Raw genomic sequence first — 537,720 nt, 5'->3', positions numbered from 1 at the left:
CTCCTGCCTCAGCCTCCCAAGTAGCTGGGACTACAGGCGCCTGTCACCAGGCCCAGCCAATTTTTGTATTTTTAGTAGAGATGGGGTTTCACCATGTTAGCCAGGATGATCTCAATCTCCCGACCTCGTGATTGGCCTGCCTTGGCCTCCCAAAGTGCTGGGATTACAGGCGTGAGCCACCACGCCCGGCTAATTTTTTAGCATTTTTGAAATAAACTTAAGAAAAAGAACAAGCTTTCAGAAGACATGAAGAAACTTACAGATGAACCAAAGGGTTATTTAATTGCCTTTTAATTCTTTACATTACTCAGCATTTAGATGTCAGTACATTAAGACATTTAGAACACAAATATTTCTAAATTTTTTTAGAGTACATAACATTTAGAACACAAGTTCAGCCAAATGCTTGTGAAAAATTTCTTCTGAACAAATCCCAGGAGACTTGACCCTCCCGGCTTGAGGATGCTGACTCTGTTTTGCCTGAAACCAGACAAGCTCTGCTTCAGGGTCTGTGAGTGGAAGGGGAATGGGTGGGGACCTCTTGCAACCTCTCCTGGGGCAGACACAATGGGTAATAGTGACCTCCTGGGGTAGATACTGAAACTACGCCAAGTGATAACAAAACTGGCAGAAATTAGTTGGACCCAAAATGGCCAACTGGAGTTTCTGTAGAAAGAGCTTGCTGATATCACAGCCTGAATTTCCACACATGTTTCTTATTAACTGCCCCGGAATTTAATTTGCACACAGCACCCACGAGGAGGCAGGAAGAGATAACTGCACATGTCTGAGGACTTGCCAGACCTCCTCTTTCCTTCCACCAATCTCTTGCTAGTCCCAGCAACTCCTGACCTTGTGATCCACTCCACTCAGCCTCAGTGCTGAGATTACAGGCATGAGCCACCTCACCCGGCCTGGAACTTTATTTTTTAATTGCGATACTACATATCATACAATTCACCTTTCATCTATGTTGTGGCATTTGTCAGTATTTCATTCCCTTTTATGGCTGAATAACGAGTCATTGCTTGAAAATACCACATGTTATTTATCTGTTCATCAACTGGTGAACATTTAGCTGGTTTCCACTTTGGGGGTGTTATAAATAGTACTGCTATGAATATTCCTGTACGCGTTTTTATGTGCACATAATCCCTCTAACCATTTTCTAACAAAATTATTTCCTTAAAGACAGCACAGCAAGACAGATTTGAGCGGGACTCCGGTCTCCTTGTTGGTCAACTTGCAGTGAAAAGCTTTTCTTTTCTCTAAAACCCAGTGTCTTAGTGTCGGCTTCTAGCGCACGGGTCAGTGACCTCTTTTGCTCAATAACAACATGACGGGCCATAATGACCTCCTGGGACAGACAGATGTGCATCAATGACTTCCCATCCAAACTTGTGAGCCTCCTTTCTGCAGGCTCAATGGGAAGGTCCTTCTTGCCCATTAATAATATTAATATTAAAGTAAGCTTTTATTCATAATAGCCCCAAACTGGAAACAACCCAAATGTCCATCTGCAGTAGAATGGACCCATTGTGGCATATTCATAGAATGCAGTGCAAACCAGCAGAGGAAAAGACCAGACTGCAGCTGCATACAACATGGATGCCTCTCGCAGACATGGTGTGAGACCGAAGCAGCCCATGGGAGAGCACAATTCTATTTCTGTGAAGTTTCTGCAGAACGAGAGCTTGCTGATGTCACAGCCCAAATTCCCACAGCATGTGGAAGGGAGCAAGAAAAGGTAAAGCCACTCTAAAGTGATAGAGCAGTTTATCTGTCTCTCAGTAACCAGTAGCTCTGTTTAGGGGCCAGAACAGGGTTGCTGGTTACTGAGAGGGGGCAAGAGAGAGGCTTTTAGAGTGCCAGAATGTTCTGTGTCTTCTTGATCTGGGGGAGTGAAGGCTTCATGGAGCCTACTTGTACAAACATGCATTGGGCTGGTCACTGAAAGTGTATACACTTCACTGTATGTATGTCATATCCTCAAAACACAAAGGAAAAAAAGTGAGTCAACACAACTTTTGGACAAAGATTTTATTGCGGGAATTTTGCAACCATTAACATGGTTTGGTTGCCGTAATAAAGCAAAATCTTCCTTTCTGAGAAAGGTGCACATCTACCATGTTCAAGGACAATAGTTCAAATTGCGTTTATTTATATTCATATTTATTTATTTGAGATAGAAGCTTGCTTTGGCCTCCCAATGTGCTGCAATTACAGGCATGATCCACTGTGCCTGAACATTTTTTTTTGAGACAGAGTCTTGCTCTGTTGCCCAGGCTGGAGTGCAGTGGCAAGATCTCGGCTCACTGCAAACCCCACCTCTGGGTTCAAGCAATTCGCCTGCCTCAGCCTCCTGAGTAGCTGGGACTACAGGTGCAGGCCACTGTGCTCAGCTACTTTTTGTATATTTAGTAGAGATGGGGTTTCACTATGTTGGCCAGGCTGGTCTCGAACTCCTGACCTTGTGATCCACTCCCCTCAGCCTCAGTGCTGAGATTACAGGCATGAGCCACCTCACCCGGCCTGGAACTTTATTTTTTAATTGAGATATTACATATCGTTCAATTCACCTTTCATCCATGTTGTGGCATTTGTCAGTATTTCATTCCCTTTTATGGCTGAATAACAAGTCATTGCTTGAAAATACCACATTTTATTTATCTGTTCATCAACTGGTGAACATTTAGCTGGTTTCCACTTTGGGGGTGTTATAAATAGTACTGCTGTGAATATTCCTGTACACGTTTTTGTGTGGACGTAAGTTTTCAGTTCTCTTGAGTATACACACAGGAGTAGAATTGCATGTGGTAACTCTACGTTTAATTTTTTGAGTAATTGCCAGGCTGTTTTATAAAGCAGCTGCACCGTAGAACTTTTATTTCCAAGAGGAAAACGAGTCACGAACAGCCCTTCCTTAGGACTTGCCCTACTGATTTCAGACTTGCCTTGCCAGCCTCTACCGTTGTGCACCAACCAACTCCCGGCAATAAATTTCTTCATATGTATCTCTTGCTGGTTCTGTTTCTCAGGTTAACAAGCCTATACTCCTGTGTAACTGAACCCTTTTAAAAAATCCAGAACCTGGAAAGTTCCTGCACGCTCCTTCCCTGTCAGTGCTCATTACAATCTGGCCCCAGAAGCAAGCACTATTCTGATTTTATTTACCATACATGAGTTTTACCTGCTGTAGAATTTCATGTAACCGAAAGGATATGATATGTGGTAGGAAACCTTGCGTAAGGTTGCTTTCATTCAGCGTAATATTTTTGAGACTGACTGTTTCATGTATCAGTAGTTTACTTTTTATTGATGAGTAGATTTTTATCATTAAAATCATACCATTTGTTTCTTCATTATTTTGTTCATGAACACCTGGGTATTTTAGTTTGCTCAGGCTGCCATAACAAAGTACTACAGGCTTCGTGGTTTAACAACCAAAATTAATTTCTTTTCTTTTCTTTTCTTTTTTTTTTTTGAGACAGTCTCTCGTTCTGTCACCCAGACTGGAGTGCAGTGGCGCGATCTCAGCTCACTGCACTCTGCCTTCTGGGTTCAAGCAATTCTCCTGCTTCAGCCTCCCAAGCAGCTGGGATTATAGACGTGGGCAATCTTTGTATTTTTAGTAGAGATGGGGTTTCCCCATGTTGACCAGGCTGGTCTTGAACTCTCGACCTTATGATCTGCCCACCTTGGCCTCCCAAAGCGCTGGGATTACAGGCGCGAGCCATCGCACCTGGCCTGAAATTAATTTCTCATAGTTCTGGAGGCTGTAAGTCCAAGATTAAGCTGCCAGTGGGGTTGGATTCCTCTGAGGACTCGCTCCTTGGTTGCAGTTGGCCACCTTCTTGCTGTGTCCTCACATGCTCTTTCTTAGGTGTGCACACACCCATGAGGTTCTCTCTCTGGGTGTTTGTAATTTCCTCTTCTTAAAAGGGCACCAATCAGATTGCACTAAGGCTCACTCTAACAACCTCATTTTAACTTAATTGCCTCTTTAAAGGCCCTATCTTCAAACACAGTCAGTACCATTCTAAAGTACCAGGGGTCAGGATTTCAATATATGAATTTGGGGGAATGCAGTTCAGTTGATAGCACCACACTGTTTCCAGTTTGGAGCTTCTAGGAACTAGCTGTTCTGAAATTCCCGTTCACGTTTTTATGGACCGATGTTTTTGGTTCTCTGAGTAAACACCCAGGAGTGTTTAGTCTTTTGAGAAGTGGTCAGACCTTCTACTAAAGTGGTAGTGCCATGTGTGCTCCCATTTGGCGTTGTCAGTCTTTTTAATTTTAGCTGTAGACAGGCTGGATATCCGGCAGCGATAGTAACCGAATTGGCCTTGGTGAGAGGGAGGCCATGTTGTTGAGTTCATGAATGGTCTCTACTTGTGTCATTTGTTGCAGGAGCATTGCACCAGCACTGGTGACCAAGGAGAGGCTCAGGTGTACATTCTCCGATGAGCATTAACTTGAGGCAAATGCTCCATTTGTGTCACCAGCATGGGTCCATCCTCAGACTTCTTTGCCTCCGGTCTTTCCATCATACTCTTTCCAATCCCAAGACATTTCTTATTAAGGCTCCGGGTATCCTTGTACTTCAGGCCAACTCACCCTCTCAGATGTAAAACATTTCCCATCATTTGGTGGATTGTTGCTCTGCCCACTTGACCTTAACACTCAGTGACTCTGATAAAACCCACCCTGCAATGGGCAGCTCTAGTCACACAGCCACTTGATATCTAATGGTCAGAAGCTCAGTCTCTATCAGGGTTCAAGCCAAGAGCTGTTTTTAGAGAGGCGTATCCATGCTTTCAAACTCTAGTAAGTCTGCAGAATAGCTCTCCTATGGGGCTTGCCAGAAACCACCCGCCACCCTGCAACAGTGTCCTCATTCATCACAGGTCCCTCCAGCACCATCCCATTTTCTGGGTCATGCAGCCGGAGTGGGAGGGCAACCTGTAGCCTGGACCTGTTGTGGAGCTTTCTCCTTCTCTGAGCCTACCTGAAATCGGCAGCTGTTCAAGTTACCCCCAGAATGGGTTGGATCTATACTCCTATGTGAAGTCTGTGCTACCTACAAAATCCACAGAGGTTCACTCTACGCTGTGTCTTTTTCTTGGTAGGAGCCTCAAAGGGCAACAACTTGTCCTTTATCTTAGAATTGATATCTTGGCATGCCACAGACTATAGACCTCTAAAAGCTTCAGTGTTAAAGCTCCTGAATCTTCATAGGGTGTATCTCCCAACTGGTACACATGCGTCTTCCTGAGTGTCTTGCTATGGCACCAGCTCTAATTGACGTGACATCGTCAATATGGAGGAACAGCTTGATGTGCTGTGGATGGTCTGGATGAGCAGTGTACCTGTAGATCACATGTGACAGAGAGCAGAGGGTTACACAGCCTGGGGAAGTCTAGTGGATTGTGCTATCCCTACCATGTAAGGGCAGACTGTTTTATTGATGGGGATAGAGAAGAATGACTTTTCCAGAAGAATTGCTTTATACCAAGTGCCAAAGTCCACTGAAGATAGCACCTCTACTACTGGGGCTACCACCTGATTAAGACAGTTACTGTCATTTGTTACGGTCCAGTTGATTTTGATAGGGGCCACACAGGTATGGTGAATGGGGATATGATGGGATCACTACTCCTGCATCCTTTAAGTCTTTCATGTGTTAATCTCTGTAACTGCTCCTGGAATGTGGTGGGTTTTTCTTCTGATTTACTGTCTTGGAAGAGTGTGCAAGGAGTCAGGATGGGAAGTTTCAGGGGCTTTTCTCTTGGCTGACTCTTCTGTAATGGTCCTTCTTACACAGGTGAGGGAATCAGTTTAAGGATTCTACCAATTGCTAGGTAAGTCTATCCAAATTACACATTCAGACTTAGGTAAAATGCCATTTATCACCTGGCCACTTCAAGTCCCCACTTTAATAGGGGCTTGTGATACTGTTTTGGATCCTCTGAAATCAGGATTACGCACCATATCTATCAGTTCCTGGTAGACCCCATGCCCAACCATTTTTTCCTTTTTATCCCCCCAGAACAGAAGAACTTGATATATCGAACCTCTTTTTTTTTTTCTTCTTTTTGAGATGGAGTTTTGTTCTTGTTGCCCAGGCTGGAGTGCAATGGCATGATCTCGGTTCACTGCAACCTCTGCCTCCCAGGTTCAAGTGATTCTCCTGACTCAGCCTCCTGAGTAGCTGGTACTACAGGCATGCGCCACCACACCTGGCTAATTTTTTTGTATTTTTAGTAGAGATGGGGTTTCACCATGTTGGCCAGGCTGGTCTTGAACTCCTGACCTCAGGTGATCCACCTGCCTTGGCCTCCCAAAGTGCTGGGATTACAGGAATGAGCCACCACGCCCAGCCCCTAACCATTTTTGAAAAGTCAGGGTTTTCCCTTTCTTTTTTCCAAGGCACGGTCAAACTGACAAATGGCTGAGGCTCTTTTGGGGAGTAGCTGGGCACTATGTACTGTATGTACTGTGTGGCCGGGTCTGTTGTGCTGTGGATATCACACCAGAGGGCAAGTCAGGGCTCCTGTGCTGCTCAGTTTCCAGACTCAGTTGCCTCACTTGTCAAAGGAGGATGTTTTCAGACGTACTCTTTGGGTCCCTCGGGATTGGCCTGGGTGCTTCTGGGTCCTGGGAGTGGGGGGTGGGTCGTCCTCCTCTTTCAGCCAGAACATCTCTGCCTTTATCTGTTTTCTCTATGGGGCTTCCACTTAAGACTTCATATGAGGAAAAATTTCTCAGCTAAAAAGCCGTCTGCAGAGCTGGGAAACTACACTATCTCACTCAGTTTTAAAAACGCGGGCAAATGTAACCCCTTCTGGGCCTGAGCTTCTGATCTCTAAGAGGGGGTAATCGTATTGACTTCCCAGGTGCTTGTACAGATGGAGAGCTTAGAGAAGTCTTCAGGTGTGTTGTAATTCTTAGGAAACCTGCAAGAGAGGGGCTGGGTGAACATCTGGAAAGGGCTGTGTAAGAAAATTGAACCACTGTCTTTTCAGGGAGACCCTAGGACAGGCCTGTCATGCTGTGTACCTGCTATTATGTGGAGCTGTTATAATTTACATGTGCTTCCACTTAACCGCAAAACCAGTAACAACTGCTGGTCAGTCCTTGCTACCAGCCTGTGAGCTCTTGGAGTGAAGGGACTGTGGTGTTCATCATTGTATTTTTTGGAATTCTGGCACAAAGCTGGGAATCCTGAACTGAATCGTGAAAACAGAAGTGTGATTGGAAGTTGCAGATATCCACTCCCACACCTGCAGAGAGAGGGTGCCAAAGAACCCACGGTACCAGGTCGCGCCTTTCCTTGCTCAGGAGCAGGACAGATGGCCACCCCTTTTGAGGAATGGCCAGGGTGAATTAGCCATGTGGCCTTCTCTTAGCTCTCCTTACAGAGCCAATTTCAATGGGCCTTTCAGACAGTTATAAAGAGGACTTTGAGGATACTATCAAGGTAGTTAGCACGTAAAAGTACTGTAGGAGATTCCACACACACACACTCACACACACTCACACATATACACACATACATACATATGTACACACGTACACATTTGCACACACATTCACACACTCATACACACTCACACAAATACACATACACACACATTCACATACACATACACACACACTCATTCGTACACATACATACACACATGCATTCACACACACATACACATACACACACCACACATAGACACACATACACATTCACACACTCACACACACACACACATTGACACACACTCACCCTCATACACATATACACACATACACATACACTCACACACACAGTCAGACACAATCACACATACACATACACACTCACACATACATACACACGCTTACACACATTCACTCTCACACACAGTCACACACACACAGAGAGAGAGAGAGAGAGAAGGGAGAGAGGAGAAGCCCATAGCATTTTTCCTGCCTATACCGCTTGCATTTCATTCTTCTAGAGGTCATCTTGTTATGGGCTGAACCGTTTCCCCCACAGAACTCATATGTTGAAGTCCTAACTCCCAGTACCTCAGAATGTGACTGTATTTGGAAACAGGGTCTTGAAAGAGACAATTAAAATGAGACCAAATGGGTGGGCCCTGACCCAGCATGATTGGTGTCCTTATAAGAAGAGATCAGGTCACAGACGCACACAGAGGGATGACCCTGTGAGGACACAGGGAGAAGATGGCGTCTACCAGCCACGGAGACAGGCATCAGAAGAAGCTGAACTGGTGGAAGCCTTGATCTTGGACCTGTGGCCTCCAGAGCTGTGAGAGGATAAGTTTCTGCTGTTTAAGCCCCCGTCTGAGGTCTTTATTACAGCAACCTGGGCTGCCCAATGCACCTCTCTGTTGCAGACTCATGTCTTCTCACATGCAGCTGCTCAACAGAGCTGCATTCAAGAATAATACTTTTGTAGAATACAAGGAACAACATGATGAGATGGGGAGGATCAGGGGTGTGGAAGAGAATGCTGGTTGTTCCTCCTACCCTATTCTCCTCTCTCCTACAAGCTGGGCATATGGTCCCCTGTTTCAGCTGGTGGTGACCATGACTGCTATCTCTTCCATGGCAGGCAGGCAGAAGTGCCCTGCACCACTGCCAGGCCTGACCCGAAAGCCTCCCCGGAGTTTCCCCTCATGCTCTATCTGGGATGATGACAATCGACACAGCACCAGAGACCACGTGTTCAAGATGACAGAGCCACCATCAGCTTGGTTCCTGAATGACCATGTGGAGCAACCTGGAATATCCACCCTGGAGAGCTAAGTGAGCAAGAAATAGAGTCTTATCTAGTTGCTTCACTGTATTTCAGATACTCTTGAAAAGGGCTTCAGCCTACCCCAAATACAAGAGACGTGAAAGAAAAGGATAAAGATGAAAAAGAATTGAATGGTGTCAAGTGAAATAAACAATTCAACACTGAGAACAAGCTAGATGGTCAATATTTTTCTGTGATACGAAGGATGTATGAGATGTGGATGCTGCCCAGGAATTGCTTAAGGGTTACTGGGAAGCTAGAATAACCATGTGAAGGAATTAGGGGAAGACACAAGATTAAAAGTGCTGAATTACTTGGAACAGTCTTGAGTTGCTGCAGCCTGGTGTCAAGGAAAGAACACTGGGCCAATGTCAGGGGATGTAGTTGCCGGAATCAATTCATAAGGGGAAAGAATAATGTTAAAAAAAGGCATCGCATAAAGTCATGTCACAAAGCAGGTAGCTGGCGGGAGCTGGAGGGAGGAGGTTGGGAAGAGAAAGATAAAAGTTATGGAGGGCAGGGAAGGTAGGAGAGAGTAGGTAAAAGTGAACCATGGAGGTCAGTTCTGCAGTAGTGATCACAAAGACTGGAAATTTCCTTGTAGCTAAAAGAGGATTAGGAAGAGGACGCTGTACATTTTCTCTCTAATTAGTAGGCAAGCTCCATCCTAGCCAGTTCTAACGTAACAATTATGGAGAGAAACAAAGCACCCATGAGCTTTATTCTCAGGTTGAGAAGGAAAAGGAAACAGATCAAACTTCAAACTGTGAGCCAGGAACGCCGTCTCTGGTCTTGTGTCTCCTGAGGAAGAAAAGCAACACTTTTAACAAAGGGCAGAGAAGCGGAAAAGGGGATGCAAGCTAAAGGAAAGCAGGCAAAGTTCCAAGCCAATCCGGGCGACATAACGAGAGCCTGTCCTTACAAAAAACAAAAACAATTAGCCAGGCATAGTGGTGTGCACCTGTAGTCCCAGCTACTCAGGAGGCTGAGATGGGAGGATGGCTTGAACCTGGGAAATCCAGGCTGCAGTGAGCTGTGATTGCACCTCTGCGCTCCTGCCTGGGCGATAGAGCGAGACCCTGTCAGAAATAAAAAAAAAAAAAAAAAAAAAAAAAAAAAGAGGAAAGGAAGGAAGGGAGGGAGAAAGAGAAAGCAAGCAGGAAAAAACACTTAGGAATAAAATTTGCCAGTTTTTGCAAACCATTCCACCCATTTTTGAGAGTTGTTAGCTCTTGGAGGGCAGAACCCCAGGCTTGTCTGTCTCTTGTCTTCCCACGTGAAATGAGACACACAAGGAGAACCCCCCACGGTGATGAGCAGAGGCTGCAGCGGTGCGTCTACAAGCCGCAGAGCACCATGCACGGCTGGTAACACCGGGAGCTGGAAGCGGTGACGAATGATTTTCCACCCCGAGTCTCAGAGAAGCATAGCCCTGCTGACACCTTGGTCTCAACTCCTGGCTTCTGCAACTGAGAGAGGATACATTTCTGTTGTTTTAAGACATGTTCTTTGACACACTCCTGGCGTATGACAGGTGCTAACAGACACTCGCTAGACACATTCTCTTTTTTTTTTTTTTTTTTTTTGAGACGGAGTCTCGCTCTGTCGCCCGGCCTGGAGTGCAGTGGCGGGATCTCAGCTCACTGCAAGGTCCACCTCCCGGGTTTACGCCATTCTCCTGCCTCAGCCTCCCAAGTAGCTGGGACTGCAGGCGCCAGCCACCTTGCCCGGCTAGCTTTTTGTATTTTTTAGTAGAGACGGGGTTTCACCTAGTTAGCCAGGATGGTCTCGAACTCCTGACCTCGTGATCCGCCCATCTCGGCCTCCCAAAGTGCTGGGATTACAGGCTTGAGCCACTGCGCCCGGCCGACACATTCTCAAATAATTATAATGCTTAGAACAAGACAACAGAATTGGTAAACAATGCCAAATATGACTATCTCTAGGGGAAAAAGGAAAAATCAAAGTGAGGAGGAGGGAAAAAAGGGAATTAAAAGTTACTAAAATGGCCTTACTCTTAGTTCTGACTCCCTCCAACCACTATGGGCGCATCTATGCAATCCAGTGCATTCTGTCTGATTCTGCTCTAGTGGGAAAGGCCTGCAGACCTTCTTCTGTTCCCAAAACACCCTTCTGACCTCCAAGTTCCTTCTGACCTCCAAGGTCCTCTGTAGTCGTCAGCCTTCCCAACCCATGTTCTTTTTTGTCTTAAAAACCGTTCGGAAGAATCCAGTTCTCACCCACTCTGGGTACTCAGCCATTCCAGTAATCCATTGCCATCCATCATGTGGGATCTGATCATCTCAGGGTACAAGCAATATTTTCCCCAATAACAGTGTAGTAAACTTTCTCTATGGAGGTGGGCTGTTATCTCAGGAAACTCATTAACTGGGCTGTAATTTGAGAGGCTTTCATTAGAAATTAAGGGCTTACCATCTCAACGTGTGGGCCCGGGGCTGGGGGTGTGGGTCTGGGGAGGAGGGGGATCTATCACAAGTGTCAGGCAGAGGACTTCCCTTGGCTAATATCCAGGGAAGATCATCTTATTTGATAGACCGCATGCTGATTGCTTCTATTCCAAACCAGAAAAAGCAAAATGTGAATCTTTTGAGGAAAGGGGAAGATGCTGTTTTCATCTTTAAGTACCTCCTATGTGACACCTGGTTGCACTAGTTAGTGGCACTGTGTACCAAGTCCTGTGCTAGGCTATGCCAGGGACACAGGAAGAGAGTCCACAGTCCTCTTCTAGAGCTGCCTACGTCTTCAAAAGGGCAAGAGACATTTTTTCAAGGCAAATTCTTTAGTTCAGTTCCCATGGATGGATGTGATCAAAAGAGGTCGGTTTCCCTGATAATTCATACAAAAATTGTGGGGTTTTTTTGGTAGATGTTAATCAGTCGCCTCTTGAATGAATGATCAGTTTTGTCTGCAATTAATTAAAAACTAGCAAACTCTGGTTATGGGATGGAAAGAACATCTGCTGAATGAAGATACTCTAAAGATGAAAGTTAGAAAAACCCTAGGACCCCAGGTAAGTTATTCAAAATATGAATAATTTAATGAGAAGTAGTCCATTTGGAAACTTTTGATGTTGATAGCTTTGTTCATGTGCCAAATAATCATCTTTTCAGACAACACTGTGAGAAATCAGACAAATGAAGGAAAGTGGATGAAAGTGATAAGTACATTCTTGAGGACTGTTCTCAAAATGAAATGTATTTAAAGCAAATAGGATCTCAGCTACTGGGAGCTGGTCTGGTGGGATGTGGTCAAACAGAATTCCAATGAACCCAAGAGGTCTTCTATATCTTTGACCATTGTGTTGCTTTTGTCTGCTTTAATGAAATCTCCATGGAAGCTGGGATGAACCTCCATCCTCCACGGACATTTTTCTAAAAGAGTCACGTTGTCATATTTTCTTGAATCTTCTCTAGCTTTCCCTTAAAGTAATACAACATCCAAGCTGGAAGAGTCGTTGGGGACCGTGATCAGTAATTGACTCCCCCTGGTCAGTAATTCAGATATTCCTAATTATCGAATTATCAAATCTCAAAAATTAACTACATTGCCAGCAAGAATATCTCAGAACAACACTGACTGTCTTCCCAGGTCCAACCAATCCCTTTGACAAACTGATTGCCTCTGGGAAAGTCATGCCTTGAGTTAAACAAACAAAACAATTTAAGAACAGGCCGAGCCTCGTAGCTCACACCTGTAATCCCAGCACTTTGGGAGGCCAAGGCGGGTGGATCATGAGGTCAGGAGTTCGAGATCAGCCTGGCCAACATGATGAAACCCCGTTTCTACTAAAAACACAAAAATTAACTGGGCATAGTGGTGCACACCTGTAATCCCAGTTGCTTGGGAGGCTGAGGCAGGAGAATCGTTTGAACCTGGGAGGTGGAGGTTGCAGTGAGCCGAGATTGTGTCATTGCACTCCAACCTGGGTGACAAGAACGAAACTCTGTCTCAAGAAAAAAAAAAAAACAATAAAATAATAGAAGCAGCTAGAACAGGGGCTATCGAATAGGATGATCCTCATTTTCCCCTCCTCCTTTCCTTCTTCCCCCTTTCTCCTTTTCTCTCTCCCCCTTCCTTTTTCTCTTTTCATAAACATTCCATCCAGAGTCCAGTCTAGACAGGCTGCCCCGGTATCACTACAGAATCTCCCTTCTCCGTCGTCCCCCTGCCTTGCTCCTGTGTTGTACTTCCTTTTGCACATGTGCGTGTGTGTGTGTGTGTTGTACTTTATTCCCTGTGTCTTGACTTCTACCTTTTAAGTTTACTCATTTGTTTCAGTGTAGCATCTACTCCAGAATTTTTCTAAGAAACGGAGATGGGAGGTATGGGCACAAGAGTGACATTATTTTACCACCTGGCAAACCCCAAATCCGAGAATGGCTCCAAAATGTCGAGTTGGTATGTTACTTTTTTTTTTTTTTTTTTTCTGAGACAGAGTCTGGCTCTGTCGCGCAGGCTGGAGTGCAGGGGCGTCGAGTGCAGTGGCGTGATCTCAGCTAACTGCAACCTCTGCCTCCCAGATTCAAGCGAGTCTCCCGCCTCAGCCTCCCAAGTAGCTAGGATTACAGGTGTGCACCACCACGCCTGGCTAATTTTTGTATTTTTAGTAGAGACAGGGTTTCACCATGTTGGCCAAGCTGGCCTCGAACTCCTGACCTCAGGAGATCTGCCCACCTCAGCCTCAGCCTCCCAAAGTGCTGGAATTACAGGTGTGAGACAATACGTTTGGCTGATGTGTTACTCTTTATGTAAGAACATCCATTCATTGTGAAGTTTCCTCCAAAACAACTCTTGATTTTGTTGTAGAAATCATACACTGTGATGCCCGAAGCACCTACATTTCCCCCAAGGTCTACTTTTGCCCTGGCTCTGGGGGGTTGCAGTGCGGAGATCTACCCGTTTTGCGCTGCCCATGACCAGGCTTCTGTCTGTTAGTTCCCCTAATAAATCACCCCAAACTGACAAACTGGATTTGTCTGCCCCCTCCTTTGGTTTCTTGGCTCCTTCTGCATTTGGGGGATGCTTTGCACTTACAGCCCTCCCTATGGAACAGGAGGTAAGATATTTTAGATACTACAAGTCCTAAAACATCACTGACTGCCTAGGTGTAAAAGTCTTTGACTGATTTGTATTCAGTATTTGAGGGCCTTGCTCCAATAACTGCAAGTTCTTCCCTCCACACTGCTTCAGACCCAGTCCTGTGTTCTGGGATCCTTGGCCCTTTAATTCTTGTCTCTTTAGGGGTGCAAGGAAAAGGTATCCACTAAGCTAATTCCAATAAAGGGGCATATCTGCATGGGACGGGGAGGTAGGAGGGTTCCTGAAGATAGCCAGGAAAATCAAGGCAGGAAAATAGGGTCTGGAGGCAGGGAGCCTAGGCTGTGTCACGCTGACTTCTGGGAACTAGACTGAAAGGAAAACCCTAACTTTCCATGCCTAAGTAACAAAAGGACCAGGGGCTACTCCCTTTGCAAACCCCCACCTTTTTTGTGCCCCACAGATGGGAAATTGAAGGTACTTCTGATTGGTTGCTTTTTGCAACCAATCAGATGTTTGAAGAAGAGAGCAACTTTGTAACTTCACTTCAGCCTCTGATTGGTTGCAGGCCACCTCTTCATTGACATGGGGTGAGCATGAATGTGGCCAATGGGAAAGCTCTAAGGGGTATTTAGACCTGAGTAGATTCTGTATCCAGAGCCCTTGAGCCACTGCTTGGACCCACTCCCCTCCTGTGGAGTGTACTTTCCTTTTCAATAAATCTCTGCTTTTGTTGATTCATTCTTTCCTTGCTTTGTTTGTACGTTTTGTCCAATTCTTTGTTCAAAATGCCAAGAACCTGGACACCCTCCACCAGTAACAAAATTATATTAAAAATCCAAGAGCAGAGCTGAGAAACACTGAAGTGGCCCAGGACTGGTGGCCACTCTCCCAGCATCTCTGACTGTCCTTTCTGGGCCCCTGGCTTTCACCTCCCGCAGCCCCCACTGGATGCTCCAGCGTGTGCCCATGCCCAGCCACCCCACACCCCGCCCCGCACCCTCCTGGGCCCTCTTGCTCTGGCTCTACCTCTTATCTTTCTTCCCTTCAAACTCACTAATCTAATTTTCAATTTGCCAAACAGATTCGCAATAAAAAAGTCTTTCTGAGCCAGACGAGACAACTCCACTGTTGCTGGCAGCCTCATCTACGGGCTGTCCTGAGTCCAGCTCCAGTACTTGGTCCAGGCTGCTCTGGCAGGGACCCAGCCATGAACGGATGCAAAGGAACATGGTTTTCATCTGCATTTCTCTGACTTCAGATGAAGCTAAGCTTTTCTTCTTGTTTGGTGGTCTCTGGGGTGTCTTCTTCTATGAATTGCGTATCTACATCTTATCCCTTTTTCCAATTTCTGTCTTTCTCTTCTTGATTTGCATGAGTTCCTTGAATGTTCTAGGCACTCGTCCCTTGTCAGCTTTGGATATTCCAAGTGTGTTCTACCATTCTGTCCTCTGTCTACAGGGATACCTCAGAGACATTGTGGTTCAGTCCAGACTACTGCAATAAGGCAAATATCACAATAAAGTGAGTCACACATTTTTTTGGTTTCCCAGTGCATATAAAAGTTTTGTTTCTGGCCGGGCGCGGTGGCTCAAGCCTGTAATCCCAGCACTTTGGGAGGCTGAGACGGGTGGATCACGAGGTCAGGAGATCGAGACCATCCTGGCTAACACGGTGAAACCTCGTCTCTACTAAAAATACAAAAACTAGCAGGGCAAGGTGGTGGGCGCCTGTAGTCCCAGCTACTGGGGAGGCTGAGGCAGGAGAATGGCGTAAATCCGGGAGGCGGAGCTTGCAGTGAGCTGAGATCCGGCCACTGCACTCCAGCCCGGGCGACAGAGCGAGACTCCGCCTCAAAAAAGAAAAAAAAAAAGTTTTGCTTCTATACTGCAGTCTATTTAGTGTGCAATAGCATTACGTGTAAAATGTACTGCATCAATTAAAAATACTTTATTGCTAAAAAATGCTAACAATTATCTGAGCCTTCATTGAGTTGTAATCTTCCTTCTGGTGGAGGGTTTTGCCTCGATGTTGGTGGCTGCTGACTGATCAGGGTGGTGGTTCCTGAAGGCTGGGGTGGCTGTGGCAATTTCTTAAACTAAGACAATTATGAAGTTTGCTGTATCCATTGACTCTTCTTTAAAATTTTTTTTTCTACCCCTGCCCTTCCCCTGAATCTTCCTTTCACGAAATATTTCTCTGTAGCATGTGATAACGTTTGACAGAATTTTACCCACAGTAGAACAACTTTGAAAATTGGAGTCAATCCTTTCAGACTTTGCTACTGCTTTATCAGCTAAGCTTATGTAATATTCTTATTACTTTGTTGTCATTTTAACAGTGTTCATAGCATCTTCATCAAGAGCAGTTTCCATGTCAAGAAACCACATTCTTTGCTCATCCAAAAGAAGCAACTCCTCATCCTTTCAAGTTTGATCACGAAATTGCAGTTCAGTCCTGTCTTCTAATTCTACTTCTCTTGTGTTTCCATCACGTCTGCAGTGACTTCCTCCACTAAAGTCTTCAACCCCTCAAGGTCATCCATGAAGACTGGAATCAACTTCTTCCAAACTCCTCTTAATGTTATTATTTTGACTTCCTCCCATGAATCACAAATGTTTCTAATGGCATTTAGAATGGTGAATCCTTTCCAGACGTTTTCAATTTACCTTGCTCAGATCCATCAAGGAATCACTATCTGTGGCAGTTATAGCCTTAGTAAATCTATTTCTTAAGTAATAAGACTTGAAAGTAGAAATTAGTCGTTGATCCATGGGCAGAGAATGGTGATCACGTTAGCAAGCAGGGACACAACATTTATCTCCTGGCACATCTCCCTCAGAGCTTATAGGTGACCAGGTGCATTGTCAATGAGCAGTAATATTTTGAAAGGAATCTTTTCTTCTGAGCAGTAGGTCTCAACAGTGGGCTTAAAATATTCAGTAAACCATGCTGTAAGCAGTTGTGTAGTCATTCAGGCTTTGTTGTTCCATTTCTAGAACACAGACAGAGCATACTCAGCATAATTCATAAGGACCCTAGGATTTTCAGAATGGCTAGTGAACGCTGGCTTCACGTCACCAGCTGTATCAGCCCCTAGCAAGAGAGTCAGCCTGTCCTTTGAAGCTTTGAAGTCAGACATTGATGTCTTCTCTCTAGCTATGAAAAGTCCTAGATGGCATCTTCTTCCAATAGAAGGCTGTTTAGTCTACATTGAAAATATGTTGTTTAGTGCTGCTGTCTTCATCAGTGATCTTAATTAACTAGATCTTCTGGAAAACTTGTTGCAGTTTCTCCATCAATGCTTGCTGCTTCACCTTACACTTTTTTATGGAGCTGGCTTCACTCCTTAAATCTCATGAACAATGGGGTTCAAAAGCTTCAAACTTCCTTCTGCAGCTTCCTCACCTCTCTCAGCCTTCAAAGAGTTGAAAAGAGTTAGGGACTGGATTAGGCTTTGGCTTAAAGGAATGCTGTGGCTGTTTTTATCTTCTGTCCAAACCACTCATTCTTCCTCTGTATCAGCAATAAGGTAGTCTCACTTTCTCATCATTTTTGTGTTCCCTGGAGTAGCACTTTTAATTTCCTTCAAGTACTTTTTTTTTTTTTATTTTTGAGGTGGAGTCTCCTCTGTTACCCAGGCTGGAGTGCAGTGGCATGATCTCAGGTCACTGCAGCCTCCACCTGCCAGGTTCAAGTGATTCTCCTGCCTCAGCCTCCTAAGTAGCTGGGATTAGAGGTGCACACCACCATGCCTGGCTAATTTTTTGTGTTTTTAGTAGAGATGGAGTTTCACCTTGTTGGCCAGGCTGGTCTTGAACTCCTGACCTCAAGTGATCCGCCCACCTCGGCCTCCCAAAGTGCTGGGACTACAGGCGTGAGCCACCATGCCTGGCCAAGAACATATTCTTTGCACTCACAATTTGGTAACTGTTTGGCACAAGTCGCCTAGCTTGGGGTCTATCTCAGCTCTCGACATGCCTTTCTCACTTAGCTTAATTACTTCTACCTTTTGATTTAAAGTCAGAGGCCTGCGACTCTCCTTTTCACTTGAACACTTAGAGGCCACCATTGCAGGGTTATTAATTGTCCTAATTTCAATCCCCAGGGAACAGGGATGCATGAGAAGAGGGAGACAAACAGAGGAATGGCCAGCTGGTGGACCAATCAGAACACACACATTTATCGATTAAGTTCACTGACTTATATGGGACCCCCAAAACAACTACAACAGTAACATCAAAGACCACTGATCATAGATCATCACAATGACATAATAATGAAAAAGTTTTAGATACTGCAAGAATTACCAAAATATGACACAGAGACATAAACTGAGCATGTGCTGTTGGAAAAATGACACCAGCAGACTTGCTCAACACAGGGCTGCCACAAACCTCCTGTTTATAAGAAATACAACATCTGTGAAGTGCAATAAAGCCAAGCATGCTGAAACGCAGCCTGAACTAACTTTGTCAGTGGGCCATTAGTTGACCAGAAATTTTTCATTCTGATGTACTAAAAATCATCTTCCTTTTTTTGGTTTTTTTTTTTTTGCTTATGGCTTGTGCTTTGAAATTCTGAGGTCTTTCACCACCCTTGGACTGCAAGGAAGTGTGTCATCATCATATTCTGTTAACTTACCACTTTACTGTTCATATTCAGTATTGACTTCATTTTGAGTAGTCCTATGTATGTGATGTTGGTTTTTATTCCCCTGCAGACACTGAAATTACTTCTAAATATCCACAAGTAACTCATCCTTTCTCCACTGATTCCTGGGCTGTTTTTATCGTGTAATGATTCCCATGCAAAATGGTCTCTTTCTGGGCTCCCTCTCCTGTCCCCCTGGTCTGCGTGTCTGTCCTTGGTTTTGTATTATATCTTAATTCCTAGTTGGGCAAGTTTGACTTAGCATTTCATGGATTTTTATTCTTCCATAAAACATTTAAGTCAGGGTCAGGCACAGTGGCTCATGCCTATAATCCCAGCACTTTGTGAGGCCGAGGCGGGCGGATCACTTGAGGTCAGGAGTTTGAGACAAGCCTAGCCAACAAGGCGAAACCCCATCTCTACTGAAAATGCAAAAATAAGCCGAGCGTGGTGGCACATGTCTGTAGTTCCACTTACTTCAGAGGCTGAGGCAGGAGAATCGCTTGAACCTGGGAGGCAGAGGTTGCAGTGAGCCGAGATCATACCACTGCCCTCCAGCCTGGGTAACAGAATGAGACTGTCTCAAAAACAAAAACAAACAAGTCAGGTTTTCAAAGTCCTTAATAGGTTGGTTGAAATTCTGATGGGAAATGTGAGTAGCATAAAAACTTTCTAAGTGGGGAAATGATAGGCGTGAAGGTAGGAAAAATGAGTGAGTCAGGGTCAAGGCACGTGACCCATTTTTGATGAAGCTAAAGGTATCGAGGTATCTTAACATGACCAACTTCTTTCTCTTTTCACAGTTTAACAAAGTTAAGATCAAGGCATCAGTTATACTTTGATTGTGTAAAAGCAAATAAGACAACCTATATCCTTTACTCATGCCAAGAAAACTACCCGCTTTGCCCACTCTGCTCTTGATGTGCTGTTTGAAAAGCAGTTTCCCTTTCATATCAACACACTTGCTTCCTCTCAACTTCCTGTAATACTTGCTAACTTTCACTTCTGGTTTGCTTTGACTCCTCTATTTTGGAAGTCATTTCGTTTTCAAGTAAAGTAAACATGAACAACTCTAAAATACAACTTATACCTCTGTGTCTTAGTCAAAACGAAACAAACACCCTAGCACTTTTCTTCTCTAATTCAACCAGATGTTCACTACTAGACGGCATACTAGGCCCATTGATTTTTGCATTACTTAGCTCCCTCTCTTAAGAATAAAAGGAGAGAGGCCGGGGCTAGTGGCTCACGCCTACAATCCCAGCATTTTGGGAGGCTGAGGCGGGTGGATCACTTGAGGTCAGGAGTTTGAGACCAGACTGGCCGACATGGTAAAACCGCATCCCTACTAAAAATACAAAAATTAGCTGGACATGGTGGCACATGTCTGTAATCCAGCTACTTGGGATGCTGAGGCACGAGAATTGCTTGAACCTGGGAAGCAGAAGTTGCAGTGAGCCGAGATCATGTCACTGAACTCCAGCCTGGTAGACAGAGCAAGACTCCATCTCAAAAACAAACGAACAAACAAACACACACACACAACAGGGAGAAATAAAAGCCAAGTGCCCAGGTCAAGTCAGGCTCTGGTCAAACCAGGGCAAGACAGACAGCTGTCCAGGGAGCTCAGGAGAAATCCCCAGCTCCTGCAGGGCTGAGCAGAGAGACCAGCTGGAGAATCCACTTCCTTTTCCCTCTTCTTGTCTTCCACCGGGCCCTTATTTCCATTTCTGCTTTGTTTCCAGGCAGGTGCACACTCCACCTTTTCTCGTTGATGCGATGGTCCCCACTCCTCTGTCATGCCAGATTTAGGTCAGCTGTTCTGAGCACACGGCAAAGCAGCTTTAGACTCCGGCACTGTCGAAAAACACTCACTGAGCCTTAGTAATTGCAAGGAGAACGAAAGAACGCTGTCAAATCCTCCACTGCTGTTTTCTCACACTGAAGTCTATTTTTCTTAGTTATCTAGATACCTTTAATTTCCGTTTCTCTCACTCCCTTCTTACCATCTGTTCATTTTATTATTTTTCCTTATTTATACATTAACATTAAATATACTCTTTTGAATGTATAATAATGACTTTCATAATTAAAAACTTTAAATGGCTTATTCCTTCTTTCTTGAAATTATTTCTATTTATTTATTTATTTTGAGATGGAGTCTTGCTCTGTTGCCCAGGCTGGAGTGCAGGGGCACGATTTTCACTCCCCACAACCTCTGCATCCCAGGTTCAAGCTATTCTTATGCCTCAGCGTCCCAAGTAGCTGGATTACAGGCATGTGCCACCGTGTCCAACTAATTTTTGTATTTTTAGTAGAGATGGGGTTTTGCCATGTTGGCCAGGCTGGTCTCGAACTCCTGACCTCAGGTGATCTGCCCGCCTCGGCTCCCAAAGTGCTGGGAATACAGGCATGAGCCACCGCACCCAGCCTCTTTCTTCTAATTTTCGTTCTCAGCTCTCAGCAACCTGGCTTAGAGGCTTCACTAGGAAGATGTGCCCTCCTCCATCCCAGCATTCTACAGGTGAGTCTTTCACCATCTTTATAGCCCGGTGGTCAAATAGCAGCTCTGGGGTCAGACAGGTGAGGCTGCATCCGTTTCACTTCTGCTCTGCAGTTCGTCATCTGTGTGGCCTTGGTTAGAGTCCAGGACCTCTCTGATTTCCTGTAAACCGGGCTTGCTAGTGCTGCCCCCATAACATTCTTGTCCTTTTAAAACAAGAAAATTCATGCAATTCATGTAACCTGCTGCTTGGCACATGGCGAAGGCTCAATTGATGGTGGCTACTGCTCCCTCCACCTGGCTGCCCACTAGGAGGACAGATGACAGGAAAGAGCTCTGCTGATGGTCGGAAGGTAACATAGTGCCATCCTCTACGAGCAGTAAAGCTGAAGAAGCCAAGCGTAATGAGCCTGCACTCCACTTTCAGGATATTCTAGAAAAGTTCCCATGCAGAGACAAGGAGGCAAGACCAAGCCTGTTCATTACAGCATTGTTTGTTACGAGGAAAAATGGAAATAACCTAAATGTCCCGGAATAAGAGAACTAGTAAATATATTGTGATCTTTATACAACCAATAGCATACAGAAGAGGAAAATGAATGAAACAAACACAAGGAAAAACTTCAAAAGTATAATATGGAGGGAAAAAAAACGATTGCAGAATAGTACATGCAGTGTGATAGTAACCTCTTATTAAGTTTCAAACGTATAAAACAGCAGTGTGGATGGTATCGGCACACATACACGTAGAGAAGTATAAACATATATATGGGAGTAATACAGATACATTCAGAACCATGAGTACTTTAGGGAGAGGATATATTTAGGGACCCTCGACTGTATCTATTTTACCTTTTTAAAGGATGTGAAGTAAATGTGGGACAAAATGTTAAGATCTGATAAAGCTGGTTTGTGGGTGCATGGGTATTTTTACATTATTCTCTATGTACATTTAAAAAGTCTGTAATATTCCATAATAAAAACAACTAAAGGTCTTACACGTTGAAACTCATAGTACTCACAGAAGTTAATTCCTTATAACCTATAATATTCTTCATCATAGCTATTAAAAATGATTGGTTTTGGCGGGGGGGGGGGGGGCCGTGGTTCACACCTGTAATCCCAGCACTTTGGGAGGCCAAGGCAGGTGGGATGACCTTAAGTCAGGAGTTTGAGACCAGCCTGACCCACATGGTAAAACCTTGTCTCTACTAAAAATACAAAAATTAGCAGGGCATGATGGCGGGCACCTGTAATCTCAGCTACTCAGGAGGCTGAGGAGGGAGAATCACTTGAAACTAGGAGGCAGAGATTGCAGTGAGCTGAGATCATACCACTGCACTCCAGCCTGGGCAACAGAGCAAGACTCTTTAAAAAAAAAAAAAAAAGATTGGTGTATTTTATTTCATAGATGGTCCACAAGAGGGAGATCTAGAACAATTATGTGTAATAAGAACAGCCTCCTACGGCTTGGCAGGAGTGCTATGGAAACCAGGTGTCATCCGACACGCCCACTGCCCTCTGGCACCAGAGGCAATGCTCCTACCCCATGTTCCCAAACCTACAGAACAACTCCTTACGGTAAAGAGGACGCATCGCAGGGCCCAGTGACAATCTGAACCATGTTGTTTTTTCTTGTTTTGTTTTGTTTGAGACAGAGTCTCGCTCTGTCGCCAGGCTAGAGTGCAGTGGCACAATCTGGGCTCAGTGCAACCTCCACCTCCCGGATTCAAGAGATTCTCCTGCCTCAGCCTCCTGAGTAGCTGGGATTACAGGCATGCGCCACCACGCCTGGATAATTTTTGTATTTTTAGTAGAGAAGGGGTTTCACCATGTTAGCCAGGATGGTCTCAATTTCTTGAACTTGTGATCCGCCCGCCTGAGCCTCCCAAAGTCCTGGGATTACAGGCGTGAGCCACCCCACCCTGCCTGAACAGTGTTTTAAAATACACAATGTAACAAATTGTTGGCAGAGTAAGTAACACCCAGGAGCTAGAGGAAGGGAGTTGAGAGTGCAGGCAAACAGGCGCGACCCCCGGGTGTCCCTGGCACCTATGGTGGGTGCTCCCCCCACTCCTTTGGGACGCTTCCTAAGGCACTGTTTTTCTTGTTATTCTGTACATTTGATTCTCTAGAATTCTCAGAAAAAGGCTGCCAGCAGCCAATTCACCAGTAAAGAACTCTTATTGCACAATCATATAATAAACATGACCTCAGAGCTGGCTTTTATCCGGGCTAATGCCCAAAGAGAGGGGACTGTGTTCTGGCCACCTTTGGAGACTGGGCTTCCTATTGAGGGTTGGGAGCCTTCACCTAAAGACCTGATCAACCAGAAACCAGAAGTGAGTCTTAGAAAACAGCAGGCACCACCACTGTAATGTCATCTTTGAAAGAACCAAGAAAATCTTGCCTTTCAAGGATGGAGCTCTCTCCAATGTAGCTCACAGGAAATTAAGCACTGCGTTTCAACGAAGACAGGGGTGTGTGTAAATTCTGGTTTCACCACCTACTAATTGCATGCCCTTGGGGAAGTGAATTAGCTTCATTAAGTTTATTTCCTTTCTTTGTAAAACTGGGAAAATATTACTTACATCATGTGCAAGTTGCTCTAAGAGTGAAATGGGCACTAGTAGAGTGGCACATTCCTGGATGCATTTTTAAGAAATGACGGTATTCCAGATCAAGAATTTGCTCCGCTTACGCCTATACTGCCAGCACTTCGGGAGGCCAAGGCGAGCGGATCACGAGGTCAGGAGATCGAGACCATCTTGGCTAACACGGTGAAACCCCGTCTCTACTAAAAAAAAAAAATACAAAAAATTTGCCGGGCATGGTGGCGGGCACCTGTAGTCCCAGCCACTCGGGAGACTGAGGCAGGAGAATGGCATGAACCCAGGAGGCGGAGCTTGCAGTGAACTGAGATCGCGCCACTGCACTCCAGCCTGGGTGACAGAGCAAGACTCCGTCTTAAAAAAAAAAAAAAAAGAATTTGCTCCATAAATGTTAGTTTGTTTTTCCTTTCCCCTGAACAAGGGAGAAAGGAATTCGTTTCATGATTACTGTCCTGTAGAAGAGATGGTGATTCATACTGGTGCCCCAGTCACTAAAATTATTTGGAGAAAGATATTTCTATGTATATATGTGTATACAAATATACAAACATATATTGTATACAAATAACACATATATAAATACATGTTAGGTGTGTGTATGTTTATTATACTATATTCCGGTTTGTAAAAGGGATTTGCATAAGTTTAAGAAAAAAACAACAAGGCAGTTAAAAATCATGCAGTCATTTAAATACTTTTATTCTCTGCTGGTGGGAGTGCCAATCAGCATAACATTTCTGAAATGCATTTTGTTATATCAAGAGTCTTAAAATGTTTATTTTGACCACTTCTAGAAATCTATTCTAAGTAAATATTAAAAGTCAAATGAAACTATGTTTTAAAATAGTTTATTACAAACATCATTTTAACAACAAAATTTGGAAACTGCCCATACGCTCAACAGTGAAGAGAAAAGGTAAATAAATAATTGGAAATGCTATAATATCCAGTGAAAAATCAGGACACAAATTGTGTATATAGTATGACTGCAACTATGTGTAGCTATAGAGACACACACAAAAAAGACTGGACATTATCACCTATAATTTCACCGTTTCTTTGTATGATTCAGTATTTTCAAATTTTAGAAGGTTACTTTCATAAAAGAAAATATAAACATAATATTAACACAACAACAAAAAATAGTTTCTGTGAGAGAGGTAAGAAAAGATCAATGCCTTCCCAGATGTTGACCCCCCCAGCCTGTTTCAGACGTCATCCTGTTTGAGCTAACTGCGGCATCTGATGCTGCGGACCATTCCTGCTTTCAGGAATCCTTTTCCTGTGATGTCTGCAGCCTTTGGCTGTGCGAGAAGAGTGCTGTGATTGATTGACAATGCCTGCCATGGGCATGGAGAGCAGGAATGGGGTCACGTGCACTACACACTTGCCATCTTTGCTCTACGTTTCCCCTGATAATTGCCTTCATTCCCAAGACATCACTTTTCATGTTCATGCCAATGATTCAAGCCTACATCCCGGCATCTTTCCTTCTCTCACCTCCTTACCCATCTATTCTGCTCCATCTAGTCTTGCTATTAGGCGTCTTGAACTTCACAGGTACAAACTGAACTTTCTTCCCTTTCTCTTCCTACTCAGAACCTTCCCCCTTTTCTCTCTTCCCCCATTATGCCAGCACTCACCTGGTTTTTAAAGGTCAAAACCTTTAAAGGTAAAACCTTGCATCATTCTTATCTTTTTCCATCTTTTCCTCCCAACCCACTGAGTCGTGGAGCCCTAGGTGCGACCTCAGAAATGGGCTCATATGGAGCCACCCTGGTCCAGCCTGCATCACTTCCGCATCCACCTATTCCAGCAGCTGCCAAACTGCCTTCTCCCTGTTTCTTTCCTCCTCCACTTTTGTTGCCAGGGTTATGGTCTCATCATCGAAGTAGAGACTCATTTGCCTACCTGAAGTCCTCTGTTGCCACCCTTGGCCTGCTGCTGGGTCACTTACTGTACTTCCCCCATGGCCCCTGTGCCACCTGCTCCCTTGTCCCGCATTGCAGTGGCTCACGTCCCCGGCTGGGTGCCTTTCTGCCTGCAGTGCCTCTTGTCCTCCTATCCCAGATTTAGTTCGGAGGCCTCTTCTTGGAAACGCCGCCCCAGTGTCCGCAGTTGGATGTCCTCTGTGTCCTGCCGGGTGTTCCCCGCAGTCCCCCGTTACCTGGGCTGCTGTCCGTGTTCCGTGTCTGGGCCCTAGTGGACCGTGGCTCCTCCAGGAGGCACCCGTGTCCCCACACCTTGGGAGACCACGGGGCTGACAGCGTGCTCCTAAAAAAATGTTGCTGAGGTTGGGCGCGTTGGCTCATGCCTATAATCCCAGCACTTTGGGAGGCCAAGGCAGGCGGATCATGAGGTCAGGAGTTCGAGATCAGCCTGGCCAAGATGGTGAAACCCCATCTATACTAAAAATACAAAAATTAGCCAGGTGTGGTGGCACACGCCTGTCATTCCAGCTACTTGGGAGGCTGAGGCAGGAGAATCACTTGAACCCAGGAGGCGGAGGTTGCAGTGAGCCAAGATCGTGCCACTGCCCTCCAGCCTGGGTGACAGAGCAAAACTCCATCTCAAAAAACAAAAAACAAACAAAAAAAAAAAATCAACAACAACAAATGTTGCTGAGTGAATGAATGAGAACAGAGGGGGTATTTTCACCAGAACCTGAGAAAACAGTGCCTTTGCATTTGAGCATTCCATGTGTGCAATATTCCTGGTAGTTCTGAAAGATGGGAAGCAGAAGGGATGACACAGTTCCCATTGTCTAGTCCCGTGTTAGATCTTCGGGAGGAAGAACTGTTTTCAGCCCTAGGGCCCAGGGGCGCTTCCTCATTTGAATTCCCTCGTCCAACACCCTCGCCCCAACCTCCAGGGCCAGCCCGAGGAAGGTCACTTGGGGAAGTGTGGGTGATGACGACAGGGATAAAAACACCAGTCCTGGTTGAGTGTGGTGGCTCAGGCCTGGAATCCCTGCACTTTGGGAGACTGAGGTAGGCAGATCACTTGAGGTCAGGAGTTTGAGATCAGCCTGGCCAACATGGAGAAACCCCGCCTCCACTAAAAATACAAAAATCAACCAGCTGTGGTGGTTTGCACCTGTGATCCCAACTACTCGGGAGGCTGAGGCAGGAGAATCGCTTGAACCCAGGAGGCGGAAGTTGCAGTGAGTTGAGATGGTACCACTGCACTCCAGCCTGGGTGACAGAGCGAGACTCCATCTTAAAAAACAAAAACTAAAACTAAACACTGTTCCTTGTGTTTTAGTCCCTGTCCAGAGGATCCCTGAGATCCCAGCGTCCAAACACCTCCCTCCACCTGATGGGGCCCCTGGGTAGCACAAATGCTCTCCCTGGCAGTCCTTGAAGCTTCCTGGGAGCTGCAAGGAGGTGTGGGGTGGCATGTGGCAGGTGGTGATATCGTCCCTCCCCTCTGCTATTTCCCTCCATGCCCCACACCTCCTGTAGATGACCACATTGCCCCGGCTCAAAAATGTACCTCTGGTGTAGATTTACTTATTTTTATGGCAATAGTACTTTAAATATGCAAATGCAAAGTACTTTAAGTATGTGAAAGGTTGAACTCCTTGTAGTTAACCAGGGAAACATACGTACAAACAAAACCTCAAATCCTGTAGAGCGGAATAATTTAATGTGGGGGATGATCCTCTTTGGCTGAAACACAATCTCTAAAGTTTGTTTTAATAGGGAAAAAATAATGCAGTCATAGGTCTGGTTTAATATTTAATCTGCTTTAGTATTTTTAGCTTTAGTAATAATATAGATAATGTCTTTTCATATCAGTATATTGTGCAAAATGTCATGATTAACGTAAGGGCTTTGTTAGTTGGTTTAGATTCATCACACCTTGTATTTAACCAGATTCTGCTACCAGGCAACCTGAAATGTCAATTTAAGTGAGATATCATTACACACTGTAAAACCATTGCTCACAAAAGTTAGCAATAGGGTGATGTTGTTGTCTACATTAAAAAAAATATCTAGTTTAATACTGCCAGGCTCAGGAATAGAAATTAAAATTGGTTATTAATCCTGGTAGAAAGAAAAAAAAAGTCTCAGTTCAGCATAGGCTGTGGAAGGAAAGCAATGAACGCTGGAAATGATGCATTTGTGCAATTCCAAGCATGGTCTGACCATAACTTGGGCTTTCTTACTGTCGTTTTCACTTTGTCTTCATATTAAGGCATCCAAACTGCGGGGAAACGTGCGTTTGCTCAGTGATGTTAATATCATTGGACTTTACTTGCTGCAAACCTTTATGTACATGTTACACCGCTCTTCTCTCATTAGCTCGTGAAAGGTAAAACAGACCGTCACTCCAACACAGGGCGTCAAAGTCTCAACATGTGTTAATCATTTAAGAAAGTGATTTTAACTATGAAAATAGCTGTGAATTGCAAACTATGACTGCAAAAGAAGAGTTTTATCTTTATGATTATCAAATAATTTAACATGACTATAGTATGGTTTGTCATGACTCCTGTGTGTCAGGGGACAGTTCCAGGGAGGTGACACGGGCTCAGAATAAAATCTTATCCAGTGTCACTGGATGGACAGCAGCGCCCCAGCACCTTCCTGGGTGAGCCTCTGTGCCTGCCACTACTTCTGGAGGAGCCCTGGCCAAGCCAGACTGAGGTCCCAGCTCCACCTTCTCCTTATGCAGACCTCAGGTGATGGAGCAGTTGACTTCACGAGTACAGGTAGAAGTGCTCTGTGAAGCAAAGGGGCAGGTGGAGCCTGTAGACCCTCTGTCTCATTCCTTCTTGCACGGGCAAGGCAAGTGGTGGGGAAGGAAGCTGGTCTCACCAGAGAGGGTCATCTTCCTAGGGACTCACAGCTGACAAGAAACTCCCTGTTATAGGTCATGGAGCTGTGGAAACCCCAGCACTGATTTAGAAAGCAACAGAGATGTCAAAAGAAGGACACTGTGAGAGCAGTGGGTTCAGGCCCTGATCTACCTTGTACCTCCCTGACTGCCAGTGTAATATCTTAGAGTGGAGAATGAATGGAGAGCAATTCCCCTCTGGCCATGGTGCCAAGGGGAGATACAGTGATGATTCTGAGATTACTCAAGACTTTCCTGTTCAAAGTGTGTGTTCAAGGGCCAGGCACGGTGGCTCACACCTGTAATCCCAGCATTTTGGGAGGCCAAGGCGGGCGGATCACATGAGGTCGAGGGTTCAAGGCCAGCCTGGCCAACACGGTGAAACCCCATCTCTACTAAAAATACAAAAATTAACCAGGCGTTGTGGCAGGCACCTGTAATCCCAGCTACTCAGCTACTTGGGAGGTCGAGGCCGGAGAATCGCTTGAACCAGGGAGGTGGAGGTTGCCATGAGTCAAGATCACGCCACTGCACTCCAGCCTGGGCGACAGAGTGAGCCTCCATCTCAAAAAAACCAAACCAAAACAAAACAAAATTAAACAACTCAAAAAACAAAGTAGGTGTTCAAGGAATTAGTCTCAAAGGAGCATTCAACCCAGCACAGTTTTGACAAAGTCAAATAAGAGTAGCTCCCATCTTGTCGTGTGCCAGGCACTACGCTGAGCACTATAAGTCTTGGTTTATCCTCCCATTTAACAGTGTTTGGGTGCCTATTGCTGTGTACAAACCATCCCAAATCTCAGTGGCTGAAAAGAGCTATTCAGTTCGCCCCAGGATTCTGAAGGTTGACTAGATTCAGTGGGACATTATTCTGTCCCATGTGGTGTCCACTGAGGCTGCGGCCACCTGGAGACTGTCCTGCACTGCTCACTTGGGTCTGGGGCCCTGGCAGGGACAGGTGGAAGGCCAGGCTGTGCTGGGATTTGGGGATGGCTGGGCCTCTCCCTCTTCTACACACCTCTCCATGTAGTGTTTTTACCTGGAGGTAGAGAAGCAGGGCAGACAGTCTTCTTCCTCAATGGTGCAGAGCTTCCCAAAGTACAAAAATAGAGGCCACCAGGTTTTCTTATGGCCTAGACTGGGAGCGGCACAGCATCATTCTGCCGCTTTCTATTGGCAAAGTGAGGCACAGGGCCAGCCCAGATGCAGAGTGGGAGGAGCCACACAGGGACGTGGAGCACAGCCGGGGTGGTGGTCACCCAAGGAGGCAGAGGCTCAGGAAGATGGAGTCACTTGAGTTCACATAGCTGCTGACTGGTCTATTGCCAAGATTCACGATTCAAATTCAGGTCAGCCAAACTTCAAACCCAGATTCTTCCCTGCTGCTAAACCGATCATAACCCAGGACACACAAAAAACAGGGGCAGAGGCTAAACCGCGTCACAAAAGCTAAGAGCCATCCTGAACCAAGGCTTGCAAGTCATGCTGAGCCAACATTTAAAATAGATTTTAGTTATGCTCAGAAAAACAGGAACAAGAAAGAAGAGGCTCCCTGCTTGGGACAGATGGTGAAATTTAACAGATGAAAAAACAGAGCTGCCGAACTCTTATTTGGCTTCTATTCTATCAAGGATCATTATCTTCAAACCATGAAGGGCAGAGCAAACATCAGTCCGAGGGAGGCCGTGTTATGCATAGACTCTGAGTCAGAAGTCCTGGGTTTTGCTCAGCTCTGCCTGGCCAGCTGCTTTAATGCAGGAAACCCACACTTGTCCTCCAAGATGGTGTCCGGCGCTCCCAGGAGAAAATAAAAACAAGCACACAGGCCATCTGAAGGTTAAACAAGATGATGTTGTGACAATGAATGAGATAGCTCAGACCTAGCACAGAGCTACACTCAACCAATGTTCATTTTTATTGAGGAGGTCATGTGACCATCTGATTTGAACAAATTTGATTTCAGAGGGTGAAGGAAGTAATATATACAGAAGACATTGATGGATGTATGATGTGCTTTAAAGAAATGCAGGAGGCCGGGTGTGGTGGCTCACGCCTGTAATCCCAGCACTTTGGGAGGCCAAGGCAGGTAGATCACTTGAAGTCAGGAGTTTGAGAATAGCCTGGCCAACATGGTGAAACCTGTCTCTACTGAAAATACAATAATTAGCTGAGCATGGTGGTGCACACCTTGTAGTCCCAGCTACTTGGGAGGCTGAGGCATGAGAACTGCTTGAACCCTGGAGGTAGGTGGAGGTTGTGTTGAGCCGAGATTGTGCCACTGCGCTTCCAGCCTGGGCAACAGAGCGAGACTCTGTCTCAAAAAAAAAAAATAAAAGAATGCTGGAAAACAGCAAAAGTGTCGGAAAACTAAAGACAAGCAACTGTGGTCCTGAGTTCCAAAAGAGGCAGGTGTTTCAACAAAATATAGACCAATACAATTGATTTTAATCCTGGACAAGGTTCTAGATGTAAATCATGATAGTAACCATACAACAAAAATCTCACAGTCATTAAAAATCATGTTGAAAAAACGTATTTCATGATAAGACTGTTCTCACTATAACAAGTTGTAAAATTGATGGCAGAACAATATGTATGCTATTATCTTAATTTGGATTAGAAAAACTTATAAATGTGCCTCTCACAAAACAACGGTCCAAAGGTCCAAGGCCATCCCTTTAATCCCTCTGCAGACCGGCTTTTCCTCTTTCTTTGTTCACAGGACGTCTGTCCACCGAGACTGGCTGGGCTTTCTCCAGTCTTGACCGGGCACCTAGGAGAGGGCAGCTGGCTGGCCTGGTTGACCTTTGATCTCTACTCCAGCCCAATCGGTTATAGGCAGTTGGTGCAAACGTGCGTGCTGGGCCCACCCCTGTGATTTGGGGGACAGTTATCAGAGAAGATGAGGGGTCATGAGTTGGCCACATACCCCCAAAGGTGACCATTATACAAAGCTGGCAACACACATGACAAAACAACAAAAATTACCCACAATCTCACAAACCAGGTGTCTATTCACCAGGGGTCCAGGAGGAAATAGTTGGCACTCATAATTTACGTAATTTGAGGAGAGATTAATAAAGGGATTGTTTACGAGTGTAGGGAGCCCCAGAGGATGGTGCAGTGTCCTGGAGCTGGTGACAGCAAGGCACCTCAGCTCCCCCAGCCTGAAGAGGTGAAGGGAGCAGCTCCCAGAGCCTGTAGGACCTGCCAGCAGTGGCCAGGGGACCCAGCAGCACTGAGGCCACCGCAGGGAGGGAACGGGGAGAACACATTCCCAACTTCCGTCTTCCTCGTCCCTTGGGTCAGTGGCCCAGGGGTGCGGTCCACCGGTCCAAGCCCACCAGAATCCAGAGGTCAAGGTGCCCGTTGAGGCAGCTCATGCATCTGCAGACAGAAGGTATTCAGTACATCTAACGACCTTCAGCAGAATTTTGGTTTATAAAAAACCTAAGGGGTCTCAGATTTAGATCCTGTTTCCCAGCCAGCCATTTTCACAGAGCATCATATTGGGAACACCTTTTTCATGTCTCCAGAAATTAAATGACTGATTAACATTCTTCCATGGGGTCGTGACAATGAGCTGTTCTCTTATTTAGCAGTTGGGTCATTTCCAAGTTTCACCCTGACATCTTCAGGTTTGGTAATGGTGTGCTGTAGAACACCACGTCCTTGCTTTCCCCACAGACTTGCCACTTGGCATTGTAATTGTCTGCTGTCTGTCTGCCTCCTTCTAGACTGTCTTGCCCTTGAGTTCCTTTGTCTCTGTAGCCCAGCTCCTAACAATGCCTGGCACAGAATAGGCACTTAAGAAATATTTGCGGAACACAAGAAAATGAATAACAAGACAGCAAGTGAAGGCTGGATCCTGGCCCAGGGGTGTGAATTTCTCTCATCTTTGATGTACACCCCAGGGTGCCAATGAAAGTGCCAGAATGGGCCACCCCAGCATGGTGTTGAGGCAACAGGCTGCAAGGGAAAGAGGTCGGGCTTCGCTCTTATACTTCCCAGGTTTTCAGAGCGCGTTCCTTAATATCTCTGCCTCTCGGTTCCCTCTTTGCATAACAGGGGCACCGGTTCTTACAGGTTTAGCCCCGTATTTCTAATCCTCACAGCTCTGTCGCTATTATTCTCTTCCCTTTTTCAGTAGCATTATTACCCAAGAATATGTTAGGCAATTGTGTCGAGATAGAAAAGGGAAAAATACCAGAAAAGAAGGTCAAGCTAAGTGCTCTATTAAGAAAAGTGCAAGATTACAATGGAGAGAAACCAAGGGGCAGAGGCACCAGCAGGAGACAGGGAGCTGGGACTGTGACCGAAGACTCCCAGAACCAAGACAAATGCACATGTCAGATTCACCTCGAATTCCTGCAGATTCTTTTTTTTTTTTTTCCCTGAGACAGAGTCTTGCTTTGTTGCCCAGGCTGGGTGCAGTGGCCTGATCTCTGCTCACTGCAGCCTCCGCCTCCGTGATTCAAGTGATTCTCCGGCCTCAGCCTTTGGAGTAGCTGGGACTACAGGCACCCGCCACCACACCCGGCTAAGTTTTGTATTTTTATTAGAAACAAGGTTTCACCATGTTGGCCAGGCTGATCTCAAATTCCTGACCTCATGATCTGTCCACCTCTACCTCCCAAATTGTTGGGATTACAGGGATTACATTACAGGTGTGAGCCACTGCGCCTGGCCGAATTCCTACAGATTTTTGATTGTTCAATATTGAACAAATCTGCTTCTTGGAGAAGTCTTGATGCACCTGAGAAAATCTTATCCAGTGACAGGTTTTTATATTTCAAGCTGAATAATCATAATAAAACAAGTGAAACTGCTGCCAGCTTAAGAGGAAGAGTTGGCGGGGCCTCACCAATTTTCACTGCTTCTGTGATAACAGTAAATTATTGGAACCTCTGTTTCTTTTATTTTTATTTATTTTTTATTTCTGGAGACAGGGTGTCACTCCAGTTGCCCAGACTAGAGTGCAGTCATGCACTCTCGGCTCACTGCAGCCTCGACCTCCTGGGCTCAGGTGATTCTCCCACCTCAGTCCCTATTTCTGTTAAACTTTTCTCTCTGTGTCTAGCTCCTTCATTCCCATTTCAAGTTGAATTTCAAACTCTCAGAGGGATGGTCTATTTCCAGTCGGCCCTTCCTGAAAGTAAGTTTAGGTGTTTCCTGGGCGCCTCCTCCCAGGCAGGTCCAGAATTCCAGGCTCTGGTCCTCCTGGCTCTGCGAGGCTGCCGGAAGCTCTGTGTGGCCTCTTTGCAGCTTCCCTCTTCTTGGTTTCTTGGCCTCTCACCATTGTGTGCAGGAAGGACTTAGCCAATGCCTGGGAGCCTGGATGGTGGACAGACAACAGGCCGGCTTCCCTTGCCTCAGGGATCTTGGCCCTCCAGTCCTGGCAATGAAAGTTGACTTTCTTTCCTTTGCCTTTTATTTCCTCCCATTTGGAGTTGGGGGTGGAAGTCAAGTAAACCACATGTTTTCTTCCAGGAGAACAGTTTCCCCCTGGAGTTCTGTGTGCTGCCTCAGCCTTACGATTCCTATTCTTCAGCTCCACCAGCCTTAGCCACCTGTTCACACCGCTGACACTAGATTTTGTTACAACCAAGCCCTGTACCACCTCTGAAACCTCAATTCCCAGCATCCGCTGCCATCGCCTTTTGTCCTCCCAACTCACTGGCTCTGCACTCCCACGTCAACCATCCCCCCAACCCAGGTGAGGCTCCCCTCCCCAGCCCGTGTCTTCCCACTCCCCAGCATTCCCGCTATCACCTCCTGCCTCGTCAAGCCCCAATTTCACTCGACTGCTGCTTCATGAATCCCCTAACCTCCCTTGCTCATTTCTCCCTCTGACACATAGCCTCAATGATGATTGAGCCCAGCCATTTCTCATGCTACATTAGTTGCTGGACATGGCTGGAGAAACTTCCAAATCAGTTTCGAATGGGCGCTTGACCCAGCTGCACTTCCCAGCTCTCAGTTGATGACCTCACCAAAGCTGACAGATAAAATATGTGCTATCAGGCTGGGCGCAGTGGCTCACACCTGTAGTCCCAACACTTTGGGAGGCTGAGGGGGGCAGATCACTTGAGGTCAGAAGTTTAAGACCAGCCTGGCCAACATGGTGAAACCCCATCTCTACAAAAAATACAAAAATTAGCTGGGTGTGGTGGCTTACGTCGGTAGTCCCAGCTGCTTGGAAGGCTGAGGCAGCAGAATTGCTTGAACCTGGGTGGCGGAGGCTTCAGTGAGCCGAGATTGCGCCACTGCACTCCAGCCTGGGTGACAAAGCCAGACTCCATCTCAAAAAAAAAAAAAAAAAAAAAAGGGCTCGCCATCTTCCGGACCTCAGTCCCACCAACATCCTGCCTGTGTCACCAGGGAGCTCCTTCTCTGTCCTCTACACACTGGGACCTCAACGTCCTGTACTTGGGTTTCATCTCTGTCTATACCCCATCCCTAGGTAACTGTTCAGGATTGAATAGTGTCCTTCCAACATTCCTGTCCACCAGAACCTGATTTGGAAATAGGGTCTTTGCACATGTAAGCAGGTTAAGATGAGGTCATTCTGGAGCTGGGTGGACCCTCATCCAGTGACTGGTGTCTTCATACAGGAGGGAGATTTGGACATACATAGAGGGGAAAAGGCCATCTGATGACAGAGGCAGAGATGGAGGGACGCAACTGCAGGCTGAGGACTTCCAATGATGCATAAGACGGACCAGAAGTTGGAAGAGGCCGGGAAAGATTCTCTTCTAGAGCTTTCAGAGTGGGCGTGCTCCTGCTGACACCCAGTCCTGGACTTCCAGCCTCCATAATTTTGAAAGCATAAGCAGCTGTTGTTTTACATCCCCCAGTTTTTGCACTCTGTTATGACAGTCACAAGAAACCAACACAGTACTCCTTTGACTTCTACCATCTCTGCACTGATGATACTGAAAATACATAACTCCACCGCTTTCCTTGTATCTGAGTTCCAGACAGGACTACAAACCATTTGCTCAGCATCACCCTTTGGATATCAAAAGGTGCCTCAAACTTACCATGACCCAAGGAGAACTCCTGAAGGCCCCTAAATCTGCCCTGCAAGCCTTCTCCCTGCTCAGTAAATAAAACCCATGTAATTTCTCAGGCAAAACTCATCATGTTCTCTCGTACTTTACTTCTATCATCTTTCTTTTCTTCTTTTCTTTTCTTTTTCTTTTCTTTGCTTTGCTTTCATTCTTTGAGATAGGGTCTAGCTCTGTCGCCCAGGCTGGAATATAGTTCCCCAATCACAGCTCACTGAAGCCTTCACCTCCCAGGCTCAAGGGATCCTTCCACCCTATCCTTTCAAGTAGCTGGAACTACAGATGCACGCTATCACAGCCAGCTAATTTAGTTGTTTTTTGTAGTGACGGGGTTTCACCATGTTGTCCAGGCTTGTCCTGAACTCCTGGACTTGAGTGGTTCACTTGCCTTGGCCTCCCAAAGTGCTGGGATTACAGGTGTGAGTCACTGTGCCCAGCCACGATATAAAGCTAGAACCTCAGTGCAGGTCCCTATCAGCCCTGGCCTGGACCATCATCTCTCACCTGCACAACTTCCTGTGTCCCAGCTTCTGCTTGGACTCCTCACATACAGGGCGTCCCGCATGCAGCTGCTGGGGCGGCTGTTCTGTGGAGGAAATTGGAGTGTGCCTCTCCTGACCCAGAGGTGAAAGGTACGTACTTGCCAAAGGACAGCGGCCCTGCGCTGCTACTTCCTGCTCTCCCCACTACCAGCCTGGCCTTCCTGCTGACTCTTGCCTAGGGTTAAGCTGGTTCTGAGGGCCCGTATGGGAGACCACACTCCTGTCCCATTGGGGGATGAGAGACAAAGTGCAGCTCTCCTATTTAAATAAACTCCTGAGGCCGGGTGCGGTGGCTCATGCCCGTAATCCCAGTACTTTGGGAGACTGAGGTGGACAGATCGCCTGAGGTCAGGAGTTCAAGACCAGCATGGTCAACATGGTGAAACCTCATCTCTACTAAAAATACAAAAATTAGCCAGCCATGGTGGTGCGTGCCTGTAATCTCAGCTACTTTGGAGGCAGAGGCAGGAGAATCGCTTGAACCCAGGAGGCGGAGCTTGCAGTGAGCCGAGATCATGCCACTGTAGTCCAGCCTGGGTGACAGAGCAAGGCTCTGTCTCAAAAAAAAAAAAAAAAAAAAAAAGCTCCTAAAGAAGTACTGCCAATGCGTCCTGGTGGCGAACATTCATCCAGCACCTCTTTGGACAGTAACAGCTATTCTCTTCACAATTTTATTTATTTTTTAATTTTAGAGACAGCATCTCACTCTGTCACCTGGGCTGGAGTGGCTCCAGCATAGCTCAATGCAGCCTCAACCTTTGGGGTCAAGTAATCCTCCTTCCTCAGCTTCCTGGGTAGCTGGGACCACAGGTGCACGTGACTATGCCTGGCTTTATCGTACTTTACAATTTACAGGTTATTTTCACATCTATTGTTTTCTTTTGAATCCAAAAACAGCATTTTATGGTATGAGTCTGTTATCTCCATTGGACAGATTAGAAAACTGAGGCTCAGAGAGCGGGAAGAGCCGAAGGCAGCTGTGGTTCACTAAACCCTTGCCATGCCGGCACATCAGACGTCCCATTTCATGTTTTCACAGGAAGCCCTGTGGGTGTTTGTTCTGCTTCCAATGCTTCCCCAGGCGGTTGCTGGCTCTGTTCTTGTCTCTCTGGTCTTTTCTGAGAGGCTCTTCCAGTCCCACAGCTAGAGTAGCCCCTCTGCTCCACGCTTCCACACATCACATCTGTAGCCCTATCCCTGTCTGACGGGCCCTGCATGTGTTTGCTTAAGTGAGTCTCACTCCTGCTTCTGGAATGCTTCTTGAAGACAGAGGCTCAGCTGTGTTCCCTGCAGCATGTGCACCCGCTAGTCCAGGGCCTGGGCTCTGTTAGATAGAAGGTCCTCAATTATTTATTTATTCACCAGTGAACAAGCCTCAGAGCCTGTTGTGAACAGAGGCTGTGGATCTGGGTTTACCCCTTGAATATGCAGTTCCATTTGAGGAAAAGGAAAAAAACTATTTCCTTACACTGCGCTTTCCCTGGAACTTGACTTCAAGAAGTAGTGCTTTGTCTAAGAGTCTCCCAAACAAATGCAATAAAACCCCAGCAGCTGTGCACAGCCAAGGGCGTTCCTGCCATGCCTGGGGCTAGCTGTGCCCAAGCAGTCCAACCACACCTTCTCCACCAGCATTGGGAATGGGTGTAGAACCCCAAAAGGAGAATACTTCCGTTGTGAACACACCGTCTCTTCTAGGCTGAGCAGGGTCATTATCTAGAATTTACAAGGTGCTGGCTGTTTACACAGTACTTTGCTCTATTTTACTAAGGTAGCAAGGTCTAGAGCAAACATTCACACGCAGATACAAAAGTTGAATCAGAAAACCCTGGATTTATTCCCAGGTTTGCTGCTGACAGGGGATTTTTCTAAAGGTCATCTGACTTCTTGATGCCTGTAGAGTGAAACTTGCCCTTGCTTTACTACACAGAGATGTTGCAAAACTAAACGAGATGTTGGTGAAATGTCTCAGACACGTGGAATAATAGGGTGGACTTTATTCCCCAGTGCATTGTCACCTAAGATATCTGTTTCACTAAATCCACTGTGAGAAGGGGAAGCTAAAGCAACCATAATGGGCCTTCAGCCCTGGAGGGGCCCTTGTCCCCTGGTAAGTCCAGAGCTTTCCTGGGTATTCCTCAAGCCTTGCGGCAGAAAAATAGGCCCTCAGGACTGTCAGGATCTTGCAACCCACCCTAGCCACGCTGCTGGGGATTTTTCAAATCTGGAGGGAAGCCCCTGTGTGTTCTCTGCTTCTGGCCAAGGCGCTAGTCCCCATCCCAATTGTCCTTAGGTTTCTAGAAAACACAAAAGCCACAGGGGCTTACTGGCTCTCCCATCCCTCCCCGAAGCAAAAAGTAAAAAGAGAGATTGGCCAGGTGTGGTGGCTCACGCCTGTAATCCCAGCACTTTGGGAGGCTGAGGCGGGTGGATCACAAGGTCAGGAGATTGAGACCAGCCTGGCCAACATGGTGAAACCCCATCTCTACTAAAAATACAAAAATTAGCTGGGCATGGTGGCACATGCCTGTAATCCCAGCTACTTGGGAGGCTGAGTCAGGGAGTCGGAGATTGCAGTGAGCTGAGATTGTACCCCTGCACTCTAGCCTGGTGACAAAGTGAGACTACATCTCAAAAAAAAAGAGATTTCCTGCGTAAGTGGGAGAAAGGAAAGTGGGAACAAGTGCTGTGGGTCCTCCCCAAAAGATACTAATATACTGCAGTCTGAATCCCCAGGACCTCAGAATGTGACCTCATTTGGAAGCAGGGCCATTGCAGGTGCAATTAGTTGAGATGAGGTCAACCTGGAGTAGGTGAGCCCCTGATGCATTGGGACCAGTGTCCTTATAAGAAGATGGCCTGGCTAGGCACAGTGACTCACGCCTGCAATCCCAGTGCTTTGAGAGGCCGAGGCAGGAAGATCTCTTGCTTCCAGGAGTTTGAGACCAGCCTGGACAACATCATCAGACTCATCTCTACCGAAAACAAAAAATTGGCTGGGCATGGTGGCGTACACCTGTAGTCCCAGCTACTAGGGAGGCTGAGGCAGGAGGATCCCTTAAGCCCTGGAGATTGAGGCTGCGGTGAGCCGTGATCAGACACACGGGGGATCCCCATGTGAAGATGGAGGATTGGAGCAATGCATCTAAGGCTAAGGAACACCAGGGGTTGCAGCAACCACCAGGAGCCAGGAAGAATTTCCTGCAGGCTTCAGAGGGAGCACGGCCCTCCAGAGAAACTAATGTAGACAGATATTGAAAAGTACAGATTATGCCTCAAAACATTTCCCCTCATCTCCACAAATCATGAAGAAAAAACCAAAAATTACTGAAGTTACTAGTTAGTTGGTTAGCAGAAAGACAGTAGATTTGGGCTTTGTTTTTTTAAGGCCAAATTTAGCAGTGGGGGGCTATATACCAATTTTAGTGACACTAATGTTAACAAGTTCCAATAACACCATTGGACCAGCTGATTCTGACTTTGAAGAAGAGGTAAAGCATGAGTACAGGCCATCAGGGAATAAATGAGGACGGCTTTTCGGGACTACAGCAGGGGTATGTTTGAGGGAGTAGCAGAAATGAGGCTCGACAGGCAGCATGAAGTGTTCAATGCCGAAGGTCTTTAAAATGATTGATAGGTTTTATTCATGGGAAACTGATTTAAGTTTTAAAGCTGGGAATTGCTATAGCAAATGCAGTTATTTAACAAAATGTAGGGGGGGGGAAAACAAGGGCTCTGAAATTAGAACCAGGTCCAAATGCTGATTTCCCCACTCACTAGCTGTGTGACTTAAATTAGTTCACCTCTCTGGGAATTAAGCTTTCTCAAGCCCTAAAAAGAGACACCGGGGGAATTCTGGGGAGATACACAGAGGTGGTAGCAGCAGAGTCTTTGGATTTACTCAAATCTCCAATTAAAAACATACAGAACAACTAAATAGGAAAAAGCAAACGCCCATGCACAGCATTTACAAAATAATTAGATGTCAAGTATCCCCATCAACCCCCAAATACATGCAGGTGGGACCAATCACTAAAGCCGTAAGACCTGAACAATGTTAGCACCTGCGTGGGAGAATGCAGGGGAGTAATGGGGCATCTAACCCAACAATAGGCAGCACCTGGCTGGGCTGGGCTGGTTGGTTTGAGGACTTAGGACGGTGACTGAAACTGGGAGGGGCTTTGTCTATTCCAATAGAGAATATGAGGGTTCTACTGCAAAACCTTCGAGGGCAGGATCAGTCCAACCTTCTAAACTCTTAAAACTGTCCCACAAGGGCCACTGCCTGGATAGGGCCCCACACTAAGGAGAAATGTCTTGGAGTAAAATCAAGATTGAGTGGAAGAGAGAGAACAGAAGTGAAGAAAAGAGAACGTCCAGATAAAAGCAGGGAAACCACGCCAGTAAACCCAGGCAAGCAAGCTGCTACTTGATAAACCACAGAAGGATCTCTGTTAAGTTAAAAAGAAAGAAGAAGCTATTCGAACCTAAGCCTTCTTATAAAAGTCAGGAAAACCAACTTCATATAAAAAGGAGCAGCAGAAAAATACCAAGATCAAATCCCATATAAAGGTACTATTTAGAAAAAGAACAAGAGTAGAATAACATCCTTACAAACCGTGAGGTGCACTGGAGTGACATGCTCACTGGGCCGATCAAAGCTGTAATGCTGCGTCTCCACTGCTGCAGAACAAATTGCCACAAATTTAAAACATACATTTATTATTGCACAGTTTCTGTGGGTCAGGAGCCCAGGCACAGTTTAGCTGAGTCCTCTGCTCAGGGTCTCACAAGGCTGAGGCTGCAATTTCACTGGGGCTCAGGGCGTTTTCCAAGCTCACTGGTTATTGGAAGGATTCAGTTTGTTGTGATTATAGAACTAAGACTTTTAGTTTCTGGAGGCTGCCCACTAGTCCCTGCCACATAGCACCTTCATGGCCCGGCAGTTTACTTCTTCAAAGCCAACAGGAGAGTGTCTCTGCTGCTTTGAATCTCTCTGACTTCTCTGTCTCTGACCTCTAGCCTCTCATTAAAAGGAGTCATATGATTAGGTCAGGCTCCCTCTGACCATCTTGATTAACTTAAAGCCAGCTGATTAAGAGTCTTAATTACATCTGCAAAGTCCCCTCATTTTTGCCATATAATGTAACCTAACTTTGACAGTAATACCCCTTCATATTTAATAGGTCCTGCCCATGCTCAAGGGAAAGGAATTATGCATGGCATGTACACAGGTGGGGGCTTATTAGAATGTATTGAAAAAAGCTAAAAGCATTAAGAAAATGACATAGATGCAAAAGAACAACATAAATTACAATTAGAAAGTGAGTTGACAGATATAAAAAAGAACTAGAAAGAACCATCTTAGAAATGAAGATTAAACTAGGAGAAACACAAGAAAAAATGCAACCAATAATAAGGAAAATAGAAGGGAAATTTAAAAATCCAAAAAGGACAAATAGTAAGAAGATTCAAGAGTGTGACAAATAGTGAAGATAGACAAAGAAGACCCAACTCATGAATAACAAGTGTCCCTAAAGAAGAAAACCAAACCAAGAGGTCAGAACAAATACTAAAAACTATAATTCACAAAACTAAAGAAAACTAAAGAAAGCATTTCTGAAAAAACAAAGATTGAAAACTGTATATTGAAAGAGAACACCTGAAAATATTGACCCACACAAATCAACACCAAAATATATTCTAGGAAAATTACAGGACTTTAAAGAAAAAGAAAAAATAAACTTTGAGTATCTAGATAAAAGAGAGAAACTGACTTCCAAAGAATACTAGGTTAGTGTAAGGCTTTTCAACAGCAATACTTTATGCTGCAAGAGTAACAAATTTGAGTTATTCAAAGAAAGAAGATGGGAACCTGATACAGTTTGGCTCTGTGTCCCCACCCAAATCTCATCTCGAGTTGTAATCCCCAAAATTCTCATGCGACGAGGGAGGAACCAGGTGGAAGGTGATTGGATCGTGGGGGCAGTTTCCCCCATGCTGTTCTCGTGATACTGAGTGAGTTCTCACGAGATCTGAGGGTTTTATAAGCCAGTTTTCCCTGCTCTTGCTTACTCTCTCTCACCTGCCACCATATAAGATGCGCCTCTTTCCCTTCCACCATGATTGTAAGTTTCCTGAGGCCTTTCAGCCATGTGGAACTGCGAGTTAATTAAACCTCTTTTCTTTATTAATTTATAGGAGTTTTCACACTGCTATAAAGACACACCCAAGACTGAGTAAATGGACTAATACAGAACCTAAGATTTTTTTAATTTTATTTTTATTTTTTATTTTTTTATTATACTTTAAGTTCTAGGGTACATGTGCATAACATGCAGGTTTGTTACATATGTATACTTGTGTCATGTTGGTGTGCTGCACCCATCAACTCGTCAGCACCCATCAATTCGTCATTTATATCAGGTATAACTCCCAATGCAATCCCCCCCCCCCCCATGATAGGCCCCAATGTTTGATGTTCCCCTTCCCGAGTCCAAGTGATGTCATTGTTCAGTTCCCACCTATGAGTGAGAACATGCGGTGTTTGGTTTTCTGTTCTTGTGATAGTTTGCTAAGAATGATGGTTTCCAGCTGCATCCAGGTCCCTACAAAGGATGTAAACTCATCCTTTTTTATGGCTGCATAATATTCCATGGTGTATATGTGCCACATTTTCTTAATCCAGTCTGTCACAGATGGACATTTGGGTTGATTCCAAGTCTTTGCTATTGTGAATAGTGCCACAATAAACATACGTGTGCATGTGTCTTTATAGCAGCATGATTTATAATCCTTTGGGTATATACCCAGTAGTGGGATGGCTGGATCATATGGTACATCTAGTTCTAGATCCTTGAGGAATTGCCATACTGTTTTCCATAATGGTTGAACTAGTTTACAATCCCACCAACAGTGTAAAAGTGTTCCTATTTCTCCACATCCTCTCCAGCACCTGTTGTTTCCTGACTTTTTAATGATTGCCATTCTAACTGGTATGAGATGGTATCTCATTGTGGTTTTGATTTGCATCTCTCTGATGGCCAGTGATGATGAGCATTTTTTCATGTGTCTGTTGGCTGTATGAATGCCTTCTTTTGAGAAATGTCTGTTCATATCCTTTGCCCACTTTTTGATGGGGTTGTTTGTTTTTTTCTTGTAAATTTGTTTGAGTTCTTTGTAGATTCTGGATATTAGCCCTTTGTCAGATGAGTAGATTGCAAAAATTTTCTCCCATTCTGTAGGTTGCCTGTTCACTCTGATGGTAGTTTCTTTTGCTGTGCAGAAGCTCTTTAGTTTAATGAGATCCCATTTGTCAATTTTTGCTTTTGCTGCCGTTGCTTTTGGTGTTTTAGACATGAAGTCCTTGCCCATGCCTATGTCCTGAATGATACTACCTAGGTTTTCTTCTAGGGTTTTTATGGTATTAGGTCTAACATTTAAGTCTCTAATCCATCTTGAATTAATTTTCGTATAAGGAGTAAGGAAAGGATCCAGTTTCAGCTTTCTACTTATGGCTAGCCAATTTTCCCAGCACCATTTATTAAATAGGGAATCCTTTCCCCATTTCTTGTTTCTCTCAGGTTTGTCAAAGATCAGATGGCTGTAGATGTGTGGTATTATTTCTGAGGACTCTGTTCTGTTCCATTGGTCTATATCTCTGTTTTGGTACCAGTACCATGCTGTTTTGGTTACTGTAGCCTTGTAGTATAGTTTGAAGTCAGGTAGCGTGATGCCTCCAGCTTTGTTCTTATGACTTAGGATTGTCTTGGCAATGTGGGCTCTTTTTTGGTTCCATATGAACTTTAAAGCCGTTTTTTCCAATTCTGTGAAGAAAATCATTGGTAGCTTGATGGGGATGGCATTGAATCTATAAATAACCTTGGGCAGTATGGCCATTTTCACGATATTGATTCTTCCTATCCATGAGCATGGTATGCTCTTCCATTTGTTAGTGTCCTCTTTTATTTCACTGAGCAGTGGTTTGTAGTTCTCCTTGAAGAGGTCCTTTACATCCCTTGTAAGCTGGATTCCTAGGTATTTTATTCTCTTTGAAGCAATTGTGAATGGAAGTTCATTCCTGATTTGGCTCTCTGTTTGTCTGTTACTGGTGTATAAGAATGCTTGTGATTTTTGCACATTAATTTTGTATCCTGAGACTTTGCTGAAGTTGCTTATCAGCTTAAGGAGATTTTGGACTGAGACAATGGGGTTTTCTAAGTATACAATCATGTCATCTGCAAACAGGGACAATTTGACTTCTTCTTTTCCTAACTGGATACCCTTGATTTCTTTCTCTTGCCTGATTGCCCTAGCCAGAACTTCCAACACTATGTTGAATAGGAGTGGTGAGAGAGGGCATCCCTGTCTTGTGCCAGTTTTCAAAGGGAATTTTTCCAGTTTTTGCCCATTCAGTATGATATTGGCTGTGGGTTTGTCATAAATAGCTCTTATTATTTTGAGGTACGTTCCATCAATACCGAATTTATTGAGCGTTTTTAGCATGAAGGGCTGTTGAATTTTGTCAAAAGCCTTTTCTGCATCTATTGAGATAATCATGTGGTTCTTGTCTTTGGTTCTGTTTATATGCTGGATTACGTTTATTGATTTGCGAATGTTGAACCAGCCTTGCATCCCAGGGATGAAGCCCACTTGATCATGGTGGATAAGCTTTTTGATGTGCTGCTGAATCCGGTTTGCCAGTATTTTATTGAGGATTTTTGCATCGATGTTCATCAGGGATATTGGTCTAAAATTTTCTTTATTTGTTGTGTCTCTGCCAGGCTTTGGTATCAGGATGATGTTGGCCTCATAAAATGAGTTAGGGAGGATTCCCTCTTTTTCAATTGATTGGAATAGTTTCAGAAGGAATGGTACCAGCTCCTCCTTGTACCTCTGGTAGAATTCAGCTGTGAATCCATCTGGTCCTGGACTTTTTTTGGTTGGTAGACTATTAATTATTGCCTCAATTTCAGAGCCTGCTATTGGTCTATTCAGGGATTCAACTTCTTCCTGGTTTAGTCTTGGAAGAGTGTAAGTGTCCAGGAAATTATCCATTTCTTCTAGATTTTCTAGTTGATTTGCGTAGAGGTGTTTATAGTATTCTCTGATGGTAGTTTGTATTTCTGTGGGGTCTGTGGTGATATCCCCTTTATCATTTTTTATTGTGTCTATTTGATTCTTCTCTCTTTTCTTCTTTATTAGTCTTGCTAGCGGTCTGTCAATTTTGTTGATTTTTTCAAAAAACCAACTCCTGGATTCATTGATTTTTTGGAGGGTTTTTTGTGTCTCTATCTCCTTCAGTTCTGCTCTGATCTTAGTTATTTCTTGCCTTCTGCTAGCTTTTGAATGTGTTTGCTCTTGCTTCTCCAGTTCTTTTAATTGTGATGTTAGAGTGTCAATTTTAGATCTTTCCAGCTTTCTCTTGTGGGCATTTAGTGCTATAAATTTCCCTCTACACACTGCTTTAAATGTGTCTCAGAGATTCTGGTATGTTGTATCTTTGTTCTCATTGGTTTCAAAGAACATCTTTATTTCTGCCTTCATTTCGTTATGTACCCAGTAGTCATTCAGGAGCAGGTTGTTCAGTTTCCATGTAGTTGAGCAGTTTTGATTGAGTTTCTTAGTCCTGAGTTCTAGTTTGATTGCACTGTGGTCTGAGAGACAGTTTGTTATAATTTCTGTTCTTTTACATTTGCTGAGGAGTGCTTTACTTCCAATTATGTGGTCAATTTTGGAGTAAGTGCGATGTGGTGCTGAGAAGAATGTATATTCTGTTGATTTGGGGTGGAGAGTTCTATAGATGTCTATTAGGTCCGCTTGGTGCAGAGATGAGTTCAATTCCTGGATCTCCTTGTTAACTTTCTGTCTCGTTGATCTGTCTAATGTTGACAGTGGAGTGTTGAAGTCTCCCATTATTATTGTACGGGAGTCTAAGTCTCTTTGTAAGTCTCTGAGGACTTGCTTTATGAATTTGGGTGCTCCTGTATTGGGTGCATATATATTTAGGATAGTTAGCTCTTCCTGCTGAATTGATCCCTTTACCATTATGTAATGGCCTTCTTTGTCTCTTTTGATCTTTGATGGTTTAAAGTCTATTGTATCAGAGACTAGGATTGCAACCCCTGCTTTTTTTTTGTTTTCCATTTGCTTGGTAGATCTTCCTCCATCCCTTTATTTTGAGCCTATGTATGTCTCTGCATGTGAGATGGGTCTCCTGAATACAGCAGACTGATGGGTCTTGACTCTTTATCCAGTTTGCCAGTCTGTGTCTTTTAATTGGAGCATTTAGTCCATTAACATTTAAGGTTAATATTGTTATGTGTGAACTTGATCCTGCCATTATGATATTAACTGGTTATTTTGCTCGTTAGTTGATGCAGTTTCTTCCTAGCCTCGATGGTCTTTACATTTTGGCATGTTTTGCAATGGCTGGTACCGGTTGTTCCTTTCCATGTTTAGGGCTTCCTTCAGGGTCTCTTGTAAGGCAGGCCTGGTGGTGACAAAATCTCTAAGCATTTGCTTATCTGTAAAGGATTTTATTTCTCCTTCACTTATGAAACTTAGTTTGGCTGGATATGAAATTCTGGGTTTAAAATTCTTTTATTTAAGAATGTTAAATATTGGCTCCCACTCTCTTCTGGCTTGTAGAGTTTCTGCCGAGAGGTCTGCTGTTAGTCTGATGGGCTTCCCTTTGTGGGTAACCCGACCTTTCTCTCTGGCTGCCCTTAAGATTTTTTCCTTCATTTCAACTTTGGTGAATCTGGCAATTATGTGTCTTGGAGTTGCTCTTCTGGAGGAGTATCTTTGTGGTGTTCTCTGTATTTCCTGAATTTGAATGTTGGCCTGCCCTACTAGGTTGGGGTAATTCTCCTGGATGATATCCTGAAGAGTGTTTTCCAACTTGGTTCCATTTTCCCCCTCACTTTCAGGCACCCCAATCAGACGTAGATTTGGTCTTTTTACATAATCCCATACTTCTTGCAGGCTTTGTTCATTTCTTTCTCTTCTTTTTTCTTTTGGTTTCTCTTCTCGCTTCATTTCATTCATTTGATCCTCAATTGCTGATACTCTTTCTTCCAGTTGATCGAGTCGGTTACTGAAGCTTGTGGATTTGTCACGTATTTCTCGTGTCATGGTTTTCATCTCTGTCATTTCATTTATGACCTGCTCTGCATTAATTATTCTAGCTATCAATTCTTCCACTCTTTTTTCAAGATTTTTAGTTTCTTTGCGCTGGGTATGTAATTCCTCCTTTAGCTCTGAGAAGTTTGATGGACTGAAGCCTTCTTCTCTCATTTTGTCAAAGTCATTCTCTGACCAGCTTTGATCTGTTGCTGGCGATGAGCTGCGCTCCTTTGCAGGGGGAGATGCGCTCTTATTTCTTGAATTTCCAGCTTTTCTGCCCTGCTTCTTCCCCATCTTTGTGGTTTTATCTGCCTCTGGTCTTTGATGATGGTGACGTACTGATGGGGTTTTGGTATAGGTGTTCTTCCTGTCTGATAGTTTTCCTTCTAATAGTCAGGACCCTCAGCTGTAGGTCAGTTGGAGATTGCTTGAGGTCCACTCCAGACCCTGTTTGCCTGGGTATCAGCGGCAGAGGTTGCAGAAGATAGCATATTGCTGAACAGCGAGTGTACCTGTCTGATTCTTACTTTGGAAGCTTCCTCTCAGGGGTGTACTCCACCCTGTGAGGTGTGGGGTGTCAGACTGCCCCTAGTGGGGGATGTCTCCCAGTTAGGCTACTCAGGGGTCAGGGACCCACTTGAGCAGGCAGTCTGTCCGTTCTCGGATCTCAACCTCCGTGTTGGGAGATCCACTGCTCTCTCTTCAAAGCTGTCAGACAGAGTCGTTTGTGTCTGCACAGGCCTCTGCTGCTTCCCCTTTTGTTGTTTAGCTGTGCCCTGTCCCCAGAGGTGGAGTCTACAGAGACAGGCAGGTTTCTTGAGCTGCTGTGAGCTCCACCCAGTTGGAGCTTCCCAGCGGCTTTGTTTACCTACTTAAGCCTCAGCAATGGCGGGCGCCCCTCCCCCAGCCTCGCTGCTGCCGTTTCAGCTAGATCGCAGACTACTGTGCCAGCAATGAGGGAGGCTCCGTGGCCGTGGGACCCTCCCGGCCAGGTGTGGGTACAATCTCCTAGTGTGCCGTTTGCTTAAAGCGCAGTATTGGGGTGGGAATTACCCGACCTTCCAGGTGTTGTGTGTCTCAGTTCCCCCAGCTAGGAAAAGGGATTCCCTTCCCCCTTGCGCTTCCCAGGTGAGGCAATGCCTCGCCCTGCTTCAGCTCTCGCTGGTCGGGCTGCAGCAGCTGACCAGCACCAATGTCCGGCACTCCCCAGTGAGATGACCCCAGTACCTCAGTTGAAAATGCAGAAATCACTGGTCTTCTGTGTCGCTCGCGCTGGGAGTTGGAGACTGGAGCTGTTCCTATTCGGCCATCTTGCTCCGCCCTGGGACCTAAGATTTTATATCAAGCAAAAAACCTTTTTAAGTATCATTATCAGCATGGAAGAACTCAGAAAATATTGTTCCTTTGACTTATTTTGAAGGAATCTACTAAAGAATAAGTTTCAGACAACTAAATTTCTGCAAATATCAACAGAAGGACTGGTGATGAGAAGTATGTAGTTACTTGTAAAACCAACATGAGTGAGGATTTAAAAGAAGAGATTGTAAAATGTGATACCTGTATAATCTGATAATTATGACAAAGAATGGAGATAACATATATAAACAACATTTTAAGTGTTTTAATAATGATAATGTGGTAGTATTAGTATTGTTCTGAGAATATAGTATGTGGCGTAAAGCAAATGTATAACTATGGGATATTTTAATTCTATTATCCCACATATCTTTGAGAAGTAGGATTCTCAGTGTGGGGGAAAGAAGATACAAGTGGAATATAGAAGTGGTTAAGTAAAAACCTTGTTTTTTCTCAATCTGAAAATAAAAATCTTCTATTAACTTGAGATATACTGATTGAGTAGATAGATATCACATCTATCTATCTATCTATCTATCTATCTATCTATCTATCTATCTATCTCTAGGTCCTATTGGGTCTGTCTCTCAAGAGAACCCTGATGGATACAGGCATACTGATTTTTATTAACCTAATTAATTCCACTTTATTCTATTAATTTAGAGGGGTGGGTAAAGGCATCTATAAAGCACAATCAGTGCTGGGCTTCACCCCGCCTTGGGATGACTTTCCAAATATTATGGGGATTAGTTGGCCCAGTATAAGGTTAAACTTGAATTTTTCTGCCTCGGAGTTTAGGTTTTGACATCGATTTGCTGATGTCAGTCTTCATGCCCATGTGACTCTTACTGGCTGAATTTGAGACAAGAAAATAAGAGAGTGGAGGTTTCCAGTAGCCCAATCCTTGCATACAATGTCTAGGTTGAGGAATAGGGCCCTAACTGCCTATGTGATTAACTTTTAAGAACTTGGAGAATACCTAGCTTTAAAAAGAACAACATCCTCACCTACTTATGTGGCTAGTGCCTAACTCCAGCTTAGAATTCTTCAAAGGTTTGATTCTTGTTAACAGTTTTACTCATCATTTTAGTAAGGAAATACAGTTTCCTTTCTGACCTCAGAATAGCCAACACACAGTCTTCCATCCTGGGCTAAACAGCCTGGTGCTCTTCCTTCAACCTGCAGTCTCTACAACACTGTGATTAGAAGGCAATTCAGGACAGCAGAGCAAAGGGCCAGGAACTGCTGTCTGTTGGTGAGTGTGACCACAAGGCAACTGAAAACTGGGAGGTAGAAGGCCAGAAGTGGGAAAATGATGCACTGTGGGTTTTTTATTTTATTTAATTAATTAACTAATTTATTTATTTAGAGACAGGGTGTCACTCTGTCACCCAGACTACAGTGCAGTGACACAATCTAAGCTCACTGCAACCTCTGCCTCCCGGGGCAAGCGATTCTCCCGCCTCAGCCTCCTGAGTAGCTGGGATTACTGGTGCGTGCCACTACTGTACAGCTAATTTTTGTATGTTTAAGAGATACAGGGTTTCACCATGTTGGCCAGGCTGGTCTTGAACTCCTGACCTCAAAGGATCCACCTGCCTTGGCCTCCCAAAGTGCTGGGATTACAGGCATGAGCCACTGTGCCTGGCCTCGTTTTTATTTTTTATCATAATTACACAAATATAGTCAAGTTGGTTGAAAAGTCAAATTGAAGAGATGAACATTGGACAGAGACTTCTTATTAAGACAAATAAACAAAAAGCTGTTTGCTCCTAACTGCTTCTAAGAGCAACTACTTTAACAACATTTTTCAAATGGGTTCTTTAGATATATACCTCCATATCACATATCTCTATGGGCTTTTCAAGGTTAAGTGGCTCTACGTTTTATTACTGATCCAATTTCCAATGCTTGATATTCAATGATTTTTGAAAGAGAAAAGAACCCAGTGCCATAGTTTTGAAAGTTCTAAATATTCAGCCAAGAAATCTCCTATTGGCAAGGTACTCAACAAATATCCAGATGATGGCAGTTCATTACTCAGAGTTGTCATGGCAGGTATATTTGTTCATTTTCTGTTGCTCTAACAGAATACCTGAGGTTAGGTAATTTAGTTTTAAGAAGAGATTTATTTGGCCCACGATTCTGGAGGCTGGGAAGTCCAAGCTGCATGCTGCTGCTGTCTGCTCAGCTTCTGGTGCTGCTCCACCTCATGGCAGAAAAAGCAGAAAGGCAAATGGATGTGTGCAAAAGCAATGAAACACGAGGACAAGCTTCACTTCATAAAAATCCCACGCCCAGAGTAACTCATCCAGTCCTGTGAGAGCAAGAATTCACTCCACAACGACACTAGACACAGCATTAATCTATTCATGACGATCATGCCCTCTTAAAGGTCCTACTAGCTGTCAATACTGGCAACTACATGAATTTTAGGCAGAGACAAACCACAGACAAACCACAGCAGCAGGTTTGAAAGGCAGAGCTGAAATACTAGAGTCAATGTCCAGGAAATGTGTATTGTATTTTATTTTATTTTTGAGACAGAGTCTTACTCTGTCACCCAGGCTGGAGTGCAATGGCATGATCTCTGCTCACTGCAACCTCCGTCTCCCAAGTTCAAGTGATTCTTGTGCCTCAGCCTCCTGAGTAACTGGGATTACAGGTGTGTACCACCACACCTGGCTAAATTTTTTGTATTTTTAAGTACAGAAAGCGTTTCACTACATTGGCCAGGCTGGTCTCAAACCCCCAGCCTCAGGTGATCTGCCTACCTTGGCCTCTCAAAGTGCTGGGATTACAGGCATGAGCCATTGCACCTGGCCAGAAAAGTGTATTTTAAATTCTTTCTTAAAATGTTGCCTTTTGCAGACTTAAAATACTCTCTGTTGGAGCATTTGTAGTGTTTGACATGAGAATACCCCTGTAAGATAGTTTTTGAACTACTACTGCTGAGCAAAAAGGACGGCATGGAGCACAGGGCAAAGGGCCCACCCCAAAGGTCTTTTATTCCTTTGACACCGATTCTTCACCTTGAAGGTTAAGACTTATGAAAAGTCAAACCCTTCTAGGAGGGAGTATGGTGGTTCCCACAGAGCTGATAATGACCTCCCAGGATACTTTCTGCAGATCCATTTTAATGGAAGAGAAGAGCCTGAATTCCTGCCAGGAAGTCTGTTTCATCTCGGGCCCCCAAGATTTCCTAGTCTCTTTCCCTCCCAGTCCCACTTTGGAAGGGATTGGGGACACAGTGTTAGCCTATGAAAGCTGTTTAATGACAGCAGCCAGTGTTACCTTCTCAACCACAGTATTATATATATATATACACACAGTACTATTATTTATTTATTTATTTGGAGACAGGGTATCACTCTGACACCCAGGCCGGAGTGCAGTGGCACAGTCTCAACTCACTGCAGCCTCCACCTCCCGGGTTCGAGCGATTCTCTTGACTCAGTCTCCCAAGTAGTTGGGATTACAGACATGTGCCACCATGCCCAGCTAATTTTTGTGTTTTTAGTAGAGACAGGGTTTTGCCGTGGTGGCCAGGCTGGTCTCAAACTCCTGACCTCAAGTGATTTGCCTGCCTCGACCTCCCAAGGTACAAGGATTACAGGTGTAAGCCAACGTGCCTGGCCTAAATTATACATATAATTTTAAATTGTAAGGACACTATTAGATAGTTCTATAAATTATACAGAACATCGTCATGATTTCAAATGTCACAGTGAGGCCCTGGCTGCACAGTTCTTTAGGGTTTTCTTGGCCCAATGCTTCCCACTCCCCACTTCATATCTTTTCGTGGCCCCACTTTGTAATTTGGTTGCCCTGCTAAAGAAAGTCTCCTCTCCATGGCGGGAACCCGGGAGGCGGAGCTTGCAGTGAGCCGAGATCGCGCCACTGCACTCCAGCCTGGGCGACACAGCGAGACTCCGTCTCAAAAAAAAAAAAAAAAAAAAAAAAAAAAAGAAAGTCTCCTCTCCTTACACACTCTTCCTCCAAGCCATAATGCCTTTTCTCTTATATTTAGCCTTCTGGAGAAACTTTAAAGGTACACATTCAAAACTTTAGAAGTCCTCTGGGAGTGATATGGTTCACTTCTGTTCACTTTGGACAGTACTTTGGGAAGAATGGAGACTTTACAACCTTAAGTCTCCTCGCCTGAGAATGTGACTGCCTCTCCATTTATTCCAGTTTTCTTCGAGTCTCAAGCTGAAGTTTTTGTTATTTTCCACATCTAGGAGCTGCATGTTGCTCACTTATGCCTTGATTTCGTGAATCACATATTTCTTCCCTTTAACTTTCTGGCTGGTTATTGTTATTACAGTTTTAAAAAGCAAAAGTTTTGTGTATTTATTTTCTAGCCAGTCACTGTATAGAATTACCTTACTGGTTCTAAGAGTTTTTCAGTAGATTTTAATTTGTTTACTGGGTAGGTGATTATATTACCAAATAGAAAATCTTGACTCCTTTTTAATACTTATGATTATTGATTTATCCAGAAATTAATGAGAATGCCTCTCTTGCTTCAATGACTCTGTTGGGTATTTTTTTTATCACATTATGGAAATAACATTTGATTACTATTTTACCATGGATTTGCTTAATTCAGGGAAGGAGGCTGGTTTGGTTTGGATGAAGGCTCTGTATGAAGCCAGGTTGCGCCAAGCATGCAGAACATGGAATGCTGTGCCTTAGGAAGCCAAATCTGATATTCGTGTGTGAGGGGCCTGAAGGCTGAGATCAGAGATGGAGAAACCAGGCAAGTGGAGCCTGGAAGGAGAAGTTAATAGACAGCTACACAATAAGAATTCTAAGGAAAAAAAGGCTGGGCTTGGTAGCTCACACCTGTAATCCCAGCACTTTGGGAGGCTGAAGCGGGTGGATCACCTGAGGTTAGGAGTTCAAGACCAGCCTGGCCATCATGGTGAAATCTCGTCTCTACTAAAAATACAAAAATTAGCTGGGCCTGGTGATGGACACCTGTAGTCCCAGCTACTTGGGAGGCTGAGGCAAGAGAATCGCTTGAACCTGGGAGGTGGAGGTTGCAGTGAGCCAAGATCTAGCCTGGGTGACAGAGCCAGACTCCATCTCAAAAAAAAAAAAAAAGAGAAGAAGGAAGAGACACCAGATGAGAGAAAGAAATAGAAGGAATATTTCCTAAACTGGAGGAAGACTTTATCTTCAACTAGAAAGGAACCATTATTTAAAAAAAAAAATAGTAAAGGATATCTCATCTAGACTTATCCTGGTGAAAGTTTTTAATGTTAAGGATAAAGGAAACAAAATACATGTATTAATGAAAAAAAATTTGTCTACAAAGGGAAAAAGTTAGATATACATTAGACTTTTCTACAACATGAAATGCCAAGTGGAGCAACAGCTACAGAATTTTAGGTCAACAGCTTGTGATTTCCGTAATCTACGTCCAACCAAGTTACTCAGTTGCAAGTGCAGCCAAAAGACACTCTCAGATGTACGAGGACTCATAAATATCTACTCTGGAAAAGTGCTCTGCCAAAAACTCCAGGTATCACTGTGTTTATAACTGAACATTTATACAATTTTAATGTATTTTATATAAGTAATTATGTGCAGGTAATAGAAGTTTTGACTGTACGTAAAGTATAAAATGAAAAGTAAATATCTTTCTCCCTATAATACATTGATAGTCTCCCTCTCTCAGAGTTAGCCCATTTTAACAACTTTTGTTTCTGTTCTTCCAGTGATTACTTAAAAAAATTTTTTTTTCTTTCTTTCATTTATTTTTCCTACTTGTATTTAAGTTCACGGGTACATGTGTAGGCTGCGCGGATTTGTTACATAGGTAAAAGTGTGCCATGGCGGTTTGCTGCACAAACCATCCTGTCACCTAGGTATTCAGCCCAACATTCATTAGCTATTCTTCTCGATGCTCTTCCTCCTGTGAGCCCCCGCCCTCCAACAGGCCCCAGTGTGTGTCATTCCCCCTCCACCATGTGTCCACGTGTTCTCATCATTCAGCTCCCACTTATAAGTGAGAACATGTGATATTTGGTTTTCTCTTCCTGTGTTAGGTTGCTCAGGATAATGGCTTCCAGCTCCATCCATGTCCCTGCAAAGGACATGATCTCATTCCTTTTTATGGCTGCATAGTACTCCATGGTATATATGTACCACATTTTCTTTATCCAGTCTATCACTGAAGGACATTCAGGTTGGTTCCATGCCTTTGCTATTGTGAATAGTGCTGCAATGAATATACACATGCATGTATCTTTATAATAGAATCACTTATATTCCTTTGAACATATACCCAGTAATGGGATTGCTGGGTTTGCTAGCATTCCTATACACCAACAACAGGCAAATAGAGAGCCAAATCGTGAATGAGCTCCCATCCACAATTACCACAAATAGAATAAAACACCTAGGAATACAGCTAACAAGGAAAGTGAAGGATCTGTTCAAAAGAAATTATAAGCCACTGCTGAAAGAAATCAGAGATGACACAAACAAATGGAAAAACATTCCATGCTCATGGATAAGAAGAATTTATATTGTGAAAATGGCCATACTGCCCAAAGCAATTTATAGATTCAGTGCTGTTCCCATTAAACCACAATTGTCATTCTTCACAGAATTAGAAAAAAACTATTTTAAAATTCATATAGAACCAAAAAAGAGCCCAAATAGCCAAGATAATTCTAAGCAAAAAGAACAAAGCTGGAGGCATCATACTACCCAACTTCAAACTATACTGCAAGGCTACAGTAAACAAAACAGCATGGTACTGGCACAAGAACAGACACATAGACCAATGGAACGGAACAGAGAACCCAGAAATAAGACCACACGCTTAAAACCAGCAAATCTTCAACAAACCAGTGGTTACATTCTAACTATAAGTGTGTGCTAACACTGTTTTTCTATTAATTAACTTTAGACAGTATTATTGCCAGAAATGAGGTTTCATCTATCTTCCCTCCTCTTTCTCATCCTCTGCCAAGTTTTTTAAATTATATTTTTGCTTTTGGCTCATCCATTAATTGCATCTATAATTTAAAAAATATAAAAGAAACCAAAACATCTGTTCTTCATCCATGAACTACATAGTTAAGTTGCAGGACTGAGCACTTCCCACTTTTCTCTACCTCTTCTCACCTTCCTGAATCTCTCAGCCTCACTAATCCTCTTACAGTTAAGATTTATAGCTTCTATATCCTGTTCTGTAACTTTAAAATATTTTTATACAGGTTAATTCTAAAATATTGAAAACTAATTTTACTTGTTCAGTTGCAGTTAATAGGAACCATAGTGGCTATTTTAAACCAAAAGAGATTTACTAGAAGGAACTAGATGCTTTCAAATGTTTTCAAAGGGCTGGCAGGAAAGCTCTAGATAGGACTTTAAGGAACGACTCCCACAGTGTCCAGCCAGGGCAGCTACCGTCTCTGCCCCAACAGGAAAGCGGGGAAGTGAGGCGTGCTCTGGGTTCCAGGAAGCCAGTTCAAGTGTGACACAAGAGTCAGGAAGCTGCCCCTCATGCTTCTATAGGCTCCTGAACCATGCTACAAGAGCAACGTCCACCTCAGAAAGAAAACAGAAGCCTGATGCCCTGTCTCTAGGCGTCATGGTGCTGTTAACCCTGCCACAGAAAAACAGCAGACAGCCCAGTCCTTTGGTGACCACACTTGTTAGCAAAAGGAGCAGACAAAAAGAGAGTAGACAAGCACACATCCGCCCCAATTCTGCCTTCCATGAAGCACATCTGGTGGCCAAACATAAATCACAAATGCAACTCCGCTGGGAGGCAGTCTGAAACTGTAGGTTTTGCTTTTTAGTCTCTGCAAAACAGGGAGGAGCAGTAAGAAGACAGTGGACCTCCACTGAGGGCCATTCCATCCATCCCATCCCCCATGCCAGGTATCTGCAATAAAGCCAGGGTGCACCACTGGACCCACCAGCGAGAGAACAGACACGCCTGCGGCTGCTATGCCCAGAGCTGACACCAGTGGATTCTCTCTTCTTATGCCTTTAATTGCTCCAAATCATGCTACATTTAAGTTTGCTTCTCATTAGATCACAAGTTTCTCGTAGATTTTTATCCTGGCGTTCCAATTGACCTTTTGCGTGTGTGTGTTTGACGAAATAATACTCTGCTCCCGATCACTAGGTCATTTGACTTCGTAATCATCTGTCATCTGTCTACCCAATGCATTCGTCTTGAAGTGCTCTGAATTTCTGCTGTAACTGGCATCATTGAAGCATTGTTTTTTTATTTTTTATTTATTTAATTTAATTTAATTTAATGTTGAGACAAGTCTCACTCTGTCGCCCAGGCTGGAGTGCAATGGCACGATCTCGGCTCACTGCAACCTCCACCTCCTGGGTTCAAGTGATTCTCCTGCCTCAGCCTCCCAAGTAGCTGGGATTACAGGTGTGTGCCACCATGCCAGGGTAGTTTTTGTGGTTTTAGTGGAGACGGGGTTTCACCATATTGGCCAGGCTGGTCTCGAACTCCTGACCTGCAGTGATCCGCCCACCTCGGCCTCCCAAAGTGCTGGGATTATAGGCGTGAGCCACCAAGGACTGGGCTTGTGTATCCCTGTGTCCACCAGCCGTGCCCTAGGTGGAGGAGTATAATTTCCTCAGCAGGGCAGCTCTCACAGGCTGAGCACATGACTCTGGAGAAGATCTCGGGCATACAGCCTTTGGCTACACACTCCAAGCAGCACAAGTGAGGAAAAGGGCAGTCTCCCCTCCGGAACTCCTATCGCAGTGCTCATTCTACCCCCTCTGTCTCTAAGCTCTCTTTTCTATTCGATCTCTTTTTATTTTTCTAGGCATTCTAAGTTCTTCAGCTGACAATCCCATATGTGTGTGTGGGAGGGGATGTGTGTGTGTGAATGTGTGTGTGGGGGTGAGTGTGTGAGTGTGTGGGGTGAGAGTGAGTGTGAGCCCCATGCCCGGCCAATATTTAAACATTTTAAGACTCTTGATATAATAAGATGAATTTCAGAAACATTATACTAATTGGCACTCCTATCAGCAGAAAATAAAAGTATTTAAATGGCTGCACAATTTTTTAACTGTCCTGTTATTTTTTCTTAAACTGATGCAAATCTGTTTTGGAAACCAGATAACATAATACAATATAAGTGTATGTATACAAACATACATAGACCTACACATCTATTTTTATATATACATATGCGTATACACATGTAGGGCTAAATATCTTTCTCCAAATAATCTTAATGATCTGGGCACCAATACAAATGCAAAAGGCCTTTATTGCCTCTTCTACAGAATAGTGATAAGGAAACTAACTACAAAGGACAGAAGAGTGAAGTCTGGATACCACTCTCATCACGTCATCAACGTGAACATCAGAAACGGGACACATCACAGTTGTGCCCCACCTGGTAAGATGCAATGAAGAAAACGCAGCATCAAACAGACTCTTCTATTGTCCCCCTAAACTACTGAGGTTTCCTAGAAAGTCAAATGTCTCAGCCTCGAATCTACTATCAAACAGTTCAGTAAGAAAAAAGTGTTATTTGCATAGTATTTGAAACGTTTCTATAAGCTTGACATTGTTTCAAAATAAAACGAAAAATACAGGGTCAGAGGCACAGTGGGGGAGGAAGGGAGGGCGTCATCACCCCTGAACGTCATCAAAGGCCCTGCTCTTGGTTCCAGGCTCTGCTGTCGTCTTCGACTGTTAATAATTTTCAAAGGGACACTGCATGCTCATTTTGCAGGGGCCCCACCGATTATGTAACCAGTGCCGGTGGCAGCTCCCCTGTCGCGAATCTCTGGCTTTCCTTTTCTTGGCACACATTTCTTTGTTGTATATGTGCAGGTGAGCATTTCTGAATCCTGACACTGGAACATCTTCCTTCCAGAGTCTGCTATGCTGGAGGACGGGCGACGGCTGCTGACTCAGATTCTTCTCCAAGCTCAGCAAGCCCTCGTGGTTGGCCTAGGGAATAAGCAGAGCTTAGATAGGCCCATGTGTGAAATGTTTGGCCAGGGGTTGATCTGCCACTGGCTCCACGGATCTATCTTTGTTCAAGATGCTCCGTTGATGAATATGCAGATTATGTAAATTCTTCTTGTTCTTCCGGCAGCTTAACCACTAGATTGGAACCACGGCCAAGTTCAGTTTTTTCCTCTGGATATCAATCAGTTCTTCTACCTCAATGCCTGACATTTCTTTAGTCTTCAAGTCCTTCCTCTTCCTCTCTGTTCAGCTGAAGGAAGAATAACCATGATGGTGATTAGGAGCTGGGGTTAAATCCAGCTCTGCCACCCATGAACTATGTGGCTCGAGCAAGTTACTTAACCTCTCTGTGCCTCACTGTTGTCATCTGTAAAATGGGATTAATAATAACAACAGCCATTCTCTAGCTTTAAATCTTTCCCTGACTCCCCACCATTCACCTGACAAAACCCTGATCTTTGATGAGGAGTGACAGGACTTCCCTCCTCACCCCCTGAAGCATCCAGAGCCCCTCCTGTCTCCTTCTGTGCTAGACACTTTCTCACACTTTGCCTCATTTAGTTATGGCCACGGATTTGCAGGGAGGTATTATCTTCTCTATTTTACAGGTGAGGAACTCAAGCTTAGGTGGCTGAGGAACTTGCCTCACACGTCACTGGCCGGTGGGAGAGCTGGAGTCTACCCAGGACCCCAATGTCTTTCCTCTTCAGCACGTGCCCTGACGTCCCCATGTGCTCCAACCCAAGCCAGGATTGCTGCGATTTCCAGAACATTCTGTGCTGTTTCGTTCCTCAGTTTGTCTATCTACTGCTCTCCTTCCCAGTGCATTCAGAAAGGGATGAGCACATACATTTGGCAAAAGCGAGGTGGGTGTGGGCGCGAGGGAACCGATGGCAGGCAGGAGGGTGGGAGCGCTGGAGTCATGGAAGCAGTGCTCTGGAGAGGGTTTTTGAGCAGGGTGGGAATGTGCCCCTGAGTCCTCCCTTTCCTGAAGGTGGAGTTCTGGCTTTCTACGTGGGATCCTGAGACCGAAGCTTGTGGTTTCAGCATTTCAGACTGAGGTTGAAAAGTGCACAGAGTGCGTCTGCCTCTGATGGAGTTAAAAGCAGCTTCGTCTGGAGTGCAGCAGTCGTCATGGCAATGCCTAATTCCCAGGGCTTGACTGGAATTGAGAGTCATTGCCCAATCATTGACGACTGGTCCGCACGCTTTTCCTTTCTTCCCCTGCAAGAGATTTCCTTGGAAGACAGGCATAGCCAAGAGAAGGCACTTCAGGCCGACGTGATTCCTATCGCTCAATGTGAATCACTTTCTTTTCTTGACTGGGGCCAAGGGAAGATATTTTGTTGCCAAAGGCAGCTTATGACAGGGACCTAATGATTTGCGGTATTCCCTGGACGTCCTCGGAGCTCCATTTCAAACCCCAGTGCACCAAGAGTCCTGTTTCAACTGCCAACTTCCTGACCCCACCTTGCGCTTGGCTTCTCCAGGGCTTGCCCCTTCCTCTCCCTGAGAGTGGAGCCCTGAGGAAGCAGTGCCTAAGATTTCACAAGTCTCACCCTAGTAGTTTTCCCAACCGTTATTATGATTTCACTGAACCTTACTCGTCCTGCAAGGCTCAGCTCAAGCCTCCTTGGTGAAGCACTCTCAATGGGGAACGCATGCCTTCCGGCTTCCTCCATGATGCCCCACAGCTCTTGGCCTGTGCCATATTCATTCATTCATTCATTCATTCACTCACTCACTCACTCAACATCGATTGACCGCCCACTAAGTGCCAGGCAACTGTACTGGGTTCTGGAGCCTGAACAAAACAGACAAATGTCTCTGTCCTCATGGGGCTTAAAACCTTGTGTGGAGCAGACAGTAGACATGGTATATAGGTAAGGTAGGTAGTGCGTTAGAAGGTGAAACATGCCAAGGAGAAAAATAAGCAAAGGCTAGGTAGGGAGTGTCAGGAAAGGGGGTTTCCATTATTTATGCATCTATTTTTTGAACACCACGAATCCGTGTGTCATCCGTGCACAGCGGCTGTGCTCATCTTCTCCGTATTGTTCCAATTGTAGTGTATGTGCGGCCACAGGGAGCACTGGGATTTCTATTTTAAAGAGGGGTCCAGGAAGGATTCACAGAGAGGAGACCTGTGAGTGGAGAACTGCAGGGAAGAAGGTGAGTCATCTGAGTGTCTAGAAAAAAGGACGTTCCAGGCAGAGAGGCCAGTCAGCGCAAAGTCCCCGAGGTAGGAGGGAGCCTGGCGTGTTGGAGTGACAGCTTCTGGAGTGGAGGGAAGGAGGGGCTGAGTTGGGGGAGACAAGCTCGGAGAGGAGAGGAGGGCAGATCCTTAAGACCATGTGGGGCATTGCGGGGACACTGGCTTTTATGTGAGCAAGAAGTCTTCAGAGGGTTTCTGACAGAAGATCACTCCGTTGCTTTGAGAATAGATCACAGCAGGGGCGGGGGTGGAAGTAGAAACCTGTTGCCACCTGACAAATGATCCAGTTTGGACCACGCTGGCACAGGTGGGGTGGTGACAAGTGGCCTCTGGCTGTGCTTTGATGGTAGGACCACCTGTTTGGTGATGGATTGGAAGTGGGCATGAAGAAGGAATGAAATGGGTATGAGGAAAGAACGTACCAGGGCAACTCCGCCATAGCCTGAGTCCCCGAAAGGCTGGCAAGGTCATGAGAGAGGGGAAGTGGAGGGTAGGACCAGCTGGAGGTGTGGTGGGAGTCCCGAGTTCCAGTCCGGGATGTTTATGAGACACCCAAGGGGAGGGGTCAAGGAGGTGTTTGGAGATACGGGTCTGGAGTTCATGGAGGGATCTAGTCCGTGGACCTCTTGGGAGTCATCACTGACGAGGTGATCTATGAAGCCACAAGATGGGATGAGTGCACCAAGCGAATGACAAGAGGTCCCAGGATGGACCCTGGAGCCACCATCACTGGTCGGTCAGGAGGAACAAGCAGGTGAGCCAGTGATGGAGAAGGAAAACCACAGCGTGGCGTCAGGAAGCGAGGACAGAAAGGGCTTCAGGGAAGAGGGAGAGACCACCCATTGGCACTGCTGGGAGGTGCTGGGAGGTGTGTAGGATGAGGGTCAAGGACCAGCCAGCAGATTTAGTGATAAGATGGTCAGAGCCTTCCAATGGAGCATTGATAAGAAAGTCCTATTGGAGGAGGGCTAGAGAAAAATCAGGAGGCTGGGCATGGTGGCTCATGCCGGTAATCCCAGAGAGGCCACAGCAGGCAGCTCACTTGAGTCCATTAGTTCGAGACTAGCCTGGCAGACTGGCCAACGTGGTGAAACCCTGTCTCTCCTAAAAATACAAAAAAATTAGCTGGGCATGGTGGTGGGCACCTATAATCCCACCTACTCTGGAGGCTGAGGCAGGAGAATCACTTGAACCCAGTTGGTGGAGGTTGCAGTGAGCAGAGATTGCACCACTGCACTACTACCTGGGTGACAGAGCGAGACTCCACTAAAAAAAAAATCAGGAAAAAACCCCCAAGAGACTGTAAGGCTAGAGAGCACTTTGTAAGAGTGTTGTTGTAAAGGGAACAGAGAAAGGGGGCAGTACCTGGAGGGGGATGGGGGCCAGGACGGAATTTTGGGGGGTGAGACAGGAAAGCATGTAGGGCATCACGGCTGCTGAGAAGGATCTAGGAGGGGTCCTCCTGCCTGGGGCTGCCCACCAGAACCACCTGGGAAGTCTGAAGTCTCCCAAAGCCTGGGTGGAACTCCAGGCTAAGGAAGTCAGCATCTTTGTAGACAGGGCCTCCATCCGTATTGTTAAAAGCTCCCCTGACACAACCTGCCATGGTTGTGACATGTAGCCAAGATGAAGAACCAGTGCCTTAGAGAAAAAAAGGATGGGTGGAGCAGGCAAGCACAGGAATAATTTCTTGACTAAGGGAGAGGGGGTGGCGTCCAGTGAAAAGAAAAGGGGGTCTTTCAAGGGAGCTTGGATGGTTTGCCTCTGTCAGTGGGAGAGAAGCAGAGCCTGTACATGTTGCTGCTTGACAGGGGACATGTGCCATGGGGCCTGGAGAACGGTCCCTTCTGGTTGTCCCTTTTGTCAGAGACATAGGACCAAAGGTTACCAGCTGGCAGTGAGGGAAGGGAGGAGTTGGAGGTTGTTAGGGAAACAGCAGCATCAGAGAGCCAGGATGACATCATTCTACAAATCAATCTGCATCTTAAAACTAGTAAGGCACATTCCTTGTCAGTCATGACCCGTGGTTGTAAAGCGTTTATGGTTAAGGAAGCAGCTTAAAAATGCCTGCAAGGACAGACTCCTGTCACAACAAAATGCCCAGATGCACAGATATAACATAACAATACATGCTTTTTTTTTTTTTTTTTTTTTTCCTGAGATGGAGTCTCGCTCTGTCGCCCAGGCTAGAGTGCAGTTGTATGATCTCAGCTCACTGCAAGCTCCGCCTCCTGGGTTCAAGCGATTCTCATGCCTCAGCCTCCTGAGTACCTGGGATTGCAGGTGCCTGCCATCACACCTGACTAATTTTTGTATTTTTAGTAGAGACGAGATTTCGCCATGTTGGCCAGGCTGGTCTCGAACTCTTGGCCTCAAGTGATCTGCCTGCCTCGCCCTCCCAAAGTGCTGGGCATAAGCCACCATGCCCAGACCAACAATATATGTTTTTGAGATAGTTATAGTCATGCTTTGATGGACTTATGCACTAAAATGCCAAGGATAACTTTATCTAAATCAACAAAGTAATAAACTTTTTCACGCTGTCCGCCCACCCGCACGTGGACATAACTTAGCTTTTTCATAGATAAGACCCCTGGGTAAGAAGAGTTTTAAACCAAGATGGCACATTCCTCCTTGTGCTTTCTGAGGACCCCTTACTCTGTATCTGAGCAGCTTTCAACAAATTCTCTCTTCTCACTGCACTCTGAATTCTCACCTTGAATTCTTTCCTGCCCAAGACCCAGGATCCCTCTCTTGCGATCTGGATCAGGATTCCTTTTTCAGGCAGCAAGGTGGCCATCTGGGGGAGCAGGTCCTGGGGAGTCTACTGTGTCCTCGGCAACGTAGGGGCCACTTAGGCTTGGGATTAGTCATCTAAAGTGGGATGACTCTGCCTGGCTCCCCTGCTGGGCGGCTTCTTTGGGGTCCACAGAGCAGTGAGGTCTTGGCGCTGCCATTTACTGCTGTGGGATCTCTAGCATGCCGTTTAATCTCCCTGAGTCTCCATTTCTTCATCTGTGAAGTAGCGACAACACCTACCACCGAAAATGCATTAAAGATCAGAGGTGGATTTTTTTTTGTTATTATTTTTTCAGAGACAGGGTCTCACTATGTTCTCCAGGCTGGTCTCAAACTCCTGGGCTCAAGAGATCTGCCTGCTTTGGCCTCTCAAAGTGCTGGGATTACAGCTATAAGGACCAATGAGTTAGGGCCGGAGTGTTCGTGTTTGATGGAAAGGAGCCGTGTTCTCCCCTCTCTGAGCGTTTGGGACCAGTATTTTCTATTTGTGTCCTCCAAAAAAAGTGCCACTTATGTGCTGGCCACATGGAGATTATAGTCGATAAATGCCTCTCGGCTGAATAATGAACTACATAATGAGCATCTGTCTTTGCGTGAGTGAGGAGACTATCAAAACCCAGACCAGGTCAAAAGCAAGTTGAACACATCAGCCTGCTTCACCAGCAGTGTTTTTCCTCTAGAATCCTCGGCCATTTTGAACTGTCTGATTCTGATCTTAACTGCACAGTTATGAATAAAATGCATGATTTGTATCTCTCCTACTTAGAAGAAAAATATGTGAGATCACCTACAGTGCAAGGCACAGATATAATAGAGTCATTCAAACAAGGGTGAGAAACACGATTAGACGACTGAGCTGGAGGCGGCGGGAGAGACGCCCTGTGCATGCACCTCAGACTTGCTGAGGTGGAGGGTGTGCATTGATCCGACTGAAGACAGCACGCTACGTTTGCAGTATCTTTCTCTAGATCAACCCTGATTATTTTTTCTGTGTTTTAGAATATGGCAGGTTTCAGGTACCGTCTAGGGCACAGCTTTGTCCGGGTGGGAGGCGGTGATACTGTTTGGATATTTGTCCCCTCCCAATCTCCTGTTGGAATGTGATCCCTAGGGCTGGAGGTGGAGTCTGGTGGGAGGTGTCTGGATGGTGGGGGCGGATCCCTCCTGGGTGGCTCAGTGCCCTTTGCGAGGGAGTGAGTGTGTGCTCACTCTTAGCTCCCATGAGAACTGACTGTGAAAAGGAGCCCGCACCACCTCCCAGCTCCCTCGCTCCCTTTCCAGCCCCACCTCCCCCCTCCCTCGCTCTCACTGTCGCCCTGTGAGCTCTGCACACACTAGCCTCCTTTCGCCTTTCTCCATGAGAGGAAGCAGCCTGAGGCCTCACCAGAAGCGGATGCTGGCTCCATGCTTTGGGTACAGCCTGCGGAACTGTGAGCCACATAAACCTCTTTTCTCTCTAAGTCACTCAGCCTCAGGTGTTCCTTTATAGCAACACAAACACACTAAGACACTCCTTCCAGGTGGCCCTGGGAACAGCCCCTGAGAGTCTGGGTGTTCTCACTCTGCCGCTGAAGCCCACTCATGGTGAAGTAAAGAGGGGTGTGGGCCTTTCCTACCTCTGGGCTAGTAATGAGCAGCTTCCTGGAAAAGGGGCACCCAAGCACCCCATTACCAACAGACGGGAGGGACACAGAAGCCTGCCTTCAGGACCCCCCCAGCAAACTCAGTGGTGGGTGTGCCTGAAGTTGGGGGCTGTCCCTTCCTAAGGAGTCCCAAAGACTCCTTTGCTGCATAAGAAGGCAAAGGAACTATCCAGGGAGAAGCTGCCTTGGGGCCCCCTGACTGGAGTTGTGACATCTGCTGTAGCTTCTGTGACCATAAGGATCACATGGGACCCAGATACCTGGGGCTGAGCCTCCTCGCTGGTCCTCCCTCACCTCCCTCTGCTCCGGCCGGACTTTCCTCCTGCCCTGTGGCTCTCTGAAATGCTCGTCCCAGCAGGCATGACAAAGCCAAGCTGATATCCTCATGAAGGAACTTGGTTCCTTCCTTCTGAGGGCTCCTGTGATTTGTGGGATATGACAGTGATCATAAGGATGCTGCCTCATGGGCCTCCTCCTTCAAGGCTTAAAATAAAGGACTAAAGCAGGGCGCGGTGGCTCACGCCTGTAATCCCAGCACTTTGGGAGGCTGAGGTGGGTGGATCACAAGGTCAGGAGTTTGAGACCGGCCTGACCAACATGGTGAGAAACCCCATTTCTACTGAAAATATAAAAATTAGCCGGGTGTGGTGATGCACACCTGTAATCCCAGCTACTCGGGAGGCTGAGGCAGGAGAATCGCTTGAACTCAGGAGGCAGAGGTTGCAGTGAGCCAAGATTGTGCCACTGCACTCTATCCTGGGTGACAGAGCAAGACTCCGTCTCAAAAAAAATTAAAAAATAAAAAAATAAAGGACTGTGTGCCCTGGGTGCTGACTGTGTGGTTGAGGAAGCCAAGGCAGGCACACAGTCGTGCTGGGGCTGGTGGGTGACTGGAGCCCAGAACCCACCTGGCTTTGGGGAGAGGCTTCATGCAGGGTGTCTGTCTAGCAGAAGCCGCTTATGTTGTGAGTAGTGGCTCAGCGCGGCTCTCTGTGGCCCTCTGACTTTGAATGAGTCATTCTTCATCTCTGGACTCAGTATCTTCCTCAATGAAAAGTGAGGGGTGGGGGTGGGGGTGGGGATGACAGCAGAGAGTCCCCAAGGCTCCTCTGGGATCCTGTAGCAAGGAGAGTGATGCTGCACCCTCAGTTTCTAAGTCACAGGTCAGAAGGAGCCCTCCAGAGCCCTCCCAGAGGCCGGGCACATAGACACCTGGCGCCGGGAGAGCACAGCTGGGCCCAGGCAGGCTCATCACATCCCACAGCTCCCTCTAAAGCCATTCTGCCAGCTTACACGGTGTGTCATGAGAGCCTGGTGATGCACTGGCCATGATTGGAGATGAGCTACTGTCTGCCTTAATTGAGCTTACGGGGACTAAATGTGGCTGCTGAAATGCTGAATGCAAATTACCTCTGATTCACATTTGGAATGGGTCCTCATGTCCCCTTTCTGTGCATAACTGTCATGTGGCAAGATCTGGAATTTTTTTTCTGGAGTTTGACGCTTTAGGGGGTTTAACTCTGGGATTCTGCCCAAATCCCACCATTCATACCTTTTGCTTTAGTCTGTGTGAGACCATGACTGGTCAAATAAGGTAGTCAGTCCTAAAAGACCAAATGTCCCCTGGGACCGGGAGTGAGTGTTGCACAGGTGTGGTCTGACCAGTGTCAGAGCATGGACAGAGGCTGCTCTCAGATAGCTGGGTTTCTGTAGGACCTGCCCCGCTGAGGCCTGGGAGCTTCTCCGGCAGGCCCTCAAAACATGTTGAGGCCTGTTGTGTGTGCTGAGGTCTGAGGTCTGAGACTAGTTGGCTCCAAAAATAAACAATCGAGTCAGTCTTGAAAAGTTATAACAGAAACAAACCTCTCGGCAAAGAATAGGAGGAGTCGTTGCCTAAAAGCCTCTTATAGAGCCAGGTGAGAGAGGAAAATAAATGGGGCGAGGCAGTGTATAATTAAGCGTAACCTGAAGGGTGTGGCACAGCCCATGACAGTGGTGGGCACACAGCAAGGCAAAGGAGCGGGGAGGGCAGAGGAGCGGGGAGGGCAGAGGAGCGGGGAGGACGGAGGAGCAGGGACGACGGAGGAGCAGAGAGGGCGGAGGAGCAGGGAGGACGAAGGAGCAGGAGGATGGAGGAGTGGGGAGGACAGAAGAGCAGGAGGGAGAATGAGTGGGGAGGATGGAGGAGCAGGGAGGGCAGAGGAGTGGGGAGGAGAGAGGAGCGGGGAGGAGAGAGGAGTTGGGATGATGGAGGAGCAGGGAGGGCAGAGGAGCCAGGAGGGTAGAGGAACGGGGAGGACGGAGGAGCAGAGAGGGCAGGGGATCGGGGAGGGCTTGAGCCCTTGTGGGGGCTTCCAGGTGGGGCCTGGAAGGAGACAGATGCCGGGGTGATGCGGGAGAGAAGAGAGGGTGTTCCAGGCAGGAGGGGGCCCGGACAAAGGCACAGAGGGCAGCTAAGAAAGGCCTGGGTAACGAAGCACTGCAAACCAGGTGGCTTAAAACAACAGAACTTTTTCTCATAGTTCTGGAGGCCGAAGTCTGCAGTCAATGTGTGGGCTGGGCCGCGCTCCCTCCGAAGGCTCCATGGGAGGGTTCTTTCCACCTCCTCCAGCTCCTGGTGCTGCGGGCAGCCCCTGGCGTCCCTTGGCTTACAGAGCATCACTTCAATCTCCACCTCTGTCATCGCACAAGCTTCTCCCCGTGAATTTCTGTCTGTGTCTGTTTTTCCTTCTTCTAAGGACTATTGGATTCGAGTTCACCCTCATTAAGTGTGACCTCCTCTTACATGATCACATCTCCAAGACCTTATTCTAAATAAGGTCGCATTCACAGGTCCTGGGGGTAGGGCTTCAACATGCTTTTTTAGGGAACACAATTTAACCTATACATCAATAGAGGCTAGAGAGGCCAGCCTGCCTGACCTTCGGGGGAAGTACTGCTGAGGAGCATCGGGGAATGAGGTTGGAGGAGGAAGTGAGGCACGCAGAATTCTGGGTGGTTGTCTCCAAGATGCCACCACAGCCATGGCGGTGGCCACCAGGGTCTCCTCCCTGAGAACCTGCCGCAGCATTGGTGGGGTAGAGGTGGGGGGTGATGCAGCGTGGGGGTCACAGCCAGCCCAGGGGAGAATCACAATGCAGGCACCCGGGGGTCTGGCATCCTTGACTGACAGCCCAGAACCTCCCTTGGGTCCTTCACACTCTCCCCAGCTGTCCCCAGGTGAGGACAGGGCAGGGTGGCAGTCCAGAGTCGGCCCACTCCTCCCTTTCCCTGCATCCTCTAACTGAAGAGTGTGCTTGGTGACCCCACTGGTCTGGCCGAGACTTGCTCAGAACTGAGCTGCAGGCCAGAGTCCCTTCCTACCCAATCCTTCCTTCCCACGCCTTTCCCAGGTGTCAGGCTCCCCGAGGTCTGAATGTACTCCTGCTCTTCCTCCCTTTACCCTTCACAGGCATTACTTCCATTAAATCTCTTGCACATCTAATCCCATCTCGGCATGGCCTCGTGACTGTACAAAGAGAGTGGAAAACAGGGAGGCAAGCTGTTTGTTTATATTAAGAGAGAGCTGAACTGAGCAATCTCTGTGATGCTAGGATTTCAGTCTGAAGCAGATCCAGTTTTTCATTGATAAGGGTCAGTTACAGGAAAATCCACAACCAGAGAGACGTGGACAGAGACTGGAATAAAGGGAGTTCACTTTGACCTGCTGCAGGAATTTCAACAGGATCATTTACGTGCCTCTTCTATACTGGTGATTTTGCTAAGCTTCTTTGCAAATATTCCACCACAAGTTTATTGAAATGGACATTTTTGCTATTTTTCATTTTACAAACTGGTGCTACATTTTTTTTCAAAAGAAGTTCTAGGCCAGGCGCAGTGGCTCACACCTGTAATCCCAGCACTTTGGGAAGCCGAGGCGGGCAGATCACGAGGTCAGGAGGTCGAGACCATCCCGGCTAACATGGTGAAACCCTGTCTCTACTAAAAATACAAAAAATTAGCCAGGCGTGGTGGTGGGCACCTGTAGTCCCAGCTACTCGGGAGGCTGAGGCAGGAGAATGGTGTGAATCCGGGAGGCAGAGCTTGCAGTGAGCTGAGATCGCGCCACTGCACTCCAGCCTGGGTGACAGAGGGAGACTCCATCTCAAACGAAAAAAAAAAAAAAAAAAAAAAAGAAGTTTTAAAATATTTAGAGCATTGGGAAAATCATTTGAGTACACATGGATCTTCCCAAAGGAAGATTATAATGCTGGTGTTTGTATTCTGTGACATTCTCCCCCTCACTCTCAATAAAAGTAAAATGGTAGAAGTGAACACAAGATAGGATACTTTGCAATTTCATGTAGTCCTAGGATCAACCATTCTGCTAATCTGTCTTGTTTGTTTGTTTTTAAGACGGAGTCTTGCTCTGTCACCCAGGCTGGAGTACAGCAATGCCGTCTCGGCTCACTGAATCTTCTGCCCCTCGGGTTCAAGCGATTCTCCTACCTCACCCTCCTGAGTAGCTGGAATCACAGGCACTCGCCACCACACCTGGCTAATTATTGTATTTTTAGTAGAAATGGGCTTTCCCCATGTTGACCAGGCTGGTCTCAAACTCCTGACCTCAAGTGATCTGCCCGTCTCATCCTCCCAAAGTGCTGGGATTACAGTCGTGAGCCACCGCACCTGGCCCATTTTGTGAACCTGGATTTTAAAGTGGAAAGAGATACCAGGGTCAAAAAAATGAGGAAGAGGTAAAAGTACACCAAAAGGAAAGTAGATTTTTTTTTTCCTTACTCCTCAGCCCATACCCTCAGCCCAGAGTTATCTGCTTACAGTGCTGTGGGAATTTAACCATAAATAAATTGAATCTGAATTATGCCTGTCAAAGTAAGTGACCAACATCAGCTGATGGTTCTGAGTCTTGGCTTCTGCAGTCACTATTTTTTTTCTTGCTCAAGTAACTTGAAAAATTACTAATGGACATTGCTAATCCCAGTCATCAGTAAGCTTTAGTCAGGCTCTCTTCAACTGCAAAGGGAAAAGTTCTTTTCCGATAGGGGAAGATTAAGGCACTCAGGTTCCACCAGTTATTCATCTAAATCCCCAGAGTAACAAGAAGATCCAATGCCTCTGCTTTACTGGAGCCTGGAAATGACCCTGGCATCCCACAAGCACCAGTTGGAGTCAGAAGGCCGCCCACCCAAAGACTCGGGGTTTCATGAACCACCAAGTTTGCCATCCCCACAGACACCCAGCATGGAGGCTTTGTGATCAAACCAAAGTCGTTCTCCGTTGTTCGACACTGCTCCCATCCTGATGCTGCCCGGGGGGTCGCCCGTCAGGAGTGCAGGGCTACCTGACCACAGTGAAGTCTGTGGGGGCTGTGGGGCAGAGGAGAGGCTATAGCAGCTCAATAACAAGTACTCATGTTAGTTACAACTCTGCTGACACAATGTGTCTTTCCTTATTTGCTTCTCTCCTCCCTGCCACACTTCTTTACCTCCTCCACTTGTTCTAGAAAGAATAACCTACAAATGGACAAAAATGACAACGTGATTCAGTTAACCAAAAGTGAGAAGTTTATTCGTTAGGACTCTTGCCCTGCAGGAGACAGGAATCTCATGCTATCTTAAGAAAATACGGGAATGTTCTCGACTCACAGGGAGAAGCAGAGGAGGGACTGGTCTTAAGAACAACAGGAACCCAGGCTTTGCTGTTCCTCCCATCTCTGAGTACTGTACCCTGGCTCCCAGTCTGGCCATCCCTGGAGCCGGGGTAGTGCCAGGCTGAAGTCTTACCGCCTCGAGATAAGAATGGAAAGGGCTCTGTCAGTGCTAGAGTCCCAAGGAAGGCTCTGATTGGCCACCAAGGACCAAGTCTCCCGACCCGGGGTGATTATGATAGGCTGAGCCAGGGACCAGGGAGGCAGAATACTGGCGTCCCCTACGAGACCTAAATATTGTGCTGGGAGAAGTAATTTCCCCCAAAAGGAAGATAAATCAATTAGTGTATGCCAGATGTGTGCATACGTTAAGCCAGGAGCACGCACTTGCTGTGGGTGGGCCACAGCTTGGATGATCTGTGTTCCAGTCAGCTCTAGGACTCATAAGATACAAACAGACCAAGAGTTCAGGAGAAAGACGACTATTCTTGGTTTACGACCGAACAGGAATTTCTCTCTAGAGATCTTAGTGTATGTCTTTTTTTTGTTTGTTTCAAACTATCAAATCCCCAAGATGGCTTAGCAACCATGGAGCCCTGGCCGCTGTCACAAAACAGAGTCCTCTCCAAGAGTTCCAGGTGGAAACAGCACTCTCCATAGTGGTCTTGTGCCCCTCTTCTCGGAGCCCTGACCCAAACAGCCCCTGTGTCCCCTCTCCCTGCAGAGTCCCCTGTGCAAAGCCCAGCTCTGCTAAGGATCGCTCTCCTCAAATCCCACGTGATCCCTCTTCTGACTGAATAAAAGTCCCTTCTTTCTGCCTGGCCCTGAAGTAGATCGCATCTGCAGGCCTTGAGCTCATTCTGTCACTCAGTTATCGAAAAGTCACTAGAGAAAGACTCGTATACAATCAGCAATTCCTATAACAACCAACACCCCCACCGTTACACCTCACATGGCATAGTCTCTCCTCAGCAAAGATCTGAAGATGTTTGCAAACATGTCAATAATAGTCCAAATAACAACAAATATCACCTGCATAAAATGGAAAGGGGAAGTAGGCTGGCATCCCCTCTCCACATTCCCCTCCTTGGGGGAAGGAGCTCGGCCCACGCAGTGTGGTAGGAGGCAGCCCTGCTCTGCTGCCCAGAGCCTCTGTGGGGCAGGGCGTTCTCCACGGCCTCCCTGACAGCCACACTCCTGTCAGGTGACAGCAGGGTGGCTCAACACGGCACCTGCAATTCTCTAGCAGGAAAGACAGACGCGAAGTGTGTGGCTGCTTTTTTTCTGGTTCCCAAAATACTTTCCAGAAGGATCAGAGGAACGGCCAGGGCAGTGGATCTCAAATGATATGCACACATGTGTGCGCACACACATGCTTACGCATGCACACACATGCTCACACACACACACACATGCATATACATGTACACCTGCGCACACATGAACACACATGCATACATGTACACACACGCTTGCACATACACATGTACACACAAGCACACACACATGCACACACATACCCTACCCCAAATCCCCCAACCACAGCCTGGGGAAGGAGCCCAGGCACCACCCGGGCCCTCTGAAGCAGGGCCTGAGGGCCACTCTGAGAAACTCTACTCCTAACTCCAAGGTGCCAGGCCCCCGGCTGCCCTGGACCCGTGGGAACAGCCTTCTAGGAAACACACTCTCCTCTGTGGTGAGGGTGGCCTCTGGGGGCCAGGTGTATTAGCTTCAGAAGGCAACAGGGCATGTGCCCAGGAAATTGTGGACTTTTTGCAATTTTCCAGAAGATTCTGGAAAGCAAACCACATTGACGGTGCTAAAGCTGTGTGTCTGGTATTTGCACTGACGTCAAGGAAGAGACAGGAACGAATGTGAATGGAGCCTCTGCCAGCCCTGCTGCCTGCAAACACCTAGGCAGCCTTCTCTACTTTGTGCTCAGTGGCTACGCGGCTTGTCTGCAGTCACACCAGCAGCAAGCAGCCAGGCGGGTCTGATTCCGGAGCCCAGGCTCCTTCCTGTGCGCCTCTTTAAAGTCTCAAGGCCAGTGTACACAGAAGCAGAGCCCTGGGTGGTGTCATTAGGGAAGCAACCAAGCAGCCTCGGCCCCTACTTCTTCTGCAGAGGCTAAAATTCCACCATTAGTCATTACTTTCCTGGGAGGAAAAGTATATTAGAGTTCTCCAGAAAAACAGAAGCAATAGTGTGTGTATATACATGTGTGTATTTACATGTATACACATATACTTATATATGAGTATATCGCAGCCATTCCTTAAACTTACACCCCTCCCCCCACCACACACACACACACACACACACACACACACACACACACACACACACAGAGACAGAGGAGAGATTGATAAGATTGATTCACTTTAAGGAATTAGCTTGTGATTATGGGGACTGCTAAACCTGAAATCAGTAGGATAGGCCAGCAGGCTGGAAATTCAGGTGTCAGGAAATGAGGTTGTGGCTTTGAGTCAGAAGGCTGTCTTGGAGGCAGAATTCCTTTTTCCCTGGGGCATCCGAGTCTTTTCTCCCATGGCCTCCAACTGATTGGATGTGACCCACCCTGCTATAGAGGATGGAGGGTGATCTGTTTTCAGTTCACTGATTTAGATGTTCATCTCATCTTAAAAAGACCTTCACGGAAACATGTAACCGGCGTTTGACCAAACAGCTGAGCGCCGCAGCCTGGCCACGTTGACATTTAACGTTAGCCATGACAGAGCCCATAAAATCGGCTGGAGGCTCCATGCTGAGCCACAACACCCTGGCTCCGACCTGCTGCTGATGGCTTCTAGCCTGGTGATCTCCAACAGGACCCCTGTGTAAGTCACTCAGCCTTTTCAAACCTTGTATTTGTGTGTGGTGGGGTAGGGAGGGGGCATATAATTCTTACCGTAAGAATGAAGTGAGCTGACATCCATGAACACACCGTGAAATGGGAAATCCTGCCCATCTGTGTTTCTCACTCTGTGGTGGGAGTGGGTTCAGCTGGTATTTTCCTGTCTGCATGTCCACTGGATCCTCATTCCCAGGCTCCTGTAGCGGAAGGGCCCTATTGATCTGCCATCAGTAGGATGGGCATTTGACGGCTCAATCAGTGCAGATGGATTTCTGGTGACTCATCGCATAGCATATGCGCTCAATAAATATTTATTGCCGGAGTGCAGGAAGAAGAGGCAGCCGCTCCTTGTACTTACCACACAAACTGGTTTACAACTCAGTTCTCCGAGTCCAGAGAGAAAGGGAGAGAGCGTCCTCAACAGACTCCTGGACGGTGTGAGGGCAAGGACCTTGACAATCACCCCGCCTGGCAGTCTCACTTCACAGACAAAGACAGTGGAGGCTCAGAGAGGCACGTGCCTGCCAAGTCTGGCACGGGATGGTCGCCCGTCCAGGACCAGGGCCCAGGCTTCCTGCCCAGCATCAATAAATAGGACAGATATTACTGTGAAAGTCAATCTCCTCCTCCACTGCCTCACATCTTTTCCAGAATAAATGCCGTATAGAAAAAAAAAGATTGAAATGTAACATGATTTTTATGTTAAAAAAAGAGAAACCATACAAATGCAGAAGTAAATATGGGAGAGATTTTAAAAATAATTTTGAAGCAGGAAGGGCTTCTCTAAATACAACAGAAAACCCCAAGTAGCCTTAACAAATACATTAATAAAATAAAACATATAAAAAGAAAAAAATCCTGCAAGGAAAAAAGGCATAATAAACAAACTCAGAAGACAAATAACTGGGGAGAAATATTTGCCATCCACTGATGAGGAGCTAATTTCTTTATATATAAAAAGTGCCTATAAGTAGATAAGAAAATGACCCACCACCCAATAGGAGAATGGGCAAAAATCACAAATAGACAAGGGATGGAAAGGGAACTCAAAAAAGACACGCGAAAGTGTAAAAAGATGTGCATTCTTACTTATCACAAGAAAAATGCACAGTAAAAGTGCGAAATACTGTTTTCACCTAAGAGATGGGCAAATATCAAAAAGTTAGAAATAGATTTGTGTCGATGAAGGTGTGGAGAGACAAGCATGTTCATACACTGTGGGTGAGACTGCAAACGGATGAACGTCCCAAGGAGAACAAATCACTTGTCTATGAAACTGAATCATGTCTTCACGCCTTGTTATAGCAAGTCGCTGTCTAAGCATTTGTCCTTCGGCACACTCCAAAATGTGTGACATGACATATGCACAGCATTCCAGCATTAGAAACAGCCTACATTTTCTTCAGTAGAGGACTGCACACATAAATGCAATAAATACATAAACAATGATAATAAATTATGTCATGCTGTACCATGGGATACTAGGCAGCCATTCTCAGGAATGAAGCAGCTCTCTATAAATGGATATACACAGTCTTCAAGACTTACTGCTGAGTTGGAGGAAAAAGATAGAGAACATCACCAACAGCAGGCAATGTCTGCATGGATCTCACCCTTCCATGCCCCTCCAGAGTCCATCTCACCTTTTCTCTCCCTTCAAACCTCCCATCCACTGGTGGTACTGCCTCTTATTCACGGGGAAAACAGAAATTCTCAGGAAAGAGCCTCACAAGCTGTGTCTCCCAGGCTGCATTCGACGGGGTCCCTTCCGGTCACCTGGGTGAGCTGTCCCACTTCCCACCTATTGGCGGCTGGCCACGCCACTGGTTCAGCTCATCTCTCGTCTGAGGTTTTCCCCTTTCTTTCCTGCACCATCAACATGACTCCCTCCCCTGAATGTTACAGGGTTGTTAGCACATGAACATGCTGTAATATCCCCCATCTTGTTTTTTTTTTTTTTTTGAGACAGGGTCTCACTCTGTCACCCAGGCTGGAGTGCAGTAGCTAGATCTTGGCTCACTGCAGCCTTGACCTCCTGAGCTCAAACGATGCGAACCTCAGCCTCCTGAGTAGCTGGGAGCACATGCATGTGCCACTACACCTGGCTAATTTTTGAATTTTTTTGTAGAGATGGGGTTTTGCCATATTGCCCAGGCTGGTCTTGAACTCCTGACCTGAGGTGATCCACCAGCCTTGGCCTCCCAAAGTGCTGGGATTGCAAGTGTGCACCATCGTGCCTGGCCATATCCTCATCTTAAAAAAAAAAAAAAAAAAGCCCTCTCTTGACTCACATTTTTCCCTGCTCACCACCTCATTTCTCTGCTCCCCCATACAGCAAAGTTCCTAGAAATAGTTCTCACTATTCACCACGTCCTTTCCTCTGGACGTCCCGAGCCAGTCCCAGCAGGCTACTGCTCTCACGCTCCTCTGCTCCTGCAAGCTAACCAGCAGCCTCCAGGCCTCCTCTTCTAACTCACTGCTTCTTCTCTCCCTTGCTCTCTGCCGGCCACTTTCTCCCGATTCGCTGATGACTCCCTGACTGCTCTTTCCTGGTCCCTTCATTGGCTCTTTCTTATCTCCCCAGCCTCCAGCTATTGGAGGCTGTGAGGTACAGTCCCGACCTCTTTGCTATCTACACTCTCATCCTAGACCTTCTCTTCCCATGTCACATCTTTAAATTCCATCCCTAGGTGGGCGACTTCCAAACGAGCATCTCCTGTCACCCTGACCCCTGTCTCTCTGGACTCTTCACTTGGGTATTCGATGTATGTCTGAAGTTTACTGTATCCAAAAGCAAACTATTTCCCCAGCCCCTCCCTGCCCCTCCTGTCCCAGTAAGAGGGATCATTCCAGGTGCTCCCATGCTGCCCTTTCCTCCTCTCAGACCCCACATCCAACCTATCAGCAAATTCTGGGCTGTCTTCAAAACATATTCAGAAACAGGAACGTCTTCTCGCCACCGCTCCTCTCCTACCCTGGCCTGAGCACTGTCACCTCCTGCCTGATGACACAATGGCCTTCTCACTGTGCTCCCTGTTCTTTCCCTGTCATTTGCACAGCCTTTTCTCTCCATAGCAGCCAGGCTGCTAAGATCCTTTAAAAACCTGAACCAGATCATGTCATTCTTCTAGTTGATGTTCTCCAACATGATCTCATCTCACTCAGATAAAAGCCAAGGCCCTTACCGTCCAATATGTTAAGTCCTACCACTCTTTCTCTCATCAACTTCAAACACCCCGATCTCACCCTTCTATTATGGAATCCTCTCCCCAGCGACCCACATGGCTCACCCCACCATGTGCTTCAGAGTTCTGCTCAAATATTCCGGGACTCTAGGGTCACAGTGAAGGCTGCCCGGCAGATGCTGAGCCCACTGAGGGAGGGTCAGGCTAGTGGGGTGACAGCCACAGAGGCAGGAAATGCTTCCCATGATGCTGCTCAATGCAAAATAACAGCAGGAGAACCCCCTGGCTTCTGTTGTCGTCCTACCCCTCCACCCCACTCTCCCACTCTCTTCTATTGGCCAAAGCTCGCCGGACACCAGTTGGTGAAAGATCCTGGGACTAGAGGCCCTGGCAGTCCATAGCCAGGCAGGTCAGGGAATGGATCTAAGAGCAGAGGCAATGGGCCACACAAAAATAGACCTCCCATGCAAATGAGCACAGCCCCATATTGGCCCATAAGTCAGTCTTTGGGGAAATGGTTACCACGACACAATTCTAGAGATGTGTCGGGAACATCTTGGTGAACAATTTGCACCAGCTTCTTAAACCTGCAAAGATAAACAATAGGGTTGAAACCAACGGTCCTATGGAGGCGGACTCTCCTTGAAGCTCCATGAGAAACAGCTGTTCTCCTTGCATCCTAACTACAAGAATCACAGACAAATTTGCCGGCCTCAGTGTTGACCACAGTGAGCACCGGGGGCCTTTGGCAAATGCTGTGCTTTGGCAATGAACCCCACCCACTCCTTCACTGCACACAGATTATCTTTTGGATACCCAAAGAAATGTCTGCATCCATCCCTGTAAGATATTGGCAACTCCTTCAGGTCATGGGTGCATAAGCTCTACGGTGTCAGGAAAATGTTCTCTCATGCAGGTCAAAGAACAACGAACTTTCTTTTGTAATTATGCTTTATTTTTTGACCTAGAGGGTAAAAAGCTAAAATGACTGGAGCTAGAAAAAAACAAGGCAAGACCTTTCGTACAATGGTGCTATCAGGAGCACGTGTTGCAATGATCTCAAAGAACCTTATGCAAGCCCGTGGTACGGAGTTCTACTTGGAAACTTTCTCACTGTCCCAAGACCTCAGGCAATTCTTAGGAGTTAGATTTAGGAACATTTTACAAATTACCTTTTGTCCCACATGGCACAGGGAGTGTTGTCATAAACCACTATGTCCTTGAGAACCACCTGCATGCCTAGAGTTTTTGAACTAACCATCGTTGAGGGCTTTGGCGTGCACCAAATGGGCATTTACTGATTATGGCATAAAGTGCTAGTGAACAGGGACAGAGATAAATTCTGGAAATGTCATGCGTGAGTCTAACTCAGGGTTTGTCAGGGGCTTCTGGGAGGAACACAGCTTCCGCAGAGTCAGGATGATGCTGTGCCTCTCTAGCAGGGCTTGGAGGTCAGTGGGTCTCCGCCTCTGTGCACCTGGTCCTCTGGAACATGAGCTGCCTCTCTGCTCTACAAATGCTACCAAGTCCGAAGGCATAGCATGCAAATCTATTTTTTCTGGAGTCTTGTTGAAAAGCCATGACTGGCATTCTAGAGAACAGGTCTGGGTATCAGCTGCATATCACTGGAATGGATGGTATCAGTGGTGCAGGCAAACCAGAGCTTCAGACAGACCTTCACATGTAAGTGAACAGTCAGATTTGCATTGCAATGTAGGACCTTTCAGGCCAATATCGTTACCAAAGTAATTTTATTTGCTTGGGAAATTATTACAATTAATTTACATTACTTAATCATGTGCCCATAGATGGGTGAGAGGTCAGAAACCAGTCAAGAGCCATATTCAGGTAATAGTAGTATTCAGATTTCCCAAGGTTAATCAGGATGTTTATCGCATGTTGAGAGCTAATAACTAAGTCAAGAACCAACACACACAGACCTTGAGTCAAATTCTGCAACCCAGGGAGACCAAACCTTCCACCCCAGTGGGAGGTAATGCTGGATCACTAGGATAAAAGTCACATGGGACACTCTGCAAAACAATTATAAAGGCAGCTGTTGGCAGAACCAAGGAGTTTATTCCCAACTAATGCTGTTTACATGACTACCACCCTTAGTCAGGAAGGGGGCATCATTGCTGGGGATTCCCTACTCTATTATTTGTCAAACAGACACTTCCTCATGGCACAGCGCTTGTGGATACACATGCCCTGCTTGGGGGAATCTGTCATTCTGTAGAACTGCTGAGTGTGTGCTTAGATACAGAGCTGGCCAAGACACGAAGCTATTCTCTAGAGATAGCACAGCAAATCTGTCGTTTGGGAGAACATTGCTGCAGGGTTCACCTTTACCTTCATCCAAAGTACTTCTTGGATTTCACGATGAGGACTGCCTTATGGTTGACTGGCATCATGGATGAAGAGCTACCTGGAGCACAGTCCAAGGAGGTGGCTGGCACAGGTGCCCGGGAAAATAAAAATGGACCCAGAAAGGGGCAGTCAGGAGATGTGTTGTCCCAAAGCAGTGTTCCCACTGGTCCTGGGCCCCTGCCTCCACTTCTCTGTGTGGATCGATACTGATGACTCCATTTGTACCAGGGAGCAAAAGCCATCACAAGGTTACACAATCATTGCCCAAGCTTAAAGGAAATAAAAACTGGAATGTGACTCTTTGCTCTGTTTTTCACGATTAGATAACACCCCCTTAGCTTGGTATTCAATAAGTTATCAAAGTATTTACAGAGTCCTGAGCCCAGACCCTGCTGTTTAGTTTTTCCAAGAGTTGTAAAATTGAGCCGCTGTCTTCCTGCATATACAGACCATTGATCTCTCCATTTGTGTCACAGGCAAATAGACCAAGGCAGCTAAGATGTTCTCAGTTCGTTGGTCCTTCTTAGTCAGTCCAAGGTTACCCCAAAGGCATTTCCTGAAGAGTCTTCAGCAAAGTTCTTAAAAGAGGAGGGGGCCACATTTTTTATGTTTTCCTAGAGGGCACAGCCAATTCATACTCATGGGCAGAAGTGAAATGAATGTCAGTGCAGATTCCAGTAACTAGGTTTCTGTTCCCTTCATCTGTAAAGTGGATGTGATCATTCTCTTCGGGGATTTTAGTGGAAATTAGGTGAGATAGTTGATATGAAGTACCTAACATGGTGCCGGCATGTCATTGGTGATCAAAAAGTTCCTTTCTTCTTTGCAATGTGGAATCCACTGTCACTCAGGTTGGGAACTCATCAGACACAGACATCCATCTCCCAATCACAGAGCTTCCTTCTAACTGCAACATTCTAAGCACCCAGGGTAAACGTGGACTTCAAACCCATGAGGACACCCCCAATTCCAAGACTTTCTAAGTTGTCAATACTATATAAAGATGACTCATGGTTTCCAAAGTCATTTTCATTTATATGGAATAACAGACAAAATTACTTTTTTTTTTGGAAAAAAGCATGGGTGGGTGTAAGGGAACAAGTAAGTTTGGAAAACCAGGTTAAGTGAAATTAAACAGCCAGTGTCCCCTTCATAAGCTCTAATCGAGGATTTCCTTTATGTTAACTCTCCTACTCTGGGTATTTCACATCTCAGCGGGTTGTAGGCCCTGGCCTCAGGTGCAGCATTTTAAATGATCACCTCTGAACGAAATGTTGCCTGGCTGGGGAAGAGTTGGCTCACCCTGGCAGGCCAGTGTGTTGAGCTAGAGCCCTGGGAGGTGACAGCATTCAGAAATGGGTACCCCAAGTATTTGCAGGTGATGTTGGTCTGGGATACTAGTATGGTGGGACAGCAATGACACAAACACCTGTGGTATAAAACGTGCCAATCATATCTTTCCCCCGCATTCAATGTGCTAACGTGTTTAAGAGCCCTTAGCACTGTCACCTAATAGAAGCTGCATGTTATTAACTCTTATGCTCACCAGCCTGGGCCAATGATGCCCCCAAAAGGAAGCCGCCTCGATGATATGCTTTGGCTGTGTCCCCACCCAAATCTCATCTTGAATCGTAGCTCCCATAATTCTCATGTGCTGTGGGAGAAATCATGGGGCGGGTCTTTCCCAGGCTGTTCTCATGAAGTGAATAGGTCTTGTGAGATCTCATGGTTTTATAAATGGAAGTCCTCCTGCACATGCTCTGTTTCCTGCTGTCATGTAAGACGTGACTTTGCTCCTTGCTTTTGTGAGGCCTCCCCAGCCATGTGGAACTATGAGTCGATTAAACCTTTTTCCTTTATAAATTACCCAGTCTCAGGTATGTCTTTATCAGCAGCATGGGAACAGACTAATATACTAAACATGCCCCTTTCTCCAACAAGCTATCCCAAACCACCTGTAGGAAGGGCCTTGGTTGGTTTTTTATTTGTTTCTGTTTGTTTTTAATTTCCAACTTACTGTGGAATGATACTTTGTAAAATTCAATAAAAAATAAATTACTAGAGCAATACATTTAACAAAGACATACCAAATACAATCAGGACAAAAATACATGCTTCCTTAAAGAGGCCACAGAAATATTCTGAAGACCACCTCTCTTACAGATAGGGAACTAAGGGGCCTGCCCCCATTGCATAGCTGATCAGAGGCAGCTCCTCTGGCTGAAGCAAGCTAAGGGCTTTGGCCCAAGCCCTACCCCGAACCCAGCCCCAGATCCAGCCCCAGTCCCAGCTCCAGGCCTGGCCAGGTTCTCCTCATCCTTCCCGGAAGACAAGGGAGAGGTGAATGAGGCACTGGCCTCAGGTGCAAATTTTAAGAGGGTGCCAAAAACTCACTCACCAAGATAAAGAATATTTAATGCAATATCTTTCTAAACATCAGAATTCTACATAAAGACAGAATCAGTAACAGTGCTGAGCCGAGCAATATTGGCACCTGAGGCAAAAGGCAGAATCAGTGACATTGTCAGAGCCTTACTTAAGTATTGGCCTTTTGTTCAGCACAGATTTTACTGCATTAATTTTGAGAAGGAGGTCATAGGCAGGGCATACAGGAACAGTGAATGTCAGGGGCCATTAGATGGACAACGTCGCATGGGCCCGCCACATAACACACATAACTGTGTGCACACCAACGGCAGGGGAAGGTGGGCGCTTTCAGAAAACACCTCAAATCAATTACTGTGTTTCTTCCACTCTGAGACTCCACCAGTCAGAAGATTTGTGATCAATTTGTTAATATATCTTTAGAAGGAAAAAAATGGCAGGTAAGCTTTTCCTGACATCATCTATAAGCAACCCCCATGATTCAGAAATATTCACATATGGAACCCTGAAGGGAATAATCCCAAATTGTTTTTTCTTCTGCTCTCACAACAGTCATCAACGCGGAAGGTTCACGTCACCAAATGTGTGTGCTGGGGGGTTCTCCCCACTACCAAGCAAGCAACCAGTTCTGCAGGAAACACCAGGGTGTCCTCCAACTCATTTCTGACACTGTCTACCTAGAGATAGCGGCAGATCCCACAGGTTGAGGGCTCAATCCCCAAGGCACGCCCCCCATCCCACTTCACATACCAGTTGCAAGTCCAGGCATTCGGAGCTTCTGACCCACAGGCTGGACTCTCAACTGGGGTTCCCATAACCCCCTCTCAGGTTCATTAATTTGCTGGAGTGGTACACAGAACTCAGGGAAATGTACATTTAAAGGTTTATTATAATGCATATTACCAAGAACCCAGATGACGGGATGTACAGGGAGAACAGGCAGGGAGCTTCCAACCCCTCCCCAGGCACGCTGTTTTCCAGCAGCCTCCACATGTCCAGGGATCCAGAAGCCCCCAAACCCAGACCTCTTGGGCTTCTTATGGAGACTTCATTGGACAGGCACGATTGACAACCATGCAGAAATGTGATCAAACAAAAAGGTATGATCTAATAGTGAGGGAGTAAGTGTGGAGACCCAATAAGGCCTGTCTATTCCGATCGTTATTGGCCTCTTTGTGCAAGATTTCTTCCTCTCGGGAATGGGGCAGGGCTCCTTTGGAACAGAGGGTCTCAAGTCCCACAGTCAGACAGATGAGGGAGCATTAGAGTCCCGCCTTGGGCTGGTGAGGTGGTGAAGAGGGGGCAGGGGAAGTTCAGAGGAGAGATTGTTTCCTGGGGCCTGCTTCTAAGGCCTAAAGCACCCCAACGTTATAACAATGACTGTGATGAGGACGACAGGAGTGCTGAGCCAGGAACCCTGGACAATACCCAGTATTTATACCTTGTAATATCACAAGCACCAAAAAAGAAAAAAAGAAAAAAAAAGGCTCTTAAAATACAGTAAAATGTTTTAATTTAGGAAGCACTAAAGTTTTTGTTCCAACAAAATTAACTCAGAGAACAAATTATTTTACATATTTACACAGATCAATCAACAAAAGTACACATTGTAACAATTGTGAAACACTGTCCGTAAAGAAAACATTGTGAATGAGAAGTGCCATCGCGGTTTTCTTCTTCTGGGTCACCCAGTGGAATGAGGGCCCTCACCAGGGGCTCTTCCCAGATGTCTCTTCACACCACCCGCTTTCTTCTGATGGCCCCATTTTCCTTTAAAACCAGTTCTCATCAAACCTGCATCAGGTTTATGCACCCTGGCAAATGATCATTTTGACAAGGATTAAAACTGTAAGCTAAAGAGACGACACAAATGACAATCGGGAATAATTTTGAGGGGGGACAGAAGCTAAATACTAGCCCCTCCCCTTTTCTACTTCTAACCAATATCTTGAGCATGCAGTGGGACAATACAGTCATGCTGGGTCTCTTGAAATCCTCTAGCAAGAAGCCAGCCAGGAGAAGACCCAGACGCCCACACCTGTGGGGCCAGGACAGCTGCTTGGTTGCTGAACCCAGGCAGGGTCCTCCCAGAGCATCTGCCCCTGTCAGGCTCTGTCTGGAGACTGGGGATCTTCCAGGCTGGCTTCATTCCGGACCAGAGAGCAGAGGAGAAGGAGAAAGAATATAAACCCACCCCTATGAGCCAGGGAACCACCCAAGCTGTAAGGATTTTGTGCAAGCTGCTGGAACTTGGGTTGGAAAAGCGACCCGGCAAGCAGCTGAAAGGAAGGGTGTGCACGCCTGCTTCCTAAGGGGTGATCCTTCGGGTGGGCTGATCATGCCTCCTCCCCTGAGGAGGGAGTCCTGCGAAAGCACGCACCTCAACACGAGTAAAGGCCCTATGGTGTCCCCAAAGCGACCCCTGTCGCGTTCACTCTGCGGGTAGCCTCCCTGCATGACTGATTACTCGGAGCGGCTGAGCTGACGTCAGCATTCTGGGAGCGCCAATGACCTTTGGGGTCATCACATCCTCAGAAACTAGAGCAGGAGGGGAAGCGACCCCCAAGCCAGCACTCCCCCTACTTTCCGCCCGGGAGCCGAGGTTGCGCCATCCTGGGGCGTATCTGGGGACGGGGACCCACCAGCCCCCTCCCCTAACCCCTGTAGGGCTCTCGGCAGCAGGCGGTACCGGATGCCCACCAGGGGCTCTAAAGGACCTGGGCAGCACGGGGAACCCTCGCCCGGATCTTCGAGCCCTCTCCTTCTCCTTCTCCCAATTCTTTCCGCAGTCTCAGAAGCCCCACGTTTCCCGCGGCGGGGGGACACGCACTTACCGCGGATCCACTATGCAAACCTTGATGAACCTGAAAAAAGCCGGGTGGGGTGGAGTGGGGGTGGGGGTGGGGATGGGGAGACCCTGCTCGCACCCAGCGCCGCGCACCGCTCTCTGGGCTGGTTCGAGTGCGCGCGCGGGGCGGGGCAGGACCTGGGGCTGCGGTGTTTAGCGAAGCACGTGCTGCTCCGCGCGCAGCCCCCCGAGGCCGTGGGCTTCCTGGCTGCCCGGTCTGCGGCGGGGCGGGGCGGGGACGGGGGCGGGGGCGTGTTTCAAGGGGTCGAGCACACACTGAGACGCCGGGAGGCGGGATGGGTCCGAAACCAGCTCGGAGCGAGTCTTGAGCGGCGGCGGCCGCAGGGGACCGGGCGCGGCGACTAGGGCGGCGTGGGGCGGAGGGGAGAGGGACGGTGGCGCTGCACGCCGCGCACTTCCTGTTCAACACGCGCCGCCTCCCACCGCCCGCGCTCCCCGAGCTTGCGTCGGTGCCAGGCCCGGCCCCTCACTGTCCCCTCGCGGTCCCCTGGGGTCGCCGCGCGGCGGGGGGCGAGCAGCGGGCGCCCTGCCCTTCTCGGCCCGCGGGTCTCCGGGCGCCCCCTCCGGCGCACAGGGCCGCGAGCGCCGCCGCCAGAACTTCTGCCAGCGGCCGCCCGTAGCCCAATTGCGCAGAGGGCTCGCCTTGCACCTCCTCTTCCCCCGCCGCCCTCCCTTTCGCCCAGAAAGGAGGACGGACCCAGCTGCAGGCTCCGAGCTGGTTTATTCTGCGGCCGAGGATTACATTTATGCACGAACGGTCTCACTGGCTCCAGATTCCCCACTTGGGCACAGGCATAGGAGGGTTGTTTTCCAAATTGCTGGTTTTAATTGCACCTGCCTTTCAGGTTACCTCTGGGAATCTGTGGGAGAAGCTGAGAGGGTGGAAAATGTTTCTTCCCTTTGCAAAAGGAAGAAAACTTTGTCACCCAGCGGGAGACCTCAGCCACGCGTAACCCGCGAGACACCGGAGCCGGGACGGGCTTTGACTGATTCTGCCTGCGAGGGTTCCGTAGGAAAGGACGCTTGAACTCGGCGCTCCGGCGGCGGCGGCACGAGTTCCCTGTTCACCCTCCCTCCCCGCGGAAGTCCCCACGAGGTGGCTTCAGGGTGTAACAGAGCGCGCGGCTCCAGTCCGACGGCAGCGGCCGGGGGAGGGAAGGAGGGGACCGAACCCCCGAGGAGTTACCCAGAATCAACTTCTGGTTAGAGTTATGGGAAGCGCGGTTATGGACACCAAGAAGAAAAAAGATGTTTCCAGCCCCGGTGGGAGCGGCGGCAAGAAAAATGCCAGCCAGAAGAGGCGTTCTCTGCGCGTGCACATTCCGGTGAGTCCCAGCACTCGGTCCCCTGCTCCCCAGCCCTCCTGTAGCTCCGGTCCCCGGCGCCGAAGCGGTTAACGCTGGACGCCCCGCTCGCGCCGTGCGTGCCCCTCCTGTCACTTCGGGCGGCTCGGGGAAAGGGCAGAGGGACAGGGCCCGAGCTGGGCTGGCGGAGCCGGGGCTCGATCTCTCTCTCTGCCCGCGTGCAGCCCGGGCTGGGGCTCCGCCTGGGGCGGGGACTAGGCGGCTGCAGACTAGAGGGGGCGCCGGGCGCGGCTGGTGGGCGGCTGGGCGTAGCCCGATATCCAGCCGGGTGCTGGTGCGGGGGGCGGTGCGTTGTGTTGTTTTGCTGAAAAGGGACGGTGTGGACTGCGCTCCGGGGAGGTGGAGCCCGCGCTCGGCTGCCGGAGAAGGAGGGAGGGGAGGGGAGAGGAGGGGAGGGACGGTGGGTGGGGAAAGCAGCGGGGCGGGAGGTGGGGGGAGCTGTGTAGCTGCGCCTTCCAATGCACCCCCTCCACCCCACCACAGTTTCCCTCGGGGTGTTTCTGGGCCTGGAGCGGGGGTGTCCTCTGCAGCCGTTCCCTTCCCCCGCCCCGGGAGTGTACTTTGGGTCTCTGTGGTATTTGGGGACTCGGAGCTCCCTAACCCATGCAGGCTGCATTGAACTTCAGCCCCGGCCACGACGGCCGCCCGGGAGGACATTGGCGACTCGGATCTATCTGAGGCTTCACTTTGTCCAGCCAGAGGGGCGGCGGGCCGGGTGGTGCTTCCTCCCTTCGGGACGGCGCCCAGGTAGCCCGCGGCCACTGTTCCTCTCCTCCGCGTAGGGGGGTCGGGTGGTGGGAGGTGTGGCGGCCCACTGGGTCACGCCCTCCGCCTCAGCCAACCAAGTAAATGTTTGTGTTTGTGTACACACACACACAGCAGAGTGCTCCATGGAGAAAGTTATTTTGCTCTCCCGGGCAGGGTGGGAGTGCACAGTGAGTGGGCTGTCTGAACCCCTCATTAAAGCTAATCCTTCCCGACAGCGTCAGGCGCAGCTGGCATGGCCGAGGCAGGCCACTCACTTCCCACTGTGAATTCCAGGGGGCACTGCCCCGTGTTTGCTGAGCCACCCTTCTTTTGGACGCCCCGCTAAGGTCCTCCTGTGTAAATTCCGGCCCACACGTGTCTAACGCTTGGATGAAGAAGGTGGAGTCCAGGGGCGGGGTTCCAGACACCCGATGCCAAGGAGCCCCACACGGGCCCTGGGCCAGCCCTCCCTGGCTGGGAAGTTCTGGGGCAGGAAACCTGGACCCCTGGCTGCTGTGTGGCCCCCACGGTGGTGACCCGATTATGCGGGAATAAGTGTTCTATTTGAAAATGAAAGATTCTTGTTTACATCTCTCATGTAAGACATTTAAAACCGTGTTTGAATTACACGTGAGATGTTGCTGCCACAGACCTCTTAAACAGCGATCACTGGAGCTAACCCTGTAACTACCGTTTCTCCCATTTGTGAAATGCAGGAAATAATACCCGTTTTTCCTGCTTTATAGGGATATTGAAATAAAATGACTCATGGGAAACTCTTCTTTGTTGTTTTTTGTTTTGTTTTTTTGTTTTGTTTTGAGTCAGGGTCTCACTCTGTTCCCCAGGTGGGAATGCAGTGGTGCAATCATGGCTCACTGCAGCCTCAGCCTCCCCAGGCTCAAGTGGGCCTCCCACCTCAGCCTCCTGAGTAACGGGGACTACAGGCACGTGCCACCACAGCCAGCTAATTTATTTATTTTTTTTGTAGAGATGAGGTTTTACCATGTTGCCCAAAGCTGGTCCACATGGGCTGGGCTCGAGGGATCCGCTCACCTTGGCCTCCCAAAGTGCTGGGATTACAGGCATGAGCCATCACACCCGTCCCGGAAAAACTCCTGACAAATGTATATATGTATGGGGAATACATATACATATACATATACATCAGACACCTAGTTTTTAAAAAAATGTATAGAGAGTAACAAGAACATGCCATTGTCCAGTGGTTGGGCCATTTTGTGTGCCAGCCACATAGTGAGGCTGGTTCCAAATGCAGGATGTGAGTGATGTGTGGGTGTGCCCGTGGGGTGGTGCCAGCGGTAATGTGAGACGAAATCCAGGACCAGAAAAAGGATTGTGAGTCCAGGCCGTGAATGTTGAAAAACCATGTTATAGTTGGGGTCCTTAGACCACCCTTCTTGCTGCCAGTGGTGACTTTGGCAGTTTTTCATAACGTTCTTGGCATGAGCCAGTCTGCCACGAAAGTAGTATTCATTCAGTTATTCCACAGTGGCTGAGGGTGACCATGTGCCCAGGCTCTGGTTAGGGTGAGATCTGGGGAAGATTGGCCCAAGTCCTCACAGGGCTTGCAGTTGCTGGGGGCACCAGGGAGGTCCCCTCATCTGCCAAATGGTCATTACCTATTGATCGTTGTGCCAGGCTAGGTGGCGGTTATAACCTCGCTGGGAAAATGAGGTTTTCAGACAAAGGCTAGCAAATGATCCAGGGGCATAGGATGGCCAGTGCAGACCACACCTGCTTCTAGAGGCAGGAGTGATGACAGTGCCTGATGTGTTCAGAGAGACTTTACACCCAGAGATGGCAGGCAGGAGTCATGTAGGAGAAGTGGGGGTGATACTCTCACTGAGGAACCAGTGGGAGCACCCCACAGAATCGGGCAGGAGGGGATGGCTGCTTCCGGGTGAAGAGCCACACCTCCTGGAGAAAGGATTTGAGAGCCAGGGTCATAGGAAATGGTTTGAGACCGGATCAGGCAACACCTGGACATAGGGTTGCCAGCTGTAGTAACTAAAAATACAAAATGCCGAGTTAAATCTAGATTTCAGATACAGGATGAATCATTTTTTAGCATAGGTATGTGCCATGCAATATTTGGGATATACTAAAAAATATCCATTGTTGATGTGAAATCCCAGATTAATGGGGGTGTCCTGTATTTGATCTGGCAATGCTGCCTTGAAGGCCAGGCCCAAGGAGTGAGGACCCCCTCCTTAAGGCATGAAGAAGCTTCGGTGGACGCTGTGGATAGCCTCCTTCTGGTGCCCGGGGCCCAGCCCACCTGCAGCCTCGGTGAACAGCGTCTTGCTCATGTCTCCCTCCTCACCTGAAGGAATCCTCTCAGACCCCGGCAGCTTGCTCAGCCTAGTGTGGGAGCCCCTGGAAGTGCTGGGATTATGCCCTGAGGGGCGACCCTCAACCCAGGAGAGGTCCAGTTGGTGGCCAATGGCCCAGCCACCCTGCTTCTCAGTGGGAAGTTCTGACCTGGGTTCTGCAGGGTGCCTCAGGGGGATCCCTAGCAGGGTGGGGACCCACAGTGTAACTCACTCAATAATGTACCTTACTGGCCCTTCTGGCCAGTTCCTGCCTCAGCTTCCCCATTCCCTTGCCCGCGCTTCCTGGGATAAACTCCTGAACCTAAGTTCCTGTCTGAGTGTCTTTTCTGGGGGGCTAAACTAAGAAGCCATTAAAGGTAAAGAAAACAACGCTCCAGTGCAGAGTGGAGTGATGGGAAAGGGGCTGGTGTCAAGGGAACCAACTCAAGTACTTTGGCAAAAGCCCAGGGTGAGGGTCCGAGAGCCTGAACTGCAGTCGCGATGAGAGAATGCAGAAGAGCAGACGTGGGACGTGAGAAGGCCAACCTAGTGGATGGCGAGGGCTGAGTTAGCAGGCACTGATGTGGAGGTATTTGGGATAACGGGCCGGTTCTTGGGGGAAATGATAGTCTGGTCATAGCCCGAGTGTATCTCAGCAGAGGGCAGCACATCCATGGGGAATCACGTTTGCTTCCTCACCCCAGCCTCAGAGGATTGTGGTGTCCAGGGACTGCCATGGCCAAGGACATCTTGGATTCTGAGGAGTAACTCTTGAAAGACACTGTGGCGCTGGCTGTCCTGTGACTGGGGTCATTTGATGGCCTCCAGGGACCCCTAGTGCCCAAGCAGCTTGTCTCTTCATTGAATTCGAGTGAGTCATTTTGGGGACCTCAGCCTCCAGCCCATATCATAAACAGAACCGTGGCCTAGCGTGTTGGAGGCAATTATTGCAAACCTCCTCTCTCGGGCTCTGATGATCTTGAATGTCCCCACTGCCCCCTTCCTGTCAACAGCCCATCTAGGCTTTGGGACACCAGGAAGGAAGAATCCATTTTAGGGGACAGCCTAGGGCCAGTGGGTAGTGGCTGATAGTGGAGACCTAGAACTACAAGTAATTTATCAATTGAATTCGGTTGATGGCTGTGTACTGGGGAAGGGAACATGGTCCTTGGACCATGAAGATGTTGCCTTGCTTGGTTTCAGTCTTAGGCATTTTGTGTCACCTTTATGGGCGCAGTTACAGGGTCTTGGAGGAGGAGGGAGGAGGATGCAAAGGAGAGGAAAGGGAAGGACTGAAGGCAGATTCTATCCTGAGGCCATGCTGACCTTTAAAAGTAGCAAAGGCCCGTAAAGGTCAGAGTCCTGGCCTGTTGGCATCCTGTCTCGGCTCCCTGCTCTGAGCCTCCATGCCTCTTGTAAGCCATGGCTGATCATGAAGGTGATGGAATGGTTTTAGGAATAACTCGCTGGGGGCATAGATGTGCGTAGTATTCTGCTGAGACTTTGGTAGCAAGCGTGTTCCTTCTTCTTTATGTCACTCTAAGAAAAAGCAGCTTCCCTTTTAATGCTAAAGTTCATAGATCCCGTAGACATGCTTTAATCAAGGCTGGCTGGCATGTTGTGCATCTCTGGAACTGTTTCAAGCCAATGACAGAGCAGGAGGCCCAGGGGGAGGGAAGACGTCAGACAGATGGACCCAAGGCAGAAGCCTTTGGGGACACTGAGGCAGGCTAGAGGAGTTCAGATGGTTGCTACTGAGTGGGGCATTTCTGTCAGAATGCACATGTCTCTGGGCCTCTGGGGAAAGGTGCTCCAGAAAGCCTGCATAGTCACTGGAGACAAACTAAAAATAGAGCCAGGGCAGCTGGGCAGTCACAACGTTTGCAGAGATGGGACTGGGCTTGGGCGGGTCTGTTGCCAGTCATGCCTCCCCCGCTGCATGGCCTCGAGGGAAGCCACGTGCAGTGAGGAGGCCACGCATCCTCCGTGCTGGTGATGGCCTAGGACCTTTGCATCCAGCTCCTGCCCTGTAGCCTCTATCCGGCTGGATGAGCCACTCAGGAACTCCAGGATGAGGGTGGGAAGGGAAGCTGTGTCCTGTCCCGGGGCTGGAGGATCCAACCGTGACTGCTTTGTGCACCTCACACCACTGAAATGCTCTGGATGGAAGCCTCAGCAAAGGGAAGGGGGATGCTGTGTGGCACAGTGGAGGCGTCAGCTTTGACCTTGGCCAGTTTGTACGATCCTGAGCAAGATCTGCTGGATTAGGGTTTAGGGCAATGTTTTGCAAAGTGTGGTTCCTGGACTAGCTTAAGTAGAAGCACTCAGTGTTTGTTTAGAATATAAAATCCTGCTTCTTAGCCCAGACTCGCTGAATCAGAATGTCTGAGGGTGGGATCCGTGAGTTTGCATTTTTCTTAAGTTCTCCAGTGATTCTTGTACCTACTGGGGCTTAAAAACAATTGGGTACTATTAATAGCTTCCCTGGTGTAATACTGTTCCATTTCTTCTGCCCCCATGAGTTATTCCTCTGTCTGTCTGCCTGTCTGTCTGTGTATCTATCTATCTATCTATCTATCTATCTATCTATCTATCTATCTATCTATCATCTGCACCTTTTCAGCTGTCATTGAGAAGAGATATCCTTGACTTCTGACTATTCAACAAAGGCAATTTAACATTTGGTTTACAAATAAAGATGAATGCCCAAACCAGCCTGTAGCCAGAGCCGCCCATGTGGGCCAGCCCGTTAGGCCACACTGCAGGCTTTCTTGACTCAGCCCTTCAGTGGCTTGATGCATCTTAGGTGCCCTGCCGTAAGCTCCAGTAGGGCCCAGAGTGTGCTATGGGGACCTTCAGTAGTCAGACTTCTCAGTGATGGGGAGCTCAGACTGGCCTGCGGCTCCAGGGTTTTTGACGAAGCTTGGTTGCCGCTCTGCAGCCCTCTCGGTGTGAGAGGGCTCATCAGCGAGGGGGCGTCCTCAGTGGGGCACAGCACATTGGCTCAATGCCGCTTGAGCACAGCCCAGTGCTGGTCCTAGAGGGAACGGGCAGCTAAACAGTGATGCGTGATCACTTCCTCGAAGACTGGCACACAGAGGGCACAGGGACGCCCATGGAGCAGCTCACATGGGGGAGTAGCGCAGAACCTGCACAAACCCATGGGCCTGCAGAGTCGCATGCTCAGTGACTTGCGGGAGTCATCCTGGAGCGGCCTCATCCCCTTATCCCTACTTCACAAATGCCCAGCTGAGAAAAAGCCTGTTCATCATGACATGGTAGATGACAGGGTTAATTACAGTGGAGGTGAAATGTGCATCTCTGCCCTCATCTGGCCCCTGCTGCCCTACTCACGCTAGGTCCTGGTACCTCTTTGTGGAGGGTTCCAAGATTCTTGTATAAACAAGGCTCTACATACTGCAGAGGAGCAGCCTACTGATGAATGCAAAGAGTTAAATCTTAGATCATGATTTCCCAGCTCGAGTACTGAATTAACATAAACAGAAGCAGCAGCCCAACCAAGTTGGTGAGTTCAATCAATATTGCATCTTTTCACACATCACCAACTTGTTAGGGTTCTCAATGCATTACCAGTGTCTTTTCCTGCCTCTTTGAACTACCCGCCCCTGCCCCGCCCGCCAATAAAACCTAGCAGAACAATATTGCTAGTTTGCACTCAGGGTTTGCAATTTTTACTGTGCTAAACACTAGACTGGCTGAAGAAATCATTTGGAAGCACTTTTTATTGGCCAACGCCTCTTCATCTACTCAGACTTCACTTACATAATTTGTAAATCCGTTTGTCTCTTCTAAAACCTTCAGGCAAATACATGTGCTCTTAAATATTCCTGTTTCTTGGCTGTTTATTTTCTTTTGCTTTCCCTGTTTTCCTATAAGAGCTGATTTTGGTGTGTTCAGCTCGTGGCCAGTGTCCTTCTGTTTCTAGGCACCTTTTTACATTTATGGGGGCCACTAAGGTTACCGAGTAGAGCTACAGACACTGACAGGAGCCGAGTGAGAATCTGGTTCGCCTGTTCTCCTCCCTCCGCTCTCTCTTCGGCCAAAATGGGGCCAGTGAGCGCGATCACTGATGGAGCACCAGCTGTCTCTCGTTCCTTTCAAGACGGTGAACCAGCCCATCCTGATAACCCCACAGTTCTGTCAACGTCATTTACAATGTGGGACAAACAAAGGCCGATGGACAGCTGAGCTGTGATGTTGAAACAGAGTCATGACTTTGCTTGGTTCATTAACTGTGACTCGCTCTGAGATGAGCAGAGGGGCCACCTGAGAGTGAAGCTGTGTCCTTCAGGCTTAACCACAGGGAGTTCTTAGAAGCCCGCACTGTTACTCATTGCACGGCTCGTGCGCCCAGACCAGAGGAAGGGGTTAGCTATTAACTGGCTGAGCTTCCCCAGTAGAAGAAGGTGCTTTGGTGGAACTGTATTTTAGCCCTGCCTTGGAATGGTTAATTGGAATCTCACTCATCTCTTTCTTCCACTACCTACTTTGAAAATAATTTAATCCCTGTCCTTTACTTCCTGTTGACAGGAAGCCCTCTCTGCCAACCCATGGCTGGTCACGGACCAATCGGATATCACCAGGCTTTGGGGCGTCTGCCAGGGCCTCTGTGTTTTGATATACTCTGACCTGGCAGTGAAGTTGCTGATGAATGTACGACAAAGACCAGTTTGCTCCGTAACCCCAGTCTCCCAGCGTCTTTTCCATGAGCCAGAGGCCTGGTCCTGGAGGGGGGTGCCCTGCAGCTCTGCTGGCCTTCTTCTGGGGAGCTCTTTGTAGGGGGTAGCCCTGCAGTGACCTCCACTGTGCTGGGAGGGGAAGAGGAAGGATGCAACAGGGTGAGGGGAGAATTTGAGAAAATAGGACACAAATTCTCAACTTGTGAATAAAGGAAGAGAGAGCCATTGCTAAGAGCCGTTTCCACAGGGTTAGTGCTGAGACCAGAAAGCAGTCAAGTCGTTTCTCTGTACTTTCCAGGGACTGGGCTGGGTGGCGAGGACACAAAGATGAACAGTGCGATGGAATTGGATTCTTCAAAAAAATGGTCGAAGTCCCACACCCCCTACACCCCGTACCTGTGAATGAGACCTTATTTGAAATGGGGTTTTTGCAGATGTGATAAACATATAAATTAGGATGAGGCCATTAGGACGGGCCCTCGTTCACTATGCCTGGAGTGCTTCTAAGAAGTAGGAAATTGCATCCAGAGGCACAGGCAAGAAGGCTTGTGAGGGCGGAGGCAGAAGATTGCAGAGCTGCTGCCACGAGCTGTGGAATACGGGCCGCTGAAGGGTGGAAGAGGCAAGGAAGGATCCTCCCAGAGGTTTCGGAGGGAGTGTGGCTCTCACAGCACCTTGATTTCAGACCTCTGGCCTGTAGAGCGATGAGAGAATCCGTTCCATTTTAAAGCCCCCAGTATGTGGTGCCACGCTATCACAGCCCCGGAACCTCATCCAACAGCGCCCTGCCCTCGAAGCACAGCTTGGCTGCAGCCTCCGCCTGATAGAGCTGTAGGGCAGGGCTTGTGCTGCGGGGCCCCACAGCATGTCCTGGAGATGGGGCCAAGGCCCCAGGATGGGGTCCCAGCGTCCCACTGCCCACAGCGCTTGCACGGCCTGGAGAGGGGGCCAAGGCCCCAGGATGGGGTCCCAGTGTCCCACTGCCCACAGCGCTTGCATGGCCTAGAGAGGGGACCAAGGCCCTAGGAAGGAGTCCCAGCGTCCCACTGCCCACAGTGCTTTGATGCTCCCTTCCAAGGTCTGGGTCTTTCCTTGCGTCCCCTCCTCCCACTGCTGGAAGTTCTAGTGTGGCGGGGCTGTGAGAAAACCAACGTGACATGTCAGAGGCTGCGGGTGTGGCAGCTCCGGGACCCGGGGCTGCTCCCTCTGTCCAGAGCACCTCCTCTCCCCTCCTGGGTGGCCACCAAGACTCAGCCTCCTGGGGCCAGGGGTGAAGAGGTGTGCACGAGGGGTGGGGGTGGGAGGACAGCTCTGTCACCTGCTGAACTTCCAGAAGATGGGCAGGCAGGCAGGCTCCATGCAGCCGTTTGTCTATTGAGCTAATGTGGAAACCATTTACCCAGCTCCACCCTGCTCACCACCTCAGCCATGCCAGCAGCCATGGGGTGGTGGGCTTGAAGAAACATCACCTGGGCCCCATCCTGGTCTGTAGCATATGCTGTAATAAGCGCCCTAGAAAGCCTTCTTCCTCCATGCAACCTGGATGTGCTTGATGGGGAGTTGCATTCACGGTGCTGATGACCGATTAATATTCTTGATTGTATCAGATACCATCTGGGGCGGCACGGTTGTCATCAGATTGAGCTAATATTGCTGAAGCACTTGTTATATGCCAGATGTGTGCTTTTATATAAGCCGTCTCTGTTTATCTCTAAAGTAATATGTGAAATATTAGTATTGCTATTAGTCTTATTATCCTTACTGTAGAAATGACAGTTTGAGGTTCACAACCATTCTAGCCCAACCTGCTGAGAAAAGTCTCTGTTATGTCTTGTTGGTTTTTTATATCTCTGCTTGGCTATGGCCCAGATGCCCAAGCAGCCAGTGCCTCCTTGGCTTAGGGGATGAGGCTGGACGGTCAGGCTGAGGCTGGACCGTGGGTCCAGAGAGGACGGTGTCTGCTGCCTCCCTGCAGTTTGCCCTGCGTGGGTCAGGTCTCCATACGCTTTACTCGGCCCCTTTCTAGATGAAGGTCATTGAAAGATATTCTTTACCCTTCTTATTTCAAAAATAAATAACCTGCCTTCTCCACTTTCATAGGTTCCATTCTCTGGTTCTTCTTTTTCAGTCTGTTGTTTTTGCTTCTTAAATAATGGCTATTAGAATGAACACTACACGCGGAATCAGGAAGTCCTGCCTGCTGCCTCTGTCACCTGTCTAGGGGCTTCTTCTCACTGAGTCATCCAGTATTGACCGCAGCCTGTTGTGTGCCAGGGTCAGGGGTCTCACTGTGACCCACATGGGCCCCTCTCTCCCCTCACAAAGCTTAACCTGGGGCACGCCGTCACCCTATCGGTTCACATCTGCCGCTACCAGAACACCAAAAACATAGGGACTGAAAGCCACAGAATTTCTTCTTTGTCACTGTTCTCTCTGTTGGCTGGGAAGTTCTCACGGTTGGGGCTGGCTTGGCCGATATCTGGGGTCAGCTGGCAGCTGGGGCCCAGGACAGACTTGCCCGCATGTCTGCCCATCGCCCAGTCAGCTCCATGCCAGCCGAGCCACGGGGATGACTGGGTCGTGTGTCCAGCAGGCTGTCCAGGCAGCAGCAAGAGGGCCAGCCTGAAGCTCAGGGGCTCCTCAGGCCCCTTGGCCATGGCAAGTCACATGGCTGAGACTCGAGGGATGGAGGGACAGATTCCGCCTGTGGATGGGAAGCAAGGTCACGTGGCAAGGTCATGCTTACAGGGGCCGGAAGGATTTGAGCGGAACCAGTCACTTAACCTGTCAAGATCTGTTTACATATATAATACATTCATATATTATATAATTAATATTATATAAAATTGTTATCTAATCATATGCTATTTAAAGTATATCCTATATGTGATATGTATAATATGTAATATACATATATACACTTTGAAAAAGAGGGCTGGAGCCTAAGTCTCCGTTTGGCTCAAGCACCACGGCTGTATGGAAACTGCTTTGTCCTGGGGACAAGTGGCCTTTAAGGGGCTGTGGGTGAGGGGCGTGCAGAGCAGTGATGGGGCCTGGGTCCTTCCAAAGCTGGGCTTTTGAGAGTGTCACCTGAGCCCTCCGGTTTGCACCACTGAAGATGAGTGAGTGTCTAAGGAGATATTTCACCCCTGGGGAGCTGCCAGCACCAGGAGAACAGAGAGGCCACTCGTCTCCTTACCACCCTGCTTTGCATGTTACGTGTATTTTGAGATTTCTGACATGACCTTGGGGCACGGGTAATAGAATATTTTCAAAGACAGAGGGAAATGCTGGGCAGTGATAACCTGGTCTAGGGAAAGAACTGGGCCAGGTGACCTCCCCCTTAGAGTTGCAGGGTGCCTGCCAGGTGTGGAAGTGGCGCAGAGGATGCATGGTAGCTCCTGGAAGAAGAGAAACAGGAAGCTGCACCCTGGACCGCTGTATAATGAGGAAATAGCCCCAGGAGGTTAAGCGACCTGCCAAGTTGCACGGCTGGTCAGTGGCAAAGCAAGGATTGAACCCAGGCTTTTGCACTGGAGGTGTGTTAGAAGGAGAGGAATCCCATCCTGGCTGACCAACAGCCGTGGCTATGGTCAGGGAAGGGCTTCTGGGAGCCAGCAGTGCCGTCTGCCGGCCTCGTGGCTTTCTGCCTGAGATGCCTGCTCTTCAGGCTGGAGGTCAGGAAGCCGGTTCACAGCAGTGCTTGTTTCGTGCTGTTTCAAGACAGGGGCTGTGGGCTCCAGACTCCATTCTCTATCACCTCCCTTCTCTCTCCTCTCTCTAGATGTGGCAGCATCAGTTCTCAGGAAAGGCTCAAAGCGATGTTCTGTAGGCTCCGCATGCAGGCATGGAGTTTACTACTATGACAAAATACAGCATAAAGGCAGGTGGACATATTTGGTTCTTGGTTCTTTTTTTTTCTTTTTTTTTTTGAGACAGGGTCTTGCTCTGTAGCCCAGGCTGGAGTGCAGTGGTTCGAACACTGCTGCCTGGAACTCCTGAGCTCAAGCGATCCTCTTACCTCAGCCTGCTGAATAGCCGGAACCACAGGTGCCACCATGCCCAGCTAATTTTTTGATTTTTCATAGAGAAGGGGCTTCATCATCTTGCCCAGGTTGCTCTTAAACTCCTGGGCTTAAGCAATTCTCCTGCTGTGGCCTTCCAAAGTGCTGAGATTGCAGATGTGAGCCACCGCGCTGGCCTCATATTTGGTTCTATTCCTTGTTAAATGATGGTCTACCCTCCAGTGGCCTTTGTTGCCTTCACCTGAAGGTTATGTTCAGCTGGTGAGTCTGTGCCTCTAGCTTTGGTCACTCAGTGGTGAAAGAGGGAAGCAAGCTGGACTGAGCAGAGGGGAAGGGCTGTGAAGCATTCACACCAGAGGCCTCAGCTGACCCCTTGGAGCATTCTGGAACTGGGATGGCCCTTCAGAGTTGTACCAGATTGAGGCAAAGGGCTCCCACACTGTCCCTGGGAAGGGGATGTAAACTTGGTTGAGGCGGATCCCATCTGGTGAGGGCAAGTCTCAGCCAGGCACTCAGCTGAGTACCAGCGGCTACCAGTGCTCCCTGTACCTGGGGATCTACCAGTGCCCCCTGTACCTGGGGATCTACCAGTGCCCCCTGTACCTGGGGATCTACCAATGCTCCCTGTACCTGGGGACCTACCAGCACCCCCTGCACCCGGGAATCTAACAGTGCCCCCTGTACCCGGGTTCTACCAGCTCCCCCTCTGCCCGGGGACCTACCAGTCTCCCTGCACCTGGGGACCTATCAGTGCCCCCTGCACCTGGGGACCTACCAGCGCCCCCTGCACGTGGGGTTCTACCAGTGCCCCCTGCACCCTGGGACCTACCAGTGCCCCTTGCACCCAGGAGTCTACCAGTGTCCCTGCACCCAGGGACCTACCAGCGCCCCCTGCACCCGGGGATCTATCAGTGCTCCCTGCATTCAGGGACCTACCAGTGCTCCCAGTACCCAGGGACCTACCAGTGCCCCCTGCACTTGGGGACCTACCAGTGCTTCCTGCACCTGGGGATCCAGGAGCCACACCACGGCATCCACAGCACTGCGTCACTTTCTCATAATAAAATCTCACGATTTTTCTTTTGAAGTGTCCAGCCCGTCTCCTTAATTAAACCATAAGCTCCTTTAAGGATGGCATGCATCTACACTTTGTCATGTCCCAGCCCTGAGGAAGCCACCTCTCACACAGCCGACCTGAATGTTGACAATGATGATGATGATGATGGTGAGGAAATGCGGAAGCTGAACTAACAGAGGGGGAAAGGAAGACAATATGGGCCATCTTTGAGAATGGAAATGCTTAGTTAACTCTACAACCCAATTTAGAAAAGTCTGAGTAGACCCGCTACTTACAAATCTTAGGGGAGCCACATATCTCAAAGAGAAAATTTTCAGACAAATCATGTCTTGTTGGTTTCAAAAAGAGGCATTGTTTTTTCCATCCAATCTACTGACCAGAATAAAAAGGGCAGATTTTAGGCACATTGTTGTGTTGTTTTTTTCTTTCACCTCCCACTTGGGAAAGTTACTTGGGCTTTGGCTCAGGCTGATTGACTAGTAACAGCATCCTGTGTCTGGCAGGAGGCATCTGCCATGGCGGATGGTCCTCTACCTGGAGACCGGCCGGGCGCCTAGACCTTCATGCAATGCAGAGCCCGGGGGCCAGATGCCAGTGCCTCGGGCCTCATGTCCTTCAGGGACCTCTGCATTTCCTGGTGCCATTGGAGGAGGGAGCATCTGTCCACCGAGGGGATGGGCATGGACCTAGGTGTCCCTCATACTAGATTCTCAAGAACAGAGTCCTGTGTGTGAGCAGGAAAATGGGATGGTTTTCATCTTGCCAACGGAAGAGTGGCTGCAGGAGAGGGAGCATGAGTTCGGGCGCTATAAGCCAAGGTCGCAAACCCAGTGCCACTGATTGCCCCCTGTGTCCTATTGGGCAGTTTACTGGCACAATCTAAGCCTCAGTTTCCTCACAGGTAAAATATAGAATACAATCCCCACCTCACAGGACGTGGGGGAGCATGACTGAGAGGCCACAGTAAAGAGCAGGATGTCTGTGTCTGGAAAGGTTGCCTCCCTCTCTCTTATAAGCAGCCCGTGGGAGGATCCTAAGAATGGAGCTGTGGCCACCATCACATCCCAGGTTTTCTGGGGATGGCCCCAGCTTAAGATAATTTTATTCTTTTCAATTGAGGTAATTTTTTTTTTTTTTTTTTTGAGACAGAGTCTTATTCTGTCACCCAGGCTAGAATGTAGTGGCACCATCTTGGCTCACTGCAACCTCGGCCTCCTGGGTTCAAGCAACTCTTATGTCTCAGCTTCCGCAGTAGCTGGGATTACAAGCGCGCACCACCATGACCGGCCAGTTTTTGTATTTTTGGTAGAGACGGGGTTTTGCCATGTTGCCCAGGCTGGTCTTGAACTCCTGGCCTCCAGTACCCGCCTCAACCTCCCAAAGTGCTGGGATTACAGGCGTGAGCCACCATGCCCATCCTGCAGGTGATTCTTTAATCGTAATTTGAACAAGATTTCTTTTTTAATCCCTCATAAGGCTTTGGCTGAATAATTTGCAAATTTGTTGAACAGGTCTCCTTATTCACACTGAGACAGGCCAAGGTCCTGACCCCAGAGTGAAGTCAGCTTGAGCCCCCAGGGCTGAAGGTACTGAACCCTTAACTGAGAGTGCTTAGAAATGGCCTTGGCCTTGGGTCCACGTGCCAGGAACTTGAAGGCAAAGTCTTGGGGTGGGGCTGCTGAGAGTTGAGGTGGTGGGCAGAAATCTAACCTGGTAAGCTCTACCTAGAAGCAGAATACTGGGACTTCAGGGTCCCTGGAGTCTTGTCTGCCTCCACCTCCCTCTACCACAAGCCTATCGTGACCCCACTAGGGTCATGGCACAGAAGACAGGTGGGCAGACAAGGGGAGACAGTGTTCCCTGGGCTAGAACAGTACTCTCTAGGAGAGGCAGGGCACAGCAGGTATCCTTGGGCATCAGTTCTTCAGGTTAATATATATGCTTTTTGTCCTCTTCTCCTTGGGGCATTTGCCATCTAATAGGGAACTCATGGGGATTTTACACCTTGACTCCAGAAAATAAATATTATGAGGCTTTTAGAGAACACTCAGGGCCCCAAGTCATCTCCTTCTAGTCTGTAGTGGGCCTCGGGTGGGGTGGGGTGGGCTGGGGGCTGTGCTCTCCCTCGTGTCTTGTGGATGGTTCATTCCCAGTGAGAGATGAAACCCACACCCCCTTCCACAGTTGAGGCCTTGGGCACCACAGGTGGCACCCATCAGTGCTTGTCTCTGATTGTCCACGAGTACAGGCATGGACGCCAGGGAGGAGAGAGGGTGGGGAAGGACGAGCAGTGTAGAGATGCAGGTGGCCGTGTGTGGTGTTGGAGGAGTGAGGTGTTTGCAAGAAGTTCTGGTTCTCTTTGCTGCAAAGCATGGTGCAAAGCATGCCCAGCCTGTGGTCTTGTCTCTCTGTGGGCCTGTCCTGGTGCCCCCTTTCTGCCCTGCCTCTGGCAGGAGGGGCTCCATGGAGGCTGGAGAAGGGGCACTGGCTGGGCATATTGCAGTGGCTGGGCACATCACAGCTGTCAGTTAATGTGCTTAATGGAAGGTGGATGAAAGCGTCCGACAGGCAGATGGAGCCCCGTTAGTGACTGGAAAGGCCCCTCCAGGTCCAGCATTCTAGGCTTCTGTGATATCTGCTAAAACTCCAGGTGCCTGGCCACCTCGGTCAGCTCAGCCGACAGTCCCACCTGCAGGTGGCAGAGAGGGAATCTTGGACTACATCAGCAGATGGGCTCTCCCGTCCTACAACCCTGCGTCCCTCCAGTGGCATGGACTCAGGTGAGTCCCATGGCCTTGGATTTCCAGCTGATACCGAGATGACTACTGTCTAAATGAGAGTGGGGGATGGCTATTTATCAGATCATTCAACTGCTTGGCCCTGGACAGAGATGGAGATACATCCTCGGTGCCTTAACCTGCAGCTCTCACCTGGGACAAAAGAGGATGGCTGGCAAGTGACTGATGAGAGCAGAAGGGGAGCTGAAGGTATCCAAGTCCACTCCGCTTCTGATGGCGCCAAGGGACAGCTCTGGCACTGTGAACTGTGGCTGGCAGCAGAGCCAGCTGGGCCTGGGCACACAGCTTCAGGCAGGTGCCGCCGGATCCCTCGCCTCCGCTCTCACAGCCCTCGCCACCGGGGCTTCCCTATTTGCTCATCTCATGGCCCTTTAAGCATGTGTCCTTAGCTGTGTCTCAGCAAACATGGAGAGATGTGCTGGGCACTGCCCTCCCTCAGAAGACCATGATTCCTGGCCAGCACCTTTGTCTTCTTTAGAGAATCATACCTTTCCACGGGGCTGGCAGTTGCGTCCCACCCTCTCCACCCACAGGCCTCATGGAGATGGTGGGAAGGTCTTGCCGCAGCTTTCCGCCTTCACCACCGTGTGCAGCAGGGGCTGGCTTGTGGGTCTCACCTCGCCCCGCCCCGTCTGACACCGTTCCCCACAGAGCGTTCTCTGGTGCCACAGCTGTGCAGCGCCCTCGAAGCACATTCACTGGGCATCACAGGATGGTGTGTACAGGTGTGGTGTCATCACAGGATGGTGTGTACAGGTGTGGTGTCGGCTCTTTGCTGGAGGCCCCGGAGACCTGTTTTTCCTGAGTCTGTTCTGTGACAGACTCGAGAGACACCTGGCCAGGGTCTGGCTCCTCCTCAGGAGACACTGGACTTTCTGAGCTTTCCTTGATCTGAGAAGTTTCTGAAAACTCCCCTTGAGTCACTGAGGCCAGGGATGGGGTTGGAGCTGCTGTCGATGCCAGCCTTGCAGAGGAGCAGGAAGAGGGGTCTCCGAGGGGCGAGGCAAAGCCTGGGCACCCATCAGCTCCATCAAGACTCCTGGGGGCAGAATTTATGTTCGGCTCGTCTTTATGGTCCCTCCAAGTGCTCCACACTGTGCATTCTGCATAGTGGGTGCTTGCTGAATACCTCCTAGCTACCAGCAAAGCACCTTTGGATTGGGGGCTTAAACCAAACCCATCTCAGCACTGGAAAACTTTCAAATCACAGGAAGCCGAGAAATGGCCGAAGTGAACGATGATGTCGACCCTTTTTCCAGCAGCGATGGCATCAGGCGTGGCCGTGGTCCAGGACCATTGAGGAGGCAGGACTTCCCTTTCTCTGTGAATCTCTCTCTTCCTGTAGAGCAGGGGTGGTGTGTGTGGGGGGGCAGGTGAATAGGGGAGGGGAATAATGGGGTGTGGGAGACAGGGGTATTTAAATATCCACTGAGGCTTACCCAGTCCAATCCCTGACACGTATTTTTATGCCATCTGGATACCGAAGGTGGCACAAGGTATACATAAACAAAAATAAAAATAATCTCCATACTGCGTAAAGCTCCAAGGAGCCAGCAGCTTCAGTCACCTTCCCACCAAGTGGCACAGATGGGGCTCTTGAATGAGCCAGCTGGGGACAGCGGTGGCTGAGGCTGGCAGGGTGCTGATGAGTACTGGGGAGCTCGGGATCAGCCCCTGGGGAGGGGAGGGGAGGGAAGCAGAGGGGTAGGCGCAGTGCAGGAGAGGCTGGGCTGCCCCGCAGTCTCAGCCAGGGCCTTAGCCCACCCTTCCGAGCTTTGCTGGATAGCAGCAGGGGCTGGGGACAATCATCAGTGGATGCAGCTCTCTGTGGAAGAGGCCGGGGCCTTGGGAAGGTGGCTCCTCCAGCCTGGGCTGTCCCCACAAGGGGCTGGAAGCCGAGGGGCCACAGCACCACCAGCAGTAGGGAAAGGAGCGCTTCATTCCCAAAGAGAGATGGGCGAGGCAAGTCCCAGCACCCTGTACCCCTTAGGGAGAAGCCAAAGGAGTAAAACCCACAACTCTTTGTCTGCTATGTCCCATTCCTTCCTAGGGACAGAAAATCAGTCGTTCAGGGTTGTATTGAAGGTGTTAGAAATTGTATGCCTGCCTTCCGATGCTCCAGCGAGGTGGCACCTGGTTCAGATGACTTTCCAGGTCAGACCTGAAGGGAAAAGGAGAGCAACAGTGGCCACAAAGAGAGCGAGCGTTCCCAAGCCAGCAGGTCCTCAGCACACGTGGGTCCCAGTTGACTTCATCCCCACACAGCCATGTGCTGGTGCTGCTGTTGTCCCCATTCTACAGATGGGAAAATCTGCACAGCAGAGGCTGTTGGCAGGAGGTGGCACGGCCGGGCATCAAGCCGGAGCCGTCTGGCGCCTGAGCCCACACAAAACCACTGTGCTGAACAGACAGATGGTGCCGGAAGGCAGCGTGCAACGCGAGAAAATGCGTGGAGAGGAGCGTGCTGTTGATTTCCAGCCATTTTTCTAGGCTGACTATAGATGCATTTATTTACATGAAGTCTTTTTTTTTTTTTTTCTTTTTGGTACTTCCAGTTGCTGATGGGTCCACCTTGGGCACAGCCACCTCTCACAAGCAGACTTGGGCATCGGCCTCATTCCTCATTTGTGCAGAGCTCTGTAGGGCTCAGTGGTCTGGGAGCTGGGAGCTGGCAGGAGCAGAAAGGTCCTGAATGTCACCCAGCAAAAAGCACTGACCTTTTCCGGCTCTCATCTCCCACACCGTCTTCCGCAGGATGCTGTGCGTTCTGTGTCCGCCTCTTACACTCCCTGCTGACTTTTTGTTGTGTTTTGTTTTCAGCAATGATGAGCTCTTGACTCACTGAAAATAGGTGGGTCTTAGGATTGTTTGTTTGTTTTTATGTTGCCTGCAAAATTACACCGGTTCGTGTATCTGGAGCCATAAAAGATACCACCTTTTACACAAAGCTGAAAGCAGGAGATTGGGCTGCCGTCCAGCAGTTTCTTTTGTCACTGTTTTCTGTTTCTTTCCTCTTCTGCTCCGTCTTCTCTCCGCCCTTCTCGTTGTCTTCTGCCTTCTGTCCTGTGGCTTCTCCTCCTTTATCTTGTCTCCTTAGAGCTGAGTTTCACCAGGCTTGAAACACCTGCCTTGTGATCCAGTTCTGTTCCCTGTGTCGGCCACGGTGGCTGATGAGGCGCAGGCCACCGTGCTCCGGTGGGGACGCCGTGACAGTATCCGTGGGTGATCTTGTTTTTTGGATGCGGGCATTCACTGAGTTCTATTCAGTGCGGGTGCCACACTCACGTCTTTCACATATTTTGCCATTTAACTCATCAGCAACTCTGCCTGTTCCTAGTATTCACCCGGTTTTTACAGTTGGAGAAACGGAGGCTCAGATAGAATGAGTCATTTGCCTAAGGGCCATGGCAAGGCCAATGTGTGAACCCGGTGTGGCTGTCTCCAAAATCCATGCCCTTCCCTGCTGGACATCTTTTCATCTCCCTCCACATCCTAATTTGAGGCAACAAAGAAGGCAAAACACCTTCCCTAGAGCTGCAAGCCTCCCCTGGGGCCGTCTCGGGGCCGCCCCCGGCGTGCTCATGGCACCTATGCTTGCGTCCTCATCAGGGCGGGACTTGGAACAATCGCCACGGGGAGCCAGGACTTTGGGGACCTGGTTTCCCTCCTGCTACACCTCTCACTGGGTGTGTGACCTTGGACAGGCTACCTGATGTCCCTGAACCTAAGTTGCTTTGTTAGTGAAACAGCAATAAGAACACCTGCCTGCAGGTGGTCATGAGAATTAAATGATGTCCTATAAAGAGCTTGTCATGGAGCAAACTTGAGTGTGCTGTAATTTTTAAGAAATCGTCTTTCTTCATTTGTTGGAGAAACCCAAGGGCAGAATGTGTGGCTGTGTCTGGGGAGTGTGTAGGACTTACGGGTTTTTGTGTCTTAACCTCGCTCCGGAGACCGCCTTACTTTGTCTTCCTGTGGCTACTGGTTTTCCCCCTTTTAAGGTATCTTATCTAACTGCACTGCAAGCATCCTTTTGGAAATGGAGACAGGGTGCACATAGCATCATGGAGCTCAGCTTTCACCTAAGCCGGGACACAGACTCATCTGTGAGGTCCATATGGTTGGGAGTAGGTGTGGCTCTGCGCCTCTACCCGTCCCTGTGGTTCCTGCCACCCAACCCCTCTGCCCGCCCCCACCCACCCACTTTTCCGCTGTGGCACAGCCCATGCCTGTCTGCCTGCAGCTTCTCTGCTTGGCAAAAACATCCCAGTGTCTGCAGTGGTGTGTGTGGAAGGTGGTGTGTGTGGAGTGTGGTGTGTGAGATGGTGTATGTGGAGGGTGGTGTGTGTGGAGGGTGTGTGTGGAGGGTGGTGTGTGTGGAGGGTGGTGGGTGTGTAAGGTGGTGTGTGTGGAGGGTGGTGTGTGGAGGGTGGTGTGTGGAGGGTGGTGTGTGTGTAAGGTGGTGTGTGTGTAAGGTGGTGTGTGTGGAGGGTGGTGTGTGTGTAAGGTGGTGTGTGTGGAGGGTGGTGTGTGTGTAAGGTGGTGTGTGTGGAGGGTGGTGTGTGTGGGGGGGGGTGTGTGTGGAGGTTGGTGTGTGTGTCGGTGTGTGTTGAGGTTGGTGTGTGTGTAAGGTGGTGTGTGTGGGGTGGTGTGTGTGTAAGGTGGTGTGTGTGGAGGGTGGTGTGTGTGTAAGGTGGTGTGTGGAGGGTGGTGTGTGTAAGGTGGTGTGTGTGGAGGTTGGTGTGTGTGTAAGGTGGTGTGTGTGGAGGGTGGTGTGTGTGTAAGGTGGTGTGTGTGGAGGGTGGTGTGTGGGTGTGTGTGTGGAGGGTGGTGTGTGTGTAAGGTGGTGTGTGTGGAGGGTGGTGTGTGGAGGGTGGTGTGTGTGGAGGTTGGTGTGTGTGGAGGGTGGTGTGTGTGGGGGGTGGTGTGTGGGAGGTTGGTGTGGTGTGTGTAACGTGGTTGCTGTTGTGGAGGGTGGTGTGTGGAGGTTGTTGTTGTGTGAGGGTGGTGTGTGTTGGGGGTGGTGTGTGGAGGGTGGTGTTTGTGGTTTGTGGAGGGTCGGTGTGTGGTAAGGTGGTGTGTGTCGTTAAAGTGGTGTGTGTGGAGGTTGCTATGTGTTTGTAAGATGGTGCTGTGTGTTAAGTGGTGTGTGTGGAGGTTGCCTGTGTGTAAGATGGTGATGTGTGTAAGGTGGTGTGTGTGAGGTTGCTATGTGTGTTAAGATGGTGCGTGTGAGGTTGCTATGTGTGTAAGGGTGGTGTGTGTGGAGGTTGGTGTTGTGTGTGGGGGGGGTGGTGTGGTGGAGGGTGGTGTGCTGTTGTGGGGTGGTGTGTGTGGAGGTTGGTGTGTGTGGAGGGTGGTGTGTGTGGGGTGGTGTGTTGTTGTGTGTAAGAATGGGTGTGTTGGGGGTTGGTTGTGTGTTGTTGTAAGGTGGTGTGTGTGGGGGGTGGTGTGTGTGGAGGTTGGTGTGTGTGTAAGGTGGTGTGTGTGGAGGGTGGTGTGTGGGGGGGTGGTGTGTGTGTAAAGTGGTGTGTGTGTAAGGTGGTGTGTGTGTAAGATGGTGTGTGTGTAAGGTGGTGTGTGTGGAGGTTGCTATGTGTGTAAGATGGTGTGTGTGTAAGGTGGTGTGTGTGGAGGGTGGTGTGTGTGGGGGGTGGTGTGTGTGGAGGTTGGTGTGTGTGTAAGGTGGTGTGTGTGGAGGGTGGTGTGTGTGTGTAAGATGGTGTGTGTTCTTCCCCCAGCTCCAGCCCTGCAGTATGGAGCCTGCAGCCATCCTGGAGCTGGGCTCTGAGGCCATCCCTCTACTCAGAGATGTCCTTTCTTTCACTGAGCCCTCCTTCCGTGACTCCTCCACTGCCTCCTTCTCTTGAGGCCATTGTGTTTGAACCACAGGAGGTGCGCCCTAAGGACTGGGCGCCCTGATTCTGTGGCCGTACTCATGCCCTGAGCTCAAAGACTGGGATCCAGGAAGGCTGAGCTCCAGTCCCAGCCCAATTGTACAAACGGAGGTGACGTCACTCAAGTCTGTCGCAGCGCTGTCCATAGCCATTAGCATTCCATGAGGCCCTCAAGTTTGGCGGCTGGATTCCCGTTGCCTGGCCCTTGCCAGGGATGTCACACAGCCCTATCCCCAGGTGCTCCAAATGCCTCCTTGTGCCTGTGATGTGTCGGGGAAAGCTGTGTCCTGGCCAGAGGCTCTCAGGGGCCAGCCCCAGGGACCCCCGACCAATGCCTCGGTCTGAGCTGGCACCTCACACGGCACAGGCTTGTGTAGGAGCCTGGGTTCCTGTGCATCTGTCCTGTCACTCAGTAAGCAGCACTGTTGAGGGTTTGCTTTGAGGCAGGCATTCTTCCAGACATGGGATGGAGCAGGCACAGGGGACAGGCAAGAGCTTGCCACCTGTTTTCAGTCTTGCCTCTCCCCTCACTGCCCCCTGCCCTCCAGCTGAGAGGGAGTGGAGGGAAGCCCCTCACCAGAGCAGGAGGGCCCGGCTCCCTCTCCTGTGAACTCCCCTGTGGAGGTTGAATCTGAGGTGTGTTTTAGCAGTGATGGGAGTGAGGATGTGCACATTGCATAGACGATGATGATACAGAATAAGGCGTTTTGGACGTGAGCTGTGGAGGGGGACCTATGGGGAGGGAGGCTTCCCATCCTTCCTTCCAGAAGCATCCACTTCTAAGACATTCAAGCTCACCAGCATGCAGAGTGGGGCCCCAGGAGCGCTCTCCCCTGGGTGTCAAGGGTTAGTGGTTAATGGTTTGACATGATAACGAAACCAAAAGCCTGTGATTTTGGCTGAACAGAGGCATATGGAAATTTCCATCTGTAGCCGACTCTGGAGAGACGAGCGTGGCCAACTTCACAAGAGCCACTCGCCCACACTGGCCATTGCGACTCCATGTCTCAGATCCCCGCACCAGCCTGAGCCGGCCAGGAGCAGCTGTTGCTGGCAGAGGTGCCCACAGCGAGGCGGAGATCAGGCAGTTTCCAGAAAAAGGGAAGCTGCTTGGCAAAAGCAGAAGTGATTTTTTTTTTTTTTTGCCAGAGGCCCTAAACTCGCTGGTCTCAAACCGGGAAAACTCGTTCTTAGCAAAATGCTCAAGTGTGCTCTGATGGCAGGAAAGCTCACTCCAGTTCCGGAAAGTTGTGGTTTTGGCCTCTCCCAGCAAGAGGCACCAATGTAATGTCAGAGCCACGCTGAACTCTGGCATGGGCGCCGTTTCTTTTTTCTTTGCTTTGTATGTGTTTGTTTTGTGATATTTCCCTAACAGGTCATTAAGAAAAGTTAGATGACACTAAGGGTGTGAGTGGCTCGATCCCAGATAAAGAGGGCCAGGCACACAGACGGCGGGATTGCTGGAGGAACTTGAGAGTCCCTCAGGTCTCACCACCCATTTGCGGGTTGGGGAGCAGGGGTGCCCCTGCGGGCTGTGCCTTGGAGCTCAAGTGACAGGCCTAAGGTCACATCGCGGCGGCTCATCGAGGACTTCCTATTCCGTATTGTCAGACTCGGCTTTCAGTGACACCGTCAGTGACTGTGGGTGAAGGGACTAGATCTTCAGCATCAAAGTAGACACTTAATTAAAACTCACTGAGCTGAACTGATTTGCACAACTGCAAGGCAGCGCTCAGAGCACCAGACTCTCACCTCTGACTCTTCCCTCTGGCAGAAGCCGGTGGAGCGGGTGGACCCTGGTGGGGCTCAGGGCCCATGTTCCTGGACACAGGATGATGGAGGTGGGGCGGGCGGAAGGAATGTAGAACTTGAGGATTTTGGAATTGGTCCACCAGGGTTCTAATCCAGGCTTGGGGCTCCTTGGCTGAGTATGAACTTGGGCTGCTTTGATGAGCATGGCCAATGCCATCTCTGAACCTGGGTTTGCCCACCTCCACGATGGCAGGGCTGCTCACCAGATCAGGTGTGCTTCAAGGCAGAGCATGGGACAAGTTGCCCTTCTGCCTCCTGTTCATTTCTTCCTTTCTAAGATGAGGAAATAGCCCATTAGCTGAGCAGGGTTACTTCGGAGCTTAAACAGGCAGATTTGATCCCTCTTTCCAGAAGAAACCTTCTAGACAGGCGCCTTTCCATTAAACACTCAAGCAGCGTTCTAGGTGAGGGGACTGTACCTCCCGGTTTCTCCTGGGCCCACCCGATTCACACCCACTGTCCCTATATAATCATTCGATGTGCCCACTATGGGCAGTTGGTGCTGCCGTTCCCCCACGCCCTCCTCCTGCCTCGTTCGGCAGACACTGAGCCACCTGTGTGCACGGCCCTCGGTTTAGGGGGTGTGGGTTCTCAGTCTCCCTAGTGTGTCTCGCCCCTGTCCCCACAGCCCAGCGAAACCTCTCTGTGGCTAGCTACAGCACGCTCCGGGAAATGGCAAAAGTGCTGCAGGCTGAGCAGGGAGCAGCTTCCCCAGGTGGGAACAAGCCCAGCGTGCACAAGTGGCGTGAATTGAATTGTGTCCCCCAAAATATATAGAGAGGTCCTAACTCCCAGCACCTGTAAATGTGACCTTGTGTGGATATAGCGTCTCTGGCAGATGTACTTAGTGAAGATGAGGTCATCCTAGAGCAGGGTGGGCCCTAATCCAGCACAACTGCATCCTCCCAAGAAGACGGAAGACACAGGCCCGTGGGGAGCAGGCCTTTGGCCTCCTGTCCATCTAGACACAGAGACTAACAGGGACATGGAGAAACGGAGGCACAGAGATTCTTGACTATGAACTTCCCCACCATCATCCTGGTATCGCTTGGATTCCTGCAGAAGGGAAGGGCCAAGTTCCAGAAAATAGAGCCTAGCTGGCTTGGCCAGACTGCCCCGCGTGGGAAGGAGCATGGGCCTGCCAGAAACTATCTCCAAAGCACGTGCATCGGAGGTCCCTTTCCCCAGGCAGCCTGCATCTCAGGGCCTGCGGCCTGCCAGGCAGAGGGCACTGCCTCTGTGTCTTCCTTTCCCCAACACAGTTAGAATTCTCGAGGTCTCCACCATGCCCCTGTATTCCAGGATCACAAAGAACTTCCTAAACAGGAACTGATTTTCATTCAGAACACCCTGCAGCAGCCGTTGGGAGAGGAACCGTGGAGCAGTACCCAGGCCCTGGGCCTGCCTGGGCCAGCCCGTATACGGCTCGGTGGCTGGCCTCCCCAACTCCCCTCACCTGTGGGCTGTGAAGATCAAACGAGATGATGTCTGCTGACAGAAGTCCAATTTAATTTTTAAAGTTATTTATTATCCCTATTATCATTTTCTTGTTCTTAAATAGATCAAAAGACATGCAGTAAGCCGGGCCCAGTGGCTCACACCTGTAATCCCAGCACTTTGGGAGGCTGAGGCAGGAGGATCACCTGAGGTCAGGAGTTTGAGACCAGCCTGGCCAACATGGTGAAACTCTGTCTCTACTAAGAATATAAAAATTCACCAAGGGTGGTGGCGGGAGCCTGTGATCCCAGCTACTCAGGAGGCTGAGGCAGGAGAATTGCTTGAACACGGGAGGTGGAGGTTGCAGTGAGCCAAGATTGCGCCACTGCACTCCAGCCTGGGCAACAAGAACAAAGCTCAGTCTCAAAAAGAAAAGAAAAAAAAAGACATGCAGTGTTTTCTTCATCTGTTTGTACTGCTATAACAAAATACCTGAGACTGGGTGATTTCTAAAGAATAGAAATTTATTTCCCACGGTTCTGGAGGCTGGAAAGTCCAAGACGAGGGTGGTGCCAGCAGGTTCAGTGTCGGGCGAGGGCCTGGTCTCTGCTTCCAAGCTGGCACCTTGCACACTGTGACTTCACATGGACCAAAGGAGGCCTCACTGGTTCCTTCCAGCTCTTTTCTAGGAGTAGTAACCCATTTCTGAGGGCCCCGTCCTCATGACGTAACCACCCCCAAGCACACGTCTTAATACTGTGGCATAAGGGATTACGTTTCAACATGAATTTTGTAGGAGGCACAAACATTCAAACCATAGCAGTATTTATCCAAGGTTTCATCTGGTCCCTTCCTGAAAGCTGAGTTCCTCAGCCTCATCTCTGCAATCTGACTTCACAGTGCAGGAGGAAGCGGGTGGCGTGGTTTAAAAGCTGCTGGGCTATGGGCAGTGGGGTGCTGGTAAAGGTTTCACAACTGGCTCTCTAGAAGAGCAGCTCTGATTCATAGTGTTTCCTGACTGCTGTGGTGTCAATGTTCCCGCCATGGACGATTTCCACATGGCCTCAGTTAATGGAGCTGGGGAAAGACACCCCCAGTCCGCTCTGGGGAGCCCGTGTGAGCTGCCAGCTTCACCTGCCTAAATAGATGCTTCCGGGCGCCAGCCTCAGAGGGTGGCCTCCTTTTCTCTAGACCTGAAACCCCAGAGGACACAAGCATTGTGTCTGGAAGAAAGAGCCGGTTAGAAGGACTCAGGTGCCCAGGCTGGGAGCAAGGGCGGGAGCAGCCCCAGCGGAGCTTGTCGGTGCTTTGCCGCGTGGGTTTACCAGGTTAGCTCATTGTCCTGTTGGAAGGAAAAGGGCTCTGAGCCTTCAGAAGATGAGCAGCACCCCAGGACGAGTGGTAGGGCTGGGAAGGCCAGGGGGTACAGCCTCAGTGGGGTGCTTCACAGGGTCTCAGGCATTGAGGGCCCATGAGAAGGACAAGTTCCTAGAGAGGCTTGGGGACAAAAGTTCAAGGCTGGTGTCCCATGAGGATGTGGCTTGAGAAAAGGAACAGAGCTGATCATGGGAGAAAAAGTCAGCTAACGGCCACCTGCGTAATTTACTCCCAGCAGGTCCCTGTCGCCCCAGCCTGCTAACCCTTGGCCAGAGGAAAATTACCGGCAGCTCAGGGCCTCTCTTTGGATGCTTGGCCAAGAGGAATATCCTTAACTGTACCATCTCGGCCACACGGTTAAGCTGGTATCTGCTGTGTGGACACTGCTGTGTACCCAGAATAACACTAGACTTCAGGGACGCCAGCCTAGGGCTGCAGTCTTCCCGCAAAGTCCGGGTGGTTTACACTGGGAGATTCCAGAACCATTTCCCTCCCAGGCATCCTCTGTCAAGCACCGGCTTTGCACAGGTACAAGGCTGAGAGCATTTACCTAGCAGTCCCTCACCCCGCCGCTGACCCCCATACACACTTGCATTAGTAACAGCCTTGGTGAGGACTCACCGTTTGTGTCACTAAAACACAAATCCCTTTGCAAAACTGGATCTCATTCCCATCTGTGGGTGTTAGTGAACTGTCCTCCTCTTCATATATGACCAAGCTTTGTAGAACAGTCATGCCAATGCCCTAGAATCCAACTACAGAAGACCTACTGTAGGACGTGGCATTTATGAAGCCCTATGGTGGTTATAAGAGAGGGATTCATTTTACAAAGGTAACTGGAAGAATACTGACTTATCTACACATCCAAACACTCACCCACATGCACACGCATACATACCTACACATACAGACACACATGCACAAAGGCCACCTCCCGCCAGCGTCCTAAGTTACGGTGTCCCTCAGAAACAGAGGGGGCGTTGTGGGATAGGGTAGTCCCAAATTGCAGTCATTCATACCTGCACAATTTTTATATCCAAGTGCAATTTTTAAGCTTATAGTTATTTATTATTTTTAAATTTTTTTGAGACAGAGTTTCTGTCACCCAGGCTGGAGTGCAGTGGGTGCAAACTTGGCTCACCGCAAACTCTGCCTACTGGTTTCAAGATTCTCCTGCCTCAGCCTCCTGAGTAGCTGGGATTACAGGCATGCGCCACTACATCCAGCTAATTTTTGTATTTTTAGTAGAGATGGGATTTCACTATGTTGGCCAGACTGGTCTTGAACTTCTGACCTCAAGTGATCTGCCCACCACCCAAAGTGCTGGGATTACAACCGTGAGCCATCGCGTCCAGTCTTACAGTTATTTTTAAAAGAAACTTTCTAAGACTAGTAGAAATGGAAAACCTCTAACATGGTTCACCATAAACTGTAAAAATAAACAGCTGCCCATCAGGGTAAATTGTGTCAGCTCACACACTGCAAGTGGGGGTGAGCACTGATCAGCTCAGGAGGTCCAGCTTCTGGAAAGTCATGTCACAGGGACTCATCTGTTGGGGAGGGCTCCCTCCAGAACCTGCTAGCCCCCACTCTGAGGACAGTACCCGTCTGTGCTCCGGGACCATCCACATGGTGTGTGTGAGAATCCAGCCCCCGGATGCAGGGAGAGGGACTCTGAGGGAGCGGCAGACTCTGGGGCTAATAACGAGAATTATTCCTGGTGGCTGTGATGAGCTAGGGTTTGCTGTTGGTATTCGGGAAGAGCTCTGATCTCCTAGGTGGGGCCTTTCCCGCCCACCCCCTCACCAGTGTTTTGGGAAATGTGTCTCCCACTATCTGCCGCCCTCAGTATTTAGGTGGCTTGGCAGCCACCTCCCCCTGTGAGGATGATGGCGTTGGGAAGGGGGGCAGGCATCTGAAAATGGCAGCCACCACCTTTCCCTTCCCAGCGCCTCCCCCACGAGTCAGTCCTGATGCTGCCAGGGCCCAGACTTCCAAGTGGGGCCACCACCGCTTCCTCCCTCCTCAACGATAGTTAGGCCGGCGGTTCTCAAACTTGAGCAAGCTCTGGGTTCACCTGGAGGGCTGGGCCCCACCGCTGAGTTTTCCATTCAGTAGGTCTGAGGCAGGTTCATGAATGTGCTTTTCTAGCAAGTTCCTAGGTTGACCAGGACCCTACTCGTCCGGGAACCACTCTCTGAGGACCACTGGGCCAGGAGTTGAAGAGAGCTGGAGCCTTCTTGCAGCTCAAGGTTCTGATCAGCTCATTAGCCCAAGATTCATTTTCTCCATTAACAACGTCTTCACCTGAGAAGGAAATGAGTCCCATCCTGGCTAAAGCAGGCCACAGACGAGGAGAAGAGGTTGTCAGGGTGAAGAGGGCCATTTTTGTCCCTGCCAGGAGAGGGATGCCAAGCAGTGATCCTGCCAGGAAAGGGAACTATGGGGTTGAGATATGGGGACAGCTGGGAACAGGGGCAGGTGGGGAGGGGACAGATGTCTCCCAGCACCCTTGTGTGGGATGGAGGCTGTCTGCCGCCATCCCTAGAGCTCCTCATACACTTTTTTCAACAGCACCAAGAAGAGGAGCTGTAACATCCCTGGGTCCCAGGGAGGCTTGCAGGGCTGGGGAGCACAGAGTTCATCTGCCAGACTCAGACCCAGGCAGTCTAGCCCAAGAGGGAATATATATATATGACAACAATTGCATGGAATGATACCGATTTATTCATCTAATAAATACTTACTGAGCCTTTACTTTGTGCTGGGCACTGTTTTAGACATGGGGCTTTAAGAGTGAACAGAACTGTCAAAAATCCCTCGCTTATGGAGGTTACATGCTGGTGACAAAATAGAGACAACAGAAAGTTAGTGTATTTCAAACTTTTGGACCATGACGCACGATAGAAAGAATAGTAACTCGTGCGTGCATAGTGCTCACTATATGCCAGGCACTGAGCTATGGTCTGTTCTCTATTTCATATCTGTTTCTATTTCATATGACCCACCTAAAATAATTTTGTGATTCACTCATGGGGAAGGGCCTCACATTCGAGAACCACTGCTCCGATGGACACCCTCACCCAGGTAGGAGGGTTTTTACCCCATTCCTCCCCACCTCTGCCTCGCCAAACCAGCTCCTTCTTCACATCATGGGTACTTTTGCACCTCTTTGAGGGAGCCGCTCTGACTTCCAGCCCACACGGCTTCGCAGAGTGGTAGAAGCTGAGAGCTAGAGACGAGGTGTTAGGGATGAAGTCACCCAGTATGATCTTCCCATTTTACAGAAGAGTACACTGAAGCCCAGAGGGAGCACCGGCCTGCCTGGGGGCCCTAGTAGTGAGTGAGCAGTCTCTGAGGGACACTGCCACAACTTCCGAGCCACACTCTTTCTCCGTCCCTGCAGCAAAAGAGGAGAGCTTCCCAAGGGCTTTCCCAACCCTTGGGAAAGGCCTGGGGGTAGGAGGAAACTGACTCGTGCCTTCTTCGCCACCTCCTTGGACCTGCTCCTTCTACCTCCTTCTGCCTCTCCAAACCCAGGCCAGGAGTCAGGAGGCCCAGGCTGAGGCCTTAAAATCTGAATTTTTAAAAAGCTTCTGTTCCTTGGAATTCTACAGAGTGGGGCAGCTGTGTGGCTTCCTGCCTCCTCCTCACCTTCCCTGGCTGGGTTCTGAGGACGATGGAGCCTTCTGCCATGACGTGTCCATGGATGGGAGATGTGAAGAGGAAGAATTTCCATCCGATCTTAACCAAAGAGAGTGTAGGTTTTGGTCTAGATGTTTGAATTGGGTCCAAGGTTTCCGGATTTGAGTCAGCTGATTCCAAATGAATCTACTTTGTTAATTTGGTAATAAGTGGTCTCAAGTTCCAGTTTAAACTTCCTTGGGAGGCCTCACCCCAGTGGGGATAGAGATAAGGCTGTGTGATACCAAATCCCAGAACAAATACTCAAATACTTAGCTCTGGGAATAGGAGTGCAAGCAGAAATCCATTTATTCTCTCTGAAAACACACCAACTAGATATTGCTTCAACATTACTCCATGAATTAGTGGGTTTTTTGGTGATGTAATTCATGAAACTTTTGGGAAAACAACAACGAAGCCACCAGATTTGAAATTCAGAACAACAGCTGTAGCCGTGTGATGGCGCAGCCTATCTTCAGCTTTTCAACACCACATTCCTTAGGAATGGTTGGCCCACCAGTTCCTTGCAGAAACCACAGAACTAGAATGAGGTGTCTCATGTATATCAGCTTCAGAAAATGACAACGTGAAACATAGCCCTGCTGCTGTGTTCCATCTGCTTTTATATGCAGCTTTGTTCCAGGTTCTAGACATGTGGACTCTTAAGTATTATCTGTGTACACTGCATGTCTGTGTGTAGTTCATATAAAAACTTGTAGGTACATTGAGGCTTGGAACACATGTATTCACGCCCAGAAACCTGTGCACGTAGATATATAGACACTGTGTGTTTGCATGACTAAAAGTGTGGCCTGCTTGTATGTGTGTCTTTCAAATGCCTGGTGTGTTGGCTTGTTGGCCTGCACGGGTGCACCCAGATTCTTGAATTCAGATGGAGCCTGTTCAGCAGTATCCAAAAGTAGGGACAGGGAAGAAATGGACCTTGAAGGGAATCCTACAGTTTACTTGTTTTCTGTCCTAAAGACACGTTTCCACCCGAATTGTGAAGATCAGAGTTGCTTAACAGGGAAATTTGCAGGCAAGGTGCTTATCAATGAGCTCCATGCATTTTTTACCAGCACATGTCAGATGACTTCTGTGCTTTTTTCCTTCCCTGCCTCCACCACTGTACTCCTCAGCCTCCTCTGCTTCTCGGCAGCATCCCCATGCTACCATCGCTACTTACTATCACTGCCTACCATCACTACCCATCACTACCCATCACTACCTACCATCGCTACCATCACTACCTACCATCACTACCATCACTACCATCACTACCTACCGTCACTACCATCACTACCTACCGTCACTACCATCACTACCTACCGTCACTACTCATCACTACCTACTGTCGCTACCATCACTACCTACCGTCGCTACCATCACTACCTACCGTCGCTACTCATCACTACCTACCGTCGCTACTATCACTACCTACCGTCACTACTATCACTACCATCCCTACCTACTGTCACTACCATCACTACCATCACCACTTACCATCACTACCATGACTACCTACCATCACTACCCATCACTACCTACCATCGCTACCTATCACTACTAACATCACTACCATCACTACCTACTGTTACTACCACCACTACTACCATCGCTACGGTGGCTCATGCCTGTAATCCCAGAAGTTTGGGAGGCTGAGATGGGAGGACTGCTTAAGCCCAGCAGTCTAAGACCAGCCATAGCAACATAGGGAGACCCTGTCTCTACAAAAAATAAAAAAATTAGCTTGGTGTGGTGGCAGGCACCTGTAGTCCCAGCTACTCAGGAGGCTGAGGTGGGAGAATCGCTTGAATCCAGGAGGCCAAGGGTGCAGTGAGCTGAGATCACACTACTGCACTCCAGGCTGGGTAACAGAGTGAGACCCTGTCTCAACCAATCAATCAATCAATCAATTAACCGGTCAATCAGTCAATCAGATGGGGTCTCACTCTGTCTCACAGGCTGGACTTGAACGCCTGGGCTCCAGAGATCCTCCTGCCACAGCCTTGCAAGTAGCTGGGACTGTAGGTGCCACTATGCCCGGCAGCACTTTATATTCTTGAACTAACTTAATGCCCACAGTTGATAAATGAGGAACCTGACGCTCGAGTGGGCAGCTCCTCGCTCAGGTGTACACCCCTCCGTCAGAAGCAGGCCAGCTTGGGGCTGGAGCCCTTGTGCACCCTGCTAGACCACTCTGGCGACTGAGGTCCGGGGGGTTCACAGTTCAGAGAACACTAAACTTCAGTCTTGGGAGGACCTCCCATTCCTACTCTTGCTCCTGAGGCAGTGAACTGACAGAAGCCACATCTGCACAGTGCGGGTCTGGGGGCCAGATGCATCTGTAGTCTCAGAACTGCAGGTTGGGGCCTCGGAACCGGTGCACAGAGGCAGGAGGCTGAGATGGGAGGATCACTTGAGGCCAGGAAGTTGAGGCTGCAGTGAGCTATGATTGCACCACCCAGCTATGAATGAGCCTGGATGACGGAGCGAGACCTCGTCCAAATGAATGAATGAGTAACTGGTGCATGGTGAGGGCCCTTTGCAGTTGGGCTGCTGGTCCCGCTGCTGCTTTCTCTACACAGGCGGCCTGGGAAAGCTGCAAGGTACCTGGCCGGCCAGTTGCATTCTGGGCATGGAGGACCTGTCCTCCCTCAGGGCCTGTGCTGTCCAGGCACCTTTTCAAATGCCTCCCTACTGCCACCAGCTCCGGGGAGATGAATCTGCCACTCCTAACAAGTAACTTAGATGATATCTTCTTTTGAAAGTCTACTTTTCTGATTACAAATGTAATGTAAAATGTAATGCCCTCAAGGACTGACGCACACACTCAGGGTACAAATACAGTCACTCCTCTTTCAGTGTCCACATTCATGACTCCAGCCCCCGCTGTCTTTGTTAGGGGGATATCTGGCCTCCCTCTTGAGCCATGCCCCCAATTGTCAAAGAACCCCTGGGGCACAGGTGTGACCTCCCAGGGAGCCACCCTGCTCAACTTCCTCTGCTGTGACTCCTGAGCCACACGGTGTCCCTGGGGAAGACGGGCCCCTGCTATGTTGGGCTGGCTGGCCCTGGATGGACCACTCCCCAAGCTCAGTGACATTGTAGGTGTGACCAGTTGGGGCTTAGCACCCTTGGGCTATGGACAGAGCTGGAGCCTGGAGCACCAGATCCCAAGTCAGGATCAGGTGTCCCTGGCGTTCCTTCCCTAGTGGTTACCAAGGCCCGAGGCAGCGTCTCCCTGACACCCTCATTCCCTGCTGAAGGAATTCTTGTGGGTGAAGCATTATGTAAATCATCAGACCAGATTTAAATACATGAGTAAGGTGTGGAGAAAGCGTTGGAACTGTAGACACTACTATTCTCATTCTAAACAGGCATTGAGTACAAGGTTGCTGATTGAAAAAATAATCGACTCATGAACAATCATCCTTCTCCAGGTGGGGAAAGTGAGGCCCAAAGAGGTCAGGGTTAGGGCTGGACGGCAGGGGCTGCGGATGGCTTCTGAGCTGCAAACCAGCATGAGAGTTCCGACCGCGGTGCCTGGCCACGCTGCCTGGCCCCAGCATCACTTGGCTTCCTCCTTCTACTTTCCTTCCTTCTGCAGGCCAGTCTGCAGTTGGCTGATGTCTGAGAATATCACGACTTTTCTGATTCTTAACAGAAAAGAACTGGTTTTCTAGGTAGCTTCTGGTGCAGCAAGCCCTGGTTGGGGTGGGGCTGGGGGCAGTTAAAGCCCAATGTGCTCCTGCCAAGCAGTTCAGGAAATGGCCCAGCTGAGATGTCAGGCAGCTGCCAGTCTGCAGAGCTGGCTTCAGAGGAAGCTGCCCCTTTTCTCTCTCTTTTTTTTTTTTTCTGAGATGGAGTCTCACTCTGTTGCCCAGCCTGGAGTGCAGTGGCTCAATCTCTGCTAACTACAACCTCTACTTTCCGGGTTCAAGCGATTCTTCTGTGTAAGCCTCTTGAGTAGCTGGGATTATAGGCATGAGCCAACGCACCCAGCTAATTTTTGTATTTTTAGTAGAGATGGGGTTTCACCATGTTGGCCAGGCTGGTTTCTAACTCCTGACCTCAAGTGATCTGCCTGTCTCAGCCGCCCAAAGTGTTGGGATTACCGGTGTGAGCCACTGTGCCTGGCCTTCTTTATTTGCTTTCTTTTTTTCTTTTTTTTTTGAAATAGGGTCTTGCTTTATCACCCCAGCTAGAGTGCAGTGGAGCAAACACAGCTCACTGCAGCCTCGACTTCCCCGGCTCCAGCGATCTTCCCACCTCAGCCTCCTGAGTAGCTGAGACCACAGGCATGCACCATCACACCTGGCTAATTTTTGTGTTTTTTGTAGAGACAGGTTTTACCATGTTGCCCAGGTTGATCTCCAACTCCTGGGCTCAAGCAATCTTCCTGCTTCAGCCTCCCAAAGTGCTGGGATTACAGAAGTGAGCCACTGCACTCGGCCTGCCCCTTGTCTTGGTGGTCTCGTATCCAGTAAGTCAGGTGAGATGTGTCCGGGATACCCATCTGCTGGAGACCAGGGTGCTGAGGGGACTGAGCAAGGCTGTGGGGCCGAGCCTGGCAGGGTCAAGTGTGTCCAAGTCCAGGGACACCAGGCCCTTCATGGAGTCATGCAACGCCACAGCCCGGCTGACCTCGGCTGAGTGTTGCAGCAGTGGGAGCTGGCCTCCTCTTCCTCTTCTGGCTCTGAGTCTACTGTGTTTCCTTCGTTGCTTCTAGAAATAAAGGCACCACTGTGGAGGGAGAGGGAACAGAGATTAAATGTGGGCCCACCCTCTCCTGTCCTTTCCAGCCCTGCCTCTGCTGGTGCCTGTTCCTAAGGCCCAGGCGTGGCCTCCTCCGGGGTCCTGTGCGTGTTTCCGAGGCCCAGGTGTGGCCTGCCCCAGTGTCCTGTCTGGCCAGCACTGCCCACAGGAGTGGCTGTCTGCTCAGATCCCGGCTTTACCCGAGGAGAAGCTGCTGTGGGTTTTGTTCCAGGGGGCGGGAACTCTGGATTAGCTGTGGGAAGTAATTCCTCCCTAAGACAGGCCCACTCGGTAGGGGAGCTTCTGAAGGTGCTGGTATGAAGGGACGTCAGCCAGAAACAGTGATTAATAGATCATTAGCATCTTAAGGGGAAATTATAACGGTGTTAGGGCTTAAGAGCCCCTGAGAAAAGCGCCTCATTTGTGGCATTCAGAACTCTCTAAGCCGCTCCCCTGCTCCCTGCAGTCCCCCTTGCGGCTGCCTGATTGCCCCTTTCCCAGCTCAGCTTCTAATCTTTAAAAAGGTATTTAAGGTTTATATTGACTATGACTATACCAATATCAACCATTTCTCTGCGTTTGTGTGAAGCACTCCCTGGGAGCGCCGAGGGTTGGATGGAGGGAGGGTTGCCTGGGTTCACCCCCAGCCGCTGTCCCTATAGACCAGCCCTGCCTCTTCCTTTCCCTCTCCTTCCACCTTTATATCTTCCTGCCCACTTTCCCCCTTTCCCTCCCTCATAATTGACCCCAATGTGGAACTGAGGGCCATTTCAAAATATTTCTGATATTATTTGAAGAAAATAAACTTTATCTGTTTAATGAAAAATACCAGATCTCACCAATTTGCCTTCTCCCGTAATGATCGGGGCGGGGCGGGGGGTGGTGAGCTGTGGAGCCCCGAAGGGCACTCTGCCCTGGCTGTGAGTGGCAGTGGCAGGAGGCCACACTTTCTGGGATCTGGTCCGTCTCCCCACTGCTCCCGCATGAAGATGTCTTCCAGAGATGTGAGGATGGCCGTGCACGGTGTGGTGTGGCTTTGTTTTCCCCGCAGCGCCCAGGGCAGGGCTGAGCTGGAGGTAACCGGGGTTCAAACTGAATTTAAACAAATAGCCTCAAATAAACACTGGCAGTCAGGCAGGGACCGTGCCTGGGGGGTCCCCACAAGCTGGCTGGGCTGGGCCCTTTTGTGTCTGGAGTGCCCACTCTGTTCTGTTTCTGCTGTTGTGGGCGATCCAAGAACTGAATATTCTGAGCGGCTTCTTAGTCCTAAGTGAATTTGTCACAGGACCTTACTACCTAAAGCCAGAGAACCTGCCAGGAGGAGAGGGCAGGGGACCCTAGGGGCTAGGTCCTACCTCATGGTTCTCCAGCCCAGGAGCTGTGGCCTGAGGACCCTGGAGGACCCACTTACACACCCTCCTGTTCCCCGCCAGGTCTGCACCCAGACAGGAGGCCAGAGGCACAGCTGGGACACCCTGGAGACTACTCCAGCCTCCACCCCGGTCAGAGGGGATTCACAGTGGGAAGGGGGCCAAGTTCTGATCCCCTGGAGGCAGAGGAGCCAGTGATGGGTCCGGCTTCTCTTTTCTTTTGTCATTATTATTGTTTTGTTTCTTGTTTTGGTGACTGAGTGAAGGGATTTGACCCTGGATCTCTCAGCTTGAGCAGGAGCATCACTGCAGAGGTCAGGAAGCTGCCCGGACCAGCTGGCCCAGGGGAGCCACACCTCATTCTCTCGCCCCTCTCGAGAATCCAGCCTGTGGCCCCAGATGTGTCAGCCTGCAGTCAGACCACGGTCCGTCTCGGGCTGGTGCTTGGGGTGGCAGAAAGGGGGTCCCGACCCAGCCCCTGCTCCTCCGAATCTCTCAGGCTCGTGGGGAAGAGAAGACAGACACAACATAAAAGAGAAATCATGCTATAGGGGAAGGTATGATCCAAAGACACAGCCGAAGACAAAACTCAGGATATGGGAAGTGGTCGTGGATGTTCATTTTAACCAGATCTCACTGGTTTAAAACCAAAAAATGTCGGGGTGAGTTAGACCCAGGATGTGCACTGGGTCCTGCAAGTCCCCTAAATTAGATGCATTCACAGGGAGCTCAGACGGACGCGCTGGTCCATGGAGCAATCAATGCCTGTGGATCGGCCTCATCAGTCCCCACCTTGGATGCCTCCCTGAGCTGCGCCCCACTCTTGAATATGGAAAGGCTGCCCTTTGTGGGATAGATGCACTCTCATCATGGTGAGCAGCCAGAAATCTGCCATCACAGGGGGCCCTTCCTCCTGGCATCACCAGGCCACCCACGAGAGCCCCCAGGGTGTCCAGCCCAGACCAATGGAAGCCCAGGGTGGGGCCGGGGCACTGGGCAGCTCTGTCCTGCAACAGGACCTGGGTCAGTCTCCTTGTGTGTCTGTCCATACAGCAACCTCTCCTTATCTGGCAAGTGATGAAATTTAAAACCACAATGAGAGTGGTTCCTAAGGGCAAGCTTACACCTTTAGAAAGGCTCCCAGGCTTAGGCCAGGGAGGATGCTGTTAGATGCCTCAGAAGGGTAAGCAGGCAGACAGAGAAGAGCAATTTTTGAAAACTTTCTAAGGGCGTCGAGTGTGGTGGTTAAGGCCTGTAATCCCAGCACTTTGGAAGGCCGAGGTGCGAGGATCACTTGAGCCAAGGAGTTCGAGACCAGCCTGGGCAACATAGGGAGACCTGTCTCTACAAAAAAAAAAAAAAAAAAACCTGGAGGATCGCTGGAACCCAGGAGGTCAAGGCTGCAGTGAGCCAAGATCATGCCATGGCACTCCAGCCTGGAAAACAGAGCAAGACCCTGACCCTGAAAACAAATGAACATAAAGCCTTTCTAAGGGCAGCCTGTTCGGAGTTGAATTGTATGTCTCCCAAAAGATGTGTCCAAATCCTAACCCTCTGTACCTGTGAATGTGACCTCATTTGGAAACAGGGTCGTTTCCAATGTGATGAGTTTTGATGAGGCCACACTGGAGCAGGCTGGCCCATTTCCACATGACTGGTGTCCACGTATGAGGGGGATTCTGCACACACGTGCCCAGGGAAACCTCCCGTGAGGATGAAGGTGGAGATTGGGGTGATGCTTCTACAAGCTAGGAAACCCCAAAGATGGCCGGCAGCCACCCGTAGCTGGGAGAGAGGCCTGGACAGATTCTGCCTCTCAGCCTCAAAGAGACCCAGTCCCGCCGACATCTTGATCTCGGACTTCCGGGCTCTGGAAGTGGGAGATGGTGCGTTTCTGTTGTTTGAAGCCCCCCAGGAGACTAACCCACAGCGATGGAGAGGGGCCGCACTGCGCCATAGCCCTCCCCACTCCCTCCATGCTGTTCCTGGGGTGGGGGCTTCAACCTCTCTGCACCTCATCAGATGCTTTCCAGGGTCCCTTCCGACCCCAGATGGTCCACATTCCAGCAAGTAGTAGGGGTAGTGCTGGGTGTTTCTCCTCCCACCATGTCGAGATGGGATGTTCAGCCCGGAAGACCCTCACCTGAGGGTGTGCTGTGCCTGCAAACAGGGACGCCCATGCCTTTCTTTTAAACAGAAACACACATCAAACACAGTGATGCACTGATTGATTGACAAAAACGTTGTGGCTAGAGGCTCCCAGGAAGCTAACCGTGCACTCCCCTGAAAACAGTGGCTCAGCATTTGCTAACTCAGTGTGTCTGATGACTTTGTGGAGCAGAACTGCCTGGACTAACGGGAATCACCTGTACCTAATTACAGGACTTAATTTACCAAAAACTGTGGCTCAGGTCATCTTGGGTGTACTATCTCATTCTCCTAGAAGTGGGAGTCAGTTTAAGACAAATCATGATCATGAAATTCTGTGACTTGAGCTGACACCTTGTTTGAATTTGACCTTAAGTTTTCAGGGTCAGCCCTGTTGGGGGCTGCTGGGCAGAAACATTGTTCTTTCCAAGGTGCATTTAACTGCTGTTGGGGAATGATCCACCTGCTGCCATTTTCTATTTTTTTTTTTCCTCCAGAAACTGGCAATAAGGTGAGTATTTGGCAAAGGTAACTTTTTAGGTAGATTTGCTGTTCTCTTATCCCTGCCTGGCCCCCGCCATGGGCAAGGCCTTCTCCTGGAGGAAGGAGAGATGGATGGTGAGGTGGAAATGCTGGCTGTGGTCTCAGGCTCCCAGCAGGGGCTGTGTGCTTGTGTTCCAGTGCGCTGGCACCCCACAGAACGCACCCCCCGCCATCTGGGGAAGGCACAGCAGGGAGGCTGTGAACCTTTTCCTCATTAAGGACTTATTTTTATGCCAGCTGGATTCTGGGCTTGCCTCGTGCCAACCTCCCCTTTGCCCCTTTCTGAATGTGTCAATCACGGGGAAGTGTTATTTCTCCAAACTATCCCCCACCCCCGCAACAACTGAAAAGCCCACAGAAGTTAGAAGGACCTTGGCTGGTGCTGGGGGTGGAGCGGGGTGGGGACCAGAGGGGTTTCTGGAGCGTCCATCAGCTTAGGAGCTGAGACAGACACTCCTGCCACCCTGCTGTGGCTCCCCTTTCCATAGCAGAGCACAGGTGAGGGCAGCAGCCACAGGGCTCCCTCTCACCCATACCATCCCTGCAGACTTCCCAGGGCCTTCCCTGCCGCTTCCACCCTCTCCTCTCCAGGCCCTCCTCCCCTCAGCAGCTGAAACAGCCTTTGAACATCATTCGCCACACCCTGTCCTGCCCCTGGGATGAGAACCCTTCTCGCTGCACACTCCCAAGCCCTGCCTCAGGGCCTTTGCACTGACTACCCTCTTGCCCGGGGTGCTCTGTCCCAGCTTCCAAGTGGTCAATTCCCCTTTTCAGGTCCACCCCCCAGATCTCCGTGAGGCCCTCCCTGACCATCTAATCAAAAGACTCACATGCTCTCTGTTGCACCGATCACACCTGATTCTCTTTAACAGTTCTTACCGGAATGAAATTAGCTTTTGATTTTGACATGCGCCTCTCCACTGGAATGCCAGCTTCGTGAGGGACACTTTTTCTGTTCCTGAATCTCCCAGGGCTGATGTGCCATAAATGAGTGAGTGCCAGCGACCTCAGACACCTGATCTGCCCACCTCCTCCAAGATGCCCCCCACTTTTCAGGAGACGGTGTGGGTGTCCTGGGAGAAATACCAGGCTAGTCTGGAGCGGGTCCTGCAACGTGGGGTCAGGGCATGGGGCCTCCCTGAAAACGGCCACCATCCTAACTGCTCGCCTGGGATAGGGGTCTCTGGGAGGCTGCCCATTTATTATCTAGAGACGAGGGAGGGAAGGTCTGAGGACTGGCCTCAGAGATGGGCTCTGAGGTTTTGTTCGCTCAGTCCCAGGTAGCACCTGGAGAGTACCTGAGAGCGGGCCCTTCAGAAGTGGACATGATTTCCGCGTACCCTTGCAGGCACGGGGGTCTCACGCTGTGGAAGGGACCCAGGGTGGGCTGTGCTGGGAGCCCCCCAGAGATGTGTCAGTGCCCTGCGGACCAGCCCCAAGGGAAGCGGGGAGCACCCCTAGGCTCCTTCCTCTGAGGGGGTCTTCAGCCATCCTGACCCTCCTCCCTTTCTCACAGACCTAACCTCTGACAGCCCCTGCTCCAAGCCTCCCACAGCGGGCAGGAGTCTATGGAGGGTCTGCTGGCTGCCTGGGAAGGTACTGTGAACACTGCCGAGAAGTCAGAGCTTCTGCTTCGCCCCCAAGAAGCAGGTCTCCTTGGTGGGGACTGGTGTCCACAAACGCAGTGGGGAAAGGAGTGTCAGATTTATTCCCTTCCTCCTCCCTTCCTTCCCTCCTCTTCCTCCCTCTAATCGGTCACTAACGTCCACCTTATTGGGTTGAGGGGAAATTCACTTCCAAGCATTCTGGGAGGGGCCTTCCTCCCCTTCCCCCAGGCCTCAGAAGGGTCTGGGTTCCAGCCATCTGGTGGCCCCTGTACTCTTCTAGTCCAGACTCCTGAGATTCCTCCATCTTGGAGGTTTCCAGCGGCAGCCAGGCCTGAGTTTGAGATTCTTTGCCGAGTGGAGGCCCCCGTGTGTGAGTTTGTTCTGGTGGATGCAGCAGCCAGCCCGCTCTGAGATTTGGCCTCTCTCTCCCATCTTGGTTCTGGGGAAGTGTCCTCTGCTCCCCGCTCCCTCACCTTCCTAGCAGCCTCTGATCCTGCCAGGATGCCCCAACCTCGGTGCAAGCAGGCCAGTGACACAGCACCTGTTGGGCACACAGAACTCCCTCCAGGGGGCAAGGCCAGGACCCGAGACCAGCTTGGAGGAGGGGCAGGGCATGCAGTGGGGCAAAATACAAATGAATATCAACACGTTTTCCTGCCATATCAGTGAAACAAGGGCACGTGTTTGCCTAAACCTGCTATAAGGATCGGCCCAGAACTCCACTGACCATAGTCATTAACTCTAAAGTGTGATGACCAGAAACCACTTTAATGGACCACGTCTTGGGAGAATTAAGTGAGGGAAACTCCTTCACCTAAAAGAAAGGATTTTTAGTGACACTGGATGACTCCAAGTCACTCCAGGTGAGAGAGCACAACACGTGTAGAATAAATAGTGGAAGAAAGGACCACGCTCCTCCCTCTCATCACAACCACCCCCGCCCCCCATTCCTAAGAAGCATAAAAGAGGGAGGTTTGGCCAGAGGGAGTTTTCCAGAACAGCCTCCGCTGCCCACCATCCCGCAGGAAGCCTCAGGCCAGGCCCTGGTTCCTCTTCCTCTCCACCCCGCGGCTCTTTGCTGCCCCTGATGAGTCCCATCGAGGGAGGGCTGGGAAGGCCCAGATTTCTGGAAGCTTCTCTGAGAGATCTTCTTAGATCACACTGTAGGGGCGTTTCAGGGCTCAGAGTTTCCGTCCCCCAGTCCTTCCAGCTCCGTGTGTTACCTCAAAGTTGAGTGAGGTGCTGACGGATGCCAAGTGCAGCCTGCATAGACTCAGGGCTCGGCTCACTTCTCTCCTTGGCCTCCCTCTTTTCGGCCTGCTCCCTGCACCTCAGGGCACCCTGGAGAGGAGAGAGGTGCACCCTGGGCCACTTGGCCTCTCCATGGCCCACATAGCACAGTGCAGGTGGCGGGACGTGGCTCTGGCCCGTGCAGGTGGCAGGAATGGTGGCTCCTGGTCAGCCTGTGGACAGATGGGGTCCTCTCAGCCTGGGCCGGGTACAGGGTTTCAAGCCTGAGAATGGCAAACGGCAAACTGCTGAACTTCTGTCAGTGACCTCAGGTGTCCCCTCGTGAGCATGGTAAAAAAAAAAAAAAAAAAAAAAAACCAGGTGGAACAGTCTTCAACATTTGAACAGAAGGCATTCCATTCGATTTCTCCGTCTAGAATGAAATCCTCAATAACCTTGGATTCTGTAACAGCGTGGTTCTCTCCAGGCCCCTCACCAGCTGACATCACTAATGACCAATGGAGGCAGGCTCATTGTCAGATGGCCTCGGGGGTGTCTGCGCCTGGGTCTCCCCAGGAACTCTGGGAGCTGCGCAGGCTGTGCACAGGGCCACCGTCCCCCTCCAGGACTCTCCTGCCTGGCTTCCTCCCGTCAACCCTGTCCTCTCATGCCCTCCCCACCTGCAGGGTTCCCAGGAAGGAATTACATGATATTCAGTCTTTTATGACTTATTTCACATAACGAAATGTTTTTACGGTTCATCCATGTTGTACCATGTATCAGTCCTTCCTTTTTATGGGCTGGATAATATTCTGTTGTATGAATATGCCACGTTTTGTTCATCAGTTAAAGGAAATCTGGGTTGTTTCCACCTGTTATGAATAATGCTGCTATAAACATTTGTGTACAAATTCTGTATGGAAATATGTTTTCGTTTCTCTTGAGAATATACTTAGGAGTGGAGTTGCTGGGTCGTATCATGGCTTTATGTTTAACTTTTGAGGCACTGCCAGGCAGTTTTCCAAATTGGCAGCACCACTTTACATTCCCACCAGCAATTCCCAGGATTATGAGGACTGCAATTTCTTTGTATCCTTGTCAACACTTGTAATTGTCTCTCTTATGTTCTAGCTGTCCTAGTGGGTGTGAACTGGTTTCTCATTGTGGTTTTGATTTTCATTTCCCTGATAACTAGTGTTGAGCTTATCATCACATACATGAGTCATTTGTGAATCTTTCTTGGAGAAATGACTTTCAGATCCTTTTCCTGTTTTTAAATTAGGTTGTGTTTTTACTATTGAGTTGAACAGTTCTTTATGTATTATGAATACAAGTCCCTATCAATTACATGATTTGAAAATATTTTCTCCCATTCTTTGGGTTGTCTTTCCATCTTCTTGATAGTATGCTTTGAAGCGTAAAAGTTTTTATTTTGGTGAGGTCCAGTTGCTTTTGTTTTTTGTTACCTGTGCTTTCGGTATCCCATTTAAGAATCCTTCTAACACATTGAGAACACGTCAAATAAACACAAGTATCAGCAATTATTTCTTATTATTCTGTTTTGGTTTTTAGAGACAAGGTCTCTGTTTGTTGCCCCATCTGCAGTACATTGATGTGAATATAGCTCACTGCAGCCTCAAACTCCTGAGCTTAAGTGATCCTTCCACCTCAGCCTCCTGGGTAGCCACTGTGCTCCACTGACTTTTAAAGTTTTTTTTTTTTGGTAAAGACAGGGTCTCTCTGTGTTGTCCAGGCTGGTCTCAAACTCCTGAGCTCAAGCAATCCTCCCGCCTTGGCCTCCCAAAGTGCTGAGAGTTACAGGTGTGAGCCACCATGCCAGGCCCAAGTATTGGCAGTTTTATATTGATATCGTGGTGAGTCAAAGGCCCTTAAAAGAAGGGAGGAAGAGATGAGGCAAAGTCATGGTCAGTTTGCAGGCTTCTAAGACTATGAAAATTCCTTCCTTTCTCTCCTAAGTTTGCCTTGCTAGCCTTTATAGCAGTGTCACCTCTGTGAGATGGCTTTTAGGGTCATTCTTTTTCTTCATGCATTAAACTATTCATTCTCTCTTTCAACAAATATTTGCTGAGCATGCACTGTTTGTCAGGAACTGTGCAGAGATGAATACAACATCGACCTGAATTCGAGGAGAGTCCTGCCCTCACCCCTTGGTGGGCTAGGATTTGATATCCATCACAGGACTCTCTCAAAACCCCCAGAATGCCACTCTGTCCAGGGCCCCATCTCCAGGCTCTGTGGGAAGGAGAGGTAGCTCTTCCTCACAAAAGCGTGGAGACCCCTGGACAAGGAGCTGCACTCATTCCAGGGCCAGCCTGGGGTCGGGGCTGCCCTGGGTAGCAGGTGTTTGCTGTGTGCTTGCTGAGTGAGTGGGTGACCCGGCACACCTGTATCCACTTGGGACTCCTCCTTTGTTCCAAGGGGAGCTCACACCCCAGCCTCATGTTGACCTGAGTAATCACCCTGGGAGTTTTCCTGGACTGGATGGGAAGGGAAAGGAAGCATTGTGATGGGGAACCCATGGCATCTGCTGTGAAGCTGGAACCCAGGGAAGCCCCCGCATCCATTGTTACAATCTCAGGAAGAACAGCATCAAGACGGAGGCCACATGGTCCTCCTGGGGCTGTCCTTGGAGGTACACAGGCTCTGGCATTGGAAGTCATGCCACGACAGGCTATAGTAAGGCAGTTTTTTGTTTGTTTGTTTGTTTTTACCTAAGGCCACCTCAAGAAATTCTTACTGGAATGTGTGTTTGGAAAAGCAGTGCCTCTACCCAGGACCTTTTCCTGGTAAAAAGCATATTTTCTCTTTATGTAAAATAAACATCCTGCAACCCACTGTGTTTGCCTTTCTCTAGGTCTACCTACCTGTTTTGGCTGCACGCTAGAATCACCTGAGGGGCATTTAACAAACCCCAGTTCCAGCTGGGCGCAGTGGCCCACGCCTGTAATCTCAGCATTTTGGGAGGCCGAGGTGGGCGGATCCCTTGACGTCAGGAGTTTGAGACCAGCCTGGCCAACACGGTGAAACCCCGTCTCTACTGAAAATACAAAAATTAGCTGGGTGTGGTGGCGGGCACCTGTAATCCTGGCTACTCGGGAGGCTGAGGCAGGAGAATCGTTTGAACCTGGGAGGCAGAGGTTGCAGTGAGCTGAGATCGCACCACTGCACTCCAGCCTGGGCAACAGAGCGAGACCCTGTCTCAAAAATAAATGAATGAATAAATAAATAAAAATAAATAAAAATCCCAGTTCCCACTGGACCCCAAATGGATTAAATGAGAAACTTGAGAAACTCCAAGACCAGGCATTGGAGTTTTTGTGGTTGTTGTTTTGAACTCCAGAGGTGATTTCCATGTGCATCCAAGGGTTGAGAACCAGTGGTCTGCAGGAAGTCTGAACCCAAATATATGACTTAGCTGTAGTGTTCCCTCCTACACGGCTGTGTTCTCTGGTTCCAGCCTTCCATGTTGAATTTTTTCCAAACCTGATTTCCATCGGCCTATGGAAAGGTGGCCTTTTCTTTTTCAATACAGCCTTTCCTGACCACAGCCTCTTCTGTGATGTGTGTGTGCAAAACAGAAACACATTCTGTTGGGTGGATAAAGAAGTGAATAGAGCAATTAGGAAGCAGGAGAGAAAATGGAATTGCAATGGTGTTTTATTTAACTCAAAAGTGGTATTTTGTGAAAAACAAGTTTGATCAGTGGCAGGAAAAAAATAGATAATGTTGGAAGAGGGTTACGAATATTTGAGGATATATCACCTCTAATATTTGTTTAATCTCCCTTTAGAACATTTATTTTCACTTATAGTCATTACTTTTCCTCGATAGCATACAAATCCCCAGCTCTTTTCTTATTAATGATTAGGGTACATTTTCACCTTATAAAGGAAAGAGAGAGGAAGGGAAGGTGAGAGGGAATTTCCTGCTTATGAAGAGCTGGAAATGGAAAGAGGAAATGGGTGAAATTAATGGAACTGAGCCAGGCGCAGTGGTTCACATCTGTAATCCCAGCACTTTGGAGGCCAAAGTGGGTGGATCACCTAAGGTCAGGAGCTCGAGACCAGCCTGGCCAACATGGTGAAACCCTGTCTCTACTAAAAATACAAAAAAATTAGCCGGGCGTGGTGGTCAGTGCCTGTAATCCCAGGTACTCGGGAGGCTGAGGTGGGAGAATCACTTGAACCTAGGAGGTGGAGCTTGCAGTGAGCCGAGATCACACCGCTGCACCCCAGCCTGGGTGACAGAGCAAGACTCAGTCAAAAAAAACGTGGAACTGGAAGTCAGGAGAGACAGAAAGAAGGAATGGATGGGTGGGGTGTTTAGGGCAGGGCGGTGGTAGGTGCACAGCTGTGCACACCAACTCGGAGAAAGATACTCTACCTGTTAGGGTGAGCTGCTCCAGTTCTCTGGGATGGAGGGGCTTCTTCGGATGTGGGACTTCCTATTTTAAACTCCCACGGTCCTGGGCAAACCGAGACTAGTTGGTCACCCTGACTCTGGCCAAGGACCTATTGGCTGCTTGCTTGCTGATTTTTGTTTGGAGGCAACTGGGGCCAGGAAAGGGAGTGAAGGAGCCTTAGGCTGGGATGGGAAGCTTGACCTGGCTCTGAGCCACACAGCTTTATGCTCTGGTGTCTGTAATGCTGGACATCCCTTCACTCGATGCATTTGTGCTCAGGAAAGAGCTTGCTGAACAAATGCCCAGCTCAGGGGGTGGGATATGAAAGGAGACGTGGGCCTGAGGAGCGTCCCAGAGACAAAAAGGGCAGGAAGTTCTCTGTTCTGACATGAAAGGGGAAAAAACAGACTTCAAATGTATTCTTCCCACTGTGCTGGGAGTTACCTGGAGGGTGGAGACTTTGTGCTTCATCTGGTACCCCTGTCACCTAGGGTGTCCGGTTCACGGGGAACGGCCAGTGCGTGTTAAATGTGGGCCAGAGGAAGCATGCGTTTGGTGTCTGGCTCTGTGTCAGGGTCGGGAGTATTTATTATACAAAAAGACTGCCATCCTCACATTATTTTAAGGTATCGTTGAGGGTACAAATCATATACTTGAAGTCTTTATAATCAGAGAATAATATAAAGTGAATTTGATGAAGAAAAACGAAGCATCGCGTCCTATTTGGATTTAGGACTTCACTCTCAAAGGCCCTTTAATTCGAATTTGTTTCAAATAGCAATGCCAGGGCAAAGAAACCAAGTAGATGACCTTCTGTGTTTTTTGAGACAGAGTCCGGCTCCGTCACCCAGGTTGGAGTGCAGCGGCACAATCTTGGCTCACTGCAACCTCCACCTCCTGGATTCAAGTCATTCTCCTGCCTCAGCCTCCTGAGTAGCTGAGATTACAAGTATATGCCACCACACCCGGCTAAATTTTTTGTATTTTTAGTAGAGATGGGGTTTCACCATGTTGGCCAGCCTGGTCTCGAACTCCTGACCTCAAGTGATCCGCCCCCCTCAGCCTCCCGAAGTGCTGGGATTACAGGCATGAGCCACCGTGCCCCGCCTAGATGACCTTCTTAAGCGCTGTAAGTTACACTGAGTTTATTTAGAATTAGGGAATAGACTCAGAAGAAAGAGAGAAAAGGGGGCGGGAGAAAGATAGTGCACAAGGGTCAGCTGAGTTCCGCTGGGGTAGTGAGTGGCCCCACATCCTCAGCAGCAAGCCAGGACAGAAGTGCATTTCTCGCTACTGCTGTACATGCGTTGCCAACAGCTGTGGCTCTGCTTTGTGTCCTGTTAATTTTGGGAACCCAGGCTGAAGGAGCGGTTCCTGTCTGGGTCCTTGCTGTGAGAGGGGCAGAAGAGAGGTGTCAGACACGGGACAGCTCCAAAAGCTTCCACTGGAAAGTGGCACACATCACTTCTGGGAAACGCAAGGCACACGGCCAAGTGTGATGGGGGTAGTGGGGGTAATAACCCTCCTAGAGGGAGGGGCTCCACACAGAGGCTACAAAGATCTCATTACAGTCTCATCACGATGTAAAGGATCAGTCGATACCATTCACCACGGCTTAGGAGTGCCAGCAACTATCTGCACTACCTTCCACAAACCTTGATGTTAATACAAGCAGCATAATCCAATCACTCATGTATCTTCTTAGAATGTGGATGTCAGGAACCAGGCAGAATGACAGGAAGTGGGGAAAAGCCAAGGGGAGCAAAACGCAGGCTGAATTGGGATCTTTGACCTGAACCAGTTACGAAGCTTCTAGCTAAGAAGCTTTCCAAGTCATAGAATATTATGAATATTCTGGACCAAGGGCAATTTACGGCATGCCCTTGAGTCCCCAAAGTCCAAGGGACTGCTTCCCAGTTTACTTGAAATCAAAAGCTGATTCCTTCTTAAAGGGAAAGCTCAGATTTCCGACTTCACAGTTCCCTTCTCAGAGGCTCCTTGGGTTCTGCCTCCATAAGTTATACCAAGAATAACTGGGGGCCTCCCACGTGCCATTTTCCCTCTGTGCCTGCCCCATCTTTACAGCGAGGTGGGTGGGTGCTATCAGTGGTTCTTACTTAGCAGAATATTTCAATCACCCAGTTCTCAGCCCCAGAAATTTTGATTCAGTACTTCTTAATTGGGATCTAGTTTTTGAAAACGCTCCAGAGATTCTAATGTTCTCTCTAGGTAGATGAATTATTTAGCCAGGTATGGGCTTTACCACCTTTTCAGCCTCCATCCACCAGGAATGACTCTGGGCGCCATGTCCCTGGGCACAGCCTTGGTAAAGGATCATCGGATCAGGCTACGGAAGTCTCCAGAAACAGATGGAGGGTGTCATCTCTTCCTACCTCCCTCCCTAGCCTCTGATGTGGAGTTTGACGTTTTAATCAGAGATGAGGCCCCCAGATGGCCCAGTAGGCCAGGGCTGGTTAGGCAGAGGGTGAGCGAGGTTCCATCTCCTTGGGGTCTACTTTCTTGTCCCTGGACTGACTTGGGAGAGGGGTCTGCACCCACCACGGTGTCTGGCCCATGTGACCACTCACAAATGGGGCCAAATTCAGTAGCCCCTATTTCCAAATAAGGTCACATTCTGAGCTTCTGGGGGTGAAGACTCCAATGTCTTTTTTGTGGGTGCGAGCACTTTGACCCGTACCAGCAGAGTATAATGCATTCTGAGATGTTTCTTTTAAAATCATTAAAACGTTTAAGAAGTTTCAGCTGAAGTTTTAGTGTTTATTCAAGTTTTGGGGAAAAAAAATGTTGATACAAAATCCCTGTAGCCAACAAAACTGGATACACATTTTTCCTGTTCTTCCTGAGTTTCACAGAGAGTGTCCCCAGGCGGCTGTGGGGAGAGGGGCCACGCCTGGCAGAGTCCGGCTGCGGCCTGGCCCCTGCTGCTGTGACAAGCCAGGGGTCAGGGAGCAGGTTCTGCAGCTGAGCTTGAGTTTTCCACTGTGGGGTGGGGTGGGATAGGGTGGGGTCCGAAAACCAGGTCGCTGGGAGGAATTCTAGGAGCCCTAGATTTTCAAGTGATAGAGCTGGGCTTGGCGGCCACTCAGCTTCCCCAAGCTGATTAGTTAGTTGCTGGAGGTTGTTTTCTTGTTTGTTTCAGTTTTGAATCAGGGCTAAACATTCTGTGTTGTGGACTCATTGGGCACCCATTCCCCAGTAGCCTTTTGTGGGGAAGGAGGGAGTGAGACGGGGGGGGGTGTGGAGGCGGGTCCCTGTCACCTGACCCAGGGTGCAGGTGGCGTCCACATGGGTCTACGCCCCTGACCCTGGCCCCACACAGCCAAGGCTATTGCACTGAGCGTGTCTGTCGGAGCTTGGGAAGATGCTGTCGAAGCAGCACCGTCTCACAGGCCAGCTGCCCCAGGTGCCCAAGCCTGGGCAGCGGGGCCGGCTCACCCTTCCTCTCAGCCTTCCCCTCGCCCCCTGGCCCTCAGCTTTTCACAGTCTCAGCTGTGCAGCCCAGCCCCAAGGGAGCCCCTGGACCTGGGCCACCCACTTGAGTCCCGAGACTGGCTCAGCGCCTCCTCAGGGCCGCGCCTGCCTTTTGCTCCTTTTCACTCCCACAGCGCCCTCACCCAGGCAGCGCTGGGTACGTGGTGCTCAGTCAGTTGATTAAAGGAGGCCTTGGGGACAGTAGAGTCACCCCCGGCCTTCACCTGGCCTGCTGCCCTCCTGACGCCACCTCATTCCTGGGCTTGAGGCTTCCTGGGGTGGTGGCAGTTGCGCTCTGGCCCCAGTCCTGGCCAGAACATCATCCCACCCAGGGGAGGCTACAGGTGTCTGTTTCTGGAACATTCTATTATTTACTTTCTGCCATTTCCTACCTTGCCTTAAGGTTCAGAGTCTCTGTATCTCTCCCCAGTGGCAGTTGTCATGGGTGAGTTCCTTAAATGGGCTTCTCTGACACCTGAGTCACACGGCACTGGAACGCACTGGGGTGCCTCCCAGATCCTTGGCTCCCAGCAGCTCCCAGGCCCTATTTGCCTCAGTAAAACTCAGCATACAGATGTGCACATGTGTGCGTGTGTGTATGTGTGTATGTGTGTGCGTGTACATACATACATATGGATTTAATCCTCAGTAACTCTGTGGGGTGGGCATAATTATTAACCCCACTTTACAGATGGGGAAACTGAGGCATAGAGAGGCTAAATGACTTAGCCAAGGTCCCAGCACTGGCAAAGCAAAGCTGGAATTTGAACCTGGAGAGAAAGAGCATCCACTTCAAAGGGCGAGTAGAGGCATTTTTCTTCTTCGTGGCATGCTCAGGACAAGGAATCCAATGTGTCTTAGAGAGGACTTCTTAGGGACATCGTTATAGAGGGCAACTTGTGGAAAAAAATTGGTTTTGTGCACCAGTGTGGTTTCTGTTGATTTCCATTCAATTGGGGAGCCTTGTGCATGCTAAATGACAGCTTGGCCTTCTACCACCTGGGCAGCCCGGGGCCTTCTGCTCAGCAGTGCCATTGAAGCTGTTTTAGGTCACAGGCGTTCAGCCCTGGAGCACCTGCCTGAGACTAGCCAGGCTTGTGCTACAGCCTGTCGGCCTTCTGCCAGTGCCAAGCCTGGGCCCAATCCTGGTTCCCAGCTTAAAAGAAAGATCGAGTTGCCATGAGCCTTCCAGAACCTTCTAGAGCTTTCCAGAGCCTTGGCAGTGTGTCTAGGGAACAAAAGAGGACGATGCTCTAGGGCCTTACAAAATGCAAGGACCCTTCAGTGCCTCTGATTTTTACTTGATCTTGCTTATCTTAGCCTCAGTCTTACTCCTTTCATAAAGTTCTTTTTTAAGACTTTTTTCCAAAGTAGCCCCTTCCTTCTGGAAACTTCTACGGTGGTGGCTGCTGTCCGTGCCACACACGATGCTGTGTGGACTCTCAGCCTGCTTGTTCCCTGTCTCCACAGCTTTCCTTCCGGCCAGGACTGAGGTCCGTGAGGTTGGCGGCTCTTCCACTTTTCTTGGGTCCTAGCAATGCAGCATGAAGCAGATACCTGGCTTGGGGGGTTCCTCAAAATATCCACTGACCTGGAGAGGGGGTGCCTAGAGACAGAGTGGGAGTGGCGATAGGTCACTGAGAGCTGTTAGGGCAGGGTGGGCCTCAGGGTTAGGAGAGAAGCCCAGCTTATTGTTGTTTAAAAAATGGAAGAGGAAAGAAAATGGGGCTTCCCAAGTGCCAAGTGCTTTCTGTTGAAGGTGGTGCTTGTCTCCAGACAGTGGCTCCTGCTTATCAGGTCTTAGGAACTCTTCCCTTGACTGGCTGTTGACCCTGTGGGAGATGCGAAGTTGGAGACCACAGAGTGGTGTTCCAAGTAGAGTGTCTCCTGCAGGAGCCACAGGGGCCAGGCCACAGAGCAGTGTTCTGAGTAGAGTGTGCCCTGCAGGAGCCACAGGGGCCGGGCCACGGAGCGGTGTTCTGAGTAGAGTGTGCCCTGCAGGAGCCACAGGGGCTGGGCCACGGAGTGGTGTTCTGAGTAGAGTGTGCCCTGCAGGAGCCACAGGGGCCGGGCCACAGAGTGGTGTTCTGAGTAGAGTGTGCCCTGCAGGAGCCACAGGGGCCAGGCCCCAAGCATCAAAATGATGGAAGTCAAAGGAGCCCACGGCAATGGGTGTGGGGGAGTCATCGTGATGGGGGTAGGAGCGAGGTCAGAGAAGTCCTTGGAAGGAGTGAAGCTCTGACAGCTGCTTAAGCCTGTCCCTGTTGAATTTATGCTAAGCCCATCAGCACTCCTTTTGGCATGCACCATTTTTTAGAAAAAGGTTCCAGCTGCCGGCATGAATGGCAGTCCTTCCTCCTCTCACTTCTGCTCCCTGCACACATCGGGCTTGTTCAGACTGGAGTTAGACAAGTCGCTGTGGGGTCACGGGACAAAGTCTCAGCTGGTTTCCCAGTGGATAGGCCTATCTCTTCCTTATCAGGTGCTGGCATAAAATCAGGAGCACCTGGTCTTAGCCTTGGCCCTCTAAGGACACAGCCGTGTGACCTTGGGCACATCACTTAAACTGATTGGTCACATATGACTTAGCATTTATAGACCTGCTGGCTTATTGGGTACAGGTGGGTCCCTGACTGGGCAGGTGACACGCTCCGAACCCAAGTCAGCCACCGCAGGAGCTGTGTGCACACTCAGTACACATGGCTCTTCTTTGGACAGAGGGCTCTGGGGCCCCATGCCACATTTGAGGCTCAGGGGACCCTGTGACCTGGGAGCGGTTTTCACCCATAAGGCTCCAGGCAGTAGCCCAAGTATCTCAAGATCTTCAGGTGGTCAGAACTTGGCCTTGAAAGACAGAGAAACTGTTATCCTTTGCGGGGGCTGCTTTGTTTTTGTTTCCACTCCATTAAAATCAGGACACAAGGTCTTAATGACTCCAAATGTCTTTGCAATCCTGCAGTTTTGGAACTACTAGTTTCGCCTGGATGGAGGTACTCAGGGAGGGGCAGGGTGGCAAACTATTCTCAGCTAATCTAATCTCAGCTCAGCCGCTCAGCAAACATCTGGTTACTTTGGTAAATATTGGCGGTCTCTAGCGACCGGAGGTGGGTGAGGCTGGTGTCCCCCTGACAGCCTTGGATCTGGTGGTCTGTGACAACTAAAGGAAATCCTAGAGCAGGGTTTGCCAAATCCCTACAGGCGATTTTAGGCGGCAGGCCCAACCTGTTCTTGTAGCTCAGAGGAAGTCTCAGTGCTGCCCTCTGGCAGATGCACCCTGAGCAGGACCCAGAGGTGTTAGGATGGGCAGGACTGGTTGAGCTCATCGCAGATGCAGCAGCTGGGTCTGTGGAGGTGGAGGATGCAAACCAACAGTGTCCAGGTCACCAGGGCTGCAGCTGGGTGGGCTGTGGGCCGGCCAGATTCTCTGTCTCTTCATCCAAGGGGGCTGCAGCCTGTGCCGTCCTCCTGACTCACTCTGCACACCACTCATTTTGCCAGGGAGCTAATTAACAAGCCCTCTGCTGTGGATTTCAACAAGGATGTTCACGGTGCAGAGCAGCCCTCTTTGGCACATTGGTTCCCAGTCGGGGTATTTCAGAAGCAACCACAGGACCTGGCATATTGTAGAGTTCATGAGTGCAGGGCACTGGCCTCAAGCTGTCGTAGGAATGAGGTTCCAAAGTAAAATGCCACACCATCTACATCCCACCAGGCCCAGTCAATCTCAAATGCTGGCCCCAGCCAGTGCCATTTCATGCCCCGAATCCCCAGCTGCTGGCTCCTAAGTGAAATAAAAGTGTGGTCAGGCCGGGCGCGGTGGCTCAAGCCTGTAATCCCAGCACTTTGGGAGGCCGAGACGGGCGGATCACAAGGTCAGGAGATCGAGACCATCCTGGCTAACACGGTGAAACCCCGTCTCTACTAAAAATACAAAAAACTAGCCGGGCGAGGTGGCGGCGCCTGTAGTCCCAGCTACTCGGGAGGCTGAGGCAGGAGAATGGCGTGAACCCGGGAGGCGGAGCTTGCAGTGAGCTGAGATCTGGCCACTGCACTCCAGCCTGGGTGACAGAGCGAGACTCCGTCTCAAAAAAAAAAAAAGTGTGGTCAATGAGGCTGGGCCTTGAGCCCAGGGGGTTCCCTCTTCTTTCAACTGCCCTGGCCTCTGGCTTTCCCCTGCACAGATCTTGCAGGACGATGAGGGCAGGGACAACATTGGCACGTAAAAGGGGGGTAGAATATGGGCTTTATTAGGTCAGCGTCTCTGCCCAGGGCAGTTGCCATCAGTCCTTTTACAGATACTCCCTCTGCAGGCTACCCTGCTGGCCTGGTGCCGAGATTGGCTGTGGACACAGGGTTCTGGGGTCCTGTTGCCACTAGGCCTGCAGCAGTATAGTCCTGCACAGCAGTGCCTCGTCGCAGGGACGTGAGCTTGGCATGCAGCATTTGACTTTTAGGTGAAGGGCTGAGGGCGGCATGGGATTTGGCAAGAATTTGTGCTAGATTTCTGGGATGCTGAGAAATCTAACCCAGGACTGTTATTCGGGGGCTCGGGGGCGGGGCTGGGAGACACGCCTTTTACACATGTGTGCTCACGTATGTCTAGTTTTCTAGGCCACTTACACAGCTCAGGCAGTACCATGCGTCATTTAAGATTTTCCTGTCACATTTACCATTTGTAATTCTTTGAAGTCACTGTTTTGACTTGTTATGTAATATCATAAGGCCTCAGTGTCTGGCTGTATCAGAACATACTTGACAGTATCCCATTTCTGCACACTCAGGTGGTACCTGATCCTTTCCGTGTTGCTGCAGACTTTGTTCATTTCGGACGTTATAGGCTGGACCTGTAAAGGGGAACTCTCAGCTTGCGGTGTGTGAGCGTCTTCCTCTTATTTTTAATTATGCGAGTAATAAACAAGCATGGGCCACAGAAAAACTAGATGATAAACATAAACAAAAATGAATAAAGGGACAGTGGCCCTGTAGGCCATGCTGTACAGAGCCAGGCTGGGGAGGGGAACATAACTGTGATCGAATCCTGGCTTTGCAACTTGTATGTTCTGTAACCTTTGTGACTTCACTTCTCTGGGCCTCAGTAGACGGTATTTTGTGCAGGTTGAGATAGGATGTGTAAAATACTCAGCACTCAAAATACACTCAAAAAATGAGTTCCAGGAGAGGGGCCTGGTAATAACCTACAGGTGCCAGGGAGGGGCTTTTAGGGGTAGGGCTGGGCTTTCTAGGGATGCCAAGCTGTAGGGTCAGGAGGGTGCCTACATGGGGGGCCCAGGGACCATGAGGCCTGACAACCTTGGGAAGCTTGGGGGCGTGGAAGGATGACCGTGGGCCAGGCTCCTGTGGGCCTGGCAGCCCATGCTGAAGAAGTGGGGTTTGTTCTGTAGATGGCATGGAGCCAGTGAAGGTTTTCTGGTTCTGTTTTGCTATTGCTTTGTCTGGTGAGGGTGCGAAGAGTAATGCCTGAAAAACAGAGTTTAGGAGGATGAATTAGAGCGGTGAGTGAGAGGGGATGTGCCTCAGGAAGGCATTTCCTTTCCACTTCTGATTCTGACACCAGCCCGATGCACCAAAATGGTCCTCAGGCTTTGCTAAGTATCTGTGATCTATTGGGCTCTGTTGTTCAAGACAGCTGACTCTGCCCTCCAGGGAGAGTAGGTGGAAAGCTCAGAGCCACCTGCATGCGGAGTGCAGTGGAGGTTCTGGAAGCAAGGAGAAATGCAGGTGAAGACAGTGACCGTGTTTGCGGAGGGCAGCTTGCAAGCGGGAGCAGAGTTGTTTATGTTCCTTAATCTCTAATGGATGATCCCAGTCCCTGAGACGTGGAATTGCTGCCGTGAGAACTGCAGCGTCATCACACCCCATAAGTCACTCTCAGACGCTTGTCTCCAAGTGCAGCAAACCTCTGAATCCTTTGGATGACGGTGCCCATTTCCCTGACATTTCCAGCTTTTCCAAGCAAAACCAATTAGGCTTTTTTCCTCAGGCTTGTATGTATGCTTTGGAATAAAGCACACAGAAAATAAAACAGGCTCAGCTCACCCAGCAAGGCTAGTTCCAGAACCAGCAGGAGAAAATACTGAGATTGGCCGGATCTCTGGTCAACCACTTGCATCAGTGCCCATGGGGCTGGCTGCAGGCTGCAGGCAGTTTGGCCCTTCCATCTTCGCCAAATGGCTCCAGCTTTCTGCTAAACCTCAGGTTTATGCTAGCACTGCCCTCTGGTTCCAGAATAATCCCGCACATCCCAAGATGATGCTTATTTCTGTCCTGATGCTTGTTCATCCATGATCCCAACAGCAGCCCTGGGAGGTGTGCGGAGCAAGCGTTTCCACTCAGCTTGGTTTTTCAGAGGAAGAACTCAGGTTCAGAGAAATGACTGAGCCAGGACTTGGACTGGGTTTGTTGACACAGAATATTAGTGCCCTGGTCTGAAAGAGACCTGAGGAACATCACATAACACATGGCTCATTCTACAGACAAAAAAAGAGTTTCCGCTTAAAATGGCCTGCTCAGGTAGGCAACGCCAGAGCTCAGGCTTTTGAGTTCCTGGAGCTATCTGGCCATGGCGCTCCAGGCCTGTGATCTGTCAGGTCTCCGGGTGGACAGCTGGATGGACCATGACTGCCTGGTACCCTCCTGGGCTGAAAGTGACCTTAAGAAAGCTTCAGACTTCCAACCCTTATAGAAGTCCCCCCAAGTCCCGGCTGACTCAGCTGCCTTTTTGTCCATGAGTCTTAGTAGACGGCCATGCAGCGTCCTTCTGTCCCCTCTCGGAAGCCTTCCTGCATATATCATCCACATTAATCTTTTTCCACCTTGTGCTGCCATCACCCTTACCTGAATAACACATTTGCCTTTGAGTCATAAGCTCGTGGAAGAAGCCTCCTTGTCTTGAATACCTGCAGGAACAGGTCACTCGATATCTTTGGAAGCAATTCCTCCACTGCTGAGAAGTTCAAGTCTTGAGCAAGTTTTATTTAATGAGGGACATGGTGGGATTCTGAAATGGGGATCCTCATTTTCTCCTAATAATTCAAGTTCATTTTCTGCCCCACCAGCTTGTACATCCTCAGAGCCTGTTTTCAGGTCACCTGGGATTTGTTGTAATCAGGTACAGGAAGATATGCAGACTCAGGAATGAGTGTCACAAAGGAAGGAACTGAGGATGCTCACAGATCCCTGGAAGCAGGAGGCTTGGCACACCACTGCTGTGTGGGGAAGCACCAGGGTTGGGCAGGAGGCAGAGGGAGCAAGAGGGAGATGTGGGCAAGAGCCTTTATTGTGGTTTCTGTGAAGAATTTTAGGGGACTGTGGGTACAGGGGCTGTCCCTAGCTGTCTGGTACCTGCCCTGGGGTGATTAGGGTAGTGGGTGGTGGCCCAGGGTGTGAGAGCCCCCAGGAGGAGGCGAGGAGGGGGTCTGTGTGGGTTGGCTTGCATAGCAAAAGCAAGCTCACAGGTGAGTTTCTTACTATCTCTAAGAATTGCCCAGCCGTGGGAGGGCAGTCCCTCCAGGATCAGCAAGGCGCCAGGTATCAAAGCATCAGAATACAGAAAACCAGAGACATGGCTGATACGGGCAGAGACCATGTTGTCTCCTGGATGTTTGTAGGCCATCTGGTTGGAGTTGGGGGAATGAATTGTAGATGGGGACCTCACTGGCAGAGCCTTTTGGAAAGCCTCACCCATCCTTCTGGCCAGAGGGGGAAAAAAACCCTCATTCTTTATACTCCGAGGACAGGAATCCCCAGGGAGTTCAGATTTCTGAAGCCTTTGCCTGAAGTTAGATGGGAACAGTGCAGGGGTTGTGCTGGCCAGAGGACCTGGAGCCCAGAGCTGTCCACTGCTGCATCATCGGCCTCTGCTCCTGCCTCCCTCCATCCTGCTGCCTGTCTTTTTAAAAGCTCTGGTCCAGCCCTCCCTCCTGCTGGCTTGCCGTGTGGTAAGGAGTTTCCTCCCCAGCAGCCCCTGACACAGGTGGGAATGACAGTCTGCTGCAGTCCCATCAATGAGGGAATCTGCCCAAGCTCTGCCTGCATTTTGAGCAGCAAACCAGCTCCAGCCACCAAGACCGTTGCCTGTGCTGTCTTAGGCCAGCCCATGCTGTCTGCCAGCCGCTTGTTGCGCTGCCTTGGGGACTGGGAACACACCCAGCCCCAGTCCCCATCTGTTGCAGACATGCAGTGGCAGCGGCTCGGAGCACAGCCGAACCCTAGAAACTGCCTGTGCTGAAGGGGCTGGGAAACCCCTTCTCTGATGGGCCTTTGGAGTGAAGCAGCAGGATTTGTCAGAGCTGGGAGTGCCGCCCGTCCCCGCCACTCGCATCCTGCCATCCAGCGGCTTACAAGCCTGCACTGCTTCTTAGCATCTGGAAGAGAGGACCTCCAGGACCCCTTGGGGCTGAGTAAGCAGACCTGTGGGAGCTGGCTTTCTAAATGCGTGGTGATTGTGCATCCTTGGGTGTGTGCTTTTCCCCTCACGATGCTTTGTCTCCTTGGTGTGCAAGACTGATGCTGAATTGTGGCTTTGTTCTCCACGAGCCTCTTATTAAATCAGATACCCCAAGGCTGAACAAAATGTTCCTTCTCTCCACGGCAGCTGTATGTTTTCTCCTTACATAACTTTTACTTGGTGATTTAAAGAGCATCACTAGTGAAGGTGGTACGTGTGTGGGCGTGTTCAGCTCCATTCCTCTCTGAGTCTGTCTCTCCTCCCCTGCCAGGCTGCCAGGCTGAGCAGAGCTGCTGCACACACTGGGTCCTGGGCACAGGTGTCTCCTCCCTGCCTTCCCACCCTGGCTTGAATTCCCCTTACTGGAGCTGAAATCTTAACTGAAGTTGTCATTCTTTGCCAGGCCTTGCCTTTCCTGAGCCATCACTTATTACATTTGGCCCAAACGGAAAAGACTGGGGATGATGTGGGGGCTTTGGGGATGGCCCACTGTTTTCTGGGGACTCTCTTGACCCCATACACATTGAAGGGTATCTTGGCCTCCTGCAGATCGTGGAGCCCAACAGCTTACTTGTTGCTTGCTGAAGTTGTGGGGAATCCAGTGAAAAAGCAGATGGGAGGGGAGTGGGGGAGAGAGGAAGGGAAGGAAGACAAGATGGTAGATGGCCTCCTCAATGACTGAACCGTGGGCTGTCTGCGCTGTCTGGTGGAGAGGAGGAGGGGGAGGCTGGGAACCAGAAACCCTAACTGTTGAGTGAATTTGCAGCAACAAGTAGAGCTGCAGGCTGGAAAGTGCTAGATTCGGAGCTCACCCAGTATCCCTCTTCTCGCCCTCCACTGACATTGATGCGTGGCACTTTGAGTAAGCCATGTCCTTTTATTTTCATTCCTTACAATCGCCTTCCATAAGCCAGAGGCTGGCTGTCTGCTTCAAGTCTGTGATTCAGGGTCCTTGAGTCCTGGTGATTGGGAGTGACCTAGGGGTCACTCGACCCTCCTCCTGGGGGAGGCTTGATTCTGTGCATCTGAATTTTCAACGCAGGTAGAGAGCAAAGGTGATAGTAAACAAATGAAGCCTGGGCTAGCAGGGAATCCAGCGTTGACGGCGTTAAGGATTGTAGGTGTTGGAAGATGGGGAGAGGCCTAGGGATACAACCAGGATGCAGGCAGGAGGCCCCAAAACATAAATTGAGAATTCGGGGACTGCTAGGTGTGAATAGGTGAGAGTAAGTGAGAGGGGGAAGCTCCCTGGGATGCAATCAGAGTAAGCCGGCACCCTGGGACTCCACACGCCCTGGGCAGGCTCTGACTCACCAGAGAGGCCTCGCAGTAGGCCTCTTAGGTCTGGGGGCTTCTCACCTTCCAACTGCTTCCCCAGCTTGCATGGAAACTTCCAAGGACTAGAGAAATCTCAGGTGGTTTTTTTTTCAGTCCAACAGTAGTAGACCTTGAGAGGCACACACTTATGAAGAGGAAACTGAGGGTTCAATGGTTAAATTCAGTGAATATAATTGAAAATCTAAAATATTTAATCTTCTTTGCCTAAAGTCACAAAGGGATTCAGCTGGAAAGAGAAGCCAGGTGTCCTGCGGTCCAGCCTGGTCTTTTGAAGTCGGGAGTGGGGTGGGTGGTGGAGGGGAACGGAGGCTGCTGGACTGAGGTTGGGTGGACCCAGTCCCTAAGCCTGGTCTTTGTGTTTGTTATCCCAGCTCTGGCTTCTCTTCAGGTCCTGTCCCAGGGTGAAATTAAACATCAGCACTCTAGCAAAACAAACTCTTGAGTCCTGTTTCCCAGGCACTGACCTTTCCAACAAGAGGAAGATGCTTGACCTCCTCACTTGATAGTGTTGGATAACCAGGGGTCACTGGAACTGCGGGTTCTAATTTTGTGTTACTCTTTCAGCTCAGCTGTTAACTAATAGAATCCATCTTGGATTTATCCAGCTCCCTCACGGCCCTCTTTCAAACTATTGATCTTTTTCTTCCTTTAAAAGTATTCAGGTCCTGGCCAGGCATGGTGGTTCACGCCTGTAATCCCAGCACTTTGGGAGGACGAGGTGGGTGGATCACAAGGTCAGGAGATCGAGACCATCCTGGCTAACACAGTGAAACCCTGTCTCTACTACAAAAAAATTATCTGGGCGTGGTGGTGGGCACCTGTAGTCCCAGCTACTCAGGAGGCTGAGGCAGGAGAATGGTGTGAACCCGGGAAGTGGAGCTTGTAGTGAGCCAAGATTGCGCCACTGCACTCTAGCCTGGGCAACCGAGTGAGACTCCGTCTCAAAAAAAAAAAAAGAAAAAAAAAGTATTCAGGTCCCTCCTCCCAAGAGATGCCCCACAGACCAGTCTCACCACACCCCCTTCTAACAAACCCCCTTACCTCCTCTCAGACTCAGCCCGGGCCTAACAAAGGTGAATGCCTGTACTTTTATGCATTACTTTGTATTAAGTTGTGTTCAGTTCTTGTCGGTAGATTCAATTGATGAATCCTAATGCAGTCAGGTAGGGGTCTTATTTTCTTAGAAGGATCTGTCTCCACGTTACCTCTTGCACTGCTGTTAGCTGTCTGTATTGCATATTCTGGTAAATATTGATTGATTGATTAGGCATCTGGCACCATGTGTGGCAATTTCATGTATGTTAATTATTATAATTTTCATGATGATCCTGGGAGATTTCCCTTTTATACAAGGAAATTGAGGCTCCATGAATTTGAATAATGTACTGAGATTGCATAACCAGTAAATGGCAAACTGGAGCTCAAACTCAGGCCCTCAGACAACTCCAAAGTTGTCCTTCCGACTGCACTTATGAGTCACATGGTAAATTGTCTGGTAGTGAAAACTTGCCTTGAGCTCTTGTTGGGGGCTGGTGACTTAGCAGGAAACCTAGGTTGGACCCACAAGCAAGTGGCTCGTTCAAGGTTCGATACCTTCCCTCCCTTCCTAGTGGGCAGGCTTGTCCTGAGGCCTTAGCAGCCCGGCACCAGTGGGACAGTGCACTGACCTGTCATCAGCCCTGCACACCTGTCAGCTCTGCACACCTGTCAGCTCTGCACACCTGTCAGCTCTGCCCACTTTGCAGCCAAGCCTTTCATCAGCCTGAACCAAACATCCTTCCCACGAGTGTGAGTTAAGACCCTGGAGTCCTAAAAGGGTTTAATGTGAGACTGCAAAGCTCTAGCCTCAATTACTAAAATCTGAGTCAAGAGAAAAATAGAATGGAATCAAAAGCACGTGATGCCCAAGAACTGGGGGTGTTCCTTCTTCACTCCAGAGGCCTTGGCCCCAAGAACTGGGGGGGTGTTCCTTCTTCACCCCAGAGGCCTTGTGGCCTGGGCCTGGCAGAGCATTCTGCTGTTCACCCCCTGGCTACCATGGGCAAATCATTTCCTTCTCCTGAGCCTGATTTTTCTTCTAAGAATGGAGACAGTACCTGCCTCACAGGACTAGGGGGCAGCTGCCAGCACATAATAGATGCTTAATAAATAGGAGGTCCCTCTCTTCAGGTGAGCCTTCAGCTGTGGCCTGTCCCGGCAGAACCCAGCAGAACACCTTCTAAAGCAGTGGGAGCAACTGAGTTTTTGGTGGAACTCTCCAGGTCTTAGCACTTTGATTATTCATCAGGCGACGGGGGCCAGAGGGCTCTGGGTTCCGCAGGGTCCCTGTAGTTCCCTTGCTGCTCCAATCCCATCTGTCCTAGCTGGTGGTTCTGCCCCACCTGTCACACATGGACAGGGTCTGCCCTCTCCACCGCCTGGGGTCCCATGGTGGTTCTGCTACTGCCACCTTCTGCAGGTCACTGGGCATGTCCGTATGGTCTTCCTGGATCATAAATCTCCTCCTCGGTACCCTGTGCACCTCTCCCCCTGTGCTTTGGCACAGGGGAGGTAGGGAGAGAGCAGAAGAAAAGCAAAGCCAGACTTAGGTGTTTGTTTTGATTTTATTTTGTGGGCAAGGTATGTGGTGGCATTTTATTGTTTAATGTCTGCTTTTAGGGAGTCTGCCATCTGCCTGGTGATAATGGCTGCAGCTCCTTAGTCACCAGCGAGCTAGAGCCTGGCTGTGCAGATTCCAGTAAATAAGATAACAGACGCTCGGTGGGGCTGCGGGGACAGAGCCAGCCCATGGGCTGCAGGTGCTGCCAGGAATTGCCCCACTACTGTGTTGTGGGGGTGGCAACTTTAGGGGGTTCCAGGCAGCCCAGGGTGGGCCCTCTGGGCAGAGTGGAGGGCTGTGGAGTTGGGGGCCCCTGTTCTTCCCCAACTTGGCTTTCCTTTCCTTTTTGGTCATGGGCTCTTAGAGTCTGGGGGCTCCTAGGACAGGGTTTTGCTGGTGCTTGGAGACAGAACCAGCTGCAGAATCAGGAGCTGAGGACAACGAGAAGCAGCACCAAGCCTCTGAAACCTTGTGGGCTTTTCTTTTCTCACAACCCAAACAGCTGATGTTTTCGACCTTAAATGAAGACGTTCTTGCTTTGCAAGCTGCGTTGGCCAAGTCACATTCAGAATCGTGTTTTAACTGGGGGTGGAATTGCAGCTGACAAATGTGAGCATTTGGGGGTGCTCTAAGGCTTTTCTAGAAGGTCTAGGGTCCACTTGCATGTTGTCAGAAGGGAGAACTGGGGTGGCTTGTGTTAGCGAAAAAGTGGGAAGGAAACAAAATATTATCTTCACTTGGTGTAAAGAGAGTGCACAGGACTCCAGGTAACCTGGAGCCAGTGAGCAGCATCTTCCGTGGACCGTGGTAGGTGTGGGGCTCTTTCTCGGGGCCCATTGCTGTGGCTCGTACCCTGCCTGTGGCTCTGGGGTGGCTGACCTGGAGGCTCTGGCACTCTCCCGAAACTGTAGCCATCAGATGGTTAGATCCTGCCCTCCCGTTCCATTCATCAAAGCAGGGGAATGTACAGAGACACTTTTAGAAATATTTTCACCAATAAGCGTCTGAAGGGTGATTACTACTTATCCAAACAAATAGGTAAGAACGATAACCTTTAACTGCTATTCCCCAAATTCCCCGAGGTTTTCTAGTACCTAAGGCCTTCCCGCCACAACTCTGGCAGGAAATAGGTAGCTCTTCAAAGGTGAGCTTTCTGGATAACGGAGCTTCCCCCTAATAAACGGTGCTTGATTTGGGCTCAGCCCGGTGAGCACTGCCACGTCAGAGTCGAGTGAGCTGGCGGGGAACCTGGAGTATCCTTGGAGTGGGTGTTTGCATCTGAAGAGCAAGCAAGAATGACATGCTTTTAACAGAAGAGCAATGTGAAGGCAACGTTCCTGTGCTGGGAAGACCGGTGGGAGGACCCTGCAGCGAGGGCCCGCCAGAGTCCCCTCGAAGCTCACCAGGTAGAGCGGCCACCACGACCCTGGAATGAGGCCCATTCTGACACCTGCTGTGGAATGCAAGAGTTTCTGGATGATCCCCGCTGCTGATTCTGCACCCATCTCGGGGTAGGGGTATGAGGGAAGGGGCTAGGCTGGCCTAGGGATTCACCTGTTTTGAAAGCAGAATTGTTCAGATTCGAGAAGCCCACTCGCCCCTCTTGGGATTTGCCCTTAATGTTAGGCCAAGACCCAAGCCAGGCATTTATGCAGGATGGCCAAGCCTGGCTGGGAGCCAGCTGCAGGCATCTGCCACCACCCCCTCCCTCTGAGTCACCCCACACTCATCTGCGCAAGGCGTAGAGCCCTGAGACATGCTCACTGGCATCTTCCAACACGAACTCCACGGGGAAGACTGGAAGGAAGGGTGGCCCTGGAGTGGAGTGGGGGGAGCACGGGAGAGAGTTGTGCTCCCAGCAGGCCTGGGTCTGGGCCTGGGCGTGAGGAGCTTTAAGTGCCCCACTGGGGCGTTAGTATAGCCAAGGCTTAGGATAGCCTTGGATGCTGGCCCAGGCCCCTTGGGGGTCTCACAGGCTGCAGGACTTGCAGCTGCTCCTCCCTGGCTGCCTGGAGGCCGAGCCTCAGGCCGCGCGGCCATCTGTCGTGGTTCGCCTCCGAGGAGAGTCTTGGGAGGGGCTTTCTGAGGCTTCTTTTTTTTTTTCCCCGTTCACCTTCTCAAAGCCTGACTTGATCTATGAAAACCATCTCCCTACTTTCTCCTGAGTGGGGAGAAAAGATGTCAATGGGTGGCCCAGGGCCCCTCGTGTTTCTCCAAATTCCCCACAACCTGCACTAGACTCCCTTGTTACAGCACACATTCCTGGGTCTTGCCCACCTGCTGAATGCACGTCACCAGGCACTCAGCCGTGCCTTGTGTGCACTTCAGACCGGCTTTGCAGGAGAGAGGCCTCCTATTTCCCTGCTGTTCCTTTATCTGAAGAGCAAGATCATTGGCCTTCTTGCCTACAGTCCAATTGGTCATTGAGTCTAGCAGTTTCCCACCAAATCAGTTTCACCTATGAAGAGAGATAAGTAAATCCTTGTGCAATTAAAAAAAAAAAAAGAAAAAAGAATCTAAAGAGCATGATGATCCCAATGATCCCAAATGCCGGGGCACTGCGGTTCAGCCAGCTACGCCTTGTCTGGAAAACTGTCAACAAACTAGAGTCCTGCCAGATACACTTGACAATGAAATCAACCTGAGCATCACCCAATCTCTGGCGCTGGACTCAGTTGCCACCACTTTGACAAAGTCTGGAGTGCAGTGAGTGAGGACACTAGGTGATGGGTGGGGAGCCCAGCCCACTGTGGCCAGGGTTCCTCACATTTAAATATCCGCTGTCTTCTTGCTGCAGGGCGGTCCCTGTACTTACTTGGGCAGAGGGAAGGGCATAGTTTGTAGGGAGAGGTTAGGAAATTATGGCTTCAGCCCCTTCCCTCCGCCAGGCCCTTCCCTCATGTCCCGGGTTCCCACTACAGGCTTCCACCAACTTTTCTTCGCTAAGTGATTTTTCTGTTTGGCCATCGTCTCCACCGCATCCAGATTTCTCTCTTCTCTCCCCTAGGCCTTTTGGGTCTTCTTCGGAGAGTAGCTAATCCAATAACCGGCCAAGTCAGAGAAGGGTTTGGATGCACAAGTTCTCTCTCTTGGCTTCCTTTGAAATGCTGCCCTGACCCAAGTGAGGGGCCCGGGAATAGGCAGTGGAAACGGTTGTGTAGGTTTGGGACATCACACCCTGCTGGTACTTACCTGTTGGAGAAACTGGGCTTTTGGTGGCGAACAAATCATTCTTCCTGCCTCCGTGGCAACTGTGCATCTAAGCTGGGTTCTGGAAGGCGCAGTGCTGGCCATTTCAGATCACAGGTTGGGAAGAAGGGGCACTGTGCCCGATCTGATAGGTGTAACACGCCATGGTGCTTTGGCACCAAGAGGCCAATTGAAACAGGAGAGTTTTAGAGAATAAAGTGTGACTATCACCCACAGCACAGCTGCTTCCTGAAAATTCCGCTCCCACTGCATGAAAAAGCACATGGAGTATTCCAGGATTCTTAATATAGGCATTTTCCCACGTTCTGTAGATTGCTTGTTTTTCTTTCCCTACCCCATGGGTCTGCTGGTAGTTGACTGGCCACTTTTTGGTCAGCTTTATTGAGGTATAATTTACATATAATGCCCCTCGATTGACAGTATACAATTAGGTGCATTGTCGTAAATGTGCACAGTCATGTGACCACCACCACGGTGTGATCTGGAACATTTCGGCTGCTCCGGAAGGTCCCTCTGACCCTTTACAGCCTTTGCCCTCCCCGACCTCCACCTTAAGACTTGAGGGTGGGTCCATGTCTTACATTTGTATATCCCATGCCCAGCACAATTCCGAACCCAGTGTGGGCACAAGTGATGTTTAAATGAGTACATTAGGAGCCTTGGCTTTTTGTTTTGTTTTTTCCAAGGCTGGAGTGCAATGGTGCGATCTCGGCTCACTTCAACCTCCATCTCCCAGGTTTAAGCGATTCTCATGCTTCAGCCTCCTGAGTAGCAGGGACTACAGCATGCACCACCATGCCCGGCTTACTTTTTGTAGTTTTAGTAGAGATGGGGTTTCACCATGTTGCCCAGGCTGGTCTCGAACTCCTGAGCTCAGGTGATCCACCTGCCTCAGCCTCAAAGTCCTCGGGTTACAGGTGTGAGCCACTGTACCCAGCCAGCTCTGGCATATTTTAAAAATCCTCCCAAGACTCCTTCTGTCTCCTTCCATTGATCCTAAGTTTTGAAAAATTGTCCACCCAAGCATTTGTTAATTAGTAATTTCTTCATTTAGTCACTCACTCCTGGTACCAGGCTTCCTGATCAGCATGAGATAATCAGCGTGACCGAAGTTGATAACATTCCAGCTGAAAGCAGAGACTTGCTGTTCTCCTTTGCCTCTGCAGTCACGGGTGAAATGTGCAATTTCCTTTCCACTCCTTGAGCACTGCGAGAGACCTTCCATTGTTACTTTCGGTTATCTCTCACCCTAGACCAGAAATCGCCAGGCTTCATCACTGGCCTCTGCCTTTTTCTTTTTTCTTTTAATAATAAATGAGGAAGTTAGCCCTTGAGCAATTTAGGAGCTCACCTGAGAGCACCCCAAAAGGCTTGAAGTTTACAGGGATTTTTCTCTGTCCCGAACTGTTTCTTGTTGTTGTAGTTGTTGAGATGGAGTCTCGCTCTGTCGCCCGGGCTGGAGTGCAATGCCGCGATCTTGGCTCACTGCAACCTCCACCTCCCAGGTTCAAGCGATTCTCCTGCCTCAGACTCCTGAGTAACTAGGACTACAGGCGGCCACCACTACGCCCAGCTAATTTTTGTATTTTTAGTAGAGACAGGGTTGGCCAGGCGGGTCTAGAACTCCTGACCTCAGGTGATCAGCCAGCCTCGGCCTCCCAAAGTGCTTGGACTACAGGCAAGAGCCACTGTGCCCGGCCTGTCCCAAACTGTCACCAAGGATTTGATGTGTCCCTTCATTCTGCCTTCATGAGCTTCCTTTCACTTGTACATTGGGGAAGGATCTTGGCAAACCTGAGGGTAAGGTGGAATCTGCCTCTTTCCTCTCATCAAATCTCTGAGAAGGAAGCCTCTGTGGTAACCCGGGGTTCAGTAATTATAGCATATTGCCCCTAAACTCAGCGAAGTATTTTAAAGTGATAACTCATGTTTTCCAGATGAGCCCCAGGTATCACAGCCATGTCTTTGTTAACTCATATGTGTTTCTATACTTCTATATGCCAACTCATTTTCCAGTAGGAACTCCTATGATTCCCAGTTTTTAGATTAAAAAACAGAGAAATGAAGTAACTTTCCAGGGTTACATAGTCACAAGATCACCTATTGCTACATAGCAAACCACCCCAAAACTTAAAAATATAATTTGAAATCATCTTTCATGGATTTAGGGGTCATCTGGCTCAGCTGAGTTCTCACTGGGGATTTCTCCTATTTGAAAAGTCAGGTGGCGGCTGAGCCTGGCTCATCCTAGAGGCTCCTTCACTCTCATATTGGGCCCCTGGGCTGGCTGTGCAGCTCTTCCTCCATCCGTGCGGCCTCTCCATGTGGCTGGCTTGAGCTTCCTGATAACATGGTGGTCTTGGTGCAGATTCCTAACGTGGCAGCTGGTTTTACCCATGGCAGACATTACAAGAGATCCAGGAGGAACTGCGAGGTTCCTTCTCACCTAACCCAGAAGTCAGGTGGTGTGGTTTCTGCTGCATTTCTGTTGAGCACAGCTGCCCAAACTCAAGGATGGAAGAACAGATTCACCCACTCAACAGGAGACAGCATATGTATGCAGGGAGGGACGACATTCCTAGTGGCTGTCCTGAGGACCACTCACGCCATGGAGCCCCTGTGCCCGCCATGCCTTGAGCCGCTTCCGCAACAGCTTTCAGACTTTGACAGAGAGCCACGCGAGGAACTTCACATCATGACCTATTGGATATTCACATCCCAGAAAACTCCTGGAGCTCTGGTTTTGTTCCATGAACAGCAGCCGCAGCGAAACCTGTGTGTCCTCAGTGGATTTTATGACCTATGTCCTACTTGCAGTTTGAGAAGCAGTTCACACGACGCTACCTCAAGTGCCAACTCTGTGCTGCGATGGAACATCACAGACTAAAGAAAACAAATGTCAATTTGGGTTACACAGATGCCACTTCTCACCAACCCAGCAAAAGCCCAGCCCAGTGTTCAATGTTCATTCCTTTCTCTAGGCTGGGCACGCAGATAGCCTGGGGAGAACTGACCTACTGTGATCTCTTGACTCTGCCCTTTAAGCCTTGAAAATAGGGCAGTGCAGAGTAAGAGAGGGCCAGGTGGGCCACGGGGAGTATCCCCCAGGTAGCTTCGGTTTCCCTCCACCTGTGGAGTTCCCCTTTCTTCTTCATGGACCTCTCCAAAGGCTGTCTCCCAGATTCATTTGAAAACAGGTCTTTGGGAAATGTTGGCACCCTTGGCCATCTGGAAGGTCAGAGTCCACTCACTTTGGGTACAAAGACCTGGGACATGGCAGCCTCGTGTTGCACAAGCAGGGGGAGGTATCCCTGGGCCTCATGAGTGCAAAGGGCAGAGGTTCATGATCCAGGGGGCTTCCGGGATCCACTGGTGAGAACCAAGAGTGAAGCCAGAAGCTCTGGCAGTGCCGGGGATGAACTACACAAAGGGGATGGTCCTCTGGCTCTAGGGATGTCCTCCAGGACCTGACCCAGAACCTTCTGCGCTTTCTCCATGAGAAAGAAAGTTTCCAAACCCTCTGACAGATGTAAGTGACACACGCGGAGGCCACACTCAGGGAGGGGTTTCCTCCTGCCTCTCAGCAGCCACCAGGCCCTGCAGAGAGGCCTGGGCTGCACGGGGACTGCATCCTGCACACAGGACACGAGTCAGGGACACCTCAGTGACCAGGCCCTGCTCACGGAGGGGTCCAAACTCTGTCCTAAGAGATGATTACTTTTAACCCCCTTCCTAGGACATGAGATGCAGGCTTTTTGCTTTTCCTTTTTTGGAAAAACAAAGCCGCAAACAACCCCCTGTTTTTTGTACCTGACTCCCCGCTGGCGCAGCAGCTGATCTGGAAGTCTCTCCTCCTCTGGTGACTCTGGCCTCACATCTCAGCAGTTTTCTTCCCTCTCCTCCTTATGTAACAAGCCCCTCTAAAACAGAATGAGTTTCTTGGCAACAAAACACCAAAAAATAAGAAAACCTAGCAAATTCCCTTGTTTAGGTTCATTAGCGCCATGGTTTGCAGCCTTGAATCCCCAACCAAGAAACTCAAGCTTTTCTGCACCATGTGGTCTCCCCCAAAGAACCAGCTGCCCAGTGAGCCCTGTGAGGGGTCCTCTAGCCCCGGACATTCTGAGGCCACCTGGTGCCTGCAGCTGGTCCCTGGCCTCCATCTGGAGCCCTCTGTACTTGGTCGTCACTGTCCCAGCCTGGGGGGCCAAGGGCCTGGGCCTGAGAGATGGGGACCTGGGTTCTCAGACCCTTCTCCCAGCTTCCTTGCTGCCCAGCCCCAGCAAGGTGTTTCATCTCCGAGTGTCTCTAATTTCATTTATCTTCTTGGTCTGAGCACTGAGCCTCAGACCGGATCCCACTGATCTTCTGACCCTGAGCCTGGAAGCATGGCATGCACCTTCCTCTGTGTTCTAGAAGGACCTGAAGCCATGGACACAGGAAGAATTGACCTCTCCAGCTCCCGTTTCCTGGTGAACCTATGATCTTCAGCGTCTCCGAGGAGCTGGGTGGGTGGTCCAGGCCTGGCGTGATGGGCAGTTGTTTGGCAGATGAAATTGAGGCCATCTCTGGCCATTTGCTGCTATTGCTTTTTAAAAATTTAGTGGATTTTACTTCTGAGCAGTTTTAGGTTTACAGAACAATGGAGCAGAAAGTACAGAGGGTGCCCATCTGCCCCTCCCTGACCCTGCAGCCCCCATGCCAATTTCTCCTGTTGTTTGTGTCTTGCATTACGGTGGCATGTCTGTTACCATTGAGATTCTATTGATACCTTCCTATTAATCGAAGTCCATAGTCAACCTTAGGGCTCACTCTTGGTGTTGTACATTCTGTGGGTTTTGACAAATGTGTGATGTTGTGTGTGTGATGTTGTGTGTCCACTATTACACTCACTTGCAGAGCAGTTTCATTGCCCTAGAAATCCCCTGTGCACCACCTGCCCATCCCTCCCTCCCTCACCCAAGCCCTGCCTGCCATCACTTCCTTCGGCATTTGTCCTGCTGCTGTCCTGGAACTGCTCATGCCCTGGAGCCTGAACACAGGCTGTATCCACCAGGTGGCAGTGACCAGCGCAGCCCTGGCGCTCACCTGGATGTGTTCGAAGGAGTGTCGTTGCAGTGCTAGGAGGAGGGATGGCCTGGAACAGAATCTGTGCTGGGAAGGCCTTGGAGGAGCTGGAGGGGTAGAGTCTAGACACCTCCTGTCTCAGAGGAGGAAACTGATGACCAGAGATGGGAGGTGACTTTCAAAAGACACAGCTGGTTAGGCAGAAATCTATATCCAGGCCTGCCTCGCTGAGAGGGGAGAGGTTCAATTTATCTTTTTAAACAAGAGTTAAACTTATAAAGAGACCAAAAAACAAAATTGTAAAAGAGCTAGCAGCATGGCTGTTTCGAGTGTCATCAGCCTGTCTGTGAGGGATTCTGGCTGGTATGAGGTTCTGGAGGGGCGGCATACCTGCCAGGCATCTTCACATCCCACCTGGCAGCTGCCTGCAGAGTGGCCCTGGTGATGTGGCCTGGAATGGAGAGTGGCAGACACCTTCTCCCGGCCTGGCTGGTCTCCACGCATCTGCTGCTGGCTAGATGCTGGCCGGCGGCACCTGGAGCCCCTCCGTGCAGTGTCCACGCCCGTCAGTCTGGAGAACATGACGGGTTCCATGGCTCCTGGGAAGTTCCTGGAGCAGCTGCTGCCTGCATGGCTGAGATCACAGGCTGAAGGGCTCTGGGGAAGTAACAGATTCACACACGGTGAATGACACCAGAAAGGGATTTGGAGCACGGGCTTTGTCCTGTCGCTGGAGACAAGATGCAAAAGTGCCCACAGAACCCAAGTCAGAGCATGGCTTTGTAGAATTATAACATTTGCTACATGCCAGTATAGCCAGGCCCATGTGAGGGATGGCAAGCCCATCGCAATCTTGCAAGAGTTGCTGTTACCGGCTTATGTAATGGAAACGTAAACTAGAAAGTCAGAAGCAGCTAGAAGAGCATGACGTAATCAAAAGAGACCTTGGTTAGAAGTTGCAAGACCAGGATTTGGTTCTGGCTGAGTCACGGCTCTACCATGTTGTTTTGAGCAACTTGCTTGAATCTCTGGACATCTGTTACCCCACCTGTAACACAAGGGCCTTGGATAATTTCTGAGACCACTTCCATCCTAACACCCCGTGACTGCCCAGTTCTCTGGGTTTAGGTGTTAGAGATGAGGGCATCCGCAGCAGGCCTGGGCCAGTTGGGAACAGGCACCGCTCAGCAGGCGGCTGGGGCGGGTGGTTGTCCCCAAAGGTATAATTGCTATTCTGGGTCTGGGGTGGCCTGGGGACAAGGCCAAACTGCCCTGCAGGTCAAAGGGCCAGGGCAGGAGATGCGGGGGGTGAGAGGTGAGGAGGGAGGGAATCACCACATCCTTGTGGTAATAAAGAGATGTGATGTTCTGTGTTCTTAACTCTATGCATATTTCTGGGCACAAAGTATGGAGAGGGGTCAGAGGGCTTCAGCCAGGAGAGGAGAACAGATGGTACCCATTGTTTCACACTTCTGGTGACACCTTGGGGACAGAAGGTCAGCTCCTCTCTGTTCCCTGAAATCTACCTGCACAATTTCAAAGCTCATCTAACACAGGATTTTTCGGACTTTTTCACCCACAACACAATAGGAAGTACATTTTATTCCGGCCCTGTACAGCGGCTCATGCCTGTAATCCCAGCACTCTGGGAGGCCAAGGCGGGTATATCCCTTGAGCCCAGGAGTTCAAGACCAGCCTGGACAACATGGGAAAACTCCATCTCTACTAAAAATAGGAAAAAGAGCCAGGCATGGTAGTGCACACCCATAATCCCAGCTACTTGGGTGGTTGAGGCATGAGAATCGCTTGAACCTGGGAGGCGGAGGTTGAAGTGAGCCAAGATTGCGCTACTACACTCCAGCCTGGGTGACAGAGTGAGACTCTATCTCAACAAAACAAACAAACAAACAAACAGGCCGGGTGTGGTGGCTCACGCCTCTAATCCCAACACTTTGGGAGGCCAAGGTAGGTGGATTATGAGGTCAGGAATTTGAGACCAGCCTGGCCAACATGGTGAAACCCCACCTCTACTAAAAAATACAAAAATTAGCCAGGCATAGTGGTGCACACCTGTAATCTCAGCTACTCAGGAGGCTGAGGCAGGAGAATCACTTGAACCCAGGAGACGGAGGTTGCAGTGAGCCGAGATCGCGCCACTGCACTCCAGCCTGGGCGACAGAGTAAGACTCTGTCTTGGGGAAAAAAACAAAAGGTACATTTTATTCTATGTGTGTGTGAATCATTGAGACACAGGCTTCATGCAACCACGAGATGCATTCTTATTGTAATTCAGTTGTTGGTGGTTGTGCAATCCACTAAATTGATTTCATAATCCACTAACAAGTTGGGACTGTCAGTGTGAAGAGCTGTGGCCAGATGCTTCGGGAGTGGCCGGCTCACCCCGGGATGGAAGTGAGGAGACACATGAAAGGTCCTCTATTCACCACGCTCAGCGTGGGAAGCCCTGGCTTGCTTTTTAAGTCCGTGGTATTTCCTCCTTCCTCTGAACTCCCTGTACCTTTTGATCTATAATGTGCCTGGCACAGAGCAGGTGGGTGAAACAAGACGCAGTGGAAGGAACCCTTGGGCACCCGTAGAAAGTGTTGGGGAAGAATCTTTTGCTATATGGCTCTGTAAATATGGACAGTTGAGATTCTGAAAGCACTGACGTGGAAGCCTTTGCAGGCCTCAGCTCTGGGCCGAATCCCAAAGCCACATCTTGGGTAGCTGTTTGGGAGCAGAAATGAGGTCCCTGAGCCCTCGTTCAGAGGTGTCCTCTCTCACACAAGGGCCTCCTACATAGAGGAGGGTGTGTCTCCGAGCCAGCCAGCAACTCCGTGACCTTACAAAAATGTCCCCGGGGTGCCCAATTTTATTGTAGTTCACGGTGTCCCTCCTGCAGTTTGTCTTCAAGCATTAACCAAAACTGCTGGATGTGTACCCAGCGGGGAGTACCAGGCGGCGGTGGGGGTGGGGGGTGGCAGGAAGCTGACTGTGGGGGAAGCCTCAGATCTGACCAGGGCCATTTGGGCCTATGCGGCAGAGGTCAGGCCGGGGCCATCTCACTTTCACCTCGTGGCTGGTTTTTTCCTCTCTGAAGTCTGGGCAGCCGACGACTGGAGGGTGTGGCTGCAGCTGGCGGCCGGGCAGGGTGTGGGGCCTCGGGGCCTCTCCCTTGAGTCTTTAGTGCCCACGGAGGGCTCTATGCTGGTATTAGCTGGTGGTTTGGCATTTTATTTGTGAGCCAATAAAACCTCCCCAGAACCCCAGAGCTGGCCTCTTCACACCCTGTCTTAATAGCATCATCATGTCAGAGCTGAAGACAGCCCTGGAAGTGAAGGGCTGTCTCTCAGTACAGGGGCTGGAAGTGGCGCATGAGGACATCATTCCCTTATCCCGAGGTCTTGGTGTTTACTGGCCCCTGGGCCATCCTCAGTCATTTACGCCCCAGCTTATGACCACTCTCCCAGTGTCAGCTCTGTAAGGGGGAAGGACAGAGGCTCATGGAATCCAGCCCTGGGAGGAGCCGGTGACTCAGGGGTGAATGAGACGCGGTCCTTGCCGAACTCCAACTGGGTGTGGAAGGAGACAGGTCCTCAGTGACAGGGTGACAAGATGCCGTGACAGACACTTGCGTGACTGTTACCCAGCTTGCAAAGGCAAGAGGATTGCCCCGCTCTGCTGCCAAGGCTCAGAGATGAGGCTAGAAGGCGATCGTGGTGCTTTTCTAAACCTGTGATTGCCCTTCACGTACCATGAATGTTCTCTGACAGTCAAAGGAGGGCATTTGGCTATTTCCTGTTGTTCTCCAAGCACTGCCAGGATGATGGCCCTTCACATCGGTCTTTTTCCTCTCGTCCAGCTGGGGCCATTGGGTGTCTCACTGGGGCCTGGGCAAAGTGAAGGCTCCATAATGTGGACAGAGATTCATAGTGTGGACAGAGAGCCCAGCTGATGACTGAGTGGACCCCATCCATCTATGCAGGGAAGGCTGAGAGCTTCCAAACAGTGGTCTGCTTTTACCCTGGACTCTCCCCATGTCTGTCCCCACCAGCTGGGGTGAGGAGGCCTGGGGCTCTGTGTTAGGCGGGGTCTCCAGAGAAAGAAAACCAAGAGGAGAGCTCCAAGCATAGAGATCTCCTATTTTTCTTTTTTTTTTTTTTTTTTTTTTTTTTTGAGACGGAGTCTGGCTCTGTCGCCCAGGCTGGAGTGCAGTGGCCGGATCTCAGCTCACTGCAAGCTCCGCCTCCCAGGTTTACGCCATTCTCCTGCCTCAGCCTCCCGAGGAGCTGGGACTACAGGCGCCCGCCACCACGCCCGGCTAGTTTTTTGTATTTTTTAGTAGAGACGGGGTTTCACTGTGTTAGCCAGGATGGTCTCGATCTCCTGACCTCGTGATCCGCCCGTCTCGGCCTCCCAAAGTGCTGGGATTACAGGCTTGAGCCACCGCGCCCGGCCAGATCTCCTATTTTTCTTAATATACATATACTATATGTATATAATTACATATATATAATTACATATATAAAGAAAAATATGTATATTAAGGAGATATAATCACATATTAACTATATATAATGTATATAACATGATTAATATATACATATTGTTTTATATATATATATATATATATGTATGTATATATGAGATTTGTTTGAAGGAATTGGCTCATGCGTTGATTGGAACTGAAAAGTCCCAAATCCAGTGGGCAGACAGACTAGAAGCTCAGGCGGTCGATGCTGCAGTCATGAAGCAGAATTTCCCATTCCGGAACCCTCTGTTTTCCCTCTTCAGGCCTGCTGCGGATTGGGGGAGGCCCACCCACATCATTCAGCATGATCTGCTTCACTTCAGGTCACTGATTGTAGATATTAACCACGTCTGCAAATACGCCCACGGCAGCCACCTGACTGGTGTTTGATTGAATCAGTGGGTGCAATGGCCTCGCCAGGCTGACACATCAAATTAGCCGTTACCAACCCCACGATGGGATGTGGTCAGTGGAGCCCAGCGCTCCCTGTCCCATAACATCCCCTCCCCTGTCCCCTGGCTGAGGCCTAGGGTGCCACCTGTGGAGACCACAGCTACTCCGGATGGAGGCGGCAACCTGCAGCCCAGGCCACACCCTTGGAAGGGAGCTGGGAGGCTGCCTGCTGCTGGTCCTCGAGAAGACGGCTGCATGGACCATGCAAACACGCCCCCACACCTGCATGTCCTGGGGCCTCCTGGGTACTTGCCTCCTTCCTCATGAACTGTGAGCTGACCCAGACTCCTGCAGCCTCCACCCAACCTGAGTCTCTAGGTAGTGCCCCTGTCCCCCACTCTCCCTCCTTCTGGGGGATCTCAGGCTGGAAGAAGACAAGCGTGTGTGGTTAGCAGAGGCTGGACTCAACCTGGCCTGGGAGCAGCTGCCTGTAAGAGCCTGCCCTGGGGCCCTGAACTAGGAAGGGGCTCTCAAGAATCCCACAGCACAAGCCCTGAGGTCAGGACGGTCAGGATGACCACCCCCAGCTGGTCAGAAGAGGCACTGCTGGCCCCTGCAGAGCATCCTCCACCACAACGTGAGGAGGCCAGTGGGGTCCCTCCAAGCTTCCGTGGAGGTCTGGTCAAGTAAAGGCTGCCCGGGGTGGGCAAGGAAAACCTCGGCTGCCCTTTGCACAAGGAGAGAGCCGGAGATTCCGGCAGCAGCCACGCTGTGATCCTCTTTAGAACTGCCGTGCATAAGTGATGAATCATCTTGGCTTTCACCTTGGGAAAGGGATAAAGACAGCTCTCTAGTTATAAGGGGGCAGCCAGTGTCTTTGTAGAAGCCTCTGAAACCTGATCTCAGGCCTTGGTTGAGCGTGAGCAACTGCCCTGGCTTCCGTGGGGAGCCACATGAGGGGCCTGGCTGCCCCGGTGATGATGCCTTTGTTGCTCCCCACGGCCTTCATCATCAGGCCCCAGTGTGCCCTCGGCCAGCGGCCCTTGCCATCCCCAGTGCCATGGGGGCTCACACTGCAGGAACGGCCTTTGATCACATCCTCTGGTCTGGTTTCCACCAGTCCATGATAAGAAGGATGATGGCTTATTTTACACACTGGAAAGTGGAGGCTCCTGGTTTTCAAGGGCGCACTCCATGTAAGACGTGAATGCAGAACTGCGGGGAGGATCGAGGACTCCTGGGCACTCCGGGCCAGGGATTCTGCAGCTATTTGGTTTTGAGCAAAAGGAGTTTCATGTCTGGTGCTGATATGGAGCTAGGGAAGCCCCAGGGGGCCTCGGGCCAGATGAGGAACTGGGAATACGGTGGAGCAGGGGACTTCCTCAAAGCCAGAGGAGGCTCAGGTTGCCAGACCCGGGGTCCTTGGCCTTGGGGGGCGGGGAGGGGGAGCCCCGAGGCAGCTGTGGGAACCAGGACCACCAGGTGAAGGAGCCGGGGAGGAAGGGTGGCCGCAGGAGTGAAAAACAGTTGGGTTTTTCTTTTGACATCGGGAAGTTGCTTAGGCTGCAGTGAGAAACTACTGTGTCCTCTGTGGAAAGTAAATGGCTCTGGAACTTCTCGGAGAGTGGAGCTTAGGCCTTCCCGAATTTGGCCACTGTCCCTCCCCTGCTGCCTGGTTCCAGTGATTCAATATTTGTTCCTTATTTTTCTGAGAGTGGTTATATAACATGAATGTTTTTCAAAGGCTCCAATTGACCTGGCTCTGGTCACCTCCTGCCGCCCATCAGTACCAAGAATTGCCCGTTTGGTGGTTTTGGGGATTGCGCAAGGCCAGCCTGTCCGGAGACACCTCCCCTGTGCCTCCCAGCAGAGGGGCCTGCTAAGGCCATCACCACTTGTGGTGAGCTCCAGGCCACAGTCACCACTCAGCCATGGTCAGAGCCTATGGGCCACTCCCCGGGCAGTGACTGAGGGCAGGCAAGGTGGGCAGGACAGGGTCCAGGTGGGAACTGCGGGCCTCGGGCCTATAGCTGGAGATGCCACACGCAGCTGTCCCGGGGTCACTAAGCATCTGATAGAACCCACCCAGCACTCGATCCCACAGCCCAGGCCCTTAGGATTGAGGGAGCTGAACAATCAGTTGAGAAACCTTAAGGGTTAGAACCTAAGAAGCGTATCAAGACACATGTGAAGATGGAAAGGCAGAAATGCCACGGGGTCCTGGCCATTCACCTAGATAGCGTTGTGAAGGCAGCGGAGGAAGCTCCTTCCTTCCCCCGCAGTGCAGGCCCCAAGACTCCACCCGAAGGCCCCTGTGGCTCTGAGAGCAGTGGAGAGTCTTTGGTCGTTTGAGAGTAGGAGGAAATTATTTTGATGATGAAGATAGGAGATAAGAATGTGCATCTTATTCTGAATCTAATGGGGTTCCTTTACAGTGTTCCTGATCTCACCTATTGTTGTCCAGTTCAGCAGGTAAAAACAGAGAACGTGTGAGCTAAAAGGCGTCTTCACAGGGTCTCTAGTTCAACCCTCTCATTTGACAGATGAAAAGCTGAAGTCCAGACATGCCCAAGATGCCCCAGATTGCAGATCACAGAGCTGGGGCTCCGGCTCAGCCCTCGGCTCCCTCCCCGCTGCAGGCTGTGTTCTCGCGGGCCTGAGGGACACAGGGGCTTGAGTATGCCAGGCAGGGGCCCTGGCCCCGGCGGACGCACGGCCCAGCAGCTCCAGATGGTGCTCTCTGTGCTGGGGTCGGCTCAGCAGGAGCGGAGAATGCAAACCATCCTCCATGTGTTGCTCCCTCGGTTGGAATCAAACAGGAATGTTGTATCATGATCCTGATATTTGAAACCTCAAGTTTACCCTGAGGTGGGGGCCATTGTGGGCCCCTGCCACTGGCAGCCTTTCTATTTGTCCTGTATTTGCACTCTTGTCTGTCTTCTTTCTGGGGTATCCCAGCTGCATCAACAAACGAGTTCTGTAAGACAAAACATCAGAAACGCTGGAAGGTCAGCACTGCATCTGATCAATACACACTTAGCACCTGCTGTCAGGGCTAAGATGTGAGTAAAACCATCCCCATCCTTCAAGAATACACAAATGAGGTGATTGCAAACGTTAGAAAGTCTATTATCCTATGGGGAAATATTGGGATAAGTAGGGGACCGGGGGCAGGAGGAGCTGTATATGACTCCAAAATGTGGATAGTGCAAGAACGTGAGTGATTGCATTTGGTGGTGGGATTTTTTAGACTTTCCTGTTCCTTGCAACACCAGCATGAGTTACTTTTAGTTAAGAAGAACTTGAAGAGAAAGTTAGTATGGTAAGCTGTCTGGGGAATGAGTCACAGGACTACACAAATCCTTATGTATCCCTCCTTCCTTCCCCTAAGGTCTCACTGTGCCAAGGATACTTGTTTTAGGAAGAAAAGCTCTCTTCTTATAGCCTCTGATGCCAAATTGTTTTTCTGTTACTGGAACTGAGCCACTCCAAGGAGGAGGTGGAGTTTCATAGAAAGAGTTCTGAGCTGGGAGTAGGTGGACCTGGTTCCAGGACATGCTTTCTACTGTCTGATTCTCTGGCACCGGGCAAATGACGTAACCGCCCTGACCCTCAGTATCTTCATCTGTAGTCGGGGATGATACCGCTTTTCTTTCCTACTTGTATGGGTTGCTGTAAGGACCACATGAGACAACAGTTGGGAGATTTCAGAAGGACATACTAATGTCAGATTAATGATGGCTCTGTTGTTAATACCTCACTTTTTTTGTGATAGACTTTTGGGTTTTGCCTGGATTTCTAAGGTGGTGAGATGGATAACTGAGTTGCTTTTTTTTTTTTTTTTTTTGAGGCGGAGTCTCGCTCTGTTGCCCGGACTGGAGTGCAGTGGCCGGATCTCAGCTCACTGCAAGCTCTGCCTCCCGGGTTTACACCATTCTCCTGCCTCAGTCTCCCGAGTAGCTGGGACTACAGGCGCCCGCCACCTCGCCCGGCTAGGTTTGTATTTTTAGTAGAGACGGGGTTTCACCGTGTTAGCCAGGATGGTCTCGATCTCCTGACCTCGTGATCCGCCCGTCTCGGCCTCCCAAAGTGCTGGGATTACAGGCTTGAGCCACTGCGCCCGGCCCTGAGTTGCTTTTAAGGTCTGCTTACATCTCAGGAATTCTCTCGGATTTGGGGCTTTTCTCTTTGGTCCTGATGCTTTCCTGACAGGTGACTTTATCAGTCCAAATCCTGAAAATTAACTTTTTTATCTCCAACACATGTGGTCAAAGTCTAACTGACATTTTGTGCAGCAGATGAAAATCAGAGTGCTAAAGCTGGCTCTTGGCAGAAATCAGGACTTCAGCATCTCTTGGTGCCTCAGTGTTGTCCCCTAAATACCCTCCCAGTCCTGTGAGGGCCTGAGTGGCCGGCGGACAAGGAAGAGGAAGTGAAGGACTGGAATAGGAGTAGAGACCGGTAGTGGGGAAGGCCCAAAGCTCTGGCAGGAGTTTTAAATTTAGAAATCACAGGAATGGGGCAAATCCAGGAGCTTGGGCCTTCTGGCATGTCACCTAAGAGGCCAGGTCCTAAGTATTCTACAAGCCAAGACTCTAGTTGCCATAGTCGCAGTTAGAGATTTTCCCACACCGGCCCCAAGGTACATGATGTTTGCTGGTGAGCTCTGGAGATGAGAGCCAAGATTAGAACACTGGGACTTGCTGGGAGGTGGGATTGGGGGTGGGGAGCCTTCCAGCAAAGCCTGCCATCTGTGCCAGGGGACTTCCCTGTCGGGCTGCATGACCGGGCAGGCACACACACCTGAGTCCAGCAGCCACGCAGCAGGCCACAATGTTGGACTTGACTTGATGCTTTCATACTCACTCTGGCCTGAGACACCTGCACGGGACCTGCCTCCGCCACTCCGGGCAGCTGCCTGGGGCCCGTGGGCAGCCTGAGCTAGCAGCAAGCCCTGCATCCTGCCCTCAGCTCTTTTACACCATTTTGACGTGAGTCCCTTTGAACTTCCTCAGCCTCAGTTGTTAGAGCAGGATGCTGCTTAGGGTTGCATGAGGAGCCAGCGAGGATTTGTGAAAAAGCTTCTGCATGTGGAAACTGCTGTTGCTGAACGAATGTTAGAGGGTAATGAGAATTTGAAACCAGGGAGGAATGTGCTCATTAAAATGGGCGATAAGAGACCCACCCTGGTCCCTCGTCACTTCCTAGTGAATTGCAACTGCGTGTGGCCTGATCACTGGCCCAGTGGCACAGACTCTGTGGCCCCCATACTTGCTGCAGGCACAAAAGGGTGCTTGGTCGGGGAGTTAATTCAAACATGTCTGGAACCTGCTGCCTGCTGGGTACAGTACGAGGCCAAGAATAGACAGGTGGGTAGATTTCCTCTTGCCAGCGATGGATTCAAAGTCTAGTTAGAGAAATAAACTGATAGATGAGGATAACACAGGGTTATGAGTCCGGTAATAAAGGTGTGTCTGAAGTACTGTGGGACACAGTCTAGAATAATAAGAGATAATTAATTCTGTCTGAGGGTGACTCTCAGCAAGAGAGTGTATTTGAATTGGGCTTTGCAGGACACATAGGAGTTTACTTTGTGAGCCAGGATTTGGGGGCACGGGGCAGGAGGAGCAAGAGAAAGGAAAGAGAGCTCAGAAGAAGGAAAGGGCTAGGGGTGTTTGGTGAACAGCACCAGGGTGGTTCCTGCATTGCTATGGGCTGGGCTCTATGCTGGGGGCTGGGGATGGGACCCTGGAGCTGTCCCTGAATGGCGAAGTGGGGGCAGTTCACAGGAGGGGCGGATGGTAGCCACGAACAGAAGTGTCTGAGGAGTTAAGACAGCATTCCAGGTGGGATGTCCATGGATGCATAGGTGTTTGGAAAATGACAAACCCTCTGCCTGGGCTGTTGCTGAAAGGAGGAGACAGGAACAGAGAACATCAGAAATAAGGCTGCAGAGGTCAGCTCATCTGTGGGGCTTGGGTTGCAGTCTGCAGGGCTGGCTGGGAGCTCCTGACTGTGTCTGAGACTCCCGAGACTCCTCCATGGGAGGCACACGGCTCTCCAGCTGGGCTGTGATAGAATTTCCAAATGCCCTCGCTGTACCGAGGCCAGTGCATCTACCCACGTTCCCCAAGTGATCTCAATGTGCAGCCAGGGCTGAGAACTTTGGAGATAAACACCACCAGAAAGGCTGAGTCTGGAATCTGCACACCTGAGATCTCACCAGCATGTCTCAGTCAGTCAGGCCTGGAAGCCATTGCCGAGGTGACCATAGAGTCTAAGGCTGGGGCCTTAGCAGGGGACTGATGTGATGGGGCTCACCCTTTCAGGGGTCGCTCTTTAAGCAGAGATTTGGAGCACAGATCCAAACGGGTAAGGCTGAACGATTTGGACAATAATTAGGTGGCCCAAGAGGGAACTGGGTGAGAATGGGTATAGGCCTGGACCCCCGGGACAAGGACATGGAGAGAAGGGAGTGGGTTAAAAAAAAAAAAAGGTTAAGTACACAGAACACTACAGAAGGAAATGAAAGATAGAAATGAAAGAACACAAACAGATGAAAACACATCCTATGTGCATGGATTGGGAGACGATATTGTTAAGAGGTCAAGACTACCCAAAGTGGTCTGCAGATTCAGCGCAATCCCTATCAGTTTTCCCAAAAATAGAATAATTAGTCTATCCTAAAATTCACGTGGAATCTTAAGGGACCCTAAATAGGCAAAATAATCTTGAAAAAAAGAAGAAAAAAGTTGGAGGTCTCACATTTCCCAATTTTAAACTTACTGTAAAGCCACAATAATCAAAACAGTGTGATACTACCAAAAAAACAGGCACGTAGACCAATGGAATGGAATGGAGAGCCCAGAAATAAACCCTCAAAGATATAGTCAAATGACTTTCCATAGTCACGCCAAGACTATTCAATGGGGAAAGGACCATCTTTTCAACAAGTAGTGCCGAGAAAACTGGATATCTACATGCAAAAGAATGAAATTGGACCCTTATGTTTATACCATATACAAAAATTTACATAGATCAAAGACCTAAATATAAGAGCTAAAACCATAAAATATAAAACTCTTAGAAGAAAACATAGGAGAAAATCTTCATGACACTGAATTTGGCAGTGATTTCTTGAATACAACACCAAAAGCACAGGCAACAAAAGGAAAATTAGATAAATCAAAGACTTCTGTACATCAAAGGACACAGTCAGCAGAGTAAAACAGCAACCCACAGAATGGGGGAAAATATTTGTAAGTCATGTGTCTAACAAGGGGTTAATAACCAGAATATATAAAGAATTCCTACAAGTCCACCATAATCAACCCAATTAAAAAATGGGCAAAGAAGTTGAATAGACATTTCTCCAAACAAGACAGACAAATGGCCTGAATAGACATTTCTCCAAAGATGATAGACAAATGGCCTGAATAGATGTTTCTCCAAAGATGATATACAAATGGCCAATAAGCAGATGAAAAGATGTTCAACATCACTAGTTATCCAAGAAATGCAAATCAAAACCATAATGAGATATGAACTCACACCCACTTAAGATGGCTATCAGAAAACAAAGACCAAAGATAACAAGTGTTGTGAGGGTGTGGAGAAATTGAAACCTGGTGTACTGTGGGTGGGAAAGTAAAATGAGGTAGCTGCTGCAGAAAACAGTTTAGTGGCTCCTCAAAAAATTGACAGTAGGATGACCTGATGTCCAGCAGTTTCACTTCTGGGGATACATGAAAAGAATTGAAAGCAAGGTCCTGAAGAGATAATCTTTTTACACCTGTTATATTGGTTTGCTAGGCTGCCATAGCAAAGCACTACAGATTAGGTGGGGTGGCTTAAACAACAGAAATGTGTTTTCTCATGATTCTGGAGGCTAGAAGTCTAAGATGAAAGTGTCAGCAGGCTTGGTTTTTCTGGGGCCCATCTCTTTGAGTTGGTGGCTGTCTTCTCCCTGTGTTTCCATGTGTGGTCTCTGTCTTGTAGGTGCCTGTGTCCTAATCTCTTCCTGGAAGGACACCAGTCATATTGGACTAGGACCCACCTTAATGACCTCATTTTAAATTAATTGCCTCTTTAAAGACCTTATCTCCAAATACAGTCACATTCTGAGGTCCTGGGGATCAGGACTTCGACATATGAAGTTTTTTGGTGGGAAGGGAGACACTAATTCATACCATAACACTCATACTCATAGCAGCGTTATTCACAATAGACAAAAGGTAGAAGCAACCCAAATGTCCATCAGCTGATGAATGCGTAAGCAGAATGTGGTCTACTCATACAATGGAACATTATTCAGCCTTCGAAAGGAAGGGAACTGTGGCACACACTACCACGTGGAGGAGCCTTGAAGACATTATGCTAAGTGGAATCAGACAGTCACAAAAGGACATATACTGTCTGATTCTACTTATTTGAGGTACCTACAGTGGTCAGATTCAAAGACATAGGAAGTATCTCTTTGCACTGGGGGGAGGGGGATGGCGAGTTAGTGTTCGATGGGGACAGCGTTTTGGTTTGGGAAGATGGAAAGGTTCTAGAGATGATGGTGGTGACGACTACGCAGCAATGTGAATGTTCTTCCTGCCACCAAACCGCACACTTAAAATGATTGAGATGGCAAATACTATGTTATGTGTATTTTACCGCAACTAAAAACTTTAAAATAAAAAAGAAAGGTTAGAGATGCAGCTCTGCTCAATTTGAGGATGACTGGGCAGGTTTCTGCCTGGTGTGGAGGCGTTCACAAGGCAAGATTCAAGAGGAAGAAGGGGCAGGGCTGTTTCCGACGCAATAAGTGTGTAGTGAGCTACTTTCCCCCAATCTGTTTTAGACTCTGTTTTGGCCACGATGTCATTAGACTCTGCTGATAGTTTTGCCTCAGCCGCCACCCCAGTGTCACCCTCCCCATCCCTGTCCCATCATCTTCCCAGGCAGACACATGGCTCTGGACCCATGTTCCATGCTGTGAGGTAAAATCATGTCCATCAGCAGAACAGTCTGAGACGGGGCTCTCCTCCCTCCACCCTTTCTGCCTCCCTGCCTGTCTCCTTTAGTCCCAGCCATTTCTTCTTTCTTCCTTCCCTGGGGTGATGGGAGGTTGTGGCTGCTCCTGGAAGTTTGACTGCACATTCTGGAAGCAAATGTGCATGGTGGTCAGGGGCTTTGGGGGCTGGGTGTGGCTAACACATCCACGTCCCTTATTCATGGTGGATTTGGAGGATAAGGACTCGGGAAGGTGGAGGTGACACCCACAGAGTTCCGTGCAGCCCCTGGGTCCGAGGGCCACTGTCACTGACCATGTGCTCTCTGTCCACCCCAGGACCTGAGCTCCTTCGCCATGCCACTCCTGGACGGAGACCTGGAGGGTTCCGGAAAGCATTCCTCTCGAAAGGTAAGGCCTCCTTTCCGGAAGTTGCTCACAGCTCACTTGAGGTGCCACGGAGGCAGGCAGAGCCTGAGACCACTTCCACCTGTGTGTTCACCCACACGCCCACCTGCATGCCCGCTTGCATGCCTGGCCATAGCTGAGCCCATCCTGAGACAGCTCACCTACCATGGCCAAGCCTGGCGTATCAGCCGGGCTGTCCAACTGGAGAGCCTCCTGGGCTTCACTCCTTTTACTGCTCCTCGCATGGCACTGACTGTGGCCCACTAGACCCCCCTAATGTGGGCAGAGGCAGTGGAGGAAGATGAGCAATGAGCTAAGCCCGGTGGAAGGTATCGGTCCCTGCAGACCATCTGTGGTCTTTGGGCTGAACTCGACTGGCAGGACTTTGCCCTGCTGTCCACCAGCACCCACCCCCAGCGCTGGGCTCTTTCCTTCCACCTCGTGTTGCACCCTCTCCACACGCTTTTTTCTCTCCTTCCACTTTTCCTTTTCTCTCTTTAGCTCCTCGCTGTCCCTCCCCTACTGGTGAATTTCCCTCCCATTAGGAAACCAGTGTCTCAAGGAGGTTGTTGACTGTGTAGGGTCAGGTGGCCAGGAAAGAGTGTGGGGTGGGGTGGGGGGCTCTGGAGAGGGAGGCACAGCATCAGGTGAGGGTCAAGGTGGCCATGGCAGGGCACAGAGGTCCAGGCTTCTTGCAGGTTTCTCCTGCAGCCAGGAAGTAAGGGTGGGCGGAGGCCTGGTAGGGGACATGCTTCCTGGCATTCTGCCACCCACAGACCCCTCCGGCAGGTGACAACAGACAGAGCTAGTGATCTGGGGGCTGCGTGCAGGATCTAGGCATGGGTTCTGGGTGCCGGCCAGCCTGGGATGAGGGCAGGAGTTCCCATGCTGGAAAAAGCAAATCTCTTTAATCATTTGAATTACACACAACTGAATCAAATTGGTGTCGGCCTGTAGCGCTGCATTGGTGCCAGTGCCCTCTCCGCCCTGTCCTCAACAAGCAACCTTATTAGCAGCTCTTGTGGCCCATCCAGCAAAGACTGACAGGGAATGGCCTTGAGCTTCTGGGCCAGCAGAGAGTGGAGTGGCAGGAAGGGGCCACCAAGCCCAAGCCCCGTGCAAGGCTGCAGGACCGGCCCCACAGGCGCTGGGTCATCTTCCTCCTGTTTGACTCTGCAAAACCCTGCTTTCCAGTGAAAACCTTGCAGAGAAGATCTGAGACTGCGGAAGAGACATACAGGCCACAGCCTGGACCTGGCCCCACCTTCCTCTCCAGCAGCTACGTGACAAATAGCCCCATAGGCAGAGCTCTGCTCCGCAGACGACTGACTGCCTGCTCTCCATTAGCTCTGTGGAGCCAGGCACACACTTGGGAGTCTCGTCAATACCCGGGGAATCATCCGATTGCATTCACCAACATATCATTTAGCTATAGCTTGCCCAAGAGCAAGGGCTGAGGCCCTGTCCCTGGTGGCTTCAGCCGGTGCCTGTTATCTGCACCACCACACAGCTCACCTCAGCAGGCCTGTCCCACCGCCTGGCTTTCCCACTGTCTGGGAGTGTGAGCTGGCCCCCGAGGCTCCTGGTGAGAGGGATCAGGCAGGGCCCAGCATCCACCATGCTTCGGCTATTTTCCAGGGACAGGACTAGCAGGGCTGCTTCCTAGGGCTCCCTCCTCGGCCCTGATCACTGGGCACCCAACTCCACTGGCCTAGATTCAGAATACAGAATGGAACCCCATTCAGGATAATCCTGGGATCCCCCTTGCCCATCATATATGGTTAAATTGGCCTTTCGTGACTGGTTCTCTAGGGGCTCATGGCTCAACTTCCCCCATGACCCCCACCCTCATGGTGGCCCAAGTGAATGGTCCTCTGTCTCTGTGCTTCACACGCCTTCTCCTCTGTCTCTGGGCACTGGATGCCTCCCCGGCCCTGTCATCACCTCTCTGAAGCCCAGCTAGCTGTCAGGGCCTTCTCTGCGTTGGGGCCTCTGTTGAGGGGCAGGTTTCAGCTCTGGGCCCTTTATCCATCTGCATGGTGCTTATGGTGCTTCGGCCTTGCGGGCACTCTGCAGGCTCTCCTGGGGCCCCGCTTCCCTGTGTGTCTCTGTTTCCCTGTAGGACTGGACGTTTGCATTGTCTCGGCCCTCTGCCTCAGCTCCCCAGCAAGCTCGCTCTGCGGTACACAGAGCACATCCATGCACCAAGTCCGGGCTCACCTTTCCAGCAGCTCCAAAATCCCGCCCCTCCCTGTGGTCCTCCCATGTGACCTCGGCTCCTCTTCTGGTTCGTACCCTCCAGGCTGCTGTCATGATTGTCACAGCCCTGGGAACGAAGCTTAGAGAACCAAGTCGTTGTCCACATTGCGGGAAACTGAGCTGTGACCAAACCCGGGCCTCCGCCCAGGACCAGCTTGTTGTATCACTTTGTGATAGGACCACCCTGGTCCCTGTGTGTGTTGTTCCTGCTGGCTTCTCTCAGCCCCCACCCCACCCTAGATCTGCACACACAGCACCCACCTCTTGAAGAATAACCTTTTTTTTTTTTTGAGACAAGGTTTTGCTCTGTACCCAGGCTGGCTGGAGTGCAGTGGTGTCACCTTGCTTACTGCAGCCTCCACCTCCACCTCCTGGGCTCAAGTGATCCTCCCACCTCAGCCGCCTGAGTAGCTGGGACTACAGGCCACCACACCTGGCAATTTTTGTATTTTTTGTAGAGACAGTGTTTTGCCATGTTGCCCAGGCTGGTCTCGAACTCCTGAGTTCAGGTGATACACCCACCTTGGCCTCCAAAAGTGCTGGGATTACAGGTGTAAGCCACCACCCCCCGCCTGAAGAATCTCTTGTTTGTAAATTTATTCTCAGGATTTGTTCTGATTCCCATAGTTAGGTGGAATAGTGGCTAAATGGAATATTCTATAAACAGAGAATCTAAATGCTTTTCATATTAAATGGTCACAAAAAAAATCAGCTGGGCGTGGTGGTGATACCTGTAATCCCAGCTACTCAGGAGGCTGAGGCAGGAGGATTGCTTGAGCCCCGGAGGTGGAGGTTGCAGTGAGCTGAGATTGAGCCACTGCACTGCAGCCTGAGCCACAGAGGCAGACCCTCTCTCAAAAACAAAAAAAAACAAAAAAGAACTACACAAAAAAATAAAAATTCAAACTTCTTTATAGCCAGGAGAATTTGAGTTACAAGGTCCTACAGAACCACACTCTTCTTCCTGCCAGGCCCACTCACGAAGGTGTCCGCGCCAGACCGAGCCCTGCACCTCCACGTGGCGGCGCCGGCTCTTTGGGCTGGAGAGGCCACGCAGGGAGGCTGTGCTGCGCAGGTCCACGCCACGGGCATCCTGTCCTCCCGGGGCTGCGGGCTCGGGGCTTGGGCCGCCCTCTAGTGGCGGAAGAACGTCCCCAGGCTGCGGTCCGGACAGCGCACCCCAAAGTGGGACAGAGAGACCTCGAAGTGGCACCGAGGCTGCCTGTGGGGTGTCCTGTGCTCCGTTTTCAGCGCGGCCGCCGGAACGCAGCATTTCCCACGTCTGCTCTGGTCCTGGCACCCTGTGAGCCCTGCGGACGAGTTACTCGCCCTTCTTACTTCTGAACTGGGTCATCTCTGAGGTCCTTTCCACTCCGTGTAGCTTGCAAGTTTCCCAAGTGGTAGGGCAAGAGCTGTTTACCACGCCCGTGTGCTTCCTGGCCTCACATGGCTTCATCTGATGTTTAAGCAGCCCTCGAGGTGAAGGCATGACCATCCTCATTTCATAGGTGAGGGAGCTGAGGCTCCGTGAGACCAAGTAACATGCCCAGGTTGGCTCAGCAGGTGGCAGAGCTGGGGCCAAATACAGGCACCCAGAGGGAGGGTACGAGCTCCTCCACGCACCCAGCAGGAACACGGCTGCGGACACGTGGGATGTTTCTCAAAGTCTACTATGAGCCCTGTGCCTTGGCTTAAAGTTACGGGGTCTGATAATTTTTTAAACCATGACTAGAATTTTAAATCGTCAGTGAAGTGAGTCTCAGAGGTGTTGGGCTTTGTTAACTTTCTTTCTTTCTTTCTTTCTTTTTTTTTTTTTTTGAAGTGGAGTCTCCCTCTGTTGCCCAGGCTGGAGTGCAATGGCGCCATCTTGACTCACTGCAAACTCTGCCTCTCGGGTTCAAGAGATTCTCCTGCCTCAGCCTCCCAAGTAGCTGGGATTACAGGTGCCCACCACCAAACCCAGCTAATTTTTTTTTTTGTATTTTTAGTAGAGATGGGTTTCACCATGTTGGCCCAACTGGTTTCAAACTCCTGACCTCAGGTGATCCACCGCCTCGGCCTCCCAGCATGCTGGGATTACAGGCGTGAGCCTGACCTCAGGTGATCCGCCGCCTCGGCCTCCCAGCATGCTGGGATTACAGGCGTGAGCCTGACCTCAGGTGATCCGCCGCCTCGGCCTCCCAGCATGCTGGGATTACAGGCGTGAGCCTGACCTCAGGTGATCCGCCGCCTCGGCCTCCCAGCATGCTGGGATTACAGGCGTGAGCCACCGCGCCTGGCCAGTCTTGTTAACTTTTCTCCTGACTTCTGTCGGCAGCCTCAGTCTTTCAAATGCTGAAGCAGCTTAGAGGTGAAAAATTCATCTCCTAGGACTGAGGTCCCAGGATGGAGTTCTAGGCCCACTCTGTTCTGGAACATAGGGATCTCATAGGCAGGTAAGAGAACTGCAGTCCTGTGTGGTCAGACCTTGGCTGGACGTGAGGTCTTGAGAGGTGAAAGCAGGCAGGCCTGTAATAAAGGAGGGAGATGCTCATTTTGAGCTCTGCTTCTCTTCCTCCCCTCGACCTCCTGGAAGCCCCTTCTAAGGAGTGGGACAGGATGGTTAGTGGACCTCCAGGATGTGGTGCTGCCAGCCTGTGAGGGGTTGTCCTTGGGGCAGGTGCTACCTGCAGACCGTTCAGTGGCCGCCTCTGTGGAAGAGCTTAGGGCTGTTTCTCGGGGAGAGTACTATGGGGGGCCTGCGTGGTGACAGGGGACAATGATGAGAAGTTCCATACAGGGCAGGAGGCAGTGTGTCCGGGGCGTGGAGTGACTGCATCCATTCATCTGTTTTTCTGCAGGTGGACAGCCCCTTTGGCCCGGGCAGCCCCTCCAAAGGATTCTTCTCCAGAGGCCCCCAGCCCCGGCCCTCCAGCCCCATGTCTGCACCTGTAAGGCCCAAGACCAGCCCCGGCTCTCCGAAAACCGTATTCCCGTTCTCCTACCAGGAGTCCCCGCCGCGCTCCCCTCGACGCATGAGCTTCAGCGGGATCTTCCGCTCCTCCTCCAAAGAGTCTTCCCCCAACTCCAACCCTGCTACCTCGCCCGGAGGCATCAGGTTTTTCTCCCGCTCCAGAAAAAGTAAGACCTTGATGCTATTGTTTCAGGTGGGTGCTGGGATGCTGGGGGCCTCTTCTGCAGCCAAACATCCATGGTGGCACCGAAGCTGCCAGGTGGCTGTGAGCGGCTTGGTGCTGAGTGCCTGTGTCTGTTTCTCCCCACCGATACCCCACTAAACAAGTCTGTCTCCAGAACATCAGTTTCCACCTGTCACTTTCTTCCTATGCCAGTCTATCAAAGCGTAATCCTTCCGGCACAGTCGTTGGGTTAACTGTAAATACCCGGATACTCACAGTACGGCTTGTGTGGACAATCGGATGACACACTTGCCTCCAGCCTTCTCTGGAGACTGCAGGCATGGAGCCAAGTTTAGGCCCTCACCCGGAGCCATGAGACCACACTGTTTTGGTCAGCCCAATATGGCTCCCGCTTTCCATGGTTTGGTACTTGGGGGTTTGACTACACCTGTTTCTGGCAAATCCTGACTTTTTCTGTTTGGGGCTCTGGGAATGGAAGCTAGGAGGGAGCTGGAGAAACGGAAGAAGGAAATGTGAGTGTTGAAGAAAGAGTTCCGTAGGCTCATGAGTGTTTGTGATCTGAGGATAAGGTATTTTCACTCGAGCACCGTCGATGATAATGTGAAATATACCACGAACTATAAAGTTCATGGCGTTTACTTTCTCCTTTCCTTTGTCTATTCTTTCCAGTTCTTTCTACTGACTTAGAACATTTGTACTGGGGAAAATAGTGATGTGGAAAACAAATTTGCCTTTGGGCAGCAAGAGGGGAGTTTCAGTGTTTCTGACTTCAAACTCTTCCATCAGACAGCATTGGCCATAGGATGAGAAGCCAGGTCTCTGTCAGCCTCGCTTCTTCATCCACCACCTTGGAGGTGGAGGGGTTCGTGCATCGTATTGTGTGTGAGTGGAGCAGATCTATCTCTTGGACAGATTTTGTACTTTGTCTTTCTACGTAAAACAAATGAAGGTGCTCCTGCATGTGGATTGTGTGTGTGTTCTGGGGGGCAGGTCCTGACCATTCTCTGCACACACCCCTCAACGCTGTGGGGTTGTCACAGTTTCCTTTAAGTTTGTGCACTTTAGCCCTAGGATGCCCCTTTCTTTCCCCATCTCTCTGTATAAACATCATCTAGAGATGAGGGCTCAAATGCTGTGCAGAGGAAGGAAATCAGGCCTGGCCTGATGGGAAAGCTGGGTGAGGGTTCCACGTCACACAGGTGGGATTTGTCGAAGAGGAAGAGGATGGGTCCACAGTTTGCCTTGTTGGGGAACTTGCGATGTTGTGTAGATCGAAAGTGCTGGAATTGGTGGATGAAAAGACAGAATTCCTACCTTCAAGGGCTCCTAGTCAGGGACAAGCAGGCTTTAGAAGAAAGGATGAGATTGTCTCCGTGGTGAGGCCTGTGCTGAGTTAGGACAGGGCAGGCTTGCTGAGCAGGGCAGACAGCAGCACAGGGAACCTGATGATTAAAAGGTGCCCAAAGGAGTGTCGGGGCTCTGAGCTGGCTCCCATGGGAAGGTCCTGAAGCTCTGGCAGGAACCAGCACCCTCTGCCTCCCTCTACATTGTTCTCCTGCACAGAGCCCTCCACAGGGGTGGGAGGAGAGGGCAAGAGGGAGGAGTGGGGAGAGAAGGAGGAGGGGCCCCTGCAGGCAGAGGGTCCCTTTTGGGAGCCCAGCAGTGGCACCAGAAGGTGCAGGAGAAGTTGTCTGGTCCCCGGGGCCTGGGCTGCAGCTCAGTACAGCATTCGGAGGGAGGTTTGGTGCTGCCCACTGTCCAGCCTGGGAAATGGCCTGTTCTTTTAGAAACTGAGTCCAGAAAGATCTCCTCTTGAAACCATATCAATTTCTTAAAGTATTCCTCCTTTTCACTATCTTTCATTGTTATTTATCCTCTTTCAAATGTTTTCTTCCAGTAACTGACAGAATTGCAGACAGATAATCAAAGCTAGAAGGGACTGTAAGGAAACCATTTATGGGGAAAGAAAGCATATGCATATAATAATTTGAACACAGCATATATGGGGTGTGTGTGTGTGTATGTTGGATTTGTATAGATGTATGTGTGTATGTATGTGCATATATGTATGTGGGTACACACATATACCTTTTTATTTTTTTAAAGGACGTGCATTGGACTGCTAGCAGCAGCTTCTAAGTGAAGAATTAAGAGTGGATGGGTGGAAGGAAAATGTTGCTTTAGATGACATTCCAATTTTTTAAGACTATCTTCACTTATCGGTAGTTAAAAATGAATACATCCTGAAAAAATTGTCAAGCTCCTAGACCTAAGCCTTGGGGCAGTGGCAAGATGTGGAACAGAAGTTGTGGGTGTTGGTAGCAGCGGGAGAAAGAGAGCCACCAGAAATGCCTGGGGACAGCCAAGGCCCCGTGCTCAGGCTTAAGGGCTGGCTGGGGAAAGCTGAGATGTAGCAGGGCTTGGAGAAGGCATGGGGAGAAACTGCAGATGGCTGAGTGTGGAGGTTCAGGCTGGGAGGTGATGTTGCTCCATTTTGCATTGCTATAAAGGAGGACCTGAGGCTGGGTCATTTATAAAGAGAAGAGGTTTATTTGGCTCATGGTTCTGCAGGCTGCACAGAGGCATGGTGCCAACATCTGCTTCTGGGGAGGGCATAGCCATCCGATGGGAGCCTCATGCCCACTGCACAGATAAAACCAATTCATCGAGACCGTGGTATTGTAGTAAAGTGTTTAATTAACATGAGGCCAGCCACATGGCAGATGGAGCCATCACTCAGGTCAGCCTCCCCAGAGGCTCAGAGCTTAGGGTTTCTATGGGCAATTTGATGGGCAGGGGGCTAGGGAATGGGTGCTGCTGATTGGTGGGGGACGAGATCATAGTGGTGTGGAAACAGTCCTCCAGCACTGAGTCAGCCTCTAGGTGAGGGCCACAGGGTCAGTTGAATCATGGGTCTGGGTGGGGTCCATTGGTTGCCAGAATTCAAGTCTAAAATCTTATCTCAGAAGACCAATTTTAAGTTTTAAATAGTGATGTTATCTACAGGAGCAACTGGGGAAGTCACAAGTCTTGTGACCTCTGGCCCCATGACCCTAGAGCAGTAAGAGATCATAGAAACTGCACCTGCATGTCCGCAGAGTTCAGGCCCCTCCCGTAATCCTAATCTGTGGTCTTTCATTCATCTCATGAAGCTGGTTTTTGGTCCCTGAGCAAGGAGGGAGTTGGTTTCAGGCAGGTACTATTATCATCCTTGCTTTCAAATTAAACTATAAACTAATTTCTCCCTGGGTTAGCTTGGCCTCCGCCCAGGTAATGAGCAAAGCCAGCCAGCCTATGAGGCTGGATGCAGGATGAAGTGAGCCAGGCTGGACCTTCTCCTGCTGTCATGGTCTCTGCAAAGGTGTTTGCAAGGGCTTCAGGCTGCTTCCACTCATGGAGGAAGGCAAAGGAAAGCCGGGGTGTACAGAGCTCACACACGAGAGAGGGAGCAAGAGAGAGGGGAGAGGTATTGGAGTCTTTAAAACACCCAGCTAAGACAGCAGGACTCACTGCTGCAGGGAGGCAACCCAGCCATTCATGAGGCATCTGCCCCCAAGACCCAAACACCACCCACCAGGCCCCACCTCCAACACCAGGATCCAGTTTCAACCTGAGATGAGGGGACAAACACTCAACCTCTATCAGAGGCAGATCCAAGACTCCCAGCACCTCTGGATCTGAGCGGATCCCAGCAGACCCTGTGCTCACAGGGAGGGAACGCAGGCATGGGCCTGGGGCGGACTCTGCCGATGTCCGCATGGGGTGCTGCAGCAGTGAAGAGCTAGAGCTTGGGGCCCAAGCTGAACCTGGCCATGGCCCCTTCCATCAGGGCCTGTGGTCTGCACAGGAGGATGCTCCCCAGACTCCCCTCCACCCTTTCCTTAAAGCCAGGGGCCGAGACAGGCAGGTGGAGTCGGAGAGTGAGCCCGCAAACCCATCTCCTGTACTGCAGGAGCTCCAGCTGCAGGCTGAGGAATGTGGGGGTTGTACCTTCAGGAGGCCTCACCCTGGCAGTGTCCAGCACCCAAGGGGTCCTGGGGATGAGGCTGAGGCTCAGAAGCAGAGACGGTGAGGCCCCTGATCCTCCTCAGCCATGCACATGAAGGCCTCACTGCTGGGTGGGGGCCCACAGTCCACTCATAGCTCCGCACCCCTGTGCCCCCAATCCACATGCTGGGGTATATGAGCCCCTCAGCTACCTCTCATTCCAGAAACCTAAAACTGCTGCTTCCTCACCAAGGGGGCCTGCACTGCCCAGGCTGGGCCTGCCATTTGCACCTTCCTCCAGGCCTGAGTGCAGTCTATGAGCTCGGTGAGCCTGCAAATTGCTTTTTCCTATGGCAGAAGTGCAGACAGCTACGAAGGGACCTGGGGCTGCCTGCTGGGGCCCGTATGCACCCAGGGCCTGGGCCCTCCCTTGGGACGCAGGGAGTCAGGCACTGCAGCTCTTTCTTGGTGGACGTGGTGGGACGTTGGGCACGGAAGATGAGCCTGACTCCTGGCTCCCTTTAGCTGCCTTTTTCTGTTGACTATTTCCAAGGCCCTTCAGTGTCCTTGGCTAGAAAATCCCAGGTTCACCATTCTGGCTTCTCAGGTACCATGGAGAAGGTAGAGCCTGTTACAGCCCAGTTTTGCCGTCGGGGTAGACAGCCAAGGGTCGGGCTTGGGAAGGCTATGGCATGGCTCTGAGCCGCTCACAAGGGCAAGGATTGATTAGGTTGGGGTGGGGGCATGCTTCTTCAGAGAAGCCCCCTGGGATAGGGAGTTCAGAACAGAGCAAGCCTGGTCCCCAGAGCATTGCTCACGTTGGTGCCCTTGAGACTCATCGAACCCATCTCCTTGGCTTTCCCTGAAAGAAGCCATCCCTCCCCCAGCCCTATGGCTGATAAGGCACGAAGCTCCAGGTCTCTGTGCTGTGGTGTTACTTGACTGGGAGGTCACCCTGAGCTCCTTCCAGATGGCCCTTCAGTTGTGCTTGGCATGAGGCTGGCCTGGAGGAGGCACAATCTGTCTGCTTTCCTCCGCACTTGAAAATCCATTCCTGGATCAAGGTTCCCAGACTATAGATTGCTCCCCCACTGCCCCAGAACTAACTTCATGAAATTGAGCCTGAGAGTAATGCCATCAGCCCATCTGGAGGGCCTCAGGAAGAAACAGCCCCATGAAAGCCACTGTGTCCACTGGGGGATGCCACGAAGACTTCGTTCATGACACAGGGCCCCTGGGAGGAACTTGCTGTCTGGTCTTGGTACCAAGAATAGCTGAACTTCTGATCAACGGGACTGCTTTTGTCTCTAGCAGACATGAATCATGTAATAGCACAGTTTCCTCTGTCTGCACTGGTTGCTAGAAGCCTTTGAACCAAATCTGGGCAAAAGGCATTAGGAATGCATTTCCAGCCTTTCTGAATCCAGTTTCGCTCCCTTTTCTTTTATATTCACAAGACTACTTTTTAATAAGCAGACAATGTATTGGAAGGATTTGGGGCCATTTATGGAATTCATAAAAGAGCTGAACCCTCAGGACTCAGAAAGGGAAGGAACCAGACTGGCCCTGAGGCCTCAGCAGCAAGAATTCTTGGATCTTTACAAGAGATCTAGAGAAGTCCTAGTCTGTGTGTCTCTCCATTTACTGTCCTAAGTGCCTTGTCGCAGGATATCTGATTAGCCCAGTTAGGATCCCTGAATCAATCAGGGTCAGGTGGGGGTTGGGGGATAGGATCACACAGGAGAAGCAGAATGACCAGGAACCGGGAGGCAGGGCAGGAAGTTCCAGGACAAGAGTGTTCCAGCTGGCAACCGAAAGGGGACTGTGGCACTCTGCCCTCCTTGGCCAGCATGTGTGCATGCAAGGATGCCCTCATCACACGTGGCCCAGTGAGCCTACATACAATTGTGTGAGCTGCTTCCCCGATGGAGGGTGATGCAGCGTCACATCCAGCCTTGACATTAAGGAGGATGTGGTTATGACCCCCTGTTTTCTGAGTCTTCAGTCTCAAAGTAATGCCCACTTCTCCTCAAGTTCTGTTTCCATCTCATCTTTCTGTCCTATAATGTATGGCCTACAGGACAAACGTAGAATCTCAAGTTTTGACAGACTCCTCAGGTGATACTGACATACACCAGAGCTTGATCAACACTGTTTTCCTTCTTTTTCTTTTTTTTGAGATGGGATCTCACTCTGTCACCCAGGCTGGAGTGCAATGGCGAGATCTCGGCTCACTGCAACCTCTGCCTCCTGGGTTCAAGCGATTTCTCATGCCTCAGCCTCCTGAGTAGCTGGGATTACAGGCTCCCACCACCACGCCTGGCTAATTTTTGTATTTTTAGTAGAGACAGGGCTTTGCCATGTTAGCCAGGCTGGTCTCAAACTCCTCACATCAAGTGATCTGTCCGCCTCAGCCTCCCAAAATGCTGGGATTACAGGCATGAGCCGCTGCGCCTGGCTGATAAACACTGTTTTCTATTATTAAGGGGAAAGAAAGCAGAAAGATGGAAATTATGATCACTATCATTTCAGAAGGAGAAATGAAAAAGGAAAAAGAGATAATTCAATCTTCAGATACTCTAAGACAGGAGGGGGAACACAGATGGAGACCACAGTTCTGGATTCCACAGCTGGTCTTGGGACCAATAAGTACCTAGGTTGGCTGGTGTTTCTTGCCCAGGGAAGAGAACCAGACCTTTCTTCTGGAAGGATCTTACCTCTCGGAGGCTGCCTGTATGGAGTTGCCTCTGGACAGAGGAAGAGTAGCCTGAGGATTCGTGGTGTGGCTGGCATTCTCATCATACTCCTTCTAGCACCGTGGAGTATCAAACCTACTTCCCTTTGATGATCAAACACCCCAACCAAAACAATGCCCCACTTTTCCGTCTCTCCCTCTAATGCAGCGGTCAGCAAATGACAGCCCCAGGACAAAATCTGGCCTGCCACCTCTTTTTGTAAACAAAGCTGTCATGGAGACACAGTCATGCCCATCTGTGTGTTCCTCTCCTGCCGCTTCCACACTCCAACAGCAGAACCGAGCAGGTGCAACAGAGACCCCATGGCCTGCAAAGCCTGAAATGTTTACCTGGCTGACCTTGTGCCACAAGAATTCTTAAGTGGCTGGGTGGCTGCAGGAGCTTCCAGAACAGTGAATCTTTAGCTTCAAAAGATTTTGCAAGTTGGTTTAGGGTGATCTTGCCTTTGAAGATGAGGGAAGGAAAGTGCATGTCTGTGTGTTCATGAACTGCAAATAATAAGATTAAAGTCTTTTAAAAAGCAAAAAGAATCTCACATAGTCAGCATGGCATGACCTCCAGAATGGTTTAATTTCACGTGTTGCTAAATTTTGCTCCTTATAAAAATCTGTGTGTGTTCTAAGTGCATTGTATATAATTCTTTCAATCTTCGTAGCAACTCTTGTATTTGTACAATGTTTACCAAACCAGAAACTGAGGCATGGAGGGCTTAAGTTGTTGAACAAAGACCACACAGCTACCAAGTGGTAAAGCCAAAATGTGAAGTCAGGTGGTTGAACTCCCAAGTCCACTTTTAGTCCAGGGGCTGAGACTCTGCTTTAATGGAATAGATCTTAGGGATCTATAAACCAATAATGGGATAACCAGCTAGCCATTTACGAAAAAAATCGATAAAAGTGGCTCCTTGGTCATTTCCCTAACCTTCCCTCCCTCCCTCCCTCCCTCCCTCCCTTCCTTCCTTTCTCTCCTCTCTCTCTCTCTCTCTGTCTCTCTGTCTTTCTCTTTGTCTCTTTCTCTCTCTCTTTCTCTTTCTTTCTTTCTCTCACTCTTTCTCTTTTTCTCTCTCTTTCTTTCTTTCTCTCTCTCTTTCTCTCTTTCTATCTCTCCCTCTCTTTCTTTCTCTCTCTTTCTGTCTTTCTTTCTTTCATTTAGAGACAGGGTCTCTGTCATCCAGGCCAGAGCACAGTGGCAGAATCACTGCAGAGCCTCAACTTCCCAGGCTCAAGCGATCCTCCCACCCTTAGCCCACAATAGGTGGGACTACAGATGCACACCACCATGCCTGGTTAATTTTTTAACTTTTTGTAGAAATTGGGTCTCAGTGTATTGCCCAGGCTAGTCTCGAGCTCCTGTACTCAAGAGGCCCTCCCACCTCAGCCTCCCAAAGTGCTGGAATTACAGGTGTGAGCCACCACACCTGGCTCTTGGTCACACCAAGATAATTTCCATGTGGAACTAAACTTTAAATGTTTTAAGTAATGTACCTCCAAAACGTTTGAATATCTAAATCTTGGGATGTCAGACCTTTCTAGAAGGTGCAAAAAATATGTTTACGTTTGTGATATAAATATCCACAGCCTTTCTTGCCTTCTTTCAAAGTTTGCAGGCTTGATTCTCAGAGCTTTGCTATATTGATGAGGTAGAGGAGAACTGGATGCATTCCTGTTAGAAAGAATGAAGAACTGTCTAAGAGAGAAATGCATAACTGGGGTCCAGGTGAGTGAAGGGAAGATTTTAGAAGGTGAGTTTTGGTTGGAGAAGATTTTGGAGAGTTTTAGAGTGTCATACCAGAGATTGAAGCCCAGTTCTTGTGCTGTGTAGGATGGTGGGAGAGGGATAGAAGAGATGACCCACTGAAAGGGGCATTATGTGTGTTGGGAATATAAGCCCACTGCTGGCTCCCAGGCAGCCTCTCCAGACAGCTCTTCAGATTTCCTGAAAAGGACTCACCTTAGTAGAAAGGCCTTCCTTTGACACCCTGGATAAAGTAGTAGCAATCTCCTTGCAGGCATCTACACTACTGATTCCCCATAGGATATACTGTCTATTTACTGGTTCACTTGCCTGTCTCTCCCCACCAGAGTGTAAACTGTCTAAGGACAGAGATTCTGTTTTATTCAAAGCTTTCTTAGGGTCTAGAATGGCGCCCGAAGGCACTGAGCAAGTTGTTTGAAATTCATTCACCAATAACTGAACTTGTTTCTCAATGCTTTCTAAAGTGTGGGCTGATGTTTCTGAATACAAGATGATGGCTCTACTGACCAGGGATTTCAGTGGGCCATGTGTAAGCCTGACCAGGTTCAGAAACCGTGAAGGGACAGAGGCAATATCATCGATGGCATCAAGATGCCCACTTCCATACAGCCTCCCACTCCAAATGGAAAACGAAACAAAACAGCAATATAAACGTGAAAAGCGCGCGCTAGACCAGAAGTAAATGACGAACTGACGCAGGACTAACATCCCTAGTGCACAAAGACATTCGCATACCAGTGAAACGAATGGCTCCATGTCCTGAGTCTTAGAATCAAAAGTTTTAACAGGCTCCTCAGGTGACACTGATATACACCCTGGGGCTTGAGACTTCTAGGAAAGATGGCATTGTATGTATTGCATGCGTACGAAATGATTCCTCCCACAGTTGTTCAGGTACAGCAAAAGAACATGGAGCTCTCTGGCTTTGGAACAGAGTGCAGGAGGGAGGGAGGAAGTGGAATAATCCCTAAGCACCCACCTCCCATTCCACCACCAGGTTCACTGCAATTTAATGGCGCTGAGTTTGGGATGTGGGGATTTTGAAAGCATCGGCAGACTTGGGAAAGACAAGAAATGTGGTGCTGGTAGAAGTGATATAATGTTTTCTTTTAAAATGCCAAAAATGTAAAGCGGAAATTGAAATTTTACCTAAAGGAAAAGCATAAAGAATAACATAGCTGGAATGAAGATAGGGTAAAAATCATGCATGTAATGAGGTTACTTTCTGTGTTCTTACAGTGGTAGAAATCAGGCAGATCTTAGAGCCTGAAGTAAGGAACAGAGGAGGGCTGGTTATTTTTGTAAACAACCTATACATTTTGGGCAGGTAATTCGATCATGCTTTGGCATAATTTCCACGTGCAGCATGGTCAATGTGTGACGTCATAAGCCCACAGTGCTGCTTGAATCTTAGGGAGCCTGTGGTTGATTTAGAAAATGGTCAACACAAGACTCAACCGTGGCTGGAACCCCTACTTCTCAGCCTCTGCAGCGCTTAGTGCTCAAGTTGGGGACGGGGCGTAGGGCATGGTGGTTTGTTCACTGGGTTCTCCAGGAGGAAGGCCAGTTTCTATCTCACCCCCCTACAGCTCCAGGTAGAATTCTTGAAACCCAAGAGACAGGGCTGCTCTGAGACTGGTTGATGTGTTTTCAATACGTGTGCTATTTGTAGGTCACTCCCCAAGAATCAAGCTCCCCAGAAAACCTGCGAGACCTCAGAGCCCTCACTCCTCCCAGCACACCTTGCTCAGTGACCAGCAAAGTGTCAGTTGAAGAATGGTGAGGTTCCTACATTTGGAAAGGATCACTTCTTAAAAAAGGGTGCAGCCAGCACGTCTCCATTCTGACAGGCTGGGAAGCCTCCAGCCAAATGCTGGAGACAGGCACTTCAAGAATGGAAGACAGAGACTGATGCTGAACAGGGTGGTCAAATATACATATTCAACAGGTTATAGGAGGAGCTATGAATATTCAGAAAGAGGAAGCATAGACATGCATAACTGGCTAATGTGTGTGCAGCATGTGTCCATGTTCACTCTGGGGTGGAGACTTAACCTTTAAATGGATTACAGTAGGCCCTATATGTCAGAGAGTGAAGCTGAGGATGTGAAGACCGTCTGTGTGCAGCCTCCATCAACTGGTCAGAGCCACCCCATGGTCAGGGGTCTCTTATCAGGAAGGAATGCTGGTTGGTTGTGTCGAACCTGCAAAAGGAAGGGGCAGCATTAGACAGCTGGCTAATCTTAGGAATGGAACAAATCTTTCAAAAGGGCTGGTTTCCATTTAACCCTTGGGGAAGGAAGGCTAATGGTGGTTAGCAAGGGAGGGGGTATAATGAGGCACATCTGACCTCTCATCCCATTATGGCCGAGAATTCAATTTTAAGGTTTCCCTGGGGTCCCCATGGCCAAGAGGGGGTTCTTTCAGTTGGTTGGCGGCTTAGGATTTTAGCTTTATTTCTCAAAAGGTACTGAACTTGGCCTCCGTGGTCCCTAGCAGTGGACACACGCACTCTGGGGCCAGCAGGTTAAGTGCCCACTCTATGGGGTGGGGGTGCACCCTCTGCTGTGTCAGCCCAGCACCCCAGCCCCGCAAGCAGTGCCACCTGCCCACCTTGTGTTTCTGCCACACCTCCCCAGATACAGCTGCAGCATCCTTGCCTTCATGGCCCACAGGTTAGTTTCAGGGGCTGCCATACAGGCACCACAGGCTACATGGCCTAAGCCACCCGGATTCCTATTCCCACAATTCTGGAGGCTGGAAGTTGGAATCCAGGGTGTCGGCAAGGCCATGCTCCCTCTGAAGGCTCTGGGAGGGCTCTGTTCCAGGCCTCCCTCCTAGCTTCTGGCAGTTGCCCACAAACCTTGGGGTTCCTTGGCTCGTAGATGCGTAACTTCAGCTTCTACCTTCATCATCCCGTGGCCTTCCCTGTGTGTCTATCTCTTTTCCTTTTCTTAAAGTGACAACAGTCAAAGGAGATTAAGAACCCACCATACTTCACTGCGACCTCAACTTAAGTGACTGCATCTGCGATGACTCTGTTTCCAAATAAGGTCACCTTCTGAGGTTCTGGAAAGGAAATGAATTGGTGGGGGGCACTATCTAACCCAGCGCAGTCCACAACCACGGCGTCAACTGCATCCAAAGTTCCTGGGCCATTTTCTTTGATGTTTACTTTCACTTGTCTTCTCTTCTTTGCTTGACCGAGGCTTGTTCTCAGCTTTTCTGCCTGGGTTAGTTTCTTCTTGTGACTCTTAAATGCAGCAAAACACTGTGGAAAGCTGCCTGCCCAGCACAGCTGACACAGCCCTTTGGTGAAACCGGATAGGGTTATTGCTCTCTGCACTGGGGGAATACCCTCCGTGGAGTTTGGAGCATCTCAGGGCGGCAGGAAGGCCACAGTGCATTAGAACTCCAAGGCTGTTGAGGTCTTTCAAGTGGGGATTGGATTGGGAGTGGGTAAGAATCATGACACAGCGGCCCAGGATGGGAGGAAGGAGCAAGGCTAGAGTTGCTGTTTCTTCTGGCATAGGCTGTCCTTGTCCAATTGACTCCTGGCACCACCTGCAGCCTTCTTGTTCTGTTTGGAAAAATCTTGAAAACTGGCCAGGTGCAGTGGCTCACGCCTATAATCTCAGCACTTTAGGAGGCTGAGGCAGGCAGATCACTTGAGCCCAGGAGTTGAAGACCAGCCTGGCCAACATGGCAAAACCCTGTCTCTACTAAAACATAAAAATTGGCCAGGTATGGTGGCGTGTGCCTGTAATCCCAGCTATGAAGGGAGGCTGAGGCGGGAGGATCACTTGAATTCAGGAGACAGAGGCTGCAGTGATACTGCAGTCCAGCCTGGGCAATAGAGTGAGACTCTATCAAAAAAAAAAAAAAAGAAGGAAGGGAGGGAGGAAGGAAAGGAAGGAGAAGGAAGGAAGGAAGGGAGGGAGGGAGGGAGGGAGGGAGGGAGGAAGGAGAGAAGAGAGATCTTGAAGACCAAGGGTTCTAAGCTTTATTGATGAAGACTTACTTCTGATTTATTTATTTAAGCTTTGCCATTGCTAATGGGGTTTTGGTGGGGTCATTGTAGGCCGTATTCCCCTTACCTCAAGAATACCCTAAAATATGGGCAAGAAGCTTGGCCTCTTGAATGATGGCGAGGGGCTGGATGACACAGCCTAGAAGTATGGGGTAGTTTAGCTCTCCACAGAGTAATATTTGACCAGTAGGAACTGTGGCTTTGAGGAAGCTGGGCAGAAACCTCCTTCTCCTTGATGATGGCTGTGGATCCCCCCCAGATATAGTTCCTTTCTTGAGCCCGCCTGGAGTAGTCCCATGGGACAAGTGAACACACTTTCTGAGCTCCCCTGCTCTTTATTCTGATTATGTTATTATTTGCAGCTTATCATGCATCAGCAACCAGCATGACAACTCATTTCATTGCTGCTTCTCCTGCCCTACCTCACCCTGATCTTAATCCTTGCCTCAGGCTCTGCTTCTAGAGGAAAATGGCTGAGAGATAAAGGAGGCTGTGGAGAAATGAGAATCTCTGGGCAGCAACACTTAATTGTGGCTCCATAATCAGAATAAGAAGGAACCGGAGCTTCAGCCAGTTCTTCCTTTGAGCAGATCTAAGAAACATTTGGTTTCAAAAAAGTCAGTGAGTAATGACTCACGTCACAAAGTGACTTGCCACAGGATTTAACAATTAGCTGGTACTCTTTGAGCCTCACTCATATGCACTGATATCTGAGTGAATGTGGATGACTACAAATCATGACAGGTGTATTCATTTGCTGGGGCCACTATAACAGCAGTACAAACCACGTGCATTAAACAACAGAAGTTGGCCGGGCAAGGTGGCTCACGCCTGTAATCCCAAAACTTTGGGAGGCCAAGGCAGGCAAATCACTTGAGGTCAGGAGTTTGAGGCCAGCCTGGCCAACATGGTGAAACCCCATCTCTACTAAAAATACAAAAACTAGCCGCATATGGTGGCAGGTGCCTGTAGTCCCAGCTACTCGGGAGGCTGAGGCAGGAGAATTGCTTGAACCCGGGAAGCAGAGATTGCAGCAAGCTGAGATCGGGCCACGCACTCCAGCCTGGGTGACAGAGTGAGACTCCATCTTTAAAAAAAAAAAAAAAAAACAAAATGGAAGTTTATTATCTCAAGAGGCTGGAAGTCTGGAATCGGGGTGTGGGGAGGGCTGACTCCTTCTGAGGCTGTGAGGGGGTCTGTTCCACGCCTCTGTTCTTTCTCCTGGTCTGTGCTGGTCATCATTGCCATTCCTTGGCTTGGAGGCACAGCACCCAGTCTCTGCCTTCATCTCCACAGAGGTTTTTCCATGCACATATCTCTGTGTTCAAATTTCTCCTTTTTCTAAGGAGACTATCCCTATTGGACTACGGGACCCTCTGACTCCAGTATAACCCTCATCTCAACTAACTACATCTTCAATGACCCTACTTCCACATAAGGTCACGTTTGGAGGTGCTATGAGTTAGGATTTCAACATGTGACTTTTGGAGGGACACAATTCAACCCATGACATAGGCCTATCAAGGAATGGATATGTCCTGCCTTCTCCACGATCGATGTGCTGAATGGAACAACACAGCCGGTAGGTATGGACAGAGTTGGAGAAAGATGAGTTTGTGGTAGGCCAGACTGGCTAGGAAAGGTGTTGTGATAAACAAAGACACTTTAGCTGGGCCTTGAAGGATAAATGAGAGGGAGCCTTCCACACAGTAGCAGACCCCACTGTCTTCAGGTGTCCTGAACTTGGAATCCTCTGACGTCTTTTTCTTGAAACACACTAGTGCCTGGGAATAGGTCATCGCCAGTTCTCCTTTCTAAAGTGGCCCAAGCCAGTGTTCCGCATCAGAGTGATAGCTGGTCTCAGCACTCTGCTTTTACTCTCTCCTGGGACTTATCCACGATCTGGGCTCCTCGCCTTTGGTTTCCTCCTTTTTAGTGAAATGAACATGTCTCTTGTTACCGAATACAGGTTGTTAAGTGAACTGTGTTTGAGCCTCACTTCCCACCAACCTCCCACCTACCACTGTTGACTCCAAAATGTCTCCTTTTGACAAGACTCTTCCTGTAAGTTTCTCCCCCACCTCACTTCTTCCCCCTCCCCATCATCATGTAAAGGAAATGGATTTTGATAAATGGGCTTTATTGCTGTAAGTGAAGTTAGAAGAACAGAGATTTCAGTTCTGCAGCTCAGCCAAGTCCTTGTGCAGCGCATATGTGAGAAGTTACAATGACACTTCTGTGTCCTTTGGGAGACTTTGGCATGGGTTGAGTGTGCTTTTTGGTCCATTGTGTTCCTGTTCACACAGTGTCACAGATAAAGGAGATGAATTGGTCTGAAATTGCTGTTTATTACAGTTCCTGGAGATGCTATAATACCCGAGTAGGATCTGCACACAATAGCTACTCAAAACCATTATCAAATGAATCGCCTGTCAATGTTAGGGAGGTCCCAGTCCAGACACATGATGCCATCATCAGCATCAAGTTAGTGGGTCAGGAGTGCCAGGGGTCACACAGGAATGAAAATCAAGTTATCAGGCCAGGGCTAATTGGGGAATTAGGCAAGATGAAGAATTTATTTTAGGTGCAATTAGGTAGGATTTTAAAATACACTGTAGGATTTCATTTAACCCTACAGTAACTGTTACGGGTTGTGCTATGTTCCCGGCAAAAATGGTTTGTGGAAGTCCTGACCCCCAGGACCTCAGAATGTGACCTGACTTGGAAATAGGGTGATGGCAGGTGTAATTATTTAAGATGAGGTCATTCATGTGAGCCCCCAGTCCAGAATGACTGGTGTCCATAAAAGAAGGCCCAAGGAAGACGGAGACCCAGGGAGCTGGTGGAGCTGAGACGGGGATGCCCTGGTGCCTGTGATCCCTGGAGCTGCAGGGCAGGAAGGGCTCCACCAGGTTTCAGATGGTGATATGGTTTGGCTTCTTGTTACCACCCAAATTTCCTGTTGAATTGTAATCCCCACATGTTGGAGGAGAGGCCTGGTGGGAGGTGACTGAATCATAGGGGCAGACTTCCCCCTTGCTATTCTTGTGATAGTGAATGAGTTGTCACGAGATCTCGTTGTTGAAAAGTGTGTAGCACTTCCCCTTCGCTCTCTCCTTCCTGACACCATGTAAGACGTGCCTGCTTCCTCTTCGCCTTCTGCCATGATTGTAAGTTTCCTGAGGCCTCCCCAGCCATGCTTCCTGTACAACCTGCAGAACTGTGAGTCAATTAAACGTCTTTTCTTCATAAATTACCCAGTTTCAGGTAGTTCCTTCTAGCAGTGTGAGAATGGACTAATACAGATGGACTGCGGGCCCACACACACCTTGACTTAGGCTCCCAGCCTCCAGAGCTATGAATGGATAAATCCCATTGCTTAAGCCCCCCTTGGCTGTAGATAGCAGTCAGAGAACAGACACAGCAAATGTCTGGGAAAGCTATGGCTGCATAGCAGACAGGATGCTCGGCCTCTCAGCCATGATCCTCTCTTGTTTTCAGGGAGGCAGAAGGCAGGTGTGTTACCTTGGTGTCCCCACTCCAGCCTCCCCGTGCTTCACAGATGGGGAAGGAGTCCCTGTCTCTCCCCAACCTTGAGGCCTCGCCTCCACCTGCTGGCCCTGCCCCCACATCCTGGGGCTAAGCCCTGACCATCCTGGCACCGCCTCCACCTCCTGGCTCTGCCCCAACCCACTTGCTCCTGGGAGCACGGTTGGGTGAGAGGGAGGGCAGTGTCAGTGGGTCATGAGGTCTGCAGACTCCTGGTGGGACTCATAAACTAAGGAGTTGACAGCACCTATGTAGCCATCGCAGTCCTGGGATGTCCCTAGGTACCTCCCTGTTCTCCCTGGGTCATCTGACAGGTGGAGAGCTCTTGGCACTGGGGTGGATGGTCAGAAAGTACTGGGTGGTGGTAGCAGGTCCCTAGGCCCTCAGCCCAGGTGTCAGCAAATCAGAGCTGGAGCTGAGTGCTCATTAGCTTAAAGGACAAAGCAAAATGAAAAAGCACCCAGGGAAGGGCGCCACTCTGGGTCTCTGGACAGCTTTTCTCCCTCCTAGAATGCTGGTCTTTCCATCACTCTCCTGGGCTGGGCTGCGCTCTGGCTTTGGCCCAGGGCAGTGGCCTGAAGTGTCCTCTGTGGCCATTAGAGCTGTGATTGCAGATTTGTCAAGCGGCTGCTGCACAGATGTTTCCATCACCACTTTTACTATGTCATTCCCTTGCTGGCAACGTTAGAAAACTCGAATTGCTTGCCAGATCAGAGCCAGCCTCACCCCCCAAATCAGACCCCGTCCACCTGCACAGACACTGCCTCCCTCCTCTGCCAGGCTCTCTGCCTGTCCCAGCCCTGTCTAACTTGGTTTTAACTTTATTTGTGCCCCTCTCCACCTGGAGTGTGCCTTTGTCCCTTTTAGATACCAACTCCTGTAGAGACGCACAAGGAGGAAAGCAATGAGGCTGCATGTTCTGTCCAGAGCTTGTGAGTTTCCAGCCTGCAAGCCCCAAGGGGAGCCTGGGCTGAGAGCACTGTCAGCTGCAGATGGGTGTTAGAGCTCATCAGGTGACACAGGCAGCAGCTATAGCCCTGGACGGCATCAGACAGACCGGGCATGGCAGCTGGAGACAGACAGCTGGGTATGGCTGGCACACGAGGGAGGGCAGAGGCCCAGAGTCCATGAAAGAGGCCAAGGAGGCATGTGGGTCACAGAGGCCCGGAAGAGTCCCTCAAGAGAGGGGATGATCAGCCCTGGAGGTTCGACCAGGCTGTGGTCTTGGCAGGTCATTGGTGATTTCCGAGAGAGCAGCTTCAGTAGCCAGGAAGGGAAAGAAAGTGCGTGGGGCAGTGGCTGAGGAGCCAGCAAACTTCTTTCAAGACCCTGGGGTCAGAAGTGCAGGTGGATGCATCTGTGCCAGGAGCTTGGTGCTTGTGCAAGAGCCAGGAGCTCCTCTGCCTCTCCCAGCCCATCCCTGCGGTCAGGGTGGGACCACATGATGGAGTCTCACCAAAGGGAGAGGACAGTTGTCACTTCCCACCCAAGACATCAAGAGCAACCTGTGCACTCGACTCTGTGCCTGGATGGCTGGAGGCGGAGACACAGGTGAGGAGGGAGCAGGACAGCAGGAGACCTGCCTCAGTGTGAGACCTGCCTTGGCTGCGTCTGACTGTGCATGGCCTTTTTAAGTCAAACAGCCGAGATTCTGGGGCTTAGTTCTTACTGTGGCACTTCCGAGCCCATCTGACAATGAAGGCGAGCTGGTAGCGAGGGGATGGATTCACGTTAATGGACGTTTTCAGTTGGTTCATTGTAAGATGGGAGAACCACATGCAAGCTGAGAGGGGAGGAGCCGGTAGAGGGAGCAGGGACAGAGCTGTCATGACTCGGGAGCCCTGCCCAGCTCTAGTGCTGGCTTTTGTCCCGCTCAGGCTGCTGGCTCATTTGCTTTAGGGGATGCCTCCCGTTTGTTTCCATGGTCCTGATGAGGCTGCTTGTCCTCCCAGACCTGCCCTTACCCCAGCCAGCCATCAGTCAGGGAGCCGCGCTTTGGGCATGCGTCTGAATGTGCCGTCTGCTCTGTAAAGGATGCTTCTTAGGGTTACAGATGGACCTCTCTTGTGTCCCTCACCCCTCAGTGTTTAGCAGTGAGCTTCAGTGGGGTTTGAGTCCAATTCTGAACACATGGCAATCCTGCAAGGCAGCTGCTCGTCCTGGCAGAAGGCAAGTGGCTTGTTCTACAGCACACAGCTCAGGGGTGCTGGTCGATGTGCATGGGCTAGTCTGCCCCAAACAGGATGCTTGGCATAGTTTGCCTCTTTTCCACCAAACCCGTGTATTTTGTTCCCATGAATAGCTGACCTGCCCATGCCAGCCTCCCTAGCCCCTGTCCTCACTGAACTGACACTGTCTCTCAGTGGTGGCTCCCTTAGAGGCTCCCAGTGGGCCACAGCTAGGCTTCTTGTGCCTGCCTGCCTGCCTGCTCCTTAAGCTTCCATATACATTGTATATGTAAGAATTGACATACATGTGTGAGCACGTGTGTCAATGCTGTGAGATAGCCAAGGCTCCTTCCTTCATTGGCCGCATTCTTGCAACATTTACCTGCCTACTGCAGAAAGTCATTTTCCACCCTGGAGAGGCGTGTGGGGGAAGCTGCTGCCCTGGGCTACCACACAGGGCCTTCCTCTCATCTTCTCCCCCCCTGTCCTGGGCCCTTTCTCCCCCTAAGTCCATCACATTTCTCCGTGTGCACAGTTTCTTCCTCACTGAGGTGCGCAGCAGACTGTGCTAACCCGTCTGACAGTGGCTGCCTCTTGTTTCTTTGTAGCAGAACCTGGTTTTACTCAGGGCCTGGCCCCAGGCCATGAGCTGTAGTTGGTCTAGTTCAGTCAAAAGTATCCCTTTCCCACATGCCAGTGAATGGGAGAAGTCGGCTAGGGTTTTAAGAAAAACGTGCCTCCCCTAACAACAACAAAAAAGACACACGAGGATAAATTTCCTTTTCTTCCTTTGACTGTGGTGTGGGGACATAGTTTCTAGGGCCACGAGGACAAAGGTCAAGGCACAAAGTGGCTGAGCAGAAAGTTGGGCAGGTGATTCTCCACACAGTTGGCAGCACTGATGTCACTGCCTGATGGGTCCTCCCGCCTGTTGCACAGGGAAACTCAATCCACTGAGACCACAGCATCACAGCAAAGAAAGAGTTAACTGACATGAGTTCGGCCATGCCATGCAGGAGACAGTTATCTATCAAATCAAGTCAGTCTACCTGAAGGCTTGGAGGTTAGCAGTTTTCATGGATAGTTTGGTGGGCAGGGACTAGGGAATGGGTGCTGCTGATTGGTTGGGGATGCCTTCAGAGGGGTGTGGAAAATGACACTGACTCCGCCTCTGGGTGGGGCCACAGGACCGGTTGGGTGGTGAGTCAGGAGTCCAGATGAGGTCGATTGGTTGCCAGAAATGCAGAAGTCTGGAAGGACATCTCAAAAGGCCAATCTTAGGTTCTCCAATAGTGATGTTATCTACAGGAGTAATTGGGGAAATTACAGATCTTGTGACCTCGGGACAATGGCTGCGTATCATTTAACTACACCTGCATCGTAGCAGAATTTAGGCCCCTCTCATAATCCTAACCTTGCGGCTTCTCAGTAGTTTTGCAATGGTGTTTTAGTTTGGGGAAGGGCTAGTATCATCCTTGCTTTAAGGTTAAACTATAAACTAAATTTCTCCCAAAATTAGCTTGGCCTGTGTGTGCCCAGGAATGACCAAGGACACTTGGAGGTCAGAAGCAATATGGAATCAGCTATGTCAGATTTCTCTTAACAGTGATAATTTTGCAAAGGCAGTTTCACTAAGCTGACCTGCTTTGCAACTGCCTACCTACTAACTGGTCATTATTGTAGGTGATAAGCATCCTTGTGGTTTAGCCTCCTTCCAGTTATTTTTTTCTGTACATGCCATTAAGCCATCCTAACTTTATCCTGACACATCTCCTTGCCCCAGGTGAGCTATGGACAAGGTGTGCTGTTTGGCTGAAGGCCATCATGGCCAAGCTGGTAGAGCTAGTCTGGAATCTTCCAGACAGAGGGCTGGAGGAGGGGTGGAGCACGGGAGCACAGATAGACTTTAACTGCCCCCATGTTGTCAAGGAAAGGAAAGCAGAGTAAGAGAGTGGGTAGTGGGGTGGGTGCTGCTTTGGATAGAATGGCGAGGGAAGTCTTCTGTGGTAAGGAGACCACAGTGGAGCCAGAGAGAGAGCCACTCAGAGGTCTGGGGCAGAGGAAATGCTAAGTGCATGTTAGCAAAAGCCTCATGCTGTAGGGCAGTCCCCAGCTTTTAAAAAACTCTCTCACCCAGGCACAGTAGCTTATGCCTGTAATCCCAGCACTTTGGGAGGCTGAGGTGGGCGGATCACCTGAGGTCATGGGTTTGAGGTCATGGCCAACATGGTGAAACCCCATCTTTACTAAAATTACAAAAATTAGCTGGGCATGGTGGTGTGCACCTGTAATCCCAGCTACTCGGGAGGCTGAGGCAGGAGAATCGCTTGAACTTGGGCAGCAGAGGTTGCAGTGAGCCGAGATCCTGCCATTGCACTTTAGCCTGGGAACAGAGCAAGACTCTGTTCCAAAACAAACAAACAAACAAAAAACACCCAACTCTCTCTCGAAGAAGTAAGCAAGCAAGCAAGCTGATGGAGACAGGCTTCTGGGAGACCCAGCTGCTCAGGTCTGAGCTCTGCCTGCTGTATATTCACTTCTAGGTTGTCTCCGGCACACCTCCCATCTCAGCTTCCTTTTTTAAAAAAAGGAAAGGCTAATTTTTGATAAATTCCCACATAATCTGCAATGAACGGAGAAGCTCTGTAGGAATGACCTGATGCTACCCCACCACAGTCAACATCTTGGAACAGCCGCTCAACCTGGAACCCCGTACTAGAAGGAAGAACGTCGATGTTCAGTCTCTCCCTCATTCAAGACAATGTTGCCTCAATATTGGACGCCTTTTCACCTTTATTTTCTGAATGTTTGTTTACATCTGATTTCACCTGTAGAAAAAGTCTGGGTGAGAGAGTGGGTCTGAGTTCCCTTGGCCCTGGGAACAGCTGGCTAGGCTGAGCACATCTCTGGTTTTTCTGGCTTTGTGACAGATTGACCACTAGGGGGTGACATAGCCTCACATGCTGAGTCTGGTGCTGGGAGTAGGTTGCTCCTGCCTGGGGGAAAGCAGCAGGGGTCGTTCCTGCCTGGGTTTTTTCCAGCGTGTGAACCTTCAAATGTGCCTCCCAGACAGAAGAAAGCTAGTGTTAGGAGCAGACGAGGATACCTGCCTGCCCAGGCCTTTCAAAGGGGAGTTGTCTGGCACGGAGGACATTCACCTGCACCATGTTACGTGAGAACCTGCTAAGTGCTGGGACCTGGGGATGCAGCAGTGAATGAGCCCATCGCTGCCCTCGTGGGGATTCCATTCTAGGGACAATCGGTACCATATGTGGAAAAGTGTCATATGTCCCAAGTGCCAAGAGGAAAAACAGTCAAAGGAGAGGGGCTGCAGGGGTGCTGCTCTATGTGGGCAAGTCAGCAACAGTCTGACATGGAGACGTTTGGCCAGTGGTGAGATACAGCCAGGGAGAGGACAGGTGGAGGCCATGGCGCGCCTGGTGGGGGACCCATAGTGCAAATGTCCGGAGGCGGGAGCGGCCTCTGAGCTTGTAGGGAGCTGGTCAGTGTGGCCAGAACCAAGTGGGGAGGGAACAGGTGCAGGAGTGAGGTCAGGGAGTGGGGCAGGGCCTTGCAGGAGAGGTCAGGATTCCAGGTTTTAATTGAGCGATACAGAAAGCCATCAGATGTCGATCGGATGCAATGCAGAGAGATGTCTGGCAGCTGTGCAGGAAAGAGATGGTAGAGATAGGACTGGGGTGAACAGCGAGGGGTGTCTGCAGTGGATCTGGAGATACATTAGTGTGGTCTCCCACCTCCCACCTCCTCAGCGACCTCCTTCAAGTCCTGCCCACTCCAGAAAGCCTTACTGGATTCTGTTTGCCTTGAGCAATCTGCCAGAGCCCTGAAATATAGCTGTTATTTTAAGTCTCTTTGCAGTCTGTGTTCTCCCGTGATAACTTCCTATTGCCTTCTTGTCTCTTTAAAAATCACGTATTGAGCTTTTCATGCACTTGCCTCTTATTTTCCCAAGCTCTTCCAGTTCATGCCTCCTCATCCCCCCAGGACTAGTCAGTGCCTTCGGGGTTTGGTACCTTCGGGGTACACTGATGGTCACCCAACGTGGAAAGAACGCCATGTCTCTGGGGACTTTGGATCTCCCTGCTCTGGTTTCCTGTCTGTGGGCTCCCAGCTCCTAGAGCTCAACATGATCTTATCCTTTACCCTCCTCCCTCAGATGGAAACGGTTCTGGCAAAGATATTTAAGATGGACATTACAGAACTTAAAGGTGACATATTTCAGGGGTAGTTGACACATTTATCTCATAACTCAGAAAGAATTCCTAGCATCAAAACCAGATGCCACAGATTCTCTTTTTGTAAGCGACTGTCTTCCCAGAACCCTAAAATCATGCAGTGGTGGCTTTTAGGGAGTGAGACAAGGTGGCCTTTGGCCAGCTGGCCCCCACAGAGCAAGAAATGGCATCTTGGACGGGCGCGGTGGCTCAAGCCTGTAATCCCAGCACTTTGGGAGGCCGAGATGGGTGGATCGCGAGGTCAGGAGATCGAGACCAACCTAGCTAACACGGCGAAACCCCGTCTCTACTAAAAAATACAAAAAACTAGCCGGGCGAGGTGGTGGGCGCCTGTAGTCCCAGCTACTCGGGAGGCTGAGGCAGGAGAATGGCGTAAACCCGGGAGGCGGAGCTTGCAGTGAGCTGAGATCCGGCCACTGCACTCCAGCCTGGGTGACAGAGTGAGACTCCGTCTCAAAAAAAAAAAAAAAAAAAAGAAATGGCATCTTGTCTGATGGGGGCAGCAGGGCACACCCAGTAACTGCTACTGATGGACTCAGCCCTGCTGGACACTGGGACATTTTCTCTGTCCTACTAGAAAAAAAAGAGTTGAAAATCACTGACCTAGACAGCCACCTACTTTGATTACACTGAAGGCTACTCTACGTGATGACCGTGGTGTCTGGTAGGGACAAGCGCAAAGCAAAAGGTGGAGAATATACTCCGACAGCCGGGGAGTTTGCCGCTGCCCAGGGAAGATTTGTAGCACTGAGATGGTAAAGCAGGGCCACAGGGCTTCATCGCAGCAGTGGTTTGGAAACGTTTTGACTGCAGCCCACAGTACCAAATCCATCTGATGTCATAATCCAGCACACACAACACATCAACGAAAACCCCATTTTTTTACTAAACAATATTGACGCCCGACTATGTATTTTAATTTCGATTCTATTGTTTCCGCTGCTTTATCTGACCCACACAGTTGATTTCATGATGGGTGGCGGGGGCAGTGGTTGCAGTTTGGGAAACACCACCCTAGATGGTCAGAGAACAGCAGAATGCGTCTGGAATGTCTTTGAGGCGAGTCTGGTTTGGGGGGTTCTTAAGGCACGGAGAATCCACTGGATGGAAGTAAATGCTAGGTTTCTGCCAGAGATGTGGAATGGTACATGGTCCCCCTGTCCATTTCCAAGACTAGCTCACAACTGTGACCGAGGTCATGTGTATTTTGAACATCCAAAAGAAATTTAATTTTCTCTGTTTGTGGTTGAATCCAAATCTCCCATTCCACATGGCTGACCCCCACCCTGGAGCGGGCGCTGTATCTCATTCTGCTACATCTGGGGATCTTTTTCAGAGGGTCTGTGCTGAGAGCTGTTTGAAATTCGAATGAGTCTTTCAGAGAAGTTTATTTAACTTGTAAAACTTCGAGTCCTTTCACACCATTTCAGCGTTGGATCACAGACAGCTCTTCCTTTATATCCCAGCAACTCGAGTTTATTTTTCAAATAAAAGTCTGTTTTCCCATAAAATGCCAAAGGTTTTGTGCTATGTGTGGAGGAATGAGCCCAAGCTTTTAAGACTTTAATCTAGAGCCTCTGAGTCTTGCATTTCTATGCCGCGGGCTCCCGAAGCTGAGGAGCACCCCACTCCAGCTTTCCCTGCAGAACAAACGCCAGGCAGTGGTTCAGCGGGCATCAATAGGGCCATTGTCCCTAAATACAGAGCAAGACCAAAAACCAAGGGGTCAGACTCGAGTAATTTTAGAACTCCAGAATTTAGACCTGAAGCTCACTGCTGATTACTCTGCACTAATCGCAGCACTGACCCCTTCCGAATCGTCTCCTGCAGATGGCCCTAGCTCAGCTGTCAGCCGGGGCCTACCTGGAATAGGGTTACTCTACATACTAAAAGCAGATGGAGTTTAATACAAGGACGTCACAGTTCTGATTATGTGGCTGCGCTGTGTGGTTATAAAGGTGAGGAAAGAGCTGAGACTCCAGACTAGAGTTTGGGAAGCGACCCAGCTATGAGTAAGGAAAATCTTTTCCCACCCCAGGTGGGAGAAGTGAAGAGGGCAGCGCTGGGAGCCCTGGCGGGGCTGGAACCAGGAGCTGCAGTTGGTCTGTCTGGCAGGAATGGGAGCCAAAGGGACTGTAGCTAAGGTCGGATGTTGCCCAAGGTGTCTCCCTGTCCCCTGCCCAGTGGGAGCCTGGACACGTGGCAGCAGGGGTCAGAGGTCAGCCCCTGCATCTAGGCAGAGTAGGGGTGAGGATTGAGTGTGAGAGCAGCACAGGGTACCCGCTCGCCTGGAGGCACCACTGAGTCATTGCATGTGCCTGAGCCATGTGCTGAGCTGGGTGCTGGAGACGCACCCACAAATCCATTTAGGGTCCCTCCCAGCATTGCAGGGACAGGAAACCTTTGGTGCCTCGGAGGCAGAGAGGTTCCTAGGGGAGCTCTGGCAGCTCCTACGTTAAAAGGAACCCACACTTCCTTCGTTGCAGTCACATGTGTGATGTGTGCTCCTGGGGCGTTGCTCACGTGCCCCACACGAGTCATTTTACTCCTCATTTTCAGAGAGGCCACTGGGGCCTGTGGGACTGTACTGAAGCTGCAGAGGTGAGACCTGCTTTGGGGACAGAGGGACCTGTGGCTGCTGGCATCATTGCTGGTCCAGGAGGAGAGGCCTGAGAAGAGGAAGAGACCAACGGGGGATGGGAGAGGAGGCGGGAGAGGGCAGTGGAAGTATTTGTGTTTGCACATAAGTAGAGACACTGAGGACTTTTCTCCACTTCCACCTGGGAGGACCCTGCAGCCTCCTGGAGGAACCTCATGGCATGCACAGGTGATTTATATCATTAATACCAAAGAACACGAGCGACTGCTAAACTGAGTAGCTTTAGGCACGGCTGTGAAGCTGGGGAGGCTCATGAGGGGCCGTGGCCCCCGTGGGAGCCCCATTGCTGCCTTGGAAATGACTCTGCCCAGCAGAGAGAGGGGTCTCTTCGAACAGGAGCTGACAAATGTTTCCTGTAAAAAGCCAGACGGTAAATGTCTTAGACTTCGAAGGCCACGTGGTCTCTCTTGCAACTACGAAGCCATAGACAAAGTATAAACTAATGGTGCAGCTGTGTCCCAATAAGTATTTATAAAAGCAGGTGGCCAGCAGGATTGGGCCATTGGGTAGTAATTTGCCAACTCCTGTTTTTAAAACATAAATCTGATCATGTCATCCGCTGTTCAACCCCTTGACGCCTCCCCAGCACATTTAAATTAAGTCTCCAAACCCCACCACACATGGCCTCTGAGGTAACCCTGGGCTGGCTCTGACTTCGTCTGGTGCACACCCACCCCCCGTCTTCCTCTGCTCAGGCTCCTTAGATGCTCAGCATGTCCCCCAGGCCCTCTGCCTGAAACACCCTGAGATGCTGAGCATATCTCCAGGCCCGCTGCTCAGAACACCCTGGAGCCAGAACACCCTTGAGGCTGTGCTGTGCCTCCCAGATTCCCGATTCCTTCAAGAATGAGGAACTCACTCCCAGCTGTGGGTGTGACAGACAGACGGCCCTCAGCTAAGAAGTCGCCAGCCTTCAGCCCCTCCCAGAGCCGGTCTGTGCCCAATAACCGGCCGATGTATGCACATAAAGGACCAGCCCCCAACCCCCACTCAGGACAGCTCTGAAGGGGCATCCGAACGCCAGAACTCTCTGTCAGGGCCTCACGGGGTCTCCATCACTCCTCTGTCGGGCCCAAGAGCACTCCCTGATGTACATCCAATGTGCTCATTTCCATCCCAGAGCCTGCCTCTCAGGGAGCCTGCAGCGACCCTTCCTGCAGATAGACACAGGTGGGGTCCCTTCCTTAGGTCTCTGTTCCATCGTCCCAATAACACAGTGGCCTTCGGAAGGAAGGGAGGCAGGGGAACTGAGGGGTCCCAAAGGTAGGGCCTGGAGAGGTGCTGGGGAGTGAGGTGCAGCAGAGTGGTGGCAGGTGGGCGAGAGAACAGGGACCGTATGAAGCCAGAGCCCAGCCTCCCTCGGGGCTGCGCCCTGTGAGTTGTACAAAGGGCCCTGGGTCTGTCCGAAAATGTTGCCATGATCCAGAATTACTGTGAGCTTTACCCTTTACCCGACAAAAAAGATTGACTCTGGCTTGCCCAAGGCCGCCCCTAAGCCCCAGTGCTGGCCCAGCTAATGCGGGCACCCTGGTCCCCCGTTCACTGGCCCCCGCTGGAACCTTCCGGACCAGGGCAGCTGATGAGGTCTGAATCCTGGGGCTGAGCAGACTCCAGAAAAACGTGACTCATCTCGCCTGCCCACAAAGAAAGGAGAAGTATGCGTGGCATCCAAGTTTCCTGAAAAGTTCAGCCAACACATTGCAGAGTTATGTAGCCTGGCACCCTGTGTGGTCCCTGGGGACAGCGCCCTCTGGCGCCAGCCTGGCACTGTCCCCCACCAGGGCTGGCCTGCACCTCCTGTGTCCAGGCCGTTATTATTGTTTGGGAGAAGCCAAGGAAAAATTCCCGGAAGAATCTCCTTGCCCTCGGCGAGTCAGAGAGTCCTGTAGTTCTCTCAGGGCCTGCTTCAGTGATGCTCCCACTTTGGGAGACAGTAAAAGGCAGCGCTAACACGTGCTCTCACTTAACACTGTAAGTGTGAGTGTTAGTAAGACCTGCAAGTAAGGCCCACTGTAGCTCTTTTTCTTTTTTCGAGACAGGGTCTTGCTCTGTCTCAGGCTAGAGTGCAGTGGTGCGATCACAGTTCACTGCAGCTCAAGTGATCCTCCCACCCCAGCCTCCTGAGTAGCTGTGACTACAGGTGTACGCCATCATGCCCAGCTAGTTTTTACATTTTTTGTAAAGACGGGGTTTTGCCGTGTTGCCCAGGCTGGTCTCGAACTCCTGGGCTTAAGCGATTCTCCTGCGTTGGCCTCGTAGGCACAAGCCACTGTGCTTAGCCTGTATTTCTTAATTCCTTTTTTAAAATAACGCTTTAGGGCTGGGCAAGGTGGCTCACGCTTGTAATTCCAGCACTTTGGGAGGCCAAGGTAGGTGGATCACTTGAGCCCAGGAGTTCGAGACCAGCCTGGGCAACATGGTGAGACTCTGTCTCTAACAACAACAACAACAAAAAATCATTAAATAATAAATAACATTTTATTTTGACAATTTCAAACATAAAGTCACAAAAATAATACAAAGAGTTCTCATATCCTCTTCACCCACATTGCCTGATGTTAGCATTTCAGCAGATCTGCCCATATCCCATTTCTCACCATCTCTCACTGTGTGTTTATATGAACTCTGAACCCCTGAGAGGAATTTGCAGACATCGTATCCCTTTACCCCTAAATATTTCAGTGGATATTTCATAAAAACAGGGTCATTCTCCTAACCACAGTGTAATTGTCAAAATCAGGAAATTAGCGCTAATATCATGCTATCAGCTAAGCTGCAGGCTTCATTCACATTTTGCACCTTGTCTCTGGGGCGTCATTTCTTGGAAGAGGGGACCCCCAGCCACACGCTTTGCTTCATTGTCCTTTCTCTTCAGTCCCTTCGTTGGGAACAGCTCCTCAGTCCTGTCTCATCTGTCGTGACCTGAGCATTTTTCAGGGGGACACAGGCCAGTTCTTGTGTCGCCTGCCCTTGGCTTTGCGTTTGCATGACATTTCCTCACCATCAGAGCCAGCCTGCACCCTCAGGAGGGCGTCCACCCGTCCATGTGCTACCCTGGGCTTCTGCATCTCAGCCGGGGCACCCGATACACCCGGGACACCTTCCTGGTGAAGTGGGTGCCAGTCACTTGGTGAAGGGGGTGTCTGCCGCTATAAAGTTCTCTACTTGAATAAAGTACTTCCCCCTTGTCACCAGTCAGGGTTTCAGGGGAAGCTACTTTGGGATTGTGTAAATATCTTCTTTCTCATCAGACTTTCACTTGCTAGTTTTAGGATCGATCCATATTTCTTGCCTGAATTGTTACTATAGTAATTACCAAAAGGTGATTTTCTAAATTTATCATGAATTCTACATTGACTAGTGGAGCTCCTGAGAACCTGCTTTCAGGGACAGAGAATGGCCATGTCCTCTGTTTGTGAAATGCTCTACAGCTTACAGGATATTTTTGCTATTCTATCTCATTTAATCACCTTGAAACCCTGTAAAATGGTCTCTCATGGGAGAAATGTGGAAGAATAAACTAGCTCAGAATTGCATGCCAATGGGTGAACCGATGTTGCTTTAAGGTTCTATGTTTGACCTAGGTGTTTTAAACCTTTCTACCTGTCACTTTGTTTTCAAATATATTTCACTATAAGAAGAAACAGATCTGAGGCAAACTTCAGCTCAGCCCGCCTCATAATCTAAGCTAGGGGTTTCCTCATGAGTGACATGCAGGAGCAGGTGGATTGCTCTATGACCAGCCCAAGTCCGGACACTGGAAATCCTGCCCCATCGCCTGGAAGTCAGAGACCACAGACCAAACTGGCTTTCTGCTGAGCCCAGGAGTTAACCGGGTCCTTCTCCAAGGCTTCAGTGCATTCCCAGCTTACTTCAGCATTTGTAAGAGAATTGAATAACTTAAAGAGAATGAAACAGAAAACCCGAGTGGCTGGCCTGCAGAGTTTCAGCCCATTGAGCCAAGGGCTCAGCTTCTGGGCCATGGAGCAGCTGGAATCAGGGCAGGTTCTTGCCGGTAGAGCCTTCAGAGCTCTTGGCCTGGTGTGCTCTTGGATGCTGAGCAACTGCAGGGATGCCAGGCACCGTGAGAAGGGACTGCAAAGGGCCCCACTGACCCCTCATGGGGGAATGCGATGCCCCTTCAAGATTTTAAGGAGATCCAGGGATTTCTTACTTTTTGGGTGCTGCATTTCAGCATGCTAAAAATAATTATTGCTATTGTTTTGTGCCTTTTTAGTACTTATCTGTGTTTTTAAAATCAAGATGCCCCTGTTGTCTCTGCCAATTCTCTGTGGCGTTAGATATCGCTGGTGTGAGTGGAGCTGTGTGAGCTGAGGTGGTTTGTCTCTGCCAAAAAAATCACCCTCTTGTCACTCAGAGACTCAGGCTCCAGTTCCTGTGGTCACCACGAGGCTGTGCGTGACCATGAGTGTGTCGGGCTGACGTGGAACAGAGGCATGGGGGCCTGAGTCAGGACGGAGGGCGCTCCGCAGAGGTGCCGGCTCATAAACACCTCCTGGGGCAGGGACGGGGAGGCCCCAGGGAGGTGATGCGGCAATCTCAAAGTCAAGTGCAGCAGTGACCTTTAGAACTTTCCATGAAATATGACACAGTATTTTGCAACCGGCAGGAGAGCTCTAGCAAATATGTGCTAACGCGTGTTGCTGCTCCCCGGCCTGGAGGGGACCCGTGCCCTCTTACATAATGAGATGTGGTTTGGAATGCAGCCATGCAGGGGACTGGGTGCTTTTCAGGTACTGCCTCATGATCCACAAAGGTTCAGGAGGAGCCGGAAGTATTTGAGTGGTGCGTCCTCACCTGCTTCTGCAGCCTTCCACCCAAAAAGTCACCCTCTTGTCACTCAGAGACTCAGGCTCCAGTTCCTGTGGTCACCAGGAGGCTGTGAGTGACCATGAGTGTGTCGGAGCAGGGGCAGCCCGGCTCCTGATGCCCCCCCAGATGAGGAACCAGCAGAGCCAGCATCGACCCCCACAATCCCACAGGCTGCCCACAGATACTGGGCAAATCATTGAGCACCTCTGAACTCCTGGGTTTTTAAAAAATTTTATTTCTTGAACCGAATAGTCATGGCTGGCCTCCCTACCATACAGCGTGGTTGAGAAGAATGTAGGAAACCGCTGTGGGCAAAGTCTCCAGCTCTGTACAGCTGCAGGGTGTGGGTGACTAGGGGTCCCGCTGCCCTGCTCTGCTGGCAGATCTCTCGGTCGGCTCCCAGGCCTCAGCAGCCCTGCCCTGGGAAGCGCCAGTCTCATGAATGAATGGAGGCGTGTGGAGGGAGGGTGGTTACATCGAGTCTCAGTGACTTTTCTCTCATCTGGGTCCCCAGTGACAACTTCAAGGAAACTATTTGCAGCTTCACATAACATGCAAAGTGGCTTTGATGAGAAGGAAAGCTTGAGGTCTTTTCAAAAATTTGGTTTTGATATAATTGGAAGTCCAGAGATAGGGTGAGCTTCAAGGGGCTTGACCCTGTGGGTATTCATGGGCTGCCTGGAGGAGGAGGCAGTTTGGCCTGATGAGGCCCTCGGCTCTCAGACACCCACTGCAGGGGTGGGGTGGGGAACAAGTGGAGGCTGGGCACCAACCATGGTGTCTGCAACAGAGACCCAGAGTCCCATTCACCAGGTGACAAGGCTGGGGTGGGGCTCCAACCTGCAGCCTGGACTAGCACCAGGTTAGTGGGACAACATGTGCCACATGTCCTAGCACTTCTCTCATGCCTTGGAACGTGGCCCCCGGGGCACCGGTGGAGAACCTCCAGCGATTAAAGGGTTTACTCACACGTTTTAGGTCACCAGAGTCTGGGGGTGGGGGTTACCTATCAGAGCCACAGGAGCGCCATCACGTCTCTCTCGTGGAAGGGTGGGCACCTTCGCACCATTTATCCTAATGCGCAGGAAGCAGGGGTGACCACGCTCCATCTGCGAGCCCGTCTGCAGTTCCCCTGACTTCTCCTTCCTCACCTCTCTCGCCCCCAGCTCCGCTGTATAGTGCACAGTCTGGCTGTGGAATGTTTTGCAGCATCCAGATGGGGGGTGCTGGCACACCTGGTAAAATCCAAGTATTAGAGTGAACGGGACCCAGTGCCATGGCCTCCTGCAGCCCAGCCCTGGCTGGCCAAGCCTGAAGCCCTGCCGAGGGCAGGGGTGCAGTCAGCACAAACTCCCCGGCTCCAGAACAGCCGCAAAAGTGTCCCCCAGGAACAGGACATGCTGCTCCCAGGGATGCCAAGCGTGGAGCAGCAGCTGGCTTGCTGTTCCCTGGCCCACCGTGCTGCTCCTGAGTCACCTGGAGGAACTCAGTAAGCGCTCCTTTCCTTTCTTCTGTGGGTGAGATCCCTGCCATGGGGGAGCTTTCAGTCTCACTGGGGAGGAAATTAAACCAAAAGCCAGAAAACAATGAAGCACACTAACAGTATGAAACGCCTCGTGGTGGTGTTCTTCCACACTGTTTTATTTTTCGAGTTGTCAAAGGTAGGTTTGTAGTCAGAAATCTAAAGAACAGCCACCAGAAGACACATGTATAGAACATGCGTTGAATGAGCTGAACTCTGATGTCACCCCTTCCCAGATCTTATAAACCTGGTGTCGGAATGGTGACCTGGAAGCCTTGGCCACACAGCACGGGGCACTGCTAAGAGATAAAGGCATCTGGCACCCCAGTTACCTGGTCCCGTGCCAGGCTTTGGGTTGCAGCACCAACCAGGGGTGTGAGTTTTAAACTGTGATCCAAAAAGGCCCTGGCCCTTTAAAAATACATTAGAAAATACAGTTCCTATTTGGGAGCCATTCCTTCCTTCCTTTTTCAGCCCCTCCCTTCAAAAAAGAATTCTGAGTGTGGAAAGCATTCTGTCAGAACGAACTCTGAGCGGAGTCACAGGTGTGGCAGCGAGTTTCCCCTGTATTCATGTGGGACCATCGGCTGGCAGAAACAGAAGAGGGGGTTTGGCGTCCCTGTCCGCCTGTGAGTGGTCAACTTTCCCCTACCCACATGTGCCAAAGAACGGGTCCTCAGCCCCTGCCCTGCAATGGGAAGGCGCCACCTCTCCCAGCCCACCAGTGTTCATCACTAATCATGGGATCCAAAGATTTGTCCCTCATGTAAGGAATTTCAGGCATGTGTGAGTCAAACAGAAAGACCCCAGCAGTGAGAAGTTTTTTGTGCCCCACCTCTATGCTCGGGCACCTAGAAGTGGCCTCGGGGAGGAAGCGGCTGGCTTTGTGCTTCCAGAGCATGTTGTACCCACGTGGCAGGTCACCTGACTCGTCCAGTCTGTGTTACGAGATGGCTTTAATGCAAATAAGGACTTTTTTTTTTTTTTTGAGATGAAATCTCGCTCTGTTGCACAGGCTGGAGTGCAGTGGCACAATCTCCGTTCACTGCAACCTCCGCCTCCCGGGTTCAAGTGATTCTCCTGCCTCAGCTTCTCGAGTAGCTGGGACTACAGGTGCACACCACTACACCCAGCTAATTTTTGCATTTTTGGTAAAGACAGGGTTTCACCATGTTGGCCACGATTGTCTTGATCTCTTGACCTCTTGATCCACCCGCCTCGGCCTCCCAAAGTGCTGGGATTACAGGCATGCGCCATAATCAGGATTTTTAAACATGCTGCTTCTTTTGCCTTTTAATTTCCCAGCCTGAAATCAAAACTCAAGATGTAGAGAGAAATTATTTTCCAAATCCCTTCAGTCCACAGTGGTCCTCTGGAGTCCTGTGGGATTCAGGCTAGGGTGTTGAATGGCTGCCGAATTTTCCTGTGCACATCGATGAGAAAGAAAGTATGGAATAGTGGAAGGATGTGAATTTGAGAATCAGGGGTCCACATGAGGGGGCAAGTCCATCTTCTGTCAACTTGCCAGCTGTGCCATCCTGGTCAAACTAGTTCTCTGACCCTCAGTTTTTCGTCTTTCAATGAAATGTTGTTAATTATACCTGCCCTGCTCATGTGTGGGAAGAATGAAATAAAATAATAGCTGTAAGGTGACCAGCACCCCAGCTGGCATATGGTAGGCATTCAGTAAATGGGAGTTATTATGTTACTAATAAAATATGCTTCTTAGAGGACAGGAATGTCTCTGAATTATTTGTAGTACCTCATCCCTTCAATCAACAACTGCCCTGTACACTTGCTAGAGGTTTAATAACTACCTGTTGAATGAATGACCATTTAAACTCAAGCACGGAACCATCAGGCCTGCCTAAGTTGCTGGTTATTTTCCACACAAATTTAAATACATTTACCTTCAGTCACTAAACTTTGAAATGTTCTTTTTTTTTTTGTTTTGTTTGTTTTTGTTTTTGTTTTTGTTTTTTTGAGACAGAGTTTTGGTCTTGTTGCCCAGGCTGGAGTGCAATGGCACGATCTCGGCTCACCACAACCTCTACCTCCCAGTTCAAGTGATTCTCCTGCCTCAGCCTCCTTAATAGCTGGGATTACAGGCATGTGCCACCATGCCCAGCTAATTTTGTTTTTTAGTAGAGACGGAGTTTCACCGTGTTGGTCAGGCTGGTCTTGAACTCCCAACCTCAGGTGATCTGCCTGCCTCGGCCTCCCAAAGTGCTGGGATTATAGGTGTGAGCCACTGCAACCGGCCTTGAAATGTTCTTGCTGTCCGTTGTATTATATAGTGTAAGAATAGTACACTGGCTTAAACAAAACCTCTTCATTTTCCTTTTAATCAAATCTGCCTCTTTCTTATTGGGATACTTGTTCAGGTCTTTTCATAAAGATGTTTTGCTTTGTTTTATTTTATTTTGTTTTGTTTTGTTTTATTTTTTGAGACAGGGTCGCACTCTGTCACCCAGGCTGATGTGCAGTGGCAGGATCATGGCTCTCTAGAGCCTCGACCTCCCGGGCTCAAGCAATCCTCCCGCCTCAGCCTCCCAAAGTGCTGGGATTACAGGTGTAAGCCACCGCACTGGGTGTTATTTTATTTTTAACTTGAGAAAACAATTTTTGTTAGAAGCTGATTTTTTAGAAAGAAAAGAAAAAGACATCTAAACATGAAATTCCTAAACTTACCTACTTCCAGAATTTAATCACAGTAAGTTTGGGCTACTATATTTAACAACAGAAATAATCCAACAGTATATTGAGGACCCAGCTGGCGGTAGATTTTGTGGCCTGTTTCTGAAGGCTGGGGTCCCCCACTCCAGGTGTTGATTTGGCCTGGCCTGGGTTCTCCCCTCTTCTTCACACCCGCCAACCCCGAAGGCCCATCTCAAGTTCCCCTTCTCCAGGCAGGGCCACACAGGCCTTCTCCTCTCCTTCCTTTGTGCTGGCGACACTTACAGCCACGGCTCACATACTTAACAGCTTTTGCATGCAGTTAGCATTGTTTATCTTTGTCTCCAGCTCATTCGCAAAGTCACTGAGAGCAAGACCTATTTTCTGTGTTCATTCATGCATCCGTGCTGCAAATATCTGATCCCCATATCTATCTATCAGTCCCAGCAGGAGAAAGGAGGCACACTGAACTTTTTGGATCATTGGAGGAGAATTGAGTAAAGACACTACTCTCAAAGGTGTGGGCAGGCTGCCAGGAACCCCCAGGGCTGGTGCAGTAACTCGGGTTCGTATCAGCAGGGCTGCTGCCAGTGCTGTGCCCGAACGATGAAGGAGAGGGTCCCTGACCCAAGACAGAAGGCTGGGGAAGGGTTTCTCTGAGAGGAGCTGAATTCTTCCCTTGGGAGATGACGCAGTGAGGCCAGAGTGACTCTGCAGGGATGTAGGGGGCTATGACGGCCTCAGCTCCTCCCTCCTTCTGGCGTCTGCTGTGCCCACTGTTGGCTGCAGCTAACCAGCAGCCTGGGAGGAGCCTGGCTGTGTAGCCCCTCCAGTTGTCTCCACCAGGGAGCAGGGGCAGCTGGAGGGACTGCAGGGGTTCAGGGTGACTGTCCAGTGCCTCCCAAAGTAGATGCCTTGCTGGAGGCTTGGGAGATCCTCACGATGAGTGAGGCCTGGGCCCCTACCTTTTTGGGGTTCCCAGTCTTCTCTGTGGTAAGGGCCACATTCACATATAGAGTTGAAGAGCTAAAGTCTTTCAAAGGAGGGAAAAGTCCCTTCTTTGGGGAGTGATGAGGGAGGTTTCACTTGGGGGAAGGCATGGTCTCTGAATTGGGCTGTAAGGGTTTTACAGGGTTTCAGCAGGCAGAGCTGAAAACCACGGGCTTAGGAGGCAGGGCAAATGGTGTAAACGAAAGCGGGTAGGTTAGAAAATTCCAGCCAGGTATGGTGGCTCACACCTGTAATCCCAGCACTTCGGGAGGCCGAGGCAGGTGGATCACTTAAGGCCACTCCCATGGGGCCACCATCCACAGGAGTTTGAGACCAGGCTGGGCAACATGGCAAAACCCCATCTCCACAAAAAATACAAAAATTACCTGGGTGTGGTGGCGTGCACCTGTAGTCCCAGCCACTTGTGAGGCTGAGGTGGGAGGATCACTTGAACCCAGGAGGCGGAGGCTGCAGATTGTGCCATTGCACTCCAGCCTGGGCAACAAGAGCAAAATTCTGTCTCAATATAATGAATGAATGAATGAATGAATGAATGAATGAATGAATGAAGGCTGGGTCATGCCTTGTAGGACTTCCTGACCTTACAACATTCAGCACAGCACCAAGTAGACAGTTGTCACTTGGTCCATTTGGTAGAAATTGCACGAGAAAAGTTGAGACCGTAGTTTCTTGATCTGCTAAGCAATGGTATGACTATGAGGTCACTCTAGACAGAGATGGGCCAGGTCCCCTAGGCGGGGAAGGACAGACTCACACATCTTGACAGAATGGGTCAGGTCCAATCATGTGAGCAGTTGCTCTACCAGTCAATGGCATCTGAAGTGCTAGAACCAGTTCCAGTCACACAGGAGCCATGCCAGGGCCGACCAGGCTTCTTGGGAGCTGGAGTGTGTCCCCTGTGGATGGAGGCCCCATGGCAGTGGCAGATCTGGGCATCTCTGGCTTCTGTGGATGGTGGCCCCATGGCAGTGGCAGATCTGGGACACGTCTGGTTTCTGTGAATGCTGGGCCTGTGGGAGTGGCAGATCTGGGGCGCCTCTGGCTTCTGTGGATGGTGACCCCATGGGAGTGGCAGATCTGGGACATCCCTGGCTTCTGTGGATGCTAACCCTGTGGGAATGGCAGATCTGGGACATGTTTGACTTCTGTGGATGCTGGCCCCATGGGAGTGGCAGATCTGGGACATCCCTGGCTTCTGTGGATGGTGGCCCCATGGGAGTGGCAGATCTGGGACACGTCTGGTTTCTGTGAATGCTGGGCCTGTGGGAATGGCAGATGTGGGTATCTCTGACTTCTGTGGATGGTGGCCCCATGGGAATGGCAGATCTGGGACATGTCTGACTTCTGTGGATGCTGGCCCTGTGGTCTTTGGTCTCTGTGGGTGGAGGCCTCGTGGGAGTGGCAGATCTGGGATGTCCCTGGCTTCTGTGGATGCTGGGCCCCATTGGGAGTGGCAGATCTGGGACATCCCTGGCTTCTGTGGATGCTAACCCTGTGGGAATGGCAGATCTGAGGCGTCTCTGGCTTCTGTGGATGGAAGCCCCATGGGAGTGGCAGATCTGGGGTGGGAGCTGAGATTCCAGGGGTTCATCTCACAGGGATAGAATCGAAGACTTCCCTTGGTCTCCCTCCTACCGTCCTAGCCTGGAGCCATCTTTATCTCATCAGGCATCTGCAGTGACTGGGCCAACAACTCCAGTGGCACTTAGCCCTGCAAATGAAAGAGGCGAGAGAAAAGGCATGAAAAGCAGCCAGACCCAAGTTGGGAGGCTGGACCCGTGGTTCCTGAGGAGGCCTGGGCTCCAGTGGCAAGTTGCTGGGGTGCTTCCACTCCACACCCCATCCCCTCGTTTTCGGATGAACCGTAGATAATAACAATTCCACTGAAGAAACTGATGGTGTTGCAGTTTTGGGAGGTTATCCCACCCTAATGGGCAGCCAGGAGAACCGGGGCTACTAATCTTTAGCTCAGGGGTTATTTAACTGGTCTGACAACGTCTCCTCCTCATGTGCATAGTCATTTGAGAAGAATCAATTACTGTGAGAGGTTCAGACTGTTGGAACTAGGCTAAATCTCTCTCTCTCTCTCTTTTTTTTTTTTTAATAGAGATGTGGGTTTCATTATGTTGCCCTGGCTGGTCTTGAACTCCTAGGCTCAAGCCATCCTCCCACCTCAGCCTCCCAAAGTACTGAGATTACAGGCGTGAGCCACTGTGCGTGGTCCTAGACTAAATCCTAAAACGACCTGGTCTTGTCTTAGTTCACTGAGGGGGAAACTGAGGTTCAGAAATGGGAAGTAACTTTCTGATACTTTAGATAACTTTAGTGAGGCTATCAGCCAAAAAGTTGAGGATTTTTTCTTCTGTCTTGTGCTTCCAAAGTTTGTTTTATTAGTTGCAAAACATATACAAATTATAAATGTTTTAGATTTTATTTGATCAGCGGTTTGGCTTAGGAGTCAAGGAGATTAAAACGCCAGTCCTGGTTCTACCATTGGCCACAGGATCTTGGGGAAGTCACCTCCCTGTCCTGAACCTGTTTCCCCATCTGTCATAGAAGGGAGTTGGACTAGATCTCTCTAAAATCTCTTCCAGCTCTGTCATGCTGCAATTCTCAGCAAGTCCAGAGCTCAAATTACGCATTTGCTGAAGGCCTTCCCTTAAATTCCAGTCGGGCAGCCGTATCCCCTCCTTGAAGACGGCGCTGCTACTTCCATTGAGTGGAACCGTGAGTCAAAGTAGATTCAGCAATTTCCAGCCCAGGGACTTGTGTAGCTTCTCCACCCAGCAGCAGCCGGAGCCTTCTGACCCCGTGGGGCCCTGGAACCCATGAATCAAAATAGTTGTGTGATGTCATGTCACAATGGGAATGTGCTCCGGCCAATTGGTGCCAAGAATTGTCTGCCCAGGGTGGTTTCCTTTTACAGTCTGTTTAAAGAGACATCATGCACGGCTGCACATGACTTGCAGGCTTGTGCCTCCTTTGCCTATCTGGTCTTCCCTCCTTTTTTTTAATTTTAAGGAGAAAAAAAAAAAAGCCCTGGAGAGTATCAGTGAGCAGCTGACCTTAACTACATCAACAAATCCCCCGCGAAGGTCTGTTTGCGCTTCCGGCAGCTTCTTGCTACTTAAGGACAGCCGAGCTGACGCTCCAGCTGCTGTGGCCGGAGGTGCAGCCCAGTCAGGACGGCTCCACTCCCTGGCGCCTCACAGACTCTGGGGCTGCGGTGAGGTCGCCCTGAAGACCCCCTGGTGAGGACGCTTGGACCCGGGTTGTCACCTGAGCACAGGCTGCCACTGTGAGCTTTTGGGGTGCCCCGTGCCTGTCGGGCTGATGCTCCTCTGGCTCGCTGCCACCTGGGGCTGACACCGGTTCTGTGGGCCCTGATATGTTCACCTGTCGCCACTGCTGTGGCCACAGCTACCCATGAGGCGCTTTGGGAGTCTCAGGAGCAACAAGAAACACAAGGACCAAAATCGAAGCACGGAGAGGCGCCAGTCGGAGCCCCATGGCCTTTTCGGTAGGACTCTGCCCATTCCCGAGCCCCTGGTGGTCTGTCCTTGGGAGGGAACCCCATGGCGTGTGTGCACACCCTCCTAAGCAGTAGCTGTTTCCAGCCACTCCCTTCCAACGGGGGTATAACGTCAGGCAGTGGTTAGAGGAATACGTGGGAAGTGTTTCCTTGCTGTTGGCAGTGCTGTTGTGGAGAGCCGCCTGACAATACTCTCCGAAGCTGTTTCCTTTCTTGCCCCACCTGGCCCCGGGAGGCTAGTGATGGATTGGATTGTCATTCATTTATGCAAAAACTGTGGCTCGGGGAAAAGTAAGAGTGGATTGGCACTGTTGTTTTCAGCGGTTAAAAACGAAACGTGCGTGTTTAGAGGAATCTATTGGAGGTCAGGAAGAAAGAGGTCTTCTTCCCAGGTTCTGTAGCGGGGTAATCTGACAGATCATGGGCTAATGTGGGAGGGGAAACACCTGCCTAATTTGCGCCCCATAGGGAGAAGCTTGCATTGTGGTCTCCCTGGTCTCTGGCAACTTCTGCAGCTCCTTCATGTGCAGGGGGTTGGGGTCTGGGCAAATGGAACAGGTGGTGAAGCATGTGTGGTTCAGTATTTCCAAGGACCTGCAGACTTGGAGTGGGTTTTGCCCTTGTCTGTCTGCAGCCACACAGGTCAATTCCAAAGCTTTCTTAGCTCCACACCTGGTTAAGACCTGCCCACTCAAAATTAGATGGCAGATTTCATTTATTAAGAATCAGGCCGGGCGCGTTGACTCATGCCTGTAATCCCAGCACTTTGGGAGACCAAGGCAGGCGGATCACCTGAGGTCAGGAGTTTGAGATCAGCCTGGCCAAGATGGTGAAAACCTGTCTCTACCAAAACTACAAAAAATTAACTGGGCATGGTGGCATGCACCTATAGTCCCAGCTACTTGGGAGACTGAGACAGGAGAATCGCTTGAACCCGGGAGGTAGAGGTTGCAATGAGCCCAGGTCACACCACTGCACTTCAGCCTGGGCAACAGAGCAAGACTCGGCCTAAAAAAAAAAAAAATCAGATTTTGTCTGGGCCTATAATCCCAGGACTTCGGGAGGCCAAGGAGGAAGAATCACTTGAACCCAGGAGTTTGAGACAAGCCTGGGCAACATAGTGAGACCTTGTCTCTACAAAAAAATTAAAAAATTAGCCAAGCATGGTGGCACATGCCTGTAGTCCCAGCTACTCAGGAGGCTGAGATGGGAGGCTGCCTTGAGCTCAGGAGGTCGAGGCTGCAGTGAGTTGCGATCAAGCCACTATACTCCAACCTGGGTGACAAAACTAGACCCTGTCTAAAAAAAAAAAACAAATCAGAGTCGGCCCATTTCTGGCATTACTGCTTGCATGGCATAGGTTATTTCTGAAGAGCCCACTGCAAGATGGAACAGCAGAACCCCCATGCCAGTGCTATCATTTATCGGCTCAGTTTCACCAGGGCTGGGGAGACACAACCCAGGGGATGAGTAAAGATGAGGCTCGGGGGTACATGAAGCCGTGTCCCCTGACTGGAATGTGATGTGTTAAGTGGAAAAATATTGTCACTGTGTGTAACAGGGAGGTGACTTTGGCAAAACTTCTGAACTGTAAATGAAAACTGGAAGAGCATAAAAAGAAAAAGATAAATTTAAAATCTGCCTGTATTTCTTGCTACATCCACTTCAGCCAGCACTCCTGGGAGCCTCTGCAGGCTCAGAGCGTGCTGAGTCCTTGGGGGGAGCAGGTGAAAGAGGCAGCAGTTCTTGAACCCAGAGGGTGTTCAATCTTGTGAAGAAGAAAGTCTCATAAAGAGAACTAGAGAGCAACGTCTAATCAAGTAGAGTCCCAGCTACTCGGGAGGCTAAGGCGGGGGGATCACATGTAGGTGAGTATAGGCCAGGCACGGTGGCTCAAACCTGTATTCCCAGCACTTTGGGAGGTTGAGGTGGGAGGATTGCTTGAGCCTAGGAGTTGCGAAACCAGCCTGGGCAACGTCATGAGACCCCTCTCTACAAAAAAAATAAAAAATTAGGCAGGCATGGTGGTGCACACCCATGGCCCCAGCTACTCAGAAAGCTGAAGTGGGAAGATCGCTTGAGCCTGGGATGTGAAGGCTACAGTGATTTCTAACCATATCACTGCACTCCAGCCTGGGAGTCAGAGCAAGACCCTCAAAAAAAAAAAAAAAAAAAAAGTGACTGTGCACAGAAATAGGACGCCCAGCCCTGAGCAGGAAGAGGAGGGATGGAATCCTAGACGGGAGGCTCATTGACATGGTCTAAAAAGATGACTCTTATTTAAGTAATAAAGTAATAAACACTTATATACTGTAGAATTAAACCAGAACCTGTTATGAACTGAAAACCTGGTTTTGCTAATGGGGATGGACAGGCCCATTATTAAGGGCCTATTATGTGCCAGACAGCGGCTTCCTCACTTGTGTTTAACGGTTGGCTGTCATCCTGTCTCCTACGCTTCTGAGATCAAAAATAATATTTGCATCTCAACCAAGTTTTGTAAGAGCCTGGATGCAGATGCCAGCTCTGACCACAGGGTCAAGAAAATCGGAGGTCCCTCCAGAGCCTTCCTCTGGAATTTGGGAAGCAGCTAGAGGCCACCGCCCCTGCTCAGGCTGAGGCTCCTCTTAGGCGGCAGGCACCCAGGGACCTGGGTGAATAGTATGTCTGACTTGGGTTAGTGTCCCAGTGAGAAGAGCCAAGAGCTAGGCTGGGTGGGAGGCGGGAGCCCTGTGCTGCACAGACAGTGTTGGGTGTGGATACACTGAGTGAGGAAAAACAGTCCAAGAGTGTTGACCAAACCCTCCCTCCCAAGCCTGTGCCTGTCTAAACTTTACCCATTTCTCAAGACCCAGCTGAATGATCACTGTCTAGAAAACCACCCTGAGGGCCGGGCGCGGTGGCTTACAACTGTAATCCCAGCACTTTGGGAGGCGGAGGCAGGTGGATCACCTGAGGTCAGGAGTTTGAAATCAACCTGGTCAACATGATGAAACCTTGTCTCTACTAAAAATACAAAAATTGGCCAGGCGTGTTGGCAGGTGCCTGTAATCCCAGCTACTCGGGAGACTGAGACAGGAGAATTGCTGAAACCAGGGAGGCAAAGGTTGCAGTGAGCCGAGATTGTGCCATTTGCACTCCAGCCCAGGTGATAACAGTGAGACTCTGTCTCAGAAAAAAAAAGAAAAGAAAAACCACCCTGGGTGCCTTTTCTGTGATCTCCTGGCTGCTCGTGGACAGGGGCGATGTCTCAGGAGCTCGGTCTGTAGCTCTAACCCGAGGCCTTGTAGTATCACAGCTTCTCCATAAAAATCCCTGGCTCTGTCATGGCTGGAAAATGTTCCAGCCCAGGGTCACTCCCTGTTCGCCAGGAAGGATTGCTTCAGGGTTTTGTGTGTGTTTTGGGTTTTTTTTGTTTTTTTTTTTTTTTTTTTTTTTTTGAGACGGAGTCTTGCTCTGTCACCCAGGCTGGAGTGCGGTGGCCGGATCTCAGCTCACTGCAAGCTCCGCCTCCCGGGTTCACGCCATTCTCCTGCCTCAGCCTCCTGAGTAGCTGGGACTACAGGCGCCCACCACCTCGCCTGGCTAGGTTTTTTTTTTTGTATTTTTAGTAGAGACGGGGTTTCACCGTGTTAGCCAGGATGGTCTCGATCTCCTGACCTCGTGATCCGCCCCTCTCGGCCTCCCAAAGTGCTGGGATTACAGGCTTGAGCCACCGTGCCCGGCCGGTTTTGTGTTTTAAATTCCCTCTCAGCAATGCCCTCTCCTTCATACAGTTATTCCTGGAGCTAAAATAATCTCAGGGCTGGGTTCGGTGACTCGTGCCTGTCATCCCAGCACTTTGGGAGGCGGAGGTGCATAGATCGCTTGAGCCCAGGAGTTTGGGACCAGCCTGGACAATGTGGCAAAACCCCATCTCTACAAAAAATACGACTAGCCAGGTGTACTGGTGCATGTCAGTAGCCCCAGCTAATTGGAAGGCTGAGTTGGGAGGATTGCTTAAGCCTGGGGAGGTCAAGGTTGCAGTGAGCAGTGATCATGCCACTGCACTCCAGCCTGGGTGACAGAACTAGACCCTGTCTCAAAAAAAAAAAAAAAAAAGCCAGGTGCTGTGGCTCTTGCCTGTGATCCCAACACTTTAGTAGGTTGAGGCAGGTCGAGGAGTGCTTAAGCCCAGGAGTTTGAGACCAACTTGGGCAACATGGCAAAACCCCTTCTCTACAAAAAAATAGTTAGTTGGGTGTGGTGGTGTGCACCTGCAGTCCCAGCTACTGGGGAGGGTAAGGTGGGAGGATCACTTGAGCCCACAAGGCAGAGGTTGAAGTGGGCCCAGATTGCACCACTGCACTCCAGCCTGGAAGACAGAGCGAGACACTGTCTCAACAAACAAACAAAAATCTTAGATGAGACCTCTTCTCCCTGAGAAAGCTTCTGTGAGGGTCATGAAATCCCTGTCTTTGACTTCTCGTCCTTCCTCTCCACGGGACACCCACCTAGGCAGTCAGCACAGGTCCCTCCCATCCATTGGGTGTCCTCTGTGGCTGTGTCTTATCCAGGAACTGCAGGCTCCTCTGCCTTAACTCAGCGTGGAGCTGCTCCCCCGGGGACAAGGTGCACCCTGTTTCATCCGGGGGCTTCCCTGCGGTTCCCCAGGTCAAGAGATATACATCCGCACACACATGTCATGTACCTGTGCACACACACACACACACAGCTCTCCCCACAACCATCAAATCAAGGCCCGCAGCCCCAGAGTCACCAGGTCCATTTGTAATTGCTGTAGATGGCATTTCCACTGGAAAGCCCATGACATTCGCTGGAAATGTTCACCCGCCAGCCTTGTGACAGCCCCCTGGAAGCTCTGACTCAGAAGCACTCAGCCCCTACCCTTCTCTGGCTGCAGAGCCAGGCAGGGAGGCTGTGTCTGGCACAGAAGGGACGCTCCCCACTCCAGCTTCCAGGCTCCAGGCGATAGACAAGTGACGAGCTTGGCTAAGCCTTTCTTTCGGCCTCTTTGGCAAAGAGAAATCCAGATTATGTCGACAAAGGGTGTGTGGCAACAATAATAAAAATGTAGAAGGAAGATTAGGAAAGGATTATATTAATCAGATCAAAGAGCAATAACTGTAGTAGCACTTTCACCCTCTGCAATTATAGGACAGTAATTAAATAAAAACCATTTAGCATCTTAAAGGCTCCTTTCTGCAGGCCAGCACTGGAGCCAGGAGTGCAAGGAGTGTGTCAGGAAGATGGTGTTTCATCCTTGGGTGCCCAGGGTCCCAGTAAGCCTGGAGACCACATCCTCTGAGGACGCTTGCACCTTATACCCACCTCCCCTTCCATGAGCCCATGCCACATGACTATGCAATGGCTTCCTGACCAGAACGCCAGCATCCTTCCTGGCCCAGAACATTCAGGTCACCCCAATACCATGTGCCATGGCTCTCCCACCCTTGGCTGAGTGTGGCCCTGCGGGGACTATCTCGTGCTCTTCACCTCAGCAGAGGACAGGCCTGAGAAGCCTGTGGTTTATCCTGCCCCCATCCAGCCCCCTTGCTCCTCCTCACCCCTCATGGTCCTCACACTGCCTCTGGTGCCCATCTGCTGACCTGGCTGCTGGTGTCTCGATTGGTTTTGCCCTGAAATATCCCAATATGTGTTTGTCTTTTTCCAATAGAAATTTTCTTTTTTACTTATTAAATTTATTTTTAAAAAGAGAGTTTCCCTGTGTTGCCCAGGGTGGTCTCGAACTGCAGGGCTCAAGCGATCCTCCACGTTGGCCTCCCAAAGTGCTAGGATGACAGGTGTGAGCCACCACACCTGGCCAGAAATTTTCAAAAGAATACAGAAGTAGGGAGAATAGTATAAAAGCATCCGTCTTCCAGGGTTAACAATGCGTCCTCAGGGTCTTTGTGCCAGCTGCTGTTTCCATACTAGGGGCAGCAGTGAGTGAGAGACACGTGCACCCTCGGAGGCACACGGGCTGGTGAGGGTGGGCAGATGAATGAGAGGATTTTAATTGTGGTCAGATGTACATAACACGAATGTACCATCTTCGCCATTTCACGTATGCATTCCCATTATTGTGTAGGCATTCCCACCTGCCAGTTCTTCCATCACCCACAGCTGAAACTGTCTCCTCTCAGCCCTAACTCCCGACTCCCCTGGCCCCAGCCCCTGGCAAGCGCCGTTCTACTTTCTACGAATGCGATAACTCCAGGGACCTCATAGAGATAGAGTCACATAGTGTTTGTCCTTTTGAGTCTGCCTTGTTTCGATGGGCAAACGTGTTTTCATTGTCAGGTCAGGTGGTGGTGATGCCGTTGGAGGCAGGGGGAGGGGTCAGTTCATTGGGTGATGGGGAGAGGGCTGTGTGCATGCCTCTGCTCAGACCCTTCTGAGAGCTGGAGAGGCCAGGCCCCAGGAGGGAGCCTGCGGTGTGTTCTAGGGACTCTGAGAGGCCTGCGGCGCTGGATGGCAGGAGGCAGAGCCACAGGAGCCTGTCTCTGGCAGATAGGAGATGAGGCTGAGGCCAGGCACAGCAGCCAGCGTATGCCCCTCTTGTGGATCATGGGAGGGCTCTGGATCACACCTCCTTGAGATGAAGGCCCTCTGGGGTCTTGAGCATGGATAGGCTGAGGACTGGGCCTGCCCAAGGCACAGTGGAGCGAGGACAGAGCTGGGGCTGAGCCTGTCCCTCCCCCAACCCCTTTAGCTCCAAGGCCCTGCCCTAGCCCCCACCCACCTCTCCTTTTGCCAGTCCCTACCCAAAACCGTCCAGCCCTGGCGCCCGCTTTTCTGCTGGATGTGTCCAAACAGAAGACTCCTGGCGTGTAGCGTCCTTGTTTGTGAGGATGGGTCTTTGGGGGATTTCGGACACTGTAGCCAGTGAGTAGAGAGGCATTTGGGATGATGAGGCAGTGTTCACACAATCTGAGGACGTTCCACTCCCAGCTGTGGATTCCGTGAGGCCCGCCTGCCACCCGCTGTCCGCCCCACTCTCATCCATGCCTGGAAAAGCTCATTACCCATCTGCCTGTTCTCCCTACGTCACCGTCACCAAGCGCTGCCTGGCGGAACCCTGGACAAGTGGCCCAGCTCTCCCGGAGGTGCTGCTCCCGGAGGACTCCCGGAGTCACTCAGCAGGTCAGGCAGCTGTTACCTCACAGGGTGGCAGGGGAGCAAAGCAGCTCTGGTGCGTGTCCTTGGATGTCACAGTCAAGTGCCCCTTTCCCTTTTCTGCCTCCATCCCAGTCACCCAGAGCTGCTGCTCTGTGTATCAGGAAGACTAAAGCCTCATAAACAGGTGAGCATCGCCTGTGGACAGGGCTGGGCGCTGGTGGGGCATCAGCGAGGTACATGCTCTCGCAGGAGTGCTCATCAGGGCTGTGAGAGGTGAGCTGTCCTGACAGTGGCGTGGCTCTGGGAGCAGCTGCCCTCTGGGAGAGCCCAGGTTCTGAGCAGAGAAGCTGGACACTGGACAAACGGTTCCAGGACTGCAGCGTCTGAAAGGATCCAAAGACGAAAGGGCAAGATTTCAGAGCTTGAAGGGGTAAATAATGAAACAGGGAGAAAGGAGATTCGAAAGGGGGTATATTTTTAAAATAGCGACTCTGGACGGTGACAGAGAAACCCCCATGGCTTGGTGACCTGGGGTTGGGGCCGCAGCCTGGTTGGGTGCTGGCCAGCCCCTGCTGCTCTGTCACCCCCATCCTATGAGACAGGACCTCGCTCAGGGCATGTGCATGGGCCCAGGGAGCCTCGGCACCTGAGGATGGTCACTCAGGCTTCCAACTTCCAGATGAGAATGAGCACTTGGTACATTCAGAGAGCAAGATGAATTCTGCCCTGCGGTAATAATTTGTCTTTTAGTGATTGAGAAGAAAAAAAATAGGCAAAGTCCTGGTGCTCTCAGCATAAATCAACGTGAATGTTCCCTGAGGGCGAGGCAGTCTCTGGTGCTTCTGTGTGTTCTCCACCCAGGCCCCGGGACTGCTGGCCTCCGGGTGTCTCATGACAGTGGTGCTGGTTGGGGTGCAAGCCCCCAGGAGGTGGCGTCTCCCCTTCTGGTCAGGCCCCTGGTCAAACACTCTGCTGGGCCTGGAGGGATTCAGGGAGGACGGCCCCCGGAGCTGAGCAGCGCAGTGGCCTCTGGAAAGCAGCCTGCTGGGGGAGTGTCCGGGCATCCGCCCCAGGGCCCCAAGGCTAAGAGGACTGCTGCAGGAGGAAGAAGGTGGGGCTCAAAGCAGACCCAGGAGGAAGTTTTGATGACTCACGTCACTAAGATGCTTGACTGGGCCCCACTTTTGGCTGGAAGAGATAACAAATCAGCTAATGCTAGTGAGTTCATCAATGAACAGCAAATGAGTGATTACACGACTGGGGCTCAGCTTCATGTATTTTCAGCCTTTCCGTAACTTTTGTGTCCATCATGCAAATAATGTCTGGTTCCTCCCTTCCAGACATTTCCTGCTTTGTGCAGGAGACAAGCCTGAAACAGCCAGAGAACAATACCCCCGATGGCTGAATTCTAAGCTGTGGGCTCCTGGTGGCCTGGTGTTGACTGTGTCTCAGTAGCCAGCACCCGGGAAAGGGAGGCTCTGGGAAGCCGTGTCAGCAGGGCGGGCTCCATCCAGGGTTTCCAAAAATCCTGTTAGATTTAAATGCATGTTTTCCTTGAAGCACTTATTTTGACAAGCAATTTTTTTTTTTTAATTGAGACGGAGTCTCACTCTGTCACCTAGGCTGGAGTGCAATGGCGCGATCTCGGTTCACTGCAACCTCCGCCTCCCAGATTCCAGTGATTCTCCTGCTTCAATCTCCCGAGTAGCTGGGATTACAGGCATGTGCCACCATGCCCAGCTAATTTTTGTATTTTTAGTAGAGACGGGGTTTCACCATGTTGGCCAGGCTGGTTTCAAATGCCTGACCTCAAGTGATCTGCCCACCTTGGCCTCCCAAAGTGCTGGGATTACAAGCGTGAGCCACCGCGCCGTGCCTGACAAGTAGTTTATTGAGTGAGTGAGTGAGTGAGTGAGTATGTTGTGTGTTTTAGAACATGTTCATGTCTGCTAGTTCAGAGCAAAGGAAAAGGTAGCTGCCTGGTATGGACAATGGGGAGATGTGTTCTAAAACAGAGGTTTTGTTATTCAGGTATGGTGAGGCCAGCAGATCAGGAGACAGCTGCCATGAAAAAGATAGCTTGTTACTCACAGTTCCCAAGGGCCATGCCATGGCAGGGGAGGGGCCTGGGGAATCAGCAGGGTCTGTCGAGAGGCAGAGGAGTGAGGCAAGAGTGCGGCCAGAGTCTTCGCTGCGGCGTCTGAAGGGACAACGAGGCAGAGTGTGCAGGCTTAGAACTGGCGAGTGTGGGTCATTTTGGTGGGCTCTGGGCGTGGGGACCGTCTCGAGTTATCTGGTCCTGGGCCCTGGCATGATTACGCAGGGAGCATTGCCTCCTGGCCGTAAGAGCTAGATAGGCGAGTGGCAGCACGGGCTCTGGGTTGGTTGGTTTGCACATCAAAGGTGGGCTCCCAGTGAGCCCCTTGCCATCTCTAAGAACTGACTGACCCTGGGAGCACCCATCGCTCTCCAGTCAGCAGGGCTCCAAGGTGCCAGAGCACCAAGAACGCAGAAAATAAGGAAACGGAGTTCATGCAAGATGGCGCTCCCCACGGTGCTCACTTGTTCTCTTCACCTTTTGTTTCTGAGTGTCTGGGGCCCCAGCTGGCTAGGGAGTCCACTTTCCTCTGAGCCAAGCCGAGTCTCCAGGCAGGGAGGGCCTAGGGAGCGGGGCTGGCGTCCCTAAGCCCAGATGCTCTGGACTCTTCTCTGGGCCTCACACCCCCAGCAGCTCAGCCTTCTCCTCTGGGGATGTGTTTCTCAGCCAAGATGAGACCAGTTCCCTTTCTTTAAAGACACCTACTGTGTGGCCTGGGGATGCCTTTGACGCCTGAGACCGAGCTAAAGGGCCATCTGCTCCTGGCAGGGCTGCCTCAGGTCCTCGCCCACCCAGCTCCAGGCTGCAGAAAACGCCAATGTGAGCGGCAGCAGCAGACTTGTGGGTGCCTCTGTCTCCCATTTGCCGCTAATGCCGCTTCCTAGAACCCGCAGTCCGCTCTGACAGTGGCTGGAGGATGGGTCAGGGATCCGGATGGGCCCGGGATCGGGACGGGGATGGAGGCGTTCTGAAAACTACCCTGCCACCGTGGGTACAAACATAACCCAGTGCTGCCTGGAGTCTGGGACGCACCTAATGGTGGCCTTCTCTTTGCATGAGAGTGACAGGAAGGCGAGGCCAGGCTGAACACAGGGCCCACTGAAGATGAGGCGTCACCCTGTGAACCTGGCAAGGTGCAGAAGAGATGTTGTGATGCCAAGGATCCTTCCAGCGGGCTCTCAGTTTACCACCCGACTCCAGCTTGGTTTCGAGCCCCTCAGCCCTCCCTGGAGTTTCAGTTCTGTGCTCTTCTCCCTGGTTCTCATCCTGGTTCCACACCATATTCCTAGCACCCAGATCCATATCCAGGGTAGGTGCCTGATAGAACAAGTCTTGCTTCCCCTCTGTCCATGAACAGGAAGAGAGGGTGCACCGTGGAGGCGGCAGGGGGACACACAAGCCCCAAGTCCAGTCGAGGTCTGGGCAAGAGCAGGCCCTGAGGAGCGAAGCGGCCATGGCAGGAGGGAGGGGACGGAGTAGCGGGAACACAGCCCTGGGGACATTCCTGTAGCAGGGGCAGCCTGGTAGGTGGGGACCACTCAAAGGAGTTGCCCAGACAGCACGGGTGTGTCCTCGGCAGGTGCCTATCCAGTCACACCCCTCCCCCAGGGTGTCCCTGCTCCCGACTCTCCTATGGAAATGAGTCTGGGCTTGTAAGTGTGGGCTCAGCCTGAAGGGCAGGGGCTGGTTAAGGGCAGCAGATGAAGGGCACAGTGGGTTTTCTCGGCGACATCGGGCCCGCAGCTACCCTTCCAGGGTTCCTGGGCCCAACATGGTCCCCACTGCACCTCCGCATTGCTTGGTGCTAAGTGCTGGGGCCGAGATTCCAGCGGCCCCCCAGGCATCTGCGGGAGGCTCAGGAGAGCCACTGCTCAGGTCACGTGGCTGAGAGGGGTCCCTTCCAGCTCCGCCACCAGCCTAAGAAGGTCATAAAGGAGGATGGGGCTGAGTGTGCTTTCCCCTGGCCTAAAGGCCCTTCCTGCTGCCCTCCTCCTCCAAGTCCACCACCCCTCCCGGTGTTTCCAGACTCTCCTGGGCACTCCAGTGCCTGCCACTATGCCAGCCATGTTTGCGGTTAAATGATAACTTGCATCAGGTCTGTCTAATGGGGGCCCCTCGTTAAACTCCTCAGGTGCGGAGACTGTCTCATTCTTCCCTCTGCCTGTGCCAGATTGCTATTTGTTATCCACATTCATGTTCCCTGTCTTCTTCAATAGCAAGACCCCAGGTTTCATGTGTGTTGTGTGGCAGTGCATGTGCCCCAGTGGCCATGGGACTTGAGTATTCAGTGAGCTTTTGAGACTTATGGGAAAGCTCTTAAAAGAGGAGGTGAGTCCCTCCTTGTCACTTTTTTCCCCTTGTCTTGGATGTAGATGTGATGGTTGGAGCTGCAGCAGCCACCTTGGACCTTAGAGTGACTGCCAAGAAGAGAAGGCACATGCCGAGGTTAGTGGAGAAAAAGATAGGTGCCTAGGTTACCACTGTGAAGTTTCCATCATGGTCCTGGACTGCCTACCTATCAGGTGTCTTTTATGTGAAAGAAAAAGAAATATCTTTCTTCCTTAAGCTGTTTTAATTTTGGATTCCTTTGTTAAATGCAGACAAACTTTATCCTAACTGATACAGCCTAGCACAGAACTTGATCCATACTAGGCGCTTAATAATTACTTGGTGACTGAACCACTGAGTGAGGTGGGGTGAAGTGGGGTTGGGGTGTTGAGCTTCTCCCCGTGTGTGGTCTCGGCTCCTTTAGACTGAGGATGATGAGGTGCGGGGTGAGGGATGCCAGGACTGGGATGAGGCTGGTCTCCGAGGTCACCCCCAGGGACCTTTGTCCCCTTCCATGTGACCTAGAGCTGTGTGTTCACTGTACTGCAAGCAGACTCACTTTCAGAAAACTCTGATATTCCAAATTTAGACTAAAATAAAATTAGACCAGTTGATGCCTTAGTGTATCTATTAGTCAGTTCTTACGTTGCTATAAAGAAATACCCGAGACTGGGTAATTTATAAAGGAAAGAGGTTTAATTGGCTCACAGTCCTGCATGACTGGGGAGACCTCAGGAAACAGAATCATGGAGCAAGGGGAAGAGGCACGTCTTACATGGTGGCTGGCGAGAGAGAAGAACCTATGTGTAGGAGGAACCGTCAAATACTTGTAAAACCATCAGATTTTGTGAGAACTCACTCATTATCACGAGAACAGCATGGGAGAAACCTCCCCCATGATCCAATCACCTCCCACCAGGTCCCGCTGTTGACACGTAGGGATTATGGGGATTACAATTCAAGATGAGATTTGGGTGGGGACACAGAGCCAGACCATTATCAGTATACAAAGAGATCATTTTCTTGAAATTGCCGTATCCCTCTCTGGGGACTTTTAAATGACTTAGTTTGAGAAGCGTTCACCCATGGAGACATGGGTATGCCGTTTCAGCTGCAGGTGCACGGTGAACTTCAGACTGGCTTTTTGGGTACCTGTGTCTAGCTGGGAAGTAGGCCATGAAGGACAGGCTCCTTATCAACCTGGTGCCTTTGTGACACGTATCTGACTGCATGCATACCATCGGATAAGCCAAACGCCTACAGAATACTTAGTCTGATAAATATATTTAGGATGCCTGTGTGTCAGGCTGGCTCTGCAAATGAAGACCTACAGAACATGGCTCATAGCAGCTTGTAGTTTAGCTGGGGGTTAAGGAACACCTGGCTAAAGAGAAGGCCCCAGCAATAGCTGTTGATGTGACGTGCTCTGGGGCTCAGTGAGATTGGGGATGACATCTCTGCTGGGCCCTGTGGGTAAGGCTGAATGGGTAGAGACCTGGGAGGGGAGCAGTCAAAGAAAAGTCCAGAAAGAGAAGACAAGGCCAGGCTCTAGAAACCCTTGATTGCCAGGCTGGGGAAGGGGTCTGAGCAGGGGTGGAGTGTCAGGAGATTGTGGTGTGGGAGAGCTACAGGCTTTGCCTTGTGTGGACCAAGGGCGGTCTCTCCTGTGAGCAATTGTCTTCCAGAGATTCTATGTCACTTTTCCTTCACTGTCCCTGAGAGAGGGACCCCTGGAGCAGCCCTCCCTGTACCTCCTGCCATTTGGTGATGGCAGCCCCATCCCTGTGGGCTGGCGTGACTCCAGCCCAGGCCACATGTGGGGAGCTGCGTTTTGTGCCTTGAGAGACAGACGTGAGGGGGAAGAGGCTATGCAGCAGCCAGGCGAGGACTGGGGGCTACATGGAGTCCATCATTTAGGGATGCAGAGGAAGGAAGGCCATTTGGGGAAGGGAGGCTGAGACCAGAATGTGGCCAGGGCCGTGAGTGCTGGCCTGGGGCGACGCCACCCTCAGCCGCTGATGATGATACTACATGGCGCGGCTTCTACTATGTTTTTACCTTTGATAACTCTGTTAAGGCAGGTCAAGTCGGTGGTGGAGGTGGTGCTCCCCTCTTACAGATGGGGAAACTGAGGCCCAGAGAGGCCAAGAGATGTGTCCGTGACACCTGGCAGCAGCAGATGGGCAGAAGAGGAGGAGCCCCTCAGCCCACCTCCCGGCAGTGGTGCCCGTGGGTGATGGTCACTCTTCCCTATGGGGCTTCCCGTGAGGTAGGCCCCTCTCCTGCAGCAGCAGCAGAACATCCGCCCTCTGCCACACTCCTCACCCACACTCCAGCTGCTGCCCCGGGCTGCCCTGCGCCTCCCAGGGGATACAGGGCCTGAAGGCCCCTCCGCCCTCCCTGCTTCTCGCTCCTGGGCCTGGCCAGCCCTGGTTTTGATCACAGAATAGCTAAGGCTGATGGAAAGGGAGTGGCTGCAGTCTGGGGTGACCTCTGATCAGCTGTGGCCAGTGACCCTGAGGAGGGATGTCCAGTTGGCAGCACAGAAAAAAGCAAACCCCTGTGTCTCCAGGTGGGCACCCATGGGCCAGGCATCCCCGAGGTGTGCCAGCCTGGAGGGTGATCAGCCTCAGCTTCCGAGCCTTCCGGAGTCCCCGCCCAGGGTCACCCCAGCTCTGGTCTCCTGCTACCCCAGCCTGCCTTCCTCTACCACGGGGCTCCTATGGCTGCTGGTGGCTCGCCTGGGGGTCCCCCCCATCCCAACGGCTGGGTGCTTCTGCCTCTGTACTCATTACAGCCTGGAGGGGCATAGGGCCCTGCCTCCTCCTGGAGGTCCCAGTCTCCCACAGGCAGGTCTGCCTCAAAGCCCACCAACACCAAATACCTTTAAGTGTTACTTTTTTTTTTTTTTTTTTGAGATGGAGTTTCACTCTTGCTGCCCAGGCTGGCGTACAATGACGTGATCTTGGCTCACCGTAACCTCCGCCTCCTGGGTTCAAGCGATTCTCCTACCTCAGCTTCCTGAGTATCTGGGATTACAGGTGTGTGCCACCATGCCCGGCTAATTTTGTATTTTTAGTATGGGATTTCACCATGTTGGTCAGACTGGTCTTGAACTCCTGACCTCAGGTGATCCGCCCACCTCGGCCTCCCAAAGTGCTGGGATTGTAGGCATGAGCCACTGCACCTGGCCAGTATCACCTTTTTGATACTTGACTAACAATGCCATCCTAACTTCTAAAAATGTTTGAGGCAAAATTTGCTGAAGTATTAAGCATATGGAGGAGAGCACAGATCATAGATGATGAATTTGCACAAACTGAACACACTCATGGAGCCAGCACCCCAGAAGCTCCCCACACTCTCTCCCAGCTACGTCCCCTCAAGACTGGCATTGTGTGGTTTTGAATTTACGTGATCTTTTTTGTCTGGCTTCTTTTACTTGCACTTTGTGAGATGCAGCCGTGCCTGTGTGCGGTGTTGAAGTTCAACTCCATTTCATTGCTGCAGAACCCTCCCCTGTCTGCACAGACCACAACTCCTGCATCCATCCAGTGGTTAATGGACTCCGTGGTTTCCAGTCGGGGCTGTGACAGAGTGCTGTGAAGCACACTCTTGTGGATTGGCGTGCCTTTCTGTTGGACTTGTACTAAGATTGCTGGTAGTAGGGTATGCACGCACGCAGCCATAGTAAATAATGTGGCATCAGCTCTGCGTGCGTGTGTGTGTGCACGCGCGTGTGTGTGTGCGTGTGTGTGCGTGCGTGTGTGCGTGTGCGCGTGCGTGTGCGTGCGTGTGTGTGCGTGTGTGCGCGTGTGCGTGTGTGTGCGTGTGCGCGCGCGTGTGTGTGTGTGTCCTGCCTCTCTGGTGATTCTATAAGCAGGTGCTGTGTCTTCACTTCCCCAGGCTTCCTAACCTGGCGCCCTGCATGCCAGCCCTCTTCTGCCACCATCCGGCTCTGCACACATGCAGGTGCTTTGCCTCACCTGGTAGTAGAGGCTCAGCATGCATTTCTGCTGAAGCCCTCGGTTCCTCTGATGGGCAGTGCCCAGCGCCCCATATCCTGAGCTGCTTCCCCACTAGCAGGACTTAGATGCTGCCTATGAAGGACACACCATGAAGACAGCAGGTGGGACCCCCATGGAGAGGGAGTTCTGTCTCTGAGGCTGCCTCCTTCCTCGGGCTCAGCCTTGGGATTTATTCATGGGATCTGTAGCAGGACCTGGTTTGTAACCACCAGCTGTCGCTATAGCAACTCCTTATACCAGCCTCTACACTAAAAATAGATCACCTTCATCCCTAGGATAGAAAAAATCAAAGAAAATCAAAGTGGGGGAGGGCCCAACCTGCTCAGCCGCCGGCATTTCGAGGTACAGTGACATAGCTCCTCCCGGCCTCTTTCTTCTCCCACCAGTGGCAGAAAGGGCACAGGCAGGGTGCAGACCAGCCTCGGGGGCCCGGGGCACTGAGGTCTTCCCCGCGCTTCAAGCCTTGTCTGTCTTCTCCTGTCTGGTATGAACTGTCTGTATACAATTGAATACAAATGATAAATAATTGTATTTTTGCCTAGGTTTTGTTTGGTTTCTTGATATTAGCTCTTCTGTGGAATGGTAAATGGCCACCACACCCAGCCTGGTTTTTTTTTTTTTTTTTTTCCCACTGTGGTAAATATGCATAACATAAAATTTACCAACGTACCCATCTTTAAGTATACAGCTCAGTAGCATTAAGTACCCTCCCATGGCTGTGCAGCCATCCATCCGTCCCCGGAACCCTTTTCATCCTGCAACACTTAAACTCTGGCCCATCAACCCTGCCTCCCCATGCTCCTCCCCAGCCCCTGGAGACCACCCTTCTACTTCCTGTCTCTATGCATTCGATGACTCCAGGGACCTCTCGTCAGCGGAATCAGACAGTATTTGTCTGTTTGTGACTGGCCTATTTCCCTCAAGCATCATGTCCACACGGATGTGCTTCGTGTGTGTGTGGCGGGTGGCAGGATCCCCTCCTTTTGAAGGCTAATATTCTGCGTGCACGTGGACCACATTTTGTTCATCCGTGGATGGATGCGTGGGTTGCTTCCCGCCTGCTCTTTGTATCATTGCGCTTGGCAGGGAGATCGCAGGCCCTTTGAGGCAGGGTGGACCTGGCTCCTGTTGGCCCTTGAAGGGGCAGGAGTAGTCAGGTCAGGCGCAGTGAAGGGGATCGATGCATCCACAGGCCAGGGTTGGGAGGCCTCCCCTGAGCTCACGGCCACGGTGGCAGCCCCCTTGGGCACTGAGGAGGAGCTGGGACACAGTGCGCAGCCCCGCCGCGCCTCGAGTCCCCACTGTCGGAGTTTCTGAAGGTAGAAGTCCAGGCTCAGGGGCTGCTTTCTGGTCCCGGTGCCACCCTCTGTTCCACTGTCACTCCCAAGGGCTCTGCAAGTCGGCACTTGGAGCCCGAGCAGGAGGGAGCGCGGTGCAGACAGCAGTACTTGTGGGGTGGGCAGGCAGTTGCTCTGGCTAGGGAGTGTGCAAGCTCTGGAACCCCAGCATAGCCTGCGCAGGGGCCGAGAGCACAGGGTCCTTTGGAAAGAGGGAAGCAAGGGTGCCCAAGAAGCCTGGGAGGGAGTGCCTGGGAGGGCAACATCGGGACCTGGAGACAGAAGTGAGCCAGCACCATCTCTACCCTCCAAGGACCCACGCAGGAGTTCCCATCCTAGGGCTCTGAGCAGCATGGCCTGCAGGAACCTTCCTGCGTTGGCAAGTCACCAGTCACCCCCTTCCTCAGGAGGGGAGAACAGGAGCAGGTGCAACCTCTGAGGGACAACAGGGCCGACAGACTCACTGTGGAGACGCCCATCCTTGGGTTTGCTGAGAGGATGACAAAGGGACTGGGAGCTGGAAGGGCCCTGCAGTCTGTCCGGCTGTGTCTGTGAAAGGGCCCTGTATGCAAAGTGACCCCCAAATGCAGAAAGAGCCCAGAAACCAAAGAACAAGATAAGACAAATTCATGTATGTTGTTACAGGGTGATTTTTTGGGGTGGAACTTGGCAGAAGTGTGGTCTTGGGCGACCACAAGACAGGTAGGTCCCCGCCATCACCCCCCAGACCCAGGGCTTCTATACATAGGGCAAGGGTATGGTGCTCCAGAGGGACGGTGTAGGAATATGCCTAAGGGCAGGATTTACCGTGGAGTTTATCAAGGTTGATTTGCCCTAAGGGCAGGATTTATTGGGAGTACCTGCTCTTATACAGGAACAATAGATCAGCTGGAACCGGGGTTGATCAGAAACCAAAGTGGAGGATTCACCCCCACGATGGAGCTGCTTCAGGCTCCACAGGTGGATTGGCTGAAACGTGGACCCGAAGGTGGCCCATGTTGAGTGGAGTTGAAACACCAGAACCGCCTGGGTCTGCTGTAGAGGGAGGCGTCATGGCTTAGGGAGACTGGAGAGGATTTGCCATTTGAGATCAACTCACCCACCACTCACACGCCTTTCACTAAGACTCTGCTGAGGGAGCCCAGTGCCCTGCAAGAGCTCCTTGTAGGTTGGAAATCACAGGGGGACCTACTGCCACTGACCAGGGGGATCCTAAATGAAGTGGAAGGATCTGGGTCCCAGCGTGGCAGGGGCCACGTGGAAACAATCACCAAAGGCAAGGCAGGTGTGGCCCATCGGTGAAAGCAGAGGCCAAGCAGCCATCAAGAGCGTCAGACTGGACGCCTCGGGGTGGGTCATGTGACCTAGGGCCTGGGCCAGTTCACCACCATGTTCTTAGAAGTGAAATCGATGGCCGGGCGCAGTGGCTCAAGCCTGTAGTCCCAGCACTGTGGGAGGCCGAGATGGGCGGATCACAAGGTCAGGAGATCAAGACCATCCTGGCTAACATGGTGAAACCCCGTCTCTACTAAAAAATACAAAAAAAGCCGGGCGAGGTGGCGGGCACCTGTAGTCCCAGCTACTCGGGAGGCCAAGGCAGGAGAATGGCGTAAACCCGGGAGGCAGAGCTTGCAGTGAGCCGAGATCTGACCACTGCACTCTAGCCTGGGTGACAGAGCGAGACTCCGTCTCAAAAGAAAAAAAAAAAAAAAAAGAAGTGAAATCGATGGGACGCCTACTACATTCTAACTTGATCTGTATAAGCAGAAGAGTAGGCCAAGTGAACAAAAGTCTAGCTCGAATGCGTCGTGGTCCTTCAATCAATTCTTAGGCTTGAGCCAGTTTCCAGATCCAGAACCCTTTGAGTGGAAGGGAGGCTGGGTACCCTTGAAGAAGGACTCTACTGCACTACCAAAAATGTATACTGTTAACCTCTCCCATTCTTCCCCAAAGGGACTTATGGCTTTTACCAGGGCAACTGGGCATTAGGGAAAGGGTATTGGAGATGACAGAACACCGATTCTAAACTGACATTTAGCCAAGGAGACGCACAACGTCACTGTGGTCCACCCATCAGAGCCAGGGCTGTGGACGCAGAAAGAGACAGTGACTAGCACAGAATTTCTGCAGTTCTTCCTCCGTGGAGGAGAGGAGTGGGCAGGCTGCGCAGGATGTCTTTCCCACCTGCAGACTTCCGTTTTCCACTTTTTGGGAGGCAGAGACCTAGGAAAAGAGGAGCCAAGGATGTGGTTGTGGGGCTGGCATGCTCAGAAGCGGGGAGCAGCTGGAGGATTAAAAGCCCCCTGGGGCAGGGAGGAATGTCCTTTAATCGGGACCTGCCGGGCCTGTGCCTGTCTAAATCAGTTTTGCTGTGTGTTAGTAGCATGTCCATAATAAGAAGTGCCCGTGACAGCCAGGACTGGGAATCAGTGTTGAGCTGTTGGCCGAAGATGGGGAGGCAGCGGTGCACACTCTCGGCTTCCCTTGCACACGAATCTCGCAGAGCATGGGGCTGCGTGTCCGCATGTCCCCACTGGAGTCTCATGGCATTTCTGGAGAATAGACAGGATCCTACCACCGCCACTGGCCTGCTGAAGTCTAGCATTCCTTTATCAAAGCCAAGCCCCTGGGGACGGAGCGGGGGTAAGTGATGATAGTCCTTTTGCTGGAAGTTTTGATGCCGAGAGTAGGAGAGGAAGGATGTCAATGGCAGGACATCCTTGGCTGAAAGATGGCTGCTTTCACCTATCCTAATGTTGGTAAACTGATTTCCTCTTTTCCTAAGGCGAGGTTGGCAGGCAGTGCCATGTCAAGCAGATAGCGAACTAACGCTCCCCTGACCATAGCTCGTCAGGAGGAAGGGTGCTAGGAAAACCAGACTGCAATGGACTGAACCCCTTTTATAAGATAGCAAAGTCTTGGTCACATCTGAGTCTACACCTGCATGGTAAAGAATGTCTCTGGGGGTAAATGAGAGAGCCAGCTAATGAGAAATACGGGTTACAGGCTCACTGTGCTGTGGGCACTAGGCCTCCTGTAGGAGCTATGCTAGGAAGTATTCAACAACATCCATCATATTCACATGCAGGAGACAATAGCCAGCTCACCCACAAGACAGAATGCCACAGCCACACTTGAGGAATTCTGCAAGGTGATTGTGTGGGAAGGAGTAGTCAGGGTGGGCTGCATGGAGGAGGTGGCCTTGAACTGGGCCTCGAGGGAGTAGCAGGGTTGGCATAGGCAGATAAGGGGAAAGAATCTAGGACAAGGAGTATGTGTAGTGTTTGTACAGAGTCGCCATGGGAACTAGGGGACATGGGTCAGAGAGGAATGGTAAGGCCAGATAACGTCTATGAAAGCAAACGTAATTGGCTGGTACATGCTTGATGGGACATTGGCCTGACACTGTGAATACCAGAGGCCAAAACGTCAGCCTGCTCCAGACAAACTAAATCTCTACTCAGATTTTAGAGGGACCTGCCCTGCTGCTCCCTGGCTAACAGAGTAGAATGTCCTTGACTGCCCCAGAGGGTCCTAGCGCATGTCCCCCACTGTCACAGGGGCAGGCCTGGACTGGAGGGGGACATTAGGTGACTGTGGAGCAGAGGGGCAGCACGCCTCCTGTGGGAGGTGGCTGGTCACCCTCGGTTCTGCATGAGAGGCCTTGGAAGGAGGACATGCTCTGGGGGAGCCAGGCCCTCAGGCACCCAAGCTGGGCCCCATAGCGCTGTGCTGGCCTTGGCCCCAGTCCTGGCCCTGTCTTCAGCCCTTTCCTGCTGGCCTTGGAGCTCCAGTTGTAAACAGAAGGCAGCTCCACAGTGACCAAGGAGATGGCAGAGGAAGCAGGAAGGGGCATTTTCGAGATGCAGAGAGGGGAGAAGGGCCCCCACTTCAGGATGCAGGATGGGTGGCTGCAGGGATGGGACCGCAGAAAAGCTTGAGTGCTGGGTGGCTGCTTCTGGCTACAGGGTTCTGGCTCCCGTGCCCAGGTAGGCGGCCAGGCTGCCCCATCCAGCCCTCTGACATCCTCTATCCTTGTGTCCTCCTCTGCCCTCTCTGTCCCCTCCATCCCCTCTGCCCCCTTCATCATCCTCCACCCTGCTCTGTCCTCTTTCATCCCCCTCTGTTCTTCATTCTCCTCCATTCCTTCCATCCCCTCTGCCTGCTCCATCTCCTTCTGTTCCTTTTGCACTTATTACCCCCCTCCACCCCCCTCCACCGCCCTCCATCCCCCTCCATCCCCCTCCACCCCCCTCCACCCCTTCCATCCCCCTCCATCCCCCTCCATCCCCCTCCATCCCCCTCCATCCCCTTCCATCTCCCTCCATCACCCATTCCCGCCCCCCACCACCACCCATTCCCGCCCCCCACCACCACTTTCTGTCCTCATCCATCCCCTCTGGCCCCCCATCCCCTTCCATTCTCCTCCATCCCCTTCTGTCCCCCTGTATCCCTTCCAAACACTCCAATGCCCTCTCTCCCCTCAATCCCTTGTCCCCCTCCATCCCCTTCCATCCGTCTGCCTGCTTTGTCCCCTCCATCCTCTCTGTCCTCCTTCATCCCCCTCTGTCCCCCTCTGCCATTTCTGCTCATCTGGATGGGCTCTAGAGCCCTGCATGCATTTTCTAGAGCTTGACAGTGCTTTGTTTTCAAAACAGAGGCTGTCAGTGCTTGACTTCAGGGTGTCAAGGTCTGTTCTGAGTTATCTATTTTAAGAAAATTGTTTTCCACAAATAGCAGTAAGAACGCAGTCTGTGTTACACCCACAGAGATTTAATTGCCTATAGACCGACCTCCTGAGCTAGCAGCCTCCACCCGTTCTGGAAAGGGCCATGGTCTCGCTGTATTAGGTAGACTCTCCTATCTAGGGTGCTTTTGGGGCTGGAAGTAACAGAAACTGGAACGCGAACTGGCTTGAACAACAATACTTGTCCCAGACCAGCAAGTCCGTGTTCTTTCTCTCTCTGTCCATCTGGGCTTCCACTACCTTTCCTCATGGTCACAAACGGCTATCTACAGCCGCTGGAGGAGTTTGTAGATTTATGATCAGGTGGGAGAGAAAGAAGAAAGGGCATTTCCCCCCACTATGGAATGAGGGTCCTTCCCTGATTCTGATTGGACCATCTTGGAAGGGCTCGCCCCTGGGCCAGTGCTAGCATAGCAACCAGGCCTCACCCTGACTTAAGCACATCCCCTGGGAGTGCTCACAGACCTGGAGGAGCCCAGGACTGGGCCAGAGCTGCCCCTGGGCTGGACCTGGGGAGAGCAAGCACAGCCGATCGGAAGAGTTCCATAGGAAGGCGCAGATCGAGTGTGGTGACCCCAGTGAAATAACAGGACTACTTCAGTAGGCACAGGGACCAGGGAAGGCATTACTTGGAGCCCTGACTTATAGGCTGCCTGGCAAACTCAGGGGGAGGGGCAGGCTCCAGTTTCTTGTTGGGATCAGATCAGGGCGCCAGGACCACACAGGCTCTGGGAAGCCAGGTGGGAGTGACAGCTCCCATCGCAAGACATTGGTGCTGTGGGCAGGACCCAGGTAGGAATGCCGGTCCCTTGAGAGGCAGGCACCAGGACCGGACTCAACACACACTAGACTCATTGGGGGAACTGCCCGGGAAGGGTGAGGATAGGAGGCAGAAGACAGGGAGCATCTTCTTTCTGACCCCTGCGGCCATGGTGGCAGGGAAGATTGGACAGTGAGAGTCTCAGGGTGGCCCAGCACCCGGTGCTTAGGCATTGGCTGGAGCAGCCCAGGGCGGGGGATGAGGGTGCTGGCAGGTTTGAGTGGGTTGGGAGGATGGTCTCTGTGTGAAGAGGGAAGCAGAAGTTGTAGCCCAGCTCCCCCAGCAGGAGGCCTGAGCAGTGGGTTTCTGTGACCACCTCCTTCATAAAGTCCCACTTGCCCGGGAACTTGTATGATAAGTTGGGCCAGGGCTGAGCGTACCGGGGCTGGGAAGCATGTTGCAGAGGCCAGGAGTGGGGCGGGACCTCTTTCCCCTCTGCCACAGGGCTTTCTGTCTGCACCTGCACTGCTTCCACCACTGAGCTGGTTGCAAGATAGATCTCATCTCCCAGAGCAACGCTCAGGGAACAGGGTGGCACGCATCTCCTTTGGTCCCCTCCATTTCCCTGAGTTTGGGGCCTTGTACTTATCAGGGGCTTAATGAATGTTTGTGGGTGGGTTGGAAAGTCTGAGCATGTAGAGAACAGGAATCATCCGAGTCTGAGAAACCGCTTGGCAAGATGCAGGCTGGCACCTCAGGAACACAGGGAAGCAGGCAGCCCTTTAGGTCTCAAAGGCCGATGCTGAAGAGAGACATGAAGCCAGCTCTTGAACAGTAGGGCCATGGGAGGTGGGCAGACTTGCCTTCTGATTTGATGGACAAGAACGAGAGAATCCCACTGAGCAGTCATCTTTGGACTCTGCGGAAGGGGTGCCTCCCGTCAGGTATTCTTAGCTATGGTCTGATCTGATGGACAAGAACGAGAGAATCCCACTGAACAGTCATCTTTGGACTCTGCGGAAGGGGTGCCTCCCGTCAGGTATTCTTAGCTATGGGCCCAGAGATTCATTCTTGCTAGTTGTGGATCCCAAAAATGTGTTAAAAGCACTGAGTAGCTCACAAAGTCCCCAGGATGCAAAAAACCTGTTTTGTTTTGTGTCCTGGGGACTTTGTGAGCTACTCAGTACTTTTACTGGGGACTTTGGTGGGTTTCCGAGAGGAGCCCACCGTGACTTCCGGAGCGGGGACACGGAGGCCCATGTGGCACTGGGCACAGCCACCATGACCTGCATGCAGCTGGAGGACTTGTGCCATGCTATGGACCAGATTGTGTCCCCCAAATTCATATGTTGAAGCCCTGATCCTCAATGTGGCTTATTTGGAGATACGGCTTTGAGGAGGTAATTAAGGGTAAATAAAGTCATAAGGGTGGGGCTATAATCTGATAGGACTGTGGCTTTATATCAAGAGGGAGAGATCTACCCCCCTCCACCCACCACCATGGGAAGGTGGCCATCTGTAAGTCAGGAAGAGAGTCCTTACCAGAAACCAACCATGCTGGTACCCTGACCTTGGGCTTTCCAGCCCCCAGAACCATGAGAAAATCAACTTCTGTTGTGTAAGCCATCCCATCTATGTGCTCTGTTCTGCCAGCCCAAGATGACTAAGCCTACTCTGGAAGCCAGGACCTCCTGCCTGGCATCTGCTTCCAAGTAGCAGAAGCTGAGTCTGGCCCAGGACGACCCTCACATCAGAGCTCCTTCCCCCCAACTCCCAAGGCCAGACATAGGGAAGGTGTAAAAAGACGCTGCGGGGGCAGAAAGGATGACAAGCACTCACCCACACAGAGATAGCGAATTTGAGGCAGGTCCCCAGCAAGGTCAAGGCCAGCTCCTTTCTCATGAAAGGAGACCCACCACTTCCCTGGTGGGTCACCAAGGCTCAGGATGGCTCATCAGCTTTATAGGCTCAAAATACCCACAATTTCCAACACACCAAGAACAGATTTATTACTTGGTTCACTGAAACTTAGATCCAAAGTTTTTTCATCCCAGTTGGCAGGCATAGTGGGCAAATATGTGGGTGGGCGTGGCTACCCACGCATGCCAAGGCCTCCCCATCCTGTTGGCAGGGCCACACGGGAGCCAGACCAGAGCTGCCGCGTGGTCACTGTATCAGCCGGTGAGTCTGGGGCCGGGGCAGCCCTTCTCTTAAAAGGCATCTGGAGCCTCCTATTTTCTGCCCTTGGGTCACCACCTTTCTGCCATTCTCTTCACCTGGCATTTCTCCAAACAGTTCCTGCATATGAAATTCAAGTCAAATGTTGTTATTGCCTCCCTGCAAATGACCCCAGTCACCTTGAGTGGAGTTCTAGGTGTTTCTAGATTCTTTAACCATGTAATTACAGTCTCTTGGGTAACTCTCATCAATGACTGGTTGCATCCTCTTTTTATGTGATTCTACAGCTTTATGAAGGCAGCCTCTTTCCTGCTTCTTTTTATTTTATTTTTTTGACATGGGTCTTGGTCTGTTGCCCAGGCTGGAGTGCAATGTCACGATCTCGGCTCACTGCAACCTCCACCTCCCAGGCTCAAGCAAATCTCCTGCCTCAGCCTCCCGAGTAGCTGGGATTACAGGCATGCATGACCACACTCAACTAATTTTTGTATTTTTAGTAGGGACAGGGTTTCACCATGTTGGCCCGGCTGGTCTCGAACTCCTGACCTCAAGTGATCCACCCGTCTTGGCCTCCCAAAGTCCTGGGATTACAGGCCTGAGCCACAGCACCTGGCCTGCCTCTTTCCTCCTTTTGTTGCCTCAGATTCTTGTGGGCAAGTCACCGCTGCTCCCCTTCCTGCCAACACTCATTTCCCTAAAATGCTCTGGAAGCTGAAGGTGTGGGGTATGTACCCGTCTCTGCTCCATGCGGGCTTGGGGGCTGGAGCCAGCTGCGTGGCTCGGGCCTACGTGCTTTCTGCAGGACTCTGTGTTTCAGACACTGTTTCCGTAGAGGAATTTAAAACACTGACTGCTAATTTCACTGGTCTCTGTTCTTTGCAGAATGAATTTATATGAAGTCCCATTCTTAGGTTGATTATGTTTAAGCCTCAGTTTCCACATCTACAGAATGGGGAAACAATGTCCTGTACCCTCCTTCCTAAGAGATTATTATGCACCTGTTAAGTGCAAGGCTGGGCGGGGTTCTGTGCGTGTTGAGTGTGGGAACAAGTGTGTAACTGGCTGGCTGCTCTTTGAGCCTGGAGCAGTGAGGCCAGGACTTGTGGATCCAAGCCCTGCCTGGACAAGGTGTGCTTGCTCTGTTGGGAGTCCACACACGGACCCCTGCCCAGCTCCTGCTTCTTTAACAGATGCCCAGGGTCACAAAGGGGGCTTGAATACAAAGTTTCCTATTTTCACCTGACGGAGGTCTCTCTCCATTCAGTTGGCAAACATTTGCCTGACGTGTCATAATCAACACTTTCACACTCAGCCTCCTCTAATCTCTGGGTTTTCTTAAAGGCCAAGGGCACCTCAGGTTCGGCACCACATCTGACCCATGGGGCTGACATCAGCCTGTGAGCTTCCTGATTTGTGTATAGTTGTGAATTTTTAAACTTCTTAAACTTGTATTAAGCAAATCTCCGGCGCATATCAAAGAGAAAAGAGCGAACTGAAGCCCTGCGTGTCCTCCGCTCAACCCCACAGCTACAAACTCAAGGGCAATCAAGCTCCATCCCTGCACACACCCACCTCCCCTGCCCCTTGGATTATTCTGAAGCAAATCCAAGACATATCATTTCATCTATAAATATATGAAAGTGCCTCTCGAAAATCCTTCCTGGAATCCTAAGACGCCGTGAGATAGGCCCGCCACCCTGTGAGCGAGGAGAGTGGAGGAGACCCACACCGAGGCTCCCGCCCCGCCCTCTCTCCCGCCTTTGCCTTTCGCCTTGAGCACCTGTTTTCTGTGGTCTCGGCTTTCCTATTCATTGCCTCCCTGGCATGATCTTTAATTCTTCAGCCTTCCCCCCTAGTTTTCTCTTCTTCCACTCAATCCTCCTCCCTTTCTAGATCACAACTCAAATTGGAAGTTTAAAAGACATTTACTTTTGGCCAGGTGCGGTGGCTCACGCTTGTAATCCCAGCACTTTGGGAGGCCAAGGCAGGTGGATTACCTGAGGTCAGGAGTTTGAGACCAGCCTGACCAACATGGTGAAACCCTGTCTCTACTAAAAATATAAAAAAATTAGCTGGGTGTGTTGGCATGTGCCTATAGTCCCAGCAACTTGGGAGACTGAGACAGGAGAATTGCTTCAACCTGGGAAGTAGAGGTTACAGTGAGCTGAGATTGTACCACTGTACTCCAACCTGGACAACAGACAGGAACTCTGTCTTTAAAAAAAAAAAAAAAAAAAAATGCTTCTAGGCCAGGTGTGGTGGCTTATGCCTGTAATCCCAGCACTTTGGGAGACTGAGGTGGGTGGCTTATCTGAGGTCAGGAGTTCAAGACCAGCCTGGCCAACACGGTGAAACCTCATCTCTACTAAAAATACAAAAATTAGTTGGGCATGGTGGCGTGCACCTGTAATCCCACCTACTTAGGAGGCTGAGGCAGGAGAATCACTTGAACCTAGAAGACGGAGGTTGCAGTGAGCCGGGATCACGCCAGTGCGCTCCAGCCTGGGCAACAAGAGCAAAACTCCATCTCAAAAAAAAAAAATTGTTTTTAATTGGGTAGAATTTAACATCACTTATTCTTATTTATTTTTTATTTATTTATTTTTTTTTTTGAGACAGAGTCTCGTTCTATTGCCCAGGCTGGAGTGCAGTGGCACGATCTTGGCTCACTGCAACCTCCACCTCCTGGGTTCAAGCAATTCTCCTGCCTCAACCTCCCAAGTAGCTGGTATTACAGGTGTATGCCACCACACCCGGCTGATTTTTGTATTTTTAATAGAGATGAGGTTTCGCCATGTTGTCCAGGCAGGTCTCAAACTCATGACCTCAGGTGATCCACTTGCCTCAGCCTCCCAAAGTGCTGGGATTACAGGCGTGAGCTACTGCGCCCAGCCCACTTATTCTTAATTTTAGACGTAGAGGCTTAACAATGTATTTCACTTTTCTTTTTTTTTTTTTTTTTTTCTTTTTTTTTTGAGACGGAGTCTTGCTCTGTCGCCCAGGCTGAAGTGCAGTGGTGCGATCTCGGCTCACTGCAAGCTCCGCTCCTGGGTTCACGTCATTCTCCTGCCTCAGCCTCCCGAGTAGCTGGGACTACAGGCGCCTGCCACTACGCCTGGCTAGTTTTATTGTATTTTTAGTAGAGACGGGGTTTCACCGTGGTAGCCAGGATGGTCTCAATCTCCTGACCTCGTGATTCGCCTGTCTCAGCCTCCCAAAGTGCTGGGATTACAGGCGTGAGCCACTGCGCCCGGCTATTTCACTTTCCTTTAAAATGAAAGGAAACTTGCTTTTTACTCATGTGGCCCCTAGAGTAGTTTTTTCCTCTGTTGGCCAGTGGCCCTAAACAGATACACAACAGGCCCTAAACAGATACACGAAGGGCATGGCCACTGAGAGAGGCAGCTGAGTGCAGATGGGAGGATGGCGGGGCACAGATGGGAGGATGGCGGCGCGTGGATGGGAGGATGGCGGGGTGCGGATGGGAGGACGGCAGCACGTGAATGGGAGGACGGCTGGGTGCAGATGGGAGGACGGCAGCGTGTGGGTGGTAAGACGGCTCTTCCGGAAGCCCTGCCACCTCCCCACCTTGGCACAAATTTTCCTCAAGGCTTAGGAGTCAAATGTAAGTTAGGCTGGTGAGTGGCTCGTAGGATGTTTAGTGAGTGCTGGCCCTGTGCTAGGTGCTCTTCTCATGAGATCTTGTTTATTCCGCATGACAACCACGTAAAGCCCATGTTCCACTGGAGACACCTGTTCAGCTACCCAGCTAGTAAGTGGCAGGGCTGGGACCCCAGCCCGAGTTATCTAACTCCTACCAGTGACCAGTGCCCCACACTTGACTGTGAGAATCTTTTGGGGAAATGTGCTGATTCTTGGACTTGAACCCCCAAATTGTGGTATATTTGATCTGGGGTGGGATCTAAGAAATTTGCATTTTTCATAAGACTTGTAAGTGATTTTGATGCATACGTCATGGTAGCTTCATTTAAACACAGGGTCAGGCGCGGTGGCTCATGCCTGTAATCCTGGCACTTTGGAAGGCCAAGGTAGGAAGTTCACTTTAGGCCAGAAGTTCAAGGCCAGGTTGGGCAACATAGACCCCTTCTCTACAAAACATTTAAAAGTTAACTAGGTGCAGTGGCATGCACCTGTAATCCCAGTTACTCAGGAAGCTGAGGCAGGAGGGTCATTGAGCCTGCTGAGGTTGTAGTGAGCTGTGATCACACCACTGCACTCCAGCCTGGGCAACAGAGTGAGACTTTGTCTCAAAAAAAAAAAAAAAAAAAAAAAAATTAAAGCAAAAACAAACACCATCCTCATGAGTTAACAGTAGTTGAAATGGCATGCTAGAGAAGTGGAGTTCATTATTCTGTCTACTTTTATGTATGTGTTTAAATTTTTCCATACTAAAAAAGTAAAAAAAAAAAATCTGCATTACATGTATGTGTGAGCTGTGGTACCATATCCTTTTTAAAAACTGCTGCTTCACAGCCTGGCTTGCAAGCCGGGATGTGTCCCACCACATCAGAATTAAACAAAAGGGTCTACTTTTGTTGGGGGGAAGATACCAGAGCAGAAGAAAACAAAGTCCACAATTCTTGCCGTTCCCAGAAGACAGTGTGAGGGGTATAGATCTGCAAACTGCGTGTCCATTTTCTAAGATGTCGGGCTCAGAATTCCTTCTTCCATGGCCCCCTGTCCTCCTGGGAGTTTTGCCCTGGAGTCTTCCTTCTCTGTTCACCATTTCCCATCTCTCTGCCTCGATTTGACAGTGCCATACAGGAGAAATGGGAACTGCTTCAGCTCCGAGGAAGGGCCATCCACCGGGCATTGGCAGGGAAGCAGAGAGAACGCCCCAACCCAGCTCATGCCCCTCTGCTCTTGGCACGTTCCAAGTACACAGGGCTGGCTCTCCATGACAATCCTGTCTTTGCTTTGCATGCTGGGAAAGTGCTGAAAATATCCTGCACCCAAATGAGTGATGGAAAACGGAATGTATTTGCATGGCCAGAGCATTTTCCCCTCTCAAGCATCACGCTGTGTGTAAATCTCCAGGAGGCCTCAGAACCCCTCCCAGGAAAGACAGAGATGGAGGCTGGAGAGGACTGTGGTGTGTTCCACACCCTCCCTCAGCACAGTGTGGCCCCAGGCGACTGAATGTGGCCATGGGGCACACTCGTTTTGGTTACTCTGCATGCACTCCCTTTTTTGGCAACAGGAGCCTGATTGTGCCTGGGTCCCTCCTAGAACTGAAGCCCAGAAGCTGGTGTCCGAGGTCAGACCAGCAGGCACCTCCCATCCCTGGGCTTGGCCCTGGCCAGGTGTCAGCTCATCAGGGCCAACAAGAGCAGATCTGTTTTGTTACATCAGTGGAGGAAGGGGACTTTCCCTTTCATAGTGGGCCAGAGCAAGGCCCCCCTCAGGGCTGTCCCTGTGGTTACCATTAGCCACCTCGTGGAGCCTGAGTGTAGAGTCACCGCCAGGGAGTGGAAGAGAGGGACCCACTCTCCCGCAGTGGCCACCCCATCTGATTCTCACTCCAGGCCACACAGGATGTTCAGGCTTTGGGTGCCAGGCCCCTTCCTGCTGAGCCAGCAACGTGCCCCTCCCGGGAGAGTGAGCCTGAGCCCATCCCATTGTTCACACTACCCAGAGCTCTCCGAGTGTCGGGCAGAGGCCGGGTGCCAGGAGGGCACGTGAGGATGGGGGCCACACTGAGCCACCTGGTCATGTTACACCACGTGATGCACACGCTGCAGAGGAAGGCCCGGAGTCCCTGGTGGCACCTGACATTTTGCCACCACTGCCTCCGGGCAGTCACACCCTGACATGGGATCTGTACAGCTCCTCCGTCACCTGCGACACAGCCCAGCTACCGAGGGCGCCTGGGAAACCCAGAGGAGGGTGGTTTCCCGGTGATGGTGCCAACCCACTCGGTGGCAGGCCACCAACACTGGACCTGTGTCCCCATGTCTAGAGTTAGCACCAGGCTGTGGCTAGGAGGAGTCCTGGGGTCCAAAGATTTCTAGACTGTAGAACTCGCATCTGAGTTGAGACAGGTTAGCGGCTCTTAGGAACCTGCATCCAAGTTTAATCTTCTCACAGTGACCCTAACAAGTAGTTTAAACACTTCTGTGATGGGCAGCCTGTTCTCTTCCTCATTTCTTCAACACATTGGATAAATATCTACAGGTTGCTTAACTTTCCTGTGCCTCAGTTTTACCTTCCATAAAATTGGGGATAATATTGCTGTTCTCCTTTGTGGACGGGGATTAAAGGAAGCAATAGATTTAAAGTGTTGAAATATATTAACCTATTTGAATATTAACTCTTTGACTGTTTTCTGAAGTGCATACACTAAAGTGCTTAGTAATCGCTGGTACTGTTATGCCTATTACTGTTACTACTAAGCCTAGCACTGTTAGTACTCTAAGCCTAGTACTCTTAGCACTCTAAGCCTAGTACTCTTAGCACTCTAAGCCTAGCACCCTCAGTACTCTAACCTAGCACTATTAGTACTCTCAGCTGAGCACCCTCAGTACTCTAAGCCTAGCCCTGTTAGTGCTCTAAGCCTAGCACTCAGTACTCTCAGCCTAGTACTCTTAGCACTTTAAGCCTAGCACTGTTGCTCCTCTAAGCCCAGCACTCTCAGTGCTCTAGCCTAGCACTGTTAGTACTCTCAGCCTAGCACTGTTGATACTCTAGGCCGAGCACTGTTGGTACTCTAAGCCTAGCACTCTCAGTACTCTAAGCCTAGCACTCTCAGTACTCTAACTCTAGCATGTTAGTACTCTATTCCTAGCACTCGCAGTACTCTAGGCCTAGTACTGCTGGTATGCCTAGCACTGTTAGTACTTTGTAAGCCCAGCACTCTTAGTACTCTGGACCCAGCACTGCTGGCACTCCGCTGGCACTCTCTGCCTACCACTATGAGTGCTCTGTGCCAAGCAATATTCTAGATTCTGCTGACACAGAGGTACAGAGGACAAAGTCCCTGGCTTCATGGAGCCTATTTGCTTGTAGGGGCAGGCAGAGTGTGTTAGACGTCATGACATCTCCATGTGTGTATCTGGGCGGGTAGTGACAAGTGAACAGAGAAAAACGAAGCTGAATGAGCATGTGGCGAATAGGGGTGTATGAATGGTGCCCTCTTAGATGGCATGCTTAGGGAGGCCTCACTTTGGTGGCTGGGCCCTGGGAGAGATGCAAGAGCAGGGAGAAGGCAGGGGTCCCGGGGAGGGGAGAACAGCACATGCACGGGCCCTGAAGGGGCGGCCCCTTGAGTCTTCCTGTAAGTGTGATGGGGTCACTGCAGAGCTTCAAGCAGAGGAGTGATGGGATCTTCTCTTCCCAAGAAGGTTTATGTGGCCTTGGTGTGGCAGCGGAGCAGAGGGGAGGGGAGTCTGTTGTGGTGGGGACACCGGTGGGTGACCACGTGGTGTGCTACCTCGGGGTGGGGGGGCGAGAGCGAAGCCTCGGGCAGCCAGCGGACAGGGGTGCCATGCACTGAGATGGAGACAGGCTGGGCAGGGCGCGGGCGGCAGAAAGTCCCGGACCTAGAGTTCTGGTTTCAATCCTGATGTAAGAGGTGCCTCCTGAGTCTCCACCTGCCTCTGCCATCTCTCCACTGGTGCATCCAAACCTCAGCTCAGGGGAGAGGCGGCACCCAAAGATGGGCCCTTCTGCTGAGGTAGCTGCTCCGACTGGGAACTGAGCTGAAGACTCCAGTGCAGTTTCTATTTGCTGGGCTCCAGTCGTCCTTCTAGACTCAGGAGTGCCCTGTGGGCTCTGCTGTAAATGCTTTTCCTCCTGAAAGCCCGCTGGAAAGCAAAGTGGCCATTGAGTCCCCCAGGCACGCAGTGTCACACGTCACTCAGTGTCACACAGTATCACGTGTCAGTGTCACTGTCACATCACTCAATGTCAGTCTCACATCGTCATTGTCACTCAGTGTCACACATCACAGCATCACACATCACTAAGTGTCAATGTTACACATATCACTTAACATCACTCAGTGTCACAGTGTAAGAAACATCCAATATCACAATGTCGTGCACTTCACTCGGTGTCACGCAATGTCACATGTCAGTGTCACTCAATGTTATGCACGTGTCACACAATGTCACACATGTCATTCAATGTCACATATATCACATGTCACTGACAGTCACATGTGTCAGTGTCACACATGTCATTTGGTATCACATGTCACTGTCACACATCAGTGTTACAGAATATCACACATATCAAAGTCGCTCAATGTCACACTGTCACACAGGTCACCCAGTGTCAATCTCATGTCACCAACACATAATGTAACAGAATGCCACATCACTCAATGTCATCACTCAACATCACCAAGTGTCACACAGTCACAAATTGCACTCAATATCACATACATCACTCAACGTCACTGTCATATAGTATCATATATCAGTGTCACACATTGCATATCATGTCACACATCACTCAATGTCACACATCATTGTCACAGTGTCAATGTCCTACAGTACCATACATCCCTCATCATCACAGTGTCACACATTGTCACACCTCGATGTCACACAAAGTGTCACAACACTGTCACACAGTGTCATTCAGTTCATACATCAGTGTCACAGTGTCACTCAATGTCATATAGTTCATACATTGTTCATTGTCACAATGTCACATACCTTCATAAAATGTCACACATATCAATATCACGTGTCACTCAGTGTCACACACGTCACTCAATGTCATGCAATGTGACAGTGTCACACAGTGTCACATTACCCATCACACAGTGTCATGGTTTCCGGCCCCTCTGCTTCTGGTATTCTCACAGGACTGGGTAGCTGGTCTGCTGGGCTCCGATGGGAGCAGTGGTGTGCCCTGGAGGCTTCCTTTCGGCTCTGTCCATGGGTGCCCCGAGCTGAACCTGTGCTTGGGTTTAGTGTCAGGTGGCAGCACCAGGCTGTTGGCTCACATGGAACTTAAAAGGCCCTGCATCACCAAGGGCACTCTGGGGAGGCAGCTGCCAGCCACTGCACTTACCCAGTGACTTTGCTGTGCTCAAGTTCCCTATGAATTGCTGGACATTTTACCTTTGTCATCCCCTCTAGTCACTGCCCACATGACATGGCTAACATGGGGTATAAGAGGAAAGCCGTCCGTGTGGACAGTGTATCCTCACTTGCCGGGCCCCTATAGGTGTACCATGAGGACCCTCCAGCTCCAAATTCCCTTTACCTGGCTGGCTCGGTGGCTGAAAATCCATCATTACAAATGCACTCCTTTGCTAAACAGAGAAGGCTGTAGAGTGAACACCATCTTTACGCTGCGTAGAGGATACTGGGGACATTTACTGTTTTTAATTTTTGTTGCTTCTACTCTCTTCCAAGGCTAGCAGGTGACAGGTTGGCATCGGTTGAGGGGCCACACCATGCCTCACTGGACGATCATTCTGAGGGTGAGGCCTGACACCAGGAGTTATTAGAGTCCCGAGTTCACTAATGCGGCCTCTTGGAGTCTAGTAAACCGAAAAAGAAAAGATAGTAAGATTCATCAGACTTTCCTTTCACAATACCTCACAGTAGCTGGCTGCATGGAGAGTTTGAGGTGAGAAGCAATTTGAGGTTTGGAGCCTGACAAGCCTGGGTTCAGGTCCAGGTCAGCCAAATGATGCTGGGCAAGTCCCTTCATCTCTTCCTACTTCCATTTCCCCAGCTTTCAACGGGGACAGCACCACCCCTGTGGATGGTGGAGGCCAGTTCACACCCAGTGGTCATGTCCGGGGGCCTTTGCAGGTGGACCGTCTGCACATTTTCTCTGCGCATCCTCCCCGGCCGAGAGTTGGGTTGGGCCGAGAGTTCTCTGGGTAAATGTCCACCACATTCGCTATTGGGCTTTCCTGCCTTGGGATTGGTGCTGGCTCGCACCTGGGCTTTCTTTGGCCCTGGTGGTCCTGGGGGGAGTTGAGCACATCACAGGCCCTGTGGCTATTCTGAGCCCCCTACTGACGCACGCCCAGCTCCCTGGCTGGCCGGTTTAATTTGGTTCTTGACCAGCCACTCAATTATTTTTGTGGCCTTTGTTTGCCACTGCAGGAGTGGCGAGGACCCAGTCCTCTCTCAGGGCTCCTTCCGGAGATGAGGTGGTGACATCAGATGGCTGCACTTGGCTTGGAAAACTGAGTCACCTTTGGGAGCACCCCACCAGAGAGGAGAGAGGGTAATGGGTGCGAGCCAGAGAGCCTCAGGCCTTCACATTCCCGTTCATCTCCCCCAGAGCCAACAGTGTCACCCTCCCGTGCTTTGGAGAGCTCTGGAAGCTGAAATGCAGGCTCGCAGGCAGCAAGAAACATTTCTAGGAATATCACTGAATGGTTATTATATAGTGGCTTCTCCGACCACCATTTAGTAGGAGGGAACTGCTGGGAATTTGCAGCCACACCTCAGCTACCCTGCTCCACGCTCCATTTTGGGGACTGCCCTATCAGGGACTTGCCTTATTGGGGTCCCCTGCTCATCTGTTGAATGAATGGGTCACTGCTCTTCATTCTCCTGCTGCCAGGCTGCCATCCAGCCTGGACAATGGCAGCTCAAGTTTGGGCAGCGTTGGAGGGCGGAGGACTGGGTTTCATGACATGGTCCAGTTGCTATCCAGGTACTTGGACTTGTCCTCTGACCAGGTGCTAAATGTCCTGGGGACTTGTGGTCCCCTGTGAGTATTTCCTTCTGAAACTGAGACAGTGCTAAGCTCAGTAAGCCCAGGGCACCCAGGATGCAGCCAAGGGGGAAGGCCTCCTCTGCATGACCGCCGGCAGGTCCCAACATTTGAGGCTGATGCAGTGCTGGGCCAGAGGCACCCTCTTCCCTCATGGTAGTTGCCTTTGGAGGGCGTATTTGAGTGCTCTACTCCGTCCTTCCCTGGTCAGGCCAGGTGGCTCCAACTGGACTGAGATGCGTGGGGAACCACTGGGGCCTCTGGCTCGGGTTGGAGAAGCAGAAGCCATTGCTGGAACATATTCTAGACACAGCCTGTGTTGAGCATTTGCTGAAGCTGCTGTTACTGCCACAGCTAACGCCTAGTCTGGGAGACAGCCAAAATGGGTTTGCATCTTTCCTTTGAATACGTTCCTTGGAAGAAAGTCAGAAGATTTCAGCTTGAAATTCTATAAAAACCATCATTTGCATTTCCAGTGCACACCTGCTCGAAGCTGCTGGTTGCTCGCACTCTGGCCTCCAGCAAGAAGCTTGGTGGTGGGAGATCTCGGTGTCTTCCTGGGACTTAATCTTTACAGCAAGGTGCTGTCCCAGGCAGGGAGACAGTCCTGACCCTTTCAGGCCCCTTGTTTCACGGTCTGGGAGATGAGTGGAGTTAGATGTCTTGGAGAATCTGACTTGTTAAAGGCAGGGCAAGGCAGGAGCCTGACCTCCAGGTCCCGGGCTATGAGTGGGTCTCTCTGCAGCCTTGATTGCAACAAGTCATTACCACCTATGAGGAAAGATTAATTTCTCCTTTGGTGCCACAGGGCAAAGAGGCAGGAGGAGACAGCAGTCAGGAGCTTGGATCCAGAGCCAGACTTCAAGGCTTGGCTGGAGCTCTGACTGACACTAGCCAGCTGTGTGGCCTTGGGCATGTCCCAGGGTCTTCTCTGTGCTGCAGATCTGCTGTGCTGAGTCACACTGAAGTTGTGTTAGTAGCTGGCACCTAACCTTTTACTCCAGGAAGCATTTTCAACATGCTTTGCAGGGTACAACGTGGTTTCACATACCTGTCATTTCATCTTAACCCTGACCAGCAGGACTTGAGAGACCCAGGCTCCCGGCTTTAAATTCTACCCTCAACAACAGTGAACTTGGGAGTTGCAGGTGCAGAGATAGGGAGTGGGGGGTTGTGAAATCATAAAACATAAAATGTGGCACATATACACCATGGAATACTATGCAGCCATAAAAAAGGATGAGTTTGCGTCCTTTGTAGGGACATGGATGCAGCTGGAAACCATCATTCTTAGCAAACTATCACAAGAATAGAAAACCAAACACCGCATGTTCTCACTCATAGGTGGGAACTGAACAATGAGATCACTTGGACTCGGGAAGGGGAACATCACACATCGGGGCCTATCATGGGGAGGGGGGAGGGGGGAGGGATTGCATTGGGAGTTATACATGATATAAATGATGAATTGATGGGTGCTGACGAGTTGATGGGTGCAGCACACCAACATGGCACAAATATACATATGTAACAAACCTGCACGTTATGCACATGTACCCTAGAACTTAAAGTATAATAAAAAAATGAAAAAAAAAAAAAGAAATCATAAAACATGTAGGAATGTCATATAAAACACAGCGGGTGAGATGAGGTCGGCTAAGAAGGGCCACTATAGAACTGACCCTGTCCGTGAGACTTCTACAAGGAAGTGCCTGCAGAGGGCAGTGTGAGGAGGAGTCAAGGCTCTTGCTCTAGGAGGGGACCCCAGAGCCTGGAGAGTTAAGCAGGGAGACTGAAATTAATTTGAATAGCAGACCACCCTCCCATCGAACTCCCTGTTCTAGGAGGATCTTAGTGAGCTGATCTTGGACACATAGAATTGTTTTCTTTATGGGCCCTTGGGAAAACTGTGCTTACCTCTTATGTCTCTTTCTCTCTGAAAAGACGTAGCCCCCCCGCCATCTGTCTCCCTAAGGAGTGTCTGTCACAGTCCACTGCCTCCTCGCCCAGCGGTGTGTGATAGACAGATGCTTGCGGCCAGATGCCGATTACGTGTTCGGCATACCGGGGTGATCCTGCTTGGGACCTAGTGCTCGCCAGCCAACTTTCCCGGCTGGATTAATTTCCAATCCGTGTACATCTGTGTGTGTGTGTTTTACAACCTGATTGAGAAAAGGGAAAAAACACCATAATCCCTTGTTTCCTTGGTGTTGCTCAAGAGGAAGTGGGCTTATCGGTAGGAATGGAAAGGGAGCCTGATGTTCTCAGCCAACTCTGAGACCAGAGGGATTTCCAGAGCAGCTTGATAACCTGAACATTTTATCCTGTACGTTTCAGACACCAGGCCTCTGTTCAGAGCAGCTGGAAGTATATAACTCAATTGCATTTACATTTTATCGGAAGGTTGAAAAATTCTCATTAACCTGCTAATCGTCAAAAATGTGTTCAGCATTTGGCTGGTAATTTCAGTGGTATCTCTGATAGAAGATAGCATCTGACACACCAAAGAAACCTCATTTCATTCATGGCTCTTTTATTCCCGTTGCTGAGGCTACCAGGGGCAGGACTTCTAAGTGCTAACATTTTGGGGATGTGCTCTGTCCACTAAATCATAGGCTTTGGGGTGGTTACACTTGGGTTCAAAACCTGGTGCACCGCTGAGCAGCCTTGCTCTTCCTGTGCCTCCCTTGGCAATACTCACTCTTTCTCTAAGCCGTGGCACCCCGGGAGGCAGAGAGTTGTCAATCCCTACCCGGTAGGCGCTGTGTGGATTACAGCAGATATGCAGGCCCAGCGCTTTGCAGATGTTCCACAAATGCTCAAACTTGGGCCCCTCCCTTCTCCTCATCTCTCTATAATGTCTTCTGTGCTGAATAAATGCATCAACTAAAAGCAAGCAGCAATTCTGGGGGAACATATGTATAGAATGTTCATACAGCATCATTTATAATAGCCCCAAAGTGGACGCTCCCCAGGTGCCCATCAGCAGTCGAAATGGTAAACACATGGTGGTAAATTTGCATAATGGAACATCCTGCAGCCATAAGGAGAAACGGTCTACAGTCACATGCAGCAGTGTGGCTGCATCTCACAACCAGCACTGAGCAAGAGAAGCCTGAAGCAAAAGAAAACAAAATGTGTGGCTCCGGGTCACAAAATACACAGCCAGGCAAAACGTGTGATGTTGGAATCATGACAATTAGTTAGAAAGAATGAATGAGACCTACTGTTTGATGGCACAGTAGGCTGACTGTAGTGAATAATAACTTAATTGTATATTTTAAGATAACTTAAAAAGTGTAATTGGATTGTTTATAACTCAAAGGATAAATGCTTGAGGGGATGGATCCCCCATTCCCCAAGACGAGCTTATTTCACATTGCATGCCTGTTTCACAACAGCTCATGTACCCCACAAATATATACACCTACTATGTACCCCCTTTTTTTTTGAGACAGAGTCTTGGTCTGTCACCCAGGCTGGAGTACAGTGGTGCGATCTCGGCTCACTGCAACCTCCGCCTCCTGGGTTCAAGCGATTCTCCTGCCTCAGCTGCCTGAGTAGCTGGGATTACAGGCACCTGCCACCATGCCTGGCTAATTTAATTTTTTTTTTTTTTTTTTTTTTTAGTAGAGATGGGGTTTCACCATATTGTCAGGCTGGTCTCAAACTCCTGACCTTGTGATCCGCTCACCTCGGCCTCCCAAAGTGCTGGGATTACAGGCATAAGCCACCACACCCAGCCAAAAAAAAATTTGTAAATAGAAAAAGAATTGTAATGATTATCTGAGGAGGCAGGTGGTACCCGGCAGGGAGATTGAAGTGGGCTGCCGTGGGGGTAGTGACCTTCCTTTCCTTCTCTGGGTGCTGGCTACATGGATACATGAACTTTGTGCAGATGTCAAGCTGTACTCTCTCAATGTATACACTTTTCTATATTAAGTTCCAGTAAAACATTTTTTAAAGCCCAAGCAGCCAGATGATGTGTGAGAAGTCCCTTGAGTTATTTTCATCAGTGAGACACCCGAAGGGCTTGATGGAGCCATGAAGTGCTCCAGCCACGGCAGAGAGCAGAATCGCTGCTATCTGGGCAGAAGACACGGCAGGGGAAACACCGGTTTATTTGCTCATTGGTAAAATAAACTGAAGGCACACTGAAAAGCAGCCGGAGGAGCTCTGAAAACAGATTTCCTTTCTGAGAGCAGCTGCAGTCCTTTGCAGGGCGCCATTCATTGTGATGGAAAAGGGGAGCTTTTCCTCTTTCCTTCTTTGCCTCGCGTACACTGATGAGTGAGTCAAAGAAGGCGTCATGGCCTTGAAGAAAGATGAGCGATTTGAGCAGCAGGCAGTGTGAGAGGCTGAAGGGCTGGCAGAGGTATCTTCTGCCAGGTGTTCCCTTTTCTCTCTGGACAGGCAGGTTAGGGAGCCCAGCATAGAGGCTGGGTCCCTGGAGAGATGAGCAGAGGTGAGTACATGGACGGATGCTCAGCGGCAAAATTGTGCCTTTGGCAGTTCGACATTCACTTTACTTGCTCCAGTTCTCAGAACTGGAAGGCGAGAGGTGTCACCCCCAGCTTCTGGCATTCCAGACCTACGGCCCTGAACTTGGACCCTTCCCAGGAGACCTTTAGCCTCTGGTCCTTGCCCTCCTTGCCATCACCTCATCCCCTCAACCAAAACTTTGCTATCCTCGGGGCTGTGCCCCCGAGGCCTTCACTCTGATCATTAATTCATGCTAGAGTCTTATTATCCAATAATGGGACTTGGTGTTTCTCCTGAGAGTATTTTAACTTGGGACTGTGAATGCCTCCATCCTAAGGAATACATTGTTAGCTGGTGAGTGTGAAACTTCAAAGTTGCATTTGTCTGTGCACAGCACGGACCCGGCAGTGCCCTGATGGGCTTCCTGGCAGATGGGGAGAGGAGATAGGCCTGCACAAAGGGGAAGGAAGGCAAGCGGGTGGGCAGGGACCTGGCGAGACTGCTGTGGGGGCTCCCTCTGTGGATGGGACTCTCGGGATCAGTGTGGACCTGCATCCCCACCCGTCTGCTGTTGGCATGGATGAAAGCTCTGGCCTGAATGTCTAGGTGGACTTTCTCATGTCAGGGAGGAGAGTCAGTATGTGCCTGCTGATGTCCTTTTGATGATGAAGCCTCCTCTCTCTTCCGGGGGACTGGCATTAGGGACATAAAGGATGTGGAAGATGCAACTGGACTACCCCAGCAACTTTTTCTGAAAATTAAACTTTTAAGCTTTACTTCTTTCTTAGAAAGCATTCTGCAGAGCACCACCCTCCAATCGAACTCCCTGCACAGGGGGAAGTGTTCTTATCCGTGCTGTCCATCTTGGTAACCGCTAGCCACATCTGGCTGTTAAGCATTGGAAATATGGACAGTGCAGTTGGGTTCACACCCAGGGCTACCGTACATAGCAGAGCACCGCGCACTGGGTTTCTTCAAACAGCAGAAACTGACTCTCTTTCACAGTTCTGCGGGCCAGACGGCTGAAGTCAAGGTGTGGGAAGGTTGGTTCCTACTGCAGGTCCCAAAGGAGAACCTGCTCCCCGCCTGTCTCCTGGCCTCTGGCAGTTCTCAACAATCCTTATTCTTTGGCTTAAAGACGCACCACTCCCAATCTCAGCCTCCATCTCCCCGTGTGTTTGTGTCCACGTTTCCTCCTCCTCATAAGGACACCAGCCACTGGATGAGGACCCACCCGAGTATGACCTCATCTTAACTTGACTATATCTGCAATGATCCTATGTCTAAGGTCACATGCACAGGTACCAGGGTGAGGGTTTCAGTGTATGGTTTTGGGGAGACACATTTCAACCCATAATAGCAACTAAGGAGCTGAACTTTAATTTTATAAATAAATAGCTATATGAGGCCAGTGGCTGCCTCTTGGACGGCACAGCTAGAGACTGGAGGGAGAAGGTGGCTAATTTAGTGTTTCTGTTCAGACCCTCCCCTGGCCCAGTGACTCGGGCCCCATGTCAAGGTCAGGTGCCTGCTCCAATGGGGCTTCCCTGGGCGACAGCCCCTGAGGAGTGGGAGGTGGAAAGGGGTGGCCTCTCGCACCTGACAGCTGAGGGGAGGAGAGGATAGGCGTCTGCTGGGTGCTCGCGTGTGCAGCACATTGCATGACTCAGTTGGCACATCAAGGCTGTGTAATGCTCCGTGGCCTTGCCTGTGTGGAAGCACCCGGGACATCCTGTGTGATCCCTGCTCAGACTTCCCAGCAGGCTGGATGGGTTCTCCATGGATATTTGGCCTCTAAATGGGCAGGCCAAGCACTGAGGATTATTTGGGGCTCAGCACAAGGCCGGGTTCCCCCTGCGTGGAGGGGATGGGTGTGGGAGGTCAAGGGAACCATGGCCTGGCCACATAGGGGAAGTGTGGAAGCTACTGTCGGCTTCTCCAGGGCCTGGGACACGTGGCCGAGATAGCCCCAGTCTTCACTCAGAACTCAGATGATCTCCTACAGCAGGTGGCTCTCAGGGTGTGGGTCCCAGACCGGCAGGCCTGGCATTACCTGAAACCTTGTCTGAAAAGCAAATTTCTGGACCTCTATCCCAGTTCCCAAATCTGAATCTCTGGGGGTGGGACCCAGAAATCCACAGATTCACAAGCCTGCCTTGAAAAGGTGGTCCTGGCCGGGCGCGGTGGCTCAAGCCTGTAATCCCAGCACTTTGGGAGGCCGAGACGGGCGGATCACGAGGTCAGGAGATCGAGACCATCCTGGCTAACACAGTGAAACCCCGTCTCTACTAAAAATACAAAAACTAGCCGGGCGAGGTGGCGGGCGCCTGTAGTCCCAGCTACTCGGGAGGCTGAGGCGGGAGAATGGCGCAAACCCGGGAGGCGGAGCTTGCAGTGAGCTGAGATCCGGCCACTGCACTACAGTCCGGGCGACAGAGCGAGACTCCGCCTCAAAAAAAAAAAAAAAAAAAAAAAAAAAAAAGAAAAGGTGGTCCTGATTCTTGCTAAAATTCAGAACTCCTGGCCTAGAGCCACGTTTCTCATCCTGACATGTCGGTCACTAAAGAGTCTTGTCAAAGGGCAGATTCAGGCTCCATAGGTATGGGGTGGAGGCCTGGAGGTCTGCATGTCTAACAAACAGGCTGCTGGTCCTCAGACCATACTCCAGGGAGCCAGAGTCTACAAACCCGAGCTCTACAAGGCCTGGGGCTCTTCTCTGTCATGTTGACTGTCCCCAGTACCCAGAACAGAGCCCAATACGCCTCTTTTCTAGCCTCTCAAAACACTGGGGTGCTGCAGAAGGAGCTGCTAAACATCACCTCCTATTTCCTTTGTTAGGGAGGAAACCTCGTTCTGCAACGATACAATGACTTATTCAAAGACCTGTTTCCTATGAAATGACAAGACAAAAACCACGTTGCCAAGAACTCCATCACCAGGTTTCAGTGCAACCATTTCATCAATCTCGTATGCAGCAAAATGTTGGCCGGTACACAAGGCTCCTATTGAGGCTGTTTCTGCAATGTGGGAGCACTCATCTGTGGCCACCTGTGGCAGCAGACCACTGCCCCTCTACTCCCTTCTTCCTCCCCTATGTCCCCAGTTTATCTTAGTCCTAGTCCTTCTTAAAGACCAGCCAATTTCAAGAACCTCCCCACTGCCTCCTCTGAGGGCCTAAGCACTTTGCGGTGTCCCGGCCTCCTCGTCCTGCTTTCACTGATTGACGAAAGGCTTGATGTGTCCTCCATCAGACGCTTCCTGCACTGTCTTAATGGCTCATGTATTTCTTTCTGGCCCCTAGGCTGGGTTCTGTTACCCCAAGCCCAGGTCCTGTGTATTCCACTTCCAGATCCTCCCTGTACAGCCGGTACCCAGTAAATACTTCTCATCTCATTGATTCACTGATTTATTTCAAAGTAAAAGTAGTCTGAAAGGCCCTTTGCCATTTCTTAATCATAAAAATAAACATCTTCAACAGGAAGGAGGGGCCTCCTGTGCTGGCCTTCATGATAAAGTTGCTGAGATGATCTTAGCCCCAGTGAAGTGAGTCCACGGCTCTGGAGCCACCTTAGCGCTTCTTTCTCAGCAGAGGGCTGAGATGTAACTGGACCGTAACCACACGGGCATCCGGCCAGCAGTCAGCATCTCCTCGAGATCCGCTGGGACTGGGCCCGCAGGCAGCCTCACCCCAGGGAGGGAGGCAATGTTCGTGGGAGATTTTCAGAAATATTGTTCATTTGGTTCCTCAAGAGTCTCCAGCTACAGTGCAGTTTAGCTTTCACAGCCTACATCCTAGGTGTCAAGGAGACACAGCTTAGGGCACTGAGGGGCACTCCCCGGAGTTTGCAGACTGGCTCTGCAGACTTGCAGGTCATTTCCTGTACCCTCTCCTGAAACCCTGCCAAGGCCCATTTGAGCCTGTCAGTCATTTATACTGTAGCGAGAGGTGACCTGATTTCAGGACCTTCTTGCAGAGGTGGGTTTCCCTAGGGTTCCACACTGCATCTCGGGGTGGCTTGGAGCAGGCCAAAGGGCCAAGTCCTTGCATCTGGATAGGTCTGCAAGGGGCTGATGCTGGTATCCGTTGCACCCATTCTCCTGCCTGTAATGTGGATTCTCTCAAAAGCAGAGCTGGTGACAAGGGTCAGGGAGTTGGTTTGGGAGATTGTGTTAGTCCACTTGTGTTACTATAAATATCTGAGTTTGGGCAATTTATGGAGAAACAAGGTTGATTTCAGTTCACAATTCTGCAGGCTGTAGGAGAAGCGTGGTGCTAGCGTCAGCTCCTGGTGAGGCCTCAGGAAGCTTCCAGTCATGGCAGAAGGCAAAGTGGGGAGCTGGGGTGTCACATGGTGAGAGGGCAAGAGACAGGGAGGAGGTGCCTGTTTCCTTCAAACAACCAGGCCTCGTGTGAACTCCTAGAGCGAGAACTCATTCACTACCACGAGGACAGCGCCACGACATTCACCCCCATGACCCAGACATCTCCCACCAGGCCCACCTTCAACTCGGGGGGTCACATTTCAACAGAGATTCGGAGGGGACAAAACACCTAAACCATACTAGCCATGACCCCAGGAAGCGCGAGCAAGAGGGTGGGGATGGGACAGTGAAGGGAAAAACCAGGTGGAGTCTCAGAGGGACCAGTGGGGACAGCTGAGGCCTTACAAGGGACCTGGTGAAGTACTGGCTGAATGTGCCCCCAGGGGCATTTGTCTGCCCAGGGGGCCCTGTGGGGACCAAACCCCTCGTTCCCCAAGCTGGCGGTACTCCTGAGGGAACTCCTGGGCACCAAAGGAAACTCTCATGCAGGGTTGAGGTGGGTGGGAAGCTGCAGTGCCCATGGGAACTGCCTCCCAACTGCAGGCGAACTCAGAAGTGAGACCTAGGGACAGGGCATCAACAGCGCCTGCTTCCCAAGGGGTTGGCAGAGAGGAAAACAGCACAAAAATGCGCCTCCCCCTGCCGTGTCTCCTGAATGCACCTGCACTCCCATGTCTGTGGGGACCACACAAGAGGCCTCTGTACCTGCACACCTCAAAGCTTGGATTCGCCTTGACCCGTTACACCCGTCCTTCTTTATCCTGGCAGCCTTGAGCCATTGGGTGGATGAGGTCAGAAGGGAGGGTGGAGAGAGGCTCAATTTCTGTGGCATTTTCTGGGCTCTGATGTCTGTTCCTGGCACCTGCCTCCTCCCTGTGTCCACACTCACTTGCTGCACCCAGCGCATCTCTGTGTCCCAGTCATGCCCGTCCTGTGTGCCCCCCACAGCCAAGGAGTTATGTCAGACCCTTGCTCACCTGTCCCCGTCCAAAGTAGATTGGAGACACCCTGTCGTGTGTGGACCCCATGAGGGTTGGGCATCATTGTGTACCCAGCTCTCCAAGCCAAGAACCAGGGGCTCCTGGGCTTCCCTTGTCCTGTGACCCTCACTTCCAGCGGGTCCTTTCTGATCCAAGGCGCCGCAGAGTTCAGGCTCCTCCTGCTGTCCCCCAGGTGGCGGCAGAGCCTCCTCAGAGGGCTCCTGGGCCCGGCTCACCCTCTACACCCCGGAGAGTGATGGTGCCCCTGCTGGGCACCCAGCGTGCCCACTTGCAGCGCCCCCTGATGCTCGGACACAGGTCCACCACTTCTCCCTGCCTGTCGGGACCCAGAGAGCAGGCCTGGTGGGCTGCAGCTGGTGCCCATTCTGCCCTGACCACCCCAGGGTGTGCAGCTCCCTATGTGCCACCCATTCCCCAGCAGCTGCTCTTCCTCTGCCAGTTATCACATGTCCTTAGGGAACTGGCTCTGGCTTTCTCCCCAGGGATGCTCCCGCCCAAGGCCCCTCCCAGGCTACACACCCCCTCCCCATGCCAGGCATCTCCATCCCGCTGATTCAGACTGGCCACCTGCCTGCCTCTCCCTGGGCCTGCACTCTGGGAGCAGGGTCCACTTTTTCTGCCTGGCTCTCAGGGAATCTGTGGCAAGTGAACAGGGCCTGAGCCTGCAGGTGGCAGCGCCCCATCCTGAGGAGCGGCCTTCCGTCTGCTCACAAGAGCTGCTGCTCCCCAGCTCCACAGGGCCCCTCCCAGCCAGAGGAGACACTCCGGGCTGCTCCCCTCTCTCCAGCTCTTTTTCCCTTCAGCTGCCCCTTTTCAGGCCTCTCCTCCCGGGTGTGATCATTTTTATCTGACTTGAGAGGAGAGGAGAGATTTGCCCTGACCCTGCCTTCCCGTGGATCTGAAACCTGCTTTTCAGACAGGCGTTTAAAATCCCAGACTCTCTGCTTTTGAAAGTTTGATGATGGTGGGTGGAAGGTTGAGGGGGCTTCCTCAAACCTCTTGTAACTGGGGGTGATTTCCTCTTAGCTGTAGGATATTTAGGCAAGGAAAGAGGTCCTTGTTCTCAGTCAAAGGAGAGATGATGGCATCAGGGCTGAGGTGCCGGCAGGCCTGGGCCCGCAGAGACCACCTGGCTCTGTTCCTGAGAAGCCCTCACTTCCTCACCTGCCCCAGGCCACCAGAGCAGATGCTTTTCCACATCCACAGCAAGGTCCTGTGGCGTCGCGCTGCCCCGGAGCCCCGCTGGGGAACCCCATACTCTCCCAATGCTACCAGTTGCCGTTGGAGCTGGGAGCAGCCCAGCCCGCTGCACGATGGCCGTGAGAAGGCCCTGGGCACACCACGTTTCCCTCTGAAAGTGCTGTGAGCTGCCGCTGAAGCTTGCCAGCATCATGCGCTGAATTTTAAAGAATAGGGAGGAGGAGGAGGTATTTGGTGGGGGTGAAATAGAATAAAGGCCAGCTGAGCTCCTGGCAGCCCTGGCAGGGGCTGCAGAGAAGGCACCGATAGGAGGCTAAGCCACTGGGCTTTCGGGGATGTGTTGGCGATTCTAGCTGGCAACATCAAACCTTATGCCAGCATCAGGCCCACCCACTCAGACCCCTGAAGAGCTGGTGTCCTGTAAACACAGGGTGGGGTCTGCTTCCTCCACCCGGATGAACACCAGAGTGTTCTTGCTGTGCTAAGGTTTGGAGGACGCAGCGCCTATGATTTCCGCCATCTACAGAGAATTTAGACCATAAATTGGGATTAGTTCAAAGGTCTGTAGGCCAGGGACAGCTAAGAACAAGGCCAGTGCCTAACCTTACAGCTTCTGCTCAGACCACAAAGAGGAGAGCCCGTTTGAAGCACACCTTGGAAGGAGCACCACCCTGCTGCCCGGGGGAGGTGGCCCATTCAAGAGTTCCTATTGGATTTGTCCATTGCACTGATGGCCGAACTGAGGCTCTGCTCATAAGTGAGCAGCTCTGGTTAGTGATGGTGCTAAAATGTGTTCCTGAAGTCCTTGCAAAATCAGTCGAAAGAGGGCAGGGATGGTGTCTGCCACCTGTGTGCTCCCAGCCCCCAGCACAACGCTGGCACTCAGGGCACCCACACGAGAATGTTTGCATGTGCAAGTGCACAGAAAGGCCATCACGAATGCCTGCTTCCGGCTGGGCTTATCCTCTCGGGATTCTCTCGAAAGAATGCACATGAGGGCATTTGGCCTTATCCTCCTGCAGGCAGTGGATGGGTGTTTATCAAATAGCTTTCTTCAGAAGGAAGACAGAAGAGTCCCAGAGATCCAGGCGACAGGCGGTGTGATTTTATGGTCACGTTGGAGGAAACAGGTTTGAGCCATGACTTAGAGAAACAGGTGACTGTTGCTTTAATTTACACAACACAGTGTCATCAGACTCTGCCGGGCTGCAGGCTCTGTGCCCAGAGACACACCCCCAACCCCCCTGTTATGTCACTGGGCAGCCCCGCCAGGCATCATGTAAATGTCACATTACCCTTGGCAGGACTCCTCCAACAGCGCATCGGAAACTTGGCTGCAGGAGGGCAGGAATGTCTGGCGTAGTCCCGGGCTCCCTCCCTGGGCCTGCTGACCCAAGTCCTGTGACCGTGGCCCAGAAGGAAGGGACCGGCATGGGCACAGACTGATGGATTCTGACCCAGAGGGACTGGGGCATCCCCAGGAAACGTGTGGGCACAGTGTTTGCATCGGATGTCCTACTCCTTGCTCTGGCCCTCGGCGTTGGGGGCACATGGGGACACCAGGCCATGCAGATGGCAACCATAGTTGCTGTCACCACAGGAAAGGGAAGCTGCAGACCTAGGAGGGGCAGCGATCTCCTGGGAGAAACAGAGCAATGGCAAAGCGATGACAAAGCCAGGAGGGAATTGTAAGAGAAAGCCCTCCGTGCTGTGTGTATATGTGGTGGAATAGTATTCAGCCTTCAAAAGGAAGGAGATTCTGACAGTTGCTACCTTGTGGATGAAACTTGAGGGCATTGTGCTGAGTGAGAGAATACAGTCATGAAGGGACAGCTGCTGCCAGGTTTTACTCATACGAAGTCCCTAGAGTGGCCAGATTCCCAGATACAGGAAGTAGAAGATGGTTGCCAGGGGTTGCAGGTGGGGAGAAATGAGTTATTTTTTATGAGGACGGAGTTTCAGTTTTGGAATATAAAACAGTTCTGGAGATGGTGGTGGTGGCGGCTGCACAGCAGTGTGGTTAATGCCACTGAACTGTGCACTTAAAAATGGTCAGGATGGTCAATTTTAGGTTGTGTGCATTTTAACAAAATCAAAAATGTTTAAAAAGAGTGGACTATTTGGATCAACAAATTAACTAACTCGGTGTCTTCGTCTGTTCAGGCTGCCACAACTATACCACAGGCTGGGTGGCTTATAAAGAACAGAAATTGGGCCGGGCACGGTGGCTCAAGCCTGTAATCCCAGCACTTTGGGAGGCCGAGGTGGCTCAAGCCTGTAATCCCAGCACTTTGGGAGGCCGAGACGGGCGGATCACGAGGTCAGGAGATCGAGACCATCCTGGCTAACATGGTGAAACCCTGTCTCTACTAAAAATACAAAAAATTAGCCAGGCGAGGTGGTGGGCGCCTGTAGTCCCAGCTACCCGGGAGGCTGAGGCAGGAGAATGGCGTGAACCCGGGAAGCAGAGCTTGCAGTGAGCCAAGATCACGCCACTGCACTCCAGCCTGGGAGACAGAGTGAGACTTCGTCTCAAAAAAAAAACAAAAAACAAAAAAACAGAAATTGTGGCCGGGCACTGTGGCTCATGCCTGTAATCCCAACACTTTGGGAGGCCGAGGCAGGCAGATCAGTTGAGGTCAGGAGTACAAGACCAGACTGGCCAACATGGTAAAACCCTGTCTCTACAAAAAACAGAAAAAATTAGCTGGGTGTGGTGGCAAACAACTATAATCCCAGCTACTCGGGAGGTTGAGGCAGAAGAATTGCTTGAACCTGGGGGTCACAGGTTGCAGTGAGCCAAGATTGCAGCCTGGGCAACAGAGCGAGACTCCGTCTCCAAACAAAAAAAGAATGGAAAGTTCTTTCTTACAGTTCTGGAGGCTAGAGTCCAAGACCAAGGTGCCAGTGGATTCTGTGTCTGCTGAGGACCCGCTTCCGCTCCTCCTGGCTGCATCCTCACATGGTGGAAGGAGGAGGGGTCTCTCTGGGGTCCCTCTTGTAAGGGCATGGGGGCTCTACCCTCCTCACCTCCCAAGGCCCGGCCTCCTAACACCATCACCTTGCGGGTAGAATTCAGCATAAGGACTTGGCAGGGACCCACACATTCAGACCACAGCCTGCAGAAAGTTTTACTAACATATTTCTTGGGTATTCTTAAGTATTTTTATACTCAGTATATAGATTTCTTTAAAACACAACTTTTAAAGCTAAAAATAAAGCAAGCTCTCAAGGTGCGGCCGTTGCATAGAACCCTCTCGTGGGCCTGGCGTGGCCGCTGATGGCCCGGGGAGGCGATGGGACTGGAGGAGGGACGGGTGGGGCATGGTCAGCCCTGCAAATGCGTCTCTGGGATGAGCAGCCTCCTGGTGAGGGCCTCGCCCTCTCACTTTCCCTGGAACCCCTCGTGTGCCCCTCAGAGGGCCTTGGGTCTCCTTATGGCTGCCTTGGGCCTCCTGTGCTACGGGTCTTAGGCCTGCCCTGGGCAGCAGGACATCATCAGGTTTTCTGCCTGCTTGGACCTGTGCCAAGAGCCCCTGTAGAGAAGACTCATTGACTTGTCCACACCTTTCAAGGATATGCAGAGATACACCAGAGACCCCTGTCCTCGGGAGCGCTGGGTGACTGAGTCTGGTGGAAGGTGAGGGCGGGTGAGCCTCCAGCCAGGGCCTCACAGAGGAGGAATGGGATCTCCATTTCTGCTCCCAGCCTAACCTTTCAGCTCTCTCCTGCCCCCTCCCCTTTTCCCAACAGCAGGGGAAGGCGGGGCACAGGCTGTCTGAACACAGCTGTCTCCAGGAGGGGAGGAGGTGTCAGGGTGACAGGCCCCGGGCTGCCTGAGCCTCTGAGACCTCACTCCTTCCCCCTTGCCCTCCCCTGCCCCCTGGTAGTGGCTCCATTCTGTCACCTTCAGGAGATGACCTTTGGGCCAGAGGGAGAGGGATTTCAGCTGCTATTTTTATGTGAGCAGGTCTTGGGCCCCAGGGTGGAGGCAAGGGTTCCACCATCACGCTGGGGCATCTCCATCTGAGTCCTGCCTGTCGCTCCTTCAAGGCCCAGGGGGAAGAGCACCTTTGCAGAGACGACCCCCCGAACTCATGTTAGAGCACTGTTTTAAAAGTCAGGACTATTTAGCTATAAGTTACATAGAGTACAACTCACCCTTTAAAAAAAAAAAAGTGCAGTTCTGAGAGTTTTGAGAAACACCTGCGGTTGTGTAATCAGCACCACCGTCAAGACAAAACAATTCCAACACCCAAAGAAATTTCCACATCCCCTTTTATAGTCCGTTTCTCCCCTCATCCTCAGCGAACACTGACTTTTTTTTCTGTCCGCTATAATTTTGCTTTTTCCAGAATGTTGTATAAATGGAAATATGTAGTATGTATATATTTGGACCTGGCTTCTTTCACTTAGAAAACTGCGTTTGAGATTAATTCATTGTGTTGCATATATTAAGAGTTCTTTCCTTTTTATTACTGAGTAGTATTCTATTGTATAGATGCACCAGTTTTTTTTGGTTTTCTTTTTTTTTTTTTTTTTTTTTTTTTTTTGAGACGGTCTCAGTTTGTCACCCAGGCTGTAGTGCAGTGGCACAGTCGTGGCTCACTGCAGCCTCAAACTCCCAGACTTAAGTAATCCTCCCACCTCAGCCTCCCAAGCAGCTGGGACAACAGGAATGTGCCACTGTACCCGGCCAACTTTTTTATTTTTTGTAGAGATGGGGTCCCACTATGTTGCCTAGGCTGGTCTTGAACTCCTGGCCTCAAGCGATCCTCCTGCTTCCACCTCTCAAAGGGCTGTACCAGTTTATTAATTCACCCGTTGAAGGATGTTTGAGTTGTCTCCAGTTTGGGGCAACTATGAATAAAGCCACTGAAAACATTTGCGTTCAGGATTTTGTGTGAACAAGGTTTCATATCTTCTAAGAGTGGTGTGGCTAGGTTGTATGGTAAATGTATGTTTAACTACGGAAGAAACTGTCAAACCGTTTTTCCAAAATGGCTATACTAGTTTGTATTTCCACCAGTGACATATGAGAGTTCCTGTTGTTCCAAATCCTTGTCAGCCTTAGTATTGTCAGGTTTTTGTAGCTGTTAGTTGGTCTAATAGTGATGTTTCATTGTAGTTTTAATTTATATATCCCTAAAGATGAATGATGGTGAACGTCATATCATTATTTGTCGTCTGTATGTCTTCTTTGCTGAAGTCTCTGTTTAAATCTTCTGTCTACTTTTTTTTTTTTTTGCTGAGAATTTTTTTTTTCTTGTTGCTGAGTTTTGAGAGTTCTTTATATACTCTGCTACAGGTCCTTTATCATATATGTGTTTTGCAATACGGTCAGCCCTCCATATCTGCAGGTCTCACCTCCTCAGCTTCAACCAACCGCAGATCAAAAATATTCAGGGGAAATAATAATACAGATAATAGTACAACAATAAAAATACAGATGAAAACCCAGCACAGCATAATAATTATTTGCATGGCATTTCTGTTATATTAGGTATTATAAGTAATCCAGAGATAATTTAAAGCATACAGGAGGGTGTATATAGGTCCTATGCACTTATTACACCATTTCATATCGGGGACTTGAGCATCCTAGGCTTTGGTGCCTGAGAGGGGTTCTGGAATCAATTCCCTGCAGACACAGAGGGATAATTGTGTTTTCCCTGTGCCGTGTTTCTTGTTTCATTTTCCTAACGGTGTATTTTAAAGAACTTAAGATTTAAAGTCAGATTTGTCTACTTGTTGAGCACTATGTACAAAGCAAGCTCCGCAAATCTTTCTTGAGCTGGGACAGCGCGCCAGGCCCCATGGGATAGCGCTAAGTGAGACTCACGGCCATTCATGCTTAGTGGAAGGATCGAGATACATCAAGAAACAACGCAGCACACCATCATTGGATAACGTTGGAATGTGCTAAGTGCATGAAAAGGAGGAATGATTCACTCTAGAAACCAGTGAGGGCTTCACAGACGATGAGCTTAGCTGACAATAGATGTGGAAGCTGTGGAGTGAATCAGAAGATAAGTGGAAAAAACCCGGCTCCCCTAAGGACCGTGTTCAGATATCATTTTTCATGCCCTGATTCTAGAAACCTGACACCAAAGAGAAAAATACATGGAGGCAACATGTATGATGTGGTACAACTAAATCCGGGAACCGTGGCCCTGTTCTTCCCTCCCAGCCTCGCACCTTCCTAATGGCTGCTCCTCTCTTGGGTCGTTTGTGGAGTATCCAGCCTGCCTTCTGTAGATTGACCAAGCATAACAAAGCAGGAATCTTCCAGGGAAGAGCGATGTGTAGAAAGGGGAGGCAGGGCGTCTTGGAAGTTTGTCAAGTAGATGAGGTATCTGGAAGCGGGCAGGGGGCTTTCCAGCCCCTCAGATTATGCAAACAGAGGGCTGAGTTCTCCCTCCCCAGCGAGCTCTACCAGTGGTAGTGACTGTGCGTCAGACACAAGAAGTATTAGGAATTCCCAGCTCACCAGCAAGAGGGCTCCTTCCCACCTCCCTCGGGGTGAGTGGCTTACCTCTCTATTAAAAACACTAGCAGCAATTCAGGTGTGATGCTGTCATTTTCTGTCGTGGCCCTGAACTCCCAGAATTGTTGTTGCTCTCAAGGGGCAGAGATAAACCCTAGGTTTGAGATTCCAGATCATCTTTGAAAGGATGCAACCAATACATTTGTTTCCACCACAAGACACTTAATTCCCTTTCATCTGCAGCTTTCCTTCCTCTTCTCTTCCTCCTCCATGGAGAATCGTACCGATTAATCACTGGAGGCAGACAACCACTAGAGCTCATGATCCCTGCCTTCGTGATGTGAATGAGGAGAGCTCAGAGCTGGGAACGGCACCATGGAAACGAGCTCTGGGGCAGAGGCGGCAGTCTGGACACCATCCCAGCCTCCCCAACCCGTCTCATTGGCACCTGACACCCAGAGGGCCTGCCGGGGTGGCGTCAGATGATGTGTTGAGTCAACAGAGCCCCAGGAGAGCCCTGGTTGGAGTCCCATGGCAGCCGGCTGCAGCCAGCACCCCAGGAAGGGAGTGTCTGCCACCGGCTGCAGCCGCCACCTGGCCTCCTGGGAGACCTGGCAGGAAGGGGAAAGCCAGGCAGGAACCACACTCACAGATGGCCTCCCCATCCCAGCCTCTGCACCTTCTCCTGCTTTGCTGAACGTGGCTCTCCAAAGTGGAGGTTTGGGAATGTGCTTCTGTGGCCCACACCCCATCGTGCCAGGTAGAACAATGCATTCTTGTCTCCCCTGAGAGCTGTACACCTGGAAATGGCCTAGGATACACTTCCAGGAGGGGGCGGTGGCTCTAAGTCCTCCCTGCCTCACCCACAGCCCTTCTCACCTGTGCCTCATGCAGAGCAGTGAGCCTGGGTGATCTGAGGGGGCCCTCCAGGGTGAGGATAAACAGCTCAGAATGGGACCATTGTGGGGGGCCACGGGAGCCCCCCAGGAGGGGATCTGTTCATGAGCAGTGAGCCGCCGCCACCAAGGGTTCAGAGCAGACTAAAAGAGCTGAATTGTAGAAAGCACAGGAAAAAACTCCAGGTGCTATTACAGATTTTAAAAAGTATTATGCTCTAGAAGCTTTAGTGTGATAGGGTCCCAGCAAGGCGTGATCTTGATTTGGTTATCACACTGATTTTCCACTTCATTTTCAGCCACATTTTCTCCTGTTCAGGGTTCCTCAGAGACTTCTGAGTTTGGAGGTTCAGGGTGCAAAATAGGCATAGCTCCTCTCAGACGGTGGAACAGGGAGGCAGGCCACCCTGGAGGAGAGGAGAACCACGAAAACATTTTGAGACCCCTCAGAATACAGATTCCTAAAACCTGACTTTTGGGGAGTTAGAAGTGCCCCGAACTGATTTGAGAGACAGAGAAATCTGTACCGACGCTTCATTTATCAGTTTCATCAGATGATCAAAGTGTCCTGGGATTCAAGAAAGTTGAAGAACTACTTCTTCCTCACTTTTAGGACGTTTCCTCAAGAGCTAGAGTAATAAACAATTTGTCAACAATCAGAAATTTCAAGAGGGACTGGAAACAGTCCGAAGCAAGCCGTGTCCGAATCCCAGGCACAGTGCGGGAGCCCACCGCGGAGTCCCCTGGCCAGCGCAGGGCAGGGACATTGCAGGCGGAAGTTCTGATGATGGGGGCCTCCCTGGAAGAGGCATGCTTCCAGGGCCTTGCGGCCACTGCACCCTCCCCACACCCCATCTCATCGGGGCAAATGCCAAGTTTACCCTCACATCAGATCTGCTGTTTTACATCATAGCGATACCCATGTATACTGGCTTTGCCGGAACAATTGGCGTGAACAGGCATCTCAGAGAGATCAAGGTGAGAATGACCTTTCTGAAATCTTGAACTCTAGTCCTGATCTAAGAACATGTTCAGGCAGGACGGGCCACCAGGGGGGCTCCTGCCCAGGAATATTCTGGCCCCATCCTGCAGCCAGTGCCAGGAGGCCTTTCCGCAGCTCCTGGGCACCTTGGCATCAGCTGAGAGTGTGAAAGTCCCCCAGGTCTCTTACTGAATTGGTGTTCTTCCTTCTTTCCTTCTAGGAAATGAGAGTCACCATGCTGACTCAGCAAGGAGCCCGGGGGTGGCCTCATTTCCTCCTCCTCCTCCCTCCCCTTCCAAATCCAAAGTGCCAAGTCTTGGCCTTGCACTACCCACTCCACCCTGTACACCCTTGGCACCTGGCCAAGCGAGCCCCGTTGGGGAGGAGGGCGGACACAGAGTGGCAGCCCAAGGCAGACACACCTCTGACCTCAGGCACCCACCTCGCCTGGTGCGACCCGCCGTGTGCTTTTTCCTGTTGCCCACACAAACGGTCTTCTCCCCAACATTCCACAGGGATAAGGTCACCATCGGAAACCTCCTGGAATGGAGCAAGCACCGTGGGCTGCGGCCTGAAGACCTGAGTCATGGCCATGGACCTGCTTCTGGGGTGGGGGGTAGATCCTCGGCTTCACACTGCACCTCTCAGAGCCTGCACTTCCTCCACCGAAAATGAGGTTCTGAGACCTTTGTCCCCCAAGGTCATGCCCATTCTTACCACCTATGATTCTCGTGCTGGGGCTCGTCCCAGTTCTGTCACATTCAGCAGGGTTCATCTCCACAGCACCAAACAATACCTGTTGCTTTTGTGATTCCACAAATACTGATAATTAGAGGGACGGAGGCTGCTAACATTTCCCTTTCATTGACAAATTCTTAGCAAATTGTTTTTCCGAAACCGCTGTATACAGGAAAAGTTCTGTTGCAGAGTTTCTCTCTCACACAAAGCAGCAGAGGGGCCTCCCCTGTGCCTCTCCAGGACTGCTTTCTAGTGGCAACATCAAGAAGCACATCTGCTGTTGTCTTTTGCTCGAGCGAAGTATCTACGGTTACGTTTTGGGTCCATGATGTGGAACTCTGACCTCCAGGCAAGCATGAAGAAGGAACAGGACAGACAGCAGAGGCTGGGACCACATTGTCAGAGTTGGGACTGATCTAAAATTAGCCCCTGTGAGATTCTCGTTTCCTTCCCCTCCACCACCATTTCTGTTTTGTTTTGTTCCCGTGGAAATACCCACGTGCTAGAGCCAACTATGTAATAACTAGGTGCAGAATGTTATTGGGTATACAAAGCCCTATAAAACTGGATATTTTCTGGATTCCTTTTAGGAGAATAAGAACCTTGGAAAAATTCCTAAAAGTTTTTTTTTAATAGAAATAATTTTTCACCTTCCACATTACCATGATGCTTTGACTCCAAGATCACTCAGATATTTTCCAACATATTTTGAATCATAAAACAGATTCTTAGAGCCTAGAACCAAAATCTGCAGCCTGAAACCTCACTCCAGATTAAAATGCAAATTGAGAGTGGGCTCAGCCAGGGCCAGGGCCATTCAGCTATAAAGGGGCCAGAGTCCAGAAACTCCCGCTGAGAGAGGGGAACCTGAAGGGCAGGGCTGGAGTGGGGTGGGGAGGACAGCAGGTGGGTGTGAAACTTGTCTTTTAGGAACATTCAGAGCAAGGTCTCAAAGCAGCTGGCTGGAAAGGAGCAGCAGAGCTCAGGAGAGCTGGCCTGGCCGGCGGCTGCATACACACCTGGTACCCGGGGACGAGGCATCATTCCAGAGCGTTTCTGCATGAGGCTGACCTTGGCTGCAGGGAGAGTCATTCGCATCAGAGACCAGGCAGGGGGCTGGGGACTCAGAAGGAAGGGAATTTGCTCTTCCATAGAAGGGAGCCGTGAGACAGAGGACGGAGGCACTGGCACTGCGTGACCATAAAGAATGGGAACTAAAAATTACTGTAGAAGTTTCCTATCTATGAAACAGGGAGTTGGATTAAATGAATGGTTCCAAAACGTGTCTGGCCACCCGCATCACTTGGGGAATGTCAGACAGCACATCCCTAGGCTCCTCCTGGCCCCATCGCTCAGGATCTTCAGGCCTATGGGCACATGTGTTCTTAATGCTCCCGGGTGATTTTCGGCCCAGCCAGGTTTGGGAAGTGCAGCCTGAGAAGCATCCCAACTGTCCCTGTGGCTCAGATGCTCTACTCAGCATGCCGGGTTAGACTCGGTGGGGACCGGGACTGGGGACTGCCCAGACAAAGGTTTAGAGCAAAACCATCCCACAGGGAATGAGGGCACTAACAGATACATAAACCTAGCATCTTCGATTAAGCCAGCTGTTCAAGACATTTGCAAAAAGTGAAAACGCCATCCCTTATTTGTTTCGTTTTAAAAAATATAGACTGGTGAGAAGTTACTTTTAAAAAAATGAGGATCCCAAAGAGCTTTTGTTTCTGTGGGTCGTATGAATCAATATTTACCATATTAGAATTTTTTTTTTTTTTTTTTTTTTTTTTTTTTTTTTTTAAGAGACAGGGTCTTTCTGTCACCCAGATTGGAGTCCAGTGGTGCAGTCATGTCTCATTGTAGCCTCAGCCTCTCAGGCTTAAGCAGTCCTCCCTCCTCAGCCTCCTGAGTAGCTGAGGCCAAGGGCATATGCCACCATGCCCAGCTAATTTTTTATTTTTTTGCAGAAATGGGGGTCTCACTTTGTTGCCCAGGCTGATCTTGAACTCCTGGGATCCCAGCTCCTCCCTTCTCGGCCTCCCAAAATGTTGGGATTACAGGCCTAAGCCACCAAACCCAGCCTATATTAGAAATTAAAACTGAGAAAATTTTAAACATTAATTCGTTTATCAATGACAACCATAAATGTATTATATGTTAACCTATTTTTCAAGAGCATAAAGGGGTGCTGAAGCTGAAGGGTTTGTCTACCGCCGCGGTTCTCAAAGAGAAGCTGAGCATGGGGTAGGGGTGTTGGTGGCGCGGCCCTGAGGACAGGCTACCTTCAGAGAAGTACTGGGCGGTTGGGGCTGTAGGAAGTAGGATCGTTCAGGTTGAATGGATCACTCTGGAATGCATCCACCAACACAGAGGGTGGAGAATGGTAGAATGGTCTCGAAGATGACCTCGCCACACCCACCTTGGGCTTGGGGGAAAGAGAATAAATGGCTGAAGGCCCAGGCAGGCCTGCTCTGCGTAGGGTATTCCTGCCTCTGTGCAAACGGAACAGCAGCCTGCAGTGGGTTCCAGAGCAGTGGACTCCTGGGCCTAAGCGGTACTGTGATGTGATACCTAACGCCACCCTGGGCCAGGCGCTGCTCAGCGAACTGCCATGTGGCACCTGGGGCTTGTCTTAGTGGTGTCCAGCTTTTTCAAATTTCTTACATCTCCAGGTGATGAGAAACCAGGGACTGGCCTCTGCGCCCTCAGAAACAGCTTTCAGAGTGCATCATGGCCGACTGTGGCTGGGGGCGCTGGGCTGGCTACAGCCAGAACTGCCTGAAGGAGACCCCAACTTGTCAGAGAGGGCTCGACTGGGATTTCTCACCTCCACCCTGCGCCTATGTGGAGGGGCTGCAGGGTGGAGTCGGCCAGCGGGGAGCTGCAGCTTGAACTTCAGGTGTGTTACACTCCTGTCCCCCAGGCCAGGCAGAAGCTAGAGCCAGCTCTGAGCATCCGACAAGCAGGGTCTTCTCCCAGAGACGTCACCTGCTATCAATGGCAGCTGCCCATACTGAACACAGGCCCTATGGTTCATTGTCCCGGGGTGCTTTGCTTGTTACCTCTTGCTCATCACACAAATCCCACGGGCAGCTCATACGTTCAAAGAATGAACCAAACCTCTGAGCTGACGACTCTGAGGCCACATAGCTGGCAAGTGGTGACTTAGGGTCCAGCCCAGGTTTCTGGCCCCAGAGCTCAGCTCCTTCCACAGTGCTGGTCAGTCCTTATCCTGGTTTGGGAGTGGAGGCTGGAAACTATCACTGGGGGCAGGAAACAAGGGTATGCAGCTGGAGCTCTGAAGGGGCTTTTCCCAGGGGTGTGGGCAGGGTTTCAGGAGTCATCACCACCCAGGCCTGGAGGGACCGGGGAAGAGGAGTCGCTGGAGGCGAGGCAGGCAGGAGCGGGCAGCTGGGGCCCTGAGAATACTGCCCCTCTCTTCCCTGGCTCCCACAGGCTCCCGCAGGTGCCTGCGCTGCCCAGAGCCATTCTGGAGTGAGAGGGCCCAGCACTCAGCTCCAGCGGCCCTGGAGGGTAGGGCTCTGGAATGAGGGGTAGGAGAAGGTAAAACCTGCGGGAGATGGGGGCCATGCAGGGAGAAGGTGCAGGAGCCAGGCCAGAGGGCACCTGAGAAGGGCCAGAACACTGAAGCAGTGGATTTGCTCCTGGAGAAAAGAGAGTCCTAAGCAGACATCAGAGGCTGGGTTCTGGGTCACCTGCCTGGCCTGAACTTGCGCCGCCCAGGGTCTCCGCCTGCCTGTTGGTCACATCCCTCTGTGTGCTACAGGTACTCCTGTCCCTCTCTGGCTGTGACACTTTCGCTAGGCACCTCCCTGGGCCACCGTTTCCCCTCACGATGCTCGCCATCCTCCCTCCAAAGTGGGGAACGACACCCGACTCCTCACTCTCTGATGAGTGGAGGGAGGTTTCAAAACCCTGTATAAGCAAAGCCTCCCTCCAGTGTCCATGGAAAGGCTGCTCTTCTCACTTTGCCTCTTGAAACAACAGTCAGCAGAATACATTATTTCCTTCTTGTCATTCCAGACCTTATGCATGTAAAAGGCAGGAATGAGGCTCCAGCTCATTCCATGTATGCAGTGCAGGGGCCGGATTGCACCAGATAGGCATCTGGTCTACCTGGTTTATTTTTACCAAGGCAAGGGGTGGATTTGTCCCAGAGCCCATGGCTACTTGGTGGTAAAACCAGGTCTAGAGCTTGGGGCTTCTGAGGGCCAGGCCTCCGTTTCCACCCCGCACAGCTGTTCCACGGCCAGCAGGGCTCAGTTCCTTTCGGTGGCACCTCTGTTCTCCTCCTCTCCAGTGCCTGCCAGCAGGGCCAGGCCCTGTGAAGTCACCAGCCCATGGCTCCCCAGTGTCTGGAGCCCCTTTCGTGGTGTTCTGTGCGGCTGCCAGGAGCGGTTTCTTTTCCCTCACTGGGCCTGTTCACTGGGCCTGGCTACCGCCCTGGGAGAATCAGAGGCATTGTTCACCGCAGAGGCTGGCCGTGTCCTAAACAAAGCCCTTAAGGAGCAGGAGAAAGGAGGAGATGTCTTCTCAGAAGGAACAGAAAGGGGGCAGCTGTCTGTCCTTTGGCCAGAGCCTTCTTGGGTGACTGTTGCCATGGCCCAGTCCTGCCTGGGGCCTTAGGAAAGGCCCCTGGGCTGGGGCAGATCTGTGTCCTCCTCCACCATCGGGGCCCAGCTCTTTCCTGGGGTTTCTGAGCCACTTTCCCACCCCCACCCTCAGGCTCTCTCCTCTTCCCTGAGCTCCCCCTGCTTTCTTGGTTCACAGCTTTATTGCATGGTGGTGGTGGGGTTGCTTTTTTGTTTTCATCCCCATTTCCCCCGCCCCAGACTACAGGGACTTGCTCTAATCCATCTTCGCACCCCCTTCCTCAACACCCCCAGCATGCTTGGCCCACGGCAGCTGTCCAGGAGCTGTTCATTTCCTGATCAGACCCAAGGTTGAGTTCCCCGGTTGACCCTATGATTGAGAAATAAATTGGTCTATTTAAAAGTAATGGGGGGCCAGGCATGGCGGTTCGCACCTATATTCCCAGCATTTTGGGGGGCTGAGGCAGGAGGCGACTTGATACCAGGAGTTCAAGACTAGCCTGGGCAACATAGTGAGACCCCATCTCTACAAAAATAAGAAATAAAAAACTTAGCTGGTGTAATGGTATTTGCCTGGAGTCCCGGCTCCTCAGGAGGCTGAGGTGGCACCTCTTCTTTCCCTGTGCAGTCACCCAGTGTCATCCAAGCTCTCCTTCCTGTTGGCTGGTGAAGCGCCACTTCTGGGAGAGTAACTCATACAGCTGAAATGTAATTTTAAGTCTTCATGTTCTTTCTCTTGGTGATACTCCAGTTTGATTGGGGCAGAAAGTGTCTGGGTTTTAGAGTCAGGAAAGGAGCTGAGGTGTGGCCCCTGCCGTGTATTCGCTAAAGGACCATGGATAAGTAACTGAACTTTCTCCAGCCACCAGTTTCTTCATCTGTGAGGGGCAGATGGAGCCAGAGTGTGTAAGCCCTCTGTAAACAGGGTGGCATTGTGCAAAAAAATAAAAAAATAAAAAAGCGTTGATGCTGCAAGACTCTACTCCCTCTTAAAAACATTTGAGATATCAGTCAACAGAGAGGGCGTATGTTTGGTTCCAGGAAGATTCACTCCCTGTGCCCCTAAACTACGCACACTCCCTAATGCACACACTGTGAGTCTTAGCATGTCACCTGTCTGTTCCCCTAAAAGCTTCCCTTCCCCCTCTGTGGTCCAGAGTGTCACCTGTTTTCCCCACAGGAGTCACCAGCTCTGGAAGGAACAGGAAGGAGCAGGAAGGCCAGGTGGAAAGATTGTAATAACAGAGAATCATTCAGCCCCACCAGAAATGAGGTGTTCCCACCCCCAGATGAACAGTCCACCTTCTCATCTCCTCGCCCCCAGAGGTTCACTCCTGCATCACGCCCCCTCTCTCACCTCTGTTGGAACTGGGTTAGGATCATTCCAGTACTCACACGGGGGCGGTCTGCAAGGGGACGGGGACAGGGCCACGGGAGGAGCAGACGCCGTGGTTTGTGCTCTTAAGAGCCCTCAGAGGCGGGCAGGGGGCTTGGTCACAGTTCCATTCTCTGTAAACTATTTACTCGAAAGATGAACATTCTGTCCCCAAAGAACTAGCAAGGAGTTTTCATGGTCTGTGAATATCCCTTGCACAACAGTGACTAAGTTTCATCCCTGAAGAATGTTGGAAGTGGAAACGCTTCTCAAAGAGAGAGAGCAAGGGAGAGAGGAGCTCAGGAAGACACAGCCATGGGCCTGGTTCTAGCAGGAGACAGGACAGAGGTCCTGGTCCCGGTCCTCGTGGGAGACACCCCTGCACAGAGCTGGGGGCCGCATTGGGGCAGTCAGGGCAGGAGGCAGGTCAGTGCTTAAATAAGGCCTTCGCCAGCCTTTTGGCTCAAAAGCAAAACAGTGGCTGAAAAGAAGTCATTTTCTGAATGGATAATCCATTCCCGTGATAGAATGTTTGAAAAATCAAAAAGGGGATATGATGAAAGCCCTCCCTGCCAGTTGTTCCCCTCCCTGGAGACAGCCAGCGTTTCCAGATCCTGCCAGAGATAGTCTAGGCAAAATCAGACAGGCAGAATATAGATATTCTCTTTCCTTTTTTTGAAACTACAAATGGTATCGTTCGATACAGATGGCTCTGCAGTGGCTTTCTTCACTTACCGCTGCATCCTGGAGATGAAAGGAACGAGGATCCCTGTCATGTTCCGACAGGGATGGCGGCTGCCCGTGCCTACAGATGAGCCATGATTTATCTAACCTCTTCTTGAGGAGCCTCTGTGTCTCCAGGCTCTGCTTTTAAAAGCACCATGGTAATGAATAAGCTGTACACTCGACACTTGGCAATTACACAAATAAGTCTATGGAAGAAAGCCCCAGAAATGGAATTACTGGGTCCAGGATCATGCGCGCTTGTGGTTTTGATAGGTGTTGCCAAGATAGGTACCACAGAGTACCTGTTTCCTCTGGGCCTTTGCCCAATGCCTGCATGGGTGCTGTTTGGGCTCATTTTGTTGTGTTGTGTTTTGTGAGACAGGGTCTTGCTGTGTCTCCCAGGCTGGAGTGCAGTGGTGCTATCCTAGCTCACTGTAGCCTTGAACTCCTGGGCTCAAGCAATCCTGTCATGCAACTGAGACTATAGGCATATGTCACCACATCTGGCCAATTTTGTTTTTAATAGAGACAGTCTTGCCATGTTGCCCTAGATGGTCTCAAACTCCTGGGCTCAAGCGATCGTTCTCCCTCAGTCCCCCAAAGTGCTGGGACTGCAGGCATGAGCCACCGCACCTGGCCAGGGCTAGTTTTGATCATGCCCTGCTCAGGGACAGACATAGGTCCTTTTCAGCATTGTTCATGGAGGAGGCGTTAGAGCTCTCTGTGGCTGGCCCCTTCCTTTACACACGAAGACCGCAGCCCCCCAGAGGGGTCTGCCTACAGGGCTGTCGCAGGTCGTGAGGATATGGGGGGTGGCACAGAGTTTTGAACCTAAAGTGCCCACCACTATATCCTATTCAGCTCTGCCCCATCAGGTCCCCACACATGCCTACAGGAAACGGGGGCACAGCCCTTGGGAAGCGTCACCGAAGGGGCCCTGTGTCCAGTGGGGGAAGGCGCTGGGAGAGGAGGATGAGAACATTCCCTCTTGACTCTCGGGAGAGGAAATAGCCTGTCCTAGGTGCATTGTGGGACCCGGACAGGCCCCTGCTGGGGACTCTCTTGCTGCAGGAACCACTGAAGGATGTGGCTGTGGAGTCTAAGGCCCCAGGCGGTGCCCCACACTACACCCAAAACAGCACACAAGGCTTCCTTGCTCTGCCCCTGCAGATTCCCCTGAGAGGCCCCAGGCAGGCCTCCCCGAGCCCTGGCTACTGTCTCCGTTTCTCAGTGCCAAGCAGCTGGAGCCTGGCCCTGAGAAGGGTCCAGTTGGTCCGGCAGCCCCTTTGTGGTCCTGCCTGCTGACCCCCCATCTCTGAAGAGCTGCTAAACCACATCAGGACCTTCCCACTCGTCCTCTTCCCTCTCCTTCCTTCCCGCCCCACCTCAAAGCAGGGCTTTCTTCTCAAGACCTTTTGGGAAAAAGATTCTTTTTTTTTTTTTTTTTTTTTTTTTTGAGGCATAGTCTCACTCTGTCACCCAGGCTGGAATGGAATGCAGTGGTGCAATCTTGGCTCACTGCAACCTCCGCCTCCTGGGTTCAAGCGATTCTCCTGCCTCAGCCTCTGGAGTGGCTGAGACTACAGTCACGCGCCACAATGCCTGCCTAATATTTATAGTTTTAAGAGAGATTGGGGTTTGCCATGTTGGTCAGGCTGGTCTTGAACTCCTAACCTCAGGTGATCCACCCGCCTCAGCCTCCCAAATGCTGAGATTATAGGCATGAGCCACTGCACCTGGCCTCTATTTTTCAAAAGAGTTTGGGGCTTTGTTGTGAGGGCCTTTTACATTTTAAGTTTCGGGTCCTAACCATCTCCTGCTTCCACCCAGAGCTGGCTCCCAAGTGCCAGCCCGGGGCTTCCAGAGGGCTTTCCACTCACACTGCTCAGTCTCCTGAAGGGACTCCCTGGAAAAGGGGGCTCCTTCTCTAATAGGTAACTTCCTAAACCTCCCCCCAACACACAAAACAAAACATGCACCCCGCTCTCCACAGAGGGAGAGCAGATTCACCCTGACCTGAGCCGGCCCTCTCACTGTTCTTTCTGTTCCTTGCCTGGTGGCAGCAGGCATTTGCCAGACCCCTTGGCTCAGGACAGCACTGGGTGCCATGGGGCCCAGAGAGCGTGGCAGGACCCCCGTCCCCAAGATAGACGGCAGATCTTGGTGGGGAGAGGGGACTTACATACTTTTATATTTGGTTTGAACATTAAACAGTTTGTCATTAAGTGGTAACATACGGGACAGTGAAAAGGCTTTGTGAGTTCGGTGACACGAGGGACAGGAGGACAGGTCCTTCCCCATGAGGATGGAGCAGGAGGGGCACAGGTGGGTCTGGAAGCTGTGAGGAGGAGGAACCCAGCAGAGGTGCCTGGGGAGGGTGAACCAGGCCTGCAGCTCTGTAGGTGACCCAGCCTCATCCAGACAGAAGCAGTGACTGGTGACTCTTGGGCCTGATAAAAGGAAAACTTCTGCCGAATTACATTTAAAGGAGTTTAATTGAGCAATGAACGATTCGCAAATCGAGCAGCCGTCTGAGCCAGAGTAGACTCAGAGACTCAGCCATGTGGTGGAAGAAGATTTATGGACAGAAAAAGGAAAGTGACCACAGAAAACGGGAGTAAGGCACAGAAACAGCTGGATTGGTTACAGCTCAGCGTTTGTCTTATTTGAACACAGTTGGAGCAGTTGGCTACATGTGATTGCCAAAACTCAGTGACTGGCACACGTGTAAGCTACCGTCTGTTTACACCTCCACCTGTTACAGTTCACAATGTACAGAAAACCCTTTGGGCCAAACTTAAAATATTTACGGAGTCAGCTCCAGGCTAAATGTCATCTAACAGGCCATGTCCACTGGCATCTTTGGTTTGACTTGCGTAATTCAAAATTTATTTTAAAAGTTTTTCTACCTGTAAGATGTAAGATATCAGACGATGAGTGCGGCGGCTCATGCCTGCAATCCCAGCACTTTGGGAGGTTGAGGCAGGCGGATCACTTGAGGTCAGGAGTTCAAGAGCAGCCTGCCCAACATGGTCAAACCCCAGGTCTACTAAAAATATTTTTAAAAAATTAGCCAGGCCTGGTGGCAGGTGCCTGTAATCCCAGCTATGTGGGAGGCTGAGGCAGGAGAATCACTTGAACCCGGGAGGCAGAGGTTGCAGTGAGCTGAGATCACACCACAGCACTTCAGCCTAGGAGACAAGAGTGAAAACTCTGTCTCAAAAAAAAAAAAAAAAAGATTTGCGATATCAGACCCAAAGCCCGATTCTGCTTCTCTGAGAACACAATCCATGATTGTACCAGTCTCCTCAGGCTGGTATAACAAAGTGCCACCTACTGAGTGGCTCAAAACAACTAAAATTTAGCCCCGTCCTGAAGGCCAGAAGTTCAAAATCAAGGTGTTGGCAGCACCACGCTCCCTCTGAAACTTGTAGGGGAGGATTCCTCTTTGCCTTGCCCTGGCTTCTGGGGTTGCCAGCAACCCCTAGCGCGCCTTGGCTGCCGCGGCATTGCTCCGATCTCTGCCTCTGCCAGCACGAGGCCTTCCCTCTGTGTATCAGTTTCGGTGTCTCTTCTCTTCTCATAAGGACACAGTCATGTTGCATTAGGGCCCACCCTAGTCCAGCAAAATCTCGTCTAGACTTGGTTGATCTGAAAAGACCCTGTTTCCAAATAGGGTCACATTCACAGGTCACATTCTGCCTGTGCAACGTGCCATGATTTATTTAACCTCTTCTCGACGGGCCTCTGCATCTCCAGCTCTGCTTTCAAAAGCAGCATGGTAATGAATAAGGCATATACTCGCCACTTAGCAATTACATAAATAAGTCTATAGAAGAAATAGACTTGTTTCTATTAGTTAGAAATAAGTTGAAGTGGACAACGTTGAACTCCCAGAAGATTCATGTCTCCAGTCTTCCTTCAGGCCTCCACTAGCACCATTGCCCCTCCCAGCATTTGCCCCCTCCCTTTTCCTGACCATCTAAATCTGTTTCACTTTTTAGACCCCATCCCAGTCCCACCCTTTCCCTGAAGTCTTCTTGGGTATTTATCTTCACAGTGAAGTCTTGCCGCTGGGAACTTACAGTGGTAATGTTCGTGTTGCACGTTTTGGTAGGAATAGCACTTCCATCCCCTTCCCCTCTCCCTCCCCTGCTCCCACCCCCCCTTCCCCTCCCCCTTCTCCTCCCCCTTCTCCTCCCCCTCCCCTGCTCCCACCCCTCCCCCTCCTGTGCTCCCACCCCTCCCCGCTCTCCTCCTCTGCTCCCACCCCTCCCCTCCCCTGCTCCCACCCCTCCCCACTCTCCTCCTCTGCTCCCACCCCTCCCCTCCCCTGCTCCCACCTCTCCCCCTCCCCTCCTCCCACCTCTCTCCCTCTCCTCCTCCCACCTCTCCCCCCTCCTCCCCTTCCCCCTCCCCTCCCTTTTCCTCCCCTTCTCCCCTCCCCTGCTTCCTCCCCTCCCTCTCCCCTGCTTCCTCCCCTCCCCCTCCCCTGCTTCCTCCCCCTCCCCCTTCCCTTCTCCCTCCCCCTTCTCAGGTACATGGTCCAGTGGCTTCTGCAGCATTGGCTGGCATCTCTGCTGCACACTTTCTGAACTTTCCCATGTTTTACCTCAATAAATATGGCACCACTGCGTTTGCTCTTGGCACCATGCCGGGGAAGGAAGGAGAGGAGATCAAACGATATTTGGCTGAATGGAGGACAATAGCATCTGGAGGGTGTGTGTAAAACTTCACCAGAAAACTTGGGACTGTGTGAGCACCCCCTTCCCAACGAGGGGATGCTGTCCACAACTGAGGGTGGATAGTGAGGTGTTTCTAGACACACTGATTCTAAGAGACTAGAAATCGGTTTTTAAAGCTTTTCCTCAACATTCAGAATAATTCGGCTTCTTGCCATTTGAGGTTTTGGGCACCAGGAATGGTGAGAGCCTCCCTCTGCCATGGCCAGACCTCTAACCGCCCCCAATGTCCCTTCCTGGAGGCCGGATCTCTGACCGCCCCCAATGTCCCTTCCTGGAGGCCGGACCTCTAACTGCCCCCAATGTCCCTTCCTGGAGGCCGGACCTCTAACTGCCCCCAATGTCCCTTCCTGGAGGCCGGACCTCTGACCACCTCCGATGTCCCTTCCTGGAGGCCAGACCTCTGACCACCCCCAATGTCCCTTCCTGGAGGCCGAACCTCTAACTGCCCCCAATGTCCCTTCCTGGAGGCCGGACCTCTGACCACCTCCGATGTCCCTTCCTGGAGGCCGGACCTCTGACCACCCCCAATGTCCCTTCCTGGAGGCCGAACCTCTAACTGCCCCCAATGTCCCTTCCTGGAGGCCGGACCTCTGACCACCTCCGATGTCCCTTCCTGGAGGCCGGACCTCTGACCACCCCCAATGTCCCTTCCTGGAGGCCGAACCTCTAACTGCCCCCAATGTCCCTTCCTGGAGGCCGGACCTCTAACTGCCCCCAATGTCCCTTCCTGGAGGCCGGACCTCTAACTGCCCCCAATGTCCCTTCCTGGAGGCCGGACCTCTGACCGCCCCCAATGTCCCTTCCTGGAGGCCGGACCTCTAACTGCCCCCAATGTCCCTTCCTGGAGGCCGGACCTCTAACTGCCCCCAATGTCCCTTCCTGGAGGCCGGACCTCTGACCACCCCCAATGTCCCTTCCTGGAGGCCGGACCTCTAACCGCCCCCAATGTCCCTTCCTGGAGGCCGGACCTCTGACCGCCCCCAATGTCCCTTCCTGGAGGCCGGACCTCTGACCGCCCCCAATGTCCCTTCCTGGAGGCCGGACCTCTAACCGCCCCCAATGTCCCTTCCTGGAGGCCGGACCTCTGACCGCCCCCAATGTCCCTTCCTGGAGGCCGGACCTCTGACCGCCCCCAATGTCCCTTCCTGGAGGCCGGACCTCTAACTGCCCCCAATGTCCCTTCCCCCAATGTCCCTTCCTGGAGGCCGGACCTCTAACTGCCCCCAATGTCCCTTCCTGGAGGCCGGACCTCTAACTGCCCCCAATGTCCCTTCCTGGAGGCCGGACCTCTAACCACCCCCAATGTCCCTTCCTGGAGGCCGGACCTCTAACCGCCCCCAATGTCCCTTCCTGGAGGCCGGGCCTCTGACCACCCTCGGTGTTTCTTCTGCAGCCTCCGGCCTCTCCTCCTCTCCGTCAACACCCACCCAAGTGACCAAGCAGCACACATTTCCCCTGGAATCCTATAAGCACGAGCCTGAACGGTTAGAGAATCGCATCTATGCCTCGTCTTCCCCTCCGGATACAGGGCAGAGGTTCTGCCCGTCTTCCTTCCAGAGCCCGACCAGGCCTCCACTGGCATCACCGACACACTATGCTCCCTCCAAAGCCGTAAGTCTGGGCCCTTCTGTGGGTGGGGCTGCCGGGTGGCAGAGGGAGGGCAGAGCGGTTATTGCCCCAAGCCGCACAGTCTATCTGCAGCTGAGGCCAAGGCTGTGTGCTCCCGACGTCTTCAGGATATTGTATCATAAATCACAGGCTGAGGGAGAAATGGTGAGGGCACAATAGCAAATGGAAATAAAAAATAGCTGGGTGTGATGGCTCACACCTGTAGTCCCAGCACTTTGGGAGGCCAAGATAGGCAGATCACTTGAGGCCAGGAGTTCGAGACCAGCCTGGCCAGCATGGCAAAACCCTGTCTCTACCAAAACTGCAAAAATTAGCTGGGTGTGGTGGCGTGCACCTGTATCCCAACTACTCAGGAGGCTGAGGCACAAGAATTGCTTGAACTTGGAAGGCAGACACTGCAGTGAGCTGAGATCGCGACACCGCACTCCAGCCCCTGTGTAACAGAGCAGACTCTGTCTCAAAGAAAAAAAAGAGAGAGAAAGAAACAAAATGAAAATGATAACATCTGGGACATGACCCGGAGGAGGTTTTTTCCCCTCGGCTTCTTAAAAATCATTCGTTGAGGCCGGGCGCGGTGGCTCAAGCCTGTAATCCCAGCACTTTGGGAGGCCGAGACGGGCGGATCACGAGGTCAGGAGATCGAGACCATCCTGGCTAACATGGTGAAACCCCGTCTCTACTAAAAATACAAAAAACTAGCCGGGCGAGGTGGCGGGCGCCTGTAGTCCCAGCTACTCCGGAGGCTGAGGCAGGAGAATGGCGTAAACCCGGGAGGCGGAGCTTGCAGTGAGCTGAGATCCAGCCACTGCACTCCAGCCTGGGCGACAAAGCAAGACTCCGTCTCAAAAAAAAAAAAAAAAAAAAAAAAAAAATCATTCGTTGAAAGTTTTGTTTGAATTTACCTTGATTGGGATACTTCAGTATTTGCAAAATGTCACAGGGAAAGCAAAAAAAAAAGTAAACAGAAGTGTTATTCTAGAGGTTTAAGATTTCGAGTCTGACATCATCAGACTTAGGATGCGCTCTTCGGAAGGGGAGCATTTCACAGAGGAGCGGGATGGAGCAACAGACCCGTGCAGCCTCCAGCACTTCCTGAGACCGAGGCAGCGAATCTCCACAGCTTCACTAAGCACTGTCCATTTCAACACAGTGGGCTCTACCGAGACCCCAGCTGTCACTGCTGGTTTAATTAGCACAGGTACCCTGTGTTATTCCAGTGCCCAGCAACAATGTGAGAGCACATCCCTGAGTCAACCTGTATGGCTGGAACCACTCCATTCAGTTGTCACATTAGCTTCCTGGAGCATGACATAGTGCCACACACTGGATGGCTTAAAACAATAGAAATTTACTGTCTCACTGGTCCTGGAGGCCAAAAGTCCAAAGTCAAGGTGTTGGCAGGGCTACACTCCCTTCAAAGCCTCTAGGAAGGATCCTTCCTTGCCTTCTCCAGCTTCAGCTTGTGACAGTGTTACTCCATTCTCTGTCCCATTCTCACATAGCCATCTTCCCTTTGTCTTTCTTTGCATCCAAATTTCCTTTTTATAAGAACACAAGGCTGGGCATGGTGGCTCACATCTGTAATCCCAGCACTTTGGAAGGCCAAGGTGGGTGGATCACTTGAGGTCAGGAGTTCGAGACCAGCCTGGTCAGCATGGTGAAACCCTGTCTCTACTAAAAATACAAAAAATTAGCTTGGCGTGGTGGTGGGCACCTGTAATCCCAGCTACTTGGGGGGGCTGAGGCATGAGAACCGCTGGAACCCAGAGGCAGAGGATGCAGTGAGCTGAGATTGCACCATTGCACTCCAGCCTGAGTGACAGAGCGAGACACTGTCTCAAAAAAAAACAAAAAACAAACAAAAAAAAAGAAAACCACACACACACAAGCTACATTGGATGAGCCTGCACCCCTGTCATCTTATCCTGATTATATCTGCAAAGACCCTGTTTCCAAAAGCCACCACATTCCCAGGTGCGGGACTTAGAACTTCAACATCTCTTTTTAGGAGACACAGTTCAATCTGTAACAACTGTTATCTTTTAGAAGAAGATGTGTTGCCGTGCTGAGAACATATTCCTATTCTTCTTGTTCATTCAGTTATTTTATTAAACACAGGTATAGAAAAGTATTGTTTTAGGTGCCAAAGGTTAAACTGCAAGGTATTGTTCCTGCCTTCTAGAGCTTACAATCTGATTGGGAACTGAACAGTACTAGGGCGAAACAGCTCAGTAAAGGGGGAAAGCAGTTTGGCTGGGATAGCAAGTGGCACAGTCGGCCCTACAGGAGGGAGAAATGGGAAAACTGCTGGTCGGATAAGGGCGATGACGGCTTCAAGGCATGTCACCAGCTCGGCTGAGCCTGGAGTACTGTCAGGGTTTACATTAAGGGAGAGGGAAGGGAGAACCTTCTAGAAAAGAAAATTAGGCTTTGACTAGAGATCAATGATTAGAATAACCCCATTCAAGAAGAGACAGTGGTTTGACGAGAAAACTACGGTTTATTTGAGATCATTTGAAGTGATGGTGACAGATGCAGGGCTCTTCCACGAGTCCCTGATGTTTCATGGCAGCAGCTTTGTGCTGGGGACAAGCCCAGAGCCTTCCCAGTTGAAAGAAAAGAGAATCCAGGGAGTGCTCTGGATTTGCCATCAGCTTCCTCCCCGGGAGTGTAACAGGAAAGTGATGTTCTTAACTCTTTATAACCCAACCGTTTATACCTCACACAACCATGCAGCCCTCGGTCAAGGCCAACAAGTATAGGTCCTTCCAGGCTTGCCACGGTGGTCAGAGAGGGAGTGTCCTGGGGTCAGAGGGGGAGTGAGTGTGCTCAGCTGTGTCCCATACTCAGCAGCTGACCCAGAGCATGTGCCCTGGGCCAAGCACGCGGCTGGCAGCAGGAGTGTGCAGTCGAGTGAGATTTCAACAACAATCCAAATGTCGTGAATGGGTAAACAAATGTGGTGTATACAGATGATGGAAGAGTACCCAACCTTACAAAGGGAGGAAGTTCCGACACAGGCAGTGACACGGAGGGGCCCTGAAGACCTCGTGCTGAGTGAAATCAGCCAGGCACAAAAGGACACGTACTGCATAATGCCACTTATGGGAGTCCCTAGAGTCATCCAAACAGAGACAGAAGGTAGAATGGTGGGTGCCAGGGGCTGTGGGGAGGGGAAAAGATGAGTTAGTGTTTTACGGAGACAGAGTTTCAGTTTGGAAAAGTGAAAAAGTTCTGGAGATGAATGGTGGTGATGGCTGCACAACAATATGAATGTATCTACTGCCACTGAACACTTGAAAATAGTTCAAATGGTGGCTCACACCTGTAATCCCAGCACTTTGGGAGGCCGAAGCAGGTGGATCACGAAGTCAAAGAGATGGAGACCATCTTGGCTAATATGGTGAAACCCCATCTCTACTAAAAATACAAAAAATTACCCAGGCGTGATGGCAGACACGTGTAATCCCAGCTACTTGGGAGGCTGAGGCAGTAGAATCACTTGAATCTGTGAGGCAGAACTTGCAGTGAGCTGAGATCGGGCCACTGCACCACTGCACTCCTGCCTGGGTGACAGAGCGAGACTCCTTCTCAAAAAAAATAAAAAATAGTTCAAATGGTGACCGGGAGCAGTGGCTCATGCCTGTAATCCCAGGGCAACAAGAGTGAAACTGTCTCAAAAAAAAAAAAAAATAGTTCAAATGGTAACTTTTATGTATATTTACCACCATAAAAGGAATGATCTGGTCAAGAGTCCAATTTTTATGTCATTTGAGCTTCTGAAAATCAGGCTGATGGCCCAAGGCTCCCCATTTAAATTTTGAAAGAATGTATTTCAAGGAGTGGAAGAGAATGTCCCCTTTGGTTACCTGATGGTAAGCAAGCCCCTCACCCCACTTGTAAGTTTCAGCCCTCAGGCGTGCAAGGGCTGCCTTTGCCTGCACCCTTCACAACCTCTGTGGCCACAGTTTGGCTCAAGCGCTTTCTGCTTTCAGCGTCCTGGCCGCAGGTTCACCTGATTACTCGGCGAAGACTCTGCTTCCAAATAAGGTTGCAGTCACAGGTACCAGCGCTTAGAACCTCAACCTCTTTTCAGAGGACACAATTCAACCCAAAACAGTTGTTATCTTTTGGGAGAAGATGTGTTTGGCATGCAGAGAACACATCATTATGTTCTGGCAGCAGGGTGGGTGGTAGTTTCAAGTTCATAGAAATTTGCTCCTTTATAATAGGATTTGATCGAGTATCTTTAATTTATGTGGTAAGTTCCTTAGGAGCTTGGCTGATTCTGTTAATTTGGCTACCAGGATAATCTCCGTGGAGGAATGTGAGTTACTTAAAGACTTTTGATGGTCTGAAAATATTTAGATATAATTTATCTCTGCCTTTTGTAATAAAAAGATACTCTCTGTAAACATGGACCATGAAGATCATTTTTATAAAATCTGTTCCCATGAATTTCATTCCGAAATAGGGAAAGGAATGGAGAAAATTAGTCTTTAAAAGACAGCACTCTTTTTCTTTTCTTTTCTTTTCTTTTCTTTTTTTTTTTTTTTTTTGAGAGAGTCTCCCTCTGTCACCCAGGCTGGAGTATCTTGCCATGATCTCAGCTCACTGCAACCTCTGCCTCCTGGGTTCAAGTAATTCTCCTGCTTCAGCCTCTCGAGTAGCTGGGGCTACAGGCATGTGCCGCCACACCCAGCTAATTTTTACATTTTTAGTAGAGACAGAGTTTTGCCATGTTGGCCAGGCTGGTCTCGAACTCCTGACCTCAGGTCAATCTGCCCACCTTGGCCTCCCAAAGTTGCTGGGATTACAGGCGTGAGCCACCACGTCCGGCCAACAGCACTCATTTTATCATGTATTTATTCAGCAAATACCTATTAAGCAACTTATGGGTCTAAAACTGTGCTAGCATGGGTAACAGGATGACAAATCTGTGAGCCCTGCTCATGGGAAAAGGTCAATGTTTGTTTTACTTACCACTTGATTAACAGCTCCGTGCATTATGCATAGGAAGGCGTCAGTGAAAGCTACTAATTGAACAAAGGAAGGAACTTGTGTTTCTTTGGGAAGAACAGACAGGTAATTCATTACAATGGAGTGTGATAGAACCCGTTCTGTTACTGTGGGAGGAAACCCCATCCTATCTTGGTGAGTGGAAGAGCTGATCCCAGAGGAAGTCAAAATTGTTTTCAGCAGGGAAGAGCAATAATCTGCTCTGCATTTCAGGATGATCCCCTAACTGGGTATGGAAATTAGATTGGATGTGGTTAGAACAGGAGCCCAGACGAGATGCCATGTGAAATAATCTAGGCCTGGGTAGCAGCTGAAGGTAGAAAGAAATGGAATCGTGTCTAAAAGTAGAGGGCTATTTTGGAGGTAAAACGGAAAGGAATTTGGAAGGTAGTGGTTGATTAATTGAAGGGGAAGCAGACGAATCAAGAGTGATTCCAAAGGTTTTGCCATGGGAAAGTGGATGGATGATAGTTCCAGCTGTGGGGGTATGGAACAGAGGAGGAAGAGGAGCAGGGTGTATATGTGAGTGCATGTGTGTGGGTGTGTGTGGGCATGCATACAGGTGTGTGTGCATGCAGGTATGTGGGGGTGTGTGGGCATGCATGCAGGTGTGTGTGGGTGTGTGGGGGTGTGTGTGGGCATGCATGCAGGTGTGTGTGCATGCAGGTATGTGGGTGTGTGTGGGCACGCATGCAGGTGTGTGTGCATGCAGGTATGTGGGTGTGTGTGGGCATGCATGCAGGTGTGTGTGCATGCAGGTATGTGGGGGTGTGTGGGCATGCATGCAGGTGTGTGTGAGTGTGTGGGGGTGTGTGGGCATGCATGCAGGTGTGTGTGCATGCAGGTATGTGGGTGTGTGTGGGCATGCATGCAGGTGTGTGTGCATGCAGGTATGTGGGGGGGTGTGGGCATGCATGCAGGTGTGTGGGGGTGTGTGGGGGTGTGTGGGGGCATGCATGCAGGTGTGTGTGCATGCAGGTGTGTGTGCATGCAGGTATGTGGGGGTGTGTGGGCATGCATGCAGGCGTGTGTGGGTGTGTGGGGGTGTGTGTGAGCATGCATGCAGGTGTGTGTGCATGCAGGTATGTGGGTGTGTGTGGGCATGCATGCAGGTGTGTGTGCATGCAGGTATGTGGGTGTGTGTGGGCATGCATGCAGGTATGTGTGCATGCAGGTATGTGGGGATGTGTGGGCATGCATGCAGGTGTGTGTGGGTGTGTGGGGGTGTGTGGGCATGCATGCAGGTGTGTGTGCATGCAGGTATGTGGGTGTGTGTGGGCATGCATGCAGGTGTGTGGGGGTGTGTGGGGGTGTGTGGGGGCATGCATGCAGGTGTGTGTGCATGCAGGTGTGTGTGCATGCAGGTATGTGGGGGTGTGTGGGCATGCATGCAGGCATGTGTGGGTGTGTGGGGGTGTGTGTGAGCATGCATGCAGGTGTGTGTGCATGCAGGTATGTGGGTGTGTGTGGGCAATGCATGCAGGTGTGTGTGCATGCAGGTGTGTGTGCATGCAGGTGTGTGTGCATGCAGGTGTGTGTTCAGGTGGTGGTAGTCCAATAAAGCGCCTGTGGCACATTTAAGTAGAGGTGCCCAAAGGGTAAGTGGATATTGAGTCTGGAGCTGGAACTTCAATTTGAATATCATTCAAATATAAGTGGCAATTGGTGCTATAATAGTAGGTGAAATAATTCATAGAAATGTATGGTGAAAAGAGAACCAGAAAACACGTGGACATCTAAGGGACAATCGAAAGAAACGGATTCTGACTTCCCTGGAAAGTAGGCAGAAATCCAAGTGAACACAGCATCACAGGAGCAAAGGGAAAGTGTGTCATCGTGTTGCGCGTACTAAGAGCGGCCAGTGACATCAAATGCAGCCAACTCGTTGTGTAACATAAGGACTGAGGTCGTTGTGACTGCGGCAAGGATACTTTCAGTGGCAGGGTTGACAGCAGAAGCCATATAGTGTGGGTTGATGATTAAGGGATAAAGAAGTGGGGATCTCTAGTGTAGGTAGCTCAAGTATCCTGATGCGAGGGAGAGGATGGGGGCTGTAGCTAGAAGAATGGAGGTGATGGCATCTTCCTACAAAGAGGAATAGACTCAAACTCTACCGGGGAAAGAGTGAGTGGAGGGAAAAATTAAAGATAGGAGGGAAAAGAAAGTGTCACGCCCGGTCTTACAAAGGAAAGGAGTGTGTTTCCTTATAGGTGGTGGGAGCACATCAAGCACTTGCGATGGAGATGTTTGTCTTGGACCAACGGGAGAGTCATCTTCTATTGGTTTGAAAACTTCTACTGCAAAGGTGTTAGGATAATCCGTGCTTTTCCAATTTCCTTCCACAGCAGTCACTCCCATGCTCCCCGTCTTTTTCTCCTAGGAATTCACTTTTGATTTATTGGAAGCAGAGCCTAAGCTGGGGTTTCAGGAGCAAGTTTGTTTGTTTATTAAGGGAGTGCTCTCAAAAGGAACCTGTAAGAGGGTGAAAGGAAGAAGAAGCTGAGCAAAGATGTGGTTTCAGATGAGATCCACTCTCAGCCTGATGACAGGAGAGGAGATTGGTGCTATAAATTGCACCAGAATTTGCCCTACCTTGAGGCAAGACAGCTAGATTTTGTGCCTTCATACAACACAGCCTTTTGTGATAGAATGTCCCAGGACAAGGGAGATGCACCTCCAGCTGAGATGGCTTCTGTCACCCAAGAACAATCCTGCTAAAAACGTTGCAGGTGTGAGCCATCAGCAGCAGCTTCTGCAGCAGCTGGGTACCAGAGCCCATTAAAATGAATCCAGGACATCTCCTATAGTCTGAATTCTCCATGCTCGTCTTTTGCCAGCTGATTCATGTATCCAGCAGATTTGAGTACTATCTTAGTCACTTAATGTTGCTGTAACAATATACCTGAGGCTAGGTAATTTATAAAGAAAAGAGGTTTAATTGACTCGTGATTCTGGGGGCTGGAAAGCTCAAGATGGAGCAGCTGCATCTGATGAAGGCCTCATGCCTCTTCCACTCATGGAAAGCAGAAAGGGAGTAGACATCTGCAAAGAGATCACCTGGCAAGAGAGAGAAACTGAGGAAGACAGGCACTTTTTAACAACCTGCTCTCAAGGGAACTAATCCATTCCTGTGAGAGTGAGAACTCACCCCTGCAGGAGGGTATTAATCTATTCATGAGGGATTTGCCCCCTTGGCCCAAATACCTCCCACTAGGCCCCACTTCTCAACACTGCCACATTGGGGTATCAAATTGCAACGTGGGTTTTGATGGAAACAAACCACATCCAAACCATAGCTGGTACTACATCAGGTTTTCTTTTTTTCTTTTTTTTTTTTGAGACGAAGTCTCGCTCTGTCGCCCAGGCTGGAGTGCAATGGCCGGATCTCAGCTCACTGCAAGCTCCGCCCCCCGGGTTCACGCCATTCTCCTGCCTCAGCCTCCTGAGTAGCTGGGACTACAGGCGCCGCCACCTCGCCCGGCTAGTTTTTGTATTTTTAGTAGAGATGGGGTTTCACCGTGTTAGCCAGGATGGTCTCGATCTCCTGACCTCGTGATCCACCCGTCTCGGCCTCCCAAAGTGCTGGGATTACAGGCTTGAGCCACCGCGCCCGGCCTTACATCAGGTTTTCTATTGCTGCATAGCAATAACCTCCCCAAAACTTAACTACCTTTACTTAACTCACAAATCTGTGGGTCAGCAATTTGGGTGGGCATTCTTCTGGTCTTGACTGTGCTTATTCATATGACATCTTTGGTCACCTACCAGGTTACTTGGGGACTGGCTGGACCAGAGTGACCTCAGCAGGAACAGCTAGCTTGTCTCAATTCCACATAGTCTCTCTTCCAGCAGGCTAGTCCCAGCTCGTTCAGATACCTGGGACAGGGTTCCAGGAGAGAGAGAAGCATGTGTAAGGTCCCTTGAGGCCTAGGCTCAGAGCAGGCACATGCACGGTAGTTCCTCCTATCCAAGGCAGAATCTTTTTCCTCCTCCCCAGATCTGGGTTGACCTTATGATTTGCTTTGGCCAACAAAATGAAGCAGAAGTGACAGTCACATCACAGAGGAAGTGGATACAGGAAGAAATGGAGGATTGGGCACCTCTATCTCTACTAAGACAATCTGCCTTATCACTTGGTTTCAACAGCTGGGTCTGCAGTTGAACACATGATGTACTAGATAGAATCTGGAGGTTCATTTGGCTATAATTAGATGGTTGACAGCTCTGAGAATAATCTTTCTGTAAAGTAGATTATTGTAGTTTGCATCCCCTGAGATACACACTCTAGGAAGAGATTGGTGTGCAGGATGTTTATCAGGAAGTGCTCTCAGGATTGACACCTGTGGAAGAAGGGAAGGCAGAAAGATTGGGTGGAGGTTGTGATGCAATGCAGTGTCAACAAAGGCATCAGCTATCCCACAGGGAGGACTAAGCAGGGGCGGCTCATCAGAGTTGTCCCAGGCTGGTGCAAAGAAACTAGACCTTTATACTCTGACACCAGCCAGTCAGTAGATGACAGCTGTTCTGGGCAGGGAGCTGACCTTGGGCAAGGCAACTCTCTTCAGCCAAGGTCATTTCTGGCTAATAGTTGAAGGTTGTCAGTTGGCAGGACTCTCAACAGCTGGGGAAATACCCTTCATTTCTGAAAGGGGATCTGGGTAGTGCTCCATGGAAAATACATGGAATTTTTCTCCCCTTCATTTTTAAATTTATGATACCAAAATCCTGATAGGAGAAAATAAGGGCTGTCCTATTTCTCTTCTTATTATATATTTAATATATAACTAAACTAAAGGGAAGGCTGCAGGATGGTTGGTTAGGACTGAATGAAGAAGTTTCATTAGACCCAGGCAGGGAGGAACTAAGGCCCCTTGCCAACAGCCATCACTAGCTTGCCAGCGATGGGAGAGCATACCATGGAAGTGGATCATTCAGCCCCAATCGAGCCTTCAGATTAGGCAGCCCCAGCCATACCTAACTGAGACCTCATGAAAGACCATGAACCAGGACTGTCCAACTGAACTGGTCATGAATTCCTGAACCATGGAAACCATAAGAGATACTATATTAGTTTGTTGCCTCCCAGCAGAGGTACTATATGTAGGTTACCTGTGATTCATTCTAGTGAACATCCCAACTCTACAACACCAATATTTGAGCCCTGGCCTCATCCAGGTGAAGGCAGGGTTGCCTCTCTAGGGTGGAAAAATTCAAGATGAATCCTAAAGTGACCATTGTCATGATTAAGGGATGCAGATTTTATCTTGAGAACTCTATCAACCAAGAGAGTGAGATAATACACTACTGGACATCTCCATTTTTCACTCTACACTTACATCCCTGTGACCAAAACGATGCTAATCTAAGGCCTATGCGACCTGTGGATCTGTAGGAGTAGAGATTTCATCTGTTAGTTTCGCTGCCCTGTGAGTGAAGCGGCAGGATGCACCCCCTCAATGGCTTTAGCTCCAGGGTTCTGCTTCGACAGGATGTACCCTCTTGCTGAGGAGACTCTCAAGGACAGGAATGATCTCAACTGTCTCTGAGTGCTCAGTGCCTAGGACAATGCCAGGCAGATAATAAACTGTTAGGAAATTACTGCTGAACACGTGAGTCCCCTCATGGGTGGGAGATGACAGAGGCAGGGTGTTTACCACATTAAAATGATCCAACATCTTTTCTTTGGAGCTTGGCTACCCTGGGGAACAGAAGGAATAAGAATCCCAAAGACCCCAACCATTGCTCAGAAAAAAAGGGCGGCTTAAACAATGGAAGTTGATGTGTCACAGTTCTGGAGGCTGGAAGTCCAAGATCAAGGTGTTGGCAGGTTTGGTTTCTCCTGAGGCCTCTCTCCTTGGCTTACAGAGGCATCACTGTGCTCTCATGTGGCCATTTCTCTGTGTGCACTCATCCTTGGTGTCTCCTCCCCTTCTTATAAGGACACAAGTCCTATTGGACTAGGGCCAACCCTATGGCCTCACTTAAACTTAATTACCTCTTTAAAGGCTCTGTCTGCAAATACAGTCACATTGGAGGTTAGGGATCCACCGTATGAATTTTGGGGAAACACATAACACATAAATTCAGTCCATAACAGATAATAAATTATTGTTGTCTTAAGCCACTGAGTTTTAGGTGAATTGTTATGGATCAGGAGATAACTAATACTTGTTTCATCCAGTGTGAGGGGAGGTAGCATAACTCAGTGAATTGAGCCATGGGTAACAAACTCAAGAACTTTGGGTTGTTTTTAAAGATGGACTGTCTTTTGCCATTCAGTCAATCTCCAAGACCCCTAGTTCTCCTATTATGAAAATTTGGGAGAAGATCACTGACCAGTCTTTCAAGGTTGTTATGTGAAATAATTACCTTTTCTTTCAAAGATAGGCACTTTAAAAATCTATAAATATCTCAAATCCCTTGACATAAAGGAACAGTTAAAGATTTTATATGCACCACTTTGTTCTTATATTCCTGTCTGCCATTTTAAATAGCAAGTTACAACCTCATAAGGTCTTGATGTTAAAGCTCTCTGCCCAGAAATGGTAAACTAGCAGCTCCATAGTCTGTGACTCACAGCAGATTAGATACTTTAAAAATAGTTTGGAAAAATTTCACATTGGGTCAAGGAGTAGGAGCTACAGAGAGAACTGATTCTCAGTGGGATTGGTTATCACGAGAGCTGGCACTTAGACAAGTGCTGCCTGTGTGCTGAAGAGACAGGCAGAGTGTCTATCCTCCCAGCTGTCAAAAAAATATTATAATTGGCATTCTTCCTATGTTCCTGCACTGTTGGAATCATGACTCAATGAACAGAAAGAAGGCAGAAAGAGAGACACACACGACTGGGAGCGTGGCCCTTTTTTCTGAGCAGTGACTGGGTTCTTTGGGATTCTTATTCATTCTGTTCCCCAGGGTAGCCAAGCTCCAAAGAAAAGATGTTGGATCATTTTAATGTGGTAAACACCCTGCCTCTGTCATCTCCCACCCATGAGGGGACTCACTTGTTCAGCCGTCATTTCCTAACAACTTATTATCTGCCTGGCATTGTCCTAGGCACTGAGCACTCAGAGACAGTTGAGATCATTCCTCTCCTTGAGAGTCTCCCCAGCAAGAAGAGGGTACATCCTGTCACAGCAGAACCCTGGAGCTAAAGCCATTGAGGGGGTGCATCCTGCCGCTTCGCTCACAGGGCAGCGAAACTAACAGATGAAATATCTACTCCTACAGATCCACAGGTCGCATGGCCTTGGATTAGCATCGTTTTGGTCACAGGATGTAAGTGTAGAGTGAAAAATGGAGATGTCCAGTAGTGTATTATCTCACTTTCTGGTTGATAGAGTTCTCAAGATAAAATCTGCATCCCTTAATCATGACAATGGCCACTTTAGGATTCATCTTGAATTTTTCCACCCTAGAGAGGCAACCCTGCCTTCACCTGGATGAGGCCAGGGCTCAAATATTGGTGTTGTAGAGTTGGGATGTTCACTAGAGTGAATCACAGGTAACCTACATATAGCACCTCTACTGGGAGGCAGAGTGCACCGTGATTGTCTTTTTCCCTAACTTGGGCTGGCAATGTCGATAAAGGACATAGCCTAGGTATGCAGTAGACATTAAATATGTGTATTTCTTGTTTAAGAAACCATCATGATAAAACTGTCACCAGTTTCAAAGCCAGGGGCAGAAGCCAGTTGCAGAGGGTTGCAAAGTGAGTGTGAGATAACAAAGTATGGGTGGAGGATGTGGACAGCTTTATCAAGAAGCTTGGTGTGAAGAGGAGATGTGAGTGAGGGCTTGGCTGGAGGAGGAGGGGACCCAGGGAGGGCACCTCTTTTAAAAGATGAGAGTGACTCAGCATGTTCGTGTGCTGATGGGAAGTTCCTGAACCTTGGATCCCACTGCACCCAGGCCTCTGTTAAATGGGAATATCGGATTTATCTCACAGGGTTGCTGTGAGGCTCAAATGAGACAGTCGTGTAAAGTTACTCCCCCAAAGGCTCAACAGCTAGCAAATGCTAAAGCCAAGATTTGAACCAAGGCAGCTGGGCTCCAGAACCCATGTTCTCAGCATGGTTGTCTATCACCTCTGGAGAGGACCGAGATTCTCAGCTGATCCAAGGTTGATGCAGCATCTTAGCTCATATACCTGATTAGGGGGTTGGCACATAGTGTCTCATGGGCCAAGTCTGGCCCACCACCTGGTTTTGTGATTAAAGTATTATTGGCACACAGCCGCGTGCATTCGTCTGTGTATTGTCCACGCCGTTTTCATGCTGCAATGGCAGAGTGAGTTGCTGCAACAGAGACTATATGGCTCATAAAGCCGAAATATTTCTATCTGGGCTTTTTTCAGAAAGTTTGCCAATCCGTGACTAATCTGTGCTAGAGCTTCTCTTTATACTGCTAGCCGATTGCTTGTTGGAACATCCAATGCAAAGGGGTAGATTGAGTCTCATCCCCAGAAAGGCAAGGGACAAGCAGTAGTGCTTTGCCTCACTAAAGACGTGGAGTGCATTCCACTGGAGAGGGCAGTGGAATTAGTCATTGGTCTTGCCCTTAATGAGGACCAGAAACCAGACTGGCCACTAAGCTGGCAAAGTGGGCCAGACGTGGTGACTCACGCCTGTAATCCCAGCAGTCTGGGAGGCCAAGGTGGGCAGATCACTTGAGTCCAGGTGTTCAAGACCAGCCTCAGCATGGCCAAACCCCATCTCTATTAAAAATACAAAAAATTAGCTGGGCTGGTGGTGCACACCTGTAGTCCCAGCTACTTGGGAGGCTGAGGTGGGAGAATCATCTGAGCCTGGAAGGTCGAGGCTACAGTGAGCCATGATTGTGCCTGGGCGATAGGACTGAGACCCTGTTTGAAAAACAAAAGCAACAGCAACAAAAAATGTTGGCAAAGTGGTAAATAATCCAGCAGAGTTAGGACTTGAAGATTATACTCCTCACCCTCAGTGCATTATAAAATTATACACTCTGCTTTTGGGCTGATTGAGGAGATTTGGAGTAGCATAAGGTTAAGGTGGAAGGGTCTTTGTTCTTCCCCTTAACCTCCTTGAGTAAGGAAGGCTGCACATTTGAAGCGGCACAGACGAACAGCATAAACTTGCCCTTGCCTCTCTTGCCATGGTTTCCAGAGGAGTGACTTGTTCAAACTTGTGTCTTTTTGTTTTGTTTTGTTTTTTAAATTTTGGAAGAGACCAGGGTTTTGCCATGTTGGCCAGGCTGGTCTCGAACTCCTGACCTCAGGTGATCCACCCACCTCAGCCTCCCAAAGATTCCCAAAGTAATCCCAAATCCAAAGGGATTACAAGCATGAGCCACTGTGCCTAGCCCAGACTTGTGTTTTATGTATTTGTTTGTTTGTTTGTTTTTAGAGATAGACTCTCCCTCTGTCACTCATGCTAGAGAACAATCATAGCTCACTGCAGCCTCAAACTCCTGGGCTCAAGTTAACCTGAGTAGCCTTTTGAGTAGCTGGGATTACCAGCACACATCACCATGCCCGACTACGTTTTCTTATATTGTTAAAGAGGTAGGTTCTCCCTATGTTGTCCAGGCTGGTCTTGAACTTCTGGGCTGAAGCCATCCTCCTTCCTTGGCCTCCCAAAGTGCTGGAAGCCACCACGCCCAGCATCAGACTTGCATTTTATGGAATGATTACTCCAGTAACAGGCTAGAGGCTGGAATTTATGGGGAAAAGACTAAACCAGAAAACCAGTAAAGTGCTGCAGTAGCCCAGTGAGAGGTGACAAAAGGCTGAATTAAAGTCACAGGAGTGGAGATTTAGAGGAAGGGATTCATTATAAAAGTGCAGCCTGGATATGTGGTGTGTGGGAAGAGGACTCGAGGGGGACTCTCCAGTTTCTGGCATGAAAGGAAGGATGACAGTGTCATTAAATTAGAAAAACACTGCAAGGAGAAGTAGAGCTGGGATGAAACCTAAGTTCCATTTGGGGCACATTTTCTTTCATTCCTTTGGGACATCAAATAGAAATGGCACGGACATGGGTTTAGAAGTCTGGTGTGGAGAAGTCGAGGTTAGAAAAATGATTCTCTTCGTCCATTTTATTTCCCATGCGTTAAATTAACCAAATCAAGACTGAACACTTTCTACCTATATAACTGCCGGTGTGGGGAAGAAAACAAATGTCGTTTAATTCTAGTAAGGGACACTTCTTCACCAATAGGGTTGTGTGAAAATGCATTTGGGGGGCTGAACATTAAATGGTGGAAAAATTACTGTACCTATTTATGCATCCTAGACGGGCTTGTCTTGATTTGCATTTAGATGAGAATTCCTTCAGCTCAGAACCGGGACTGTCCCCTAACTCATAAGCTTAGAAAAGCATTAACTTTGCTGGCGAGGTATCCTTGGTATGACTGTGACACAAAACCTAATACCAGTGTTCCCTTAATGACTCAGGAGAAAGTAGCCATTGAAATGGTGGAAAAGTTTAGAACAAGCTTCCTTTGCCATCTCTCTGAGAAGGAACGCATGCCCTGTTAATAAATGGCCGCCCAGCCTCTCTCACCGTGCTTGAGTAAACCTGTTTCAAAGGGTTGTGTATTTTTTCCACTCTTTTGGAGGCTTTGTGCAGGACTCTAAAGCATTGTTATTCTAAGTCCTGAGTAAGAATGTCAGCTGCTCATCATGGCATGATTACAGACACAGGTATATTTTATGTTTTAAAAAATGGAAATTGAAACAGGTGGTTCGATAAAAAGCTTTCCAAGGAACTACACAGGTGAAATTCTAATATGATTTCTGCAGCTCTGCCCATGATTTCCTCTTCACATGCTGAATCAAAAGCACTCTGGGAGGCCACAGGGGTGGATCATAAGAGGTCAGGAGTTCAAGACCAGCCTGTCCAATATGGTGAAACCCCGTCTCTACCAAAAACACAAAAATTAGCCAGGTGTGGTGGCGTGCGCCTGTAGTCCCAGCTACTCGGGAGGCTGAGGCAGGAGAATTGCTTGAACCCAGGAGGCGGAGGTTGCAATGAGCCAAGATTGCACCACTGCACTCCAGCCTGGGCGACAGAGCAAGACTCCATCTCAAAAAAAAAAAGACAGTGAAAAAAGCCCATGGCTAGTTCTTTCACAAATTGGTCAGGCTATTCAATTATGATGGTTTGGTCTGATTAAGCCATTACTTACTTTGCATTTGATTTTTCAAATCACAGACGTCTGGAGAAGTATTTGGTTCTCTCTTTTAAAAACAACATTCCTCTAAGATGAAGAAGTTCTGGAGATTGGTTACACCACAGTGTGAGCATACTTAATACTACTGACTGTCTACTGGAAAACGGTTAAGATGGCAAATTATGCTCTGTGTATTACACCACAACTCAAACTTTTTAAAAATGACCTTCCTCTGATTATAAAACGAAAAATACAAAAAAGAAAATGAAAACTTCCTGGAATTCCGCCACTTTGAGACAAATGGATAAATGCCGGTGTCACATTTTTGCCCAGCTTTTGTTGTTCTTTAATACACAAATATAGAAATGGACAGATAACAGATGTAGACCCTGCTAGAGACTGTTTAGCAACTTAGCTTTTCACTTAATAGTATAATCAGGTCCCTGTCTTCAATTTACATGGTTTCATTGTTGGAGGAATGTCATTTTTTAAAGTATTATTTTCATAAAATCTAGTAGGCAACACGGTATAAGTACTGCTCCATACAATTCAAATTATAAAGCAAACTACTGGGTCTAATATAGTAAACAACAAATGTTACATATAGCCTGGAGAGCATTTATTGTATACCAAAACCATTGGATAGAGATTGTATTGCTATTTGGATAAAAATCGTGCAATTTCAGTGGAATGGTTCACTATGAATCAGATTCTTTTAAGAAACTAAAGGCCGGGCGCGGTGGCTCAAGCCTGTAATCCCAGCACTTTGGGAGGCCGAGACGGGCGGATCACGAGGTCAGGAGATCGAGACCATCCTGGCTAACACGGTGAAACCCTGTCTCTACTAAAAAATACAAAAAAAAAAAAAAAACTAGCCGAGCGAGGTGGCGGGCGCCTATAGTCCCAGCTACTCGGGAGGCTGAGGCAGGAGAATGGCGTAAACCCGGGAGGCGGACCTTGCAGCGAGCTGAGATTCCGCCACTGCACTCCTAGCCTGGGTGACAGAGCGAGACTCCGTCTCCAAAAAAAAAAACTAAGTATATAGTACTTCAGTACCAGGGAGGCTGTAAAAGTTTCTGAGTCATTTGCCTGCCCAAGACTCAGCTGCCAGTTTGAGAAGCTGGGAGACTGAAAGAAAGGAGATTTTCCTTCTTAAGATCTGTCCATGTTCCTGGACTTGAATCTGCCCTTTCACTTTTTTATGTCTAACAATTAAAGATTGATTTGGGGAATCTCTGAATACCAGTCTATGTGTTCACTACTCAGATCTAATAATACTAGCATTGGGATGTGGTATTAATATGGTTTATTCTTTTCCAGAATGTAGGAATGAATTGTGGAAATAATTTTTTTTTGAGACAGTGTCTCACTCTGTCACCCAGGCTGGAGTACAGTGGCATGATCAGAGCTCACTGTAACCTCGAACTCCCAGCCTCAAGCAGTCCTCCTGCCTCAGCCTCCCAAGTAGCTGGGAATACTGGCATGCACTACCATGCCTGGCAGAGAAATAATTTTTCATGAGCCAAGGGTGATACGTTCAGACGCAGCTGGTGGGAAAATATATACTTAATTCATTCAGAATTTTTTCTAGTATAGCCTCCAAGAGGATGTCTATAATAGCACTCCGTGCTGAAATAATCACAGACATTGTCTTCAAACTAAAGCCTTTGTCTTAGCTTAAGAATGTGTGATCCTTTCTGTTCCCAGGACACATGTCTATAGATGGGACTGTGTTTACAGCCTGCCTGCCTACTTATTCAATCTCACAAATGACCAATTAAAGAAAAATTCTATTTCCCACCAGGCATTAACTGTATATTGCATTTAGTCTACACAATAGTTTCACACGCATCTGTCTGCCCAGTCACCATGTGCGAACCCGTGTTAAGATATCTGTGTGGTGTGAGAAGAAAAGCTTCAAAGTCAACACAAATACTGATCCATGCCCTTTTATAAGGTGGTAAAAGCAAATACAAAGGGCTTTTAGAACCAGTAGACTCAGAACATCATGAACATTTACCCTGTTAACCTGACTTAAATGGGAGTGGTGTACATGCCATGGACTCCCCTGAACAAAGCAAAGTCAATTTTCTATTTTTCTGAGAAACAGAAGCAGGAGGCAGAAAGAGCAGTAGAACAGGAATCTATGGCCTGGATAAAACAAACACAAATAATTTTTTTTAAGTCTGTGCAAAACAAAATCATAAAGACACAGCTTTTTAAATAATCCACCTAGATCAAATGTCAGAAGATGGAATTGTATTTACAAATATATTTCACTGAGTGGCTTGGGTGGATAGAAAAAGATCAAATTTTATTTCTGTTCAAACAGCACTGTCACAAGTTACTCTGAATCATGGTTGATTGCTCAGGCATCGGATCCCCTCACTTCTCAAGAAAGACAGCAAAATCTTCCCGCAGCTCAACACGGTACCAGCAATACTGTCCCCATCCGTTATATTTCATTCCCTTCCCTCCAATCTTACTGAATTACATTCCGAGTTGACTCAGCAGATCATCGTCATCGGTAATTGGGAAATTCTTTGCCTCATTTCCAGCTTAGTCCTTTAATATAAATGGGCACCAGTCAAATAATAGAAACTGGCTTTTTGTTTGTCTACACCAGAAATAACCTGATAGAACGCGTATAATGTGTTCTGCTAGATGCTTAGTGATAGAGCTGTAGGTTATTTTAAAATCATCTTATAACATGTTCTTCATTAATGTGCTTGGGATAAGCTTATTTTGTACTGTTTCGGCGTGTGTTCGCACCCCAATACTGAATTAGATCAGGCATATTTGGTGGCAAATAATTTTTGAAAATGTCATTTTCAGCCTTAAAATAATTTTCAATGGACTTGGCAAATGCATAGAACAACTCTTGCTTTATAGGTGCTCTGGGATCTATGGAATACATTTTTCCATCTGTTTTGTTTTGTTTTGTTTTGTTTTGTTTTGTTTTGTTTTGTTTTGACAGTCTCCCTCTATCACCCAGGCTGGAGTGCAATGGCGCAATCTTGGCTTACTGCAACCTCTGCCTCCCAGGTTCAAGCGATTCTTCTGCCTCAGCCTCCCAAGTAGCTGAGATTACAGGCATGCACCACCATGCCCAGCTAATTTTGTATTTTTAGTAGAGATGGGGTTTCACCATGTTGGTCAGCCTGGTCTCAAACTCCTGATCTCGTGATCCACCCACCTCGGCCTCCCAAAGTGCTGGGATTACAGGCATGAGCCACCGCACCCAGCCCCATTGTTCTTATTTATTTATTTTTATTTATGTATTTGTTTTGAGATGGACTCTTGTTCTGTCACCGGACTGGAGTACAGTGGTGCAATCTCGGCTCACTGCAATCTCTGCCTCCTGGGTTCAAGCGCTTCTCCTGCCTCAGCCTCCAGAGTAGCTGGGACTACAGGTCCCTGCCACCACTGCCTGGCTAATTTTTGTATTTTCAGTAGAGACGGGGTTTCACCATGTTGACCAGGCTGGTCTCAAACTCTTCACCTCAGGTGATCCACCCTCCTTGGCCTCCCAAAATGCTGGGATTACAGGTGTGAGCCACTGAGCCCAGCCTCCATCATTCTTTAAACACAGTATTGTTTATGTGTCTTACTGTACAAATAAAAACAAGCATTTGACACATTTGACTTCTCAAAGTAGATGGAGCTGCTTTTCTGTCTCATCCTCACAGCCCAATGCAGTTAGTCTCTTCTGTCTGGTGTCTAGACTATGAAGGTAGGGGTCTGGATTCAAACCCACTTGTTGGTGCCTGTTATGGGCCAGCCATACACAAGTTCAGTTCATTCTCACGACAGTCCTGCAAAGGAGATGTTATTACCTCCATTTTGCAAGTTAAGAACCAAGGTTTAGAAAAATAAAATCTACTGGAGATTATATGTAGTAAATGATAGAGATAGGATTCAAATTGAGACCTACCTTTGAAATCCACATTCTTTCCACTTTACCAAATGGCACCCTCCACCCCCAAACCAAGAAAAGCATTTATTGCCTGCCACCTAGCCTGAGCCAAGACCTATACCAGGCACACAGTAGACATTGGCACGAGGCTCAGAGACTGACACATAGAACAGTCCAGCAGTGAGTCATTGGCGTAGCTGGGACTCAGAGCCAGAACTGTTGAGAGAGGAAAGGTACGAGCTTTGAGCCCAACCTATTTCTTCTTCCATAGGCACTGTTTGCTTTCTTCATTTTATATACGCTCTGGTCACATGATTTGACTTTGAGAATATTCTTCAAAATCTTAATTAAAATCAGTTAACAGCTGATGAATACCCTCCCACACCATTTTTTTTTTTTTTTTTTTTTTTTGAGATGGAGTCTCACTGTGTCACCCAGGCTAGAGTGCAGTGGCGCAATCTCAGCTCACTGCAACTTCTGCCTCCCAGGTTCAAGCCATCCTCCTGTCTCAGCCTCCCGAGTAACTGAGATTCCAGGCGTGTGCCACCATGCCCAGCTAATTTTTGTATTTTTAATAGAGACAGGGTTTCACCATGTTGGCCAGACTGGTCTCGAACTCCTGACCTCAAGTGATCCACCTGCTTTGGCCTCCCAAAGTGCTGGAATTACAGGCTTGAGCCCCCGAGCCTGGCCTAAATATGCTTTTGAGATTTTACCTTTGCACTTTTGAATTCCACAATGTTACTTGAATCAAACTACTGATCCAATATAATCAAGTTACCTTTCATTCTCAAATCAGGAAACAACAACATCAAAAGAGGAAACACATTTTTGATTTATTTACACATGCTACCTAAGACATTGGCATCCCTCTACCTACATCCTAACAAATGGGTTCAATCCTTCAAAGGTTTATGTTTAGCTAAATGTGTTGTTGGATTAAGATATTTGCATATGGAATACATCCTAGGGTTTGTTGTTGTTGTTGTTGTTGTTGTTGTTGTTGTTTTGAGATGCAGTCTTGCTGTTGCCCAGCCTTGAGGGCAGTGGCACAGTCTTGGCTCACCGTAACGTCCACCTCCTGGATTCAAGCGATTCTTCTGCCTCAGCCTCCCAAGTAGCTGGGATTACAGCTGCCTACCACCATGTGCAACTAATTTTTGTATTTTTAGTAGAGATGGGGTTTCACCATGTTGGCCAGGCTCGTCTTGAACTCCTGACTCAGGTGATTCACCCTCCTCAACCTCCCAAAGTGCTGGGATCACAGGCATGAGCCACCGTGCCCGGCCAAATTCTGGGTTTTCTTATTGTCATGAAGCGTAGTTTGTATTGTCATCTTTTTAAGATTTTTAGTTATTTCCAGTTTTTCTTGACTCATTAGATAACAAACTTATAGTTATCAATGGTTATAATAAATGATTATGTACTTAAAATGTTTAAAACTTTAATAAAGCACAATATAGTGCTACTCAGGTTTCAGGTTTAAAAAAATTAGACTGAGTTTTTGTTTACTGATAGAAATTCCAGGGTTTCAAACAGCTGTATTGCTGTTAATGAAATTTATAGATTAAGTTTGCCTGTTTGACTTTTACCATGTCACAGAGAAATAACTAAATGAATTTTCACCAGATTTGGGTAGTATGTTCGAGATGGGCTGACTCAAAGTGTAGGCTATGTGGGGTGTGACAGTAATTTACTGAGCTCTTACTAAGTGCTGGCACTCTTATAAGTGCTTTCTGTGTAATTAACTCGCATATTCCTTACCGCTCTGTGAGGTAGGTGTTGCTACGATCCCATTTTACAGATGAGGAAACTGAGGCACGGGCAGCTTCATGGATGTTTCACAGCACACGGGGCCCTGTGTTTAGATGAGTCCCATCCTTGATTTAATGCCCTATTGTCATAGTCTTGAAATTCCCAATTTTTGAGCAAGGGACCTCTCATTTTCTTTTTACTCTGGACCTGGCAAATTATGTAGCCAGTCCTGGAGCAATTTAATACATTGCTCAAGCCAGGGTTAAGCCCAAGTAGTATGTCCAGAATCCACACTCCTTACCATTGCTGAACTACCCTTGGAAACTGAGTTTTAGTCCCAGAGACGCTGCCAAGCCACCAAGCGGCTGTGGGCTTCTTGCCTAGGGTGCGACTTCGCACACAGGTGATCCTGCATGGGCTGTGTTAGGGTCCAGCAGCAGAGAGATTAAGGAGGACTCACGATTCTTAGGGTCGATCGGCTCGTATCTAATAGGCTATTTTGAAGAGGAAAATGGAAAAAGCAATGCCTCACAGAGTACTTTTGGGCCGAATACCTTTGAATGGCATTGCAGGGCTGTCTGTCCGGAGATGGCACACTCTTTCATTTCTCTGATTTGATGTCCTTTGAGGATACAAAACGTTGCTGTTTCTTTCTGAAAGAATACCCAAGAAATAACAAACAAGTAAAAAAATACAAATATAATGACTTGTTCACATATTTCCTGAGTAATACTTGTAGTTTGAGTCCCTCTCCTCAGGTTAAATTTGGGAATATTTCATTTTCAAGAGTGAATTCAACAACAGCAACAACATATCCCAGCCGGACATGGTGGCTCATGCCTGTAATCCCAGCAGTTTGAGAGACCAAGGTGGGTGGATTACTTGAGGCCAGGATTTCGAGGCCAGCCTGGCCAACATGGCGAAACCCCGTCTATACTAAAAATACAAAAATCAGCCAGGCGTGGTGGCGCACGCCTGTAGTCCCAACTACTTGGGAAGCTGGGGCATGAGACTAGCTGGAATCCAGGAGGTAGAGGTTGCAGCAAGCCGAGATCATACCACTGCACCCCAGCCTCGGCCATAGAGCAAGACTCTGTCTCAAAAAAAAAAAAAAAAAAAAAAAAAAAAAAAAAAAAAAAAAAAAAAAAAATCCAGCATATCCTGAGATACTTTGACATTTCTCATCCTCCTCTACTTTGTCTCCATTTACTGTCTCTGGCACTTTCTCCAGTATCAGACTGAGCATAGTAAAATCACAGGAGAAAAATGACAAAAAGGAAAGTTAATTATAGTACACTGTATGGTTTGGCTCAGGTGTCAGTAGTAGTTGCATAGTCGTAATAAGTCGAAACCCTGAATATTGACATAGCAAAAGAATTCATAACTATATGGACAGTGGGAGGAAGGGTTTGGGGGCAAGGTGCATTCGAGAGTGGTAATCTTGATTGGCATAGGGAAAAAAATAGAAATGACTGACATCAGTGAGCCGCTTGAGTTAAGGAGGAGAAGCTAGCAATGCTGTGATTGTGTCTGGGGTGCAAGAAGACTGCAGCACAGAAGGCAGGCTGGGGGATGGCTTGCTACAAGCTTCGCCCTCATCCTTCTCCATGGGACAGCCTGTAGACATATTTCTTTGAAGGCAAAGTTAAATGGAAGAAAGGCTTTCCTGGTTGGAGTATCCATGATCAGCCGATGAGCACTGTATGACTATTTCAAAATGATGGGTTTGTCTGTCTAGCAACAGATAAAACCCCAGTATCTATAAAACACAAAGAAATTATCCTCATTTTGAAAACATCATGATTTAAAACATCTAAAATAATTATGATAATTTTTAAACAAGTGAAATTATATTGCATATAAAGGTATTTATCAACTTAAGTAGGGTTCAGTCTCTTGAGGAATAGAAATTTGACAGATTTCTGTCATTATGAGTACATGAAAGGATTGGGCTCATCTGCAGTGAGACATGTACCAAGTCTATATGATTTTTGTTTGTTTTGAGATGGAGTCTCGCTCTGTCACTTACGCTGGAGTGCAGTGACACAACCTCAGCTCACTGCAACCTCCAGCTCCAGGGTTCAAGTGATTCTCCTGCCTCAGCCTCCCGAGTAGCTGGGATTACAGGTACCCATCACCATGCCTGGCTAATTTTTGTATTTTTAGTAGCGACTCGGTTTCACCATGTTGGTCAGCCTGATCTCAAACTCCTAACCTCAGGTGATCCGCCCGCCTCAGACTCACAAGGTGCTGGAATTAGAGGCATGAGCCACCGCACCCAGCCCCAAGTCTGTAAGATGTTAAAAAAGAATTTTCAACCCATTCCTGTTTGCTTCTCTGTTGCGTTCCAACCCATGATTCAGATTCTGGTAGCCTGAGGTTATCCAGGTTGTCCTATCGGTGGGTGGGAATAACTAAATTATGTACATTTTGTTAATTACCCAGAACTCATAAGGGCAATTTTTTTTCCTGTTTTCGATCTAAAGGGGACTGAAGCTATATTAATCAGCACTAGAAAAGTCTAAAACCCCTTGCACTTTAAGATATGTATGTGGTAAAGTATTTAGGCAAAAAAGCTAATGTGTTTTTTTTTTTGGGTGTTTTTTTGAGACGGAGTCTCGCTTCCTCGCCCAGGCTGGAGTGCAGTGGCCGGATCTCAGCTCACTGCAAGCTCCGCCTCCCGGGTTTTTTTACGCCATTCTCCTGCCTCAGCCTCCCGAGTAGCTGGGACTACAGGCGCCCCGCACCTCGCCCGGCTAGTTTTTTGTATTTTTTAGTAGAGACGGGATTTCACCGTGTTAGCCAGGATGGTCTACATCTCCTGACCTCGTGATCCGCCCGTCTCGGCCTCCCAAAGTGCTGGGACTACAGGCTTGAGCCACCGCGCCCGGCCTGTATTTTTTTTTTAACGAGCAAATTTAATGATAATTTTTTCACATTGAAAACGCTACTAATGCTGTGGTTGAGATAAAGGGAACAGGACCTCTTGGTTTATAAAAGGTAGTAGAAATTTGGATTATAGCTGTGCTGGGCTCTACTGTGATGATTAAAATTAAAGTTTTTTTCTGTTAATAATTAAAGTGAGATTTCCATTTCAATAAAAATGGGAAGAAGTGCCTACCTAACACAATTGTATGGCTGTACATTCGGAGGAAAGGAGGTTCTATGGCTGTACATTCGGAGGAAAGGAGGCAAGGGGTACTTCCTTTACCTTTTATCAGCGCCTGAGTTATTTCTGAGCTTGAGGTCTTGCTGTATGGCAGTTCAGTCGTTATCAAATCATTTGGTTTCAGGACCCCTGTGTACTCATGATTATTGAGACCTAAACAAGCCAGGTGTGGTGGCTCACACCTGTAATCCTAACACTCTGGGAGGCTGAGGTGGGCGGATCACTTGAGCCCAGGAGTCCAGGACCAGCCTGGACAACATGGTGAAACCCCATCTCTACAAAAAAAAATTAGCCAGGTGTGGTGGCTCGCATCTGTAGTGCCAGCCTCTGGTGAGGAGGACCACTGGAGCCTGGGGATGAAGAGGTTTCAGTGAGCCCTGATCATGCCCTTGTACTCTAGCCTGGGTGACCCCATGTCAAAAGAGAAAAAAGAGAGCCCCAGTGGGATTTTTGGGGGTATGGATTCCATCTACTAATATTTACCATATTATGTGCTGCTTTGACAGCACATATACTAAAATTGGAATGATACAGAGAAGATTAGCAAAACAAAAAAAATTACCATATTATAAATTAAAACTGTTTTTAAATATTATTGTGAAAAGATCAATAATAAACTCATTACATATTAGCATAAATATATCTTTATGAAAACAAACTCCTTTTTCATTGCTACAAAGCTTTTGAATGTCTAGGGTAGAAGAATTCGGTGGTATTCTCAGATCTGCTTCGGCACCCAGTCTGTTGCCATATGTTGTTTTGGTTGAAGTACATGAAGAAAATCAAGCCTCAGGCAGATAGGCAGTTGGAAAAAAAGAGGAGTGTTTTGGTTACCTCTTCAGATAATTGTGGATAGCCTTCTTGACAAGCGGTAGGGTTTTTAAAATATTTAACTGCTAAATAACAATCGTATATAATTATGGGGTACACTGTGATGCTATGATATGTGTCTATGATGCAGAATGATTAAACCAAGCTAATTAACGTATCTGTCACCTCACATACCTATCATTTCTTTGTGGTGGGAACACTTAAAATCTACACTTAGCACTTTTTATTATTAACTGTAGTCACAGTGTTGTGTAATCCAAGAGAACTACTTCTCCCATGAAACTGAAACTTTGTACACTTTGGCCAACCTCCCACCTTTCCCCATCCACCCCCACCCCCAGTCTCTGGAACCTCCATTCTACTCGCTGCTTTTATGAGTTTCACTGTTTATAATATATAAGTGAGCTCATGCAGTATTTGTCTTTCTGTGCTTGGCTTATTTCACTTAGCATGATGTCATCTGTGACAACATGGATGAACCCAGAGGACAAGTGGTAGTTCCTTGAAGGTTAGCAGCAATGTGAAATCTGACACCATATCAATGAACTTTTCGGAGCCTGGTTACTAGAGTCTGTTATGTTAGAATCTGTCCATCTATCCTGCATTTTGGGTTTTTTGTTTGTTTGTTTTTAGGTGGAGTCTTGCTCGGTTGCCTAGGCTGGAATGCAGTGGCGCAATCTCAGCTCACTGCAACATCCACCTCCTGGGTTCAAGATATTCTCCCACCTCAGCCTCCCAAGTAGCTGGGATTACATGCACCTGCCACCAAGCCCAGCTAATTTTTGTATTTTTAGTAGAGATGGGTTTTCACTATGTTGGCCAGGCTGGTCTCAAACTCCTGACCTCAAGTGATCCGCCCACCTTGGCCTCCCATAGTACTGGGATTACAGGCATGAACCACCATGCCTAATCCTATCTTGTATTTCGAATGGATCTTTCACCCGTGCATGATTTTGTAATACCATGCGTTAGTCATTTGGAAAATACTGGATCACTGACTAATGCAGATCTTCCAAATAGGAACACATTTTATTACACAATAACTGCGAAGCATTTCTTAATAACACCATTTATCTCCCCAGAGAAATCTCTAAGTATGGGGAAATTGTCAAGCTCATTGTGGCAGACACAAGGTTTCCAAAATTCTACTTTTTGCTTGAAAACTCAAACTTTGACAACAAATATGTCAGTTGTTTTCCTTGCAGTGACAGGCTCAGTTTATTCATTTTGGAAAAAACTGTCTACCAAATACTCAGGTCCAAATAACTACAATTTTTCAGGGTTTTCAAAGCAGCTCAGTTGCACACGTTTTCCTCAAGAACATCATCAGAGGTTGCAATGGGAGTGTTTTATGTGCACCTCTCATTTCGTCACACAGAATATTAAAAAGACGCATACTCAAGAGCTGAGATTTAATAAAATGAATAAATGTATGGCATTATCAAAGACCTTCTTAAATGACACTGGCCTTCTCCCCTGGAGTAGGAGGCTGTCACAGTTTGCCACTGCCTTGATGTGAATTAAGGCACCAGAATTTGCCACGGTGCTGACATTGATGGGGAAAAGCAATGGTGGGTAAAAAGCAAATGACGCCTTAGTGTTGGCACAAGAAGTTTCCAGCTGTAGACTCCCTGAAAAGGTTTCATGGACCTCAGGAGTCCTCTGGCCAGTTTTCAAACTGCTAGTGTAGCGTGTCAGTGTATGTCACTGTTGTCAAGCATTACTGTCATCCACAGATCTTTAGGAACACAGAGACAGGAACTGCTGAATTTGGTGGGATTTATGACCATAACCCCTCCCCCTGCTGTGGTTCCAGTCTTAACATGCAAACCATTCCCTAGAGGTAAAGTTTGCTTAATTGCCCACTTCTCAGCAGAAAAATCATTAACCATTACCATTTTTCTTCTAAACTTTTTTTTTTGAGACTGGGTCTCGCTGTCACCCAGGCCCACTTCTCAGCAGGAAAATAGTCAACCATTACCATTTTTCTTTTAGACTTTTTTTTTTTTTTTTTAAGACAGGGTCTCACTCTATCACTCAGGCTGGAGTGCAGTGATGTGATCACGGCTCACTGCAGCCTCCACCTCCCGGGCAATCCTCCCGCCTCAGGCTCCTGAGTAGCTGGGACTACAGGCGTGTGCCACCATGTCTGGCTAATTTATTTATTTTTTAATTTTTGCTGTTTAAAAAAAATAGAAATACCAAGTAGTCATTACGCTTTGCCACTCCTATATGGGGATGTGTGTTGGGGGGGCACACTTTCTCCAGATATGTAGAATTAGATACCTACATATACCTTTAAAAAGCGCTGTATGAGTCCATTCTCTCGCGGCTATAAATACCTGAGACAGAGTAATTGATAAAGAAAAGAGGTTTAATTGGCTCACAGTTCCACAGGTTGTACAGGAAGCATGATTTGGTATCTGCTCGGCTTCTCTGGAGGCTTCAGGAAACTTATAACCATGGCGAGGTGAAGGGGCCACACATACCTCATGTGGCGGGAGTAGGAGCAAGAAGGAGGGGAGGCACTGCATGCTTTTCAGCAACCAGCTCTCATGAAAACTCACTATCACAAGGACAGCACTGAGGGGATGGTGCTAAACCATTCATGAGAAACCACCCCCATGATCCAATCACCTACCAGCCCCACATCCAACAATGGAGATTACAGTTGAGTGTGAGATTTGGGTGGGGACACAGATCCAAGCCATATCAAGCACAACCAACGTGACAAAAGTTGGTACACACTAATTTTTCATCATATTACTTGCAACTTAAAAATACAGTCTTGGCCAGGCACGGTGGCTCACACCTATAATTCCAACACTTTGGGAGGCCAAGGTGGGCAGATCACTTGAGATCAGGAGTTCGAGACCAGCCTAGACAACATGGTGAAACTCCATCTCTGCTAAAAATACAAAAATTAGCCAGGTGTGGTGGTAGGCGCCTGTAATCCCAGCTACTCAGGAGGCTGAGGTGGGAGAATCATTTGAATCTGGGAGATGGAGGTTGCAGTGAGCCAAGATCACACCATTGCACTCTAATCTGGGCAACAGAATGAGACTCTGTCTCAAAATAAAATAAAATAAAAATAAAAGTAAAATAGAGTAAAATAAAATAAAATAAAATAAATGGTTTAAATCATTCCTTCCCTCAGGCCTAACTTAGTACAGAAGCTGGCTACTTGCTCTTCGGGTGAAGGGAAATTTGAGCACATTTAGTGACAAGAACATTCCTTTAACTCATATCCCATATGAATGACTACGTCTTTCAGGCAAGGGGCATCAGAAGATATACCCTCTATTTCTTTATTATCTAGTCTCTGATCATAAAAAGGAAAAAAAAAGAAAAAAATCCTGGCCCTCTACTCACATACCTGATTTTCCCCCTTTCTTTCTGTTTTTTTTGTTTGTTTGTTTGTTTGTTTGTTTGTTTGTTTTTTAAGAGATAGGGGTCTCACTGTGTTGCCCTGGATTAAAACTCCTGGGTTTCAGCCATCCTCCTGCCTCACCCACCCATGTAGCTGGGACTACACACACGGACCATTGCACCCAGCCCTCTATTACATTTCATTTTAAAGTAAACTATTATTTTACAGTACTTGACTCGAATTGATTTCATGACCCATGAGTGGGTCACAGTTTACAGTTTTAAAAACACTGGTTGAGATTTTCATTCCCTAAAGCCTGGTTTCTCATTCCAATTATAGCAAATGTCTTTTTGTTGCAGTTACTAGGGTTGCTTGTTAAATCGATGTCTCTTCCCTTTTACCCTTCGAGAAGACACCGGCCCCTCCTAGCAATGTCTCCGCACTTTTCCCGGGTGCCCCCAGCCCTTCGTGCTGACTCTGCTCGTTCTCACACACCAGTTTTCCCAAAGCAGGGGGCATGAGGACCACGGTGGGATGCAGGATGCTTTCAGGCAGTATAAGGATAAATGTTTTCATAGCGACGTTTTTGTATATCATGGAAAAATACATCTAGAACCTCAAAACCTATGATTTCATGGAATTGTTGCCTAAGGGAAGACTTGGGGGTTTTTTAAAGTCAATTTAAATAACTGTGTAGGTTGTATGGGGATATGATAGAATGACAACTGCCCAAAGTTTGGGAGGCATAGCTGATGAATCAAAAACCTCTGTCATTCTTCCTCAGCATGATCCACACCACCCACCCCTCCTCTCCGCCAAATGACGCTGGAAGCTACTCTGGTTACACACCAAAGGTACTTTTTTTGGACAGCCAAGTAATATCTGAAGTTTAACAGATTTATTGCAGCATTCCTCCTTTATTCTTACCTCACACAGGCCCATTCCATTCCTGTTCCCTGACATTCCCAATCTCTTTCGTATTTACTTTCTAATCCACAAAGTTGAAGCTGTTCTTATCTCTGCAGTACCTCTGACCTGCTCGCTTAATTTTTACATTCATTGTAAAGACGTCTTCAATATCCCCGCTGACTCCAGGCTCTCCCGCAGCCAACCCTCTCTACTGTATGCAGATATTACGATTTTTTTATATTGCCAAAAACGATTGGAGAATATCTACATTCACTTCTTACATGCAATCCTATGAAATCCAATTCCATTCCTTTCACTCCCAGTGGTCTCCTCCAATCTTTCTTTCACTTCTCTACAAGAATGCTCCACTCTCAGATAAAGGCCATCGGCACATCCTCACCTTCAGGCTCTTCCTCTGCCACAGCCACCACCCGAATGCCCACCTTTCCTTGCTCCCTTCAAAATCTGCCTCTGCACATCTCTATAGGAAGCCTTCCTCTCAAGATTTCCTCAGCATTGGTGCCCACTATGCAGTTGCTGTAGTTTTTTATTATTTATATTACTTTGTAATTTTTTACAGTGTGATATCTGCAGAAATCTGGTTTCCCCAGTTATAGCTGTCACCTAATTAGAATATAATCTTCTGAGGGCAGACCCTGTATCTCATTGGATACCCAAATGTTACCTAGGATGTTTCTGGCTGCAAAGCAGCAGAGAACTCCAACTCAAACTGGCTTGAAGGATAAGGACATCTATTGCATCATTTATACAGGTACAGAAGCAGGCTAGGCCCCAGGCAAGGTGAGACACAGCCCTGCTCAATGCTGTTACCTAGGACCCACATTCGTCTCTCTGTCTGCAGTGGCTTCATGGGAAGACTGTTTCTCAATAGCAGTCGGGGCTGCATGCTTGCTTGTGGCAAGAACAGGGAATGGAGGGGGCTGTGCACACATGCATATGGGACCTGGCTGTCTCCAACCCTGAGTCCTCCCTGGTAGCCCAGGGTAGCTCAAGAGAGCTTGTCACTATCATGAAAGCATATATGCTGCAACAGCATTTGGGTTATTCTAGGAAGGAAGGTAGAGGAAGAGGAATAGATGCCAAGTAGGCAGCCATGAGTACCCACTCCAACTGGCTCCAGTGTGCACACGTCAAATGGTAGATACCACTACTGAGGTTACACAGGCGAGCCGAAAGCGGCAAATATCCATCTATCCATGTGTAATATGACATAGGTAATCTGTAATATTACATATATGTGTAACATATAGTACATATTTTATATGTATGAGCCGAGGAATAACTGAAATGATACATTTAGATAAGAATCAGAGTTATATGTAATACACTAAACACATAGCTAAAATTATACAGTATCGGGGAACTGCAAAATAATTTAAGAGGCACTAGATGATGTGATTACTTATGCAGAAAAATCCTAAGAAATCTACAAAACAACCACTAGAACTTACAAGTGAATTTAGCAAGGTCACAGAATACAAGGTTAATGTATAAAAATCAACTGTATCTTTTTATGCTAACAGCAAACAATTGGGAAATGAAATTTTATAAGCAATTTCATTTATGGGAACGTCAAAAAATAAATAGGAATAAATTTAGCAAAAGATATCTAAGACCTCTATGGTGAAAACTACAAGAGATTGCTAAGAGAAATCAAAGGGCTAAACAAATGGAAAGATATTCCATGGTCATGGATTGGAACACTTAATACTGTTGTCATTTCTTGCCAAATTGATCTGTAGATCAAATGCAGCCCCAGCCAAGATTTCAGTAGATTTTGTTTTAAATTCTGTAATGTATATAGAAACATAAGGAACTTAAAGAACTCACAGCCATTTCTTAAATGAAGAACAAAGTTGGAGAATGTCCACTCCCTGATTTTAAGGCCTATTATAGAGCTACAGTAATCAAAACAGTGTGGTCATGATGAAAGTATAGATATAAATCAATGAATAAAATAGAGAATCCAGAAATAGATCCCCATATATGGTCAATTGATTTTAAATAAAGGTACCAAGGGAATCCAATGAGGCAGTAAAATCTTTTCAACAAGCAATGTGGAACAATTGGATTTCAGTGTGGAAAATATGAACCTCAATCCTTGCCACATATCATAACTTAAAAATTAAATCAAAATGGATCCTAGGCCTAATGTAAAAGGAAAATGTAAAACTTCTAGAAGGAAACATTTGAGACAATTTTCACAACCTTGAAAGGAGAGGAGGCGAAGATTTGTTAGATAGGACACAAAAAGCATGAGTCATAAAATAATAAATGGGATCTTTTCAAAATTAAAAACTTTTGCTCTTTGAAAGACATGATTAGGAATATGAAAAGGCAAGCCACAGAAGGGGAGAAAATATTCACTATTCACAGTACATGCATCTGACAAAGGACTTACATCCTAAATGCATTTTTTAAAACCCATTGTATTATCCAGTTGTGTAACAGATTACCACAAACTTAGTGGCTGAAATCATGCATTGATTATCTCATAGTTTCTGTGGGTCAGAAGTTCAGGCACAGCTTAGTTGAGTCCTCCGCTTCAGGCTCTTTTGTGAAGCTTACAGTCAAGATGTTGGCCAGGACCAGGGTCTCAGCTGAAGGCTCAGCTGGTGAAGGATCCATTTCCAAGCTCATGTAGTTAATGGCAGGGTTCAGTTCCTTGCAAGCTGTTGGACTGAGAGCCTTAGTTCATCGACATGGGCCTCTCCTGCATGGCAGCTTGCTTCACCAAAGCCCGCAAGAGAGTGATCTGCTAGAAAGACGAGCCACAGTCTTATGTATATAGACAGAAACTTAATCATGGAAGTCGTGTCCCATCACCTGTGCTGAATTCTGTTGGCTAGAAGTAAGTCACTAGGTCCTGCTCACACTCAAGAAGAGGGATACACAAGTACATGAATGCCAGGAGGTGGGGATCATTCATTGGGGGCCATCTCAGAGTCTGCTTGCCATATTCATACAACTCAATAAGAACAAAACCTCTAATAAATAAATACACAAAAGATGTGTACGGTCACTTCACAAAAGAAAACACGTGAATTACCAATAAACACAGAAATATATCATTGTCCTCAAGGAAATGCAAATTAAACCCATAGCAAGAAACCTATACACCCACTAGAATGACTAAAATGACAAAAAATGTTAAAAGACCATACCAAGCGTTGATGAGGACATGGAGCAACTGGAACTCTTGACCACTGTGGGCAGAAATGTAAAATGGTACAGCTAGTCTGCGAAATGGGTGGTTTGTCATGTTAAACACACACCTACCAAATGACTCAGCCATTCTACTCCTTGGTATTTGCCCGAGAGAAATGAAAGCATGTTCCTACAAAGATTTGACCACAAATGTTCAGAGCCTTATTCCCAATGGTCAAAAAGTGAAAATATCCCGCATGTCCATCAACAGGTGAATGAATAGACAAAATGGGGTCTATCTATAGAATGGGATGCTACTTAGCAATAGAAATGAACAAACTACTGGTATACTGAGCAACATGAATCTCAAAATCATTATGCTAGGTGAAATAATCCCAGAACAAAAGCACATATACTGTATGATTCCATATACACAAAATTCTAGGAAATATTTATAGTGACATAGTGATAAAAAGTAGATCAGTGGTTGCCTAGAAGAAGGGATGAAGCACAAAGGAGCATAAGCAAACTTTTGGAGTGATAAAAAATGTTTTTTTCTCTACGTTTTATTTTTTTAATTTTCTCTTTAATATTTACTTTTTAAATTTTATTTTTCCGTAAGTTATTGGGATACAGGTGGTATTTGGTTACATGAGTAAGTTCTTTAGTGGAGATCTGTGAGATCCCGGTGCACCCATCACCTGAGCAGTATACTCTGCAGCATATTTGTAGTCTTTCATCCCTCGCCCCTCTTCCTTTCTTCCCTCCAAGTCTCCACAGTCTATTGTATCATTCTTATGCCTTTGCGTCTTCATAGCTTAGCTTCCCACATATCAGTGAGAACATACAATGTTTGGTTTTCCATTCTTGAGTTACTTAACTTAGAATAATAATCTCCAGTCTCATCCAGATCATTGCAAATGCTGTTAATTTATTGCTTTTTATGACTGAATAGTATTCCATCGTATACGTATACTGGTGATTTCATCCTAGTTCATCAAATTGTACACTTGGAATAGAAATCGTTTATTATAGGTAAATTGCACCACAATGAAAAGGGACACTACACGTCATTCTTTAAAGGATTTACATTATGAGGTATGAAGATCCTGCTTCTCCATTTCCTTGGCTCTGTGTCCGCAGTTCACTCTAATCCACCATAAGTAGCTACGTAACACTGGATAGTAAATGAAGACCACAGAAGTCTCCAGAATGTAGAAGATGTGGTGGAGGCATCAGGAGGTCCCTTTAATTTCAGCTGGAATATTGTACTTCCTTTTGATCACGTTATGTAGAGCAGAACCGAAGTGGAAGTATTCTGTCTCAATCATGTTTGTAATTTTTCACCAATTTAGGAATAGAGCTTCCACCCAATATGGGATTTAAAGAGACTGAAAAACAGTTAACAGTAATCTGTTCTGGAAAGGGTTAATGAATAATAGGTCAGTCGCAGGGGAGGGAGTAGAGAGTAGAGAAGAGAGACTGCCTTGTGACGCTATATCGTTCTGTGCATTGCATTCTAATATAAATACAACATATTTCAAAGTTTGTGACTTAGCTGCATTAAGAATTGAAAGGTTAGGTGAACTTGGTGAGCAATACTTATTTTTCTATTTGCGAAGTATTATAAGACTAAGAGTTATCAACCTCTAAGAGAATATAAGTATTCACCTCCCAATAAGTCATGTTAAACACAAAGCTAACAATAAAATATTTTGATTGGCAAAAAAAAAAAGGATTTATTTGTGAAAGGCAAGAGATGTATACATTTCAGACTGTAACGAATGAATTTGAAGGGTAGCAAGCCAATGATGCTGATCCTCCATGTTTGTCGAGCTCCTTCTTGATACCTTCTATGCCAGTTTCTAGGCATGCCAGGGCATGTTCGTTCAACAGTTATTTTATTAACCAACTACCCTGGTTCCTGGCACATAGCCCATATTAAGTAAGTATTTGCTGAATGAATGACTGTCTTCAAAAGCTTACCATTGTCTCCTATTTTGGAAATTCGAAGATAATTTAACATAGAGAATCCAGACAAAGGACTTTTTACGTTAATCAATTTTCTTCACCTTTTGTTTAATAACACTTCCTTTGAAACATGTTTTCAGCTGACTTGAGCTGTACAAAGTGGTTGCCACTCTCTCTGAAAAGATACTGTGGAATAAATTATCTTTAAAGAAAATCATAAATAAATGTTAGGGAGGAACTAATTTTTATAGCATCTGAAATTGTTATTTAGAAAGGTATCAAAATGACCAAAACCTTTTCTCCAAATATATTGATTAAAAACAATCAGCAGAATTAATACACTTCTTTCTGGGGAGTGGGGTGGTCTCACTTTGTTGCCCAGGCTGGAGGGCAGTGGCGTGATCACAGCTCACTGCAGCCTTGAACTCCTGGACTCAAGCAGTCCTCCCACCTCAGTCTCCTATGTAGCTAGCTGGGACTACGGGCATGAGCCACTATGCCCAGCTACATTTTGTTTTGTTTTGTTTTTTGTTTGTTTTTTTGAGATGCAGTCTTGCTTTGTCGCCCAGACTGGAGTTCAGTGGCGATCTCGGCTCACTGCAAGCTCCGCCTCCTGGGTTGACGCCATTCTCCTGCCTCAGCCTCCTGAGTAGCTGGGACTATAGGCGCCTGCCACCACGCCTGGCTAATTGTGTGTGTGTGTGTTTGTGTGTGTGTGTGTGTGTGTGTGTGTGTATGTGTATTTTTAATAGAGATGGTGTTTCACCATGTTAGCCAGGATGGTCTTGATCTCCTAACCTTGTGATCCGCCCGCCTTGGCCTCCCGAAGTGCTGAGATTACAGACGTGAGCCACCGCGCCCGGCCCCCCCTTTTTTTTTTAAAAGATGGGGTCTCCCTATGTTGCCCAGGCTGGTCTCAAACTCCTGGGCTCAAGTGATCCTCCTACCTCAACCTCCCAATGTGCTAGGATTACAGACATGAGCTACTGCATCTGGCCAAGAATTAATGCTTATAGTGTTGAATATATATTTGAGATGTTTTTCAAATTTCTACACTACTTTTAAAAATCACTTGTCTTCCCTTAACAGAAACTAAAGTTGGCCAGGTGACGTCACTCATGCCTATAATCCCAGTGCTTTGGGAGCCTGAGGCAAGAGGATTGCTTGAGCCCTGGAGTTTGAGAGCAGCTTGGGCAACACTAGCCGGGTATGTTGGCACGTACCTGCACTCCCAGTTACTTGGGAGGCTGAGATGGGAAAATCACTTGAACCCAGGAGTTCAAGATTCTAGTGAGCTATGATTGCCCCACTGCACTGCAGCCTAGATGACAGAGCAAGATCCAGTCTCTTAAAAAAGAAAGAAAGGGCCAGGTCTGGTGGCTCACGCCTGTAATCCCAGCACTTTGGGAGGCTGAGGTGGGTGGATCACTTGAGGTCAAGAGTTTGAGACCAGCCTGGCCAACATGGTGAAACCTCGTCTCTACTAAAATACAAAAAATTAGCTGGGTGTGGTGGTGCGTGCCTGTAGTCCCAGCTACTTGGGAGGCTGAGGCAGGGGAATCACTTGAACCAGGGAGGCGGAGATTGTAGTGAGCCAAGATCGTGCCACTGCACTCCAGCCTGACAACAGAGGGAGACTCCATCTAAAAAAAAAAGAGAGAGAGAGAGAAGAAAGAAGGAAACAAGGAAATTGAAATTGTAGGGTGGTGGCAAGAGCTGGCAAATCTCTCAGCCAGTATCCATGCCAGGATCTCATACCGCCAGCAAACTTTGGTCCTCAGATAGAATCTATTACAATAAAAACTGTCCTGCCATCATTTCTTAGCACAGTCACTTTTTTTCCTTCAAAATGTTAATTCCAACACTAAACGGAAAGTGACTATAATGATTTCCAAACAGGAATGAGGTCCAAGGGAAACATGAGTAAATTCAGTGAAGTAACTTCTAAACCCATTTATGCTACTAAACTCAACTGTTTCCCTACCAAGTTTTAATGGATGTCTGAATGAACAATTCATTTCACTCAAATATTTTTGAGTGCCTACTATGTGTCACACACAGGCAATACAAAGATGATGAGTCATTCTTTCCCTTCAGAGAGCAATGTGGCACTTAAGAGGAAACAGAAAAGTAAATCCCAAGCCAGTGTGTTAAATGCCATATGGAAGCATGTGGGTTCAGAGAAGTAATTAACCAGGCAAGTTGTGAGAAAAGGTCGTGAATCAGGGAAGGAAGGAAGCGGAGGGAGGGAGGAAAAGAAGAGTGAAAGAAAAGAATCAGGAAAGGCTTTCAGGGAAAGATTGAGCTGAATCTTTAAAAATAGTAAGAGCTAGCCAAGGAATGGAGGAAGTAACAGGGGGAGGCCAGAATGCTCAGAAACCCTTACAGCAGTGAGTGTGTGGTCTATTCCAGGACAGTGCCTTAAGGTTCAGGTGTGGGGTACACAGAGGGACATGGCAAGAGAAGGTGAATAAATAATCAGGCCCTTCCCCCCAGCTCAGGAGTTTGCCAAGAAAATCCTAAAGATTGCTGAGAGCTGTTGAATGGTTCTAAGTGAGAGAATAATAAGTCTGTTTTGTTTTTGTTTTTGTTTTTGTTTTTTTTTGAGACAGAGTCTCACTCTATCACCCAGGCAAGAGTGCAGTGGCATGATCTCAGTTTACTGCAACCTCCGCCTCCCCAGGTTCAAACAATTCTTGTGTCTCAGCCGCCCGAGTAGCTGGAATTATAGGTGCATGCCCCACACCTGGCTATTTTTTTTTTTTTTTGTAGAGACAGAGACATGGTTTCACCATGTTGCCCAGGCTGGTCTTGAACTCCTGATCTCAGGTGATCCACCCACCTTGGCCTCCCAAAGTGCTGGGATTATACGTGTGAGCCACCATGCCTGGCCAAGACTGCATTTTTAAAAGGTCACTCTATCAGTCAGGGTTCTTCAGAGAGACAGAGCCAGCAGGTGATAGATGATAGGTATGTAGGTAGCTAGATAGATAATAGATGATTGATAGATACATTGATTGATAGATAGGTGAGAGGGGATTTACTGGGGGAATTGCCTCATGCAGTTATGGAGGCTGAGAAGTCCCATGGCAGGCCACCTCCAAGCTGGAGTTCCTGTGATGCAGGTAATGGTAGCATGGCTCAGTCCAAGTCTGAAAGCCTCAGAACCAGAGAAGCCAGTGGTGTAATTCTTAGTCCAAGGCCAAAGGCCTGAGAACCAGGAGGCTGCTGCTGTTAAGTCCCAGTGTCAAGACAGGAGAGCCTGGAGTTCTGATGCCCAAGAGCAGGAAGAGGAAAGTGTCCCAGCTCCAGGAAAAAGAGCAAGGAAATCCTCTGTCACCTTTATTGTTCTCTCCAGGCCCCCAGCTAATTAGATGGTGCCCGCCCACATTGAGGGCAGATCTTCCCCACTCAGTCCACTGACCCACATGCCAGTCTCTGGAAACTCCTGCACGGACACACCCAGAAATAATGCTTTACCGGTTCTCTAGGGGTTCCTTAATCCAGTAAAGATGACTGGATTCAAATTTAACTATCATAGGCACTCTGGCTACACAGAAGCAAATAGACTGGAAAGGGGGCAAGACTGGAGGAGTTAAAGCTGCCCCGCTGGCCAAGCCTGAGAAAATGGAAGCCTGAACCAGGGTAGGTGTAGTGGGGATACAGACAAGTGGATTGCCTTAAAAGAAACCAAGACGACAAGACAAGAGGACTGGGGCACAGTTTTAGATGAACTGCATCTGCGTTGGTGTAGAAAACTCCAGTGGAGATGGAGCAGGAGGCAGTGTGGAGCTCAGGAGAGCGCTGGGCTGGGACTGAGACCTGGATGTGTCAGGCACAGTGGTGGGTTGGAGATGCTTGGAGAATGCCCAGTGGGAATGGGAGCAGAGTGCACGTGCAGCTTCTGTCCAGCATCCAGGGGGTTTCACGTCCTTCCTTCCCTGTTGGAGGACACCCTTGCAGAGCAGAGTGGAGCTCAAGGAAGACAGCAGGATGCACAGAAACTGAGAGTTTTGTACGCTAAATTATTCAGGAGCTCCTTACCCAATATTTGAGGTTGATTTATTTCTTGCAGGAGCTATTTAAGACTTATTTTTAAGAGGCAGAGCAAACTCATATCCGACCTCTGTGCATAAAGGAGTGCTTTTTTGGCAGTCGTTTTATGATTAAGTTTTCAGGCTGAAGTTTTCCCTTCTGATAGTCATTCAAAATACAGTGTTTTGCTGCACCTGGGCACAATTATGTGAGACACACCTTAATAATTTAGATGTTTTTTTCTTTTCTTTTTCTTTTTTTTTTGAGACAGAGTCTCACTCTGTCGCCAGGCTGGAGTGCAGTGGCGCGATCTCGGCTCACTGCAAGCTCCGCCTCCCGGGTTCAAGTGATTCTCCTGCCTCAGGCTCCTGAGTAGCTGGGACTACAGGTGCGTGCAACCACACCCCGCTAAATTTTGTATTTTTAGTAGAGACAGGGTTTCACCATGTTAGCCAGGATGGTCTCGATCTCCTGACCTTGTGATCTGCCCGCCTCGGCCTCCCAAAGTGCTGGGGTTATAGGCATGAGCCACTGTGCCCGGCCAATAATTTAGCATTTTTTACCAACCAAGAAGTCACACTTGTAGTGGCTCCTGTTTCTCAGACATTCTCTCAATAAAGTCCAACTTGGGTCCCTCTGTTCCCTCCCACCACACTAAAGTCCAGTAACCTCAGACTGGCTGATGTTATCCAAATAGAAATGTTCCCTGTGGTGGAACTGCGCCAGGCTGTTAGCAGAACCCAGTGCCTCCCTGCCATGGTAGGCCCATTTTGTTCTCCCTGGAGAGATCAGTCTGGACTATCAGGAGGGTTTGGGTGGTGGATTTGGTCTGTTTTTGCTACATCAAACATCCCTGATGCTGATGGCTTGAGACATGAGTTGGTGTCACAAGTGCAAGCCCCTTCTCTTTGCTTGCATGACATTGCCCACGCCCTTCCCCTCCCTTCGCCTCTTCTCCCGGCTTTCCCTGCCTGCCTGAAATAGCTAAAATTAAGTCTGGCATAAGTCTGTTAAGACTTTAAGAAAACATTGCCATAAAAGGGCAACTGACGACCACCAGCTTCAAGTTCTGTGTGCTGACAAATCCATCTGTCTTTTGACTCTGCACGTTAATGTACATACCTAAAAAGTAAAAGCCCTCAAATTCCTGAAATTGACTTAGTGTGTTAAAAAAAAAAAAAACTCATGACTTTTTCTGTTGTTCTATGACTAGCCTCCTTTCTAAGGAAGAAAACATGAGATGTCTTATTAAGTGAAAAACCTGTGGAAATAAATTCAATCCCACTAGCACATTATATACAAACGTTTTTATTTTAGGCTACTCCTGTACACCCATTATCAAGTGGAATTGCATAAAACATTAATTGTTTCAATTTCTACTCTCTACCAACCTCATAGTGATGGTTTATAGGTCTTTTCAGTCTGTGAACCACTTTTGCAGTCCTCCTGACATACTGCCACTTGCTGCCCATTTCTGCCTCCCAAAAAACAACCCATCACGATTACAGGTGAAATTGATGGTGCTTATCATAAACACCGATAAGAATTGTTTAAAATTATACTAAAATTATTGCAAGAAACAAAAGCATAGACTTAAAAATAGAACAAGAGATACTTCCTGTGTGCCACCAAACTTTTTAAAAATTAAACTTTTTATTCTGAGATAACTGTATATTCACATATAGTTGTAAGAAATAATGCAGAGAGGTCCTGTGTACCCTTTACCTAGTTCCCTGCAGTGGTAACATCTTGCAAAACTAAACAGTACAGAAGAAACTGGAACCCTCATACATTGCTGGTCAAAATGTAAAATGGTGCAGCCACCTTGGAAAACAGTTCAGCAGTTCCTCAAAATATTAAACGTAGAGAGGCTGGGTGTGGTGGCTCACGCCTGCACTTTAGGAGGCTGAAGTGGGTGGATTACTCGAGGTCAGGAGTTTGAGACCAGCCTGGCCAACATGGTGAAACCCCATATCCGCTAAAAATATGAAAATTAGCTAAGCATGGTTGTGCGCACCTGTAGTTCCACCTACTCGGGAGGCTGAGGCAGGAGAATCACTTGAACCCAGGAGACAGAGGTTGCAGTGAGCTGAGATCGCGCCACTGCATTCCAGTCTGGGCGACAGAGTGAGACTCCATTTCAAAAATAAATTTTAAAAAATATATATGTATTAAACATAAGGTTACCCTATGGCCCAGCAATTCCACTCCTGTGTATGTGAAATGAAACGTGTCCACACAAACACTTGCACAGGAATGTCCATAGAGCATTTTCATCATAGCCAAAAAGTGGAAATCACCTGAGTGCCCATCAGTGACAAAAGGATAAACAACATGTGTGTCCACACAACAGAATATCTTTCAGCAGTAAACAGAAATGAAGTGCTGATCCGTGTTACCATGTGAACGGGCCCTGACATTAAGCAGAAGCTGGTCACAAAAGACCACCTATTGTATGATCCCATTGATGAGAAATGCCCAGCATTGGCAAATCCATAGAGACAGGAAGTGGTTGCCTAGGGATGGGTGTCGGGGTTGAGCAGGTAATGGGAAGTGACTGCTAATGGGTACAAGCTGTCTCTTTGGGATGATGAAAATGTAAACTTAGATAGTTGCACAATGCTGAAAATTCTGAAAATCATTGGACTGTACACTTTAAATGGTGAGTTATTTTATGGTATGTGAATTATATTTCAATAAAGACTTTTTGGCCAAGCACAGTGGCTCACGCCTGTAATCCCAGCACTTTGGGAGGCTGAGGCAGGTGGATCACTTGAGGTCAGGAGATCAAGACCACCCTGGCTAACACGGTGAAACCCCATCTCTACTAAAAAAAAAAAAAAATACAAAAAATCAGCCGGGCGTGGTGGTGGGCACCTGTAGTCCCAGCTACTCGGGAGGCTGAGACAGGAGAATGGCATGAACTTGGGAGGCAGAGCTGGCAGTGAGCCAACATTGCACCACTGCACTCCAGCCTGGGCAACAGAGTGAGACTCCGTCTCCAAAAAAAAAAAAAAAAGATTTTTTTTGTCATTTCCTCCATAGAATTAAATCAGTTTGGCCTGGCTCATAGGGAAAAATACAGGGTGATATCACAAGCAGGATATTGACATTGATACAGTCAAGATGTAGAACAGTTCAGTCACCACAAAGATCTCTTACGTTATCCTCTTACAGCCATACGCACCTCTGGCCCCCTACCCCAGCCCCTGATCCGCAGCATCCACTAATCTGTTCTCCATTTTGACCATTTTATTTCAAGACTATAATATAAATGGAATCATACAGTATGTAACCTTTTAGGATTGGCTTTTTCCCCTCAGCATAATTCCCTGGAGATCTATCCAAGTTGTTGTATGTGTCAATAGTTGCTTCCTTTTTCTTGCTGAGTAGTAGTTTATGGTATAGATGGACCTACCGCGGCCTGCTTCACCATTCATGCATTGAACGACATCTGTTATTTCCAGTTCGCGCTGTTGCAAATAAAGCTGCTATGAACATTCATGTACAAGTTTTTGTGTAAATGTAAATTTTCATTTCCCTGGGATAAATGCCCAAGAGTACAACTGATGTGTTATATGGTAGTTGCATGGTTAGTTTTATAAAAAACTGCCAAATTGTTTTTAAGAGTGGTGGTTCCTAATGGGTCACAGTGGCTCATGCCTATAATCCCAGCACTTTGGGAGGGCAAGGCAGGCAGATCACCTGAGGTCAGGAGTTCGAGACAAGCCTGACCAATATGGTGAAACCTCATCTCTACTAAAAATATAAAAATTAGCTGACCTGTGCTGAGGCAAGAAAATTGCTTGAACCTGGGAGGCGGAGGTTGCAGTGAGCTGAGATCATTCCACTGTGCTCCAGCCTGGGCCACAGAGGTAGACCCTGTCTCAAAAAAAAAAAAGCAATGGTTCCATTTTGCATTCCCACCAGCAGTGTAGAAGTGATCCCATCTCTCCACATCCTCACCAGCATTTGGTGTTGTTACTGTTAAAATTTTAGCCATTTTAACAGTTGTGTAGTGGTATCTCATTGTGGTTTTAATTTACATTTATATAATGATCAATGACTTTGAACATCTTTTCATACACTAATTTGCCATCTGTGTATCTTTTTTGATGAAATAGCTCTGTGTCATTTGCCTATGTTCTAATTTGATTATTTTCTCCTTTTTCTGTTTAATATTGATAGTGTTTATGTATTCCAGACATTTTAATTTTATTTTTGCTATTTATTAGAGAGCAGGGCTAACCCATAGGCAGTGTGCTAGTAATTTGTTGGCTATGTGGATTGCAAGTATTTTCTCCTACTGTGTAGCTTTTCTTTTCATCCTATTAACAGGGTCTTTTGCAGAGCAAAAGTTCTTAATTTTAATGAGGTCCATTTATCAGTTTTTCCTTTTATGGACTGTGTTTTTGGTGTCAAGTCTAACTTTTGCCTAGCCCCAGTTCCCAAAGATTTTCTCCAAAAAGTTTCATAGTTTTAAGTTCACAATCTAATGTGAGCTCATTTTTGTGTAAAATGCAAGGCTTAGGTTGAGGTTTGTTTTTGTCTTTTTACCTTTTGATATCCAATTACTGCAGTTCTATTGCTTTTACACCTCCATCAAAGATTGGTTTGCCATGTTTGCATGGGTCTCTTTCTGGGTTTTCTATTTATTTCTATTGATTATTAAATCTATTCTTCTGCCAATACCATTGTCTTGATTGCTCTATCTATATAGTTTGCTTTAATATTGAGCTATTTCAAGATTAAAGCATTCTCCTGTAGTCCCAGCTATTCGGGAGGCTGAGGCGGGAGAACAGCGTGAACCCAGAAGGCAGAGCTTGCAGTGAGCTGAGGTCACGCCACTGCACTCCAGCCTGGGTGACAGAGCAAGACTCCGTCTCAAAAAATAATAATAATAAATAAATAAAGGAAAGAATTCCAGAGCTTGCACCTTTCCATATATATTTTAGAATAAGCTTATTTATGTTAAAAGAAAAAAAAAAACGAATTTGGCAGCAATTGCATTAAACCAAAAGATTAATCTGGGGGAGAACTGTCATTTTTACTATGTTAGGGCTTCCAACTCGGGAATGTCTCTCCATTTATTAGCTTTTCTCTCATTATATTTTGTGATTTTCAGCATACAGCTACTATATATGGTTTCTTGAGTTTATGCCTAAGTATTAATTTTCTTTGAAGTGATTGTATTAATAAGTGATATTGTTTTAAATATTTTTCCATGTGTTCATTGTTAGTTTATAGAAATGTGATTGATTTTTCTGTGTTGATCCTGTATGCTATGATCTTACCAAACTCACTAGTTCCAGGAGAGTTTTTTCTCTTTCTTTTGTAGATTCTTTGGGATTTTGTATGTAGATAACTTATGTTATCTGCATAGGTGTTTTTCTTCCTTTCCAATCTGTATGCGTTTTCTTTCCTTTTCTTGCCTTATTGCAGGGCCTAGTACTTCTAGAACCATGTTGAATAGGATTAGTGAGAGCAGACACCTTGGCCTGGTTTCTGAACCTCATAGGGAAAGCAGTCTTGCACTATGAAGGATGATGTCTGCTGTAGCTTTTTACCATGAAACATCTTAGCTTTGTTTTCTTTTTCTCTCCCCACCCCTTTTCTTATTTAAAGGGGTTTAAGACTTAGGGATTGGCGCAAGTAAGATGACAAAGCAAAACGAGACGCATTTTCAGGACTTCCTCTTTCAGGCCCGGCTTGCAAGAGCGCTAGGGCCAAGCTCCTTTCAGCCCTAATCGGTGCTGGAGCTAATCGCATTCGCGGCTCCAGTGCCCTCTGCAGGGATGGGCCGTGGGGTCAGGGACCTCGGTCCCCTCTGGGCCTGTCCTGTCCTTCCAGGCAGCTAGTGGCTGCTGGCCGCGCCGCCTGCCAACCTGAGTTGGCCATAGTAGAGACTCAGATACCCAGCTCCTGAGCGGCCAGGGCCAGATTCAGGGTGTGTACGCTTTTGGCAGCGGTTCCCCAACCGAGAAGACACTCGGCTGCGAAGAGAGGACGCGAGTTAAGAGTTTCATGTTGGGGGGAAAAAAAATGGATAGCGACAAAGTGCATCTACAATAGGTGCAGCCAACGGAACGATTTTTGTTAAGGGGGCCAGGGATGGGCAGTTATATCTAAAATTTGGAAAGGGAAGAGGAAAGCGAGAAAGGCTTCCCTAGCTGGCGCCCCGGGGCGTCCTGCAGCCTCCAGCCCCTCTCCCCGCCCCCGCGCCGCAGAGCCCACACCTGCGCAGGTGGAGCCTGCGCGGCCGCCGGTGCTGAGAAGGTGAGCGGCACTGGGGGGCGTGGGAGCGGGGGGGCGGCCCGCGGGCCTCTCCCAATGGCCGCGCGGAGGGGAGGACGCAGGCCGCATCCGGAAGGGGGCGCCCCGTGCCCAGGCGCGACCGCCCTCGGGCTCCCGGGTCCCTTCCCACGCTTCCTCCCGGGCGGGCCGTACCAAGGCGCGGGGGGGAGCGGCGTGTCCCACTCGCGGAGGGGCACGCGGGCCGCGGCCGCGCCACCTGCGGCGGCGGCGGCGGCGGCGGCGGCGGCGGCGGCCTCGGGCGGGTGGGGGCCGCGCGCCCGCTCCGCCCCCGGCCCCCGCCGCCCGCGTCCCTCGCCAGGCCACTCCTCCCGGCGGCGCGGCAGAGCCAGGCCCGAGAGCTCGGCCGGCCGCGAGCCCGCCGGCCGGGGACGAGCGCCGCAGCTCATGCTGATCGCTGTCCTCCTCCTCCCCCTCAGGCGGCGCTGGCGGCGGCCCCGGGACCCGCGGAAGCCGGCATGCTGGAGAAGCTGGAGTTCGAGGACGAAGGTGAGTGCGCCCCGCCCGCCGCCGGCCCGGCGCTCCCACGGCCCGGCCGCCCGAGGACCTGGACCCCCGGGGACCCCGCGCCCGGTCTCTGGCGCAGCCCCATGGCGAGTTGCGTCCTGCGGAAGCCCGGGGGCCGGGGCAGGGACCAAGGCGGGGAGGCGGGCGCCGGCGAGCTCGGGCTGCGGGGTACCGGGCGTCCGCGGAGGGGGCGCGAGCCGGGCTCCCAGAGCGCAGCCCGCAGCCCGGCATCCGCACGGATGGGCGGCCCTTTTGTCCTTACTCGCAGAACTCGAATTAGAGCAAGGTGTCAGGGAGCGCTAATTGTTTGTGCTTGTCACCATGCATTGGGAGGCAACCCCGAATCATACCCACAGTCCAGATCCTTAATCGTAGACTGGTGCCCTTCTCTGTGCCTGTGAAGATAGCACCGGCAGGGTGTGTCTTCTTTTTTAATGGGGAAAGTTAAATAGGAAAACCTGAAGAGGCTTATTGAATCGGTGTTGAGTTCAGGCGACCCTCTCACTCCGTCATTTCTGTCGCCTCTCCTCTCGGTTGTTTCTTTCCCTCTCCTGCCTTCTTGTGTCTTACAGGTAAATAACTTGGATCTTATTTTGAGGCTGTCAACATTTGAAAGGCACAAGGTCGTTCTTTGGCAAAATTAATATTTAAAATGGAATGTGATGAGCTTTCACCAGGATCTTATTTTGAAGCTGTTAACATTTGAAGGGGATGAGCTTGCTCTTATGCGAAATTAATATGTAAAATGAAATGTGATGAGCTCAAAGTCGGGAAAGAACTTTATATAAGATGCTTGACAATTTGAGGACTTGAAAAGGCCTTCTTCACACTATCTTGTGTGCTTCCATTATTTATTTAGCAACTTCTCTTTTTTCCGGGAGTATGGATAGAATAAAGCTCTCGAAACAAAGAATGTGCCATGTGGATGCTGTCCCTTGTGCCAACTTTACTTTAATACCTCTGTTCATTCTCAGTCAGGCAATTACTTAAATAAGCCTGCACAGCCAGCATGGACGTGTTAACCCAATAGAAATAGCCGGGTGCCTGTTATCTTTTAGATTCACTGCAGCATTTCACAAACATGTTAGCTGGAAGAGAATACATTCATAGTCATTGTCATTAAAAGTGTTTGTCCATATTTATTGGTAACAAATGATGCATTTCAGAATTTTACTGGACTTGATTTGCATTTCATCCTACAGAAAAATAATCCAGGGTCTTCATTCGAACCCATCTCACTATTCCTCAGTTTTATTATATTGCAGGCCAAATCTTGGCCACTGTCCACAGGGTAGAATGGTGTGCCCGTTCCATAAGACTTTGAATGTCTCAATCATCAGGGTTTTGTCTCTTGTGTTAGTAAGAATGACAGTCTTTTACATTTACAATTTTTGCATGTTAACGGGGAGGCAAGAAGAGACTAGAGAGCAGCTTCTGTTCGAGAGGAACCTCTACTACTTATTTAGCTATGTGACCTTGGACAAGTTACTTAACCTCTCTGTGCCTTGATTTTCTCATATCTAAAATAGAGCTAATATCAGGGTTTTGAGGATTAAATGAGACAATCCGTATCATGGCATTTAAAAACAGTGCAAACCCATAGTGAGTACTTCATAAATGTTAGTTACTATTATTGCTTAAGTGCCATTAAGCTTGTACTGAATTCATGAGCTTTTTAAGACTTTTAGTAATGAATCTCAACACAAGAGATTTTTCTCAACACAGATTTGGTGTCCTGTCCCTTTTCTTCTTCTTACTTGAGATTTATTAATTTAATTATGCATTTCTCTAAGCAGATATATACTCTTTTCTTTCTTTTGCATTGTGTTTGCCAATGTAATGAATGTAAAGTATTAAACCTAAGCATCTAAGAAAGGAATTTCCCCTCTTCACCCATCTATTTTTATCTGTCTTGCTGTCTGTCATTCCTTTGAAGCACACTGAATCCCACGAATAACCCTGTCAAACTTTTCTAGATTCTTAAGGAGGCAGAATGTTAAGCAGTGACTTGGAAGCTGAGCTGAGCTGGAAGGAAGAACAGTGTCGGCGTGGTAGTCCAAATGCTGCTTTGTTTCTTTTGAACTTTAAATTGCTTATTCATCCAAAATACAGGAAAATTGAGTATCAAGCAGAATCTCACACTTATTTAGCAGGGACAAAAGTCCCAACAGTAAGATATTACACCTCTAAATATCCTACATAATAGAGAGCCCTTGATGAGATCCTCATTTCATCTTTCAGCATCCGTCATACCCTATTAATGTCTTCATGTATGCATTGATGTCTGGAGGCATTGCTTCAACCAAGATACATTCCCTGTACGCGGAAACACATGATTATTCATATTTTCGGTACCAAGATTTTTCTGTTTCCTAATAAGTTATAACTGATACTGTATTTGTTAGAAACATCTTGGAAGCACTGGTGAGGTTAGGAAGAAAGGTTGAGTTCTACCCTACCTAGCTGGGTCGTCTTTGGCCTGGGTTATGACAGGAGCTGCCATCCCTTTTCTGCTGTCAACTCTTCTTACCACAAGAGGGACGTTGTAAGTAAGGGTGGGTTTGATGACCTCACTGCTCTGTGGGAAAGTCTTGACCAAGTTCCTCTGTCTGTATATCCGTTAAGTGCAGACTTCTCTTACTCCGCAGGCTCAGTGCCCCTCCCTCTCTGTGCGTAAGAATAGCCAGAGATCTTTTTAAAAGGCCGATTCCAGTTCTCTAGGTCTGGGGTGGGACATGCCCAACACAGGGGCTGCTGCTGCTGCCGGTTCACAGACCCCTCTTGGAATAGCCGGACATGGGCTGGCCAACTTTTTCTGTAAAGGGCCAGATAGTAAATATTTTAGCCTTTGCGGGTGTTATGGTCTCAGTTTCTGTCGCAACCACTCAATTTACCCTTGTAGCAAGAAAGCAGAAAGCAGCTAACACAATCCAATGGGCGGGGCTGGGCTCCAGTAAAACTTCTTTACCAAAATCCAGATTTGGCCCTCATAGTGTGCCGGCCTCCTGCTCTGTGTTTACCTCACTGTGTCTGTGCCTTAGGAGGTGGCACAGTGATTAGGGCTGCATGCTTTCCGTGCCACACCGATCTTAGTAAGACTTCAGGGCGCAGCTCAAGTCTTATCTGGTCTCCGAGGCCTTCCCTGAATAACCTCTGTACTTCTCTGGCGTTCACCTTTCTCTCCCCCGTGCCTACTGCTACAGCTGGCACATAGCAAGTTCTCAGCAGTGCTTCGATCTCAATGATTTCATTAAGTGTTTGTAGTTACTTTGTGGGGATATTGGGGGAGGAAATGGTTCTGTGTATGAGAAGCCTTGCCCGTAGCAATCCCCCGCCCCCCCTTTTTTTTTGCTCCCTCCCTGGGGTGAAGTACAGTGATGCGATCTCAGTTCACTGCAGCCTCAACCTCCTGGGTTCAAGTAGTGCTTCCGCCTCCCAAGTAGCTGGGACTTCAGGCTTATGCCACCACGCCTGGCTAATTTTTGTACTCTAGTAGAGATGGGGTTTTACTATGATGGCCAAGCTGATCTCAAACTCCTGGGCTCAACTGATCTGGCCACTGCAGCCTCCCAAACTACTGGGACCTACAGGCATGAGCCATGGTGCCCAGCCAGCAATCCCTTTCTGTGTTTGCTTTTTACGTTTGTGATTGTTACACCGACCACATCTTCGCTGTGTTTGTGTTTATCTGTATTAACTGCCTGGAACTAACTTACTGGCCAGGACCAAGCACAGAGTACTTTGTAAGCACCTAAACACAACTCACGAATGCTTTTTGAAATAGGTAATTATTCAGCAGTTTTATCCATGATTAATAAACCTGCTCTACTCTGGCACCACTTCACGAAGTCTGCAGCCTCTTCAGAGCTGTCTGCATTCTCTCCCAGCTGCCGTAGGAGTTGGGCTATTTCAAGTTTTTGATAACTTGCTGTGGCGGTTTTACCTGCTTCTTAGCAGAGTGTCTTACCAGACTGACTGTCTCTCCTCTTCCTTCTCATTTGCCGCTTATTTCATCCCAGTTCAGCCATTCTGTCCTATTCTTCTTCACTTGCAAAGATTTTCCAAAGTGGAATCGAGGCTGGGCGTGGTGGCTCACCATTGTAATCCCAGCACTTTGGGTGACAGAGGCAGGAAGATTGCTTAAGGCGGGGAGTTCAAGACCAGCCTGGGCAACATGATGAGACTCTGTCTCTATAAAAAATTTTAAAAATTAGCTAGGCATGGTGGTGCACACCTGGGGTTCCAGCTGCTCGGGAGGCTGAGATGGGAGGATCACCCGAGCGCTTATGGTTGCACCACTGTACTTCAGCCCGGAGTAATTTCGTGTCTCAAACAACAACAACAATGAAAACAACAATGAAGTAGAATCCTCTTTCCAGAACTTGCCTCAATCTTGCCTTCTTTTTTTTTTTTTTTTTTTTTTTTTGACACAGTCTCGCTGTGTTGCCCAGGCTGGAGTACAGTGGTACAATCTTGGTTCACTGCAACCTCCACCTCTGAGGCTCAAGTAATTCTCATGCCTCAGCCTCCTGAGTAGCTAGGATTACAAGCATGCGCCACCATGCCTGACTAAGTTTTGTATTTTTAGTAGAGATGGGGTTTCACCATGGTGCCCAGGCTGGTCTTGAACTCCTGTCCTCAAGTGATCTGCCTGCCTCAGCCTCCCAAAGTGCTGGGATTATAGAGGTGTGACACTGCACCCAGCCAGTCTTGCTTGTTTCTAGCAAAACTGGTCAACCTCACCTATAGTGATCAAAATAGGTAAAAGTAGGGCCACGTTTCGTAGGAGGGAAAGGAAGCGTTGTTTTTCAGTGAGGCATCTCGGGATTCAGGCCCAGATCTGTGATAAAGTGCCTGTATTTCCTGGACAACCGGTGAGGTCTCGGGGCTTTGTTCTGTTGTTGCTGCTGTCATTAAGAGCTTTCTCCGTAAACCCAGGGGGCCGGCACGCGCTGATCTTTTGCTTTTCTCTCTAGCTCCAAAATCAGACCTCAAAGCAACCAATAATCACTCTTTATAAATAAACAAAACAAAAATGTGTGTTCACTCAAAACTCATTCACTCTCAACTGGAGTGCATAAAACCCTGAGTAAGCGAAGATCGGTTCTTGTTGGGAGACAAAAACATTGCAGCTGTCACAGTGGGTTTTGGCCACCCGAAGGGCCACGGTACGTGAATCAATACCCTGTGTATCTGTGCTATTAAAATGTCATGGGGGTAGGACAGTTAGGGGGAGAATGTATAAAAAAGACTCGGGGCGGGGAGCATAGTGAAAACAAGGCTTAGAAGCTGCTGGAACTTGCTTAAGGGAGAATTGCCTGTCTGTATTTGTGGTCATCTATTGAATTATTCCCTTGTCTCTTGGCTCTCACAGACAAGAGTCAACTTGCAAGTTTCTTGACTCTGCTGTGGGGCACTGACCTCTGCTGGTGGAGATACCAAAGTGGCAGGTGTGTGGGCTCAGCCTGGTACTTGCTGATCATTACTTAGGACACGAGAAGGCTCAGGTGATTATCTGCTTTCCAAACTCTACCCTTCCCTGCTGAGTTCACACACTCTTCGTAGATAAGAGACTTATTGTTTCTGGATTATGAGTAGTTACAATTGTATGACATCCCTGTAATTCAAGTTGTTCCTCTGGAGCTGGCCCCGTATGTAACATATTGCCCTATTCCGTAGGGTCTAGGTACACATTTCAGTATCTCTGAAGTCAGGATGTGACTTCACATTTGGTGGTGTCTCCAACTTAGTGAGGTAGGGTAGTTGTCTTGGAGTAGACAGAGGTTTTGTCGCCAGAAGATCCCTGACTAGTTTAAGCAGAGGACAATGCTGGGAGGATTCGGGGGTATCTGTAAGTGGGACTCGTCACCAGGCTTCACAGGTAACTGGAACCAGCTGGAAAATCATCAGGGCCCAGGGCATTGAGCACCTCTGGCCATTGCTTTAGGGCCACAAAACCTCCCATCTCAGAACTTTCTCTGCTTCCTGGTGGTGTTGAAGAATGGCCTCTTGCCCCTACTGCTGTTCAGCTCCGACCCCACAGCCAGCTGAGCTGAGTCCTTACCCATGCTTCGGACCCCTGTGATATAACTCACATCCCATGTGATTCCCTTTCCTCCTGCAGCGCTGGGTATGGACCTCTCGCTGTCCTGTCCAAGGCCCGCATCTCATCTTGTGCCCTCACCCTGGACGTTGTGCTCTCCTTCAGGGCTCGGATTCCCCTGACACTGATCTTTCTGTGCCCATCTCCTTCCCTCTCCTTCCTTCTTCGGTTTGTTTTCTTTCTTTTTAACCAGGCTGATTCCATAAATGCCCGCATCCTCCCAGCTGTTCTAACAGGAAAGCTGTTTGACTCCAGGTCCAAGAGAACAGCTCCTTGCTGCTGCTCCTGGCTTGTTCACCTCTCTCCCTCACTCCTAGCCAGTGTCATCTTCCTATGAACCATTCTAGCAGCCGAGCTCTCCCAGCGCCTGCTCTGTCCAATTAATTTGCCATGCTGCTGTTGGAGATATTTCCTTCAAACATATTTCTAATCCCGTCGCCTCCGGTACTTTTCCTTCGCCTGTAGGAGTCCGCACTTCCCGGCACGCCCTCCTTGCCCCCTTCTCCTCCCTCCGCAGGCTCACCTGGTGCCTCTGTCCTTGCATTTCCCTCCAGCTACTCTGGCCTTTGTCAGCTTCCTCAAACTGCCTTGCTTCTCCAGGCCTGCCGGACTTTACACAGACAGCGCCTGCTCTCTGGATCGTTCCTTCCTCTCTTTTGCTGGTTTTCTCCAAGTCTCAGGTTAGATGTCACTTCCTCAGGGAAGCCTTCCCAGAAGCCCCAATGAGGACTTCCCGGGCTATCTCATGATCCCTCACAATTGATAGGTGCTGTTGGAGGGATGCACTTCTTTGTATTTCCCACTAGCCCCTCCTATTTCTTTGCCATTACATGGTAAGCTCTGTGAGGATGGAGACTGAAAACTTAGTATTTGCCAGGTCTTGAGGCTACCGGAATGAGTGAAACTTGGTTTTCAGTAAACACTTGCCACACAAATGAACGTATGTATTTTGGAGCTTATGCTTTTACTCTGGCACCTAGGCTTGCCATACTTCAGGTGGTTAATGTTATTTCTTACAAAGATATAAGGCATTTCTATTTGAGGCATTGGAGAAATGAGAGAGAATGCATTTGCCATGTTGACGGTGCACGAATCAAAGAGCAGTGAGGGCGGAGCAACAGAGGAAGTGAAATGACTGAGTGAACTCCGGAGATGTGGAAGGCTTCTCCACCCGACGGTGACGTCAGGGCTTGTGACGTTGACAGCTGAGTAACTCGAAGGCAGTAGCAAGTGGGTAGAGGGGGACGGCTCGCCTGCGGAATCTGGCATCCGAGGAAAGCACCTTGACACCTTCCTTTCATGGCCGTGTTACACTTGTGCTAAGGTTAGGGGAAACAGAGTCAGGTTCATCTCTGATATGAAAAGGGAAGCGTGATTTTGGGGAAGGGAACTCGTCTGGGAACCTTCTGGCTAAATTTTAGTCACTTTTTAATCTGTTTAATATGCTGCCTTGGCCGAGTGCTGTGGCTCACCCTGTAATCCCAGCACTTTGGGAGGCCAAGGTGGATGGATCTTTTGAGTCCAGGAGTTTGAGATTGGCCTCGGCAACATGGTGAAACCCTGTCTCTATAAAAATAAATAAATAATACAAAAAATTAGCCAGGCACGGGAGGTGGGAAGATCACCTGAGTTCAGGAGGTTGAGGCTGCACTGAACCATAATGACATCACTGCATTCTAGCTGAGGCAACAGAGCGAGACCTTGTCTCAAAAAATACACACACACACACACACACAGCCTTCTGTCCCACTTGGAGCTGTTTCCCACGTATCTGAATTTATATAACATCAATAAAGATTGTGAATATCATGGTAACTGATTCATTTTATTTTAGGTTGTACTTTGGTCATTTGTAACTAACAGGAAGTTGCTAGCAATAAATTGTTATTTTATGAATACTTTTCCACATTTTCTTGGAAGTGGAATGTTTCATTGCTCCATCAAGACCTCCTCCCCAGTACACACATGCGCATTCTAACACGCTTATTTACCCCCTTTTCTTGACTCTCTTCACGTTGATTTCTCTAGCTTTGAAGCTTATACATACGATGTACCCCCCCTTTTTTAATGCATGTGTAATTAGAGCCATAGCAATTCAGAGCATGTGAGTCGGATTCACCTTAGAGTCTCGTTTCTTCTGCTTAATGACACCTTTAGTAAGTTACTTAAAGTGAAACCTTTAGTAAGTTACTTAAAGCTTTGGTTTCTTCATGTGTAACTTGGACATAATAGTACCTAGCCAGGAGGATTATATGTGGATTAAATAACATGGGCATGACATCCACTAGAGCAGGGGTCCCCAACCCCCTAGCCACACACCACTACTGTTAGGAACCGGCCCACACAGCAGGTGAGCAGCAGGCAAGCGAGCATCACCTCCTGAGCTCGGCCTCCTGTCAGAGCAGCAGCAGCATTAGATTCTCATAGGAGCGCGAACCCTACTGGGAACTGCACAAGCGAGGGATCTAGGCTGCACACTCTTTATGAGCTTTTCTTTTTTTTTTTTTTTTTTTTTTTGAGGCAGAGTCTTGCTTTGTCACCCAGGCTGGAGTGCAGTGGTGAAATCTTGGTTCACTGCAACCTCCACCTCCCAGGTTCCAGCGATTCTCCTGCCTCAGCCTCCCAAGTAGCTGGGATTACAGGTGCTTGCCACCATGCCCAACTAATTTTTGTATTTTTGTAGAGACGGGGTTTTACCATGTTGGCCAGGCTGGTCTCGAACTCCTGACCTCGTGATCCGCCCGCCTCAGCCTCCCAAAGTGCTGGGATTATAGGCGTGAGCCACTGTGCCCGGCCTTCCTTATGAGACTCTAACTCATGTCAAATGATCTGAGGTGGAACAATTTCATCCTGAAACCATCTCCCCTGCTCCCCCATCCATGGAAAAATTGACTTCCACGAAACTGGTCCCTGCCAAAAAGATTGGGGACCACTGCAGTAGAGGGCCTGGGATGTAGTACAGTCTCCGTCAGCAGTAACTGATGATGACTAGGAAGACAAGAAGAAACCGAGCAAAATTTTTCAGTGATTCCAGCGATTCTGTTCCTCTGCACTGTCAGACTTTGCCCCGTGTGAACACAGGTGTGTATGCCACATACAGTTGGCAGCTTTTGCGATTGGATGTTTGTGCTTATCCCTATTCCTGAGAAATGCCCTCAGGAAAGATGATGTGTCACCATTTTACAAATGAAGAAATTCAGGCTCAAGGGTATTAATTTGCTCAAACTCACAAGAAGGGCAGTAAGAGTTCTGATCTAGGGTTGGTCTAGATGCTTCTGTCTGTCTTCTCCATTGCCTCCCATTTGAACTCGGAGTACCTTCGGTAGTCCCCCTTGGTGAACACTGGCTTGCTACCTGACATCTATCGGTGACTTATTGTAATGGCTCTGCCAATGGTTTTTTCGTGTTTTGATTTGCAGTAGTAATTCTTGTCAGTGCTGTCACACATTGTAAAAACAATGGCACGCCATGGTAGAAACCGCCAGAGGATGCACAACAGAAAGATCCGTCGTACTGCAAAATCCCAAAGGTGCACACATTTATGGACATATGTGTAATCTCTGCGGAACTCCAGTGTTTCATTATGAGTTAGGATAGCCTTTTGTCAGAGCCTCAAACTTCAGGACTCTTGTGGGGACTTGGATGAATTGCCCATCTTGAATTCCTCAGAATAAATTCACCGAATTGCTCTGCCACTCTTGTGACTCGGTGGTTTGCTAAATACATTCACTTACCTCTCTTCCCTCCTAAAGTCTGCTGAAATGCCATAGATCAATGAAATCAATTACAAAGGTAGTGATGCTTAATACAAACAAAAACTTAGTTTTTGGAGAAGTCAAAGTGGATAAACCTTTGTCAAGTGTGTTCAGGAAAAAAATGGGTGAAAATGCAAAGCTTTAGAAAGAAGAGAAGCTTCTTAACTATAAATGCAGAGATATTTAAAAGTAATGTTGATCGCTGGGCGCGGTGGCTCACGCCTGTAATCCCAGCACTTTGGGAGGCCGAGGCCGGCGGATCACAAGGTCAGGAGATCCAGACCATCCTGGCGAACACGGTGAAACCCCGTCTCTACCAAAAATACAAAAAATTACCGGGTGTGGTGGCGGTGCCTGTAGTCCCGGCTACTCAGGAGGCGGAGGCAGGAGAAAGGCAGGAGCCCGGGAGGCAGAGCTTGCAGTGAGGCAGGAGAATGGCAGGAGCCCGGGAGGCGGAGCTTGCAGTGAGCCGAGATCACGCCACTGCACTCCAGCCTGGGTGACAGAGCGAGACTCCGTCTCAAAAAAAAAAAAAAAAGTAATGTTGATCAGAGCACACTGGCCGGGCATGGTGGTTCACGCCTGTAATCCTAGCACTTTGAGAGGCCGAAGTAGGAGGATCCCTTGAGCCCAGCAGTTCAAGACCAGCCTGGGCACCATGGGAAAACCCCGCCTCGACAAAAACAATACGAAAACTATCCGGGTGTCCTGATGCACGCCTGTGGTCCCAGCTACTTGGGATGCTGAGGTGGGAGGATAGCTTGAGCCCAGGAGGTGGAGGTGGCAGTGAGCCAAGACCACACCACTGCACAGAGCAACAGAGATGGTACACTTTAAATTGGCGAACTCTATGAATGTGAATTATATGTCAAACTTTTTGTAGGTTTTGTGTGTGTGTGTGTGTGTGTGTGTCTGTGTCTGTGTCTGTCTGTCACCCAGGCTGTCTCCAACTCCTGAGCTCAAGCCATCCTTCCACATGAGCCTCCCAAAGTGCTAGGATTACAGGCATGAGCTATTGCACCCAGCCCCAATAAAGCTGTTTTTTAAATAAGGTAATTGAAAGGTCTTATTCTTCTTCTGCTACAGAAAAGCATGCCATTCTATTCAGCCTGTTTATGGATGAATTCTGTAAACCTTTTCAGGAACAGTTAATGCCTTATTTAAATTATTTTAGAACATAGGGAAATGTGGAAAGCTTCCCAGCTCCTTCTGTAAGGCTAGCTTGATCCTGAAATCAAAGCCAGAAGAAGATAGCACACGAAGAAGAAAACAGGTGATCAGTCTTAGATTTAAAATGTGGGCAAAGCTCCTAAACAAACACTAGGTATGCAGTATTAAAAGTCTAATATATTGTGGTCAAGTAAGGCTTATCTTAGAAATACAAGTATTCTTCTGTAGATTAAGAAACCTAGGCTGGGTGAGGTAGCTCATGCCGGTAATTCCAGGCCTTTGGGAGGCCAAGGTGGGCAGCTCAGGTAATCCCAGCCCTTTGGGAGGTCAAGATGGGCAGATCAGGTCATCCCAGGCCTTTGGGAGGCCAAGGTGGGTGAATCACTTGAGCCCAGGAGTTCGAGACCAACCTGGGCAACATGGCAAAACCCCGTCTTTAATTTTTGTTAATTAAAAAATAATTTTTAAAAAATCTATTAAGGAGCTGGATGTGGTGGCTAACACCTGTAATCCCAACACTTTGGGAGGCCAAGGTGAAAGGATTGCTTGAAGCCAGGAGTTCAAGACCAGCCTGGACAACATAGCAAGACTCCCATCTCTACAAACAATAAAAAAAAAAAAAAATTCGCCAGGTATGGTAGCAGATGCCTGCAGTCCCAGCCACTCAGGAGGCTGAGGCAGGAGGATTGTTTGAGCCTGGCAGTTTGAGATGGCAGTGAGCAATGATCATGCCACTGCACTGTAGCCTGGGTGACAGAGTGAGACTTTGTCTCAAAAAAAAAAAAAAAAAAAAAAAAAAAAACCAAAGACACCTATTAAGAAATCTAGTCCCAGCTTCTTGGGAGGCCGTGGTAGGAGGATCTCTTGAGTTTGAGGCCAGCCTGGGCATTATAATGTGACCCTATCTCTAAAGAAAGAATGAGAGAGAGAAAGAAAAAGAATAAATTGCTTAAGGAATTAATGTCGTTGATAAAGGAGAGAAACTGGTAATAATCTCAGTAGATACTGAAGTAGCAATTAATAAAATTCAACATATGTTCCTTTTTAAAAATCCTTAATAAACCAGGGATATGAGGAAACTTCTTTAAGTTGCTAAAGGTATACCTGCTGACAGCCAGCAGGGGCAGCAGCTGTCTAATTCCTGGTGCAGGTGGAGTCTCCCAGATTCATGGAACCGGAAGTGTTTAGGTTTTCTAATTTTTTTTTTGAGACAGAGTCTCGCTCTGTCACCCAGGCTAGCGTACAGTGGCGTGATCTCGGCTCACTGCAACCTCTGCCTTCTCCTGGGTTCAAGTGATTCTCCTGTCTCAGCCTCCCGAATAGCTGGGATTACAGGCATGTGCCACCACGCCCAGCTAATTTTTGTATTTTTAGTAGAGATGGGGTTTCGCCATGTTGGCCAGGCTGGTCTTGAACTCCTGACCTCAGCTGATCTGCCCACCTTGGTCCCCCAAAGTGCTAGGATTACAGGCGTAAGCCACTGCGTCTAGCCGGTTTTCTGATTTTTTTCAGATTTTGGAATATTTGCATACACATAATGAGATACCTTGGGGATGAGGACTCAATTTTACACACAAAATTCATGTTTCATATATACCTTATATACATAGTGTGAAGGTTATTTTATACAATTCTTTAATAACTTTGTGCATGAAACAAAGTTTGTATAGATTGAACCATCAGAAAGCAAAGGTGCCACTGTCTCAGCCACCCCTGTGAACAGTCTGGCATCACCATGGTTCCTGACTCTGAATTTATATGCTACTGATAAACACAGTGAAAAACCAATGTGTTGAGGGTAACTTATGGCATCGTGTTGGCGCTCGGAAAGTTTTGCGTTTTGGAGCATTTGAGATTTTACGTTTTTGGATTATGGATGCTCCACTGTACCTGCCAAAGTGATTCTCACTCTCCTGGCCTGGCTGGTGCTTGCTGCTTCATCCCTGTGAGCTCTCCTTGGCCATCACCATTGCTCCAGCTTCATCACTGGGTTCTCTTCCCTGAGAAAGGGATCATTGGCTATAGTAGATGCTTCAATTATGTATTAGTAGTTCCTAGAATTCTATGCAAAGCCATTTTAAAACTCTGACGGGAGCCACATACAATTTCAAGGTCATTGCTTTGTCCTTGACTTCCCTTTGGCATTGATTGCAACTCGCTTTGAACTAATTGGGCAAACTCTGCCTTGATCCTGCCTGTGCTTTTTCTTCTTTCCTGATAACTCTTCTCCTGCCCCCTTATTTAGAAGAGTGTGTGTGTTCTCTTGCCCATGTATACATTTGCCTACACACACAAAGCCAAATGCAAAAAGCATGGAAAGGGGAAAAATACTAACAGACTTCATTTACTCTGCTACCTTATAATTGTAAATCCTGTAAAATTATGTTTAAGATTTGCCTTTGTTTCTGTTTATGTTTCTAGGCACTTTAGAAAAACTTACGGACTTTTACTTTATTTTTTTGAGATGGAGTCTCGCTCTGTTGCCCAGGCTGGAGTGCAATGGTGCGATCTCAGCTCACTGCAACCTCCACCTCCTGGGTTCAAGCAATTCTTCTGCCTCAGTCTCCCAAGTAGCTGGAATTACAGGTGCCCACCACCATGCCTGGCTAATTTTTGTATTTTTAGTAGAGACGGGGTTTCACCATGTTGACCAGGCTGGTTTCAAACTCCCAACCTCAAATGACCCACCTGCTTCGGCCTCCCAAAGTGCTGGGATTACAAGCATGAGCCACCACACCTCGCCTATTTTACTTTATTTTATTTTATTTTTATTTATTTTGAGACAGAGTCTTGATCTTATCACCCAGGCTAGAGTGCAGTGGCATGGGCTCGGCTCACTGCAACCTCCACCTCCTGGGTTCAAGCGGTTCTCCTGCCTCAGGTTCCTGAGTAGCTGGGATTACAGGCATCTACCACCATGCCCGGCTAATTTTTGTACTTTTAGTAGAGACGGGGTTTCGCCATGTTGGCCAGGCTGGTCTCGAACTCCTGACCTCAAGTGATCTGCCTACCTCGGCCTCCCAAAGTGCTGGAATTATAGGCATGAGCCGCCGTGCCTGGCCTTATTTTTTTTAATAGAGATGAGGTTTAACTGTGTTGCCTAGGCTGGTCTTGAACTCCTGAGCTCAAGTGATCCTCCCACCTTGGCTTCCCAAAGTGCTAAGATTACAACCATGAGCCACCACACCCAGCCAACTTATGAGTTTAATTTTTTCTCTTCCATATACTTCTGACTTTCACATTCCTCTTCTTTGCTTATTTCTTACTCAGATATTTTTAACAGTTTTCTAAAAAGAGAAAATACTATATGAATATAGTAAACTTGTATTTCTAAATGCAGAATAAAGTATAAAGATACATTTTAACATTGATAATTTTTTTGGAATTACAGTGAAATTCAGCACATTAAGTTAAAATTGTGAATAAGGAATCGGGGTTTTTTTTGCTTTTTTTTTTTTTTGGTTTGGGGAGTTTTTAAGTGAAGTTTGGGACAGTGTGTAAATTTTGTTTTAAAATGCATTTTATTCTTATGCACTTAGTCTTTAAGACAAACTTTGAATCTTTTACTATGACCTGTGATTAATGAATATGTGGTGTTTTTTTCTGTTAACATGATTCTTTTAAAAAAACTCAACAATGCTATTAACAACAATAACAACAAAAATATTCTAATATTACATAACATCAAAGAATGTCCTTGCATAAGATGATATTTTTTGTTTCAAAATTGTATTATGAAAAGTTCTAAACCTATGAAATGGTAGAGAGAATGGTTCAATGCATTCCAAATAGCCGCCGTCCACCTTCAACACATCAATTCTTGGGACAGCCTTGTTTCATCAACACCCTCACCCGCGTCCCCACACTCGGATTATTTGCAGGTGAATCCCAGGTCCAGTGGTGCCTTGGTGCTCCACGAAGCAGTGTGCCTGCCCACCTGCCCTCCCTCGCTCTTGTTGCCAGGCTGGAATGCAATGGCATGATCTTGGCTCACTGCACCCTCTGCCTCCAGGTTCAAGCGATTCTCCTACTTCAGCCTCCCCGAGTAGCTGGAGTTACAGGCACCCACCACCACGCCCGGCTAATTTTGCATTTGTTGAGTAGAGACAGGGTTTCTCCACATTGGTCAGGCTGGTCTTGTACTCCTGACCTCAGGTGTACAAAGTGCTGGGATTAGAAGCGTGAACCACCGCGCCCAGCCTAGTAGTGTGCATTTCTAAAGGCCCTTGGCGGTCTGGTCCTGAGTAACTTTCCTGTCACATCTGCAGCCACATCCCATGAGTGCTAGACGGCAGCTGTTTCAGACTAAGATACGGCTACATCATTCTTCAAACATGCCATGCTCTTTAGGACCTCTGTCTTTGTATGTGCTATTGCATCTTCCTAGAATGTTTCTTCTTCTCTTCTCTCTCAAACACTTCCTCGCAGGATCCAGCTCACATCCCCTTGGCCGTGAAGGCTTCTCTGGCTCCTCCTGTGTGTGCTCCTGTAGCACTTTGCAGTACTTCACCCACAGTGCTTATCACACTGCACAGTCCAAACACTCCTGCAGGGCGGGGACCAGCCTGCCATGGGGCAGTATTTGGGGTGTCTCCTGGGTCCTGCAGAAGCAATCTGCCTTCTTCAAGAGTCTGTGGATTCTCTCAGCTTTCCTGGTCTATTCCTGCAGTAGTTCTGGACCAAAAGTTCACAGTGCAAGTTTCCACATACTGCTCTGTCCATCCGAGTGGGAGCTGCAACCCAGTCCTGCTTCCTATCCACTATTTTCCCTTGAATATGTGTTTTAAAATACAATAGTCAGTGGTCGTGATAAAAGAGGTAGAGGTTTAACTTGTTATCAGGTGTATGAGTGTGTGTGCATGTGTGCGTGTGTGTGTTCCTGTCTGCATGTGTGCATGTGTGTGGGTGTGTGCCTGTCTGTGCATGTGTGCGTGTGTGTGTGTGTGCGCCTGTCTGTGTGCATGTGTGCATGTGTGTGTGTGCCTATCTGTGTGCGTGTGTGTGTGTACATGTGTGCATGCACATGCACCTGCTTCCTCCGGACCTCGTTGCCTGCTCTGGCCAAGCGAGATTCTCTTTGTGGTAGCTGGACTGCAGCTCCAAAAGCCCACCCTGAGGAGAAGCCACTGCGCCCTGCAAGGCACACATACATTCCGCCTGGTCTTCACACCTCCACCACCCACAGCACTATTAAAGTGAACCCTCTGACCAGTGGCAAAATCTGCTTGCCAAGGAGGACGTCAGTAATGGACTAAGTCAGGGCCCCACAACTACAGGAGCTGGTGTGAGTGAGCAGTTACTCTCCTCTGTACACAGAGGCTCTGATTCTGCTCTGTGTTTATCCTGCTGGTATGCGAGTGGTAGACGGGGGCATTCGGCTTGCAACAGGCAGAGTTGCCAGTGGTGTTGAAGGTACAGCGACATCATTAGAGAATCAAGGGTTTTGATTTGCATTTCTCTAATGAGCAGTAGTGTTGAGGTTTTTTCATATTCTTGGTAGCTGTGTGTGTGTCTTCTTTCGAAAAATGTCCATTCATGTCCTGTGCCCACTTTTTAACTGGGTTGTTTGATTTTTTTCTTGTCAATTTGTTTAAGTTCCTTATTGATCCTGGATATTGGACCTATGTTGGATGTATCCTTTGTAAATATTTTCTCCCATTCTGTAGGTTGCCTCTTCACTCTGTTGATAGTTTATTTGCCGTGCAGAAGCTCTTAAGTTTACTTAGATCCCACTTGTCAATTTTTGCTTTTGTTGCAATTGTTTTTGGCATCTTCGTCATGAAATCTGTGCCCATTTGTATGTCCAGAATAGTATTTCCTAGGTCGTCTTCCAGGTTATTATAATTTTCAATTTTACATTTAAGTCTTTAATCCTACCATTTGACCTAGCAATCCTATTACTGGGTTGATGCCCAAAGGAATATAAATTGTTCTACCATAAAGGCACATGCATGTGTATGTTCATTGTAGCACTATTCACAATAGTAAAGACATGGAATCAAACTAAATGCCCATCAGTGGTGGATTGGATAAAGAAAATGTGGTAAATATGCACCATGGAATACTATATAGGCATAAAAAAAAGAATGAGATCATGCCCTTTCCAGGAACATGGGTGGAGCTGGAAGCCATTGTCTTTAGCAAACTAATAAAAGGGGAAAAAAAAAAAAAAACACAGCTCCTTTCTCAGGGTCCTCTCTGGATCCACACAGCTCCTCTCTGGCGGTTCCCTCTGGATCCACATGATCCCTTTGAGGCATCTTTTGTTCCAATGTAAAGGTGAGGAGACTGGGGCTGAGAGCCCAGTGCCAAGCGATTGGTGGTCAGCAAGGAGATTGTGGAAAAGCCACTGTGAGTAGTGCCAGGCGGTTGCTGGTGATGGGGGATCAGGGGGCCCAGGTGGAGTTCCATTCCATGGCGCTGAACTGGATCGGTCCTGGCAAAGTGGGCTCAGGGTCACAGATCATCACTGCAAGCTGTTTACTCTGAAAGAAAGGCAGTGGAGTGGAGTGAACCACCACAAGGTCAAGTGGAGATGGGGAGAGGGAGCAGGAAGCAAGCTGGTGAGGGGCAGAGGTGAAGGAGAGCACACAGGGATGGGACGGAGAGTCACGATGGAGGGAGCAGGGTTCTCAGAGTCGTCCACTGACTGCTCTGCCTCTTTCCTCCTCTGACCCAGTGTCCATGCAGCCCTGATTTTTTCAGCCTCCTGTGTGAGCCCCTGCGTGGCTCCTGGTCACCTCCAGGATAAAGTACAGAGCATATGCCAAGCGCCCCACGTAACTGACCCCACGGCCTCCCTGCCGCCCTGCTGCTGCTACCCCGCTGCTACTACCCCATCGCCGTAGGGTGCCAGCCCCTGCCCCCGTGTCCCCTGCCAGCTCCTAAGGACACACTCAGATCTGAGGGGCTCAGGCGTCTGCCTGGAACCCCTTTTCCTGCCTTCAAGATACAGCTAGAGACAGCATCACCTTCCCTGAGAGGCCATGTTGGGGTGCTGGCCAGAGCGCTCGGCAGAGCTGTGGGAACAGGGCGCCTCCTAGTCGGCTCCAGTGAGACCAGAGAGTTGGTCACTGGAGCGGGGGTGTCTGAGTTGGAGGTAAGGTGGATCACCTGAGGTCAGGAGTTCAAGACCAGCCTGACCAACATGGCAAAACCCCGTCTCTACCAAAAATACAAGACTTAGCCAGGAGTGGTGGTGTGCGCCTGTAATCCCAGCTACTCGGGAGGCTGAGGCTTAAACCTGGGAGACAGAGGTTGCAGTGATCCGAGATGGTGCCACTGCACTCAGGCCTGGGCAACAGAGCGAGAGTCCATCTCAGAAAACAAACAAGCAAACAAAAAACGCTTGGGACTGCTGCCGGACACGGTGGCTCACGCCTGTAAGCACTTTGGGAGGCCAAGCTGGGCAGATCACCTGAGGTCAGGAGTTCAAGACCAGCCTGGCCAACATGGTGAAACCCCATCACTACTAAAAATACAAAAATTAGCCGGGTGTGGTGGCAGGTGCCTGTAATCCCAGCTGCTTGGGAGGCTGAGTCAGGAGAATCGCTTGATCCCAGAAGCCAGAGGTTGCAATGAGCTGACATCCCGCCACTGCACTCTAGCCTGGGTGACAGAACAAGACTCCATCTCAAAAAAATAAAAGATAAAATAAAAACCAAAATGCTTGGGACCAGGAATGTTTCAGATTTCGCATTTTTTTCAGATTTTTGAGTATTTGCATCACACATACCAGTCGACCATTCCTAATCCAAAAATCCAAAATCCGAAATGCTCTGATGAGCTTTTCCCTTGAGTGTTGTATTGATGCTCAAAACGTTGCGGATTTTGGAGCATTTCAGATTTCAGGCTTTCAGATTTGGGATGCTCAACCTGTATATATCACTGTTGTTATTTTTAGAAAACGTGTTCATGCCTCTTACTGCTATTTCAAATAATAATTTCTGAAAACAAAGTTTAAATTATTTCAGGCGTTATTGTAGAAGATACCGCATCAACCCCAACTGTCTTTCTTTCATCTGCCCAGTCTTAGAGTGCCCCAGGTAGCTCCTGTTTGCCCCCAGGTCCCATTTTCACCTACCTCACCCGTCTTTCTCACCAGGGAGGCTGAGTGTAGGACACGTCGGCTGGGCTTCCATACTCTGGGGTCCTGTTGAGCTTAGCCAGTGGGGAGCCCCCAGAAGAGGCAGGTGGTTACTCCTGCGGCTCCTTCATCCTGGGAGGCCGCCTCTACCTGGCTGGACTCCTCGAATGAAGGTCGCTGCCCCACCCAAGGGGACCGGCTCTACCTGATTCTCTCTCCTTCTGGGTTTTGTAACTGTTCCTCACCCCAGGTCTAGGACTGGTCACAGCTTCAGGCTATTGCACTATTTCTTGGGGTTCCCTGTGCACCTATGCCTTTGGGAACAGTCCCATAGACAGTCACTCGCTGAGCATCATCTTAGAAATGGGACTGCACACCATGAAGTTGAGCAGGCAGAGGTGGGTATGCTGGTCAGACCCCTGGACTGGTGACAACTGCCGGGCAGTGCACAGAGTTGGAGTGATGGGGGTCAGAACCAGACCATAGCAGCAGCCCCTGCACCTGCTGATGGGACAGAACAGGTAGAAGCAGGGGGGTCCCCAGGTTGCTTCACAGTGAGCAGCAGTGGCAGTGTCCTGCCTAGGCAGGGCTGTGTGCTTGGGGTCTCTGGCTTTGTCCCCTACCTGTGTAGGTCAGTGGGGGAGAGGCACACTCCAGGTCTCTGCAGTGTGATTTTAGAGTTGACAAACCTTATACCTAAAAGCTCTCTTCCGTTTCACAAATACAGGTAAGGATTAAAGTAGGAACACCCTGCAAGAAGGGACTCTGCTAGCTGACGTTCACTCTGCAGCGCACTCAGCGGCTCCCAAACCTGAGGGCAGGTTCAGCAGAGGATGGGCATCCTGGGGAGAGGCGTGCTGAGTGTGTTACTCCTCTCTCCTCTTTCTCTTTGCACATAAGTCCAAAGTCAAAAGCAATGCATTTAATTCATCTCCTTTAGTGATGCCGGTGTCGCTGTCCTCCCACAAAAGGGAGCACAGAAAGTGCTGAAGGGAGTAAAACATTGGTGCTGACAGAGACTCACTCTGTCATCCAGGCTGGAGTGCGGTGGCATGACCTCGGCTCACTGCGTCCTTCGCCTCCCAGGTTCAAGACATTCTCAAGCCCCAGCCTCGCAAGTAACTGGGATCACAGGTGTGCATCCCTACGCCTAGCTAATTTTTGTATTTGAGCTGAGGTTTCGTGTCGGCCAGGCTGGTCTCAAACTCCTGACCTCAAGTGATCTGCCTGCCTCGTCTTCCCAAAGTGCTGGGATTACAGGTATGGGCCACCGTGCCCGGCCCAAGACTGCTTTTTTACCATTTTAATGTCATCTGAGATGATGAGTGTGAGATCTAGACCACCCCAAGAAGTGCGCCAGTGTCTCTTCTAAGAAAGCTGTTGTGTTGCCAGCCTTCCCTGCAGTTCCCACTGCTTGTCCTGGTGGGATGGGGTGGGCTCCACTCTGCGGGATCCATGCCTCACTCATGGATCAGATCATTCCTTTTTCCGTCTGTGCTTAGTAACCTGGCCTCCATCTCTGTATCATTTAATTGATATTGCAGTTTCCTCATCACTTACTGATTTATTTAGCTTGAATCACCAAGTCTCTAGAAGACTGATGGTTACAAAATTAAGCATGAAGCTGAGGAATGGATCCTGGAACAGGGCGCCCTCTGGCAAGCACTGCACTGCCCTGGATCTGAGCACCTTTGAAACTGCAGCAAGCATTGCTTAGTAATGAAGGTGGTTCTGTGGACAAAATTTTCGCCATGGTATAGAATACAAAGAGGAAGATGCTGAGGGGTGTAACCATTGATCAGCACTTCCCTGCCCTCAGTGTATGGGTTCCAGATGAGGAACTCCTCCTTGGCATTCTGACCCCAGTGCGCTCTGCTCCCACCCTGCAGGCATCTCTTCTCTGTTCCTTCTTTTAACTTAAAAGCAGAGAATATCAAAAATGACTTATTTACAGGTCCCTGTGGCCATTTTCACAACTTTGAATTGAAAATATTGGGTGGGCATGGTGGCTCATGCCTGTAATCCCAGCATTTTGGGAGGCCAAGGTGGGTGGATCACCTGAGGTCAGAGGTTCAAGACCAGCCTGGCCAACGTGGTAAAACCCCATCTCTACCAAAAAAAATACAAAAATTAGCCGGGCATGGTGGCGAGCACCTGAAATCCCAGCTACTCTGGAGGCTGAGGCAGGAGAATCATTTGAACCTGGGAGATGGAGGTTGCAGTGAGCCAAGATCGAGCCACTGCACTGCAGCCTGGGCAACAGAGCAAGACTCCATCTCAAAAAAAAAAAAAAAAAAGAAAAAAAATATCTGTAATGTGCTAACTAAGGTTTCGTTTTTTGTTTTTGAGATAGAGTTTCTCTCTGTCACCCAGGCTGGAGTGCAGTGGTGCGATATCGGCTCAATGCAAGCTCCACCTCCTGGGTTCAAGCGATTCTCCTGCCTCAGCCTCCCGAGTAGGTGGCACTACAGGTGCACGCCACCACTCCCAGCTAATTTTTGTATTTTCAGTTGAGACGGGGTTTCACCATGTTGGTCGGGATGGTCTTGATCTCTTGACCTCATAATCTGCCTGCCTCGGTCTCCCAAAGTGCTGGGATTGCAGGTGTGAGCCACCATGCCCAGCCCACACTAAGATGTTTGTTTGTTTGGAGATGTTTGTTTGTGCAGTGGTGCAATCTCAGCTCACTGCAAGCTCCACCTCCCAGGTTCACTCCATTCTCCCGTCTTAGCCTCCTGAGTAGCTGGGACTACAGGCGCCCGCCACCACGCCCGGCTGGTTTTGTTTTTGTATTTTTAGTAGAGATGGGGTTTCATCGTGTTAGCCAGGATGGTCTCCATCTCCTGACCTCGTGATTCGCCCGCCTTGGCCTCCCAAAGTGCTGGGATTACAGACATGAGCCACACTAAGGTTTTTATAGTCTGGAGATTGAGCAGCAGTCCCTGTGTATGTTGACATTTGAAAATGTGGAGCAGGAGATAAAGGTGGTGCTGGCAGTCTTCAGGGTAGAGCGAGCTACACAGGTGATAGGGCTAGGTCAGCAAGTTCGGGCTGCTCGTGACGGGAGAGGTGTGTCTGCAGTCAGTCACCCAGATTGTGTGGCGGGGGAGCCCCGAATGGTGGGCACGGAACCACTAAGCATGGACTGTTTTCTCAGAAGGTCTTTTTTTCTTCTCACGTTAGAAGCTTCCCTTTCTAGTTGAGGCCAACCCCTTCTGAAATTGGAGTAACCATTCCCAGGAGTGATGGGATGAGCCTCCTTTTAGACTAAACAAGAGTTACAGGACTGGACCAAAAGAAATGTGGAACTTGAAGGTGTGGTGAGTCCTTAAGCTCTGCTTCTCAGGGCGTCCAGTTCCCTCACTGTGTGGGTGTTTCCAGTATCAGTGGGGAGAGAACCTGGGACGGGCAGATTTGATAGTAACTGTCTGGTTAGTAGTGGATTCTTTTAGCAGTTGTTATCTTTATAAATAGGACACCTTGAAATCCATTTTGAGTCATTGTCTCATCTACTGTCCTGCTCTTAGTTTGATTAAAGTGTATAAGTAAAACGAATTTCATACTGGTATCTGTCTGTTAAATGATCCTTTAGTATTTTTGCCTGACTAATAAATGATTAGTGATAGTCTGTCTTGTCCATTTTCATAGAATTAAGGCCAAGAAGAGCGAAGAATCACATTGTCTTACAACACATTTTTTTTTTTTTTACAAATTCTTTCAAAATTAAAATTCTATGTAAATGGGTCTCAGAAGAAGTAATTGGTGACTGTAGTGCTTATCTCTGAAACATGCTTGTCCAGTTGTTTGCTGTATTTGCAGGTGTTTTTAAAACGTGTATGGTTGAATGAACGCTTGAAGGTCTTCTGCAATCTTATTCAACTGCGTTTTTTTGCCTAATAGAGTTAGAAAATAACCTCAATATAAAATATACTTGCGAACATTTTAAAGCTTTATTTAGATCAATGCTGTTTCACTTAAAAACAAATATTGCAGTGGTGTATGACTATAGTCCCAGCTATGTGAGAGGCTGAGGTGGGAGAATCCTGTGAGCCAAGGAGTTTGAGGCCAGCCTGGGCAACATAGTGTGCAACCCCATCTTGAAAAGAAAAAAAAAAGAAAGAGAAAAAAAATCACATGAGGCACTTCCATAGGTGCGTTATTTCTCTTAAAAAAAAAAAAAAAAAAAAAAAAAGTCTGATCCTTTAATCTTATAAAGGTATATAAATAAAGTTTTTTTTTGTTTTGTGTTTTTACTGGTTATTAAATCTAGATTCACCGGTGTTCTTTTAAACCTGCGTGCTTCATTTGCTGACGTTTCCTTTCTGAGGACAGGAACGTAATATAGTTGTCTCAGATCCATACTTGCCCCTCTCGAATTTGATCTGTACGTCTTTCAGTGACTTGCAAGGTACCAGGCGTTACTCATGCCTGATATCTACAAGGAACCCTTCAGGGGCCTGGGATTATAGAGAAGAGCAAGGGACATCCACTGCCCCCAGGAGCGCATGTCTAAGGGAAGAACAGACCTGTAACTTCAGTAGAAGGTGTGTGTGACTCACAAAGCATTAAGGCATGTCAAAACTGGAACAGTTAATTCCAACCTGAGGGGCTCAAACAGAAGGTTTTATGGGAGGAAGTAGCCTTTGAACTGAACTTTGAAGGTCTATTAGTTTCCCAGGCTGCCACGACTTGGTGGCTTAGACAACAGAAGTTTATTTCCTTCTAGTCTGGAGGCCAGAATTCTGTAAGTCATCAGCAGGGGTGGTTCCTTCCAGAGGCTGAGGGAGAATCCACACCATGCTGCCCTCAGCTCCTGCTATTGCTGGCAGTCCTTGGCATCCTTGGCTCACCACTGCATCGCCCCAGCCTCCACCTGTCTTCACGTGGCCCTCCCCTTTGTGCCTCTCTGCATCTTCTCTCTCTCTTATAAGGACACTTGTCACTGGATTTAGAGCCCACCCTAATCCAGGATAACCTCATCTCCAGATCCTCACCTTAGTTACACCTGCAGAGACCCTTATTGCACATAAGGTCTCATTCTGACGTTTCCAGTGGACCTGTCTTTTTGCGGGGGCCACTGTTCAGCCCACTGCAGAAAGGCAAGCAGGATGGCAGGAGACCACAGGAGAACAGGGAAGGCACTGTTGAGGAAGAAAGAATAGTGTGTGCAGAGGCACAGAACAGAAGCATGGGGAACACGTTCTCAAAATTGGATTTCCCACAGTTCAAACCCTTCCTTTGAAAAGGATGTGTTGAAATGATCCTAGAGTATGAGATTCCTAGGGGATGTGATAGGAGATGAGGCTGGAAAGGTAGGTTGGAGTTCGATTTCTAGAACCTTGAATGATACAGGGTATATTGTGTAGGTAGAAAGGACATGTCAGAAGTTCCCCAGCAGTCAGGCACGGTGACTCATGGTTATAACCACAGTGCTTTGGAAGGCTGAGGCTCGAGGCCAAAAGTGCAAGACCAGCCTGGATGACATAATGAGACCCCATCACTACAAAAAAAATACAGAATAAAATAGCCAGATGTAATGGCATGCATCTGTAGTCTCAGCTACTAGGATTGGTTGAGCCCAAGAGTTCAAGGCTGCAGTGAGCCGTGATTGCACCACTGCACTCCATCCTGGGTGGCAGAGTGAGACCCTGTCTCAAAAAAACAAACCACGGTACTGAGCAAGTGTATTATGTAATCAGATTTGTTTTTAATAGGAGAAATACTTCCAATATTTCAATTTAGTGTTTATAATTGCTTGCATTTAAACTTAGATGTTGCATTTGTGAAAGTTTGCTATTAATCTTTATGAATGAAACACTTTAATATAAACTTGCTACTTATTGATATTCTTTAGCAACTCCCTTGCATAATAATGTTGGGTTGTCGTTTATTTAAAGAGTAGTAAGATTTAACGTCAGTCCACAAACAGGTTTCTTCCTTTTGTAGAGCAGTAACTCAAGTCCCAGTGTGATACTCTGTAATTATGCTTCTATCCTATAACACTGAAAATATCGAAAGCAAGAAGGGAGCATTGTGTTAATATCTTAACCCCAGTTAGCTTTTGAATATGGAGTTGGAACTTCTTGCCCTCTCAGGAATTTTGATAATATATTTTATTTTATTTATTTATTTTTTGAGACAGTCTTGCTCTGTTGCACAGACTAGAGTGCAGTGGTAGTATCTCGGCTCACTGCAGCCCCCGCCTTCCGGGTTCCAGCCATTCTCCTGCCTCAGCCTCCCAGGTAGCTGGGATTACAGGCGCACATCACCACACCTGGCTAACTTTTGTATTTTTAATAGAGATGGGGATTCACCATGTTGACCAGGCTGGTCTCGAATTCCTGACCTCAGGTGATCCGCCCAGCTCAGCCTCCCAAAATACTGGGATTACAGGCGTGAGCCACAGCACCCGGCCAAGGAATTTTGAGAATATATTTTAAACAGCCTGTTGTTGAATAATTTGGGTGAGTTTTGTTGTTGTTGTTGTTGTGTAACTCCAAATGACACTCATTTTCACTCTGTTTCAATATATTTCTTCTCCAAGTCCAATGTGAAACTTCATCATAATGTAACTAACACAGATGGTGCCACCTATAATCGTAAAGTTTATACTAAAAGTAGAAAAGCAACATTAAAAAGGAACATTTTATATTTTACTTTCTTTTCCTAACTTAAAAAGCTTATACTTTTGTTGTGATTGATGTTGTTTTATTACATTAGTAATAATCTGTCCTTAATCCCACTAAACAAAAATTTTATTATAATTTGTAGGTGGCTTACACCTGTAATCCCAGCAGTTTGGGAAGCCAAGGCAGGTGGATCACTTGAGCCTGGGAGTTGGAGACCAGCTTAGGCAACATAGTGAGACTTCATCTCTATTTAAAATTAATTATTATTTTTCTTTTTCTGAGGCAGAGTACTGTTCTGTCCCCCAGGCTGGAGTGTAGTGGCACGATCTCAGCTTACTGCAACCTCCACATCCTGGGTTTGAAGCAATTCTTTTTTTTTTTTTTTTTTTTTTTTTTGAGACAGAGTCTCGCTTTGTCGCCAGGCTGGAGTTCAGTGGCGTGATCTCAGCTCACTGCAACCTCGCAACCTCCGCCTCCAGGGTTCAAGCGATTCTCCTGCCTCAGCTTCCCGAGTAGCTGGGATTACAGGTGTGTGCTACCATGCCCGGCTAATTTTTGCATTTTTAGTAGAAATAGGGTTTCACCATGTCGGCCAGGATGGTCTCAATCTCATGACCTTGTGATCCACCCACCTTGGCCTCCCAAAGTGCTGGGATCACAGGCATGAGCCACCACGCCTGGCCTGAAGCAATTCTTGTGCCTCAGCCTGCCAAGTAGCTGGGATTACAGGCATGCGCCACTATGCCCAGCTAATTTTTGTATTTTTAGTAGAGACACGGTTTCACCATGTTGCCCAAAATGGTCTCAAACTCCTGGCTTCTCAAGCAGTCCACCCACCTTGGCCTCCCAAAGTGCTGGGATTACAGGCGTGAGCCACTGCACCCAGTCATAAAATTTAATTTTAAAAAACCTTTTTAAAGAAATTTTATTATAAATTTTATTTTTATTTGTTTTTTAAATTATTTTTAACTAGTTTGAGACATTCAAAGAGGATTTATTACAATTTAAATATTTAACATTTTACAGCTGGGTGTGGTGGCTCACACCTGTAATCCCAGCATTTTGGGAGGCAGGCAGATCACTTGAGGTCAGGAGTTTGAGACCAGCCTGGCCAATATGGTGAAACCCTGTCTCTACTGAAAATACAAAGATTAGCCAGGCTTGGTTTCCCACGCCTATAATCCCAGCTACTCGGGAGTCTAAGGAACAAGAATTGCTTGAACCCGGGAGATAGAGGTTACAATGAGCTGAGATTGTGCCACTGCACTCCAGCCTGGGTGACAGAGCGAGACCCTGTCTCCAAAATAAATAAATTAATTAATTAATTTTACTGTAGTCAAGTGCTTTATATTTTTTTAAAAAATGTTGTAGATTCTCCCCCAAACCTGGAACCCAGTTACAGAGGTTCTAATCTTGAGAAAAGCATGAGACCTCTTCCAGCCAATGGGCATCCTCCAAAGTGCCTGATCAGAACTTCAAAGCTTCCAAGGCCATCACAACAAGGAGGGTCTGAGAAACCGTGGCAGCCAGGAGGAGCCCAAGGAGATGCTCCCGACCATCATGTGGAATCCTGAACAGGATCCTGGGACAGACACAGGACATTAAGGAAAAAATAAGGAAATCTGAATAATGTGGGGACTTTTGTTAATACATTGTTGGTTTTATTTTGTGTGTGTGTGTGTGTGTGACAGAGTCTTGCTCTGTCACCCAGGCTGGAGGGCAGTGGCACAGTCACAGCTCACTGCAGCCTTAGCCTCCTGGCTCAAGAGACCCTCCCACCTCAGCCTCCTGAGTAGGCTGGGGCCATAGGTGTGCACCACCACACCTGGCTAATGTTTTTATGTTTTGTAGAAATGGGGTCTCACTGTGTTGCCCAGGCTGGTCTCAAACTCCTAGCCTCAAGGGCTTCTCCTGCCTCGGCCTCCCAAAGTGCTGGAATTACAGGTGGGAGCCACTGTGCCTGGACACATTCATTATTATTTTCTTGGTTGGTTAACTGTAACTACTGCACCATGCTAATGCAAGATGTTGATGATGGGGAAACACATTTCCAGCTGCTCTGGAGGCTGTGTGCATGGAGGACAGGCACAAGAGCCCAGCTCTCCACACCTCCCTGGATGACGGAGGAAACCCACGCAGGAAGCCCCAAGCCGCACTCCCACAGCTCCCCAGCCAACTAGGGGGCTGCCTGTGTGTGAAGGCAGTGCTGGAGGACCTGCTAGAAAGTCCAAGCCACAGCAGGCTTGGAAACTGTCTTAACTAGGAGATGGCTCCACAAGCCACCCACAGGTCTGCCAGCCACAGGTGGGTGCCTAACTGGCTGGGGCACAGCCTCTGACCACTCCTAACCTAGGATTGGATTATAACTCAGAGTTTGAAATAAATACCCATGAGTCTACACTGACATGAATAAATGATCAGATAAATGAATAAATGATCAGATAAATGAATAAATAACTCTCCTGTACATAATTATTTTAAACAAGGAGGTAGCGCGTAACTCCTGGCCATTAAGTGGGGGGTCCTAGTGACCTTCTGAAAAAGGTTACTGTACATAAAGAAGGAAAAAGTACCTCTACTTGGAGAAACGTGACAAATATGACTTCACTCAGGTGATTAAGGTGATGAGTAATGTTGATTTTAGATACCCTAGATAGGATGGGATGAGAAGGCATGTGTACCCTCAATATGATGAGGATGGAGCGTGTCCCTCCCTGTGATGATGAGGACGGAGCGTGTGCCTCCGCGTGTGATGAGGTCGGAGCGTGTGCCTCCGCGTGTGATGAGGCCGGAGCGTGTCCTTCCCTGTATGGTGAGGCCGGAGCGTGTCCTTCCCTGTATGGTGAGGCCGGAGCGTGTCCTTCCCTGTATGGTGAGGTCGGAGCGTGTGCCTCCGCGTGTGATGAGGCCGGAGCGTGTCCCTCCCTGCGTGGTGAGGACAGAGCGTGTGTCGAGAATGGAGCTTGTCCCTCTGTGTGTGAAGAGGATGGAGCGTGTTCCTCCATGTGATGATGAGAACGAAACTGCGTAACCCAAAGATTGAGAAAAACCGTGTGTTTGTTCTCACACTGCTTTAAATAGACTACCTGAGAAAGGAAAGAGGTTTAATTGACTCCCAGTTCTGCATGGCTAGAGGGGCCTCAGGAAACTTGCAATCATGGCGGAACGGGAAGAGGCTTGTCTTTCGTGGCAGCAGGCAACAGAGAGCAAGGGCAGAGAAAACGGCCTTATAAAGCCCTCAGATCTCCTGAAAACTCAGGCGCTATCACAAGGACAGCATGGAGGAAACTGCCCACATGATCCAGTCAGCTCCCATTAGGTCCTGCCCTTGGGCACGTGGGGATTATGGGAACTACAATTCAAAATGAGATTTGGGTGGGGACACAAAGCCAAACCGTATCAATAATGTAAGATGATAAACTTGGAGGAGCCTGATATGGAGTATATAGGAACTGTTCCAGCTTTGCAACTTTTTTGTAAATCTGGAACATACATTTATTCAAAATACAATGTTCATTGAAATAATTTAGAAATCAATACATTAAAATGGTATACTAAAAAGATAATCTAACACCAAACTTAAATTTTCAAAAATTCTGTAAGTTTGAACAATCTTATATTATTTTCCATTTTTATTTCACATATTTATATAGTAATAACATGTATAATATGTCTATAATATGTGTACCTCTTTTGTGAAAATTCTTGATGTAATTAACAAAATATCTTCAGAGGTTTCCTTTCTGGGAGATGGTTTGTTACATTTTGCTATACTTAGCCTCCCTCTTGACTTCTTGCTTTCGAATTTTAGGGTGATAGATTTGGCAGGCAATTTGTAACTTAAATACTGGTTGAATGTATGCTTGACTGCCCTGATCTTTGGTTTTTGCATTGCACAAATCCCACATTCCGTAGGCGTGAGGAGACTGCGCATGCGGCTGCATGCGGCGATGGCGGACCCGGACCAGAGCTCTCTGCGCCGCTCTGATGAGAGCTTGCTGTTTCAGGCCTTTCTTTAGCAGGGCCCTCACTGTCTAGTCTATCAGTGTTTTGAGAAATATGGGAATCATCCGTCCATCCGTTCCCTCCCTAACAGCCGCTGCTATTCATTCACTAACGCCGAGCTTGTCCTTGGTAGTGCTGGTGGCAGTGTGATGACAATCAGTGTCCCCTCCATTGGTTTGCAATGTCTGTGAGGGCAAGGGTTGTGGTTGTTGTCTTCCCACCTCTCGCACAGTGGATGCCGCGGGCGCCTCACCAGAATCCTCCTGTCACACCCAAGTTCTCATATTTCAACATCTGTGCCCCAGGACATTTTTTGGCAGCTGGGCTTGTGGGTAGAAATGCCAGGGGTCATGTCCCAGGAATTACCTGGAACCCAGGCAGGGCAGGAGTGGTCCTCCCCCGAGACAGCTCTGAGGTCTGTACAGCCTCAGAGCATCCTCCCTTGTAGCTTCACTCCAGGGTCATGAAGGTGTAACCTGCTTACTGGGCACCCTTTTTTTTGAATTTTTCCTCCCCTAACTTTCCCTGGTCTTGGGATCAGCTTTGGGAGGAATGTAAACTAAGACAATATGCAATAAATATTTATAGACTGAATTAATTTATGGATTACTTGGGTAAGATACTGATCATTCAAATAAATTATCACCCGGGAAGGAAAAAATATTAGAAATACACAGTCACTGTTAACGAGATAGAAGGCGATAACTGATGAGACAGAAGCAAAATGCCGTTAGCGTTCAGGGGAAGAAGTCATTTTAGATTTCCTTACCCTTTCCAGGTCAGGGCTGCTGACCCACCTGTGTGATCTCAGGTGATCCAGTGCTCACCCTGGGCTGATGCATAAGCTTTGAGGGTGGAGAACCGCTCATTGTGTCCCCCTGTGAGTGACCCCAGGACACGGGTCCTCCCCAGGTGCGCTCTGATGAGTGCACCATTGAGTCAGGAAAGTGAGCTTAATAAGGAGCTACTGGAGCCTGGGACAGAGCTTCAAATCCCGCTTGGGTCACTTCTTCACCATCTGATTTGGGCCTTGTGACACAGCTTCTCCTAGCCTCAGTTTCCTCAGAGGTAAAAGAAAAAACATGAAGCTGTATTCCTTAAGGTTGTTACATCAGTTAAGTGAGGTGATTTATTGCGGTACCTGGTCCATAATGAGCACTCAGATGTTCCCTTCTTTTGTGAGAAAAGATGTCAGTTGAGGCTGGGTTGAAATTGAACAAGGAAAAGTCAAGGAGGAGGATGTTTAAGGTAACATGAGTGAACAAGGGAGAGGTCAAAGGCTACAGGAGACTGATGGGGAGCCCATTTGCCTAGACGTGAAACCAGGAGGTGGGAAATAAGGCTGCGGAGAAGCCAGACGTGGAGATTCATGAATGAAACACGGAGGCATCTGGACTTTATTCCACATCAGGAGGGAGACATTTGAGAGGGAGATATCTAGGAGGCAGTTGCAGTGACAAAACTCTGCGTTATAAACTGTAATATCCCAAAGAGAGGTCAGAATGAAAATAGACTTGGGAGTGGTCCACATCATTTGTCATGAAATTGGCAAACCAGCTGCATGGATGTCCACGGTAGGAAATACACAGAATTGTGGGGCTCCTTTCCACAGCCAAGAAGCTTGGTTAGTATCACTTGTTTAGCACTTGTTTTGCTAATTAGCTTATACACTACAATTTTTTCTCCTCAGATATTTCCCAAGTAGTTGAGATCTTCCTAAAATACACAGATCGGTGTGGGCTGAATGGAGCTGTCAAGGATGTGTGTTGCAGATGGCATAATTTGAACTGACCCGTGAAGATAGGGAAGGATTTCGACAGAACAGGGAAAGCAGTCGTGGCAGGCTGAGGGAAGGAGGGGGATCAGCTTGGCTAAGAACATAGCTTTGGAATCCAGAGGCTTCAAGTTCAAATTCAGGTTCCATGACTCACCAGTCATATCCTTGGGCCAAGGTCTAATAAAGGAGTTCACTGGGCCACAAAGAGATGGAGAAAGTATTTCAGAAAGAGGATGCAGTAGTGTCAGGCCCTGTGGAAGAGACAGCAGAGCACTGATGGAGGACTGGAAAAAAAAATAGGGGTTGGAGAAAATACGAAGCGGTAGTGTTTAGTACAAGAGGCAGGGAGGTGGGGGGGGGCCAGGCCTCCCAGGTCTTATAGGTCAGGGGTCCCCAATCCTGGGGCCATGAACCAGTACTGTTCCCTGGCCTGTTAGGAAATGGGCTGCACAGCAGGAGGCGAGGTGTGGGTGAGCCAGCATTATGGCCTGAGCTGTGCATCCTCTCAGATCAGGGACAGCTTTAGTGTCTCATAGGAGCCCAAACCCGGTTGCGAACTGTGTCCATGAGGGATCTAGGTTGTGTGTTCCTGATGAGAATCTGGTGCCTGATGATCTGAGGTGGAACAGTTTCATCCTGAAACCACCCGCTGCCACCCCCCGTGGAAAAATTGTCTTCCACAAAACCAGTCCTAGGACTGCTGTTGTAGGTGACTTCAAGGGTTTTGCCTTTATTCTAAAGGAGCTGGATTAGATTATATTTGCATCTGGCAAAATCTTCCTGGATGCAGTGTGGACAGCTGTGAAGATACGGGGGCAGAAGGATTGGTGAGGAAGTTAGGATATCTAGTGGGGTGGCCATGGAGGCAGAGAAATGAGTGGATTTGAGGGATCTGGGGTGTAAAATCAAGGCATCATGATAAGTTGGTTAGGGTGACAAGAGGACAATGGCAAGGATGACTCCCACATTTCCATCATCAGTTGGACAGTGTTGCCTTTTCCTTATCAGCATGGTATCAACCCCACGATACACTGTCATTATTTTGGTTTAAATTGTCAGTTAGGGCCGGGTGCGGTGCCTCACGCCTGTAATCCCAGCACTTTGGGAGGCCAAGCCATGCAGATCACCTGAGGTCAGGAGTTCAAGACCAGGCTGGCCAACATGGTGAACCCCCATCTCTACTAAAAATACAAATGTTAGCCAGGCGTGGTGGCACGCACCTGTAATCCCAGCTACTCAGGAGGCTGAGGCAGGAGAATCCCTTGAACCTTGGAGGCGGAGGTTGCAGTGAGCCAAGATTGAGCCACTGCACTCCAGGTTAGGTGACGAGCTAAACTCCATCTCAAAAAAAATAAAAATAAAAAATAAATCGCCAATTAGCTTTTAGAGAGATTTAAATAATTTTTGAAAGCATTTATATATTTGTCCACATCATTACCATTTTCAGTGCTCTGTGTTCCCTGTGTAGGTCCGTATTTCCATACAGCATTTATGTAATTAGTACCTTTAAAATTTTTTTTAATTTCTGTCTGCTAACAATGAGTCAGTAGATACAAATATAGTAGCCTTTTTTTCTATTTGCATGTGCTTTATTGTACTTTTTTTGTTTTTTGTTGACACATAATTGTACATATTTATGGGATACAGTTTGATGTTTTAATATATGTATATATTGTGTACTGATAAAATCAGGATAATTAGTGTATCTGTCACCTAAAACATGTATCATTTGTAGCAGGAACATTCAAAATCCTCTCTTCTAGCTATTTTGAAATATACAATACGTTATTGTTAACTATAGTCACCCCACTGTGCACTAGAACACCAGAATGCATTCCTCCTGTCTGACTGTAACTGACCAACCTCTCATACCACCACCCTATTCCCTCCCCAGCCTCTGATAACCACTCTCTACTTTCTACTCCTGTGAGATCAACTTGTTTAGATTCCACAGATGATTGAGATGGTATTTGCCTTTCCATGCCTGGTTTATTTCATGTAGCACAGTGTCCTCTAGGTTCATCCTGTGGTCACAGATGTCAGCATTTCATTCTTTTTTATGGTTGAATAGTACTCCCTTGTGCATGGGTACCACATTTCTTTATCCATTCATCTTTTGGCGACACTTAGGTGGATTCCATGTCTTGGCTATTGTGAATAGTGCTGCACTCAACATGGCAGTGCAGATGTGTCATTAACACTCTGATTTCATTTCCTTTGGGTATATACCCAGTAGTGGGATTGCTGGATCATGGGGTAATTCTATTTTTATTTTTTTGAGGAACCTCTGTACTGTTTTCTATAATGGCTATACTAATTTATATTTCATTCCCACCAATAGTTCAAAAAAAAGCCGGCGGGGGGGGCTTCCTTTTCTCCATATCCTCAGCAACACTCATCTTTTGTTTTGTTTTGTTCTGTTTATTATAGCCATTCTAACTGGAGTGAGGTGATATCTCATTGTGGTTTTGATTTGCATTTCTCCAGTGACTAGCGATGGTGGACATTTTTCCATATACCCGTTGACCATTTGTATGTCTTCTTTGAGAAATGTGTATTCAGTTCTTTTGCCCATTTTTTAATCAGATTATTTGTTTTTTGTTGTGGTGGTTGTTGTTTTCCTGCTGTTGAATTGTTTGAATTCCTAATCTATTTTGGATATTAACTCTTTATCAGATGTATAGTTTGCCAATATTTTCTGTCATTCTGTAGGTTGTCTCTTCACTCTGTTGATTATTTCCTTTGCAGGATAGAAGCTTTTTAGTTTGATATAATCCCATTTGTCCATTTTTGCTTTTGTTCCATGTGCTTTTGAAGTTTTATCCATAAAATATTTGCCCAGACCAAAGTCATGAAGCATTTCCCCTGTTTTCTTCTAGTAGTTTCATAGTTTGGGTCTTAGATTTTTCAATCTCTAATCTATTTTCCATTGATTTTTGTATCTGATGAGAGACAGGAGTCCAGCTTCATTTTTCTGCATGTGGATATCTAAGTTTCCCAGCACCATTTATAGAAGAGACCACGCTTTGCCCAATGTGTATTCTTGGAACCTTTGTCAAAAATCATTTGACTGTAATGTGTGGATTTATTTCTGGGCTTTCTGATTCTCTTTGTCTGTGTCTGTTTTTATGCCAGCATCATGCTGTTTTGGTTATTATAGCTTTGTAGTATATTTAGAAGTCAAGTAGTGTGATATCTTCACCTTTGTTCTTTTTGCTCAAATTTCTTTTGGCTATTTGGGGTCTTTTGTGGTTCTATACAAATATTAGAATTTTTTTTTCTTGTCCTGAGAGGAATTGGTATTTTGATAGGCATGCATTGAATCTGTAGATCACAGTGGGTAGTATGGTCATTTTATTTTATTTTATTTTATTTTTTTTTTTTTTTTGAGACGGAGTCTCGCTCTGTCGCCCAGGCTGGAGTGCAGTGGCCGGCTCTCAGCTCACTGCAAGCTCCGCCTCCCGGGTTGACGCCATTCTCCTGTCTCAGCCTCCCGAGTAGCTAGGACTACAGGCGCCCGCCTCGTCGCCCGGCTGGTTTTTTGTATTTTTTTTTTTTTAGTAGAGACGGGGTTTCACCGTATTAGCCAGGATGGTCTCGATCTCCTGACCTCGTGATCCACCCGTCTCGGCCTCCCAAAGTGCTGGGATTACAGGCTTGAGCCACCGCGCCCGGCCAGTATGGTCATTTTAACAATATTCTTCCAATCCATGAACACAAGATATCTTCCCATTTATGTGTATCTTCTTCAATTCTTCCTTTTTTTTTATTTTTATTTTTTGATAGTCTCACTTTGTAACCCAAGTTGGAGTGAGTGCAGTACCGCAATCTCAGCTCACTACAACCTCCGCCTCCCAGGTTCAAGCAATTCTCGTGCCTCAGCCTCCTGAGAAGCTGGGATTACAGGCCCGTGCCATCATGCCCAGCTAATTTTTGTATTTTTAGTAGAGATGGGGTTTCTCCATGTTGGCCAGGCTGGCCTCAAACTCCTGATCTCAGGTGATCTGCCTACCTCAGCCTCCCAAAGTGCTAGGATTACAGGCACATGCCACCACACCTGGCCTGCTTCAGTTCTTTCATCAGTGTTTTATAGTTTTCACTGTAGAGATCTTTCACCTCCTGGGTTAAATTAAATCCTGAGTATTTTGGTTTTTTGTAGCTTTTGTAAATGGGATTTTTTAAAATTTCTATTTCAGATAGTTGTCTATTAGTGTATAGAAATACTACTGATGTTTTATGTTGAGTTTATATCTCGTAACTTTACCAAATTTATTAGTTTTGACAGTTTCTTGATGGAGTCTTTAGGGTTTTCCATATATAAGATTATGTCATCTGCAGACAGGGACAGTTTAACTTCCTTGTTTCCATATTTGGATGCCTTTTATTTCTTTGTCTTGCCTAACTGCTCTGACAAGTACCTCCAGTACTACATTGAACACAGTAGCAAGAGCAGGCATTCTTGTCTTGTTCCTGGTCTTTTTTTTTCCCCCCTTTATTTTTATATTTATTTTATTTTATTATTTTTGTAGAAACTGGGTCTTGTTCTGCCACCCAGGCTGGTCTTGAACTCCTGGGCTCAAGTGACCCTTCCACCTCAGCCTCCCAAAGTTCTGGGATTACAGGTGTGAGCCACCGCACCCAGCCTTGTTCCAGATCTTGAAGGGAAAGCTTCCAACTTTTCCCCATTCGATTAGCTTTGTCTTTGTTTTGTTAACCCCGTGTTTAATTCTGTGACCCTGCTAAACTCATTCTTTTTAAATCTAGGAACTTTTTCTAGATTCTTCGGTATTTCCTGTGTGGAAAATCATACAGTGTGCAAGTAAAGACAGTTTTGCCCTTTCCTTTTCAACATGTATGCCTTTCATTTTTTCTCTTGCCTTACTGTACCATCTGGGGCCTCCAGTCCAGCGTTCATAGAATTAGTGAGAGTGAGCATCCTTTCTGGCCGTTGAGTCATGTTGGGAAAACATTTCATATTTTACCATTAAGTCTGTTAGTGATAGGTTTATGTATATGCTCTTCATCCGATTGAGAGTGTTCTTTATTATTACTGATGTGTTGCCTTTTTTTCTTATAGCAGAAGACTCAGAAAGTGGTGTTTACATGCGATTCATGAGGTCACACAAGTGTTATGACATCGTTCCAACCAGTTCAAAGCTTGTCGTCTTTGATACTACATTACAAGTAAGTGTGCTCAGTTTTCATGAATTTTTTGTTTCACTTTTGGATGGCTACTGCTTTATGCAGTCATTTAAAACCAGCAATGCCTGCAAACGTTTATTGAGTCCTTTGCACTATCAGGCACTGTGCAGAGGTTTTATCTGAATTCTCAACATCTGTGGCAACCTTATAAGACATGTGCTATTACTGTCTTCTTCCTGAGGACGGGGAAGCTCAAATTATAGAGTTTAAGAACTTAAGTCAGAAAGCTTTGGCCAGGTGCAGTGGCTCATGCCTGTGATCCCAGCACTTTGGGAGGCCAAGGCTGGCAGATTACCTGAGGGTCGGGAGTTGGAGACCAGCCTGGCTAATGTGGTGAAATCCCATCTCTACTAAAAATACAAAATTAACCGGGTGCAGTGGTGCATGCCTGTAGTCCCAGCTACTCAGGACCCTGAGGCAGGAGAATCGCTTGAACCCAGGAGGCAGAGGTTGCAGTGAGCCGAGATTATGCCACTGCACTCCAGCCTGACAACAGAGCGAGACTCCATCTCAAAAAAAAAAAAAAAAAAAAAAAAAGACAGAAAGAAAGAAAGCTTAGTCCACAAGTTGTTGTTGTGGAATTTAAGGACCTAATCCACAGAGCTAGTACAAGATGGGGTTTTGAACACAGGGCTGTCTAGTGTGTGTTAGAACCTAAGCTGTTCATTATTAAACTGTATAGCCTCACTCAGTATATCCTCATGGTCTTTCTTAGTTATTTAGTTGAACATATGATACATAAATTTGAAATAATAATGGTGAAAAAGAAGAAAATCACTAAAATGGGCAATCTCTTGAGAGAAGAACCTTACCAATCTCTTTTCACAGAAAATTTGAATCTTAACATTTTGGTATTAAAATTATGCTTGTTGCAACTTACTTTATATCAATGTAACTTATAATCACATACGAAAAGTCCTAAATAGTACACTCAATACAGTGATCAAACTACATTCAATGTAATCAAATGTGTGTCTACCCACATATCTGTGCATATACATTTAGTGTATTGTTTCTATATAAATACTTTCCAAGTAGGATTGTCCTTAGTCGAGTTCCTCAGAAGTAAATGCTAACCCAGGAGTTCATGGGCAAGTGGTTTATGAAGGATGCACTCCCAGGAGGAAGCATGAAGGGATCAGAGGAAGAGCAGGGCAGGGGAAGACACCCAGCAAGGGTCCTGCAAGGGCGGCCTCAGCCTGAGCCCTCGGGAGCTCCAGCTGAAAGGTGCCCTGGAGCGTGTCCAGCCCCTCCCATAGCCCTGCCGCAGGTGATCCTCCCAGGCTCTTCCTGCTCCACCAGGCCCTTTAGACCGCCCCAGGAACCCCCAGGTGTGGCCTGCTTCTGTTCCCACGCCCCACACCTGCCATGCGTCCTCAGAGGGCTCCCCGGGTTCTTGGAGCCCCTTACCTGTATTCTGTGCCTGCCACCCAGGACTTACAGGATGACCAGAAATGATGTTGCTTTCGTTTAATTTCATTTTTCAATTGTTTCGTGTTAACATATGGAAATACAATTGATTTTTGCAAATTGGCTTTATATCCTTTGTCTTTGCTGAGTTCACTTTGGACCAGGTGACCTTCAGAGCCACTTTTAAAACCCTAAGATTCTCTGATGATTTGACACAAAGAGGAAAGCATGCAAATACGATCTTATAGTAGGGAAAATGGTAGGCAGTCGTTTTAAGAGATGCGGTCTGGAGAACTGTGACCACGTGTTTCAATAACAAAATAATGAGAAGTTCTGAATTCCCAAGATAAAGGAACTACTGGCCCAGCCTATTTCAGCCTCACCCCCATCCCCCAGGAGGTTTACTTTGTAAAATACCAGATCTTCTGACCACCGGCATTTCTACCAACATAAAAATAAGTGACAGTAGGCCGGGCACAGTGGCTCACACCTATAATCCCAGCACTTTGGGAGGCCGAGGCAGGAAGAGCACTTGAGGTTAGTTCAAGATCACCCTGGCCAACATGGCGAAACCCCGTCTCTACTAAGAATACGAAAATTAAAATTAGCTGGGTGTGGTGGCAGGCACCTGTAGTCCCAGCTACTCAGGAGGCTGACGCGGGAGGATCGCTTCAACCCAGGAGGCGGAGGCTGCAGTGAGCCGAGATCGTGCCACTGCACTCCAGCCTGGATGGCAGAGTGAGACTTCAACAAAGCAAGACTCTCAAAAAATAACAATAACAAGTAACAGCTGGTTTGACTTTTACCCAGCTTTCCACGTATTAATCGTTTTGGCTAAACCCTAAAGAAAGTCGAATGAGTAATACATGAAAAATGCGATACCTTATGGATGCCCAAGATCACTGATCCAGTAAATATCACTTCCCTAATTAACAGGAGCTGTGAGCATCATCTCCAGGAAGTCGTTTATCCTGTGAGGCTCTGAGTTTGAGAGGAGCTGAGATGCATTACCATGGAAATAGGGGGAGAAAGTTGTTTGACATTGGTTAAGTCACAGTAAAAGATGTATTTGAAAAGGGGTGATTTGAGTATTTTCTAGACACAGGCTGCAGTAATAGTTATTGACACACCCTCAAGAGCTAAGAAAGCAAACAGAAAATAGCCGCGTACCCAAAACAACCTAAGAGATTAAATAAATCCTCGCATAGGCGTATAACAGAATACTGCATACTGCAGAAAATGTTTGTCAACAGTATATTCATTTATTAGGAAAAAAAAGTAAGCTGCAGAACAGTACTCAAAATGACCACGTTACTCTGAGGGTGCGACATCCTCAGAGCCATAACTGCTCTGGGGACCAAGGCGAGCCACTCGCAGGGAAGCTGAAAGAGTGTGTGCAGACAGGAGTAGAACAGAGCCGGCGAGAGGAGAGCAGAATGGGAGGGTGTGCCGCCAGAATGAGGGGGGACGAGCAGTCTCGGGCTTGGCTCTTCTGTTTCCATCTTCAGTCTCTTGAGAGGCCGGCTGGACTCCCTGCAGTTGGGTTCCGTGAGATTCCCCTGGTTTAATGCTGGAATCACCTGGGGATCCGTGTAGATATGTCCTGGGCGTCTCAGTCCTGATAAAAGTGGAAATCAGATGTCCAGCTGGGAGGTCTGCCTGCTGGGGGATGTAATCCCCACTGTCCTCAAGAGCCACGCTCTGCAGTGCCAGCAGCGGCCAGCCCAGCAGGAGAAGCACCTATAAACCAAGCCCAGCTTTTTCTCCATCAGTCAGTGGCTCATAAGGAGCTCCCCTGAGTCTGGGTATGGATCGAGGTAGGGGAGGCACCAGTGGCAGAGCAGCTGCATCATGTACCCATGCAGCGCCTGTGTACTTCACAGGCCCGGGCAAGCCCCGTCTCTGCCTGGCGAGAGAGGGTCGCTGTGCACCCTCAGCATTCGGCTTGGAGGGCCAGGTAGTTCCTTGTTCGCGATGGGGAGCTCAGATTGCATGGTCTCTGCGTCTCATAGCTAGCTTGTTCAGTCTCTGCAAGGGCCTGGCGCAGGAACTGTTTCTCAGCGGGAAAGTCATCTGCAGGAGAAGACATGGTTGTTTTGGGGTTAATCTTCCCTCAAAACCCTCAGTGTCTACTCTATAAATTTCCTTTTGGTGGAGGCTTCCTACAGCATCCCTAATATCAACCTTGCTGGGTCCTAAGGCCACACAGAAGAGCAACCTGGACTTGCCACATGCCTGATCTTGCCCCGGGCCTCTCTGAAAACAGCTTTTAGTGTCACTCAGTACCTGTGTCAGAGTAGCACGCACACATGTGCTGCACGTTGCCTCCAAAACACCTGCCTGGTGGTTGCAGTGGCAGGTGGAGTGTGGAGTGACAACTTGAAGCTCCCATTGGAGGGGTGTCTCCAGTGTTTCAGGCCATTCTGGGGTGTGAGACCGCTGGTTCTTTGGGGTCTGTCCCTCACGCTCTGCCCTGCACATATCTCACAGAGGCACCTGGAGCTCTGCTACTTCCTGCCTGTCCAGTCCAGCCCACACTGCCATCAGCGCATGGGCCAGTGTGGCAATGTGCAGTGTGAAGATGGCCAGCTTCTCTGCAGACCATAATAAGGTAGAGAGCGGGAGTGCTGCAGCCTTGAGACACATGGGTGAAAGTGTCCTGTTGCCAGGTAAAGCAGACTCTGTCTAGGGGTCCTTGTAGATTGGTATAGAGAAAGGAGTACGGGCCCAGGCAGGGGCTGTAGGTCCCCCAAGATACTACATTGGGAACAGCTGCTGCAGTGACAAGTTCACTTTTCCGATTGAAGGGGTCCCTCACCTGTATGTTCCTCAGGGGCTCCAGGAGGAGTGTCCTCTGGATATGGAATGTGCAGGTGGCACGTGACAAATCCATGCCAGTGCCCCTGCCTCCCTAAGCCTGTGGATTCCTTCTGTATAGTTCACTGTGCCACAGAAGCCTGGCACCTCAGCCTTATTAAACACGGACTCAGCAGTGCCCCGCACTTCAGGCAGTCAACCAAGCGAGCGGTTAGAGCCACTGCCGGCTGCCTGCGCAAAATGTTAACAAACAATTACTGGTAAGACCACTCATAGCAATCAGTCCCACCAAATGGGTGTTAAATTTCTCATCTTTGTCCTGACATTACTAGCACTGTTCCCATACATACCTCCTGGGTTTCTGCAACTGTGAAATGGCAAGATCTCACAGTTTGTTTGGCATATAAGTGGTTTCGTCCCCTGCAGCATACAGAAACCTGTCCCCAGTTACAGGTCAAGGGGCGGCAGTGGCCGGCTGGGGTTTTCTTTGGGAGGGTGAGAGGCCTGCACCAGGCGTCTGCCCCAGGAAAGCCTGTCACTAGGCTTTCCAGTAAAGAAAGGTGATTCTCAGACACTGGAGAGCCAGCCTTTCCCACTGCCATGGGAGGCTCGGAGGAACTCCCGGATCTGGAATTTCACCTTCATCTGAGTCCAGTCAGATGTCCCTCTGTCCGGTGCCGGGGTCCCGCTCCTTCGAGATCCATGCCCGGCTTTCCCATCAAACCCAAAGATGCCGCCAATTCTGCCTGTGCATCCACACCCCGCAGAGTTATGCTTTGTGTTTGATTTTGGAAACAGCCCTGTAGCTACAAGAAATAGATTCTCTGGGGACTGCCATAGAGGCTGTTGGGTTCTCTGTCTGTGAGTGCAGGTCCCGTACCTGGGCTTGTGGTTTTCTCAGAGGCCCCAGTGCACTCACAGGAGGCTCTCACACTGAGTCCTTTGGTCCTGGCTTCTGCCTCAGTGGCTGGTGCAGTGGCCATGTGGGCCCTGGCACCCAGATGTCACCACAGTCACAGATGATGACTTGTTTAGTCACAGTGCCATGGCCTGCCCTGGATTACAGGAATCTGGTTTCCCACTGACAAAGAGCTCAACACTGTGTTAAACCCACTGATGGGAAACCAATTCCAAGTCCTCTGTTTCTAGGAACCAGTCTTGGCAGTTTCTTTTCTTTTTTCTTCTTCTTCTTTTTTTTTTTTTTAAAGACAGGGTCTCACTCTGTCACCCAGGCTGAAGTACAGTGGTATGATCTTGGCTCACTGCAACCTCCGCCTCCCAGGTTCAAGCAATTCTTGTGTCTCAACCACCCGAGTAGCTGGGATTCCAGGCACCCGCCACCACACCTGGCTAATTTTTTGTATTTTTAGTAGAGGTGGCAGGGTTTCACCATGTTGGCCAGGCTGGCCTCAAACTTCTGGCTTCTTGACCTGTCTGCCTCAGCCTCCCAAAGTGCTGGGACTACAGTTATAAGCCACCGTGCCCAGCCATGGTGCCAGTTCTTGATCAGTCAAGGTTTAGTCAGGAGACAGAAGCCACACCAGTTATTTGAACAGAAAAAGAACATAAGCAAATGTTAACTGGATCTAAGTTAACTTGTAACTGAAAGGATAAATAAAGACGTCTAAGACAGTGTTCTTAAAGTCTGGTTCCCAGACCAGTAGCTTCAGCATCAACTGGAACTTATAAAAACGCAGTTCATCGGACCCAGTCTCAGACCCGAATCTGAAATGGGGGGATGAGGCTTAGTGACCCATGTTTTACCATGATGCTGAGTCTGGTGTACTCTACAGTATTGTGGAGGAAAGGGCATCCTGGCATGTGCCTTCTAGCTGGTGCTTGTGTCTCTGAGTGGGAGTGGGGCTTGAGGAAGCTCATTTCACACCAAATGGGAAAACAACAAACTGTTTTCAGCTGCTGCTCCTACAGTGCCCAGGTAAGGCATTGGCTGGGTGGAGCTCACGGGAGCTGCAGGCAGACAGGAACCCTGCTGGCCGCTGACAGGAGGAGCAAGCTTCCTCCTGCTCCGGCTTTGAGTCCCTCCCTAGACTCCTTTATTGTCAGAGCCTGAAATAGAGCCACCTAGCAACACTGAAACAGGGCTGCAAAGTCCCAGCATCACCGAGCCAAGTTAGAGGGGTGGGCATGGAACCGAGAGACAGTAACTTAATGACTGGCACAGTAGAGAAGGGGGACATCCCATTCCCTTCCAGACAAGCCCAGGAATTCAGAGAAAGACAGGTATCAGTATATTAGCCCATTTTCATGCTGCCAATAAAGACATACCTGAGACTGGGTAATTTATAAAGGAAAACAGGTTTAATGGACTCACAGTTCCATGTGACTGGGGAGGCCTCACAATCAAGGTAGAAGGCAAGGAGAAGCAAGTCATGTCTTACATGGATGGTGGCAAGCAGAGAGAGAGAGCTTGTGCAGGGGAACTCCTCTTTATGAAATCATCAGATCGCTGGGTGTGGTGTCTCACACCTGTAATCCCAGCACTCTGGGAGGCCGAGGCAGGTGGATCACTTGAGACCAGGAGTTTGAGACCAGCCTGACCAACATGGCAAAACCCTGTCTACTAAAAATACAAAAATTAGCTGGGCTTGATGGTGGGTACCTGTGGTCCCAGCTATTCGGGAGGCTGAGGTAGGAGAATAGCTTGAACCCAGAAGGCAGAGGTTTCAGTGAGCCAAGATTGCACGACTGTACCCCAACCTGGGCGACAGAGCAAAAATCTGTCTTAAAAAAAAAAAAAATCAGATCTTTTGAGACTTGCTACCACGAGAACAGCATGGGAAAGACTTCCCCCATGATTCAGTTACCTCCCACTGGGTCCCTCCCACCACACGTGGGAATTAGGGGAGTTTCAATTCAAGATGAGATTTGGGTGGGGACACGGCCAAACCACATCAGTTAGTGATTCCAAAAGATGACACCTTGAGAATTATGAGAGGCCCAAAAATAAATAAAATTTCATAATGGAATTCTCACACCCTAGGATTGGTGAGGGAAGCATTAGGAGCGATCTAGGCTTTTCCTCACAGTGGCAATGTGACTTCTTTTAGTAACACTCTACAAATGATAGCTTTATTTTTTTTATTTTTTATTTTTTATTTTTTGAGACGAAGTCTCGCTCTGCCTCTCAGGCTGGAGTGCAGTGGCACGATCTCCGCTCACTGCAAGCTCCGTCGCCTCCCAGGTTCACGCCATTCTCCTGCCTCAGCCTCCCGAGAAGCTGGGACTACAGGTGCCCACCACCGCGCCCGCCACCATGCCTGGCTAATTTTTTTGTGTATTTTCAGTAGAGACGGGGTTTCACCACATTCGCCAGGATGGTCTCGATCTCCTGACCTCGTGATCCGCCCGCCTCGGCCTCCCAAAGTGCTGGGATTACAGGCGTGAGCCACCACGCCCGGCCAAATGATAGCTTTATTTTTTTTAACAAATGTTTTATTTCATAAGAGTTGTAGATTTACAGAAACATGGCAAAGCTAGTACAGAGAGTTTGCATATACCCCACACCCAGTTTAATTTTGACATCTTGCGTTAGTGTGGGTCTATATTTGTCCCAGTTAATGAACCAGTATTGATACATGATTATTTGCTAAAGTCCATGCTTTCTTCAGATTTCCTTAGTTTTTACATAATGCCGTTTCTGTTGGAGGATCCCATCTAGGTTACCCCATCACGTCTCATCATCGTCATGCCTCCTTAGGTGAGACAACTTCTCAGACAGATGCTTCCTGTGTTTGACACCTTGACGGTTTTGAGGAGTGTCAGTCAGGTATTTTCTAGAATGCGCTCTTATTGAGATTTGCATGATTTATCATGATTAGACTGGGAATGTGGCTTTGGAGGAGGAAGACCAGAGAGAGGTAAAGTGCCCTTTTCATCACACCATCTCCAGGGTGCTTACTGCCTGCGGGACTTACCACTCTCCATTACCTGGCTGAGGTGTGCCAGATTTTTCCACCATGAGATTCTTCTTCTTGCTCGTTTCCATGCCGTAGTCCCAAGAAGGAAGTCACCACCTACAGCCCACACTTAGCCAGTGGGGAGTGACACTTCACCTCCATGAGGGCTGAGCAGCTACGTGAGTTCATTGGGATTTTTCTGCAAGGGAGATTTGTCTCTTCTCCATCTATTTATTTATTCAATCATTTATTTCAGTATGGATTTATGGATATTTATTTTATACTTTGAGTTATAATCCAGAACAACTTCATTTTGTTGCTTACATTATTCCAGGCAATGTGATTTTGAATAATACCAATAAAAACCAAGCAGGTATCCAAATAAGTGGCTGTTTGCCAAGCACTATTTTTTTTTTTTTTTTTTGGGAGACAGAGTCTCGCTCTGTCGCCCAGACTGGAGTGCAGTGGCGCAATCTCGGCTCACTTGAAGCAATTCTCCCACCTCAGCCTCCAGAGTAGCTGGGATTACAGGCGGGCACCACCATGCCTAGCTAATTTTTGTATTTTTAGTAAAGGCTTGGTTTCACCATGTTGGCCAGACTGGTCTCGAACTCCTGACCTCAAGTGATCCACCCACCTCAAAGAATGAGTAGAGAATATAGAATGCAGAGCACATGATCAAAAGTAAAGTAAAAGGAGGGCTTGAATAGGAGGGAGCTGCGCAGGACAATCCTAGTTTAGTGTTAAAATTAAGAGGCACAGAGGGAAGGGGTGCTTGATTAATTTAAAAGCAAGAAGGAAAGAGAAGCCCCGGTCCTATTGTTCCAGGTTGATGCTGCTGATGTCAACAAAGAGAAAACAGAACTGTTCAGCTCAAATTATACTTTGTTCATTATCAAGGAAAATGATCTTCAAAGTGGAAGAGGTAAAGTAATAGTGATTTGAGGAAACTAAAGCCCACAATAGTTGTGGAGAGCACCTGTCAGCACAAACCCTGTCTCATTTCTGATTCAGATGAATCACATTCTAGCGTTAAAGGGAACTCACAAAGGAGATTCCTAATGTTCGTGGTGTTGGAGGAATTGCGGAGAAGAGATCTGATTCGGAGGCCAGAGGTGAAAGAGCAGATAGATTTCTCAAAAAGCAGAGGCTGGGGAATGTAGTATCAATCCGAGCTGAGATTTATGAATGAATGCAATCTGTCATGAATTGACCAAAATAAAATTCACAGGAGATTCACCTGCCTTTCTTTTGTGGCTATTGCATAGATGACTGTGCACAACAGGCACGTCTGGATTCCAGCTAGACTAGGCTGGCAGAGCCTGGCACAAGGTCCCAGAGGATGAGACGCAGAGCTGCAGCTTGGCAGCCAAGCGAATCAATTAATGTTTAAATCTCGGTCAACCTGGAGCAAGGTTTCTAATTGTGTTGGATGCCTCTCGTGGGCCGTTTCCAAATCCATTCACATCACCTCATAGTCCAGTGCTCCTCACTCTGTGCAGGGCCAGTGGGGCGGCCTTCAGCTTGGGACCATGCCATGTGCCCCAGCTTCCTCCGCCAGGGGAGGACGGGAGCCAGCAGCTACATGCAGTCCTAGGAAGATCTCGCTGGCATCAGCATCAGTGGGCCCCGCGGCGGTGGCTCAGGAACGCGTCCTGCACTGACTCACCCTCCCACCTGTCTCCTTCCTCCCTTCCTGTACTTCTGCTCCCTGGCATCACATTCCCAAATACACTCTGCCTTCTGGGGAGCCCCAGCTGAGAAACTAGGGGTACGCCAGAGCTTTCTTGTGCCCCACGCTCTTCAGCTTTGGAACAATGACTTGAATATTGATTTTGTTGATGGCATCATCTAATTTACAGATGACTTGAAACCAGGTGGGATAACTGATAGTAATGGAAATGCAGAAAGATTCCTCAGTATGCAAAATTATACATAGGATCACTTGATATGACATCAAGGACAGAAGAAATGAGAGCATGTGAATATTCTAGAAAAGATGAAAACTGGCTGAGAACCAGGGAGGGAGAATGGCAGGCCCTGCCACGCATGGGCTCGGGCTCAGGAATGTGCTGGAGCAGAGCAGACGAGTGGCTGAGAGTTTTTCAAAGCAGTATTAATAATATCTGTCAAGTGGTACCAAAAAACTGACAATGAAGACGTAGTCTCTTGCTCCTGTGCCTTACTTACTCTTGTCATATTCCACAGAAACAACCTGTTGAGCCGTTGAACCAAACACACTGAGTCCATAAAACCTCCCAAGAAAAGATGTGTGGGAATGTATTACTTGAAATTTTATATATCACTTATGTTCAACCTGTAGACTGCTACAGCTAGAATTCCATAACAGAAATCATTGTTAAGAATTTAGAAGGTACTAATATCATTCCATTCCTTCTAGCTACCAGTGCTGATAAAGAGAAATCTGTTGTTTTTTTTAAATTCCCAACCTTTATATGTGATTTTATTTTTCCCCCCTGAAGCTTTTGTGGCTCTCGCTTTCTACCTGGTACCCTAAAATTCCATCATCATGTGTCTTGTGGTCAGTTCATGGTGCCAGGCAGGTGACTTCCCGCTGGAACCTGACACTCTTAGTATCCAGGCCTAAGTCTTGCATTGTGTCTTTTTTAAATTTTTTATTTATTTATTTATTTTAGAGATAGAGTTTCACTGTGTTATCCAGGCTGGAGTATGGTAGTACAGTCACAGCCCACTGCAGCCCCCAGTTCCTGGGCTCAAGTGATCCTCCTGCCACAGCCTCCCAAGTAGCTGAGACTACAGGCGTGCACCACCACATTCAGTTAATTATTTTATTTTTTGTAGAAGCCGGGTTTTGCTATGTTGCCCTGATGGGTCTTGAACCCCTAGGCTCAAGCGATCCTCAGCACTGCGGCCTCCCAGAGCCACCGTGCCTAGCCTTCCTTACATTCTTTCCTCAATCATTTTCTTCCAAGTGCTTGCTTTTCTCTGGAACTTCAGTGAGCAGCTCTGAGACCCCCTGAGTTGGTCTTTAATACTCTTTTCCCATCGTTTTTTCCATTTTTCTTTCTGTTCCACTTTTTGGAAGTTTTTTTTTCCCCTCACCATTCTAGTGAGATCTGTATAAAATTGGAACTTGTGTGACTTCAGCATTCAAGGCCCTGTCAGATGGCTGCCCATTCATTCATAATTAAGAGTGACTGCCAACAGTTGGCATGGACACACCGAGTTCACACGTGGGCTTCTTGCTTGGTGGGCTTCACTGAAGAGCAGTAGGCCAGCCGTCTTTTTCACTGGAGGCCCCATGTTCCTATCTGTCTGTTTTATTTCTGGAGCAGTTCATTTCCTCCAGAAAACAGTCCTTCCATGACGATGGTGGACAGCTGTTCCTCTGAAGCTGAAGGCGTGCTGGGACATGGAGGGGCATGGAAGATGAGTTCAGGGAGGAAGGAGTCATGCAGCTGGCAAGGGAGGGCTGGGCCTGGACGGAGAAGAGTCTCGAGGACCATATTTCAGAAGTTGGACCCTTCTTGATGCAGTAGATATGAGCATTAATTTTAAAAGCTTCACAATCAACTTAATTACTGAAAATCAGCGTGAAGCTGTGTAGAAATCAGTGAGGCATCAGAGGAAGCAGCTTCCCATTCTGGGGAACACAGACGTGCACCTTGGTAGAGACTGCCAGAGTCTCTTAGAGCAGCTCGGGCCTGCTCACTATTCTAAAAACTTACCTCTCTATGAAAATTTTATTTCCCATCTTTTCTTACCTAATTATCACATTTCCTTGTTTGAAAATCCTATTAAAATGTAAATTTTAAAATTAATCATAGTTTGAGCAAATTGCATATCAGTTAAAAGGAAAGAAATTTTCAAAGGTACTTGAGACCCCTGACAGGTTTTTTCCTACAAATTAGAACCAGATTGTATTAGTCCTCTTTGTATCCTGTTTATTGGTTAATTGGAACACCCTGTGCCATCTGTAATTATGGGGAATTTTCCAAGTGTAATTTTAAATTGCTTTATAAATAGCTCCATGCATGTGTTCTTAAGAAAGCCAAATTTTAGAAGGTTTCATTATTGCGAAGGTGGTCGGCAAAACCACAAAAGTGTCAGGCCCCTCACGAGCTCGCCCAGGACACTGCTTTTTAGTGCATTGTATGAGTATCTTGTCCATTTGGAATATTATATGAGGTCTTTGAAGGATGGAATTGAGACTTCCTCAGTGACCTGCAGACAGGTCAATGGTGTATGTGGGTGAAATTAAAAGAATAAATCTTTCATCCCAGCACTTTGGGAGGCCGAAGCAGGAGGATCACTTGAGGCCTAGGATTTGAGACCAACCTGGGCACATGGCAAGACCCCATATCTACAAAAAGATTTAAAAATTAGCCAAGCATGGTGGCATATGCCTGTGAGCCCAGCTACTCAGGAGGCTGAGGCAGAAGGATCACTTGAGCCTACGAGGTTGAGGCTGCAGTGAGCTGTGATCATACCACTATACTCAAGCCTGGGCAACAGAGTAAGACCCTGTCTCCAAAATGAAAAATAAATAAATTTCTGTTGGCTTCTGGTTTGGTCAATATAGGGTGGAAATTTTAAGCATTTGTTCTTCTTGGCTGTTAGTGCTGAGTACTATACTGAATATCTTCAAATAGCAGTCCATTCAATCCACACCCTACACCTGTGAGGAAATAGCCGTTAGCCCCATTTTATAACAGAATGTTGAGGCTCACAGAGGGTTAAGTGACTGAGTGGCCACCACCCAGCTGGCGGGCCAAGGGGCCTGCGGGAAAGCCTTGGTGCTTGAGGCCATCAGGAAAATGAAGTGAGCTGCTGTGCGTGTGATTTCAGTTTGAGAAAGGAAGCAGTGTCCCTGTTCTGTAGAGATACGCATTTTGTGTGGAAAACGAGAAGCCGAAGTCCAGTAGCACCTTAGCTCATTGACAAGCAGCAGGATGGCCTCTTAGTTCCCTCCACGTGCTTCCATGAGCCCTGGTTGTTTTACCTTCTGTTGCAGAAGAGATACCACTTTTCACATTAAATTCTTAACATTCTCTTTGCCATTGAACTGCTGCTTCACTGGGACTTTTCTCTCTATAAACCTTGCCATTGGGCTGGGTGAAGTGGCTTGCCTCTGGAATCCCCCAGCACTTTGGGAGGCAGAGGCAGGAGGATCACTTGAGTTCACGACCAGCCTAGGCAACATAGCGGGACCCTGTCTCTACAAAAAATAACAAAATAAAAAGCTGGCTGTGGTGGTGTGTACCTGTGGTCTCAGCTACTCAGGAGGCTGAGGCGGGAGAATCACTTGAACCCAGGAGATTGAGACTGCATTGAGCCATGTTCCTGCCACTGCACTCCAGCCTGGGCAACCCTGTCATTCATACATACATACATCGATCCCTCTGTTGGACTGATACTGTCTGAAATTAATTCCTCCCTCCATCCCTCCATCCCTCCTTGCCATTGACCATGCCGCATCAGTGTCTTTCATCTCAGAGTTAACTTGGTTCAGCATGCGTGATCAGTTTCTAACATCCGTATTATTACCCCATATAGTTTCCATACATATATTTGCCACTTTAAGAATTGGTGTTATGCAGTTATTTCCTGTTTGTGGTGTTCACAGTGGCCTCACTGTAAACAGTAACTGCAGCATTTGGGGGGCTAAACGTTTTCGTAGCAGATTAGTCTGAGAATTTATCATGGGGAAGCAGGGTGTTTTTTTCTGAGTCTGAAGTAACAGTCATCATATTTGAGTGTTAAAATTAAACCCCTGCTTTTGTTGGTATCATTCTTTTAAGCTTGAGGTGTGATGAGGCTCACTGTAGTGTAAAAATGTCCATTAAAATCTGTTGGATCTACATGTGATCATTTGTACAAGGTGTAAACATTAAATATCAAAATATCAAAATATTCACAAACTAAGCTAATAACAATATTTATTCTTGGGTTTTTTAAATTACTACATCATTTGACCAGAGATTTTTGATTGTAGATGTCCACTGTGCTTAGTCATTTATGTCTTGAAGCTGGATACAATAGTCTCTTCCAGAAGCTTCTAGAAATGTGTCCACTAAAGGAAGGCCTCTTGTTTGGCTCTCACATGGTCTCATCTATGGTTTAGATCCATTGGACTCATCCGCCCTTGTTAGAGAAAGGCAGTCCTTGATAGGATCCCAGGACTTAGGTCATATACAAGGTTCATTTACTGTCTATATTAACAATTGCAATTAAACCATACGATAAATGCCTAGAATAACATTTAATTACTGTTCAGTCCATTTTCATTTCATGCAATTACTGCTATAGTTAGGTTTGTCTACCATTTTGCTATGCATTTTTTATGTTTTCTATTGATGTGTTCTTTTATTCTGTCTTCGCTCGATTTAACAAACTATGTTTAACCCATTTTTCTCCTCTGCTAGCTTTTTAGTTATACATTCTTTTTTCATTTTTGTGGGTACATCGTATGTATATACTTAAGGGGTGCATGAAATAATTTGATACAGGCATACAATGTGTAATAATCACATCAGGATAAATGGGGTGTCCATAACCTCAAGCATTTATCATTTATTTACATTACATACATCCCAATTATTGGTTATTTTTAAATGTACAATAAATAATTGTTGACTGTCATCACTCTGTTGTGCCATCAAATGCTAGATCGTATTCATGCTGACTATAATTTTTTATCCACGAACTGTCCCTACTTCCTGCCCCCCCACCCACCCACCCCTACTACCCTTCCCAGCCTGTGGTAATCGTCGTTCTACTCTCTATCTCCATAAGCTCAGTTGTTTTAATTTTTAGCTCCCACAAATGAATGAGAACATGTGAATTTAGTTATACATTCTTTTGTTAATCTTTCAGAGGCTATCTTACAGATTACGTAGCATCTTTGACTTACTACTCTTCATCTTTTAATAATAATTTGCCATCTCCCAAACAATGCAAAAAAATGTATACAAAAGTTAAACCCTCTCCTACCCCATGTGCTATTGTTGTATATTTTGCTTCTATATAAGTTATGAATCCCACAGGATATCATTACTCTGGCTTTACACAGTATTGATTTAATGTTTACCTACATCTCTGCCCTCTCCTGTGCTCTTTGTTCCCTCCTACAGTTCTGTGCAGGTCTAGAATCTTTCCTTCAGTGCAAAGGACTCCCTTAAGTATTTCTTTTTATTTTTTTGAGACGGAGTCTCACTCTGTCACCCAGGCTGGAGTGCAGTGGCATGGCCTCAGCTCATTGCAACCTCCACCTCCTGGGTTCAAGCGATTCTCCTGCCTCAGCTTCCCAAGTAGCTGGGATTACAGGCGTGCACTACCACACCTGACTAATTTTTGTATTTTTGGTATAGACGGGGTTTTTTCACCATGTTGGCCAGGCTGGTCTTGAACTCCTGACCTCAAGTGATCCACCCGCCTCAGCCTCCCAAAGTGCTGGGATTACAGGCATGAGCCACTGCACCTGGCCTCCCTTAAGTATTTCTTAATGCTGGTTGGTTGGTGACAATTTTCTCTGCTTTTGTTTATCCGAGAAACCTTATTTTGCCAATCCTTTCTGAAGGATGTGTTCACTGGATGTATGCTCTAACCTAGCTTGGCGGGTTTTTTCTTTTAGCATCTTAAAGTTTTCTTTCTGTTGTCTTCTGACCTTCACAGTTTCTGCTGGAAAGTCAGCCATCAGCCTGATTGTTACCCTTTTGAAAGTCAATATGTCTTTTTCCCTCTGGCTGATTTTCCCTTTACCTTTGGTTTTTAGCATCTTGTCTATGACATGCTTAGTTATGGTTTTCTTTGTGTTTATCTTACCTGGGATTTGTTTGATTCTTCCTGATAAATTTCAGCTTCTTGTTGAAATTCACCTGTGTGAAGATGATGTGGGAAAAGCCCTCAGAAAAATTGCAGAATGAATGTGGTGCTCAATTCATAGCCTTCTTTTCTTTCAAGAATTGTGGCTCCCAGAATCCTCCCTGCGTTGATGCCCTCCAGAGCCTTCAAATAGTGTTTCCTGGCTTTTGTACAACTCGTATAGTTGTTTTCAACTGTTTCATTATGCCAAACTCGGAACTTTCTGGAATAGCTTTTCAATACCTATGGCTACTTAGGGTTTCATGAATGATCCTCATGAATGTTTTTTAACATTTATTTTCTCTGCTAAATCTGTCATTTTGACGGAAACGGTAAGCAATTTGTGCTTTTAAAAGATGCCCCTAGCCAGGCGCAGTGGCTCATGCCTGTAATCCTAACACTTTGGGAGGCTGAGGCAGGAGGATCACTTAAGCCCAGGAGTGTGAGACCAGTCTGGGCAACATAGCAAGATCCTGCCTTTACAAGAAAAAAATTATCTGGACATGGTGGCATGTGCCTGCGGTCCTAGCTTCTTGGAAGGCTGAGGTGGGAGAATCACTTGAGCCCGGCAGGGGCAGGCGGGGGGCGGGGGGCGGTGAGACTACAGTGAGCCAAGGTCACACCACTATACTCCAGCCTGGGTGACAAAGTGAGACTCCGTCCCCCCCAAAAAAAAAATAAAATACAAATAAAACATAAAAGGTGCCCCCATTCCCATTCTATTCCAGCCAGTTTAGCAAACTTACCAGATATTCAGTGTGTTTTAAAGTCTATTTACATGCGACTTTTCCACTATATTCTTCTATAATATATTCTAGGACCACAATCAGAGATGCCCAGGGTACAAATAGCAAACCATTCAAATGGGCACACCTTTCCTGGATGCCATTTAGTTACAGAAACAGTGTATGTTTGTGCCTTTTTGATAAAGGTGTGATTCAGAAACAGTTGATGAGTTTCTGGATGCCGCTCAGTTACTGTTGCTCTCCCACATCACTGGGTTGGCTCTGCTCATTTCCCCGTCTTTGTTCTCTTGTGGTTCATTTGACTAATATATAGAATCCCTGCTATATATATTCAGGACTCAGTGCTGGATGGATTAAAATAAATGCATGAAATAATCGATGAGCTCCCCTGATGCACCAGTAGTCCTTATATTCTTGTGTAGGTGAACTAGATACATCATGAGTAGTTCCACATAAGGCAAAGTGTATCACAATAAGGGAATAAATAGGTACTAAGTTATTAGTCCTAAAGTCATCTGCCCCAGGTTCCTGCAATTGTTTTCATTATTAAGTTAACAAAGGGTTTTGTTTGTTCTGTTTGTCCTTTTGTTTGTTTGTTTGAGACAGAGTCTCACTCTGTCACTCAGGCTGGAGTGCAGTGGTGTGATCTCGGTTCACTACAGCCTCCACCTCCCAGGTTCAAGTGATTCTTGTGCCTTAGCCTCCCAAGTAGCTGGAATTACAGGTGTGCACCACCATGCCCAGCTGATTTTTGTATTTTTAGTGGACGCGAGGTTTTACCATGTTGGCCAGGCTGGTCTCAAATTCCTGGTCTCAGGTGATCTGCCCATCTCAGGTGGCTTCCCAAAGTGCTAGCATTATAGGCGTGGGCCACCATGCCTGGCCAACAAGAGTTTTTTTTAAGTAGTGAGTGAGAAGAGAATAATTTACTTTTAGTTAAAAAAAAAGTATACCATACCGTAATGTAACACTTTTTTTAAAGAAACGTTTTACCATCCCAGCTTCTTAATATATCAGTTTAATTTTTTTTTGCCCATTTCTCATTGTTTCCATTTAAACACGTTATTTTTATAAGTATCATAATGTATAATTTTACAGTTATATTTGTATTGTCATTGACCTTTCTTGATATAGTTATGAAAACATCATAATTATGTTAATGATTTGATTTTTTTCTCATTGGTATGCTAGTACTTGATAAGTTTTCTTTTGTTTGGGAGGTGGATTTTTTTTCAGTTTTCAAGATTAGAAGTAATGTCACATGGAACATTGTTGATTCAGGAATCCCACTCCTAAAATAATTCAAAGAGAAAAAGCTGTCGCACAAGCAATATGAATACTTTTGGGATTCTTGACACAAGCTGTGTTAGAAAAAATACTTTCTCAATGTTCAGTGCCACCAGTGGTTTTATAGTAGCCCTTGTATTAGGAGCTACAACTTTAAAATATTGGCTTATTTAGCATCTACAAATGATACTTTGTTTTAATTTGCATTTCTTGGGTTATTAATAAGGTTGGACATTTTCCCTGTACTTATTTGCTGTCTGAATTTACAGGATCATTTTCAGCACTGAGCTGAAAATTAATTAATAAAATTTTTATTTCAGGTAATTTTATACAATTTCAGTGTTTCAGATGAATTAATAACCACTTATAAGAGATATTAGACCCTGAAGTTTAATTCTTTTGTATGGTTTTAATTATATAAAGTATCTATGCAGACAAGAGTCTTCAGATACAATAAGAAAAAAATAGAAGTTAATTGCATTATTTCAGTTTCAAAAAATAGTTTCTAAGCCCTGTATGCCTTTAGGTGTAATGTTAATAAATTCCGTTATTTTTAGCTTATTAAACTTACAAAACTTACTGTGGAAGATAACTGGTAAGACTTGGTCAAATGTGTTAGTTAAGGGTATTTTTCTGGCCAGGTGCAGTGGCTCATGCCTGGAATCCCAACACTTTGGGAGGCCAAGGTGGGTGGATTACTTGAGGTCATGAGTTCGAGACGAGCCTGGCCAACATGGTGAAACCCTGTTTCTACCAAAAATACAAAAGTTAGCCAGGCATGGTGGTGCATGCCTGTAATCCCAGCTACTCGGGAGCCTGAGGTGAGAGATTTGATTAAACCCAGGAAGCAGAGGTTACTGTGAGCCAAGATCGTGCTACTGTACTCCAGCCTGGGCAACAGTGTGAAACCTTGTCTAAAAAAAAAGATATTTTTCTTCCTGGACTTTGAAAGTGTGTTTTGTTTCTCCTCTTCTTCTTCAGGTTAAAAAGGCCTTCTTTGCTTTGGTAGCCAACGGTGTCCGAGCAGCGCCACTGTGGGAGAGTAAAAAACAAAGTTTTGTAGGTAAGCATTGTGGGCCTGAGGAAAACCGAAAATGGAAACCTTGAAAGCAGAAAGCCTGAAGTATTTTAATAGATGCCAGTTTGGAATTCAACCTAGTAAACATGTTTCCAAGTTAAAGAACTTTCTTGCCGGCAGGGTGCAGTGGCCCATGCCTATAATCTCAGCACTTTGGGAGGCCAAGGCAGGGAGATCGCTTGAGCCCAGCAGTTCGAGGCCAGCCTGGGCAACATAGCAAGACCTCACCTCTACAAAAACATACAAAAATTAGCTACTCAGGAGGCCGAGGTGGGAGGATCACTTGAGCCCAGGAGGTCGAGGCCATGATCACTGCACTGTACTCCAGCCTGGGTGACAGAACAAGACCCTGTCAAAAAACAACAACAACAGCAACACACACACACGCACACACACACACACACACACACACACACACACAAATCCTTGCTTTTACGTACTGGGTAAGAAGGTGGAACTGCTAGTAAGGTCCAAACACGGTTGTCCTTTTTTTCTTTGCTTCCTCATTGAGAATACACACTGTTGTAATTTTTATGGAGCTTTTGTTGTTGTTGAATTTCTTTTAATTTAGCAACTTTTTAGCTCTCTGAAGAGCTTATATGTCTTTACCAGCCCAACGAACAAACCCCACGTAGGACGCCACAGTCAGATGTGAGCCAGCCGCCCCACTTTGGGCCGTACATGGCATACAGCATCCCTGGGCCTCACACTCATCTCGCTGGCACACACCTTTTTGGCAGGGCAAATTAGATGCTGTAAACATGACTGATGTCTCTGCCAGACCATTGTTATACTATTAAAACTGCTGTGTAACTTACAGCTATCTAAATGCCATCGTTACTTATCCTATGAATCACAGCAGACAATGCCATTGTCTCTCTTAGTATTCTTCACGTGATTTTGAAATGATTGTTACGCCTGCTTCTAGGTTTTAATTTCATCAGGGAGGACGTTCATGTCTTTTTCATTCCTGTCATCCTGGTGTCTAGCACATCAAAAGCACTCAGTAGATGGCACCTGTTTGTTAAAACCATTGTGTTTAGAACACTTCTTGGGAAACAATCCAAGTACCCAGAATTGTCACGTTTCTAAAGCTTATGGGATACTTTATCTTAAAGTATTTAAAATTATTTACATGTAACTGCAATTCTTTTTTCAAATTTATATCAGTTAATAAGTTTTCTCTCATCAATTTCCAAATTCTGTGGTTAGTTCCGTAGTACTTACTGTCAGGTTTAATTTCAGCTAAATTTGTATATCCAGTTTGGTATGCACAATTAACACATCAATAGTTTTAAATAATATATTAAACTCTGCTTGATATCTTCAAAATGTATTTTATAAGCTCTTCTAGTATATATTCTAAGCTCACTTGTCATTTGGAATTTTTTAAAATGTTTTCATAGCTTTGTTTTTAACATATAATTCTTTGTTCCAGGAATGCTAACAATTACAGATTTCATAAATATACTACATAGATACTATAAATCGCCTATGGTAAGTGGCACCAGTTCCTATGTCAGTAGTTGGAGCTGTACATATCTATGTATGTGTATAGGTATATGTGTGTATTTTAAGATTTTTAATGTTTTCAGTGTTTTCTTTTTTGGTATGGAGTGCTGGTGGTGGTTGATTTTCCAAATATATATAACGTGCAGGGAACTTCAGTATAAAACTATCTTTACCATAAGTCATATATATGAAACTCAGAGAAGGGATTCTCAGGAAAAATAAAAGGAAATAGGTTCTTTATTCAGCTTTCAGAATTCCTCGGCTTAGCAGAATTCTATTTATTAGCTAGACATTCTGTACGTTTTGCTTATCTCTACAGGCCTGTTGATGTGGTAGAGCTTAATTCAGTTATCCCAGCAATTGCAGAACAAGAATTCTATGTACTTTGTGATTTTAAAGAAGAAAAAAATGAGTCATTAAAATGAAATTCAGTTTTGACATTTTCCTGCTAATTAGGAAAAGACAGCTACTGGCTAATTTTAGTAGCAGAACTCTCTGGTCCCTGGTACAGTGGTTCTGGAAGAGCGTAGCTTCGAAACCGCTTTTGTCCTTCATCTCACTTTGTGGTATCTGAGATTCGGCCTGCTTGGTTTTGTGTTTTTAGTTTCTGTTTGTTCATGAGGGTGGGGGCAAGGACAGAATTGCATACTCTATTTAACTGGCCCTATTTGGGGTGCTTAAAAGGTATAAGTTAATTCAATTAATACTGCTTTATGCATAATGCTCAGTATTATCCAATTTAAATTCTTACATAAAATACAAAAATGAGTTTCTTCATAAAACATGTTCTTGCCGGGCACAGTGGCTCATGCCTATAATCCCAACACTTTGGGAGGCCAAGGCCAGTGGATCACTTGAGGTCAGGAGTTTGAGATCAACCTGGCCAACATAGTGAAACCCTGTCTCTACTAAAAATACAAAAATTAGCTGGGTGTGGCAGCGGGCACCTGTAATCCCAGCTATTCAGGAGGCTGAGGCACAAGAATCACTTGAACCCTGGAGGTGGAGGTTGCAGCGAGCCAAGATCGTGCCACTGCACTCCACCCTGGACAACAGAGTGAGACTACATCTCCGAAAAACAAAACAAAACAAAACAAAAAACCATACTCTTGGGAAGTTTTACTGAAGATTTTGTAAATATCTTGTATTTATTTCCCATGAAATCTATTATTTCTTAAATATTACCAATGCAAGTGAATACTGGCTTTCCTTATAATGGTCATACCTCTCTGCTTTTGAACTAGCAAAATCAGCACAAGTATGATTTTTGAATAGATAGATTTCTATGACATGCATCAAATCCCATATAAGAAATCTCAGCAGTAGATTATGATATCAAAATTGCAAAAAAGCAGTTATATCTAAATATGCAGCCCAAAGTTTTTCTAATATCTGTAGATACAGGCCAGGCACGGCTCACGCCTATAGTCCCAGTACTTTGGAAAGCCAAGAAGGGTGGATCACTTGAGCCCAGGAGTTTGAGACCAGTGGGGCAACATGGTGAAACCCCATCTCTACAAAACACACACACACACACACACACACGCAAAAATTAGCCAGGCATAGTGGTGTGCATCTGTAGTCCAAGCTACTCAGGAGGCTGAGTTGAGAGGATTACTTAAGCCTGGGAGGTTGAGACTGCAGTAAGTCATGATCACACTTGTGTACTCCAGCCCGGGTGACAGAGTGAGACTGGGTGACAGAGTAAGACTTTGTCTCAAAAAAAAAAAAAAAAAAAGGCCGGGCGCGGTGGCTCACGCCTGTAATCCCAGCACTCTGGGAGGCCAAGACGGGTGGATCACGAGGTCAGATCGAGACCGTCCTGGCTAACACAGTGAAACCCTGTCTCTACTAAAAATACAAAAATTAGCTGGGTGTGGTGGCGGGCGCCTGTAGTCCCAGCTACTCGGGAGGCTGAGGCAGGAGAACGGCGTGAACCCGGGAGGCAGAGCTTGCAGTGAGTGGAGATCGTGCCACTGCTCTCCAGCCTGGGTGACAGAGCAAGACTCCATCTCAAAAAAAAAAAAAACTTGCAGATACATTTTTTTCTCTATATCTCACCTCATTTTCTTTCTTTCTTTCTTTTTTTTTTTTTTTTTTTTTTTTGAGAGAGAGTCTCATTCTGTTGCCCAGGCTGAAATGCAGTGGTGCCATCTCGGCTCACTGCAACCTCTGCCTCCTGGGTTCAAGCAATTCTCCTGCCTCAGCCTCCCGAGTAGCTGGGACTCTAGACACCCACCACTGTGCCTGGCTAATTTTTGTATTTTTAGTACAGATGAGGTCTCACCATGTTGACCAGGCTGGTCTCGAACTCCTGACCTCAGGTGATCTGCCCACCTTGGTCTCCCAAAGTGCTGAGATTACAGGCATGAGCAACTGTACCTGGCCACCTCATTTTCTAATTGTGAATAGAAAATGCTATTATGAAAGCTATGTTTTGTTTCATTTTCCAAATATTTTTTCTATGTTGTATATATATATTTATAAATAAGAATTTTTTTATTTGCAGGTACAGATTTATGAATTAGAGGAACATAAAATTGAAACCTGGAGGGGTAAGCACTATTGGACGTTTAAAATCTTTTAGTATCAGGAAAGCTATGCTTAGTATGAAAAGTGTGTTTTAATTTTGCAGATCCTTTTCTCTCTGCTCCATAAAATGTTATTTTTTTTGAACATTTAAAAGTTGTTTTAATGATAATTTAAAAATTTAAAAAGTAAAAGATTTTACCTAAAAAAGACAAACGTGCCCTGATGGAATGGGGGTATGAGAGAGAGTTGAGACTGTCAAGTTATGGAGAAAAGAACAAAATGAACAAAGACCAGGGAGTAACACTCTTTAAGCACTTTCAAACCAGAAGACGTGGTTAAACGGAGCCATGAAAAACACGATTTCTCCTGGTTTTCTACATTTAGTTGATCTAATGTACTTTGTATTCAATTGCTGTTAAATTATAGTACAAAAAAGTAAAACGGTATGAATTTGATTTATTAATAAAGCTTCCTTTTTTTTTTTTTTTTTTGAGACAGAGTTTCGCGCTTGTCGCCCAGGCTGGAGGGCAGTCGCGCGATCTCGGCTCACTGCAACCTCCTCCTCCTGAGTTCAAGTGATTCTCCTGCCTCACACTTCCAAGTGGCTGGGATTACAGGTGCCTGCCACCACGCCTGGCTAATATTTGTATTTTTAGTAGACATGGTGTTTCACCATGTTGGCCAGGCTGGTCTTGAACTCCTGACCTCAGGTGACCCACCTGCCTCAGCCTTCCAAAGCGCTGGGATTACAGGCATGTGCCACCCGGCCATAATACAACTTCTTTGATGTGCTGACATTATTCTCCATTGAGAATCATAATTGTAGCAGGAAAGACTGCAGTGTGTGTGGTCATATATACTTTATATATATATACACACTTTAAGTTCTAGGGTACATGTGCACAACGTGCAGGTTTGTTACATATGTATACATGTGCCACGTTGGTGTGCTGCACCCACTAATTCGTCATTTACATTAGGTATATCTCCTAATGCTATTCCTCCCCCCTCTCCCCTCCCCCCACCCCACAAGAGGCCCTAGTGTGTGGTGTTCCCCTTCCTGTGTCCAAGTGTTCTCATTGTTCAGTTCCCACCTATGAGTGAGAATGTGTGGTGTTTGGTTTTTTATCCTTGCAATAGTTTGCTGAGAATGATGGTTTCCAGCTTCATCCACGTCCCTACAAAGAACATGAACCTATCCTTTTTTTATGGCTGCATAGTATTCCATGATGTATATGTGCCACATTTTCTTAATCCAGTCTATCATTGATGGACATTTGGGTTGATTCCAAGTCTTTGCTATTGTGAATTGTGCCGCAATAAACATACGTGTGCATGTGTCTTTATAGCAGCATGATTTATAATCCTTTGGGTATATACCCAGTAATGGGATGGCTGGGTCAAATGGCATTTCTAGTTCTAGATCCTTGAGGAATCGCCACACTGTCTTCCACAATGGTTGAACTAGTTTACAGCCCCATCAGCAGTGTAAAAGTGTTCCTGTTTCTCCACATCCTCTCCACCACCTGTTGTTTCCTGACTTTTTAATGATCGCCGTTCTAACCGCCATGAGATGGTATCTCATTGTGGTTTTGATTTGCATTTTTCTGATGGCTAGTGAAAGAGGACACAAACAAATGGAAGAACATTCCATGCTTATGGATAGGAAGAATCAATATTGTGAAAATGGCCATACTGCGCAAGGTAATTTATAGATTCAGTGCCATCCCCATCAAACTACCAATGACTTTCTTCACAGAATTGGAAAAAACTACTTTAAAGTTCATATGGAACCAAAAAAGAGCCCACATTGCCAAGTCAATCCTAAGCCAAAAGAAGAAAGCTGGAGGCATCATGCTATCTGACTTCAAACTATACCACAAGGCTACAGTAACCAAAACAGCATGGTACTGGTACCAAAACAGAGCTATAGACCAACATAACAGAACAGAGCCCTCAGAAATAATACCACATATCTACAACCATCTGATCTTTGACTAACCTGACAAAAACAAGAAATGGGGAAAGGGTTCCCTATTTAATAAATGGTGCTGGGAAAACTGGCTAGCCATATGTAGAAAGCTGAAACTGGATCCCTTCCATACACCTTATAAAAAATTAATTCAAGATGAATTAAAGACTTAAATGTTAGACCTAAAACCATAAAAACCCTAGAAGAAAACCTAGGCAATACCATTCAGGACATAGGCATGTGCAAAGACTTCATGTCTAAAACACCAAAAGCAATGGCAACAAAAGCCAAAATTGACAAATGGGATCTAATTAAACTAAAGAGCTTCTGCACAGCAAAAGAAACTACCATCAGAGTGAACGGGCAACCTACAGAATGGGAGAAAATTTTTGCAATCTACTCCTCTGACAAAGGGCTAATATCCAGAATCTACAAAGAACTCAAACAAATTTACAAGGAAAAAACAACCCCACCAAAAGTGGGCGAAGGATACAAACAGACACTTCTCAAAAGAAGACATTTATGCAGCCAACAGACACATGAAAAAATGCTCATCATCACTGGCCATCATAAAATGTTATTTAAAACATTCTCTTTATTTCTGTCTTAATTTTGTTAGTGTGCTACTGTGCTAAAGCTGAGCAATACAAGTATTGTCCATTCTGTTTATAGACACGTGTAGGACACCTGCAGCAGGCAGGGCCTTATCCTCGGGCCGGGAATGTGAAGATGAATGAGCTAACCAAGCTCCACCTCGCTGCTCACAGTGGGGCCGCCGTTCACTACGAAGTCCAACCCTCAGAGATTTGCCTTGGTATTAAGAAATGCATCCGAGGCATGCCTAACTTGAACCAAAGCAAGCATCTGTTCTTATTGAAACCTAATAATTGTTTATTTACAAATTATGGAGAAACTTAGGACAAATGAACTCAAACTAGATGGCTTGGAGCAAATAGCATGGAAGTAATTTGAAGACCATGTTCTTTTCTTTGTCACATTGACATTCACCCTATAAAATCATGATACTCTTTTCTGCCATGGAACCATTTCTTAAATTTGCATTTCATGATTGTGAAGGTGGTGGTCTCACTGAGACTTGTCATGGTGGGTTGGTGGAGAGGACCGGGGGTAGGAATCAAGGCAGACCCAGTCTGCAGGGTGCTCAAGGAAACACTGGTAGAAATGGAGGGACCAACTAAAGGAAAATTTTGAATTCAAAATTGAAGAGTTTGGTTCTGTGTTTCCCATGATATGCTTGATAGGAGAAGCAAGCTTTGTAACTGGCTGTGAAATCAGAACACTTCTTGGAGTTCTCTTACACCCCAGGGGCCTTTTCAAATCTATGTGATTTAGAAGTTTCACTGAGTGATGGATTTGGTTTATTATGGCTTTGTCAAACCAAGCTAAACAAATTTGTCATGGGATCTGTACGGCCTGTTGTATAGAGATTGTATAACACCAAGATAGATACTTCTTATCCAGTTCTACTGTACAAGTACTGTTAGACCAAGGTTTAAGTATATTTACATTTTGACATTACATGGTATTTGGTAGTAATAATAATGCCAAAATCTTCTTAAACACCTTCTGTATAGAAACCTTGGTAAAGCAAGGCTGGGCGTGGTGGCTCACACCTGTAATCCCAGCACTTTGGGAGGCCAAGGCAGGTGGATCACTTGAGATCAGGAGTTCAAGACCAGCCTGACCAACATGGTGAAACCCCGTCTCTACTAAAAATACAAAATTAGGGCCGGATGCAGTAGCTCATGCCTGTAATCCCAGCACTCTGGGAAGCCGAGATGGGTGGATCACCTGAGGTCAGGAGTTCGAGACCAGCCTAGCCAACATGGTGAAACCCTGACTCTACTAAAAATACAAAAAAGTAGCCAGGCGTGGTGGTGCGCACCTGTAATCCCAGCTACTTGGGAGGTTGAGGCAGGAGACTTGCTTGGGCCTGGGAGGCAGAGGTTGCAGTGAACCAAGATGGTGCCACTGCGCTCCAGCCTGGGCGACAGAGCAAGACTCCTTCTCAAAATAAAAAATAAATTAGGGTGGGCACAGTACCTTATGCCTGTAATCCCAGCACTTTGGGAGGCCGAAGTAGGTGGATCACTTGAGGTCGGGAGTGCGAGACCAGCCTTGCCAACATCGTGAAACCCCATCTCTACTAAAAATACAAAAAAAATTAGCCAGGTATAGTGACGTGCACCTTTAGTCCCGGCTACTTGGGAGGCTGAGGTGGGAGAATCGCTTGAACCTGGGAGGCAGAGATTGCAGTGAACCCAGATCATGTCACTGCACTTCAGCCTGAGTGACAGAGTGAGACTCTGTCTCAGAAAAAAAAAAGAAACTTTGGAAAAGCAAATTAATTGCAGTTGATATCTTTAGAAAAAAAGTTTTTATATGCTGGAAAGGTGCCCACAATGCAGTAGGTTTTGAGCATTAATTTGGTATCATACTTAAGAATATTTAAAGAACAAAGTTTGTTATAACTGATTTTCTCTTATAACTTATGGAAATTAGTTTTTTTAATTTCATAATTGCTTCATTTCTTGAGAGTAATATGAGCCGGATAGCATTCTGGTGGCCTCTGCTGGCACTGCTCTTTTATCAGATTTCTTCTCTCCTGGTTTTAGGAACCCCTGCTGTCAAATGGCTTTTAATATTTAATTTTTCTTCAAATGCAACATCCTGGAAACAGTTTGGCAGTTGTTTAAAATAGCCATAACTGTAATTAATGCAGGAGTTTTAGGCAAATTAGATTTCTTTTTATTTGAGTTTTTAATCCTTCTATTAACTGTAAACTGAAGGGTATTTGAATTTATGTAATAACTGCAAACAGCAAATGTGTTACTAACTTCATATTTTCTTTCTATAAATACAGAGCTTTATTTACAAGAAACATTTAAGCCTTTAGTGAATATATCTCCAGATGCAAGGTAAACTTTTTTTTCCTTTGAAAACATTCATTCAGATGTATGTGTTTTATCACCATGATAGAAAGAAAGAAACAAGTAAACATGTTCTTCATTCTAAACAGGGCCCATGGCCTCCTTCATTCCAACTACACTGTATGCATTCAGTAAACCTAGCAGCACTAGAAAAATCACAGCCATTGCTGTTGCTAAGGATTGATAATGGGCTAGTAATAGGGTCATACTGAACCATCATGAAGATCTCGGCCAATCTGGGGGGTGTGTTGAAATTGCAGATTCTTGAGCTTTTACCCCTGACCTGCTCAATCAGGATAGGGCCCGGGAATATGTGTTTAAACAACTCCCATGGCAATTCGGCTCCACACTAGTGTTTAAACATCAGTGTATGTGAGATGTCGGTTCAGATGTGGTCAGAGCGTGAGCTGCCTTCTGTGTAGTCATCTGGCCCATCCTTTTTTATTCTGGTTTGGCTGTGATACATTTCCACATTTGTGTAAAAGCATCTTTCAAACTCAAATCCAGTACAGAGAAAGATTAAAGCATTTATTTTCATTTTATTTACAAGTCCTAGCAAAAAGATGTAACAACCTTCTTACTGGCAGTCCCAGGAAAGGCACCAAGTAGAACAGAAGTGTTGGCCCTACAATATCTACTAGCCAGGCCGGCCCAGGGTAGAGCCAGTTTGCCCACTCACCAATGCAGGGGGCTTGCTGCTACAGCCTTTGCTCTCTTGCTAATATGATGCATCTGTTTGCTTTTCTAAGGATTTAGGTTATATTGTCTTTCAAATAAAATCACTAAATACACTCTTTAAAAAAACTCCTCTTCCTGGCTGGGTGCAAGGGCTCATGCCTGTAATCCCAGCACTATGGGAGGCCGTGGTCGGTGGATTGCTTGGGCTCAGGAGTTCGAGAGCAGCCTGTGCAACACAGCAAAACCCCATGTCTACAAAAAATAAAGGTGGAGCATGCCAGTAGTCCCAGCTACTCCAGAGGCTGAGGTGGGAGGATCACCTGAACCCGGGAGGTCAAGGCTGCAGTGAGCCATGACAGCAGGCAACAGAGCAAGACCCTGTCTCAAAAAAACAAACCAAAAAAAAAAATCTCCTCTTCTAGAGATTTGTAGCTTGCACTTGTATTTGAGATATGTTAACATAGATTGTGAAAAATGAAAAATTTGCTGAGATCTCTATTTTAAAACTCTTCCAAAACACTGTAATTATTGTAATGATAGAAACACTGGAAGTGCTTTAAGGCAGGAGTAGTCCAAATGTTCTGATTTTTATTGAAAGCCTCCTAACAACTTTAATGACTTTTCCCACAGCCTCTTCGATGCTGTATACTCCTTGATCAAAAATAAAATCCACAGATTGCCAGTTATTGACCCTATCAGTGGGAATGCACTTTATATACTCACCCACAAAAGAATCCTCAAGTTCCTCCAGCTTTTTGTAAGTTGTTTTTAGCGTTTCTAAAGACATAATTGCATTTACTTATTAAATAATGTACTTCAAGTAAATTGGCTCCTGTTACCCTCAACAGAGGAAATTGTTAGTTTTGAGATCTCCCTTTCTAAACTTCAGTTTCTCAACTTACTATCTGAATTGTACTTTCTTAAAGTTGATTCCAATTTAAAAGCAATCACCTTTTAGTGCAAGTATCAAAATAACTTTAAAAACAAAACTCGGCATTCTCTCTTTAAATTAAACATTTATCACCAACATAGGGGAAAGAAGGCAATCTGCAAGTCAGTCTAATTAAGGACTGTTGTACAAGATAAATTGAACTAATATTTAGAGTAAAAATTGCTTTATGTTGCTTTTATTGGTGTCACAGTGTTAGAAACATGTTCCAAAAAAATACTGTCCTCAAGATTATCTTATAATAAACTGCAGCAGTGATAGAAAAACCCAAAGCAAATAAAATTTTGACACAAGAATACCATGTTGGCCCAAATAAGGCCTGTATTACCTGCAGGTTTTCTCAGCTACTTGAAACAAGCTGCCTCCATAGTCATCCAGAACTTTGAGCCTGTTTGGTTGGAAACATTAAAAGACACTCAGGAAGAACAGAGAGTTTATAAGAGGTTTTTTTATGTTTTCCTTTTAATTACACGTACGGAATTTGAGGTTATAAGTAATCAGTCAAATAGAACCAGTAGAAGGTCTTAGTGGTTCTGAAGAGGTAATTTGAAGAGTTGTTTTTTAAAGAATGTAACAGATATTAAAAATGTACTTCAAATTAGCTTTCCCATTTTCCTCCCCATGGCTTCACCTAAGGACCTAAAATAGCGTTCCGGTGCAGTGTGAAGGAGCTGAAGCCCCTGCCCTGGAGGCAGCTGGAGGGACCCCTTTTGCTTACAGAAGCACAGAGGGCTTAGTGATTGAGAGAAATACCTTGTCAATCAACCCAGTGTTATGTTTTAATCATTTACATATATAAATAACTTATTTAACCATGCTAAGCTAAGAAATAAGGTAGGGAAGAATAATTTACGAAAAACTAAAGTTTGAAGTTTAATAAAGGCGATAATCTAGGAAAAAAGGATTAGGGATGCATCCACATTATCATACTGTACATCTGGGAATGCAGCCGCGTTAGTAGTTGAAGTTTCATAGGAACAGAGGGAGCATGGAGTGGAGTAGGAAGGATGTATTCAGGGCCCCCATGTGCCAGGCCTGCAACTCACTTAATCCTTAGAGTCATTTTTAAATAATATTAATCATGAGAGCTGATTACTGTATCTCCAACACTGTTCTAAGTACTTTACATAATCTCATCCTTGCTGCTACCCTATCAGGTAGGTATTTTTATTAATCCTATTTTATAGGGATGCAGCTAAGAGAGGTTAAGTAGCTTTGCCAAGGTTGCGTGGCTAGGGAGCGGTAGAGCCAGCATCCCCGCCAAGCGTTCCTCACTCCTGATGCTTTCCTCCCTGCAGGGGCCGTGGGAGGGAGGCATTTGCACACCTTGCATACACAGAACACCTGGCTGGGAAACCTGCCCCAAGTTACGTGGATATTAAGTGGTAGATTTCAAACCCAGGAGTCTCTCCGACTCCCAAGCCCAAACTATTTCTGCTAGTGTGCTGTTGCACAAGAGGGAGTCAAAGCGTGAGATCATGCTTTCGCAGAGCTGCTTTAGATTTTTATCTTCTATAAAAAGGAGAGGAAGTTGCCTCTGCCCAGTACTGCCTCATATTTGGGCCAATATGGTAATTAGAATCATGCTACCAGAATATTCAGCTAACTAAAGGTTTTCAGATAAAAATAGAGAACTTAAAGAAATTTCAGAGCCTGTTTTTTACTGAATTATGAGATCATTTTCTGAGAAAAAAAAAGGAGCATTTGCCTTCAAGACATTTGAAAATTAGCCTAAGCATATAGTATGCAACAGGGAATTAGCTATATTGAGATGGACTAGATGACCTAATAGGTCTTTCTTTTTTTTTCTCTAAATTTCTAGGAGTCTCATGATTTGAATGTTGATGAACTCTTTGACTTGAACATTTTGTTTCTGCTAATTGTTCATCTTTTCCTGATAATTATAAGGTACACCAGGAGGATGGAATCAACTATACCCTTTATAAAAGGTGGATTTTTGAAACCATAGACCTTATTTTATTATACTCAAACATGATCCTAGACTTCTCTCTCCTGCCATATCCCTCCTCCTTTAAAACAGCCCCCAAAAAGAAAAGTTAATTTTTAAAGATTCTTTTAATTCTGTTCAGCTGCCTTCTTTGTTCCTAGTAGACAAAAATTGGAGCTCTCCAAGGAGAATTCAGGATGTAGAGGCGGGTGGCGTGAGGACTAGCTTAGCAGTGGCTCAGACAGCTGCTGTCAAATGCTTTGGGTTTGGAAATGTGTGGGTTCTTAATAAATATTACTTAATCCTGACAGCAGGACCAGAAATTTAACATGAACAATAAAGAATAAAGGATTCAATTCTTGGTGGCTTACAGGTCTTAATATCCCAAATAGACCTGTTCTTCCCTGGTTCTATGCATGTTTTTAGTGAGTGAAGGGGAGATGGAAAAATGTTACAGTGTTAATGCTTTGCAAGAGTTTGTGAGTGGTTAAATATAAGCATAGACATACAGACTGGTTCAAACAAAAGATACAGTTCTTTGTAATTTCTCATGTGAATTCAGGCATCCAGGTAGACTGTTAGAAAAAACTAATTTGTTGAACATACTTTTTCATTCAAATCTGGACATTTGAACATGAAAAGGGTGTGTTCTGAGTCTAGAACATTTGCGCTTATCTTCCTGTTTAGATGTCTGATATGCCAAAGCCTGCCTTCATGAAGCAGAACCTGGATGAGCTTGGAATAGGAACATACCACAACATTGCCTTCATACATCCAGACACTCCCATCATTAAAGCCTTGAACATATTTGTGGAAAGACGAATATCAGCTCTGCCTGTTGTGGATGAGTCAGGTTTGTGTGTTTGGCGCTGACAGTCAGACAGAAATAATTGTTTATCTCAGGGTGCAATTATTGTGAGATGACCTGGCACAGGAGATACGTGGGGAAAATGAAAACTTGGATATGGTGAATAAATTCAGCACCAAGGGGCACAAAGGGTCATACAAATGTTTAATTGGTTTATTGTCATATGTCCATTAAAATATGATTTTATATCTAAGTTTCCATTTAAAAATAGACAAGGTTATTTATCAGCGTTTAACTTTTAGTAATTATGTCATTAAAACTGATTTTAAATGAGTTTCTTTTTTAAGACATTTTTCTAACATATATTTTTCATTTTTAGGAAAAGTTGTAGATATTTATTCCAAATTTGATGTAATTGTAAGTATTTTAATTTTGTTCGATCTGTCACCTAGAATGCATTTTAAACATTCATGTAATGTGTTTTTATGTTTTTCTCTTGTTTCTTAATTTAATAATTTCTAACCTTTTGGGGTGTGAGGATATTATCAGAATTTTATAGACCTTCTATAGTAATCGTACTTTTAATATGCATTGGTTTAGCAATTAGTTATATATTAGCAGCATTTTATAATTCCTTGTCTTTACAATACATGCATATTTTATGCACTGCTGTGTGTGTATGTATTTTCAATGTTCTTGTTTCCCAGAAGGAGGCCTGATTTATTCGCCTCTAGGCCTATGCATAGTGCACACGTGGACTCATGACTCCTTTGTCGGGCACATCCCATTGCTTACTGATTGGGAGCCACTGTTCTAAAGAAGAAAAGGGGACTGACACTTTATAGCCCCAAACATGCATGCCATTTTTTGCCACAATGCTGACCCCACATTGAACATTCTTTTGCAGCTGTCTCAAACCCTTTGCTTCACACTATTCTGTTATGTTAAACATAATAGTCATCGAGAAATATGCTGATGGGCATTTTGGTTGAGTGGGACCCACTAAAATGAATGAGAGCCCCATGCAGCCATTTGGATCCATGGGGCTCGTCAAGTCTGTTCTTCCTCCATGGTTGCTTGATCCCCCTGGGCCCCCCAAATTCTTCCCAGCAGAAACCTTGTTTCCCCAGGGAGCTCATTGAGAAGGTCCATTGCTGCAGCATCTCCAGTCCTGTGGCACTCACCACCCTTTACAGGTGTCAGCCCACCTTGCCAGAGATTTTATCTGTGCATGGTAGAGAGCATTAGAGGGTAAAAATGGGGGGCAATCTTTGGCAGGATATGCTATCAAAGTTTAACAATGTTGCTTCGTCAGGAAGGTAGACCTCGTAACATGATTATCTTTAATTGTGATTGATACATTGATGAAATAACAGTACCAATGGTATGTTGTAAGCCAGAACGAACGTCTGATGTATGCAGGTACTAAATTCAGATAAGCATTAACGTGTTTAGAAATCAGGCTGTCTTAAGCTCACTAATTTTGGTCATTGAAGTGAACTGAAATGAAAGGATATAATTTATTCTGTTGCTTCATTACAGAATCTTGCTGCTGAGAAAACGTACAATAACCTAGATATCACAGTGACCCAGGCTCTTCAGCACCGTTCACAGTATTTTGAAGGTGTTGTGAAGTGCAATAAGCTGGAAATACTGGAGACCATTGTGGACAGAATAGTGAGAGCTGAGGTGAGACGGCTTTCCCAGTCCTGCTCCCCCGAAGGCCACTGCATCAAGTCCCCAGTAGTGAATGGTGCCTCCGGAAGCCTGACTCTCAGGAAGGGCCCAGCAAGGCAACCTCCAAGTTCAGTCAGATGGGATTCTCTCCTGTCCCAGAACCTGGCACACTAGTGGCACATAGGCAATCTCTAAAGATTTGTTGAATTGAATTGAAAAGTCATGATATCATAGCTGAATCAAATAAACTGGTAAGATACATTCATAGTTTAAACTATATCGGTTTGACAGCCTGGACAACATAAGAAGACCTTGTCTCTACTAAAAATAAAAATAAATTAGCCGAGCATGGTGGCTTGGACCTGTAGTCATAGCTAATAGGGAAGCTGAGGAAGGAGGATCACTTGAATCCAAGAGCTTGAGATTTCAGCGAGCCGTGGTGGTGCCACTGCACTCCAGTCTTGGCAACAGAGCCAGACCGTGTCTCTAAATAGATCTGTGTATCTATATCTATAGATATATTTTGTTTTGAGAAAACAAAAGTTGTCCCGGAAGCTTTAAGTTCCATTTGAGTATTTATGAATTCAAAATCTAAAGTGCGAAATGTATATTTTAACAAAGTGAATGATAAATCAATAAAACTTTTTTCTCTCTTCCCACCAGTATCTCTTTTTCCTCAATTAGATAAATAGCAAATAATCTAGTAACTCCCAGGTTCCTGCACCTCAGCAGTCCGATTTCCTTAGACTTTAATGCTTATAGGATTTTAAAATATACTTTGTGTAACACTCTAAATAAAAGACTCTATCTAAAAAAAAATTCCTTCACAAGATGACTCCACACAGAAGGACCAAAAAAATAAGTTTTTAGCTTTAGTGTAGCTAGGAGAAGGGTGTACAGTATCAGTGATGATTCCATTTATTTATATGACATAAATAGAGCACTAACTTTTAGGTACCTCCAACAAGGGACATACATAAGTTTGACTCAGCAGCAGATGACAAGAAAATATTTGGGAAGCCCTTTCAATCTGAAAGAACTAACTTGATTCTGTGGGTGAGATGGTTTCCCTTGACCTTCAGAGTTCAAGAGATAACTGTTTAATATCCACTATTGAATGTAACCGATAAAATGTGTTCAGTGTAGAAGACAAATGTGAACTATCATTTTAATGTGTGATTATAGTTAGCAAATAATTGTGCTGTGTTATATCACAGGATTACTGATGAACCTAAAAGCTTTTTTAGAGAAACGTTTAAAAGAAATTTATGTTGACTGCCATGAGAAAGATGACCAAGCCATTATTATTATTATTTACCTAAAGCAAGCTATAACAGAAACATCACCAACACAGTATTATTTGAGACAAAATATAAAAACTGGATTTCCCCCTCTTCCTATCTCCTTTCTGTGTCCCTGTTTTCTACCAGGGTATCGCTGTTCAATACAGAGAGGGTCTCCCAGGGTACAGCTGGCACAGAGCTGCCTTGGCCCAAGTTCTGAAGCCCTTTTTTTTTTTTTTTTTTGAGATGAAGTCTCACTCTGTTGCCCAGGCTGGAGTGCAATGGCGCAATCTTGGCTCGCTGCAACCTCCACCTCCCAGATTCAAGCGATTCTCCTGCCTTAGCCTCCTGAGTAGCTGGGATTACAGGCATGCACCACCACGCCCGGCTAATTTTTGTATGTCGGTCAGGCTGGTCTCGAGCACCTGATCTTGTGATCTGCCCACCTCAGCCTCCGAAAGTGCTGGTATGACAGGCGTGAGCCACCACGGCCGGCCCAAGTTCCAACGTCTGTTTTTGTTTTTGTTTTTGTTTTTTGAGACACAGTCTCACTCTCTTGCCCAAGCTGGAGTGTGCAATGACACGATCTCAGCTCACTGCAACCTCCACCCCCCAGGTTCAAGCAATTCTCCTGCCTCAGCCTCCTGAGTAGCTGGGATTGCAGGCATGTACCACCATGCCCGGCTAATTTTTTTGTATTTTTAGTAGAGACTGGGTTTCACCATGTTTGGCTGGTCTTGAGCACCTGATCTTGTGATCTGCCCACCTCGGCCTCCCAAAGTGCTGTGGTTACAGGCGTGAGCCACCGCGCCCAGCCGTTCTGAAGTTTTTAAGAGAATAGCGACGCTGCTCCCTTCCTGTGGATAAATGCCTGTTACGGAAACATCGCAAAACACTCTGCAGTCACTCATCAGAGATTTCAGAGTAGAAAACTAGAGATGAACGCAATCTATCCCACTTCATTATAGCTCGTTTATCCTCTTGAATGCGATTCTTAACATATGAACTTCACAGAGAAAAGACACTGCAGAAAATGAAACCCTTGTGAGAGCCACGACCTCGTTTCTTCATTTCCGTCATCATCTGGACTTCCTTCCCATGTATTCATAAGACAAGTACCTGATAGTTATTAGAAACTGACATACAACTTTTAGAAATTAAAACTGTTACGTTTAAGAGCATGTTATAGCTACATTGTGCTTCGTGTTTTGAGGTGTCTTTTCTATATTAATATTTTGAAAATTGAAAACTCAGCAGGGCATAGCTAGCTCTTTTTTCTTAAAAGTAATCAAGCAAATCAGCTTGAATTAGAGACAAATCAGTATCATTAGAGACGGTAGATAGATAGTTTTCCCCTCTTTCCTTCTCCTGCCTGTGTCCCTGTTTTCCACCAGGGCTGTGACTGTTCGGTACGGAGTGGGTCTTCCAGGTAATCAGACAGTAATACATTGAATATTAGAGCCCAGCGTCGTCATATGGGTCTGTCTGCTGCTACTTTCCCTCATTTATTCATTTATGGGATGTGTATGTGTGTGTGTTGCTTTTTTCGAGACAAGGTTTCACTCTCTCACCCAGACTGGAGTGCAGTGGTGTGATCTTGGCCCACTGCACCCTCCACTTCCCAGGCTCAAGCAATCCTCCCACCTCAGCCTCCCAAGTAACTGGGACCACAGGTACGCACCAGCAGACCCAGCCGCTGTCTAATTTTTTTAAAGATGATGTCTCACTATGTTCCCCAGGCTGGAGGGATGTGTTTATCATATAAAAACATGACCTGACATTTTTTCCTAATGTCCATTTTAAACTTTTTTTAAATGTTAATTTTCACGTGTCCTGCTTTTCTCTTCGCAGGTCCATCGGCTGGTGGTGGTAAATGAAGCAGATAGTATCGTGGGTATTATTTCCCTGTCGGATATTCTGCAAGCCCTGATCCTCACACCAGCAGGTAAAATGCTGGTTTCTGACCTTTGCCATCGGCATCTAGGAAGGGTGGGGGGCAGAACAGGAAGGGCAGCATTTAAACCATCATTTCTCCACCACCCACCTACAGATCAAGGCTTTGACTATATTACTTTGTAAACCGTTTTCGTTTTCTTTTCAGTTGGGAAGTTTAAGTGTTCTGCGTGAGTGAGGAAAGTGTATAGAACGTATTCTAAGTTAAGAGCATCCTATCAAGGTCCAGTGGCCCCTAAATGACTTGGGAGCCATTGCCATGTTCATCATAACCTTTTCCACTGAAAAGACCTCTTCAGTTGTGCGTTGTGGGAGAACTAGTGAAACATAGGAGACATAGAGGGACTGTCACTGGCTTCTACTGATACCTTCATCTTTCCTTAAAGAGAAAAAAAAACCAAAACCTTGTATTTTGAGTGGATAAAACAGAATACTTACACAAACTTTTATTCATGAATATTGTACAGAAATTACATTCACTTTCAAGTAGAGTGTGGTTCAACTCATTGTCTGACAGACTGACTTTGAGCAAGCCCCCAGGGTCTCAGACAGCGAGGAGCAAAGAGAGGAGGAGAGGGCTTTAGACAAGAGGAGCGGGCCTTCCTCTCATTTCACACACTCAGTAGTAAGAGGTGGGCTTCAGAGTTCTTAAAACCCCAGCCCTCCCTTCCCTCTTCCTCCTCTTCCCATCCCTGCACCTCCCCAGCCCAGTCAAATATGAACAACCCAGCCTTTGTCAGGGCCACATGGACCCAGTGTGGGAGCAAACAGCATGCCCTTTGAACTCTCAGAATCAAATATTAAATGGTGTGTGTACTACAGTATTGATTTCTCTTTAGTTCAGAAATTTCAGCTAAGACTAGTTTCTACAGTCTGTAACCCAAAAATACCTACCCTAAAGGAATCTTCACCACCTGCAAGAAACATGTCTCATTCGCTAAATGAGAACACCAAGAGAAATTCCAGGATGGCAGTGATTTTTCAGAGGTGGTCCTCAGGCCAGGCATCGTCACCGCCACCTGGAATTTCTTAGGAAATGTTCACGTTGGGGCCCCGCCCCGAAGCCACTGAATCAGAAACTCTAGAAATGGGGCCTGGTGCAGTCACTTGCAAACTTCAAGTGTTTGAAAGACCTGAATCTCACAATACTCTTTATAATCATGAAATATTAAGAACTAAACGCATGTCAACGCCATAAAACTGGAAATAATCCAAATATCTTTGAAAAGAAGAATGGGTAAATTGTGTCACATTCATTCGATGGAATACGACACAGCATTGAAAACGAACAGAGTGCAGCTGTGGAGGAATCTCACAGGCAACACTGAACAGAGGGAACCCGACTCACCCAGACCATCGTATTAAATTCATATAAATTTCCAAGCTGGCATAACTGCACAGCACATTCATGCTCACTAGAAAAAGTCTTCTTTGGGCAGATTTATCCCCACAGGTATATAGCTTAGCACCTTCAAAAAAGCCCGTTTCCAGCCCTGGACCAAGGGACACAGTCTGCCCAGCAGGGTCAGGCTGAATGTCCGCTCTTGGCTGTCTCTGGACATTACAAAAAGAGTAAACAAGTCAAGTGATTCATCCTCTCTGTTTCTTGATATCTCAAACCATAAGAATGAGCTGGTTGTACTGGATGAGTTCAAATTTCCATCCAGATTTGGTATTTCAAAAATTCTAAGTCATTGCAATGCCCCTCCCATCCCTGCTGGCGCAGGGAGGAATCTATTTCCAGCTGGAATTTGGAATGTATGTTACCATAGAAATTGTGCCGTGAAGATGGGGGTAGCTGGATTGGAATTCCTTATGATGCAGTGTATACAACACGATTCGTTGAGGAAAATATTCCACATTACTAATAACTGGATTGCATGTGAACTTTTGGAGTGGGACGCCTGCATCTGATCAACAGTCGCTGACGTGCTTCCGTGTGCGGGAGACAGCCGGCTACAAGCAGTGAACGAGGAGGCCCCCACTGTGAGGCCATGTCCCAGCCGTCCCACCCGAGCACTGTCTGAACGTAAGCAAGTCACTTCACCTTCAGCCTCAATTTCTTCAGTGGAGAAGGAGCGGGCTGATACAGGCCAGTCTCCCTCCTAGGATGCTATGAGAAAAACTGAAAGCCGTGCATGAAAGCCATGTGTGTGCGATGAGCGCGGTGCCCAGGGCCAGCACTGTTAGGTGGTTGTCCGTGGAATAGTCAGTAAGAGGCAATTTGATGAAACGTCTGCTGTTACTCGATTGAAAGGTACTAGTGGTGACTCTTTCCACTAGTCAATGGCCACCGTTCCCCATAGGGATGCTGATTCAACACAATAACGTTTTCTCTTTTTCAGAAAGTTTTTAGCAATAGTTCATTGTCAAACTTAGACTGCCCGAATGAACCTGTGTGTGCGTGCATCCAGTGCGTGGGCAGTCTGATGCTAGGAACTACAATGTTTTAGCCACATATTCTAATAGATTCCCGATGTCTTTCAGGGGTCTAGCATCTGCTGAAAAAATAGGAGAGAAACTCCTGTGATGAGAAAAATAGTAGCTCTCCTGCCAATCCACTGTGGAATGTCCTAGCCAGATACTTGTTAGGTGCAGTTATCCTTAGGAATACTATAAAGCTTTTATTTTATTTTATTTCATTTATTGTTTTACTTTGAGACGGAGTTTCACTCTTGTCACCCAGGCTGGAGTGCAATGGTGTAGTCTCGGCTCACTGCAACCTCTGCCTCCGGATTCAAGCAATTCTCCTGCCTCAGCCTCTCAAGTAGCTAGGATTACAGGTGCCCACCACTACGCCCAGCTAATTTTTGTCTTTTTAGTAGAGACAGGGTTTCACCATGTTGGCCAGGCTGGTCTTGAATTCCTGACCTCAGGTGATCCGCCCGCCTTGGCCTCCCAAAGTGCTGGGATTATAGATGTGAGCCACCGCACCTGGCCTAAGCTTTTTTTAACACATATTTGTAAGTGTGCACAACTGAAATACTTCACACCTTCACTAAAACATACCTACATATATCTTAGTAAATTTTTTTAGGAGTGGAACTCTTTTTTTTTTTCCAAATTAAATCTAACATATTTAAAATGACAAGATGTTACATGGATCCAAGCTGCAGGAACGATTGGGTGGGAGATGGGAGCTTGGGCCACCTGCTCCTTCCCACGTTGCCCTCCTCTGAAGCCTCTGGATCATCCTCCTAAGGCACTGCCAGGCACAGGTAGAAACCCCTGGGGGAGAGAACCCTGCTATTACCATGAGCTTTGAAACTTTCATCTTCCATCCACTGACAGGTGCCAAACAAAAGGAGACGGAAACAGAGTGACCGCCATGAATGTAGACGCCCTAGGAGGAGAACTTGAACAAAGTTTCTGGGTCACGTTTTGCCTCATGAACACTGGCTGCAAGTGGTTAAGAATGTATATCAGGGTTTAATGATGGGTATTTCTTCCAGTGATGTTGGAATTAAGCTTAAAAAAGAAAGATTTTATGTGCTTGAAGATTCAGGCTTGCATTAAAAGACTGTTTTCAGACCTTTGTCTGACGGATTTTAAATGCTGTATGTCATTAAAGTGCACTGTGTCCTGAAGTTTTCATTATTTTTCATTTCAAAGAGTTCACTGGTATGGAACAGGTGATGCGACATAAGGTGAGTGCACGGCATGTTCAGATCACAGTGCCTTATGTCCGAATACAGCAATATGTCACCTCCGCAGCCAGGGCGCACGCGTGCGAAGCCACACCGAGCTTGAATGTGGAAGTCTTTGAACCTTTTACCAAATCAGTTTGTTTTCATTAGATTTGTCAAAAAGTTGTAATTTGAATATAACTAATTACTTTAAAACTGTAATGACACTTTTACACGTAAGTGTTTTGTTCTGGGCTACCGTGTAAACGAGGCTGCTTTACCAACAGCTTTATTTATTTTTACGTTCATGCCATTTTTTTACACATCTTTTGGTGGGGTAAACTTCACCACATCCATGAATAAACTCTCAGTTTTTTTGAAATGGCAAATTTCTCATTATTTAAGTTTGGATCTGGAAAGGACATGACTTCTGAAACAGCCGCTGCTGGGTTTTCAAAGCTGAGGTCTCTCAAAATGTGTAGGAGACGTTGCCGTCAGGCGGGAGCCAAGTGCCGGGAAGATGTCTATTTTTTTCTTGTGTATTAAAATGTAAAATCATGATGTTTGTATGACTGCTGATGCGATGTTTTTGTAAATTTTATTGTGGCATATACAGTATCGTCATACAGTTGAAGAGAAACAATGTTTCCTAATGTAAGTGCTCTGAAAATGTTGACACTGTATATATATATGAGGATAGTTTGGGGTTTTTTTGTTTTGGGGTTTTTTTTTTCAGATTGAAAAATTAAAATAAATCCTACTATCTACCATTTTGTTAAAGAAGTTATTTTAAATGCCTTGTATTTCAGCACTTATCAATTAAAATTCTGCGTGCAGTTTTCCACTTAGCTATTTCTCCCCAAATAAAGAAGTACATGAATTTCATCTCTTTTCCGTTATCAGGAAAAAGAGTCAGGGTTTAATTCGTAAACTATCTCTCTCCACTGTTAAGTATGAATATATATATATATATATATATATATATTTTTTTTTTTTTTTTTTTTTTTTTTTTTTTTGAGACAGAGTCTTGCCGTGTCGCCCAGGCTGGAGTGCAGTGGCACGATCTTGGCTCACTGCAACCTCTGCCTCCCGGGTTCAAGCGATTCTCCTGCCTTAGCCTCCCAAGCAGCTGGGATCACAGGTGTGTACCACCACGCCCAGCTAATTTTTTTTTTAATTGTATTTTTAGTAGAAATGGGGTTTCACCATGTTGTCCAGGCTGATCTCAAACTTCTGACTTCAGGCGATCCACCCATCCCAGCCTCCCAGAGTGCTGGGATTACAGACATGAGGCACCGCACCCAGCCGAGTATGAATATGTTTAATTTAAAATTGCCACACAGGTTTTTTGCATGTGTGCTAAGTTGTCAGTTTTTTCATTTCCTAGTAGGCCAAATATGAGAGAGACAGCAAATGTATATGTTTTCCCCACAGAAACGATAGTGGTTGTGATTTAAGCTAATGGTAATATTTGGGAGAAAGGAAAAAGTCACAAAGTTGCCAAAACAACACAATTTTGAAACTCAAAGAATTTATCAATCTGTTCCTTGTTTGTGTGCCCAACACACGAGTGTGTGTGCAGACTACATATCTATATACAAGTGATGTGGCACATACACAGGTACAGTCATGGGCCGTGTACAGATGCTTCAGTCAAGGACAGACTGCATATGCTACAGTGGCCCCATAAGATTATAATGCCATCTTTTTACTGTACCTTTTCTATGTTTAGATGCACAAATACCACTGTGTTACAACTCTCTACAGTAACATGCTGTACAGTTTGGTAGCCTGGGAGCCATAGGCCATACGGTATAACCCAGGCGTGTAGTGGGCTGCACCATCTAGGTTTGTGCAAGTACACTCCATGATATTCACACAAAGATGAAATCACCTAGGCCAGGCGCGGTGGCTCACGCCCGTAATCCCAGCACTTTGGGAGGCCGAGGCAGGTGGATCACCTGAGGTCAGGAATTCGAGACCAGCCTGGCCAACATGGTGAAACCCCGTCTCTACTAAAAATACAAAAATTAGGCAGGCATGGTGGTGGGCGCCTGTAATCCCAGCTACTTGGGAGGCTGAGGCAGGAGAATCGCTTGAACATGGGAAACAGGTTGCAATGAGCTGAGATCGCGCCACTGCACTCCAGCCTGGGTGACGAGATAGACTTCGTCTAAAAAAAAAAAAAAAAATGAAATCACCTAACAACACATTTCTCAGTGCATTCCCATGGGGAAGCAACACATGACTACAGGTAACTACGTGCATAGTTACATAGATGATGTGGCATATATCTAGATGTGTAGGTGACACGGCATGTTTTGCTTTAGAAAAGGGTTTTGGGCCACATAGAAAGGTCCTTGCGATTCCTATTCCCGCGAGGCTCGTTCAGCAGAGCTTTGTCTCCCTCAAGCGAGCTTGTTCCGGGCTCCTGAGTGGCGCAGAGGCACCAGGCACAGCATGGCTCACCACAGGCCTCTAGCTGGGGCTTGGCCTTGAAGAATTCTCTTCCTGTTGTCAGACTACAACTAAGAAAGGCCTGTACCCTCTTCCAACGAAGGGCTGGCATTTGTTCCTCGCACATGGGGAAGACCTGGCTGTGGGGAGCGTGCTGCTCCTGCTGCTCCTGCTCGGTGCCTTTGTAGGAATAAGGGAAAGTGGCCCTGAAAGAGGCCAAGCCTAGTTAAAGGCCACGCATTGGTAAATATGTATTGAAGGAGAGATTTGAAGGGAATACGTTTTAAGTAGTTCTAGATAGAGAAACCCTTGCTGGCTGACCCCCAGGTGTCTGCCCTGACCTCGTCATGGTGAGGCTCACAGGGACCCCGTGGGCACTGGCTCCCTGTGCTGTCCCACCCCTGCCCTGAGGCAGAGCTGAGAGCACTTGAGAGGATTGTCCTGAATGTCACCTGGGTGGTGGATAAGGGCAGGTGCATGTCACAAATCAAGGACATTGGTTCTGTTTCGCATTCTAATCTCTAAGAAGAGTTTATAATGTAAATGTATTGAACTGATAGAATTTCCTAGAACATTTCTTAGGAGGGTTTAGTCTTCTAAACTCAGGGAAGCAGACAGTCTTCACAGTCAGGGGAGATTCTGTTCCCCAGGGGGGCATTTGGCAATGTGGAAACATCTTCGGTTGTCACAACTCGGGGTGGGGAGAGGGGGCTGCAATGGGCCAGGCCCTGCTCCTCTGCCCACGCCTAGGCCCCCTAGCTCGCTCATTCAAGCCACCTCCTGGGCCTGGCAGGCATTGGGGGGCGAAAGACTGGATGGGAGCTGTCCCAGGCACACAGCGGCGGGCTCTCAGCCGGGCTGGCGCTGCACTCCGAGCAGCTTCCTTCCTTTCCTACTGTCCCTCTCCTCACCTGTGCCCTTTGGGCCAGTGGGGAAGAAGCGACCAGAGCCAGCCCTGCGCTTGTGGCCGACTGGTCTGAGCTGCAGAGAACAGAGGAGACACGGAGCGATGCTCCCCCAGGGGCCTCACTCACCCGCCAGGCAAGGGGAGAGGGTGGCAGACGAAGAGCAATCACCTCTGTCTACAGCCCTGCCCCTGGGCACCTCACTCCTGTTTCCAACACAGCCTCCTTCACCTCTGCTCCTCCACACACAAAGCAGAAAAGCTAGGAACCTCCTCGTTTTCTGTGCATTTTTAAATCCTCCTCCCCACCCGTTTGAAAAGACCTCTAAGAGGGCAGCATTTCCAACTTTGAATGCATTCAAGTTGTAAGCCTTAAGAGGTGTCCCTTCCAAATTATGGCCACTATGCCTGGCTGCATTTTTAAACCAAAATTGAATCACTTCAGTGCTGGGAAGCCCTGACTGCCTAGAGAATCCAGCCTTATCTCCTGAGCTGGGAGATGGAGACCCTCACTGGCCTCTGCCCACTCTGATGCACTCCCCTGCACTCCAGAAGGATCCCCAGCTTCCACACCTGCCTGCCTGCGCCCTGTCTCCAGAGTCTCCATCTAGAGCAATTCTGTTCATCTCTCAAGGCCTGAATCAAATACGACTTCTGCTGTGACCCTCCCCAGCAAACAGCGGCCCCCTCCCTCTGTGCTGCACAAGACCCGCCACACGCACACAGCTGTGTTTATTGTAAGTCACTGTCCCTACCCTACCCTCACTCCCTCCTGGCCAGTGGAGAGCAGTGGTTGAAAGCAGCTGGCATCTGGAGTCAGAGGAGGGTTTGCTACCCAGCAGTGCTGTCACTGCCAGAAAGCTGTTGTGCAATCCCTTACCTTGCTTAGACTGGTTTTTCTCACCTGGCAAGTTGTTTATAGGCAACAGCACTTTGCAGCTCTAAAGGACCATATAAATGTTAGTAGCAGTTGTTGACACGGTAGTCCCCTGAGTCCTTTGAGGAGGGTGACCTGTTCATCTCGATGCTCTGAGCTCTGGCAAGGATCCGGCATGTGGCAGGTGCTCGACTGATGTCTGTTCAGAGTCTGGACAGTGACTGGTGAAGGCCAGCACATCTACGTGGATTTTGGCGCTGGTGCAATGTCGCCATCGCACAAAGCTTTTCCCTCTAGATTGCCAGTTGACTTGATAGAGAGATGCCACATAATCTGCAGCGTTACAGACAAATCCAGAGGTGGCCAAGTGCACAGATCAACCGTGCACAAGGAACATGATGTAGCTGTGTGTGGAGGGAGACCCCTTGCCTTTTAGGAGAAGGGAGGAAAGTGTCCCAGTGCCTGCTCAGAAAGAAAAGCAAGGCTGGCTCCAGGAGCCAGAAGGTACAAAAGACTGCGCCTCACCTCCACTGAGGGAGGCACTTGATGGGCTCATTCCTGGGCCTCTTGAAATCCAAACCTGCGATTCCATGATGTTTCGAGAATTTCCTGTACCATCTCTGGTCCTTGTCTTACTTTTGCCAGATGAAACAATTTCCAGAAACTTTTTTAAAGTACTGTTTTAGGGGCCAGCTGCTGTGACTCATACCTCTAATCCCAGCAGTTTGGGAGACCAAGGGAGGAGGATCACTTGAAGCTAGGAGTTCAAGACCAGCCTGGGCAACACAGTGAGACCCCCCCGTCTCTACAAAAAATAAAAAAATAACTGGTGTAGTGATGTGTGCCTGTGGTCTCAACCACACCGGAGTCTAAGGTGGGAGGATCAGTTGAGCCCAAGAAGATCAATGCTGCAGTGAGCTGAGATGGTGCCACTGCACTCCAGTCTGGGTGACAGAGCAAGATCCTGTCTGTTAAAAACAAAACAAACAGTAGGCCGGTCGCAGTGGCTCATGCCTGTAATTCCAACACTTTGGGAGGCTGAGGCAGGCAATCATTTGAGGTCAGGAGTTTGGGACCAGCCTGGCCAACATGGTGAAACTCTGTCTCTACTAAAAATACAAAAATTAGCCAGTTGTGGTGGCACACACCTGTAATCCCAGCTACTAGGGAGGCTGAGGCTTATGCAGGAGAATCATTTGAACCTGGGAGGCGGAGGTTGCAGTGAGTCGAGATCTTGCCACTGCACTCCAGCCTGGATTACAGAGCAAGACTCTGTCTTTAAATAAATAAATAATTTAATTTAAAAATACTGCTTTAGGACCAGCCCCTGGAATAAGTTCTAATCAGAAGTGTCCAGTGGAAAGAGGGGGAGGTGGTACCCTTGGTTTGGAGGAGTCTCTCAAAAACGGGCACCAACAAACTGGCCTGCAATGAGGGGGCTCTCAGGAGGCTCACAGTCCACATCATCTCATGACTTTTTAGAACTTCACAAAAGAGGCCGGGCGCAGTGGCTCACGCCTGTAATCCCAGCACTTTGGGAGGCCGAGGCAGGTGGATCACGAGGTCAGGAGATTGAGACCATCCTGGCTAACATGGTCAAACCCTATCTCTACTAAAAATACAAAAAAATTAGCCAGGCATAGTGGCAGATGCCTGTAGTCCCAGCTACTCAGGAGGCTGAGGCAGGAGAATGGCGTGAACCCAGGAGGCAGAGCTTGCAGTGAGCCGAGATTGCACCACTGCACTCCAGCCTGGGCGACAGAGCGAGACTCTGTCTCAAAAAAAAAAAGACACAAAAGAGATGTTTCATCCCCAATCCCTCTGGGCTCCAATACTGATTTCTTTAACAACTGTTACACTGTGCACAGAGTGCCCTGCTCCACACCAGGCACTGTTCTGGGGGCTTAGGACTCATCTAGGAGGCAGTAAACTCATGCTCAGGGGCTTGCATTCTAGTGTGGGGGAAGAAAGGAAAAAGAAAAACATATTATAAAGCAGAGCAATGTAAGAAGGATCTGGAAGCTTTGCTACAGCTGTTTCCTCTCCCTGGAATATTTTCTCCAAATACCAGCTGGGCCAGCTCCCTGCCTCCTTCAAGTCCTGCTGAAACCTCACCCTCATGATGAGGCCTGCTTAGACCACAGACTGTTAATAATTACTAATACTGCCAATAACAATAATGCAAATAAAAATAAGGGGAGGAGACCTGCCAGGCACTCAGCCACGTGCTTTCTACACACGATCTTTTTTAATCTTCACACAATATCATGAGGTAGTCTTTATTATCCCAGAAATGTTAACTAATTTGGCAAAGTTCATACCACGCCAAATTTGAGGCCTTTGAAACAGTCTAATACCAAATCCTATTGCTCGTTTTTTGGTTGTTTTGTGTGTGTCTGTGTGTGCGTGTGTGTGTATGTGTGTGTATGTTTTGTTTTTTTTTTTTTTTTTTGGAAACGAGCTCGCTGTCACCCAGGCTGGAGTACAGTGGTGGAATCACAGCTCACTGCAGACTTGACCTCCTGGGCTTAAGCGATCCTCCCAGCCCAGCCTCCTGAGTAGCAGGGGCTACAGCCATGTGCCACCATGCCCAGCTAATGTGTGTGTGTGTTTTTTTTTTCTTCTTTGTAGAGATGTGGTCTCCCTGTGTTGCCCAAGCTGGTCTCAAATTCCTGGGCTCAAGCAATCCTCCCGCCTTGGCCTCCCAAAGTGCTGGGACTACAGGCGTGAGCTACTGCACCTGGCCATAGCCTATGCTCTTAATCCCGGTTCCAAATGGCTGCTGTGAGCTAAACTGTGTCCCTCCCAAAATATATAATGTCATTGTCACCCCTGGTTACTTATGCATGTGACCTTATTGGAAATTGTGTCTTTGTAAATATAATCAAGTTAAGATGAAGCCGTTAGGGTGGGCTTTAGTCCACTGTGACCGATGTCCTTATAAGAAGAGGGAATGTGGACACAGATGTTATTTTAGTCCATTCTGTGCTGCTATAACAGAAAACCACAGAGTGCATCACTTATAAACAAGAGAAGTTTATTTGGCTCGTGGTTCTAGAGGCTGGGAAGTCCAAAATCAAGGGGCCATATCTGGTGAGGGCCTTCTTGCTGAGTCATAGCATGGCCAATGGCATCACAAGGCAAGAGGGAGCCCACACTTGCTTTTTTTTTGAGATGGAGTCTGACTCTGTCACCCAGGCTGGAGTACAGTGGCGTGGTCTTGGCTCAATGCAACATCCGCCTCCCGGGTTCAAGAAATTCTCCTGCCTCGACCTCCCTAGTAGCTGGGATTATAGGCGCCCACCATCACCCCCAGCTAATTTTTTTTTGTATTTTTAGTAGGGACAGTGTTTTGCCATGTTGGCCAGGCTGGTCTCAAAATCCCGACCTCAGGTGATTCACCCGCCTCGGCCCCCCAGAGTGCTAGGGTTATAGGCCTGAGCCACCACGCCTGCCCCAAACTTGCTTTTATAACAAACCCACTATCACCATAAAGACATTAATCCGTTCCATTCTTCCCCTTAAATGTCCTACCTCTCAGTGCTGTTACACTGGGGATTAGGCTTCTGACTCATGAACTTTAGGGGACACTTTGAATCACAGCAGATCCGCAAAGAGAACAGCATGTGATATTGGAGGCAGAGGTTGGAGTGACACATGCACAAACTAAGGAACACCGAGGATTGGCATAACCCCGAAAGCTAAGGAAGCATGGAACAGATCCTCCCCAGAGCCTTCAGAGGGAGCGTGGCCCTGCAACACTTTGATTTCAGCTTCTGGCCTCCAAAACTGTGAAAGAATGTATGTCCCTTGTTTTAAGCCAGCCAGTTTGTGACACTTTGCTAAGGCAGCCCCAGGAAGTTAATACAAATGCCTCTCTTTGCACCCTATTTTACTGATTTTTTTTTTTTTTCTGCAATACAAGTTTTGACATTTTTACCTTTTTTCATCATTAGGTGAGATCAAAGCCTCAATCTTAATTACAGAGAGACTAGACCTAGGAAGCACAAAGGGCACCCAAGGTAACAACTTAGGAGTCCGTCTCCTCCCAGAGGGAATCCTGAGGGAGATAAGAGATTCCTAGTTGGGAGCGGAACGTAAGTGTCACTTTGAGTGTGTCCATCTTAAATGCTTCATCAAGAAGACAAGGGGATGCATGTCAAGCTAAAAGAGCAACAGCCCCACACAGGAAAGGACAGAGGCCCTTGTTCCCTCCCGAAACATTTCTTATGTTTGCCCTTTGGGCTGACTGCTCAAGCGGGGGGCAGCTGATCTCCAGGTGCATCCTAGAGGTCAGTGGATATGCAGTCGTCGTGATGAGCACGGGCTGCCCCTGATCCTTCCCCTCTATACCTCTAGCCTCAAAACTGGTTCTTCACTTCTCTGGATCTCAATTTCCAGATCTGTAAAATGGGAATAAGAGCACCTTCTTGTGAAGGCATTTGGGAGGCTTAAGTGAAATAATGTAAGTAAAACACTTGGCACATAAAAACACTTATGTTCAGTGAGATCATGTAAATAAAACAGATGGACAAGCAGCAAAAGCAAAAGTAGACAAGTGGACTGCATCAAAATACAAAGCTTCTGCACAGCCAAGGACACAATCAACAGAGATGTTCCCTGCCACTCCCCAAGCTGGATGTGGCCTTGCTCCTGGGGGATGCGATGCAACAGCATCGTTCTGCACTGCTTTCCCACAGCAGATTCCTCCCGTATGCCTTCTATTTAATGTTTTTAAAGGAAGAAAGAAAGACCTCAGATCAAACAGTGGTCAAACCTATCCTGTCTCCTTACAAAAAAAAGAAAAATCAAACTTGAATCAGATCAAGCCACTTAGGTCTAACTATTCGTGTACAGGAAATGCAGACAGAGGAACCCAAGCAATGAGCCCACCATGGGCAAAATCCACAAAATCCATATTCCTCAACCAATACACGTAAGGAAACAAAGTAGGGGGCAGGGGGAGTGAATGCAATGACATGGGCCGAATTCAATGTGGAGACCCTTTTTAAAATGCTTTCATAACTGAGAGAGTTGAATAGCGACTGAGTAGTTGGCAACACTGAGGAATTCCAGGATTTCTTTAGGCAGGATCATGGTATTATGGATACGGTTTTGTCCTTTTAAAACATGAGCCCCCCTCCTCAGTCCTTAGCTGGACACAGTGGCTCATACCTGTAATCCCAGTACTTTGGAAGGATAAGACAGGAGGATCGCTTGAGTCCAGGAGTTCGAGACCAGCCTGGACAACAGTGAACCCTCATCTCTACAAATGAATCAAAGAATTAGCCAGGGCATGGTGGCATGCCCCTGTAGTCCCAGCTACACAGGAGGCTGAGGTGGAAGGATCCCTTGAGCCCAGGAGGACGAGGCTGCAGTGAGCTGAGATCATGCCATTGCACTCCAGCCTAAGCAACAGAGTGAGACCCTGTCTCAAAAAAAAAAAAAAGTTATCATCTGCTAGAGACATACACTGCAACATTTACCCGTGAACTAATATAATGTTTGGGATTTGCTTTAGAATCAATCAGAGGAATAGAGGTGGGAGAGTGGCCTGGGGGACAGAAGTAACAAGATTGGCCAGGCATTGATTAGTGTGACAGAGCTAAGTGCTGACTATGTGTTTGAAATGTTCCATAATAAAAAGTTGTTACTAAATGATTATAAAATTTTTTTAGAAAAGTAAGCCATTTTCTTTCCTTTCAAAGTAACTGTATCTTAATTGAGACATATTAAAATTAAAATGTATCTGATAGGAAAGATATGGCTGAGAGTTAAAAACAGGCACTTGAGATTTTTCAAATGGCAACAGAGATTCATTTCCTGGTACTTTAAAATGCATTCATTAGAAATAGGGCATGCTACTATTATTAGCGCATTGAAAGGAAACTCACTTAAAGTAACCATATTATAGATTTCAGGCATCTTAGCACAACACATAGTGATGAATATTTTTGATGTGTTCATAATACTTCCCCCCATAAAGTCCTATTTACGCTATAAATTAGTTGACCCAAATGCTTTTTTAAAAACATACAGTGTTTTTTAGGAAGTGTAAACCCTTTTAAAAAAGAAAATAAGGTGCACTTTCTTCTCTTATTTGCAAAGTATCTTAGAGAACAAATGCCCCTTCCTCTGTTTGTGAAACTAAATGATCATCTGAGGATCCGGGGAGCACATGTTGTTGGAAAGTGAAATGACAGGCAGGGTGGCAGCCTCGCACCCCTGCCTGTCCACCGTTAATTTCAAGTGTGTGATCGTCGAAGGAAAGAACGCGCTGATCTTGAGGGCAAACTCCTTCTTCTCCAGCCCCCTTGCTCAAGTCCCAAAGGAGACGGCCAACCCACAACCCCTCCTTTTCCGAACACTCGCTGGCTTCCCTCCCTTCTTTCTACTTCAGATTCCAATGTTTGTGGCCAACATCATCAACCGCCCTGTGCTCCTCTTCACCTGAGAAGCCCCTATCCCTAGATGACCTCAGCAATCACTTTTTCATTTGCTTAGTGTTCCATTCGTGTTCTATCACTAATTCATCCCCCAGAACTCTTAGAAGAAAACATAAGGAAAAAGGTCCTTGACCTTGGTCCTGGCAATGATTTCTTGGATATGACACCACAAGCACAACCACAAGAGCAAAACTATACAAATGGGATTACAACAAACGAAAAAGCGTCCGCACATCAGAGGACACAACCAACAGAGTGAAGAGGCAACGATACAATACAAGAAAATATTTGTAAGCCATACATCCGATAAAGGGTTAATAACAAAATACATAAGGAATTCCTACAACTCAATGGCAAAAAAACTAACAACCTGATTCAAAAATGGGCTAAGGACGTGAATAGACATTTCTCCAAAGAAGATATACAAAAGGCCCAGCATCACTAACCACGAGAGAAATGCAAGTCAAAGCCACAATGAGGCATCACCCCACTACTGTTAGGATGGCTGTTGTCAAGACCTAAGGCAACAAGAGTTGGCAAGAGCGTGGGGGAAAAGGGAACCCTGTACACTGTTGGTGGAAAAGCAAAATGGCGCAGCTGCGATGGAAATTTTTTAGAAACCCGTTCGTCTCCTCACAGTGAGTTGCACCTCAGGTACTTTGTGTTTCTCTTCTTCTCAGAGACCTCCCTCCTGCACCTTCCCATCCTCCTGCTTCCATCTGGATGAATGACTTTTCTAGACCTGCTGCCCAGCCAGAGGCTGGCCAATTTGATTAGTTCTTTCTGAAAACAACATGTTGCCATCAGGTGCGGTGGCTCACGCCTGTGATCCCAGCACTTGGGGAGGCCGAGGTGGGCAGATCATTCGAGACCAGCCCTGCCAACAGGGTGAAAACCCATCTCTACTAAAAATACAAAAATTAGCCAGGCATGGTGGCAGGCACCTGTAATCCCAGCTACTCGGGAGGCTGAGGCAGGAGAAGTGCTTGAGACCCGGAGGTGGAGGTTGCAGTGAGCCAAGATGGTGCCGCTGCACTCCAGCCTGGGAGAAGAGTGAGACGCTTACTCAAAACAAAAATAAAAACAAAAGCAACACTTTGCCTTATGGATATTTAACTTATGTTTTCGGTATCTTCGGTTTCTGCTCTTTCTTTTCTCTCCTTTCTGCTTTCCTTGAGTTTATCCTTTGTCCTAATTTTTTGCTGCTGTTGTTTTGAGACAGGGTCTCACTCTGTCGCCCAGGCTGACGTGCAGTGGCATGATCACAGCTCACTGCAGCCTCAACCTCCCAGGCTCAGGTGATCTTCCTGCCTCAGCCTCCTGAGTGGCTGAGACTTCAGGCGCATGCCACCACACCCAGCTAATTTTTTGTAGAGACGGGGTTTTGCCATCTTGCCCAGGCTGGTCTCAAACTCCTGAGCTCAAGCAATCTGCCCTCCTCAGCCTCCCAAAGTACTGGGACCACAGGCATGAGCAGACGTGCCCAGTCCTAACTTATAAAATAGGTTACGAAGCTGTTTAACGTTCAGTCTTTTTTCCCCCTAAAGTAAGCAATTAAGCTTAAAATTTTCCCTTTTATGGCATCTCATAAATTTTGACTCATAGTGCTCATTTGTAGCATTTTTCTTATTCAGTTCTAAATATTTTCTAACTTTCTTTCTGATTTTTCAACCCATGAATTATGTAGATGTGAACTTCCTGTTTTCCAGAAGTGTAGAGTTCTCTTTTCTATGTTTTTGTTATGGACTTCTAACTCATTTGCATTGTGGTCACAGAACATGATCGATGTGAGAAACTCTTGGAAATGTGTCTAGACTTGCTTTCTGACCCATTGCAGGGCCAGTTTTCATAAGTGGTTTATATATGCTTGGAAAGAATGTGTATTCTCCGTTTGTTGAGTGCAATGTTCTATAGGCGTGTGTTAACAAGTTTGGTGACTTTGTTATCAAATCTTCCCTATCCTTACTGATTTTCAAAAACTACTTAATCTACCAATTACTGAGAGAAGAATATTAAAAGTTGCCACATGATTTCTACTTGTCTTTTCAGTTCTGTTGAGTTTTGCTTAACTTATTTTGCATAAATAGAATTAGCTTAATCATCATATACTGCTTTGGTTATTTAAAGTTCTTTTGGGCTGGGTGTGTTGGTTCACACCTATAACCCCGGCATATTGGGAGGCCAAGGCGGGTGGATCACCTGAGGTCAGGAGCTTGAGACCAGCCTGGCCAACATGGTGAGACCCCCATCTCTTCTAAAAACATACAGGTTAGCTGGGTCTGGTGGCACGCACCTGCAGTCCAAGCTACTGGGAAGGCTGGGGTAGGAGGATCACTTGAACCCAGAGGTGGAGGTTGCCGTGAGCCGAGATTGCACCACTGCACTCTAGCCTGGGCAACAGAGCAAGACCCTGTCTCAACAATAAAATAATAAAATGAAGTTCTTTTCTTTCCAGTTAACAATGCATGCTGGAGAGGGAGTTTTAAGAGACAGCAGTGGAAAAGAATTATGTTCTGATAACTATTTTTAATAAGTAGTTTTTAGACGAGTTGCAGTGGCTCAGTGCTGTAATCCCAGCATTTTGGAAGGCCAAGGTGGGAGGATTGCTTGAGGCCAGGAGGTTGAGGCTACAGTGAGCTATGGTTGTGCCACTGCACTTTCGCCCGGGGTGACACAGTGAGACCCTGTCTCTGTTAAAAAAAAAAAAGTGGTTGTCATATACATATACATTATTTCTTTTCAATGTCCTCTTTGTTTTGCTCTCATGAAACTCTTGTTCAAAACTGAGATTTACTGGCAACAGTCCAGGGATGGAAGAGGGGAGTCCATGAAAAGTGCTCTTCTCACCACCCCTCTCTGCCCCGCTTCTGAATTCTGGACTTCCCAACTCAATACCACACTTGTAAGTGTGCAGGCTGCAGCCTGAAGGTAAATGTGAATGAGAAGGAAGAGCATAGGAAGCATTAGGGCTTGTGATGTTCCCGTGAAGCACTAAAGGAGTGCTCCCTGATGTGGTGTCCCAGTGCTTGGGGCACCAGGAACAATGAGACCTAGCAGGACTTAGGACTGGCGAGGGGTCTACCTTTCTTTTCTGGGTAGGAAAAGAGCCACAACAAACTCAGGTGCATTCCAGGCAGACCCATCTAGGAAAGGGCATGTCCATGTCAGTTGAAAACCTGGAAATTGATTCTCTTTCCATTGCCTGTTCCTGTGTAGCTCTTGGACAGTTTTTTGTTGCTGCTGCTGCTGCTGCTGCTGCTGCTGCTGCTGCTGCTGCTGCTGCTGCTGCTGCTGCTGCTGTTGTTGTTGTTGTTGTTGTTGTTGTTGTTGTTGTTGTTGTTTTTGAGACAGAGTCTTGCTCTGTCGCCCAGACTGGAATGCAGTGGTGTGATCTCAGCTCTCTGCAACCTCTGCCTCCTGGGTTCAAGTGATTCTCCTGCCTCAGCCTCCTGAGTAGCTGGGACTACAAGCATGTACCACCACACCTGGCTAACTTTTGTATTTTTAGTAGAGATGGGTTTTGCCATGTTGGGCAGGCTGGCGTCAAACTCCTGACCTCAACTGATTCTCCTGCCTTGGCCTCCCAGGGTGCTGGGATTACGAGGTGAGTCACTGCGCCCAGCCTCTTGGACAGCTTTTCATACTCCCGGGGCACCTGTGTTCCTCTTTGAAGACCTTGAATTCTTTAAATGTGTCCTGATCCCACAGGAGACTAGAATCCATCTGTGCCTCTTCTGAGTACATCTCCTGGACTCTAGCCCTGCATGTAACCATATAGAAGACTGAATGAGGTGCCAAGAGCTTCCTCCTAGGAAATCCAGATTAAACTGACCATTTCTCAGAGATCATCTGAATCAAATTGGAAAATATCTGCCAACCTCACTGGGCATCACAATCTAATAAAGTTGAAAGTCAGCCCTCCCTCAGCTCATGAGCTCACTCTGCTTCCAGGAGAAGTATTGACCAGTATCAGGTTCAAGTTACACCTAGCAAGCAGTTTCTAGAAATAGCCTTTGTAAGGAAAGGTACAGTGCTGCTTTCCTATTGGGGAAATATGTACCGAGTGGGTCTTATGCAACATGTGTAGAGATGCTCTCTAATTTAATCCCCAGCCTTCAGCATGGGGACAAAGCATGAGGATAGGGCATGGTAGAAGTCCTAGGAACACAACTGCGGGGAGGAGAGGCACTGTGTCCTTCCTGTCTCCAGGCTGTGGCTTCTCATTTGGCTGGGTCTGGGGAGGACGAGAAGCTGCCAGCAGGTGAGGAGCTCAGCCAGAGGCCTCTCTAAACCACGTGGTGTCCCTGTCTGGGGCGGTTTGACCTGCAGGAGAGGAATGGAGGGAATGAACATAGCAATTTCATTAATGTCTCTAAGAATAGAATTAGTGTAAGTTGTCATCTGAGTTAGTTAAACATTAGTGAGAAAGGTATAAAAATGGACTGCTTTTACTTTTCAAACATATTTTATGACATTTATCATATTATACGATTATCTGGTTTAATTTAAAAAATGATATTTATACCAAAATAACAATTGGCATGTAGCTCCTTGGAAACCACCAAAGTGGTTTCCAGAGTGTCTAACAATAGGAAGCACAAAAGTGGTTGTCAGGGTGCATGCTCTGGAGCCAGTGAGCCTGCCTTGCGATTGCCACGTGACGGGAGCAACTGGGCAGGCCAGCAGCCCTAAACCTCAGGTTTTTGCTTGTTAAATGGAGACACCAAATCACACCTATCCTCTTAGAGTCAGTGTGAGGATTAGTCGAGGTCATGCATAGAAAGCACTTGAATCCAAGTAAAAGCTCCATAGATTGCTATTATCGTTGGAGTAGCTTATGTAGTATTCCATATAATGGAATACTACACAGACATTCAAAATTGTGCTGCGGATAGATGCATATTTGCCAAACAGATGGCATTAAATGGTATGGACAGTATGATTTCATTTTTGTTGGCTCTAAATACATAGAAATGTGATTAGAAAAAGTCTAGTTTTAATAGCAGTTTCCTCTGGATAATAGATTTTCAAGAGATTTTTAAATATGATTTCTTTTATGCATTTTATTACACCTGCATACAAAATAATAATTTTTTGACCAGGCATGGTGGCTCACGCCTGTAACGCCTGTAATCCCAGCACTTTGGGAGGCTGAGGTGGGTGGATCACTTGAGGTCAGGAGTTCAAGACCAGCCTGGCCAACATAGTGAAATCCTGTCTCTACTAAAAAAATAAAATAAAATAAAAAAATAAGCCAGGTGTGGTGGTGCACATCTGTAATCCCAGCTACTCAGGAGGCTGAGGCAGGAGAATCGCTTGATCCTGGGAGGTAGAGGTTGCAGTGAGCCGAGATTGCGCCACTACACTCGAGCCTGGAGGACAGAGCAAGAATTCGTCTCAAAATAATAATAATAATAATAACTTTACCAGTGAGTGCCTTAAGAAAAAACCTGGCTCTTCGGGAAGCTTTGGTTGCATGGATCTACTGGGAACTGAGAGTAGTCTTTGTTGTCTCTGCTAATACTTTACCCTGTTTGAAGCAAAATTATTTAAATGCAAAAAGAGGTTTCAAGAGTAAAAAAGCCACAAAACTAAAAAGATGAAATGTTGGCCATTGTTATAATCAACAATCCTTGTTTAATGGAAATTTATTTACACAATCCCAAGATTTTTAAAATTTTGTTTTTAGAGACAGGGTCTCACTCTGTTGCCCAGGCTGAAGTGCAGTGGTAACATCATAGCTCATTGCAGCCTTGAACTCCTGGGCTCAAGCCATCAGCCTCCTGAGTAGCTGGGACTACAGATGTGTACCACCACGCCCAGCTAATTTTTTTTTTTTTTTTTGCTTTTTTGGAAAGACAGGTTCTCCCTATGTTGCCCAGGCTGGTCTCAAACTCCTGGCCTCAAGCAATCCTTCCATTTCAGCCTCCCAAAGCACTGGGATTACAAGAGGTGAACCACTGTGCCCAGTTTATACAATCCCAAATTGTAAAAGAACAGTAGTTCCCCCTTATCCACAGGAAATGTGTTCCAAGACCCCCAGTGGATGCCTGAAACCATGAGTAGTACTGAACCCTATATAAACTATGTTTTTCTTATGTGATAACTGGGATGGCTGCCAAGTCACTAAAGGGCAGGTAGTGTGTACAGTGCGGGTACCTGGAGAAAGGGATATCTGATTCACATCTGGGCCGGACAAAGCAGGATGGAGCAAGATTTCATCACGCGACTCAGGGACGGCATGCAACTTAAAACTTATGAATTGTTTCTGGAATTTTTCTTTTAATATTTTTGGACCAGGGTCACCCATGGGTAACTGAAACCACAGAGAGCAAAACTGCGGTTAAGGGAGGACTACTGTAGTAATTTACCATAAATTCTAAGACAAGTCAGGCGCAGTGACTCACGCCTGTAACCCCAGCACTTTAGGAAGCTGAGGCAGGAGAATCGCTTGAGCCCAAGAATTCAAGACCAGCCTGGGCAACATAGTGAGACCTTGTCTCTACTGAAAATAAAACCATTAGGCAGGTGTGGTGGCCCACACCAGTAGTTCCATCTACTTGGGAAGCTGAGGCAGGAGGATCCCTTGAGCCTAGGAGTTTGGTCACAGTAAGCTATGATTGTGCCACTGCACTCCGGCCTGGGTGACAGAGCAAGACCCTGTTTCAGAAATAAATACATAAATACTTTCTAAGACATATCCTTCGATTTCATAGAATTAAATTATCTACTCCCTAATACTTCTCTTGGTTGCATTACTAGCTGGCCTACCCTTCTCTCCCTTTGCGTGTATTCTGGCTGAATACCGACATGCAAAGACCAGCACTTGGCCGAACTCACTCAGAGACTCTGAGAGCCCCTAGTGAGAACGAGTCAGTTTGATAAACGAAGGCTTTGCTTGGTATCCTGGCTCCCTAGGAAAAGCTATAGTCTGGTTACCTTAGTGACAGGGTTGTACTGAAAAGAAACAGAGAACGGTCAGACAGCTGCACAGCCAGCCTCTCGCACACAAATGTGCGTAGAACAGGAACCCTGTTGGGGAGACAGCCCTGCTCTGCTGCTGTTTCTGCCATCACCCCAAGAGCAACTGTGGGCAGTGGTTGCTCCCCATCACCCCACTCCTCCGTGATCCCGGCATCCATGGTTGCTCGCTCTGCTTCGTGGGTTCTGCTGCCTTGTGGTTCCAGTCTCCCTGGGTGTCCTTCAGCCTCCACCCTGCTTCTGACTGCAGACTCTCGCATCTTATATTCAAACATCCTCTGGCTGAGCGAGCCAATCACCACACAGAATAGATGGCTCTTTTGAACAGAGCTCTGAGTCGGCCACAGGCCAGCTTAGAAACTGGCTGCCCCAGGGTCACGTGCAGCTCTCTGACCCAATCAGCTGTGGACCAGGATCTCAGGATCTCAGAGTCACATTGCACAGAACATGACAATCTGCAGCAGGAAAACCCCAGAGGGACCCTTAGGGCACAAAAAGCCTTCTAAAATTTCCCCAGAAAAAAAAAAAAAAAAAGCCGTATAACTAACCAGCAAGCACGGTACTTGATCTCAGTACCACCGGAAATAAAACTATCAATACAGACACAGTATGCTAATGTCGTGGCCTATCTGTATCTTACATCAGCTGGCAAGTTACTAATGAACTTCTGTATCTCAGCAAACACTAAGATAAAGCTATACTCCCAAATAAGGATTGGATATTTCATTTAAGAATTTATGTACTGCTGAGCTCAGTTCTCTGAGATAATCCATTCTTCCACCAGGGCATGAAGCTTATTTTCAAAAGTGTCCTGTTTGAATATTTTTACTGTTTAATATGTGGCATACTGAATGGCAAATTTTCTTGAGCTATAGACAGTTGGCTAATTTTATGCTTGCAGTAATCTTAACATTTGTAATCCTCATGGAAATTAACAGCTGAAATTTCTTATTCATCAATTAAAAATGGCTTTTTTTTCTTGTAGTTTATCTTTTTTTTTTTTTTTTTTTTTTTTTTAATATTCAACTCATTTTGTGAGTTCCCTGTTTGACCCTGACCCTGGTCGTGCTGACATCTGACTAACAATAGAGACTTTAAATCCAGCCTGGCTCTGCACAGTGCACCAGGAGACTTTTGTACGAGATGCTGGAGGCAGACAGCTTTCTTCCTCCAGCCAAGAGCTGCCTCTAATGCTTCTCATTGGTTCCTCTCCAGCTGGCTGTTCTCTCTTCTCTTAACAACTCAAGTTCTTTTTTCTTCTGGGTTACCTCTTTCAGGTCAAGTAGTAAAGACGCTGCCCAACTTCAGAGGTGCTGGGATTGGAACCCTTTTAATTCAGGGAAGCATTTGATATTCCTTTCATGTTTGTATTGTGTTTGGTTTGCTTTAATTTCAAATGATTTATGTAGCTAATCTTTCCTCCACCAAAATCAAAGGAAAGTTGGTCTTTGCTGGGGAATGAAAACTTGAACAAAAACCACATTAAAGAACAAGTAACAAGAAAGGAACTACTGTTATGAAAGAATTCAGGGGAAAGTAAATATCATAGAATAATTTGAAGACAAGTTGAAAGGAAACTTCATATTCAGTGTCATATCACATACTGTATGTCACACTGAGGACAGAATCAAACACTAAATCCAGTCCCAAAAGAGACGGAGACCAGGCAAGGGATGGGAGAAGACTGCAGGCAGGACACCCCTCCCTGTGGGTGAGTGCCCTCTGTCTCAGAGTGGCCCTGAGGCATGGCAAAGTGGAGTGTCTTGTCCAAAGCTATGTAGATCTAAATGGCAGAGCAGGAATTCAAATCCAGGGGTTCTGTTTCTAAACTGAAGTCACTTCCTTGGTGAGATGCCATTTCTGGAATAAAACTGGCATATCCGTCAGCTTTTCTTTTCTCCTAATGATTTAAGGCACAAACCTCTCTTGCTAAAGTCTGAGAGACCGAGCCAATTGTGTATCTTGTCCTTGTGGTGAATACCATCCCCCTTCCAAATTAGGCAAAGCAGCAAGATTGGCAGTTAGTCATCAAATGTGCAAAACCTTTTATAAAAAGATAGGGTTCTGGCTGGGTGCAGTGGCTCACACCTGTAATGCCAACACTTTGGGAGGCCAAGCTAGGCAGATTGCTTGAGCCCAGGAGTTCAAGACCAGTCTGGGCAACACAGCGAAACCACGTCTCTACAAACTATTTTTAAATTAACAGGGCATGGTGGTGTGTGCCTGTAGTCTCAGCTAATGGGGGGCAGGTGCTGAGGCAGGAAGATTGCTTGAGCCTGGGAGGTTGAGGCTGCAGTGAACCATGATTACACCACTGCACTCCAGCCTGGGTGACAGGGCAAGACCCTGCCTTAGAAAAAAAAAAAGGATTCTGAAGAGATGTTGTTCCTCTTCTGAAATGTTTTATACATTCAGGCATGTTTACCCCACCTTGCCATTTTTCCAGGGACAATTACCTACTTATCAATCCAGTAAGTATCAGGATCAGATGGACCAGTACAAGCGTCACACCATGAGAAAAGAACAAGGTCAGAAACACCAACTTCTGAGACGGATATGACCATATTTGCAAAGAAATGGAAGTTCATGTTTAAGACTATTTTAGCCTCTTTGGGCACTGTAACAAAGTACCATGACTGGGTAGCTTATAAACCACAGAAATGTATTTCTCACAGTTCTGGAGGCTAGAAGTCCAGAGTGCCAGCTTGGCCGGTTCTGATGAGGGCCCTCTTCTGGGTTGCAGATGGCCGATTTCTCCTTGTATCCTCCCATCGTGGAAAGCAGGTGAGTTAGCTCTCAGGCCTTTTTTAAGGGCACTAATCCCACCCTCATGACTTAATCACCTCCCAAAGGGCCCACCTTCAAATACCATCACACTGAGGATTCAATTTCAGCATATGAATTTGGGGGGACACATTCAGTCCATAATAAAGACCAAAGAAATGGTATTTGTTTTTATGACCATTTGACTATATTCAGTGTTAAAGTGTAACTTAGCTCTATGTTACATCCACATATGGAATCCATTACCTTTTCAAAGAAAAGCGTTTTCTTTCCTTCTTTCTCTTTCTTTCCTTTCTTTCTTTTTCTCTTTTGTTCTTTCTCTTCTTTCCTCTTTCTTTCTTTCTTTCTTTCTTTCTTTCTTTCTTTCTTTCTTTCTTTTTTCTTTCTTTCTTTCTTTCTCTTTCTTTCTTTCTCTCTCTTTCTCTCTCTTTCTCTTTCTTCTCTCTCTCACTCTCTTTCTTTCATACAGGGTCTTGCTCTGTCACCCAGGATAGAGTGCAGTGGCGAGATTGTAGCTCACTACAGGCTCAACCTCCTGGGTTCAAGCGATCCTCCTTCTCCTGCCTAAGCCTCCCAAGTAGACAGGATTATAGGTATGCCACCACTCCCGATGTATTAGGCTGCTTTCACACTGCTATAAAGAACTACCTGGCCAGGCACAAGGCTCATGCCTGTAATCCCAACACTTTGGGAGGCTGAGGTGGGCGGATCATGAGGTCAGGAGTTCAAGACCAGCCTGGCCAATATGGTGAAACTTCATCTCTATTAAAAATACAAAAACATGAGCTGGACATGGTGGCATATGCCTGTGATCCCAGCTACTCAAGAGGCTGAGGCAGGAGAATCACTTGAACCCAGGAAGTGGAGGTTGCAGTGATCCGAGATCGCGCCATTGCACTCCAGCCTAGGCGGGCAACAGAGTGAGACTCCATCTTAAAAAAAAAAAAAAAAAAAAAACTACCTGAGACTGAGTAGTTTATAAAGAAAAGATATTTAATTGACTCACAGTTCTACAAGGGTGGGAAGGCCTCAGGAAACTTACAACCATGGCAGAAGGCTAAAGGGAAGTAAAGTACGTTTCACATGGTGGCAGAAGGGGTAGTGGGGGAAGTGTCAAACACCTTTAAACCATCAGATCTCATGAGAACTCACTCACTATCACAAGAACAGCATGGGAAAACTGCTCCCATGATCCAGTCACCTCCCATCAGGTCCCCTCTTCGACACATGGGGATTACAATTCGAGATGAGATTTGTGTGGAGACACAGAGCCAAACCACATCACCTGGCTAATTTTTCATGTTTATTGCAGAGATGGGGTCTCCCTCTGTTACCCAGGCTGGTCTCGAACAACTGGGCTCAAGTGATCTGCCCGCCTCAGCCTCCCAAATTGCTGGGATTGTAGGCACGAGCTACCACACCCAGCCACCAATTGAATTTCTATATATTAACAACAAGCAATCAAATACTGGAAAAAAAAAGTAAATCCAATTTATAATACCATCAAAATATGAAATATTTAGGGATAAATCCGTCTATACATATAAAAACCTATACACTGAAAAGTACTCAATATTGCTGAGGGAAATTAAAGAAGAACTAAGTAAATGGACCGATATACCTCATTCATGGGTCAGAAGACTGAATAGTGTTAACATGTAAATCCTCCCAAAATTAATTTATAGATTCAAAACAATGCCAATCCAAATCCCAGCAGGCTTTTGTTTTTAATAGAAAGTGACAGGCAGATTCCCAAATTCATATGAAAATGTAAAGGACCGGCTGGACACAGTGGCTCACGCCTGAAATCCCAGCACTTTGGAAGGACGAGGCAGGTGGATCACCTGACATCAGGAGTTCGAGACCAGCCTGGCCAACATGGTGAAACCCCATCTCTACTAAAAATGCAACAAACTAGCCGGACGTGGTGGTGGGAGCCTGTAGTCCCAACTACTCGGGAGGCTGAGGCAGGAGAATCGTTTGAACCTGGCAGGCGGAGGTTGCAGTGAGCCAAGACACACCATTGCACTCCAGCCTGGGCAACAAGAGCGAAACTCCATCTCAAACAAAACAGAACAAAACAAAACAAACAAAACAAAACAAAACAAAAAAAACCAGTCTCAGGTATTTCTTCATAGCAGGGTGAGAACAGATTAATACAGTAAATTGCTACCAGGAGTGGCGAGCTGCTATAAGGATACTTGAAAATGTGGAAACGACTTTAGAACTGGGTAACAGGCAGAGGCTGGAATAGTTTGGAGGGCTCAGAAGAAGATAGAAAGATGTGGGAACCTTCAGAACTTCCTAGAAACTTGTTGAATGGTTTTGACCAAAATGCTGATAATGATATGGACAATAAAGTCCAGGCTAAGGTGGTCTCAGATGGAGATGAGGAACTTCTTGGGAACTGGAGCAAAGGTCACTCTTGCTATGCTTTAGCAAAGAGACGGGCAGCTTTGTGCCTGTGCTCCTAGAGATCTGTGGAACTTCGAACTTGAGAGATGATTTAGGCTATCTGGCAGAAGAAATTTCTTTTTTTTTTTTTTTTTTTTTTTTTTTTTTTGAGACAGAGTCTCGCTCTGCCGCCCAGGCTGGAGTGCAGTGGCCGGATCTCAGCTCACTGCAAGCTCCGCCTCCCGGGTTCACGCCATTCTCCTGCCTCAGCCTCCCGAGTAGCTGGGACTACAGGCGCCCGCCACCTCGCTCGGCTAGTTTTTTGTATTTTTTAGTAGAGACGGGGTTTCACCGTGTTAGCCAGGATGGTCTCGATCTCCTGACCTCGTGATCCGCCCGTCTCGGCCTCCCAAAGTGCTGGGATTACAGGCTTGAGCCACCGCGCCCGGCCAGAAATTTCTTTTTTTTTTTCTGTCACCCAGGCTGGAGTGCAGTGGCACAATCTCGGCTCACTGCAACCTCCACCTCCTGGGTTCAAGCAATTCTCCTGTCTCAGCCTCCCAAGTAGCTGGGACTACAGGCGCTCGCCACCATGCCCAGCTAGTTTTTGTATTTTCAGTACACACAGGCTTTCACTAATGTTAGTCAGGCTGGTCTCGAACTCCTAACCTCAAGAGAGCCATCCATCTCAGCCTCCCAAAGTGTTGGGATTACAAGTGTGAGCCACCGCACCCAGCCAAGAAGAAATTTCTAAGTGGCAAAGCATTCAAGAAGAAGCAGAGCATAAAAGTTTGGAAAAGTTGCAGCCTGACGATGTGATAGAAAAGAAAAACTCATCTTCTAGGGAGAAATTCAAGCCCACTGCAGACATTTGCATAATGAGGAGCTGAATGTTAATCACCAAGATAATGGGGAAAATGTCTCCAGGGCATGTCAGAGACCTTCAAGGCAGTCCCTCACATCACAGGCCCAGTGGTCTAAGAGGGAAAAACAGTTAACGTAGGCTGGGCCCAGAGTGCCCTGTTCTGTGCAGCCTCAAGACATGCTGCCCTACATCCCTGCTGGTTCAGCTCCAGCCATGCTAAGAGGGGCAAAGGTACAGCTCAGACCATTGCTTCAAGAAGGAAGCCCCAATCCTTCTTGGCTTCCACGTGGTATTGAGCCTGTGGGTGCACAGAAGTCAAGAATTAAGGTTTGGGAACCCCTGCCTAGATTTCAGAGGATGTAGGGAAATGCCTGGATGTTCTGGCAGAAGTTTGCTGCAGGGGCAGGACCCTCATGGAGAACCTCTGCTAGGTCAATGCAGAAGGGAAATGTGGGGTCAGAGCCCCCACACTGAGTCTCCACTGGGGCACTGCCTAGTGGAACTGTGGGAAGAGGGCCACCATCCTCCAGACCTCAGAATGGTAGATCCACTGACAGCTTGCACCATGCACCTGGAAAAGCCACAGACACTCAACGCCAGCCTGTGAAAGCAGCTGGGAGGAGGCTGTACCCTGCAAAGCCACAGGGGCAAAGCTGCCCAAGGCCGTGGGAGTCCATCTCTTGCATCAGCATGACCTGGATGTAAGACATGGAGTCAAAGAAGATCACTTTAGAACTTTAAGGTTTAATGACTGCTCTCTTGTATTTTGGATTTGCATAGGGCCTGCAGCCCATTTGTTTTTGCCAATTTCTCCCATTTGGAATGGGTGTATTTACCCAATGCCTGTGACCCTATCGCATCTAGGAAGTAACTAACTTGATATTGATTTTACAGGCTCCTAGGCAGAAGGGACTTGCTCTGTCTCAGATAACACTTTGGACTTGGACTTTTGGGTTAATGCTGGAATGGTTAAGATTGTGGGGGACTATTGGAAGGGTATGATTGTGTTTTGAAATGTGAGGACATGAAATTTGGGAGGGGCCAGAGTCTGAATGATATGGTTCAGCTCTGTGTCCCCACCCAAATCTCACCTTGAATTGTAATGCCCATAATGCCCCATGTGTCAAGGATGGAACCAGGTGGAGGTAACTGAATCATGGGGGCAGTTTCCCCCATGTTGTTCTCATGATAATGAATGAGTCTCATGATATCTGATGATTTTATTAATATAAGGGTCTGGCATTTCCCCTGCTTGCACTCAGTCTCTCTCCTGCCACCCTGTAAAGAGATGCCTTCTGCCATGATTGGGAGTTTCCTGAGGCCTCCCTATCCATGCAGAACTGAGAGTCAATTAAACTTCTTTTCTTTATAAATTACCCAGTCTTGAGTATTTCTTTATAGCAGCATGAGAATAGACTAATACACCTGGTCCAATTTCAAGATTTATTATAAAACTACAATAATCAACACAGTGTAGTGTTGATATAAAGACAGACAAATAAATCAATGAGACACAAGAGACCCCAGAAACATACCCATACATACATGGGCAACTGAATTTTGACAAAGGTGCTAAAGCAATTCAGTGGAGAAATCAGAGTCTTTTCAACAAATGGTGGTGGAACAATTAGATATTCATATACAAAAAAAAAGAACTTCAATCCATACTTTTACCACATACAAATACTAACTCAGAATAAACCTCAACAATTGTCAGAAAATATAGAATTCAGAATGTCCACAACATATCATTCATAATGTCCACTATGCAATAAAAATTACTAGATACGTATAGTCAAGAGAAAAGCCATTCAATAAAAGCAGACCTATGATGATTCAGACATTACAATGAGCAGATAAGGGCTTTAACTATGTTATAAAATCTATAGAAAATATGGGTATATTGGGTGTAGATGTGAGAATTTCAGGAGAGTTATGAAAACTATTAATATAAAAGAAAACCAAGTGGAAATCCCAGAATTGAAAAATACATTATCCTAATTTTTTAAACATTACTGAACTTTTAAACATTGAGAAAAAGTATTGAGGAAATAAATGAACGAGCCTCAGTGGCTGGTGGAATGCTATCAAACTGTCTAACATACATGACATTGGAGTCCCCAGATAAGAAGAGAGTATATAAGCAGAAAAACACACTTGAAGAAATACTGACTGGAAAGTTTTCTAAACTGTGTAAAAAACCCCAGTAACTTACAAACTTAGAAGGCCAGTAAACCTCAAACAGCATAAAAGCAAAGAAAACTACACACAGTCACATTATGGTCAGATTGCTGAACACTGAAGGTAAGGAGAAAACCTTAAAACCAGTCAGAGTGGGAAGAAACACATTAAGGGAACAACAATAAGATGATAGCTGATTTCTCACTAGGAAAAACGGAGGCATGGTGGTGTGCACCTGTAGTCCCAGCTATTCTGGAAGCTGAGGTGGGAGGGTTGCTTGAGCTGGAGAGGTCAAGGCTACAGTGAGCCATGACTGCACCACTGCACCTCAGCCTGGGCAACACAGCAAGATCCCATCTCAAAAAAAAAATAAAAAGGCCAGGCATGGTGGTTCACGCCTGTAATCCCAGCACTTTGGGAGGCCGAGGTGGGCGGATCACAAGGTCAGGAGATCGAAACCATCCTGGCTAACACGGTGAAACCCCGTCTCTACTAAAAATACAAAAAATTAGCCAGGCGTGGTGGCGGGCACCTGTAGTCCCAGCTACTCGGGAGGCTGAGGCAGGAGAATGGCATGAACCCGGGAGGCAGAGCTTGCAGTGAGCCGAGATCACGCCACTGCACTTCAGCCTGGGCGATAGAGCGAGACTCTGTCTCAAAAAACTTTTTTTTAAATAAAAATAAAAAGTAAACACACACAGACACACACAGATACTGTCTACCTACAATTCTAAATCCAGCAAAAACCCTAACATAAAGAAATGATAAATGCATAAGGTTATGGATACCCCAACTGCCCTGATTGGATCATTACACACTGTATGCCTGCACCAAAACATCACACGTAGCCCATAAATATATACAACCATAATAATTAAAATTTTAAAAAGTTTAAAAGTGAAGAGGAATAAAAGGGTAGCATGAGGAAGATTTTGTGGTGATGGAGCAGTACTGTGGTTTTTTTTTTCGAGACAGGCTCTGCAACCTCTGCCTCTCAGGCTCAAGCAATCCTCCCACCTCAGCCTCCAGAGTAGCTGGGACTACAGGCATGCACCACTATCTCCAGCAAAATTTTCATATTTTTTGTAGAGATGGGGTTTCACCATGTGGCCCAGGCTGGTCTCGAACTTCTGGACTCAAGCAATCTGACTGCCTCGGCCTCCCAAAGTGCTGGGATTACAGGCATGAGCCACTGTGCCCAGCTAGAACAGCTCTGTATCTTGGTTGTGGTTTTGGTTACACAAATCTACACATGTAATAAAATTGAACAGAACTACATATACATATGCACACAAGTGAGTACGTGTAAAGCTGGTGAAGTCTGAGTAAGATCAATTTCAATCTCGGTTTTGAAATTGTACTGTATGTATGTAAGATGTTACCATTGGGAATGGTTCACAGCACCTTTCTATAATATTTTTGAAACTACCTATTAATCTATAATCTTTAAAACAAAAAGTTAAAGAAATGAAATAAAGACACTTGCAGATAAATAAATGCTGAACTTGTTTCCAGGAAACTACAAGACTAAGGGAAACGTCAGGCAGAAGGTAAAAGGGGTACAGAAGGCATAAGTCCCTGTTCTTTATGTGAGGGCTGTGGAAGACTTCCTGCCCAAGAGGACGGTATGGAAAAAGAGAATAAAAGAGTATATTTACAGTGGAGAAATCTGGCAAACACTACCTCAGCCAGATGATCAAGGTTACTATCAATAGCAATACGGTTGTTGACAGCGTACCCTTGAGACGGTGTGATGAAAATGGAACTCCACCTCTGGGATCTTCCCCCTACCAGAAAATATTCCCATCCTGGTCTAGACCTAAAAAAAATACATCAAGGCCGGGCGTGGTGACTCCTGCCTGTAATCCCAGCACTTTGGGAGGCCGAGGCAGGTGGATCATGAGGTCAGGAGATCGAGACCATCCTGGCTAACACTGTGAAACCCCCCGTCTCTACTAAAAACACAAAAAATTAGCCAGGCGTGGTGGCGGGCGCCTGTAGTCCCAGCTACTCGGGAGGCTGAGGCAGGAGAATGGTGTGAAGCCAGGAGGCGGAGCTTGCAGTGAGCCAAGATGACCCACCACTGCACTCCAGCCTAGGCGACAGAGCGAGACTCTGTCTCAAAAAAAAAAAAGTCGGCGGGGCGCGGTGGCTCAAGCCTGTAATCCCAGCACTTTGGGAGGCCGAGGCAGGTGGATCACGAGGTCAGGAGATCGAGACCATCCTGGCTAACATGGTGAAACCCCGTCTCTACTAAAAAATACCAAAAAAAAAAAAAAAAAAAAAAAAAAAACTAGCCGGGCGAGGTGGCGGGCGCCTGTAGTCCCAGCTACTCGGGAGGCTAAGGCAGGAGAATGGCGTAAACCTGGGAGGCGGAGCTTGCAGTGAGCTGAGATCCGGCCACTGCGCTTCAGCCTGGGCGACAGGGCGAGACTCCGTCTCAACAAAAAAAAAAAAAAAAAAAAAAAAAAAAAGTCTGAGAAACTATCAGTCAAGAGGAGCCTGAGGCAGGACCATTAAATGTAAAGGGGTGTTCTGGATGGGATCCTGAGCAGATAAAGGAAACCAGGGAAGATGGAGAAGATCTGAATAATGTATGAACTTTAGTGAACAATAACATCAGTATTGGTTAATTAATTATAGCGAATGTACCGCATTAACGAAAGGTGTTAATGATGGGTGAAACTGGATGCACGGTATATAAGAACTCTGTGTACTAGCTTTGCAATTTTTCTGTATATCTATCTAAAAGTGTTCCAAAAAATAAAATTTATTAAAAATAACAAAGAAACTTAAATGACATAGCAAACAGTTGCAATATATGGATCTTATTTGGATCCTGAATTGAACAAACAAATTGTAAAGAAAACTATGAAACCTGGCCGGGCGTGGTGCCTCACACCTGTAATCCCAGCACTCTGGGAGGCCAAGGTGGGCAGATTACCTGAGGTCAGGACTTTGAGACCAGCCTGGCAAACATGGTGAAACCTCATTTCTATTAAAAATACAAAAATTAGCTGTGCATGGTGGCGGACGCCCGTAGTCCCAGCTACTTGGGAGGCTGAGGCACAAGAATTGCTTGAACCTGGGTGGCGGAGGTTGCAGTGAGCCTAGATCGTGCCACTGCACTCCAGCCCGGGTGACCCAGAGAGACTCCGTCTCAATTAAAAAAAAAAAGAAAAGAAAACTGTGAAACGTTAGGAGAAATTTGGTGTGGCAGCTCACGCCTATAATCTCAGCACTCTGGGAGGCTGAGGTGGGAGGATGGCTTGTGTCCAGGAGTTCAAGACCAGCCTGGGCAACATAATGAGACCCCCATCTCCATTTATGTTAAAAACATTATTAAAAGGCTGGGAGTGGTGGCTCAGGCCTGTAATCCCAGCACTTTGGGAGGCCAAGGAGGGTGGATCACGAGGTCAGGAGATCGAGACCATGCTGGCTAATAACAGTGAAACACCATCTCTACTAAAAATACAAAAAAATTAGCCAGGCGCGGTGGCATGCACCTGTAGTCCTAGGTACTCAGGAGGCTGAGGCAGGAGAATCACTTGAACCCGGGAGGCAGAGGTTGCAGTGTGCTGAGATGGTGCCACTGCACTCCAGCCTGGGTGAGAGAGCAAGACTCCATCTCAATCAATCAATCAATCAATCAATCAATAATATTTTAAAAAACACATTAGGAGAAATGTGAATAGTTTGGATATTTGATGGTATTTAAGGACTCCTTAGCTGGTCTTGGTGGCCCATGCCTGTAATCCCCGAACTTTCAGAGGCTGAGCAGGGAGGATTGCTTGAGGTCAGGAGTTTGAGACCAGCCTGGACAACATAGTGAGACCTTGTCTCTACTAAAAATAAAATACATTTTTCTAAAGAAAGAAAAAAAAGTCCAGTGTGCTGTCCATGGTGAAAAAGAAAAAAAAAAGCATTCCTTACCTGATTTTGTTTTCCATGTAAACATGGATATTATGGTTTTAAAGTCATCTTTAAGAAAATACTGAAATATTTATGAATGAAATATAATATTTAGGATTTGCTTCAAAACAATCTTCGGCATGGGTATGGTGGCTAACACTTGTAATCCCAGCACTCTGGGAGGCCGAGGTGGGTGGATCACTTGAGGCCAGGAGTTCGAGACCAGCCTAGCCAACATGGTGAAACCCCATCTCTACTAAAAATACAAAAATTAGCTGGGCATGGTGGCACATGCCTGTAAGCCTAGCTACTTGGGAGGCTGAGGCAAGAGAATCACTTGAACCTGAAAAGTGGAGGTTGCAGTGAGCCAAGATCATGCCACTGCCCTCCAGTCTAGGCAACAAAGCAAGACTCTGTCTCCAAAAAAAAAAAAAAATTAAAAAAAAAAACTAAACACAATCCATGTGTGGATGGGGAAATGGGTAGGGTACAAATGAAGAAGAAACAGGATTGTCGGCCAGGTACAGTGCCTCATGCCTGTAATCCCAGCACTTTGGGAGGCTGAGGCGGATGGATCACTTAAGGTCAGGAGTTCAAGACCAGTCTGGCCAACACAGTGAAACCCCATCTCTACTAAAAACACAAAAAATTAGCTAGGTGCAGTGGCACATGCCTGTAATTCCAGCTACCTGAGAGGCTGAGGCAGAAGAATCGCTTGAACCTGGGAGGCGGAGGTTGCAGTGAGCCAAGATCGCACCACTGCACTCCAGCCTGGGCGACAGAGCGAGACTCCATCTCAAAAAAAAAAAAAAAAAAAAAAAAAAAATCAACCAACTAACCAAACAAACAAAAAAACAGGATTGTCTGTGATTCAGTAAATATTGAAGCAGGTGATAGGTGCAGCAGCTTATTGCACTAATATGGTTTTGATATGCATTTTTTTTTTTAAAAAAAGGGCGGCAGTAAAATGTGTATATCATGTCTGTCTTCGTGTTTTGGAGGCTTAGTTTTTAAACATCTTGCTATTTGTAAGAGACACTATATCAAAGTATCTCAAAGTGTAGCTACACTTAGTCATCAGAAATAGTGGATGTGAATTCATATTTTAAATGCTTTTGTCATATTTCACTTTTTTGGTGATTTTCTTGTCAGATATGATTAGACCATCATGTTTACCTTTAATGTAGCTACAAAGAGCTCACACAGGAAGAGGTGGCAGCTCTGCCATTTTTCTTAGTATATGCTTATGTTGCATGTTTATTCTCATTAATTCATGGTCTCTTTGAAAGTAATCTTTTAGGCCAATGGCTGTTTTGTGAGGTTTGGTTTAATTTAGCAGAAATTAAGTAATGTATTCTGTAGTTCCTCATAACCAAGCATGTGACAAGCAATATATTATAAAATTCTCGGCCGGGCGCAGTGGCTCAAGTCTGTAATCCCAGCACTTTGGGAGGCTGAGACAGGTGGATCACGAGGTCAGGAGATCGAGACCATCCTGGCTAACACCGTGAAACCCCATCTCTACTAAAAAAAAAATACAAAAAAAAACTAGCCGGGCGAGGTGGCGGGCGCCTGTAGTCCCAGCTACTTGGGAGGCTGAGGCAGGAGAATGGCGTAAACCCGGGAGGCGGAGCTTACAGTGAGCTGAGATCGAGTCTCGCTCTGTCACCCAGGCTGGAGTGCAGTGGCCGGATCTCAGCTCACTGCAAGCTCTACCTCCCGGGTTTACGCCATTCTCCTGCTTCAGCCTCCCGAGTAGCTGGGACTACAGGTGCCTGCCACCTCGCCCGGCTAGTTTTTTTTTTTTTTTTGTATTTTTTAGTAGAGACGGGGTTTCACTGGGTTAGCCAGGATGGTCTCGATCTCCTGACCTTGTGATCCGCCCATCTTGGCTTCCCAAAGTAGCAAAGCTCAAATTTTTTGTTTTTAAAGAAAAATGTTTAAGATAGAAGTTCTTTTTTTCCTGTACCACAATAGAAGAAACTCTCTGGAGCCCAATATGCTGAATAAGACAACTCTTCACATAGATGAACCAATAGTGAATACGTCCCTCAAATGTTAATTATTAACATATCTCTCAGTGGCTTACTAACCCTGTGACTAAATCCACATCTAAGACGCATCTGAGGATCACATGTAATCCAAGCTGTGCAGGCACAAGCCATCACCTGTTTTATTGCAAGGAAGGGGCCTTCTGGCTCTTCCTGTGTGTCTCCCAAGTGCCTCTGCACAGGTTCTTAGGAACAGGTCCCATGTGTGTGTTCTGCACCAACCACTTTGCCTGGCCACTGCTACTGGCAACCTCAGGAGACTGCTGGGCTTGGCAGCCCGCTGCTGGTGAAGGCTCCTACTAGCAGCATCCTGGTCTTGGGGCTGGGAGAAGCCAACTTCATTCATAGCCCAGCAGAAACCAGATTTGAACTTTTAATGAAACTTTCTTGAAAATTTGAGGATAATGTGTTAGTTTCCTGTAGCTGCCATAACAAAGTGCCACAAACTTGGAGGCTTAAAACAAGATAAATTTGTTCACAGTTCTGGAAGCCAGAAGCCTGAAATCAAAGTGTCAGAAGGGCCCTGCTCTCTCTGAAGGCACTAGGAAAGGACATTTCCTTGCCTCTTCCAGGTTCAGGTAGCCCCAGGAGTTCCTTAGCTTAAGGCAACATCACTCCAGTCTCCACCTTGGTCTTCACGTTGACCATCCCTTGCGTGTCTGTGTCTCCTCTTATGAGGACACTAGTCATACTGGATTGGCCCAGCCTACTCCAATATGATCTCATCTCAACTAGTGACATCTGCAATGGCCTATTTCCAAATAAGTCACATTCTGAAAGGGCAGGACTTCAACATATCTTTTGGTGGGGAACACAGTTCAACCTGTAGCAGTTGAGAACAATTTACAACTTAGGGCTGGCTTACTCCACTTTCCCTCTTCTGAGAGCACTCCATGCAACTCCATACCTCAGGATTCAGACCAGACTGATCCCCTATGTCATTGAGAGAGGGCAGGATTTTTCTTCCTCCCAGTGAAATTCAGGGATTCACCTTTCCCAGGATGGCTTTCATCCTACAATGCTGAAGACAGGACAGTCAACTCCCCATCAAGGAAACCCCTCTCCCATCCACAAAGGATCTGCCCCTTTGACTTCAACAAGATGACCACACAATAGAATAACCTTAGCATGCATTGTTTGATTTTGAATGATACCAGTGTGAGACATAACAGTTCAGTCTGCTTTGGCTTATGCCAAGATCAAAAGGAGTCTGGTTCTTCTCCATTCTTCCCTCATCAAATATTTTTAAAAACCAAACCACAAAACTCCTTAATGTCTACTTTCATTGGAGTCACCATTTTCCATGTAAAAGAATGTCCTTCTGGTAAAAACAATCATAGCAGTGGTTTTTTACTCTGATCTTAGTGTAACTCAATGGTGGGGAAAAAAAAGTTTTGTATGTTATCTCTGGTATGTAAAAAAAACATGTTGGAACTAGAAATCAGATATTGGGCTTGGAAATGCTCATAGAAAGTTAATACAAACCCCATATCAGACATCCAAATTTCAAAGAACTTCCATAGCCACCAGCCGTCAGAGGTGTAGGTCAGCAGAGACCCCTCTGGACAATCTACATGCTTAGCATGAGCTCCTCACTCAAGGGATGATGGGAATTAACAGAATTGATGATGTTCTCTTTCTGGGAACTTAACGGAAGACACATGGTTCTTAGTTCGCAGGGAAAGGGAACAGAAGTGGAAGTACACACAGAGGAGGCAGCAGGCTTAGGCCTCGAGGAGCAGTCCCGAACACGCAGGACCTGCTGAGGAGAAGCTGACTGGTGGCAGCAGACCTTCCTGCTGCTGCAAAGTCAAAGGTGACCGAGTTAGCCACCAATAAGGGAGCCACCTTGAATACAAAAGCAAGTCCATTTCTTCCCACCCTGTTCCCATCTGGTTGCAGTCAGGTATTTCCATGTGAATTCAGACTATGTGTCCCTACTATTTTAGCTAATCTGAGCCTTTTTTTTTTTTTTTGTTAAGACAAGGTCTCACTTTGTCACCCAGACTGAAGTGCTGTGGCGCCATCTCAGCTCACTGCAGCCCCGACCTCCTAGGCTCAAGTGATCCTGCCACCTCAGCCCTCCAAGTCTACAAGCACGCACCACCACGTCCGGCTAATTTTTTTGTATTTTTTATAGAAACAGCTTTTCTCCATGTTCCCCAGGCTGGCTAAGTCATTTTTTAACGAAACAAATTCTCCCCACTCTGGAATGAAGGAATCTTCTAAACCTCTGGATCCTACATTAAAGGGCTTGAAGACAGCAACTGGAAAACTTTTTTTTTTTTTTTTTTAAGACAGAGTCTTGCTGTTTCGCCCAGGCTGGAGTGCAGTGGCACTATCTCAGTTCACTGCAACCTCCGCCTACCAGTTTCAAGCAATTCTCCTGCCTCAGCCTCCCACGTAGCTGGGATTACAGGCGCCCACCTAATTTTTGTATTTTTAGTAGAGACAGGGCTCTACTAAATTTTGCATGTCTGGCTAATTTTTGTATTTTTAGTAGAGACGGGGTTTCACCATGTTGGCCAGGCTGGTCTCAAACTCCTGACCTCGTGATCCACCTGCCTTGACCTCCCAAAGTGCTGCGATTACAGGCGTGAGCCACCGAGCCTGGCCTGGAAAACTTCTTGAATGAGTTTGTCCTTTACGACTGTGCTTCACATCTGGATTACCAATATTCTCAGGCTAGAGCGGTGCTTTCAAACTTTTTGAAGCAGCCCACTGTAAGAAACTTTACAATGAGGCCGGTGCAGTGGCTCACACCTGTAATCTCAGCACTTTGGGAGGCCGAGGTAGGCAGGTCATGAGGTCAAGAGGTCAAGACCATTCTGGCCAACACGGTGAAACCTCGTCTTTACTAAAAATACAAAAATTAGCTGGGCGTGGTGGTGTGCGCCTGTAGTCCCAGCTCCTCGGGAGGCTGAGGCAGGAGAATTGCTTGAACCTTGGAGGTGGAGGTTGCAGTGAGCCGAGATCGCACCACTGTACTCCAGACTGGCGACAGAGGGAGACTCTGTCTCAAAAAAAAAAAAAAAAGGAAAATTTACAATGAATCCCAACATACAATAATATATATATAGCATTTCTATAAATATATATACCAACACATGCACTTACACATACTTACCCTTACTCATTTTTTTAACTCACCACTGTACTAGTGAGGACACATACTTACCCTTACTATGCATAATGCAGTTTTCTATTCTGTTCTATTTTTTTAAGAAAGGTAAAACTAAACTGATTTGATAATGCAAGGAGTTTAGTAGCATCTGTTCAAAAACACTGTGGTGAGGATATCCGAATCCACGGGATAAAAACGACACATTTTACAGGAGAGTGCATTTTAAGACCTTTAGTTTTAAAACACTTAAAATAACTGTAGCGTAAACCTCAACATTTAATGAAAACATAGAACTTCCAGACATTGATCACTTCCGGCTGGCTGCCTGGGGCTTCCATCTGTAGATCCCCGAGGACAAGAATGCACACCCCAGCCCCTATCGGAGTGCTTCCGTGGGAAAGCTGGAGGGAGTCGCTCTTGGGCTGGGTGTTCCAATTCGACTCCAGTCACCTCTAAACCTTCCTACGCTGGAATACAAGGCCTGCTACTCAGTTTCCCTGGGCTTCATTCCTCCCTACCGATCACTGGGAAAGGGTAAAGGCCATGCTCTGCCTCTGCAGGTCCCCACTGCCAAACAGCCTCGGCAGAATAGGGGCGGGTTCCCCGGCGCGGCGGAGCCTCTGCTAATTCGGCAAGTGCCAAGCCCACCAGCAGCCACCACACCTGGAGGCTCGTCCCTCAACTGCACCTGCGTTCCCGGCCCGGCTTCTCTTCCCGCGCCCCCCTGCACTGCACCCCTGGGAAGGCTGTGCCCACACCGCGGCCTCCGCCCGTCCACACCGCGGCCCGAGGCGTTCCTGGCACCCGGCTCCGGCCTGCCCGCCGCACCAGCCGCCCTGGCGCTGGCGGAGAACCGGTTTCCCGCCCCGGCGCTGTTCCAGGAGGTGCGCCGAGCTCCGCGCGAAGCGAAGCAGACACCAGAACTGACGAGGCTCGCCCTGTTTTTAATGAAATTCCTAACACTTTGAATTAACGCAGACTCCATGCTTCCCACAGTCCTTCGGCCGTGGGTGACGCTTAGTCACCACTACATCCTCAAACCCAGACACGAACGCTAACGCAGCTCAAGGGGAATTTTCAAAAAAGCCCCGAGGGAGGAGTCAGCCCAACCACCGCCCGCCCCGGCCACGCGCCTCGCGCCCTTCACGGGCTCAGCGGGCGCGAACCCGCCAACCGCTCAGCGTATCGCCAGTCACCGCACCTCCCACCTATTGCCCCGCCCTGCGCTCCGTTCCGGCCAATCACCGGGGAGTCACCGTTTGTCTCTCCGCCTCTCCCGCCCGCCCCCAACCGGTTTGAAGTTCGAAGCCTTCAAACCTCGCCGGCGCCCAACCGCGCTGTAGCAGCGCGGTGTATTTTTAGCTCCTGGGTGGGCAGCCCCGCCCCTCCCGCCCCGCCTCCTTGCCTCCCCCAATGGGAGATGGAGTTTCTGACACGTCATCGCGCGGCTGTGCAGGAGTTGTCCAATCGGCGCTCGGGGAGAATGGCGTAATTAAAAAGCGGCGGAAGAAGGTGGGAGGGTCATGACGCAGCGAGTTTCAGTCGTGACTTTTCTGGGGGCATCGCGGCGTCCCCTTTTTTTGCCTTTAAAGTAAAACGTCGCCCCGACGCACCCCCGCGTATTTCGGGGGGGCGGAGGCGGCGGGCCACGGCGCGAGGAGGGGCGGTGCTGACGCCGGCCGGTCACGTGGGCGTGTTGTGGGGGGAGGGGCGCCGCCGCGCGGTCGGTTCCGGGCGGTTGGGAGCGCGCGAGCGAGCGAGCGAGCTAGAGGCAGCCGCGCCCGCCGCCGCCCCTGCTCTGTATGCCGCTCTCTCCCGACGCGGCCGCCGCCGATCGCAGCAGCAGGAGCCGCCGCCGCCGCGGTTGATGTGGTTGGGCCGGGGCTGAGGAGGCCGCCAAGATGCCGCAGTCCAAGTCCCGGAAGATCGCGATCCTGGGCTACCGGTCTGTGGGTGAGTGGCCGGTGGACGCGCGGCCTCCTCGCGCCGCCGGGGCCTCGCTTGGAAGCCGGGTCGCTGCCGGGCCTGCGAAGTTTGGAGCCGGCGCGGCCATGTGGCGGGGCGGGCGGGGGCCGCGCGTTTCGTAACCACCATTTTGAGCGGAGGTGGTGGCGGTCGGGGCGGCGTCCGCACCGGTCGAGGAGCTGCGGTAGCCGGGCGCCCTCCGCGGGCCGGGCGGGCAGGTGGCGGCCGGGCGGAGGGCGTGGGAGGCGCGGGGCTGGGGCCGCTGGCCCCCGAGGAGTCCGGGGCTCGTCTGGGGAAATGAGGCGGCGCCGGGGAACCGCGCTAGAGGCTCCCGCGAGGAAGGAGTCACACCTGCCTCCCCGCCTTCGCCGCGGGCGCGCGTGACCGGGGCTGGCGGTCTCCCCCACCCCGCCCCCGATGCAAGGAAAAGAAAGTCCGTGGGATTTTAACAAAGGAAGCAGCACCTCGGCTTCATTCCATCTGTGGTGAAGTTTACCCTTGTAAAGAAAACTAGGGACTTGGAGAACGTTTGGTCTCTGAACGCAAGTTTTCTACATAGGAAACCTGGGCGAGCCCCCAAAAGAGGCCCCTCTGGAGGCCCTGGAGATGCTGCTGGCGGCCCGGGTAGGAAGGCAGAGAAAAAGGCATGTCTGATCTCTCAGTGCCCTATTTTTCTTCGGGAAGGAATAAGGTCAGGTACTTGCAACCAGGCTGTTGAAGTAATTCCAAAGTCTTTTTGTTTTCTTTTTCTTCCCTCAAAAGGTTGACATACATTTGAAACGGTTCATAGCGTCGCCTTATTGCTGAATAAGGTGGCTTAGGGTCGGGTTGGGGGGCGGACGGGGTGTCACAGAACAAGCGGTTTTCTGGCCTGTGAGAAACCAGAGCGATTGAACTTAGACACGCTTCAGGGTGAGGCTGTATTGTCTCCCGACATCCGGAAGCCTGGAGAAATTACGTTCATCTTTTCGGGCTGTTTTGAAGTAACTGTCTATAGAAGACGTGCACCTGGCCACAGCTGGGGGGGATGGGGAGGTGAAAGCGAGGGTTCAGAGGCTCCGGTGATTGCGGAACGGGGTGACAGTATGTGTCATGGGAAGCTTGTACCTGCCTGCCGCTCGCGGGATGCACTCCCCAACTGCGCTTTCCACCGCCGGTGCCAGGGTCTGTGCTCCTTGACCAAGATCAGCCACTGCGTGCTTACTCATCCTTTTACTACCTCTCCGTCGAGAGCTGGAGGAAATCAAGGGCTGAAAGAAGCTTGGCTAGAGATGCGGGTGCCCAGAGTCGTAGGGGGAACTCTTGTGCGATGCGGTGCTGCAGCCAGGAAGTAACCTCGAATCAAATGGAGGGGTTCAAAGTCACTAACTGTTCAAATATCTACATGGAACCTGGGATCCAACCTTTATTGGCAGCCTGAATCCATGCTCTTGTCTCTGTTCTCTTGATTTCCTCCTCTGCATTTTGAGGAGTTGGGACCGCGAGGTGGCCTGGCACTTAGGTGAGCCCTCCCTAGTCAGTCAGGTAAGTACTTATTGCCAACTATTTGAAAATAGTAGCCCCTGAGTAATCACGTTATGGTCAACAAGTACCTCGGCTACTTGATTTCAACCCAAGAGAATGACCTAAAGATCCCGACTGATTTACCCTTTTAAAATGTTGAAATGGTAGCTCTAGTCTTTGGTAAGCAGGGCTAGTTTTATCACTTTTTTTTTTTTTTTTTTTTTTTTTTTTTTTTTTTTGTGCTAAAGAAGTTCCTTGTGTCCAGTTGAAATCCATTCTGTTTTATCTTCCCCTCTATTCAGCGTCCTCCTGAGGACGGAGATGTGACAGGACACCCCTTAGCCGTCTCTTCACAAACATTATTTTAAACTGCTGCTTGTTAAATACTGTGCTAATTTAGTCTTCGGTGGGTTACAGGGTCACTTTTAGTCCCTATTTTCTGTCTTCAGTATTTCATATTTCTGCAACCTACCCCTACCCCACTTCTCCATACTTATTTTCAAGCGCAGTCATATTAAACGATTTTGGAGAGGTTAAGTTGCTCCCAATCTTGTATTTGATTTTTTTTTTTTTTTTTTTTTTTTTTTTTTTTTTGAGACGGAGTTTGGCTCTTGCCACCCAGGCTGGAGTGCAATGGTGCGATCTTGGCTCACTGCATCCTCCACGTCCAGGGCTCAAGTGATTCTCCTGCCTCAGCCTCCAGAGTATCTGGCACTACAGGCATGCGCCACTACGCCTGGCTAATTTTGTATTTTTAGTAGAGACGGGTTTCACCACGTGGCCAAACCTCAGGCTGGTCTCAAACACCTGACCTCAGGGTGGTCCTCCCACCTTGGCCTCCCAAAGTGCTGGGATTATAGGCGTGAACCACCACACCCAGCCCCATTTGATTTTAAAGTGTATTATGAGCCGGGATATTTTGTAGTTTGTGGGGTCTTTTGCAGGGGAAGGAGATTAAGTTTTGCCAGCAGGTTTCTTCTAGTAAGCCACCCTTTTGAGAATTACTCAGCATGCTCACTTCTGGGAGCTTGCAAATGGTGCTATACCAGAGAAATCTGAGTACATGTGTTTCTAGATTGTGGTGTTTTGTGATGCTGAGCTGTTTTCTCCCATATTTTGGGGGTAGAGCCATAGAAAAAGGCTCCACACCTTTCTTAGAATGTTCTCTTGATTAAGTACATTAAGCCAGTTTGACTAGTAGGATACTTGTCATTGTGACTTTGTCATGCCACAAACTTTAAAGTTGTCTTCAGCTAAAACAACAAAATGCTATGTTTGTTTTACTAGTTGGCTTTCTCTTTTTTTTTTTTTTTTTTTTTTTTGAGACAGAGTCTCACTCTATTACCCAGGCTGGAGCGCAGTGGTGCGATCTCGGCTCACTGCAACCTCTGCCGCCCGGGTTCAACCAAGTCTCCTGCCTCAGCCTCCCAAGTAGCTGGGATAACAGGCGCCTGCCACCCCGCCCAACTAATTTTTGTATTTTTATTAGAGACTGAGTTTCACCATCTTGGCCAGGCTGGTCTTGAACTCCTGACCTCGTGATCCACCTGCCTCGGCCTCCCAAAGTGCTGGGATTGCAGTTGTGAGTCACCATGCCCAGCCCTCTACTTGGCTTTCAGGTTTTTGTCAGAACTACCAATAGGGAAAATATAATTTTCAGGTAATCTATACAATTCTCCCTCCCAATCCCCTGTACTTTTCCTGTTATTTACAATGTTAAGGCTTTTAAGGACATGTCACCTGTAACTCTGGGAGTCTGGCTTTCAGGGAGTGCTTTGTATTAACTGTTCCTGTGGTGGCCAAAAGTACCAGCTCCTTGACATTCCGTTGTTTCTACCACAGCAGAGTAGTCCCGCAATAGGAAGTAACTAAACTTAAGTTAAAATGGTAGTGTTACGTAAACTATCTTCAGTCTGGTACGTCTTTCACTGAGATTTTACCTGTACAGAGAGCTTTGGTAACCTAGTTTACCATTAGACCATAATCAAAAGCTGGTTGTCATATATAAGTCTCTTACATACGGTTAATAAGAGGGATGGGATCACAGGCATGTGAAAGATCATAGGAGGAAAATGAAACAGCTTTGTGGTTTGGAAGAAGGCAATTCAGCAAAAGTGCTCAAATTATTACTTTGTCAAAATGTTTTGGGTAGTATTTAGAGTCTTCATGAGGAAAGATGTCATTAAATAGTTATTCCCAGCAGATTCTGACGTACTGTTTATTTTTTAAGTTAACCTATCATTTGATGACACTTTTTATTGAAAAATTGAAAGGCAAAAGAATATTTGCTATGTATGAAATCTACCAGTATGTGAAATTGTACATTCAGGTGCTTAATATTCTGATGTTGTATACTTGTGGGTGGGGTAGTCCTGAAGTGGCCACTTTGTATTGAAACTTGAAATTACTGTTTTTCAGTCTCACTCATTGTTCTGCACAAGAGCATAATCCGAATTCAGATTTCTGATTATGACTTTCCAGTGCCAAATGTTATTTTGCTGTCCATATGGGTTATACCTCTCTGTGCTTCATCACCCCAAAAAGAAACTGTACTCATTAGCAGTCACTCGTCATCTTGCTTCCCTATCAGCCCCTGGCAACCACTAACTTTTTTGTTTCTATGAATTTACTTACTCTGGACATTTCATATAAATGAGAACATACATATGTGGTCTTTTGGATCTGGCATCTTTTACTTAGTATAATGTTTTCAGGTTTTGTCCATGTTGTAGCATATGTCGCCGCTTCCTGTTTAGTGCTGACTAATATTCCATCATGTGAGCATACCACATTTTTTCTATGCATTTGTCAATTGGATATGTGGGTGGTTTCTCTTTTTTTGGCTATTATATTTTATTTATTTACTTTTCTGAGGCAGGGTCTTGCTCTGTTGCCCAGGCTAGAGTGCAGTGGAGCTATCATGGCTCACTGCAGCCTCAACCTCCTGGATTCAAATGATCCTCCCACCTCAGCCTCCCGAGTAGCTAAGACTGCAGGTGTGCGACACCACACCCAGCTAGTTTTTTTTTTTTTGTAGAGGTGGGAACCTTGCTCTGTTGCCCAAGCTGGTCTTGAACTCTTGACCTCAAGCAATCCTCTTGCCTTAGTCTCCCAGTGTTGGGATTACAGGTGTGAGCCACCACTTGGAGCTCTACTTTCTGGCTACTATGAATAATAATGTTTTGAACATTCCTGTACAAGCTTTTATGTAGACATATCTTTTCATTTCTCTTGGGTACATTCCTAGGAGTGGAATTGCTGGGTCATTATGGTTAACTCCGTGCTAAATATTTTGAAGAACTGTCAAATTGTTTTCCAAAACAGCTGTATGATTTTATATTCCCGTCAGCAGTGTATGAGGGTTTAATTGTCTCCACATTCTCATCAACACTTGTTACTGTCTTTTTCATTTTAGCCATCCTTGTGAGTATGAAGTGGTATCATAGGTTTTGCAAATAATTTCTCCTGTCTGTGGGTTGTCCTTTTACCTTCTCAATGGTGTCCTTTGAAGCAAAAACTTTTAAATTTGAAGGCCAATATATCTATTTTTCTCCTGCCACTTATGTTTTTGGTGTCACATCTTAGAAGCCATTGCCTAATCCAAGGTCATGTAGATTTACTACTATATTTTCTTCTAGATGTTTTATCCTGTTAACTCTTACATTAGATCTGTGATCTATTTGTAGTTAATATTTGTATATGATGCGAGAACTTTATTCTTTTGCATGTGGATATCAAGTTGCCCCAGCTTCTTTTGTTAAAATAATGTTCTTTCTTCATTGAATTCCCTTGTCCAAAATGAAGTGACCATAAATACAAGGACTCACTCATTCCATTGATCTGTATGTCTGTCCTTACACTAGTACCACACGATCTTGATTGCTGTAGTTTTGTAGCTGGTTTTTAAATAGGGGCATATGAGTCCTCTAACTTTATTATTTCTGAAGATGTTTTTGGCTATTCTCAGTTCCTTGCATTTTCACATTGAATTTTAGGACTAGATTGCCAGTTTCTGCCAAAAAAAATACAATTTTGATAGGGTGTTTCACGGTTTTGCAGGTATCTTTTAATATCTTAACAGCTGGATTCTCATGTCTGCTCCTGAACTCACTCCCTTAACGTTATTTTAATGAAGTAAGGAGTACTTGAATAGCTTTTTCGGGTAGCTGAATAGTCTTTGATACCGAAACTTCCTAAGTGGTAGTTTGGAAGAATAGTTACACTATGCAGTCTGAAATCATATGATGAATTTGCCTAACTCCGCAGCTCTGTTTTATACTTGGAATGGATCTGCTACCATGCCTGGTTTTGTAGCATCATTGATCATTTGGAAAATATTTGTTCATCGTTACACAGATCTTCCACATGTTGACACATTTTAATATACAAGCATTTTTAAAAATCACATTTGTTAATATCACCACCAATCTCTGCAAAGTCTTAAGTTTTAGAACACTGTTCACTATGAGCAGTGCAAGTTTTCCAAAATTCTGATTTCCTCCTTGAGTTCAAATAATTTTCTTGGCAACATGCTACTAGTTTTTACTTGAATTGACGTTCTGTTTCTTTAATTTTCAAGAAAATGTCTGCCAGCTATTCACATTTGCAATAATGATAGTTTGTCATCATTCTTGCAAGTAAAAAAGGCATTCCATGATAAAAGTGGCCAGTTCAGATCACTTCTCAAATGATTGCACAAGTGCTTTTTTTGGAAACAACCATCATACTTCAGTATGTAACAGAGGTGCTTTATGCGTGCATCTCATTTTGTCATGCAGAATATTCAAAAGACATGTACCAAAGGGTCAACATTTAATACAATTTTACTGCTTTTTCAAGGACATCGTTAAGTAGAAACAGCTCTTTTCCCACTGTGAACACATGGCAGTAAAGAGTACAGTGACTTACCACTCAGTTTGTAACTACTGTTTTTGATTCATGCCAAGGGGTGCCAAGCTAGCCGTTTTCCCCACCATTGCTTTTGCACCTTTAGTACAAGTGGGAACTTTGTAGAAAAGGCAAATGATAACTTAATATTGCTATGAAAATCATTTTGACCTCATGAGCCCCCGAAAAGATTTTGGTAAGCCCCTTGGAAGTCCACAGACCACCCTTTAAGAACCATTCAGTTGTTGTAAGCTAGGATCTTGCTCACTGCTGTGCAACATTGAATTGAGAGTGACTGCATCCCAGACGCTGTTCACAGCGATGTGGTTCCCACAGTCTTAGAAGAGCCTCCTAGGAGAGGCCCTGTAGCATTGTGAGAGACAAAGATGGCAAGGCAGGAAAGAACTTGGCGTGGTTGAGAATGGAAGGAAGCACGAGGGAGGCCAGAGAACATCAGGAGAGTTATGATATCTGTGTGCCTGTTGGTTTGGTTTCTGATCGTGGTGCATTTTTGGATGAGTTGTGTTTGGACCTGGTGATGGTGAGGTTCCCAGAGAGTAGTGAAAATTGCAAAGAGTGGCAGGATACTAGAGACCCATATACTAATAATATAGTTTTTAAATACAAGTATCACGATGAAGGCGGGGAGGAGTACACAAGTGAAAATAGCAACTTCATCACAGAATGAGACACTGCCACCTCTCCCTGTGATTGTGGAAGTCAGAAATGTGCAATACTATTCTTGGGTGAAGATTCAGAATAACACGTTCACAATAACAACTGTAATAGTTGTTACAAGTGGCTGGATTGTTCTTAGTCACTTGAATAAATCAGAACTGAGTGTGCACATGATTGTGCAAGTGAGAGCATTGTGAAATCTTTAGGGATCATACTCGAAGGAACCTTCATTCTTAGTTCTAATTTATTATGAAGTACCAAATGAAATCTTAACATTGAGAGAGTCCTCACGGTCTGTCTTCTTCACACTGCTAATTGTGAGAATGCAAACTGCTGAGTCCTTTTAACGTGAATTGCTTTATTGATTTTTAAATATAATCGGCCGGGTGCGGTGGCTCTCGCCTGTAATCTCAGCACTTAGGGAGGCCGAGGCGAGTGGATCACCTGAGGTCAGGAGTTCGAGACCAGCCTGGCCAACATGGTGAAACCCCGTCTCTACTAAAAATACAAAAATTAGTTGGGCATGGTGGCGGGTGTCTGTAATCTCAGCTACTATGGAGGCTGAGGCAGGAGAACCACTTGAACCCGGGAACGGGAGGTTGCAGTGAGTCGAGATCACGCCATTGCACTCCAGGCTGGGCGACAGAGCAAGACTGTCTCAAAAAAAAAAAAAAAAGAAAGAAATCTAACATTTTAAAAGTCCTGGAATACTACTTTAGTATTTTAATTTTCTTCCATATATATTAGGCTTCTGGTTACAAAAAAAGGAGTTCCCTGTAGGATTGGAGCTTTAAATCTAAACTGGTATTAGTTTAGAACAGGAAGTGCTAGAAAAGACTTTACGTTATGCTCTTATGGGCAAGTTAAGAAAGCAGGGCAATTTAAAGATACTGATAGAATTCACTGCAAAGTGTCGTGCTTGCTTGGTTTGTGTCTTACCTGTAGTAGAGTTGAGTCTTCCTCTTCCCCATTTCTCTTTTTGTTGTGCTTACATGTTTGCAGAAGGACTCTTCATGGACATTTAAAAGTGAAGTTGGTGTTTTAGCAAGATACATAATCCTACCCTTTGCAGAATTGAGAGTTGAATGTTAATAACTGCCTGATGGTATAGTACATCATTTGTGAATGGGTTTGCAAATATGGGCTTTTACAGTGAATACAGTTTTATGAGATGAAATGCTTTTCTAAGACTCCTGTGTCTTAGATATAAATATGTCTGGCTATTTTGCTAGCTTTATTTTTATTTTATTTTTTATTTTTTGAGACGGAGTCTCACTCTGTCGCCCAGGCTGCAGTGCATTGGCGCAATCTCGGCTCGCTACAGCTTCAACCTTCCAGCCTCAAGAATCCTCTCGCCTCAGCCTCCCGAGTAGCTGGGACTATGGATGTGTGCCACCATGCCCTGGCTATTTTTTTATTTTTTTGTAGAGATGAGGTCTCACTTGTTGCCTAGGCTGGTCTCGAAGTCCTGAACTCAAGTGATCCACCCACCTCCGCCTCCCAGAGTTCTGGAATTACAGGCATGAGCCACTGCACCTGTATTTTGCTGGCTTTAAAATCTCAGTCACATTTGGCATTTGTTTGAAAGAGAACAGCTGGGCCAGGCCCCCAAAGATTGAATCACTGCAACTGTTGGTTGAAGAGGACGGTTTGTGAGTGTTATGTGTTACTCAACTAGGTGTTCATTAAGCGTTTGAATACATGCTCTACTTAGTACCAGTCACAAAAGCTAGGACAGTTAATAATCCTTGCCCTCAAGGAGCTTCGATCTAGTTGAGGAGCCACAGGAACCTTTTCCTGCTCCTGAGAATAATAATTGTTGGTGCTTTTGAAGCATTTACTGTTATGGGGTACAATCTTAATGCACATGTATTAATAGCCTTTGAACTCGGGTAGGTACGGTTGTTACACCTATTTTGCAGATAAGGAAACTGAAGTACAAAAAGTTTATGGGACTTGCCCAATGTGAAACTGTTGTTAAGTGACAAAGCCAGTGTTTGAACTCAGGCAGTGGCTCCAGAGCAGGCAGTCTTTAACCAGCTACGACACGATTGTTATTTGAATACAGTTGGGATAAGTGCTTGAGAGAAATAATGAAAGGCAGGGCTAACTTGACCATCAGGTGGGGATGGGGGTGGTGGGAGAATTGTCTTTAAAGGAAAGGCAGTGTGGCTCACTGAGTGAATGAGAAGGGTGAGGTGTGAGTAAGAGAGGTGTGAGAGAGGCCTGGACTCATGTGTTTGCCAGCTGTCCATCAAGAACAGCTTTGTCTGCTCTGTGAAAAGTTTTAGACTTTTTCCTAGAAACTGGAAAGTGACTGAAGGGTTTTAAGCAACAAATAAGATGATAATCTATAGCAGGGGCTGGCAGACTCGTTCTGTAAAAGGCCAGATAGTAAATATCTCAAGCTTTGCAGGCCCTGTAGCCTCTGTTGCAGCTATGCCTTTGTAGGACGGAAGCAGCTGCAGACAATACATCAACGAGTGGGTGTGGCTGTGTGCCAGTAAAACTTTATTTATGGATATAACACTTAAACTTCATCTGATTTTCAGTATCATGAAATACTGTTTCTTTTTACAACCACTTGAAGATGAAAAAACCATTTTTAGCTCATAGACTGTACAAAACCAAAACAGGCTGTAGGCCAAATTTGGCCCCTGGTCTGAAGTGTGCTGATCCTGGCTTCCATCCCTCCTGCTGTTCTGTGAAGTGGGTGGGGGTGGTAACAGAGTAGAAATGGGAAGACCAGCCAAGGCGCAGAGTAGATGAGATGAAGAGGACACACGTCGGAGATTTCCTTAGAGGGAGAATGGACAAGATCAGTGTGGGAGCTGTGAAGTAGCCTTCAGATTTCTCATGCGAGTGCCTGAGTAGGTCATGTTGCCATTGGCTAAAATCAGAAATGATGGAACAGGAGCAAGTTCAAGGGGCAGACCAGGTTCATTTACCCACCTGCCAGATCCACACACTTGCCTTGCTTTCTGGCCACAGAGGCCCTAGCGACCACCCACACAGGGCACAGTTCCCATGGTCCCGAAGACAGGTGGCTGTGCCTACAACTAGGGTTCTGAGGGTTTGCTGCCCCTGGGTCCTTGTGTCACCCAAGGATTTGACCAAGCATACCCTCACACCGCAGGATTATTGCCCCAGAGACAAAAGAGGTTGCTGGACCCAGTTGGCGCCACACACTCACGCTGCCCACTCAAGCAGGCAGTGTCTTACTACAAGGATGTTTGTCATTCCTGCTTGCGGGGAGGGGAGTTGGGCTCTTTCTCTAGATCTTTTCATTCTGCATAACAGTGCTACAAAAATGTGTGAATATGTTTTATAATAATAAATTGCTTTCTTACTCTAACCATGTTTCTGTATGAGCAGTGTCCTAAAAAATTGAGCTGTACACAAAATGAGCCTACCTTCCATTTTTTTTAGACTTCTGTGAAAGTATTTCTGGAGCACAAATTTAGGGAGCTAAATTTATACGAATAATATGATCCTTTTCCCTTAAACAAGGGTACAGAGCAGCATTGTCCAATGGAAACATAATCTGGCCTGGTGCAGTGGCTCACGCCTAAAATCCCAGCACTTTGGGACCCAAGGTGGGAAGATCACTTGAGCTCAGGAGCTCCAGAACAGCATGGGCAACACGGCGAAACCCTGTCTGTACAAAAGTGGGAGGCTGAGGTCTCAAAAAACAAAAAAAAAATGTAATTTTAGATTTTTCCAGTAGCCATATTAAGTAAAAAGAAATAGGTGAAATTAATATACTTCATTTAGCTCAGTATGTCCAAAATGTTATTTCAACATGTGATGGATATTGTTGATATTTGTATATTTTGTCATACTTACACTGTGACACATCTCAGTCAGAACTGAGCACATTTCAGGTACTTACTGTCCATGTATGGCTACTGGCTGCCATGTATATTGGGCAGCCCGGATATTGTGGGGAGTGAATTGGTGTTGATAATGAGGTCAGTGCAGATTTTAAGAACTTTTGAAGAAATTATCTTTCTAAAACATGAATGGTATTAACCATTCAGGCTGACAGATGAGTATACTCTATTTCATCTCTCCTTTTCCTCATACTCTGTTATTACTAGTTTTGATCATTCTTAAATTTCATGTTCTTTAATATCTTAAGAATTCGAGAATTTTTGTCTTTGCTTTTCTCTAGCTCTTTCCCACCCTCACCTGTGTCCCGGATCTTCTCTCCAGATTGGCCACAATTCTAGGAAGACTCATTCTTCATTGTTGCTAAACATTTAATTTCCTGCAGTTTATCGGGGCTATTATTACTGCCTTCCACCTCAGCTTTATCTTTAAACCATCCTTTAGAGATGAATATCCTATTTTTAAAGTCTTCAGGGAAACAGTTTTATGGCCTTTCTGGTTAGCACTTTATTTTCCTTTAGTTTAGTAATCCTGTTAATAAAATTCTTCATCTATGAAACTTAGTCCTTCATGTTATGTAATTAAACATATTTCTTATTTTCCTCAGTGGTATATATCTGGTAGCATTATAATTGGCAATAGGATTACCTGTAAGTATTTGAAAGGGTAATTTTATGAACTAGTTTTACTTTTTCTGCCGTGTCTTTGTCATAATAATAATAATAATTGCGGTTTAATTTTTTCCTTTTTTAAAAATCTCCCAGCATCTATTTTTAAAGTTGGGGAAGAGGTGTGAGAAAAAACAACATGATGTCAACCCTGCTTAGCTCACAGGAACAAGCGAGATAATTCATGTGAGAATGTCCTGTAAACTCTAACAGTGTCTCACTTTTTAGGTTCTGTTCAGTAATTAAGATGTGTATGTTCTGCATCACACACTGTCATCCGACTGTATATGACGTTCATGTGGGGATTGGTATTCCGACTAGAATCGTAAACACCTTTTCAAAACACTTCCTTAGTGACACTACCAACATATATATATATGTGTGTAATATACATAGACACACGCAACACAGCACATAGCACCCCTCCCTCTCGAAAAAGCAACAACCACCAATCCTACCATAGGGAGATCTACACATTTCTTACTAGAGTGGGTGCATACGATTGTTAAGCATATAATTGGCATTGTGTGTCATATAAGGAACACATAGAAACCTTTATGCGGTTCATTATTATTCCAGCCTTTTAACAGTGGTGATTCGGGTTTCATTCCATTTATAACCCAGGTGAGTCTGCAGTCTTTTTCTGCCTTTACAAACCAAGTCTGCTTTTCTAGTGTCTGTTCTATTGTTAGTCCCCAACGAGGCGCTCTCCTGATATTCCTGTGCTTGCCCTGGGACTGTCTTGAGCCTGCAGAATGCAGCAAAGATGGTGATGTGCCAGTTCCATGCTTTAAGCCCTAAGAAGTTGGCAGCTTCTGCTTTTGTGTTCTTGGGAGCCTCAAGTGACATGCAGTAGATGTTAGGAGGAGACACAAAGAAAGGGAGAATGCCCCGCCTTCCCAGCTGTGTAGCACCACCAGCCCACCAGATAAAGGCAGCCCAAAGAGTAAACTGAAAGTGAGCCCAGCTTTGACTGTAGAACCATGAGCACGTGAAATGGGTGGTGTCAGTCAGTCAGCTGTGGGGTGGTTCGTACTACAGCTGTGGGTAACTGTAGTACCCACAGTAATTTTCTGCTTTAGGGGCATGTGTGTGTTTGTTATTTTTGTTGTGTTATTTGGAGGCTTTAGTTGAAATAAACTGTATGTCATCTTTCAGGTTAATTTATTAGATATAATTCTGAAAATAATTTTTTTATCCTAAGCAGATTATTTCTGCCTAGGAGCAGTTACTAATAGTATTACTAATATTAATAATAATGAGATTTGCTGAGCACTTACTACATGCCAGATGTTTGTTAGATATTTTCATTTAATCCTCACAAAGCACCTTATAGGATAGGTGCTATTACTATGTCCATTTACAGATAAGGAAAAGCACTCAGGAAAACTGCCCAAAGTCCCATAGCTAATAACTACCATCTCATACTGTTTAGTAAAAAGTAGTAAATGGGCTGGGCGTGGTGACACACACCTGTAATCCCAGTGCTTTGAGAGACCAAGGTGGGAGGATCATTTGAGACCAGCAGTTTGAATACAGTGAGCTATGATCCTGCCACTGTACTCCAGCCTGGGCAACAGATCGAAACCCTGTCTCAAAAAAAAAAAAAAAAAAAAAAAAGTACATTATCTTTTTTTAAAAAAAATTCTTTTTTTCCTAAATCAAGTTTATTGAGGTGTAATTTGCATATTATAAAATATCCATTTTAAGTGTAGAGTTGGATGAGTTTTGACAGATTTATGCATCTATGTAACCTCTGCCTTTATCAAAATATGAAACATTCTGTCATCCCCACAAGTTCCCTCATGTCTCTCACACCCTACCCCGGCTCCCCGGGAAGCACTGATCTGCTCTCCATCATTCTGGGTTAGTTTCTTACCCTAAAATTTCACATAAATTGAATCATACAATATATACTCATTTTTGTATGTCAGTTAGCATAATGTTTTTGAGATTCATCCATGGTGTTGCATGTATAATTTCTTTTTATTGCAGAGTAGTGTTCTGTTGAATGGATATACCTTAATTTGTTTATCTGATCATCTATTGGTGGATATTTGGGCTATTATGAGCATTTTGAGTAAACGTCTTTGTGGACACACAGTCATTTCTCTTTGGTAAATACCTAGGAGTGGGATTGCTGTGTCACATATATGTTAAGTGTATACTTCAGGAGAAACTACCAAACTGTTTTTCCAAAACATTTTGACCATTTTATGCTTCCACTAGCAGCAGATGAGAGCTTTGGTTGCTCTGCCCATCCTCCCTGATACTTGGTATTGGCGGCCTTTCTAACTTTCTGGCCATTCTCAGATGGTAGGTTGTGGTTTTATTTGAATTTTCCCACTAAGAATGTTGAACACCTTTTCGTATACCTACTGGAAATTTGGATATCTTGGTTTGTGAAGTGTCTGTTCCAGTTTTTTGCCTAGATTATCAGATTCTTCTTACTGAATTATATACTCTGGATCAAAGTCCTTTTTCAGATGTATATATAATGTTTTCTCCTAGTGTGACTTTTTTGTTGTTCTTGTGTTTCAGAGAACAGAAGAAGTTTGTAAGTTTGATGAAACTTGGTTCATCGTTTTTTTGGTTTTTTGTTTATTTGTATCGTGTCAGGAATCTGTCTACCTGAAGATCATAAAGTTGTTTTTTTTTTTTTTTGTTTTCACCTTTAAGCTCTATTGGACTTGAGATAAAGTTTTTTTTTGTTTGTTTTTTGTTTCCATATTTTCTTCTAGAATTTTTCTCGTTTTAGCTTTTATGTTTAGGTCTCTGATCCATTTCTAGTTAGTTTTTATGTATGAGGTAAGGGTGAAGATTAAAAAAAAAAAACAAAAAAACTTGAGGTCCCACACCCGTAAAAAGAAAGGAAAAATAAAATTTAAAACTTTGAGAAAATTTCTTCTTTTTCATGTAGCACTCAACAGGTTTTGGCAAGTCTGCAGTCATCTACATCCACAGTCAGGCTGTAGAACAATCCATCAATCCAAAAAGCGTCCTGTGCCTGTTTCTAGTTAGCCCTTTGTGTTTTCTGTCCTACAGTTTTGTCTTTATCAGAATGCCCAATAAATGGAACCATATATTATGCAACTTTTTGCATCTGGCTACTTAGCACAACACATTTGAGATTTATTCATGTGTACACATACCATTATTTAATTCCTTTGTATTGCTTAGTAGGACAGTTGACCCTTAATCAACACAGTTTGAACTGCATAGGTCCACTTATAGGCAGGATTTTTTTTTCCTCAACCAAATGCAAATGGAAAATATAGTATTCCATAGATGCAAAGCCCACATGTGTGGAGGGCCGACTTTTCACATATGCAGGTTCTGCAGGGTGAAAAGCAGGGCTTCATCACACTCGGATTTTGGTATACTCAAGCATCCTGGAACCAGTCCCCCTTGTATACCAAGGGATGCCTGTATCCCTTTGGGTGAATTTTTTCCCCCCACTTAAATTGCATGTTTTATTTCCCCCAATCCCAGCGATAGCACAGAAGCCCCAACATATCCAACCCAAACTGGTTTCGAGTAGGTTAAGGTTATAGGGACCCTTGTCAGAACGTTGATACAAAGGACTCCCAAGCGCCGGGCACAAATGTGTCAGCAAACAGATGGAAGTAAACAGTGCACTGGCCCTAATGCTTCATGAGTCAGTTTGATTTTGCAATGCAGTTTGCATCCTTGAAACTGCCAGTCTGGAGGAAGACAGGGTAGCGTGAGGGAGTGAAGTTGAAATTGCCTCCTGTTAGCTCATCCTTTCAACATTAAATAGACCAAGAGAGAAATGGTTCCAACATTTCACCACATATATTTCTTATGCAGTCTAAGCTGGGAATGCCATTTAAATGGGTCACTGCAAAATGCAGCAATTTAATTTTTCTCCAATCAAAATAAGCCAGTATGATCTCACTTCTATTAACTTTTGAAGGTTTACAGCAGTTCAAGTATTTTTACTTCTATATATGAAGGTTAAAAAATTATTTTTTTTCATAAAGTACAAGAGCAACCAATTTCACCATCAAGTAAAAGTAAAAACTGGGATTCTTTTTTAAATTAGTCCAAAGTGGCATTTAGGAACTTAGTTGTAGGCTGCTGCGCTGACACCATGACAGACCAAAGTGTAGCACTGGGTCTGGTTTTGTCTTGGTTGTCTTTTCAATAACCAGTGCTCATGGATAAAGCCCTGGAAATGTTCCAGTTGTAAGGCAGGGATCTGTTTGGATTCCACCATGGGTATGTTCCTTGGGTTGGATGCTGGAGGGTGAGGCACATTTTGCCGGACCCATGTCAACCACCTAGTAATCATCAAGGTCAAAAAATTCATTGTCTCCTCCTTGGTATTCCATTCCCTGGAAGTCTGCTCTGTACCGCAGGATACCTCCAGTTCCACCAGATCCTTTCACAAACCAAGACCCTTCTTGCGTTTTATCTGTGACAATTTCCAGTGTAGCTGCAAATTTTTTATAGTTGTTAGCAAACCATTCCAACAGGGGCGTGCTCTCGATAAGTTCATGTTCCTGTCCAGTCTCTTTGTCTGTGAAATGAGATTTATCCTTTTCTTGGTCTGGAGTTAGAGAATTTTCTCTTCTGTGCCTTGGCACTGAAGAACATATGTCATTATATCCAGATTTTCATAGACCATTAGAATTTCTACAGCTCCCATTTCCAAAGCCTTTAGTGTATCTTCAATGCCAAAACAGTACTTGGGCGTGTCCTGGGTGATTTCATCAAAGTATCATTCTATTGATTTTTTCTCTTGAATGAATTTCACTTTGGAGAGGACTTCAGTAGATAACTCAGTAGCTTGGTTGAATCCATTTTCACCACCATAGGATATAACAACTAATTTTAAAACTTTCTGTTGTAACCTCTGATCAAACATACCAGATTGACTTAGTTCAAAGTCAGCGGATCCAGCTAAAACTAGACCAGCCACATTCATTTTGTCCCCAGAAATAAACAGCTGCACAGCAGTCTCCGCTACTTTCTGAACATGGTTATGTCGCTTTTCCATTTTTAAACGGGCAAAACGCAAGGCTAACTGACCTCCACTGTGTTTCTTTGGGAGATCCACAGTGAATTTGTGCAGGACTTCTCTTAATGTTTCCTTGGAGTGTGCCAAAAAGTGCACAACTTCCATCTATTACAACGAATCCAAACTTGCTATCGTCTGAAAGTAGTGCAGTAAGAGCCCCAGTATGGAATTTGTGGTCACACAAATACAATGACATATTAATTGTTTGAAAGATTCAAAGTCAGTGTTGACTTCCTTTTTTTTCCTTTCCTTCTTCCGTTACAGTTGTTCCACAGTAAACAACCAGACCATCTGGAGGTACTTTGTTATACAGTTTGAGCCTTTGTTGTATAGATGTAATGGCTCCCAGGACTCAATGGCGGTTTATTCCTGCCTTAATGTTAGATGCAGTTCCAAACTCATCTGCTAACATTTTTGCCACTGGTGAAATCTGGTCTTTGGGAGGAATGATCAATGATATCACGCTGGTGCCGTTGCTGCAGGCCGCCTTCAAGCTGTTTTTTTTTTTTTTTTTTTTTTGAGACGGTTGTGTTGCCCAGGCTGGAGTGTAGTGGCATGAACTCGTCCTCACTGCCACATCTGCCTCCCGGGTTCACGAGATTCTTCTGCCTCAGCCTCCGGAGTAGCTGAGGCTACAGGCGCGTGCTACCACGCCCAGCTAATTTTTGTATTTTTAGTAGAGACGGGGTTTCACCATATTGGCCAGATGGGTCTTGAACTCCTAGACCTCAGGTGATCCCCAGGCCTCGGCCCCTGAAAATGCTGGGATTGCAGGCGTGAGCCACCACGCCCAGCCCGCCTCCGAGCTCTTAATGAGCTTCTTGATCTTCAGATCTCCACCTTCCTGTCCACAGCACTGGGGTCGTCCACCATCTTCTCACCTCCTCCTCCCTAAGGGCCCAGTCCTGGGCAGCAGCGGCTGGTAGGACACCGGCTCCCTCTGACCAGACAGCTGCATATGTTGCGGTGCTCTCACATGGGGCCCGTGATATCACTTCTTCCACCAGGGGTGGAGCACAAGGCTGCGGGGTGGGTTTAACATAATTTAGGACATTTGGTTTGTTTCAACTTCGGGGTAATTATTAGTAAAGCCAGTATAAACATGCAAATACAGGTTTTTGTGTTGACCATAAATTTTCATTTGTCTTCCATAAATACCTAGGAATGAGATTGCTGAGTCATATGGTAAGTGTAGGTTAAGCTTTTCAGAAGCTGCTGAACTTGCCAAATTGCACTATTTTGCATTCCCACAGGCAGTGGGTGAGCGTATAGGTTGATCCACGTCCTAGCAACCACTGGGATGGCCAGTATTTTTTATTTTAGCCATTTTAATTAGGTGTGTAGATCTCATTGTAATTTTTAATTTACATTTCCCTAATGGATAATGATGTTAAAAGCATCTTTAATGTGCTTGGCCACTTGAGTATTTTCTTCGTTAAAGTGTTCAGATCTTTTGCTCAGTTTCTTCATCGGATTGTTTCTTGTTGTTGAGTCATGAGAGTTAAGCGTATTCTGCTTGTGGGTCCTTTGCACATATTTTCTCCCAGTCTGTGGCCTGTCTTTTCATTCCCTTAACAAGGCTCTTAGTACAGTTTTTAATTTTGATCAAGTCCAAGATGTTATTTTTTTCTTTTATGGATTGTACTTTGGATTTTATACCTAAGAATCTTCACCCAACTCAAGGTTGCAAAGATTTTTTTCCATTGCTTCTCCTAGAAGTTTCATAGTTTTTACGTTTAGGTCTATGATCTTTTTGATTTTGGAGACAGGGTCTTGTCCCGTCACCCAGGCTGGAGTGTAGTGGCACAATCACAGCTTGCTGCAGCCTCAACCTGGCAGGCTCAAATGATCCTTCCACGTCATCCTCCTCGGTAGCTGGTACCACAGGAGCACACCACCACACCTGGCTCATTTTTTGATTTTCTGTAGAGGTGAGATTTCGCTACGTTACCCAGGCAGGTCTTGAATCCTGGGCTCAAGCAATATAATCAATTTTGGATCCTATACATTTTATAGGATACAAGCCGAGCTTCTCTCTCTTCTATTTTTATTTTAAAATTTTTTTGTAGAGACTGGTCTTGCTGTGTTGCCCAGGCTTGTCTCAAACTCCTGACCTCAAGCTGTCTTCTCACCTCGGCTCCAAAGTGTGGGGATTACAGCCATGAGCTACTGCCGCAGCCTCTCTTTTATTTTTTCTGATATTGACATCCAGTTGTTTCAGCACCATTTGTTGAAAAAGACCGTTCTTTGTTGAAAATCAATTGATCATACATATGTATGGATCTATTTTGGGAGTGTGCATTTTCTTCCATTAATCTGTGTCCTTATGCCAGTACCACACTGTCTTAATTACTTTAGACTCCCAGTAAGTCTTGAAACCAGATATATACTTTGTTTCTTCTTAAGATGTTCTTATTTTTTTCTAAGAGATTAATTTTTCCCTTTTTTGTTGGTTTGTAATAAGTACCTATATTGAAGTGGACTAAAAAAAAGTCCAGTTTTTATTTCTAGTCCATTTTTCAGAATCGCATTCTCATCTTCCTAGTGTTTCATCTTCTCATATCACTCTTCTGACTGGAAAACCCTTAGTGGCTTTTGAAAGAAAATCTTGAGCATGTTTTTTTAAAGACTTTTTCAGGCCAGGCACAGTGGTTTCGCACCCATAATCTCAGCACTTTGGGAGGACAGAATGGGTGGACCGCTTGAGCCCAGGTGTTCAAGACCAGCATGGCAGCGTGGTGAGACCCTGTCTCTACAAAAAAAAACCTCACTGGGTCTGGTAGGGACACCCCGGTAGTCCCAGCTACTTGGGAGGCTAAGACAAGAGGATCCCTTCAGCCCAGAAGTTGGAGGCTACAGTGAGCTCTGATTGCACTACTGCACTCCAGCCTGGGCAACCGAGGGAGACCCTGTCTCCAAACAAAAGACATTTCTAAGGTGGAGGAGGGTAATATTTGATTTTCACAATTAGTAGTACCTTTCTCCCTGTTGAGACTACAGGTTCCTTTTAGGTTTCAATCAGGTATTTTATACTGACTCTTCCACAATTACACGTGGAGTAGGACTTAAGTTGGTGTTTGTGGATTCAAGGTGTTGATCATAATTTGGGAAAAGCTTGATTGACTATGGGATTGTGGTACAGAATTGAATAACTGTTTACTGAATATGTATGTGTTGGGTACCAGGTACTGTGCTTTATATCTGTGGTGTCATTTAATCATTATGATACAGAGGGATTTTGAGGCCCAGAGCGCTTAACTTCAAGACACAGTTAGGATTCACACCACAATCTTGAGTTTAAATCCTAAACCTTTACCCACTGTCTTCTTTTTTTTCTTTTCCCCTCCCTCCCTCTCTCCCTCCCTCCCTCCCTCTCTCCCTCCCTCCCTCTCTCCCTCCCTCCCTCTCTTCCTTCCTTCTTTCCTTCCCTCCCTCCCTCCCTTTTCACTCTTGTCGCCCAGGCTGGAGTGCAGTGGCACAATCTCGGCTCACTGCAACCTCCACCTCCCAGGTTCAAGTGATTCTTGTGCCTCAGCCTCCCTGGTAGTTGGGGTTACAGGCTCGTGCCACTACGCCCAGCTAATTTTTTGTATTTTTAGTAGAGACGGGGTTTCGCCAGCTGGTCTGAAACTCCTGAGCTCAGGCAATCCGCCCGCCTTGGCCTCCCAAAGTGCTAGGATTACAGGCATGAGCCACTGTGTCTGGCCTATTGTGTTTATTTTTAATATGTTTCTCCCCATTAGAATTTATATACTGAGGAAGGGGTTTGTCTATTCACCAATGTGTTCCCATGCTTAGAATTGTGCCTCGTACTTAGTAGCTGTTTAACAGATAGATACTTGAGTAAATGAATGAATTAATCCGTAGTCAGAGCTTTGAAAACTTGGGATTCAGAATGGAATGGAATGGAGTATTGCCATGCTTGGAACTGTAAAAATACAGCTGTTAGGAGGTAGAACTGGGCGAAGGGACAATTGGAGAGTTAATCTTCTTGTTCTACAAAAGGGATTCTGTTTGTAACTGATGAAACTAGGTAGAGGTTTAAGTAAATGTATAACCGAGCTGGAGGGAAGAAACCTAATAGCTGTTCTGCGGGAATGTCATCATTTAGTCAGTAGTGAGGTAGACGTCCAGAAGTCACAGCTTGCCTCTTGCCTCTGGCCAGTAGCTTTTCAATTGTATCTTGGGTCTCACTCATTGTAAAAGAGGGTCTCACTCTGTCACCCAGCCTGGAGCACAGCCTCGACCTCCCGGCCTCAAGTGGTCCTCCCAAGTACCTGGGAGCATAGGCATGCACTACCACGCCCTGCTAATTTTTTCGTATTTTTTTTATAGAGACGGGGTCTCGCTGTGTTGCCCAGGCTGGTCTTGAATTCCTAGGCCCAAGCAATCTGCCAGCCTCAGCCCAGCCTCCAAAATTGCTGAGATTACAATTACTGTATCCATTCAATTCAGTGGTATTCGTTGAGTTCTATTCTGCAGGTTTCATTGATGTTTGATTTCTTTCATTGATGTTTCTCCTAAAATTAGAGAGCTGCTTCTCTTCCTTAATTGCCTCCAGTACTTTAACCTCTATTTACCTGACCTTTTCCTTGAAGGCTTCTCAAGCCAGGACCTACACACCTTTTGTCAGGGGTGTTATTAGAGTTCTACAGGTCGCACAGGTGTATCCCCATGGGCACATTTAATTTGGGGTGAGTAAAATGGAGCTGTAAGTGGCTGAGATCGTTTTCTGTAAGGTGCATTCATCTTCATAGTCGAGTGTGTGGCACCCGACGACTGCAGCATCCAGCAAGAGTTCCCTGTAACACTGAGAGCAAAGGGGAGCCTAATCAATATGCCCTCTTGGATTTTTAAATCTATTTAAATATTTCAGAGATACCATTATAACAAGCCACATGGAATGAGGTAAACTAAAAATGTGTTTATAAGGAGGAAGGTTCAGAGGAGACAAAGAGGGAGTGTGGGATCTAGAGAACAAGGGGATAGAACAACTTTTGTGGAAGGGGAGGGTGGCTAACTCTTCCTCCGGTGAAAACGTCAGACTGTGTAAGGCAGACAGGGCTATGTGCCCAGCTCAGGGGCTCCAGTCACTGTGTTTGACGCATATACACCAAGGCTAGGACATTGGGTGAGTAGAGGATAGCAGCAATTGGGACATTGAGAGTGCCTTCCTCATAGCTCAGAAGTCATAGCATATCCTCAGTGCCTGGCCCATAGTAGGTGTCCTTTAATTGATTATGAGCCGAGTTGCTGGTAGGAGCTGGAGGATTAGGGAACACCCTGGAGACAATAGGTGATAATAGATGAACTTGTTGTGTGAGGGCAGTGGCTCCTAAACATCAGAACTGCACAGCTGAATCACCTAGGGGGCTTGTTCATACTTCCATTCTGGAGTTGCCCATCCAGTAGGTTTGAGTGGGGCTCAATAGTTTCTTACAGGTTACCATGTAGTTCTAAGCTGCTGGGCCCACACTTTGAGAAAGAATTACTGCTGTTGGAGGCAAGGAAGAAGCCACTCGGGATTCTAATGCAATGGGACGTGGAGGGATAGACCTTAGCTTGCTAAGGGTCACCAACCCACATGGTTTTGGAATTTTCTGTAGCTGAGCTCAACAGGCTTACAAAAGCAATTGATTAGATTAAGATCATAGAGGTTTGTGGCCGGGTGTGGTGGCTCATGCCTGTAATCCCGGCACTTTGGGAGGCTGAGGCGGGCAGATCACGAAGCCAGGAGATCGACACCATCCTGGCTAACACGGTGAAACCCCGTCTCTACTAAAAATACAAAAAAAAAATTAGCTGGGTGTGGTGGCAGGCGCCTGTAGTCTCAGCTACTTGGGAGGCTGAGGCAGGGGAATGGTGTGAACCTGGGAGGCGGAGCTTGCAGTGAGCCAAAATTGCACCACTGCACTCCAGCCTCGGTGACAGAGTGAGACTCCATCTCAAAAAAAAAAAAAAAAAATTATGTTCATTGAAGGGCCCTACAGAAGGAAAATTGGAGACTTCTTAGAAAAGAGCAGTGGACGATTTGTCTTGGGGCTTATACTGTATAGGGAAGAAAGAAACCTGGTGGAGATTGGAGATTCAAGGTGATGGTTTAGTATATTTCTAACATTTTTGTCCGCAGCCACCTTAGTAAGAAACACATTTTACACTGTGATCCAGTAATAAATGTTGTGTATAACTGAGATAGAAGGTTCATAACACCTTTCTTGTTTGTAGTCCATGCTGGCATTCCTATTTCTTAAAAAAATAGTGTGGGTCATGGCACAGTGTATTGACTTCATGACTAGTTAGGCCACACCACTGATTTGAAAACATTGCTAGTAGAGATGGTTTGGATTAGATGATGAGAATCAGAAAGGGAGACCACTGGGGAATACATGGTCCTGTGTATTGATTGATAGGTGGGAAGAAGGGCAGGTGCCAGAGGAACAGCAGTCTGGGTGGTGACCAGGCACTTCTTGGCATGCTCAGGAGGTGGGTTGCTGAAGTGGCATGGAGAGGATTACTGGTGCAAAGGCCAGTGGACTTTCAGGCTAAGCTGTTAGCTTGTGTCCATGGTCATCAAAGCCTCTTAAAGTTATGTTATGAATTTGAGGTGATGAAAGCAGCCCTGGAATGGGTTGTGTCCTAGATACATTACATTGGTTCTAATGGACTCCCCCTTCTGCAGAATACCTTGATAGACTAGTTAATAGATTGAAAATCTGGTTTTCCCCATCATATCCCAATGAACAAGCAATGTATAAACTGGGAAAATGCTGGGCTTGTAGGGAGTCGGTGGGAGGGGGCACAGACCGTGGCTGGAGGGCAGTGGCACCCTCACGCACACAGCCTCAACCCTTGGACTCAAGCAATCCTCCTACATAACCTTCTTGAGTAACTGAGACTATATGCACACATGACCACACTCAGCTAGTTTTTATATTTTTTTGTAGAGATAACGGTTTTACCATGTTGTTCAGACTGGTCTCAAACTCCTGGGGTCAAACAGTCCACCCGCCTCGGCCTCCCAAAGTGCTGGGATTATAGGCATGAGCCACCACACCTGGCTAATAAGTTATTTTTTTAGGAGAATAATCATGATAACAAAGTCAATATTAATCTGAAAACTTAAAATAATTCTGTAAACAGTGCCTGTTTTGCAATAATCACGAGGTATAAGGTTGAGTCAACACCCCTGAAAGTACATACACCTTCTGTAGTGAAAATACCAGGTGAAAAACTCACTGTGCCATTTTATCATTGGAAAAAAAAAATACGATGCTATTCCCCGATAAAAGCTCAGAATAATTTTTTTAAATAATTTTTATTTTTAAAAGTTAAGGTGGGTTTTGGTTTGGAGGAAGAATATTTGACAGTTAATTGTGGGAATTGAGATACTGCCTTTTAAAGCATTTATAGTAATTTATGTCATTAAATGAGTGGTTTGTGTTTGAGGATAAACACATGTCTGAGTATGGGCTACTTCTCCATTTATTTGGGATCACTCCTACATAGTTTTCATGTAACATTTTTCTGAAGAGTTGATCTGGAGTGTGAGATTATCTTCAGCAAGGAACAGTGTTTCCAGACCTGAATTTGCTAAGGACAAAAGCCAAAGTAAATATATGAAGTTATTGAGAGAAAAAGGTTAAAGATGATCACAGTAGAGATCACAAATGCCTTTTTGTGGCTGCAAGCAGACTACATGAAAATCCTAACCAAAAGATGTGAACTGCGTCTCCAGAAGACACTCCTTAAAGCCAGAAATTATAACTAGAACTGAGAACACTTGAAAATGAGCGATGGGGTTTATTTATGAAGATTCATTAGCATTTAATGCTGACTTGTCAAGATTTCAACACTAATTATCTAATAATAGCACTTTCAATGGAAATGGCAGAAAACAGCATGTTAGCAAACATAACCTTCCTATCCCTTCTGGATTATTTAAATAATTAATGACCTCACCCTAGCGGGAGAGCCCCAGAGAGGAGAGACCCAAGGGAAACGTCATTTTTCTTCAGTGCCACTTCTGCTAATGAACAATACCTTTCTCCCAGGGCCAGTCTGATTGAGAATCCAGTTTCCACCCTGGAGAAATAAGTTTTAAATTCTGGTATCCCAATTTACTATTCATGAAAACAACAGTTGGCTGTCAACCTGCGAAGTGATTTTGGTTAGACTACATTGTCTGTTACCAGAATGATTACTTAGTTTTCAACCGAAATGTTAATTTAGCCTGTCAAATAGTATATGCCATTGTGATACAAATGAGGAACTCTTCTCTCACTACATGTTTGCACTTGATCTCATGCTGTCTTGCTTAATGTGTGTAACTTTCTTTTCTGTTCAGATGTGGCGTCCTAAATTTCACGGGAAACTCCTGAGACTCTTCTCCCCATCCCTTCACTCCCGCAAGTCAGGTTGTTGAGACTTGACCAGTGCCAGTTCAGAGGACTCCCTGATCCAGGGGCTCCCGGTTGCCCAGTGCTGAGGGAGCTTATCCCATGTATCATACTTAGCTCCTCTTTCACTATTTTTAGTCCAGTTCTACTACACAAAATGTTGCAAAAGTCTTTTAAATTCTATTATTTCCTTTTTTCTTTGTAACTCTTGCCCATATCTTTAGGGAGAAAATGATCTGCTTTCTTTCCTTTCCATTTGTAAGCCAAACAAAAACCCCACAAACCCTTATCCTACCCACATAAGGGTATAAAAAGCCCACCAGAGTCTTTAGAAGTACCCTGCAAAAGCTCTTAAGAAGTTTTTTGTCTTCTTTCTTTCTAATTAAGTTTCATTTCTTTAAGCGGTAGCATTCAGTGTAAATAACAATTTTTTTACTCCTAATTTTTCAGTTTCAATAACGTAAGAGAGGAGTTTTCCCCTTGCTGTTTTTATTACCTGAAGTAGTTCTGCTATATTTTGAGTTAAATTCTCCTTTACAGGCTAGCATATATAACATGGTTTCTTTTCAACACAATTCATTTTAAATTTGTGGAATTCTTGAACTATTGTTTTCCTATATCACAGGCAGTCCTGTGATTGGGTATCAATAAATACTAGTTGAATTGTTTCTTGATTTCCGATGAACTGTGTTTTCTACTTCATTTGTATAAAATTGAGATCTTTTGTAGTATCTGAATGGCTAAGAGTGGCATTTGGAGGTCTACGCTTTAATTTCATTCATTTGTTCAGAAACCTCAATGTTTACAGTGTGTCAGCTGGCCCTGTGCTGGCTTCAGTAGAGTGTTCACTACATGAAGATAATTTCAAATAACTTAATAAAACAGTAGCTATGAGAATGACTTTTAAGGCATGGGTACTACCTTAGGGTGGTCTTGAAGGTTTCTCTGTGGAACTAACATTTGAGCTCAGATCAGAATGACAAAGATGAGTCATACATTCAGAGATGGGGGGATGGGCATTGCTAGAATAAAGGGGCCAAGGGGGCAGGAACTCCAGGAGCAGAAGGGATGTGACTGGAGCCTCAGGATGGGTTGTTGGGGGCTGTTGGCAGAAAAGGTCAGAGTGGTAGCCAGAGCAGGGATGGCCTGGTATTTGTGGGCCATGGTTAGAAGTTGGGAATTGATGCTAATTGCAATGAGGATTGGAAGCAGAGAAGTAGCATTTGATTTTCAAATGCTCATGTAGGTTGCTTTGTAGAGAATAATTTCGGGTTTTAGTAATTCTAGAGACATTTCAAACTGTGTATTGGGCCGCTGATAAGGAGTAAATGGGTCTGCCAACTCGTGGCCTTTCCTTCCCAGCAACCCCTACTTTTTTTTTTTTTTTTTTAGTAAGACAGTCTCACTGATTGCCCAGACTGGAGTGCAGTGGCGCCGCCTCGGCTCACTGCAGCGACCGCCCCTGGGTTCAGCCTGTCTTCTTGCCTCAGCCTCCTGAGTAGCTGGGATTGCAGGTGCCGATCACCACGTTTGGCTAACTTTTTTTGTATTTTTAGTAGAGACAGGGCCAACCATGTTGGCCAGGCTGCTCTCGAACTCCTGACCTCAGGTGATCCACCCGCCTCAGCCTCCCAAAGTGCTGGAATTACAGGCATGAGCCACCGCACCTGGCCAGCAACCACTACTGTTAAGCCAACTTTTTAATAGTTTAAATTTTGAGGAATGCCTTTGGTGTGAAAACGTTGTGCAACTATACCTATCCATAGTTTGGAGGAGAAACAAGCGGAAATTAAACCCAGAAGTGTAAGACGGGTGTTACCATGCCTCTCCTTCACTCTCACTGCACGTCCTGTTGTGGTGGAGTTAAGTACGCCAGGCATATGTAGCATGTGTGTAATAATGTTCCGAGGATGTGAGAGAGAAGGAAGGGTTTGGAGGTGAAATTGGGGAGGGATCACTTCCTCATTCCTGGTGATAAAGTCATCTGAACTATGCCTCTCATGCGGTTTCTTCACAGGGCACATACCCTGTTCTGAAGTCCTCCAGTAGACATTTTAGGTAACAGAAGAGTGAGAAGCTCTAGTTGTTGATTTATTAACATACAAGTTCAGTTATTGGCGATTTTGTGAAATCCATACATTTCTTAATTGTCTAGATACTGCTAGGCCTTTCATACTGAATGAGATAGGATTTCTAGCTTCAAAGGAGTTTTTAAGATAAAGACTTACGTTACATATTTTCAGATTACTCTTATTTATTTTTTTTTTCGAGGCGGGGTCTTGCTCTGTTGCCCAGGCTAGAGTGCAGTGGTGTGATCTTGCCCCACTGCAGCCTCTACCTTCTGGGTTCAAGTGATTCTCTTATCTCAGCCTCCCAAGTAGCTGGGATTACAGGCACCTGCCACCACACTCAGCTAATTTTTGTTATTCTTAGTAGAGACGGAGTTTCGCCATGTTGGCCAGGCTGGTCTCGAACTCCTGACCTCAGGTGATCCAACTGCCTCAGCCTCCCAAAGTACTGGGATTATAGGCATGAACCATGGCACCTGGCCATATTACTCTTTTTAAAAGCTGTACTTGGTAACACTTCTAATGGTCATATATGAAAGAATACAACGAAACTAATCATTTTAATTTTCTTATTAACATTAAATAGCAAGATTCCAAGGATACTAGAGGAAATTAGCTTACTTTAAACCTTTTAGTTTATCTTTAACAGAATATCTGATGTGCTTGTTGGTCAGTAATATTTGTTAATGTCACAGACAAGTTTACTTTGTAATAGCTTAATTGCATAATATCCTCATATAAAGCAAATTAATGAGATTTATTTCATTTTTTGAAATTGCCGAAATGCTAATTAAAGGAATGTTTTCTGACCCTAATACCTTCAGTTTCTTCATCTGTTAGTGGTTTTTTAATGAAACAGCAAAATTAAAAATTTTTACCTTCATATGCCAACACACACTAAGCTCTTGTTCTCCTTTATAGGGAAATCCTCATTGACGATTCAATTTGTTGAAGGCCAATTTGTGGACTCCTACGATCCAACCATAGAAAACAGTAAGTATTGTTTTCAAGTACTTAAAAACTGAGAAGCCTTCTTTTGTGTAAAATAGCCATTGTGTATTCATGGAGGCTTTGAGTGCAGGAGGTAAATTCTGTATGTCTCCCAGTTGGGGTCAAAGAAAACTTGCAAAAGATTTACCTACTTTACCCTGAAAGATTTTTCCTTCCATGTCTGCGTGCCTTGCCATCTAGATATTGTTAATTCAAGTCAGTAGGAATCTGGCCCATTACTGGAATCTTCGTATTCCAGAATCTGCTCAAAAACAGGAGTGGAGAGCACAGTCTTCTCCCCCACACCCCCTTCCTCCCAGCCATTGCAGTTTCCAGGGATTCCAAGCTTGAAAGAATGCAAAACACTCCAGATCGCTGTTCCTTATTCTTACAGAAGCCATACTCCCGCCCCCATTTCTCTATACCCTTCTTTCCAGCCCTAAAGATTTGAAAGAGAAATGAACTATTCTGGGATTGGTTAGAGCAGTTGCAGCATTAAAAAGAAGTTGGCTCAAAAAGCCTGTTGACATTTTAGGCCATGTGCAGAAAAAGTCAGGGAAGAGAGAACCAGCTATGACCTTTACTTTGTTCAATTTTAATACGTGGTTTCAGCATATTCCTGATGGAGAGACATGGGTCTCACAGTGTTACCCAGGCTGGACTCAATATCCTGGACTCAAGTGATCCTGTTACCTCAGCCTCCCAAGTAGCTGGAACTACAGGCATACGACACTGTGCCCAGCTTTGAGACAGGTCTTGATTCTAGGGATCGCTAAGGAGAATCTGAAACAGGGAAGCTGGCCTTTTCAGGCTTAGAACCACAGGTGGGCCCTGGAACTAGTTTTCTCAGATTCTTGAGACCAGGACTTACCTAGGATTTGTCACCAGGAACATGTAGATTTAAACATGGGGATTCATCAACACCTGGTTGGCATATCATGCATGAGGTAGATTTCACCTGCCAGAGGCTTGCAAGAGAAGAGAATCACTTGAATGCTTTGGCTTAAAGTAAGGAGCTTGGCAAACAACAGCCTGCAGGCCAGAAAGGCCCATTGCCCATTGTCTGTCTTTGTACAGACCAAGAGCTAAGAAAGGTTTTTACATTTAGGCATAATATATAAAAGTCCAAAGAAGAATAATGTCTGATGTGAAAATGGTATGAAATTCCAGTGTTAACATCTGTAAAGTTTTATTGATACACAGCCATACTTGTTCCTTTACATGTTGTCCTTTACATTGTGTACCATGGCAGAGTTGTTGAATAGTTACAGCAGAGACCAGGTGGCCTACAAAGCCTAAAATATTTACTAGTACTATCTGGCCCTTTACAGAAAAAGTTTCCTCACCCCTTACTTAAAATATTTGGCTGTCCTTTGTGTCTCAGTGAACTGGTAGCAGAGAAGGAAACCTATTGGTTGATAAACTAACTCTGGGAATATTTTTGAAAGTAACCTTTCAAGGTGTTATATTTGAAAGTAACCTCTGGGTATCCGCAGGGAGGAGTCCTGATTACATCCTGTGATTTGTCTAGCTGGTCATTATATCATGATAAGCAAGTGTGAAGAGCAGATTAATGTGAGTGCTAGATGAACAAGCTCGGTTTTCTGTCCACTGGAATAAGAACATAAGGAAATCATCATCTCAGACTTTAATATTTGCTATACATAGCAATTTAGGATCTTAGATCCTTGAAATAAAAAGGTTCATTTTGGAATTGTATTAATAGAACAATAGAAGATTGTTTTCTTCATAAGCTCTGCCTCTAAAAGTGGATAATTGTGTATGTATCCTCATACCATTTCATACTGAACTGGCATTAGCTGGGCATGATGGAGTGTGCCTGTAGTCTCAGTTGAGACAGATCACTTGAACCCAGCAGTTTGAGGCTGCAGTGATCTGTAATCACGCCACTGCACTCCAGCCTGGCTAGCAGAGCAAGATGTGGTCTCAAAAATAGAAATTGAGTTGGAAGGAAAGTCATGGAGTTGTGTATCATGGAGCTATACATACATACATTATCTTAGTAATGGATCAGAAGAAAGTCCAACTTACGTAACTTGATGTTATCTCAGAAACAGAGTAATATGACCCTACTCTTTTGAGGCTATCAGCATCATCTTTGTTCATATTTAAAATTTTTCTCATCTTAGAGTTCAATAATGAAGACTTTTCTTCCCCTCAAAAATGAATTCAGAGTACTTGTTAACATCTGTAGGCAAGAGCAGAAATAAATATGAATATGTATCCATTAAAAGTTTGTGAGGCATGTTCAGACATTATATTCTACTTGCCACACTTTTGATAACCTAACACAGGGCAGGAGCCCTTAGTCCACCATTTCTTCCATTATTTGGTAGAAAAACATTCATTGTTCAGTGATAACAATTAATTGGAAAGAAAAGAAAAGGTTATGAACTTGTTGCCAGCAAGATAAATAAGTAGGTGGTTTTATGATTTTAAAAAACTGCTCTGTAGATCTGGAAATAATTTAGTAGTTATTTTACGCTTTATAATATTAGAACAAGCTGTTATAGCAAACACTCAGTGGTGACACATTTCAGTGAAGTGTCATGGTGAGAGCAAAAATTCTGGGACTGTGTCATCTTTAACAGTAGGGGTGTAGGAGAACAATATCAATAAAACCACATATTTTCTAGTTTGGGGAAATTTTAAAGCAGAAGTACTACTTATGCAAATGTACTTCATTATCTCCTGCAGTGTTAATCTAACAACTCAATACAAACTAAATTGATAGGATTAAATTAAGCTAGTGGTAGTTTATAATTAAAAAGCAAATATAGCAGCCATTTCCAACTTCTGCCATCTCCAGGTAGCGCTGTTGGTGAATGATAAGCTCCTTCCTCTCAGGAAGTTGGGAGATTGCAGTTAGGTGTTGCAGCATTCTCAAGGCACTGCGTCCTGGGTGTGGACTTCTCAGTAGGGTATGAAAGAAGAGTCCTCACCACACTTTAGTAACACAAATCTTGCTTTGTGAACACCAAATTTTAGAAACCTCTATGACCTTGGTTAGTAGCATTTACTAGTAAATAGCTATTAGTCTACTTAGGAGAATTTCAGGGGTTTAGGTTGGAAAGGGATTCTCTGGTGATTCAAAGAGGCAGAGAGAAGGGGGCTCAAGGAAAGTGATGTCAGAAGAAAGCCAGCTTTCCATTTTGACATGAGGTTAAAATGAGAGAGAGTAGAATTATTTCCTAGTCTATCCTATCTCTTATTATACCTCCTTTTTTTCTATAGTAACAAAAACTGGCAGTTTTCCTATGATAGCAAGATGGAAGGTCTTCTTTTTCATTTTACTGCTACAAGTAGGACAAGTTACATTCTTTTTACATGCAAAGATAGATGCCAATGTTTGTTAATTTTTTTCTTTTATACACTATATACAATGACATATCCTACCCTTTTTCTCTTACCTCACTGGTGAGCCAGTACTTTCACGGTCTTCTTGGCTGAATCTTCCGCATTTTTTTTGACTTGGCAACATGGGGTGCCCTGATTCAGGCCTTTCCTCTGCACTTGCTCTCAAGTGATCTTCCCCTATCTTTAATTTGCTATTGACTCACCAGTGTGTATTGTCAGCCCCAATCTCTCCCCCCAGCTCTGAGCTTTATTTTATAATTTATTTTATTTTACATGACAAGGTCTTTCACTCTGTCCTTCAGGCAGGAGTGCAGTGGCATGATCATACTTATGGTAACATTGAATTCCTGGACTTAAAATGATCTTGCCTTAGCCTTGCAGGTAGCTAAGACTACAGGCGTGAACCACCACGCTGGAGCAGTTTTTCCTTTTTTGTGGAGATTGGGTCTCACTATGTTGCCCAGGGTGGTCTTGAACTCCAGGCCTCAAGTCGTCCTCCTGCCTGGGCCTCCCAAAGTGGGATTACAGGCATAAGCCACTACATCCTGGGCTTTTTTATTTAACTGCCTGCATTTCCCCTTGGTATTTAATAAGCATCCCAAAACATCCCTAAAGCCCAACTCTCAATTCCCTTCCTCTCCCATCCCTAGTATTCTTCCCCTAGTTTTTCCTGTATCTATAAGTGGCAACTTACAAAAGCTTTGGAGTCATCCTGATTCTTCATTTTCTTATATCCCACCTCCAGTCAATCAGAAAATCCTTTTGGTTCTGCCTCTGAAATACTTCCAGAATATCTGCACCTCTAATCCAGGCCAGTGTCACCTATAGATTGTGATAGTCTGTACAGTCATGACACTGGTCACTATATCATGGGCTCCTGCCTAATATCTCTGGGACCATTTTTGTTATTTACAGTGTAGCCAGAGTGATCTTTCCTTGGTTTCTCCTCACATTCAGAGTAAAAATCCCAAGTTCTGTAGGACCTTCTGCCTCCTGTCCATCCTAGTTAGCTGCCTACCATTCTCCCTCAGCTTTAGCTGCATTGACTTTTTTGCTTTTTTCACTTGCTGTTTAACCTCTGCCTGGATGTTCCACTCCTAGGAAAGATACCCGACAGGGTGGGAGGGTACATGTGTGTCTGTATCCTCTTTCCTTCCCTGGGATCTAAGCTCACAGAGTATCAGAGACTACAGCATCCCAAGCACCCACAACAGTGCTACTGGTGATAATACGCACTCAAGAAATTGTTCTTGAATGAATGAATGAAGGAATGATGTTTCCTTTCAGTAACCTTGTCATCATAATTATACTTGATAACCACAGTTACTTAGTTCTAATTGAAGGTCACTGGTTTTATTGCTCACCAGTGTTTCTTACATACTTCTCATCAAATCTGAAATACACTTCAATCTTATCTGACTGAAGGTTTTCACACAGCTCTATAGTGACTGCACTCTGGCTGACAAGGACTGAAAGCTCCAGGGGTATAGGATGCATCCCAAGCAGAGAGGATATGGTGTAAAAACAAATCTGAATTCTTTCTTAGAATTGATGAAATAGGTTGTATTGGGTATCCCCTCAGCTTGAAATATTCCGATTCAGTTTCCATCTGATTTAACTGTTTCCTAAAAGTGATAACTTCCAGAAAAGGTGTAAGCATAATATAGTGTGGCCATTGATTTCATCATGTGGTCTGTAATCTTTACTCACCGGACTTTTGGCACCCCTGCTTGTATTAGAAAAGTGTGACGCTAATACGGTTCTCTGTGATGATTGCTTGTCTTTCGGCCATCTTTTCTTTCCCTGTGGAACTCATATAATTCAGATAAGATCTCCAATCAATCCTCCTTATTACTTAGAGTTTTCTCACGTAATTTCCATTTGTCTGTGTCAGCTTTGCCTTTCTGCTGTGGGCAGAGTGGGACATCACTCAGTTGTATGAGGGATAGATTCTGCAGCCTGGCTCTGGTCATATAGGATGGCCAGTCAGGAGATTGGAGGACTCATCGTGAGTCAGGACAGCTGGGGTGGGTATGCAAGAGAAATCTGTTCCACTTCCTTGTCAGGGTTCCAGGTGGTTATTTTTACATTGTTTCTGTTAGTAGTTCTTTCCTCTTTTGTCTATACTTGCTTGAAGTCTGTCTCCCTCAAATTCTGAATTGAATTCTGAATTGACTTTTCCGGAAGTTATTCAAGTCTGATTTTCTTTCCTCCCTTGTCAGGGAAAAGAAGTTGTGACAAATTGCTTGGATCCTTAAGCTTAAGGGGGAAGAATGGCTTCAACATAGAACATCTGTTTCATTGCTGTTTTATCCGTCAGTAAAACTGTTACTTTTTTTATGTACTAAAAGTTCTTAGCACTTCAACTAATATTAGCTCTTTGTGCTCTGATGCCAGACTTCCTATAAATTAATGGAAAATTTTTGTGGTTTTGGTTTATTCTAGAGCTCAGACTTTACGTAGTATATTTCACTTTTTCACAAGAGAGGGATTTGCCACAGAGCATTGAAATTACTATTATAGGATACGAATTGTTGCCTACTTTGTCTCTTTGAAAAAGAATCAAGGTTTACCAAGCTTGATTTTAGCCAGTCACCGTGTTTCCTAGCTAAATAATGGAAGTAGGGGAGAATCTATACAAGTCAGGGAGTTGCTCTTTTTTGTTTCATGGGGCCTTTCTCTGAGACTGCTAGGGACTCTGTGCTTCATTGTTCAAACTTTACGTGGTTTAGAGTTAATTTTTAAAAACTAATGTTTAATTCCCTTTTTCCCTGTAGCTTTTACAAAGTTGATCACAGTAAATGGACAAGAATATCATCTTCAACTTGTAGACACAGCTGGGCAAGTAAGTGACCTCTGGTATCTCAGAATCTTATACAGCATATCTGACACTCCTGGTCCTAGCACTGATTTTTGAAAGTACCAGCTATGCCAAGAAAACCCCTCGTGTTGGCCGGGCGCGGTGGCTCAAGCCTGTAATCCCAGCACTTTGGGAGGCCGAGACGGGCGGATCACGAGGTCAGGAGATCGAGACCATCCTGGCTAACACCGTGAAACCCTGTCTCTACTAAAAAATACAAAAAACTAGCCGGGCGACGTGGCGGCCGCCTGTAGTCCCAGCTACTTGGGAGGCTGAGGCAGGAGAATGGCCTAAACCCAGGAGGCGGAGCTTGCAGTGAGCTGAGATCCGGCCACTGCACTCTAGCCTGGGCGGCAGAGCGAGACTCCGTCTCAAAAAAAAAAAAAAAAGAAAACCCCTCATGTTGTGTGCAGACAGTCCCTGACTCCCAATAGTTTGGCTTGCAGTGGCTCAACTTAACAATTTCTCATCTTTATGATGGGTCTGTTGAGGTATTTGCTACATTTTCAACTCATGATATTTTTGGTTTACAGTAGGTTTATTGGGATGTAACCCCATCATAAGTCGAGGAGCGTACATAACTAAATGTTAATATGCTGTCTACTTGGTCTTCTCTAAGACTTTTCTGGCAGTTTTCTTTTAATAACTTGTTTTTCTGCTTTAAAATTACTTTAAATATACTAACATTGTAAGGGTTAATACTTATTACAGGTTAGTGGTTTTCTGTTTTCTAAACTTTGTATTAGAGAGTCGTATTAGTTGCTTTCTTTCTCTTTGTGATATGTGTTCTCCTACATTAGGGCAAAAGTACATCTTTTCTAGAGGAAAGGCATAAGAGGGGCATAGGGCAGAAATTAGCTGATTTAATCTTATGAGGACCTGGGCCATAAAATACCAGTTTGATTAGAGTCTAGGCTCTGGTTTGAGTGTTGGGTTTAGTTTATATAGTAGAGTCTCTGGGTGGGTGGATTTGAGAGTGATTACTAGATTAGGGAGTTTCAATGTATTTGATAGACAGTAGGAAATGGCCAAAAGTCAAATAATCCCCCCAGAAAGGATATTCACATGTTGGTTAATGTAGCAGGGATGTGTGGAATTGGATCACCAGGGGAATTGACTGGAAGCAAGGGGGAAAGGAGTACATGGAACAAAGAAAAGCCCTTTTGACAGCTTAGCTGCCCCATTACCATGACATCCAGGCCTGCTTTTACTAGAAACCATTCTATTAGACTGAACTTACCCTTCTTCACTGGAGGGTGAGGAATGTAAAGAAGCTGGGATTTCGGCTCCTAACTCCTGCCCTTGCAACTCTTTTTTTTGTTTGTTTGTTTTGTTTTTTTTGTTTTGTTTTTTTTGAGACGGAGCCTTGCTCTGTCACCCAGGCTGGAAGGCAGTGGCGCTATCCCACTACAACCTGTGCCTCCTGAGTTAAAGCAATTCTCCTGCCTCAGCCTCCCAAGTAGCCTGGGATTACAGGCACACCACCACACCCGGCTAATTTTTATATTTTTAGTAGAGACGGGGTTTCGCCATGTTGGCCTGGCTGGTCTCAAACTCCTGACCTCAGGTGATTCACCTGCCTTGGCCTACGAAAGTGCTAGGATGACAGGCGTGAGCCACCATGCCTGGTCCACCCTTGCAACTTAAAATCAAAGGATAAGAGTAGCAGAAGGGTGAGTGTAGTGTGATCTGGTCTGCCGTGTTAAATGGGGGCTTTTCTCCTGGAATCTGGGGAAATTAGAGTAGACCCAGAATAGTATGACCTGTCCTGAATTCCCTCTGCTTTGCATTTTGAAGTGAACATAGAAGGAAAGTGTGACGCCTTAGCGAAGCAAGAAGATAGCTGTATTGAGTGATGTTAGCATTGGAAGAACCCCGAGGTTTCCATTTTGGAAGCTTGGAAGAAAATAAATGTGTTTGGCTCTTTGAGCTTGTACACAGAGCTATAGCATGTGCCTCCTTCACTCACCCTACATACTCCCGGCTGGTGGTGGATATAATGTGCTTTAGCAGTCAGATTCTTGATGCTTTCATTAGAACAGAGCCATCCTAGACTTTCACTCCCTGATCTCTGGCCTCTTGACAGAAGAATAGGAGTTGGGGCTTGTATGGACCGGGGAGCAGTGTAAGTCTCTGTTGAGGGGGTGGGGCATGGCACAGATGACAAGGCTCATTAGAAATTAGTTGGGAAGGGAAGAGCCGCTTGAGTAGGAAATTGTGTTGTATTGTTGGGTTTCGTATCTTTCTTTTATAGTTAAGTTGACTATATAATTTATTGCCTAAACCAAGACACTTTTAGAGTTGAGGGCTGGGGGTGCTAATAATAATTACGTTGGGGCAACAGTGTAACTTAGAGTGTCCTGGGCAAAGAAATACAGCTGTTCAGTTTATTGTGGGACTCTGACACTATCAAGACTTCAGTTTGCTTTTGTATCCTTTTTTGGAATCTTCTTTAAGCTCCTGAAAACTGGTGATGAAAATGTAAATTGATAAATCACTTTCATACACTGTTACTCTGGAAACATGTTTTGTATCAGGCAATTCAGGGGACCAGTTTCATAACTGTTTGGAGTGTGGGTCCTGGAGTCACACTTGCCTGAATTTGAATCTTGGCTTTTGTTGCTAACCCAGTAACCTTAAGGAGGCTAATGAGGGCTGGGCATGGTGGCTCATGCCTTTAATATCAACACTGTGGGAGGTGGAAGGATCACTTGAGCCTAGGAGTTTGAGGTTGCAGTGAGCTGTGATAGTACCACTGCAGTCCAGCCGGGGCAACAGAGCAAGATCCCATCTCTTTAAATTAAAGGGTGAAGAAGTCTTTCTGTGTCTCAGAGCTTTATCTATAAATAGCGATAACTGGAATTGTTGGAGGATTGTCACAGTGGGGTTGAAGCGGATGTGCTCTTTCTTTGTAGACCTTTAGTGCTGCTGAGGCAGGTGTGACACCAGCATATTCACTGTGCTGACAGGCTGCGGGGTGGAAGTGCACATGTTCTTAATACTTGGAGAGCTGTCTTTGAAAAGATTTCTCTAAAGAATAAATTTTTTTATATTGACTACTTATCAAGTTGGAATATGTGTTCCTCTGAGGTACTGTTTTGCCCTAGAACGTAAATGTACACTCAGGTATCAAACAATTTAAAATATTTTAGTGATGTAATAATACAAATAGTGAAACCAAAAGCACCAGTGTTTAGGAAGAGTGTATGATATGAGATAAGACAAGAGCAGTGGTCGTATTAGCAGCCCTGCTGTCTTGCCCCTTTGGGTTCTGTTACAACTGGGTAAGAGTAATTGGAGAATTTTTGTACAAAATGTATCCAAATTTGGCTACTTTAAATCATTTGTACTCATTGCAACTAGTAGTTCTTGAAGGTTATATTTACAGTTGACGGACAATAAATTAAAGATGTGCTCTTTATTTACAGCTCAGGACGGTGAAGCACAGGCATGTCCTGCCGTAGTTTCACCCTTCGTTCTGTTGAAAACTGAATGAGAACAAAACTCAGATGTTTACTGCTCCAAGAGCTGCTTTATAAATTGCATACCTACAGGGCTAGTTCTGGGATTAAGACTGGTAGTAGTAGGGTAAGATGATTAAGAAGGCTAATTATTTTAAAAGTACTCTGGGCCGGGCGCGGTGGCTCAAGCCTGTAATCCCAGCACTTTGGGAGGCTGAGACGGGCGGATCACGAGGTCAGGAGATCGAGACCATCCTGGCTAACACGGTGAAACCCCGTCTCTACTAAAAAATACAAAAAAACTAGCCGGGCGAGGTGGCGGGCGCCTGTAGTCCCAGCTACTCGGGAGGCTGAGGCAGGAGAATGGCGTGAACCCGGGAGGCGGAGCTTGCAGTGAGCTGAGATCCGGCCACTGCACTCCAGCCTGGGCGACAGAGCGAGACTCCGTCTCAAAAAAAAAAGTACTCTGTAGTAAATTTGTTCACTAGCTGCTTCCACATTTCAGGAATGAAATTGCATGCAGTGAATTGCTGCATAGTGGTATTTGTTAGCAAGTTCTATTTACTACTTAGTGGTTTATGTCAGTACATCCATACCACTATGCTTTAATAGTGGTTTAATTGCCGACCTAGGAATGATGATGAACATAGTTAAATACAGATTGATTATTTTTAGACTGCATGAAATATTTTGGTTTTGCCCAATATTAGGGTGAGAGCATGTACCCTAAATGAATTTTGGGGTAAGAATGTGAAGTATCAAAAAAAAAAAAAAAAAAAAGCAGCCTCTTCTGTATTATAACCCATTTATGCCTAGTGTTCCGTTATTGGAACGCTAAGCTTATGGAAGTTATTTATATCCTACTGATCAAGGTCACCAAGGTCTGATTTTTCATTAAAAAAAAAGAAAAAGTGCAACCTCCGGCATAAATTGGTTAATAACTTAGATTCACACCTGTAATCCGAGCACCTTAGGAGGCCGGGGCGGGTGGATCACTTTCGGTCAGGAGTTTGAAACCAGCCTGACCAACATGGTGAAACTCTGTCTCTACTAAAACTACAAAATTAGCCAGACGTGGTGGCACATGCCTGTAATCCCAGCTACTTGGGAGGCTGAGGCAGGAGAATTGCTTGAACCCAGGAGGCAGAGGTTGCAATGACCCGAGATTGCACCATTGCACTCCAGCCTGGGCAACAAGAGCGCAACTCTGTCTCAAAAAATAAATAAATAAATAAATAAATAAATAAATAAATAATAATTAAAATTGATTCAATGACAGTCCATCTTATAATGTAACCAAATTTGTTATTTTGAAAATTAAGTTTAATTTTTAAAAAATAGGTGTAATGCACATGGTACAAAAATAAATAGTGGAAAAATGTGTAAATAGTAAAACTTAAGACGTTCCTACCCTAGCTATCTAACCCCCCACCCCTGCCAGCAACCCCATTTACCAGTTTCTAGTATATGCCTCTAGGGTACTTGATACATGAATATGCAAATAGAGTTTTAAGCTTGGTTTGTTTTCTTTTCTTCCTTTTTACACAAAGAGTAATACATCTCCATCTTGGAGATTATTCCGTATCAGTACCTATGGCCTCTCTTTTCCCCAAGGCCGCATAATATCCAGTTGTTGGGATATATATTGTAAGTTAACTGCTGATCAACAGTTGGGCTGTTGCCCGTCTTGCTACCATCAGCAATCCCTTAATGAACGTCCCAGATGTTGTTTTACACATAGGGTAATGATGCACATAGGAAAACTTCCTGGATGTGGGCTATCATAGGGTTACAGTTCATGTTCTTGCCAGCAGTGAATGAGAGTGTCTGTTTCCCTACACCCTCAACAGCACTATGTGTTAACCAAACGTTTTGGTACTTGCCAATCTGATAGGTAAAACATAGCATCCCAGTGTACTTTTAATAATGCATTTTTCTTCTTAGGAGGGGCTTTGATTTTTTCCTGTGTTGGAAGATGTTTGTATTTTTTTCCCCCTATGAATTATCCTGTCTGTGTACTTTGCCTTTTTTTTTCTATTGGGTGGTTAGTCTTTGCATGTTGATGTGAGATTCCCCCTCGATATGTGAAGAAAATTAGCATTTTGTATATGATCTGAGATGCACAGTTTTGTTTTCAGTTTGTCTTTTATTTATGGTTTTTGTTTGAGAGGTTTGCAACCATGAAGAACTTTTTTATTTATTAATCTTTTTTTAACTGATAATATGTGTTAAGTTCTCGCATCTATTGTGCACATCGTTTTTATCTTTAAATCTTTGCTTCGTCTGGAATATGTTTTTGCTGAGGTGTGAATTGGAGATTCAGCTTAGCCATTCATCCCCAGGTGTCCCTCTACGCTCAGTTGAGGGTTACTTTTGGTCCTCACTGATTGAAATGCCAATATTATCATGTACCTCATTCTCATATCTATCAGGTCTTTCTAGATTTTTCAGTCTGTTCTATTTGTGAGCCAGTACAGTATTATTTTATGAGAGCTTTATGGTTTCTACTCACCTGCCCTCCCAATTTCTACTATATTGCTATTATTCTTTCTCAGAAAGTAGACTTTAAAGGCCGGACACAGTGGCTCACACCTCTAATCCTTTGGGAGGCCAAGGCAAGCAGATCACCTGAGGTCAGGGATTCAAGACCAGCCTGGCCAACGTGGTGAAATCCCATCTGTACTGAAAATGCAGAAATGAACCAGGTGTGGTGGTGTAGCCTGTAGTCCTAGCTACTCAAGAGGCTGAAGCAGGAGAATCGCTTGAACCTGAGAGGTGGAGGTTGCAGTGAGCTGAGACAGTGCCATTGCACTCCAGCCTGGGCAACAAGAGCAAAACTGCGTCTCAAAAGAAAAAAGAAAAAAATCAGAATTATATCAGCTGGGGCCTCTTTCTTCCATTATATCTTCTGACTGGTGGTTTTTCACTCAGTGCTTCTTAGACATAACTACTTTTTTCTATGTTTCCACGTTTTCCCTTTAGGGAAAACAGAATTTTAACTTTGAACCTACTCTTGCTGAGCTAGTGATTAAAATCATTTGGGATTTTGTTTTTAATCTTATTTATTATATCAAAGAATTTATAGTAAAACTTAATTTTATTTTTCTTTTTTCTTTTTTTTTTTCTTTAAAGAACTTTACCACAGTGCAGTAATTCTGGGCTGTCGTAAACAGTGGTTATAACCATACTGTAAGTTTACAAAAATAATAGACTGCTGCTTAATCTGCTGGTACCATGATGTGATTTTTCCATAATAGTGCTTGGGACATGTATTATGTTGACAATTTAGTTTCACCTAAGAATGAAATGTTTGTACCAGACAGTAGCGTGTACTGTTGAAAACTGCACTGACATCAGAACTTTCTGTATGCTTTAATACGTATATAAAGCAAGGTTTCATAATGTTGCTTTATAAAACTAAGGACTGCTATGCTGTTGCATAATAGGTACCTTTCTCTTTAATTCCTGGAATTGCTCAGTAAATAACTCTCTTGGTCCCCAAAAGTCTGAACCTCAATTGAATCTGGTGTTTTGATCCTCTTTCGTCTTTCTCTCTCTCTGTCTTTCTCTTTCTCTCTCTCCCCATCCCTGCCTCCCTCCCTTCCTTCTCCTCCCCCCCGCCCCCAGATGCTATTGGCACCCCTCTAGCAACCTGTAGATTGAAGCTCAGGTCATTGTGACTGACATGCAGAGAATAAATTAAATAATAGGACAGTTTCAAGTATAAAAATACAGATTTATGGAATAAATCAGCAGGATGTATAAATGTCCTGAGGTCTAGAAGATTCTGGACTTAGTCATGCTCATCCCTTGTTTTGAGATCACAGAGCCAATCATCTTTATGTTCCATCCATCCTCTTCTGCCAGGAGTTATGGAGGTCATCAGACTTTCCCCTAAAGTTCTAGAACAGCTAGTCATTTTTAAACATTGGCTTGAACCACATTATCACCTCCAAGCCATTCTTAAAGCTTCATTGTGTAGGCTGTTCTGGCATAATATTGTAATCCACTCTGTGTCTACTTTGATTTCTTCAGGTAATACATGAAAAACTTGGGGTGAAGGTTTTTTGTGATGCTATATGAAGACTACTCAAATATAATTTTTTTTCCACAGGATGAATATTCTATCTTTCCTCAGACCTACTCCATAGATATTAATGGCTATATTCTTGTGTATTCTGTTACATCAATCAAAAGGTAAGGCTCCTGCTGCCTGCTTGAGTTTATTTGCTACTCATAGATAGCATTGATCCCTTTAAAGGACTATGCTGGAATTATTAATAGTGACAATTAGAATTAGTAGGCTACATGTTTTTTAGTGATTTTCTTGTGGAGCAACTGGGTTGTTGGGGGAAAACATGGCCCACTAAATGTTCTGTTAGTTGCATCAATAGGATAAAAGGCTCTTTCTTACCTCGAGCTGCCTGGAAAAATAGTGGTTCAGCATGATCTAAGCTTTTCTGTTAATTGAAATGGGAAATGCCTAAATTGATTTTACTTTGTGTGTGTTTTTACCATATTAAGGTGAACTAGACTTTCTAATAAAATGTTGAGGGTTTGGGTTTGTTCAATATCTTATTCTTTGAATTTATGAAATAAGACCTTTTGGTAATAGAGTCTCTCTTTACTACATAAAAACAGAGCCATTATTTGTATAAATAAGAATGAATGTCGGTTCCTTTAGCTACATATTTCCTGTCATCTCTTATCGGGGGATGGCATGTGTTATCAGGAGGAGCAGTGGTCTGTGTCTGTTAACAGAACAGCTGGCTGTATACAGCAGCGGAGCTCTGGGCATTGGTGACAGCTTATGTTTGAAGACTTTATGAAAATATCAGTGCCAGTGGAGGGCGTTTGGTGGCTACCTAGCATCTATTGAGTGTGTGCAACACGTTAGAAAGTTTGTTATGCTCTTTGCCTACATACGATACATGACCTATTTCATCATTACCTTAAACAATCCTTCATCAGAGATGTTTTATATCCCACTTTACATAGAAAGAAACTGAGTGACAGAGCTAAAGCAACTTGCCCAGGGCTACATAATGACATTGCTGGGATTCATAGCCATCTCTCCAGTTCCACAGTCAAGGCTGACACTGTCCAATAGAACTTACTGCGGTGATAGAAGTGTTTGCTATTTGTTCCGCAGGTGGCTGTTTAAATTAACTAAAAATGAAAAATTCATACTCCCTCGGTTACAGTAGCCCCATTTCAGGTGCTCAGTAGCCACGTGTGGCTGGAGGCCACCATGTTGGCCAGTGTCTGGGTTCCTTACCCCCACATACTCCACTGCCAGTGAAAATTCAGTCTGCAGCTCTGCGAGTGTGTTGTTTAACATTTTTCTCCATGGCAGAGAAACATATTTAGGGTGTTGAGTTCTAGCTGTAAAATATTTGAGTACCGTTCTCGGCTATTCTTATAAACAGACCCCATACTGTCAGTCCCTGAGAAAGTTTACACCTGAATCAAAACTAAATACCAAAATTATGTGTTCCTTAAGGAAAATTGGGAAACTGTGAAAAACAGAAAGTTGGGGTAATCATTCTTGATCTCATTACCTAAGCATAGATACTGGGAATATCTTGGTATATGTTTTTTCTGGTCTTTGTTTTAGTCTGCATGGATTGTTTTAACATCCTTTTATTTGCTCTCTGAATGCTGTTTTATGTTTATATTTTCCATATTTTTATATTTTTACTTACCATGTAATATATATTTTTCCATATTACCAAGTGTTTGAAATAGTAAATAGCTTTATAATATTTCATGATCAACAAAAGATGGATATCTCTCTTCCTGTTTTAATGTATTCATATTCTTGTCACTAAAAGCAATGCTTAGATTGGATTTTATGCTTAAAACTACAGTGTACATAGTATTTGGAAACATGATTGTTTTCTTACTGATTTACACGAGCACTTTAAATAGTAAAAATATTGGCCATTTTTGTACAAAGATTTTCTTAATTTCAGTTGTATATTTTTTAAATGTACTTATTGTATATATAACTCATGTTAAGCTCTCGTTTGCTCGATAAATTCTAAGATTTTCTGTTTCAGCGCCTTCCATGTGTAAGGCCTTGTCCAGAACAAATTTAATGTACCACTAATCTAATGAATGTTGGAAGTTCATGTTTGTTTATGAATTACCATTGTTTTACTAATTTACTTGAAAAACATGATTCAAAAATTGTTTTGTTGTTGGTAAGTATAATTTTATTCTAGCTAATTTTTAGAAAATAATGTTGGTGTTTTTCACCAACATTACAAATTGTTACTTTGAGTTATCAAAATAGTAGGTAGAAAATTTTCTTAGTGCTTCCACTGATTTTTTTAAATCTCCTTTGGTGGACACAAATTAGATGACGTTATAGAATCAAGTTGAAAACATAGCATGTGTCACTGGGGAAATTGAAAAATACATTGATCTGGATTAAAAATATGAAAACGTGCTCACCAAGGACCTCATGTATTGGAGAAAACATTGGCCTAGTGCAAAGCAGAGGACAAAAACCTTGATACTGTGTCCTCTCAGTGGTACTGTTGCAAGTTTTGACCAAGTTTCTCCTTACTAAAATGGGTGTGTTTTGTTTTGTTATATGCCTTTTGCCTTAGTAGCTTGTAGTTTAATGAGCATTCTCAAATCTCAAACATGAGTGTGAGAAGAGTGGTGTTGTGTTTTTTAGAAGTCTATATGCTGAATACACAAATATTTATGAATATACAAGAAATATGTCAGTAAAATCAACCAGTTTGATTCAGAAAATCAGTGATCTCAAGAAACTTAGCCACTTAGAACAGTACACATTTATGATCTCACAGATTTGTGGATCAGGAATTTGGGCATGTCCTAGCTGTGTCCTCTACTTCAGTCTCTCGCAGCCACAGGGTGAGTGTCAGCAGGGGCTGCAGTCCCATCTGACTTCAAAAGGGACATCCCGTCACCTTTGCCATATTCTGTTCATTAGATGCACGTCATTATGTCCATGCAGGGAGATGACACACAGTGTGGCCCCTAGGAGAGCGTGAGCTCTGGGAGCTGGCTCCAAGCTGCCTGCCACACAGTCCCAGTTCTTTCAGCCGTTTCTCACGTGACAGGGTACTGTATTTTTGCCCAAGTGGCGACACTTTTAAATGTAGGCAAATACAGCATGCGGAGGAAAACGTGGTTCTATAATGTAACCGCAGGCACGGTGGCTCATGCCTGTGATCCCACACTTTGGGAGGCCGAGGCAGGCGGATCACGAGGTCAGAAGTTTGAGACCAGCCTGGCCAACATGGTGAAACCCTGTCTCTACTAAAAATACAAAAATTAGTCGGGCATGGTGGTGGGCACCTGTAGTCCCAGCTGCTCAGGAGGCTGAGGCAGGAGAATTGCTTGAATCCAGGAGGCAGAGGTTGCAGTGACCTGAGTTTTGTGCCACTACACTCCAACCTGGGTGACAGAGCAAGACTCCATCTCAAAAAAAACAAAAAAGTGACATTTGAGGAAAGACTTGAAGCAAGGGATCCCTAGGGAAGGAACATACCAGGCACACGGGGAGTGACTTCAGAGGCCCTGGCGGTGTTAAAGGAATGGCAGCAGGCCAGTGCAGCTCAGACAAAACAGAAGAGGGGGCAGACGGGAATGGAGGCAGAAGTCAGGGTTTGAGAGTAACTGGGGCCGAGTAGAGATGGCCGCCTATCAGAGGACGTTGAACGAGACACTGTCCATCTGCTGCAGCCGGGTCCTCTGGTTGCTGTGCTGAGCAGGGGTGGCAGGGAAGGGTTGGGGCTGTAGCGGTGATGCAGGCAGTCTTGGGCCAGGAATTTCAAATCTCGGTGGCAGCTGTGGCAGGGAGTGAGAAGCCATCAGATTCTAGGTAGGATTTGAACGTAGAGCCAGTGGTGTGCTGGCTAATGTTCGCATGGGTTTTTTGGGGGAGGGTGGGAAATGGTTTGTGGCTATTTGTCAGCAGTCAGTGGTATAAATAATCCTACTATGGCAGATTTTGAGTGATCATTGTGACATCTCAGATGCCCTTCCCAGTGAGAGCCACCTTCAACCTAGAGTCATCGGCTTATTGATCTGATAGAAAGCCAAGAGAGATTGGCATCACCCAGAGAATGTATGTACCTAGGAAAAAACAGGAACAGGCTGAGTGCACTAGGGCACTCTAGGAAAAGCTGTTCAAGTTGTAATGTAAACAGTTGGTTCTTTGCTGAATAAGTTGGGTGATGAAAAATTGCATTTATGTGGTTTGTCAGCCCAGTGGTAGGCTTTCCATTTGAATGCCTTACCTGTTTCACTTTGAATATCCTCAGTCAGGGTTACTGAGTGTCAGATGTGTACACATGTGAACGGATTGCTAGGAAAAAACAAGACTTCTTTGTGTTCAGTTTATGTTAAAATGGTGAGTCTGTGACATTTTACATTTTCCAGCTGTCAACATAACATACATTTAAAAACTTCAACATTAAAATGGATGTCTAATTTATACTTTTTGTTTTATAGTTTTGAAGTGATTAAAGTTATCCATGGCAAATTGTTGGATATGGTGGGGAAAGTACAGTAAGTAGCACCATTTTATCTGTTTGTTAGAGAAACTTCTTATAATAGTATCTTCTGAGCAGTACAGTCTGGCACTATTTTGCTTTGCTTTGTTTTGTTTTTCTTTTGAATAGAATACCTATTATGTTGGTTGGGAATAAGAAAGACCTGCATATGGAAAGGTATGTAGCTTTTAAATCATTAGTGATTTATAAAGTCAAATCTTAAGATGATTTAGTCACTGAAGTGTCATTTTAATTATTGTTCTGATATCAAGAATATTTTTAGCTGTGGCATTTCTTACCTGTTCAGAGATGTTATGGTCGTGTGAAGCAGAAGCAAAAGTGCAATAGAAATCTCACATTCCTCTAGAAAAGAGAGAGCAAACTTTATAGGAAACTACCTTTAGGTTATCTACCACCTTGCATAGAGCAAATTCTAAAAAGACATAGTGCTCGTTTATGCAGCAAGTGGTTTTTGAGTACCAGGGTTTGGGATTACAGTGGGGAGCAAAGGAGGCAGATGTCCCATGCCCAGGCAGCTTCATGTCAGAGAGTAAGAGACTCTACAGCCTGCACGCAAGAGAATTGAGCTTTCAGGCCCTTTCACAATTTCCCCTGGCCTTGGGTGCTTAAAACCTAGCTGTAAAATAGTCAATTGTTACAGATACGGGAGTACTGGAAAATAGGATCATGTTCTCTGAGCTGGAAGGTTTGCTGGAGCAGGGATAATCCCATAAGGCAATGTCTATTCTGTTCCCCAGCTCAGGCGTAATTGAAACACTCCTGTGTTACATTCTCGATGCTAATGTTAGGCCAGGGCATGGTTCTGCTTCATGCGAAAGAAATTGACCAAAATGGAGCCTGTTTCAAAATCAATTATAGATATTTTATGTAATGAAGAGCTAAGTACTTTAACTAGAATTTTATTTTCCTTTAGGGTGATCAGTTATGAAGAAGGGAAAGCTTTGGCAGAATCTTGGAATGCAGCTTTTTTGGAATCTTCTGCTAAAGAAAATCAGGTAACAGAGTCTATAAACCTCATTTTGCATTGCGTTCTCATCAGTCACAGGGATGTGTTCCTTGCAGTTGGCATTTGACCTCTGTCTTGATCACTCCTGTGTAACATTTGGCCTTCCAGAACATTTCTAATAGCAAGCTTTGTGTTGCTTTAGGAAGATACTACTTAGGTGTTTATAAATTCAGTAAATATTCTACTTACAGTGGAATCTAGGATATCTGTAGGATAAACAAACCGTTAGTAAGGGAAATACTACCTTTTGTAAACATGTATTTTTGTTTTGTATTAATAACTGATACAGAAATAAGTCCATGCAGAAAAAAAAAAAAAGAATTATATCATTAGCACTAATTTTTAACTGTACCTACCCCCTGGCTTTTTTTTTCTGTTAGATAAAACCGGGTCAGACGTATGTGTTAATTTTTAACATAGAAATGATTAAGAACTGGCCGGGCGCGGTGGCTCAAGCCTGTAATCCCAGCACTTTGGGAGGCCGAGGCGGGCAGATCACGAGGTCAGGAGATTGAGACCATCCTGGCTAACACGGTGAAACCCCGTCTCTACTAAAAATACAGAAAATTAGCTGGGCGAGGTGGCGGGCGCCTGTAGTCCCAGCTACTCAGGAGGCTGAGGCAGGAGAATGGCGTGAACCCAGGAGGCGGAGCTTGCAGTGAGCTGAGATGGCGCCACTACAGTCCAGCCTGGGCGACAGAGCGAGACTCCGTCTCAAAAAAAAAAAAGAAAGAAATGATGAAGAACCATCTTATAAGCATTTAGTACCAATTTCACCCTGCAGATGTACCTTCAAAGGCATGTTCTGGGAAGTATGTAGATTCTGCTTCAGGAGGCTTCACAATCCTGTATGAAGCTTTTTCTTCCATTGCTTTAATTTAGACCCCTGGCACCAAACTTATCTCCCGCCCCCAGTGCATTTTTCATCTGTATATTTCTCTTTGCTGCCCTTAACTTTCTAAAGACACACATCTGATGGTACCGTCCTCTACTCAGAAACTGTCAGTGAACTGCCCTTTCTCTGTAGAACCTTCGCCTGGTCCTGAGTACAGTCAGTGATTTGTTCTTTTCTAGTTTCGTCTCTCACCACATTCTTATACTTTCAATCACATCAAACTGCTCCCTTCCTTAAACACATCATCTCCTGTCCACCCCACTTTCTTTTTTTTTGAGACGGAGTCTCGCTCTGTCACCCAGGCTGGAGTGCAGTGGCTGGATCTCAGCTCACTGCAAGCCCCACCTCCCGGGTTTATGCCGTTCTCCTGCCTCAGCCTCCCAAGTAGCTGGGACTACAGGCGCCTGCCACCTCGCCCGGTTAGTTTTTTTTTTGTATTTTTTTAGTAGAGACGGGGTTTCACCGTGTTAGCCAGGATGGTCTCGATCTCCTGACCTCATGATCTGCCCATCTCAGCCTCCCAAAGTGCTGGGATTACAGGCTTGAGCCACCGCGCCCGGCCTCACTCCACTTTCAAAATGTCTCACCTTTCCTCATGCTCCCCTCTGGTTTAAAATAACCCTTCTCTAAGTATCTACTTATATTCATGTGGGGTTTTATATTTTGAATGTGTTTTCAACATGTGGCAGTGTTTGATCCTCAGGTAAGATGACTCGGTTTTCATTTCTCTGAGGAAACTCTAGTGTAGTAAGGTGGTGCCTCCTCCCTGGGAGGGCCGGGAGCCAGCAGCTTTGGCACTCTTCCTTCCCTGCTCCACCCCTCTCGCCATGACAGAGGTTCGTAGTCCTCAAGGTCCCACCTAGATTTCACCTTCTTGTTGACCCCCTCTGGATCCATCCAGCTGAAAGAAATTGTGGTTTCTTCTCTTAGCCCCCTTAATTTATTCTGAGATCTGAGTCATAAATATCCTTTATAATGTTCAGCACGGTGTGTTAGTATCTAGTGGGTTATCCGTCAGCCCAAGTATCCCGTATTAGTCAAATTGGCTTTGTCCTGTGTTGGGATATGGAGGGATAGTGAATCCATCCTGTGTTGGGATATGGAGGGATAGTGAATCCATCCTGTGTTGGGATATGGAGGGATAGTGAATCCATCCTGTGTTGGGATATGGAGGGATAGTGAATCCATCCTGTGTTGGGATATGGAGGGATAGTGAATCCATCCTGTGTTGGGATATGGAGGGATAGTGAATCCATCCTGTGTTGGGATATGGAGGGATAGTGAATCCATCCTGTGTTGGGATATGGAGGGATAGTGAATCCATCCTGTGTTGGGATATGGAGGGATAGTGAATCCATCCTGTGTTGGGATATGGAGGGATAGTGAATCCATCCTGTGTTGGGATATGGAGGGATAGTGAATCCATCCTGTGTTGGGATATGGAGGGATAGTGAATCCATCCTGTGTTGGGATATGGAGGGATAGTGAATCCATCCTGTGTTGGGATATGGAGGGATAGTGAATCCATCCTGTGTTGGGATATGGAGGGATAGTGAATCCATCCTGTGTTGGGATATGGAGGGATAGTGAATCCATCCTGTGTTGGGATATGGAGGGATAGTGAATCCATCCTGTGTTGGGATATGGAGGGATAGTGAATCCATCCTGTGTTGGGATATGGAGGGATAGTGAATCCATCCTGTGTTGGGATATGGAGGGATAGTGAATCCATCCTGTGTTGGGATATGGAGGGATAGTGAATCCATCCTGTGTTGGGATATGGAGGGATAGTGAATCCATCCTGTGTTGGGATATGGAGGGATAGTGAATCCATCCTGTGTTGGGATATGGAGGGATAGTGAATCCATCCTGTGTTGGGATATGGAGGGATAGTGAATCCATCCTGTGTTGGGATATGGAGGGATAGTGAATCCATCCTGTGTTGGGATATGGAGGGATAGTGAATCCATCCTGTGTTGGGATATGGAGGGATAGTGAATCCATCCTGTGTTGGGATATGGAGGGATAGTGAATCCATCCTGTGTTGGGATATGGAGGGATAGTGAATCCATGTGGTCATGTCCTCTTATGTGCGGATGAAAAAAATGAATAAACAGATCTGTGTAATTGGTTCCCAAGTTCCAGATAGCAAGGGATTTATTGAAGTCAGCTCAGTTTCTGAGTATAGACAGAATTCAAATAAGGATTGAGATAGTTAAGAGATACCTATATTTTAAAAATTGAATTAAATCAGTCATCTATTGAGTGCCCACGGACTGTATCCCTCAGATCATGTAGCTGAACCGCCTGATTTTAGAAGTGAGGAAATTAAGTTTCAGAGAGGTTAAATGACTTCTAAGATCACCCATGGCCGGGCGCGGTGGCTCAAGCCTGTAATCCCAGCACTTTGGGAGGCTGAGGCGGGCAGATCACGAGGTCAGGAGATCGAGACCATCCTGGCTAACATGGTGAAACCCCGTCTCTACTAAAAAAATACAAAAAACTAGCCGGGCGAGGTGGCGGGCGCCTGTAGTCCCAGCTACTTGGGAGGCTGAGGCAGGAGAATGGCGTAAACCCGGGAGGCGGAGCTTGCAGTGAGCTGAGATTCCAGCCACTGCACTCCAGCCTGGGTGACAGAGCGAGACTCCGTCTCAAAAAAAAAAAAAAAAAAAAAAAAAGATCACCCACTACCTTAGGTGGTGTAAGAACTAAGACTGAATTGTAAATGTCATCCACATCTAGTCCTTTTTTCTCTACACACTGCTTCCTGTCAATCAGGTGATCCGAAGCCGGTGACCTAGATTAGACAAGCCGGGTGAGACCTGGGGTTGCCTTCGGTTAACTAGGAGGACAGACACCTCATTCATAGCAATAGGACAGAAGGCTGAGGATGGGAGCCCACATTCAAGTGGGTGGGTCAGCTTGGTGGACGGAGGATGTGGAGTTCTTTCATGAATGTGGCTTCTGTTTTCCAGTGAAGTGTGTAAAACAAGGTTTTCAGCTGAGCGTGAGGATGAGGAACATTTGAGAAGAGACAAGGCATGAGTCCTTTCTCTGGGGAGTGCCCAGCCCAGGGATGCAGTTGGGTGGCTAGGCAGCACCAAGCGTCTGTCCCAGGTTCCTGGTCATGGGTATGAGGTCAGTAGTCAGGGGTGTGTGTTTTCCCTGGGCAGCGTTTACTGTGTGGCCGCGGGCACCATGCCGGTGACAGTTGGTAGGGAAGGGAGTTGAAGTACAGTGGCGCCATGGTGGCCTGCGGAGTCTGAGCTGACCGAGAGGGAAAGGAACAGCAAGAAATGGCTAAGGGTCATGGGAGATGTAATAATAGGGTCAACACATCAGGCCCCTGTGGGCTGAGAAGGGTTGCTTCGGGATAGCTAGAGAAAAAGAGCTGGGAAGGTGGTTTGGTGGGACACTGGCAGTTGGTGTGTTGTCGTTTTGTGGGATACTGGAAGTCACTGGAGTGATCGGGGAGGGGGATTCTTGGTGATTAGGAGAACTGGGCACTTCCCGTGCGGCTTCTGAGAACAGGGGCAGGTTTTCATGACCACAGGACTGCATTTTTTAAAGGACAGGGTCGGGGAGTCACGGTGGCTCAGGCTTGTTGCCGTGGTGCATAAGGAGGCGAGGCTAGGCGTTCGCGGTCAGCCCGGGCAACATAAAAACCTCCAATCTGTATAACCAAAAAAAAAAAAAAAAAAAAGACAAGATCTGACAGTTCTTCTCTCCCCTCAGTGTAAGAAGAGTTCCAGCCACAAGTGGCCATGATTCCTCTTTGTGGTGAAGGACTGGTGGAGTTGACCCTGGGCTGAGGCTAAGGGCAGGAAGACGGGCAGGAGGGGAGAGGCCAGGAGATAGGGAGGGCAGTGTGTGGATTGAAATGGCTGAGAATTATGCCGCAGAGGTGTTGGAGGCTGGCATCCTGGCATCTCGGGAGCACGGAGGGGGCCTCCCCGACTCGAGGCCTCTTGGAGTCAAGGATGTGAGAGGCAAGGGCTGCTGGGAGAGCGTGTCCCATGGGAATGGAGGGAAGATAGCGCCAGAAGTGAAGAGGGACTCTGAGGTCCAGAGTATACTGGGGTGGTGGTCGTGGGGTGGAGTGGGACAGGAGATGGTGGTGAGTCCAGGAGTGAGGACTCTTCGGGCCTCTCCTGGTGCCTGAAGAAAACAGGGTCAAAAGCACAATGGGAGGCTGGTTATGGTCTGGGTCAGGAGGGGTGGACAGTGGCCTTACTGGGCGTCGGGGGGCCCTGAAGTTCTGGGGTTCACCAGAACCCCTCCTCCTCCACCAGCAGGAGGGCCAGGCAAGTGGCACACCCTCCTCAGTCCGGGAAGTAGTCTCGGAGTCCAGCTTCACACTAACACTGTGATTGGGTTTCTTTCTCTTCAGACTGCTGTTGATGTTTTTAGAAGGATAATTTTGGAGGCAGAAAAAATGGACGGGGCAGCTTCACAAGGCAAGTCTTCATGCTCAGTGATGTGATTCTGCTGCGAAGCTCGAGGACACTGGGAATATATTCTACCTGAAGAAGCAAACTGCCCGTTCTCCTTGAAGATCAACTATGCTTCTTTTTTCTTCTGTTAACCTGAAAGTTATCATTTGGGTCAGAGCTCCCCTCCCTTCAGATTATGTTAACTCTGAGTCTGTCCAAATGAGTTCACTTCCATTTTCAAATTTTAAGCAATCATATTTTCAATTTATATATTGTATTTCTTAATATTATGACCAAGAATTTTATCGGCATTAATTTTTCAGTGTAGTTTGTTGTTTAAAATAATGTAATCATCAAAATGATGCATATTGTTACACTACTATTAACTAGGCTTCAATATATCAGTGTTTATTTCATTGTGTTAATGTATACTTGTAAATAAAATAGCTGCAAACCTCAGTCCTTTGTGCTACTTGATGTGGCTTTCAAAGAAGAGAAGCCTTGTCCTGAGTTTCTTACTTGGCTTCAGGAAGGCCCCAGGTTGGATTCCAGAAACCAGTGACGATGTGGCCACAGGAGGAGGTGTGCTGACGTGGCTGCTGACCATGGACTCCCTGCGCAGTGACGGGCAGGTGTTGAGGCTGGGTTACAGCTAATTGAAGCTGAGTGGTTCTGGCGGGGGTCTGTGAGGGGAATTCCTCCCCAGTGATCACATTCTCTCCTTCCATCCTCAGATCCCCAAACCTTGACTGAAATGCTCCGTGGTCGGGAGCCTGGTCAAGGAGGAGGAGCTGCTGAGAGGCATTGTTCACCCTTGCTCATAGCTTAGCTTGATGTCTGTGTCAGACAGGAGACGATTGAGAAAACACCCCTGCCTGTCACTGTCCTAGAACACCCCGGAGTTTAGTGATCTGTGTCAGAGTCTCGGGAGCCTCCTTCAGACCCGGACGACGGGCCTCCCTCTCTCCAAGGAGCAACTATAAAGGAGAAGAGGGATTTCATGTGCCTGGTGGCTGTTACCTTGTCTGTAAGTCAAACTTGGAGTTGAGCAGTGCTTTTTAAATGATTCCCTTTTGCAGCTAAAATTTCACAGGGCTATTTCTAATACGTAAGCAAATGTTACCATTGACTTTATTAACAAAATATAGTTTTGCTTTGCAGTTGATTATTAATGAAAAATTATGTTCTTAAAACACATGTCATTAATTTGGATCTTTTAAATATTTTTGCCTCATTTGTCATTTCAGGATGAAATTTCTGCCTTAGAAGACCTCCACCAAACACCTTTTTAAAGCCAGGGTCTCGCTGTGTCACCCAGACTAGAGTGCAGATCATAGCCTCAAACTCTTGGGCTCAAGCGTAAGTGATCTTCCTGAGTAGCTGGGATTACAGGCCTGAGCCATTATGCCTGGCCAAATAATCACCTTTTAAATAAAAATAAATTTTAACAACACAATATTGTTATTACCTGGGTTATTCTTAGGACTAAAAATGTGTGAACACTAAGTACGAAATGGGGACCTAGTTCATCCAGTTATGTCTATGTGAATGGAACCTTACAACCGCATATTGTACTAGAAACTGAAGTTCAACTCAACTCTCCTGGGGTGGTCCTTTAAGGACTGGACCTCCTGATTGGAGGGAGCATATTATCATTTCTGTATGTGGTACTAGTGCACACATTCCTTCAGATACGCCCTGAGTACCTGCCATGTACCAGACACTGTTCTGCGTGCCATGAACACAGCAGAGAAACCCGCACCCCTGTGCTGCGTAAATCCTGCACTAAATCTTGGAGATGCCACACAGGATGCCACACAGGGTAGGCCCCAGTCCAGCTGCCCACGGCAGCAATCGCAAGAAGACAGTTGACTCCTTTACTTGATAGTTTGAACAGTAGTGTTTTTGTTTTTTTGTTTTTTTTTTTTGAGATGGAGTTTTGCTTTTATTTCCCAGGCTGGAGTGCAATGACACAATCTTGGCTCACTGCAACCTCTGCCTCCCAGGTTCAGGCAGTTCCCCTGTCTCAGCATCCCAAGTAGCTGGGATTACAGGCGCTTGCCACCATGCCCAGCTAATTTTTGTATTTTTAGTAGAGACAGGATTTCATAATATTGCTCAGGCTGGTCTTGAACTCCTGACCTCAGGTGATCTGCCCACGTTGGCCTCCCAAACTGCTGGGATTACAGGCGTGAGCCACTGCGCCTGGCCAGAGCATTAGTCTTACAGTCGGTGATAAAACATTGTCATTGGGCATGATGCATGTGTCTGTAGTCCTGGCTACTCGGAAGGCCGAGGTGGGAGATTGCTGGAGCCCACCCATTCTGGGCTGTAGTATGCAGTGCTAATCCTGTGTGTACACTGAGTTCGGCATCAATATGGTGACCTGGGAGCTAGGGCCCACCAGGTTGCCTAAGGAAGGGTGAACCCATCCAACCTGGAAACAGCAGTCAGAACTCCTGTGCTGATTAGCAGTGGGAGCATGGCTGTAAGTAGCCACTGCCCTCCAGCCTAGCAACACAGCCAGACCTGTCTCTTAAAATTGTGTTGTAAAAGGTAATGCTTTTCTTTGTGGTACGTAAGTGTAGTCTTAGATTTATTGAAATACAGGAAGTGCAACTGTAAAACTATATCCAAAATATTTTGCAGTTCAGAATTTTAAAATACAAATTATAAAATCACATTACAAATTAAAATTAATGTGATAGAATTTTGCTAAAACTAAATTGTCCATCCACTCTGGACATCTCTCCCCAGTGGTTCACCGGAGATGCTCTTGCCTGAATGGCTTCTCACCTGCTTGTCACCAAATCTAATAGGCAGTTTCTGGTTGCTTTCTTGACCTCTCTGTAGCATTCCACACAGTTCACCGCCATCTCCCCTGTGTCGTTACCCCACCGTCCCCTGGCCGGCCTGCCAGCTCTGCTGGTGCATCAGTCTCCTCGGCTGTTCTGTATCAAACCTCTCAGCAGGCCTTTTCTCCTGCCCACACCCTCCGCGTTGATATTCTTCAAGCATAGCTTTAACTCTGTGTAGCCAGAAGAGTCCAAAATGTCTCCCACCTTGACCTCTTTGGGCTCCAGGCTGACTTGACAGACTCTTCTACTTGGCTGTTTCGTAGGCATCTCAGGTTGACGATGTCCAAAAATCAAGAACCGAATTCTTGATTTTCCTTGGAAACCTCGTCCTCCCTTAGACTTAGCGTTTCAGGAAATGACACCATTATTCACTGGGTCCGTATGAAAACTAGCAATCTGGGAGCTGTTCTTTGTCCGTTCCCTCATACTCCTCATCCAATCCATCAACAAATCCTAAGGGCCCTGCCTTCAAAAATCTACCTTGTATTTTGTCCATTTTTGTCTCTACTGTGTCTTGGTCTGCAATGGCACACCCTCTTAGCCCCTACACCCCAGCCAAAGCCAGCTTGTAAAAATAGTATCATGTAGTTCCTTTGCCTAAAATCCTTCCGTGATGATGGTGCCAAATCTGTGTGTCCCAGCCTCAAGACAGCATGACCTTGCTGCTGCTTAGCTCAACCCTGTCTAGTCAGTGGCCTTGGTCAGTTTCTGGAGCCAGAAAGCTCTCTTAGCCATGGGGGTTTCCGGGGCTCTTCCCTTTGCCTTGGACACCCCTTCCTGAGACTTCTCAGCCTTCAGAGCTCAACATTCTCTCTTCTCAGGGGCTTCTAGGATGGCCTGAAGCACCCCTCTATTTGAGTCTATTCAAGCACTCCCGTCTTCCATGGTACAGCATGTGTCATAACTGATCATCACTTTTGTTCCTTGTATTGTGTATCACTCAACTGGATTTGGCTGGAGTGGAGACAGTGTCTGTCTCAGACATCTTGGATTCCAAGCTCCTCCTAGCACAGAGCCTATGAAATACTTCCTACTGTGCCATTTTAATTTCCTTGTGGTTTCTGTGTATGTAAGTTATGAGCAGTTGCCCTGGGAATTACAGTTAACATCTTAATTTATTATAATACTCTAGTTAAGATTTATACCAACTTAATTTCAATAGCATACAAAAGCTTGGCTCCAGTTCCTCTCTCATTTGTGCTGTTGTCATACAAATGACATATATATATTATATGCCCATCAGCACAGGCTTACAATTTGCTTATGAAGTTGCCTTTTAAATCAAATAGAGAAAAGAAGTTGCAATAAAAAAATACATTGATGTTGTCTTTTCTACATGCCTATGTGGTTGCCTTTACAGGTGCCCATTATTACTCCTCATTTGGATTCAAGTCACTGTCTAGTGTCCTTTTCTTTCAGCCTGAAAGACTCCTTTGGTATATATTATAGAGCAGGTCTGCTAGCAGTGGGTTATCTCGGGTTTTATCTGGGAATGTCTTCTTTATTTTTCAAGGATAGTCTTTTTGGGTATAAAAGTTGGGGGGAGAATTTTGCTGTCAGCACTTCTACTCATCCAACTTATTCAGGTATTTCCTGAGCAGCACTCAGCCCTGAGCCTGCAGGCTCTTGTGTAACCCCAGAAACAATGGCTTCTCAGGCCCCCTGTGGGCTCCTCATTTTCCAGTTTTTGTTAGCTTGTTGTTTGCCCCAGAGTCAACCAAATTGCTGCTGATTGTTTTGACAAACAATCCCTGTTTTGACAAGCAATCCCTGACACCCCAGGGAGAAAGTGCTGGGTGAGCCGAGCTCAAGAGTCAGGTCACAGGCTAGCCTTGCAGGTAGGACCACCAGACCAGGCAAATGAGGTCACTGAGCTCCAACCTCAACTTGACCCTTCCTGTGGCTGCTAAGCTGCTGAGTTTTGTGGGGATTGCTGCTGTTGCTTTCAAGGCTACCAGGGAGCTTGGGGGCAGAGGATTGGAGGGCTGTGAATAGGGCAAGTAAAAATGCCACAATGCTTGCTGCTCTGAGATTTGGCCAATTTCCTTCAACACTCCCTGGATTATGAGCCTTTAGTTAATTTCCAGAGCTCTGGAAACGTTTATTTATTTGGACAGTTTTTGCCAGTGTTCTGGGGTCTGTGTTCCTGGGGTCTGATGGGTGTTGCTGCTGAATGAATGAGCAGAGGAGCCTTTGTAGGATACCACCTGGGCAGGCTTCTTTTGAATTTAGCCTGCACCTCTTGCTGTGTGGTTAAAATTCCCCACCATGTATACAGTGCATTGTGCTGCCATTTGACCTGTCGTTATTGAGTCCATCTGTCACCAGCTCCTAACAAGGAAGGGCTGCTCCTGCTCAGCGCCCTCTGCCATTGCTAATGCAAACAGACTGAGATCACAGCTGTACCCACAGGTCTAGAAGTCATTCAGATGCCCCAGAATATGCCACTGCCTCATAGCGATGTTTGTAGAGGTCTGGGCTCTCAAGGAAACATCTGTAGTGCCCATGGGCTGCTGCCCCAGTCTGAGAGGTGTGCACACTGCTGCCGTGCCCCTGTGCCAGAGCCTCCTCAGCAGAGCCTGAGGTTCCAGGAGGTGTGTGTGCTCGCAGAAGCCTCTGGATGCTGTGGTTATTCTGCCTACGCTGCCTAGCAATCGTTGAACCAGGATGCCTTCAAAGCATTCCTTGGGAGTTTCCAGAACCATTCCACCTCCTTACTCTCCCCCAAGAAGGGAACGTTTTATATTAAGAAAAGAAAAACAAAAACAATTTTCGTGTTGCCCATCCTCCCTACCTCAGTGACTTCCTAGAGGGCAACAGAATGGCCAGGTGAGAGCTGCTGTGGGGTTAGAACTGGAAAGAATCAGATCTAATTTAACATCCTTGTTTTCAGAGCATGGAACTCGAGGTCCAGAGAGGTCAAGGGGCAGCTAGTCTCCAGATCCCCTACTTAGTCCGTGTTTCCACCACACCACATTGGGACAAAGCCCATGAGCCAGATGTCCACAGGGAACCCCAATCAGAGCTTCACCCCTAGTCAGGGACAAAGACTTGGAACATTCCAGTCCTGGCCCCCTCTGCAGCTAATATGAACCTTTGGGCAACTCCTTTATATTTTGTGATCTTACCTCTTTTATTTGTAAAGCTTCCCTTCACCAGGGATTGTTGTCACAGCCAAGAGTATGAACACCCTGGATGTTTCCAAAGTGCTACAGAAGCACCAAGCCACAGTCCTGAGGATGGGTGTGTGCACCTCAGACTGCCAGCTGGAGCTCTCACCTGGTGTCAGGGTCCCCGCAGGTTTCTGCAGCTTCATGAACACCCATGGTTGCATATCTGCAGCAGCAGTTGGTGCTGTGAGTGGCTCCGGAATCCTGCAGTGCTGCCATCTTATTCCTGGTCTACACATCCAAAGAAGCAATACGGAACATCACGATTTACCCCAGCAAACGAGTTTACCAAATCCGAGAAAAAATATTTCATTCCAGTCTGGCCCAAGGCATCAAGAAGAGTATGATCTACTCAGAACTACCAACACGGTGGCGCAAGGACTGCAGGCCCGCCCTCGTCCTCATGACCAGCATGCTGAAGATTGGCTGTGTGGTGTCACTATGGGTCCCCAGAGCTCAGTCCCACACCTGCCCAGCCAGACCCTGTGGCAGCACAGCAGATTGTGTCATGGCCAGGGAGGCTGCTGACATGCCCAGTCAGCTTCTGAGCAGTGGGACCTCAGCTTCTCATCTCTGAAGAAGAGGGTCGCCTGGGAGACGGCTCCGAAGGTCCCCCCAGCTCCCACATCTGCCACAATCTAGGAAACAGTGTTGGATTAGTAGTTTCACAAGAAGTAGCACAGGATTCGGGAAATACTGTGGCCTCGGCCGCCAAGACCTTTCACCCAGTTCCTCCTACTGCCCAAGAAAGTCCCAGGCAGAGCTGTGCCTCCTGATTTATTCCCTACAACAACACAGCAGCCAGCTGGCAGGCTCCCGCGGGGAGAGAGCCTCTGCCTGCACCGCGTGGCTGCCGCCTGGCGTTCTGTATGTCCCTCCACTCCCCTCCTGCGCCTACCATCATCAGATCAGCAAGGAATTCAAGCGCATCAGCACAGGACTCTGCGGCTGCTTTACAGGGCGCGGTTGACGAGGGTGATATGTGCTGAACTTTTACCCTAAAAGGCTCAAGCAGGAGGACAGCAGGGAGTTACAACTGGAGCAGTGGAAGGTCACATTCCTTAGCTCTGACGTCGGGATTTTTATTATCCCATAACAGAAATCGTTCCGAGGCGCAACCTTTTCTGTGTCTGGGTCATTGTGTAAAGTTGTAGAATGGCAGTAACAGCTCTAAGCCAGCGCAGCCGCCTGGCTCGGCAGTTACCACACATTCGCGTGTGTCAGAGTGACCTGGATGGCTCACTGACACAGGCTAGCCTCCCCCGCACAGTCCCTGATTGCTGAGACCCCATCGGATGCAGGACGTCTGCATTTTTCCCAAGTCCCAGGGAGCCTGCTGCTGCTGCTGCTGCTGCTGCGGGCTCAGGGGCTGCATTTTGAGAAGCATTGGCTTGGACAATAATGGCACAGGGCTCTTATTGTCTGAATTAGGAGGGAGCATGGGCCGGAGTGACAGGACTGGGATCGCAGAGGTGGCTGGGCCACTAACCGCCCCCTGGGGACTGGGACTGAGGGGGGCTGTGGGTTGAATTGTGTCCCCGCAAAAGGTATGTTGAAGTCTTCATTCCCAGCACCTGTGAATGTGACTCTTTGGAAATAGGGTCATTACCAATGAACAAGTTAAAGTGAGGACATACTGGATTAGGTCAGACCCTAAACCAATGGCTGGTGTCCTTAGAACAGTGGTCCCTGACCTTTTTGGCACCAGGGACTGGTTTTGTGGAAGACAATTTTTCCACGGACTGGAGTTGAGGGGATAGTTTCAGGATGAAACTGTTCCATCTTAGATCATGAGGCATTAGATTCTCATAAGGAGCACGCAACCTAGGTCCCTCGCATGCACGGTTCATAATAGGCTTCGTGCTCCCATGAGAATCTGAAGCCACCACTGATGTGACAGGAGACGGAGCTCAGGTGGTAATGCTTGCTTGCCCCCGCTCACCTCCTGCTGTATGGCCCAGTTCCTAATAGGCCACAGACCAGGCCAGTCCATGGCCTGGGGGTTGGGACCCCTGCCTTATAAGAAAAATAAATTTGGACACAGGCAGAGACTGGAACACCAAGGACTGCCAGCACTACCAGGAGCCAGGAGAGGCCTGGAGCAGGTTCTCCTCTGAGCCTCCGAGAAGAAACCAACCCCCCAGCACCTCGATTTCAGACTTCCGGCCCCCAGAACAAGAGAATACGTCTCTATCGTTGTAAGACACCCAGTTTGGGTTACTTTGTTATGGCAGCCCCAGGAGGCAAAAACAGAGGGTTCCTTCAGTGTGTGGCTTGCAGTTGTTTCTTGTTTTTGTGTGTGTGTGAGAGAGAGACAGAGTTTCGCTCTTGTCGCCCAGGCTGGAGTACAATGGCGCAATCTCGGCTCACTGCCTCCTGGGTTCAAGCGATTCTCCTGTCTCAGCCTCCTGAGTAGCTGGGATTACAGGTGCCTGCCACCACACCCAGCTAATTTGTATTTTTAGTAGAGACAGGGTTTCACCATGTTGGCCAGGCTGGTCTTGAACTCCTGACCTCAGGTGATCCATCCGCTTTGGCTTCCCAAAGTGCTGGGATTACAGGCGTGAGCCACCACTCCTAGCTGTGGCTTGCAGTTTTAAGACCAAGACAGCCCCTGGCAAACCGGGGCAAGAAAGGATAAGGAGCCCAGATGACAGCCAGAACATTCATGTTTACAAAGGAGGAAAGCGATGCTCAAAGAAATTGTGATCTGCCAAGAGTCGCCAGTGATAGAGTTTGGATGTGTGTTCCCTCCGAATCTCATGCTGAAATGTGATTCCCAAGGTTAGAGGTGGGGCCTGGCGGGAGGTGTTTGAGTCATGGAGGTGGATTCCTCATGAATGGTTTGATGCTGTTCTCATGTTAATGAGTGAGTTCTCACTCTGCATTCATGCAAGACCTAGTTGTTAAAAAGAGTCGGGGTTCCCCTCCCAATTCCATCTCTCTTGCTCCCTCTCACCACATATGCTGGCTTCCCTTCACCTTCTGCCATGATTGGAAGCTTCCTGAAGCCCTTACCAGAAGCAGATGCCAACACTGCTTTGTGTACAGCTTGCAGAACTGTGAGCCAGATAAACCTCTTTTCTTTATAAATTACCCAGGCTCAGGTATTCCTTTATAGCAATGCAAATTGTCTAATACAGAAAATTGGTACTGAGGAGGAGGGTGTTGCTATAAAGATGCCTGAAGGTGTGGAAGTAGCTTTGGAGCTAAGTAACGGGAAGAGGTAGAAGAGTTTGAAGATGCTCAGAAGACAGGAAGACAAGGGGAACGTTTGGAACTTCTTAGAAACTTGTTAACTGGTTGTGACCAAAATGATGATAGAAATATAGACAGTGAAGGCCAGAATGATGAGGTCTCAGGTGGAAATGAGGAACTTATTGGGAACTGGAGCAAAGGTCACCCTTTACACGTCAGCAGAGCTTGGCTGCGTTGTGTCCAAGTCCTGGGAATCTAGAAGTTTGAACTTAAGAGTGATGACCTAGGGTATCTGGTGGAAGAAATTTCTAAGCAGCAAAGCATTCAAGATGTGGTGTGGTTGCATCTCCCAGCCTATGCTCAGATATGGGAATAAGGAAATGACTTAAAGTTAAAACTTATATTTAAAAGGGAAGCAGAGTGTAAAAATTTGCAAAACTTGCAGCCTAGCCTTGTGGCAAAGAAGGGAAAGCATTTCCAGGAGAGGAATTGAAAGGAGCTGAAGCAACCACTTGCTAGAGAGATTCGCATGACTAAAGGGGAGCCAAGTGCTAATGGTCAAATGGGAAAGGACCTCAAAGCCATTGCAGAAGTCTTTAGGATGATAGCCCCTTCCATCATAGGCCCAGAGGCCTAGAAGGAAAGAAAGGTTTGTGGGCCAGGCCCAAGGCCTCTGCTGCCCTGTTCAGCCTCAGAACAGTGTTCCCCACATCCCTGGCACCCCAGCTCCAGCTTTGGCTCAAAGGGCCCCAGGTACAGCTCAGGCCACCACTTCCGAGGGCACAAGTTGTAAGCCTTGGCGGTTTCCTTGTGGTATTAAGTCTTCAGGTGCACAGAGTGCAAAAGTGAAGGAGGCTTGGCAGCTTCCACCTAGATTTCCACCCAGAGTCCCTGCAGAGAGAATACTAAGGCAATGCTGAGCAGAAATGTAAGACGGACCCTCCACGTAGAGTCCCCACTGGGGTACTGCCTAGTGGACCTGTGGGAATGAGGCCACCACCCTCCAGACCCTAGGATGGTAGAGCCACCAGCAGCTTGCCTAGAGAAGTTACAGGCACTCAAGTCCAACCTGGAGAGCAGCCATGGGGGATGCAATCTGCAAAGTCGCAGGGGCAGAGCTGCTCAGGGCCATGGGAGCCCACCCCTCACCAGTGTGCCCAGGATGCAGGACATGGAGTCAGGGAGATTATGTTAGTGCTTTCAAGGTTTCATGTCTATCCTGCTGGGTTTCGGACTGTGTAGGGCCTGTTCCCTATTTCTTTTGGCCAGTTTCTCCCTTTTGGAATGGGAATCGCTACCTAGTGCCTGTACCACCATTGTATCTTGGAAGAAAATTGTTTTTTATTTTACAGGCTTATAGGTGGAAGGAATTTGCCTTGAGTCTCTGATGCGACTTTGGACTTGGGACTTTTAAGTTAATACTAGAAAGTCAAGACTTCAGGGGACCATGGAGAAGGGATGATTGTATTTTGCAGTGTGTGAAAAACATGAGATTTGGGGTGTCGGGGGTGGAATGATATGGTTTGAATGTGTGTCCTCTCCAAATCTCATGCTGAAATGTGATCCCCAGTGTTGGAGGGGGGCCTGGTGGAAGGTGTTTTGGTCATAGGGGTGGATCCCTCATGAGTGGTTTGGTACCTTCCTCACAGTAATGAGTGAGTTTTCATTCTGAGTTCACACGTGATCCGGTTATTAAAATGAGTCAGGGACCTCCCCGTCTCTCTTGCTCCCGCTTGCCATGGGGTACACTGGCTCCCCTTCATCTCGCACCGTGATTGGAAGCTTCCCGAGGCCCTCACCAGAGGCAGATGCCAACGCTATGCTTCTTGTACAGCCTGAACCAAATAAACCATGAACCAAATAAAGCTCTTTTTTTTTTTAATAAATTACCCAGTCTCGGGTATTCCTTTATAGCACTGCCAATGGACTAATGCAGCCAGAAAATCCATGTTATAACCAAGACGAGAACCCACGTTTTCTAACAGCTGGCCATGGTCCCAGTGGATTTGCACACACATGCATGGATCCGTGTATATGCGCATGTATGCACATGTCAGCAGCCCTGAGACAGCCACCTGGGGGAAGGCGTTGCTTAGTGCCGATTGAGATTCAGCAGTTCTGGGGTAGAGCCCTAGACTTTGCACTTCTGATGAGTTCAAGGTGACCCTGGTGCTGCTAGACTGGGGGCCACACATGAGCCCCTCATGAAGATGCAGCACCTGCTTTGAGAAACACTTAGCCCTCCCAGGGACCTCGAGGTTTCCAGGTTCAGGGTGAAGGGAGACCTGAAAGCGCAGGCTCCCAGGAAAGGGGAGGGGCCTGGCACTGTGGGGTGTCCGCTCTGCCTGCTGCTTCTTCATGGCTTTGCAGGGAAGGTGGCAAGAGACAGTGCAGAGCACGTGTCTGACATCACCCAGCAGTGCAGTGACAGCCAGGTCCTTGGAACCCCAAGCCGGGCATGCAGGCTCCATAACCCCTGGAATTAGAGTCCTTGTGGGATGTGAGGCCTTGGCTGTGTTTTTTTCTGTTTCCACAGATCCTGGTTTTGAGGGGCAGTTGGACGGCATCTTCCTGACATGCAGGCTCTTGGGCTCCAGGGCTAGAGCCCCCTTTCCTGCCACCTGTCACCTGATGGTGGCTGACCCACAGCTCCTTGTGGAACTTCCTGAGGGTGCAAGCAGCTCCTCTGCAGGCTCAGGACACAGACACTCTGCCCAGTCTTCCTTCTCTGTCTTCTGCTACATCCTGCTTGGATTTGAGGAGTGCTGTGGTCTGAACATACCCCCCAAAATTTAGGTATTGAAACTTAATCGCCAGTGTGATACTAGGAAGAGAAGAGGCCTTTCCAAGGGGAAGGAAGTCTGAGGGTGAAGCCTCACAGATGGGCTCTGGGCCCTTAGGAAAGGGCGTGAGGTAGTGGGTCCACTCTTAACGCTGATGAAGACAGGCTGTGCCATCGGTGAGAAGCAGGCCCTCCCCAGCCCCTGCCCCTGCGAGCACCATGACCTGGACTTGCCAGACTCCAGACTGTGAGAACGTGAGTTTCTTCTCCTTCTAAATTACCCAGTCTCGGGAATTTTGTTACAGCAGTGCAAGTGAACTGAGACAAGGAGGAAGGCCTGGGAAAGCAGCTGTCTTCCACATTCCATGCGTGGAGCTCCTGCTGCAGGCCGGTTTTAATTAAAAAACAAAAACAAGGCTGGGCGAGGTGGCTCACACGTGTAATCCCAGCACTTTGGGAGGCTGAGGATGGTGGATCACTTGAGGTCAGGAGTTCGAGACCAGCCTGGCCAACGTGGTGAAACCCCATCTCTACTAAAAATACAAAAAATTAGCCAGGCATGGTGGCTCACGCCTATAATCCCAGCTACGCGGGAGGCTGATGCAGGAGAATTGCTTGAACCCGCGAGGTAGAGGTTGCAGTGAGCTGAGATAGTGCCACTGTACTCCAGCCTGGGCGTTAGAGCGAGATTCACTCTCAAAAAAATACATAAATAAAAAAACAAAAACAAACTTTGAGAGGCCAAGGCAGGAGGATTGCTTGATGCCGAGAGTTAGAGACCAACTTGGGCAGCATAACAAGACTCAGGCTCTACAAAAACATGTAAAATTAGCCAGGCATGGGAGCATGTGCCTGTGGTCCTAGTTACTTGGGACGCTGAAGCAGGAGGATCACTTGAGCCCAGGAGTTTGAGGCTGCAGTGAGCTACGATCGCACAACTGCACTCCATCCTGGGTAACCAAGCGAGACCCTGTCTCAGAAAAAGTTAAAACGATAAAAAATAAACACCTTCTCTTGATGTGAACCCTGCAAATGTCTCATCTCACCCTGCATGTGGTGCTGCCGTGAAAGCCACATCCCTGCTGACAGGAGTTCCTCTCTTCTCCTCCTGCCTTTGCTCTGCCACTGGCCCTGTGTTCAGCCTCATCCTGAGCCACTCGGCCTCCACCAGGACCAAATGGTGATGCAAATGCGCAGTGGCCTAGGTCAGGAAGCAGGCTTCCATGCTCTGCTTTGTTCCCTGTCCCTGGCTGGTGCGGGACTACGTGCTGTGTGGGCCGCCCCCAGCTGCAGGCAATCAGACCAGGAGTGAGCTGGGCTGGGACCCCACTTGGCCCCACACGAACTGTCCGGGCTCCCTTACTCAGGGCCATGGACTCAGAGATCCTGAAGGAATGAGGCTCTGGCCCAGAGGGCTGTGACGTGAGAAGCAAGCGAGGCTGTGCGCACCAGACTCCTGATGTTGGAAGAGTAGGAGTGAGGACGCACGCTGCTGCAGCCTGGGACTTCAGCTGAGGAGACTAGCATCCACAGCGGGACACTGAGGGGGCACCATGGACCCCAGCTGCTGCAAGCCCTGGAGCTCCCTGCTTGGTCAATACACTGGGGCCTGGCTGTGCGCAGTCCCTGTTCTTGGAGTCAGTCCTGCCTTAAGCCCAAGCAAGAAACCTGTGCCTCAGGCACCAGCACTCCCACCCTCACCCCCCAGAGCCTTGGAATGCCTTCCTTAATATTCAAAAATGTCTAAGTGTCTCCCTGGTTGCTGGGACTGGCCAAGGCTGGCAATGCCTTCAGGTGGGGGCCCTGAGCTAAGCTGGGCCCCTTTGGGGCATTCTCCAACCCTCCACGCACCCCCAGTGAGTGGGGTGGGGCCTGGCCAGATGCCCCAAAGAGTACAGGGGTCTGGAACTTCCCAGAGAACTCCACTGAACCCTTTGGCTGGTTCCAGGGGGTGGGCCTGGCAAGTCAGTCCATCACTCTGACTGGGTCTGGGTTGCCCAGGATGGGTCACTGGAGTGGTGTGGTGGTATGGATTTCAAGGGACTCAAATTGTGTATATAGAAAGCCATTCTGCACAAAATATGTGCCCAGGTCCAGTACATCCTCAGGGCGACCTCGCTTGAAATCCTGGAAATCCCAGTCTCCCCTCTGGGCTCAAGGCACCCTTAGAACACATGCCCCACTGCGTGGGCTGTGCTGAGGAAGGTCCTGCTCCTGGTGCACACAAGAGTCTTAGGGAGCAGCGGCCTTGCAGGAGTCCAAGTCCTCTAAGGCACCGCTTGCATTCTAAGTCCACACCCTGCCCTTGCACGCATGCACACGTGCACACACGCACGCACGCGCACACGTGCACACACACAGGCTCAGCCTACACCCTCCTAGGGAGGCAGAACTGAGTCCAGCAACCTCACCGGAGCACCTGCAGAAGCCAGCAAGCACCTGAGCCACAGAGCTCAGAGGTGCCAGGAAAGTCCATCCCAGCAGCCAGGCTGCCTCTGGCCTCTAGGGCCGAGGTGTGATTCTATCCCACCTGTTTGCTGGCAGGCGCTGGGATGAGTCACTGGGCAACAGAAGCTTCTTAGCCAAGCAGAAGCCGTGGAAAGCTGTGTTTGGGGAAGATCTGCTCAGCTGAGGAGAGCTGTCATCATCCCATTTGGCTCCTTGCCCCACCACATCCAGGAGGAAGCACTGAGTGGGGGCGGCAGGTGGTGCCAGCCCCTTCAGTGCAGGGCACACATTTCAGTGACTGCAGTACTGGCCTCTCATTAGAGCTCCCCGACCCAGGTGAGGATGCCAGGAGCCAGAGAGGGAGGCCACTTAGAGAGGAGATGACTGGAGGGTCAGGACCGGCCCCAGTGGTGCCGAGAGGACTGAGGCACCTGCCGTGTGTTCATGATGCAGATGAGAAAGCAAGGCAAGAGAGCGTCGCTGCAGATGAAGCAGGCTCGCACAGTTCCAGTGTACTCTGTGGATATCTTTATGCCGGTGCATTGACATTTTAGATGGAATAATCAGTAGACTAGAAGAGGATACATTACCAATATTGACTCAGGAAAAAAATAGAACACCTAGCTAGAACTAGACCTGTTACAGAAATGGAACCTGGAAGTCAAAAATCTAACCCTAGAATGGCATCAGGCTGGGACTGTCCAGAATTTTTAAGGAACAAACTCTTCCCGGAGAGTAGAAAGTGACTGTCCCCGTCATCTTTTATGAAGCTAGCAGAACCTGTATCCACCACCCAGAGAAGAGCCACAGACGCTGACCTTCTGCCTGGGGAAGGGGCAAGAGGGAGCAAAGAATGAGACCCAGGTGACTGCATTACTTCCCACACCTTGCGGGTAACAGGGAGGTGACAAAGTTGTAGAAGACACACAGCAGCTGCCAGGCTGCCCCAATCATCAGGAAAAGCAAAGAGAGGCAGTCGGGGCAGTTGTCCCCTCAGACCCTGGCAGGCACAAAGCTGCTCCTCCCACCCTCCGGCTCCCTGTCTCCCAGGGCCACTGGCTGCTCCTAAGTCTGCTCCAACCCTCCCAGGAGCCCAGCCTGAGGGTGCCCAGGGCGACTCCAGGGGTCCCTGCCACTGTGGCCAGGTGTCCTGTCTGCTGGTGCCAGGCTGCCTGAGCTGTGGGCTCTCAGGAGCACCCCACACTCACCTGGTGACCAGTCCCTCTGCTCCTCCGGGAGGAGCCTGCTCATCTGTGAAATGGGTTAACCGCACAGAACTCTGCCAAGATGGCAGGCTTGTTGTGAGCTTCCAAGTGGACACAAATTAAACAGTGATAGTTCATTAAACACCAAAAGATCAAAACCCATGGTGGGTCCGTGAGGAGGGATTTCATGTGCACCTTTCCCAGATCAGGCCACGGAGACACGGGGCCAGGAGCCCAGATGGGGACAGCGTGACTTCGTGTGGTGCCCCTGCCTCACAGCAGGGACTTGCGGCACCTCAGGATGATGGACAGCTCTGCTCCAGGGGGACAACGGCACTAGAACCACGCAGGGACAGAGGCAGGGGATGCAGAACAGAGCCTCCCTCCCTGGGCTGGATCAGGCAGGCCCTTCCTGCTGTGTGAGGCCAGGGCCTCCCCTTGGTGACACACCTTTCCCAACCAACCAGAGCGGGGACAGGCTTACTCCCCGGGATGGCACTCAGGCTGGAGTGCAGTGGCGCAATCTCTGCTCACTGCAACTTCTGCCTGCTGGATTCAAGTGATTCTCCTGCCTCAGCCTCCTGAGTAGCTGGGATTACAAGTGCCCGCTACTACATCCAACTAATTTTCGTATTTTTAGTGGAGATGGCGTTTCATCATGTTGGCTCTGGTGTGCAGCCCCCACTCTGCCCATCCCTCCATCTGGTGGCCAGGAACCTTCCAGAGCCTCAGGAAAGGAGCAGAAGCAGAGGCGAGTTGAGGGCTGGCAGTGGAAAGTGCCGGCTGTCTCCCTGCTGAGGCCCAACTGGTGCTGAGAAGAGCCCGGCTTGAGGCCCCCAGCTCAGAAGCTTCACTCCTGCTCCTCATGGTTGGCAGAATAGCGACCCCCAAAGATGTCCACATCTTACTCCCTGGAACCTGTGAATGTGCCACCTTTCGTGGCAGAAGAGGCTTTACAGATGGGATTAAGCTAAAGACCTTGAGATGGAGAGATTCTCCAGGGTTTTCCAAGTGGGCCCCATGCAACCACAGGGGCCTTATCAGAGGGACAGACCGAGAGAGACTGGATGATGATGTGCTGCTGGCTTTGAAGATGGAGGAAGGCACCACGAGCCAAGGATTGCAGGTGGCCTCTAGATGCTGAGCAATCAATCAATCAATCAGTCAACCTTTCTTATTTGTACCCATGAATTTTGTACCCTTTTAATTAATTAATTAACTAATTTATTTATTTATTTTTGAGACAGAGTGTTGCTCTGTTGCCCAGGCTGGAGTGCAGTGGTGTGATCTTAGCTCACTGCAGCCTCCACCTCCCAGGTTCAAGCTATTCTCCCACCTCAGGCTCCCGAGTAACTGGGATTACGGACGCATGCCACCACTCCCAGCTAATATTTTGTATTTTTTAGTAGAGACAGGGTTTCACCATGTTGGCCAGGCTAGTCTCAAACTCCTGACTTCAAGTAATCCTCCCACCTCAGTCTCCCAAAGTGCTGGGATTACAGGCGTGAGCCACTGCGCCTGGCCTGTACTCTTTTTTTAATCATTCAACTCTAAATATTTTCTAAAATCTCTCATGATTCCTCTTTAAACCATAAGTGACTTAGGAGTGCATTTTAAGTTTCCAAAATATAGTGTTTGAGGACTATCTTTTTATTGTTAATTTCTAATTCAGTTACTTTGCCATCAGAGTCCCTGTGTCCTTGGAACAAAGGAATAGTCTCAATTCATTGCATGCAGTTTTATATTTATCTGTTGGGTGAAGACTGTTAATTCTGTTGTTCAGATCTTCAATATTCTTGCTAAGCGTTTGTCTGTTTGATCTTTCTTTCTCTTTTCCTTTTTCCTTTCTTTCTTCCTTTCTTTCTTCTTTCTCTTTCTGTCTTTCTCTCCTTCTCTCCTACTCTCGTTCTCTTTCTTCCTTTCACTCCGTTTTAGAGACAGGATCTTGCTCTGTCACCCAGGCTGGACCACAGCGACACCATCACAGCTCACTGCAGCTTTGAACTGCTGGCTTCAAAGGATCCTCCGGCCTTGGCTTCCCAAAGCAATGAGATTATAGGCATGAGTCATCACACCTGACCTTTGATATGTTTCTGATATTTGAAAAAAAAAAAAATTCTGGGCTGTGCACGGTGGCTCACACCTGTAAGCCCAGCACTTTGGGAGGCCAAGGCGGGAGAATCACTTGAGGTCAGGAGTTTGAGACCAGCCTGGTCAACATGGTGAAATTCCATCTCTACTAAAAATACAAAAATTAGCTGAGTGTGATGGCACATGCCTGTAGTCCCAGCTACTCGGGAGGCTGAGGCAACAGAATTGCTTGAACCCAGGAGGCGGAGGTTGTATTGAACCAAGATCATGCCACTGCACTCCAGCCTGGGTGACAGAGTGAGATTGCCTCAAAAAAAAAAAAAAAAAAAAAAAAAAAAAGATTCTGCCATCAGGACTGTAGATGTGCTAATTTTTCCTTGTAGTTATACTGGTTTTGCTAAAATTATGAGGCTGACCTCCCAGGCAAAAAGAAACCATGGTAAGCTCTTTGGTCCTTCCTTTCAATATTATGTAGCATCCTGTCTATCCTGATTTATGCTTTTTACCTTAAATTCCATTTTGTCCATTATGAATATTGATACAATGGCAGTCTCTTGTACATTGACATTTATGTGTGACAATTTTTTCAGCTTTTCTGTGTGATCCAGTTTTATGTAATTTTTGTAAGCTGTATATATAGCTGATTTTTTGAGTCCAATCTTACCATCATCTTTATGTTTTAATGGATACCTAAAATCTATTCCCACTTATCGTGATTACTGACATGTTAGTGCTTGATGTCTAACATCTTATTTTGTGTTTTATTTATCATCTTTTTTACTTTATTTTTTCCTGTATTCTGGTTAACAAGGTTTCTGTGTTCCTTTTTTTCCCCCTGAATGTTTGGAATTCAATTCTTCTTGTGATTTCCCTCAATTTTTAACATTTGTGCTTAACTGCACAGTTTTAAAAGAAACTGGCTGGGCATGGTGGCTCACGTCGGTAATCCCAGCACTTTGGGAGGCTAAGGCGGGCAGATGACCTGAAGTCAGGAGTTCCATACCAGCCTGGCCAACATGGTGAAACCCTGTTTCTACTAAAAACACAGAAATTAGCCAGGTATGGTGGTGCGTGCCTGTAGTCCTAGCTACTCAGGAGGCTGAGGCAGGAGAATCACTTAACTCTGGGAGGTAGAGATTGCAGTGAGCTGAGATCGCGCCACTTCACTTCAGCCTGGGCAACAGACATAGACTCCTAAAAAAAAAAAAAAAAAAAACACAAGCATAGTTCTCTAATATTTCTTTTACTCTTGAAGCAAAGAAGAGCTCTCTCCCCACAAGTTGATATTACAATCTATAGTTTTAATTTTCCTTTTTCTAAGAACACATTTGAAAGACTGTAACTAGTTAGTAAACTTACCAACACATCTTATTGCTAACTGCACTATTGTCTCTGAGATCCTGTACCGCCCATCTGAGTTCTCTTCATGTTGAAGTATGTCTTTCAGTTACTCATTTAGTGATAGCCTCTGTGTGGTAAACACTCTCAGTCTCTGCTTGTCTGAAATGATTTTGCTTAATAAGAGTTTATCAGAGGTTCTGGAAAAGACATTTGTACACCCATGTCCCTGACAGCATTATTTACAAGAGTGACAATGTGTCCACCTACAGTTGATTGGATAAACAATGTATATGTACAATGAAATATTACTCAGCCTTGAAAAGGAAGGACATTCTGACATATGCTACCACATGGAGGACCTCACTGAGGACATTGTGCTAAGTGGAATAAGCCAGTCACAAATGGGCAAATATTGCATGATTCCACTTACAGGAGGCCCCTAAAGTGGTCAAATTCCTAGAGACAGAAAGTAGAATGAAGGTTGCTGGGGTGGGAGGGGCAAATGGGAATTAGTGTTTAATAGGGACAGAGTTTTCGTTTTACAAGATGAAAAGAGGTAAAAAGACAGATAACAGCGATGGATGTACAACAGGAGGAATGTGTTTACTGCCACCGAAATGTACGTTTCAAAATACTTTAAACTGTTATGTGTATTTCACTACAATTAACAATTTAACAAAAGAAGAACGATCGTTCTGCAAGACATGAAGTTCAAATTTGGTCGCCATCTTTCCTTAGTGCTTTGAATTATTTCCTCTATTTTCCTTCCAGGTGTGTTGCTGCTGTTGAGAAGTCTGCTGTTGATCTGGAGACAATCCAGCTTTCTCACTGACATGTTTGGAGACTTTCTCCTTAACCATGAGGTTCTGAAGTTTCATCATAAAGTGTCTGGATGTGTAGTTACAGCATTTGTATTTATCGTGTTTACTACTCAGAGAGTACTCTCAATCAGAGGATGCAAGATTATCTTCAATTCTTCAAAGTCCTCAGCCATTATTGCCTCCAATAAGGTTTCTCTGCTGTTTGTATTATGCTTTTCTGGAACACCCTTTTTTGTGTGTGACAGGGTCTTGCTCTGTCACCCAGGCTGGAGTGCAAGTGGCACGATCATCATTCACTGTAGCCTGAACCTCCCAAGCTCAAGCCATCCTCCCACCTCAGCCTCCCAAGTAGCTGGGACCACAGGCATGTGCAGCCACACCCAGTTAATGTTTTTTTTTTTTTTTTGTAGAGATGGGATCTTTCTATGTTGCCTAGGCTGGTCTCAAACTCTTAGCCTCAATGATCCTCTTGCCTTGGCCTCCCAAACTGCTGGAATTACAGGCATGAGCCACTGCACCCAGCCTGAAACATTTTTTAGACATATGTGGGAACTATCAATCTTTCAGTCATGTCATTTAACTTTGCAGCATAGTTTGATTTTTTTCTCTATACATTGCTTTCTGGAGGAATTTCTCAGCCATCTATGAATTCTCTAAATTCCTCAGTTGGGCCCAGTCTAGAGTTTGTCCCATCAAATTTTTATTTCAATTACTTTATATTTTTTACTTCCAAAATTTCTAAATGATTCTTTTTCATACGTGACTTATTTTATTTCTTTCTGATTTTGCTTCATTATTCCTTTTATCTTTTTTTTTTTTTTTAGACATGGTCTCCCGCTCTCACCCAGGCTGGAGTGCAATGGTGCAATCTCAGTTCACTGCAACCTCCACTTTCTGGGCTCAAGTCACTGCAACCTCCACCTCCCCCTTGAAAGTCCTCAGCCATTATTGCCTCAAGTAAGGCTTCTCTGCTGTTTGTATTATGCTTTTCTGGAACACCGTTTTTTTCTGTGACACGGTCTTACTCTGTCACCCAGGCTGGAGTGCAGTGGCACGATCATCGTTCACTGTAGCCTCAAGCTCCCGAGGCAATAGTGGCTGAGGACTTTCAAGGAACAAGTGATCCTCCTTCCTCAGCCCCCACGAGTAGCTGGGACTACAGGCACACGCCACCATACCTGGCTAATTTTTGTATTTTTTGTAAAGGCAGGGTTTCGCCATATTGCCCAGGTTGGTCTCGAACTCCTGAGCTCAAGCTATCGGTCCACCTCAGCCTCCCAAAGTGCTGGGATTCCAGGCGTGAGTCCCCACCCCCGTCTTTCTTGTCCTTTTTAGATGACAAAAAACATCTTTTTTTTTTTTTTTTGCTTTGCTTATCTCTCTGAACTCCTCAAATTCTTGTCTTAAAGTCTTGTCAGATCGTGCTATACATGTATTCACTCTTTTTTTTTTTTTTAAACTGAGACTCACTCTGTCCCCCAGCCTGGAGTGCAGTGGCATGATCTTGGCTCACTGCAACCTCTGCCTCCCGGGTTCAAGCGATTCTCCTGCTTCAGTCTCCCAAGTAGCTGGGATTACAAGCGCACGCCACCACGCCTGACTATTTTTTAATACTTTTTGGTAAAGACATGTATCTTTACATGTCTTTTTACATTACAAATACATTTTACATTACAAATACTTTTTGGTTTCACCATGTTGGCCAGGCTGGTCTCGAACTCCTGACCTCAAGTAATCTGCCTGCCTTGGCCTCCCAAAGTGCTGAGATTACTGTATTCACTCACTTTAAGTGTAAACTTTGATGACTTTTGACAAATGTATCCACCTGTATGCCCACCACTGCAATCAAAATATAGAACATTTCCATCACCCCAAAAAGTTCCCTTGTGCTAAAATCACCATCTCTGCCACTACCAGCTTTAGACCAGGAGGCCACTGATGTACTGTTTGTCACCAGAGTCCTGTATCTTGTTCAGAGTCTCATACACATAGAGCCATCTAGCGTGCAGGCTTTTGTGTCTGGCTCCCTAGGCTCAGTGGATGTTTCTGGGATTTATTTGGGCCATTCATGTGTATCAGGAGTTTGTTCCTTTTTACTGCTGAGAGGTATTCAGTTGTATGGATGAACTATGATGTAGTTATCATTCAACTGTTGGTGGACGCCTGGGCTGCATCCAGGCTGGGCTGTGATGAATAAAACTGCTATAACATGTGCAAGGCTGGGGGTCTATGTTTTTACTTCTGTTAGGTAAACACCAAGAGCGGAATTATCAGTTAACATGGTAAGCGTCTCTTGTCTTTATAAAAAACTAAAGTAACTGTACCATTTCACACGCCCCCCCAGCAGTGAGAGTCCCACTTGCTCAGCACCCTCATCGACACTTGTGATGTCTCATTGTGCTTTTAATTTGCACTTTGAGGGGTAGCTTTTAAAGGATGGGCATCTTTTCAGCCTTTGAGTCATTCAATCAGGATGTGTTGATGACTTAGGTAAGGAAGAAGGAATTGAAGTGAGATCTAAAATAAGAACATGAGGCCGGGCGCGATGACTCACCCTGTAATCCCAGCACTGTGGGAGGCTGAGGGGGCAAATCACGACGTCAGGAGTTCGAGACCAGGTTGGCCAACATGGTGAAACCCCGTCTCTATAATAATACAAAAATTAGCCGGGTGTGGTGGTACACACCTGTAGTCCCAGCTACTCAGGAGCCTAAGGCAGGAGAATTGCTTGAACCTGGGAGGCAGTGACCTGAAATCGCGCCACAGAACTCCAGCCTGGGCAACAGAGTGAGACTCTGTCTGAAATAAAATAAAATAAAAGTAAGAACATGAATACATAAAGCTGGTGTGCTTTTAAAACCTCACAAAGGTGAAGAAATGTGTGCGTTATAATTCTTTGTAGAAGTTAAGGGCACCAATTCTGGATTCAAATCCCATCTTCACTGACTGCTTGCTGTGTGACCCTGTGACCTTGTGCAAGTTACTCACGCAGGCTGGGCCTCACTCCCCACAACTCTTAAGACGACAGAACCCACCTCCTAAGATTGTTGAGAGAATTAAATGACTTGATATATGTTAAGCTTTAGTTGGTGCTGGCTGTAGTGGGCACTATGAGAATTCGAATTTATTATAATTCTAAGCAGATGTGGTGGCACCCGCCTGTAGTCCCAGCTACTCGGGAGGCTGAGGCAGGAGGATCGCTTCAGTCCAGAACTTCAAGACCAGCCTGGGCAACACAAGGAGAGCCCATCTCTAAAATGTAACGGTAAGAGTGACTCTAAATCCTCCCGCGGCCGCCCTGGGCGGGTGTGGTGATTGTGCCCACCACGAGGGGTCAGGCTTCAGCAACTTTCATTTACTCGAACCTCGCTGGCTTTCAGGGTGGGAGACCGGGTGACTGTCTTCTGGGGGCGCAGACGTCCCGCCTTTCCTTCCTGCCCGAATCCGATGACCCCCAAGCACTACAGCCCCCTCCCCGACGCCGGCTGGAAATGGGGCGGAGCCAGGGGCTCCGGGCTGGCCGGGCGACCCCTGCAGGGGTCCAGGTCCAGCTCACTCGCGGACTAACTCCCTCGGAAGGGAAGGGACCCCCCCAGGCTCTTTACACCCCCTTCCTTGCTGCCTGCTGGCGGCCACGACGCCAGGGCCCGGGCTCGGTCCTCAGCAGCTGGCGAGCCTCCCGGAACCGCCCCGCACCCCCGCCGAGCCCCGCGGGGGCCCTCGGCCGGCGCTGCAGCGTGGGGGTGCTGGCCTTCACGCATTCGTTCCCTTGTCCATGCATTCGTTCACGCACTCGTTCACGCACTCATCAGTGCCCTCCGGAGCTGACCGGACGCAGGAGGCGGAGAGAGGAACCCACAGCCCGGTGCGGAAGCGCGGAGCCCAGGCGGGAGCCGCTGGCCCGGTGACCACAAACTGCGCTTCACTAACGGAGCGGAGCCTCAGGCAGAGCGGGCATCGCTGCCCCAGGCAGCCCTGGCCCGCGGACAGAGTCTAGTCTGCCCAGCTCTCACCCATGCCAGAGCTTTGGTATGCAAAGTGTTTCCAATTTTTTTGTTCGTTTATAAATATCTTTAAGAAATATATCTATTTCTTGGCCGGGCGCGGTGGCTCAAGCCTGTAATCCCAGCACTTTGGGAGGCCGAGACGGGCGGATCACGAGGTCAGGAGATCGAGACCATCCTGGCTAACACGGTGAAACCCCGTCTCTACTAAAAATACAAAAAAAAAAAAAATAGCCGGGCGAGGTGGCGGGCGCCTGTAGTCCCAGCTACTCGGGAGGCTGAGGCAGGAGAATGGCGTGAACCCGGGAGGCGGAGCTTGCAGTGAGCTGAGATCCGGCCACTGCACTCCAGCCTGGGTGACAGAGCAAGACTCCGTCTCAAAAAAAAAAAAAAGAAAAGAAATATATCTATTTCTTAAAGATATATATATATTGAGACGGAGTCTCGCCTTGTCATCGCCCAGGCTGGAGTGCAGTGGCACGATCTGCAACCTCCGCAGCTCACTGCAACCTCCGCCTCCCGGGTTCAAGCGATTCTCCTGCCTCAGCCTCCCGAGTAGCTGGGATTACAGGTGCTTGCCACCATGCCCAGCTAAATTTTGTATTTTTAGTAGAGACAGGGTTTCACCGTGTTGGCCAGGCTGGTTTCAAACTCCTGACCTCAGGTGTTCCACCCGCCTCGGCCTCTCAAAGTGCTGGGATTACAGACCTGAGATATGTAAAATTTAAGTAGAGACAAGGTCTCACCCTGTTTCCCAGGCTGGTCTCGAACTCCTGGGGTCAAGCGATCCTCCTGCCTCGGCCTTCCAAAGTGCTATGATTACAGGTGTGAGCCAGCACGCCCAGGGCCTCCTTCTTGGTGTCCACAGCTCTAGTGCTGAGCGCCTTGCCCACATAGATGGGATGGTATGCCCTGGCAAGAGAGGTTGGGGAGTGGGGCTGGGGGAAGGCAGCGCAGAGGGACCAGGTCCTTGAGCCCTGGGAAGCTCAGCTCAGGTGTTGGGACCGCACCCCAGGATGGGTAGGACATCTCAGGAAGCCTGATCTCAGGGTCCTGCATATCCTGGACCCTGCTTCACTTGAAGGGCCATGGGAAGCCATTGAGCAATTTTAGGTAGGATCAGATTATAGGTTTTAAGTGAGTATTCACATTAGAGCACCTAGGAGTCCCCCTATTTGTAATGTCTTATTTTGTTGTTGTTTTTTGTTTTGTTTTTGTTTGTTTGTTTGTTTTTTTGAGACAGGATCTTTCTCTTGCCCAGGCTGGAGGGCAGTAGTGCAATCTTGGCTCACTGCAGCCTCAACCTCCTGGGCTCAAGCATCCCACCTCAGCCTCCCTAGTAGCTAGGACCACAGGCATGTGCCACCATGCCCGGCTAATTTTTTAATTTTTTTGTAGAGAAAGGGTCTTGCGTTGTCACCCAGGCTAATCTCAAACTCCTGGGCTCAAGCAATCTTTCCTCCTTGGCCTCCTAAAGTGCTGGGATTACAGGCATGAACCACCTTGCCAGGCCTATAATGTCTTATTTCTTAAACTGGAAGGTAGATTCGCTGCCTAAAATGACTCATAATATATATATAGGGAGAAGAGCCGCTCTGGCAGTGCGTGGAGAACAGTCTGGAGGAACCAAGAGCAGACAGACTGGGATGCTGAGAGGCTCCCGCAGCAGTTCCACTGGTGTTGATGGTGGCTGGAACTGGGGGTGGGCATGGAGAGCGAAGTAGGGAAGGGGACAGAACCTGGGGGTCTTACACAGTGGTGTCACATACAGCCTCAGTTTGGAGGGGAGTCCTGAGTCCTGTCTCTCAAACACTACCCAGGATGGCCTCTCCCAAGCCTCAGGACCACTCTGCTCCCAAGAGCATTAGGATGACGCTGGAGGCAGGGGGTCACTGGGAAAGTGCCTCCCCCCAACCTGTCACACACACCTCGAGCTCCAGAGTGAAGGGCTGGAAGGGCCTCATTACCCACTCACATGACTTTGTATTGAATTAGGGCAGGTTTGGGAGTAGCCACAAACTGGGAAAAAGTCTAAAAAGAACCCACACAACAGGGAATAGACAACAGGTTAATACACCCACAGCAAGGGAACAGACAGCAGATTCGCACACACACACACACACACACACACACACACACACACACAGCCAGACGTGGTGCCTCATACCTGTAATCCCAGCACTTTAGGAGGCCAAGGCGGGAGGATCCCTTGAGGCCAGGAACTCAGGACCAGCATGGGCAACCTAGTGAGACCCTGTCTCCACAAAAAATTTTAAAAACCTAGCCGGCTGTGGGCATGTGCCTTTAGTCCCAGCTACAAGGGAGGTTGAGGCAGGAGGATGCCTTAGCCCAGTTGTTTGGGGCTGCATTGAGCTATGATCGTGGCACTGCACTCTGGCCTGGGTGAGAGTGAAACTCTGTTTCTAAAACAAACGCATGCACACACACAAGCACACATATATGAGATCAACAAGGAAAGACTCAGGAAAAAAATGAGCAAAGCATATGAACAAGCAATTTACAAAAGATCCAATTCAAATGAACGCTGTACATTTGAACTGATGCTGAGCAACCGACCTTGGATCTACCAAGGGTGGATCTCATCTGTATGTCAGTGGGGTCATTGGAGGACCTCTGTGGCATCTAGTGGCTTGAAGGTGAACTCATGCTTGAACCCAGCAATTTCACCCGGAGGCATGGACCTCAAAGAAGGCAGTATTGGTCCCAGGGTGTGGTTGGAATTTTGTAGGGTGTTTCTGTTTGTCAGAATGCTGGAGGACGGGTGGGCAGGCCCCACGTTGCTGGATATCCCATAACATCCAGGGAGACACTGTCCCACAATTTCCCCTAGAAATGCATAGTATTTTTTGCATGGTTTTAATATATACTGAAGATTTCCTAGTATGCTATTTACTAGATCTATAGACGGAAGATTTTACTTAGTTTTCCGAGAAATTCTACTGAGCTTTGTTCATTCACCATTTCAGAAACTGTTGTCACTAAAAAAAGAAAACAAATTGCAGAAAGCTATGTATAATGTAGCCACACTAAAATGTTTCTATTATTTACAGGTACACACGAAGAAAGTAAAAAGATGAAAACACACAAAGACATAATCAACACAAAAATCAGGACAGTATCTTATCCTTATGGGGAAGGAAGGCTTCAACTCTATGTATAATGATTTCTTATTTTAAGGAAAAACATTGATCCGACATAAACATGGCAAAATGCTAAGATTTGACAAACTTTGTATGGTGGTGTTATTGTTCCTTATATTATTTCCTATTCTTCTCTGTGCTCTAAATTACCCAAAAACGGGAGAGACAAGAGGCAGAGAAGGGAGGCAGGCAAACGGGTGATTTATTATTAAAACTGTTAGTCTCCACGCTGTAAAACTCTCCAATGCTGAGCAGCTACTGGCAGTTCTAAGGCTACATGTTATTGAGATTTTATTTCTTTAAGCCATGACAGCATTCTTAGCTCTGTGTCTTCTGTACTATCACCATATTTATTCTCAGTCCATTCCCCTAGAATTTTGTCCCCAACTAGCAGCTGTATAGTGACTCAAGATCTCACCTATCTCAAGGTACATTTTAACAGTGCTCTACCAAAGAGACTAAAAAAAATGACTCTAAGAAATGACTCTGATGTTGAGGTTTGCATATTTTGCAGCTATTTTGGGCAGAGGTTCTACCTGGGCACAAATAGGTAATATGAATCTTAGCAGACTCCTCCTCTGGTAACTGAAGTATAACACAATCCCAGGGGAGAACTGAGATATTGCATTAGAAATAGGGAATGGATGTGAAATTTGCAAAAATCTTATTCATCTACCCATTTTTAACAATTTGAGTGGGGCTTTTAGCTAGGTATTTTTTCATATATATTTATCAGAAAACACCCCAAATAACTGCTTCCGTTTTGGATTCTGTTCTCATCACCTTTTTGGGTTGTCCGTGTGCTCTGGCTCTGCTGCTGATGAGGGCAAACACAAATTACAAATACGAAGTTCAGCCGGGCGCGGTGGCTCACACCTGTAATCCCAGCACTTTGGGAGGCCAAGGCGGGCAGATCACGAGGTCAGGAGATCGAGACGATCCTGGCTAACACAGTGAAACCCCGTCTCTACTAAAAAAATACAAAAAATTAGCCAGGCGTGGTGGCGGGTGCCTGTAGTCTAAGCTACTCAGGAGGCTGAGGCAGGAGAATGGTGTTAACCTGGGAGGCGGAGCTTGCAGTGAACCGAGATTGTGCCACTGCACTCCAGCCTGGGCGACAGAGCCAGATTCCATCTTCAAAAAAAAAAAAAAAAAAGTTTGGAAGTTTGGCTGGGCACGGTGGCTCACACCTGTAATCCCAGCACTTTGGGAGGCCGAGGCAGGCAGATCACTTGAGGTCAGGTGTTCAAGACCAGCCTGGCCAATGTGGTGAAGCCCTGTCTCTACTAAAAATACAAAAATTGGCCAGGTGCAGTGGCTCACGCCTGTAATCCTAGCACTTTGGGAGGCCAAGGCAGACAGATTGCCTGAGCTCAGGAGTTCAAGACCAGCTTGAGCAACACAGTGAAATCCCATCTCTACTAAAATAGAAAAAATTAGCGGGGCATGGCAGCGTGTGCCTGTAGTCCCAGCTACTCGGGAGGCTGAGGTAGGAGAATTGCTTAAACCCAGGAGGTGGAGGTTGCAGTGAGTTGAGGTCACGCCACTTCACTCCAGCCTGGGCAACAGAACAAGACTCTATCTCCAAAAAAAAAAAAAAAAATTAGCTGGGCGTGGTGGCACATACCTGTAGTCCCAGCTATAGGGGAGGCTGAGGCAAGAGAATTGCTTGAACCTGGGAGGCAGAGATTGCAGTGAGCCAAAATTGCATCACTGCACTCCTGCCTGGAGGACAGAGCAAGATTCCATCTCAAAAAGAAAAAAAAAAAAGCTCTTAAAACAATGAGACACCACTACACACCTATTTGAATGGCTAAAATCCAAAATTTGATACCACCAAATGCTGACGAGGATGTGGAGCAAGAGGAACTCTCATTCATTGCTGGTGGGAATGAAAAATGAAACAGTCACTTTGAAAGACTGTTTGACAGTTTCTTTTTATTTGATTTGATTTTGAATTTTTTAGAGACAGGGTCTTGCTATGTTGTCCAAGCTTGTCTTGAATTCCCGACCTCAAGTAATCCTCCTGCCTTAGCCTCCTGAGTAGCTGGGATTACAAGCCTCTGCACCTGGCTTTTATTTATTTTCAGTTTGTTGCAAAACAAAACATACCCTTAACATATGATCCAGCAATCCCACTCTTTAGTGTATAGTGAAAGGAGCACACAAAAATCTACACATGGATGTTTATAGAAGCTTTCCTCATAATTGCCAAAACTTGCAAGCAACCAAAATGCCCTTCCATTGATGAACAGATAACTAAACTGTGGTACTTCCAGACAATGGAACATGATTCAGCAGTAAAAAGAAATGAGTGACTAGGCAGAAAAAGATATGAGGGAATTTTAAATGCATATTACTAAGTGAAAGAAACCAATCTGAAAAAGCTACTTACTGTCTTAGTCCGTTTTATGCTGCTATAACAGAATACCACAGACTGGGTAATTTACAATGAACACAAATGTATTGGCTCACAGTTCTGGAGGCTGAGAAGTCTAACATCATGGTGCTGGCATTTTTCAAGGGTCTTCTTGCTGCATCATCCCGTGGGAGAAGGGCAAAGAGAGGGTGAGAGGGAGAGCAAGAGATAGACCTTGTAGCCCTTTATAGTCAGCATTAATCCATTAATGAGGGTGAAGCCCTGATGACCTAAACACTTCCCATGAGACCCCATCTTTCAACATTGTTGCATTGGGGATTAAGTTTCCAACACATGTGTTTTGGGGGACCCATTCAAACCATAGTAGCTACATACTGTAAGATTCCAAATACATGACATCCTGGAAAAGGCAAAACTGTGAAGATACTAAAAAGATCAGTGGGCCGGGCGCGGTGGCTCAAGCCTGTAATCCCAGCACTTTGGGAGGCCGAGACGGGCGGATCACGAGGTCAGGAGATCGAGACCATCCTGGCTAATACGGTGAAACCCCGTCTCTACTAAAAAATACAAAAAACCAGCCGGGCGACGAGGCGGGCGCCTGTAGTCCCAGCTACTCGGGAGGCTGAGACAGGAGAATGGCGTCAACCCGGGAGGCGGAGCTTGCAGTGAGCTGAGAGCCGGCCACTGCACTCCAGCCTGCAGCTTGCTCTGGCTTGCTCTCCAGAGCCCTGGCTTGCTCTGCAGCCAGGGCGGCAGAGCAAGACTCCGTCTCAAAAAAAAAAAAAAAAAAAAAAAAGATCAGTGGTTGCCAGGAGTTAAGGGGGAGAGAGGAATAAACAGATGGAGCACAGGTGACTTTTTTTTTTTTTTTTTGAGATGGAGTTTAACTCTGTCGTCCAGGCTGGAGTACAGTGGTGCAATCTTGGCTCAATACAGCCTCCACCTTCCAGGTTCAAGCAATTCTCACAGACTCAGCCTCCCAAGTAGCTAGGATTACAGGTGCCTGCCACCACGCCTGGCTAGTTTTGTACTTTTGGTAGAGACAGGGTTTCGCCACGTTGACCAGACTGGTCTCAAACTCCTGACCTTAGGTGATCCACCTGCCTCGGACTCCAAAGTGCTGGGGTTACAGGTGTGAGCCACGCGCCCAGCCCGCCCAGGGGACTTTTAAGGCAGTGAGAATACTCTAGATGGTGCTCTAATGGTGGAACCATGACATTACACTGTAGGGGCAGCAAAGTTCTACCTCCATTCTCTTAGGGCCCTGGCTGGGCCTGAGAAATAAATTGAAATAAGGCAGATTAACAGGAGAAAAACATACAAACTTATTTAATACAAGTTTTATGTGGCATGGGATCCCTTTTAAGGAGATGAAGACCTAAAGAAAAAGTTAAGAGTCAAACACTTATATACTGAATGGGACAAAGAGTAGTAAGCTGTGAGAAATCAACCAATTATGTGGGGAGACTTTACAAATGTGTTATTCTAACAAAGCCTGTGCGGCATTCTCTCAACTTCTCATCCTGTGTCCCAGTGTGTAACACAGGTTCATCGGTTGTGACAAACGTACCACTCTAATGGAGGCATTGATAGTGGAGGAAGCTCTGTGTGTGTGTGTGTGTGTGTGTGTGTGTGTGTGTGTGTGTATGGAGGGGCAGGGGGTATATGGGAAATCCCTGTACCTTTTGCTGAATACAGCTTGAACCTAATGCTGCTCTAAAAAATAAAACTTTTTTTAAGGCTTACTTTTCCCTGTTGAAAATAAGGGACGAGGCTTCCCTTTCCTCCCTTTTCTTGCAGAATTTCCTTCTCTGTCATTTTCAAATGTGTGTAAATCTTTTTTAACGGCTAAACAAGCCTGTTGCCAGTCTTAACTCAGTCATGTTTCCTCTGGGAGCCAGGACCATCTCTCTGAGTCTTGACATCAAGCAGTAAATGCCCCCACCCCCCTCCCCCCGTTTCCTGAGAAGCCTGACTTCAGCTGTCACCTGACTCTAAATTGCAAAACCCACCTCCAGTCATAGAGATAGAGAAAATCAGCAATTTTATCCTGAAAACATGAATGCAATGGGTTGTGTCTGCTTGGCTACAGAAGAGTGAGATCTCTCTCCATCTTTGCGATCTCTTAGGGGGAGAGATCGTGATGCAGATCACATTCCAGTTTAAAGTTTATTCAGTAATAAAATTGTTTTCTTTTTCTTCTACCTTCGTGGAGAAGTTTTCTGGGTTGGCAGGAGATTTTGTTTTTAATTTTATGTCCCCACCAGGGCCCATGTCCAGAGACAAACATTGGAATGTGTGGCTTGGCAAGTAAGGTCGCCAGTGGAGGCAGCCTGCTGGGCGGCATCCCGGGGTAAGACCGTCCCCGGGTTCAAGGGTAACATGCAGGTTCTGGTTCACACCCTGTCTACTTCTGAAAACCTCCCAAAGCAGAGGTCACCCCTCTGCCCCAAGAATCACATAACCTCCTCTTCCTGGGCCTCAGTGTCTCATTTATGAAATGGTCATAAAAATACACTCCACTGTTTGAGGGAAGAGCAGCCCAAACTGTTCCCCAAAGCTCCTTCCTTCTCTCCAGCAGAACCCGCTGTGGAGCACCTACCCGCCTCTCCTTTGATCTCAGACCGCTGTCCCCCACCACCCCAGCCATCTGAGTCATGGGTCCCGTGTTCTCAGCTCACCTCCCCAGACGTTTGGGGCTACACATCCTGTGGGCTCCATGTTCGCTCTGCTCACTCCACAATCTCTGAGCCTCTGCTTTCTGCCAAGTGCTTCCTCCAGGGCTCTGGGGAACTCTCCCTCCGCGGTGGGACTGCTTTGTGCAGTCAACTGATCCTGGGCATCCAGGGTGCTATGGTGGGTGCAGCAGAGAGGCAAGGGGCAGAGCACTGTGCCCCCAGCTCAGGGCAGCACGGGTCACCTGGGCACCCTAGGCAGGATCTTCAAGGAGAGAAGGACCCAGGGAGGGAGAGTGCCAGGGAGGGAGGCAGGCAGGAAGAGAGCAGGAGGAGAGGCAGGCCTGACCTGGCCTGGCATTTTGGGAAAAGGGGGAGGGAGTGCATCAGGGGCTGGGTGAGTAGGAGCAGGAGGTCTAAGGGGACCTGGGAGCTCAGACCAGAGCAGCCGGGGGAGGGGCGGTCAAGCGCTGTCTGTCCGGGAAGCTTGGGTTGCACCCTCCTGGAGAAAAGTTGGCACCAAGGTGAGACTGCATGCAGCCAGGTGAGAAAGGGGAGTGGACTGGGAAGCTCGGAACAGACCTTGGGAGGGAGGGAGATGGGCCTGAGGGCTGAGGGGCAGCGTCAGGGAAGAAAGGCCGGAGGGCTGGAGAGACACCCCCACTCCTCCCTTCACCACTCCAGGGCAGGACAGGGGCAGCCGCGGGCTGGGCGGGAGAGCTCAGGGAGGAAGGAGGCCTGGGAGCTAAACGCGCTGAGCGCACGGAGACCCCGGGCAGGGCGGGCTGCATTCGCGGTGGCACAGGGTGGCCGCGGCGGTTCTCAGCAGCCTGGTGGCCCCTCGGGCTTAGCACGCCCGACAGCACTAACGCGCAGGGGCCGGCCCAGCAAATCTTTTGTCCGGGACGGCGCTGAGCCAGCAGGGCGCTGCCCGGTATAAACCGGGACCCGCGGATGGGGCGGGGCGCACCATGGCGCAGCGCTCTGGGAAGGTGAGTGAGTCCCTCAACCCCAAGGAAACCGGGCAGGGCCCCACCTTCACCCCCTGTGCTAGGGGATTCAGGAGGGTGCACACTGTTGCTGGATGACAAACCCAAGGGATAGCTGGTTTAATTTCTTTTTTTTTTTTTTTTTTTGAGGCAGAGTCTCACTCTGTCGCTGGGGCTGGAGTGCAGTGGCCGGATCTCAGCTCACTGCAAGCTCCGCCTCCCGGGTTTACGCCATTCTCCTGCCTCAGCCTCCCGAGTAGCTGGGACTACAGGCGCCCGCCTCGTCGCCCGGCTAGTTTTTATATTTTTAGTAGAGACGGGGTTTCACCGTGTTAGCCAGGATGGTCTCGATCTCCTGACCTCGTGATCCGCCCGTCTCGGCCTCCCAAAGTGCTGGGATTACAGGCTTGAGCCACCGCGCCCGGCCTGGTTTAATTTCTTAATAAAACGGGGTGGCCTCGCTGTTGGCCTGGGGCCTCTCTAGTGTGGGTGGATAGGAAGGTCTCCATCTCCACTCCTTCCGTCCGGGGTTCCAACCCCTGGCCTGGCAGTCAGGAGCAGGGAGGGTGGTCAGACTCCCTGGGGCTTCCTCGGGGTGGGGGACTTGGCTTGTCCCACAGCCCTCGGCCCCACTGCTGCAGCTTCTTTGCCCAAGGCTGGTCTGTGTGGCTTTTCCTTCCTCAGGGTCTCTTCAGGGACACTCAGGGCTGGTTCTCTGAAAAATGTTGAGATTTGAGGGAACCCCGAATCCCTTTGGTGCCCAGGCCTCCCCGAAAGTCTCAGGGGCCCTCCACCAGCCCTGCCTGGTGCAGGAAGGATGGGAGACGTGGCTCTCCCTCCCTCTCTCCAGTGCCCCTAGCCTAGCCACTCCATGAAGCCTCTGGTTTCCGGGGCCACATTCCAGAGTGTCTGGGGGTGACTGTGTTGCTGTATCAGTCTGCATGGGCCAGGTGATGCTTCAGTAACAAAGGCCCCAGTAACTCTGGGGTGCAGAACACCAGGGTGTCCGCCTCCTTTCTGGTGAAAGCAGGTGGCCACACCTGACTCCAAGGGGCCTGGAAGGGCATTTCTCACATTCTTTTGAGCGAACTGAAGACACTGGTGAGGCACAAACGACCATAGTGATGGGGAACATCACTGCACTCTGACAGGACTGTTGTAGGGCCACAGTTCTTGAAACCCAAAGAGTTACAGAATGGCTGGGATTTTAGGTTCCACAGCAGGAAAGGAGTTTGGGGGGTTGTTACTGCTTCCCTGTGTTTTGTTTCGGGACAAGGACAACCTGTGGGTACCACGTAGCTATAGTACACGGTGTCTGAACTCCCACCAGGGTGATGGAGCTCCAGATCTCATACGTGCCTGCCACCCAAAGGAATGGCCTACAAAACAGAGAGACAGGGTGGCACTTATAAGCCCTCTTTTGAGAACATGAATCCCGAGCCGGGCCCTGACGCGGCTTCGTCCGATTCAGCCTCTCCAGTGAAGGAAGCCCAATCCTGGGAACCTTTCTGCAAAATACATGCTGGGTTACCACGAGAGGGCTGTGGGTGCAGTTTCTTCTTTTGAAAACACCTCCTTTAATGTTATTATCGGCTTTATGTTTTAAGAATTTAAAAATGAGTTTAAAAATGCAGTGGAAATTGACAAGAGCCGATTTTGAAATGGGCACCTAGACAAAGGAACCGCTGTGGACATTTGTCTGCTCCACTGTGAGCTCCTAAGGGTAGGAAGGAACAGGAGCTGTGTATGGCATCAGTCTGTCAGCTGTTCATTCTTTTGCCCAATTGGCAAAGAGTGTTACTGTGTGCAGCAGGACTGGGCTTTGGGGGGCCTGGGAGTAGGGATTCCGTCAAGGGTGCTGGGACCCAGACGCCAACCTCCAACACTGAAGGAGAGAAGCCCCTGGCCCTCAGCTCTGTAACCTGCCCTTTCTAGATCACTCTCTATGAGGGCAAGCACTTCACGGGGAGGAAGCTGGAGGTCTTTGGGGACTGTGACAACTTCCAGGACCAGGGGCTTTATGAACCGAGTGAACTCCATCCGTGTGGAGAGCGGAGCCTGGGTCTGCTTCGATCACCCTGACTTCCGGGGCCAGCAGTTCATCTTGGAGCACGGCGACTACCCCGACTTCTTCCGCTGGAACAGCCACAGTGACCACATGGGCTCCTGTCGGCCTGTGGGAATGGTGAGTGGGCCTGTCCACCAAGGGCTGAGTCTTCCTGCTGGAGGGACCGAGGGTCAGCCCTGGCAGACAGTGGCAAGGAATCGGGGAGTGTGGGCCTCCCAGCTTTAAAGTCTGTAAGACTGAGAGGGAGCTATACCCAGAGCCACCTGCTGGCATGAGGAGTAGGTGGGGGGCCGAGTTGCTGGGAACCGAGCGGGAGTGGCCCTGAGTTTTCATACAGGTATCAGGAAACCACTTTAAGTTTCGGATCCAAAAATCTAGCTGCATTTTCCATTTAAAATGCTGTTGAAATCGTCCAAATTTAGATTTCCAGACAGATAAGGGACACTCAGCCAACGGGAGGCTGATTTGGGCCTAATGTGGCCACTGGTACAGGTGGTCTTGTAGCACATTCTGGAGCCTTCCATGCTGCGGTCTTGGAGTGGCTGATGGAGGAAGCTGAAGAATCACCCACCAGTCAGGGGAAAATTGGGGGGCAGGTCCCTTGGAATTGCACAGGGAGCTGCCACCCAAGAGGTGTATGCAGGGAGGGCAGACGAGGGGCATGGCTCCCCCGTGGCAAAGGACTGTTTCTGTCCAGCTGCTCCTAGGGTGGGATTTAAGCAAGGCCGTTCCCCCGGGTCATGAGTACTTGCTGACCTGCTGTGAGCTCTGGGAGCTTCAGGTGGGAAGTGGCGGATTCCTGAGCCTGGGGGTATGCGTGTCTCATCACAGAGGGTCTCGGCTTATGTCTGCCGAGGACCCTCTCCTGATGCCTGGGCCGGGCGGTTCTGGTGAATGTCTGAGGAACCCCAGGGAAGGGGCCTCTGTGTGGGGCCCCCTCTCTTTTCTGTATCAGTTGCAAAACCAGCTGGGCTTTGGCATCTCAAATTGTAAGAATGCTTTCTTAGTATTTCTTCCAGGCTGTGGTACATTTGGCAAAAAAGAAATTTAAATGGCTGGCCCTGGACCCTGCATAATGCTATTTATATGAAAAATATCCTTGGTATCTTGAGAACTGCTGTTCTCCTAAGAGCTATCCTGGGGCCAGTTGTGACGCAGACCAGGCCCTGCCGGCTTCTGAGCCAGGCAGGGTCTGGCCCTCCTCTGTCTTTTGGAAATGCGGGAATCATATAGGGAGACATGCTGAGCCTCGGGGACAATGATGTCAAGGCCAGCAGGAGTTTCAGCACATGAGATCTGGTGTTTGTTTTAGATTTTTGGCTTTATGTTTTACTAAAAGGTTCTATTACAGTTTTAAAACGTTATCATTTGAAGGCTTGCCTGTGGGCTGCAGCCCCGGAGTGAAGTCAGAAACGGGAGTGTGTTGGTGTGACCAGGGCATGAGTCCCCCAGGCTGAGCACCCAGAGGGAGCCCCGAGACCCCAGCCCTGGTCTGAGCCTGACCTCTGGCCTCTGGTCAGTTTGGCTGTCTTTGGACCTCAGATTTTCTAGTTGTAGAAAGAGGTGCTTAGACCAGCTCAGTAGCTTGAAACAGTTTTAGAGTAATAGAACCCTTTCTTCCAACCACATCTCACGTGGAAGAACAAACAGAAGTGCGGGGTTGAAGTATGTGGGGTGGGGGTGCCCAGTGCCCTGGGTGCCTCCTAATTCCTTCCCGCCCAGGGCTTCTGTTCCTGGGAGAGGGGAATCACAGCAGCCTTCTTCTTTCCTTCTTTTTTGCTTGGTCTTGGAGCACGGGGAACATTTCCGCCTAGAAATCTTCGAGGGTTGCAACTTCACGGGCCAGTGCCTGGAGTTCCTGGAGGACTGCCCCTTCCTGCAGAGTGGGGGCTGGGCCAAGAACTGCATCAACGCCATCAAGGTGTATGGGGACGGAGCGTGAGTACAGGCCAGCCATGGGGTGCCCCCGAGGCCCAGCTAGGCGCTTCAGCACCAGGCGTGGGAGGCTGCCCGCCATGCAGGGCTGGTGGGTGGGGTGGGAATGAGACTTGCAGCAGGGGGCAGCGTGGCCCTGGCCCCACAGGCCCTCTCTTTTCCTCAGCTGCCTCACCTGCCCCAGTCAAGCAGCAGGGAGATTCCCCTATGGCCCAGAAGGTTCTCAGAGAGGGACCCTGGGCCCCAGAGGCATCCTGAGACCTTCCCTGTAGGGTGTCAGTCCAGGAACAGAGGTAGGAGAGGGCCTTGAAAGCTGCACAGTTCTCTGCAATTGATCTGATGCAAGAGAACGCCTTTGGTTTTCTTGAGCCGGGGCACACCTGCTTACCAAGGGATCCCCGAGGGCCTTACGGGCTGGAAAGCCACAGTGGGCTCACCTGCTCTGAGAAGGGTGGACCAGTCCACCCTGCCCAGCACCTACCCAGCAAAGCTGACCCCTGAACCGGGCCTCTCTGCAAATCCCCACCACCCTGGCCTCTGGGGGAAGATGGACTTCAGGGTGGCTCACTTCTGGACAGAGAATAGCTGGGGGGATTTTGCCCAGGCCCAGACGGGTTTGTCTGCCCCACACTTGGGTTTCCTCCTGGTCAACCAACGGCAGCCTTCGTGCCCCCTCCTGCCCTCCCGCATACTCCCCTTTTGCAACTACCCTCTGAGCACCTTCAAGCTGGCCATCTATTTTCGTTGTCCAGCCCACACCTCTGTGTCAGGTAGATATTATTGCCCCCGTTCTACAAAGGGCAAGCTGAGACTCAGAAGGCTGACTGCCCAGCCGTCCCATGGGAGTGGCACAGCTGAGACTACAGCCAAGCCTGTGTCTGTCCCTGTTCCAGAGCTGGCCGCTTTCCCAGGCCTCAGTTCCCTCCCCTCAGGCCAAGAGCCCCTCACACAGGTTCCAGCTGGCTGTGCATGGTTCTGGCTCCTATCAAAGCAATTGAAGAACAATTTGCCTTCTATACTCCAGAGGTTCAAGGCCAGGGAGCTTTGGAGAGGATGCAGGGGGCAGAGGGACTGCAGGGAGACAGAGACTGAGCCAAGGCAGAGCTGGGCACAGGTGGCACCCCATGTCCATGGGCTCCAACCGCACAGTGAAAATATCCCCCCACAATTGTCTATGCTGAATATGTGCATTATTCCCTGAAAGATACCGTACAGCTATTTACATAGCATTTACGTTGGATTAGGTATCATAAGTAATCTAGAGATGATTTCAAGTCCAGTAAGTCCTCACTTAACATTGGGGATAGGTTCTTGGAGACTGTGACTTTAAGTGAAACGATGTATGGCAGGTCCTTGAATATGTTGTCTTGTTCAATGTGGATTCATTATAAGATTGATGAGGGGAGAAATGGCTTTGTTATATATCGCGTGCTGAAAGCCATGGTTCCCAAATACCTACTGATGGGGTTAAGCGAGGACTTACTATATATGGGAGGATACGCGTGGGTTATATGCAAATACAATGCCATTTTATATCAGGAACTTGAGCATCCTTGGATTTTGATATCCAAGGGAAGTCCTGGAACCAGTTCCCAGGGATAGGGAGGGACTGTGTACATCCCACCTTTCCCTGGTGGCCTGATAGTGGCAGAAATCTGCTGTTTCTGTCACTCTAGCTAGCTCCAGGATTCCATTTTACAAAATTGCATTTTGCCCTAAATTGGTGGCACCTGGAGCCTGGGGTGGCATTCCAAAGCAAGAATTTGCCCTGGAAAACTTGCTGGCTAAATTGTGTCTTGTAAGGCCCAAGTCATACCTTTGCATGGAGGATGTCCAGAGGCCCGAGACACAATCCCCCCGGCCCACCACCAACACTCAGGGCTTGTTGAGAAGGAAGGTGGAGAAGGTGGAGATGAACATTTCTCTGACTGAGGGGCACACAGTCCGTCTCCTTCAATCCCCACCGTCCCTGCGAGGAGCCAGCTGTCAGTCCCCCAGGTGGGGGCCCAGGTGCTCAGCCTTTGCCGCCTAAGACTCTAACTCTTACACAAATGTAAGCCCTTGTCAAGGAGGTAATGCCCCCGGGTCCCCTGGATCCGGAGGGGACGCTGCTAGGAGGCCTTTCCTGGGGTCTGGGGAGTGGGTGAGCCAGGGCCCCTCCACCACCTCCCACTGCCAAGACTCCTTCCCTCTGGGTCCCACATCAGCCCAGGCATGACCCGTCCCCTCAGATCCATGTCCTGGTGGGCTTTCGGAGGAGAATGTGCTGGCATTCTGCCCCCAACCACCCCCACCTGGGGAAGGGCACAGTGCTGAATGTGGGCAGGACAGGCTCCTCCCAGTAGCCACAGCCAGGACAGGGGACGGGAGGATGGGCGGTTCCCTGCCCCTTCCTTTTGGGGGTGTCCATGTGAGCACCCTCATGTGGCCCAGGACATGGCTTAGGGTATTTCTTGCCCACCAAAGGGTAGGAAAGGACCAGCTGACTCCCTGAGGTGCCTCTGAGGCCCCAGCTATGGCATAGGTATGGGGTCAGAAAGCTCTAGGTGTGGAGGAGCATGGATGCGGGGGCCTTGAGGGTGGGGTCCAGGCTGGACCAGGCCTGCCAAGAGTCCCCCAGCAGGTGCTCCAGGCTGGCTCACACCCTCTGCCTCTCTCTCTTCCTTCCTGGCGCCAACCCTCGAGACAGCAGACTGTGCCAGGCACCAGGTGTGACAAGCCTCACTCGTCTCAGAGATGGTGAGGGAAGGACAGGGTCAGGCCAGCCCCTGCTCCGAGCTGTCCTGAGCCGTCTTCCTTGTATCACATGCCCCTTCCCAGGCAGAGGCCACTACCCTGGACCTCCAGTCCCTTCCTCCTGTTCCCCCATTCCCTCCCCACCGCACCTTCCTGCTTTTCTGGGCCGGGCCCACAGCTTCCTGGGTGATGAAGGTCTGTGTTCTCTCCTGCCCCCACCAGCCCCAGGTCCTCCAGGCTCCGTAAAGACTTGTCCTGACTGTTTCTGCTCTCTGGATTGTTGGTGGCCACCCCGGTGGTGTGCAGAAGGGGAGGAGGAGAGGAAGGGGCCCCACTTGGGACTCCCTGACCCTTCTCTGTGCCCTGCAGGCTCCTCTGTGCAACTGTACCCCCACAGCCCATTTCCTCTGCAGGAGAGGCCCCATGAGGGCAGGAGGGGGCAGGAACCATGTCGTGTGACTATGGCACCTCTGGTACCTGACACGGTGTTAGGCACACATGTGGGAACCCACTGGCATTCACTGAATGAATGGTGCCCTCTGTGCCAGGCCCCCCGTCAGGTGCTGGGGGCACTGTCTGTGCAAGGTGGTCCTTATCAGGGAATAGGAGTGCGTGGGGCGTGCAGTGATGGCGGGAGTGCATCCTTGCCAAGGACGGTTGAAATGCAGTGGTGCGATCTCGGCTCACTGCAACCTCCGCCTCCCTGGTTCAAGCAATTCTCTTGCCTCAGTCTCCTGAGTAGCTGGGATTACAGGCAGGCACCACCACGCCCGGCTAATTTTTGCATTTTTAGTAGAGACAGGGTTTCACCACATTGGCCAGGCTGCTCTCGAACTCCTGACCACAAGAGATCTGCCTGCCTTGGCCTCCCAAAGTTCTGGGCATGAGCCACCACACCCGGCCAGGACTGGTCAGTTTTAAAATGTGGACGTTACTAGGCCTGTCCCCACACATGTCACACCCCTGCACGGACCCCACACGGCACTGGGGCAGGAAATAAAAGCCAAGGAGGGCACCATGGGTGCCTTCGTGTAGCCCAGAGTGAAGGGGCCGCTCGGCCGGGAGGGGTTGCTGGGTGGCCAGGCTGTGCAAGCTTTTCTGTCCGGAGTCCAGGGGGGCTTCCCGGCGGCCCCTGATCCCCGCTCCCCTGGCCTCCAGGTGGGTCCTGTATGAGGAGCCCAACTACCGTGGCCGCATGTACGTGGTGGAGAGGGGCGACTTCCGCAGCTTCTCCGACTGGGAGGCCCACAGCGCGCGGGTGCAGTCGCTCCGCAGAGTGGCCAACTTCTTCTAGCCGAGCCCTCCCACCAGGATGGCCAGGCACAGCTCTGGGGACAGGGGCAGCCCCTTGCAGTCCCACCCAGACCTCGGGACCTTGGGCAATAAAAGTCCT

The 537,720-nt window shown here is 47.8% G+C and overlaps 5 protein-coding genes, 1 long non-coding RNA gene, 1 other non-coding gene and 2 pseudogenes across 13 annotated transcripts; 6 read left to right on the top strand and 3 right to left on the bottom strand.

The window, feature by feature from the left end:
• Nucleotides 1–60,528: 60,528 nt before the first annotated feature.
• On the bottom strand, nucleotides 60,529–60,635 carry LOC115898439. The gene has a single exon (XR_004058173.1). It is a non-coding gene; the product is annotated as a U6 spliceosomal RNA (small nuclear RNA).
• Nucleotides 60,636–84,923: 24,288 nt separating this feature from the next.
• On the top strand, nucleotides 84,924–407,577 carry PRKAG2 (protein kinase AMP-activated non-catalytic subunit gamma 2). Of its 7 annotated transcripts, none has more exons than XM_030932276.1 (16): nucleotides 84,924–85,834; nucleotides 170,275–170,346; nucleotides 175,443–175,722; nucleotides 282,743–282,960; nucleotides 329,004–329,073; nucleotides 365,697–365,800; nucleotides 384,822–384,903; nucleotides 386,357–386,415; nucleotides 388,940–388,985; nucleotides 393,819–393,873; nucleotides 395,194–395,320; nucleotides 398,148–398,313; nucleotides 398,648–398,685; nucleotides 399,811–399,957; nucleotides 403,080–403,173; nucleotides 406,473–407,577. In XM_030932276.1, the coding sequence occupies exons 1-16, from the start codon at nucleotides 85,721–85,723 to the stop codon at nucleotides 406,502–406,504; spliced, it is 1,704 nt and encodes a 567-aa protein (XP_030788136.1). In that variant the 5' UTR covers nucleotides 84,924–85,720; the 3' UTR covers nucleotides 406,505–407,577. The 7 variants fall into 7 exon arrangements, with proteins under 7 accessions (XP_030788136.1, XP_030788135.1, XP_010382349.1 ...); XM_030932275.1 differs by having other exon boundaries at nucleotides 365,694–365,800; XM_010384047.2 differs by lacking the exons at nucleotides 84,924–85,834; nucleotides 170,275–170,346; nucleotides 175,443–175,722 and adding an exon at nucleotides 214,052–214,461 and having other exon boundaries at nucleotides 365,694–365,800.
• Nucleotides 149,463–151,675, bottom strand: LOC104678709. Its single transcript, XM_030932914.1, is given in 4 exon segments — nucleotides 149,463–149,612; nucleotides 150,929–151,192; nucleotides 151,528–151,566; nucleotides 151,568–151,675. Coding segments are annotated over 4 exon segments (561 nt in total).
• On the top strand, nucleotides 308,480–308,575 carry LOC115898446 (annotated as a pseudogene).
• LOC115898248 lies at nucleotides 373,521–374,862 on the top strand. Its single transcript, XR_004057937.1, has 3 exons — nucleotides 373,521–373,832; nucleotides 373,956–374,141; nucleotides 374,791–374,862. It is a non-coding gene; the product is annotated as an uncharacterized LOC115898248 (long non-coding RNA).
• A 10,396-nt stretch (nucleotides 407,578–417,973) lies between the features above and the next one.
• LOC115898199 (nascent polypeptide-associated complex subunit alpha, muscle-specific form-like) lies at nucleotides 417,974–442,751 on the top strand. The gene is made up of 3 exons (XM_030932021.1): nucleotides 417,974–418,145; nucleotides 427,148–427,256; nucleotides 442,344–442,751. The coding sequence occupies exons 2-3, from the start codon at nucleotides 427,191–427,193 to the stop codon at nucleotides 442,749–442,751; spliced, it is 474 nt and encodes a 157-aa protein (XP_030787881.1). The 5' UTR covers nucleotides 417,974–418,145; nucleotides 427,148–427,190.
• A 522-nt stretch (nucleotides 442,752–443,273) lies between these two features.
• Nucleotides 443,274–497,625, top strand: RHEB (Ras homolog, mTORC1 binding). The gene is made up of 8 exons (XM_030932154.1): nucleotides 443,274–443,736; nucleotides 471,806–471,877; nucleotides 478,030–478,097; nucleotides 485,688–485,770; nucleotides 490,070–490,126; nucleotides 490,240–490,287; nucleotides 491,045–491,126; nucleotides 496,423–497,625. The coding sequence occupies exons 1-8, from the start codon at nucleotides 443,685–443,687 to the stop codon at nucleotides 496,513–496,515; spliced, it is 555 nt and encodes a 184-aa protein (XP_030788014.1). The 5' UTR covers nucleotides 443,274–443,684; the 3' UTR covers nucleotides 496,516–497,625.
• LOC104678708 lies at nucleotides 459,680–461,292 on the bottom strand (annotated as a pseudogene).
• Nucleotides 497,626–529,454: 31,829 nt separating the features above from the next.
• Nucleotides 529,455–531,881, top strand: CRYGN (crystallin gamma N). Its single transcript, XM_030933259.1, is given in 3 exon segments — nucleotides 529,455–529,591; nucleotides 531,524–531,598; nucleotides 531,600–531,881. Coding segments are annotated over 3 exon segments (378 nt in total). The 5' UTR covers nucleotides 529,455–529,570.
• Nucleotides 531,882–537,720: the final 5,839 nt, after the last annotated feature.

The sequence above is a fragment of the Rhinopithecus roxellana genome, chromosome 6, assembly GCF_007565055.1.
Source record: "Rhinopithecus roxellana isolate Shanxi Qingling chromosome 6, ASM756505v1, whole genome shotgun sequence".
Lineage (NCBI taxonomy): Eukaryota > Metazoa > Chordata > Mammalia > Primates > Cercopithecidae > Rhinopithecus > Rhinopithecus roxellana.
Note: the sequence above shows the minus strand (reverse complement) of the source record. Positions and strands in the feature narration are given on the sequence as shown.

Excerpts from the sequence above, each read along its gene's own strand:
- LOC115898199 (XM_030932021.1), top strand. The coding sequence starts at position 427,191 with ATGAGGGCCCTCTTCTGGGTTGCAGATGGCCGATTTCTCCTTGTATCC. Across the intron at positions 427,257-442,343 it reads CCTCCCATCGTGGAAAGCAG|GTCCCCACTGCCAAACAGCC; the intron begins GTGAGTTAGCTC and ends CTGCCTCTGCAG.
- PRKAG2 (XM_030932275.1), top strand. The coding sequence starts at position 85,721 with ATGGGAAGCGCGGTTATGGACACCAAGAAGAAAAAAGATGTTTCCAGC. Across the intron at positions 365,801-384,821 it reads TCTTTGATACTACATTACAA|GTTAAAAAGGCCTTCTTTGC; the intron begins GTAAGTGTGCTC and ends CTTCTTCTTCAG. Across the intron at positions 398,686-399,810 it reads ATTCCAAATTTGATGTAATT|AATCTTGCTGCTGAGAAAAC; the intron begins GTAAGTATTTTA and ends GCTTCATTACAG.
- RHEB (XM_030932154.1), top strand. The coding sequence starts at position 443,685 with ATGCCGCAGTCCAAGTCCCGGAAGATCGCGATCCTGGGCTACCGGTCT. Across the intron at positions 471,878-478,029 it reads CGATCCAACCATAGAAAACA|CTTTTACAAAGTTGATCACA; the intron begins GTAAGTATTGTT and ends TTTTCCCTGTAG. Across the intron at positions 491,127-496,422 it reads CTTCTGCTAAAGAAAATCAG|ACTGCTGTTGATGTTTTTAG; the intron begins GTAACAGAGTCT and ends CTTTCTCTTCAG.